The 576716-nt window shown below is 40.5% G+C and overlaps 2 protein-coding genes and 1 long non-coding RNA gene across 12 annotated transcripts; 2 read left to right on the top strand and 1 right to left on the bottom strand.

Annotated features, from left to right (window-relative positions):
• The first annotated feature begins 267 nt into the window (after positions 1-267).
• On the top strand, positions 268-20100 carry KLF5 (KLF transcription factor 5). 2 transcript variants are annotated; one of them, XM_063149431.1, is made up of 4 exons: positions 268-741; positions 3694-4573; positions 5703-5762; positions 18169-20100. In XM_063149431.1, the coding sequence occupies exons 2-4, from the start codon at positions 3706-3708 to the stop codon at positions 18345-18347; spliced, it is 1107 nt and encodes a 368-aa protein (XP_063005501.1). In that variant the 5' UTR covers positions 268-741; positions 3694-3705; the 3' UTR covers positions 18348-20100. The 2 variants fall into 2 exon arrangements, with proteins under 2 accessions (XP_063005501.1, XP_063005500.1); XM_063149430.1 differs by lacking the exon at positions 268-741 and adding an exon at positions 1614-1850.
• A 79727-nt stretch (positions 20101-99827) lies between these two features.
• LOC134415202 (uncharacterized) lies at positions 99828-107187 on the top strand. Its single transcript, XR_010026963.1, has 2 exons — positions 99828-99924; positions 106825-107187. It is a non-coding gene; the product is annotated as an uncharacterized LOC134415202 (long non-coding RNA).
• Positions 107188-211205: 104018 nt separating this feature from the next.
• KLF12 (KLF transcription factor 12) lies at positions 211206-451872 on the bottom strand. Of its 9 annotated transcripts, none has more exons than XM_063149434.1 (8): positions 451855-451872; positions 380659-380722; positions 356380-356469; positions 302197-302743; positions 287209-287344; positions 274924-274983; positions 236099-236256; positions 211206-220460 (listed from the first exon to the last, which is right to left on the bottom strand). In XM_063149434.1, exons 2-8 carry the CDS (start codon positions 380677-380679, stop codon positions 220279-220281), a joined length of 1194 nt encoding a protein of 397 aa, XP_063005504.1. In that variant the 5' UTR covers positions 380680-380722; positions 451855-451872; the 3' UTR covers positions 211206-220278. The 9 variants fall into 9 exon arrangements, with proteins under 9 accessions (XP_063005504.1, XP_063005502.1, XP_063005505.1 ...); XM_063149432.1 differs by lacking the exon at positions 451855-451872 and adding an exon at positions 451049-451113; XM_063149435.1 differs by lacking the exon at positions 451855-451872 and adding an exon at positions 451049-451112 and having other exon boundaries at positions 302197-302740.
• Positions 451873-576716: the final 124844 nt, after the last annotated feature.

Consider the following 576716-nt stretch of genomic DNA (forward strand, 5'->3'; position numbering starts at 1 on the left):
GAAGTTTAACCTTAAACTAGGGTTATGTGAAGGGCATTCACAAAAAACAAGACATGATTTTAAAATCCGATGGTTGAAACACGTGTTCCTAGGCTTGAGTGGGGAACGAAATGCCAGCCATGAATCTTCAGTGAAGTTGCATATTGCCTAAACGGGAATACGTGTTGGTGTCGGATGGAAATGAGCCCGCACGGCTTTAAACGCGGCGCTGACGGGAGCAGCCGGATCTACGTTGGTAATAACAAGCATCAAGAGGCTGCATATTGCTAAACAGACAGTTCGTGAAAAGAAATGTTATGCTGAGCTCTTCCCTGGTTCTGTAATTAGCTTTCTGCATGCAGGCTCTGAGACATCCTGCTCGCTGCGGACTGGGCGGCAAAGGGGAGGAGTGCCAGGCTGACCAGGAAAAAAAAAGCTTTTTTTACGTTTTAAAAAAGAACCTTGTCTGTAAATGATAGGGGATAAAGACGGGGAGGGGGAGGTTGCCAACATTTCTGTGGATTCCCAGACTCTCTCCCTGCAAACCGAAGGCACAGGGCTGGGAGAAAGGTGGAAAGTTTGTGCTTTTTTCCAAAGCTCCACTACATGCTGTACTTTTCCCATACGACGTGAGCCGGTCGGTGTCGCACGAAAGGACAGCGTCCCTCCTTCTTCTGCTTCGGCGAAACATGCGGCAGCTTAGCTCACCGTCCTGTGTCTACGGGGAAATACGCTTTGCGCCGAAACCACACCTCAAAACAAGTAAATAGAAACTTGCCTCATTTCGGTGGGGGGGAGGAGGGGGGGAAAGAGAAGGTTCAATCGTCTCTACCTCTTTTCCTCTACCCGTCTTCCTTGTCCTCTGCGCTATTTCTCTAAAATGCTGGAAAACTTCATTTCCACCGTGTACGGGGTGGGGAGGGGGCGGGTGGATGTGTACTGCCGGGCTGATAATTATTAGCAGCAGGTTTCGAGTACGAGTTGCCTTCAGGACAAAAAATAATAAATCTGAACGACTGCCTTTAAAACCCTTTTGAAGATGAAAGGTAGGACAAGACAGTTGTTTTAAAGCGCCCACATTAGCAGCGCTTCTTTACAAGACTGTAAATAATAGTACAAGCACGAGAGAAGCCCCGGCGGAGCGCCGCACTTGCTGAAAATCCGCTTCCACTGCGGGACGAGCGCCGCGCCGGCCGCTCCTTTCCGGGGACTGCGCCGGGCACCGGGATCGGGATCGGCACCGGCACCGGGACCGGCACCGGGACCGCTCCGCCATCAGCGCCGCAGCGGGGCAGGGCCGAGACGAGACGGGCCGGGCCGGGCCGGGCCGGACCGGGCGGCGGGGAGGAGCTGCCCGCGCTCCCCGTAGGCAGGGCGGGCGGCAGGGCCGGCCCCCAATCCGGGCTGGGTGGGGTATAGGGGGGGCCGGGGGTGGAGTAGGGTGAAATAGAGGCGGGCGTGTGTCACCGGGTAGATACCCGCGGCCAGGTACAGGCGGAGGCACTGACGCTAGCGGAGTGGATGCGCTCTGGGCTGGTGCTCCTGGGCAGTGAGCGCAGAGCAGCCGCCGCCCGCCCGGAGCCGCCCGCCGGTCCCTCGCCCTGCGCCGGGGCGGGCAGCCCGTCCGCGCCGCGCCCGCCGCCAGCCCCATGGCCACCAGGGTGCTGACCATGACCGCCCGCCTGGGGCCCGTGCCGCAGCCCGACGAGCCGGTGTTCGCGCAGCTGAAGCCCGTGCTGGGGGCCCGGGAGGCAGTGATCTTCCCCGGAGAGGACCTGAAGCAGCAGCAGCCGCCGCCGCCGCCTCAGCAGCAGCAGCAGCAGCACCCGGCGGGCGGCGGCGCGAACCTGCCGGCGGAGGAGATGGTGCAGGTAGGCAGGAGCAGCGCTCACGGCCGCCGGTGGGCACTCGGTGCTGCCCGCGCGGCCCCGGAGCCGCGCCCCGGCCGGCGCGGCCGCAGCGGGGCGGGCGGGACTGGGTGGGGCCGGGCTGCGGGGCGAGGGCGGCGGACACCCAACTGCGGGGCCGTGGCGGCAGCGGCAGAGTGAGCGTGTGTGTGTATGTGTATGGGTTCGTGTGTACGTGTGTGTACGGGGAGCGGCCACGCCGCCCATCCCGCCCGTGCGGAGGGAGAGCGCTCCCGTGTTCCCGCCGGCGGAGCGCGGCCAGGCGGCCGGGGCCGTCCCGGCGAGGCGGGGGGAGCCGGGCTGCCCCCGCCAGTGTGTTGAAAGCTACAGCTGCTGCCTTCGCACTTGCCCGGCGGCAGAATTAGAGCGGCCGCCTGTCCTCCTCGCCCACGCAAGGAGTCATGTTCGGGGGGCGGGGGGGTGAGCGCACGACTCGCTGGTAACGGGGACTTCCCAGGACTTGGTGCCTGTCCCAGGAGGCCGTTTGGGAGCGGATCCGCTGGCAAACAGCTGGAGGAGCTAAAAGCGGGAAGGTGCCGACCGCAGCCGGGCTCCAGCCCGCGGACGTGCCCGCTCCAGGGGCGGCGCCCTGCGAGGCACCGGCGTTGCCCCGGTCGGCGGAGAGGGAGCCCCGGTGCCGGGCAGCGCTCTGCCGGGCGCTGCCTTTCGGTGGTGTCTTCCCTAAGGAGTAAATAAGTCCCCGTCTTCAAAGCGAGCTGCCCTCGACTCGTAAACAAGAGCTGGAAAAAGTAGCCTGGCATGTCGGGGCAGATCCAGATCAAAGGGACGGGAAGGCGGCTGTGTTTGTTTGTGGTGTTTACCGGGGGTCTTTGAAGAAAGGTCCTAAAATCCTCTTTCGGGCTGAACAGAGTTGCTGTTTGTCAGCTGCTTTCGCTTGCGGGGTGCTAAACGGGTCTGGTATGAGCGCTCTCTTGACAGGGCAGGGGGGAATGTAGCATTTGCCCACTGAGGACTGCATGGTAAATGTTTTGCCGATGACTGTACACCAGTAATGTATAGGGCTCCAGCCACCCACGGATTCCCTCGCACTACCGTGCTAAGAGGGTGATTTTCCAGTAATTAAAGAGCTCTCCGAGAACCGAGGCATGGATAGGGACATGTTTATCACGCTATTAGACAATTACACACTGCACAGATTATTATTGGTTTAAGTGTAGTCCTGGAGACACTTTACACAAAGAATACTCTTATGTAGTCCACCCGTCTCCCATTTATTCGATATTATTAGTAACTTTACACTTCGGTGTTCTATTTCTAATTAAATCCCGTTCTTCTAGGGATGAAAAATCATGGAAGTGTGTTATATATATATAAACATTATTTGAAGTATTAGTATTCAGATAGTCAGCTGAGGATGTGGCTTTTACAGTTAGCATTTCAAAGAGAAGCGGGTGAAACAGATAGGCAGTCACCCTGCTCGGCAGTGAATTCCAGAGCAGGAGATCTGCAGATTAGGCACAGCGCCTGTCACTTCTGCGCCTCACACTGTCTTTTAGGCATAAAAGATGAAAAGTTTGTGTATGCTGAAACATCAGATCTGTCTCAATGTGTGAACGCTTTGTACCGTGACTTTATCTCCTTGTCCTTGATGATGTTGATCAGCGTGCTGATTGTAAAATCAAGCAGGTTTTCATTAGTGTGAGCATTCATAACTTCCTCTCTAGGTGTCTTGCGGCTGGATGAACAGTATTGCCTTTTATTTGTAAAGCCTCACATGACTTGGATGCCATCATCTTTCTTAGCTGGTAACAAATCATGTGGATTATGGTCTGTTTTGTCTTTGTAGACGAGATGTGAGATGGAGAAATACCTGGCACCTCAGCTCCCGCCCGTTCCTGTCATCCCTGAACATAAGAAATACAGAAGAGACAGTGCCTCAGTTGTAGACCAGTTTTTCACCGACAGCGAAGGGTTGCCTTACAGCATCAACATGAACGTCTTCCTGCCCGACATCAGCCACCTGAGAACTGGCTTGTACAAATCTCAGCGACCCTGCGTAACCCACATCAAGACAGAGCCGTCTTCAGTCACCATCTTCAGTCACCAGAACGAAACTACTGCCCCTGCCCCTGCTCCCACTCAGGCCCTCCCAGAATTTACCAGCATCTTCAGCTCCCACCAAACCCCCGACGTGAACAACATTTTCATCAAGCAGGAGCTTCCTACTCCCGATGTGCATCTTTCCATCACGCCCCAGCAAGGCCAGCTGTATCAGCTCTTGAGCTCGCCGGATTTAGACATGCCCAGCGCCGCTCCCCAGGCGGCCGTGATGGACTCCCTCAGCAATGTCTCCATGCCCTCAGCCATGGCGGGCCTTAACACGCTCTCCTCGGCTGTTCCACAGACTGCAATGAAACAGTTCCAGGGCATCCCCCCCTGCACCTACACTATGCCAAACCAGTTTCTGCAGCAGCAGCAGGCCACTTACTTCCCTCCTTCACCCCCAAGCTCAGAGCCTGGAAGCCCAGACAGACAAGCAGAGATGCTGCAGAATTTAACCCCTCCTCCGTCGTACGCCGCAACTATAGCTTCCAAGCTGGCGATTCACAACCCGAATCTACCAGCAACTCTGCCCATAACCCCCCAGAACATCCAACCTGTCAGATACAACAGGAGAAGTAACCCAGATTTGGAGAAAAGACGTATCCACTACTGTGACTACCCAGGTAAGCAGTCTCTGCCAGAAAACCCCAGCTCTTGCAATAAAATTTTAAAAAAGTGTGAATAATAATGTATGAGGTATAAGTGGTTTTCTTTAGCTGTGGTCTACACCTAGCGAGAACCAAATAGTTCTTTGTCCAAGTAGAATTTGTCTTCATTGTTATTTTCAGTGGAAGATTCTCACATTCATTAAATAAATTGGTATTCTTCATGTCATTTGTCATTCTCTTGAGCTCATTTTACCATGTTAAAAAATAGAGACTCTGTAGAAAATGAAAAAAATAAAAATTTTGGGCTTTGCTAGTCTAGATCAGTGTCACTGTCCAGTATTCATTATGGAGCAGAGGCCCACTTTGTCCAGTGCAGTACAGCTCGCTTTGAATTTTCTGGCACTGCAAGACTAATTTCAGCTCTCAATCGCCAAGGCCACAGCCATTCTTCCCTGCTATGAACAGGGGATTCAACTGCCCTCATAAATCCATAAAAACCATCTCTGAAAATCGTCTGCAGATGGATTGCCTTCTGCACTGGAGGGGAAGAGGGATCTGACGGGAAGGTGTGCTGCCGTGTACGTGATCCCAGACACAGGGCGTGCACACCCGCTGTGAGCGCAGAGGGAAATTGCTGCTCCCCCTTTGCCAGCTCTGGCTGCCATGTCACCCATTCCGTGTGCCTTACAGTAAATGCCCAGTGAAGGAGTTGTGTTGAGCCCTGGGTGACAATGACATGGACTCTGGCTTGATCAGGTCCTCTTGGAAATTTAAAAAAAATAATCAAATAATCCCCCCCTGCTAAGTTGTTGACTTAAGTAGCAGGTGTTACTGTACATAGATTGTAGCAGCCATTGGCCTATATACTACATTACAAAGCAGTAAGTCGACCAGAAACATACATGTTTTTCTCTTTTCCGTGTCAAGCAACATATCTCTAGGAGCATTCTATATAGAATTTTGCTTCTAAATGCCAAAAATTACGCCAAAAAGTAGTAAACTTAAATGTGTCCAGATAGTATCCCAGCACTGAATGAGGAAATTTAAACATAGTGTGGAGTGTTTTCTGTTCTCTCTACTGAAGCCTCTTTGCTTTTTTTGTTTTTGTTTTTTTTTGTTTTTTTTTTGTTTTTGTTTTGTTTAGGCTGCACAAAAGTTTATACAAAGTCTTCTCACTTAAAAGCGCACCTGAGGACTCACACAGGTATGTATGCACTCGCCCTCTCGCTGTCTCTCGTTCGTCGTGGCTGACGCGGTTTCTGACAAAGCAGGGACGCTGGGTCTGCCAGCTTCTCCCTGCTTTCTCTGGGGTGGTGTGGACAGACTGGCAGGTCACCTACAATATACTTGAGGATTGGTCGGTGAGAAGTAAAATTTGTTTTATTAATGCAGTTTTGTTAAACCTCAGTGGAACTCAAAATAGCTGACAACGAGGTAGATGGAAACTTACCTTTTCAGTCTAAAATGCCATTGAAGTGTTAAAAAAAAAAAGCTTTTTTCCTCCCCGACTAGTGAATTAAACATAGTAAAGATGTTTTACTTTTGAAGATGTATCTGAGTAGATAGAATTTTCTGGCTTGGGCTTTCTTTCTGAACTTTTGGGATTATTTAATCTTAGAATTTTTCACAAATATCATGAAAACTCTGAAGATATGTCCATTTACTTTGTACTTGGCATTAAGTGGGCTTTATTATTTTTATGAAAGACAAGTGGTTCTCCATGTTTATTTTTTTAAAAAAAAGGACATAACTTCGATTTTTTTAAATTTTTCATTTTGTTGGGAAAAGACATCAAAATGAAGAAAATTAAAAGTGTCAGTGTGTCACAGCTGTTTTTTTGTACCCTGATCAAATTCTGCTTGCAGCTACAGAGGCCGCCCCTGTTCCTGGACCCGCAAGGAGCGGAGCTGGGGACGGTGTTGGTTGTGTGGGTGCAGGAGCTGAGAATGCTGAGGACAGTGGCTGGGAGGTGGAGCTGCCCCAGATGCTCTTCCCAAGTGTTCACCTGCTGAGGCAGGGGGGAGAAGGAGAGAGGGAGGGAAGGAAAAACACATAGCTCACCACCAGCACGCCTGAAACTGTTAAGGATGGTTCTTTGCTGGGATCTTGGTACAGAGCCACTCATGCTAAATTGGTGAAAAGCACATGACTGATTTTGTAAAGAAATTAAATGAAAGGGACTGTGACTCCTGTTTTTAGAAGTGAGTGTGAACCCTGGTTCTTTTATGCATGGGCTTAGAATCAGAGCAAAACCCGAGTCACAGTCCAAGCAACTTTGTTATTGAAGCAGACTGTGCCATTCGAGGAGTGAGTTTTCACCTAAGCTTAAATCAAAACTTGTCCGCAGCTATGATCTAACAAAATGTTTCACTATCTCTATGGAAACAAGGCCTTCTGTTCAGCAGCTATTATAAATGGATTGTTAGATTGTGGTAAATAAGTTATGTCCATGCTAAGTGTTATTAAGGAAATCTTGTTTTCAGAAATGAAAGTTACCTGTGTTGTACAGTGAAAAATTAAAAGCAAGTGTAGAAAATTATTGTTTTGCATTAGTGACAGGCTAAGCAGCTAAGCACCAACGCTGTTAAAACTATTCTTACTATATAATCACTTGCTAGTAGTAAGTTTAGTAAGAAAGGAATATTTTCATGAGTCTGTAAATCCGAGTGGTATGATAGAATCCCACTCTATGAAGTTTAATAAACAATCTGTAAATTTAAGTGTATGGTTTCCACTTGCGCACTTCAGCCAGGAACTAAATACCAGTTTTAAATATCTTGATTGCTATTATAAAATAACTAGGAAGAGAGATAAAAGCAAAGCTTTGGTCTAAACATTAACACTACATAGTCAGCATTTGAAATGAATGCTTTTTCTTTTTTAAATCCATTTCTATCTTTTTCTGTGCCTTGAGTGGTAATGACTTCAGGGTTTACAAAGTTAGTTCTTGTATGCATAGAAATACATACCTCATGGCTAGCATATATTGCTTAGGGTCACTAATGTTTATTGTTGCCTTCAGTTTTTTACCTAGAAATGTGGATAAAACGTGCAAAGGTCAGAGGAGCTGATGTATTCATGGAAACAAGAATGTTGTTTTAGATAAAAATCTAGTGAACTTAAGCAGGTCTGTAATACAAAGGGTCTTCTGGGGAGGTGAATGAAGGGATAAACTGTCTAAAGCGTGCATTACATGCAAGAATGCGAGTCCGTATCCTGTTACCTGCAGTATTTCAGAGTTTGGATTAGTTTAACTCTCCTGAATATTCACTTCATACTTGAAGATTTCCAGCAGCGATTCTGATCTCTGTGTTAACATACGATTGAAGTGTGTTTCAAGAGCCAGATCTCTTTAAGGAATTAAGGAATGCTAAAGTAAAGGGGTGCAAACTCAGGGAAATCTGTGGAGTTGCTCAGCCTTCCCCAGGACTGCAGGGGAATCTTGCTATTGATCTCTGCAGGGATCAATGCCGAGGGCTAAATTAGGGGATGTGTATCCCATCCCCCCAGAACTGTGAATTCATACAGCACTAATAAGTTTTGATTTTTCAGTTTTAAAACATTTTTACAGGACTTTGTAGGAAGCTTTTACCTTCAAAGTCTAAAGCAAATGTCACGTAAGCCGTTTTAATAAAGTTGTGTGTGATATTCTTTCAAATCCCTTCAGGGACAGCAGACCTGTTTATCTGGCTAAACCCGTTCTTTAGTAATCATGGACCACTGAAGTTGTTCTCTCCTTATTCTTAGTTTCTTAACAATACCTTTTAAAATTGGCTGCAGTCTCTCTCATCCCAACCACTCCCCGCCCTTCTCAGCAATCTGTCATCTTAAAATAAAAGAGCCTGAAGCAAAGTTTGTCTGCCATTAAAAGTCAAGACAGACCTCATGGTTTTCCTTTTGTATTGGAAAATCTCAACCTTTTCACAGCACTTATTTAGCAGCCTTTCTCTTCTGAAAGGCTTTCCCTGGGTTTAGTAGATGATCTTTGAGAACGAACCTAAAGGAAATGTTACTTTTGATGGATGGAATGTAGGCTGTAGTATATTTTTTCTTAGTTCAGATGTGAACATACCAGCAGACTTTATAAATTACATCTAAAAAAATCTATGGGAAATGGGCAAGAGAAAAATCCCGTATCTTCTTAGGTGTTCCCAAGCTGTTTACCTTACACCAGGTCAGGTGGTATAAAGTGATATAGTTATGCTGATTTAGTGTAGTTACACTGGACTCTTGCTGTTGATCAGGAATCCAGTATTCCTGCTAAGAGCCGAGATAGGGTTATGTATTTGTACTGGTTGCTGAAGCAGACACACATTTTTCTTTCCCAATATAATGCTTTACCATTTGTTCACGATGAAATAAATTTTAGTTGGTAAACTGGCAACCCCAAAACAGAATATGAACAAAAGTTTGAGTGTTGAAAAGATACAGAACATTGTTCGACCATTTCCATGCAGTTCTGGAGCAGGTGTGTGGTACATTTTGATACCTTAAAAAACTTCAATATGATACCTGAATTTGATGTTTGTTACTTCTGAAACAGGTTAAATGGTACTCAGTATTTTGAAGTACTTATTCGAACATCTTTCAAAACAGGTGGAATTTTTGACCTTTTGAAGCAGATGGTTTCTTTTAAAATAATGTTACCTGTTCATCATGCAACAAGTTTTGTTTCGTACCCGGCGTTGTGCAACTGCAGTATCTAATGTGTGAGGGGGTTGTGCATTTATCACAGGCTGTTCAGCAGCAAAGCCACCTGAAAGCTCGGGCATAACAGCTCTATGTCCAAACTGAAACGTGTGCCAAATCTCTGGGAAAAGCAGTTATTTGCGTATTGCAGATAAACTTCATTCAGTTCTTCTGCCATGCGAGTATATGCACGTATCCATATCACATAATCATTTGGAAACAGTGGTCCTATAACGTATCCTTTTAGGTTTCTTTATGTGCCAAACGTTTGGATTGTGGATATTGACTGTTGGCTGTGCAGGCACCTGGAGTCCCATGCCTGTACACTACCTGTAGTGCTGCAGAACAGCTGGCCACGGAGTCAGTGGGGAGGTTAATTATTTCTGTGAGCAGCTGCACACTTCAGAATTGTGTATGTTTTTAAGAGGAAAATCTGTGATTGTTTTGAACACATCGAGGCACGCGCATTGAGGATCTTTTCCAGCTGCGTACTGGTTTTCCGTATACAGAGTCTTTGTACAGGCATGTTCTCTGGTCACATGGTGGGCTTGCCATTAATAGTTTCTAGCATTAACTGCAGAACTATTTCATCTCTATCTATAGATCTAGCTTGTATTTGGTGATGGGAAGTGGAAGCCGAGATAACTCAAGAGAAATGGCATTTCCCTAATGAGATGCACTCAAAATACTTCCACTGTCCCTGGTTATTTCAAATGTTTATATAGGCACGGAACAGCTGCTGACTTGTGCGGTTTGTCAAGGTGTTAAACGTTTTATTTTATTTTAGATCTCTGCCTCAATAGATCCAGAATTAGACCGATGGTGCATCAGGATTAGAACCAGTTGTAAGCAGTAGACTTCAGCAGTCCCTGGGACTTGGTGCTCTCGGTTCACCATACCTGTATAGGGACACTTGTTCAGGGCGCTGTCATTTGCCCGGGAATTCAGGAAGGGGAGCCTGGTTCGGAAGGGAAGACAAGTAGTAGTTGGACTCGTGCTGGAAGAAAAGCACAAATGAATTCAAATCATACCGAGACTTGGGTGCGGGATTCTCTTCATGGTGTGCAGATGAGGAATGGAGGCCCCAAAAGACTCTGCCTTGCACATGGTTGCAGCCATAGCAATTCTTACCCTGAAATCTTGAAAACAGCAATTAAGTAATGCTTCTGTGCAGATCCAGCTTCTTTGACCTGTTAAATGGGTGAGTTGCATAGATTACATTTTAAGGAGCTGTCAGTAAATGCCATCATTGATAGAGACCATAAGGAAAAGTGGAAGAGAGTTAAAGAAAACTGTTGACAAAGTGCATTAAAGTGCAGTGTTGCTAGACACTGCTGAAGGGTATGTTAGTATCTTTTATTTATGAATTCTGCTAAATCCATTAGTTGCCTGTGTGAGAAATGGAAGTACATTATTTTCCTGTGCAAACCACAGTTTAAGGGAAAATAATGCATTTTTTTCAAACACTTCATGAATGATTGCAGGCCTTGGGAATAATTGATCTGGTTCTTTATCTGCAGTTATAAGCAGAATGGGAAGTGTTTGAATGTGTTGCTCAAAAGAGGTTGACATGTTAGCAGCATAAAACTAAATTTTATGTAAACATTACTGATCATTCTCACCGGTATCCACCATAAAACTTCTATGAAGCAGGAATTAAATTCCGAGGTGTCAGGTGAGGGTATTCCAGTTAGATTTTAGATATTGGAAAGAAAAGCCTAATATATTCTTTTTGATTAAAAGCCTAGAAAGTCCCTCTAAGCATGACAGCTTAAAAAAACTGTTGTTTCTGTCAATTGCTCCCTGAGAGGATTAAACTTCAGTTCCAGGATATTTGATTCTTGATAAGGAAACTGTTGACCTAAGAGACCAGCTTTAAATATAGTTCAGTTTGAGACCGCCCTACATAGGCTAATAGTCCCAAGATTCACAGCAATTGCCAGTGATTAAGACTTTCCATTATTTGATCAGACATTCCTTATTGTGATTAATTTCTGAGGCTTGACTGGGACGACTGACTCCCAGTTCCAGGCAGGGTAGCGTGTTGCTTGTTGTTTGTTAGATGACCTGCACCTCCCATTGGTGAAAGATTAGAAACATTTAAGTAATGTCCTAGTTTAGTCTGAGTATCTTGGTAGCAGCATTCCTGTCCTGTCAGGGTGCATTATTTATATTCAGAGATCTCTTAACAACTCTGATTAAGGGCATATTAAAACCTTTGATTTTGGCGAGTGCACAGTGCTTTGCTTTCAGTTAAAATGCCTTTAATGTATTGGTTTTTTTTCTTTTGGTGTATGTGTGCATACAGTAGATGGAGATCTGGAAGTTTAGAGTATGCTTTTAATAAATTCCATTTTAAGAGCGCCTCTTATCTGACTGTACAAAAGCCAGTGTTATTGGTGAAAGAGCTAAAGAGCAGTTCTTGTACCACAGGCATAGGTGTGGAAATGTGTTCTTCAGCACAGGATGTGTAGACACAGCCGTGCACCCTAAACGGCACGGATTTCTTATAAACCTACTTAAAAAAATTCCTTTTCTCTGTGTTTGCATATCTCCTTGAAGAGAGACCACCTCTGTTAAGACAGAATGTTATACCAGAAAGAAAATAAACCATTGCACAGGGCAGTCAAGATTCCCCACTAATCCTTGAACAGCATAAGACAACACTTAGCAAAATAAGTGTGCTTCTAGCACTGGTGGGAGTGCTGAGAAGGTAATGCCTTCTGCACCTCTGCAGTCAGACAGTGAATTCCTTTGGCTGTCCTCTTTGATCACCAGTGAGTTATCTTTTATTCCTGTTCGTGCTTCATTTATCAGTGACCGGACTTTGTGCTGAGCTCAAAGCTCTCTGTTACAAAATTCCTTAAAATGCTGTTTCATTGTGAAGGAGTATTTAATAGTACCCCTTTAGCCACTGCTATAGCAGGCATGGACCTTATTGCATTTAGAAGTGTGCTGCATATGCTGCTCATTCATACCATTTGTGGATGGTTGTTTCAAGGGCTACGTTTGTTTTGTCACACACAGTTAGCTGGATGTAACTGGCTTGCTATCAGTCCTCTCATCCATCTCCATCTTGGACAACTGAGAATTTTAGTACACTAAAGATCTTTTAAACAACTGAGGGATTACTTATTTTGAAAATCCAGCTTTTTGTTCTTTCTCAAAAAAAACCCCAAAACCAAACCTAGAAACTGCTTTTAATGATGACTACAGCACTTAGCACTTAGTCAATAAGAGAAAGAAGATCTGATTTTAGGTAAATGTTGAGAGCAAAAAACTTCTGAATACTTGCAGACACACACCCCAGTAACCCAGTCAGAGTATAAAACTATGGTGCTGTTAGCTAGGGAAACACTATTTCAAAACAGAAAAAACATTTCATTTGTTCTTATTATTTCTAAAATTTGAGGCTATATAGCATATCAGGAAATTACAAGAACTGATGTTAATATGAAAAATTTGAAAACAAATGTGCCAGAAATCTTTGAGACAACATAAATCTTTCTAATAATCTGTTTTAAAGCTGAACATGATAAAGGTTATGCACATAACTGGTGCAGTTTTGATACAGAAACTTCTGCTTTGCCACAATTTTATCACACCTGCCCAAATATTTTTAAGGCCAACCACTTGCTGCTAGAAATAGTTCCATAATAAGCACAAGTAATATTAAAATGATTGCTAGACTGGAGGCCGGGGGGGGGAGGGGGGTGCGGGGGGAACCTGTCTTTATACTTTTATACCCTTATGAGCTGTAATCAGGAGTTGTGATTTTGGAGTCTCTGAAAAGTGTACTATTTGTTATTCCTTAAGGGAGCTCCAGACTCACTGCTCTGACAGAAATCTCTGATAGGAAACAAGTGAAGTTGCAGGCATTGGCTGGTGTAATATCTGTATTTGGATTTCTGCATACCAATAGAGTTACCTAACTTTAGGTTTGAAAATCCAGCCCTTGCTGTTTACAACTTTTTTTTTAAAGAAAGCCGTCCTGGCAGCGAATTGCAGAAATAAAAGAAGTAAAGTCATATGACTCTTTGATGAAATAAGGAAGCTTATTTTCTTATTAATGGGGAGATTCATCAATAATGGAGTCTGTCAGTGACTTGTTTTTTCCAAGCAATTTTAAACAGAAACATGTTCTTGAGCAGAGGCTGTGTGTTGAAGATAGAGGGTGTCTTCAAAATGACCGTGTCTCTCCCCCACACGGGTGGCACTGTGCCTTACCCAAATGAGCGTGGCCACGAGGGTCACTGCCAGCGACTAGAATTAAACGTTAGGAAAGCCATTGGTGCGTTTTGACACAACTGAATCAGAAGATAAATCAAAGGGAGAAGAGGCAACACAGTGTGTGTACTTTACTGGTCCAGACCACTCTCCTGTGGTATTGATAAGAAACCCGAGATCTGCTGGGGGAGATTTTATCTGTTGAAGCGGCTGGCTCGTGTAGCACGTTATATGTAGACATCTAAATGTCTTTTGGATGTCCTGGTAATCTCACAGCATTATGAATAATTTTTTTTTATAACAAATAGACACTTTGGAAGCAAAATAGTCTCCTTTCAGGTTAAACTCCCTTATCTCTTGCTGCGTGCTTTCTTTAAAGACCTTCCAATCTAAACATTAGTGCTTAAAATTTCTGTGCTCAAATACAAGTCTCATTCTCATGCTCCGCAAATGTATGTTTTTTAAACTGGAGAATGGATGCATATTAAGAGCTCAGGAACTTCAAAATATATTTTGTGATGTATAAGCCTAGCAAAATATTTTAAACCATTGATACTGGAAGGAGGTTGTGCAGAAATCCAATTAAACTTATGAAATCCCTATCCTGTTGAAGTATAATTTAAAGGAAAGCAGTTCTGTTTCCCAGAAGTGCTGTGTATAATATTTCTGGCTTGGGAAGAAAGGATTGGAGTGTGCTATTTGGCTGGAAATCGGTACCAGCTTCCTCCATGGTGTTTTAGTTGAACAGTGTTGACATTCTAAAAAATCCCGTGGAAGCTCCCCTGAAGTGGAGGAGTTAGCTGTTTTCTTGCTTTTACAGTGAAATATCTGTTTGATACCATGGTCGTGTTCCAGTAACTGAGATGTACTGCTCTCATGTTTGATGACCAGTGGCATTCTTGGTTTAACACCCTATAGAAGCCCTAAATTGCTGGAGGAAAACCAAATACTTCTGAAACTTTACAGCTACTGTATTTTGCACAATCATTAAAGTAAACAAATCTTACATTACTATGTAGCCAACGAAAACAGTGGATAAAGAGTTCAGTGTCCCTTGTTGTGTATACCTGCGTTTTTTTAAAAATAAGTCTTCAACGCAGATTTCTCCGACCTTCAAAGTCAGTGCAGCAAAGAAGTAGGATCACTTCAGAAAAATATGTGAGACTCTTTTCCCCTTGTTTGCAGGAACTTAAGATCAAATTCTTATTTCTGCTAAATGACAAAAAGCATGTGTATAGGTTGAGAGAGAGAAAACACTACCAGCTAGTTGTTCTGCTTGCTCTAAAGGAGTGAAAATTAATCTCCACCTACTTTTTTTTACCCCCCCCCTTCCTCCTTGCCCAAAAGGAAAACATTTGAAATTGATTCAGTTCTTAAATAAAATTTTCCAACGGAAACTAGCATTACAAACATAGATATTCAGTATTTTACCCCTAGGATTTATTCAAAATAATCCGGGCCTCTACACTGGCACTAAAAATATATTTTCCAGTTCTCACTGTTGGCCAAAGCAGGGGTTAAAAGCAGCGTTCTGGCTTTAATTTCCAGTACATAAAAGTAACACTATTAAAACAATCTGAGTAAGGCACCAGCTTGTTCCTGTGCTCATCCCCTGAGCAGTGCTTGGTTTAGCTCAGGTCTGCAGCAGTCTGCCAGCAAGGAGGAGTGGTGCTGTTCTGCATGGCACTGCCTGAGCTTTTCCCGGAGCAGCGCTGGTGTCCAGGATGATTTGTGGCTGTGGCAGGCAGTGGTGTGCCCATGGCAGTGTGGTGAGCTGCTGAGCAGTGTCTCTGCAAAGTTGGGTGCCCTGGGGTTTGATGGGGGTCCTGGCATGGGACTCAGCATTGGGCACAGGGATTGCCTGGGGGGCTGTGGCACCCAGCGGGGCACAGGGATTGCCTGGGGGGCTGTGGCACCCAGCGGGGCACAGGGATTGCCTGGGGGGCTGTGGCACCCAGCGGGGCACAGGGCTCGCTGCTCTTGGCACGCCGGCACTTCCTCTGCCAGGACCCCTCACAACACCTGCCGACACTGCTCGCATGTTAGGAAAGGTTTTAACAGGGGACAGCTTTTTTTGTTGCTGTTTGGACTCTGACAGGGTCAGGTGTCACCTACACAGGAAGCTTTGAGGCTGCTTTTACAGTGCAGCATAGCCTAACACTCAGTAAAAGCTGTATTTCATACCTCCTCAGTGCCAGACTTGGAAACAGATCTTAATCTCTGGGTCCCCATTCCAGTCTGGTCTGGATATTCCTGGGCATTTGTTAACTAGTGCTGTTTTCCTGCCCTCTATACCTTCCCTGTCATTCCTTGTATAATCCTGCAAAACACAAGAAGAAGCATTTGGAGTAGATGGAGGCCTGACTGTATATGCTCTCCCTGGCCAGCGAGGGTGTCAGGCTCACAGCACTGTGAGTTCAGCATCAAGTATAATGTGGCAGCTTTGAGTGAAAACTTTTAAAGAAGAATTTAAAGGAAACAGGGAGAAAAGAAGAAAGAATGGAGGAAAATAAATAAATACATTGTCCCTAAATTAAGACATTTCAAATACAGGAGTAATACTTCTGTGTAACCTCTGTGTGTGTACATGTGCCTTAACACAAAATGTTCAAAGATCATCTCCCTGGTGCTGTGCCTTTAGATCAAAACCACAGGCTTTTACAGCCTCCACTGTTAACCCAATTAAAATACATTGAGGATCATCTTTATAGTGCAAAAGATCCCTCACTGAATAGGGACCTTTCCTGTTATTCTACTCTGAAGATCAGATTTGTTCTCAGCTGGAGTCATTGGTGTTAGAAAAGCTTACACACCATGTTTGAATGAAATTTGTATTTTAGCCTACAGTATGTGTTTCATGGAGCAGAAAAGAACCCTATGTGATAGATCATTCCCATCTTCAATCAGCATCAGAGTTTACTCTGAGTAAATTCAGCTGTGACACAAATCTGTGATGATTTCTGTTCTGATTTGTGATCCACCAACTAATTACAAATTCTGTGAGAGGCGATGCCAGGCTCTTGTCTTTCCTAAGAAATGTTATGTTTCTACCATGACTTCAATAAATCCCAGTTGCTGTTGATGCAAAGAGATTGTTGGTTAGGTGAGTAGTTAGTTTTTTCTTGAAAAGTTCTAGTTCTGGTTGTGACAACACCAGCCAGTACAAAGTCACATCCCCATTATGGGCAGAGGGTTCGTTCTGCATTCAGTAGTAGATGAAATCTTTCTAGCTGATCAGACGAAGCAGTAGAAACTCCCAGACAAAAGAAGTTTCATAATTTCATCTGCATGATAAACAAGTGCCTTTGAAGAAATGGTTTGGAGCCTCTCAGGTGGTGTTACCTGCATAACTGATGCAGAATAAGCACTCTGATTGCAGGATACCGGTCCCTCTCTTTCTTCCATGTGTGTGTGTGGTAGTGAAACAGGGAAAAGTAGGAGGCACTTCAGTCTGCAGTAGGATTGAGCTGTCAGTGCAAAGGTTTGGGACCAGTGGGGATGTAGAAGATCTGTAAGATGGATTAGAAAGAAATGTTTGAAAAGCTCAGCTTTGGTCGGTTTCTGTTCCAAATGAAGCTACTGCCAAGTGCTTTGATATGCTCGGTTTTCTTTATCTTCTTGACAAACAAGTCAAATTAATACAAAATAATATAGATAGCAATTCACTCTCCCAACTCCAAGGTGTTTTTGTCAAACAACATCAAACATTAACCTCTTTATTTATATGAAGCTTGCTTGTGTGGTGACATCATGCCCACACAAGCTCCTAGGCAGGTGTACATACACGTGTAAAATTCTGATTTCACACAGAAGTCATCATGGCTTTGTGAATCCGTATTTCCCCCATTTCAACAAACACCTGTAAATTGTAGGCATGCTTAAAATACTGTGTTTTTAGTTCTAAAATGGATGAACATGAACATTTCAGGTGCCTGGGCCGGTTGCTGCTGTAACACAGCAAGTTTTGAGATGCCGTGTTCCTCCTGTGTCAGTATAGACTGCTGAAGACAACAAGAACTTGCCATCTTAAAATATGGCTATTTAAGCACCTGATTAAAGACATTTTATTCTGAAAATGGGTGCTTTGAACTTGGAGGTGCTTTCTCCTATTTATAGCTAGCCCCAGGCCAGATACCACAAGTTTTTATTGCTTGTGACATTTTAGGAAATACTATCCCCGTTGTGTTTGTAGCACACTGTGCCCCTTTCTTCACACATCAGAAGCTCTTGAACAGATCTGCACACTGCGAAGAATCCTTACAGAAATCTTCTTTGCCATTTCAGACCTCTTAAAAAGGCACTGTATAACTTGCCCATTTTTGAAAGGTGCAAGTTAAGTTACAAACCAGTCTTGATTGTCACACGAGACTGCTTTTTTTCCCCATACTCCCTCCCATACTGTGGTGAGTGTAAAGGAGCAGGTTTTGGTCTCATGCAGGCTTTTTAATTCTGCATTACTGTACCGTAGCTCTCTCCAATTTGCATGTTTGAAAGTTTTGTACATTTTAGTGAGGTATTAAATCCCATTTTCAAGAGCTGAAAAAACAAAGGGGCTGTTAGTTTGGGGCCTGATGCACAGAGCTGTGGATAATGAGGATATGTAATGGGAGAGCAGCGCCGTTCAGTGCGGACTCAGGTCAGTTTTGTGCTGAGGGGTGGCAGCTGATGTTCCATTTGTGCCTGCTCTGTTCCAGGTGAGAAGCCCTACAAGTGCACGTGGGAGGGCTGCGACTGGCGGTTCGCGCGCTCCGACGAGCTGACGCGCCACTACAGGAAGCACACGGGGGCAAAGCCCTTCCAGTGCGCCGTCTGCAACCGCAGCTTCTCCCGCTCCGACCACCTGGCGCTCCACATGAAGCGGCATCAGAACTAGGAGCTGGACTGCTCACGGAGGCTCTCCTGTATCTATGCAATTCCCTATTGACTCTCGACACACAGCTGAAATTAGCTGAATTTTTGAGTGTATCCACTTCAAAAGAGATCTCAAAAAAGAACTGGAAATGTATATTTTGTATATTTATGCTGAAAAAGGGAAGACACTGTATCACAATTGCCAGAGTGTTCAGTTGTTCGTTTGCTTTCATGATGTATATGGCTTTATTCAGCAGGTTTCATCTCTTTGCAAGTATTATATCTCAACACATTGCAGCTTTATACTTTTTTTTTCCTCTTGCAGTGTTTTGACCAAAGCACTGTCATTATTGTGACAATGTTTAGTAAACAAATTAACGAGAGGATGCAGATGAATGCACACAGTGGAAAAGCCATGAACTGTAATCTGTCAGGTTTTTACTGGACATACTTAAGTACATGTGGGGTTTTTTTTTAATGTTAAGCCGTTCTGTGGATATAAAATACATAGGAAAATTCATAAACAGCCACAGAACAAAGCATTTTGTTCTGTGTGTTGCATGTTTGCTATGACAAAGATTTTGTAAATATGCAAATCAGCTTTTTAGGTTTAATACAAAAGTTTTCTAAGAAACATCTGAAAAAAGCAGTTGTTTTACATTTGATAACTTGGCACATTTATAAAAAAAAGTTACTTAAATACCTCTCAAAATAGTACCAATTTAGTCAGATGTTTTGTACCTGTTAACTCAATGGTGTGCACTGAATATTCAAAGCAGGAGTTTGTTTTCAAATTGCGTAAAAGGGCAAAACACAGAGAATGAACTGTAAAGTAAATGTTGGAAGCTGAAATAGCGGGGATAGTTAAAATGAACACAGAATGTTAAACCTCTTACCATAAGCTAAACTTAGTATCACTTTAAAAAGAAGGATTTAGGATGCAGTTTTCATACATTGACACATTAAGCTGGTTCAGCACCAGTATGATCTAGTTTCATGTGGATATTGGATGTAATTTACTAGAAGGTAAAGGATACAGTAATTTTTTTTTTTAAATTACAGTGCAGTTTAGTTAATCCACTGTTCACATTTACACACGCAGGGACAAATTTACTGCTTACAGAAGTAGCTGAAACTCCACGGAAGTCAATTTAATGGTGCCCTTTTATGCTAACAATGACTTTGATCCACCGTGCTCAGCCTTGAAATCATAGATGGAGGGCCAAAGATGAGGTTAGACCAGGTAGGATTTGGCCAGACAACAGGAGAAAACCAAACAAACCTAAGAAGTGTTGGAACTTCACAAGCCGTAATATTAAGCTGTCAACCAAAGGCTAAAATAGACAATCAAAATACCAAAAAAAAAAAAAGGGTCTTGCAGGAAAACCTAGCTTTGTTAAAACTGTTGTTTGTCTTTATTTATTTGTGGTATATGATAGACTCTTCTTTTTTTAAGACAATTTTACGTATACTTGATAAATTATAGTTTTGTTTGTTATAGTTAGAAATGTTGCTCTCAATGTAAATAGTTGACAAACGATGTAAATAATTTTGTAAGGCTTCAAATGTTTATACATGGAAACACATGCAGAAATTGGTTGCTGTTTTGCTTCTTTTGCCTCCCCCCTACCTTATTTTTGTATTGTGGTATTTCCTATGCAAATGATGGAGCAAACAGCTGTATAGTTGTAGAATGTTTTGAGAGAGAATGAAATTGTTTATATATAAAGACTTTTTTTTTTTTTTTTGCAAAATAAAACAAAGTGCCTAATGTATGTTTGCGTGCATGTGCTTTCTCTAGCTCCTGACAACGAAAGTTCTGTGTTTTGCAGTAGAAGCTGGAAATCATGACAGTATTAAGTGAAGAATGTCTATTCTACATAGGGACTGCCTCTTTGGAAAGTACCTGGCACTTCCGCAGCCTGCCCTGATGGAAATTATACATGTGAAGGGATAAGGGTCGGTGCTTTTCTGCTATCTGAGCTTAAAAGGAAGTGACTGGTTGCCTGAAAAGGGTTGTAGTTGAGCATCCACAGTAGCATGATTGGAAATGAAAGGCACCTGTTGGGTGTATAGAAGTATACACATTCCTTCACGTTTTCAAAATGGATAAAATCTATTCACACTCATTGACAGAGTTGCCCGAAAGAAATTTCTCTCCAAAAGGTCCTTTCATGCCCTAGAAAGGGCAGGAAGGTCCCACAGCACTATGCAGTATCAGCACTACGCCTGCCATATCAGTGTCTTGTTTTCAGTGTTTATCCCTTGGAAGTGGAATTACAGTTCACATGAAAAATTCAAGTGATTGTGTTTGTTCATCTCTGGGGGTACATCTCTCTTGTTTCCTCCAGGCTTCAAGGGAAAAGGCATGCTGGGCTTTTAAAAATCAATTTACCTTAAAACCAATGAAAGAGTAAGTTTAAATATAGGTTTCTAGCAAATGTTAATATTCAAACCAATCCTTTATTCAAAATACCATTATTATCTCATAAGCTCTGATTCCTAAATCCTTTCTTGAAATTCTATGCTCTTTCCTTACAATCAAACTTTGATTTTTCTTCAATTGATTTTTCTCTCTTAATTATTGTCTTCCACATGTTATCTAATCTCTCCTTTTACGAAATAGTTAGGATGGCATTAACCAACTTAGTGAAGACCCAGTTAACTGCTAAGAAATTCTCCCTGCATCTCACCTAACTGCACAACTACAAAAGTCAGCAGAACAATGTTTTGGAGCATAGGGAGAGAGAGCTCCCAGAAGCGTTGCTGTGCCATTACCCTTTCCTGGTCCAGCCATTAGAAAAACACCCAAGTTTCTTTCAGGCATTTCTGCTTGGAGAAGAAGCTGGAAATGAATTGGGCAGTTGTCCATGTCACCGGGAAAGAGCTTCTAGAGCTTATTTTGCTGAGTACCAGCGGCGATGTGGGCATTGGGATTGGCAAGCTCCTCTGTTTAGCTCAGCCCCTGGTCTGAGCTGGACTGCTGGTGGGTTTGGTGGCCCCTGTCTCCTCTTTGCTGAGTTTTGTCTCAAGTCAGTGGATGATGGCAGCACTCGCTCCTCTGTTTTCCAAGCCTTTTCACAATGAAAGCCCACTGATTGCATGGTTTCAGCCTCCAACATTGCCTCATACTTCTTTTAGATGTTTCTATTGCTCAGCTACCTGGTTGCATAAACCAGCCTAATGGCTTCATATTAATCTTGAATGAAAGGCCATAATTAGGCCTGTCTACTTCAGCAGCATTTAACCTGATGCAAACAGAGAGAGAGAGAACAGACCCATGAACAAGAATGTTACAAAACCTAAAGCAGAGGGGCTTTCTTTTCTGGCAAGCACTACAGCAGCCAAGCACAGTATTAATAAAGGAGTTCAACAGCTGCCTGGTCTGAAAACCTGCAAGGAAAGAAAAGCACTGTTACCATAGCCCCTGCTCAGTTCCTTTGCAGCAGTTGGCACAGAGTCCCCCAAGGTACTGAGGGTACCCTTGAGTTCAACTCTCCAATTACACTTCGGAACCCGAATTATCATTCCATGCAAAGAGAGAAAATCCAGTGGGCCTACTGGTTTTTCTGGCGGCCACATGAACAACTCGTCCTCCACCTCACTGGGTGCTGAGTCTCTTCCCATGGTTTTCAATGTGACCTGACAGCCTGATCAGAAGTTGCTCTGCCCACTTAGGAACCTCGTTACCTTCATCACCCAGGATCCTTGCACGGATCCTTGTTTTAATCCGGTGGGTAATGAGGCTCTGTCACGCTCTGCAGCTACCATAGTGGTGTTGCTGTTGACCTTCATGAAGAGTCCAGCTCAACAACTTGCTATTAGCCAAAAGAATGTGGTTGATTACTCATGTACTGAATAATGTATCCTGGCACTTTGAGTGTGTTAGGACAGAGGGAATTTATTGGCCACTGTAAGTAGCAGAAGCAGCCCAATGGATATGCTTTTAATAAAGTGACTGGCGTACTTTGCTTGTGTTTACTTATTCCTCTTCTCCTGCACTGCTACCCATAAGGTTGTTGTTGTCATCTACAATGTATCCAGCACCCTCACCAATGCTGCTTGTTTGGGATTTGGGATTTGAGCACACTCAGGCCGCTGGAATACCCATGGAGACCAGGCAGAGCCCAGTCTGTCTACAACAAAGGCCAGTCCATGGCAAATGGAGAGCACCTTTGTTCACCAGATTCCTTTGATGTTGTTATTGTCCTTGCTAAAAGTAGTTGCTGTTTATATATAAATATGAATATAAATGTATATTGGGGTTTGTGTGGGCATGCTCATTTGCACATTCATTTCAGTTCTGAATCCTGGAAAGTATTTGCTCTTGGTGACCTGTCACAGCAGCAAGCTCCACAGGTTAGCTGAGGAGAAAATGGGTGCTCCATGTCCACTCCAAATATCCAAGCAGCTGGGGAAATTTAAAACTCTGTGTTCCCTGTTATGTGTACTGCATTGAGAAAGAAACAAAATTATGAATTTCTGTTTCCAAGGAGTAGATAATTTCTTTATTTTGGAGTCTCCTAAATGAGGGGTGGAGGGGGGGAAGGGAGGGAGATATGGGGAGAGGGGAGGGTGGTTATATTACGAGACAAAGTGAATTCACACTGAAAAAGAAAGTAACTTCAGCCAGGCAGGTTAGAAATGTGAGTTATTTCTGCAGGAGGACCTGTTTGGGTGTCAGTAGACAGCATTCTGAAGTGAGGTCTCAAGGACGTCTAGTTAAAGTGGGCTTCCTTTCTCCACTTTTCCTTCTCAGTCTCCGCCCTATTCTGTTTCTGCTGCCCATCAGTCTCAGGCTTGATTCCTATTTCCAATTGCTCCTAGACCTCCAGCTCCTGCTGTTGTTCCTTCCCACCCAGCTGGGCAGCTGTGGTGATGGGCTTGGGCCAGTGCTGCCCCAGCCCTGCTCTGCCTGCCTGTGGCCCAGTGCTGCACTGGTGCTGGCTGGGGCACCCTTCTCACCTGCCTCAGGTTTGAGTTCATGGCATAAACAATAACAATGTGCCTTGTTTGTGTTCTGCCCGCCTCCCAGTGCTGTGTAACAGGGGAAGCTTTCTCCTGTATGTGCGGTGCTTGTGCCAATACACAGGACTTTTACACTTAGTGTGATCTTTATCCCACACAGGGCTCAGGAACCTGATTAGAGCCTTCTCCTTCCCATGGGATCAAGCAAAGATATGTGGTGCCAAAGGAGATTCTCTACTTTTGAGGCAGCGCCTTAGAAAGGCTTCAGAGTGGAGTCATGGGATATCCAACCTTTGTTTTTGTACTGACCTCCCCATTTTCCCATTTCACTCTTTTTTACTGTAGCAGAGTCAGTTCAACAGCTTTGGCTACAGGAAGATTTTGAAAAATGTGGTTTGTCTCTTTCTCAAGAAACAAGGAGTCACACTGGCTGATTTGCCATCTCCTCTGCCTGGGAAATCAAAGTCTCAAGTCTCTTCAAAATAATATCCCCAAAGGCCATTTCTCTTCCCAGCTTCTCTCCCCAGTTGTTGTTTCTGTTTTTACTTGTTTTGTTTAGCTGGCTATTGTTATTGTGGTTTGTCATTATTTCCAACCCATTGGGGTGGATCACTAGACCGAAAAAAGGACATAGACCCCTCAGAGGGACCAGAGTCCCAGTGTCCCAGGTCAGTACCCACGCTGAGAGGATGCAGACTCATAATTCTCTTTTTCCTGTCCCATGAATTCTCCTGGCTGCTTGAGGAGGATGAATGCAAATGCAGTGAGCTCTCACTGTGCCCCTGAATACTCCATGGCCTGCTGCATATCCTGGGAAGTTGTGGACATGTGCTTTTGGCTTTCTCAGGGCCAGGAGGAGCCAGTACTGCATCTCCAGCCGCTGGAGCACTATTCTGCTACACAGCTTACTCCATCAGAGAAGGGAACCATCACCAAATTGCTTCAAGCTAGTGGCTTAGCAAAGAAAAACAGCAGCAGCTTGTAAGAAACTTCATGCTGTGGACACGTAGAAAGCGAGCCAGAAGTGTGCCTTTGACATTAAGATCCCAAGAGGATTTTGGCAGGGCAACACCTTGCTGAAAGGTGTTCTGGATCCTGAATGGGGATGAACATTGAGTCCTTAGCAGCATGAAGCCTGAGGCTCTGCTACAAATCTACAAAAGCACAGCTCTAGGACCCCATAACGAATTCTAAACGCATACATTTATCAGTATTTAAGCTGTAGGGTCAAACATTAGCAGTATGAACATTTTCTGGATTGTGTGCTTACATTACACCCCACCATAGGTGCTAAACTAAATCCCTTTTAGGTGTATCAGATGTTTTGCTTCTGTGAGAAGAAATGTGCAGCTTCAGTAACTCACATGACTGGAGCAGGCTTGAGAAATCTGTTTCTGCAGGCTGCGTTGGCACCAGCGACGGCTCTGAGGTCTGGGTCTGTGGGAGCAGCCTTCTTCCTCGGTGGTGTTGGTGCAGAGCTGGCACCACTGCCACCACCTTGTAGATGACTCTGGCACCTTGCACACTTTGGGCTCTACTGGGCAACCACCGTCACTGATTGAAATAATATGCTGAAATAGGTTCCATTTGAAAAATTGGCTGTATTTAAATATGACAGAAAAAGAAGGTCTAAAGTCTTAGTGTATTGCTCTTGGGGAGTTTTCACAACAAATTTCTGGATGCCAGTCTTTTAATCTGCTGTGTCTTCTGGGGCCGGATACAGATTTGATCCTTTAAAAGATATTTATCTTCCAATTTCATTTGAATACAGTGAGATTTCTGCTGTGGAAGATGGCAAGAATTCTTGCCTGATCAACACCATTTCCTCTGCTGCCTATTATCAGTCAGTAAGAGCCTTACATGGTCCAAACCTTTCCCCTTAGCCCATCTGTGATGAATCCCTTGAATGAACATTCAAATTCATAAAGTGTGGGTAAGAAAAAGCAATAGAAACATGTTCAGATACACTTGAAGTTGAAATTGGTTTGGCTTGTTTTTTCTGTTCTCTGTGTTCTCACGTAAGTAATGAAATAACAGTAGTTTTCTTATACAAATATTTATACGCTATTGCTAAATTTACCTGTGGTTTCCTTCCCCTCCACCCCAAAAAATTAATAAATCGCTGTTTTCCTAATACTGTGTTTGGTTTTTCTCCTGTGCTGTTATCAGGCCAGAACTAAGAGTCATTCTTCCTTTGAAGAAGCTCAGACAAGTGGGTAAGCCAGGCTCAATGTCCCCGGGGGAAAACTTACTTCATTTCTGAAACATTAACAACAGCAATCAAATGAAATGTGAGTATTTTCAGAGTACATTCTGTGCCTTAGGACATTTAAGCTAATTTCTTGAATAAAGGAACTTTTCAGTAACCTTAAAGAAGCGTGCCCTGAAAAGACAGCTCTGAATGCCAGCTATTTCTGACATGTACCATCTGCAGACAAATTAGTCTCAGGGAACCCACATATTCCTGTTTTATCATCTTCAGGAGATTATTTTGTGTATTTATGTTGTGTAGCTTGCATATAGTAGGCTGGTAGATGATCCTTCATTTGCTTGTGTCTGGGATTGCTGTTTTGTGATGGTCCCTTAGAGACAACTTCTGCTTTTTCCTCTGCCTGTTGTTCCCTTTGTCCCCAAAGTGGGGAACAGGGTTTTATCTGGGGTCTGGTGACTCAAAAGAAGATGACCACCTGATCCATTTTCAGCTTGTTTCCAAGCAAGTATTCTTCCCACGCAAATACCACCAGCCGCTGCTGCCATACAGTGTGTGGTTGGTGCACCTTACCATGCCTGGAGAAACATCTGGGACTGCCACATTTGCAGATAAAACCAGATTACTTTGAACTGTATGCTATTTGAACAACTATGGCTGGGGATGGTTTGGCCCGTGGCTGACAGACATCCTGATTTGAATTGTTTTCCAGCACTCCATGTAAGTGCAGAAAGTTTCTATCTGCTCCATCTCAGACCTCTAATCCTTAATGCCATGGGAGATTTGGCAAAATGAGCAGATATTTTTGGGATTCATTTTCCCTGAGTGTCTCATCCTTGCATTTAAGCCTGAACATCTGAAAAAAACCACACTTAGCAATTAATGGAAACAAATCCGTCTTACAGCCAAGGCAAAGCATACAGTCGGTCTACAAGCAAATGTGTGTGTTTATGCCGGCAAGGTGGGTAAGCAGCTTTCTCCTTGCAACAGCACAGTTGTACAAGCCTTGTTTGAGCAACCAGAGCTGTGTCTGTACTCGTAAATCAAACACGGCTGGGACCGTTCCCTGGCGCTGAGGCCAGGGGAGATGGAAGCAGTGCATCCACATTCCCGACCTCCTCTCTCCTTGCTCTGCTCACAAGCTGTCTGTTGAGAGTGGCCCCAGCCCATGCCAGCTGTTGGCCTGAGCTTGGGAATTGTTTGGGAAAGTTGGCCCTGGCTCTGCAGTGCCAGGCACTGCGCTAACAATTAAGCAGCACAGACAATTGCCTTCCAGCCCCTGGAAACGCTCCCCAGAGCTGCTTCATGCACCACGATGGGCATTAGCTTTGGATTCAAGCTTTGGCAGATTCAGCTTGGCTTCCCTCGACTTTAAAAGGAGGGAAGCAAACAAACAAAACCCCATGGCATTCAGGGGAGCAGTTCTGCTGCATGTGGTCCTTCTTAGAGCCTGAGAAATATGCAAATACACAGGCTCTATTGATTTGCTTCAAATTGCTCTGCATTTACAATAGAATAAAGACAAAAAGCAGAAATTACCCAGAAAATTGCCTCAATATAATGAAAAGAGGAAAAAGCAGTTTATTATTATTTATTTTATTTTATTTTATTTTATTTTATTTTATTTTATATGTTAGTTTGGTTTGGTTTGGTGGGTGACATAGCTTGAGGAAGAAGTCTAGTTGCAGGGTTCAATGGAGAGGCTCTGCAGGGCACTGTGTAGACAAAAGGGGAGGAAATATTCAGAAATGTTCCTTTAAAAAAGGGAGACAGAGACAGAGAGGAGAGAAAAGAAGAGGTCTAATCCCTTTGAAGCTTGCAGTTTTATGAGAGCTATGTCCTTGGGAACTGTGCACCAAAGATGACTAGAGCCGCTTCAGGCTTTGCAAAATTACTACAAACATAAGGTAAGTGGCTTTATCATAAAATTGGAGTGGCCATTAAAACTTCAAAGGAGAGGTATGACCTGAATTTTACCTGTCACAGTCTGGAGTATTTATTAGAGGAAGATTTGATTCCTTTCTTTAGTTAACAACCTGATACTCACGTGAGGTCATGAGCCAGATTATAGTTTTCATTGGTGGGATGACAGATTAGATGTTAATATTTTATTGTTCCTGACCTTGGGAATCCATGAACTATTGGACAGATGAGAGGTGAAGAAAACTCAACCTGGCTCCTTTAGGAATGAGAGCATATTTCTAATATCTGAGTGTGGTTGTAGTGGAAGCTATCCATTGACTAGCTCCCAGCCTGCCTGGCTTTGACAGGACACGTACCTTGGAGGATGTTAGGGATTCTAGGGCTTGCTTTAGGAGCCTTGCCAAGCAGTGACACTGCCCCTTTACTGAAAAAACTTGAAATTAGGATACCTTAAAGGAGGGGCAGATTCAGCAATCAAAATGGTAGTGAAAGATGCTGTGATAAAGCCACCCTTGTCCAGGAACACCCATGTGTTTTTCAAACCTTGGTCCTTCCTCCTAAATCTGCTGCTGGCTGGCTTCACTTGAGCCAGAGCGTTTCAACATCTTGTCATCTCACAGGCACAGGTGACTCCTTCCTTTCATTCTTGGTGGTGCTGCCAAGTTGGTCACCTCTTTTACTGCCTTGGTTCTTTCTCATTTTCCGCCTTCTCTTTTCATACTTTGAAACTCTTCCCCTAGAGACAGGTCTGCCTGGGGCTTACCTTCCCTTCCAGTATTTTCTGTAATTCTTCTGTTCACCCCCAACAGGTGCTTTTAATGTCCCTTTTAAATGAGCATTTGCCACACAGACCTTTGGCATTCCACTCTGCTTGCATTGCACCCTAGCACGCACTTGTGGGAATGTTCTTGCCTGCAGCTGTGCTTGTAAATGACCAGAATAGTTTTACTAATATTTGCATTAGATTGAGATGTCTATTGTTTTAAGAGAACGCAGTAACAGCATTTTAACAGTACACAGGTGGGATCCTCTGTAAAACTGTTAATCTGTACATTTCAAAGTTAGTGAGGTAACTTCTGCGATGTCCTGTCTGAGGAAATAGAAGCATTATGAGCTACCTTGGCTGAGGCCAGTTGAGAGCAGAACCTGTGGGTGTGCATTCTGAAACAAATACTGGCCCTTGTAACTATTTGCAAATAGTTTCCTAGATACTGATTTTAAATTGAGATTCCAGTGGTCTCTAGGTGCCTAATCCTGAACAACTGGCAAGATGGCAAACTTGATAATACTTCTAAAGGTATCTCTATGATCAGTTTAAGAACTGTGGTCCTTTTGCTTACTAGGAGTAATGATGGTGGTAGCCAGCTTTTGCATCAAAGGCTTATTACAGGACTACTTTTCCAAGGACTGAGAGGTCCACAGGATATTTTACATTATCCTCCTGTTGAGGTGTCACTAGCATGACATCTCTGGTAGCCTAGTCATGGCAGACAAGGAAGGGTGAGGAACTCCTTGAAAAGGAAGACTGGATTTGTGTCAGTTTCTAAGCCAGGGATTGCTATGGTACATAGAAGTAAAGTAGACATATACAATCTAGAAGTTTTATTTTAAATGCAAAATTGTCTACAGACAATCTATGACAGGGCTGGCTCAGACCTCTTCCAACAGCGTGATTAAACTTGCAGATAAGGTTGCAATCTTTGAAATAAAAGAAAAACAAACTACAACAACAAAGGAAAATGACAACAAAACAAACCCAACCCAATCCAAAAGAAAAATCAGCAATCTGGAGATGAAAGCCTGTTTCCCTAGCTGAAGACTAGACTCCAAGCCATCCACATTTCAGCACTGAAGTGACTGAGAACTGCAGCTCTCCTGAGTCTTCAGTCTCTCAAGATGTCTTTATTCAGTCTCGTCACCTCCTCTTTAGTGACCCAAAAACCATCACCTCATCTCCCTTGCCCTGAATCATCCTCTTTCCCTCATCTTCCCTTGTTATCTCCCAATCCTAGCACCAGGTTATCATGACCATTCATGGCCTGTCTTTTCTTCCTTCCCTTCTCCTCCCCGTTGGAGCTGTGGTCACTCTGGCTGGTGGCATGGCTGGATGTCCACCCCAGCTGAGGTCATCTCACCATGTTGCTACCAGGAAGATCATTCCTCCTCCAAGATTGCAAGAGAGTGAACTTATCTTATTCCTCACCACAGCAGGCTCATTGCATTCCCCCTGCTTTCTCCTGCCACACCAGTACCCCAGTCCCCTCACATAAGGAAAACCTGGGATTAAATTGTTCCACCACAGCTATAAGCCACAGAAAAACTGGCCTAACTGGTTGGAGACCAGCCAAATAGCAATACAGTGGATCATATGTCATGGGTACTTATAGAAATGAAATGTCACAGCACTCACATAGGGAAGGAAGACTTGGTCCCAGGCCATGAGGTGTAAAAAAGCTTTGCTGGAATTTTTGCCAGTTGAAACTGATCATAAACTACTTATTGCCATTGCTAAAAGAGGCCTGGCAAGCATCTTGCTGGGAAACATTTTTTTTTCAGTTACAAATATGAGTTGCAAACTGAATGCAATCCTGAGCAAGATTTGTGAATCAAATAGACTCTTTTGAGCACCTTAAAAAAAAAAAGCCACAGAATTAAGTCCAGAGGTGGGTTATTTATGTTGGAGTTTTATTAAAAAGCCTGTTTGCAACAAAATACGCAGTGTGGCTGACATCTATAAGGATGTAATCCCCAAAAAAGGAGATGCAACTTTCAGCATGTTTCTGGGAAGGTCCATTTTCAGTTTCTATCATCAGTGTTAAAAGAAGCTCTTACGACTAGTAGGATTTTCATTTAAGTGGTCAGGAGAAAGAGCCCCTAAGTGTTTACAATAAAGATGAGTGTTTTAAAGCATAATGTGAGTCGCACAAAAGCAATCTAAGACCAGAGACTGGCTTTAGGCAAACAGAGAAATCTGTAAAGGCTTGACCTGTGTTTTTGATAGGTGACAAAGAATTCATTTTTATTTAGCAAAAAAGTTCTACTTGCAAGTGCCACAATCAGACAGAGCATGTCAAGTATCTTTTTGCTGGACAGGGTGCATCATAGTCCGAATGTGTGTTACAAGTCAGGCAAGAGCTAAGTAACAGGATAAAATGGGCAGTGGATAGTGTCTGAAGTAGGCACCAGTTGCATCCAGCCTCTCTCCTGGTGTCTCATTCCCTGCAGAGCTGGTACCAGCCCACTGTGAGGACTTGCTACAAGCCAGCCTGGTCACACTACTGTAGCCTCTTGGATTTGTCAGGCCAAGTCCACTTGTTTTTTTCATGCCACTACACCATGTCCACTCCATTCCTGTGCTTCCCCAGCCCTGCCTCCCATTCCCAAGGTTTCACCTGAAGAGTCCTCCAGTTCCAACACTCCATCTTGTCTTTTTGTATCCTGACCAGTCTTTCCTCATGCCCAAAATGCTTATTTCCATTAGTAAACCATGGTCATGTAGTTGTTGTCTTCCTCTTTCTCAGGCTTCTTATCTGGACTTGCTGTCTGTGTTTACACCGTTGGACCCAAGAGTGCTTCCCAATTCCCATGTCTGGATGTGTGGTTAGTCATGCCCCAGCTCTGTGTTGAGATGGAAACCTGGACATGTGCGCTGGATGGGAGCTGCAGCGTGTCTCAACAGGCCGAGCCATTTGGATGACCAGGAAATGAGGGCCCCAAGACATGCTGCAGAGCAAGTAAGTACAGATGCAGCCACTGTTTCTCAGCTATCTGGCTCTTCAGTCCCAGGTCTCAGTCCAATTTTCCATACTCAGTCATCACTCCCATCTCCACACCCAGCCAGCATAGGTTTCTGTTCCCTGCTTTGGGACAAACTCTCAAAACTTATCCTCCCAGTGGATCCAACTCTGATCCCCTGGTCTGACTTTGATGTCTCACCCTTCAAACCACATCTCTGCTTCCTCCTCCCGCTGCCTTGCTTCTTGCTCTTGGTTCTTGAGCACGATCCCTTCCCACTCCCAACCACTGCCAGTAGCCACTAAGCCATGAGGAAGGGCTGCTTTGCTTCAGCCCAGCTGCTTGGTGGGGACACTCAGGGCTTGCTTCCACAGGGGTCAATGCTTCCCTGTGGGGACCCTGTAGTCACTAAAGGTTTGATGCCAGGTGCCTTGGACATAGTGCTGACCACAGTGTGAGCAGACCTTGGTTCCCCATGCACAGTGAGACCAGAGTCCTGCTTGGGAGATTTAGAGAGAGATACCTGCCCAGACTTGCATGCCCTGCCTGGGACCATGTTTGTGCAGTGAGGTCACACGTAGGAACTTGTGAGAAATGTAGAGTTCAGTGATGCTGAAGCAATTTAGCCTGAGCTGGTTAAAACACCTGTTCAGATGAATGCTGAGCAGGTGCAGACCTCAAATTTTAAAATTTTTCAGCTTCCTGAGTTTGTGTAGATTTTCATAGGGGTAGGAAAAGACACAGAACTAGATCTGCCATTATTGTTGGACTTCTGAGATCTGACCAGAAAACACAGAAACCCAGGGCTGTTTAACAGAAAAGCCCAAGAATTGCTTTTCAGGCCAAAATGCCAAAAATTATTTCAGAAATTATAGCACGGAAACAAAAAGAAAACCCTTCAGGAGATAGACAGATACCTGTAAAATTTTGGGCTATATTGTTACATTTTGACAGATTACATGCAATCTTACCTCAGCCGGGAAGTGCCTACATTTACTCTAAAGTGTACTCTAGTGCCTACATGTACTCTAAAGGGCTCTAGATGGGTGGGAGAAGAAGACAGGAGGCAAAGAACAGGGTGTGTGAAGTCCAGAGATGCCAAAAGGGCAGTGCTCTGTGGGACTTGTACTGTCCTGCACTCCAGCTGGAGGCCAGATCATAAAATGATTGAATGGTTGGAGTTGGAAAGGGTATGAAAAGTCATCTAGTTCCAACCACCCCCCGGCATGGGCAAGGGCACCTTCCCAAGAGCAGGGTGCTCAGGGCACCTTCCAGCCTGGCCTTGAACACTTCCAGGGATGGAGCATTAGTAAGGTCACTGGAGTCTCAACACTCAACTCTGCCTGCTTGGGCTGTCTTGGGCTGTGATGTCTCACACTGAGCTCTGCTGTGGCGTTGCTGGGGCTGCCCAAGCAGCCAGAAACCAGTGTGCATCCCTGTTTTACCCCTTTCTGGAATCATGACATATACCCAGATCTAGGAGCTCAGAGGGCCTGCTCACATCCACACCTCTCAGGGACCTGCCAAATGTCTGGTGTTTTCTGAGGGTCAGCTGCTGTCTCATTCCCTTGGTGCAGTGTTATTGTTCCCAGTTCAGTGTTTTCCTTCCCCCCAGCCCAGCTCTTCACTAGGTCCTTCATTCCGTCTTCTTACACTTCATATTCCCTTGATGGCTCCTCACCTCCTTTGGGGCGTGCATGGGAGTTGAAGGAGGCGCTGAAGTCTCCCAGCTGACTGACACCAAACACCATGAAACAGCCCAGGTCACATACCACATCCAAGGCAGCCTAACCCTAACAATCCACATACTCCTTTAGCTAGTACAGCCAAGAAGAGCTGTGACTTTCAGGTAGACCTGTCATACCAAACTCAAGCAATTTGCAGCCTCTTTGTTCCACAGCTGTGTCAGGTTCTAGTCTGACTTGAATGGGAGAGGTATTCTAAAAACTGCTTTTGTTTATTTATTTTCAAATGTGCATACCACAAAAATTAGATTACGGTTTGGATTTTGTCACAGCTGTCTCCTGCAAGACTGATTCTGTTTGTAGCAAGTATTTTCTGGAGGGTTTATTCTATTAATTATATGCTGCCACCCACTTATTTCCTTAAGGCAGATTTTGCATCTGTGATTTCTCTATGAAGTTTCCTTTCTTTAAGGCAGCACATCTCTAAGGTGGGCAGACCAACAGTGTAGAAAAAGCTTTTACAATCCAGGGGTCAAATATGTTTCTTCTGTTACATCAAGGGATAAAAAGTGCAGAGACTGTGTGACAGACAGCTTTAATTTGTGCTAATGCTGTAAGCAATTGCAAACTAAGGACACAGTGGAGAATCCAGCATTGCCTTGATCTTGCAGTCCCACATATGCTTGGCATTTGTAAACAAGGAGAAGCATAAGATATACACAAAACAGTGAGGAGATTATAATTTGGAAATTTGTTAACATAATTTGGTTTTTCTTTACAGTTAAATGGCAGAGTGGCATCTTGCTGTGTATGGAGACCCAGCCATTTCGGCTGGAAACTCAGAGATGGAGGCTGACTACCAAAATAGCTGCATTGTATAAACCTCACAGGCCAGCCACACACAGAGACATCTCTAATATCACTGTAAGTGTGGTGAAGCATCTCTGTCATGATGTAGTGAACGGTGCCTGACACACAGAAGAACTTCCAGCATTCTGATACTCTATGTCTCCATAGGAAAATCTGGGAAACCTGGAAACTATGGTTCTGTGATAACTGGAGGTGGTCATAGCCTCTGATGAGTTTGTCAGTGCTCTTTTATGACAGATTTGCTGATACAGGAAATTTTGGGGCATCCATCTCTCTCTCCTGCTTGTCAGCCCTTGCTTGCCATAGCTCTGTGTTTTGTGTTTGTTTGTCTTTCTGTCTCTGGGTTAAGGAATATTTATTTATTCTGTTCAACATGGGGCCATTTCTGAGGGAAGGATCAGAGAGCCCATCTGCATACCATGGGTATCCCTGGCTGATGGCAGCAATGCCAAGGAGAAGGTGCAAGAGCTGTATTCTACTTCCTCTTCCTCTGTCTCACAAAGGGATGGAAGCAGCCTCTTCGATCTTGAGCAAGTGTTTTAAATGTGAGGTGCTGGGTATGGAAGGATTTGCTGCTGTGTCCTTTCTCAGCAAGTCAGGTATTCTTGGTCTTACCTTCTCTGTATGCCCAGAGCACTGCAGGTAAACCATGGATGGCGTGTGTACATCCTGCAAGGCCTTTACTGCCAAGCTGCTTCACACACTCCTGCCTGAGGCCATCACCACCTGGGGTCAAACACATCACTCACAGGTTCTGTGAGCATCTCATACCTTCCAAACCACCTGAAAACCATCTTTTCCTTCTCCCTTTCAGGTACTCTGAGTGTAAACTGGAGTGGAAGCTCAACCCTTTCACTCTTTGTAGGATGTTGATAGAAAAAGCAGAAAAATTTCAGCTTTCAGATTGGTATTTTCACTTTAGTTCTCTGTTTCTGCTCTCATCTGCCCTTTAGTTGTGACGAAGGTTTGTTTGGAGTAGTTGTGGTTTTCTACTGGAGAAGGAAATAGTCTGCTTTGGGAAACCTTGCAGCAGAAAGTCTCCTGCAACTTGGTTGTCAGATTATGTTTTGTGACTTTATTTGCAAATACAGCTCCAGGAGTAGAAACTGAGTAGTGCACAGTTTGACAAATACGTTAACCCAAGCCCCTTTGAGCGAGCTGATTTGGAATTTTCCAGAGCCCTTTTCCAAAACCAAAAACTTATGAGCTCAGTTCTTTTTTATTTTCTGTACTTCTTCCCATATACTGACTTCACAAATCATACCAGATCACACTGCCCATTACCTGGAGTAATAAGGGGTGAAGAATAACATTGTGACATTTCTAAGGTACTCAAAGCATGTGAGTTTTCTTCAGACTATTGATACAGGAGACCTCCTGATGTTGGTAAAACTATAGGAAGCTATACCTCCAACACCTTCCTTTCCTTTATTTTTTTTTAAGGTCCTTAGGTTGCACAGCTGGCCTTCGCTGATAGAAACCCTCTTCTCAATAGCACAAACAAGGCTACAAATCCCCAAATCCCACATGAGATTTTGAACCTGGCATTTACACACTTAAAAATATTCACCCATTTAGAGTAATTTCAAGTTTTTTGATAGATGAAAATAAGAATATGCTTTAGTATAACTCACAGTTCTCCACTTTCTAAATCTACCCTGATGCAAGTTATCAATGAACAAGATTTTTAGCTCTCCTAAGCACACTAACATGACAACTCCGTTTGCTAAGAAAGCCCAAATGCTCCTTAAATAAAACTGAAAGGAAGCTGTGGCACCCCTGCTTAACAATAGCAAACAGAAAGCAGCGAGAGAGCACTTGATGTTGAAAATCTAATTTTCGTCACCATGTATTTATCAGAGCTTAGTTCCCATTCTTGGCTGATAAGGAATAACTAATCATGATTTAAGCATTTCTTCAAACCTAGCAACCTGTTGAACAGCTTCTTAATGTGCCTATCAATCATTTGGAGATAAGGATAGTTTGCACTCATAATAGCTAGTTGTAAAAATAAACAGAAGTTACTATAACTAGTTCAATCAACAATGGGATCTTTGAGGTCAGAGTGGAAATAATCAAACAGTAAGTATGAATAGGCTGTAATTTTTTTGATTAACAAATGTTTTGCTTGTCATGTGATCTTGAGAGCTGCTCTTAGCTCTTTAGAGGACTAAAATACATTTCAGAATGTGTGTATTTACATTAGGGGGTTAAACAAATGTATGCACATACCAGTTGTTTTCTAAAGCTATTTGTTCATGCGAAGTTTTTTTTTTTCTTTTTAATTTTAAAAAGTATCTTTGTCCTAAAGTTAAATTCTCAACTGGCCACTGTACAAAGCATCTTGGATAAAAAACGGAAACCTAGTAGCATGCAGAAAGTACCGTGGAATGCAAACTATAAATTACTGACATACAAAATAAACATATTACTCACATCTCTCCAACACAGCTGAAAATATAGCAGCCAACAGGAACATATTGCATCTCAGTTCCAGTAGCTGATCAAAATAACAGTGTCCATATATAGCTACTAGTTGTGTGAAAGGAGTCAAAGAGCTGTGTCTGTATCTGTATGCACATCCAAGTCAATGCCATTCACAACCTGGGGACTGACGGGACGCTGATCACAGTTATATGAATCCAAAATAGATGTTCTGATCACCTTCTGGAGGCACCTGTCTTTGTCAAAATTATTCAAAGATCACAAGCCCCTCTCTTTATTTTAAATTGCACCTGTGGTGCATACCTAAAATGTAAATGTAGAAGATGTGGATATAGCTTTCTTCTGTCCTCACGTTGCCTGTACAAAAATACAACCTTCCTCTCTACCCTGGGGTAATCATTGCAGTGAGTTCAGACAAAGGTAGATAACTCTGCAGCTCATAGACTGTACTGATATGTGCAGACGAGGTGGAAATGTGTCCTCTGAAAAGATAGAAATCACAGAATCACTCAGACAGGAAGAGACCTCGGGAGGCCTCTCATCCTACCTCCTGCTCAAGGCAGGGTATGACAAAAACTCAAACCAAGTTGTTAGGGCTTTAATCTGGTTACGTCTTGAAAATGTCCAAGGAGCTGTTATATTCATAGTGATTTTTTTTTTAAATGTATAGCCCCACTGAACCTCCCCCCTTTTCAATTTGAGGTCACTACCTCTTGTTTTCCTGCCACGTTGCTCTGTGAAGGACGTGGCTCCATCTCCTTGCTGGCCTCCCTGTGGGTGCTGGGGGCTGCTGTTGGGTGTCTGAGCAGCTGCCTCTTCTCCAGGCTGAGCAGCCCCCCTCCCTCACCCTCTCCTCACCATTCGAGTGCTCCAAGTGGCATTAAATTACGGATGAAAATACCTGTGTTGTCAAGAAACCACAGCATATCTGCTCTATCAGTGTGTTACTGCTAACCCTATTCATTCAATCACGAAAGGAGTGACAGACAGCACGCTCTCTGGGATCTTACACGGTAATTCATGTCAGCCTTTTTCTAGAACACAAAGTTTGGCCTTATTTTGAAAGGCAATGAGCACTCAAAACTTCTGTATGTCTAACACCTCCCAGCAGCCAGCTCTGTGTAAAATACAGCAAGGGTGTTGGCAATTTGGTTATTTTGGTATTCAAAAGGAAAAACCAGTCAGGAGGGAAGAAACTACAAAGGAGCATTCTAAAGGAAAATTTGTTTAAAGACCACGGAAAGGATGAGATTCACTGATGTCTAGGAGGAAGAAGCTTCAAATACCATGGAGTTATTCTGAAAAAAAACACCTTTCTGGAACACCTGATGGTGTGGAACTCAATTTAGCATATGAGATCTGAATCGGTTTTGTTTGAGGAAAAAAGATGTTCTAAATGAGATGCTGTGACTGCTTCTCCTTCAGCTATTTTGATCTTTTTTGAGTCATCTTTTTTAATTTGAACACAACATAAGAATATAGCAATAGCAGCCTCTTCAGGGCTTGATTAAAGAAAACAGACTATAACAAAGAGATGAGCAAATCTCCAGCATTGCAGAGAGTTTAGCTGGGATGTGTCTTTTCAAAGAAATATCCAATTTTTATTTAGGGGTCTCGGGTGGAGAATTCTTTTGACCCTCCCTTTGTAGATTGTTCCACTGGTGTGTCTATTCTCTGAATCCAGGGGTTAGAGCAAATGTGTTCCTTCAAAGGGTCCAAACCACATATTTAGATGAATTTTTGAAGTTATTGTGGGAGTCTATGGATGTGTGTTTGATTTAAGCCCAAGTCTAGCACTGTGCACCTTGGGTTTATTTCATAAACTTAATTAGACCTATAAGTAAATTGAGTGGGAAATAATGAATAATCTACTGAGGACATCTATATCTATGAGTCATTGGCTTTAAATAATGACACCTTTGGAAACCATGCTGAACAAATTTATGTAAGTCACTCAGGTCCCCGGTAACAGAATTCTAAAAAATGTCTTCCCACAAGTAAATGGCCTAATGAGAAATCCTGCATTATTCTGACTTGATAAAAATTTATTTTTATTTGTTTCTGAGACTGCAGTAAGGGCTTATTTGTGGTGCCAGCAATGGCTGCAGAGCAACAGTTCTTATTTTAGTGTAACAGACAAGCATCTGTGATGTTTGCAATAATATCAATTGCAAGTTTAAAAGTTTAAAGCTTTCTCATAAATCCTGGTCATAAGGAAATGGATTAAAGAAATAAAATATAGAACTCGTTGAACTTGTATCTATTTTAAACTGTAAGGATTATACCCGAGAAAGCCTTTTGTTTTAAAGCAGCCATCTCAACATCAGCTAGAAAAGATTGGGTTACTTAAAGGGCCACTGACAACTCTGTTGAAATGAACCCCTGTGACTTAAAACAAGATCCTTCAGTGCCGGCACTGTGTGCTGGGTTCCTCCTGCTTTTGCTCATTCCTCGCTCTCTCATCCCATTGCCTTTACAAGTCTGTAATTCAGTCAAAGAAGGCATGGAATAAGGAGGGAGAAATTCCTTTCCTATCATTCCCACCCCGGGGAGTGAGTTCCCCACCAGAGAAGAGAGTGTGGCTGCCTGGGGAGTGGTGCTGTGCTGCTGGGGAGGCACACGGCTGGGGCATGGACACCTTCTGCACACTGGCTGAAAACATGGGGGGACAATTTAAGAAATCAAACTACAGTTAAACTAATTTTAAAAAATATTTTGAAGGTGAAAAAGTGGGTGGTTTTGAAGTCATTTTCTGAGCAAAGACCACAAAACAGAGACAGTATCAGTTAATGAATGAGATTATGGAGTCTGGCTGGTTATTTCCCCCTTCAAACATCTCCTCCAGCTAAGAGAGTGCCTCACTGATGTAGGCTGTGTCTATGGAACCTGGGGGCTCAAGTCAGGTGTGTGAGCTTAGGTGTTTGATGAGCATTTCGTGTTTGATGAGCATTTCATGTTTGGTGACATTAGATCTCTTGGGACAGACAGGGCTGGCTGCTGGGACAGATGTTTTGGAGGCCATGTGGGATCCTCTGGAAGTATCTTGTGTGAAGTGCAAAGACCACAATCCAGGCAACTGAACTGATGTCTTCAGGACAGTCTGTAGGGGTGGGATTCAGCTCCATGCTGTAGACACCAAAGCTTAGGTCTCATTGCAGGCTCAATTTGGGAACCAAGTGTCTGAGAAACCAGCAGGGTCAATGGGGTTTTAGCCAACACAGTAAGTGGGGTCCAGAGCTTTGTGATAGGTTCTTGCTTTGAGCTGAATGGCTTTCTAAACCCCAGCCAACAGATTGTACACTCCAGTTTTTATAGATGAGTGGTTATACAGTTTTGAATGAACTGCCTGGGATGACACTGAATATAAGGAAAAAAAAAAGTAAAAAGTCAAGACTTATCTACAATTACCTGCGCAGGGAACCGAGCAAATCTAAGGCAATCTCTGTTTTTTAATGAGCTGAAACTAAACTATTAATTTCATGGTTTTGTGAAATGTAGATGGCACCTGAAGAAAGTATCTCCCTTTTTTTCTTTTTAACTAAAATCTCATAGTAAGGACCCATTCAGCATGCAAGTCCTGCACAGCAGCTGGGAGTCCCATCCCCTTGTTTTCCTCCACAGGACTCACCATGGTGTGCATCCAGCCCAAGTTCTCACTGCTGGACAGTAGCACTGATTTACTGGGGAGGGAAAGAAATGTCCGAGTCCTGGTCTTCTGTTTCTCTGCTGGTTGCCCAAAATCTCTGTGGAACAGAAAGACACATCTTTTTGCTGGTCCCTTTCCTTATATAAAAGGAAATAGTTGGATTTGCCAGGTAATGGATTGGTCTGAGAGTTGAAATCAAATGGAAAAACAAAAAGCCTTTAATTTCTGTCTTCAGAATCTTGGGCCTTATTGATACTTTTTCCCTTATTGAAAGTCAGTCTTCCTATGCAGGAGTCAATGCAGTTAATACCATTTTTATTTTGGTAAAAATAAATTTAAACAAAATTTATCTTTATCCTTGGAAAAGAAAGACAAAAGGGAAGCTTTCAAACCATATTATTACTTAATTAATAAACAGTGAATCTGCAGGGTGCAGCCATCCAGGGCATGTGGAAAGCCAAGCTTTTCTATTATTTCAAATACCAGAAAACTGATGTCTAGTTTTTTACATCTCTGTGCTTGATGAAGATGTGTCTGAACCATTTTCAGGAGTGAGCACAAGAAATGCAACACCTTGACCAATTTCATATTTTAGTTTCACTTTAAGGACTAGGAGTTTATAGTCTTATACAGCATTGTGTTACTGTGATGACAGACTCCTTAAAATATTTATAAAATAGGAAACAGATTGTCTGATTGCAATAAGGGGATGACAGTTTGTCTTTTACAAACCATGAAACACAAACTAACATTTTCCTACTATCTTACTACTTTTTCTAGGTTTGTGGTTGCACACAGAGGTAGAATAAGGGCTTGTGCTGTTATGTAGATAATAAACAAATTCAATGTAAAGAACATTATATGTAATATTTTATATGTAGATTTGACAGGAATAACAGCATATTCTAGAAAAACTCTGGCACTCTGTGTTGCCAGAAGAGGATACTAATAATTTTAGCTTACATGAAGAATTCGGGGATGCTCAAGGAGTACCCAAGGGTTTCCTGACTTTTTAAAGAAGTGCTGACATCCTGTGCTTTAAGAATAGAGTGTGCATGTGTGTATCCCTGCAAAGACACTAAATTCTCTCAATAGCACAAATTGCTCTCTATGGTCTCTATTGTTTCCACACATTCTGGTCATATTGGTCCCAAGAAACAGAAACGCCCCCACATCTGCATGGGCTGCAGAAGACCTTGTTTAGGCAGCTGATTGCTCAGGAGGCTGTGGCGTATCCACAACTGGGGCCAGCTGCTCCTCTGCTCCAGGAGACTGATGAGTATGGGTGGCACATCAGCAGTGGCATCTAATGACAGATTGGCTTTTCTGGAGTAATGGCTTAGGACAGGTTACGGCTGCTATTCTCAATTTTTTCTGTTGCTTTGTGGTCTGTAGTTGCAGGTTCTCTATTAATGAACCCCGTGTTTTGACAAAGTGTCCCAGCAGAAATCAATGACTTGGGATCTGTGTATGAATCCACACATCTTTCTTTTGATAAGATCAGTTTTGGAAACAATTTGCTCTCAGGCTTTAACTGCAGATGTACCAAAAATCTTACAGCAGCCCACACAGTTCAGTGAAAAAAACTGCATTATAACCAACCTAGCCTGTTATCTTGGCTTCCCCTAGTCTTATTTAGATAAAGAGAGATGTGAAAAATGTGCAAAATGCATGAAAAAAGACCAAACATTAGAGTAAGAAAAATCTGCCTTTATGCTAAACCTCCCCACTTCTAAATTTAAATAAATATTTCCAAAATACATTTCTGAATATATTTCTTATTTAAAGCAAAGAAAAAGCCCCTGTATGTATAGGCTTCAAAACTCCCTAATTATTCCTGAGTCTTGTTATAGTCTGTCAGATAATTGTTTGATCTTCCACTCTTTTAAGTCAACGTCAAAACTCTTACTGAGTTTAATGGGTTCAGACTGAAGTAGGGAATTTTAAAAATACAGACTCTTGGCACCAGGTACCATAACATTTTTGAAGGTGTATAATGTTAAAAAGGTTTTTTAGCAAGCAGCAAAATTAATTTCTTTGAAGTTTTACAGCCTATTGGGCATCTGAAAGTGCAACAAGCACACAGGATGCTTGCCCATTGAGGACTCTTGGAAAGTTTTAAATTATGAAAATTCCAAGTGCTGTAAATGATGGTTGAAACCCTTGTTTGCTTTCATGGTTCTAAACATTCAGATTTTTCACAAAAAACTAGTGCACAGTTCCCTCCTGAGTACAGAGCTGCATCTGTGTTATGGTGACAGCTCCATTCTTTATCCCCTCTCTGAGTTCAGACTACAGTTCTTTGTTGTTTTGAGAAGCTATTTTTCTAAATGCAACTGGCTGAGAGGATTTTGAAACATAACTTTCAGCCAAAGTAGTCAAGAACTGCCTTTGCATTGGTATCTTGCCATAGCAATGGATGATTTTTTCCTCACCAGACACAAAATCAAATGTACAGACAGAAGCTGCAAGGGGCTTTGTGTCCTTGCAGTTTTCTCCTTGGTAGCCCATGACAGCCTGCAAAAGGAGGTGCTTGTTTTACTCCATGGGTCTGTTTACTTTAGCTGCTGGCAGTGTGGGTGCAGGGTACCTGCAAAAGGGGGAAAGCATGTCTTCCCTGTGTCCTGCAGCAGGATTATTCCAGCAGCCTCCAGGCTGTCTGCAGGGGCTGTGCAGAAGGACACTTTGCATTGCATTGCCTACTGGGTACAGATGCTCGCAGAACCAAGGTGGTTCACATCAAATCAAACACTGCTCCTCCTTTTTCTTGCACCTCACCAGCTGGCAATATGAATGCCCACAATGTGGTAACTCACTTGAGAAATACAGCATGTGGCTGGTCTGCCTGTCTGCCAGTGTTTAATTTATCTCTTAACTCTGTGGGGCAAAGATCTTATCTCCCTCTATGGAGAAAATATTGTGGGGTTCTCAGTTGAGCAACCTCAGTACTCATTGAGTTATCTCACACATTACACATTTTACTGGACTGAGATGTTGACACTTGCCATGAGGAGATCCCAAGTCAAAAACATGGGCACATCCAGCACCATATTCACCAAAACACCAAAGTATAAATAATGCATAAAGTGCATTACAGAATCATGTAGTGTATCTGAATTTATTCCTGGACTAGAGCGTTAGGTGCTATTACAATCAGGATACTATAGTGGCTTGTATGTTAACTGAAACACTGTGCAAATTATTAAAGAAAGTTTAAATTGCAATGAGCAAATTAGACTTGCTTAGTTGCCAGGAAAACAATTTTAATGGAAGGTGTGTACTTAGAAAAAGGAATCTGAACTGGAATCCTTGGATGTGAAACAGCAGCTCATCAAAATGCCAGCAGGAATGAGGCCCATGGTCAAGGCTTGATGGTGAGACTGTGCTGGCTGGTGCTGGCCATCTGGCCATTGTGTCTAGGCATCTAAGCTTTGTACTGCTGAAATCACTAAGACAACTGATCTTAGTTTTTGGTTTGTTTAGATGGGTTCCATCCCCCTCCCCCCCCCCCAAAAAAAAAAGGTAATTAAAATCTCTTTTCTAAAATTTTGTACGCCAAACTTCAACCTGGGACTGATTTGCATGGTCAGAGGGGAGCCACAGTACGTGCCCTCAGATAATGGAAATATCAAACTGCATGACAGACCCTTCCATGGGGAGGGCAGAGAGATGCACTGTAAGTGCACAATTGCCACAGCTGCTGCAGAATTGGAGGGTGTGCATTGTTTGGGATAAGAGGACAGCTAGAATGTCTACGTGGCACAAGGCACTGCTCTGCAAAGCTGCCTCTAAATGAGTCGGAAATAGTCTATCTTTGTGCAGTTCTCTCCTCAGGCTAGTGAACTCTGCCTCTTGGCAGGGCTGGTTAGCCCATATGAAGTGCTATGCTAATACAGCTAAATTGTGTTTGCTACCCACATTACAAGATTTCAGGTCAGGTTGGCTATCTCTGCATTCAACTGCAGCTTGGCAGTGCCAAGCACATCAAAATCCCTGCAAATGTGAGTCTCTGAGCTTGGCTCTCCCATCCTCCTCAGAGCAAGTTCTTATTGCAGGCGGTGGGAACTTAGCCCAAGGAGCCCATGACTGGGCCTTTAAACATTCAAGACCAACATTTTGAATAATTGACTCTCTAGTTTGCCTCAGGATATTATGATACTTTTCAAAGGCTGGTTCCAATATAGCAATAAGCCACAACAACGTGTGTGTTAGTATGAAATCGGTGCATGCCTCCAGTGCGTTGGCATGGAGCCCTTACCACCCAAGAAGTATTCCCAAAGTGATCCAAAGCCTACTGAAATCTGTGGAAAACTTTCTACTGACTTCAGTTAACTTAGATTTCCATTGACTTCAGTGGACTTTGGAAAAGTCCCAGAAATTCTCATGCCTCATATGAGGACTGTTTACATGGAATAATCATTAGCTAAGATATACAAACAACTCTTGGAACAAGGACCAGCACCTAGGACTCTTCTCCTTTGTGACGGATGCAGAGTCAAATCCTTTCTTGCTTTCTTTCTCTCTGGGTCTCAGGGTTTGTTTTTGCTGCAGTCTGGCAACTTCAACATGGTGGTGGCTGGAGCACTCCCTGGAGACTTGGAAGCTGAACCTCTCCAGATGGGAAAGAACCATAGGCTCCATATCTACCATGTTCTTCAGGAATGCCCTAGCTGCTAAGTTGTTGTATACAAAGCAGTTGTTGTCAGCTCTTCCATTGTCTAGGTTTTACAAAATGTGGTATGAGACACTCTTTTGTCTTTCTAGGTCTTTCAAGTTAGTGCCTTTGGCAGTCACATCTGGGTACATACTTTTGCTTATCCTTCCGTTGAACACAAATACAGATGGAGACCTCCAAATAAAAGCTCTTAGATTGAGGGTTATCAGGAGGACTTATTCAGGTATTACTCTGGCACCAGCAATTTTTTTATTGTGGGATGGGAGCTTCTTGATGAGTAAACTTTGATAATTGGTTCTGCAAAGGTTGTAGAGGTGATGATAAGATCTGAGGTTATAGGAATGTGCTAGGCTCTTTGGTGATCCTACAAGTAGAGTGGTATTTCCACAGCCAGATTAGTTAAAATATCCCAGTAGGGAAGGAATTTAAATGCTCACAATTCTTGAATCAGTATCCTCATGGAATAATAAATTAGTAATTTATTTCTGCGATAAAGACGAGCGATTTCTTCAAACCATTTCATCTACAGGCATATTGATTAATGTATTAATGGAAAGGCAATAATCTAATAAAGCATTTAGGTAATGTGTTGTTAACAACAAATGTGCTGTTAATAATAGTTAATGTATACTGTTTAGTTAAATGTACACTCATTAATCAAAGCAGAGCAAGCTCCAACAGTGCTCAGTATTGCTCTATCAGAGTATTGTCAGCTTGGACAGTGCTGTTAATTATAGGCCAGATGTTGATAATCTTGCTCAGCTCAAGGAGTTGCTTGTCCCATCAGTAGCCTCAGGGGAAATTTCTACATTCAGTCTGAGATGCTCCCTGAGGCTGCTCCCAAGACCACATGCACTGAGTCTTACTCTCCACCAGTAAATTAAATGGTGCCAGGGCACTGGAACTTAAGTCATCAGAGCAGTTGCTGACATGATTTTGGCCTGGGCCACCAAGAACTTCCCGAAACAATTCCCTGGCATGACTGGGGACTCAGCAGAGGCCAGAGACTGTTCCCTGGTGGTCACACGAGTCTGACCACCCTGGTTTGGGAAGTAAGAGAATTTAATACTAATGACATGGTACACTGTGAGCTGGCCAATTTTGATGTGGGAGAATGGTCCCATGCAAGTGTCATTCATTACTGTAAGCGCAGCTGGGCTGCACAAAGAGCAAAATCTGCAAGCACAGTCCCAACTGTGGCTGAAGTCAATCTCTGCAGAGTCCCAGAGACTCATGCTCAGTTCACAGTCCTGTGGTGCACCCCCCAGGCCCCCATCCCAAAGACAGCTCTGCCAGGCACACCGGTACAAGCAGGAACCTGGGGCATCAAGGGTAGCCCTCTTCCCCAGACACATGGGCATCCCTGTGGGTTCTGGTAGGTGCTTCTGGAGTGCTACAGCTGCCCTAGTTGCATGCAAGCACTTTTCTTTTTTGTTTGTTGCAAACAATGGATTATAGAGGTTCAGGTACTTGAAACAACACCCACGGAGGCCCTTCAAAAAAGGACACAGGTGCATCTGTGGCACCCTCTTGTAGTTTACATGGATATTGACTGCTAGCCCAGTCTGGTGTGTTCAGTGTGCTCACTCATCTGTGAAAAGTCAGTTGTGACCATAGCGTTCTGCAAAACTGAGCCTGCGGTAACCAAACCAAATATTGTCTCTTACTTCAAGCAGTATATACATATATACAGAGATATTGCTGACTTGTAGCAACTGATGATAGAGCAAGTTCTGATGCCTCAGTTAAATTGCGCTGAGTCATTAATCAGTGGCCCTACTTTATTGTTTTTGACATCACTTTCTACAGGTTGAAGAAGTTTACCTTTATAAGAAGCAGAAAGTTGACAGATATAGTAGATAATTCTGTTATGCCTGTTTAGAAATGATTAATGCTAAACTTTTGAACAGGTCTGCCTTGAAAAGGAAATGTCACCTGTTCAAATGCAGCTTTGTATGTTCTCCTGCGGTAATGTATTCAGTGCTTATCAACATGCTGATCTGATGCGAGTTTCAGGGAGTAAATGTGAGTTTCAGCAAGTGAAGCCTGATCCTGCAGGTGCATGTTTAGGCAAAACTACCATTAGTTTTAATGAGAGTTTGTCTTATTCAAAAGTGCCTGATGAAGCCAGCAAATGGGTAATGAAATATGTGAGCGCAAGGGTGGGTTTTTGTTGCTCAAAATACATTGATGTGCCTTTGAGACTTCCATTCTAAAGTGTTTGGAGTTTGCTTGAATTTTTTGTGCAAAGCCAGTCATTGGAACATTTTTATGTTTTATTAAATTCTCATTTTATTTCACTCCCTTCCGGCTGCTTAATAAAGAGTTTCCAGCTGTCTGTATTTCCACTTGGTAGATAAAGTAGACCCTTATTTTGCAAAGCACTCAGGAACATTTATAACTTAAAGTTTGTAAATGGTGCACACCTCCGAAGGCAATTAACTATCAGTGGGTTTGAAAATAGTGACTAAAAATATAGATACAGGGCAATGGGGTTTTTAAGGGTGCTTAAACATGTTCATCACTTGCTCTGTAATGATTTCTTTAGTACTCCATGTAGTGATTAGAGAATAATAATCGCAGAACTCACTTGTACAGTAATGTATTTCAACAAATTGCAGTTTCTGTATTATGGAGAATTAGGAAAAACAGGTTAAATTTAACAGGAATGCAAGAAATAAAGAGAGAGAAAATGATTGCAATACATGAATGTAATTTCCTCTCTGGAATTATATTAACCATCTACAGGTTTATTACCACACCACCTCTCTGATATACTGAGGCTCCCACTCTTTCTGGTACTAAGCAAAATAAGGACTCTTATGATCTATCATATTGTTTGAAGAACTCCAACTGTTTCTCCTCTTCATAATTTGCCTATGAGTTGTTCACGTTTTCCATGAATTTGTCCATTGTTTGGATTTGTATGAAATTTATTTTCTGGGAAAAGTCTATTAATTAACTAACCAAGGAACCAAAGACTGGGGCCAAAGGGACAGATTTTCAAGTACTCACTAGGGAGAGTTCTGTTTATACATATTTCATGGGAGGGGTTATAATTTCAAAAATAATTGTGGTGGTTTGGAATTTGTAAATGCTTTGGGTGGATACTGTTACATACTAAGTTTTTGAAGTAACTAACATTCAAAAGACATTCTTAGTCATTTAACTATTCAGTATTTGAGCTTCTCCTTAGAAAGTAGTTTGACAAATACCAACACCATGGAAACTGTAATATTTATGTACTGATCGAACACAAAGAGAACATTTCCCCAACCACTTATCTTTGTACAGGGTAGACAGTTCCTCATTCCAGAACTGTCCCTCTGTCTATCTATCTATATGTATCCATTTATGTATCTATCTATTCATCTTAAACCTGCCACATCCAATTCTTGATGCATATTATGACAATTGTCTCAAATAAAATTTTTGTTGTTCACATTCTGTCATTGATCTGTTTGTATATCAATATCATTGATAGTCCATTTGATCCTTCAGGTTTGTGACAGCTGAAACTGCAATTCACTATGTCTCCTTTTCTCTGCTGTAAAGCTGCCTGCAGACCTTACAGGGCCAGAGGACCAAAGAGCCACTAAAGTTTAGCACCTCCCGTGTCACTGTGCAGAGATAATTCATCAGGAAATTGAAGGCTTGTGGGAGAATTTTTTTTCCTGGTCATTTTCTTCCTTGTCATGTGTGCTACTACAGCAATGGAGAAAAATGCAGCTCTTCTCAGCTGCCAGAAGAATGCACTCCACCTGCTTTTTGTATCATCCTTGTCCCTCCTGTGATGCAAAAGCACCATTGCCACTGTTGGAGACTTCCCACTGCTCTCCTGCAAAAGCCTGCAGGACCCCAGGGTATGCAAGTAACAGATTCACCTCCTGTCCCCATGTAACACTGAGGGGAGCTGCATACCCCGTCTGAAGAATACAAATCATTATGTAATCACAAATCCCTAACTGGTCATGCACCATACACAAGCATCAGTTTTTATCAAATTTAAATTATTTATCGGGTTAAAATGTATTGCCTTTCACTGCACACAGAAATAAAAGAGTATTTTCAAAGAATCCCCAAAAAAATCCTTTTAATGCATAAATTGCCAGGCCTTGAAATGTCATTTCTGACACTGATTAAAGTAAAAACTGCAAAATAGTGGCTGTTTGATGACAATCTCTATAACGATGCCCAAGGTTTTTGTTTCCTCCTTGTTCTGTGTACCAATATGGACCTAGTGTAATCAGAAACATGAGCTTTCATTATCTTGTATTCAAGCTACTGCAATAAAAACTGCTAATGGAAGAGGAGGAAAGAAGAGAGAAAAGATCAAATGCCCTAGCAGATATTTACACAACATAAGAGTTTTGTGGCCATGAGATTCTATTCTGAGGTTACATAGAGGGAGTGAAGAAAGAAACTGCACTTTCAGAATACTTTGTGACAAGAATAGGTGGGAAAATAATTATGTTGCATGACTAACCTTTTCTTTGTACAGACACATTATAGGGCAGATGCCAAAGCAAACAGTTTCTAAGTGAAGCTTGATTTTTACTCATTTGCTGTCTGATCAGAAGTATTTATAAATGCCTGTAGTATGAATGTGTTTAGTGTACTTTTCTTTTTTTAACATGCAAAATTTGTTAAATCATGGATAGAAAAGTTCAGGCATTTATTTAAAAATTGTTTTGCTTTAGAATTTTGTTTAGAATAGGGATAACTTCATGTTTCAGCATGAAAATATTACAGTAATTTGCCCTTTTCCTTCTTGGAGTGGATAACTAACCTACTAAAGGGTGAGTGAACAGTGGATAAATATTTAGTGGGAATTTTCTGACACTGTATTTCATTATATTGCAACCAAAGCAAGGCAAAACAGCTTGGAGGAAATAATTGGCCAGAAGGACAGCCTGAGACACCTTTCTTAAAGAGTAAGCATTCACTGCAAAAATGTGAAGTCCTTGAGTAGGGTCCTTGCAGACTTTCATCTCCATCCCAGCCTTTATCTGGTTTTTCATGAAGGGTCAAGACAACAGACTAGAGTGCACACACACACACACACACACACACACACAGAGTTAATTTGCAGCTGGCACAGACAGGATGATATTCCAAGCACTTTGGAGATCTTCACAGATCAAAAGGGCAAAAGGGCAAAGTAGGGGAATGGCCTGAAATTCACAAAGAGAAACTAAGCAGGGGGAAATGCAGAGAAGTGCAGTTTAGAAGGAGAAGTCAAGCACACAAGTGAAGTAAAGAATAATGATAGTTACAGCAGCACAACAGGAAAGGATTACTCTGAAGCACATGCCAAGTCAGCAATCCGAAGCTGTTGCGAGCAGGAAAAATTCATCATGATGTGATCAAAAACATCATCTGTAAGACACAGGAACGGACTGCTTAGCTCTGTCTGGCATTGGTGAAACCTCAGCTGGAAGACTCTGCCTGCTTTTGGGTGCTTGCACTTGGGAGCAAGGATATAGGCAAAGTCCAGGAGGGGGCAACAGGCAGAGGAAGAGGTTTAGAAAACAGGACATACAAAAGAAGAGAGCCATAGAAAGAGAATTACTTGGTTTAAAAGGACTGAAGAGGGGATGCAAAAGTCTGCTACAGTAAGGAGATTACCACAAAAAGATAGATTCACTTGAGGGAATTGAAAATCTCCTTTTTTGGATGCACTAGAAAAATGTCTGTAGGGGTGATTTGGGAACACAGCAACCTCTTAAGTTCATTTCCAGTCTTATACCTTTGAGCCACCACATAAAACTGTTTCTGAAATCAAACATCTATTTTAAAATTGATTATTAGGAGACTTCTTGGTTTAGGATATTTTTACCATGACATCCTACTACTTTTTGTCTGCAGAAAGAAAATCTTGTAATTCTGATGTCAGTGTTTTCCTCTTACTTGATGATTTTCATGTATATTCATGAACATTCAAATTGAAGTTCTAATTTTCTAAATCGTAATTATGTTTCAAAGGGTTTTGTTGTAGTGTTGTGGAAATTTGTTAGATGGCAAATACTCCTTTAATCTGTTTCTTCCCAAATAGTTAATCCCAAAGGGTAAAATTTTAATCTCTCCCTCAGAACAATTGTAACATTTATATTTAATGTATGTACTGGCATTTAGTTGTAAAATACATGTTTCCACTTGCTTTGTATTTGTCTAGATTCTTGTTTCCAAGCCCTATCTCAGTATTTTTCACTGGCACTAGGCATGTGCATTTGCATCACATTTGTTTCATTTGCATCACTTTGCATTGTTTTCTGTTTCAGAGCACTTGTCCTTTAGAAATATACCTACCAAGTAGTGACCTCTGAATGTTACCCTCAGTATTTTCAATGAGAAAAGTTTGTGAGAAGAATTGCCTTTTTTTTATCTTGGTAAAATTTTGTTACCGTGAATGTCTTGAATTGATTGAGAAGAAAATGTGAGGCACAGATTTAGAGCTGAATTTAGCATTCTGCTTAAAAGAAAGACAAAATGCTTCATTTATTTTTGCATCAGAGAAAATGGAGAGGCAGTTTTCCTTTAGAAGAAAAGTTGTGAATGTGACAGCAATTTAAAAAATATTTTGTCTTAAATCCACATTTCTTTCAACAAAAGTATTTGTGTCCTGTCAATAGCATTCATCATGAGATCCATTGGTTAGCAAAGAGACACACATAAACCAATTAGACAGAGTACAAGGTTGTGCTCACTGTAGCAATAAAGCAGGCTGTGCTGTTTGGAGAGAGAGGTCACAGACCATTGGCTTTTAGGCACCTTGAGAATCAGACATTGCTGCAGCCAATGCAAGGGATGTATCATCTGTCACAGATTCATGGACAGCACAGATTCTGTAGTCACAGGATGGGATTTTTTTAACCTAGGATTTAGTCGGGGGTTTTAGTGCATTCTTTGTGGGCTGCACATTAATGCACACAAGTGGTTTCTCCTAGGAAAACTACAATGCAATTAGTGTTCACCTTCTGGGCAGTAGTGAGATGTCTGTGTCCTCCTTCCTCCCACAGGGGTGGCTGCAGGTTGTCTGGGACAGAGCTCCAGCCCCAGCCCAGCCCATAGGCCATGGATGCCCAGCCCAACTGAAAAGGAAAATGTTTTCCTGTGGGGATGTGGCAGGGGAGAGAGTTTTGCAGCCCTGGGGCATGAGTGAGGTGGGTGCCTGGCAGGAAAGCTGTCAGGTCTCTGAGGCACAAAGTCACCGAAGCCCCCCCACGGCTGTCCCAGGCACTGATGGATTCTCTGCTGCCTCATGCCACTAGCAGGCCCCCATTGGAGGCCCAGCAAGACCACCATGTATTCCATGGAAATTTCCTCCCCAGCACCCAAAGCTGACTCTTTCTTGGTCAGAGATCACGGACAGTGCCACACAGCTGCAGGGATCTCAGGAGACCTGCTTGCTATTCCAGCCCGTTCACCTGGGCAAGTGTGTGTACAACAAGGGTGCACCTTCCGTGGTTATTTTCCCTTTGAGGCAAGGCTGAGGGAGGTGAAATTATTTGCCTGGTATATATTTCTTTGTGGTAATGGGCAAACACCTTTGTCTTGCTTTTGGCTTCCCTTGATTGAACCTGCAAAGCTAAACATCTTTGCTATGTATTTACCCAGCCTGTAGGGCACCATATTCTGGTTTCATTCTTCATGTTTCCTTGAAGCCAATGAAGCAGGACTGGCTTTTGGAAGTGCAGAGGCTGGGATATTTACCCTGTGTTGTGCCATAACCATCTAGGTTATGTCAAAGGATGCATCAGGACCAACATAGACATTAACTCACTTCTCTCAGTTCTAAGATCAGCAAGATTTATTTTATTTTTATTGCAAGGATTTTTATCCAGTTTTTAATCCCAAATTTTAGCAACATATTTCTGTTAATGATTTGAAGTCAAGCCTTGCCATGCCATGGAGTTGAGTAAAGCAAAATAAATTATTCTTACTTGATCATTTCTGCTTGAAAATTCAGCAGAGATTCTCCACTACTTTCAAATAAGACTAATAGTTTCCTGAAACAAGGCAGAAGGCTGTGATCAGATCTGAGCAAAATACAGAGATGTGTAAATCTGTGCTTGCAGCTGTCTACACAGCTTCAAGCACAGAGTATAGAAATGTACTCTAGTATAGGACATAGAAATTCTTTGCTATGAGGACGGTGAAGCACTGGAGCAGGTTACGCAAAGAGGTTGTGGATGTCCATTCCTAGAGATGCTCAAGTTCAGGCTGAAGGGTTGAAACTAGGTGATCTTTAAGATCCCTTCCAACACTAACCACACTAAAATCCTTCTGGAATACCTCACTGGTGTAGAAGTGATCCACTTCCAGGCCTATGGCCAGTATAGACAGGCTTCCTACTGGTGTGTCCCCATTTTTGAAAACCTGGAAATCCCATATGTAGTGACAGCACTGTCCCAGAAGAAATGCAGAACACAGACCAAGCGCTTGTTGTCCACGCAACTCCAGTGTTGAATTGTGTTGAGGAAAGAGACATGTTGAGGAAAAGATCAGCTCTGAAAAAAGGAGAATAAGGTTAACATGAGGAATGGGGAGGGGGTTGAGCAAAATATTAAAATAAGGACCAAAAACTCTCACATATGCATTCAGAATCCAGCATAAACAATTTCTAGGACAACGCACTGACAAAACATGAACAGTCAGACATTAGATAGTAATAGTAAGATAGTCAGATTAACTCTTGAAACTGGTGGTCTTTGAACTGAGATACTTCATGTCTCTGAGAAAGTACTGGAAGGTGAAGGTAGATTCAGGAGAGAGAATTTGTCTCTTACTTCCTAATTTGTATGCCAGCTGCATCTACCTTGTGCATCATAACACTTTTAGTAAACAACAAAAAATTATGACGGTGAATCTGAGGCAATTCTCTGTACTCCACTGGTGTTTCACTGAGGGCTGGTTAGACACATAATGCTGATTCCTCTTTGTTGCCAACTGCTAAAATGTAGCAAGTCTCTGGTAAAGAAAAGCATAAATATCTTCCAATGGTGGTGCTTGCCACTGGAATCTGGAAGGGAATGAGTTTGGTTCATGCCAGCTTTCCCCCAGACAGGTAAGTGGGTCCTGGACAGACAGCTGGTATCAACTTCATTTCTAGAATCAATGTGCTGTGAAGTAGATCCACATTATAGCTCTACTCTAGTGAATTGCACCACATTATGACTTTACTATAATGAACTGAACCAAGTCAAGTCCTGGTTGTTCTTTTATTTGGGAGGGCCTCTGTGGTAGTCACTATGGATGATAGTAGTATAGTTAATTCCTCTTGAGAAATGATTTTTGGTCCAATGTAGTTGTTGTCCATGTGCCACAGTCCAAATTTCCACAAGTGGCTTCAATGGTTGGGTAATCCAATGTTTCCAAAAAAATGAAAAGGAACACAAACTGCCTGTTTGACTGTAGTTAAGACATCATCCCTTTAGTAACAGCCATTTTGATTATGAAGCAGCGATCCCATTTATTAATGTTACTACGCTACAGACAACGAAGTATAATTCTTATCAATAATTTCATGTACCTACACAGTTCTGGTTATTTTCTATTAAAGCACCTTCTGTTGTTACCAGAGATGCTTTGTTTTAGATCCTCTTGCAAGACCTCTTCTACCCTAGACTTCCCTTCTTTCTCTTTTTCCTTTTCTTTGTTCTTTTAAACATCTCTCACATTTGGAACCTGCTCCTTCTCTTGTCCTCTGTCTATTGTGAAAGAGACTGTCCCTCTAACAGCTCTGTGTCTGGACGTTACACTGGGGATGGCTGCCTCTGTCTCCTGATCATTACTTGCCTGTCTATGACACATGTACAGAAACATCTCTCCAAGAGGTTCTGTTGACTCCTTATTTGAGTAACCCATGCACTATTTATGAAAAGATAAGTAACACTAAAAAAAGATGCCAAAAGTGTTGTCCATCTACATCTAAGCCTTAGATGTACTTGTGCTTTCCACACAAATTTTTTTCCACAAGCCTTAGTCTTGTCACCCTTCTCTTCTACTAGAAGACACAGATACCCAGAAACTGCTGCTTGTTTCCAACCCTTTCTACTTCAGGCTGCCTTTTAACAAGTTTTAAGTTTCTTTGATCGTGATCTTGGAAACATCTATCTGCAACCTACCTGGAGCCAGATGGTAGACATTTCACTGTTAAAAGTCCCTGTTCTGAAAGACTCCTAGGTATTGTCTCTGAAAAAATATTGATCTTTGTCACAATTCTATTTAGTATTTGTTTTTCTTAACAGTCTTCTTTAATTCTGTACAATTGAAGAAAAATATTCAAACAGATAAAATGAAGTACCAACGATAGTCATGAAAATTATAGAGATACCTCATTCTTTACAACAATCAAATGAATATGAAGTGTTTCACACACTGTAACCTTGCAAGCTAGATATTACACAAGTAAAAATAAATGCACACACCCATAAAACTAGTAAAACTGGCTGTTGCAGCTACACATAGTTCCTTGTGTTCATTAAAATTCTATCTTTATTGAGTTTATCTAGATTGGCATGCAGATCAAAGCGAAAATGTAATAAATAAAAGAATATACATAATGGAATCCATGGAAAGAAGCTATTCAGAAGATAATTCCAGTAGGTGAATCGCAATGAAGTTTTAAAAACAACAGTGCAGAAGCATTTGAAACACAACACGTCATGCAGTGTTGAAGGGCCGGATCCTGAGGCCATTACTCACATGCGTAGACACACTGACTTCAAAAGAATTACTCACTATGAGTAAAGATATTTGGAATACGACAAAACAACAGAGCTCTGGCTCCTCTGGCACAGCTGTGTAGCTGAACAACATCTCTGTGTAAGCATGATCCCGCCAGCGATACCCAGCTCAGTCCACAATGGCAGCTCCAAACCCCCTCTGGAATGCGGTAAGCACCTGCGTAAGCCAGAGGATCCTTGACCAAAAGGAAAGTGGGAACACAAATACTCACAACAATGAAATGACTAAGTTTTCCTACAGTTGTGCTCACCTGTGCTGCTTATGAAATAAATTTTCTTACTTACCTAGCTCTGGCTGGCCTTGCACAGCCCATACATGGAAAAAGGAGTTGGATCAGCCTTGTCTCATCCATTATTAAGCAAATAGTTGTATTTTACTGAACTGAGCCCCAGATTTCCAAAGCTGAATTTTCATAGCGGTTTAAACGTATGAAGAAAGAGCAGTTTGACTTTCAGATGTCAAGGATGGATTTTTAGGGCAAGCAACAAACAACAAAAATTTCTTTTACACCTTAAACTGCTAACTTGAGTATTTTGAGACAGTCATAGGACATGAACACAATGTTATTTTGCTGAAATTTTTATTGGCACAATTACACAAGTGAGACAAAGGAGGATTTGGAAGGTTAGTCACAAAAGGTGAACAAGACAGAAACTAGATGACAGATTGTAGACAACAGAAACTAGAAGACAAAGTCTGCATATTGTGGGCTATTGCACAGAGTTCAATCCACAGTATGACAGAATATGTAAAAGAAACCAGACAAAAGAGGAGCCTAAGAGGAAGCTTTCTTTAATAAATACAGAAACCTAAGCCGCAGCAATGGCTGCTGTTCACATCCCCTGTTTCAGCATCTAGAGGCAACAAAAAGACCTGGGTATGGCAGGTTTTGCTTTTCTGGAATGTAAAATTGAGAGAAATTTCTCCTGCTTTGGTCTTTCATCCCTTTTATGTTTAAGCATTCTTATTATGTACGTAGTATAACCAAGAATTAGCCAGGCTGTCGTGCCATAAGGATGAGTTTCAACAGAGAAAAACATTTGTCTGTGGTTACAGACTGGCTCTCTGGGAAAAAAAACAAAACAAAAACTGGTTGCGGCAGTACGTACTGGAACTTCTAAAAGCAAAGCATGAGGCTAAGTTTACCTGTCTGCCTACCACTGCCTAGAGTGTTTTCCCAGGTCTCAGCTAGTTTATAACACATGGTTACCTGCAGTCATGTGAAAGTGTTTTCAACCAGCCTGCTGTCTTATTGGCAGCCACTGTTATTTAATGTAAAAAAACATTGCATATTATTTTGAAGTAGTAGGAGGCAGCGTCCCCTTCCTCAAAACATTAATAAATCTTTTGAGCCAAGTCCATCCTACCTCTTTGACCCAATTTCATGTTAATGTGACTTAATCTATCCCAGCAATATTACATCCATGTGTCATTTTGGAATAGAACACTCTAGTGAATCAGTACCCTTTGCTCCTTTCCACATTTTTCCACTGCCACCATGAGGGATTCAAGGAAATTTTCCACATCTGGGACCTTTCTGAATAAGGAGTAGAAGATATTGGCATCCACAAAATCCTCATACACATCTCAAGAGATTATGATGTCTACAATACTGAAAAAAATGCCACCCAGGTTATTTCAGTACTTTTTTTTTCCTTTTTCTTGTTTATATTTTGTGAACAAAACTAAAGCAGACTCAATGAGATGAGTGGAGCCTTCTCTTTAGAGGAAAGAGTGTACCCAGCTCATTGAAACTCCTAACTAACTGACACGGAAGTTAGCTGCATTATGTGGGCTTCAGGCCATCCTCAGCACAATCAGTCCTCTTCAAGCTGAAACTTGCTGTGTTTAGGCAGGTTGGAATTTCTGAACAGGTTGTTCAGCCCTATTTTCTATGCTCGGTTGCCCAAGGATTTGTTTTCTTCCAAGAGCAACAACAAAGTATTTAGCTTACAAAAGTTTTGAAAGAGTCTATATAATTTTGAGAGAATTTTCTAGCCTTAAAATGTGCAGTTCTGCTAGGAAAGTCACCAGGTTTTCAAGATGGAGTGGCTCAGCGAATTACAAAGGCTGGAGGGCTGATACCTCCAGCTTTTCTACTAAAACTGTGACCTTTAAGTATGCTGTGACATAACAACGGTTTCTCAGGATCTAGAGGTCTAAGTGAGGACATTTCAGGACTCTGAGGAAATATTCACCTGAAGTGTTAACATAATTTTATTGGATCATATTCATTAATGAGGTGCTTAGAACCTAGAAAGAGCATGACTGTCAATTCAAGACTTAGTAAGATTTAATATATTTTCATATAGGGTTTATATTTGTGTGGTATTTGATGGTGTGGGGCTTTGCTACAAAAGTGTAACAAAATGTTTCATCAGCATATAATATCCAAGTAAACCTATATTTGCTTGAAAAGAAAAGGAAAAAATGAAGAAAAAAAAGACCCAAGTCCTACAGAAAAGAGTCTGCCAGCATCTCTTCCAAAGCAGTGAGCAATAGTCTGACTTGCTTCCCATGAAGGGAAAAAACCCAAACCAAGCATAAATTCAAGCAAGTGACCTAAACATGAAACGAAGAGTCCAGCTCAATTGTCAACATGAATCAATATGATACAGATCTTGCAAGGTTTTCTACTGCTGTATGTCCTGTCCATGCTAGAGATTGATCTTAGTGTAACACATTGAGTTGCACATTTAAACAGCACTGTATGAATAAAAGATACATATCCAACTTACTCAATTTAGTAGTTATCTTTCCTGGTGGAGCCAGCCTTGCACTTGTAGAGTCCTACAAAGTTCTATGCTGCCTTCACAAGCTTTGTTCTACTGCAGTAGTTCAAATAAGAAGAAATAAAAGACCTAGAGTTTTTAAACAGGGGTTTCAAAACCTGCCAGTAGCCAGTGTTTCTATTGGTAGCAATAGAGTTAGATATTCAGATCTCCACAAGTCTGTGGTACTCTGCATACAGCAAACATGCTATCTGTTGGATAAGTCCTTCCAGTTGTAATGTGTTTTTCTAGCTTCAAATTCCAAATAAGCAAAAAAACCTGGAGGTGTTAAATGCCACATGGAGTGCCTGGAAAGAGACAGTCCTCACTGTAAAATGTTTGTGAGGCTGGAAATAAAGGAGAAAGAAAGTACCGTTATTCCTGTTTTATAAGTACAGGCATCAAGAGATGAAAAGATCTGCCTCTGTTATTCACAGAAAGATTATCATTGACTTCAGTGGGTGTAGTATCAGCCCTATAGCGGTATGAAACTTGGCTCCTAATTACACCAGGCCCACGTAGACTTAGTTTCAGCCACAGTTCATTTTATCGCCAGGTTGTTAACCGGTGAACCAAAGGTATTTCAACTGCTGACAGAGTCTGACTTGTGGTTCTGGGCTCCCAGGATGCCTGACTAAGAGAAACCCATGTCCAGTCACGTTTAGTTTGTGCTCCAAGTGTTTGGCTTCCATCAATGGCTTGGGATGGCCTGTTCTCTGCAGATTAAGAGGAAATAATATATGACGCACAGGCTTGTCTCCTTCACTTCAAAGTGTGAGCAACAATGACTCACCTACCTCCACAGACATCTTTAAACCCTGTGCTGAGTTTCCTATTTTTCTTCTTGTGTCATAGATAGCATTGCTGCCTTTTGTTTTCTCCAGCCTACCTTCACCAGCTTTGCAGAATTTTGAATCCAATCTGGCAATGAGGTTGAGCTTTTTTTTCCTTTTTTGCAGTTCTTTTGGGTTCCCATATTCTTTCATAGTTTACTTAACCAAACAGCATGTGTTTAAGTTTCTCAGTATACTCCAAGTGTTACCAAATAAGAATAATCTGCATAATATCTACGTGAAAAGGAGGCTTGTTATTCACACTTTGTTATCATCCTGTCCCACAGACAGCTGCTGTCACTGTTTGCCCTTTTCAGTGGCAGTGGGCTAAATTCATCCTAGTCACAGACGGGGGTAGGTGGCTGTGGTGCAGTCACCATCCATTTGGAATATGACACGCTGGATTGAGTTACTCTTTCACGGAGCAGGGAAGCTTATTGAACAGAAAAGGTTAGTTAAACTAACTGCAGGCCAAACTGGGGCAGGAAAAATGTCCATAACTTACTCAAAATATACTTCATTAGGAAAACCATGAAAAAACTCAATAATTACCTTACTATAAAAGTTTTGCCAGATAACACCATAGCCTCACCAGGAAGGAATTATCTGCTGTTGTGCATGCAGTCTGATGCCAGAATTCAATAAACCTGGGTCATCCATGGTTGTGTAGGCAGTCAGTCCTGTAGGCTATTATTCCACCACCACTGCTTCTCCTACACCAGAAATTTTGAATTAAAATGACAGTGGCAGTTCTGCCCTGTGTTGAACCTTAGACATGGTCTAAGCAAGCCCAGAAATGGGGGATCCTCGGGAGCCTTAGACAGTGAAATACCTACTCTGTAAATCCCAAATGCACTCTCAGAAATGGCAGTCCATGTATTTAGTTCAGCAAGGTGTCAGTGGTGTAATTTTAAGCATAAAAGTAAACTTTATAATGGAAGTTTTGAATACCTTAGTGGGGCAAACATTGTAGGGAAAGCCACTATTCTCTTTCTTTGATTAAATTCTCCTTGTTTGCACCATAAGTGCTTAGGTGTTTTATTTGAATCTTGCTGAAGGCACCTGCCTGTCTGAGCTTCAGTTCTTCTGGGTGTCCAGAGCACAGCTTTGGCACATGCCCAGAGCAGTTTAAGCAGCTAGATAGATATCTCCCACCTATGAATCAAGGCATTCCTCTGCTGAAGTCTCCTGGGGAGCTCAAATCTGCAGACATTCTCAAAAAAAACACCCAACACACACCCAGAAAGCTCCTTGGAAAATGATTTGTGGGTGATTTTTAGAACAGACAGTGGAGGAGGGTCTGCCACCCACCTTTCATACAAAATTCTTGGTTAAGTCATTTGCTTAGGAAGTTAGGCACAGATTCAACACTTTGGTCTGTCTGAAGGGGTTGAAACCAATGTTTTTCCCGGGAAAATGTCCTCTTCTCTGGGACTACACTGTTTCATTCACAGCCTACTTTTTCTCTTCAAGTTATATTAATGTATAGCAAAAACTCTCAAAAGTCAATAGACAGGCACCTCCACAGAGGTACCTCATACTGCAGACTGCACAAAGTACTTCTGGGCAGAAACTCGATTATACACTTTGTGGTCAACATCCTTTCAATTCCACTCAGACAGGTAGGATATTTGATATTTAAAAGACTAGAGGAAATTAAATTCTAGTCTTCCACTTTGTCCTTCATGATTTTACTTCTACTAAATAGACTAAATCAACTAAATAGAGAGAAACATTTCCAACACCAGCCCATTTTAGAGTGGGGGAGGGTAAGGAGAAGTCCAGACATAAGCAACATTTAGAAGAGACAAGTGTAAGATCTGGGAATTTTACCAGTGGAGGAAATTTTCCCTCAGGAAAAAGACACATCAGATTACTGGGAGTTGGTGGAGTCCTCTGAGGAAATACAACTACGTACATCCGAAAGGTCTGGACGGAAAGAGATTCTGAGATCAAACTGAGTGAAACTAAGGGAAAGGGGGAAGGCTCTCATCTTTCCCACCTTCCTGCTTCTACCTCCAGGGTCCTCAAAATTTTGGAATGGAAGCAGTGATGCAACAAAAACCTCTTTCTCCATCCTGCACCAATTTTTGATTTTGAAATGACAGATATGTTTGATATGATAACCTTTAATGCCTCTGGGTGATTTACTCTAGAAAAACTACAGCAGTTATGGGTTCTCCATCCCTGGAGGACTCCAACACTCTCTCAGATGGAGAAGGCCCAGCTGAAATACTTCCATATTTGCAATAGTTCCATTTTGACCTGGTAGTTGCTGTAGATGACCTCCAGGGTTCTTTTCCTACAGGTTTTCCCATGGCCCATGGTTCTAAGAATCTAGAAAACTTTTAGGCATGGAGACTTCCTTATCTTTGACACCTTACATTATATCCTTGTTCCATTGCCCTTATTTTTTGCTCAAGATGACAGACATGTATCTGCAATATCTCATAATTCTGGTGTGCTAATAGGCTTGCAAAACTATAATCTGAGTTCTCATTTCTGTAACAAAAAACAACTTAATTCAGAAAAAATAAAGAAGACCATCTGAGGAATTTATGTGCCTCTTGCTAAATTCATTTTGCAGTTCAGGCGTCTTTCTAATCTCCCCATTTTGGCCCTCAAAATCACAACTTCTGCATTGACCTGTCTGTGGGCCAAAGAGCAAGTTGACTTGGATCTTTCCAGATTCTCTTAAGGCCTATTTCTGAAGCCATAAATAGTTTGCTGAAGAATGAAAGCACACCTTTTCCTCCATGAATTGGTAATACAGCTCTTTTGTGTTGCTCACAGCTAAAGCTGATGGGAGGATTTGGAGCAAATTCACTTTGCTTTGTAATGTTGGAGAATTTTTTGTGGAATCAGAAAAAATTTACTTATTTTTCCTACCAAAGAAAACCCCTCCCCAGAATAAATTATGAAGTAGGCATCATTATACTATTTCATTGGTTTGTTTTGGAAATCAGGAGGTGTGGGGCAGTGCCTGAACCCGAACTTTGCTCCACTGCTGAGGTACCAGAGTTACATCCCAGCCACCCTGACTCTCTCCACTCTTATGGAGCCACCAAGTCTCCCTGCCAGCCTGAGAAAGTGCCCATCATCCTCCTGCGACATTAGAGGGAGTCTGAGATGACTAAGCCCTTAATTTACGTGCCTTACATGGCTGATTAACGTTAGGTAGGATGAATTGTGACTGCAGTGTATCATTGAAACATCTTACCTTATTTTCCAGATCAAAGTATCTCGTGTTTTTGTTCTGATGAAACAGTTTGGTACTTAACAAGAAGACCACATAAACATTCAACATACAAATTACAGAAGCCAGCTGTTTACTGTATCTTTCCATTATCCTGCAATTCTGGTTCAAATAATATATTATGGCATGTGGTTTATTATGGACTTCCACAGTGAAGCCATAAAAATAAACATATATCCCTAACTGTTACTAAAAATGAGAAATTTTGGGTTGAAATGCAAATTCCCCTCCAAGTCAACTTCTTAAAAAAATTTGATACTTTTTTCTCTGTGGCAGTTTCTCTAATATTTGGTTCAGTTGTGACTCAGCACCAAAACAAATTCTGAAATTATATTTAACATGAACCATGTTCCTAACTTTAACCAGCTTTTCTGTTTCAGCAACAAGAGGGCATTGGGATACTAGTTCTCGTCTTAAAGACTGAGTGAACAGTTGGAAAACAATGAGAAATTCCAGTGATCTTTGTTGGTAGTGGGTCAGTGGGGTAGAGCATTACCACTAACTGCTGAATACTACTCAAATAATTTGACTTTAAGATGCAAAAATAACCTAAGTGTTTAAGGATAGGATGAATACTTTTCAAAAAAGTTCAAGGTCCACAAAATCTAAATGGATATTAAGTATAGCTCCTTACCAAAGTGTTTTCTAACAATAGTAAGAAAATAACCAGAGACTTATACAACCTTAAAAAATACCCAACTAACAAAAAAAACCCCAAAAAAACCCAAAAAACCAAACCAAAAAAAAACCAAAACAAAACAAAAAAAAACCCCAGCAAAAATAAAAACAAAAAAACCCTTTAGATTTCTTTGAATAGAATGTGAGCTGAAGAACATGCACACACAAAATCCGTTTGCTGTACTGTTTGACTATGCACTGTGCAACTAAAAATGTTAGAGCATCTACCATTAAACTAAAGAGAAGCATGCTGTGACTTGATTGACCTATGCATCATTGCATGCCAATCTATTTGAGTTGTTTCACAGTTTGGAAACACTCTCACATAATCCTACATATATGCTCACTGCACTTGTTTTTGGAGTTAACTCACCCTTCTTTTGAATAGTACACATAATCTTCAAGGTTCAGCTAGGAAAACAATTTATAAACTGTGATAGTAAAAAAAGCAGCTCTGATGCTTCTTGTTGGTGGCATGGGGCTGGTACTGATTTCACTGAATTTCTTTTAAAGTTCACTTTATCTGCCTAGCAAGAAATCTCTCATGTGATGGTAGGAAGAGATGTCATGGTGCTATTACAGATAACATATTCGAGTCAGCAGTGGACTGTGGTCAGGACTATGTAATCAAGGTGGTTTGTAAGTTGAGACATGTTCCAGCCGGATGCAGAGGAGGTGGCTTGGCATTTGCCAGGAATATCCATCCTGCAACTGTCAAATCCACAAACACAATCCATCATGCAGAATAATGGTTTCCTCCTTCCTGTCCACTCCACGGTCTAAATGTGATTATTCATCTTGAACGCAACCAGTCTTTCACATATGCTTTATTTTATTGCACACAATCACAGGCACACCATGCTATCCTTAGAAAGTAAATATTTATTAATCTTCATTAGCAGAAATGCTCTCCGTATTGGTATATGACACTTGAAAGTAACCATCTGTTTTACGTGTTATGGTATGACAACAGATGACAATGGTTGATTTTTTAACAATAGTCACCAATAGGGTGAATAAGTACAAGGTGATGAGATCATCCTTACTCCTACTCACTTCTCTGTGGTAGGTAAGGACTGAAAAATCAGGAAAAAATGTAGAATTCCATTTCAGGATTTCTCAGTAAGTATTCACGGTATTCTTGAGAAAGTCTGCAGCCCTAGTGAATAGTAACTTTCTTTTGTAACTTACATCAGAAAAATTTCACCTGCTGTCTATATATTAATATAATCTATTTTTTGGCATTTTTTTATCTCTAGTAACAATATGTAGCATTCAGTACAGCTTTTCAGGAACTGCCTTAAAAAGAAATCCTTGGTATACCAGAGATTCCTAGCCAAATGAGAGCTTAGAAAGATGAATGTATTTATCAGCAATCTCCAGGGAATCAATTTTATGCTGAGTTAGAATGCAATGACAAAGTAAACCGGTGATTTTTTTTTGCTTTCTAGTGCTAAAGCAGCTCTTTTTTTTCTTATTTTTATAATTTTGGGTTTGAAGGCAGGATTTCTCCAAGATGCTTGCAAATTGAAGTCTGAAGGAGAATTAGGAAACAAACATATTTACTGAGTAAGATTAAGCCAGTGCATGAGCAGGGGAACAGGAAGGACCATAAACCAGAGAGACCAGTTCAAACGAATTTCCACAGAACTCCTCCCTTCAGTTACATTACTGTAAGTTACAAATATTACATCATCAGAACAAATGATTATTTGCTAATCCATGATTCAGAAGGACAACTATTGTTAAACAGCAGCCTTTGGAAACTGCTTAACCCTTCATCCTCTCTTTATCACCACCACACGTAAAACAAAGACGCTGTGAATGAAGCGTGTTGGGAACACAGTGACTTGTGAAATTGGTAAAGCGCACACGCACTCGAGGCAGAGAAATGGCATAAGGAGGCAGGCACTCAATGTGGCAAGAGGAGCCATTCGTACAGTCATAGAGTGCTGACAACTCATTTTCTGGAGATTGGGCTGAACTTTGCCTGAAGACTGTTGCTTACAATAACTTCTTTGATGTAAATCTCTAATTTGGGTAATGGACTTGGGCAACCACAAATGTATCTTACAAAGTACACTGATACCCACATCTGCTCAGACTTCTAATTTTTTTTCTATCCCAATGAATACTCCTGTCAGAGGACAGAAATCTCTCTGGAAATTAATGAATATATACAGTGAACTACAAGCAGAACATACTACCAAAATTGGAACATAGGAGAAGGAGATGTTTAAGGACAAGCCTCTGTTAGTGTTTCAGTTTAGGTTGGGAGTGCTGCTTTGAGGGGAATCTCCTGACCACCCCTAGCTAGTGCAGAATCATAGACTGGTTTGGGTTGGAAGGGACTTTTCAAAGTCATCTAGTCCAAACCCCTGCAGCGAGCAGGTACATCATCAACTAGATCAGGTTGCTCAGGACTCATCCAACATGGCCTTGATTTTTTCCAGGGTTGGAGCGTCCACCACCCCTCTGGGCAACTTGTTCCACTGTTTCACCCCTCTTTTCATAAAATATTTCTTCCTCCTATCTGTCCTTTTAGTTTAAAACCACTATCCCTTGTCTTATCACAAAAGGCCCTCCAAAAAAGAGTGTCTTTGCCTTTCTTATAATCCCCTTTAAGTAGTAAAAGATCACAATAAGGTTTCCATGGAGCCTTCTCTTCTCCAGACTGGATGATCCCAATCCTCTTAGCTTTTCTTCACAGGAGAAGTGCTCCAGACCTCTGATCATTTTTATGGCCATCCTCTGGATCTATTCCAACAGAACCCATGCTCTTCCCATACTGAGGACCCCAGCAGGATGCAGCACTCCAGGCAGAGTCTCACCAGGACAAAGTGAAGGGGCAGAATCACCTCCCTCAACCTGCTGGTCAATGCAGCTTTGGTTTGCATCATGGAGCCTCTTAAAACATGGAAGCTAGATTCCTTTCAGATGACACTGACTAAATAATGTGCTCCAAAAAAATACCTAACACTCTTCCATTGCTAATGGAAATTCAGTCAACAGAACCAACCTAGAACTAGTCTGATGTCAAAGCCCAGAAATGTGGCAGAGTACCCAGCATTCCTCTTCCCACTAGTCTGGATTTGCTAGGGCAGCTGGAGGCTTAGATAGCTCAGGTTTTGAGACACTCACTGCGGAGCTCTGAGGCGAGTCAATAAATGATCCAGACCACCTCACTTCAATTTGCAGGTATTCCATTTGTCTGCAATATGAATGCCATTTAAAATTTTGTCTGCTGTCATAGATCCTTTATTCTCGGAGTCCTGAGAGCCTTTAGGAATGCCCATTTTTTTTTGGTCACTTCTGAGTATTCTCCTGTGTGCTGTTGAATGTAACCAGGCCACAGATGGGATTGATTGTGGTCTGGAAAAGTGTGTTTCTTTTTAGAGGAAGTTCTTATGGATAGTTGAGTATTGGTTGATTTTCTTGGGGCAGAGTTCACACTCTGTGTGCAGATAATCCTCTTGACTTTGTTGGTTGTTTTATTATGCCAGATAGCAATGGATTACATTGATGTAGTCATGGATTACATTGATGTAAATGGCTGCATTAAAGATATAAATTACTTCCACTTTCTGTCTACAAATAGTATGGAATTTTTCAGTCTATGTGTAAGAATTTTAGGTATAATTGCAAAGGAAAAAGCACTTCATGAGAAGGATGTCTGAATTCAGAAAAGTTCCAAATTAGACAAGATAGGTCAGAGAAATCTTCACAAGCCCCTAAACAGATGAGTGTCTGTTTTCCTCAGGTCAGAGTGTGCAGGATTCAGCTCAGCCTAATTTATGGTGTCTGCAGTGTAGATATCTGCACCTCAATTAGGTGTTAAGCTCCTATTAAAATTAATGGAGAGTTTGAAGGTTGCCTAAGCACAGCCTTCTAGTGTCATTTGAGATGCCATCAAGAATAAAAGATATCTGCATAAAGCCTAAAGATAACACCCAAGACCTAGGGGTGACCCATGCTCTTTTGGAGCAGCCTAAGGGTGACAACACATAGCATCTAACACTTCAATAAGACTTCTGTGTCTAGGAAACTGGCTTGGATATCAGCTTTCCTTTAACTCTGAAGGGAACTTGTTCAAGCCCAGATACAGACACCTGTGATACATAGCTTAAATTCAGGCAAGATAAATTCTTCTCAGTATTTCATAATGAATGCAATGGAAGTGGTAAAGAAGTACTGGGAGTGGGAAGAATAGCCCTGTTCACAGGGAAGAAAAGGCAAAGGTAGGTTGTGGTACTATTAATGAACACAAGTGGCATATTTATGTATGCTGGAAATAGACCTGTGCAAATAATGGATTTTTGGGTTTGGTGGTTGGACTGAAAGTTATACAGTAAATTCCTTTTAGTTAACCTGAAATAGATTTTTTTTTTGCCTCTGTGTGTGTGTTTTTAACTCATATAAGAAATGTGTCTCATCGGCTTTGTTAATGACAAGAAACTAAGCTTCTATGTAGCTGCAGCACTGAATTAGGCATGGTAGCCTGTGGCAGTGGATTAGAAAGGATGCTAGGTAAGAACTACTGGCTCATGAACTGTAAATTGCCACCCAGTGATATCACAGGAAAGAATAAATAATCTTTTTTTACAGCATGACTGGAAGCTTATCTGCCATATTACGTATTTTATGGGTTCTACTCTGCAACTTTTGCTTTGGATTGTGTTCATTGGAAGTGCCACAATACTTATTCACCTATGTAAGTGAGCAAAAGTGACTCATCACACAAAAAGATTGTGAAACCAGACAGTATATCTTATGTATTATCCTATGTTTTCACCCGTCTCTAAAATAATCACGTAAAACCCATCATTTGGGGGATATATGAGCCAGATTCTTGTGCTCTGACATCAGATTTAGACTTGAAAGTTTTTCTGGTTTAATTATATTGTTAAACTGGTAAAATATGTCAGTTTAAATGATGCTATTACAGCTTTGGAATTACTGAAACTGCTGCAGGTTATGCTCACTCAGAATCTAAAATAAATTATAACGGCATTAAAACTTACATCCCAACATGACTGTGTTTGCAGGACAGCATATACCTGTACTTGTAGAGCTGCTAGATTTTACCTACTCAAATGGGAATTCTCAGGTGAATGAAATGAACAGACTTTGAGTCCTGATCAACAAAAACAATCCATATTAAAAAAAAGGTAAAAATACCTCTGATATTGAGTTGATACCCATGAACAATTTAACACTATATATATTTAGGAATATATGAGTTGAATTTTTCTAAGAAGATACATGTTGATACTTCAAATTATCATATGGAAGGTCGTGCAGTTGGCAGCAAAACTTGATTTTCCTTAAAAAAAAGGAGTTATATTAATATTTACTTGATTGCCTGATAAAAGTAATACTACAGAAGAATATTGCAAAACCTTGGAGACTTGGCATGCTTTTCTATGTGGGTGGAAAAATGTTGTGCTGAAGCCAAGCTGGAATGAATCATGAAACTGTAGCATAAAAAACATACTTGATCTATTTTTTTTAAAAAGAAAAAAAAAAGATGACAGCTAGAATAATAAAACTGTGGGCCTTACAAGTATATGCAATGTAAACATGTTGCCAAAATAATATTGGAGAGTATGTTATGCAGGACAGACTTTGATTATAAGGACAGCAGTAGGGTTTTGGCCTTCATTCACAACTTTGAGCTCTGAACTGAGAAGTCCCATCATCCAAGATATTCTCTATGGAAACTCAAGAGGCACAGGATATCCCATGCCCTATAACTTCCAGTATTAAGGGGCATATAGGGGGATATAACTTCATTTATTTCAGTATCTTCTGAAAATAACACCCCACAGGTTAGTGCAGCAGAGGATGGCAGGCAGGTTTCTTTAGCCTTTATGCCTCTGGTGTCTCAACACTTACAGGACAACTTCAGGGAAAGGCATGCAAAATTTGATTGCTATGCTGACACTCCATCTGTCTTCCTATCAAGCTAATGCCATAATTACCAGTTTGAAATAAAGACATGTGTAATGCCAGGTAAAAATAAGAGTGTGCTAATCCCATGCGTGAGCATCACCGCGTGTGTATGAAATGGTGCTGGCTGGAGGGCAGGGACCCTGCCCTGACCTGGAGGCCAGGTGACACTGGCTGCCTTGCATCAGTCCTCTCCACACATGACTCATCCCAGGGACTGCACGGGGGGACAATCTTTGGGACAAGGCCAAGAAGTGAGCTAAGATTCAAGCAGTGTGACCATCAAGAATCTAGTGAAGAAGATCTCCAGCAGATTGTCTCTATAAATGTACCCATTGTTGTTTTTCACAGGGAAACAGTCATTGCAGGTAATCCTATTCTAGATATTAAAATTATGTAAATGTATCATATGCACATACTCCATTGACTGTTGTAGTCCTGTGCTTCTCCTTATATAACAATCATTTAAACATGTTCAGCAACTGACAAACATGGAACTATGCTTGAAGCATTTATATAAAAAATGTTATGGTATTTTTTTAATTAAAGCCAAAGCTCTTCTTTGGATGGACCAGCTAAAGAAATAAGGAAGCAGGAATATCAGATGCATGGAGAACAATCTTCATGGGACATCCAATTTTGACGTCTTTTAAAAAAATTAGGTGAAGTACTATTGAAACTTCAAGGAATTTGCTTTTAAGTTTTCATGAAGAAAAGAATAGTTTGGAACAACAAACAAAAAAGTATACTCCTTTTTGAAAGGATCAAAACATCATGAAGAGCAGACAAATCAACACCCAAGTGGGAGTATGCTCAGAAGCACATGAGAATGGGAGGAGCGGGAGAGTGGGATGTGCTTTTGCCTTGTGGATGCTGCTTGCAGCTATGTCTCCCTGCCTCATACATACGTGTGAGTAAAATCACAGGGCTCTTATCGCTCACCCCATCTGGATTTGAGGCCACTCCCCAGGCAGGCAAATTTGTCAGGAGCTTTGGCTGGGCATTATGATCTGCATTTGGCCTCCAGGTCTTCACTTGAGGAAGCTTGCTCCAAGGTCCAAATTCTGCCACTCTTGCTGTCATCAAACAGTCCCTTATTTCCCAATCCATTCACTTTCTCTCGGGTCTCAATTTGGCCCTCAATTAGCAACACAGATAAGATATAATTTACCTCATCATTTAAGGTATCACTGAGATTTTTATTAATATCGGGGAAATTAATTCTGCATGATATCTCCATGCTACCACTAACAAATAATTGTGTAGGGGCAGGGGACACTGAAGAAGAAACCCTTGAACTCCATCCTTGTCTCCATAACCAAAATATAACATGTCTTGCTCTGATGCTTTTGTGCCTATGCCTTCACATAAATATTTTAACTTTTTTTACTATTGGTTATTATTATTGGTTGTACAATTCCATAAACATGAAACAACTTCAAAACACATGGCTGGTGGTGTTCACTATAAATGAAAGTTTTAAACTTTGCAGAGCTTATATACATGTTCAATATAATATATATATTGTATATGTTCAAGATAAGATATATATAGAATATATAGACCCTTTTCTCTCTATTTTTTTCACTTCACATGAGGCCAGGAAAAATGTGCTTCCTCTCAACAATTTTTATAACAAAATGAAACACATTTCAAATATATATATTCAAATAATGTTAAAAAGCAAATGTGTAAGAACTAAGAGCTAGAGAAAATAATTAATCATGATATTTCTGACAAACAATATTTTTTGTCAGCTGCTTTCAGTCAATACAAGAGAGAAAACTGAAAACAATAAAGTGTATGAATAGGTAGAGCCTATTTTCTGTAGTTAGCCAAACAGTAAATATTACTGTACCCCCAATATAGTACTATAATCAACTGCTTCTTTCAACACTCACTGTGAGAAACATGTCTTCCACAGAAGTAATGTCTCCACATTCCCTCAGGAAATTCCCACAGGATTTTCTGATCATTTAATTCTCCATGTTAGAGATTTCATACTGTATTTTTTTCAAAACTTTGATTTTCTCTTCCATGTTTGTAGCACATTTGGCAGTAGATAAGGTTTTACACTTTAATTACAAAGCAATCCTTCCCAAATAGCTCTCTTAATTTCTCAGAGCTTGGTACTTCCTATACCACTGAAAGACAGAATGTGAAGTTCATATTTTCACATCTCTTCCAGAACCCAGCAAGCAGATGAGTAGTGAGTGAAAAGTTTGCCTGTGTCTGAAGGAGCCCCATACAACCACAGAATCACAGAATCACTAGGTTGGAAGAGACCTTCGAGATCATCAAGTCAAACCCATGCCCTAACACCTCAACTAGACCATGGCACTGAGTGCCACATCCAGTCTTTTTTTAAACACATCCAGGGATGGTGACTCCACCACCTCCCCAGGCAGGCCATTCCAATACTTTATCACTCTTTCTGTGAAAAAAAACCAAAACAAACCATTGATTATTCCAATAGAAAGAGTATAGAGCTAGAACCTGGAGTTCTTCTTAGAAGTGTCTTGCTTATGCCTCTACCCTTTGAAGACTTTTCCCTTTCCTAAGATGATAGCATAATTCTTTCATTTAGCAGTGGGCTCCTTGGTAGAAAACTTGCTAGAGAAGAACAGAAACAACAACCAGAAGCTCTAGCTGGTAGAAACATAGCTGTAGAAACAACCAGAATGGGGACATCAGGGAGCAGCTCTATGGGAAGGGCTTTGTGGTAGCACACACACAACCCTGACATGATAGTGGCCCAGGAATAGGTAGTGACAAGGCAAATTATCTCCATAGCTGTGGCAAAGTGACAGAATGAGAGACAATTGCCAAAAAATCACTGAATCCCAATCAAAAGTATTCAACAGTTTGAAGTTCTGTAGGTCATCAGGGAGAAATGTAGGGTGCAAAAAGAGCACAGAGAAGATGTAACACAGTGAACCTTCTTAAATAATTTGTTTATGCGGTAATATAATTATGATATAAACTTCCTTCCACATCCACCTTTGTCAGTGGTTTCAGGGGAATAAGAGCATAAGAAATACAGGGCTAAATACAACAAATATCCCCACAGCTCTGTCTTTGATACCGCTCAGGAACAGTTGCTTAGAATGCATTTCGAAAAATGAGTAGGATGTCAAAATAATTTTCTGGACTTTCATGATCAAAAGAGTTTGGAGTTGTATCCAAGTCATTGCATGTAACAGTCACTGATAAACTCTTCTGCCATGCTTGACTGATTTCCACTTTGAACCCATTCATATTTTTGTCCCTTTGCATTATATACAGGGAATATGTAGTCATTGTATAAAAACATTCTGTGACCCCTCTACTAGTCCCTTCATTAAACAATCTCCATTTTATGAATTCTGTGGGAATTGTCCTTCTCTAACAGTTATGGAGATCTGTATATATTCTGTTCTTCACTCACTGTTTTTTAAAGGGAAGAATCCTTTGTTCTGTAGTGGCAGTAAGGGGTAAGGAACACAAAGAAGAATATATAACAAATACAGATGTAGGAACTGGAAGTATGATGAATGCTCCAAGTGTTGTGCACATTGCTACTATTAGTCATTCATTAAAATTAAAACCAGCCAACTCTTAAGTCCCAAACAGATAAATTTGATGCCTTGGTCCTATTTTTTTCAGAGGAGAACTGGATTCAGAGAGGATTCTACAAGGTTTCTTTCTTGTGGTCTTGTCCACCTAAATCTGAACGCTGGACCTTAATCCAAAGTAAGGACTTCAGTTTCTTGTACAATCAGATGCCTATGGAGTCAGTGGCTATGAAGCAGAATTTCAAAGGGACATCCAGCTTACGTTAGGTTAGTCACGTCTCCATGCTTTTTTTAATGTTTAAGTTTTTGTTTGTAGTATTAGTGGCCTCTGCATGTGCAATTATCAGTGCCTAACTTCTGCACACATCATGTAAGACACATAGAAATGTGTAACTTCTGCTCCAAGAATCAGAAACAATGAATTATTTAGATCACTTAAATATCAAGTATTTTTTCATTTTGTTTCCATGTAATTTTATTTCCAAGAAAGCATTAGTACTCTGCACGAAGCATGTGCCAATAGATCCATCAGGACTCAATCCATTGTAAAGCTAAATTTGCTTATTTAACTGTATTTGCAGTCATGGCAAGCTATTTCTTCACCAATGACAAAACTACACTATATATTTTCTTTTAAAAAGTAAACATTAAAATATATTGCCTTACAAACATGCTAGCAGCTTCACTGTTAATGGGGAAAGTCTCCACTGATTTATTTGTTCTAATTGTGGTGGGCCTGTCCCCAAAGACAGGGAGCTTGGCCCCCGTTTTCAGTACTGGCCTTTGGAACTCCATCTGCACTGTGGCTGTCCTTATACCTCACTGACACTTACAAGAGATGGAGCAGGAGCAAATTTCCCTAGAGTCTTGCCTGTGACTCTGTGCTTGCCAGATAAAACCCCTTGGCAGCATCCTCCACTCTAGAGCAGGAAATTTTCTTCTCTTCCAGTAAATACTTAGTTATGTGTTTCTTTAGCTAGAGATAGTGTGTAGCATTCTGTTAATCACTTCAAGAACAGCAAAAGCAGTTTTTTAATGTTAGGTGAGGGAAATGTTTTTTCCAGTATTGGTGACTGTTCTATAACTGAACTGAGTATTTCATTTCTAGAACTACCTCTTTCACCTTTACTGCTGCTAAAACAATGGTCCACAGAAGCTGTTTCTGGCCTTCAGAAGAGGCATATTCCACAGGGATGTTGTTTCCCATTCCTTCCCCCAAAGATCACAGGAAGCTGAAGACTTGCTGCAAACATTTCCTTTCAGTTTAGGAGCGCTGAAATCCTTGTTCCACTCAAAATTTGTTAGAGACCCAGCCCTTTTTAGGAGTCCTGATGTGATATTTGGCTCAGACAAGGCTCCTGTGTGCCTTCTACTAAGAAGGTTTCAGGGCACCAGAAAAGCAGCCAAGTCCTCCTTCACACAATGTCCTGACTGTGGTTGGAAAAAACATTTTTCCTCAAGGTATTGAAAGGGTGGATTGCATTCCTTGGCCTGTGGAAGGGAAAGGCTTCATGTAATTCTCAAAAAGTAGCTCATGGCTCACACTTGGAAGAACAGCTGTAGGCAAAAATAGTGGCAGCAGCAGTAGCAGCTTTTCCCTGGACCAGGTTTTTGGTAGAGGACCATTGATAACGCATCACTTTGGACAGCTAACAGAGGAGTTTGACCCTGAGTGGACTTTCCCACTTGCATCCCCTGCAGTGCTGGGTCATAAAGCTGCCCTGGCAGAGCCAAACTTGTCTCTTCTATAGCCTGCAGCCTCTGAGATGCAACTAAAATAATAAACCTTTTCTAAGTGCTGAAAGAAGCACCTCATTCATCCTGCTGAAATCTTGTGGACTGAACAAACTTATTCTCTGAGATGATATTCACCTCAGGGGGTAGTTCATTGATGTCAATATGGACAAATCCCTATCAAATTTGTTTCCTTCTGTCCTCCTCAGCTCTCCAAAAAATGTCCCAATCTTCCCCAAGTGAATATGTGTCACCTTGCACGACACATTACATGTACCCTCAGAAAGCACTGTTCCACTGGCTGTAGGGCAATCTTCCTATCAGACACACTGAACTTAAAAAATGCACACAAAATGATCAGTATGTGCACTGGTTTTAGCTGGGACACAGTTAATTTTCTTCAAAGTAGGTAGTAGGGGCCACACTGAAAACTACAGCTATGTGCTGTAAACAGTGTTGATAACACAGGGGTATTTTAGCTACTGCTGAGCACTGCTCACACAGCCAAGGCCTTTTCTGCTCCTTATCCCACCCCAGCTGAGAGGAGGCTGGGGCTGCACAAACAGCTGGGAGAGGACACAGCTGGGACAGCTGACCCTAAGTGACTAATGGGATAACCCACACAATATGGCATCATTCTCAGCATGTATAGCTGGGGAAAGAAGAAGGAAGGGGAGGATATTCCAAGTGATATCATTTGTTATCCCAAGTCACCATTAGGCATGATGGAGCCCTGCTTTCCTTGAGACGGCTGAACACCTGCCTGCCTAATGTGAACTAATTCCTTGGTTAGACTTGTTTTCATGTGTGGCTTTTCCTTTACCTACTGAACTGTTTTTATCTCAACCCATGAGTTTTATTTTCACTTTTACTCTTCCAATACTTTCCTTCATCCCAGTGGGGAAAAGTGAGTGAGCAACTGTGTGGGGCTGAGTTGACACTTGCAGGTTAAATCATGACATTTTGCCTTAGAGCTTCAAGGGAGCTCTGGTGCTCCCACTTCATGCAAAAGAGATCCACGCCAACATGGCCATAAGTCACCCTGCAGCTCTTGGACTGGTGGGACACAGATCTCTCTTTTGAGAGAATGGCTTTGGCAGATGTGTTCCATGAACCCCTAACTCATGCTTTTGTTAGCCTCAAAAGTAGTAAATTCCTAAACTTCTCATTTTGACAAGTGGCAAATATCTCAGGACTCCTTTCTTCAGACAGACATACTAAGAAATTCCTAGAGACAACACAGAGAGACCCACGTCTCACATACCTTTGGATATTTTCACATACTACAGATAGTTAATTGGTTAGCAAAGGAAGCTGGTGAGAAATGTGTATTGGATGCTGACGAATGTAATAATAACCTCTAAACCAGATACTGTAAAGAAACCATTATGAAACTCTTGAGTTTTTATCTTTTCCTTTGTCCATGAAACAAGGAAATGCTGGCATGGTAACACCACAGTAACACTGAATTCCACAAAGACAGAGTCATGTTTATGTCTCATGTAAGAGCTTCTACATACCATGGTCTCATCCTTACCTTTGCACCAGATTACTTACTTGATTATTCTTTTTCAAAACCTGACTCTAACACAGTGAAGCCAGATTGTGTACTCTGGGTATATACAGAGGTGTTTTTAAAATCAGGATAGACCAAAGTTTTCAGATACCCCAATGTTGTTTGCCAGTTTCACAGATAGGACAGAAAGTCAGACAATTAGCCAGAGGCTATTTTAAGTGGGTGTCTAATTGCATTAAGTTTGTTGTGAGCTAACCAGATTAGATCTACCAATTCAGGCTAAAGATCATGCCACCACCAGAGTACTGGCAGCCTTTGTGGTTTCCCTGAGAAGTGTGCCTATCTCTGAAATCTGGAGAAGATTGAGGATCAGGCCATAGATTTACACATGATTTTTCTTTGGTCAAAAAATTAAAATCTGAAGTTTGTGTTCACTGAGCTGTCTCATAGCCATTATTTAAGGTAGTCTCCAGTAGTCCCACCTCCTTCACATCAGGTCATTGCTTGTGAGTCATGGCAGCAGAAAACATAAGGATGTCAAGGAAGGATGTCAGCTATGGAAATTTCCATTACTAGGGTTTCCCTTTGGCATAATAGAATGTTTGCAGTAACCATGAAGATTCTCTGAGATGTTGCCCAACCAGCTCTCCTTACTGCTGGGGAGTTTTATAATGCCTGAATTCTGTAGCGGCATAAGAAAATTCAGTCTTGGTGAAGTAAGTGGGGGAGCTTTAGTGTGCAGGTGCAGGCTTGGTGTATGAGCTGGGCAAGCACAGATGTGAGAAATTCAGGCATGCCAAGAGAGAAGTGCAGATGGACAATGCATCTGAAACAGCCATGGCTAGTGCAGGATAAGTAATGAGTCCCACTTGCCAAAGGGAAATCCTACTCACTGCAATTTTCCATAGTTTTCATAATTTCATGACTTGGTGAGAGCTGTGCCAGCTGCTCCAAGGAATAATAATTGCATGGTGAACCCTTGATTTTATTATCTGTTGTTTGCCATAGGAATTTGAAACCTAGGTGTTGACAATGACATACAATAAAATCAACTGACTTGACCAGTCTGGTCTCACTTGTAAGCCTGCTGAAAGGAACATGATTATGCAATCAGCATCAGGAAATCAAATGGTAAAGTGAAAACTGTCCCCTTTTTTCTTTCCCAGACTAAGATGAAAATTAGTTGCTAACCCTACTGACAGCAAATAATGGTTTCTGCATTTTTCTTAGATGTTGTGTTGTTATTGGACATATTTTCATGCACTGGATGAGGTAATGCTTAGTGTTTCTTAATAAATAAGCCCGAGGCATGTTCATAGTTGGCACAGTGGATAATATTTTTAGTGGAAGAGGGTGGTAGTGTGCTGATGATGTACCTGATAAGATAAAGAGCGAAAAAGTACATTTTTCTGCATGTTTAAACTTTTTAAATTAGAAAATGTGATCAACTCAGTGTGATGATTCACTTGGAAAACAACACTGTGAAACCAGGCATAATTTATAAATTGACTTGGCTTTTCTGCTGCCACTCCCATAAAATACAGGTAAATATAATGTGTGTTACATCTTCTGAGACGAGCTATTCTTCCTCTTTCTATTCTGCCATGCCATTGCTAGGTCTTAAGGGAAAGCAGGAGTCAATGGGAAACTCTTCAGGAAATGGATTGTGCAGAAGGAAGTGATGCTGATTAATCACTAGGTTGTACCTTTTGTTCTGAGTCAGAACCTGGCTGGTGCTTGGCAAGCTCATCTTGATGCATTTTCTGTTGAGTTGCCACATTTTGGGTGAATAGCCCGTGTCCTAGTTGTTTCTGTGAACTCCCAGTCTGAGGAGTACATTTAGCTTTTCCTCCTTAAAATTCTCCTGCTGTTTGAAATGAACATTGTCAACATCTTCTCAATTTTCTCAATTCCTCTCCTCTTTTATCATGTCATGCCATTCCGTGCCTAGCACTAATTGCCCTCTTTCTCACTGTTCTTACATGACATCTATGATTCAGAGACTTCTGGAGTCAATCAAAAGTCTGTAATGACCTCAGCAGCTTGTGGCATGGGTCTGAAAAATTTTGCCAAGTGACAAAAAGAAAACACTTTAGTTCTCAGATTCCTTCTTCACCCTACAGTGCCATCTTTGAGACAAAGACCAGCAGCAAGTACCTTAAAATAACACTTTAACTCCAAAATCATGCTACCTAGGCAAAAGGCTGCCCCTGATGCTCCATACAGCCCTGCTGACAAAGGTTTGTGTTCAGACACTGATTAGCTTCTCTCAGCATCTCTCACTGTGACACACTTTCCAAAGCCAGTGAGATTCTCTCATTTATTTATATCTGCCTATGTGTTTATATGCTTGACAGTTACTGAAGTGAATGTACGAACTTCTTCATTACCATTCCACTCATAAAGGCACATTTTATGGCAACACAGACAATATTACTTCTCAGTTTCAGTATTAGTATAAAATTGTTACCTCTCCTTTTTTTGACGATTTCTTACTGCATCAAAACGAAGTTCAACATTGTTACTTGGACTTCTGGGTAGCATAGATTACATTGACTTTTCCATTCTTACCAGTTATTGTTGGTAAGCTTAACAAAACACGTAACCTTCAAATATACAATTGCGTGCCACCTGTTTCAGAAAGGTTACGGCTGGACAAAATTCTGTTTGCATTTTGATAGCAGAGGTGACTTACTGTCCTTTCCTGGATACTTGGTGTTCAGACAAGTTGTTCAAGTTATTTTATATGTATTGTATACACACTATGTATTTATATAAACATGATTTCCTTCAATCTATCACACAGTTCCTCATGGTGAGTATAAAGAAAACCTGTTCTCCCAGCTCTGCAGATGGCAGAGAGAGGCATAACAGAGGTTAGAGCAATATCAATATTGCCATCATATTTAAACAGTTTGAGCCACACAGATGGTAAGCCTTGACTGGGCCTTTTAGTTCTTTTAAACCACAGTCAATATGGGTTTTATCACTAAAGAGAAACAATGAAAGGTTCTTCTTTAACCTCAGTGCAACCATCATTCTGGGGGGGGGGGAGATAGCAGTGTCATTTACGGTACAAAACTCTGCTATCTCAGAAGTTTGCATATTCTTTGCATCATGAGCAAACCCTCTGTGGATCTGCAGCTAAAATGTTTTACTCTTGCACTTTGAGCCAACAATCATATAAAGTTAATTCCTTACAGAAATTGACTCAGAATTTTATTACTGTGCAAAGGATTCAGCTGCCCAAACATAGCTGCCTTATGCTCCCTGAGGCAGACTCAGATGTGTAATGCATCCAAGGATATCCAAGCACCTGCATGGCACTAGCAGACACCCCTGCAGTACCCTGCTGACCAGGCAGGATCGCACACTGTGTTCAAATGGTGCTAAATGGCAATGTTTAGGCAGCTAACGTGAGTCCCAGGGATGGGATTCCCCTCACAGGCTCAGATCACTGAAGGCAGGCGTCTTCTCACAGGTGTTTATGTGGAAGCCTGGTGGTTAAGCCAAGGTGGCTCAGTCTGGCTGCTCACAGGTGGGGCATCCCGTGCAGATATCTCGAACTCCCCAGGGCATCTGGTATGGTTAGAGGCCTAGTGACTCTGCCTGTGTACAGGTAGCTGAGACAGGACTGTACTCTGCACCTGAGGGCTTATGTCAATATGTCGCTCACAAGCACCTCAAAGGTCCTCCATCCTCAAAACAAAGTAATTGCATCCATAATTTCCTTAAGGGAACATTCCTTGGCCCATGTTATCCTCTAAACTGTGTCCATGCTCCTTCTGACAGGCAACCAGGCTGCACCAAAAGCAACCCAGGGTGTGTCTTACAGCATAGAACAATAAGGATGCTCACAGGACATCAATGGAGCCTGTACCTGAACTGCTTTTGAACCTCCAGAAGACAAGAACATTGCTTCAAGTAAATCTGGGGGTTTTTTCCCAAAAAAGTATAAAATTTACTTATACTTTAAAACCTGATGATACTAATATCTAATGCATTTAATTCTTATTTTTGGCATTTTCTCAGTTCAAAAGCTTTAAGAAAGATCATCACTGTGGAAATTTTGCTATATTAATAAAGCTATGATTATTTCTGTAGCAACACAAAACACAACAGAACAAAACATAGTCCTTAATGATAGTATTTTCTAAATCTTATTTTTAAAATCACACAATGTATATGTTTCTAGCCCTCAAATCATTATGTGTTTATATATTTATTTCTTTCTATTTCTTTCTATTCTTGAACAATATACATTACATCTATTCTTGAACAATTAAAAAAATGTATATTGTTCAAGAATCTATTCTAGTTACTTTTCAGGTGTATCTCTAAAGCTCAATGGCTGCATTTCTGAGATGCAGTTCCCAGTAAATGTCATGCCTTTAAATCCTGTGAATAGGCACTCTCCAGACCTAATAGCTACCCCAGTGAACTAGCAGTCAGAATAGGAACAGGCACTCATTCAGTCTACCCCTAAACAGATATTGTTAGCATATGTGCAAAGTGGCTTTGCATTATTATAATCATAGATATTTCCCAGTTCTAAAGTTTTCTTGGAGGGGGTGAGGGACTCTTTCTATAATACTCCCTTACATCATGTAGCTAGACTTTTAGTATCAGTCAAAAATTAAATTTTTGAGTAATTCAAGCATTTTATCATCTAAAAATAGTGCAACTAACCAGAAATTGAGGTCAGTATTCTCTTAAATTAAAGAATATTTGCTCGCCTCTGTTCTGAAAAGGGCTATTTGTTGCTATATCTCAAGATTTTACTATGAACCTTTCTGATAATCAGTATCTTTCTTCAAACTTCTGGTCCTTGAAGTATTGTACTTACAAAGCAGTCTCAGCGTTTGTTTCAAATAAAGTAAGATTGCAGAAATGCTTGAAAATGTGAACACTATGTAACTCAAATGTGGCTGATCTAGGTAAAAGGGAATTTTCACCACCATTAAAATATGTCATTCAATGTTTCAACAGCCTTGTGTAGTTCTGACACAGAGAGAGAAAGGAAGAATTTATTTCAGTGTAAGATTTTGACAATATAATAGTTTGATGGAGGTATTTGCATTAAAAAGTTACTGAAATCCTAATTTCAGGCAGACAATTAGTAATAACTGACATATACAATGATTTATTGCCAGCCAGGGACATAGTTTATTAACAAATGTACCTGACAGTAGCTGCAAGAAGTTATGCATGAAATCCTGGTTTAATTCCAAAAGTTACATTTACTAACATGGAGGTGGGATATTACTTGCTGCTCTAAGGAAAGGCCAAGGTACAAGAGACAGTCCTGTTTGCATCTCCTTTGTAATTATGTGGTTAGCTGACATGCTCATCACACTGGCACGCCAAAATGGTGGCTGCATAATGAGATGCTCCAGAAAATCATACATTTTCTATAGCTGCAAATGCATGAATCAGTCTATCAGTTCAAAGAGCTTTCCCCCATTATTTTCAAAAAGCAAGCCCAGATAGTTCTGCTCCAGGCAGGAGATGTGCTGCTGGGCACAGTAACACCATGTATTGTTTTCCCCATGCAACTGACTCACGAGCCAAGACACCGAAGGGCACATTTCTGAAGCCTCCAAGGGCTCCCAGTCATACTGGCAGCAGACTGGCCTTCCTGAGGGAGGTGTCTAGTCTGTATCTCCCAACCAGTCTCACCCACAGTGTTTGTCTGCCTCTCACAGACTGCTTTGTGTTGGCATCCTCCCCCTAGACAGCTGTGCCAGAAGAGTGAATAAACACTGGGATACCCTGGCACTTGGAAGCATTCTCATAATGATGAAAAATGAGGATTCCACACGCTGTGTGACTCAAGTTCTCTCTCCAAAGAGAAGTTCACTATGAAGTCTTCACCCTGGCCAGATGATGCCTAGCCCTACATGAGGGAAGTGGGTGTTGAGGGCAAAGGCAGCCTGCTCTCCTTTGCCTCTCAGCACAGCCTGGAATAGAGGCGGCTCGCTGCCAGCACAGCTGTCCCATTTGCCTACAGCTGGGAACAAGCAAACACAGTATTTTGGATAAATGGAGCAAGCCAAGATGCCCTACTCCCTACACAGAGAAAATCAGGCAATGGGCCCTCTTGGAGACCAAGAGGCAGAGCATCAACCTCCCACCTGCTCACCTGAGCTGTTTTTTTCCCAGCCTTTTGCCAAAATGTCTGAATGATACAATCTCCACCTGAAAGAGTGGCAGAACTGTTGGAACGTTTAGTTGAGGGTCTTGATTTGCAAGGGATTGGATATCAGAAACGAGAGTCTTTTGTTAAAAGCAATTACATGGATTAATTATCCCAAAGAAAAATATTTTCTCTCTTTCCATTGAGTTGTGGAGGAGAAAACATTATTAACTTGCATGTTTTATTTACTAAAATTAGATGAGATCAAGACACATGTAATTTAGCATGTAATGTTGTTTACCAGTTGGGAAACAATATTCTACTGCACCTGCACTTACCTTTGAAGCTGAGCTACATTACTCTAGACAGGTAGGAGTAGAAACAGAGAAGGGTATCTGATGTGGTAGCCTGGAAATGTGGTGTCAGGTGCTTGGCTCCTAAATATTTAGGTGCACCATTTCACCCATAGTTTACATGGTCACAAAAATTTTTACTCCAGCCCTGTAATGGCTGTTTAGTTTTGAGAGAAAGTGTAATCTATGACTGACATTAAATAAACTCAGTTATCATTAAGATAACATGTCTTAGAGAGCTTCTCAAGGTAAAAATATTTTAAATGTGTACGATAAAACAATGGACAAAGATCATGATAATAAAAAGAAATTAATTTTGTGGTTCTGGTGATTAATTACGTTAACTCAGCTCTGGAGGTTTATGGCATTCCTGAATCTTAAAGAGTGAATTACAGCTTTCTCTTGTACAAAGAAAGATGGTGCAAATCATATAAGTGAGAAGATTTTGTACTCTTGTATTCCAAATACAATTTCAGGAACTAAAGCAATACTTTGTAACTGAGCTTCACACATTTCAGAGAAATTAGTTTGCATAACAGGAAAGAATGAAACTGGGTTCCCAGGCAGCAATATCATTATGTAGTACATAGTACACATGAAGTGAATGGCTTCATATTCCTTGTGCCACAGTTCCAGTCAGTTCATATGCACTTTGTTCACCTCTACATTATCTGGACTCTTTTCAGAAATAAGAAAATCTGCCTTGCCTGCAAATGTTGTTATTCCATGTGATCTTCAATGGTGGAATCTGAGAGTATTAAAAGTGCGATAGAAAAACACATAGAAACACTGCTCCCTCTCTGACTTCCTCTGGGTAAGGAGTGAGTAGGAAAGAAAATGAGAGAGAGCCTCTAACCAGGAAGCATGCATTACATTGGGTGCAGGGTCACAGCAAGGTTCATCATCATCATCATCATTATCATCATCATCATCATCATCCACAATAAGGGTAGTGAAGAGATGCATGTTTGGTCCTGTGGGTCATCCCACCACCAAGCAGCTCTGTGGCATGTGCCTGGGGCTGCTCCATGCAGGGAGCCCGTGGCAAGCCACAGCTGAGCCCTTGGAGCAGCCCTTGGCTGCTGCCTGTAGCATGATGGCCTGCACGTACCCCATTGTTTTGAAAGGGCAGGGTTAATGAGTGTTTAGGGTGCCTGACCAAATACACTTGCCACACTCTAAACCCGGTGGATATCACTGCCCCACCACTCCATGAGTGGAAGAGCAGCCTGTGCCCAGCTGCAGGTGCCTACAAGGAGACCAACGTGTTAGTGCCATTCAGGCTGAGGTACTGAGCTGCTTGCCTCTCCATGCATACTTCCTGGTGGCCTCATGGTGTGTGACTCAGAGCTGCTGACTTTAGGTGTCTAGCATTTGCTTGTCTAAAGGTAATCTACTTGCTTCGCGCTTTAGTGGAGAGAAGCAGGCATGTTCAGCTGGTGACCCAACTGCCTGTTCTAGATTCCTGTCCCACACTGGGGTGATTTGCCTGTCTCCTGCCATTCACTGAAGACAGTGCCTGATCAGCTAACTTCTGAACTTTTAGAGGTATAATCTTAAATAAGATTAATCCATGCCTAGGTGCTTACTTGTGAGCTATTTGATTACAGATCACAAAGTGGAACAAGTGTTACTAGAAGAAATAAAATCCAGGTACACACTAAAACAGCTTGTCTGTTGAGTTTTGTTCTCATATGTGTGCAATATACCCTGCTAGCAAAAAAGGAAAAGAAGGTTTTTATGTGCACCTGTGCATTTGTTCACATACACAAAAAAATTAAGTTGTGTTCACCTCTAAGGTGTGTTTTAGCTGAATAAATGTGAAAAAAACTCTGGGCACACAAAACTTCTATTTTTTTTGTAAATATATGTATATACCCAAAAACATCTAAAGTCCAAGTACAAACTTTGTGTTCTTTAATGACATGTCATAACATTACATGCAGTCTCTTCAAAATCTCCCTGTTTTGAAAAAAACAATTGAATAGATGTACTTACATATTCTCTAGTATCGGTAATAGTAGTTCTGAGTCAAGTTTGGCTTGGCATATTAGCTCCCTGACGTAGCAGAGACAAACAGGGAGATGTACACCTGTGTGTGGCTGTGGCTGATTGTCCGCACACCTACCTGCAATGTCAGCACTGGTATGTCAAGCCTGTAGGGCTTGCTCCACACTTCAGCGCTCCATCAGGATGCTTTGCAATTGGAAAACAGCCTTGAAAATTTCACTTGGCCTAAGATGGTGAAAGGCACTGTAAGGAGCTCCAAACCCCTTTCTGTTCACTTTGCTGATGGTGTTTACAAGAGGGCAGGAGGGGTGGCGTGGCTGCTCCGTTACACTGCCAAAGAACATGCCACCATCCCCACAGAGATGTGAGCTTAAAGCCAGCCCAGGTGCTCAGCAGTGCAACCATCCCACCCCAGGACTGGCACCGTCACTTCAATGTCACTTCAAACACACTAAGCACAGCTGGGGATAGGCCTCATCAATGAGAAGCAAAAGGAAAAGAGAAGTAAAGTAAGACTTGCTAGCCATAAAATAATTTATTTGGAATATGTGCCTAAATTTTGTAGATTTAAAACAGTCCTTGCTATAATGTTTATTTTATGCAGACACTCACTGTGTTGTGACTAATGAGCTGATGTCAAGAACAAGAAATCAATGAGTTGCAGAGATCTGTGTTTTAATAAAACAAATATTATCTGCACTGTAATCACTTCTTTTCATGTAATAATGTGGGTAATTCTTAATGTGCAAGTCATAAATATTACTAATTTGAAAAGTAAATTAGCTCTTTTCCCAGCTGCAGCTCTTGCATTCTATTTAATTTACTACTGGAAATACATTTCAGGGCCAAATGCTGCCCTTACCTGTATTTTTCTCTGAAGTCAAGGGAAACTATGTCTGTAGGTCTGAAAGAGTGGAATGGTTGGGTTTTTTCTTCTACCCTGCCCACATAAATCCCACCTATGGACCTTATCCAAAATTTTCTGAAATCAAAGGAAGTTTGTAATGACTTCAATGGATTTTGAAGTAGAATTAAATTATTATGAAATGGTTTTAATTAGAAAAAAAAAAAAGGTAGTTCTTCAAAGCCAAAACTTCTCATTTTCATAAGTAATAGCTATTTTTTTGATATATTCAGTCTTGAAAATCATTTGGATTGAAATGTAAAAAAAAAAGCTGTTTTTCCTCTTCTCTTCGTTTGTTATTTAGAAATATTGACGGCAATAACAATTATGTGGTTCACATAGGATTTTAAAGCAAATATTTCCTTATTATCAAACTGAAAATATCAAAGTATATGAGCTCTGTGTTCTTTTGTTTTCTTTCAAAAATATGATGAAATTTGAGATCTTTCTCCTCATCCCTAGTGAGATTTTTTTTTTGTAAGTGGGAAGAAAATGTCAATGTACAAAGTTTATGAAGAACTCCCCTTTGGCCCAGGCCTTTAGGGACAGAATAAAGGTAAGTTCATGTTCCATGATAATGGCAGCTGTGATTTCCTTTGTGCTGAGTTAGGCACACTAAAATGAAACAGAGCTCATTGAGCTTAAAAAAAAAAGAAAAAAAATTGAAATATTTGGGGAAAAAAAAAGAAACCAAACTATTTGTCCCTTCCCAACCCTGCAAGCCACCCCCAACAGAATATTTGCTGTAACCAGAAGAGAGAAGCATTGATAACTTGAATCTGTCAGCTCTTGCCTTCCAGGTTGCTAACGAGTCTCAACATTCAGCTGCTAAGTGAAATTGTGATGGATAGACCTTCCAGTCTTCTCATTGCATTACAGAATAAAAGAGGTCTCCCTGTTGTGAGTAAACATTGGCTGAAATGCCCCAGCAGAATAGCTGGTAAAGTGATTGCTGAGAAATGATCTGCTCTTGTAGAATTCCTAGTCTTTATGGAAATGCATCAAAACAGATTTAGGGTACATCTCATTAAACTGAAATGAGGTACTGTCTTGAGTGATAGAAGTTCAATCAAAACCTACTAAAGGAATGATAAGTTTTAAATGTTCCAAAATGCAGGAATTTTTTTGCCAACAAGCCTGAATTTGGATGAAGATTGTGATCAACTGTGAAATTAGGAAACAACACAAAAAACCAAGCAAACAAAAAAAAGATAAAATAAAAAGAGAAAAGGAGAAACAAAGTCCTGTGGAATTGAAAATGAATGGAAATAATAAAAAACAACTTCCATGTTGGTTTGACTCCTAGAACCAAACCTCTGAGTTAGGAATGATCATATACACTGATAAGATTTGACTGTATTGTGGATGGGCATAGAGATAGGCAATTGTGTTGTGTGCTGAGCTGAATTTTAAATTAGAACTCTGTAGAGTATGAAATGTACAGATACATGATCAACTTACTGTTCACTGAGTGGACCTCACTGCCTCTCTACATATAACCTCTTGACTTATTGCAATTAGCATAATTTGCAGTCTGGTCTGCAAAGAAGAGGAGATGAAGTTGAGTTACATTATTTGGCAGTCCTTTAACCTATCCCAGTGTGCAATTATATGTTGCACAATACAACCATGCAAAGATTTGGATTTGGTACAATATTCAATTTGTATGTCCACTGAAAATCAATTCCAGTGTTATGGAGACAGCACAATTATCTGTAGGACATGAGATCAGCCACATAGCTCTTTGTTTGTTACAACAACATGGAGGAGTTATTTTGCCAACACTTTTATAATGTGGGCTAATTTCATGCAACTGCACTTGATATCACGTCTAGAAATAGGCATTTGACATTTCCCAGAGAATTTTCAAAACCTACTGTTTAACAGATATCTCCATGGTATAAGGAAAAGAAGTGTTAATTTTTGTTTTTGCAGAAGTCAGCTTGCAAGCTTTAAAATCAGGCTTGCAAACTTCTCCCTTTGTGATAAAAACCCTGAGAAATCCAAGGGAATTCAGAACTACTGTCTTTTAAAAAGACATCTCTGTTATATTCAGCAAGTTTTTTGAATCGAGTCCCCTATTTTGGAATGTAAAAATGCAAAGAGAAGTGCTATAACCTTTTGACCAGATGTAATGTTGACTCTGGAGAAACCAAGTAGGAAATTTTGAAATGAGGAAAATGATGCCTGATATTTTCTCAATTAGGACAACGAGGCTGTAAAATTATGTAGGTGCCAACTCCAATCTTTGCATTAGCTCAGCATAATAGAGTTGGTGCAGTACTTGAGACTCACAGCATTTGAAAGGAGTGCATGAAATTTATACCTTGAAAACATTGCATTCATAGTTCTATTCAAATCCATTTCTCCACATGCATAAATGATAGACTAAATAGCATTGTCCATTGCAAAACCTCACTTTGGCTCAGATGAAGAATGAGATTGAAGCAATATTTTAAATCTAGGTTTGGAGTCCTACAGTGCACATCACTGCACATCACTTTAGGTGAAGAATTTTCAAGGTGGTAGGTAGAAAAAGCAGATGCTTTCTGTGTAAGGTATATACTCTTATTTGTCAAACCTGCATCAACCATGTTTTACATCTCTCTGGCTACATTTACACTATCAAAAAACTTAGGTTCCCAGTTCATTCCTGGGTCTCTGCTCCCTCACAATACATGTTGCATAAATATTCAATCGCTGCTAAACTATTCTTCTAAGAGATTTCAGATTGTATTGTAATATTGACTACAGATGGGTAGGGGGGTAGATATAAAATGCAATCTGTATTTAAAAGCTGTGGCAGTGCCATGAGATGCTCTGTGCTACATCAGATCACAAGTGTCGAGCTTTCTCTGAAAGAGGCTCCACCTGAGCAGGGCAGATGCAATCCTTCTGCACCACTTGGCTGAGGACCCTGCTTCAGCCTCCGTGTCAGTATCACACGATGCATGCTTTGCAGAAAGAGCTCATCTGGCCCTGTTTTGACAGGAGACTGAGGTGGTATCTCAGAGATTAATGGCTTCTTCACTTAGATCCTAAATTTAAAAAAGTCACATCTTTTCATTCTGGAAAATGTGAAAAATTAAAACAGGAAGACCATGCTTTGTTATTTATCTCTATTTTTCTTCCCATCAGAGATAGCAACTCCCATGCCCTCTGCAAGATTTTCCTTAACCTGTCTATTGAAAGCACAGCAGCAGATACCAGTGAGGAATGTACATCTTGCAGTCCATTAATTAATCAGGGCCATAGCAATGACTGACAGCGTTTCATGTTTTTCAGAGTAAAACTATTTCACTACAAGTTCCATTATCCTAGATAAAGTGAAAGGCCTGATATTTGATTAAGACATAGAAGTTAACAACTTCCAAGTTCAAGTAAGGGAAGATACAAATTTGAGAACATTATGTACTAAGAGTGAAAAATGCAGATGAAAACTATGCCCAGAGATATTGTTATACTTACTGATTTAGGAATAATTTCCTATATGAGTAAAGGTTGCACTTTGATAGCTTGCCCAGAATACACACTGGGCAATGCCATGTCTCTCTGGATTGAATAATTTCACTCTGAAATCAATACCTTCAGAAGCCATTAGTCAATCTGCCTTCCCAGCACAGTTGTCCTTTTATTTTTCCTTTTTATTCCTTTTTCTTCTTTTTTTTTCTGTTCTGTTTTGTTTTGTTTTGTTTTTGATAATGCCTCTCTATCCATAAAGTGCTATGTCAGTGCTGAATATCTAACTTTTATGGGAGTAAGATATTTATTAGGTAGTTAAACTAGGTGAGCAAGGTACAGGACTGTAAGAGCAGTGTTAACAAGAACTTTGAAAAAGACTATTTCCAGTGGGCTGTATTTAATTCAGAATTCTAATTTGCACCTGAAACAGTAATTATTGCTCATCTGGATACTGAAGAAAGATTGATCTTGACTGACACATTCATCAGTGTCAAGGTGGATTTGACCAAAGAGAGACATTTTTGAGTCAGAGGCTTCCACCTGAGCTAAGGACAGACTTACTGGCAGAAGCTGAAATTTTATTAGGTCAATTGCTATAACTTGGAAAGGAAAACAAGGCTTCAAACCTACAAGCCCTTTTCCAAATCAGAAGACTGAAAATCCCAGAAGTTTTTGTTACTTTTACCAACTCTAATGGTTGTTCAAATAGATTTTACCTCTACCTACAAACTTTGCTTCACCTTTGCCCTTTAGGCAATGAAGGTTACAGCAATATCCAAGCCAGTCACCACTTTGTGGTGACAAACAGGAACTTACTTCATATTCCTTCTTCTGTATCTACAGAAGTATGAAATTAACCTTTTACTTATATTGCCTTATGTTTCTTATCTTTTATTAAGAGATGACAATGATTGACTTAAACAGAAATGTCACAAGTTCACTCATATCAATCCTATCTGATGCCTCTACATTGCAATGAATTTCTCAGCTATCTCAAATGCCAGACATTTGTAACTAAGGTAAAATGGAATACAGTGGAAATTAATTTATCCTATGAAATTAGTATTTTAATAGCTAGCATTAAAAATATGAACTTGCTAATCAGAATAGCCTGATGGAAATAATCATTTAACGTGCTAAAGGACACTGTGGAATTAACTGCCTAGTGTGATGTGCTTTGTGACTCTTGGAACAAGGAAGATCTAAAATAAAATAATTATAAAAATGGCTTTTTAATTCATTGCTAGCTGTATTGAATTTTGTGAGTTTCTAAGAAAGTAAATAATCTTCTCTTGGAAAAGACTTCCTCTTCTTCATCACTTATCACAAGTGAAGGAAAATTCTGAGTTCAAAGGGCTTTTAGATTACTGAGAGTTTGATAAAAAACAATTTTAGTTCTTGTTTGTTTATAGATATACTACTTTTTATTGTTCTATATTATTTTGAATACTTTTTTTATATACCAATCGGTAGTGAGTACTCTGTGAAAAAATGCACACATTATTTCAGTGCCAGTCCAAGAGCTGAGAAGTCAAGATTACTCTTTCAGCAGGCTTCCTTGGGCACACAGCTTAAGCCTGTTTTTCAAAGGTTTTTAGGCATTGCTCCAGTCAGTGTTGCAATGATTCTGCAATCTATCAAAGCTGTTACATGAACTAATAGCTCTAAGTTAAGTCAACACAGCTTAAGCATAAAATAAGATGAAGTTTTTCACAAGGCTAATTAACCCTTGTTAGACTATACACACGACAAGTTCTCTAGACCCCCAAGTATAAAGCAAGGTGGGAAATCTTTCCAAAGGATATCTCCACTTTAGTAATGTTATACAAAATTGTCACTGTGCCTTGGGGCCTATGAATTGAAGAGGGTCACACTATCAGCCATGGTCTCTTTCAGCTTCAAAATCTACCTTAATTTCTCTTTCTCGTGACTATTATTACCTACCTGCTTCTGCAAGCCACTATATGGTCCTGTATTTATGTCTGGCAACTTTTGAGGTCTTAATCCTCATTAAAAACCTCTGAAACAGAGAGGTATTGCACCCTATGAGATATTTTTAGCATTTACTCAGATTCAGCATCACAGTGTTCCCCTGACCAGTGGCATGGAGTGGCTCCAGAGTGAGGCAGCAGCAGGGCCTCTTGGCCAAATTAACAGGTTTAATGAGATGCAGAGCTTTCTCACAAAGCATCCCCCAAATATGGCATGCACCTAGCTTGTGGGAGAGTGAAGTTGATGTCTCCTCCCTGCTGGAAGAGGACTGAAGCCTCCAGTCATTCCTGAGACACGATCTTGGAGACTGAAAGAGGAGCTGGAAGCCACCCACCACAAGGCCTAAGCAATTCTTGATTGCTACTGCAAGGAACTTATATTTTAAAATCAGCTGCTTCTACAATACCGCATAATGAGCTCTGGCTTTTTAATTAGTGACCTAATGGAAGCCTGTGATAGGCAGATGGATATTGCTGCTTGATAGAGCAGCCCCAAAGGCTGTGCAGCAAAGACTGAGCAGTGCTATGAGATTGTGGGCATGACTTCCATCTGATTTCACAAGGCATATTTTCTAAATCACAGATCCCTGTTGTGTGTGTCCTCACTAGGTTTACGACATCCACTTCAGTTAGGGCAGCAGAACTAGATTCATGAAACATGACTTTTCAATGTCACAAACACCAACAACATCACTGGCCAACTCTAGCTTAAAAAAAATCTACGTGTGTAAGTGAAAAATGTCTTAGTTTGCTTTTGCAACAACATGCATTGGGAATCATGATCAGGTGGTTCTGGACATTGACCTCTGAGTTCCTTTTAGTGTCACTTCCGAATAGAAGTCATCTGGAAAACGTGACTAACCTTTTTTTTTAACCTTTCCTGTGGCTGTATGACAATTAGTGTTGCTAGATCAAATCTAGCCCTCTGCTGTACTTGATTTTAGGGTAAGGGGTGTATTTTAGCTTTGCCATGCTTTTGGTTATTTAATGACTATAAATTTAATACAAGGATCAGAGTGCAGCTTTGTCTACATCTGCCCACCTTCTTTTTCTCTATCATGTTATCAGCATGCAAGGAGACACATGGGAGCGGATGTACAGCTATTGCTTGTAAGTCACATTCCTACTGCTAGGTAATAATCTTGTGTATGTATAAATATTAGTATACCCTTCTCACACTTTGTTTTGTTCTTCTGAGCACATTGTTGATAAAATCCCAAGGGAAAAAAAAAAAGTTACTGAAGCTGCAGTTTCAGGACACAGTAGCTATGGGGCAATACCACAGCTAAAATGCTTGTCTCTTCTGCTGCCTGCCCTCCTGCCCAGCTCCCATCCCAGAGCAGAGGCCGTGTCATTTGTGCTGACTGACTGATCCCAGAGCTACAGCGTGCACTGAGCTTCTGAAAAGGTCTGGGCCAAAGAAAAGCTCTGATTAAATGGGGTTCAAAGCCTCATCTGTCACACAGTTGTGCTGATAAAGTGCAGAGCACCTGGCACTGCTGCACTGGGAAGAAAAAGAAGGACATGGAGGAAGAGGTGTAGAAGAAAGGAAGAGCAGGAAGAGGAGGAGCAAGAGCTGGAGCTGGAGCAGGAAGAATTAATAGCTGGAGCTGGGTGGGATGGGAATTTCCAAAACTAGCCCTGCCACTGAGTGTGTCTGCTGACAGACCACAGCCAGAGCCCGAACAATGAAAGCACCTTGAAAAACAGTAGGACAATAAGTTTGTAATCCTTTTTCTGAAATGTTGGTTATTCTCCTGTCCTCATTTTTAGAAGTAATGAATGCTCGAACACCTTTCAGGGGTTTTGCATGTGAAATATTTTCCCTGGTTCAGTTTGTGGGGATGACTCATGTCTTCGAGCTCTTCCTCCATGCTCTTTGCCCTTTTCATATGCAGATATGACTTCTCCGGTAGAGATTTGATGAGGATCAATGTGCACGCTGGCATCGGGAACAAGACAGATAACTTTTTTCTCCCAGCTTCCTGTTTAATTTCATAAAGTGATAGTTCCAGTTAATCTCAAAAGACATAATATCCAGTATTTTCTGCATAGTGAAAGAAGTTGTCTTTTTTTCTGGAATACAATACTGATCAAAAATCTTAAAACTACTTTAGTTAAGAAAAATGTACCTTCTTTGTTCTTAAGAATTAGGGGTGGCATTTTTTGATTGGTACTGAACATGACAATATAAGCAAATAATACCAGAATTCTTAGCTAACAAAATATTTCTTTTTTGTTTTTTAAGCTGGTATTCCATTTTAAGGTAGCTTTTCACATAACTGAACTGTCATCACTTGCAGACAAGGACTGAAGGAACAGATCAAGTTTGAACATGTGGCTTTATACAAGGTCTCACAGAGATCCTGATGGTGTGAAATACTCCTGAAATGTTGTTTTGACTTTCACTCAATACTGAAGTCTATTTAGTCACGTCAGGGATTTTGCCAGTGGTCTGAGATGTATTATCATTCCTATAGACTCTACTCTCATTCACAGGCTGAAACTATGCAGGTGCACGAGACTACCCAGACTTGGCCTTCACATATGCCTTTAACAGTTTTCATCTTATCTCAGTGATAAGGAATTTCCAGGATAAAATGATTAGGTAGAAGCAATTTGACCAGATATTAGGCAATTGCTGTAGATACACTAATCTTTATTAGTTCATTGTGGGGTGACTAAGATTTTGAAAGAGATCTTGCTGACATAAAAATGAAGCAGCAAATAATTCAATTAAAAAAAATATGGAAGACATAAATTTTTGTGTGTGTGAAAGCATGAGAGAGCTAAGGAAGTATTTTCATTATATTTGTTATTCAACAAGGACTTACATCTGTTTCCAGTTTGCACTGTTTATTGACACATCTGGCTATTTGGCCTTAGGAACTACAAGTTGCTGTTGTGGCATTATTGTCTGAATCAACTTTGTAGACCACCCGGAAAATAATATAGCAAGTGCTGTGAGAAGGTTGTGTTATTTGTAATAAGATTACCTTTTGGCACCTAGATGTATTGTACAAATGAGATTCTGTCATCTTCTGTTTTATAAATTACAGTTTTGCATTTTTAACACCTGTGGGGAAAATAAGTCTCTAGCCAAAGGGCTTACTAGTTGACAGGAATAAATCAGGATGACCTGATAGAGTTTCAAGTAGAAGCCAGATACAGTAGTAAGTACTTGCCTTACATGGAAAAATACCTTTGTTTCAGTAGAAACAAAGTAGAGCTAAAGTCACACAACTGAGAAAGATGTTTCTTTAACCTATGGTGAGATGTATTTTTTCTGATTAATATCCCACTGTTGGAAGGGAATATTGTCCAAGTCCTTGACCCTTCAAACATATTTTTTTCTGTAACAAATAGTTAAATTTTCTGCATCAGCAGTTTGAGAGTAGCAATCCCGTCCAAGAGTATGAAAGACATATTCTGTGAAGTATATGGTGAAGACTTTGAAAAGCCAAAGGATAAGAACACAAGACAGAAGGGACCACCTAGATTATCAAGACCCATGGTTTCCAATTGCATGCAAAAGACAGGATAGTCCTGAAGGATTCACAAAGCATCTACTCCAAACACCCCCTCAAACCACAGGCAAAAAACCAGTTCCAATACTCTGTCACGGATTTAAAATATAATAGTAAAAGACTAACGGCCACAGCTTCCATGTGCCACAGGAAGGAACATGATGAAACACTTATTTGTTTTATTGCAAATACTTTTAGACTCCGGTAATTTGTTGTTTTTTAAAGAATAGTCTAGATAATCTATATGGCCATGTGAAGCTGCAATACAGCTTCACTTGCTGCATTGAATTACATGTGGAATTAATTAGACCTTCTGCATAAAACTAACACAAGCCTTGAAGATGCATAGAATAAAGATATATAAGAAATAATTTGCTGTTTTTTTATGAATTGCAGGTTTGTAAATGGTTTTATGTGCTTTTTCTGAGAATGTTTAGACAGCCTCAACAATTATTTCCATTCCTTCAGATTAAGGCTGCAGTTTTTAATGTGCATTATTAGATTTTTAATTCCTTTAATAGCTAAAGAATAAAAAGTACAGAGGGCAAGGCAGCAAAATTACTGGGAGGCAAGAGCAGAGGATGAATACTGTATTCTTTGCAGAATACTATACTCTGCTATTCTCTTTAGGCTTGCTCTTTGTCCTCTTTGACATTGTGTCCCTGTGAGTGGTCTGATTTCTCTTGTTTTCTCCTTAGGATAAGAATCTGAGGGCAGTCTTTGTGGTAGGGAATTGTCACATCCTGCCAGGCACGCTGCCATACAGATCATCAACTTCGCCCTGTCTTCTGTGCACCTTCATGGCAATGATGATGATGATGATGATAACGATGATGATGATGATGATGATGTCTCGTTTTAGCTGCCTGGCCACCCCAAGTGTCTGCAATTGGATAGAGCATATCCAGTTAGGAAGTGTCTGCACTAATGCAGTTTTCCACCACTCAAACAAATGCCAGAGCAACTGAGGCAAAACAAATATGTAAAAATAGAAACTACTCTGGGTGATTTTGTTTTTCATGCACATTTAGTGGACTTAGGACTTCTGCAAGACCTTTGAAAAGTGATTTAGAGCTAGTTTGATAATGACTGTTTTGAACTTTATCTTTGCAGTGATAATGCCCAAAGCACGCAAAGTTTATGCCCAGTGCTCAGGGAGCTATGTCAAAACACCTAAATCAGGTGTTTAGGCAGCCTAATCAGACAAGTTAGAAAGTTAGGCATCTTGAGAGGATGATTCAGTTTCCCACATGCTGGGCAATAGCTAGCCCAGGTTTCTGAGGCCTCACAGCTAGTGCTCTCTGCAGGGAGTAGGGAGATGCCTGGTTCCCCTCCCAGATATGTTTGTGCATGCGGGAGATTTAGGAAAAAAGTCGAGACTGGGATCAGGACCTGAACCAGGTCTCCCCCCTCCCAGCTGAGCGACCTACCCAAGAGGTTCCTGAATTATTTGTTGTTCTCCTCCCTGCAGTAAGGGAATGATCTGTCTTAAATCTGAATCTTGCTTAAATAAACAAAGCCTTAACAGGAAGAAAGTAGAGTGAGTAGCTGCTCTACAGCATGGAGATTAGGACACAGCTCAAGCTAGAAAGGCTCAGGCATCTAAACTTCCTGCATCCTTCATGAGTGTTTAAACCATAAAACTGATATGCAGAGGGCAGACTGTAATTAGAAAAGCAAGCTCTGCTTTTGTGAGTGCCTAATCTCAAATGGGATGCAAGAGCCTGAAACCTATGTAACTAGCAGTGCCTCTCCCCGGATCCTGGGTTACCTGCCTAAGTTCTGGAGATGGGACAGGTCAATATTGTCTTCTGCTGGCTGGATCCCAGCCATTTTCTGGTCAGAAGGAGGGCTCATTCATGCAGTACAAGCATCTCCTTTTATCTACTGAGTGCATTAATCAATTCAGAAGTCAAGCAGACATCACCAAATCCCTTGGGAATGGTTTCCTTGCAAAATCAAGAGTGTGTTTCAACTCCTATGAGGCTCAGAGTTATCATTCATGGGGACTGAAACTGTTGAGTTACTAACATGCTTCAAGTTGTAGATACAATTTTCAGGTAATATGCAAACACATCCTTGAAATTTGGACCTGGTCTGTCAAGCTACTCTGCTGCTTTAGAACATTTTTTCTTTAGATACAATACCTTAAAGAGTCAAATGTGCCTTATTGTGAAGTAAGAGGAGATTGAGTTACTTTTGGGGACTATTTTGATGTCACTCTTCTGGGTGCTGCCAAATATGTGCTCTCTTTTATTTTTTTGCTAGCAAAGCTAAAGATAACACATAAAAAGTTAACATTTTCAGTCAGATGGCAAAGGTTTGAAGTAGTTTTAACATATATGAGGACACAGATATCCTACTGGGATTGTATGCCAAAATTGCTTTAGTCAGGAAACAATAAACAGTTGGGAACAAAGTGCTGTAAAAACCTTCAAAAAGAAATTCTTACTTTACACAGTTCTGGGAAATAGGATCCATCTCTTTTCCTCTGAATTCAGCTCCTGAAGCACTCTGTTAACCATCTGGTATCATCCAGGAAAGGAAAAATGTAAATTACATCTGTCCTTTGCATGGTATGGGGGACGGGGAACAGGGCAGTGACAGCTATATTCATTTCCAAAAAAGAAGGGACTCATTTCAACTTTGGTGAAAGCTTTGTGCCTCTCAAACTGTTACTTGCATACACAGAGCAAAAATTCTCTACGAATTATTGTTATATGCAGTTCATTTCCATGTAATCTACTGGTTTACATGCATGCAAAAAACCTTGCAGACTTTCTTACTTAAAAAGACCATCCCAAATCAAACTATTTGAGATGTGAGGTCATTCATTTATGTTCATGCAACTTCTAATGATCATGATTCAGTGTACAATTTTCTACTGCATCCTGGGGGGTCTAGAGGCTTCCATGCCAGCATTAGTCCCAGATGCAAACATACAAAAAATTAATGGTGTAAGGATAGTTCATTGACAATGAATAGGTGCACTGTGTGTGGAGAATGGGTGAGACTTATATTATAATTAACTGTAGAGAATTCAGTATGTGATGGGACCCTAGGGTTTTGCTCAGTAAAAAGGAAATCCAATAATGTATTTCCTTTTATTCAGCATGTATTCTAAGTTTCTTCCCCTTCATTTTGCCTATGATCTGCCTTTCTGAAGGCTGAATACCACATCACTTCTGTTTTCATTTCTCATTAGTTTTGCCTGGAACTTCTGTGCCTTATTGCCAACATTTGGTTTACCCCAGAAAGAAATTGTTTCATGGCATCACAGGAATGGGTCTCTATGAGGATCTCCACTGAAGTGACAATTTTTTTAATAGGAGGGTTCTGCTCCAACCTCCTACCCCTCCCACACAGATGTTGTGCTCCAAAGGACAAAGGATCTGTCAGGGACCTCCCTGAATCTGCCCAAATAAATGGTCTGTAGTGATAGCATTCAACCAGGGAGCAAGATGAAGAGTGGAAGTCTACTAGGACTGTTAGTAGATGGGAAAGTAAGTGAGCAAGGAAGCAATGCTTCTGAAGCGCTGCTGGGGTCACCGGAGTGGTGGTGGTTTCCACCTATCTCAGCAGTGCTGGCTGAGCAAAAAGAGTTTAAAGGGATCACAGGGGGAGACACATATGATGAACATACCTCATGAAAGGGGGTGGAATGAGGGGGAAGATACAGCATGTGCTGTAGGGGTGGACGGCAGTAAATCTGTGCTTTCATAGTCACTTGTGACTGTGCACTGAGGGTGGGATTCATTTCACGAAAAGTCAATGTTTTTATCCTAGCTGCTCACGCTTTGTGCCTCTCACAGGCAGGGGAGAGAGGTGAGTGGTTTTTAAAGCATTAGTTTGTTGGTTTGCTGCTTTATTGGTAAAGAAAGAAAAGTTAGTTTTCCACATAATGCAAAACTTTTGTCCAATCCCTAAAGAAAGGATTTATTACTATTTTGGCAGGGAGCTGTGCTGGAAACTCTCCCATTTCAGTTCCCTGGACAATGTCCTCCCCTGAAATATGGTTTGACTGTTTGGAACAGTGAACTGCAAATTTGCACACAGTGATATTGACATCTGGCTTTAGCATATGGGATACAGATAGTCCTTGATTGCTGAACAGCTGTGATGCTTTGAAAAGAAACAATTGCATTTGAAGAATATGGGATAGAGAGTAGGCCTTGTACTATCCCACACATCTTGCTGACATTTCTTTTTCTAAATTACCAGTCTGTTTATTAAATTTCCACAGTATAAAACCATCAGAATTTAGAAGAGTTTGAAGTAGATCATAATATTGACAGATATGCCAGCAAACAATCCACTGACAACACGTGTTAGGAATCAGTCCATTACAATTAGTCAAGAACAATGCCAGAAGATGATGGGACCGAGTAAGAACAAATAAATAAGCACAAAGGAAGGAACAAGGCAAGTACTGAAGGTTCAGAAAATGTTCCCATCAGTTTTGTATATAAAAGCTACTTTGGTGAAGAGTTTTTGCAGCAGTCTCAGCAGTGTCAGCAACTGTATATAGTGAGCTCATTTACACAGTAACAAAGAGTTCTGCAATCAGCTGAATATCAGTTGTCAGTTTGTCAGGAAATGTCCTCTAAAGCAAAGGGAAATGCACTTATACAGGGAAGGGAAGCAAATCTTTGCAACCTAATTTATCTGAAGAAAACAAAAAATCTTGGTGTATCTTGTTCTAGATTATGTTATATATAAAATAATACAAATTGAAGTTGGTTGCCCAAACTTTGCTTTATTTTGCAGCCCACTAGTTTATATCCCACTGTGATTGGGTGATTACAGGACTGCATGTATCATTTATACACATTTCATATACTTTTCACCTAGTGAAAGTTCTTGTAACCAGGCTACCTGTAGACTCTTTCTTATCAGTCCTGTACCTTATGCCATAATTTCTGGGTGCTAGGATTTAAGGGTGATAAATGTCATTGTTGATGTCAAGTCTGCCCGATGTCTAACAGTTTCATGAGTAAATTTTGTATCAAAGTCATAGTGATACAAAATTGTGTATCTCTGTGAAAGATAGTGAGTCTTTAAAAATAGGTGTTCAGCACAGATTTAAAGACTTCAGGACCCAAAATGATCCTGCCTAACTGAGGTGCCTATAGCAGTCACTTCAGCCTTTCTCAGTATTGAGTGAAATGAGAATAGGAAGTGTTGTGGTGAGTCAAACTGAATCTAACTTTTGAACGTTCCTCTTGCATATTCAGGAAGCTGTAAAACTCCTGTATCAGTTATGTGCTTGAAACCTGAATGGGAAAAATCTAGGACTATGTGGGCCAAAGTTATTTGTAGACAAAGTTCTAGCAGAAAGGAAAATAAAGTGGAATGTTTTGGAATAATTATTGGCTATAAAAAAGAACCTCCTGGCAGCACAACCCTGTGAGAATAGCTGCAACTGACCTGCAATACAGGAAAGTGAGAAACTGTTGGACAGAGGAATAATAGCGATTTTTTTTTTCCACAGGAAAAGAAATTAATGCTATTTATTCAATTCAGGGTAATGTGAATGAGAGCATATTTATACTGTTCTAGCAGGTCAGTTCATGATCAAAGCCCTTAATGCAACAGATCTCTTCACAAAATTTATTTGTACTAAAAAAACTAGAATGACAAAGAACTATGATACCAAGCAGCCAAATAAACCAAAGATGTATTTTCAAAGTCTTTTAAATATATTTTCAAAGTCTTTTATCTTCTTACATTTTCACTCCCCAGCAGATAACCGTTTTCTCATACCTCTGCCAAGTTCATGCAAGTCATATTCTTTCATTTCATCTTTATTTGTTATTAGATTTTCCTAAAATTTGCCTTTTGTTTTCAGTCTTTTTAGAAGCTCCTTATTGTACACTTTAAATACATGGGGCACATCCTTTCCAAGTCTTTCCCTGCTCCAGGCAAGAGAGTAGCGAGTTTGCAGCAAAGGTGCTAAATGTGTCTTTCATATCATCTTCTGGGGAGAGATGCCATCAGTAGCTCAACCTCCACATCCACAGGTAAGTCCTTGATTGATTTGGCACTTGGTCTCACAGGAATGCCAATCCTTTTCATTGCAGAATCTGTGGTATATGTAATTTTAAAATCTGCAATGCATTCTTACAAATTCAGTACTGCATTGTGGAACAGTAAACAGCTGTGATCCAAGATGCGTTACCATTTTTTTACAGATTGCAAATTCAGGAATATACAAGAAGGAGCAAGAAAAAAACAAAAATCCCACAACAAAAGAAAAAAAAAAATAGACACAGCATCCTACAGCCCAGACTGCACTTTTTAGAGCATTGGCATTCTTTTTACTCAAAGTCTGAACACTTCCCCTCCAGTCTGCATGGTTGTGTTGCTCTATTTTTCATTTTGAAGTTTGGCTAACCCATTTTAATATACTTTGAGAATGTACAATGATCTCTGATTTTGCTGAAATGTCACAGAGTGTAGAAAGGCCAAAGCAAGAGATTGCCTATGAGGAGCTCCACGTTTAGCTAATTCACTTATCTCAGCACGCATACCCTGTTTTCTTTCCCCCACCTCATGTTAGTGATCAAGTCTCTCTGATGAACTAAGCAATTCCTAAATCACAAGAATTAACACTGAAAGAACTATGTGCAAATGAAGATTAATAAGTAATAGCAAGTATTCCTACATATAGTTAGTAGGGTTGACTTGAAAAGCTTTTTAGAGCCCAAATCCCAACAGGACCTGAAGTTTTTTTTAAGTTCGAGCCAAAGCAGGAATCTCAAAGTAGGGCTGTCTCAGGTCTGATCCTGCAAATATGGTCAGAGTGCAGCAAAATGTATAGTCAGAATGTATAGGCAGGGAATGCTTTTCTCCTTCACACAAATAATGGGGCTGTTCTGAGAGTGAGTGTGAAAGAGGCTCTCCTGACAGGGCAGAAGCTGGATTCAGGCCATCCACATACCTATTCTGCTGCACTCCTTGGTTTCACGTCCCCTTGCCATAACCATTTCATTTGCTATAAAAGTATTCTGAAGTGAGGATTTGTACCTGAATGTCCCATTTCTTAGGCAAATTGTCTCACCAGTTACTTGGCAAAACGTTTTCTCTTTTGGTCTTAAGCAGACAGTGAGTGGGTTCCAATTACAATAATTTCCAGAATCTCACTGTCTTTTGAATGATGGGCTAATTACATGAAACCTATTCTGTATTAAGGAATTGCAGAGTAAAAACTGCAATTTCTCAGGAATACACACTTCTCTTCATTTCCTCAGTGTGACTTTCTTTGAACCTTCTGGGGCACTTCAAGCTGTGTGAAGGCAAATTCAGTAGTCTCTTTGGTAAAGATGGACATTAACAAGGGGTCATATGGAAATTCATGTTCAAATCTTTCTGATTTTAAAGGGTGACAGTCACTTACTGCTTCACTTTGGATTTTTAAAAAATCCTAATCTTATTTAGGGGTATGCAATATTTTAGAGGAGATTTAATGAAGACTTTGAGGATAAGTGGTCATGGCATTGTCTGTTTTGCAAGGTCAAAGCAGAAGTTATTAAAAGTAGGAATTTTATTTAGGGAATGGATGGCATATATTTTTAAGTGATAAGCCCATAGGATGTTAAATATGTCCTCCTGGAAATTTAAAAAATGTAAACTATCATTACTCTGTTCTGTTCTGCAGTTGCAAGTGCTGGTGCCAGAATTATTTTATGCCTATGGTAACAAAATCTCTCTCCCTTTGCCCTTAGCCAGCCTTCCCAAGCCAGAAATTGCAACTGATTTTAGGAAGAGGCATTTTACACTTGATGCATGTAGACTTGTGCATACACACACAGAAATCTGTGCACAACGTGCTGGTTGTTACCTCAGTTGGTTTGATCTTCCAAGTCCTCCACTGATGAGGGAAGGGACAAGAATGTCCTCCATGAAAAGAGGACTTTTTAAAATATTGAAGAGGCATGGTTGCTTTACAAATTGAGGAAGATGTGAACTTTTCCTCTTCACAGTGAGTTATTCCTTCTTTACATAGATCTTCTGGTTGCATTCTGTATGGCAAAATGTTATTGTCATCAACATAAGCACCATATCCTCATATGGTAATGGTAAAAGAATACTGATGAATGTTTCTCATATGTAGGTTTTATTTATTTATTTATTGTTTTTTAAATTGGGAAAATTTCAAAACCTCATTTTAATACCTGCTGCAGTCAATGGGAAGACAGTTGTTGACTCCCATAGGCTTCAGGTCAAGACACAGTTTTGGGAAACAGGTGTACTCATTAGGACAAAATTGGTTTTTGAACCTGGCACTTTTAAACCCCCTTGTCTTTGTTTTGTGAGCCACATAGTTTGTGATCAATAAAAAGACGTTTTGCTGTCGTACATGCTGCAACTAAACCAACAACTTAAGTTGCACTGTAACTAAATCACAACCTTTGGACAAATTACAAGGAAAATGTATTTACTTTATTGATTTTTAGTCTCTTCTATACTGATTGATCATTTACTTTAAATACAAAGACTGAAACTAGGATATGCAAATGAGAAGTTCTTTGGTCTCACTAAATGTCATATCCAACAAAATAATCTTCTGTAACTTCACATAAGAAGTGATTTAATTTATTCCTTTTCTATCACTGTTTGCAAATATTTTAAAATAGGAGTAGTAAGAAACTAGTTTAATATTTTTGCTGAGGAATCAGACTGGGGCATGTTCTGAGTTTTTCACTATTTTCTGACAAAAATAACCTGTATTGTAGCAGCCAGAAGTCTGAAGCAGACTACGGGAAAAGGTGCCATAGGTGTGTTAGACTTCTTGGAAAAGAGTTTCTTGGTCTGGTAACAATGCGGTCTAAATTAGGATAGTTCCATTGACTACATCTTTGTTCTCTTTATTCTCTACAAAATTGTTCTCTAATTTTATTGAGATTAAATATATGGTGCTTCTTCTGCTGTCTGATTAACTGCAACATTTTTGAAGAGAAAAGAAATCAAAGAGATTTCAAATTAGCTGTGAAAATGCTTGCCTTGCAATTATTTAACAAATATTTGAACAAACTTTTATAAGGAATTTGAAGGAAATTATATTATGTGTTTCTTTAGGCATTTTCATCAATTCAAAAAAATAATCTTAGGAAAATCTGTAGAGTAATATATATTGTTCTTTAACAACAGACAGAGACAGAGCCTATCTCCATGATAAGAACTGCTGTGCAAGAAAGGGAATTTTACAGAATCACAGAATATGCTGATTTGGAAGGGACCTATGCCAGGAATCACATCATGTGCATGAGAATGTTGTCCAAATGCTTCTTGAGCTCTTGTCAGGCTTGGTCCTGTGACCACTTCCCCAGGGAGCTTCTTGCAGTGTCCAACCAACCTCTGGGTGAAGGAACTTTTCCCCAATATCCAATCTAAACCTCCTCTGATTATTTCATCTCAGGAGCACTCCAGCTGCAGAGCTGACTGGCACTCAGCTTGCCCTTGGTTTCGACAGAGAATCTCAGCAGAGCCCCGAGATGTTTTGTGTGTCCATGGAAACATGCACACACATGTACCACATGTGGGAAATTGTCTGAAAAGGGCTGCTGGTCAAGCATGGATTGGACAGTAATGGATTGCTGCTCTCAGAAAACCCTTTTCCTGAAGCACTTTTGCAATACCTACAAATAATGTGTCATTATTATTTGATAGCACTTTGTGGACATTGAGCAGATGTGTGTGCCTTAAAACCTAGTAAAAAACATTATAATAATGGTTAGAAATTAAAAAAAAACAAAAGTCATCCTAAGTTTTGTTCTTATCTCCAAACCCAACATTAAGAGATCACATAAATAGCTGATTTAGAGAGAAGTTAAACTCAAATGGCAAGCTGCATGAAAGGACTCAGAAATGGTATTTGAACTCATAATTTGAACTCATAACTATCCATCCTTCTGTAGGGTAGATAAGGCATTGACAAGAAAAACTTTAAAGGAAAAGTAAAAGGCATAGGCTCCTTCCCAGTCCACCCTTATTCTCAGGTGCTCTTTACTCTGAGTGATTGTGTACTGAGCTTCTGATATCAGGCTTACTACTGCTGTGTCTATCTAGCAACTATTTGTTCAAATGCATGATACTTGAAAGGCACTGGTACATATTAATTTCTTTATATGTATACATGTCAAAAATGGTGTATTTTTAGAACTAAACAATGGCATTTTACAGATGCTTTTACATACTGAAATAAAGCATTACTCTCATCTTCCCAAGATACTGCTTCATGAAAATCCTCTTTACTATTCTGTACTCTCATCTTATTATCTCAGACAAAGGTCTGTATGTTGTCCCTGCTTCAAGAAATTATATATATATATATATATCAGAATGCAAGCAGCAAGATGACCACAGCTTCATATTAATTATCAAGGGACTGAACTTTAATTTTGTATTTAAAAAAATCTGAAGGAAAATTAGGTTTGAATCAATAAAATGGCATTGTAGGTTAGGAAGGAAAAGCAGAAAGATAGACAAGATATGGAAAATAGAAAATAAATTGCACAAGTTGTTTTGTGGCCATTTTAAAGAGTAAAATATATGCATCTTGAGACTCAAATAAAAATTGACAGAGATAGCTTTTGTTTAGATCGGAACTTTCTACAGTCTAGCAGTCTCACCTGTCTTGCATGTGTAATATTTGACGCTTCTTGGCTTATATAATAAAATTACAGAAGTTCTTATGAAGTAAAAGGGATTCTAATCCATTCTAATTTTCATATTACAATGCTACAGTCATTACTTGTTGAATGAACATATTTATTTTCATCTTATTATACAGAGAACTTTTCAAACTATGCGAGCAGTTCAGCCCTCTCTGGTTAGTGACTCATATATGAACTTACCCTCTTTCTCTTCAGAATTGTTCGTTCTGTAAATGAAAGAAAAACAAAGGGAGTGGTGGAAAACTTTAATTTCAGACTACATGTTGTTCAGGAACTGTTTGTTTAACTCTATTTGTATTGGTTGGGTTGATATCTGTGTCACATGATAACTTTTTTCCTTTATGATCGGAAGCTAAAAATGAATCACAAAACAATCACTAGTGAGTAACAGCAATTACTCTCATTTTTATTATCTAGTCACAGCAGCAGTTGGAAAACTTTTTTAGTCCCAAATACTTTCAGAGTAACCTGGCAATTGTCAGCATTCTCAGACTAGAGAATGTGATTGAGAATGAACTGCACTGTCCGTGTCCATTCACACGCACGTTTGCTGATACAGAGATCCATTCACCACAGAATGATTTTTCACAGCTTTCCCATCTCACCTGTTTCACCACCAGTAACTCATAAGTGCAATTTGGTGACGTTCTAATATACAGCAAAATTACGTAAGTTATAGGTCCAAGTCCTGTTTGCACAAGCAAATCCTGCAAAAGAGAATTTACATCAGTGACAATGCAAAATCTATTGTCCCTTGGCTTTTGCAAGTGGAAACCCCCTGGGTAGCTTGCCCTGAATGATTTTCTTTTAATTATCTCTTATTTGTCCTTTCTACCTACAGTCACACAGTGACTATTGTGTGTTTCCAGTAAACATCCCAGCAGAAGCTCATAAAGAGAACATAAAGATGCCCTGTATTGAGAAATAGATCATAACCTGGGTGAATGAGTGCCCCAGCTCTTTTGGCACTATGAATCCTTTAGAATGGTTGTTTAAAAGCTGATTTCAATCCATGTATGCTGCATTTTTTTAATATATATTTGTGGCTCTGCCCTCACAAATCTATGATTCATGACAGGAATGCAGCTTGGATCTCTTGCAATGTAAGCAGCTGCAGATACTTCAAATACTTGGGTACATGTGATCCAGCAGCTTGCTATAAATTTGCCCCTAAAAATAAAGTAACAAGTGATTGAACAGTGATAGGAATTAAACGCGGCAGTGAGTGAATGGAATGCGTAAGTACTTACCTCAGAAACTTTTATTAAGGCAATTGCTATAATTAAAATCAAAATGAAAAAAGAAACATTCCAGAACACTATCTTTGAACAAACTTGCCCAAGATTTTTTTAAAGGTTTCTTTTTTTAAATATTGTTGGACACTGAAATAAAGTATTTGCTGGTATGCCATGTCATTGAGCGTGATATTTTTATTGTTACATCATCTGAGAGTCAACTGCATTTACACTTTCCACGAGTTACTGGACTAATTTGGTTTCAAATTTCCCTTAACTTTTTACCATGTGAACAAAATAGTCAAGTAACAGCCCTGAGCTTTTGATACCAAAAGGATCTTTTGCTGTATGATTTATCTGGAAGCTGACTGAAAGATTTCAGGGTAAATTCCCTGAAATCCCACTGGCAACAATCAGCTTTGAATCTGTCTCTGATAACTGAAAGTCACAGTTTATGTGTCATCTTATATTTCTCATTCCTTTGCCCTCATTTTAAGACTGTCTGTGTTCAGTAATGCATATAGGATAAAACAGCATGTCAGCATTTCTCTGAGCCAGTGCTTCCATGTCATCCCTGTTTTCACATAGTTTTAATATAGAACCTTGAAGAATATGGAAAATTTTAGAAGACAGATTTCATGGTCAGATCATATAATGAGATTCCACTAGAAAGTTTCAGAGTAGCTAACTAGGGACTTTGTTGAGAATTTCAACCTAGAGGCAGAGGAGTGAATGGGAATTTGGTTTAGGTACACTGCAAACCTCAGCCCTAGAAGAACTAGGGTTTTTTTCTGAGACCCAGATCTATAGCTCTGTAAATCTGTAGATCTGTACAGCCTCCTGCACACAAGCTTCCTCTTTTGCAGGCCTTTTTTTTTTTTACTGCTGTACTCAGTTTCCTTTCTTACCTATAGACAACAAGAACAAAACTTGCTTTAAAAGGGGATATGTATGTCTCTCTGTAGTGTAGGGTGACTGAAGACTAACTCCTAACTTTCTTTCTCTAAAGGCTGGGCATTGACTCTGAACTCATCTCCCAGGCTCCCTCTTCATCAAGAGAAAGAAGAAGGCATCTCCAAAACAGATAAATGTGTTGCGGATTGAATCAGGGAGGAATTCCAACGGAAAAGTTGACTAAATATTAAAAAACATTGCTATTTCCTGAAGTTTCTGTTGAATTAATTGTAACTCAGCCCTTACACTGACAAAACTAATAGTGAAATTGATTTGTTTAAAAACACATCTGCCTGGATACAGCATTTCTGTTATTTTCCCTGACGCTCTGCTCTTATCTCAGTAAAATCTATGTATTGCAGTGCAGTGGCAGTATTGCAGTCTTGTTCAAATAAATGTAATATCATTTCTCTCTGAAGCACCCTGTCTGTGTGTATCCCTCAAATGTGCTTTGTGTCTCCCTCTTTAAATGTGATAGGACGGGAGAAAAAACAGTGTTTATTTTGCTCTTGAATGCTGCACAAGCTGTTTAATATGTTTCTTATGAATTACCATTAAGAAAGGATTCCACATTTAAAAGGAAGCTTATGAGGATATAGGTAAGTGTGAGTGTGGTCTTTTCAGAAGAATGTTTGATTGAAGACCTGTTTTTGGACATGAGGTAAGGAAAAAGATCACTTAACCTCACTTGAATAAGTGGAGATTAAAGGTTAAAAGCTTTAAAGCTTTAAAATGCATTAGCAACAGAACAGTAAATACAATCCATGGAGACATGGAGGAATTAGCAAAACAAATGTTAAACTAAGAAATGCACTCTAAGATTCACTGGAATCTCCACACAAAGTCTGAATGCAGAGCACATTTAAATGCTTCACTGGTTGTTTTAAAATTGTCTTTGTATTCCTTATATTGGCTCTAATGGACATAATACTAAGCCTTGTCATGAATTATGCAAGCAACTTTTATGTGGATGTTTCCATGTTTTGGCCTGTCTGAGTTTTGTAGTTTTAAAGGGCAAATTTTACCATATACCTCATTTAACCTATTGCTAATTTGCTTGGCATTTATTGCTGATGTATCAGTAATGTAGTCACAATCCCGTTCAAAAAATTCCTGTACAGTATTAAGGAAAACAAAGTTACTGTCATCAGTGATGTAACCTGACTGTATTGTAGACACAATGTAATTTTTTGTAAGTACAGCATCTGCTTAATGACAGGATTTGACTCAGATATCTATATTTTAACTCGTATCATGACTTCCTTCAACAAATGCCTTGTTTCTCTGCTTATTAAATATTACAGCTCGGTAAGTGCCACAAAGCCCAGAACACTCTGAAAACAGTTCCTCCACAAAACAGAGGGGTGGTCCCAAGCAGGGCATTCTGCAACAGGTAATTGTAAAATAGGGAAACTGTGTATCAGTAGAGCATATATCTATGTGAAAAGGTAGAATAAAAAGCAAAATTGGAATTTTTAACTACTTCCACTACTGAAATAGTGATTATTGTATGTATATATAAATAGTGGATATAATAATTAATATTGTATAACACCTGAGGTACTACCAGGGTTCTCAAACTGCCATCATCACCAGAGAAGGCAGTCAAAATCAACACCTCTGCTTGATCTTCTGCACCCAGGGCAAAATATTACTGATGGTGGAAATCTTGTGTTTGTATATACAACAGATGTGAGACAACACCCGCAGGAGTCAGTGTCTACTTCAGCCAAGTGATGGCATGGTGCACAGAGCAGACTGCAGAGCAGAAAACAATCAAAGATTTAAAACCAGATTATATTCAATAATCTGAAGGTGTAATTATAATATATGACATTTAAAAGAATGGGAAATTTGAAATATGTGGTAGTTTTTTGCTAGCACAAGCCACACCTTTCTAAAATTTAACTTCTTAAATCTTCCAGTTAATACATAACAAATTGCTCTCATTGCAGAATGTTCAGATATAAGAGCTTCTCAAGAGTGACTGAACTTATTTTGAACTTTTATTTTCATTTAAACTCTCCATTAAGGAATTTGGGAGGGTGAGCAGGGTAGAAAGGCATTTGTTTAGATTCTGCTTTTAATAAAGTTTTAACACTTTGATATCAGTCTCTGATTAGATGCAGTTTGCCGCATTCCAAAGTGAAGACAGGCTATTTGCTCCCTCTCTCCTCCTCCCAGCGCATATCTTACTTCTGTCTTTTAAGCAGAGCCTCTGATTCAGCCTAATTATTGTCATTAGCAGCAGTTTTCTGCAGAGCAGCATTCCTTGCTGTGGCCTCTCCTTTTCAACTCAATAAAGGATTATCCTAAAACCCAGTCTCTATTAATCCTATTTCCAGTTACATTGTGAGGGGGAGGGTACCAGATTCCCTGTGCCCATTCTGTGTTTGAAGCTTGGCCCCAAATAATGGATTTTCCTGGTGTTTATCACACTACTCTGTAAAATGCCTAAGGATGGGATTCATCTGCAGCGTAGATGCCTGCATCTAAGCAAGTCCTGGTTCCTTTTATAGTCAATAGATATCAATAGACACTCTGAGTGTGTGATTCATCCCATCTCAAGATAGACGTCTAATTTAGGTCAGGTGACTCACTCCCTGGAAGTACTTATTGACTATAAAGGGAATCTGAATGACTAACTCAAAGACTTTTAAAGTGAGGTGAGGTGAAACTCACCCTACACGCTTCACATCCTCAAAACCCTTCTCCTTGGACAGTTTCTCTCGCTGTATTTAACCCAGATGCTTCACAGAGCTTGCTGCCATTTTGCAGCTCTCCTGTGAAGCCCAGCCACCAGCTTTCATTTCAGTTCTTCCCACCTGGAAACACAGTCTTCAAGCCCTGCCACTCTTCTTTTCCGTGGATACTTAATGACTCCACTGTCATCCTTCCTTGCCTATTATCACTGAGGACTTCAGCCATGATATCAAATAATGTTTCATCTTTTCATGCTTGCTTCCCGAGGCAAGTTCTTTTTCTTAGCTCACCTTCAATTCAAAGAAAGAAAACCTGGGGTTTTTTGCTTAATATTAGGATATGGTATGGAATTTTTAATTTCCATAGTATTAAATCATAATGAACAAGAAATGATTGATTTGCTTGTTTTATGTTAAGGATTTTCATCAGCCATTTTAGTGGTTACAGCACGTGGCTTTCTTGCTATGTTAATTTAGTTCTGCCTTCCTCTCTGACTGCACTTACAAACAGGGAAATCCCAGTGGAACTTGTATTTGCAGTTTCAAAAATAAATAATAATTTTGAATTTTGGCCAGTGTCTTCCTCCTGTAGTAAGTGAGAGTCTCTGTCTCTCATGGTCACATAAATTAGAGTCCTGATCAACGATGACAAGCATTCTGCTAGCTCGACAAACATTAATCTGGTTAACTCCCCTTCTTCCCACTCCTTCCTGACACAGAGGAAGAAGGCCTCTGGAGAAAGTTTGAGATGTGCAGTTTGATTTTTTTTTGTAACTATAATGTGGCAAATGGGTTTCAAGCACCTTCAGAAGTTTGTGAAAATTCCTAGCAGAAAACAAACAAGCTACACAAAGCATAAAAGACTGGGGGTTTTACTGGCTTTATTTTACAATAAACAATTAACATAATTATTTTTATTGTTTATGAGATCTTCAAAAAAATTTTCCAGATGTTCACACAAATATTTAAATCTGAAGTCTGAGATTCTCAATTTTTTTTAAATATAACTTTTGTCTATAGAAAACAAACTTGAACAGTAAAATTAATTGCCACATTTAGGATTAGAATCTTATAGGGTTTTTTTTGTATTTGGTATGTAGTTCTTTCATACAGTTCTCTGCATCTTATTCAGGATGCATTCCTCATACTTAATAAAATTATGCACAGCCTGTGGATAGCTTCTTGTAATTAAAGATGGCAGAGAGAACATCTGGAGGTGAAGTCTCCTGAAGTCTTTTATCTATCAGGCATGAGTGTTTGTGATTGCCTCACTCCCTTTAAGGGTTCCACAAACTCCTTATCAGGGGCTCCATACACTATTGTCTTTATTACCAATTTAAATTGAGTACCAGTGATGCTGGTACTCTATAAAATTTGAAGCTCAAGGAAGTATATTCTCCAGTCTATCCCATTTGTCACATATTGCTTTTTAACATGGATTTATAAATACCTTTCCCTCAGGGGGAAGAGGTTTTAAATTTTTTTTGTAAAGCAAGGAGAGTATTTTGAAGATTCCATATATAGTTGACTTCAGGAATGAAAGTCTGTTGTTTTGATCCAGAAAGAGTTTATATAAGGGATAAGAAAAGGAAAATATTCTTGAAAAAACAACCCCCTCCTCTTAAGTTGTATATTTTGGAGCATAAGGAAACATAATCAGGATCTTCTGTTTTGATTAGCAAAAAAAAAAAAAAAAAAAAAAAAAAGAAAAAAGAAAAAAGAAAAGAAGGCAAGACAAAGTTCATGGTATTTGTTAATTTTCATAGCTCATTACAGACGTTATGCAAAACTGTGAGCTGCCAACAACAAGTACTGCTTCTGCCCAGAAAATGTATAAGCTCTATATTTTAAAAGAGTAAGGTACAAGGTCTTCTGTAGTATAAATTTCAAAGTTATTTGCATTTGACTGAGGCTATGAGTTAAAGAAAAAAAAACTAGAAAAACAGCCCAAGTCTATCCAAACTCAATACCCGCAGCTTTCCATTATTCCATTCTGAAATATCAGCTTATTTAATTATATCTCCTCTGTCTCCTTTTCCTCTTCTATAAAAACCAGAGAAATTAATGTAATGTTGATACTAATGTGTTGAACATCCTATGTAGTCTGTGAAGAAATTGTTGCAAGCATGGCCCTATTTATTGGATCATCCTGGGACACTTACCTGCTTGTACCTGCAGAACACTGTTGATGAAACACCTGATTTTCAGCCACTGAACAAGCTCTTTACCATCTAAATCCTGAGGACATCAAACCAGTAGTCGTACAGTTCATTACGAAAACACACTTTTATCCTCCAGCTCAGGTGTTGTAGAGCAGTTTTACTGGAATTTGTGCAGGACCTATAACAATCCTAATACTAACAATCCTAATAAAAAAGAATAATTGAACCAGCAGCAGCACTACCACCAGTTGCTGCTATGTTTCAAGAGAAAGGGTAATCCATGTATCTGAATACTGAAATTACCACCTCGAAAGCCCACATTCAGCTTCTTCACATTTATAGGGTGCCGAAGCTTCACAGATCCCTTTGGTCAGCACCTCAAAGTTCTGTTTACTTCAGAGTTCTACGGCTGTGTACACACATGGAAAGCACCTCAGCCTTCGTGGAGCAGAGCAGCTTGCTGCTTGTTGTTCCTTCTTTTTGCCCAGGCCACGGCCAAACCTCAGTCAATACACATCCTCAGGTGTGCTGGAGGGCATCGTGTCCCCCTGTGGGTGCTAAATGGGCTGCTGCTTTCTTCTCAATCCCTAAATGAGAAGACAGAGATTTTACTCTCCTTATTCATAGTTCCTTGACTCTTTATTTTTAGAAACACATAGTTTATGGAATGCAGCCTTACTCACATGCAGATCAGTGTACACAAGTTCTGTGTATTTATTTTAGGAACAAAGTGTAAAAACAGCCCCGCTGAATATGACCGCACATCCGTATAGTGCATTATCCTGTCATAGACAGTGTCCAATAAAAAATATTCTGGAAGAAAACTGTAAAGAACAGAGCAACCATTCATGGTGACACACAGGAGAAAGGTCTTTTGCATGCTGCTGGAAAGTACTAGGGGTTTTTATTTGATAAGCACAGGCATTGTGAAATTCATTGGGGAAGAGGGTAACAAAAAATAAACAGATCAGTAAGCAAAAATAAAAAGTACTTTATTCATTTTAAGTAGTGCACTTGGGAAATACTCCAGCGCAAAACCAAGTGTGCATGATGGCTGTGGTGAGGCGCAGTCCCTTTCTGAAAATGCTTTCCCTCTCTGGAGCCCTTCAGTGAGCATGCAGTGTTCTACACCTGTGTGATGCTCAAGATCTTCTCTGCAAGGGCAGACTATGTGCAGGGTACAGTTTAAGGTTTGTTTGGTTTTTTATCTTTGGACTTATAAGCTACATCACTTCAGTATGTCTTCATGTATATGTATCCTCTTTAAGTACAAATATCAGTCGCTGCTGAAGCCAATGCATACCCTAGGCCTGAAATGTTAAAAACTGAAGATTTTCCAGTTGATCTAAACAGTTTGAGGGCTCAGAGTGCACATTTTTTCTTGGGGTTTCTTTGATTAGACTTTGTTTTATTTATTATTTCAATAATTTATTAAGAAATGCATTGTTCCTGTCCCATGGAACAACTGTCTTGTTCATAAGAAAATCAAATTAAAGTGGCAATCTGCAGCTATGTGTGTCACAAGTGTACATGTTTCTGAGACAAAATTCTAAACTGCTTTAGTGTACAACTGACTAATGGCAAGCAAGTACTACTTTGTTTAGGAGAAGCTATTTTGATGTGACTAGAAATTTTTTGACTAGACAAAGAAACCAGCTTTTGTATTTCTTACAGCATTTGCTTTTCATGGATTCCTTCCCAGTAGCATGGTTTTAGATTTATGGGATACTTAATGTCTTTGCTTTACGTTCCAGAAACAGAAAGCTGATATAAAACAGAGATTAAGATGATTAAGAAATCAAAACCAATTCTTTTTACTTTTTTTCTTTTTGCATAAACATCAACAGTCAAGAATTTAGTACAAATTTCAGTTGATTGCAGCAGATTTTTACAGTATTTATTTTTAATTGCTTTGAACTCCAGAGATTTATAAGTGATTTCTCCGCCGGGTCAGGGACTCTTCCAATGTAGTGCAGTAAATTTTTATTTAGTAAGCTAACCTTCACTGGCATTATTTATTATCACAGTTCCTTTGACTCAGGATAATTTTAAGATGCAGTTGAGCGTAGCTGAAACAGCAGAGCACTTCAGCCAAGAAGTGCACTACCAAGTCACTGGTGTATGATGGAAAGCTTAGCTGAGTGTGTCTGCAGCACACAACGTGCTGCACAGTGCAGATGCTTGCCTTGCCCAGGTTTTGAGCAATGCAGCCACACTGACATCCTCTGCTGCTCTCTGGAGCTCAGGGCAAGCATGGGGTATGGCTTTGCTAGCTTGTATCAGGAAGACAGGCCCCAGAGGCAAAGGGATTAGTGAGCTGCATCTGTGCGTAAGAGTGTGAGAAATACCACAGAGGCAGAGGAGATACAGAAAAACCAGAAAAGCTGCCAGAAGCAGCCCTGGGAAATGACTGGCAAAAGGGGCTCAGGACATGGTGCAGGCCTGCTGCCCTTATCTGAATCCTCCTGAAACAGCAGCTTCAGCATTTGCCACAAAAAGGAGTGAAATAGGAATGTGTAAAAAAGGGCTTGTGTCCATCACTAATTCCTCATGAAGTGCAAAGAAAGTGGCAAAATTTCTACAACTGTTTCATTGACGGAGTCAGCATTTTATAGTGGAATTGCAAGGATGACACAAAGAGAAACCAGTCTGTTAGTTCAGCTTAAGCTGCTCCTGCTTGATGTATTTTTGAGAATTTTGTCAAAGAAAACTTCATCAATTATTTCTTCCTTAACTACTGACATTACTTAAAACTTTTAGCTAACCATCACAATGGAGTTACCCCTTTCAGTTATTCCTTCTGACACCTGTTTTAGAGGGTATTAATGCAATGGAGAGTGGTAGAATAAAACATGCATGCCAAGCAGATTAGATCAGTGCTCAGCTCCGTGCACTGCACTGTGGTTGTTCTGGTAATTAATCTAACTGTGAACCAAATTGTCATGCCTGTGTTCCTCCTTCAGGCCTTTGTGCAGTGTGTGATGCCAGTTTGGTCTCTGGACAGTGCTCTGGTCATGCTACAGGTAAGTCTTAGTGAGCTGGATAAGCTTCCCCTGGAAGCCTGTCTAAGTATCAAGTGTCGCTCAGTTTGCGTTTGCTGGAGTTACAAGGGGTACCAGAACCTCTTTACTCCTCCATAATGATACACTGAATTCCCCTCCCTAGGTGTGATGGCGTGGTCAGAGAGAGCAAATGATCTCCCACTGCCTTGTCTACCTGTGCAACGTTCAGCTCCCTCTCAGTGGCACTCACCCCTGCACAACCCTGTGCTCCTGGTCAGCATCCCCCGGCAGCTCAGAGGGTGCAGGGCCAAACAGACACTCTGCCTATGGGGGCTAAAAACCACTGATTGTTAGTGGATATCTCTCCTCCACATGAGCTGTTATACTCTCCAAAAGACCAGTGTGTGCCAGGACATGCTTTTGGAAAGAGATCTAATAGTGCCTATGACTAAGAGGCACCATAAAACCAGCTGCTAGATCTGTTAAAAAGAGTAGTCTGGTCCTTTTCTTTGGAAAGCCGGTCTTTGTCATTAGAAACAGAAGCAGAGAGGGATTCAAAGGCAGTCATATTATGGGAAATGCAAATCTTTCTCCCTGATTATTGAATTAGGTCATACCCTTTGTTTCCTTCCCTCCAGACTTGCTGATTTGGTGTAAGGAAAGCACATTCTTGTCTGCAGCCTCCCAGCCGTGGTCTGTTCATTCCTTCCACTGGCCTTGCAGTGAGAAATTTGCCTCTTCTCCCATGGGAGTCAGGTGGTGTTTGTCTCACTGACCATTAATCACCTAAAAATTAAAGACCAGATCTAAATAATTTATCTTGGCTCTCTGCAGTCAATGGAAAGAATTAGATGCCTACAAAGGGCAGCTCAACTACCTATCTTAGACAATTGTAGTGGAATAAGATGAATGGCTACTTCCCATTGACTTCCCCAGAGAGAATCAAGGTGACAAGTTTAGATAAGACAATTCATTTTTAGATGGCAAAAATAAGGAGAGGAATCTCACCCCACCAGAGTCATGGCCTCCAGCAACCATATATTTTTCTAAAAAAATGCACTTTCTGTTGTCAGTGACATTATTTGTTTCTTTTCCTGGTGTAAGTCAGATGAAGTCAGAGTCACTGATATCCCAGCCAAGCTATGCAGGATGAACATACTGTAGGCTTTCATGGCTGGCCAGAACATGTTGTACATATTAATATCTTTTTTAATTATGACTTTTCTATAGTGTTCCGTGTATCAGTGCAGCAGTTTCCAAATATATGCTTGGAAAATCTAGTTTGATTATTTTTGTTGCTGTTCAGGTTTTCTCTCACAGATCTGATATAGCACAAAAGTGTATGTGCAAGCATACATTAATAAAAATGTCTATATAAAACCAATAAAAGACACGTGCCTTCTGCAAATGCTTTGCTGTGTTTGCAGTAGAAGCGGCTGCTGCCCCATTTCACGCAAGCAGTAATATGAGCTGAAACTATAAAAGTTAATGATTGTTTTTTTGCCACCAAAAAAATAAAAAGAATCAGTTAGCAAAAGCTGATTTTCTTCTAAATGACTTTATTAATAGTAACCTGCACACTTTTTGAATGGGGGTGTTGGTGGAATAATGATTAAAAGTGGAATAGAAAAGGTACTGGTAGATAAGGAATGTTTTGCTTTAGAATGGTTAGAAATAAAGCCAGAAAGAGGAAAAGCTATTCCATACAAAATGCTGGTTCAGTTTTCTGATGTTAAAATTGCCAGTAATTCCCCACTTCAAGATATGTCAAAAGGACAGAGCCTCCTAGAAGTGAATGTCTAACAGCACAGATAATATGTATTGCTTTGCTCTTTTTGATGCTTGCCAGATTTTCAACAATACTTGAAAGGCCAAGCAGGATTTTTAGATTAGCGGGGCCAAGATAATGTTTGTAAATTCCATCATTTTCTTGATTTTTTTTTTTAAACCACTGGCTAAGTGGATAAGTTGACTTGAGGGTACTTTTCTTGCATGAGGTTTTTGTAGTGGAAACCACATAGGATTGGGATTTGAGAAGCTTTCAGGAACACAACAGCAAAAGATAGATTGGAGAGAAATCCCGGCTCCCATTTCCCTGGGCAGCATATGATTATTAAATGGCTACTGCTTTCTAAACAGGATTACACTTAATTGTAATTAATCAGTTTCCATCACCTTTGTGTCAGAATTCTGTCAAGCCTGCAAAGCTTTATTTTGTGAATATGTATTCAGGGCCATTTCATGTGTTCATTATTGATTGAGGTGCCATTAAGAGCCATTCTTTCCATATTTTGACATACTAAGGGTTTGTGATATAATTCTATACTCAGGAATTTTTACATGATGGCAGGTGTTGTCCAGGAACTCCCCATAATACGTATTTTTATGATATATTTTGAAAGCTCATGTCCCTGCACATTGCACAATTTACACTTCTGATGAAGGAAGAGAAAAAAAGCAAACACATTTTCCATACGAGGCCGGAGATCAGTAACTCTTTGAATATTCTAGAGATGGATTGAAATTCCTCTGCTTTAAAATATATATAACAACATCTCGTTCCAGTTACAGAGCTACACACAAAATAGATTGGGTTTCTTCTCTTTCAGCTGCTGAGTTTTGTACAGCACAGCATAGCAGCAATCCACACATTAGTAATAAACAGAATTTAATCTACATGCTATAGGAATTCTGGGAGTGATCCTATATTTAGTCTGTACTCCACTTTCCATTACAAAAGATTATTGTGACCTTTTTATGAGAAGATATAATGCCTCCTTTGTATATAGTAGACTTTGACTTTTGGCAAGGGAAACAAATGCCTTTTTTAGAGAATTGGCTGGCTTTTACGCTACTAACATTTCCCACTTTCCTCCTGACTGGGCTCCTCAGGAATATGTTGGCTGCACAGCAAGGCAGCAACAAGCTACACAGCCCCATCTAAAGCTGGGCTGGTGCCACCAGTGATGCAGCAGCAGTCTGGGCTGCACCGGGAAAGCCTGGGAGCTGCTGCTGGGAGGGGACCCAGGCTGCAGCCCCATCCTCACCCAACACGTGCTCAGCCTCTGTGCCACATGGGCAGCTCTGGAGCAGGAAAAGGGCTACAGTGCAGATTATTGCTTTTTCACAAAATCTTCGGCTGGTTTAGAACATTTTGTGATGCTGGACAGCATGGATTGAAACCTTACCCAATAAAAATTTGGGAGTCAGGTCCTCAGCTTTGTAAAACCACAGCCACTCATATGAAGCCAAAAATGACCTAAATTATTTAAGGATATTCAGCCAGATTTTGACACGTGACCAAGCAAATCACTAACTCTGAAAAGAGTATTATTTAAGACTACTGACACAGTTATCTGCAGATAGTTCACTGGAACATAATGAAGCAATAAAGCCAAATGATTGTGTGCTTTGTAGTTACATATCCGAGTCCTCTGTGAGTAACATTTATACAATGTTATACAATGCATTCAGACACAACTTCCCGACCCACAATCTCACCAGGAGATTTGGGAGTCTGCATTGATGGATCCCCACAACAGCCTTGGGAGAGAGGCCAGTTTTGTTATCCTAAAATTACAGGAGAGGAAAGAGAAGCACCAACAGTTCAAGTGACTTGTGCATGGTCCAAGCCAGGAACAGGAGCCAGGAAGCGAATGTACTTTGATTTAGGGCGGGTGTGCCTCCAAGTGATTACAATTCATGTTGCTCCTGCCTACGCCTGGGGTGCTTGGCTCCATGTTTTCTGATCCCGACTGGGGCTAAACCGCAAGACCATTCTTCGACATCTGAATGATAAAGAACAACAAGAGGAAAGACTCTTTGGTGGTTAGGGTGCTAGCCAAAGCCTTTGCAAGACCTGGGCCTGACAACATTCTTCCATGCAGTTCCTGGCAGAAGTCCTCAAGACCTCGATGATCTTAGAGGTCTTTTCCAACCTTAACTATTCCCTGTAGGTGCCTCAGCTGGGATTTGTGGCAAGCATGCCCTGGGTCCCAGGTGCCTGCCTGGGCAGTACTCTGAATCGTGCTGCAGCAGCCTCCTGGGTGAGTGCCTAGAGCTGTTTGGTTTCCAGTCAGTCCCAGAGTTACTCGAGAGAAGGGGTCTGTTTGCCCCCTGACTTCTGGGCTCCCCTGCCTCTGCGGGTGCTGTGGCTCCTCTGTCGCTCGTGTCTGTCGGTGCATGGAATATATGTTCAGTATGGGCACTATGCAATTCCAGGCGAGGCACGGTTTGAATGTCAGATGGCAAGTTGCTCGAGTGCAGAGATATATACGGGGAGGCAAAAGGGAGGAGACATTCCATTTGCTCATTATTTTCTTGGTTGCTGAAGCAAGTGCTGTTTGCTAATTAATAGCACAGTTCTGTGCCATATTTCACAACTTCCCTGTATTTATTTTCATGATCACTTCCTTGAATCACATCCTAGGCTTCAGTACACATTAACTTCCTAGTGTGCTTCTTTCCTGTGTTTACTCTCAGTAAAACAGATGACTGGGAAAAAACTCCACAAAACAACCCCTTAAAATTACTGTCAATTCCATATGGAATAGATTAGGTTCTTAACCCAATTATAGTGAAGTTTCAAGTATAGGCATGATGGAAAAGCTAACAAGAAGTAAGGAGACTCATTCTGATGAGATTTGATATCCATCTGAATGGCAGCTTGGCTTTCAACCGCAGTTTAGTTTTGGAATCCATTGAAGTTTTGTAAATTTCAGTAAGACTGTGTTTGAGTCTTCACATTTGGCCCACCCTGAGCCGTGACACAATGGTGTGCTTCAGGGCACATTTCAATTCAAAATAGAATGGAGTATTTGTGACATACAAAGAGAAAATGATAGTATCAAAGGGTTCTAAAATTTGTCTATTGTCTTCACAGTTACATAAATTTGGAGGAAGAAATGTTCACATATGTAAATGCTAAGAAATGGATTATCATGTAGGAAGGAGCCACTGTGAAAATGTAGGTTATGCTATTTGTAGCACCTTGACTTTCTCCAGTGCAAAGAAGAATTACTGATTTGCTTTCCCCTGCAAGAAATAAAATTATATTGCTTCTGCTTTGATTTGAGGTCTTGCATGTTTGAAAATTTGGTGTGAACTTTTATGCTTCATAATCACATCTGAACCTACTAAAATTTCTGTGACATAAAAATGACTTGCATCCCTGGAAGTGTTTGAGGCCAAGTTGCATGAGACCCAGAGCAACCTGCTCTAGCAGGGGACATGCCTTGCCCATGGTGGGCGAGGTTGGAGCTCCATGATTTTCAAAGTTCTATCCAACCCAAAGCACTCTATGATTCTGTGATTCTATGATGTACTGAGAGATGCTCCTTTGTCTGTATCACACAGAAATAGTAAAGCTCCTCTGTCTCTGTGTGGGGTGAAATGACTTGTGCAGTCCATCTAGGTAATGCATAATGTGTGTCTGGAATACACACCCTTATGGCAGCTGACTGCAGTTGTTATGCCAGATTTAAGGATATATGTAAGACATAAACACACCAGAACAGAGTTCTTTCAAAATAGGTACTGAAGTCAGGGAAGTAATTTCTGAATTTACTTTGCTGCAGGATGAATATAAATAGAGAGTGCTCAAAAGATCCATGCAATGAAATTCTTTGGAAAGGATGAACTGCATATGTAAGGTTCTATAAGACACTAAAATATGCCTATTTCAGCATGCATGTATATTTGCAATACATGACAAGTGCCAGGGCTTTTTTATTTTAAGACTTGAAAACATTTTATATAACGTGTTTACATTGTCATTCCAGCAAAGCAATCATCAGAAAAGAACATCATGAGCTTTATACATAAATCATATTTCAAATGTACTTATTTGATAAACCACACAAGTTTGACAGAGCTGCAATTGTTTGCACTTTCCTCCTGGACCAATGAGTGGGTATTTTGCTATCCCTCTTTTTATCCCTTTGTGCTAATTATTACATAGTGTTGCATTACTGAAGGGAAAGACGTGCTGGTACCGAGACCTTTACTGAGGAAGTGTAGTGCTACGGAAAAGCATTTCTTAAGGGAACCTCCAGCTTTTCTCAGAATGTGTGCTTAAAGGTGCATATCCTTTGTGGATGCTGCTAGCAGTGCTCCCAGCATTTCCCTTGCATGCCAGATCATGACTAAAGAACTACACTTTACTTCCACGTCTGATCAAAGCCATGTATGCCATACACTTAGACCAGCTGTTGCAAGAGAACAATTAAGAGGGCCTGTGGCAATTTGCATTTCTTTCTGGATGACTTTCATGCAACCCAAGGCACATCAATACCACAAATTAATTCTATATATGGTAAGGGAATTTTTGAAAATTCAGGGGACAAGTTCTGTAGACTCTGACACTGAGGTGTTCTTAGATGCCAAAAGACCAGTTCACAAGAGTGAGGGGAAGAAGATTAAATTCTCCTATTCCTGTAATAGCTGGAGTTCAGCTGTCAGAAAACAAGGTCCACATGTGTAAACCTTCTCTATAATGTTCTGTGAATATTTAAGTGGGAATAAAAACCAATTAAAATTAAATTACACCTTGCATATGGAAAAGGCTGAAAAAAATATGTTCCAGAGTCCTCTAAATGTTACCTTGATTGAGAGTATTATTTATAGCATGATAATGAGGTAGACAGAAAGGAAGAAAAACCTAAAATGAAAATCAGCTATAATGGCTCATTGAACTCCTAATGCCTTCTGCTTGTCCCTTGGCTGGGGAATCTTCCTTCTAAAAGCTGCTGCATCAGGCTCTACACATGTCCAGCTATTTTTAGGCTTGCAACAGGCTGTTTACAGGGGATTTGAAGTCTGGCAATCCAGATACTCTAGACACAGTTGGAATGCTCGCGCCTCTCCACAGGTTACACTTGGAATTAAAAACTGCGATGTGGCTCTGTCATTCAAACCTTATAGTGTCTGGCATTGGGTATCAAAAAAATCGTGATGAAACAGAGCACTGTGGTTTTAATTTAAACTACTTACTGCCAAAAATATTCATGGACAACTTGTTGGCCAGTAGGCAAGGAAAAAGTTTTTGGGGAACTTCCATTTAAAGACTATGAATTTGGTTCAGTCAGGAATTGCAGGGGTTTTTTTTGTTGTTGGGGGTCTTTTTGTTTGTTTTGTTTTGGTTGTTTTATTTTTCTTTTTAATCTGACAGTGTGTCTTCATTTTAAAATAGTATTACAGACATTCATATTCAGTATTTACTAGGCACTTCTTGAAAATTGGTATTCCATCCCTCCTCAAGCATGGATTTCAGCAAATTTCTCGTTCTCCATTACATGTAATATTATACTCATCCACATGACCAGTGTATATGAACTGACAAGATCAGCATAACAAGACATTTTAAGTTCTCAGATACTCTTCACCATTATATCTCTACAATGTTTTCAAATGAAACATCTCCGCTATTTTGAACTAACTTTAAAAATTAATTATAAATTATTTGCAACATTAAATTTATGCAACTTCAAATTGTTTAAAGCACCTTATCACTGGGTTTTCTTTTTTTTTTTTAATAACATACATTGTATGATTATATGATTTATTGTAAATTTTTACAAGTCATCAAAATAAATTACTTTTGACCTTTTATGCTTTTCAGCATTTTCATATTTTGGGAGTGGAATTTTTAGGGCATCCTGTCAGTTCAAATTTGAACTTACTTGTGTCATGTAGTCCACATATGCCTTTAGTATTTGTAAGGGCAATTTGCTTCAGTAGTCAGAGGAGTAAAGACTACATTTCAGTGAAAGAATTTGGTGTTCTTTGTTCTTGTTGGGTTTTCACCCAGAAACAAGAAGCAGATATGATGTTATTATTACCTGTCAAATACTCTACCTTGAATTCTGTCATCACTGTTTGATATAAATTGTAAGTTGGAAACAAATGGAAAGTTAATGTTGATTTTAGAGAGACCTGAGAAACTTGTTTGTGTGCTTGGTTCCAAAATGCTGAAATTTGAAGCCTGAAACCTTAAAGAGAGGTCAATGGGAATTTAGCATCTGAATGTCTTTGAGGATCTGGGATTTGGTGCTGTAAAAGTGGAGCTTTTTATTCCAAAGGTAGGCCTGAGGCCACTGTCCTGATTTACAGATAGCCCCTTAACAGCTCTGATCTTAGAGCCAATTATGCCCCCAATGCCAGAATACAGCTTTAGGGTCCAACAGCACTTAGCACTGATGGTGTTTTTACTTGGTTTCTAAAACACCACCTCTGTCAGAGGCAGGGTAGGACAGGAACACGTGTACTTTGCTTTGTTTTCCCTCCAACTTGAACTCTGTGTTGTGAAACACAATCAGTCTGGTCACGGTCTACACAGCTGAGCTTTCCTTAGAGGCAGGAACATTCCTCTGAAGGCAACAAGCATGTAAGATGATGTAAGGGGGTTTCTGACCCCCGTGGGTAATACTGGCAGACAAAATGAGGCCTGAGAAGTGCATTCACCTTTTCTAACTTTCCAGAAAGCCAAGAGGAAAAGTCTAGTGGAACAAAGTCCGTAGTTGAAGGACACAAATAGTTTTAACGTGCAAGCACTTGTACAATATTGCTATCTCTTAGATACTCTTCTGCTGAGTATGAAGGACATCTCTGTCTGCAGTGAGTAAGAAAAAATAACACCTTCAGGTAAGTGAACTGCTCCATCTCCACCACACATCTCTGACAGGAAAGTTGTTGCCATGTGTAGCCTCATGTAATAACTTCAGCTTCTCCAGCTTTCCCTCTGTCATCCTCGATTGTGCCTCCTTCCCCAGGTACTGCTAGCACATAGCTCATGCATGAGCTAACTACCCAAGTATTTTGTCAGCTTTTTGATCACCTTTGCACCTTGCCCAAAGTTCTCTGTTGTCACAGCTACATTTCTAGCTTTGCCTGAACTAATCAGCAGTTCTGATATGTTTACTTGAGCTTTATCCCTTGAGACTTATCCTTTGTGTGTTCCTTCCTTGCTTTATTAATTCCCTTTTTAATGCATGGGGTCCTTGGCAGGCAGGCAGCTCAGATAGGGGCTGACAGACGCGTTCCCTGTCCCCAACAGCAATCTCAGTTCCCAGATGCTGGGATTATGTCTGCTGTAGGCACTTGCTCTGGAAATTCACTCTGAAAAGTCACTCTGAAAAGTCAAAACTGTTTTCTGGTACATGCTTTCAAAGGTGGACATCAAGTTTGGGAGGACAGTTTCGACAATCTGCCTTGTAGATAAAGCAAAGCAGAAGCCTGGCTTTAAGTGCCCTGAACCTGTTCAGGAGGGGTGGTGAAGCTCATTAGATTAAAATCAGCCTATCTGTGCACAGCCCTTATATCCTTGTGCAGCACTCCCATCACTAGGTGCCATGCAGTCTTCACAGCTTCACCTGAAAAATCCCTGTTTCTCTTGACAGTCTCATGTGTCCTGAGAAGGAGCAACCACAGCTTGGACATGAAAGCAAATTCTTATCAATTAATCTTTTAAGCAATTTCAGATGAGAGAAAGTACTGTCTCACCATGACAGACAGGGTCTGTAGGATCTTACATGCCTACAGACTAGTGAGGGTAGGGATGCTTGAAATACCTGTGAGATTCCCCACACACCATTGGAAGTGCCGGTGCAAGCTCCACAGCACCTGTTTCAAATAGTTCTGGGGAAAGGGTCTAGACTATTCCCATCAGAGAGAAATGAGTTAAATTGTTTCCAACAGACAGAGAGGCTAAAGCTGTCATACATATACCTATAGCTGCCTTCATGCTGGCTGCCACGTTTTCATGTGACCAAATATCCAGAGAAGAAAGGAGAAGGAGGAGATCCCAAGGAGGAAAGAAGGGACTGAGGCAGTATTGGTGATGCTTTCTTCCAGGCACAGTTAAACCACAGGTGTCCAACTGCTACAGGTACACCCTCAAAAATACTTGTGGATCATCAAGAAACTTGCTGGCTGTGATTCCTGCCTGTAGGCATGGAGTTGGAAATGCCAGGCTGCATAAAAAGGCAATGATACCTTGCTCCTGGGAGAGAGCAGCAAAAGGGACCAAGTTTTTGTGTGAATCTACTGGAGGGGTCTGCAATGTCCTCCTGGGGAATTAGCAGCACATGAGATCCATGGCAATTTTGCTGCCTGTTTTCTGTGCTCTCCATTCTGCATCACAGTGGAGTTAATGAATCCAACAGTGATACCATAAATGTATCAGTTCATTGTAATGGGGTGCAAGTATCTCCTAAAGATCCTTGAAAGTGCAGTCCAGTTCACCATAACAGGAAAGTAATAACCTTTATCCTCCAGATATCCAACCAAACTTGTTTCATCTCCATGATATACTGAGAGCTTGTTGTTTTCTGGGAGTATTGTTCCTTCTGGGAGTATTGTTTCAGCTGTCTTTTCTCAGCAGCAGCAGCAGCACAGAGCAGGGGAAGAGGTGATTCTCGAAGTAAACACATGTCAAGCCTTTCAGGAGTTTATAGATTAGAAAGAATACTGAAGCAAGGAAGTTGTGATAGCAGATCTACATGGAGGAAATGCTACAATTAATAATGAGTCTGCTCCACCTTCGAAAAAATCAATAGGTTTGGCTCTGAGAGGTCATAGGAGCAAGTTATTTCTAGTCCTGTGAAGCCTCAGCACAAGGAATGAATGTGCTGTTGTCTCTGTGACACCTTGAGGACACAGGGCAATGGTGATTCTCATAATTGTAGGAGAAGAGCAATGTGGAATATGGTGGGTGAGATAGCTGCAAAGGGTAAAGTGCTTCTGCAGCTCTCTAGAAAGTTGCCACCTTCTTGAATTCATCTAGAAGAGTGGAGATTGGTCAGATGTAGAATTCAGGTCTTAAGCTAACTCAGAACATGATGTCACCTAGAACTGAATGCAGTTATGCTACCTTTGTTTCTTGCAGAATTCAGACCAGTGACAGGTAATATACTCCTGGGTGGCATCAAGTAATTTTCCTTCTGACGAATGTCATGCTGAAGTTGCTGACAAGTTGCTTTCCCAGAATCCCAGAAGCTCTTCAGGGTAACAGGTTCCTTTTTCTGCCTGAAAAACTCAGGCTCACCAAGACAATGTTCCAAGTGTGCTGATAAGCACTGCCCAGGCCCCACTAAAATAGACACTTCTTGCCTTTCTGAGCTATTATAATTCTATAGAGAGAAAGTCAGTTTTTAATGTTTTTAATGAGTACTATTAATATCTCCTTTTGTGAGAATAAGTCATCTAATACCCTGAAGCCCGAGGCAGTTAGGTTCTTGCTTGAGAGACCATATCATCCTATTATCATTTTCATCTGGCAAGCAAATGCAAAGAGCCAGAATGAAAACAGTGGATTAATTACACATTTTCAGTGTGATTCCTAATCTCATTAAAACTTTCTCAGACAGGACTGAATTGTATGGCAACATCAGTTATTCCTTTCTTGTTAATGGAGGTCAGACTCTCAAGTCCCAATGTCTCTGGAAGGAGGCACTGCCTGGCTCAGGCTGCTTGGACTTCTTTCCTCTGGACACTGCAAGAGACAGATATGCCCATCCTGCTGTGTCCAGGCATCTGCTCTGTTTGTGTGAGATTTGAGTTTTCCATGTGCCTGTCTGTCAGTGATAGTGACTCCCTGTATTCACCCCACGGCTTTTGCATTTTGTGTGCTAAGTCCTGTGAAATGACTGTTTGGGAAAAGTGGTTAAAATGATGGGCAGGAGTTTGGTGTACTTAAGGAAGTTCCATTAGGGGTCAGACAGCTTGTGCTCTGGCAGTTATGAGTTTTGAAAGGAAAAGTAGAATCTGCATGCTTTCATGTAGCTTATGGTTTCATTTCCTTGCTTAGGCTTGATTTGGATATGTTGCATATGAAGCAGTCCTGTGAGCTTCACAAGCAAGATTTCTGTATAAATTATGACAACTTTATTATTTCCTGGATAATAACATTAAATTCTTAAAATGTCAGCTGGATGCCAAACACTTAAAATTCAAGATGTAGTGCGTTTAAGAGAGACTCTTATCTTGTGTTGCAGAAATTGTGCTTTTTCTTTAAGGCAGTTATCCCTGAAGTCATTTACAAGTAGATATTTTCAGTTGCCTTAATCAAGCTTTTTAATATACATGCAAATTGAAGCTGCAAAATGTTTGGATACACAAAAGCAAGAAATAAGTGCACATACTGTCCTTATTTCTAGATACTGTATAAGCACAAAGTGAATATTTTAACAAATATCAGCAAAAATGCATTGAAAAACACTCTCAAAGGTAAGTTTTGTAAGCTGAGTTAGGACTTAAAAACCTCATTCAAAGACAAGGTAAAAATGAAGACTAAAACCACCAAAGAACAGGGCACTGAACAATGGGATTAAGCATTTACAAAAAAAAAAGGACATTCCGTAATTTCTTGTTTTGAATCTTTTTGTGGGTGGAATCCTGGCTCGGCTGCAGTCAATGGGAGTTTTGGCATTGACTTCAATAAGCCTGAGTTTCACCCTGTGTTTTTAGGATAATTCTTCAAGGGATTTATAAGACATAATTTTAAATCATAACAGAAAACACCCACTAAGGAAGCTACTAAATATTTTTTTGGGAAGAAAAATGGTTTTAAGATGGGAGCAATTTGAAATACTCTTCCAGCTAATTTTCATTTGCTCTTCTTGTTTAATGCAAGCTTGAGTTTTATACAAGAACAGCAAAAGCTAAAGTCATGTGACTGTGCATGCATGAGGATTTTGCTCTTATGGGACTTCTAGAAAAGTTGCAGCGGCCAAATTTTTTTAGTTTTATATTTGCTGAACTTTAATGAACTTGATACCCTTACCTATTAGATAAGAACCGCATCTCATCACTAGTCAGCCAGATAATTAATGGTTGCAACCGCTGTAATAAAAACTGATATTAATCCAACCTGCCATGGTCTGTTTGTTATTGTGAAGCAACTCGTGTATGACAAGCTGACAGCAAAATGTGGCAGGAACAGAAAAGGTATTCGTGCGGATGGTGTGTGCTGCTGAGTGACACTGCGTTGGTTGGCACATCTGACACAAAGCAGGTCGCTGCCGTGTGTTTCCAAACGCCTGCCCTAAGTTCTGTGGCAGACAAATAGGAGCCTTTATGTCGACTTCCGCGTGCTTTGAAGTCACTGACAAGCATGTTTTTGAATAACACAGAGTGTGAAATCTCAGCTGAAGCGCTAAATACATTAGCATTAGGGTGACTATTTGCCGTTCTTCCTCTTTCCCTCTGCTTCCTATTTCTGTGGTTTTCTGGTGCTGTGCTTTGTTGGTGATTACAGCACAAAATTTTTGAGACAAGGAGACTGCCCATTTATGTATACACATACATATGTGTTCTGTGTACCTGTTTCTCCATGTGATATCTCATTTGTTCTGAGTCCTTTGCACACTCCTGAATTTCTCAAAGCCCAGATACATAGTCCCAGTGACACTATGCTTTACTGTTCCTCACTTATAACAATACAGTTTTTTAATTGATCAGCACTTGATTTTGTTTTAATGCCAGTTACTTTAAAACATTAATCCTTTGTTCTAGCTAAGATGAAGATAATTTTCAAGGAAGTATTTGCTTAAGGGCCATGGAATTGTACCAGAAGATTAATTCAGTGAAGAGTTCTGATCATCCTCTTCAACTGTTTATTAATACCATTCTTCTGCAGCTCTTACCAGAGGGGTTTGTTCATTGAGGTCAACATTTTCAGCCTAAAAATTAAATTTAGATTCTTCAGTCTATATTTATGTGTCTAAATATAACTGGTTTCATTTTCAAAGGTGCAGATTACTCCTGTCTGGTGCTGACAGCATCTATTCCCATCTTCCCTGCTAGAATTATTAGCAGGCACCTTTGTGCCCTTCTGTGCCAAGCAGGGATTCCTGACATGCAAACATATGTAAATATCATGAGTGCCATCTGACAAATGTAAAAGGACTGGGATGAGGAAGGTTGTATGGACCCACTTCAGGGGGAATGAGTAAGTAAGCACAGAAGCTGGGAAGATCAGAGCGAAGACTGATTGTTAGATTTTTATAGCAATGAAGAGCTGGTTAGACAACAAGTAAAAATGAGTCACTTGATCCAAACTAAATCTTGAGTAATGGAGTATGCAGTTACCAAAGCACCTTTTCAAGGAAGTGTGTGTCCATGTCAGAGGAGAGCTGCAAAAGGTAGTAGTTTTGCTGACTTCAGCCTAGGAGAAACCTTAACACTGAAAGACAAAGCTGATTGCACACAGTGAGTTTTATTGATGCATTTGCATACGGACAGGTATAAAACACCTGATCTAACTGGAACTGCTGATCCTTTCCTTGTGTGGTGCAAATTGGTGAAAACCAAGAATCATCAGACAAAGTGTGCAAAAAAAAACAACAAATGCAGGTCAAACCCCTTCTGAATTAAGTATTATCTTTTAACAGATGAAAAAACATCTATGCTGCTTTTCTTGAGACAGCTAAACTATATATGTTCTTATATCTTATTCCCAGTACAGTCCAGATTTGCTTGACATGTACGCAATAATTGACAATAAACTATTAAAATAAAATACTGCTTTGGTCACTGTTAAATTTGGTCTCCAAAGTAAGTTGGCCAGTTCAGGTAAAAACACTTTCAACTTCAAACTTTTGTACATACATGTTGTTGTTCAGGTTCACAGGTACCTTTGTTACCAGGCATCTTTGTACCACGATAAGTCTCCTCTTTTCTGCCACCACTCCCCAGTTTCAGTTGCTTTGTAAAGAGATTATGATACTCTTTGCCCCCCTAATTCTCTACTATTAAAAAAACAGTGCACGTTCTTACTTCAGATGAGAAGTTGTTACCTGAAAAATGCTAGAGGTCTTGTAGTCTTTGAGGGTATTTGGAACAAACCATTACTGTTTGCAGACTAATTGTTTGGTGAGAATAAGGCAAGCTACTTTAATGACAGCTTGTGAAATAACAATCTATGATATAGTACTTGGATGTAGCAACGACTGTGTTTCAAGCCAAGTAAAGAAACTGTCAGTATCTTGTGCGTGAGAAGCTTGTAGATACCCCGAGGTGACTTCATATAATTCTAAACCAGCAGGTAGCTTCTTGCATAGCTAATCATGGCATCAGTGCCTGGAGCAAGTGGAGGTGGTTGACAATGTACTTTAGTTTTAGATGAATTCAGCTCCTTTTGAATATCATTTTAATTCCCTGTTCCAGTTTCTAAAGTAGGCATTTACACGCTTTGTTTTTACAAAATACAGGAGGTAACCTTGGGGAGGAGAAAGCGTAGCTTGTGTTAAGAAGCAAAAAAATAAACCAAAACCAACCCAAAAAAGCCCCCCAAAACCCAACCCTGATTTTGATAACTCTTGTTATTGCCTTGTAGGTTTGGGAAAATAGCAAAAAAAATTATTCTTTTTCTCTCTTTGCAAAATATCTCGAAAATATTTCTGAAAAAGCTCCATGTAAGTAAGTTTGAGCATATAGGTTATTCATAAACTACTAAAACTCTACAGACCTCAAACTCTGCTAGATACTATGCTGTTTGCTTAATTGTGTGGTACATTAATGTCTGCTACCTCCTAGAATTACAGTCATTTTTATAAAACAAGAGGAATACAAGTGGTTTCAAGATGACTGTCCTGATAAAACTCTCCTTTACAACAGATGGTCAGTCCTTAAAACAGCCTGTAAGAAATGTCAGATGCAGAGAGCTCTTTAATGGGATTAAAGATGGGTAAGGACTTAAATGGGTAAGCACTTAAATACTTACCTTTGAAAAATCCATTAATTCATACCTTTTAACACCTTTGCAATCAAGGGCTTGAGACGTTTTTCTCAGTCATACTCTTGTTATGCCAAATAACAGCACATTAACACTGTTGTGACACTTCATAACAAAAATCAAGAGAAAACAATGGCTTGTTTTCATCTCCGTGAGAAATATTACAAAACGTATCAAACTGGAAGTTTGATTTAGTGAATGCTGGAAAAAAGCTTGACTCTTTATTGTCCCTCTTCATTGTCTGCACTATACCTAGTCTGAGACACAGTCTAAACTCTGGAATGCATGTAAGCACAACTTGTGTACTTGTGTAAAAGCAAGAAGGCTTGCTAAAATCTTGGGTTTCAGCACTGGAGCTGACATTGCTGGGCAAGTTAAATTCCTTGGTTTGTACCCTATTGCTTCACACCATTGGCAATGAGAATAAAAATTATGAGAAGGACCATCTTATAAAGGTGTTTAAGCCACATGAATGTCGGACTGGAAAATCAGGTCACGTGGACAAATAATTCGCTGAGAGCCTTTCCACACTGCACAGATGTCCCGAGCTCCCCACTGTGCTCACAGAGCTCTTCCAGAGCTCTACCATCTCTCTGGTTTTTTTTGTCTATCTCTAGCTTTACATCTCCTGAGAGCTATTTTAGCTATTTTCTTCTCATCTGCCCATTGGGAGCAGGATGGACAATGCAAAGGTTATCTGCTGCTAAGCTCTTTCTCTGCAGACAGAGACTGGAAAGGTCCTCGTGACAAAGAGCAGCTCATCATTCAGGCTCATTATACTCCCTTGTGCATCTCTTGGGGGTCACTAGGGAAGTCAGGAGCTGGCTGAAACTTTCAGAAACTTTCCAGAAGCCTTCACGGGCTCTTTTGTCTCTGTGTACTCAGTAATTTCAGATACAATGCTGGTGGAGTAAGCCAGTGTTCGGAAGGAGAAGCAGGAGGGGAGGGTGCTTTCCACATAAATCTAGTTAAAACTTCATGCATGAAGGGCTTAAGAAATCTGATGGAGTATAAATACCTGCAAAGACTTTTTGCTTTCCTTCCCTCTGGAACAGTATTGTCTGGCTGGTTGGGTGTAGCAGTTAAAACCTTCTCCTCTGGGAACGGTATTAATGGTCAAAAACTTTTATAGTGTGAATGTAAATTTAGGTTGCTTGAAAATGGAAAGTAAACACAGGAGCTGGATGAAATATCAGTGTTGGCTAGCCAAAAATCCTCAAGAAATAAGCCATTTTTTAAAGCAGAAAAGATCTTTCTTTTTTTTTTTTTTTGTCTTTTTCTTTCTTTTTTTTTTTTTTGTCTTTGGCAATATAAGAAAATATGAGTCTATCTTAAAAGACTCTGAGTTACTCATTATAATTTATTATAATTTTCTCAAGGAAATATTGTATTTATATAAAAAAGACACAAAAATTGTGAAAAAAATCTTTTGATCAAATACTTAATTTTTCAAAGGATACTAAGACAGAGAATATGGCCCTCTTCCTTCAATAAGGTATCAGTTTTCATTTATTGTCTTTTCCTCTTTCCCTGTGTTTTCTCCCACTAAAAACATGAAGAATGCAAGGGAAAAGGGACTGAACAGACCCAATAGTGTTCTTGTAACAAGACTTTTCTAGAATAAAGTATCAAAGGATTCAAAAGGTGAGAAATATATTTTCCAATCACTAAAAAATCTCTGATGATTTTTTCCAGTGAATGAAGAGCATGGAAATCCACCCCCAAACCAACAGGGAGAGACAGAAACATTAAAAGGAAAATTGGAAAATCTTAAATAAAGCAAATCTTTTTTTCCATCAGAAACAAAACTTCATATTAGAATTAAATGAAAACTGTTTAACTGGTTTTGAAAGCATAACATTTTAATCAGCGATCCTAAGAAACTGAGTCATTTGGCTTAGTTCATCACAGCCAGTCATAACTGTGAAGCAGAATAGCCAGAGAAATAGTCAGGAAGTCACAGAGGACAGATCATCCGCAGATAATCTGCAGGTCATGGCTGAGGTCATTTAGCACAGAACAATCACGATTTTTTGCTGGTATTATGAGACCAACTGCCATAATGTGATTTCTACTTGGGCATGAGCAAGCACTTGTATGTTTGTATGTGACAAAATGAATGAACGTTTCAGACCTTGTGTGGTCAGAAATTTGCTGTGTCTGTATGAAAAAGTTGCGGTGTGTGCAAAGTTGATTATGTGCAAATATTCAATGCATTATAAACAAACAAGCAAACAACAATTAAGTAGGCAAAGCAGAAAGGATCACATGTGCTGTTATGTCATAAGGGTAAGAAAGGGTAGAGAGTAATAGCTGCATGGAAATGTCAACACATAACCTGTAGAATAGGTGTTCACATCTGAGTTAACCCACATGGTTCTCCTTAGCAGCCACCAGGGTGAAAGAGGTGCTTGCAGTGTGTGATGTGTGTCTGTCACAGCAGAGACATAAAGCCAGGTCAGGTGAAATACGTTCTGTGCACTTACTCCACTCATCAGCAATAACTAGTGTGACTGGATCAGATGTAGGTGCCTACATGGTACAAGGGCAAAATTAGGGGAGAAGACTCCTTTCCCAAATGGCTCACCAGACCCCTACTCAACTTGGAAAAATTTGCTTAGCACTTTCTAACAAAAGAGGGAATTGAGTGTGGCAAACAGTCAGAGGAACCAGGTCTGCTTATGATCCTTTTTATTAGTAGTAATATTAGTAATTAACAACAGTGATAATGTTTACCTTTCCCTCAAAGGAAGGAAAAAACCCCAGACCACAGCAATGGCCACTGTTTTGATAATTTCATGCATTGTTTGGAATAATATCTAAGGACTCCATAGATCAGTGTTAATCTGAGCTGGACCTTAATTCCAGTGTTAACTGTGGCTATGAGTGGTTGGAAAGGTCATACTCTTAAAATTTGTTTCTGGTCTTATTCCAGCATTCACATTAGAATGATTGCTGCCTGTTCAGTCTCTATTAGGATGTGCTTTTCTAGTGATAATGTAGCCAAGTAGCTTAATCCCCTCTTTAGTTTTTACCAGCCAAAAAACACTGGCAATATTGTGCCTCTGATGCTGTGATATGAGATCAAGGAGGGGGACAGACAGAAACATTCAGGTTTGCTTCACTCTACTACAGTGAAATGCCCATTTCTGGCTGTATTGTGATCTGTAGAAAATTAGCTGGTTCTGTTTGTTTCTAGTTGTAACAATTCCTATTGCTGCAGTGATACAAAACAGAGGCTGAGCTTCATCTGCAGCCTCCTCACCCACCACCTGTCTTCTCCTCTGCACCTGACACGGGTACACATAACAAGTTAAAATTTCTTCAACACCTTCTCTGGTACTCTCAGCTGTGGCCAAGCTGTAGCCACAGAAAAGGCTGTAGGGCTGCTCAGAGTGGCTGGCAAGGAGCAGACAGACATGAAATGTCATTCATGAGCAGCAAAAGCTGGTGGGAAGCATGCAGACTGCTGCCAGCGTGTTACCAGATAATTCTAGCATGGTGGAGGGACTCTTCTGGGGAAGGATGTTCCTGATTTGCCACTACTTGACTGGCTGTTCCATTGCCCAGCTATTCAGTGTTTCTAAGCCCTCATCTGAAGTAAAAGAAAGGTCAAACAGCAAGATGTCTAGAGTGTTTTCTAAGCAAACAAATAATCACTCAAACAGAAAATCCAATCATCCCACAGATATTTAATTAAAAAAGATAATTCAAAGATAGTTTAAAATTACTATGTCAGGTGATAGAGACAAGCCCACTGTGCTCAATAAATCAAGCATAGCCGAAACACTCAGTGGGTTTGGCTCCCTTGCCTCACATGAAGCAATTCACAATTAAATGTGAGTTTTCTTCTTTAAACTATTTCCATTGTTTGATTTTCTTTTTTGTGGTTATTTGTTCCCTTGGAAGGTGTGCTAGTCATGTTGCTTTTGAACCAAAACTCAGCATACCCTATACTTTTTACTGGCATCAATGCAATTGTTTCTCTTTGGCCTCCAGAAGTCCCTCCAGAGTAGAACTGGTGTGGAGTGCTGCTGGCACCTTTTCACAAGCACAGAGTGCATCATCCCCACATTGAAACAACAGTAATAGTTCCTTTTTGGTTTCAAGATCCAGTTTAAAATAACTCCCCTGGCTTTACAGACTTTTCAGGCACTTGCTTGAAGCTATTGTCCCTCACAGATCTTGGGCTGGATCCACTCCTGGCCACAGAAGCGGCTGAAGAACTGCCCGAAGCGTGCAGCTGACCAATTCCCAGCTGGAGCAGCTGTGGTCAGAGCAAGCTGTTCTGCAGTCATCTCTGCTGTGCAATTCCCCCTTGTGCAAGGCTACTCTCCTTTAAACAGCCACAGGACTTCCAAACATGCATTTATTGACATGTTAAGAATCCAAAAGCCTCTTTACTGACACAGACCTACAATAGGTGCTGCGTGAAGCAATTCTTCATGAGAAGGGATCCTCTTTGCAGCAATTCTCAAAACTGCAGTGTGAACACTGCTTAGATTTTCACATTTTTCTTTTAAATCCCCTGTTTTTCCTAAAGCCACATGCTTCTCTGGACCTCCAGGTAATCAACAGCTAAGTGATGCCTGTTTTGTTCCCTTGGCTCCTACCACCTACCGTTCTCTGTTTCCACAACTCAGCAGTGCTGACTACTAAGATTTTATCACAAGTCTCATAATATTTTGTATTTTTTATCTAATCCTCCACTGAAGTAAGCTAATTACAAGAAAATTCTATCTCATTTTTTGTGACGCTGATACATAATCCTTCCAAGTTGCAGAGAAAGGTTTGGGTCATGAAAATTTAAACTGTCAAAGCTTCATGAAAACCTCAAGATTTTTTTCTTAATTTCATGGACTTTATGGCTAACTGGGGAGTCTGGTTTATAATTTTTGGATGCTTATACAGTCTCATGGACATATTACCCATTTTCATGGGACGAGTGTGTGTGTTAGCTCAGTTTACTTTGTGCTGAGCCCTTGAAATTCATGTTACTTTCAGGTCAAACTTAGCATAGATGATTCATTAACAATAATAAACTGTATAGTCCTATAGTCATTCTAGCCTGAGCAAAATGTAATTTCTTCAAGAATAAGTTACAAAGTATACATGTACATGGGTGTAAAGGAGGCTATGTTAGTAAGGAAATAAACTCCCAAGCTGAGGTGAATGAAACCTTTGGTTAAACTGTGGAGATCGTTCTGTCTGACTGGCAGGAAAAATTATACCATAATATGTATTCTGAATGTTCAGAGTATGTTAGAGTATAATCTTTTAAATGTATTTTACCAGAGGACACTGAAAAATTTAGCAAAGATCTGAGATGATTGTGAACATTCCCTATAAATACATTAGACAGGTAAATACAGGGAGGTTGAAAGGCTATTATAAATAAAGGATAAGGTTGGCACAAGAACAAATGGCATAAACTCACCATGAATAAATTGAAGCTGGAAATTAGAAGGAGGTTTGTAACCATCAGAGCAGTGAGGAAGTTTTGCCTGTTTTTACTGAGACTATAGTATGCAGCCTTGAAAATCACATGCCCTACTTACCATGAATCCAACCTTCCAGGTGTCAAGAAGAACCATAAAAATCTTCAAAAATCTCTACTCCCAAGTATAAAAGTGTCACAATTCTGGGAGCAAATATTTATTGAAGGACCTCTTCAACTGTAAGCCTTAATATGAAGTTCTTGCTTCTAGCCCTACAGAGCTGTACATTTTTGAAAAAAATAGTTATTGAACACATGTTCTGCGTAAACTGCCTTTTAAATTCACCTCTCCATATGGCTGAATGTCACCTATTCTGAACATTCCTTTTTCTCTGCCATCACAGTGAGGGAAAATTTCAAGGCAAAGAAGGCAATGTTTTTCACTTACTTTAAGATGGATACTCCTGTACTGTTAGATCAGTGAAATTCAAAAATCAGGAAGTTATTTTCTGTTTTAAGAGAGAAAATCTGTCCATGTTTGAGGCCTGTAGGTATGTTGTGCTAAACTATGATTAAAAAAAAATTTGGAAATTTCTCAACACAAAAAAATTATTATTATATTGGAGGCATTGCCTGATCCTGCTTTTAGGGTCCCACTACAGGAAAAACTTATATGGAAATGTGGTAAGAGTAATGAAATATTAACTTTGAGACTATAGTTGCCAACTTTTAATTATATTCTATGAAAAAAATCAAAACCACCTCAGTCTGCTAAGCAAGCTAATTCAAATTCTACATCTGTAAGCTCTCCCAAATTGACTGAATTTTGAATGTTATCACTTTAAAGAGTATTTATATATTGTGTATTTATGAATTGAGTATTTATACTTTGTGTCAAATAATTGTATAGAATTAGACCCCATGTAAATCTCAGAATAAATAATTTCTAATGTTCTTTCTTGCTCTGCTTGCACCTGGTTTCATCCCTTGCCTAAGTTGTGCCTATTCCAAGGCCACCATTTGCACTGGCTAAATCTGCAGTTCTGTATTAGAAATCTGCCTTAGTTCCACCTTAAATTTAACTTGCTTTTGTCTTGATTGTCTTAATCTTTGCAGCCACATAACAGAGGTGGCTGCTGCACCTGACTGTGCCTAATTACCTCTGGAAAGCAATGCAAGTAGCTCTGGCTTTGCTCTGAAACTTTTCCTTGTTTCCTTGCTGGCTCCTTTGTTCATGCCATATTCATTTGCTAGTTCTGAAAATTCATGTTCAGACTCAGCTACACATCCAACCCACTTTGTTTTTATTTATCAGCCACCTAGCAACATTTTCCTCAGACAGGATCCACAGTGACTACGTGCCATTCAAAAAGCAATATGTTGTGTAAGTGCTTGTAGTTGTTCAACAACCTTTCTTTTTGTACTGAAATTATTTGTCTCACAGCACTCTCTGTGAAAAAGAGACACATTCTTTTTAATCTTTTCAGAGAAGCCACAGACATTTTTCTAGGAAAAAAAGCTTTCAAATTCTTACATTATAAACCCAGCCATAAATCTCAGTAAAGGTAAGAGGAATAGTGAAACCTGACTTTCCAGAGTAATTTGGTTACCTGAGACTTTTAGGCTTCAGCTTTGCCTGGATTATAAGGGAGAGTTTAAATATGTGACTGAAATGTGCCTTGAAGGCTGAACCTGCCCCCACAACACAGAAAGTAAATTAGCAAAAAAAAAAAAAAAAGTCTAAAATATGTTTCATCTCTAAATATCTTTGATATTTGGGCCAAGTTCATAATTATTAGCAGGTATGAAAGAAAAGTTTTGAGCATTTGTGGCACCAAGACATCCTAGTCCAGAAGTAAATATTTTGTTTACACCTAACTTCAAACATTATAATATAGACATCTGCATAACTCTGTACTCCCTTTATTGTCAGGGTAAAGAAACAAATGCAGGCAGCCTCTTCATCTCACCTTTCATATACACCCCAGTGTGAGATGAGGAACATCCTGTCCATTGCTTATTCTGCTCCATTGAGCATAAGAACCCTTTTAATGGCTGGATCACATCTGACATTGGGTAAAACCAACTTTCCTTCCTTTCCTTCCTTTCCTTCCTTTCCTTCCTTTCCTTCCTTCCTTCCTTCCTTCCTTCCTTCCTTCCTTCCTTCCTTCCTTCCTTCCTTCCTTCCTTCCTTCCTTCCTTCCTTCCTTCCTTCCTGCCTTCCTGGGGCTGTTATTCTTGCTGTAATGCTGTAACAATGGCACTTAGGCTGTAGTACTTTAGAATCTGAATCTGTTGCTTTTCAGATAGAATTACTTGTTTACTGGCTATTTTGTATCTAATAGAGATGAGACACAAATACATATTTTGACACAGTAGGTGAAGTACAGCATAACATTAGTATCATTAGAAAAAATAACCAGGGTAAGTTTTTACAGGAAAAAAAAAAGAGAGACAATAAGAAAAAGCATTCCATTTTGAACTAACCCTTTATATTTTTGCTCCCTTTAGTTTCAAGGTTTGTGACCCAAATCTTGGTGACAAGATGGTTGGCAACTGTGCAGACACAGCAGTCCACACAGCAGCCATAGATCTTCTGCACAGAGGCAGATGAAGATAGGACACTCAAAACCAGATATGTTTAGGGAAAAAATTGAGGCATTTTTGGGGGAAAGGAAAAAGGTGGAGTGGAAAGCAGATTTTTAACTCTTCAGGGACCAGTGTGAGTCAGTTTAGGCTTCTCCATGGCTGCTAACAATGGAGTGTGGCATGCTGAGCTCTTGGCTTTGTGTCCCCCTCAGCCTGGCCGCCGTGTAGTGCCTCATGTCAGGTGTCTTAGACCTTGCTGGATGGAGGGGGAGGCTGGAGCTAGGCAGAGGATCCTCCCACACCTGAGATTTGTGTCTGCCAGGCAGCAGGGGATATAGCTACTCTACCAAACTGCTTAACTCTCCAGGGTGCTCCTAGGCCCTGATTCTCCATTGAAATAAAGCCTGGACACTGCTCTGGGATATTTGCTCCAGAAACAGTGTAACTACATTAAATGGCGCTGGGCTGCCTCTACCAGAGGCTGTGTACTTAAACACCACCCACTCCCTTGTCAGACCACACCAAGGAGAACACAACTTACCCTCTTTGCACAGGAACAGTCCTTTGGTAGGTTACAACACACCCTCCTACCTCTGAGCAGATGTAAAAAAGCACAAAGAAATGAAGAGTTGGTTGTTAGAGCCATACAGACAGCTTGGAAGAGAGATGGAGCCGTGTTCTTCACAGCAAGGGCTCTGGCTGCTCCATCTATGACAAGTATTCTGCTTTTTCCAGGTTCAGGAACTGAATTGGGGTTCTCTGCATCAAGTTGTAGTCTCACTGTAAGCATGACCTTAGTCATGATCAGCTTTATGCTCTATAAATATTCCATTGATTCAGACAGGGGTTGCACGACTACTCCTCCTCCCCATGAATAAAGCTAACAAAGACCAGCCAAAATTAAATAAGCGTGCACAGAACTCCAATGCCCCAACCTTGGCCACATAGCTGTGTTAATCTCAGCCAAACTGAAAGCTGTTTACATTTGCATCGCAACATGTCATGGTGATTTCTCTGAAACCTTTACAAACTGTCTGTCCTTCCCTTGCACCTGTGTGCATTGGACTAATGCTCTGTCCAGGCCCGGGCTCTGGGCATTATTTCAATGTAAAGCAGCAAGAGTAACCATGATTTGTGAAGCATTCTTGCCAGTAACAACTGAGGGACCTGAGATTTGCAAGATGCTGAAAGACTTCAAATTGCATCAACATGAATGAAAAACACTGCATCATTTTCAAAACCATAATTTTAGAGTATGTTATCTACATCTTTAAATAAGAACTGTTTAAATACAAGGCATTTTAACAAAGTCAGTGATAGCACTTATGTCAATAAGCACTTCAAAAATGGATATCAGAACTTGAAGACACTGTGTCATTGGCATTTTTTTAATTGAAATGTGGCTTTTGACCACAATAACAATTTTTAAACCATTCTGTCTGACCATTTCTTTTTCTTTCCTTTTTAATGGGAAATCTGCAAACAAAAGCTGTCCCCTAGTGACCTTTGGGGACTTTCAAAAGACAACAACTTGCTGTTTTCTCTTGAAATGCATTTTTGAAAACACTTTTCAGCTTTACAATTACTTGAACTCACAAACAAAATGAAAAATGTATCTTTTCACAAATGAAAAATATATTAAAAATATTAAATCAAAATTCTCAGAAGTCAGAATTTCCCAGCTAGATTTGCAGGATTGGGTTCCACAGTTTGGAATGAACCTGGTTCCTCTGTGGTACACAGTTATTATTGTAGACACCTTCTAGACATCCATTCTCAACAGTTGTTTCCTGTGTAAATGCCCACATGGAAAGATAGGCCTAGATTTATCCTGCCTCAATTTAAGCCTTTAGGCATTGAGGGAATTGAGAACCCTGGCTGCCCACCAATCTCCAGGCAATGGAAAGAGAGATATTTCTGGGGGGCAACTCAGGGTTTAGTTGGGGATGTAGTGAGCGCCTCCTCTCAGCCCTTCTGCAGGGGCTCTGCGGGTGCACCTCGATGCGTCTCCTTTCCTACCTGGAGAATCTCAGTTAAATCCTTAAATTTAGGAGAACTGTGGTGTTTTGGCTTTGTGAAGCCTTGAGACAGAGCAGAGGGTAGGAGCTTCTCTAGTGGTCGAACCAGAGTCCTTCTCCCCATAGCTTTCCTCCCCCAGTGCTGCAAGGACTGTTCCTGCCCTCCTCCCCATGGAGGCAGGAGGTGTTCCCTGAGCCAGGGGTGGTACAGCCCTCACAGTGTATCCTGTGTTTGATCAGTCTTGTGTGAACAAATATAAGATCCCACATCTTCAGCACCTTGTGGGTAGGACTTCCACAGCTCGACTGTATAGAACAGAAGAGAGAAGCAGCCTCTTGAATTGGTGGAACACAAGGAAGACGGGAGCTCTGAGACCAGTGGTGGTTCTCAGGGTGCACCAATGTGAAGGACCAACACTTCAGATTGCGTACATCTCTAAAAACATGTAATACTGAAAATTTTGATACTCTTTTTTTCCCCCTACTCTGATTCTTGGCAAAAAATTGACTCCTAAATCATTACAAAGTACACACAATATAAAATCTCACGAAGTATCCTATCTGTTTGTAAGTGTACCTGTAAACTAGTTTAATGCCAATATGCCAAGTTTGGGCTGGGGACAGGGGAAATTATTCAAGTCCTTATTCAGACCTTTTCATATCATGCTACTCTCAGTTACAGGTTGTGGTTGCCCTCTGTATTGTTCTCAAATATTCTTTATGGATTGTGCCACTCAGGAGGATCACAGTTTGTTCTCACTGTACAGGACACGTTATCTATTTATTTTATCTATTGGAACTTCATTCTTTGCAGAGAAATGTATTTTTCTTTTGTATCCATGGGAACTACCTTCAGCAAAGGTGGCTGTCCAAACATAGAGTTCAGTTCTGCCTCCATTTCCTCCCCCTTCCTTGGAGTGTGTTCTGATCTAAATAATTCCTGTCTCTACAGGTGTTGAGACAGGCAGGTCTCACATTTAAAAAAAAAAAAAAAAAAAGAGAGAGAGAGAGAGAGAGAAGTAAAAAAGGAAAAAAGGAAAGCAAAACTATGACAAACAAGTTCACCTAGTAACCATCTGAAAAGCTACCTCCTACCTCTATCTGTCTATAAAAGGAAATATGTGTTTTATTCATTCTCTAATCACAAGCCTTCAATGAAAGTACTGTAAGGGCACATTCAGAGCTATTCATCTTTGCTAAGACCTAAGATTTAGGATATGTGTGTGCTTGAATATCTTAGCCATAGAAACCTCAGGATCTGCTGTTAAAGTGCAGAAATCCTTTCTTTAGTATGCATTGGCATAACATCCATAATCCTTTATCTCTGGCAAAGCAGCTGGGCTTTTGCCAAGGGCATGTTTGGTGGTGTGTGGAATCTGAGGCTGCTGCATGACATTGCTGCTGAAGGTGTGCAGATACCATGGCGATGGGAGCGATAGAGGTGCCTGGATGGATGGATGGATGTTTTCTTTACCCACTTGCCAGCATTTTGATTCAACTAGTCCAACCTGATTTTCCAGATTATTTAAGTGAGGAGGCTCAAACACATCTGTTTGAGAAATCCTGGCAAGCAATCAAGCCCCATGCAATTCACCCCCATTGCCATCTCAAAATTAAAGGTAAACAGAGCAGCTCTCATTAAAATTTGAAGCATCTGATTGCCTTGATATTTTCCTTTTTTTTTCTTTTTATTTTTTTTTTTTAAGTTGCTGGAGAATAAAAACAACAGTTGAAGGAACTGCAGTCAGTAAAAAGATTTCTGGTAAGGAGGCCAAACTAAATAATGACACCCAAAGCAAAAACATGCTTCACTGAAACTAAACTTTAGTCAATTCACTCTTTGAAACAAAGGATTTTTTGTAATTTCAAAAGTGAACATTGTACTTTTCTCTGGCAGCCATTTGTATGTTTTTCAATGATCTGATTATGTATAAATCCCAATTTAGCATGCCTTTCAGCACCTAAATCCTATGAGTGATTTGAAAACATTAATGAAGTTTTCTATAGACTACAGCTGTGCTTCTATTTCTCTGAAACTTTTTTGAAATGCAAGCTTTAGTGACAGTGTTTTGATGTGCCTCATTTGTTGATGTGTATTTTCTTTCCTTTTTTCTAATTACTTTGTAAATATTTATGAAAGATATAAGATCTGTTTCACATTCACACAGCAAGTCAATGCTTTTCCCTTCATTCCTGTCCTCTGTAATTGCTGTGCTTTCATGTGTGCTCTCAGACATTTGATGAAACCTGTACTCCTTACACTTACAGCCATCATCAATGCAGTCTGAACCTGAGCATAAGATGGGTTCAAAGGTTGCTCACTTCGGGGATGAATTCTCAGCTTCTACTCTGAAACAGAATAATCAAGCAGTTTGCAAGATTGGCTAGATTTCCCTTCTGGCTTTGGTCTGGCTTTGTCTGCCTGTTTTTACAATTTGTAAAACAGCTCTAGTCCCTGTTTGCAGGATAGTACACCTCCTTTACATTAGCCTGAAGGGGTACTGTAAATCTACCCCTCTCAGAATTATTTAAAATGCTGTAGGTGAAACTGTCTCCCCTCTGCCTTCTCACAGAATTTCTGAAGGGGCTTCATGTCTGAGCACACACAGGTGAAGGCACAAACCTTTGGTGGCTCTGGTGTTTGCACTGTGCAGCTTGGGATAGCTCTCCTTTTCCTGCATGAAGTGCTTCCTGCTGTTAGGGAGGTTTTTTGTGCCAAGGGGGCAGTGGGGATCACACCAACACTCCTGGTATTCCAAAGGGCTCTAAAATTACTTGTATATAGCTGAAAAACTGTTTAAAAAGAAATACATGTAGAGACAGCAAGAAGAAGATAGTCAATTCTTAGCAGCTTTCCTACAGAGCAGCTGTGTTCTAGAAATTGTTGTGGATTCATTTTTCTTCTTTTAGAAGTTAATTTTCCTCTACTACTGTTTCCAACGTTATTAGCAACAGAAAAACACATTCTGAAAATAATTCCTAAAAGCATGTGGGTAAAAAAAAAAACTGTTAAAACCAAATCTTTTCCAGCAAAGGTTTCCCTTGACTGGATCGTTATTTTCAGCTGAAAGTCTGAATTGTTGAAAATTCCTACTCGGCTCTATCCCTACTTACCCTGTACTTTTCCTGTAGGAGGAAAACCAAAGCCTGAGTTACTGTGAATCATTTTCCTAAAAGTTATGTTTTCTTTTACTGAACTGAGAAATCATTTGTAATACCCTGAGTCCTCTTACTTCTTCAAAATAATCCCCTACCTTATAGGCAAGAAGTAGTGTAACCACATTCCAACACAGTCATATTTATTAAAAGTTCAGTGTCCCATGTATTTTAAGCAGAAAATGTTTTGGTTTAAGAAATAGGGGAAAATGTTAAAATAAATATTGTTCCAATCATTGCCCAACCAGTGCACTTAATTAATTTTACAACCAGGTGGTGAAAATGAACTTCCTATTAATTTTAGGGCAATTTGGCCCTGCTGAACAAGGGCATGGTGTGACCAATACCATGAGCTCTACTGCACTGGGCTAATACAGCTCTGGGTGAACCTGGTGACAGAGATTTTGTGCCTCACTCTTAATACTTGCCACTTTATATAAAATGACCCTTTGTTTCTGAACCTAGGTACCTGGAGGAAAGAAAAAAAAAATCTGTGTTTTTCAGTACCACAGGTAAGTTGTCCCACTGTCTGCTCTGAGGAGTAAATTCTTAAGCCACTTTTCACTGTTGATCTCTTTCTGATGGCTTGGCATCCTAAGCAAATTGCTAAATGGTTGTTTTAGTGCCTCTTCCAGACATGAGCATTCATTCCACAATCTCAGATAAAAAAGTGTAGGCTTTGGCAAATTCCATACTGAAGGTGTTAATGGATTGCTGGATTCAAAAACATTAACTTGGTGGAATTATTTCAGAACAACACCAGCATAACTGAGATTCAAATTAGACCTCGGTAGTATTAATAAATGTTTAGTTAAATACTCAAAATATCAAATTCATATGCAGCTCTACACATGCAGCTCAACAAAATTAGAAATAAATAAATTGTACTGTCGGTGTCCCATTTCTGATGGATTTTTCCTAAGGGTTGCTCTTTTGATGAGGGTAAATATTTTTATTATTTTTCATTTGTGGAGTAATGAGTTTTGAAAACACTATCCAGAGGCACATGCAAATGCATGTGACTTTAGAGGATATTGAATTCACTCCACCTTGTTTATTCTGGAGCTAGGAAGGGGAGTGAGCACTCATCACCCATCACCCGAGGAGCAGAGGCAGGCAGGGCTTGGTGTTTTGTGCTGTCCACATTCAACGTGAGGGACACGAGGCTCCCATGCTGGGCTTCTTTAAGGACACTCTTGCAACACCCCTGCACTGCCTATGCCCATCAGTGACTCAAGGGTAGAGCACTCTGACTGAACAGATTTGATTAAACCTTTCTGGGAGTAGATCTATCACAATCCTGCTTCTTCATGTTGCATGATAACATCCGGCCCCAGGCGGACTTTTGATTAAAAGTTCCCCTGAAGATTTGTGGAGAAATTCTGTTTATTCCCACAACTCTGAGAGCATTGAGGTTATGTGCCCACATTTTGAAGTGCAAATTACATAAACTGCAAATTGGCAAACATGTTTCTGGAGCTGGGAAACCAACTGGGGAGGCCTATAGCTGTTTTCCATTGGACTGCAATCAGGAAAAAAAATGCCCATTTTAAAAAGATTTCTTTAATTTTTTTAAGTTAGCCCACACAATCTTTAAAACTGGGGATAATGAGTAAAGAGAGGGACAGAGCTTGGAGTAGAGGATGGGAACTGGAAAAACTTAAGAGAATAATTTTTCAAAGGAGAACCACACACTGAGGTCACAAGCGGACTCCTTAAATACTTTTTTTTTCTATTCAGCTCTTGTTAGATTCTTGCCTCTTCGTTTTTTACCTTTGTTAGATAGACATCAAATGAGCAAACATTTTTTTCTTGACTTTGGAAAGTATTTGTTACTTTTAGAAGAATTTGAAAAGGTATTTACTGAGTAATTTTCGAGCTGCACGCCAGCAGAGTGGTTATTTAATATACTTCTCATTGCTATAAGTACTCTGGTAATGCAAAACCAACTTGATTCTACAAGTTTAAACTCCTTTTCACTATTTTTTTGCAGCTAGACCTTGGGTAAGGGATGAGAAGAATTGGCCCATGAAAAATGAAAGACTGTTAGCTGGTAAGTGGTTAAGAAGCAGAGGCACAGACTGAAATATTTCATTGATAGTTTGACAGCTAACACTGCAGGGGATGACTCAAGGCTTTTGGTTCACTCTTCACTCAGACTGAACAATGATGATTCTTATCGAATTGAGAAGTGAGTAGAAGTTGCTGACTGGATCTCTCTGTTGCCAGTGTCAATTTAAATTCCAGATTTCTCTGAGTCCCATACACCACAGAAAATACTTGAAATTATATGAGGACATTTAAATTGCTATGATATGATTTTCTGTGATGGTAATCCTCCTAATCCTGCATATGCAGCACACTGAAGGGCCACTACAGACCAAGGTCATTATGTGAGGCATTTTACAGATGAAGAGGGATATTGAGAGTTCCTGCTCTGCCCTCAGCCTCTGCGAGTTTGATGATCTGGGTCAGTATGGTGAGATGATTGACAGTATCCCCATAAACACAGATTGCACCACAGTCACAAAGCACCGTGTGAGTTTCAGACATTCTGCTTCTGATACCAAACTGTCTGCAAATACCTCTGGGCTGGAACACATCTGGTGTGCGACAGCAGCACCAAGCAGCAGCAGCTCAGTGCAGAAGGAGAATGGACAGAGACTCCCACCCCTTCCATCCCTTCCATCCCTGACATTAGAGAATACAGGCAGGCAGCCTCTGATAAAGCAACTTTTAATTTTTCCGGCTGTTTACAAAATCTTGGCATTCAGAATATGCCCCTGTGCTGTGCTCAGGGAGCTGAGCAGCTGACACTGCTCTTGTTGTAGGTTGCTCGATTCACTGGACTCCGGGGATCAGGGGTTACTTTTTATCAGTTGCTCAAGTTGAAGAGATAAAGAGATAAAGGAAGCGCGGTTCTTCCCCCATCTTCCAGGGTAATTTGCCTACCCCCAAAGGACTCGTTTACAATGAAAGAGATCAATAACAGTATGCCAGTATAAGCAGGATTCCTTTCAAGAGCCTTTATCCATGCAATTATAAAACAGTCTCTTCCAGGTGACATATACACCTCACCTTTGATCTCAGAACAGCATGTTTAGCTAAAACAGTCATGTTCACTATCTGTAGCATTTTGAATGTGTGATTCTTATCTTTGTGTAGAGACTAAGCAAATGAGTCCAAGACGGGCCTGTGATTATTCCCATTGAAATATTTTCCAGTCTCAGAAAAAATATGTGAAAATGTGTCAGATCAATTTCTAGGTAAATAGTTGGCTAAAAAATATGAAACAAATGGACAATTTCTAATGACTCAAGCACTGAACTATGGAACAAAACACAGAACCACTTCAGTGCAACAAGTCTATAAGTAAACAGTAAAATACAAACATTTATATGATACAGGCCATGGTCCTGTGTTGAAAATAAAGGAATATAGATAACTCATCTGACATGGAAATAAACTGAAGTTGGCTGAACCTTGCTGTGGTGGAGTTGCTGAAATCAACAACAAACTTATTTATCCAGATGAAACTACTTTACTTTTTGGGAAGATTCTGACAAGAATTCTTACCAATTTGCAAACAACACAAAGTATGCAAATACATGAATTAAACAGAAAAAAATCCAGTAAATTAACTACTAAGATGAGATTTTCTACAAAAACTTTTTTCCTTCACTAACCACCTCATCTCTTCAATTAGACACAAGAATCATCTTGTGCCGTGTTGCTACCGTATTTTTCATTTAAAATCAAATATTGGACTAAATATCGGGAGACATATTTTTTGTTATATATTCTCAATCCTAGTTTTATAGGATTGTGGGGTCAGAGCACTGGGGGACCCCTCCAGCCCAGTCCTCTGCACAAAGCAGAGGCAGCTCTGTGCCCAGACCAGGTTGCTCAGCTGAATCTGGAACTCTTCCACGGACAGACACTGCAAAAGGTCTTTGGACAGCCTGCACCCTGTCTGACTATCCTCAAAAAGTTTTCATTCGATAGCTTGTGGGAAGATGTGTATAAATAAGCTGTTGTTGTCGATGATGTTGTTATTATTTATTATTTCTCAATAAATATTTCATGAACCATCTGCCAGTGACAGCAGAACGAGTAACACTGGGCTACAGCATAAGGACAGGGTTTCTCAAAATGGATTCTTGGCTGCCTTTTTATGCCAAACTTGCCATTTTATCCAAAGAATTCTATTAATGATTAATGCAGAGATTTATATACAGCCACAATACTAACTAAAACAGTCAAAAAGACTCAGCTGGGGGAATTAAGTACCTGCCTGTGCTAGAGTGGTTCATATGTCCTGTTGGAGGCAGCATGTAAAAGCATGTTGTCCAAATATACAACAATTTTCAAAATTAGACTAATTATCTGTACTAGTAGCTGAGTAGTGAATGGGAAGACTTGACAGGTATTTTGCTAAAGAACCTGAAGCACAAATCCTTGTTGGTATAAATTCATCCTTGACTAATATTGGCAGAGACTAATGAAGTGTTATTTTTAGAATAACACTCAAAAATCTAAATACTAGTGTGTAGTGCAATAATAAGACTGGAAAAATCAGCTAGGGCCATTGACCAAGCTTGAGCATTAAAGGTTCACAGTTTAATTTCTACTGGTCTCTGCTTGGGCTGCTTCAGTTGCTTTTGCCCAGAGGAAACCAGCTCTAGAGGCAGCCAGCCCAGAGAAGAGGGAATGTGAGGCAAATAGCATCACTTGCCTTGGGACCAGGCCCCAGATCCCTTCTGTTTGTTGGTGAAGACCACGCAGCCAGGCCCTGTGGGGCTCCATGAGAAAGCTGCTCAAGGGAATGCAGTCTGGCCTGTTCCCTGCTCTTCTACCAGGAATTGTATGGCCTGAATTCCTCCCCCAAACACCTTTAGCTGAAGAATGCAAGCCAGAAACTTCTTTGTTCCAGGCCCCCAGGGAGCCAGCAAAGAAAGTAAGACACCTCTGGAAGGGGATTCAGCATTCTGAGAAGTGTCTACTTCTGCCTATTGACTGTTTAGGTCACATACATCTCTAGTGCATCTGTCTCAGATACCTTTAGAATTACTTCAGGGTTAATTTAGGCTGCAATTAGTCAAAGAATATTGTGAGGAAAATCTCATGACAGCTCCTGCTAGAATTAGGCAGGACTGTTTGAAAGGCTCTGGACATCTGGGTACTGAGTGTGCATGTTGCCCTGAAGCAATAAATCCAGTCTATCAGACCTGCCAGAATGACAGTGCATGGTGTGCATCCAGACATACTTCAGGGTGCAGTGCAGACCCAGCATTTCTGGTCAGCATTGAACGAACACTGAGTGAAACTGTGCTGAATGGTTATGCACAAAGCAGCGCATGTTTTCCTTGGATGTGAGGGAAATGGATGAGGCATTCATTTCCATATGCTGAACCCAGATTCATTTCCATATGCTGAACCCAGATTCAATAGTTTTGCTAATTATGTGGTGCGTGTCTTCCCAGCAACTCTTAGTTCATATGACAGCACTATTAAGTTGGGGTTTGAGCAGCTGAACAGAAATGCCAGACCATTTATCCCACTCATGTTTGGCCAGTCAAGGAAGCTTATCTTTTTCAGACTGATGATTACAAGGTTATTTCACACATAGTTTTTGTCTAGATTTTTTGTTGTGGTTACCTCTTACACTGCACATGTGGAGTAACTTATTGACTGAAATATAAAGACAGTGATTTAAAGTGCATTGGATCATCCAGACCTTTCTGCACAGCACAATGACCACTAAGCTATCCAGTTAAGCTACACAGCCTCCACTAGAGAATCTTTTGACATTTCCGTGTGAAGTCCACCCAAAAGCCATCATTCACTCAGTCCATCCACTCTTCCTCTTCCTCTGTTCAGTCAAAGCCTGGGAAAGCAGGTGCACCTTAGAGTTAATCCTGAAAGTCATAAATCCTAGCTGTCAAAACCATGAAACCTAGAAGAAGTTTGTGAAGTCCAAGATGATAGTCCATTCATCTGATGGATTGCTGGGGACACTGCTGTCATAAACATGGCCAACAATCTGTATCCATTGTCTTGTACAAGAAGCCATAAACCGAAGTGGAAGAATAAAGTTCTGTTATGCATGCTGTAAAAACTGGAGTGATGAAGGAAACCTGCTGTGACCACTTGAACCCCTAGGCCAAATGTGCCTGGAAATTGCATATATTTCATTGTCATTGGTTTCATGTTATTCAGGGTGGTAGATGCATGGAGGAGTCCCTGTGGCTATCTTCCTCCCATACTGAGGTCAGGACAGATAAAGAAATTCTGTTCCTTGGGAGATATCTTTCTGTTTTCTTCATCACTTCACCCAAGCACTTTACAGCATTTTTGCCACTATTGCTTAAGGTTTGCTGCAGGTAGGACAAAACATTCTCTCTTCAGGGAATTCCCTCAGATAATCTCTCACAGGCTGTGCCTATGCAGTCTATTTCAGTCATTGAGTGCTCTGCCCACTCCTCAAGGAAGTCAAACTTCATGTGCATCCCATTAACACAACACAAAGCCCAGGCTAACTGGTCTCAGTGCCTTCAGATGGCTTCCTGCTGTCTGAAAATTGGACACCTAAATGTGACCTAGTCAACCAAGGCTTCTTTTATAGTTAGTGTATGAGAAAATAAACACCACCAGAGGCAAATTGTATGACCTATCTTGGATGCCTATCTTATGATGAGATGAATCACCTTCTGGAGGTGTCTCTTTCCTTGCATCTACTGTATACAGAAAGGGCAACGTGTCTTAAATTCTCATTAAGAATAAAAAAAGAAAGATCTTCAGATAACCTTTTGTCTCAGAACTTGGACTTTAATGAAACATCAAATAGGTAACCTATCATGTGAGACAGAAATGCTGTGATCCTAATAGTAGGTCTCAACCTTGGTTTTTAAGTCTTCCAAGAAACTCCTTTAAATTTGCTTACAGCAAGGTGTCTACCTCCATGCAGTCACCCTGAAAATCTGGCTCATCTTCTGTGCATTTTTCAGGCATGCAGTAGTAGCCTGAGGCTTGGACAAACCATGACCTCCCAGATGTGCCAGGGCAAGTATGCCTCCCCATGCCCTGCCATGGTGACTTCTCTCTCCTCTCACCCAGGTTCCTCCACATGAGGAATTCAGGCAGGGCCGGTTCATTCAGTCCTTGAAGGAATAATATAAATGGAAGGATCATAGGTCCTGCTTTTCCAAGACTGCTCTTAATTACTATGTAGGCTTACCTAACATCCTCTTCAAGCTGGCGCAGTTAGAAATTTTGACCTCCTCATTAAAAGTTTCATTCTGTATTCATACTGTCTTGAAGAATTTAGACTGTTTACCTCTGTTTCTGTGGTGACTGTAGGAAGTTCTCAGGTTTGCTTGTAGTCATAAGAGTTGGGGCTAAACAGACTAAAAAGTTTATTCTGGAAGTCTCTGTAACAGAGCAGTTGGAGTTCAAATAGGTGTTGGAGCTGATATTCATTAATGAAAGCAATTGTGATCATGGGTATACCCTCCTCTGAATCATGGATTAAGTCCCTTTTAAAACTGATATATCATGACAATAAATCTAGGCCTTCATAGTTGCTAATGACGATGGCTAGAGTTGCCATTTCCATCCCACTAATTATATTTGTAAGAGCTATGTAATTCAGATAAAAAGTTTCCTTTTTCTTGGTAGTCATACTTTCTGAAACCGATAGATTCACCAAAAGTACATTTGTATTTTATGTCCATTGACACACGTGTACATAGGGTGTGTACACAACAACGCAGAAATATAAGAACAGATCCCTTGAGCCAAAGGTAACCATTAAGAAGAGTTTGTCCAAAGCATGCCACAGCACAGCAGCTCCAGACTGGAAAGGCTGGTTTCATGCTACTTAGGTGCTATTCAGCATAGCGTCCCTTCTTGTCAAAAGAGACACAGATCTTTGGAGGGAGACTTGTCTCACTGCAGAATTAAGCTCTCCTCCGATGACGCTTGTTTCTTTTCACTGATGGCAGGCCTGGGTATGCAAAGTGTTACACACTCAGAAGCAGTTTATATTTGCTGAATGTGGGGTGGGTTTGCATTTACTTGAGACAAAACAGTACTGCTCTTCACAAATCCCATGAACTGAAATAGAGTACATAGAATGTAGGAGTCTGCCCAAATGGTTCTACCATCTTGCTGAGACATAGTCCGTGTAGGTCACTCTCAGAAAGACAACATGACTGTGCTCACCTGGTCAGCTGAGTTGTTTCCAAAACTCCACTAAAGTTTTACCTATTAGAAATTTAGATAACTAGCTTGCACATTAGGCACATTAGACAGCAAAAGCTAGGACAACCTACATGCTCTCCACTTACCACACCTGGTGGCTTCAGGTCACGAGGCTTCTCCTCTATATCAAGCTGCCTGCATAGGGAGAAAAGGAGACCAAGAAATCTGAGAAAGCCAGAAAGATTTTGTGGTTTCCCTCCATAGCACAGTGGTGAAATGACCAGACCTCTCAGAAGGACTTAGGTTTGGGTCTTACTATCAGTATTTAACTCACTTTGACCTCCCAAAAAGGTATCTTCGTGCCAAGATAAAAGTTATTCTAACAGGTCTCATTGTTTCTTGTTTGGGCTGTCTCAGTTTCTCTGGAATTACTATGAAACAGGTTATAGGAAAACAATTACTCTATGTTTGAGGATTGTACCTCAAAAATGGTTGGGCACAACTCATTGGAGCTTGCTGCTGTATCATGTTGATCAATCAGAACATAGACAATCAAAAAGCTCTGTGGACTTGGACATCCTGGCTCTGGCTGATTTCTAAACACAATGCATTATTTCCAGAACAGACTCCTACTGATTTCAATTATTATATTCTGCTGACTGATCCATGCTTTAAAAAATCTTCACCTCACGTCTCTCTCTAAATCTTTGTCTATCTTTAAAAATCTGCCTCTTTGAATTACAAGATTTGGGCTCCCAAGTTACTTAAAAAGTGACAGTTCTCCTTGCCAAAATTTGGACTATTATGGGATATCAGTCTTTGGTTTTTCTTTCTTTTTCTGTTCTTTCCTTCCCTTCCCTGTTTCAATTGAGATTTTTAATTCACTTGGTTCTAGTGAGAAAAATCAAATAAAATATTATCCTGCTTTAGGTCCAATGCTTAGTACAATTACCACAGATGAATAATACTCTCACTGAGGTCTCTTCTCAAATTAATACTTAGATGCCAACATAAGTTTACTATTATGAATTGCATAAGGAGGAATAGAGAAGGTTCATCCTAAAAAACTGAGTAATAACTAGGTGGTAAGGGTCCTTACCAGACATTTGTGAAATGACAGGACAGGAAAGTACTCAAAAGCTAAGTGATAACCAGCCTCTTTGGAAACAGGGCTTTCTCATTTTTTATTTGTTGATTGGGAAAGTCTTCTGTTTCATTCCTACAGAAAAGAAGAACACTTTCTTAAATCTTGGGAAAGCTATGTATGGAGCTTTGGGGTTTTCTTGAAGTCCTCAAGGCATAGACACATAGCACAAACTCCCATGAGAGGCTTTCACAAAACTTTGACTCCTCCCTACTTGACATGAATGTCCAGAAACCCCAGGTAATACAGTGCATCTATATATACCTTTTTTCTTTTGTTGTTTTTTTCCTTTTTTTGACCAGCAAAGAAAACAATGTGGATTGTTAATCCAACTATCCCAGTTTTAAGATGTAAACTGAAATTCCTCGCTTCCATGAATTAACAGGGGAGAAAGCAGACTTGCACACACGTGATCCCTTTCCTCTCTATCCCAAAACAGTTAACACAAGTACTCCTGTATTACAGCAGACAGGCAATATTTAGTAACTGCTAGACCCATGATCTCTGGCCAAATTCTATTCTTCTTGATGTGATGTTTGGGGTTCCCCTCACAGACACTTATTAATGACAGGCTAGAGTTCTGTTTGTATATCCTCAGATCCAGAGGATTCTCTCTCTTTACATGTCAAGGTTGTCCTGTTTTACATTGAAGTTACTTTTACAATGGTAATTGTGGATCATGAGTTCACATAATGTTGTACTTGATGTTAATAAGCAGATAAATATATAATTGCTTAGTATTACAAACTGTTCTAAGTGAAGGACTAAAAGACTTTGACATTTTGCTCCACCCTTCGTGAGTCAGTAAACCAGATTGGATTATAAAGAAGAACCAGCATTTCACTGTGATGAAACTCATAAAAAATCCCATAAAATATCACTACATGTTGGCGGTTTATAAAAGGAGATTAACCATCTTATCCATTGGTATTAACATGTCTTTAATAATGGTAACCTTCTTTGCAAATTAAATAGTTATTAATTTAAAATCCTGCCCAGATATGCTTATATGCCCATGTGAATATAGGCACCTACCTACCCTATCTAATAGACCTATATGAAAAGAACTAAGATGATTTCTATGTTTTCAACAGATTATGCATAGAATTTAAGACCAGTTGGCTCTAACCTAATCCAAAGGGTGATATTTTGAGTCTCAAAATTTCCTTTTGACATCCACTGATGTAAAAATCTTCATAGAAGTTGTGCCTGGAAAGGTGAGTTTTGCAGTGTATCCTTGCTCCGATGTTTTGTGTTTGTTTGATTCCTGTCAGTGCTATAGGACATTACAACAAAAGCAGATGAGATGGCCCACTGCATTGAGGAAAAAATGTGTCACACATTGTCATTCACAGCTGGAGCAAGCACAGTTTAGAGGCACAGGAAAAGATGACAGGCAGGAGAATTTTTTAAGAATTTCTTCCCATGTTTTAAAAATACAAATATTATATTTAATTAAAAATGTATTCAATGTATTTTTTACTTGAAAATGTACTCAGTTTGAAACTGTTTTAGTGGTCTAAAAATTCAGACTTGCTGCAATTAACATCTGAGTCTTTTCAAATCCTATTTTCTTCAGGAAGAATCTAAGTGTCAAAATTAGGCAATATGGTAGTCATAACTCATAATTGCTAAAACAACAGTGACAGGACTTAGTGGTCAGATGTGTCTGGATGAAGATGGAGTGACTGGTTTAAGTCACAGCCAAGCATAGAGAAATAATCTTATTAATCCCACTTCCAGATGAGACATAAAGAATAGGTAGGAAAGGTTTTAGATCTGTAGAAGAAAACAAATGGGTCACCTTAAAAGTTTGCATACTAAAGGAATCAAAGGATCCAGAGATGTGGATCCTAGGGAGTCACTAATTCTCCAGTGTTCTGAACTGTCCTGGCTCCCACCATCTCAAAAATCTGAAGTGACAGCTGATGTCCAGTCAAAGAGTTGTGTATTAGCACTGTCTTTCCATTTTTGATAAAAGAAGATGAGAATCTATTTTAATTGCACCATGTTGTTAACCTTTAGATTAATGTGGACAAGGTTACAGATAATGGATTAAGAACTTTTAGGCTTTTTAAGAGGTACCAACGAAGACTCATGAAACCATCATCTTAAATCAAGGTTTTGAATCTGCATCTCCTTGTACATTGGGTAGAGGCCTGATACACTTTCATGAACTCCAGCCCTAGTAAAAGCACTAAGCACAGGAGCCTTTTCCTAACTCTGTTGGAGCTCTTGATTTACTGAATTTTAGCTGTCAGATTCTAGTCTGGAGAACTAAAGAACAGCTGCTCCCTATCCATTCAGACTGTGCCTTAAATGACAATCCTACACAGTAATGAAAGGAAACTATCTGTTTTGTATCTAATTAGCCCACACAGAAGGAAGTTCTCAAAATGTGAATTCCTAGTGCCTTTCTTTTCCCCAAAACATATATCTAAATACAGTTCTGTGCTAGGATTATGGATTCTTTTGTAATTGTGCCTTATTTATTAATTGACTAGATGAAAACAAAATAAATAAAATATCTGACTTAAGTTTCATACATATTTGAACTTACAACACAGGCATAAAATCAAATACCAGCGCACTCACCCCTTCTCCTCTCCCCTATACATTGATAGTATCTGAGCTACAAAAACTCCGAAGTGTGACCCCTAAGTAATTAATTTTTTATGACTTCCATCTGAATCCTGATTATAAATTCTTGTCACATAACTCTAGCAGCATGTATTATTGCTGGCTTTTTCCTGGAATCTTAAAAGCAGTTCTGAAAAAGTTCTTCTGTCCATAGCCTTACATGATTCCTCACCTCAGCATCATCTTTGTTCATCTGCAGTGCCCACAACATTCATGGATAACATGGATCTTCAGCTCTCTGGATGAATTGTGAAGGACTGTTGAGGTACAGAAGTGGGCCTCTCACCCTAACTATCCCTGATCTTTGAACAGTCTGAATTTCCCACGGGAGGTACCATTGCAGTTGCTGGTTCTAGAGACATACCAGGCAACAAGGTTAGGCTTGGCTTTCTCTGTCAGGAATCAATCAGGTTGTGGAAATTTAATGTGAACAAGTCCAAGTATTTACACATGGGATAGGTGTGTGAGTTCTCATTTTAGTAAGCAGTGATTCAAGAGTTGATAATCTATCTTTTGAGGAGTGCTGAGGAGGTTATTCTAGGTACCTGGGACATAGTTTGGGCTGGCAGATAGATATGTATATGAGAGCCCCAAAGCCTTCTGCACCAGCTGCTGGAAGCCAGTCAGAGTATCCTAGAACAGCTTATAGGGAAAGGAATTTCTGCATTTGAGTAGCTGAGCTGACTCTGAGTAGAACCAATAAGCGCTGGAGAGCCAATTCAATTGCATCTACAGTAGAGGCCTAGATGTGGTCGGCTGAATTCACTGAATTGACTGGAGACCAAATAGTTTTCACATGTTAGAGGGTATGCTTATGTATAGACAGCTCTCTTCTGATGTCTGAATCTCGCCCCAAAAGACAATTTAACTATCTGGGTCTCAAGGTGGTTGCATAAACACCGGCACTCAGTGTCACCACTAATATCCTAGGTTGTTTAAAAAATCTGCATTCATCTAACTCTGAACAGAATCCAAATATCTTGCACTCTTCTGATAAGACTGCTGAAGGCGTGGTGTATCTAAGGAATCAAAAATGTCACTAGACTGATATACTGAGTTGATGCCCTGGAGACAGGTAAGATAAATTAACATTGCTTGTACATTTCTTTCAAAAGAAAAAATAAAGATGTCTTGACTAATTATTAAAGGATTCCTTCTATTTTCTTCTATTCCTATGCAATTATTTTAACGCAAATAAATGCAATCTCTACTGATCCATACCAGTATTATTTGGACAGCCATAGATACCAAATGGGTCTTTGCAATGAGAAAAATATATTTTTTTTTTAATGAAAAAATTTCAACAAGCGTAGTGATGAAAGCATCCTATATTAATTTTCCAGCAACTGAACATTTTAAATTTTACATTAGTGTGTCCACAAGTATTTATAACACTGAAACAAAATAATTTCACCAGAATACCCAATCTAACTGCCACCATGACGGCTGAATGATACATTTCTGGCAACAACAGCAAATTTGCCTCTGGGAAAGTTTTGAATGGAATGTTGCTATGTAATCAAACTCCAAAAAGTGTCTTTAAAATAGTGATGAATGAGTGAAGTCCACAAATAGGGTTTTTTTTCCTGCCACAAATTTAATACTTACTAGCACCTTTTAATTGCATCAGTAACTGAACTGACAACCAAATAAATCTGACAAAGAATGTGAAAGCCTTCATATATTGTATGCTGTTGGGTGGGGAGATTTCAGGGAAGCTTGAACTAGTTATTTGCTTAATAACAAGGTTATATTTGGTCTTACAATTGCAATTATGATTTCATGGAGTTTCAAAATCGAGATGACAACAGCCTTCACACTTTGTGAAAAAAACTAGGTATGTTCTCTTAGTGGCCTAGAAATATGACTCAGACTGAAAGAGAAAGATTTAAGAGAAGCTGAAAGATTTACTTTTCTAATAGATTAATATAGAATAATTTTTGCAAACATCTCGTTTGTATTAAACTAAACTTTTCTAATATCAGAATTCCTGTGTATGACATTTTATGTCACTTTTGGTCTGTTTTGCTTTTGTATGCTTTCTTAACGCGCTCTGCTGCTTTTGTGTAAAATTTACACAGGTGATGATTCTCCCTACTTTTGCTTTTAAAATAAAGACATTCTAAATCCTTCTTCCTAAACAACTAATTGTAATGACATAATACTATTAAAATAATGGAACGTTGATGGTGTTAACTTTCTTAATGTTTTCTTTTTTTTTTTGGTGGTGTTAAAGCTGAGATTTTGGATGACATGAATACCCCAGCATGTCTCAAAATAATCCACAGCCATTGTGACCAATTTCAGGGATAGTCCTACCAGTCACATCAATTCCTATTTGCCATTTCAAGTCTGAACTTCTGCTGTGTGCATAAATGCTCCAGCATATCCTGGCTGGACTCTCTGTTGAACTAGGAACTCAGATCTCTGAAGACAGTGGGTTAGCATGTTATTCTTTGGGTGTACCAGACAAGGAATTTCAAGTGAAAGTAAAACCAGAAATATGAATATCGTGGTACAGGCCATGGTGAGAATCTCAGACACACTCCTCACTCTGCTGTGTCTTTTGGGGTTAGTTAGGTGTTGGCATGTTGGGTCTTGTGAGTGAATGTCATTCATAAGCACCAGGCTGTACCAAATCCTTGCACAAAGAATTGAAATGCATCACGTGGCATTTCCACTCTTGCATTCAAAGATCAAAAATTCGTGTGGCCTTAACATGCTAAGGCCCCCAGTGTGGAACCAAGTCTTTGGCTCCTTAACTAGGCAGACTGAAAGCTTAGAGGATAAATGGATGGTCTCTCCTTAAACTCAGGGGACAAACATAAGAATGCAAAAGAACTCTTTTAAGCTAAATTATCGTGTTGGAACAGAATAAATAGTTAAAAGTTAGTAACAAAGAAAGTTCAGAGTAGAAAATAAAGGAAGGATTCTAAGATACAAATGCCCCTTCCCTTGAAATGTTCAAGGCTAGCTGGATAGGGCTTTGAACAATCTGGCCTAGTGGAAGGTGTCCCCATCTACAGAGAGATTGGATTGATATGATCTTTAAAGTCCCTTCCAACCCAAACCTTTCCAGGACTCTATGATTCTATGACAAAGTTGTGAGACTTACAAGAAAAGTTATGGAAGGAAGAAACCTAACTATTTAGAAAAGTCTTTGATCAGTTTATGACAAGCATTCTATAGTCTGTTTGCTCATGATAACAAGGAACGGCGTATGATGTTGGGATATGCTCTTCACATGGCCTTTATTCTTAGCAATGTTAATTAGTAACACAGAATTTGAAGTCACATGAAGCTGAGGATCTCCTATCTTGTTTCAAAGTATTTCTTGTGATTTATGATTAAGATACAAAGAGCCTCATTCTCATTGTGCACTTACCTGGTAAGATCCTGAATGTGCTTGGAGTACCTTTATCTTCCAGTAAAACTGAAGAATATTCTTCAGCTTTTTCCTTATTCTGTAAAACCTGATTCTTTCAGGCAAGATAGATATATCTTGCCTGAAAGATAAATATACTGTGAATAATAAGATAAATATACTGTCAATAATAATCTAACAAGACAGCTGTAACTAGCAAGGCTATGAATACAGGTGGAAATCATGATGGACCCCACAGAAGTTTTTGATTCAAACTATTTACTGAATTTGGTATGTGCATTTCAAATATTTAAGTATGTCTTAAGCTGTACTTTTTTTTCACACAATGACTCTCAGAAAACTTGAGAGGGGATGATGCCTAGTTAAACGAGCAGCCTGCTCTTTTCAGAAGCCTTTCCTACAGAGGTAACTGTTACAGTGATATTAATCTTTCCAAATTTCAATACCTACACTCTATTTGTACCTCCTTCTGAGATAATAATCCTTTATAATCAGTGAAAATATCCTATTATGCAATGCTTGAGGAAGATTTCTGGTAAAGGTCAGATGTATAAGAATATAACTACTTCAAATGCAGGTACTTCAGCACAGGTCATATGAATTTCTGTACAAGGGATTGTGCTGTCTAACTTAGGCAACTAATTTTCAGGGATCTAGGGAATAATTACAGCAAGCAATGAAGTTGTCTGCATAGGAAAAGAGAAAAGTAGGTGCCTGACTTAGATATCTAAGACTAAATGTGCAGCAATTCTCTTTGGATTACTTTGAAAGCACCTACATTTTTCTGTTGACTTTATAAGCACCTAATTACAGAGAATAAATTCCCTAAGAAACTAAACTTAGTAGCATGTTAGATGTGTAAGCTAGACAAATAGGACTAATTTTTCACTGACATCTCTATCTGATGATGACACAAGAAGATTGACATAGTAAAAGAAAAGAGAACTGATGAGAACCCAGCAAAGATTAACCATATATTGATTTCTGACTACATATTGCAGTAAGTTCTGACCTAGACACAGGCACATAAAACTATAGATATGCAAAGAAAAGAGAGAAAAGTAGATGAAATACCAGATTTCAGACACTGCAAAAATATATAGGTAAAGAACAAGATGACAAGTTCAAAATAAAACTACTTTTAGTCGAAGTCCTTAAAGGACATCGGCAATGTTTTGCTTTCAGGCTTCATACTTGGACTAAAACTAAAAACTCATATTTATCTACAGATAGTTTAGAATTGAATTCTCTATTCCTAAGTAGTTTTGAAACAGATGACCCAACAGATTTTTCTTGCATCTGTGACCTCATTATTCAATTTAGTGACAGTATTGAAAGAAGTAGATGGAAATAAGGAGATATAGTGTTATCAAGATTTACTTAACCTAGAGAATTATTTTCTCTGTTAGGAGAACCAAAACTCTAATGAAAGACAGCATAATAACAAGAGATCTCTTTCCAGAATTGATTCATCTTCATCTAATCTCCAATGAAAAAAAATCACAAGTTCTTTACTCAAAAGCAAAGCTTAACATTTTAAAACGGCACACATGCCAGATTTAAAATCACATATTTAGGCACGAAGAAAATGAATATTTTCTGTATTTTTCTTTGCAAATTTCACCATCAGACACATTCAATATGCTTAACTTGTTAAAGTGCATCAAGTGTGCCATTTAAAAAGCAGCACTCGTGTTACTGTGCTTACTTTCACCATAAAAATAGAACTCCCAGCACTCAGAGAAGATGAAGAGAACTTCAAAAATAAGTATTTTAACTCATGCCCTAGACACCTCTGAATCTGCTCTACACTGAGAGAAGAGTGGCCTGCACATGGGAAGAAGAGCACTTGCCACTGTGCAGAAGCTGCTGTTATAGACAATTATAGAGAATAAGGGAACTTGGCTCCTTTTAGAGCAATTAGAGCTTAATGGACTTTAAAAAGAAATCCTATTCTCATATATTCATTAATTCTATCTTGTGAGACACAGCTCCTCTCTTCTCCATTTCTTTTCACACTCAGGGTCAGAAAGAGGGCATTTTTAGACATCATTCAGTTATCTTATTGATTTTTTAAAATTATTTTCTTTTCCTCAGGAATGACCAGCATATATTTTGGGTGCAGCTGAAACCAATAACTGGCTACTTACACCTCATCTTGCAAGGGCATTATTTACGCAGGCAGGTGCTGGCAGACCTGAGCTCATTTTACCTTTCCTCAGAGCCAGCTGATTGAGCAGGAGTGTGGATGGGATGAACTTGGGGCTGCCTGTACCCACCTGTGCAGGCGTGCTCCATAAATCATCAGTCACATCTCTGGGATTAATTCCCTTAACACCATCCACACCGAAATCTGGCTGCAGAAAGCCTGCTAGGTGCAGAGGCTCTCTCTGTCATCAACCAAGAGTTGGGCAGCTCAACTGGAAATCCCTCGCACTGGATGATGGGGTGATGAGTTTGCCTTTGAAAGTGTCCTCCTTTTTTTTATCTAGGGGAGCTACAGTGACTGCCTTGGGCTTGTGTCTAACTTGGAGATGCTGGCATTGGGTAAGAGAAATCTGATTCCCCAAGGGTGAAAATGCGAGCACCTTCCACAGAGTGGGTGCAGCCCACAGGGGTCAGCAGCAGGACATCGCCCAACGTGACTGCCGTGGTCTCAGTCTGATACTACAGACAGGATAAACCAAAGGCTTAATGCCCTTTTTTTTCTGAGCTTTGAAACAAGGCTATACCATGGAAGATGAGATGTCCTGGTTCAGTTTTAAATTGTTAGCAGGTCTAAACAGATTTATGTAGCAGTCATGGGCATTTGCATTTAGGAACGTAGACTATTTAAATCCTAATAAATATCTTCTGCTGAACTGTGTCAAAACAGAGTGCAAGAAACCTTGAGTGGGTTCCTTAAACAAATAATGTTTTAACTTACTTAAATGATGCCCTCCAGGTATTATACTGAAACACCTGTTTTCTTGAGCAACAGCTACTCCCATGGGAAATAAGTTCAAAGACAATATAGTAGCATACAAAATGTTTTTGCCAGATACAAATGCTGCCTACATTCAGTATTGCAAATGCATTTTTTTTTCATTTGCAGTCATCTTTCCTTAATAATCCAAGGTTATTTTTACAACATGACTCTTTTTATTTGTATGAAAGGGATTATCAATGGAAATGTTAAATTTCATTCTATTTTAAAAGACCTTGTTGAGTTTAAAAGGAAGGAAAAAAGTAAATATTTTCATAAACTGAGTTTTAATGTTAATCTGGCATAGGGAAAGAAAGTTTTTGTACCTCAGCAACGGTGTCCCTTTGGTCCTCCACAAGAATCTGAAATGAAAACTGTCCAAATTAATGAAAAGATCCTAGTTTCCTTCAACGGGCTTTGGATAAGGACCAATTGCTGCTCCCACTGATTTCAACAGTACACTATCTAAGCAGGGAGAAATGATCTAATGCTTATCTCTCTGTATATCAAGATTACACAAAATCAATAGTAAATATAAAGAGAGATTATAATTAGGCCTTGATAATGCTGAGTTATTATTCAGAGTTAAAATCTAATTTGCAATGCATATTAGTTTTGGGAAGGATGACAGAAGTAGAGGAGAATAAAGGAGAAGCAAATAAAGGCTGCATTGGCGATGTCATCTTTGCATTTTAGCTGACAGCCCAGTTTTGTTCAGATAGGACAGGATTTTATCTGTTGCACTCCTTCTCTCTGGTTCATTTATGAATCATGACAGTTGAGTCTTCTGAGTAAGTAGACAAGGATACACTTGATTATGTTTAAAGACTTTTCCACTACTCATATTTTTCCATTAATTTCAGTAGAAGCTTGATTGAGCCCTTTGCAAACACTAAAACCCACTGAGGGCTGGGCGTGAACATTTCCAGAATAGTAGCAAATGAACATTTTCAAAAATAATGTTCTAGCTGAAACAATTTCCTAGTAAAGTATTCACAAGCAGCAGTCTTCCTGCAGTTCTTGGCTATGCAAAACAATTTAATCATACCTTAAAGCCAACTGGAAAAAAGTTGTCTAAGCCCTATAAACACAACCACTAACATTTCCAATGATCTTTCCTAATTCCTGCTGGAAAGAACTCTTACAGTGCTACCTAGCAGTTCAGTTTGCATTCTCTGGAAATCATCTCTAATGAGGTGATTTCCTCAGAGCAATTAGAAGTTTAGAAATAAACACAACTAAATAAACAGAAAGATGTGAAACATTTTTCCGCGTTGTCTTTGCCAAAGTCAAAGCAAATAAAATTCTTGGAAAAGAAATTACATCTTTCTAGGTATTGATCAACATTCTCATTTTAAAAACATCAGAGAAAAACCTAGCTCAGATATATCTGGACTCTCTATGCATGCCAACTGGTATCCCTTCACTTTTGAAAAACTGGCTGGAGTGTATGGGCTTTATCTACCTGCACACCCTTCTCACCTTTTACATGAGCTTTATTGTCTGTGGCTTGGGCTTGGCAAAACTCAGCAATTCCTGCCAGGTTAGAGAAGTGGACTAAAGTTCTTGAAGTGAGGGACACCTGAAATTGATAAAAGTCAACTGGGCTTGCAGAAAAAACCTCCACCAACCAACCAACCCAACCACTAAGCAGTCTTTTTCTTTCAGATGACTTCAGAGAATTCATTGTCATATCCAGTCTCCAGCTGTGGCTTGGAGTGAGGCTGGTCTGACTCTTCCACTCCTGAGTTCTCTGCTGGTGTGACTACAGTGTGGAGAGAAGCACAAGGGTAACACACATAAGGTACCTTGCCAGAAGTAGAGGGGTAGAGGAAGGTAAGGTGGGAAGCTCAGAAAATATATGGGTTAGCCCCTTCTTGTGTTCTGGAAACATACATACTGAGACTAAATCTCACTTCTCAAGGCACTGAGATAATTTTTTCCTCCTGGAAGAGGGAGAAATGAGGAATTCTCAGGTGAGACAACATTATTACAGAAACTATGGGTGGGATAGCAGGACAAGATGCTTTACCTGATTCATAAGATAGCGTGCACACAGCTGTTGGACTAATTTTTGCAAGGGAAAGTTGGCAAAATTATTTTTCATGAGCTCAATTAAATTCAACTCTTTAAGCCTGAGTTATTGCTCAACTATATCCTTACATCAGTTCATAGATTAATATGATGAGTGTGTTTTCCTTGAGTCCAAGGAAAGGTTGAAAGCTTGATATTATCCAGATTCAAAGGAAAAAGGATGGAAAGAGTAAATCTTGTTGGTGAAAAGGAGGGCTCAGCCAGCCCTACAGCAGTTTGACCTGAAGATAGCCTCTCACAGCCACCAATGCAGCTGTCAGTGGAGTTTTCAATAGCCAGATGTTGTTACTGGAAAATACATTCCAGAGTTCATAGGAGCTACTTATAGTCCTAACCTTGTGTGACCAAGGCAGCTGATTCTGTAGCTAAAAAAAGGTACTGCAGATTAAGCTGAATGTGAAGCATCAGCTATAGAATTATGTGGTATTTTGCTGGCAAAACTGTACTGACTAGAACAGGCATGTGTCTCTTCACTGTGCCAGCACAACTGCTTGCCTGTTTTCAACCTGTTCTGTATACCTCAGGAGACAAGCATATCACTCAAACAGTGGGTGGGGCTGATATGTTTTCCTTCCTTTGCATTTGGCTGATTTTCTCTCTTGTCCCTTTGAGATCATTTTGTCCTTCAGTGCGAATACTATATGACAGCTGTAAAAATTTTTTGGGAAAAAAAAATACAAAAAATTCCCTTCCATTCTGCAGAATAAAAAGGATTTTCAAGGTCCTGGAATGTGCGTGTTTCTCAACCACCCACAGAATGCGTGAAAAAATTAAATGCATTTGACATGTACAGTACATCATGTCATGTCTGCTGATGTGATCCAATAGAGAGCTAAGAATTACTCAATGCAGGGCTTATAGAAACAAGAAAAGGAGATGATGATTGCTTAAAATTTACTCTAGTTTGGGAAATAGAATGGATCCACACACCTTAATATCAGGGGAATATTTCCTATTTCCTGTGTAGAAAACAAAATTCAGTTAGAAAGGCTTATTTTTATTAACTTCATATAATGTTTACTGAAATGTGTGGTCAGGGGCTTAAAATTAAAATGTGCTTGCAGTATGAGATGTCCCTTTTCAGCAGTGAGACAGTAAATGAAGTGGAAAACTGCATTCTGGACCCTGTAAACAAGGTCCACTGATACTCTTCTGCATTATTCTGGATCTGCACCTGAAACAGCAGTACAAGTACTGAGCTACCATTTTCTGTGTGTGCTGTAAGCTTGAGAAATCTCTATGAATCTGTAGAATATTCTACAATTTACCAGGTTAGAGCAAATACTGATTGCCTTATTACAGCCTTAAAAATACCTGCACTGTTTTGATGGGAAGAAGCACAGTACTTAGTTTTCACATTCCACCTGCTGGGTAGGTGTCCTGTGACATTAAAGTTTCATTATATTCTGTGTTGGGCATGCCCTGTGGGTTTGGGTAAAAGCACTGTTAAACTGCAAGTTCCTCCCTCCTTTCTCACCATCTCCATTAAGCAGGAGCAGATGACAGCAATCATTCCCACCACAGTCACATTTGCCCAGGTCTCTTATTTTCTGCAGAAATAGTGTCACTTCAGCTCCTGTTTTTTCAGTACAGGCTATACTTTTGGCTTGCTCCAGGTCTTGCCATTGCTAATGCCAAAGCAATCCCCTTCAGACATCATCTGTTTGGTGTTTTGGGGTCTATCAGAGGCGATCAGGTCTTCACAGTATTGCATTTTTTGTATTACTGCAGACAGTCTGTGTGTGTTACAGATTCTTCATTACTTCTGCCTTCATTTCACAGTACACCAAATGTTTCAGAATTACTAACAGCCACATTGTAAACCCTGCAGTTTTCTCTAGAACTTGCAGTTGTTTTTCTGTACTTTCTGCTATATGGAAACTTATTATATTATATTTCAGGTACTGTCCCTGGGGACTTGACTTTCCTTGTCTTCCTAAATGCATGGAGGTGTCTGTACTATACTGTTTCTCTTAATTCAAGTTCTTAAATACAGTTTCCACTTTGACAATATTTAGATTACCTATCAAATTTTAAATCACTCAGTACTGTTTTAGGGTATATTGATATTTTTACACATCAGAGAGATATTATATTAAAATGCAATTTTAATAAGAAAAACAGAAAATCAGTTTTTGTAATTATGGCTAGGATGTGTATGTCTTAGGGCATCTAATATAAGGCTACTTCAATTTAAAAAAAAGAAAAAACCTAAAGAAGGAAAAGGATTATTTTACATATTGGAAATTTACTTTCTTCCATTACATAAAGATCTACGGTCCAAGAAATACACTTTTGGCTGATTGTACTGAGCTATTATTAGTAGTAATTTGAGCAGTTCATAGATAAAGGAAAAAAGCAAACCAATTCGTGAATCATCCAACCTAAGGTAAACTTTGGATCAACTCTGCATTTAACTCCATGATTAAATTCCATTTGAATATTTATGGACTCTTTTACCACTATATTTATTAATGATAAATCACCTTCTTTGGCCATTTGAAACACATCAAAGTATATTTAAATTACTGTGAAAGGAGGACTTTATGATGGTGATATTCTAGCTACAAATGTACAGAACAATTCCTGAAAGAACATTAGAGGCTCATGGGATTTTTCTTTTTTTTTTTTTTTCAATAGACACTGCTTACCTCACAGATTCCTGCGTGAAAATTAAAGACTGAGTTTATAAAATTCCTACCCCTACCCATGTCAGATCTTCTCCACATATTTCTAGCTGAAAAATTAGAGAGGAGACATTAAGTTTTACAGAAACTGACAATTATGAAGAAACAAATATGTGCAGAACCATTAGAGGTGCATTTGAAGAGAAATCTGTGGGAAAAAAAAGTTGATTACCAGACTTAAAATGACTGCAGAATTGCAAAGTAGTGGGGGATTTGATTTTGCAGAGTGCCATCCCTGGGGAAACAGTTTTGGGACTGTGGCATATTGGGCTGTTTGGAATACACTGTCTCTGATCTTCCCTGGGCTAAATGCCTCTTACACAAATAATTATGTGCAGGACTGAGTTTTTATGGCATGTTGACACTGCTAAAAACAAGGAGACCAGGGACTGAGCTTTAGCATGAGTCTCCTAATGTTTCAGCTCTTCACAGGGTGTAGCTTATTCCCTGGGTTTGGTCCGTGGCACTCCATCTAGCTCCTCCCATGGAAATTCACTTGTGGGATCCAGCACTAAGCACACAGAGGAACCAAGCTTTGGCTCAGGGTTTGGTCTGGAGACTTTTGTGGTATAGACACAGCCCCAGCACTATCCTTGTATCCCATTCCCAAGGTGTGCTGAGCCTCATGGAAGGAGTAGAGAAGAGGTAGCATTTTGCAGGCCTATATACCCACAGGTTAGTCACTCTTTGTAAAGGAAAAGTGCAGTGGGATTGTAGCAGTGCTGGGAAAATACACTTGTACAATGGACCTTACTGTCTGCCTGATTATAATAGCCAGTTCATGTACAGAAATCAGACTCCACCTCGCAGCAAAGACATCTTTCTAGTCAGATTGCTGGGGTTTTTGAAACATGAACTGCTAAGCCCGAAGCAGCCTTCCAACTACCTTTTCCATTATGGTGATGGGATTTCATGGACAGGTTTTGGAACTCTTTCTTCTTTCCACCCCAGCCTCCTTTAAGGGACCAAGAAAAACCTCTGGACACTGCCTCTTTGTTGTGGGTACCATCTAAGGCAAGGATACAGGAAAAGGAAGAACATTCTTTTCTGGCTTTCAAAAGGGTCTTTAAGAGGTTACAATCTCCGTCCATTTTCATTCTCTGATAGCAAGGGAAAGGGGCAGTGAGTAGAGAACAGAGGAGATCAGTTTGAGGCCACAGCCCCCCAGGTATAGCCTTGCTTCCCCCTGTCCTGAGGGAAGGTGGGAATTAAGGCAGGTAGAAATTAATCCAGTTCAGTGGATGAGAAGAAGGCCTCTGAAGGACTGGTGGTGCATGGAAGAACCTCCAGTTCTTCCTAGGGCTGGGTTGCTTCCCCTAATCTTTGAGCAGAACACAAAACTTGCCCAAGTGGAGGCAGCAAGGTGGGGTCCTACATTAAGATCAAAGAGCACTTCCTCTCATCAGGATAGCCCCATTTTCCATTCTTGGAAAAAAGTAGGGAAAGTGATGATTCTGGAGAAGAGGAAGATTAGGAAGTTGGAGTTCAGAGAACACGATACAGAAGCGAGATGGAGTTGCAGGCAGAGGAAGGTGAAAATAAAAAGCTGAGAGGAAATCTGAGGAAAAGTTTAGGACCACACAGACGGGACAACAGAGAAGGAAATGAAGAAGTCAGAAATTCTGAGGAAAAAGAAAAATTAAGTGTAAATCCATGTGTCACCTATCTTTGGTAGCAAATTCATGCCACAGCCCTTAAATCCCTTTTCTCTTTCTCTCTGCTGTGTTGATAGATAGAGAGTGAGTTCTGAGGATTTTCTATGCTGCATGAGTAGACAGAAATAGATCTCCAGAGGCATCTCCACAGGACAGTTAGTCAACTATCTCCAATACTTATTTTACAACAAAAATAAAACTGAAGTAGAAATGGAAATAAAAATGCTTTCCATATACATAGTGAAGAAAAATTAACAGGGAAAATTATTCTTTCTCGAACTGCATTTACATTTTCAGAAGGATAGTAACTTAATGTGATGGTATGTGTCTTAAAACGGGACCTCATGCCTGGCCATCTGTTAATCTCATCTTGGCTTTCCCTCATTTTCATAGCCTAGTGTTTGTATCCCTTCAGCATATGTTCATTTCTTCATTTTTAATCAAGTATTAAAATGCATAGGGAAATGGCAGAGACCCTGGGGAATAAAACGTTCCTAGTGTGGCCTAAGTGAAATTCCAAAATTGGAGAGAAAATTCCCTCTCTTTGTCACACAGTGTTATGACTTGACCTCTTTTCTCCTTTCAAATATGTAATAACAGCACTAGCATTTACACCTTTTAGAAGCTACAGTATTTTTAACAATTTAATTCAAAAGTAAAGCTTCATTTTATTCCAGTGTCACCTGATTCTTTTGTCTTTTGGCATGATAAAATCTCAGACATAGTGTGTCGTTTTTACTAAGACACTGAATTTTCCCCGAGTAGCATGGTGAAAAAAGCTTGGTACTGCAAATGACATGATAAACGAAATCTTTCAGTATAAGTGAAAAAACACATCCACAGGGAGGTCAATCTAAAAACCCATGCAAGATTTAGACATAGTGTGAATGCACTCCATCTCCTGTAAAGAGATGAAATAAAAAACGCATTTTGGCTAAAAAAGAGGCATCAAAAATCAACTCCTGATTTAAATTTTCAAATATATATAGTGTTTTTTAACTGTTTCAGGTTGCTCATGTAGCTAGCATAAAAGATCTTGGTGCTAAAAGCACTTCCTGAAAATCAAGGTCCTTTAAAACTGTCTTTGACCGAGCGCTGAGACACCAAGGAGGGCAGAAGTCATGCTTCTCACACTTCTCTGAAGAAACACTTTATTTGGAATTCTGAAGCATGTCAGCAGCTCCTACTAAACACTTGCACTTCTCGGGTTTTTTTCGAGACAGCTTGTGCAATGTGACATAGAAGTCAGAAAAATGAAAAGACATTTACATATGTATTTAATCCATGTTGAAGAGACCCCAGGGTATGTATTAGACCAAATCAGGAGCTCAGTTGAGCTGGTAGAGAAGTTTTCTCTATGACAAACCCTGATTTCAGCACCATTACTCAAACTCCAGATGGATACAAGAGGGACTTGCCTTGCTTTGCTGATGTGGAAATGTGACAGAAGTGAATAGCAGAAGTTAAAGGCTTTCTGTACCTTTTTCAGAGAGAGGAAAGCTTAAATATGGATCAACCACATCCTTATAAGAAGCCTTATCTAAAGCAAGATCTCATGCTGTACCTGTGTAGCTTGTAGGAAGAGGGGGATATTGAGGAGCTTAAGGAGCAAGACTGACTCTGGAAAAGCTTGCAGCACTTGGCTGGGCTGTAAGATTAAAGCCTCAGCTCTGCTCAGAGTGGAGCAGAGGCTCACGACTTACCTCCATCATGAGATGCCCTTGCTCACCTGCAGGTGCTCTCTGATGGTGTTTTTTACTGTTTCCTCCCACACAAAAAAGACACCAGAGCTGTGCCCCAGCAGCAAACCACAGACCTTCAGAACCTCTGTGAACTGCTGGCATTGTCTTCTGGCGACCGTTCAGGTGCAGGGCTGCCCTTGGCACTTGGCTTGCTCTCCACGGCGTATCCGCTATTTCAGCTCCACACCACCCTCCTTCCCTTCCTTCCCCTCCCTCCTTTCTCTTTACTACCAGTTGCATGCTTTCTACACCCAGCCTTGCTGAGAAGATGTTTGAAGTGTAGGTAAACAGAAGAATACAAAAAAGTTTTCAGTGAGCTGATGCTGCTTTTCTCTCTCTGGTTTGATCTCACTTCAATCTTAACCATCTTCTTCTTTTTTTTTTTTTTACTTATGATTTTTTGTAGAAATATTTTTCAGAAACAAAGAGAACTACAACAAAATCTTCCCATTTAAATTGTAAAAATAAAATTGTAAAAAGAAGCAATATATGTATGATTGCATTAGGAAGAAAGAAAATAATTCTGAACAAATGAAAGGCAATGATGAGAGTGCCATATAACAATTGTGGAAGAAACAGCTGACATATGAAAGAGACACAGCAATCTCTCCATAATCTAGGAAAGCAATCTGGGCAACCTGGAAATCAGTAGGAGGACTCTTAAAAGAAAACCTTAGGTGGCTTTCAAAAATAAATATATCTTATTTGTTACAGTAAGTATGAAAATTCATAACAATATGATGCTCTAATGCTATTCCCTCTGTTAAGCAATTGCAAGGCAGCTGAAAGCAGTGTAGGAGAAGGGAAACCTCCTCTGCGCATCAGAAAGTGACAGGATTCAGGTTGTTTAGCCTGGATTTTTTTAACCAGACAGCCCCCAGATCTTTTGCTAAGTCATTAATGCTTTGTTATGAAAGGCAGCTATCAGCTGAAAAACTCCAGGCCTATTGCTCATCTGTTAGGATCCAGTATTTAAATAATGGTGTCTAGCATTAAGAACTGAAATTTCCTCAGCCCCTCAGAGGACCTTTACCCTTACCATTATGTTGTGCCACTTTAAGCTGCTTTCCTACACAATTTTGAAGACATTTCTTCCTTCACACTGCATTGAGTATCTTCACAGTCTTCAAAAACACCTGTCTCTAGTAAAGGCTGAGCAGTCAGCAAGCTTTCATGGAGGGCACACAGAAGAAGCAGCACAGCAGTAGGTGATGAGCATCTATCCCTGAGAGCACCTACAGCCCATCTGTGGAGAGCAGATTCACCCAGCTTACCCCACAGTACCACCCCACAGTACTCACCACCCAGACCGTCCAGGGCTACAGTCAGCTCAGTCTGAGCATGCAATTTGCAGCTCCAAGCATGGCTGGGCTCAGTTCACCTTTGACTTCATACAGTCTTGATAACAGATCTCTCAGGTACAAATAAATATGGATAAGTGTGTTTTTCTATTATGGTCATTTGTTTGAAATTATGTGCATATCAAAACACTCTATATATGTGTGGATATTTACTAATTTTTGGAGGTAAAATTCTTCTAGCCCAAAAGTTCCCTTGTATTTTATCACAGAGAGAAAGGTTAATAAAGCAGAACTACTCTCCAAAACCCTCAGTACAATATTAAGCTGTTTGTGTCATCCGTAACATCACAACCCAGCTCTACATGACAGCGCACAAATTGGCCTGCCAGAAGTTTAATCTCTGATGGCAAAGAGGAGCAGCTCTTTCACCTTTCTCAGGCTGGAAAAACACCTCTCACCTCTCTCCTCTCTCCCTTCTGAGTACTTTTTGTTCTTAGGAAAAAATGATGAGCAACCTCATGCACTGAAAATTCCTGCATAATGCCGAAATGCTAAACAAGAGAACATTTTTTTTCCTCTGCAAATATAAACACATTCCACTTGAAGGTACAGCTAAAAAATAGCAAAGATATGATTAAAGAATTCCATGTGGATTCATTACAAGCTTTCATTTCTGGTAAACTAATAAAGCTTTCCAGCTCATTTAAAAAAATAATCTCCCAACATTACACAGGAAGAAAAAATTATTACTCTTTGGGTCTCTGATAGGATATTAGGAGCAAGGCAAAATATTATCTATGCCAGATATACAAGCCAATATCGCAGAAAAACTCATAAAGTATATCAAGTCCAGGCAAAAACATAACAAGCAAAAAGCAGAAAATTACTTGAACTGTAGCAAACTGATGGTAGACCCATAAATATAACTACTGTGCTTGCAGCCAAAGCTAAAACCTCAGAAACACATTTTCAGAGATATACAATTAAGACTGGGGGAAAAAAAATAAAAGAGAGAGAGAGAAAATTAACAATAAGCCCAAAAGCTTTTTACAGACTGTAATGAAGAAGAAAAAGAACACAAGGTACAATAATAAACCAGATGAGGTAATAATATACCAGAAAGAGTTGAGAAGAAGGAAAGTGGACAAAAGTCATTCCTAGTTCAACTTGGCATCAATTTAAAGAAGCAAGAAAAAATACATGTATATATATGTGTGTGTATATGCTTAAAAAACCTTCAAGAGCACTGCCAAGATTCCTTGTGGTGCTATTTCTGTGCACACAAATACTCTTTCACAAATGCATGTGAGTAGCCACATGATGCAGGACATTAAATACAGCAAACAAGTCTTGTTTCCATTCACAGCCTTTGCATTTCTCTAATACTGGGTTTCAAAATGTGGTGCTCTGAGGAAGAATTTGCTCCCTCATGAAGATTTTCCATAGTAGCTTAGAGGAAGTAAACAATATCAGTTATATTGCATAAATGTTACAGGGATATTTCCCTCCTAAGTGCTGTATATGTGGAGTTTGTGTATTGGCAGCCCAATAGATAAATTAACGTTTTACACATTTCTTAGAGATCTTTTAAAAACCCAAAACAAACAAAAAATTATATTGAGTCTTTCAGTATACATTGAAATGCCCAACATATTTTTCAAAGATCCAGCAAGCTGAGTTTGAAATACATGTCTGGTAGGCTGTTTTCAAATCAGATTTTTAATTTCATGTAGATCTTATTATTTTTCCACCCATAGTGGTGCCTGTGGTGCAGATCTGTCCTGAAGGAACATCTTTTGACGGTGCTTTGAAGAAAACAAAATCAAAAGGTGGAACTGTAGAGGGAGAAAGAAAGCAAATTGTTCCCACACGTTTATTGCCAAATAAGAAAAACCAAAAGAGCTCTCTGGAGAGTTGTAGCTGCAGTTGCAGCAATGTCTTGACCTGCTGCGCTGCTTTTTGTTTGTAGTCCTCAGAGGCAAATTGCATGGGGTTCACCCGGGCGAACACATAATCATCCAGCTGCAGATTCATCCCACCTTGCTCTAGGTCCCTACACAAAAGCCTGTGTGAGGAGCAGACCTATCTTACCCTCTTTGCACGGCCAGTGGAGAGGGAGGAATTTCCAGAGGACTCTGGTGGTCTGAATCGAAACTGTCCCTAGAAGAGCTCCTGTCCTATTGAGGATAAGCTAGTTTCATTTTTTCCTTTGTGTTTCAAGGGCACTCTGGTAGATGTTCTAAATTCATATTGGAAAAAAAGGCTTCTTTTTAAGCTTTCCTTTGTACCACTTTCTTTGCTTCCCTGCTTTTTGAGTCAATTGTTTCCCCTAGAAAATGGGGCATAAAGAAAATAGCTTCACTTATTGAGATACTAAATAATAAAATGTTCAGCATTACTCTAATTTAGTGGGAAAGTCGTTGGGGGTAAGGCACTTAGTGGTAGTTGTTGAAAGGCTCAACCTTGTTAAAAGGAGTTTGCAGACTTTGTAAACCTTGAAGGCCATGTTCTCAGTGCTCTGAAGATTCCCCCTGTCCTGCAACATTGTGGTGTGTTTTTGCTCAATTTCTTTTTTCCACAGGGAAGGAGAAGCAGCACCTTCTGGTAGGCTCTGCTGCTACTACAACTAATGCTTGTGTTGTTTTAAAATCCCGTTTAATCCACTGCATCCATTCGAGTCACAGTGTATTTCATCCTGTTTCCCCAAGTGCCTCCTTCCAGCTCCAGAGCATTTGCTAAAGCAAAGCTCATTCACTGCATTACACAACCCCAAATTACTCCAGGAATTAGGGCATTCCTGATCCTGCTGCTAATACTGGTGTTATACAACTGAGGCTCCCTCTAGATCTGCTCCATCCTGAGGGAGGATAATAGAAGTTGCTGAGAGGGACGTGCATTTTGCCAGGTCTGGGCCGCCGACTGCCTGCTTCAGCTGGGGCCTGACCCTGAAGTTTGCAGCTGAGATCCACCCTCTGGAGCAATCTGCTGTGTGGGGAGACAAGGAAGACAGACTGGGCTCCAGCAGTGCTCTGAGGCCAGCGGGGCATCGCCACAGTTTTAGAGATGGAAGGACTAAGTTGAAGCACTCCGCCCTGGTAGAAAGTGAAGCTGGGTGCCCAGTTGGCCTCTAGATTAGCTTGTTTCCAAGGAAAGAGGCTTTATGGGATCTCAAGGGACTTTCTATGTTGACCAAGTCTGGAAATACAGGTCAGAGAAATGCACCTCTGGCACAGCCAGGATTTACTGAAACTTGGGTTAGTGGTGGACTGAGCGCAATCAGAGACCTCTGAAGTCCAAGGGCTTTACCAGAGCTCTTATAATTTTTGGTTTTCTTTTCTGGCACCCAAGACACAAAGGCAAAAGTCTGGAACAATGCTGATTAACTTCGGACCTGAGAGACTTGTGGCTTTTCTGCATATGAATAAGTAATGAAGGAGTTGGCAGCACAGTATTCAGGACATGTCCTTGTGAGAGAAACAGAAAAAAGCAGGCTGTCAGAATCTCTCAGCCATATCTTATTTATATATTGGAAATAAAATAGGCTATAGTGTTTGTGGTATTCTTTAAACTGATATCAGTGTTATGTGTTAATTTACTCTTACCTCGGGAGTTAAGAAACAAACACTCCTTAAAACACAGATTATAAAACACATACTTATGGCCATCTGGAAAAAACATACTTATTGATTAAAGTTCAATCTATCTACTTTAAGACCAGCTCACAATAACTGCAATGATTGCAATTCCAGCTATGAGCATTTTCTTCTTCTTGAAACATTCCTTTCTCTTATCGGCTCAATTATTCAGCAGAACTTTCACTTATTTCATGTATTTCAGTGCCCAGGACATATCTGGAGATAGTCTGGAGAATAGTTCTGCAGAGAGAACAGGATTTTGTGCCTGGTGACTTAGAATCACTGAAGAATATAAAGGTCCAGGCTTTGTGAAAAAAACAGAGATACATTTGCATACCTCTCTGTACCTCAGAGCAGTTGAGAACATGATCCAAAACACTGACCACAGCTTAACTACGTACTGACATGTTCTGCCTGACTTTATGTAATGTTCTTTTATTAATTTAATAATTAGGCAATTAGGCCTGAGGATATTTTGCAAAACAGCCTACCAGCATGCAAAACAAAATGTAAATTTTATAAGTGTTCCACTTGCCTCTGACAAAGAAACAGTAAGTGATCAGTGCAGGAAAGTCACTGAAACTGCATACTTTTAGAATGTTAGTCAAAAATGCATTTTGAAAGCTAAAATAAAATGTAGAAATATTTTATGGCTACAAAAACAGAAGCCGGAAGTCTGTTCTTGTATTGGTAAGGAAAATTAGTCAATAATCTTTTACACATTTGCTATGTGATGAGGTACCCACACCTTGTTTGGAAAACTTTCAGAGATCTCACACGCACAGCCTGGAGTTAGAGTGGGTAATTGTTTCCCCACATCTCCCCATTATGTTCTCAACCCTGCACGAAGTACTGTTGATTAAATCATGTACATTTTATTTTCCTAATACCTTACAAAAGATAGCTTGAAAAACACAATGTGACCTAAAAGCTCATTGTATCTTATTCTGTGTGCATTCCCCAATTATTCTACCAGTGTAGTCAGTTCCAAACCACTAGTAAATTTGTCACAATAAAATTCTCTATTGGCTTTCCTTTATATACAGGTCATGCCTCTACCATACCACTCTGAGCTCCTCCCAGATGGATTCTTTTGCTGCTGGCAGGAGCCAAATATTTCTCTTCTGTCTTCCCAGCATTTGGTTCATGTAGTGTTTACCCTTTTTTATTCAGTCTGTTAACTAGTGGAATACCAAGTCAAAGTAACAGCAGGACTCTATTCATGTAACACGGACGTTGACTATAAAGCAACTGATTTACCACATGGAACAGGTGTGCAGGAGAAAATCTGATAACAGATGCTGGTAACTGCTACTACCAGTCATTAAAATCCTGAAACTGAATTGAACTGTGTCATGTCCAAAAGGAACTCCAGAGCTCAGGCAGATGAATCAGCCCCAAAAGTCTCTCCTTTCTTTTTGAAATGAGGTAAACTATTTCTTCTGGTCTTTGTTGCTGCAGTTTTAGAAACCCACCATCTTCCAAAAATCATTAGGCAGGAGGGATAAGGCATAAGAAGAGAGGCTCGAGCAAATGACCCACTGATCCCTACCAACCTTACCCATTTTGTGAGTCTATGAATTGCTGCATAGAGAAACTATAATAGTGGCAGCTTACCAACACCTGCATTTTACAAATGATTGAGGAAATTTGTTTTTAAGTATAAACAAGTGTGCAGAAAATTAGTACTGAAAAAAAAAATAGAAGAAGATTTTGGCCTGTCCTTACTTTGTTGGCTTAAATGGGTTAATATATTGTCCTGTGATTTGCTTGTAAGTTCTCATTTAGATCACAATCTTGCCTAAGGACTCATTTTGGTATAAAATCTTTGTCAATATGGTTATAACAGAAACCCCTTATCTATATGTTTATAGTGGTTTGCAGCTGGGATAATGATATGCCCATGGGAACATTTCAGTCCCTGGTGAGTCTCATTGATTTCACTGAGATTTAATGGCCACCAGCACTCTCTGTTAGCAGACATTAACAAAAAAAACTGAGGTTGTACTCAAGCACCTCGGTTTGTAGTGGCAGCCCAGTGTGTTGGCACCATTGAGAGGCAGTTTTGGGGGAGACAAAATAGATTCCTTCCAAAGGAAACTAAACCAGAGGCTCTGCTCCAGCTGCACCCCAATGTTCTCTGCCCCCAAGGCAGGGTGTAAAGGCTGAACCCAATGACTGCCCCTTCACACAGCTTTGAACAGTGAGGCTTGCAGGGGTACTCAGTCCAGAGCACTGCCTGAAGTAACCATGGCTGCAAGCTGTTTAGCACTGATCTGTCCTGCTGTAGTGAATTATTTATTAGGATAAACCTAGCCTCAGTTAGGCATCTATGTTTTTTGGAGAGGATTTAATGTAATTAATTTTAGCCATCTGAAAGTCATGCTCTTTATCCAAGCTAGCTGGTCTGCAGTCTTGCCTTATTCACCAGCTCAGGGCTTTCAATTCTTTGAATTTTAAGACTGATATGGAATATGGGATATCATATATTTAAGGTATGAGATGAGAATGTTTGGGAGCTGCTTCTCTTCCTCCATGAGCTATCAAATCAGGTAAATGACATAGTTTATACTACATGTCTAGATTTTAGGCAGGTAAAATTAATGATCTGTCACAGTTTAGGATATGACATGGAGTTTCATGAGCAAACTCTTATGAAAAAAGATAAGAACATCAATAATCAGATGCAAATTAATTTTTGGGACATCAAAACTCAAACTTATGGAAACACACTTTAAAAGGCAAAACCACCTATTCTGCCACCCATATAGCTCTGCTTGTGTGTAAGACTCAAAGAATGTTGTTCATTTGTTTTTTGCCTTTGATTTGTCTATGGAAATAACCACCTTTATGTATCCTTATCTACTAGTTGATTTCATGTTCTGACAGCAAACAGCTTCTGAGCATATTTGGAGAGAAATTTATAGTTACATTGGAAGAAAATATACAGGGACAATAATACTTTCCAAAATATACAATAACACTTTCATGCAAAACACTTCAAAGAAATGTACATGAAAAGAAAAAAAGAAAGAGAGAAAATTGCCCTCAAGAAGTCAGCTGAGGGCTTTCCAACTGTGAGACTGTGCAAACTAAGATTTTTTTTTCCAGTCCGCTTTTAAATGGCTCTGAGAACCTGATAATTTTTCTTGCTGTCAGAAATCCAGAGTGGGGCACTCCAGACAAAGACCCTCCACAAATGGCTCCCTCTGGTGAGAAGCATCAAGTCTCAGCCTGCCCTGGGAGAAGTTTCTCTTTAAGTTACAGCTTGTATTTTCAACATGGTGTATAACAGCCATAGGAATACCAACCTGTAGATTATCTCAAATGTGATTTTTTAAGAAATGTACCAGCACCTCCTCATTATCTGAGCTACTGAGGATGAAAAAAGAACTTGGATAGCACAGTGATATACTTGTTATTAATGTCCAGCTGAATGCAACTGGCTTGTCTTTGTCAGAACATAGAAGCATGAGCCAAAGCACTAACACAACCCAAAAGACAGCCAGAGAATCTTCTCTGGTGCTTCTGTATCCATGTTTTCTGGCACCCTGAGGACCAGGAGAGATTCTTTAACTGGCTACCAGGTGACTATACAAAGGTAACTCAGGTCAGGCAAGGCTAATAAACCCTGCTAGGCCTGAGCTGGTGGTGTAGCATGTGTCATCATTTTTGCATTCCAGGAATATGAAGTAGGGTTATAGGGCACACTGTAGTAGCTGTGATGCTTCTGCACATGAGCCATCCCTAAGATGCAACATATTTGTGTCCAGGGACTGCCAATACTGAACTACTAAAAAAGACTTGACCTTGAATCAGCTTATATGATCTATGTGGTCTTGACCCACATAATCCTTAATCTGGATACAACATGTGCAGATAACTGATAGTCGTCTGAAATTTATTACTCCAGTGCTTGTATCCTCCAGGGCTTCTCTGTTGTCTTTATTGATTATGACAGTTTCTTGCCACTCCGATTTTTTTTTTCCTAGAACTCTGGGGAGAAAGAGCAGCAGCAGCACAATGACAGCATCAATTGTGGTGAACCCAGATAGCCCTGCTCAGAGTGCTTGTGCAGACACTTTTCTGAAGAAAAGCTCTCTCTATGTTTACAAGCAACATATGTGCTGCAGAGCCAGAGCTCCTCTCCAAGTGCCTCAGATGCATCTGCTTGTCACAAAAGATACTGGGCAAAGAACAGTCTTGCTTGGAAAGGAACAGTACTCCTAAGAAACTTTAAGAACAAATTTCTAGTGGCTTCAGCTGAGCAATTGAATCTCTAGACTAGAAGTAGGCTCTGACATAATTGCCTTCACAGCTCCAAAATTCTTGGATGCCTGATTTTGTAGTGACCTGGCTTCAGTGCTAAAGTAGAAAATCAGATACTGGGCTCAGAAAGAATATCTCATTGTCCGTGAGCCTCAGGAGCTGAGGCAAGAAGCCTCAATCTTCTTGTATGCTTAAAACTGAAATCTCTCCCTCCTCGTAAAGGGGAGGAAGAAGTCTTGCAAAAAGGTGAAACTACCTGACATACATACAAACCACCAAAGATGACCCTTCCTAATGACACTGACTGAAGTTTTTTCCACAGGTGAGCCTGGAGGCTTTTTTCAGGGAATGCCAACAGCTTTAAGATGTGTGTTTACCTACAGGTAGAAGTAATTTACCAGGAACAGATGATCCTGACCACATGTAGGTGACTAAACCCAAATGCCTTAGAACCTTTCAGGTAAATAGGGAAGGATCTAGAAAATTTAAGAACATTCAATATTAGCAGTTTTGAAAAGCGAGCAAGTTGAACTTTCGTCTTGGATCAGATTGGTGTTTGAGCAACAATGAGCTAAGATAAAGAGTTTAGGATGCCTTTGTCCTACCCCAAACTACAGCTAGATTCTTTCTAATGGGTGGCAAACTATGGAAAATAACCAGTTCTCAGCAAATGGTTTGGATCTGTTATGGGTAACAATCAATCCCATACAGCTCATTTGGCTGTGGAGAGGAGCTTCATCACAGGCACAGCTGTGGGAAAGGAGAGTGTCCCACACCTGGCTTTCCAAGGGCTTCGTCACACTTAACACTGCACTATTTGCCTTGCTGGACAAAGAGTGTAGATCTCAGAAATGAGAGCAAACATGAAGTGTAATTAGCCTCAGTGCAAAGCCAAAGAATCCAAAGCAAAAAATGAGGCATGTCTTGCCCAGAAGCAACAGGAGGGTTGCAACAAAACCCACATGCTCTGACATCTAGCCTGGAATATTCCAAACTGTAGCTTACAAGTGCTTCATTTCACATATTGTCATTGGATTTCAAAGTTATGGCAAAGGAGACACTTTGGGATAAATGTGACAAGCTCCCTTTTGGCTACAGGAGGCCTGGAGGTGCTCCTCTCCAGGTGGGTGCAAAGAGAAGAGCTGCACTGTGCCCTGAGCTGGTGTGGAACAGCCTCAGAATTCAAGTGTTACAGGAGCTGTGCTGGCACAGCACTGGGTCACAGGGAGCATGGATGGACCATCAGATATTGCCCACAGCTGCTGGGAGGGCCACAAAAATTTTTGACTGGCTCATAGTCATACCTGGCCATAGTCTGAGTGATTTTGTTTAACAATCTTTCCAGCAGTAATGCTCCAAGATGCCAGTTTTGTACTGTCTGTTCACTGCTCTCTTCAGGCGAATGAACATTTCTGGAGAACAGCCAAAAATTTGATTACCAGTGGAAGCAAGAGAGAATAAATATAGTACTTCTGGCTAGCTCAAAAAGCAAAGCAATTCTGTGATTCATCCTAATAATTATAATGTATTTGAAAATATTTTGAAAAGGAATATATTCAGCACTTTGGAAATAAATATATTGTATGCAATTTGATTTTTAACCTGCCATGGAATGTTAATGATGACAAAATATTTGTGTTCTAAAGCCAGAATGTGGATATAAATATTTTCTTACTGAATTTTCTACAGTTTTATAGTGTTTGGGATGTGAATTTGTAAGTGAAATTAAATATATATTTAAGTCTGGTCTTCAGAAAGCATAATAAAAGCTGTTTTCTGCAATGAAAAAAAAATCAGAAGAGATTTCTAAGAGGCACTAAAACATTCCTGAAGAAGTATGATTTTTATACTACTTATACTTAAAACCAGAAGTACAAAAAATGCATTCCAAGTCACTTTAGAAACATAGAAGCCCATATTTCAATCCCAGGCATGTGATTAATTCCGTTTAGTTAACAGGAGGAAGCATGTATATAAAATTGATTCCACACCTCACTGCCATCAGAAGCAGGCTCTAAGCAGAACTTGAGTGTGTTCAAAAATCTGCAAAGCCAAACATGATTTTGGACTGGGGCTTTAACCTGCTGAACACATCAGTCAGTGTGGCCAGAATCAGTCCTCAAGGGAGCTTTTCCACTTTCTCCTCTGCAAAACAGCCTGAACATCCTGTCCAGATAAAGGCCTGAAGCATCCTGGTCTGTATTCTCTAAAAAAAAGAAAAAAACAACCCCCAATTTAAACCTATCAATGAAATATAGCAAGAGCTAACACCTCAGAGCAGAACTATTTACCCAAAGTAAACCATCCTGTAAAAGGAGCAACAACCAAAAAAACTATACTCCATCCAAGTAAAACTTCAGGTGATAACATATTTCAGTAAAACATAATTAGTGGGCTTGGGATTTGGCCAGGAGCCTCAGGTAAACATTCTTCTTAAAAATAGGAATTGGGTATTGTTCCAATGAGTTTTTAAAACCACCCTCAAATGTATGTACCTTCTCTAGATACCTGGAATATTTCACATAAAGTGAAGCATAAGTACCACACATCAAAAATACTTGGTGCAAAGGAGACCTTTCTGAAAAGGTGAAATTTCTGTGCAATTAGTCACACTCATTATTACTGGGACATGCCTAGCAGAAGACTACAAAGCTGGCACCTGTGCAAGAACAAGTATAATACTCTAGAGTGGTAGGACTTGATTATTTCTTCTCACTGGGTGTAAAAACCAGTGCAGAAACATTAATGACCTTTATAGTAGACCTTTTTATTGTTTCAAGTTTGTGCCTTACATGCCTCAGAAGGTTTCTGGTGGACAGTTCACCCTAAGGTCATTTTTTAAAATCAGATTGTTGAGTTTACAGCCCAATATGGGGGGGTAACAGTAATAGAGATTCATGTTACTTTATAAACAAAAAATCAGCACCCCTTTTGCACGTGTTCTTGAAAGATTTGGAAGACTCAAGCAATTTCACATGTCACTAACATCCCTGCATGATTATATAGCAACCATGGAAAATGTCTGCTTCCTGGTATTTTGGGGGTTTGCAATCCCATCTGTTACATTTCACAGTTCATCGCTAAGAATATGAGTTATATGATAAGTTGTGGAAAACACATAGCAAAGTCCTCTGACAGAAGCAAATGTAGTAAGATGAGGGTCAGGTGGGGGATATGACAGCTTCAGTAAGAGTCTGTCAGAAAGGTCTTCTGGAAGAGGTCTTGTCCATCTGCCAAGCATATGAGACAATTGACATCTTGGATGTTCCCACCAGCTGTCCCAACAGTTCAGGATGGAACAGGGGCAATTCGCAGTCATCGAGAAGCAGAAATGCATGTTGTAATGCAGGAACTGGAAAACGTGGCAGGTGATACTTGCTAATCACTGGTAATGATAGGGAAGAGATGTTAAGCACTGTAGCTGTAACCCAGACATTTTAAAAGACTGAAGGTGAAATATTAATTAATTTTAACACTTTCTAAAATTGCCCTGAGATGATCTATCATCACTCAAGCGTATTCCTTGTACATCCTCATTTAACATCGAATGCTGACATGCTATCTTTTGGGCTACTGATAACCCCACAACTTGGAGAACCACTGAGAATGCAGAATGAAAATAGAGGGGGAGTAAACTTTTAAGATCTTTGTCTTTCCAGTAGATTTGGAGCAACTATACCTTACAGAAACATCTGAAAATCTTAAATGCAACTTATTCCTAATACACAAAAATACACACATTCCAAATACACAAAAATACACAAAGACACAAATTCGTAGAGTTTTGAACATACTCAGCTTCTGCTTCTGATGGCAGTTACATGTGCAATCAATTTTATATAGAATAAATAATTAAATTTTCTTCCATTATTTCACCATATCATCCTCTGGAGAGGAAGCACTTTCTACCATACCAGTAATTAAGAAACCTAACAAATGGCATTTCTTAATATACAGACATACATTTCTTGAACAACAGCGTAGTAAAATGAAAAGATGAGGAGAAATCAGAAACATCTGTCACAATTTAATAGCACCAGAATTAATGACACTCTCCCCCACTCAACCAAGCATTCTGCCAACACTTCCAAAGGGTAATTAGAGTGACTTGATAATTATAGATGTGTCATCCTGATTTCAATACCAGGCAAAATAATCCAGCAGGTGGACATGACTTTAATGAATAATGAAGGGAGAAACTCATGCAATTGAACTGGGTTGGTATAGTTTGTGGTAAATAAAACTTAACAAGCCACTCTTACTGAAAATATTTTACACTTGTATGGAAGATTCCAGCTTTAACATGAAGCCTGTCCCAGCTTTACTGTCACACTCAGAGCACCTTGCAGCACAGGAACTTGCTACTCTCAGAAGGATTGTCCCTGTTGTCCTTCTACCACCTCTTCTGCTCACGCAGCCTGAAGGGGCTCAGGCTCAGGGACTTTCACACCCCAAGTCCAGCTTTAATATAAATAACAATAATAAATAAATAGATAGATAGATAGATAGATAGATAGATAGATAGATAGATAGATAGATAGATAGATAGATAGATAGATAGATACATGCATTACTTCAGAAATTCTGTTAAGTTGAGCTAGGCTTGCTGGTCTTTTCACTGCTGCCAGTTTCTTGACCAGTATTATTGAAATCAAAGTAAATAAATACTTTGTGATAGCTGGGAGAGACATGTGATAAACCTCTTGATCTTCACTTTGTGCCAATCGTGTTCATCATTTTAGATCTGTTTCACTTTCCAATAATAGTTAAATTGTATGAAGTTTGGACAATGCCATGTGTGTAGGAGAAGGGAATTCAGAGTGCTGCACAAGCTCAGAGAACAAATCTTTCAGTGCTTCTAAAATACTCAGCCTCATTCAGTGTCCCAGATGCATCAGATTGGATGAGATGATTTAATGTTCAGCCTTAGATTATGGGCAATGCAAGATGATATATTGTTTTCCTTTATCATGATTGCTCATATGTAACCATTAAGTAGACCATTACCTCATGAAACACAAGAGCCAAAAATCACTCATACTGACAGTATATATTTACTAAAGTGACGTTCAGAGTAGTCCAACACTAGTACATTGAAGATTTTGCCCTCTAAATCACAAGAGGAAATAATTCACTTACTTCCACCACTACCAGTGGGTCTCTGTTCTTTATTCAGCTTTGCATAGCTGAAACAGCATAGTAGAACAGGCCAGCATTAGAGTCAGACCACAGCTGTGTACTGTACTTCATCATAATTTGCGACTTTGAAATATTCTTAATTGGAAGTAGCTGGCAGACAGCATGGCAGATGATTACAGAATGATGGTATCAATTTTGTCTTGGCTGTTTTTATTAAAGACCCTGGTCTTCATGTCCTGTCCCAAAATGAGGGACAAATCAAATAAATAAATTTTATTTTGAATGTGCTAGGGTTGAGTCAAGCAGGGTTACAGATCCCACAAGTACAGAGCAGGAAAGCCCTAGTGATGCCTGCTCTGACTCAAACCTGGTGGTTAGTTGTGTCCTGACCATGTGGGCAGGAGAGATCAAGCTGGCATCTGCTCCCCCTGAGAACATTGATGGGCAGCCCTTCCTCCAGCTGGGATGAGGCTGCACTGATTCAGAGGGAGGAAGAAGTACATTAGCATAAAAATGTATCTGGACATGGAATAAAAAGGAGGAGTGGGAAGTCATCCTCTGCAAACTACAGGCAAAGCAGCATATAAGACACACCAAGTCTCTGTCACAAGTTAACACAGGTAGCTCCCCATGACATGGGAGGAGATGGGAATTCTCCGGAGGGACAAGAGGCCTTGCAGAGGGATCTAGGTAGATTGGAGCATTGAGCTGTGATTAATTTAAGTTTAACAAGTTCAAATGCTGAACAATGCACTTAGTAACAGGCTTTTAACTTTCGGTCAGCTCTGAATGGTCAGGCAGTTGAACAAGATGATTGATGTAGATCCCTTCCAACTGGAATTTATTCTATTCTATTTGAGTCAATTAGATTTGATTCTGTTTTACTCTATTGTCTTGACCATTCTCCATAGAAAATGTGGCTATGGAAAATATTTAATAATTTGGAAAAACTGAATCTCAGAGAATTCCTGTGACAAAACAGTGCCAATGACCCCAAGCAACAAAAAGGAGAATATCCCATCAAAAAGGAGAATATCCCATCAAGGCTGGGAAATGCCAAGGATGTCCACAGACCCTTGACGAGGCTGTTGCTGTGATATAGATACCAAGCCTGCCTCAAATTCCCATTTCAAGAAGAATGTGGAAATACCTGTGTGGCTATAAATGAGACCTAAGTGTTGGGAGACAAACCTTTCCTAAGATTTAAGATGTGCAGCTTTCTAAATTCACTGAAAAGGAGAGGCTGTTTATCCCATATGCCAGGGTGAGTCCTGATAAGGGCATGCTTTCCAATCTTGCTGCCAAAGGCTTGACAAGAGATAATGGCTTGAAGTTCAATTTAGGGAAACTGGCCTTGACATTAGATTCATTTTAATAAAAGTTAAAAACTAGAAAAACTTCACTAGGATAAGAGGGGATTTAGAGTCTCTTGAATAGGGTCAGAAATATTGCTAAGGATTTGGTCCAATCCAGAAACTGGATTCAAAGTATGAGGGTTAGTCTGTTGACTTCCTGAGGCTAGGAGCATCAGGTCTATGGACTGTGTTTTTTTCTTTCTTTCTTTCCTTTATGAAGCACGGTGGAAAGAAGAATACTAAACACTTAGCTCAGTGTGGAAGAGAATAGAGTAGAATAGGGTAGAATAATTTCAGCTGGAAGGGTCATACAAAAATCATCTAGTCCAAATGCCTGACCAATTCAGGGCCAATCAAAAGATAACGAATGTTATTAAGGTCATTGTCCAAAGGCATTTTAGCCATTAACAAGCCTGGGACGTTGACTACCTTGCTAGGAAGACTGTTACAGGATTTGATCAGTCTCTCAGTGGCAAGATGCTTCCTAATGTCCAGTCCTCCCCTGGTGAATCTTTGAAGCATTCCCACATGTTCTGTCACTGGTTCTCTGGGAGAAGAGATCATCACCTCCATCTCCATTTCCCATGCTTAGGAAGTTGTAGAATGAGCAACGAGGTCACCTCTCAGATTCCTTTTCTCCAAACTAGACAAGTGTCCTCAGCCACTTCTCATAGGAAACTCCTTCCAGCCCTTTCACCATTTTTGTGTGCTCCTATGGATGCACTTGAGTACATTCCCATCTTTCTTTAATTGCGGGGCCCAGAACTACACACATCTCATTTAAATTTATACCCCTCTACTATGGCCACCTGATTACATCTAAGTTGGTCATAAAAGACTAAAAGACTAAATAATAATGGATTTGTAAAATAATTATAAAAATAATTCATGAACCCACCATCCTATGTAAAGAATTGTTTCTAGAGGTCTCGTGCGTGTCTGTACTGAAACATTTTTTGTGGAACTGTGACTGTTTAAGCAGACAGTTATGTTGATTCTGCCCTTATTGTGTTATCTTCCATATTTTTTTAACCCAACAAACTTTGTGTTGCCTAAGAACCCCACTTGAAAACACTTTGTATGGTCATCAATGTTGTTAATGAAAACACTGAACGTTGCCAGCTTAAAAGTCAGTGCTGGAAGCAGATCTGCTCTTCCACTGTAACAACAGCCTGAGATCTCTCCAGGAGTCACTTAATGACAGGCTTGATATGTGTTATGCTGTGCTAATTCTATATAATTCATGTTTCTTAGTCAAAATGTAATTAATAGAAAGTCAAGTGCCTCGGAGTAATCCAAGTATGTGACATCAGTGTAGTTACCATTGTCTGCCAACTTAGAAGGAAAGACAAAAACAAAGCCTACCTTCCAAGCAAAATACTTACAGCTTCTAACCCTTTTTTCTGGAATCCAAAACCCATGGCCCTGTGTTTTCTAACCAACACTGTCAGGATAATTATCTGATAGCTACCTGTCATTCTTTTCATCATTTTCAAAAATGAAACCAGTACTAAGAACCCTGGTTTTAAATCCTCAGGAATTCCCTCATTTTTCCAAGCTTTGCTAAAATGTACGGTGGTCCTTCGAGGATCTTGGCTAATTTCCTTATGACCTCTAGGTGCAAGTCCTCCAGCAGATGCCTCCATCCCTCTTCTGCAGTTACAGATGATAACTTCTGTGTTTCATCCATCACGTGGAATGTAATGGGCACAGCCTAAAGCCTCTCTTCAGACACAGGAGAAAACCAGCTGATGAGCACATCCAGCCTGCTTCCTTCATGAGACACTGCAAACAGCTATCACATCTGTTACAGGGACTCTTCTCACAAACATTGACATTCTTGTCTTGGCACTTCTTTTCTTAGATTGGAAAACTTCACCCTTGGAATCTTTTCTATGGTTTTTCTGTGTTACAAATCTCCCCATAAGAGGCTCATAAGGCATAAGTTTTATTAAATCCTGTACTACAGTTCAGCAGTGAAACAGAATAATAACTGCTGTGTTGATGTTTTTTCCTATGATTACTTGTAAGGCAAGTGCAGAATCGTGGCACAGTAGCTGCTTCCTCCTACTTTCCTTGATAAAACAGAAGAAGGGAGTTATTAAATTGAAACTGCGTGTTTGGCAAATATCAATCCACAATCAAAAGCTCAAAATTAAATATAAGAGATGTACAAAGCAAGTTGCACTGCCACTAAGTTTTGGATGCTTGCATGAGGTGTCCCCTATCTCTTGCAGTATTTATGACAAGCCTTCCTTGTTGTCTCACCTAATTGTCATTGCAGATACTTTAGGTAATTAGAGAGTTTTCAGTCTGGTATTCTCTCATCCTGTAACTCAGTGTAAAAAGACACAGTCGCTAGAGCTGTATCTGACCTGTTTGAGGAGGTTATGACAACATTTCTGCATTTGTCCATACTTGATCTCTTAAGGAAGAAAAAGTATAATAATTAAAACCCCAAAATTCTTGTGTTTTTTAAAATTAGCTAATTTGTTATTAATCATTTGTTTAATTGTTCTTCTGGAATTTCCAGTTTGCAAGGAATTTCAAAAAATGAACTTCCCAAGTAGCAGACATCTTGTGTCAAGTTTTTAAACAAAATCTGACTTCAATTTTTTGTCTCCACAAAATGTTGGGTAACTGCATAGTCTTGAGCCATTTCTCACAAAGTTTAAAATAGGAATTGCTGCAAATTTCACTAAAATATGCCATAGTAGAAAACGTTTATTGAAATATGCAATTATTATAATTAATAATGCTGCTATTAACAAAAGGTGCTTCTCTGCCAAAGCCTGAGGCCCTCTTCAAGTCATTAAAAGAAAGCACAATAAATATCAAAGAAAATATGCCATCTAGTAGAACTTTGAGATGGAAAACAGTTATTACATCACCCAGTTCATTCTCTCCTTGCCAGTGGAGGAATGTAGTGCTAAGTAAAAATTCATTCTCATTATTTGGATGCAGGTTTCCAACTTTTTTTGGGCACAGCAGCAACTCTTTCAGCATAACAGTAATGAAATCTTGGCACTCTGGCCCTCGGTTTGAGAATCTATCTGAAAGCCAAAGCTTGTCCAGACTTTTCTGTGTATTTGCCCAGATAAATGTAGTTAAATGGAATTGTTTACACTGCTGTTTTTCCTGTTGCACTTGTTCTTCAGCCAGAAGCCATATATAAGAAAGAGCACGTTGCACACAGCATTGCAAAATGGGACACTTCCATACAGTTAACATATTTCTATAGAGCAGAAAGTAAGTCTGGACATTTTTGCATTTGCTTGCTGCTGCCTGAATAAATTGCCACTATGTCCCAGCTGCTGAAAATTTACATTTTCTATACGCATATATTGCAAATAAAACCATAATTTTATAAGTGGCACAGTGGAACAGATCTGGCTGAGGTTCTAGATGATGCTTCCAAGTGTTGCTCTTGAATGCTGCAGTTGCAGGCACCAGGATCTAGGAGTCATAAAAGCTCATCCAGGTGATGAGAAAATGAGTGCCTGCTGTCTGCAGCACACGGATTAGACTTGTGCATGGCAGCATTTCTGAAACCTCTGGATCAGGACATTCTGCTCTGCCAGACTCTCCTTCTCAGCATGTTTTAGACTGGAGCTAAGCCCTGAAACTACTCAGACCAGAGTTTTGGGATGTGCTGGGGCAAGTAAACACTAAGGCATCTTTCAGGTCAAACAGCAAATCAGTTCAGCAAGTCTGGTGAGCTCACTCAGGTTGGGCTGAGCAAGTGTGAGGCTTCTGTTTGCTTTTGGATCAGATGCACCTAAAGCCTTTTCCTCCTTAGACTTCTCTGTCCTTTAGTTTTTAATTTATGGAGTATAATCAAAGTCACATTAATGGGACGCATGGCCCTCTGAGAAGAACCTAATCTTCCACTAAGATGTCCTCAATCCCTAAGAAAACGAGGCATACAGCAGAATCATCTGGTCTATTGCCTTCTTCCACCAGGCTGGAAAATGGAACTAGCCAATGAGAGGAAGAGAGGGACTCACTAATATATCTCCTAGGTGGTTCTGTTTTTCCTGTTTTCAGCCTCTTGACATAAATAACCTATTTTAGGCAGGCAGGCCTGGGCTGTCAAGTCCATATTCCTGGTGATTATACAGGCAATTCTTACAAGAACCTTATTTTTCCTTCAATGTAATTGTGAGTCACTTCCAGAGTGCTCAGTCTGGGGAGGCTGTCTTTGCAGGTGCAAACAAGTCACAAATTCGTTTACTCAGGTCTGAGTTTTTGTTGTCCTGTCAGAAATACACACACCACAAATCTCCTCTTTATTTCAGAAACACTGAAGGGGAGGCACATACATGAAACTTAGAGCAGCTTTCACCTGCCAAACCCTTAAGATCTTTTCTCTCTTCCAATACCTGCACAGTCATGCAATGTCCTCCCTCAAAAAACCCCTAGAAGAATAAAAAACATTCAAATAAAACAAACAGAAAAGTTGCTGTTTATCTAAGCTGGCTAGGGAGAAAAATAATTAAAAGGCTAATTATTGTTCCTCTGCTGCAATTTGGAGGATCTGCACAATACATTCTCCACCTTGTTTATCCCAAATATATAAAATCCAGTTTTTAGAATTATTTACCTTTGTTTCATTCAGCAGTATTCTCTGGGATTGCCCTGTGTTCATGAATAGGATTTTTAATAGCTTCTTCTGCTATTTATAAGCTCACTCAGGTAATAGAATAAACTCAAAATCTACGTCACAGTGCTCAAGTAATTGGCAGTCATTTTCTCTTCCAACTGTTTACAAGGAAAAAAAAATATATTTTGAGTATGAGTGTGTTTTCTATATAATAGTACACAATTACTTGGATTTGGTTTAGCCGTAATGAAAGCATTTTGAGCTCTCCTGAGGAGGAGAGGAGAGGAGAGGAGAGGAGAGGAGAGGAGAGGAGAGGAGAGGAGAGGAGAGGAGAGGAGAGGAGAGGAGAGGAGAGGAGAGGAGAGGAGAGGAGAGGAGAGGAGAGGAGAGGAGAGGAGAGGAGAGGAGAGGAGAGGAGAGGAGAGGAGAGGAGAGGAGAGGAGAGGGAGATGGTCACAAGGACTGTGTAGTGTGGCCATTTCTGAGTTCTTCACTGACTCACTTGTAAATGTCTTTGGTTTTCAGCTCCTTTGCAAGGCAGTGTAATTGCTCTTCCGTGTAGTCCTCCCAAAAGTACAATTGTACCATTAGCAAACAACATCAAGGAGCTTCTAAAGCCAGGGCTAAATCATACTGGCTGTTTTCCACAGAACTTTGCCTGCTCCACTGAATCAGAACCCATTACTGCTTTGGTTATGCTTTTGACAAAGCAATTTATTATACTCCTTGACTGCAATTTGTCTGCCCTAAGCTATGCATCCAAAACACAAGTAGACACCTCTCCCAGTTAAGTGTTGGCACTTAGCTGCAAAACAAGGTGCCTGCAGGAGCCAGTTAATCCTTTCCAACACCCACTGTCAACCACCAAGACATCAAGGTCTTCATCCTCAGTGGCTCCCTCAGATAGGACAGCAGATATTCCAGCTACCCCAGGCAAAGATTGCTTTAAGATTCATCCAGTGCTTGGAGCATAGGCAGGCAGACAATCCACATGGGATCAGCAGCTGTGAAGCCTGGCCTGTGGGTGACCCTTGCCTTCATGGGGAGGCAGCAGAGGCCAGGTATGATACCCCAGGACATCTCTGGTTACTCTGGATACACACATTAGATAAACATTTACACATCTTATCACTTCTCCTGCCCACAACCACCTGCTGACAAGCTGCATATCACCCAGCCTGTGGATCACTGTGCACAGCTCTCTGCCCATCACAGTTAAGGAGTTTAATTCAAAATTTCACAGGGAAAAAAACCAAAACCTCTCACCTTCGTTGTCTCCCTTCACAGCTTCACAGTAAGTCCTTTCATATATGAAAAAAAAAAAAGGAAGTAAAAACCACATATATATATATAAACCATATAAACATATGATTTATGTTTTTCACTCAGAGGGTGATTGAGCCCTGGAACAGGCTCCCCAGGAAAGTGGGAACCAAGCCTGTCAGAGTTCAAGAAACATTTGGATAATGGTCTCAGGCACATGGTGTGATTTTTGGAATGTCCTGTGCAGGGCCAGGAATTGGACTTGAATGATCTTAGTGCATCCCTTCCACCTCAGCGTTCTGTGTGATTCCATGATACCCTAAATTTCTGACTCCCAGCCCTTAGCAAGCCCACACCTTTCAATAAAAAAGGATAAAATAGAAACTGCCTCAACTTCTAAAAACACATGTGGATGAACTTGCTGCTGAAATCACGGGCCACCAAGCTGCAAGAACCAAGAAGTTTCCCTACTACCTAATGGCATGTAAATACGTTAAAAATCTACCCTGAAACCACCTTCTGGCATTGATGCCAGCTGGCATGAGACACTCCTTGTCCACACTGTTCAACTCTCCTAATCCCCAAAACAGGACAGCAGAATCCAGCTGCCTGTTGGGAAGGGTCTGTGGGCCATGCTGAGCTCTCAAGTATTCCCAGGTGATGTTTGGAAGATTGCCAGTGCAGGCCAGGGGCCACCCCAATGGTCCAAAAGCACAGGTGGTGGCAGTGCTCATCCATGCTTCCCATCCCTGCTTGACTCACAGGTGTGACTGCAGCCAGGGCAGACAGCTCAGTGCTTGGGCTCACCAGGCTGACTCTTTCCTTGGAAGGGAGGATGAATTTAGTAAATAAACCACAAATTCCTCACAGGCTTGTTTGATTTCCATGGATTTGCAACCTCCTTTCTTTTTTTTTTTTTTTCTTCTTCTGCCAGCTATATTCACATCTCACAAACACTGTAGGGCATGTGATTCCCTGGATTCCTGAAAACCCCAGGCCTAATGGAGGGAGTTCCTAGAGACCAGGCACAGAAGAGGAAGGCCACCCAGCAGCCCACATTTGTCTATAGCAGCATGTCTCTGTGCAATCTACAGAGCAGCCTGAGGCGCTGCTGAGGTGGGGCAGGTGATAGCCAGCAGCCCCCATGGAATCCCTGCCCTCCCAGGCAAGAGAGACAAACAGCTGCAATGCCTGCCATAGTCCTGATGGTCAGGCTTCTGACTGGGGAGTGGCTGGTTGATGAAAAAAGGGTTTTTTACAGAATCACAGACTAATGAGATTGGAAGAGACGTCCAAGATCATCGAGTGCAACCTATGCCCTAACACCTCAACTAGACTAGAGCACCAAGTGCCATGTCCAGCCTTTTCTTAAACACATCCAGGGATGGTGACTCTACCACCTCCCTGGGAAGAGCATTCCAGTACTTTATTCTTCTCTCGGTGAAAAATTTATTCTTCTTTTAGCATATGTTCACTTCATCCTTCTATCATATTTCATGGTATTTTAAAATCTTAATAAGTCCTGTGAGTTTTTCATAAATACAGCATCGTGGGGGCGAGTTGTCCCTGTCAGGACCAACTGGTTGGTTACAGATGTGGTTATTTTCCACCACAGTCAGAGAATTCAGAGTCAGTCTCTCACTGGACTTGAAGCCAGCAGAGCAGTGGTAACACAGGGATGAGATGAAACAAAGACAAACATTTGGGTGACTGAATCAGCCCAGCTACCTGAGATGGAGTAGGCAAATTCCATTCAAATGCAACACCTCCTCAAAAATATAAGTAAGCTGTCTGGGGCAGATATTATGTAGATAAGGCACTGGCAGAAGAATTAGTGGGGCAATTTCTCTTTGGAAAAAGGAATAGGTTGTCATTGGCATAATCTCATACTGCTTTTTGTTTATCACTATCTTCTCACTTTTCTAGTGGCATAGAGGCAGTTATCCCTTCTCCTTTACTGTGGTTATCTTTCATCCTTCCTCCTCTCTGCTTGGAGTTTACCTCTTCATATCAATAAACCCACAACCTGAATTTATTTTGTGAACAATCTATATGACAATAAGCAGTGGTAGCATCTGTTTCACCAATATTTCTTACAATGACTTCCTCTTGAGTATATATTTCATTTCATATATTCATGAAATATATACTCTTGAGTATATGTTTCATTTTCCTATGACATTATTATTTGAGAACATATAAAAATCAACTGTCAGGTGCTTGTGACATTTTATCTTGAGTAATCCTTTCAAAAACTGCTTGTGAAGAACTTGCTGTCTGGATTTCTTCTCAGAAAGTTTCTAATGTCTCTTACACTACATTCTTAGAAGCATCCTTTTCTCACACATAATCACTAAGACAACATCTCTAAATTTGCCATCCCTGTTCAGATGAACTGCGCATCTTTAATAGATGCTTCCATTTGGGGGAAAAAAAGGATAGTTGCAAGCAACTATCTCTTAATAATTTTACACTCAATCTTCTACTAAAATCTGCATAATTTTCTAATGGTTAATCAGCATAAATTTATTTCATGATAGCTGAGAGGCAGCTGTTGTTAAGAATACTGAATGAAGAAATTTTTAGCATGGTGTCCTTTAAAGCACTTGAGCCTAGATTCAGGCAGTCTAAATTACATCTACTTCCCTACACCTCACTCTCTCTTTGGTCATCCCTGTGCCTGCAAGGACACAGGGCACACAAAGCACAGGAGGCTGTAAATTATGTTTTCAGTGTCTGAGTCTGTACTTTGATGTCCAGATGTATAAGCACCAACACCTCTCAAGTTACTTAGCTACTTCTCAGCAAGTGGCCTGGTTGGTTGGGACTTTGTTTGTCTTGGGGTTTTTTATTTCTTTTTTGGTGTTGGTTTAGTTTGTTTGTTTTTGTTGTTGTTTTGCTGCTGCTGCTTATTGCCATGTATCAGAGTTCAGAAGTTACCCAAAGTGCCATGGAACATAGGTTCATGTACACTTTTTCTGAATATCTAAATGAGGTTGTGGGTACTGGTGGCAGAACTAGGGCTTCACTGATAAGATTTCAAGTCTTGCTCTGCACTTAATTCACCTCATTCTTCTCCTGTGAGCTGCTTCCACTCTGTGCACCTTAAATATGTACGTGGTTATGCGAGCTGAGATCTGACCTACATCTAACGCTAAACACATTGTTCTCTTTTGTGCTGCTGCCTGCAGAAGCATTGCATCTTAACCAGTCTTGCTGCAGCAGCCAACTGCTTTATCTTTGGCTTTGAACAGATTCTTGCTCTTGGATAAGGATGTGTTGCTGTCGGTCAGATAACGCTGCCTTTTGAGGAGCTGTTGCAAGCAGCCACAGTCTCTGCCCTCTGCCTAGCTGTCAGTCAGATGTTGGGTAAGAGATTTACAAAGGGAGAAATTTTCTTTATGCTCTTCTTGACCAGACCTTTCATAAGACTGTTGTATAGCTTTGAAAATCTTGCTGTAGAAAGAAACCCAGCAGATTGTCTATCACTGATTTCATATAAAAAGGAAGATTGTTTCCATGGTCAACTTAATACTGCTGAGCAGGAGAGAGATAATATCTAACAGGAGAAAAGTCTGGCACAGTCTAGACTCATAGGTAAGAATGCATCTCAGGTACTTTAGCATAAAAAAAAGGCTTTGCTATAATATAGACTAATGCAGAAAGATTTACAGTTAACACTTTGAAACCATGAGTGTTTAGCCCTGAATGTTCTCATAAAGGTCCTCAGACTAATTTTATCACAAACACATCTATTCTTTCATAGCTGTACATTAAGTCATGTACAAAGGCTCATCAAATAGAAGTAAAGAGTCTTCTGGAAAAAAAATATCCTTAAAATGTTTACCTAGTCATAACTAATAGCTTTTGATTGTTCCTTAGTAAGCTTGGAAGCCATTATAGAAAGCTCAATTAAGAGTCTTGACATTTACTGTGCATTCCAGTTCAAATTTACTAACGGATACAATTCAATTCCTTTTTGCACCACACAATGCCACAAATTCAGTTTAGAGTAATGCAGACTTCCAAGGGTGAGCTGGGAATAATTACACAGAAGGTCAAAAGCCTCTTGCCCCACAATAAGTACCATTTCTGACAGGCTTGCTAGTTTGTTTAAATAGAACATTATAATCAAGCAGATATTGGAAAATATCTCAAGGAGAGTACTTTATACAATACAGAGTCCCCCTCATAAAGAAAGATATACCTAATTTTCAGTTCTGTGGAATGTCACCTAGAAAGAAGGGCCCTTTTATTAGCAAGGCATGACTGCACTTTTGTTCATTGTGAGCTGCAATTCCTACTCTAAAGTAGGATTTGTTGCCAAACCTGGAACTAACAGTGTGTTGAACATCCGGCCCATGCAAACAGGCTCTGTAAGTACCTTCAAATCAGCCTTCCTGCATGAAAGAAGCAGTGCTTTTGTGAATGAAACCAGATACTGAAGAATTAGATATGCAGGTACTCCTCTGGTCACTGCAGAGAAAGGATGGGGGAGGAGGAGAAGAAGAGATGCTGATTGCCACGTGTTGTCTGTATAAACTGAACATGTGTGAAGGTGTGGGAATGCACATATGAACCCTTTCCAGTTTGTTGTTTCATTAAAATGAAGAAAACTCAAAGATGTGTTCCTTCCTCTCCCCCTGCCCCTCCACATAAAAATTTTTGCTGAGAAAAGTGTTAGACCTGGACAGGCACTGATGTCACCATTTTGACTGATAGTTAAGTCTTTGTAGGAAAATAGCACAACTAATTCATCTGCATTTGAGAACAAAGGCCTGTAACACATGGATGCAGTCTCTTCAGATTATCTGGGAAGCCCTCAGAGCAGCACAGACTTGCTGCAGGTTCAGGGTACAGCTGGCTATGCTGAGAGGGGTATAGCAACAGGCAGACGTACTGATGTATGTCTGAAAGCAGTCTAGGGGATCAGTGGCATTCCTCAATACAAAGAGTGGCATTTTCCTCACTTCTTTGTTTTGTTTTATTTTATTTACTCCAAGTATCTGAGCTAGTCCTAAACCTTCGATTAAAAGGAAAATTTCCCTGATTCGAGAAACAAGCAACTTGCGAACTCCTGAAGTTTTGAAAGAAAAACAAGTAGAAACTTTTGCCAGTTTGCTCGAAACTCCCATTCACTGTCAAGTTATTTTTATCAGAGAGGGAAGCTGGCTAAAGGCCTGAACAAAGAGATAGATCTTCATTCCCTTGTTGAACATGAGGAAGCTCAGGTTTAAGGTAGCAATTATCTGTCCTCTGTGACACCACACCCAGCCTTCCTTCTGCTCTTGTCACTGCAGCTTGCTGAAAGAGCACTGGGGGCACAGCAAAGACAGTCCTCATCAGCTGGCCTCTGGCTCACACAGTGATCACCACACAATACTTCATCTAGAGATGAACTGTGCTCGTCTCTCATCACCCTGTTTCATTCAGAAGCCTTGCAGGTTCCTTGACTCATTGCACCACACACCGTGTGCAGCGTCTCTAGCCCCTATGGGATGAGGGTGATAGCGCTGGGATCTAGTCAGCAACCATGAGGCCGCAGTTGTTGTGCTGCAATAATCTCCCACTTGCAGCATGTGTCACACTAGGAACTGTTTGGCCTGCAAATCAACAGGTTTGATCTTGCCTTCCAATGATTCCTGAATAGGCTGCTGGAAGGATTCAAGAGCACCTCCACCTCCCAAACCGGTGCCACCCTCTTTACTCACAGTGGGTTATGAGGAAGTTGTTGCCTTTTTTGTTGCTCAAGCTGACCTGTGAAAGACCATAAATGCATTTTATGCCATACATAAATTATTTGGCTTCTTGCAAGGCTCACAAAAAAGAGTACTTAGGTATGAACGTGTTACCTTCAAGACACAGGAGAGGGTGTAGGTTGCATTTGTTTGAGGGTTCAAAACATGCACACAAATAGTGGGAGCTCAGTTAGATGCAGCAGTGTTGATGCATGGACCTCTGGAAATTGTACTTCCAAATATAGAAATCATTTGCTTGTGGTTCTCGTCACATCTGAATCAAATCCAAGAACCAGGATCATGTTTTGAATCCGTTGCCATATTAAGGACAGATGGATTGACACCAGCCACATTTTTGAGGCGGGTTATTCATAAACACATACATTTTGACACAGCAGGTCAAGTGACTAATATTTCATACCTCACCATTCCAAAGCACTCACCTGCAATGGAAATGATTCCTTGGTAAAGTATTTTCTTCAGCTACTTGAGCGAATGTGCTCTGTGTCTGTAGGTTCATGTTTGTGGAACAAGATGTTATTCAGTCCAATTCCACTGGTCATTTTATTTAAATAAAGGTGCCATAGATCTTACTTCCTCCCTGAGTTAGCCACATGTACATGTGCTCAGTGTTCTTTGGACGAGACATGCCACAGCTGCATCTGTAGCTGTGAATACACAATCCCAGCTCCTCTCCACCTGAGTCCTCTTAGGCAACTTGCTAAAACTCTGCCCAGGTCTGCTTGGCCTGACCTCCTCACATGCACCCTGACCCTGTCATGGCGTAATGATGGGTAATAAACTTGCTGGCAGTGCCTGAGCACATAAAGCACTAAAATGTTCCAAAGGAAAGTCTTCCCCTGCATCCACCTTGTGGCCTTCCAGACACTCAAGAGCAGATTTGGCTTTTGGATGGCCTCGGGTAACCCTTGAGCGCACCTGCATCAGTGTGCCTACGTGTTCTTACCAAGCAGAATTCTCTCTCAGCTTATACAATGGAAATTAGAAATAGGTGTGCCAATGTGTATCACTAGGGAAAGACACCCTTAATCCACAAATGGTTGCTTTATAAAGACTGAGGTACTGTAAAAGCCATTCCTTTACGCAATGCAGCCTACAGATTATAAGACTCCAGAGACAAGGCATGGATTAAGTGCATTACCACACAATGAACATATGTCAGTTAACTTTTTATCACTGTCAAACAAGCACTAGGAAAGAGTCATAAGGAAAACATTTATAGCAATAAATCCCACCTCAACATGATAACATTCAGACTGAACACTAAAAGAACTAAAGGTATGTAGAATACAAAGTGACTCAGGTATTCCAGGTAACCCATGGCATACTGTAGAACAATCATTTTAATATTTCTGGCTGGCTAATAAAAGTAGCAGGAAAAACTGTGCTTCATGAGTTTTGGATAAGGAACTAGAAGTGTCTGGTCTGGCTGCATGTTTGTCTTACTGCAGTTACGTATAGATAACTTTTCCTAACTATGCTGGTACTCATCTTCCCAAATGTAAGGAGCACAAATTGTAACTTCTTTCATAAGTCGTATAACAAGGTGTGCACTGTTCTTCAGACTCATATAATCACGGAAACATCATCACTGCAGTAGTTTGCCTCCCTCTGGATTTTTCCCTTTCACAGGTTTGTGCTGACAGTTTGCTTTGCTTTACTTTACTCACTAATGTGGTTAAAATCCATAACCCTCTTGATGACTGCCACGGTTACAGAGCACATCTCTTTCAACAGGTTCCCTTTTCCTGGCAGCAGTACAACGCCTCTGATTCACAGGCTGCAGGATAGTGGTGGTGAAATCAGTGGAGCTTACTGTCCCTTGGCACTGGGGACCAAACAGAGAGCTGGTGTAAGCTGAGGATTACCATGGAGCATAGAAAAACATCCCTAGCTTTGGCTTTGAAGGTTTGGTTTCCTCATCAGTATTTTTCTCTTTTGTTGCCTTTCAGAAATGCAAGTGTTTTCATATCATGCTGTATAATTTAGCAGAAGACCAATATTTTGTCTGGCAGCCTTTGTGGCTTGTGTAGATGATTTCTTGCACCAAGCTTCCCCTTCTTTTTTTCCCTCTCTCCCCCGTCCCTCTGAGTTTAAGTGTGATGTTTTGAAAAGCAAATCTTCTTGACTACAAAGCGCTTTCCAGTCTTTAATACGTTAGGTATGGGTTAATAGGGCAAATGTCTTCAGCTCCTCCTCATCTTGCTTTACCAAAGTCTGCTTTACCAAAAACACGCTCATTTGTATTGGCTGGAAGTGTTCCATCAAAGCTGAATTTTAACGAAAACATTATTTAAAGAGAGTTTTCAGGGTGAAGCATAGAGAAGGAAGGGGCAAGGTTTTTTTGCTGTTGTTGTTGCTAAAAAATAAGGTATTTTTATTCAATAATGGATACTTTCCAAATTAAAAAACCTGGATGTGTAGATCCCAAGATGACTGCTTTATGTCCCACAGAAATCAATCTTCACTGTGAACCAAGTGTATTTTTCTCATAGAGAAAAAGTTTAAGAAAAAGGTGAGCCTGACTTGAGCAGTGGAAAATCTAGAAATCTATACTGAAGGGTCTGTTTTTAGCAATTTCTCTCATCAGTGACCTCAGTTTCCTTTCCAAATTAATTAGGTTCCTGGAATTCTCCCTTAATATCCTTTCTCTCTATGTCTTTCTAGGCTAAATAGTCAATTCAATTCTGCATTAAAAATATATAATTACTGCAACTTGTTGCATGTCCCATTTTTTTCCAGCCATGAATTACTACCATCCTTTAGGCCATAAAATGAAATTTAAATAATGCTGCCATATTCCTCTGGACTGAATGAATGTAAGTGTTGATCAAAGCTTCCATCTGCTTAAAATATCAGAAATGGAAAATGTTGCTGCCAGAAAGATGGGTATTTAATATATGGCTCAGTACTTACATGTTTTTCTCCTTTGTGTTTATCAGCGCATTAATTTCTCCTTGTTGCACCAGCATATTTTTATTATTTAAGCAAATTATCATGGCTAAAGTAAGTAGGGCAATTATTCTTTGTTAGCTGGCACACTGCCATTCCTTTCATGTGTTCAAGAGTCAGCTATGAATTATAAGGATGCAATGTCCCTGATGGATTTAGCGGTGACATCATAAATTCTCACTCTGATGAAGACACTAATATGTGCTGTTGCCAGTAATTTGCTGACACCACTTAGAGTGAAGGGCACAAACAAAGATGTCTTTCTTGGCATAGTATCAAGGAAGCCAAAGCTACTGTGAAAGAAAACACCAGCCAGGTGAATTCAACTCCTTTGGAAATACTTCTGTAAATGGGGAACAGCTCACATGCATAATGGGTGGTACTCCTCTGTGTCATGGTGTGCTTTGGAAACCATGGTCAGCTGAACATAAAGAAAGAAAAAAGAAAACAAGATACGGATTAGAGGGGTCTGGCAGTAGCTTGTTAATTACTTCAGCTTAGATAAAGCAGTTCTGGAGTAGCTTGGGGTTCACCACAGAATCAGAATGTAGCTGGATTGGACCTAGCACAAAACCTGAAGTGGTTCCCTGTATGAAATATCTTCCTATCCTTTCCCTGATGAGGGTCATGTCTTGCTCCTCTGGCTCCAGATTCTGATTGAGCACTGGTACCACATTTCATAGCTACAATCCAGTGAGGTCAACATATCCACATGGGCTTTTGGGGCAAACTTTGGGAGCACTCTCAGGTGAAATGGTGACCTATTTATCCTGAGAGAACAGAGACAGCCATGGTGGGACTGATGCCAGTGAGGCCCATTGGCACAGGTGGGTTTTGGGGTCTCTATTTGTGTCACACACCAGAATAGCAGACTGGCACAATCTGCAGGCCACAGAGGAGGCTTGGCCTTGTCTTGTCAACATGATGTGCAGCTTCCATCCTGATCCATCCTTCACTCTACCCATCACTGCTTCATTCTGCCTAAGCTCTCCAAAAGGAAATTTAATTCACAGCACACATTTATAAAATACTCTTTGTCCTTTGAACTGGTTCCCTTAAACATACCGTAAAAATCAGCACCACTCTTGCTCAAGAGACCCTTCTTCCAGGACCTTGAAATCTCTTAGTGGCTTTGTTAGGTAGATTTAACAGGTCTTACATCTCTTCCCACCCACCTCTGCCACTCGGACCTCCCTTTCCTCTAATAAGATCCCACCAGGTGCCTTAAGGTAGAAAATGCTGAATCCCACAACACCTTTTGGAAGCTGAAGATTCTGGATTTTGCTTCAGGAACTGTATGTTGCTCCTGGGCAGCAATGTGAAAATATTTTCTGTAATAAAGCACACTAGGATATTATTTATTCCTGTTAGTTCAAGGTGCCAAGTAGCATTATCAATACCATTACAAAAATGTTCATGTTAGGGTTCAAACTTTGAACTTTACTTAAAAACAGTAATGGCTTAGAAATCTGTTCCTTCTCTTTGCCTTCTCTGTTCTTGAACGCCAATTTTTAAATTTTTTTCTGCCACCCTATGAATCATCTTTTCCTGCCCCAAGTTCAAATGGGAGCGGCATCTCATGATGCCACATGATTTCAGAAGCTGCAGCTTTGAACAAAAGCCAAAATATTTATCTTCTGAGTATAAAATGCACTTTATATCATCTTGGCAATGAATATGTTTGCGCATTGTATCAAGCAGTGCTTGGCTTTCCTATGCTATGTGGTGCACATTTATTAATAGTATTGATTTTAATCTAATTTACTTGAAAGTTTTCAAACTTCTTGCTTCTGTATGGTTCCTGAAACACTAACCTACAGATCAATCCACATCATACCTGTTTGAAGCACTCCATGTGAATTTCCACCCAAATTCTATCTCTTCCAAGATTGCTGGGTCCTGACAGCGTTTTGCCTTTGTTCTTTTCTGGCAAAGCATTGACATGACATTTGTAAATGTTGCCAGATGAGTCGGTGGCCTGGGTTTGGTACATAATTCAGAACTTCAGTTTTTCAAGCCCTCTGAAGCAGCAGCCACTATTGGAGCCAAAGTTTAATATTGTTAGTGTATTAATTCATGTCAGTGGTTGAGTACATTTTTTTTTTACCACATTTCACAGAAGATCTTCTACCACCAGCAATTGATCAAACATGACAAGCTCCCACTTGGTTAATGCCTGTGATATGGGCTACTTAACTCCTGTATTTCTTCCCAGAAGGGAAACTGCGGCTTCTGGTGAAATAAAGGAGCTTCTGTTTCTCTGCCACTGTCAGAAATGGAAATTCAGAGCAATATTTTCATCAGCTTGAAATGCCAGATGAGATTAAAATCCACATGCCAAGGGGAAGGCATTTGCTTTGAGCTGCAGTTCTTAATGCTCCTCAGCCCAGCGCTTTGTAGGAGGCATCTCAACCTTCCTGCTCCTCCTCTCACTGGAGCAGTGCTAAGGTGTCAAACCACCAGGAGAGGCTGAGGTCTGCTGGGAATACCCCACTGGGGTGCATTCAAGCCTGATATGGGGCCGCCAGGCTGAGAGGGTTGTTGCAAGGAGGAAAGCACACTGGTGGAGACATAAACTGGAGCTCCAGGGGCCCAGGGATCCTACCCACCAATTTATGATTCCCATAGATTGGATGTTGTGGCCTCTCTGTTGGGGAGAGTGAGTGGGATGAGCTGCCCCAGGGAGCAGGGCCTTGAACCACTGATTGATGCCTTAACCTTGGACATCCTAAAGTTTGTCATAACTGAGCTGGGCTCAGGTAACAGAGAGCACCATGGCCTGCAGCTTGGGGAAGACATCTGTCGTGCTTGGACATGTTCCTGCTGCTAAACCTTCCCTGCATTTCACACACACCAAGAGCCTGGTATGAAGTGTGTTGTTGTCATAATGAAATCACAGGGAATCAGATGGGGAAATGTGTGTTTGAGCGTTTAAAGCTAGACTTGTAGACCACAAAACAGACTTCACAAGTAGAGGTCAAGGTGGCACCAATTAAGACAAGATTATATTTAATGGAAAGTCACCTGGATTGAATTAAGTGTATTTTCTTGGACTAGCAGGCTGGAATCAGGATAAACAAACTTCTCCAGAATTCCTAGGTGACCTTAAAATAATTATGACCAAATCTGGGTTTCAAGTCTTCAGAGCCCCCAAATTATCTTTTATATAAGAACACACATTGCTACTCGGGAGGTCTGTTTGTTGTGATGAACAGAGCATAAAATAAATCCCTCACACACAATACTGCAGGTGGAGGCTGCAGAGTAGTTTCTGTGATCAATAGAGCTAATGGGCCTCCAGTGTAAAACACATTTTTGTAACTCTCTTTCTTCAGACCTTCTTTTTTGTCAGAAACACAGTGCCAAAAGAACTTAATGGCTTTGTTTTCCAGTCCATAAACTGCTGATATGTCACCGGTGTTGCAGTTAAGCATACACAATAAACCCACCAGAGTTCAAGCTCGTGCTACAGTCAAGCACTGGGGCCACAACCTTTTCTTTTATTTATTTTTTTTTTTAGTTTATTGATGCTGCATGTTTAAAATATGATGATGTACGTCTGTACGGAAACACAGAATAAATAAATGATACACACACTTCTCAGTTTTGTAGGTTCCATCTGTGGCATCTTTGCCCCTTATGCAGACAGTATGCCCAGGAGAAGCATGGGAATCAGCCTTAGATTCCCGTTTGTTTTCCAGCCTTGGCCTGCACAGTGTACTTGCTCACATTGAGATGAATGCTGGTCAACAATTTTTCACCACAGGAGAGTTTCTTTTGAGAACGTGTTGGTTCACTGGGCTCCACTGATCCAGCCAAGACATTTAAATGCCTGCTTAATGAGTCCATGCAGGTTTTCAAATATCTAATGGGTGTCAATTATTTGGACAGTTTCCTGAAAGTTCACTAGAAATGTCTAAAATTTTTGGTTTGAGCTCACACTGGACTAGAACATGATTTCAAATACAAAAACATTTCTTGTGTACCTAAGGTAATTTTATATATGCTTTTCAAGAATCAGCCCAATTTCCAATCCCTCAGTAAACTTAAAACACCTGTCCTAAAGAAGTAAATGACACTCTTGCTGTATTTGCTTCACTTAAAGCTGATTTGAACTTTTAAGATCATGGCTCATGGGCTTGCCCACTGTGATTAGAGATGCTGGTTTTATACTGCAAAAAGTATAGGAAGGCCTAGATTTTCACAGGGGATACAAAATGCTTATTCTTTTTCCAACAAAAATGGAAGTAAATGTGATGTAATCAAGATTTTGAGTGCTTTTGTACAAGTTTTTAAAGTGTGTGTTTCTGTATTTGTTCAGTTTGGATCTTGGAGGTAAGGAACCATACTGTAAAAGAGGAGAAATACACCCAGCATCAGTAATTCTTACAAAGCTTGCAAAGACACTTCTAAACACCTTTATGTGGGATGTACAGACAAAGGTGTAATGAAAGTATAAATGGTTATGTTTGGCACTGTCTGATTCAGTGTTTTGTATCTTGGTGCTGCTGCCATGCTCTTTCCCCCAAACCATGAGCCCCGAGAACCACAGTATAAACATACCTCACCCTCATCTCAGCCCCAGGGTCACTGATACTTTCTCTTGTCCTCTCATTCCTTTTCCTGACTTCACATCTCACTTCAGCCTTAGTCTTTGATTCATACTACAGGTGTCTGCCTGCCTCTTCATACTGTAGTTACTTGCCTTCCACCCCATCCCCACCACCCTCTGCTAAGCAGGAATTAAAGATCACAACCTCAGATAGACCCAGCTGAATCTCTGTGCCTGGCCTGCAGCAAAGCCTGCAGAAAATCAATCTACTTGGGGTAAGAAGTGTGCTGTAAGACTTGGCCACCCAGGTGGGAGCCAGTGACTGGTGTTACCTGGTGGTGCTCTCTGTGGCTGGGAGAAAAGCAGTAATGTTTGCAGAAGGATACTGTGAAAGCCTGGGTTCTGTGAACTGTGCTCCTTTCACATGTGAAAGCCCCATCTCAGTCAGGCTCCATCTACTGCAGAGAAAAAGTACTTGGTTTCACAGAGGCATAGAGTGGTTTGGGTTGGAAGGGACCTTAAAGATCACCTAATTCCAAGCCCCCTGCCATGGCCAGGGACACCTTTCACTAGACCAGGTTGCTCAATTTAACCTGTCCTTGGAACACTTACAGGGATGGGGCAACCTGTTCCAGTATCTCACCACCCTCACAGTAAAGAACTTGTTCCTAATATCTAAACTAAATCCACTCTGTTTCAGTTCAAAGCCATTACCCTTTGCCATATAACTTTGTAAAATGTCCCTTCCCAGCTTTCTGGTAAGCCCTAAATATACTGGAAGACTGCTCCAGGATCTCCCTGGAGCCTTCTCTTCTCCACCTATCCAGGCGATGTATTCCCTCATGTATTTACCAGGCCATTCCTGACTGCTGTAGCAAGGAGTCCACTTTGCCTTTGATAAATGGCTATCGACCTACTGGATATCACCACCACTCCTGCAAGTTACAGCCAGTGAACTAACATTTGCTCACTATTTCTCTGAGTTGAGTTCAAGCATGAAATTGCTATCAATGCCATCCTTACTTCCTACCAAAACCCTTCCTGCTAGGATAGTCAAGGAAAATATTTTAAGCCCTGAAAGCTCCTTGAAGTTTATGGGTACATGGCCATCCATGTGAATCAAACTAAAGCTGACAATCCCAAAGGGCCACATTAGTTTTCCCACAAAAACACATGAATGTAGCACTTCTGTCCCACACTTGGCAGGTTATTCATTTATTTTAATTTGCAGCAACCGTGACTGAGTTACATTCATCTTCCCAGATGTTGTTAGTGATGAAAGCTGAAGGAACAAGTCTTCTGATGTTGATGTACTGTGTGCCAAACCTCATCTTGAGCCCCTGGCTCCTGCTGTACTTTTCTTGTGTCTGTACTGCTGCCTTGTGATAAATGAAACTTGCAGAATCACACGTACTGTGGTACAGGAACAAGCATCTTGTCTGGGGAGTGGTCAGTGCTGCAGGCTAAAAACTTGGGCTGTGTGTACATCTGTGGAGGCTCATGTAATAGCTACAGTAAAGTTATTATAACTAAAGCAAAGGTGCTGAGGCTTTGATTAGAAATGTCAAACAAAATGGGAAACAAAGCAAGGCTGAGGAAGGAAAAAGGCCCCAGCCCTGTGTTCTCCTCCCCCCACTTCATCACAACAAGCAGCTTTTCTGTCTTTCCTTTATTAGCTACAAAAGCCTTTGCAGTCTTGCCTTCTTGGCACACTTGTAAAGTCCTGGGAAGCTCAGAGTTTTCTCTCAGTTACACTGAAAACCCACAGATGGTCTAAATGATCGTTTGTAAATAAATGAATAATCAGAACCAAAAACCTCTGCAGAAACCTCTACCAGCCTTTTCTAATTTCCCACAAAATGCCTCAGAAACAGATTGCATACTTCACCAGCAGACTGAAACAGCCATGTTACCAATTTGCACAGATGGAGATCAATTTAGTCTCAGCTAATTCAGGGTTTTCAATTTGCACGCAGCTCCTTCCCGCTGCAAACAGACCTCTGCTTGCTCCATGAGAGACGGGCACCAAAGGAGCAGCTCCCATTTCCTGCTCACAATCCCTTGCCTGCAGACCCATGCACCAGCCTGGATGTAGACAAACCTCCCAGCACAACTGAGGCTAAACCTCTGCTCATGTCCCTGCCTCTGTCCCCGCCTGGGCGCTGAGGTGACGGCGTGGTGTGCAGGGCCCCAGGCTGTCCTTGGACCCCTCTGCCATGGGGGAGGCCACACTGTCTCCTATGGGATGCTCTTTGCAGTCCAGGCTTGGGGTGAACACCTGCTGGCAGAGGGGCAGATGAGAACAGGTCAGGTCTGGGGGCACGTGGGGCTTCAGAGCACTCCTAAAGCACCAGCTCAGGTGAGGGGGACAGGCATAGAAGGAGTCTGAGGATTCATCTCCTCCCCTGACCTTTTATAGAATCATAAAAGGGTTTGGGTTGGAAAGCACCATAAAGATCATCTTGTTCCAATTGCCTTGCCATGGGCAGGGGCACTTTCCACTAGGCCAAAGCCCCATCCAACATGGCCTGTGACATTTCTAGGGATGTGGCACCCATTTCAGCTCTAACATCTCAAAGTAAAGGGCTTTAAAACTGCTGCTCAGCAGTTTCATACCTACATGAACACCTGGCTCCTAAATATATTCCCAGTGGTGCTCCTGGTGCCCCCACTACCTTTAGGAAGAGCTACACAGTGCACACCTACATAGGTGTATGCAGTGCATGCATGTGTGAGTGTACAAATACACACACACATGTACTAAGCAGACATATGCATGTTCTGGCATGCCTATACCTGCTAGCAGTCAGAACTCAGATGTCAGTGTAGACAAAGCAGGTATTTAAGGATAAATGAGGAATTAAAGCAACTTTATCTGCTGGATAAAGCAATAGCTGGGGAACAGTTGCATCCTGCTTCCCACATCAGCCAGCCCTCTCTTTTGGCAGCACACTTCCATGAGGCTGTGGACACAGGAGAGGAAGCAATTTCACAGCAAATCCTCTGCTGTCCAAACCTTGGCCATTAGCAGAGAGGCTCCCTGTCATCTGGCTGATGAAGGAATTTGACTGTCCCTCTCTCAGGTCTGCCAGCTCCTCAGAAATGGTGGCAATTGTTGGAGCAGCCAGGGCTTGATTTGCCTCTGCTGAAATGGAATGGCACAGCAGGATGGCCATGATCATCCTGGTGGAAAAGATTGAGATTTCTTCCACCTCAAAATTAGACACAGTGTCTTAGCTAAGCTGCCACGAGGGTTATTTTATTAATGCTATTTGCAGTAGATTCTCTTCTACATACGTAACATATTCAATTAATGCGTTTAATTGTACTTTTCCAGCCAGAGACTGCAAGATGGAGAGAGAAAACTCCTTTCCAGAGCTTAAGGCTTCTGTGTTTGCATCCAGTCCCAGTGAGGGTGCTCAGCCACCAGCGCTGCCCACCTGCTATGTTCCATGTGCCACATTTACGATCCAGTTGATCATGGGAGAGGGAGATTTAATAACTCCTTAAAAACTGCATACCAGAGCCTCTTCAGGGCATTGCGTTTTAAAGAAACACAGAGGGGAGCCCATAATAAATGTTACAAGGGGAAATACCTGTGACTGATAAGAAGCTGAGCGGATGACAAATCACAAAAGCCTCCAGAGAACCCCTCAGGAGCAGATAACCTTGAGACGTACCTGTATATAAAGATTAAACAGCAACCCGAGCTCAGCAGAGATTTATAGCGCTTTGCAAGAGTCTTGGTTTCACTGTTTGCTTTTGCAGTAGTTTCTGGACTTTATTGTTAGTTTCTGTCTGTTAATATTCTGCACAGGCCCAAAAATACAGGTGTAGAAAAGTCACCCCAGAAAAAACAAAGAATTTATTTGAAATATTTTACAAGGAGGTTTTATAGATCAATATCCCCAGCAAATGAGAAAGATAACCAAGAAAGGGCACAGTGCACCTGTGAGCAAGGTTGTGCAAAGATACAAATGAAAACATAAAGGACGAAATGTATTGACATGTTTCAGCTTACTAGCTAAATCTGGTTATTCATTCCTTCATAAGGGGCAGGTTCAGTTATTATGGGCTATATATTTTTGGTAGGACAAGTATGTGAGGCAGTAAATGCCTTTGTGGGTACGCTTCAACAGGAAGGGAATGACTACTGCTGCTCTTTGGGGCCTCTCACAGAAAACACCCATGGGTATAAAAACCCTGCTCAGTTACAGACCAGGTTAAAACCTTAACCAGAAAGCCTCTGATGGCCCAAGTGAGAGGGAGGGACTCCAAATGGTCAGGTGCCATTAAGAATATCAGGAGACATTTTCTCAGTGTAAGGGTGGCTGACCCCTGGCACAGGTTGCCTAGCAAGGCTGTGGAGTCTTCATTCTTGCAGATTCTCAAAAGCCATCTGGACACCATCCTGGCACCTGGCCCTAGGTGTCCCTGTCTGAGCAGGGGGCTTGGACCACACGACCTCCAGAGGTCACTGCCAACCCCAAACATTCTGTGATTCTGGCATTTTTTGCTTAACTACTGAGTCACTCCAGCTTCAGCCAAATGTCTTTGGCTCTTTGTCTATTTAAAGGGTTTAACTCTGCCTGGTTTGCTAGGATGTGAGGGCTGGTTAGGGGCAGGTTTCCACAGCGTGCACAGCAGGCACTGCTGAAGAGACCAATTACATCAGTGACAGCCCGGACCACAGGGCTGGCTTCACTTTGGAAAGGACAAATACCTGGTGACCACCAACACGCTCCTTTCCACTCCCAACCAAGATCTCGTGCCACCAGACCACAGTGCAGCGAGCAGATGTGGCAGACAGACCTCTCACATGGATGAGCTTCCCTGTTAGAGGCTGGGCACGAGGACTCGCACTCTGAATCCACAGGTGAAAGTCTGCACTGCCAGAACTCTGTCTGGGAGGCAGGCAATCTCCCGGGGTTCAAGGATGATGCCCATGTGACTTTTTCCTGCACGTAGAGAGGGAACTGTGCTTATCTGATCTAGTAACTCAGTGTGCAAAGTTGAAGGTGGTTACCAGCAGCCACTCCTTGTCATGCTCATGGAGAGCCAGACCCCGTGCGATGTGCTTAACACAACGTGCCAATTTCTCATTCCAAGTGGACTGTTCAATAACAAAGGGGAAAAGAAGGGGGAGGGATTACAGGACAATTGAGCAGTTGTTTGTGCAAGTGGAAGAAATAACTTTTCAGGAACAGAGCATGGGTCAGGGCAGAGGACGGTGTGGGCGTTCACTGAGGAGGTCAGACTAAACAGGCAGTGATGCATTTTATACTTATGTCACTCTTGGGAGAAAAAAATGAAATTAAACACATACAGGACACTGAGGAAGAACAAACAACTTATTGTGTGGAAAGCAGAAGTGCTTTGGAAGGGCCAATGCAACTATCTGATTTTTAAATTCATCATTGGTTTGAGAGATGGAAGATCTGTTATAGCACAAATTTGGTTGAGAAACATGTCTTCATAAGGCTCAAAGGTCTCCAAATCACTTTGTTTACTCATTTCTCTGCCTGTAACCATGTAACACTGTGCCTTTTAGCAGATAAATGATCATATTGGTTAAAAGTAAGCCGATGGGAATTCAGGGGAAGGGGAAAATTAATTTTAAGGAGAAATTTCACCAATAAGGGTCCTGTGTGGCTCCAAGCCTCTGACTTTACATCCAGTTGTCCTAGACTGGCTCAAACATAAAGGAAGCTTTTTTATGGAAGGGCCAGACACAAGGGACAAGCCCACAGGCCTCAGAGTGTCCCTAGGAGCAATTGCAAATACCAGCTCTCTTCAGCCAGGTATGAACTTGCAATTTCCAGCGTGGCACTGCCCTCATCCAGCAGCTGTTCCTTCACTTCAGGGGCACACAGTGGACAAACCTGGCTGCACCATCACCTTACACATGCTGCACATCAACTGCACCAGCCTCCCCACACACAGGGAAAGGAGAGGGGCAGAAGTAAAGATCACCCCTTTTAAAGTACTTGGGGAATTCAGATCATATAGTAATGAAAAATATTTTTATATCACCCCAGGACATTTTTGTTTATACTGTTGAGTGCTATTTTATTTGTTCCAGCTTTGCCACAGATGCACAAATTCTGTAAAAGGAGAAAGAATGTCTTCTCTCTATGGTGACTTTTAAAAAATCAGAAAGGCAAGTAAAATCCATTTCTTAAGCAAACATTCCATTAAAAAAATCACTATATGTTTATAGAAAACAAAGATTTAATTTAAAAAAGTTAGTATCTAGGTATTCCAGAAGCTTTGAGTCATCCACAGTAATAATTAGGGGTTTGTTCCATACAAAATGCTTTATTTAACCTTCATGCCTCCATTCAGATAATTGTACAAATGCATACATTTAAAGGTTTAAACTCTATTTCAATTCACAGCTCAATTCATAGGAAAGTTGAATACAGAAAAGCAATGCACCAACAAAATATGTCTGAGACACCATTTAAAACGATAACACTTGTTCATTTAAATCTTTGAGAATAGAGTGGAATAATCATCCTCTGACAGAATTTCATTAGGGGACTCCCTTTACATTATCATAGGGCAAAAATCACCTTTTTACAGTAAGAGGAAAAAAAGCTCTGAGTATATTTACAATACATACACTATACATAAATACAAGAACAACACTTACATAATATTAATAAACTTATAACATAGGCATTGCCTAAACACTACATAGTATATAAATGCAGAGGAAACTATTGGGAAATTAGATCTTCAGAAGTTTACTTTAAGTTTTGAAGAAAAGTAATTTTTGTATTTAAAAGCTCTTGAAAAGAAGGCAAAAGAAAGTCTAAAAAACTAATATGTTTGCCTGCTAGCACTGGTATTTTTATTCCTTTTAAATGTAGGAGCTCTATTGACACTACTATCTCTATGGGGTTCCTGATAATGGCCCTCCCTTTTCCATCTTATCTAGGAAAAAGACTGAGGTGCTGTACACACTAATTCCATTGCTGTGAAGCTTCAGTCCCAAATGAATTGCTTGGTAAACTACGGGATGTTTTTGTATTTTTACACAGGAGGATCAAATGAACGCTCATTGGTACATACAACAGTAATGACCTGATTAGAAGGAACAATTTGGGGCCAAATACAATCCCATCCTTAGGTTTTCATTCAAATAACACCATGGGGGAATTTGCTTCATCCATAAGTAACTTGGCCAAGAATGATATTTTTCAGTATTGTTTTTTCCTGAACACAGCTGAAAGAACTTTCTGATTTAATGGTATTTTTTGACCCCACATGTTGATAGCAGTGTCCAAATCTCTCTTTCCCTTGATGTGTATGAAATGCATGTGCCTGTGTGTGGGTTGAAGGTCTTAAGGCTGATGGTACATGAAACTTAAGTAATTCATTACTATCTCTGTGTATATTCTACAAATGTGCAAATGGCAAATATAACGTGGTAAGGACAAACAGAAGGTCAGGAGAGCATATTGTGTAGGTGTTCAGTGAAGAACTTACATTACCAAGGAAGCCATGTATAGGACAATCAGGAGAGAAATAAACCATGCGGGTTTTTTTAACATGGGAATGTGGCAGTGAAAAAGTCTGAAACCAGAAATGACAATAACAGCTCTGAATCGTGAAAAATGTTAGCTCAGCCATGAAGATTTGGCTCAAGCTGTCTTTCCAAAGCTCTTTTATACCTAGAAAGGCAGGGAGAGGGAGAAAAGTGGTATCTGAACCTATTTGTGTATTTCATGGTTGATGCTTATGACAATCCATCAAAGCCATCGCCTGTGGTCCCATATCAGACACTGAAATCATGTTTTTATACGCTGAGGTCACAGCACAGAGCAAGGTTTAGTGAGCCAATGTCTGAACCACCTCTTCTTTTGCTTCTGAGAGCACCTTGGCTCACTGAAACTTCTGACTCTGAATTGGGAAAGATGTTGCAGTTCATTCATATGGACAATAGGATCTCAAGTAATATTTTGTATTCTTGTTTTTGTAATAGCTAAAATTCACATGCCTAGTTTTGTTTCTCTGGAGAAGTGAAAAACTCTGTCTTGAATAATGTAAAAGTTACCACAAGGGCAACTATTTCATAATTCAAAGTCAGTGAACAAGAGCTGCTATAGAATAATGCTTGCAAAGCAAAAAAAAAAACTAAAAAACAAAACAAAACAAAACAAAAAAACCAAAAACAAAAACCCACAAAAAACCAAAAACCCCAAACCCAAATAAAACACAAAAGCCCAAAAAAAGTAAAATCAAAACCAAAACAGACTAAAAAAAACAAACAAAAAAAAGAAGAATCCTTACTCAGAGTTTGCTTTTTAGAATGAAGGGGAAAAAAACCTGTCTCATTTTCTCATTTTGGGATGGTGAAGACAAGGTGCCCTTTCCTACCGAAGAACTAACACATGCAGGGTGGGATCAGCCAAGCCTTCCAACGTGGCAGCCTTCTAAGGGTGCCCCCTCGCAGGGTTGTTGCTCCAGAACAAAGAACAGAACACTCCTCTCCAAGAAGGGCTCAGGTACTGGGTAAGAAACTAAATTCCTTTGTCCTTCTGATGACACATTCCCTGGTGCTCTCCTGAAATCCCCAGCATGAGTTGTATTCTTTTATGTGCTTAAGATCTGGAGATAAGCTCAGGACAGCAAAGTAAGTATAAGCATGTTCTGAGGGGATTATTTCTGCCAGTGGTTAACATCTAAATTTGTTACTGAATGAGCAACCTTGTCACATAATTAACTCATGTGCATGAATACCTAATTGTTACATGTGTGTCCACGTGCACCTTTTTTTTTGGGGGGGTGGTGGGGGTTTGTTTTTGTACCTTCACTTTCATCTGTGTATGAGCCTCAGTGAGACTCCAGCAGTACCCACTGATGGCAGCAGAAGTCTAAACAAAATGCAGGATTTCTCAAATACAAAATTATGCCTGGATAAATGACAGGTACAAATTCAGAGGATGGAAAGCAATCTTCCTTGGCAAAGGCATCAGGACAACCAGTTACATTTTGATTTCCAATAAATTAATTTTTAAAAATAGAAGAAGCATGAGGGCTGGCATTACACTGCTATTTTAAGAATCCATTAGCAGTAGTTAATATTTACAAAAAAACTGAGAAAAAATAAGAGTGCAAGAGTCACAGTTGGCCATTTTCTGGTAAGATCAATTAGTCTACTGATGCAAATGTTTAGGCCACTCAATATAAAAATCTCCATACTTCATTTTAGGAATATCAACTTCTTTTTTGCTATTCAAATAGTCTCTAGACAGACAGTCCCTAATTTTTCACTCATTTGTCCCCAGAAGAAAGCAAAGTGATACATTTTGTCCACTCATGAAGTTAAACAAGATGATATTAAATACTATGAGCATTACATGATGAAGAGAAAGGAGACATAAGGTGAACTCTTGTGTTTCCAGAGTTCAATGCAGAGGATTTTTCAAGAGAATCCCTGTTCTTTCATTTTCCCTAAAAAAAAAGCTCCATTGGGCTTATTGCTGGTTTTGGATTACTTCACTAGAGAATACCCTGGATACACGGGCATATCCAACATAAATTGGGAAGAAATCCCCTAAAACACTGCTCTGACAACAACTTCCAATCACACCTACTGAGAATCGGTACAGCTACGAGTCATTTGTAAACTAAGATTTATTTTCTTCTTACAAATATATGACAGATGTTATCTGAGAAAATAACTAAAACCTCTAACACAGTATCTCAACATGTGAACATACAAATGGCACTTTGTGTTTGTTTCTGTGCTGCATTATTGTTCTCCAAGTAAAATTTCATTTTCACCTTACTGTTAACAGAATCCCATTATGTTATTGCTGTGTAAAAGTATAGGAACATCCCATCAGTTCTAATTACAGGCACTTTCAGTTTCTGTTTCACCTCTAAAATAGATTTCAGGCTATCTCACTGAAGTGTATGTGTATTTTAAATGTCAGAACTGTCCTGCTACAATGGATACTCTTGACATGTTACTGCACCTAGAAGACTAAACTCCCCTGGAATCATCAAAAAGCAGCTGCCTATTTCAGCTTTGCAACCTTTAATCAGGATGCACTGCAGTTGGGGAAATACAAGAAGAAAATAAAATCATATGAGTGTTTGCCATTCCTGTTTCTGCAGTTCATTGTAGAATGCCAGAAGGAAAAAAGAAATCACAAACCAACAAACCTTTCATATGGTTTTCATTTTGTTTGTGTTTTTTTCCTTTATTCAGTCAAAGACATTGAGCATTGACTTACTGACACGGAAGGACTCAGTATAACTTTGCTATATCACACACCATCTGCAAAACAGCAAAGAAGTGGCCACTCCATTTTGCAGAGAAAACACACTCTGATAAAACAGAACAATTTACTTCTTGAGTCTTGTGTTTCAGCTTTGCAAGGCATTATCCTAACAGTCTTTCAATGAAAACTGAAGGTAAGGATTGTTTAAAAATGTATTTCATTTCAGCTATTTAACACCCCACGTAAAACTGTGAGTTTGAAAATACTTTTCCATTATCACATGTATTACAGAATATTTTAACTGTTACAAGTATAGTAAAATACTTTCAAGTTACTTTGATTTCTAAAGATGCAGTATCCTTACAGTTACATTTTTATGCCAAAACCTGATTTATTGTGGAGAATTTAAGCCTTTTCAATGTTCCAGTGGGCATTACTTCATAAGCATACATTACATAGCAACTGCTACACTATAGCAAAACTGTGAAAATACAACAATTTCTTTGTGCAATTCTCCAGTCATGTATGACAAGGAAAGGCATAACACAATAACATGAGCTGGTGTCTTAAGGTAGTATTTTCTGTAACAGAGTTTACTTAAAATTCTTCCTTTTCTGTTCTTTTTTGGGTTTTTTTCCTATATTTTAATTTTAAATAAACTTGTTTATTACCTGCACATGGGTAGAAACACTTGGAAGTTCTGGGGATCATATGCATGAGTGTAAGGATGAGCATGTGGGAGCAGCATGGATTTCCTGAACGATCTTAAGACTTGACTGCTGTGGAAGACACAGTTTCACACAATGACCTTTCCAAACTCAAATTCAAACTAAAAAGTAAGTGGGATATTGTTAGTCACACCTAGTCTGATTTTGAAGTATCCACCTTCAATAAAGGGGGAAGAGATTTTTTACATTAAACAGTATTTATTACCAGAATTTAAATTTATAAATGGCAACTAGAATACATTTTCAATGTGGCTAATGGAAAAAGAAGCTTATGATCACTGTTATTCTCATTATTAAAGGGGAGAAAGGCTGTCCAGCTATTTGTCCATGCTCTGCACTGCAAGTTTACCTGAACATCAACATCACTGATGTAATTTTCAACACTGTTAATTTTGTTATACGTTACTCCAGCAAATAATCATATATACAAGTCAGTCTAAATCTATTAAATTAATTATGCAAGCATGACAGAGAATAAGGAATACTGCATCTTCATCCTCAAGTAAAAACTGCTGTTGCAACGAGCCAATATTACAGTGCTGAATATAAGGGGTGCTCAAAAAAATAATGACACAATTAAAAATTTTAAAAGTTTAGTATCAAAGCTGTTTGCTCATTACATTTTCCTAAAATTCTGGCTCCTGAGGTTTCCTGACAAATCCATTTAGAACTTTTGAAAATACATGAAATCTGACACTTCATGGCCCAATTTCCCTTGCAAGCTGTAACATGCAATGCCATGGCATGGTGGATTGAAATCTCTTGTCTTTCTGAAGGAATGCGACACTGTATGTTTGTGTATCCCAGCTGCTCAATTAAGATGGTCCTAGTGGATCATGTCAGGATGACATCTGGTATTTCTGCAGGCTACACATGATGTAAGCCTTCACCACAGCCATGAAATGTTACAGACCTGTGGTGGGATACCAGGATTTTTGAGGAAGCTACCCCGGAGCAATTGCCCATGGTCTTTGCATGAGCACAAAAACTTGGCAGGTCAGAACCACAGCCAATAAAGACAAAGACACACTGAGGATCTAGGGGGACATCAGCTCCACATTCAAACACCCCCATCCTCCCGAGTAACTTCTCTTAAAATACTTTGGAAAGGGATAAAACCCAGAAAACAACCCCAGGGAGTAACTGGGACCAAAGCCTGCAGGTGCTGGTATGAATGAGAACCTTATCAAGAACCATACTGTGTATCTGAAACCCAGGGGTGGACTACAGCTGGTTGTGCAATTCATCTACAGGTAACAGCAGCATGAGAAGCCCTTGCACATGTGCTGAAAGGCTGAGGATGTACTGGGAAATAACAAAATTTAGCACACGCTCCTTCACCTTTTGGCTTCATTCTCCTACCATCGACACACTCTGAGCCTGTGTCCCTCAGCATTACTGCTGCTTTAACCCTCTATCACTTTGGGGTTCTTTGAATAAAACCAGACCCTCTTTCTGTTGCAGTGTTTCCAATTCATATTTTAACAGGCAACCAGCTGAAAAGCCAGGGATTCACACAGACCAAAGCCAGGGATTCACACAAACCAACCTCGGCCTTGGGAGATGAGCCTCTCCAGGGTCTGTTATACACATGCTCTTCCACAGGGCATTTCAAAGCTGAACACTAAAATTAAAGGCCTCTTAATTTCTCTTGCAGTTTCTCTGTCTTCACTGACAACAGGGGAAGCCTAAAGAGGAGCACTGATCTCTCCCAACTGCACCCTGCAACTGATGTCTGAGAGTAACATCACATCCTCCTGTATGCTAGCAGAATGCCCAGCAGGAGTTTCTGCTCAAGCAAACTTAACTTTCTATGAGAGGAAAAAAACCCCACCCACAGATCCTGAAAGGAATTCTGTATGCCACTGGTTCTTCAACTGGATTACTACTATTCAAATAATTAGTTGGTAAAATATTCTTGGGCAAGAAAAGAATTTTATCAAGGAGTCCTACCTGACCTGACTTCTTTCCCTAAATGCCAACAATGACAAATGCATTTAAGGGGATGATATTGAAGTACACAAAAACCAGACCTCAGACATAATCCATGAAGCACCTCACATACAATACTTTGACAACCAGTTTTTTAAATCAACAGTAGCAATGCTGCTCATGAAGACACAGTTCTGCTGCCCTGCAATGCCTCATGGTCTATCCAGAAGCCGTGCTCTGTCCCTGATTTGGAGATGGAGTCTAGAATGTCGTCAAATTTGGTGGAAGTAGATCACCAACATGGTCAATGGGAATTGACAGAGGCATTTTTCCCATAACAGATGTGAATAATTTGTGTTGAGTTTCTCTGCTGCTGACTGGGCAGTGGAAAGCCTGAGCTTTTTGTAAGTTCTTTCAGAGACTTGATAAACTATCCATACTGGGGAATATTAAGGATATTTAAAGACAATCAAACTCTGGATCTTGTGAATGCTTTTATAAAGTATAATCCCAGTCATATTAATCCTCAATTAACTGTAATTGCTTTTGTATCTGTATGGTTACTCCGTGTTGTTTTTTCTTAAAGATTACCTTGATTCCAGAATCGCAACATTACTACATTTACTGCAGGAATTTAATATTAACTGAGATGGTCAAACATTTAAAAACAAACAAGTGGCATCACAAATTTAATCTGGAATTCCTGGAACAAAATATTCATAATTAAATGCATTGCAAAAGACCTTTATGTTTACATCTTTCATCTCTAAGCTATGAAAATCTCAACACTTAGAAAATATTGCCAAGCCTCCCCTTTGTCAAATTTAGCTGAACAGGCAGATCCTTCTGAGGAAAGAAAACAGAAAAACACTATTCTGTTTGCATGAATAACTGATGACTAAGAATTTCTCTCTTTCCTACATAATTCAATTAATACAAATTGGTTTGCAATTACAGGGCTGTATGGGAATGATCAAGAATTTCCTTTTATTTAATCTGAAAAGGCTTGGGTTGAAAATCGAAGCAGAGGCAACCACTGGTACCCATACAGAAGCCCATTTAGATCATATTAGACAGCTGGCAAAATCTTGTTATTCCCTAACTCCCAGGGAGAACTCTAGTGTCTTGCAGAGCACAACTGCATATTTCTCTGTCCTACTTACAGTTCATCCATTACCTCCTCAACAATCAACTCTTTCCTTTATCTTTCCTGCTTTCCAGACACCAGTATTATGTTAACAGAAATAAAAGTACTTAAATGTGGCGCCTAGCAGGTCAGTGAAACCAGCAGAAAGATTAATTTAAATGCTTAAATCTTACATGCTGTTTCTGCATACCCCCCACTTCTGTTGGTGTGGAGTAAATTATTGTCACAAGAGCCATTTTATTCATTATTGCTTTTTCTCTGCAAGAGATGCAGCCGTTTCTTCTCTGTTTTGTTTTGATGATACATTCAATTCCATCTCAGGAATGGCTATACCACTAACCTTGGTACCAGCAAGTACAAGATCTGACTATTTCCTTGGGTTCAAATAATGGTTGTGGGGAAGAGGATACCTGCATGAAAGAAAACAGCACACTGAGAATAGGGTAGTTGTTTTTAGGTGGGCTCTTTCTATACAAATCAGAAAATGGATCTAAATAATTCCATGGTAAAACAGAGATACTTAATATGGTATTTCAGCACAGATGCTGCTGCCCTTTGCTTATTTTACAGACTTCAACAACGACAACGACGAAAGAAAAGAAGGAAAAAAAAATAAAAGAAAAAAGTTAAATGGCTGGTGTCCTCTGGGGCATAATGACAAGTTGTGGTATGATATTAAAATGCCACCATCATTATTGCAAAAGTCTGATCAAGCAAACCTCCAGCTCCGGCAGCGGGACCTCTCCAGCAGAATCTTCTTGCCTACTCACACGCAGCTTGCCTTTAGCACGGCTCCGGTGCAGTGCTGACACCGGCCAGATGGTATTGAAAACAAGGGGAAAAGATGGCATCATACAGATCTAGCGGTCTTCTCTCATCATCATCATCATCATCATCATCACTATCATCATCGTCATCATCATCATCAGTTCACGGTATCTATACTCCAACCAGCAGCGATTTTTCAGGAACAAAATGTCTGGCAGCTGAGAAAACATACAAGCTATAAACATTTTTTGTCAAAGGATGCAGCATGTAAAATAATGCCCATTCCTGTAGCATCTCGGCTGCTATTTCCCAGGTGATTGTGATGACACTTTCAGGGGGTAGCCATGCTGAGGGGCAGACAGAGTTAACTTCAGATGGCGAGGAGAAGAGTGGCACTTCTTTTCCTGCTTTTTTTGAATTTCTGTTATTATTTTTCGTTACAGACATCAGGGAAAGCCCTGCCTGTTAACACTGTAGAGGGGGATTCAGCCCTGCTGAATTCACTGTGGGTAGTTAAGAGACCCAGCTCTTAAACTCGGCTGGAACAGGTAGCATTTCTCAAACCAGCATGTGCCTGCGGCGGTGGAGCGCCAAGTGATCCGAGCGGGAGAAGCTGCGGTCACAGTCTGCACACTTGAATGGCTTCACTCCCGTGTGCTTGCGGTAATGCCTCGTCAGTTCATCGGATCGAGCAAACTTCCAGGTGCAGCCTTCCCAGGTACATTTGTAGGGTTTTTCTCCTGGGAGAAACAAAAGAAAGAGGGGAAGGGGGAAAAACAGGTTGTGACTTTCCCCTTGTTGCCATTAATCCCCACAATCCAATCTGCACGCTTCCCGTGAACACGCACTGCCTAGGGGTTGCTTTAGGCGAAATTACACAATTATGAGGTACTGGATCTGCTGAATATAAGGAAAAGAGCCTTGAGATTTATCATTCCTGTGGTATTCACATGACTGAGAAAATCAACAGGATTAAGGCAATAATACAGATCCTACCTTGCAGGGGTGATGTGAGTATTAACATCAGGACAGAGGGCTGTGCAATTATTCTCATATTTACCATACAAGTTTGCAACCTTCATCCTGTCAGGCTGCACTTTCTCCCCAGATGACCAGATTACCTGATATTTCTGCAATTTACCATGTGCTGACACAGACTTCCCATTATTCTACGATGTTTATGAAGGTTTTTGATTATTTGTGTAAACAGCATTCCGAGACATTTCTTAGTAAGCTGGTAAAAATCAACTACAATTTCCCAATGAAACATAAAAATTCAGTCTGCAAAACCTCCTCTTTATTTACTGCACTTACTTTCAGTAAAAATAATTTTGCATAAGATGTGTACAATTTTTAAATGTACTTAACCATGGGACTTGCACAACACTCTTCATAAATTTCCATTTACTTTAGTGAGCTCAGACTTGGGCTAATGTAGATTTTTGGAAAATCCCACCATCTTGCTTTACATTTAAGAGTACGAATGATGTTGAATCATGTCAGAGGAGAAGATTAATGCAGCCAAATTAGATTTTGTGCTTGCATAAAGCATAAACTGTTTAAAATCCCATTTTGGCCATGTTTTAGTCTATACTTTGTGACTTCTATCACTCACCTTCAGCATCTATAGAAATGCTCTCAGCAGTTACCTTAATCCCATAGTTCAGCATAAACCCAAACTGAGGAAAGGAAACTGTGTGAGATCCGTATTTATCTTCCTTTTGTGTGTCTAAAATTTTACTTCCCCTTCTGAAACCAGGTGATCACAACCTGGACAACAAAAGGGCATCTCTGCAACAACTGTTTCCTTTGTTAGGCACAATCATTCTTCAGTTATTTATTATCTCATATGAATCATGAGCAGCTTGCAAGGAACTATTTCAATTATATGAACCACTGACGCAACACTCGCCTTTTCGTAGGCAGAACCTCCCTCCTTGCGTCTCTTCAAAAGTCAATAAATGCTTTGCAGAGAGCCCTTGGTTTCAAAAGAAAATTCCCAAGTAAGAGTACCATCACAAAGTTCAAACAGCCCTGAAAAATCCAGCTGAAATGGCCTCTGTAAGGAAACTGAGTGCTGTACAGACACCAGCATGTCATGTCAGCGAGGTTGTCAGAAACGTTTGAGCTCCTTGGGTTGGTACCTTCTGTGCACCATCTGGGCTGTGCTGCAGTTTTGATGTCAGATGGGGGTGGGAAACAGTTGCTGTGAGGAGAACCCAGCAATCAGGGTTCTGACCACAACCCGTAGTTGCACCAGCAGCAGCTCAGCCCAGATAATTTTGTTCTCTCCAACCAAGCGCAGAGCACCAAACAGTGCTCATTGCCACTGGGTGGCCACAGTGCTGGGCACCTCAAATCCAGCAGCTGCTGCGAGCTGGACAGGCAGGCACAAGCTACATGGCAGATGGTGTAATGCACACTCTTGCCAATGACACAATCCTACAAAATGCACTCAAATTTGCCACCAAACTGTCTTACATAGATATTCATGCCACAACAGTTGGTGCAGAGCACTGTACAGATATAGCAGTACCCTCATCCAACTTGGCAGGTTGATTCCAAGGCTCCCATCATACCACATCAACGTTTTCCAAGTGCAGTGCTTGTCCTGCCCATCCCTCAACACACTTCAACTTTTGTTCACCAGATACCACCTCAGTTGGCTTCTTCGGCCACAGACACTTTCAGACAACAAATATTTCTTAGGCTCCGGATTCTTACTTACAAGCATCTGAAATTCTAAACATATTCAGGGATGGAGACTCAACTACTTCATTGGACAACCAGGGTGAGGAATTTCTTCCTAATATCCAATCTAAACCAACCTTGGTACACCCTTGGTGTAACTGGAGCCCACTTCCTTTTGTCCTATCACTTATTATCTGGGAGAAAAGACTGACCCACACCTTGCAACAACTTCCTTTCCGGTATTTGTAGAAAACAAAAAGGTTCCCCTGACCCTCTCTTTCTCCAGACTGAGGAACCCTACTTCTCTCAGCTATTCCTCGTAAGACTTGTGTCCACACCTTTCACCAGCTCCACTGTCCTTCTCTGGACACACTCCAGCAGATCAATGTCCTTCTTCTAGTGAGAAAGACAAAATTCAACACAGGATTCAAGGTGTGGCCTCACCAGTGTCAAGTGCAGGGGCACAATCACTGCCCTGGCCCTGCTGGCCACACTCTTGCTGACACAGGCCAGGCCTGGCCTTACTTGGTGATTTTCTTTTGAAACCAAGAGCTCACTGCAAAGCATTTATTGACTTTTGAAGAGATGCAAGAAGGGAGGTACTGCCTACAATTGGCGTTCTCAGCAGCTGTTGATCAGCATCCCCACATCCTTTTCTGATGGGCAGCTTTCCAGCCCTTTCCCCAGCCTGGGGATGTTGTGACCCAAGTGCAGGATCCAGCACTCAGTCTTGTTGACTCTCACACAAGTGGCCTCAGCACATTGATCCAGCCTGTCCAGATTCCTCTGCAGAGCTTTCTCATCCTCCAGCATATCAACACTTCCCAATTTGGTGTCATCTGCAAACTTACTAAGGGTGCACTTGATCCCTTTGTCCAGATCACTAATAATGATATTAAAGATATCCATGAAGTCCTTCCCCTTGTTATACAGAATTCTAGATCTTCCCTCCCTCAGCAGAAAACAGAGAACTCAATGCAGAAAGTGATGGTTTGCACAAGAAATACCAGAAAGATGTTTTTTTAATTCATCCATTAAAACAATACCATTTCAGGTAAGAAATGAGTCAGGTGACAGAAGGATATGAGTGCAGATCACACAGCTGGAGTTCCCACACGTTGCTTCCAACATCCCTCCTCAGTGAATCCTGCCTACCCAGCCCTCATGAAGTTATGTGAAAGAGACAGGACTGACAACATTCCTTGCAAGGTATTTACTCCACTGAAGGAGAATCACTCTTACAAGCCCAACCTAAGAGAACCTCTTGTTGTTTTCAATTAAATATGTACATTTAGTGTAAGAAAGAAAAAACCAGCCAAAGTAGTGTTACTGTGAAGATATTCACTTACAAGCACCTTAAAAAGGCCACTGTAAAGACAACTGTGAAAGATGATTGTTCATTAAGGTTTATCAACATTTTACACAAGTCTAATTTTTAGGGAAAGAACAGTATTACTGCTTTTCTCTTGAAACAGCTACATGATCTGTGCATGCTCAAGTGCTAGAAAAAAATTCCTTCATATACTAACTCTTAACCTTTTGCTTGGTGTCACCCCAGACATGACAACTAACCACTGGGTTTGTCAAAACCAGAAAACCCAAGAGTTCAAATGACGGAGAAAGGACCAGCAGGAGCAGAATTGCTACAAGCTGAGAAGTTGGTGTCAGCTATCCCACACCAGCTTTGCCTGATGAGAGCTTGAGCACTTATGGCTGAAATCCTCAGTGTAACCAACAGAGAAGAGCTGGGCCTCAGCAGGGCAACCCAGAGAGCAGTGTGTGACAAGGTGGACAAAACTGGAAAAACTTAATTGCAGTGCATATCTATCTATCTATCTATCTATCTATCTATCTATCTATCTATCTATCTATCTATCTATCTATCTATCCATCCATCCATCCATCCATCCATCCATCCATCCATCCATCCATCCGCACTTCAAGACTGGATTGCAGTGGAGTTGAAATCAAACACTCAACCATTCTGACTCAGACACTTCTGTCTCCCTGCGAACACTTGAGTTTAAGTGTTTAAGAAACTCTTGGGCCTAAAGTATGGGCACATTTTGACTCCTCGTGCACCCAGACACTCAAATTCTCATTCAGCTTTAAGGAGCAAATGCAGGCTGTGTGAGTTTTGCCTGGGGTGGTGGAAACACAGGAATGAAGGAGTCAAAACAGTAGACAGTTTTGGGAAATTGGAAGCAAGAAGAGCTGCTGAAAGAGACTAAAAACATGTGGCAATTAGGAAGAGGAGAAAAGGAAAACTGGAAGAAGATAAAATCCTGTTAGTTCAACATTCTGAATCTGTGAAGTTTTAAAGAACCTATCAATTTAAAAACAGATGCCTGAAGCTGTGAACATTTGCTGACTCTCTAGTTCTGCACGTGCCTTTGTGAGCTCTATTGTTTTGTCCTGAAACCTGACAAAAATATCCCAAACCAGAGAAATTCTGATACTATTCTGCAGCTTTGTCTTGCAATACATGGATAGTGAACAGTACATCACAACAGCCATTTACATAGATCAAGCAGGACCCTGGAGCATAAAAACGTATTTCTAGACAGTTCTCTGTAGAAAATGAGTATTTTCTATTATTTGGGGGAGTCAATTACCAAGTTTTGAAGGGATGAGTCAATGCTCCAAATGGGAATAGTAATTTCTCAATCTTCTACTAAAACAACATCTATTTCTAAGAGCCCTCCAAAACCATGCCTTTTGTAGTCCAGATGCGACAAACTAAATTAGTTTAATTACTTTTACCATATTATTTTTCCTAACCTACCATGACTCCTCTCACTTAGGCACTTAGGAACATGGTTACAACTGCTGCTCATTAAATCCTCCAAAACTCTTCAAGTATTGAATTAATAATGCTGAATAATGACCACTGTTCAGCCACTTCAAAATTTTCCACCCTTCGCACAGCCCAACATCTGTCTTCCCATGTCTTTATTCATGTACCCTGACATCTGGAAGACCATTCACTCAGGCAAATAAATCTCTTGAACTTTTACTTTACAACCTGATGACATTCACATATTCCTTATTAAAAAAACTCTGTGTATGTGTAGGTACCAGCCCAAGACACGCCATGTAAGGGACAACAGAACCAGGGTCTGTTTTGTGCCATGCAGAATTTCCCACGTGGGATGTTCCTCAGCAGTTATCCTCTGCCCATCAACTAGCTGGTATCAACAGTATTTGATGCCAGACCAGATGTTTCAAAGACAGACACCACAAAACCACCATGTAAATAGTTATGGGTTATTCTGCCAGCAGGGAAACTGTTCTGGAACTCCAGGAAACAGAGCTGGGCTTATATTCATTCCTTGGGCGAGGAATCTTATTTACTGCAACTGCAGATATCCCGTGTACTCCATCTGCCCACTTGCAGTTCCTTTCATTTATGTATTATTTAAGTTTCATTTATCCAGCAGTTTAGCAGGCTCTTGGCAACCATGAGGTAACACTGTCTACTACCATGACAGAAAATATCCCAGTGCTCAAGCTGTAAACAGTTCTCTTCCTCTGGCATCAACTCCCCTCTCTTTCTGGTATTACAGATAAGTGCCATGCCCCTTCTTATTTATGTCCTCTTCAGATATCCCTATCTATCCATTTTTTCTGCACATGGAATTGTCACCATGACTCTTGAGTTATTATGTCACTTCTCTGCAGCTCCTTCCTGCAGTGGCGCGCAGCATTTTGAAATGTTGCTAACATTTTTATTCCAAATAAGAGACAACGAGGAAATAAACACAGGGGACTGTTCAGGGGTAAAGGTTTAGCAATCTAGTCAGATTTTTTTCTATGTTAAGCTTACATCACCCTGAGAAGGACAAAATTAGAAAGCATATGGAAACAAAACCTGATGTATAGGTTTGTGTACTAATTCCAGACAGGGAGGATGGGGACATGGAGAAATAGACTGCTTACCCCATTCACAAAATACAATGGGCTTTTAGTGAAATTTGTGCAGTTTAATAGGTGGAACATGCCCAGTTCTGCTATATAAATATTTTTGCCCCAAGTTTCTACTGTCATTATTTTGGAGAAGTATTCCCCACACAGAAACAGAGTGAGGTCATAAGGATTTAGCCTGAAAAAAAATGGAAAAAAATGAAGAAAATAAATAAGCCAACAAGCATGCCTCTGCCCACGTATGATATGCTACATTTTCTAATCAAAGTGAAGAAATCTGCAGTTTTGCAGGGTTGAGGACATCTGGTGATTCCTGGTTTGGTTTCTGCTACAGGATGTTATGCAATATATGTAATGTGTAGTATTTATGTCAGCTGCTTTCAGCTCCCATGTAAACACCAGAATTGTTCTGAAGCATACAGGACAGTCCTAAGTGCACCCACACTCACAAGATGCTAGGAGAAGAAATCATACATTGAAAACCACAAATGATGGCTAATTAGATTTTGCATTTCTACTAAAAATAAGAAATTTCAGGCAGAAAAGAATCTTTTAACAGCAAAACACTATCTGATAATGAACATCCTCAGGCACTCCCAATGGAAGAGGGGAGCTTTCAGACATGGGGAAAGGGAAAAATGACAATTCTTACATTTTATGTGATATTTTCATTAGTATAATTTTTTAATGAAAAAATAGAGCACTTATCAAGCACTTTACAACTTTCAAGTGCCTTATAAAGATTTTTCGAAAATGTAATCCCTCATAAAAGTCTCTTTTCACAGTAGTACTGTGTAACAAATATCAACTCCATTCTGCAGGTAGGAAAGCCAAACCAGTGAGCATCAGCCTTCCCAAAACTGCTGAGAGTGAGCAGCAAGGCTATGACTTACACATTAGGAAATACCTTACTTTCTGTAATGAAAGTGCTAGAACTTAGCTTGAATCCTTTAAAGCTTTGAAATATTTTGAATCATTTTGATGCAAAAATCTAAGTCAATTATTTACTTAAAGCAGTCCCTAATTCACTCTCTGTCTTTGGTGAACATAGGCAATTTGACTTTTATGTTTCAGTATTGTCAAAATATGCAAATAAAATATCTTTCCAGGAAGAGATTAGTTTCGTATCAGTTGAGCAAGTCTGGCAAAACAATTTCTACAAGCAGAACAGGAACATACTGTGCTGCCTGGGACATGTCTTGAAGTTCAGGTTTTTATTTCTTGTTCTCAGTCTGACTTAGGCAAAGGACAGGGACATGGTTTCTTCACATGGAAACCAGGAACAAAACAATTTCTTCTGTTCAAATATACAGTGACAACCTCCACTCTAGAAGAAGAGACAGAACTTCATTACACTTTGGCAGCCCTTGAACTCACTATTTACAAACCCCACTTAATTTACAATTATCCACTTGTGATAATTCAGGTGGGAGTCCTTTTCTCACATGAAAACACACAAACACGTTTCACTGCACTGATGAGCTTTGGATCTGTTTGCCATCCTGGCCCTTCTTCTCACTCCCCCTGCAACACCAGCACCTAGTTTGGCAACCCTGCTTCTTTCCTTCCGCTACGTTGACTCACATGCCACTCTAGGTATACAGCTGCCCCAGTCTGATGCTATTTACACACAAATCCCAGCAAAAAAGCCTTTGGGACTAAAATCACAAAATTCAATTTGCTGTAATTTAAGAAGGCAAACCCATTGTATCAGTCTCTGGTCTGTTCTGTAACCACATGCACAGAAAAATGAGAAAGAGAGGGAATCCATGCAAATTCCTTATTTTCTCTTTTTGGGGCTCCTGCAGAGAGTTTGCCCCAGAATGGGCCCTCCTAAGCACTATGTGACATATGAATGAATTAATGCTTGGGGACAAGGATTAGTTACATACATTGCCAAGGGTGCTGCTGATACAGTATGATAAATTTTGACTCCTGTAAAAAATAGAAAAAGTAAAACATTTGGAAATGTAAAAGGCCTCTTCCTGTACACCTGAATGCAGGAGCCAGACCAAATCCCAACAGTTCATGAAAAATATAATTTTATTAACCTTCCTGAAATTTGTTTCCTGTATGACACAGTGTGTATCTGTAAGTTTTCAAGTATATCTTAAGTGCATATACATATACACTTAACAGGTATCTATTATAGATATATTTGTAGTGAAAGATGACATGAGGTTTTCTTCTTCACAACAGCCATAGCAAATACATGAGACTATTGAATTTCCAGTGCTGTGGGAAAAAACTGAGGTTCTGCTTTTTATAGCAGCCTTCACTCACTAGAGTATTTGGGAAAGGTGAGCAACAGATCCATACTTCCATCAGCAGCCAAGTGTATGGAGGGTGCCAGCAGATCTGCACATTTACTCTCCTTAACTGGGGTGCTGCAGGTTTGGGCTTTAGCCTGGCCTTCCACAAATAAAGCAACTTTCCTTCACTGTGGTCTACAACTGCAAGGCAGACACCAAACCAGTCCCACTTCCCTACCCATCCACCTTCAATGCTGGTTCTGTCACTCCTCCTGGCATTATTCCATCATGTTCATCAGCAGAAATACTCATGGTTTCTCACTATGAAACTTAGACCTTCCTTTTGTTTCTTGAAGAAAACAAAAAACCCCAATCCAACAATGAAACCTGTCAAAGAAATAATAAAGAAAACCCCAAACAAAAAGTAACTAAAAGGCTCCAAGGGATGAACTTGGTCTTAAGAGTTTTGCACAACTGATTATTTGGTGTTTGCACTGTGCTAGAAATCAGGCTCAAGCAGAGGATTGGCACTGCTGTGCTGAGCTGTGTATAGAAACAGAGCATTGAAAAAACTCACCTCCCAATTAAGTGAGTTGGAAATGGAATTAAAATTCCCAAAAGAAGATATACTAATTTTTATCACAATACAAATCAGATTAAAAATATATAACACTTAAGAAAAATATCAGCTGAAAAAAATATGCATGAGAGGGACAAGGGGAAAGCTCACTAATGTGACTGAAATTCCACTATTTCATATCCTATGTGGAGAAAACACTGAAGTGTAGAAAATAACTCCTCGTCCTACACAGGTTTCATCAGATCTTTTTACCTCCCCATGAAACAAGAAGTTTATGTGGAATTCACCCATGTTTCTGACTGCTTATTTGCAAAAAAGTGAAGAGTGAAACCACTAATTTTCAGCATCTACCTTGTTTGCTTTTATGCATGCAAAAAAAAAGAAAGCAGGAAAGAAAAAAACCTGAACAAAACATTTTTAAAAAAAGCTTTTATGATGTTTACTTGCAGTTTTCAGCCTGCTGCACTCTCAAAGACTGTGTTTCTGATCCAAGGTTGCCCTGACAAGGACAGGATGGGCACAAGCAACTTCAGACACACTTCCCAAAAAACATGTGTTATCACCAGCAGCAAATTATTGTTCCCTCTGCTGGGGACTGAGTGGGCTGCAAGAGTTGGAAACCCTGTACTGTGTATTTATTCCTCCAGGTCTGGCTGCAACATCTGGGAAAATGTTTTGGAAGCAGTGGGAGTAAAGACATCTTTCTTGCCTTCATGGCACTTCAGGGCTACACATGGTAGACCACAATCATGCCAGAGACCTCAGATGAACTGCAGTTCTTTGGAGGTAGAGCATTAAGTACTAAAAGGTTGGCTTAGAGAAAAATCTTATTCTGCATAATGAAATTATCATTATTCCCTCGTGCCACACACAGACAAAACACATATGCACCCCATATTTACAAAGTCAAGGGGCATTGTTGAAAATATTTTTCATAACCTTGAGACTGCAAGTAATCACAGAGGCAATCAGACTCGCTTTCCCATCAAAGTGCCTTGGAATAACCACACGGGCACTCTTCCATATCGGCACAGCATCAGACCTACAATGCAGAGGAATGACTCCCTGTGTGTAAGGTGAATTCAGAGCTTGCAAAATGTGCCAGAAATAAAAACATTTAACTTTCCACAGAGCAGCTATTGGAAGAGAACTGGATGTACAAGCTCCTTCTGGTATGGACACCTGCCTGTAACCAGCTGGCTTAGACAACGATCTCGCTACATCCAGAGGTTCCCACTTCTGCATCACCCTTCTAGGCTGTGGTGGCTCTGGTGAGCCGGCCCTCACACCCCTGCTACACCAGGAGACACTCTGCACCAGGAGACAGCTGCTCTTAAATATACCTCTGTCCTGAAGTGTGAAGCCTGCCACATCAATGAGCGTGGGCTGAGGTTTCCTTTATTAAATAATCAGTTTATCTTCTAAAGAGAAACTGCATGAAGAAAGAGAAGAAAGGATAGAAAGGAAAACTTCTGTGAAATATACTAGTTTTCACATTGGAAAGCTCTACTGTTTATTGAAACTGGCAGCAAAATTTAAACACTAAAAGAAAGTATTTCTTACAAAATAAAAGCATCACCCAACACAAATAGACCCTCCTATTTTACTTAAAGCAAATTAATTTTTAAATTGGCTTTGTTTATTTAAATTCCCAGTTTCTGAAACAGCACATAAACCTGCTTTTGTAGGTTTTTTCACTTGACAGATTTTCATGGTACTGGAAGAGCTCAGGGACAAGAAGAACATAGGACATGAGAAAGAAAAGCTGGGGTTTTGAAGAGTGAGTCTGGCAGGTAGGTGTCAAAGATGTGTTAGAGACCAAAAATCTACACAGTTCAAGTAAAATCCAAACAGATTATTTAAAAAATGTTGCTTCTTCCCAATATTTGTATAAAGAAGGGATTACAAATCTGTAAATATCTCTGTGGACTTACAGTCAGCAAAAGGCACTAAACAGACCTTAAAAAAACAACAGGTAATGAATGGAGTTTTAAAACCTACAGAACAAAAATAGCTTTTTTGGTGCCTCTGACTTTTTAAGTCCACTCTGAAAGCGCTCAAAGGAAAATGTGAACAAAGACTAATGACAGGGGCCCTTTCATATTAAAATAATATATGGAGCAACAGTGAGTGAGAGGAATGCAATGTTTGAAAAAGCACAGACTAAATAAAACACCCATGTACTCACTAGTTCTCTCTCTTCTAGGGTGGTGTTTCAACACAGCTACAAAGGAACATCTTGGGGAGGGAATGCTGTCATTTTCTCAGGTACAAATCTGTTCTTCTGAGATGTTTACTGTCTCCACGTAAAACTGCTGAAGACCCCTTGACACTGACAAATAGGCTTCATTACGTCTGTGCCAAAGGTATTTGCTCTCATCTCTCAGGAATGATATAGGCGTTGATCAAGGACAAAGCACCAAACCCTAAAACAATTCACTTGGCCTGGGGGCTTTACTCAGCCTGGCTCTGCAAGGGCCTGACAGAGCAGCCCCTACTGCGGCAGCAGCACTGAGAAGGGCGACTGAGACCCAGCGCTGGCTGGGGCAGGACAAAGAGCAGCAGTTGCAGTCCCGTATCTGAGTCCCACAAAACTGCTCTGGTTACAGACCTTGGCCTCCTCCACTCCTCCATGCCTGTGGATATATGGTGCCTACACCCATGGGTTGAATCCATTCCCACTTCATGCTGCCTGGAAAGTCCCAGGCTTTTGCAGCTGCTGACCCCACAAAGCCGCACTGTCATGTTCTTCCAGATATTTTTAACTAACGACTGAAATAAGGTTGTACAGAAATACAGAATGCTGATTACTACTACAGTAAATTAAAATCCTGTGGAGGTGAGAGACAGGGAACAAATCTCTTGTGTTTCAGACACTAAAATTATGTCCCACATTACCTCAAAGCAGGCATCTTCTTTCTTTGTTGACTTCTTCACGATGATTCATGCAATGTTTTAAACTCCTTAGGCTTCTCCATGTGCTAAGGGGGTAGCCATGATGAACTAGTACTGGATTTAACCATCACAACTTCAGATGTTTAGATGTTCTTACAGTGGAAAGAACCAGTATTACTCAGTCTGTAGGACTCAGATGTCCTATTGGAAGTGTCAATAGCAACTTCAGTGCTGCTTGAAAGGACTGAAATAGCCACTACAGATCATAAAATAGCATTTTGACTTGTTTTCTTCTCCAACTGCCGCAAAGTGAAGAAGGTGGGTCCCACCAGGGCTGCACAGGTGCACACCCCTTGGAAACAGCATTTACACTCTCCCCATTCCTGGGGCCAGCACCAGCACCTGTGCCAAGTGCAACACAGATGAACACAATCCAGGAATGCAACTCATGGCTGCTGGTTTTCCCATTTTTAAAGATTATTCCTTTGTGGAGTCACACATTAGTAATTTTCTTTAAGTTCACTGAAGCAGAAACTAGCTCAATGCAAGTCCAGTGAGCCAATTTCTCACAGTTTCTCCCTGCAGAAAGAGTTGATAAACCTGAGCTGCGAGATTGCCTGTGAGCCCTGAAGGCTCTCCATCACACCTGATACCTTTATTTGATGATCTGGCAAAACAAAAACAAGGAGCTGATACTAGAAAGAGAAATGTAATACCAGAGCTTGTGCTTTATGCAATGCTCTATCTATCAGAGGTTTCACTTGCAGCTTTCCCAGTCAGAGACAATACATAATTCAAGCCCGCCCCCCAGTGGACTCCATGCCCACACCAGCACACCAAGTTTTGAGGACACTGGTGGCAAGTATTGAGGAGCTAGATGACAGCATACTTACAAAACCTAGGAGTTACTCCAAGAGAATTAAATTCAACTGTTACAATATCTATAATATTCTGTTTCTGGTCTCCATTAGGATGAAAGGAAGTATACCTTCCAACCAACAAATCTGTTCATCCTATCTTAACACCACATTGTTTTTCCTCCTGAGTCCAAACTACTGTGAATGTTTCAGTGGCTATGCACACAAAATAATGTAGTTTGGAAAAGATCTTTAAGATCATCGAGTAAATGAAAAAAAAAAAAAAGTTCTCAAGCACATACTGCTTAGGTAAACAACTGTCAGCAAGATCAGCCTGCCTAAAAAAAATAAGGTACAGATTATGCAATGCTGAGTTTCTGTGATCTTTTCTCAGAAAGTTTTCTACTGAAACTTGCTCACTCTTGCGTGCATAGCTGTCATATTTCATTTATACTTATCCAAAACTGCACTAATTACTCTGGGTCATACGTGAATAATTAACTTGTTTTGCCTGAAGCAAAAGTAAAGGCCAAGATAAAAAATATAAGATGAGATTAGTACATGGCCAAGTACAAGATGAGTATGCTCATGGCCAAGGCTACATGTAAGTCTGAATATACCAACTTCTCATCAAGACCTATGAAGTGTCCTGTAAAGCACATTTCATTTTAACAGCATGACACAGGTTTTCTCACTGGATCCACTGACTAAATTCAGCACTGACCATTTGTTCTGGACTACACTTCTTTCATCATGCCTGCTGCAATGTCACTATAAAGCAGTAGTTATCAGCTGACTATTTAATGAAGGTTTTTGACTTGATGCTATTTTCCTTTTTCCCTGAAGTAAGAACCAGCTACCAGCATGACTACAGAACAGTTCAGGCAGCTGTATGTTGGTGTGGGAATTAGTTTCAGTCAGCTCAGTCTGGCAGGTATCCGGGCTTCCTCTGTGCTCAGCAGTGAAGGAGAAGCACCTTTGCAAGCCAATCTCTGGGTATACCTGAAGAGGGAATAACATGCCCCAGAGGTGCCAATCCCTCTTCTCTGACTACCCAGAGATCCCAGACAGATAGCAAAGCCTCGACACCAGCTGCCAGGGAACCACAGCTGGGGATAGGGAACCTACGATTACAGCAGGCAGACAAACTCCTTTTGTGCTGGTGGAGAGCTACATATGCTTAAACTGGGATTTACCTACATCCTCTCAAGCCTACAGTGCCTACTTCTGTGCACCCTACGTGCACAGCCTGAGATTCAGTGGTGTTGGTTACCTAACACTGATCGGGGTGCATTACCTGCAAGCACCAGTCTGCCCCAAGAGATCCCTGACAAATTACAGACATCCAACAAATGTAATTATCAGTGTTTTAAAATGCCATAACAGAAAAGAGCCTCCTCTGTTTCTGGGCTGCCTTGGGTGTGACATTTCTGAGGTTGTCCACATCTAGTTTGGTAACTCACATGATGATTGCTTATACTCCTGGGCTGGTCGCCAGGCTGGCAGGACAGAGAAGAGTGACTTCCCTGTGGTGTAAGCAGATAAATGGCACTTTTGTTTAAAACCAAACCCTCTATGGCTCTTCTCTGCTGGGCTCTCTGTCTTTGAATCTGTTACAGCTATGTAATGCTCAAAGGGTGGTACAGGCAAGAAAAGAAACAACACATAAATCCAGCAGGGAGAAAATGACAGAGTAGGGTTAGACTGGGATAAAAGAGGTAAAACAAAAATGACAGAAAATGGTGACAGGGTAAGGGTAAATAAAATATATTAGAAGAGTAGGGATGAAATGCCACATTTAAGAGGGGAAAGAAGAGGGAAGACAAAAAAAGAATTAAGACAGGACATGACAAATAACGATAGAGCACAAGGGCTTGTCTTAATGGGAAGATATGAAGAAACCAAGAAAATTGGCCTGGAAGGAAATGTAATGCAATTTCCAGATCACCAGAACATTTCTATTGTTTAAGGAAGGGACTCATACCTTACAGAAATTGTTTTAGTAGGGAATATTAGGATGGAGCCTTGTTCCATCCTCCTCTCAACAAAAGTCCTACCAGCCAAAAGACATACTGGAAAAAGCGATGGAGATGCAGCCTCAATTGAAATGGAGAAGCCTTCACTTAATTTTCTAAAACAATATGTCATTCTCTTTAGAGTACATCAGATCACAGAAAGCACCAGCAGATCCTCAGCAAAGAACAACATTGTCCTATACACTGGATAAACACCATCTCTCCTCCAAGGAGTTACAGGAATGCTGAAGTCCATTAAGACCACAGAGATCAATACATTTAATTTAAGCAAATCAGCATCAGAGTAAGGAATAACATTGAGGCTCAGAGTGTTCTTTTCACTGCCTTTCCAGCCATCCAATCAATCCCCTTTTACACTTGCTCTCGAAAACTTCAAATTGCTGCTCCTGAGTTTATCCACAATAAAATTACAACTATTACACATCACTGCTTCCACTACCCTTACATGCCTGTCATACAGATTAGTAACAGCCCATAAAGTTAGTAAGGACAGCAGGTATTGAGTGAGTGTTAAGTATGGTCACCCCTGAATGGGGCCCAGCTCCTTTAAGCATCTCTCTTGCACCTCTTCTGTAGGGGTCTAGTGGAACTGATTCTCATACAGTGATGACTTCCCTCTCCAGTATGGGACAGGTGCCTCTGAAAGCCTCCAGAAAGACAGACTGAGGACTTGAGTTTACCCTTGAATTGAACTGAAGGATTTCAGGAGCTCCCAGCATCCAAAGGCTACATCTGTAAAAGCAAGTAGTTTCAAAAGAAAAAGGTCTGTAGAGTGAAAGAAGTGTTGCTGAACATTCATGACCACACTATATGCTCTTGAGCGTTTTCTCTGGACTAGCTCTGGTTGGTCCCAAGCAACGACCACACTTTGTTTGTTGAAGCACAGCAAGTACGTCCCCAGAGGCCACTTTTCTGTTGAGTTTCATCCAAGAAGAGTCTGGTTGGTGCTGCCACCAGTCTTGTGCTGCCAAGAGGGGATGACAGGGAAGCTCCACTCAAAAGAACACTCCTGATCTGCACCAGAATGCCAATGCACTCACAGACATCTCTGTTATTTAAGTACAGGCCTTTGGCTCTTAGTGTAGGATGACAAGCCCATTATGCCCTAAACTGGACAGAAACCACAGTGCCAGCAAACCTCACCTGTGTGCGTTCTCCGGTGAGCCTTCAGGTGGGAGCTTTTTGTGTACACTTTGTTGCATCCCTCAAAGTCACACCGATGGATGCGCCGCTTCCTGGAGTCTGGAGACTCAGACCTCCTCTGACGCCTTGTGCTCTCAATACTGAACGGTGAAATTGAACTGAAAAACAGAACAGAAGCAAAAAGTGAAGCAAGAGCATGGTGTATAGCTTGGGCCCCAAAAAATCAGCTGTAACAGAAGTGACTGTGCTAGAAGGGATGTAAAAAAATGAATTATCTATTTTCCTTTCAACATTTTGACACAATTAGTGCTTGAACTAGAGTATATTCTGCAATATGAAATAACTGAAGTTTTGATTTAGAAGTACTTATTGCCCAAAAAACCCCACCATGATGCTTGAAATACTGCTCCAATAATGAAGCAGCCTGACTTTATCTGAGCTCTATTTCTATTTGACATGTGTCCAGGTACCAGCTCACTGAACTGTTTTCTAAACAAGTTTATATATAGCCTCCATAACTTCTCTTTGACAAGTTTAAATAGATAAAAAGCCTGAAACCTTTTATGAAAAAGTGTTTCCAGTACCCAGATCTGAACTATGGATCTTCACATTAGGCCCAACACCTGTTGTTTGCTTGAATACAGACTGCTAACAGATCCAGATCACCCTGCAGCAGCGATTTTTCCATTTTCTCATTTAGCACTTCTCAATCTGTCACGTGCAAGCCAATAAAATTTATTTTCTTTCAGACCACTGATAAATGAAGTTTAAGAACAAGGCCAGAGAACAATCCCCACAGAAACACATAAATGCTTATCAAAGATACTCCATTTACAGCAATGTCCCACAGCCTATCAGTTACCCTAATTTTAAGCAATTAAAATACAGCATTGAAGTAATGCTGTGTTAGTTTCTAAGTACAGTGTGTGCTGGATCTATTGCTTGAAAAAAGCCTTGCTACCGCAATGCATCTGGCTTGGTTAGATAAATTATTATCAAGTCGGAAGGCCGTGATTCAAACCCTCATTGACTGCCAGTAATCACACCACCCAGCCATAAATCATTATTAACTGATCATCCTATCAACCTCACTATGATTATATTGCACAGCAACCACCATCACCCACAGCTACAGCAGCCTGTTTAGTTAAGTACTGGGACAACTCTGCCCTTCATCAGGTTTCTGGGGCTTACCAGGTTTATTGACATTCAGGGTAAATGGGCTACACACTCATTAGCCTGCTCTTTTAGACTCTTAAGATCAATCTGAAGGAAAAGGATGAACCTTTGGGAAATCCATGGTACTAAGGCAAGCATTTGAAAGGGGCACTGATGTTGATGCATCTGCTGGGAAGCACCTCTGTTAACACTGACCTGCAGGCTCCTGTCAGAGGAGCTCCTGCACAGCTGTAGCTGTTATGGCATACACTGAACTCCTGGAGCTTTCCAGAACTTGCTGAGGACTCCTCATATGGGTTAAAAGTTTGTGTAAAGCATCTCACACCATTAGCACATGATTTCACTGATGTTCTAATTCTCTGCATACAAACCTCTAAGCCTTGAATTAATGGTAGTCCAAATTTCGCAGTTTTATTTTTGTTTAAATATTTTCACAGAACAATCCTAATCTGAAGCACTAATGGGGCGGGAGTGGGAGTACTTTCTTTATGAAGAGTACTCTGTAAACACATAGTCATATTTTACCTGCAGGCAAGAGATTCTCCAGATTAATTATTTTTGCCTATAATATGATGCATGTCAACAGATGTGCAGAGAGTTCCTGGAATGGAGACAGAAGTGGACAGAGAGCTGTAGTAACAACATTAGCTGGCAAAAATTGTCCCCAAGAGGCTAAGAAAGATTAGCACTTTAACTATATGACTGGAATACAGATATGTCTAGCTCTCACAGAAATGGCTTAGGAATTGCATTTAAGCAATTGTTCTGAATCTCAGAACAAATAAAAGTCTTGGGTTAGAAATTCACTGAGAATGGTTTCACTACTCCAGTAGGGTTTTTTTTTTTAAACATCCTACCAGCTGAAATAAAAGCAAATTTGTAAATCAAATGTTAAAGGTCAATACTAAACACACAAAATCCAGTGCTCAAAACTAGGAAATCCTGATCTTTAAAAGTAAATATTTGTGCATCTTTTTTCTGCAAGTATCTTATGAGCTGTCTTAAAACCCTATTTTGTAACAGAGTGTTCAGATCCTGTATAGTACAGGTCATTTAAATAGGAGGAAGATCAAGCTTAAAATGCTGCTGCAATTTCCAGCCCCAAGACAAACTGAACCTAGAGAAGAGTCAGCACCTCATGAAAAGCTATTTGTCACATATGAGAAAGTGATCTCACTGCTGGGAACCACTCTGTGCTTTCCCGGATATTTATACAGAAGAGGATGGCACAGAGCAGTGTCATGAAGGTGGCACACGATCAATGCTGCTCTGCTACTTTTTAACTGGATTGCTCCCTCTTTCTAAAAAGTGTAGCACCCTGCTTATCCCACAGGAGAGAAAATAACTGAGTAAGCCACAGGAGGTGACGAATATTGTCACCATCCCCTGAGAGCTTCACAGTCATCGCTTGCTCAGCACAGCAAGGAGAAAAGCTCTTGTCAGCTAGAACCAGCAAATGTCACCTCACGCCTTCCCCTCGCAGCCCTGCAGCTTAAATGAGAAACCAACCAGCAGAGGACACCCACATGGCAAGTGAGAGCATATGTCCAAGGTGGTTTTCCTCTGCCCCTTCAACTCCTGTGGCATAGGGGGACCCCCAGAGCAGACATCTTCAACAGTGACAAAGGAGCCAGAATCTACCTGACACCACCAGTGTGGATTTAGCCTTGCAAAAGCTGTGTGGCTTTAAATAGGGATATCACCAAAGACCCTAAAAAAAGCACAAAGTGCTTTTTTGAGCTTCCTCAGGTTAGTCCCTCTCACAGTAACTTCCAGATGATTTGGTAATGCTCCTTCCCTTCGCCATGCAAACAGCAAAGGGACACCTTCTCCTTTCTCCAGCAATTTCTATAAAATACCCTCACTGATCACACAGACAGAAGTAAAGTCCTCAAAACCACATTTGGTGCCTCTTGAAGACCACAGGGGCTGTGCCAGATGCCTCTGGTCAGGACATGGTTCCCAAAACTACTGTTTGATGGCACCATGGTAGACAAAGACTTTGACATGGATGTATCAGGGAATTCACAGGAAATTCACAATTTTTTCAACTAACTTTCCATTTTTGCTTAAAATTCTATAAAATAAAGAAAAAAACCAAAAAAGACCACAATGCTCCTCTTCCCCCAATCAAAACCCAAACAAACCATATTGTAGCAGCCTATTTCAAATTTAAGTGTCCTCCCAGCAACTGCACAGAGGGAAATCTTAGAAACTTGTCATCAGTCAAGAGCTACCAGGGTACCCTGAGGAGGAACTGCCAATTCTTCTGTTAATGGCCATGATTTCGGGCAGCCTTCAATACTCAAGGTGGGCTTTTGCAGTAGGACTGATGCCACACTTAACAGCTCAGCAGGATGTATTAAATTACTGTTGAAACATGAAGTTTGAAAGATAAATTAACAAAGAAGAAAACTGAGTTCTGACCTGTTATCTTGATGTTTATTTATTTGTAGCTCGGTATTTCTAAAACTGGTGTAATTTCTATGTTAGTGTAGAAATTGTTACACCTAATGGGAATCCTGGGAGACTGCTGGCTGCCTCCATGAGCCATTGCAACACCTGCAGTCAGTACGGTTCGTAGGGTGAAATAAATAAAACCAATGCGAGCATTTAGGGTGACTTAGAAAAATTCAGCCGTGTTACTTCCACCTAGAAGTGAAACCATACATTTTTGCAACTCACACATAGCGAAGTTCTCGTCTCTGTGATACAAAGAAGTCTGCAAAACCTAACACCGACCGGGGCTTCACCACTAGATGGCCACCAAGTTCTGCTGAACGTGATCTGCACTGCGTGAGATGCAGATCATAACAAACCTGGTTGCAGGATTATTTTTCCTTTCTATGAATGCTGCCCATGACTTCCCATGCTCTGTGTGGACAGTGAACAGCCCTTGGCACAGGCAGCAACACTGTTAAAAACCACATGTAATGGGTAAATTTATACTGATCCTGTATTTTCTGAGCAATACACTGAGCAGGGCTGCCTGGGGAACACAGTGTGTTTATTAAAGCCTTGAACTGTGCTCAGTCTCGTGACACAGCCCAAGTGCCTGCACACTGGCTGCTTCCCACTCACAGTGTGCTAAGTGCACTCACCCTGTGGCAAACACCCAGGGCTACCTTTGGCCAGCCAAGCACGAGCTCCTGGGCGCTGCTGGCATCCCAGTGAGACAGCCAAGGGCTGGCTGACATGGCCAGCGAGGAGCGAGGGACGTGCAGCAAGCCACGCTTCGCTCTTTGTCTACAAACCCAAACAGTCTCCCAGTGTTGCATCCTCACCCTTGTGATTACCATTTCTACTCCTGCTTGGCCCCTCCACTATGAGCTCAGACTCTTTGGCAACACATCCTGCCTGCCTCCAGAGTCCTCATGGAAAACACATCAATCCAGGGCTAACAGGTCAAACCAGCTTGTACCCAACATCCCTGTCACCTCATCTCATTGCTGTACAGCAATCAGGCTGCATCACCTTCTTCTTCAGCTGGCCCTGTAGTTAATTGAGAGACTTCTGATTGCACCCCAATAACAGTCTGTGGCTGCTAAAAGCAGATGCTCTCTTCCCTTTGGGGTGGGACCCAGGATGTGTCAGCCATGTCTCCTCCACTCTGGCTGCCACGGGAAGAAGAACCAGATGGGGCTCAGGACCAAGCAGCATCTGCTCAGCCTGGATCAGGGGCTCAGCAGGCCAGCCCGTGTAACACCAGCTGTGGTCCTCCTGTGCTTCTCAGCCCCTGGGCTCTGAGCACAGGATTTGGCTGATGAGGACAGTCCCACTCCAGCTGCTTTCTGTTGTGTTGGCACCGGCATTTGCCTGATTCTGCAGCAAGCCAGTGCAGGACCCACAGTAACGAGAAGAAAATTCTGCCAAAAAAAAATCAGAGAAGCTCTTGGTAGCTTGACTCCCTAAGTAGGAGAGTGTGCCAAGTACCTGCACATGGCAGAGGATGGGAACCTGTGGCTATGGGTTAGGGGAGTGTCACCACCCCTTTTAGTGGCAACCAGCTGTGATTACCACAGCTTCCATGTAAATTTAGAATATGCGTGAAGAAATCGAGAACATGGACATAAGCAATCAACATCAGGAACAACTGGAAAATCCAGCTTTTGTTCCACAGGGAAGTTGCTGCTTGTAATATTTGAGTATAAAACACACAGGAAAATAACCACATAAACAGATAAGCTGAAAACAAAAACTTGGAGATATGACCATGTGGAATAACTATGAGCTGATGATGTGCTTTGGCAATACATGACAGAAGCAGTCATATCCCACCCTCAGCTCAAGTTTGGACATTCAGATATTTACAGGTTTTATGTTTTTAAGGGAAAAATATGTCACTATACAATACTCAAATATTCAAATAATGTATAAATTTAGCAATGTGAATCTTCACTTTATGAGACACGCAAAGCTTCTGGATCAGCCTGTAAGTTATAGTAATTAAAAGCGCAGGCAAATTAAATAAAAGCAGAAAACTAGAGTACTACATGCCTGCATTCAGATGGTAATGAGCAGTTGAAGAAAATCCTTGGATCTCTAGCATTTTTTCAGTGTTCAAAGGGAGCCAGGGCTGCAGAAAGAAGCATCATGGGTTTTGGCTGCTTAACATTTATAGAAGCTAGAGCTGTTAAGTGACTAACTATAGACATAATGTTGTTAAATCCCAGCCTTTGGATTCAGTGTGGGATGGCACACCCTGGGCACACTGAACAGCAGGCTCACACACCTCCACAGCAGCTGTCAGTCCTCCTCTGGCTCTCAGGGCGGCTGCCCACCAAGAGCCCTCAGAAGCAGGGATGACCACAGCCCCAGCACCTTTGCTTGGCTCCTCGGGCACTTTTCTGAAAGAACACACCCACAGCAGCACACCACTCATTCGTGGAGCTGATGGCACTAAATACAAAGTATCTCCAATAAAGACCCTAAGCTTCACACGCTAACAGACATGTGAGTACTCTGTGCCTTTTTGAAAAGCGGCTTAGAATCACATTTCCCAGATTCCAACTCTCAACTACTTTATTTTGTAGCACCTTTTCACATAATGCAATTTCATTTTATGGTAGGTAATGTAATGTTAACATCCCACTCAGGACAGGGGTAACACTACACACTACACCATGAAGAAATATGACATGGATTTTACTTCTCATTACAATTTATAAAACTCCTTCTAGTAGTCAGATGCCAAAATCCTACTATCCAAAAAAACAGTAGGTTTTTTTTTTTGCTATAAAATGCTTAAACATCAGTGCCATCTGCTGATAAAAATCTTCACTCAAATATTTATCTAAAAAAAATTACGAAGTTGCTTCTGTTCCCTATTCATAAACAGATGAACATATATATATATATACACATGTATTTTTTCTCCTCTTTGATTCTTAGATCCTATTTAATGTTTCATGAAAGGCAAACAGCTGCCTTAGGAATGTTAGACATTAAAACATATCAAGCAGTACTTTAGGCAATCATAAAAGGAAAATATTTGCTACTCTTTTATTAGCAGCAGTTACTTCAATCACTGTACTTTAAGGTGATGTTATACTTGAAATCATACTTTTTGTCAAGAAAGAAAGGAGGAATTTGGCAGCATACACAAATAGCACACATATGAAATGGGAAAATTGCATGGATAGACAAGACAGAGAAAAAAGAAGATTTGAATACATTTGGTTCAGAAAGTGCTTTAGCTGGAGCTGGAGTGAAGCTGCCCAAGGAGCAGATGGGTGGATGGGAGTAGGAGCACAGAAGTTTCTCCTGTTATGCTCTGAACTAGACGTCCACCCTGGCTGCTGCCAGAGGCAGTACCCTGGCAAAGAGCATCCTCTGCTCCAGCTCCATAGGGCCATTCCCACCCATGCTGTTATATTCCTGACCTGGGCAGTCAGCGAACAAAACACCCTGCACATCTTTGACTTTATCTGCAGCATTTACTGTTGAGACCAGATAAAGGCCCTTGAACTGCTGAGCTGCCCTGCAAAACCTGAGTGTGCCACAACATTGCTCTGGCTGGGGTGGAAATGGAAGCACAATTACACATGGAACAAACTTCTGGCAAAAAGAAAGAACTTTGGCGCCTACTAAGAAAAGCACTAAGGTAAACCAGGCACACCTTACCAAAACTATTCATCACCTCTGTAATCAGGTGCATTAAGCTGAGACATGAGACATTTGTTTGATCTTTCTGATCTACGTTTGTGCTGTGGGACCCAGGAGCATTTTCCAGCTCTTAGGCTTGGGTGTTCTGAGGTGCATTCCAGATCCACAGTGGGCTGAGACCCAAATACACACCCTATTCTCCTCTTTCATGCTGCTTTTCTCTTCTGGCTTTCTAAGAAAGGGAAACTGAGCCACAAAGTATCTCTGACATGCACCAGCACACTCCCCAGATCTGGTGACTGGAGGACTGTAAAGCACTTCTGACAGAGAAAACCCACAAATCAAATCTACGATGAACTCTGAAATGTCATAGGAAAAAAAACCCAGCAAAACTTTCCCATCTATTTTACACTTAGTAAGAGACAAAGCTTTACCCTAGAGAGCTATCCTGTAAAAAAGCAAAGGAATGACATGCTAACTACCTTGCACCTGGGCATTGCCTACATTACTAAAATGTTTCCTCCTGCTTTTGAGAAAATTCATGGCTGTGTGGGAACTTGCACTACTACATCCAGCAGCAGCCAAACCTGGGCAACAGCAACTCCCACACCATCCCTACTGAATTACTGAGATGCTCCTTAACAAGGATGAATTTCATGTTTCTCCTAACATGCCAAAGCATACAGAGTTTGTTTCTCCCTGCAAAGGTTTTAGAAACATTTGGCAGGAAGGCTATTATGTTTTACACACAGAATTAACATTTTCAGTAATATTAAACATAATTCTGTTTCACTGCTCTACCTTTCTCTTGGTTTGGACAGACGGACTCATATTAAGTGAGACACTTGTCCTTAGATTTTCTCAGAGATCCTGAGGTCACACATGACAGCAGTTTACATATGTTTAAAAGTATTTTTCTAAAATGTGCATGTTATGGAGGGGTCAATATGCAATACTGACCCTTCCAGCTCATCTGGATGGTTGAACAGAATGCAAAGACTGCTCTGGATGTCAAAGCTCACGTTAACACCTCTTTTTTTAACATGGTGTATTATCGTGGAGTAAAGACTAACAGAAAAACTCATCTGTGGAGGTAGCTATAGATTTTCTGCTGAGCCAGGTTCTTCAGAGATAGAGCTAGTTGTTCACAGTCTTGTGCTGTTTAAGGATGAAAATGTTGGAAGACAGAAAAAAATAAACCAAAAACCCAGCAAAACTTTTCTGGGCATTGAGTTCCAGTGCTCAGCCATGCTCATATTCTAAAGAGAGTTTCTAATGAATACTTGTTTTTTCTAAATAGTTCCTACAAGGTGTTTATATTCATAAACACACGTATCTGCACATTACAATGGAAGACTACTAAGTGACTATGAGCTACCATAAACCTTCACTTCTCTTGGAGAAACCTCCAAAATCAGCTCACTTTGTTTCAGTTTGATGTTTTTTTTTCTCAACAGGAGTGAAAATTCATGAAAAAAAGGAAATCTCAAGCAGTGGGGAAACATATCTTCACAATGAACTTGCAAGTGGACTAAAGTGCATGGGCAAGGGTCTGTTCTTTGGATCTTAAGACAAAGCATTTCATATCTTCCTGAAAGCAGGAATAATTCCTGAAATCCTGTGTGCCACACATGTTTGATGCGTGCTAGCTCAGGCCTGGGAGCTGGTCTAGCAGAGAAAAAGCATCTTATTTCATCCCCTCCTTTCAGAGCTGGCAGAACAGCAGTGATCATTCCCAGGATCTCCAGCCACACTAACTCTCCCTCCAGACAGAGGCTGCATCAATGCCAAGTCTGTTCGCTCTTTCTTTCTTGTTTCCTTCTAAACAGAGCAGAAAATTGGGTGGGTGAGCACCTACAGCTCAGCTCTGAGATCACAGGGGGCTGCTTTTTACCTCTCCCGTTGCTGATTCATACTTTTTCTTCACACTCTTCCGGCAACACATATTACAAACAAGCTTTGTCAATACTGGTAATCTCAGCAGAAAATTCTTTAAAAAGGGAAATAAAAATGACTCTGTTGCAGACATAGGATGAGCTGAAATGTTCATCATGGAAATAAGATTAGTATGTACAGATATGCACGTCTTTCACCTTTGTTCTGGTTATTTGTTCAAATAGCACAGACCCTTCACTTTCCAGTGCAGGACTCTCTGAATATTCTACCTTGCTCTCCAGATTTCACTTTCTTCTACTCTCTAATTCTGACTCTTCACACTGTACAACACAGTAGTCAGTCCCAGTGACTGTACAGTGACAACTCTTGCCTGTGCATCCACCTCCTCTTGTTGGTCAGAGTAACAAATGTAGTGGTGATTAAAAATTCTCTGTTCTGTATCCTTAGCTGACAAAATTGCCACTAGCATCTTGCCAAGTCAGTGATATTAAATGAGGACATTGTTTCCATTGGGACTGAAGATCATGTGAATGACCTTTACTTTCCTCCCGTTCAGAAGGGTTATAACTGATAAGCTAAATATTTGATTACCCTAGATACCTATGTGAAATGCAATTATGGGTGGTCATCTGTCATATTCTGTGTCATCAAGCAGATTTTGTTAACTACTAAATGGTTGACCACACTGAAGTGTACATTTTGATGTTTATATATGTATATTTATATAAAGACAGCCTGCCACCCCCAACAGAAAGCCATCTCAGAAGACAAGATTTTTTTTATGCCCCACAGCCCTTTACAAGCTCCTGTGTGAGAGTATATTGCCGAGTATTCATCTATAACTAAGATAATATAACTACCATACCAATTTGATCTGTCTAGGAAAAAAGGGACTAAATAATTGCATTGATTTGGGGGGAAAAAAAGTTACTGAGTGCAAGATCATACCTCAGAGATTTGAGTTTCTCTTCCTAAGATACTTTCTAATAAATTTATTCTGAGATTTATAGTTTTGCTTGTTTTGTTCTTCCAGAGCACCCTCTTGTATTGAAAGACATTTTTAATAAAACAACAAAAGAAAAACACCCTATAAATCTAAACTGTACCACTCAAGGACTCTACAGATTGTGTTAGTAAGCATTTCATTAACAAGGAATCCCGATGTATTTATTTTACACAAGAAGTGAGCTTTTCTGTTCAGTATGCTACCTTGTACCTGGCTTTACAGCCGTGCATATCAATGATGCATTCCTTCATTTGGATTATGAGATCCTTGCCACACCTTCGTGGCTGCTTTGTGTTTGCAAAACAAAGTAGAGTGAGGTCCCAGTACATGAACAGAACTACTGCAATATGAAGAAAACCTACTACCTCTCCTTGCATCTGTGGTTTTCCACACTTATTTATAGCAATACTCTCACCTGAAGCAAGGTTCTGGGCTTCACCAGGCCAGCCTCTCATAGGACTTTGCCAAGTACTGCCACCTCTTTTCTCTTCCTTAATTTCTCTCTTCTTCCCCAAGACCTGCTGCAAATTCCCCAGCTGGGAACTGTCTCTCTAGAGAATCACAGGGCCAGGTTTTGTCATAGTTCACAGAGGTAGAAATTTACACAGTTGTAGTTTCTGTATTTGGGAGTATTTGGAAGATTTCTGGCTTCATCTGTACCCTGGATGGAAAGTGTTCCTGAAAGCTGCAGAAACCACGCAGACATACAACTTCTGAGAAAGGGGAACTCATGACTACCATCTATGAGCTGGAAGAGTTACTGCATCTTTTTACTGGCCTTGCACAGACCTGTTGCACCATGTGGGCAATATTCCTTTTCTTCTCTCTGTTACTAAAATCCACCCAAACTCCACTCAGCAAATAGTCAGTCTGTGGTAAGTAGAGTTTTTCCACTTGTAATTTATGCAGCAGAGCACTAATGTATTTTTCACACATATCAAAAAGCCAAATTTCAACAATTCCTTGTTTATAATTACACTAGCTCAGCAGCCACAATGACATCCAGCTTGTACACAGGCCTCAAAGTCTGGTAAAGCTCCCATTCTCTTCAGGGGAGTCAAACATTGGACTTCCCAACAGAAGGAGGAAACCACAGTACTTTTTTCATGAACTGGTCCTCTTAATGCTTCCTCAACAAGGCAGAATTGCATTCAGACTCAAGTCTCATGACCAAGGCAAGGTTTGATTAAGACAAAAATTTCTTCTGTAAGCAGGCATATGACCACAGTTTACATTTTGTACTAGGAAATACATCTTTAACACATCTGCTTGTCACAGAAATTGTTCCAGTTGTACTCAGAGTACAAAGTCCATTTTCCCTGATAAATACACCATAACACTTTTCCAAGAGCCTCGGTTAGGCTCGTAGTCAAGAAACTCCACTCCTCTGGGCTTCACTGGGTCAAGGTAACTTCACAGACTTGCTCTCATGGTCATCCACTTGGTCATCCACTTGAAAAACTAGATGGCCCTCACTGTGGCTATTCCCTGGTCAGGGAAAACTACCAACATCTTTAGGATGACAATAACCTTCTTTAGAAAAGCAAGAACAAAATCCCGATGGCTTTCTGCCATCAAAATAAACCTCAAGATTTCACTCCGCGCATGCTCCACCTCTGCTAAAGCAAAAACTGAACAGAGGACTTGGGTGTTTATATTCACTATAACTATTTATGTGAATTTATGCAGGGATTTAAACTGGGTAAGAAATGAAGTTGCCTCTTCAGGTTTTTTGAAATGTAACATTATGCCTTCTGCTGGCAAGGAATGTTTCCCCACTGGTAAAAGGGCATATATGTCTCCCCTTGGGATGTCAAGTATTCAGCTATTTGAGAGAAATTATTCTGCTATTTCCAACAGACATTTCATGTTCTGTTTAGGAAAGGATAAAAACATACAAAGTTGAACACACTTTGCAGCCATCAGATTTTTGTACCTGGCCCTTCCCTACACACCAGCAACAGGGAAAAAATTCCATGTTTGGAGGTTTTATGAAATCTATTTTATTTCACTTCATCCCACAAGAAATTAGTTAGGTTAATCACTTGGTAACAATGCTGCCCAACAAAAAAAAAGAGAATTCAAAGTCATATAGTACAGTAGTTAAATGAACATTCTTTAACAGGAGGTTAAATGGTCATCCTCTTTCAGGTTAACAAACTTTGTCCTTTGATTTGATATTGTCTCAGGGACAAGGGAAGGAACCAAATTTCCATCTATGCAGAAAAATCATCCTGTCGCCAGCAGAATTTCTTGCAGACACCTTAGTAATGGAGATCAGACATCCTTCACCCACCTTGCCCTATTCAGTGTTACATAATACTTCCATGGTCTCATTACTAATATTTGATGCATTTATTATTTACACTACCATCATTATAATTTATTTTCACACTTGGAAGCACACTCACATTACAAAGGAAACCTTGCAAAGAAGCAAAGAGAATCTGCTCTCTTGGAAGCTGTCACATCCTTCCCAACTGCATCTCCTACAATGCTGAGAATCAAGGGATGGTAACAATGGGACACTCCATTCACCTTGCTAATTTATGCCTGTTGCTCATTAGCAGAGGTTGACACATCTGAGTGGCTGGAAGACAGGGCTCTGAATTTCAAGTATCTTAACTGTGCAGTCAGCAGAACTGGACTAGGATGCAGTGGTCCCTTGTTTGCCACAGTCTTCCTGCATTTATTAGCCCAAAGCCAGTTGTGCTGACCTAGGATGCAATTCATTCATCTCTGAAATTCCTATTGCTTCCCTGAAAACATTTATTCTCCCAAATCTTCACCAACAGGACATTTGGCTTAATAACTTAAATCCACATCAGGACTCATTTAGTCCTATTTTTAAAATTTCCACTTTGGAGGAAAAACCCCAAGAAAATAGCCACACTCACTTCTAGATATTTTCCCCTTCCTAATCTGTTAAAATCTCTGCCTGTTTACTATATGAGACTTGCCAAACAGTATCAGTCACCAAATAAAGCATCAGCTAGTGCTGCCAATATAGTAATTAAGAACAACTAGTGTGCTTACACTCAAGCTTTTATGGGAGAAATCGGAGTCTGTTAAAATCTAGCAAAACTCAACTCTGCACATATGTTGTTTTGCTTTGTTTTGTTAAATGGGATGGAACATACCAGAACTTTAAAGATCAAAAAACACCCATAATTTACTAAAACATTTGGAACCTTCACATGCAGTAAAAAGGGATAATTATCAAAGCATTTTGCTGTCACAATTGTTCATTTGGAAGAGGCACAGGAAAAAAACAACCAAATCTAAATCCAAAACTCCCAGCATAACAGAACGGCATTGCTGTAACTGCAGTAAATAAGAGGAGGTGTTAGACAGATGGAGGGGGGCATCAGAGTGGCATTCAGCACAGCATCAGATGAGACAGCAGTGGCCATCACAAGCAACCACCTCAGTCAGACCAGCCAGACACATCACCCTGGCCATGGGGTGCTCATGGCCCATGAGCCCCATGGAGCCACCTCCACTCTGGGCAGGTGCCCCTGCTGACACTGCCTCGGACGTGAGGGTGACTGCTCACCTCTTCACTCCTCTTTCAGAGGTGAAGGAACACATTTCAAAGGGCAGAAAGAGCAGGGCTCTTCCTTTCCACCCCACTTCTCATTTCTCTGGCCCATTCCATACTTTTACCCTACACAGAAGGGATGGAGCAAGGAGGACTGTTGTCACAGTCTGAAGTAGAGTTTGACACAGGACCACAATCTGGACACACAACTTGATGTGCTAAGCATTCTTTTCAGGAACATTGTTTTTGGGAAGCCATTCACTTCAATTACATCTCTAAATCCTCTTTGGAAGCTCCCATTTCCAAGGCCACCTTCTCCCCCTTTGCCTGAGTAGGAAACTGGAAGTCTGTAATGAGTTTCATATCAGCTTATAACAGCAACCACAAAATCCGTGTCTCATTCACATCTCACACTTGGCCATTCAAATGCAACCATATGAGTTACACATATATAGGTAGTGCTTAAAAAACTGGTAGAACTGTTATTTTAATAGTAATAATGTTAATTAAGTGTGACCTAGAAGCATCTTGTGGCACAATAAAGTCCCTCTCCTGCCATGCACTCGCCCCACAGCAGGCACAGAATGAAGCTGTAGCACTTCTGCCAGTGTATTTGCTCCAGGTAGTATTAAACAGCTTTGTTTCCTGGCCAGTTATTTCTTGCTCTTGTTAGGGTCTTTTCTACAAAAACAAGTGTCTGAATTTCAGTATATTTTATGTTCAGTAAATTATAGTCATTTTCATAATATCTTTAAGCTTTTCAGTGATGGCCTGGCAGGTGGACCTTTTGCATCTTTTCATACTAGAAGTCTGACAAATATCTTCTCGAAAAAGCAGGCAGGGAGAGGGTATGTAAAATCACAGAATATCAGTCAAACAAGTGGTGCATAGTGCGCTGCTCTCTGGTTCACACCAGCGTGTGTTTTTTGTCTCATTTCTGTGACAAAAAATTGAGCAATAACAAAAAATTGTCCAGCGCTCATCTGGTTTTGTGACAGGCTGCTTTTATTTCAGCCTCTCGAGTTCAAAGAGCAGAGATGTGGTTTCCACAGATGTCCCATGGGTGAGCTTGTATTTCTGAAGGGCTGAAGTCTAGCCCTGCCCATCTCAAAGCACTGCATTTAAAAGCCATTTTGAAAGACAACTCTGTTACGAAGTCTCACATTATTCCAATGCCCACCTTACTCAACAATACCCTTTGAAAGTATAGACAAATTAAATGCACACTTCTCATTAAAGCAATGTGTTACATTTTAATAGAGTGAAGACAGGGAAAGGAGGAAAACATGGCTTGGAGCCCCAGAGCACTGCACATGATTTTTCCTGGGTACTCTTAATCCTGCTCTGTATGATTTTTGTGGGGGCAATTGTGGGCATATTACCCCTATCTCCTCTTCCTCTTCCTCCTGCCACCACAGTATCAGAGTGGTATCATCTTTGTGGGACTGGACTGAATCACATGGCTGTGTGAGTGCACATGTTTTCCAGGCAGAAGAGTAAATATTACCACTAAACACAACCAGAAAATGCTGGAAGTAGGAAGTAGAAAACATCAGAAAGTAACCTGTCCTCATTTCTGACCGGGCTGTAAGTCAAAAATGCTACTTTACTGTTCGCAATGATTGAAGTGAGTGTTTCATCCTTCAAGCAGGTGCACATTTTAGGTGATTATGATTAGGAGAAATCCTTACTGACACTAATATGGTGATGATGCCTATGGTGCTACTTCATGCTTTTCTACCACATACACATCACCAGACAAAATACAAGCCAAATACTGGCATGAGATTTCTAAAAAATCTCTTAGGAAAATGTTAGATTTTCTTTTTATAAAGTAGTGATTAAAAAAAAAATAATTGAAAAAAACAGTTGTGTGGCCAGACTGCTTCTGCTGTGCTGGCAAACCTGCCAGAAACTACAGGCTCCCAACTCTGGGACAAAAGAGCCATTATAGACCAAATATTCACAGGAACTCAAAGCTGCTACCTCATGCTCTGGCAGAAGTCCCTGAAAAAGGTGGTGCTGTGATTTATGTGCCATTCAATGTTGTTTTCAAGACATTCACTGAACTGAAGAAGCACCATTAGAATACATCAAGCACACATCAAAACCCATCTAAATCAACAGTGGCTGAAAATACATCATGTGCTTGACATACAGTAATTGACACGTCATATTTTATTTGACATTTCAAGGACAGTAGTGCCTATTTAAATGAAAATACAGTAATACAAGCATTTTTTTACTTGAGCTAACCAAAATCTAACAGGGCATCTTGATGAAGAGCTGTTCATTGAATATCAGAAGAAAAAAAAATTCAAACATTAAAATCTCTAATGACTCAAATTATGAAACATAGAAGAGTCAACTTACAAGAAGATAACTCTAGTAACACATCATTATCTTGGGGGAAAATTCTGATCACACTGGCTAACAACCTCCTACTGACTGCCATGGAGCCATCATTTCAGCCATCCCTGTCTACTCCCTTTGCAGCTCTGCCTGGGTTTAGGTCCACAACTAAAACTGCCAGGACTATCAGCATGACAGCTGATACAGAAACATGGACTAACATGATGGGAGTACAGGGAGCCATGCACACAGCATGGGTCACGCTCTTTTTCCCGGCACAGACAAGGCACTGCGAGGCAGCAGAATTTTGAATCACATACGCTTCACCTGACACGTCATCCTCTCTCCTGAAGGCAGCTGCACACGGACATCACCTGTAATAACAAAGGTCCTACAGGACATCTTGACAGAAGAAAGGGGGTGTAATATGAACCATTCAAGGAGCAGCAGCCACATATGCTACTCTTTACAACAGGACTAGGACATTCCCTCAAATTTAACATCCAACAAATTGAGAGCTCACTGTCATACTTTCTTCTTTCCCACTTATCAAGATCACTCACAAAAGGTCCTTATATACTTTTCCTTCTCTTAAATAACCTAAAGGGTTTTTTTTCCCACCATATGTTGTGATGCAAAAGTAAGGTGCTGACAGTTTTTAAATTGAGGACTAAACTGACTAAATTAATCTCCTGTCACTGCTTTCACCTAATGCATGCTGTACAGTCTTAACTGATTATTTCTTGTTCCATCTTCTCCGCATTTCCAAGACATGAGGTTGCACTGCCCTGAACTGCCGTTCAGTCAAGCCAAATGTATTTGACTCTCTACCCTCTCAGCTACACCCTCTAGCAATCTAAGCAGTTTGCCGCTTCTCTCAGGTTTTATTCAGATTTGTACATGTAGTGAATGCAGCACCCTTCCCTGAAATAACGCCACGTTCCCACCAAATGCAGGACAGGACCCACATGCTGTATGTGTAATCCAATGATATTGTGTTGTGTGGATGCCATGTAGGAAAAGCCATTGTAAATGAGGATGGGTGGCCAGCATAAAGAGTGAAGCAAGCATGCAGAAACCTAAAATCCCAGAAAATACCTGCTGTGATGTATTCTTCCCCTCCATTGTTTTTTCCCTGTAAGTTCTTACTTCAAAGAATGCAATGAATTTATTAATGAATAAATGTTCAATCTGTCAGAGAATACAAACAAACTAATTTACCTCTTTTTTTTAACTAAGGTCCTGCTCATACATTCTGAGATGTCTATGCCCAAGTAAGAAAGTAAACAGAAATCTTGTGTTAGTGTAGAAATTTATTAAACCAGAAGCAGGAAAAGGAGATGAGAAGGCAGTAATCATGTTAGGCCAATAAGCAGAGAATTTTAATCCCCCCACAACCCTCAAAAAGTTTTTGGTGAATCTTTTTAATTGCAGCAACTACAAAGAAAAATAGTATGAGTAATGTGTCACATGTCTAATTCTCCTTTCAGAGCTGTGGAGAATTGAGCAAGGTAGAGAAAGATACAGTGCCAGAGTTTCATTTTAGGCTTCAGAATTAAATACAGAGATCAAGTAGTTCAAAGGACATGAAAGAAAAAAGACTTTATGTACTTTGTGAATTTAACTTCTTCTTAATAGTTGTGTCTATGCTGCCATAACAAGACAAGAGCATACTGGGGGAAAATGGAAAAAGACAAAACTACTAATGAATGTGAAGTCATTTTCAAGACTCAAATAGGATAATTCAAAGAACTGAGAACAAAAAGGAAGAGTAACACTATAAAGCGATTTTTGACAGCCCTCTTTTTAGAAAGTGGCTGAGCAGATTTATCAAAGTATGTGAAATGCCTGATCCTAAGCTGAACTTCCATGAAAATAGAATCATATTCCTTTCTGTTCGTAGGTCAAAGAAATGCTGCTAGCACCAAAGGAAAGGACAAAGAGCACTTTCTGATTTTAAATTAGGGAGTGCTCCATGTACAGACACAAGTGCCTCTATATATCTACCTAAAATGTGGTCTCTGAGCACAGTGTGTTTACACATTTAATTGACTAAAACCGAGAGGTCAAAGTCTGAATAGCTGAAAATTAAAAGAGTATTCAATGACACAGTAAAAAGGAGGCTAAGTGAAATATATAGAGAATGGAAATATGCAAACTTACTCAAAATGCTTTTTCTAATTAACAGGTATATCAAGGCTCTGGAAGTAAGATGCACCAGAGATGATTAGACATAATGATCCTGTAATAGGTATCTCTTCTGAAAGCACACACAGAACCAAATTTTAGGACACAGTATTTCAAGCCTGTATATGCTGTGCTGAGCCCAGTTCTGCTCTGCTCTACCTGATGTCTGCCCTCTTTCCCCTGGCCCCATCTACAACCCATCAAGGAGAATGAGGCCCTGGTGGTGAGTTCCAGCACCCTGCAAGCCATACATCAGGGACGGGCCATTCTCATACATTCAAGTCAGGACAGTCTGCTTGAAATGCCATACTTCTACACACATGCAATGGGATCCATCACTTGAGGAACTGGATGGGATGTGTTGCTTTATGCAATGGCTGTGCTGTGAGGCAGCTTGCTTCCCAGTCCTCATGAAAACATGAGCTTCTGCTTGCCCCACAGCAGGAGAGCACAGGTACCTGGTCTCATCAACAGTGTTTGCTTGTTCCTGCAAGCTCAGAGGATGGTAGGGTGGTGCCTTGATGGGAGAGACTGGCCTGGTGCAAGAGAGGTTCTCTCCCCAGAAGGACCCATCATGGATCTTCCCTTGGGGCTGTGAAACTGGATGACAAGGAGCAGAGAGGGCAGCAAAGGAGACAAAGACAACTGAAGGCATCAAATGTGACAAATGTAACACAGGACAAAACGTGTCTGTCGCTGTTCCAGTTTGAGGTGCAAATCTTCAAGTTGTGCAGACTAAGGTCATTAAGTGCAATTATGAGAGGGAAAAGTGTAAGACAACTAAACGAGCAGTTCTTCACTTTGATCTTTGAGTCCAAAGTCACAGCCTTACTCCAATCAGCTCCACACTGGACCTTTTTTGTGCATGGGCACTGCTCCATCTCCCCCATTAAGCTGCCTCCTGCTGTGCACGCTAAGTTCTCAATATGGTGTTACACAAAGGACTGAGAGGCTGGAGCTGAAGAAAAATCTGAGGGGGAGGGCACAAGGAGATGAGAAAAGCCCTGCAACACCTCACAGGGGACAGCCCCTGTGTATACACCCTTTTACACACAGGCTGCCTTTCCATCCATACTCCCAGGATACTCTGCAAGCCCTTGCAAAGAAGGCCATCAGATTGGAAAGTACTGAGCAGACTTTTTAAATCAAGCAAGAACAAGTAAAAAGACACTTGGGTTAACAAGTCCTAACAGAGACCACAACTCTCACAACATCTTTACATGTACTCCTCTAAATCTAATTTGCTTCCAATGCAACTGTGTACAGAAATACAGCCACAGAAGGGTTTAAAATTCAGGTCAAATATTTAGTTGGTCAGAAAGAGGCATGCCACCACAGAAGCTCATCTTCTAAGCACCTTGGTTACCTGCTACACACATACTTTCAGGTCTATTGTTATGTTACACAGTTTGTGCTTCAAATGAAAATTTAAAGAAGACTCAAAACACTTCTACAACTCAACTTGGCTATTAGGTGAAGTTTGGAATTCAATATCGTATTATAAAATTAAACATTTCAAAAGATGACAAAGTACAACAGGTGTTTCAGCATATCCTAGCAATATCATACATAGGAATGAAAACTACATAATACTGAATACAATGTTGAAAGGAATGTTTTCAGTCCTAGTTATCTAGGAGTGAAAGTACCAGCTTAGCCAAGATTTTTTGTCAACTCCTCTAATCGTGTAATAATTGTATGTCTATTGTAGGTATATTGTCCTCCTTTTAGCACTATGTTAAGCATCATTTTTCATGTGATGAGAACATTTTAATTGAAATTAATACATTACATTACATGTAAACAAAAAAGCATTTACTAAAAATAAAAAATACTTTTAGAATTTCCTATTATTACTACTGAAATGACAAGCAAAGAAAGCAGTTCCATTGCTCTGAGGGGTTTTCCTCTACTATTGTTTTCACATACATATTACTTGAATGCCACTCCTGAAGAGGCAAACAATGGCAGGTCTTGACTCTAGATGGCAGCAGCCTCCTTTAGATTTTGGTTTTCTCCTTCCCTAGTGTCCTGGTCTTTGTTCCTTACCGCTCCAAACAATCCTACACTCCCTTCTCTTCCCCCAAAGTAAAGACTTCAGTGCACCAAGCTGCACAGTTTGGGGAAGGTGACTGGAAGGCATTTTCAGTAAAAGAAATTAGGCCATTCCCGCAGTTAAGATACGAGGTTCTACAAAGCATACAGGATAATTGAGGCCTGAAAAAAGAAAGGAAGATTTTTTTTCCCCGCCCCCTTTTCCTAACAGTCACCTGGAGAAATATTGGAAAATACTGCTTTTTTTAGCTAACAAGAGCCCCTCAGAAAGGAAGGGGCAAATGACAAAGAAAAAGGAAAAGAAACACCAAACAAATGGAACAAAAAGGTGCCATCTCATAATGAATCTGAACTGGGAAAAAAGTCTACCTAAACAATATGGCTTAAAAGCACTGAACAATTGTACAAATCTCTCTCTTTGGACATGGTATACTGACACTATGCTGGTGCAGTCTATTAGATGAGCCGGGGCTACTTTATGTATCATAAAACTTAACACACAAAGAAAGCTACTGCTCAAGGAAAAACACCTTGTCTGAACGCCTCTCCTTTTCTCCTAATATTTACCTTTAGCTCTGGCACTCAGCCACCAGTATTGGCCAGTACGTCCTTGCCCCATCCTGTTGCTAGTGTCTTCCCCACAATGGGTTTAGGTTGGATACTGTACCTCTTACCACTCGTTATTCACATGCCCACTCATACAATCACAACTCCAATGAAACTGAAACACATGAATACCTTAAACAGAGATTTCCAGAGGTTCATGTATGCATAATTCCCTAACATTCCTAAACTGCTGCAATTAGAGCTGATTCTGTGAGCCCTTAAGCACACAAGACACTTTATTTGGGCAAACAATCCCAGTTCAGCTGGATCAGACCCCTATGTGCAGTTTCCCATAAATGTGTTGTAAAAACCAAGCTACTAGACTTTAAGTTCACAGAATTTCAGAATTAAGTTCACAGTTATCAGAATTTTGAGGATTCCATCATACATGTATGGCCATGGTTGGGACACACAGAGACATCAGAAAGCAGTCAGGGAACAGCCTTTTGGAATAGTTACAGATGGAAGGCACTCACTGTGCTGCTCTAGAGCATCAACATGTTATGCCTGGGCTATTTTCAAACCTCTGACCCTAACCATCTCCACCCCAAGCCACAGACACCTCTAATGGTATGGAGAAGCAGGTTAGGGAGCTAACATCTGCCAATGCCCTCCCTGGCATGATTCACCAGCACTCAGCTGAAACGGGGTACCCACACAAGACAAGTGGCAAATACCCACGACTAGGGACAGAGACTGCACTCTGCCTGTTAGATTTGCCCATTCATCTGTGCAACCAGGTTAGCCCTGCTGCTTTTGGGAAAGGAAACAACCAAGTTATGTCACTGCTAAAGGGCTCAAAGTTAAATCAACAAATGAAGACTTCCACTCATCTATATTCCAAAACTTGACTTCCTTGTCACGTCACAGCTGAAGCATCTCAGACACAGAGGACCACGCTCACACCATCTCAATGCTTTTTAAGGAGCAAGCCCCAACTAACCAACACTGTCAGAAATAGTTCTGTGTTGTGTGTGGGCAAAAAACCCTGAAACTGGTGGATTTAAACCTTAAATCCTGCAATTGGATCCAAATGGTCAAACTGGTGTCATTGTGGGACCTCATGAAAATGAAAGGTATTCTCTGAAGACGCAAGGCTTGCTTGCATGCCCGTACTTGCACCACCAGGATCAAAATCTTTGCTTTTGGGTCTAACACAATTACAACTCAGAAATGGCAACTGAACCATGGCCACTTTCAAAACTGCATCTCAAGGGCCCAACACAATTTATGAGAGCAGCAGAAATCACCAGTGGTCTCACCCTCAGGACTACAGTAATAAACAATTCATTTTTGTGCTACCAGAAAGAGCAAAAAGAGAGCAAACAAAGCAGTAAACCTGCATCTTCCCTTTACTCTCAATTATTATCGGGTTTATCTATAATTCATTGGTTTTACTATGAGAATCAACATAAAATCTGTTGAACAGAGTTCAGATTTATGAATTTATTTTCTCAATACCCAAGTGAGGCTGATGGACAATGTTACTACCATTTTTCAGAGAAAGGAATGACATACAGAATAATTACTGCCCAATTTTTTTATCTTCTTTCTTTCTTTGTATTCTTTTTTACAATAGAAATATAGAATGGAATGGAAAATATGGGTGATTGGGGCATCCTTAAAAATGAGAAATCTATGATAACCAGGGTGGCATTTGGCAGATAAGAAATTCTTAGTCAAAGTCTCATATAGTTCCTGAATGTAAAGGTGTGTTTGATTCCAGATAACTCATCCTTCAAACTCCGTTTTTCTAGCCTTCACTGGGTGCTCAGTTTAGGATTAGAACTCACATAATAATTTTCAAAGGGGGAGGTTTTTTTCTCCAGGATGGTATCTTTACATCTCCATTTGTTATGTTCTCTTCAAAACTCACTCTTTTTTTCTGTTCCAACTTAGTTTAGTAGTTTGCTTAGACTCCTTTGATGGTCAAAGGAAAAACAGACCCAGCGAGAAACTGACAATCCTTGGGATAATTCACCACATTTGTCTCAGACATAACTGCTTTCAAATGGGATGGAAAAGTCCACCTCTCTCCAGTAAATGCACAATGAACTCTTCTCATCAAAGCAGTCATACCAAGAGAAGCATCTAATATTTATTTATCTATCCATGGCAGTATCTTTAGCTGCTATGCTGAAGGCAACAGGTGACACTGGGAAATCATGGCAACTATTTTCACACAGCTGATAGAAAAAGGTGGGGAATTGCAAAATATTGTTAAGAACAGAGAAAACTGAATGGAAAAAAAAAAGGAGACTTATTTGGTTTAGAAGCTGTTTGATTGCTCAACAAATTGCTAAGTCATTTGCCAACTTATATTTACATATGTGTGCATTTATGAAAATGCAGTCTGAGTGAGGCACAGTGGAAGGTGTCTGGAGGCAACACAGGGCATGCTGATACACTCTTGACTTTAATGTATCAGACTTGTAATGAGGGACTAATTTGGTTCTAAGCACTAGCTTGGCAGAAACAAAATACTTATAGACTATTAATAGAGAAACTTCTCACAGAAGCTGTGACCTTTATGACTTAGCATGGTTTACAGCCCTACCTCTGTTACAATTAAGCAGAGCCTCACTGCAAAGCAACATATTTCTGCCTGTTTTTTTTTCCTCCTCCAGATATAAGGAAAGGACTGCTAAAGTAGAGCTACTGTTTAGTATACATCTTGATGCAAATCCCTTCTGCAGTATGGAGGTGTACTGAAACACAGCAGGTTCAGAGCATTGCTCTAAACAATGTTTCCTAATGTCCTGCAAACATCTACCCTCAACAGCCACCCTAAATTGAAGGCCTAGGGAGATTTAAAGACAATGATTCCTAAAAAAAAATTAATAACTAGAAAATATTATCAGTCACAATGTTATTGTGGAACTGGGGGAAGGGGTTAGAATTTATTGAAGAGGTTACTTCTCTCACTTCCAAGTCAGTCATATGTAGTAAGTTTCTAATGACTTTGAGTATAATTAAACATTTCAAATCAGTACTGCAAATGCCTGATGGAAAACAGTTACAGTTATGAAACACATCAGAGAGGACAGCTCATTTACTATTTCAGCCTTTATTTGCCAAGCCATGTGTCAACAAGAATACTGGTTGTTAAGGTCAATGAGACTGGAAGAGCCAGGGAAAAAGTACAACAGGATCATTTTTAACACAAGTGGTGCAAGTTTATAACTCAGGGAAATATGTAATGCAAAATACACATTTTCATTTTTTAAACACACTAAATAAACTTTTTTAAATTGTAAAAGATTCATCCAACTCCATCTGCTCACTGCTGTAGTTCACAGCAGCAAATAGCATCAGTGAAAGTATGTATAAAAGCACAGGTGCATGAGATTAAAAAACAAAAACCAAAAGACATAAAATAATTCAAAAAGACAACAAATTAGTTCCAGAAATACAAGCTAAAGAGATATTCGGAAATAATTACACAAATAGGCACAGTAATCCTAGTTCTTCCTGGCACTGCAGAAATGAGGAGCTCTACAGGGGTATGCCAACAGGTCAAGCAGCTGAACAAGCAATGAGCATAATTTTGCTATACCTAAAAATGATAACTGAACAAATCACCATCTCTTCAGAAGCAAATGGTGAGAGCAGCTAAATGACTGTTTTAAATGACTGACATAAACAGTTTTATGTTTTGTAACTAGTTGTGCCAGAAGAAGTGATGTTCCCAATGTTATGAGTGACAGAGAAGTCCATGGTAAGCATGTTTCTTTAATTTATCCTAGTCTTAGTAATAGATTCAGACAATGGCAGATCTAGGATTAATTTGGTCTCAAGAAGAGAGTGCAGAGTGGAAAAGGCTCCCCAGGAAAATTATTTCAGTCACCTCTTTGACAGCTGGCCCGCAACCATGCTACCAAATTGTGAATGCCAAATTTGTGAGATAACTGAGGGGAGATAGTAGAGCTCTGCACAGCCAAGAATGTAATGATAGGAAGTGATTATTCACTATTTTTTCAAAGAACTGGGGACTTAAATTGAACAGAGGGAAGAACTTTATTTCTTTCACATAGCACACACTTAGAGCTCACTGCCACTGCATACAGCAGGGGCTAAGAATATAGATGAGCTCAAATGAGGATTAGACAAGTTCACAAAGGGCAGGGCCATATATGGATATTAAACATTAAGGTCAAGTAATAACCTCAGAAGCTGAGAGGCAGAAAGTACTTTTTTTAAATGCTGTAAGGTAGAAGATGGATAGAGAAAGGGGACTCAGGTGTTCCAGGGGAATAATCACTCTATCACAACCCTGTTTCTCTGCTCTTTCAGTAAACACTAGCCAGGTTACTGGGTTCACTTGGACATCAGTGGGAAGTATTTTAGACTTTGGTCAGTTGTTTCTACACACACACTAGTGAAACTTGCCCTTTTGAAACCACCTTTTGCATGCCAGCTTTAGTGAAGGACTCCCATGTCAGAGGAGTAGGTTTGCTAGCTCTTATGCCAGCAGGACTAGGAGGACCTTCACACTACTTGAGTGCTTACAAAATACATGGCAGCTTTAAAATGACAGCTTTAAAAACTGCAGACCAAAGGAAACATGCTCATCAGAAAGGAAAAGGTTCAATTTGCAATACCAGGTTGCCATTTTTTGCAAGGCAGGGCTGTTCACTGTACACTGTCCATTGTTTTGTTCATGTCCAACCCAGATGACAAGCTGTGAGGAGCATCTTACCACTTCCTATTCAAGCACATTCCACAGGCCAAGAAGGACATGCCAGGAATCTTCTCAGTATCATCTAGCCCAGGAAACAGGTGTAGGGAGTATGAAGGAATATCTAAGGGCACAGGGAAGTGGCGAATGGGCTTCTCAGTCTCACTGAGAGAGGCGAGAGGAAGGGTAAGGAGCCACTGCCAAGGCAAAGGGGGAGGAGACAGCAGCAAAAAAAAAAAAAAAAAAAGCCATGTAGCCTGCTGAGGTTCCTGAAAACATACTTTAAGCAGCAACAGGAAATCCGAAAGGTTGAGAAGTGGCAGAGATTTCAACAGCTGGCTCAAAGGAGCAAGTCTCCTTCCTTGATCTCACTGTTAGGATAAGTACCTCCAAAACCACTCCTGTTCTCCAAACAGGGTATCTTAGCTACTTTTGTTCATCAGGTCTGGTGATAGAAGTAACAATTGCATGAAAACTACTTTAATTTTCTCCATTGAAATCATTGCAGTGTTTAGTGCTCATACCAGGCTCAGACACAACAGTGTTTAATGATATTACCATGACACAGTGATAGAGAGGGTGGATAAAAACCTAAAAAAAAAAAAAAAAGAAATCAAAAAACCCTCCACAAAATTGCCTGACAAGTAATTTTTACGAAATGAAAATAATTTACACAGCAGTTTTACAGAAAAAGGGAATTATGCCATTAATCAGCACTGCTGGATAATTACACTGTACATGAGGCCTTGCTTTTAGAGAAAAAATATAAGCTAATAAAGACAGTCAGATGATCGGTAATGGCAGGGCTTTTGGGAGATACCAGAGACACAAAGCTTAATAATTTACCACTAAGGAGTATAATGACTGAGAAACCAAATTATTTTAAGTTTACATTAATTTTCCACCCAATTACATATTTAACATTAAATCCAAAAGCTAGAGAATTCCCCTCAGCTGTGAACAACCACAGCAACAATGAGAAAGCCAAGGGGATGTGATCTCGAACATGACTGGACTCTGAATGTATCCTTCCAACTGCTGTGTACATCCTTAATATTCAGAGGTCTGCTCGAGAATTAAAGCCAGTTCACACTTCCCTCCAGTTACTGCCGGTTCAAATAAGGTCTCTCCCTAATACAGTCAGCTGCAGTCAATCAATTTTCTTTGTGGTGTCTCTTTGCACCTCCCAAGCACCAGCAGCAGATGGCTCAGCCTGGCTGTCTCACTGCCACATTTGTAAGGGAGAAAGCAGTGAAAAGTTGAACAACATTGAATTAACAATGAAAATGAGGACTGGAGTGTAATGAGAATGTTTCACTACCTTTGCATCGTAAGCAATTTAGCCCTGATAATTACTGACCTCTGGCAATACTACATCCAAGTAAAATGTGCTATCCTAAAAAGCAGGGATATACTGGAAGGCAGACATTGCTTCTGAGTGTACTCATAAATAAACCAGAGTATATCTTTTCTTGTGTTAGAGGCTTACCTTACAGCTGAGTTATCAGCATTCAGCAGTCCCCCCTACTTTGTGTCTGAGCAACAAACAACACAACTTGGTATAGTATACCTGGAAAATTATTATTATTATCATTATCACTTATGTGGCACCCAAAAGAGCGTTAGGTACTTCACAAAGTAGTTAAAAAGACAAACTATGTGCTACAAAGGGCTAATACTCAGCGAAACAGTAGAACCACACAGGGCGGAAAAACAGGAGGAGGTGGTATAACAGGAGGAAGTATACAGGTTACAGGAATAACATTAAACAGTTACTAATCTGGGGGACATGAGGTTCAGTGCATGCTGCCTCTTCTTATTCCACACTGAGTTCACAGGAATCCCTGTGACAGGACATTTTGCTAGCGTGCTTTCCAAATCCACTGATTTTTTCTGGAAGTGTTGTTTGCTTGCATGCTAATCTTCATCTTTTTGTCTTTGAAGGTGTTACAAGCTGAAAGCAGATACATTAAAAGTTTTGCAGTTCCAAAGTAAATATGCCTATTAAGGATTCAGCAGCAGCAGCAGCCATGAATTTTGAAACTTTCACTGGTTTTACAGTGATGGCACCATACAGTGACTTTGGGCCAAGTTGTAGTAGGCACAAAGATGCACAGGAGCAGCTCTTTCCCCCACACACTGTACAGTGCACCAACAACCCACACTGAGGGGCTCTGCACACCAGTAAGTGCAGCTGAATGTGCAGTCTATTCCCACTGAAGTGCTATGGTGCTGTGTGAGCCTGCCCCTACTATGCACCTTGGTGTCCCAAGAGCTCTTCCCTCTCTCCTGCCATAGGGATCACAGCACCCTTCACATGCTGAGTGCACTAGGGACAGCCCAGGGAGCAGGCAGAATAGAGGAAGGTGAATTAAAAAAACTGACCAGGAAAAACTACAGTGCTCATTATCAGATCCATCTACCCATGCTAGAACAATGGCCACACAGTTCCCTGCACTCTGGGCAACCACATTCCACCCAGAACAAAGCATGCTGCTGGCGCCTCCAGAATATTAATAATAGTAAGGTATGTACTGCAGCGGGAGTGAGAACCACAAGGGGCAGCGCTCCACGGGGCTGCCATAAGGAATGGATCTGCTCCAGGCTGCCTGCCAAAGGCACTGGAAAACTTGACTTTTCAGAGGCTGCCCAAAGATGCTTTTCTTCTGCCTGCAGTACTCTTTGGAGGGCTTTTGCCCAGACCAGGCTGTACTGTAGCCAAATGCAGGTGGGAAGTATCCCTGCTCACTCTGCAGCTTCTCCACCTGGTACTGCTGCTTCTGGATGGAACAGTCACCAGGATGCCTCAGCACCCTACAGATAAAAGCTTCTGGTTCCATGACATCCTGCCATGCACATGGGGCTTCTCAGAGGTCACTAGAGGCACGGGTGAGTATCTTAGAAAGAAATCACTCCCCCTAGGCCTGCAACCCAAGGAGAAGCAAGTAGCAATGGAGGCTGCCAGAGGGACTATTCAGGTTTGCCCAGGACCCACTGCAAATACAGGGATTACGACGAAGAGAAGAGAAGAGAAGAGAAGAGAAGAGAAGAGAAGAGAAGAGAAGAGAAGAGAAGAGAAGAGAAGAGAAGAGAAGAGAAGAGAAGAGAAGAGAAGAGAAGAGAAGAGAAGAGAAGAGAAGAGAAGAGAAGAGAAGAGAAGAGAAGAGAAGAGAAGAGAAGAGAAGAGAAGAGAAGAGAAGAGAAGAGAAGAGAAGAGAAGAGAAGAGAAGAGAAGAGAAGAGAAGAATAAAGAGAAGAGGAGTTCACAAAATGCTGACAGAAACACCTGACTCCCAGCTAACAGCCTCTTATACCAGAGGTTTTGGTATGGGGCAAAGGCAGCAAACCACCATGGACAAAGGAAAGGACACAAAGGGGAAAAATACTGAGATGATATAAGGATGCAATGGTGCACCCTTTAGCATGGGGAGGCATGTCCAAGGGAAGTGTGTATTCCTGAACAATCTGCTGCCAGTTCGGGTCTGCAGCACCCTTAGGTTTGCACACACACACACACACACACACACATCCCTGAGATGCAATGTATCCCCCACTTCCTCCCCCATCAGCTGGCTGACAAACTGCAGAACAACACAAAGAAAAACCACTGCTGGCTTAGTCAAAAGGATTGCAGACAGATAGCTGCTAGAAGCATTACTAAATATGTTGATGTTTCATAACAGTTTGATCTCACTGCTGTTTGTGTTTCTGGTTTGTGTACAGCAGGAACAGCCAGTCAAGGTGATGCATTTGCTGTGCAGATCTGCAGCAGCACTTTGGTTTCACCGGTGGAACTGACCCAGGCTTCCCAGTTCCCTGCTCCCCACAGCTTCCCCTTGCTCTGGGAATGTGCTGGGGTGCACTGAGAGAGCCCAGCTCCCTACAGAAGTTCACACAGAAAACTGAAACCTTGTCTACATGAAACCTTCAGCTTTCAAACTACTAGCAGTGAGTCCACAGGTGAAAGAAACAATCTGGCTTCCATATATACCGAGCAGAAAGAATCTGAGATACTATCTATTTTTCTAAGGATTAAAGCTAACATGTGTCTATCTCAAAACATCAGCCTGCCTCACAAATACAAACATGCAGTTACAGTTTTCAGGGATACATTATCTCACATCATGGTATATGCCAAGGGGTTAACCTAAGCCTTAGAGGTATGATTTAAAACTGGTTTTGTTAAGCCACTGTCACCTACTAAATATAACTTTGTTTTCATAGGAAAAAAAAAAGTTCTTCAGGAGTTTCTTCTGAGAAAAATAGCTCTTTGAGGCAATCCTGAGGGTTCCTGGAATTTTTTCACATGTTGCAAAAATCATCCTTGTGAAACCCTGCACAGTCATGCCTCCCATCAGTGCTGTCCAGAGAATGCAGAGCTTGTATGGCTCCTGCTCCAGGTGCCCCCAAGCCCTACAGCTTGAGGTAGGTCCTTCCCAACCAGAGTTAACTCTCTGCGCCCAAGTAATTTCCATGTGACTTTGCAAGCTACTCCTTGTAGAGAAAAGCTTAACTAAATGATCACCTCATTCTAAACTAGTTCCTGTACATACAAGAATTCCCGTGAGCTAACACTGAAATTTACTGAAATGCTTACTTTCTTGCACTGGTCAATGGAGTGCATATTACTTTACAGAAGCTAATACAATTTTGTCCCTGTTCCTTACAAAGGACCAGCCACAGTTTCTCCCCAAAAGGGAGCACATCTCTGCACTTACACAGCCTGTATTCTTCCAGAACTCTTTATTACCATTTTCCCTACAGCTGATCTGTTCTGCACAGATTTTCTGCTCAGTATGAGGGGCTGGGGAGGGGGGCATTAATTATACAGCAAGATGGAGCAGAGCCAGGCAGCCCCTCTGGTGCACTGTCTCCTCCACACACAGCCTTCTTCCTGCTGCTCTGCAGCTACAAGGATCACCTGTTGGTCTTGGCACCTTCCCAAGCTGGGGCCTAGCGGAAATGACAGAATCAGCTAGAAATGAAAGCCAGCTCCTATTCCAGCAACCCAAATGAGGGAAATACAAAAACAGATGATGGCAACGTGATCTAGCTGCTGCACGTGAGAGACAAGAGGGGGTGGGGTAAAGGGGTAAATAAAGAACAATTAAATGTTGGACAAAAATCCCAAAACAAATTAAAAAACCAGAAAACCTCCAAAACCACTAAAAGGAAGCTTTTTCCTGCTGTAGTTCTCTTTTCATATTCAGCACAGCAAAAACATTAGGAGAGTTTTTCTCCATCTGAACACCTGCCAACAGGGAAAACTAGCTACCTTGTTCCTGCTCCTGCTGGAGCTGTCAGATGTTTCCATCTCCCAAATGAGAGATGTCAAAGGGATATTCAGGTTCACAGCACAACCAACCTGCTTTTTTCAGGCCAGCTCCTCTCTGTACTGCACGGTGACACACAAGAGGTACCAAGAACTGTGTTGTTGCAATGTGAGCTTATTCCAATACTGTGTAAGGAATTCCCTTCTTCCACAACAGTGCTCAGCAAAACCTTTTATTTGATGTTTGGGTGAGATGCAGTGTTGTGTAGCAGAAAGATTAAACATTACTCGTCTCTCATCTTGGTCTTCTGGGCAGAAAAAGCAGAGAAGTAATCCAACAGAAAAGGTGACCATCACTAATTGTTTAAAACAGAGCAATACTGCCTTTAAAATGATAAAAATACAAGCTAATTGCACACTGCATTTCCACATCTAACTAGTTTCATATGAGCCCTTGAAATCCATATTTACTCAAAGCAGTAACCACCCTAACATCCTAGATCTCTCATCAAATTTCTCTGAACCCTTGAGTTTAGTGACACCATATATATTTAGTCTCTCCAATACCTTAACAGGCTTTAAAAAATGAACTTCTAACTTTTTTTTTAACCCAATAATTTTTAGAAACCATAACAATAAAAGCAGGAAAAACCTAATTCTTAAAAGGAAGTTTATTTCCTCTCCAAAAGCAATGGAATGGGTCCCTAGAGCTCCCTTCTTCCTGAGAAAACACTCTATGAATAATCAATGTAGAGTCCAATTCCTCAACAAGCACTGAGCCTTCAAACACACCCAGCATTCAGCAGTCGCTGTGACTCTGGCCTTTAAACTGTAACACTCTTTGCCTTTCTCTCCCTAGTTTCCCAAGCATTCTTTATTCTTTTCTTTCCAGCAACTAGGTAGGTAAGCAGAAGCAAAATTCGAGCAGTGGGAGCAAGCTGGGGCTAATTTGCACCTTATGAATTATTCAGGCCCTCCTGATTCCTGCACCTGCACTGAGGCAGGAAGCTTGCGAGGAACAGTCATTACTCTTCTCTTGGGTTTGCACAAGCTTGGTTACTGCTCAGACACTTTGTTCTGTAACCAAGGGCTTCAGGTCTTGTACTAAGCAATAGGAATGGGAGAAAAAAAAAACAACTGCATGTCGTCAACCCCCCCTCTCCTGTCTCAAACCCAGGATAATAATTCAACCCTGTTGTGAGACAAATGAATTGTAGGGTGTACGGACTGATGCTGAATTTATCTTACATATGCTAATCCAGATCAGAGCATCAGGAGAGAAAGAGCAAATGGGTGCTTGAGTTGGTCTTGTCAGACATTTACTCAGCTGCATTAAATTGCACATTTAAACTTCTCCCTAGCTCAGTAGGGAGTATTTCACGTGCATCAAGCATGTCACATGCTAACCTGATCATTAAGGCACCTTCTCCCCGGATACACCACAAATAAATTCTCTGCCTGGCATTCTGGCTGACATAAGGGCTGCTAACAGTTTAATACTATTGGAAAAGCCTATATTGTGCTTGCAACAGGGTGGATTTAACAAGCAAACAGGTCTTTTTCATCTCTATCTACTATTATCTTGATAAACAGAATATGACACCTAACTGCAATTCCAGATACAACCCATGAATCTAGAGAGCCATTAGGAACACTTGCAGAGAGCAGATACAAACCAATTAGCACTATGAACATTTTAAGATAATGATATGTTTTTGAGCTAATATGCTAAGGCAAACAGATCTAAAAGTATTACACAAATTCAAAGCAGCAAACACCATCTTTACTGTATCTCATGTCCACAGCTGCACTGAGTATCATTAGGTCTTGTCCTTTATTAACATTGCTGTTCCCAACAAGTTCTCCAGTTAAAAGCTCATCTCATTAATCCTGAACAGCTAAGCATCATGCTTTGATTGATTCAGTAAAACAGATCTGTGGTAACTGATAATGAAACCTCTTTAATCCCCTCTTCCAAAAAAACCAAGTCAAACACGAGCAGTAAGCATTCAGAAAGGTACAGTCAATCCTTATCAAATCTTTGCTTTTCTTCTTTCTATGCCTAAGGAAGTTAATGCATTTTCCTGTCGATGCAGGCTGTGTGATTGGCCTTCTGCTATCCAACAATAGGTACTCTGGCGCTTTTTTAAGGTATTTTAATCGAGCATGTAAACACGTTTTATTCTTTGATGCTCTTTCATTCAGCATCATTAATCCCCAGCATGAAATCAATAGACTTAAAACATTTAATCACGTCAAACGCAACATACAAATCCACAAATGACTTCAGTTCATCACACACACTGAATAGCTTGCAAATTGGAAACTATGCCCCTTTTTGCTTTGGGAATCAGTAAACCCTAAGCTAGTCTTCCACTGAAGCAAACAGATCCTTTCTCCAAGAATCTGTCATTAGGCAAAAAAAAAAAAAGAAAAAAAATTGATAAACAAAACATGGGATTTTCGGTTTGCTCTGTCATCTTTTTTCATCTCTTACAGTCTCACTGGCGTTATGAGAAACCCTTGTTTTACTGCAATCTCTTGACAGTATGCATGTTTAAAAAAAGTTTAAAAACAATTACAGTGACTGGGTTACAGATTGTACTGGAGGTGCAAGAGAATGGGGAAACATATTTGTGGTTGCTTGCTTTCCCTTTTTAACAGCATACATTGTTTCTCTGCTTGACTAGAATGCAAAAGGGATAACAAACCCAGGCACTTAAAAAAAGGAAAAAGAGAATAAGCTCAACATTATAGATGATTATGATTTCCAAAGCCTGCAGGACACAGAAAGTGACAAGAATTGCTTTGATGGGGCAAAAGTTGTGGCTGAGCTGAAAAAAAGGCAGAAACAGGTAAACAGGCAAAAGGAATAGTCTAGGTAATAGAGTAACATCTTTAATTGTACTACATTAAAAAGCTTGCTAATTTCAAAGAAAATCCAGTTTGGAAAGAGGTGAAGTGTGAGAATGGGCATGCTGAAAGCCTGATGTGGGAGGCAGACACCCAAAACCCTGCCTAGGTTCATGATCCCATGCCCACCCACTGTCCCATGAAGAGTCCTACACAGCCTCCTCCAAACCCATGAGGTCCTTCACTATTAGGATGGAGCTTCCCTGGGTACCAACCACTAGGCACATGTCCACACAGACTCATTCTGGTAGCTGTCCATTTTCCACCTACAGGCAGAGCCCTGTCCTGAACTTTCCCATGCCATGTGAAGAAGCCCCAAAAGGCAGGCAGAATGCTGATGGTGGTGGCACAGGCAAGGCGCTGTACTGTAGCCCAGCAGTCAGGTAACTCACCCAGAGAAGGAGCACCACCCCAGGAATAATCTGGCTATGCAGATGCAGGACCTTCTGCCTAAGTGTCCATGGAAGTGAGGGTACTCTGTAATCAGGAATGCAAGACCCACAAGGCTAAAAGGTTGGGCAGAAAAGGGGGATCCTGGCTCCATACTGGAAATCTGGACACTAAGCATCTAGAGGAGAACAATGAAAGGTCTGTTTCAGTATCCACAGCTGTTTCTGGCCCATTGTTGCTTCAGGGAAGGGAGCCTACAGTCCCAGTCCTGTCCATGCTCAGACAAGGATACAGATTCTTCTTACCCACTCTCCTTCCCCATCCCATAACTTCTGTGTTCCTATTTATACAGCTGTCCATATTCAGCAAGAAGACAGATGACACTCCCCTGCTCCCCTCATATCTTATCTGATTAGGCCTGCACCAAGGATCCCAATGAGATCAACTTGTGCTCAGAACCTACACCTCAGGTCTCCCAGTCTGTTGATGAGCTAATTAATGAAGCTCATCTGCAAAAGTGGCAGAATTGCTGTTGCAGCTCCCAGTTTGCTTGACAAAAGACTCATCTCTCCTCCATTATAATCCAGAAAGGGCTACAGAGACTACCTCTGAGGGAAAACAACGGTTTTATTTCCGAGTGGTTCTCTATACAGTCCATAATGATTGATCTGATGTAACTGGGCCGTGTTTCCAGAGATGCACTTACATTCCCTAGGCCACTAAAGTACACACCTAAACTAGATGGGTAAGGGCTCCTTTTTGGTTGTTCCTGGGACATTGAATTCCCTCTAGTGACTATAATGAGGAATTCAAGTGCTTTTCCTCAGAGGTCAGCTCAACCTGCAAAGCTTAACCTTGATATACAGGTAGAAGTTTCATTTCACAGTGAAGCACAAGCACTCCTCATTCAAGCATTAATAAACTTTTCTGAGAGTGTAACAGAGGTATCAGTGCCTCTAGTGTAGCACAACATAGTCCCACTCTAGTTGAGAGAGGGAATGAAAATTTCGTAATAGGTATGACTAATCTGAATTTTACTCTAAGTATACAGAGTGTAAGTGACCTCTTGATTTTGCAGTTTCTCCCATTGAAAGTAATGTTTATGCACTGAGCTGCATGAAGGAAAATATGTAGATTAGGGCATTTCTTCAAATGCTTTGCCTATCCTAGATGCATTAATTTTTCATTACCTCATTTATGGAAAGAAACCCCCAAAAAACAAAACAACAACAAACTAAGAAAAAAAGCCCAATAAAAAACCGGAAGTAAAACTGTGAAATGAGGACATTCCAAATCTGGCAAAGAGAAGATCAAGCATTTTCTGCTGGCAGTGCACTTAATTATTACCAGTCCTATTTATTATCATCATCATCATTATTCTTTATCCTGTTCTTTAAAAAATGATCCAGACTACCTCTGCAAATGTGTGGGGTTTTTTTCTGTTTGACAGACGCTAGATTCACTTTTGGCTGAAAGCAATCAAAGTTTAGACACAAGAAATACATCCTTTAAAGCCTGTGCCCTTCAGTTAACAATTTGGTCCTGGAGATGAATTGCAAGTAGAGACTTGGGCCTGAACAATCTTACTAACTAATGGGAATGCTAACAAGTAAAGCAATGTACTCTGCACTGCAATGCTTCTTTTCTCTTTGAACTCATGACAAATGAGAAGGACTGCTTCGAATTAGTCTTACAATTGTCAGCAATACAACAGACCACTGCGAACGTTCATCTTTGAACAGTGGAGAGTCACAGTGAACTGAGGTGAAAATGGTGTCCAGCAGAGCAATTCAGATCAGGAAAGCCATCCAACTCCAAAGCAGCTCGACCTGAACACAGCCCCAGAGACAGTGCCACAGCTGCCAGCTAGACAGTAGCCAAGAAGTTAGCAGAGGTGCAAGCCAAGAAGCCAGCCATGAGCCCATGTGCCAATGCAGGGAAGCTGTATTCCAGAATTTGGCATCTGGGTCCTCCAGCTGCCAAACATCTCCCATCTGGCTGAGCCTGTGGACGAGGTGTTAAAAAGAGGATCAGGGAAGATTATACAAGAGCTAAAGCAGTACCCTTAGCAAGACAGCAAAGATGAAGAGGCACATTGTGCCCCCAACATGTGAAACTCACACACATTATCACTTTGTTCCCAGTGGATCAGAGGAGGCAGTCTGGAAAACGCTCCAGGTTTTAGAGGAAATGAACAGTTAGATGTGCATGAACTGAGGCAACTGTCACAGCCTCTGGCCATCCACAGAGGTCAGCAGATGCAGATTTGCGTGGAATTGGTTTGGAGTAAAACGTGCAACTCTTAGTAGATTTGATGAACCCAATAAGAAAAATTAGGAAAAAAACCACTACAAAAATGTTTCTTCAAGACTTTGTGATCCACTCTATTCCTCCGTCATAACAAAGAAATTGAAGTATCAAATTCTGTACTTTCCTAACTGGAATACCATACTTCCTGGTGTAATTTTATGAAATTATAACTTTCTTTCAATTTAGTGGAAAAAGATAAGTTTAGTAATACCAAGTTGAAAAATACCCAAAACTACGTATTTTTCATTACCTCATGAAATGTAGGCATGAAATTTAATTCAAATGAAATATATCCACTTACATAGCTGCATTTAACTGCAGCAGAATTCACTTCTGACAAGCATTTACTGCTCCCAAACCCCAGCAGTGCCATATCCCAATGGGACGGACCAGCTGTGAGGAAGACTCCTAGCACTGTCAGCAGTTTCAAGTGCACCATAAGAATTCATATTTTCAAATAATGCACTGACTTCGATGTTAATCTAATTGATCTTACTTCCACCTTTCAATCTACAGGTAAGTCCACATGGCCCAAATGAGGTTTGACAGATGTGTCATCTTGATCAATTTGGTTCTTTATTTTAAAAACACCTAACTCCCCCCCAGCTCTCTTCCAAATTTCTGCTTTCATTAGAACCTATTTGTCTTGCCAAATGTTACCTTTCAGACTCATCTTGCTCCAGTCAGAGCACATCAACTTTCAGCAGTTTAGAACTGCTGTATGAGACGACAACCATCTTCACCAACATCTAACCACGCATGTTTTTCACGGGGCCTCATTAGTAGGATCTCATATTCATTACTATAGTATGTAAATACCAAATAAATTCATGAGGGATTTTTAAAGCAAAATACTGACAACATCAACAAAGAGCAAAAAATTAACAACATAAGTGTCCTTCTTGAAAATGCTTCTTGCAGAATAGAAGCCAACATGCAAAATGTTATATAGTTAATTTAATGCCAACTAAAGAAGCCTGCATTAAAAACTGTATCTGAAATATGCGTATGTTTTCGAAGCACAACATTTTGAGAGACTAGCAGGCTCGTCAGAACAATTCCTGACATTGCACCGATAATACAATCAGATCAAAGAACATTCTAGGGATTTTTAAAAATAAATGTATAGTTTCAATTTCATAGCAAAGGAAACCTTGAAAGAGTTGTATTAGCTCTAACAGAGAAATTGCTCCTGCTGCTACTTTGAAAATGTTCAAGCAATAAGATCCTGCAAATTTTTAATATAAATATACCAGTTGTAGTGTAATTAACTGCAAATTGGAGATAGGAGTAGTCTTGAGGAATGACTTCTGTATTTGACTACTCATTAGCAATTTGAAAGTGTAATTGCTCTTAAACATGCTTTCTTCCTAATTTTATTATGAAGCTTAGCTGTACTTATAAATGTGAAGAATTTGATTTATTCTGGAACATACTTGCTTATATTGAATGTGTGAAGTTGTTTTTTCTTCTGTACTCCACAGACAGAAGGAACACATGTCACTAAGAGCAGACAGAGCAGCGAGCTGATGGGTTTACACTTGCCCCATAATAAACACAACTCCAAAGGAACCTTCAGAGGGGTGCACAAAACAAACAAAAGCAGGGAGGAGGACAGGCAGGCAAGCAAGCACACTGAGAGTGGACATTTCACTGCATACTGCTTTAAAACCCACTAAAGCAACAGCCATGAGTCCCACAAAATCAGGAACCCTACCAACTTTGGTACATCCTTCTGTCCTTTGACATCATTTCTACCTGGGCAAGTGGGGTGAGCCTGAGGGCCCTTATGGTATCAAAACACTTGCTGATGCCTCCCAGTCACCCCCTGCCACTGGACTGGCATGTAAACCCTGCGCCATCCATCTACTAGGAACATTACATAGGAAGGTCTCAAAATTGTGCCCTCCTTGAAGTAAAATCAAGGAGATGTTTGCAAAGAGCTCTACCTACATTCTGCAGCTTTGCTTCACGGTAATTGGCAGTGATCCACTATAACATGAGCTACATTGATGCACATTAACTTCGTTACTCAAATTCAGCAGACTACTTTGAACACTTTAATCTATATTATTAAACATCAGAAAATGTATTTTCTATTCTTATATTTTAAACACCATGATTTATTTAAAAAAAATTAAAAATTGCAGCTTTCCCACCACCCTCTTGAGCCCCAAGATAAAAAAAGCAATTGCAAAACTCAACTTCAGATCTTGCCTAGCCCCACATACCCCCCAGTCATGACATAAAGAGGGAAAGAAACCTGAAAAGCACTGCTACTAGACTTCATCAATAAAACAGAATATTATATAATACACAATAAAATGCTTCATACCTGGAGTTGAAAAAACGAAAAGGGTTAACAGCTGACCTGGCACAGCCCCACATGCTCTCTCTGGAAATTGAACACAGACAATTAGGAATTTTAAGTTACCCCAAATAATCGAAGGGGACTTAGACAAGCTTGAGGAACACTTACTGCAGAGTAAGTAAGGCACACAGCCTCAGTGTGGAAGACACTTTAGGATTTCCCCATTCACTCAAAACTCTCCTCAAACTGAATTTGCTCTGTAGATGCCCCATCTAATGGTAAGTAATTAGGAGCTCTGTGATTAATTTTCATGGCAGCAAAGTCAAAGCTTAAGGACGCACATGTCACTCAGTGGTAATTCCAGATCATGATCTATCATTTTTCTTATTAAAAAATCATCAGCAACAAAGAGGTAAACTCTAATGAGAATCTACAGCACGCAGACATTGCATGAAGTGGCTGCAGTGAAGGTCTGCTCCCAGAATTCTGCTGTATCAGTAATATTATTCCCACACAAAAGCAAAAAACTTAGGCTTTAACATTTTTACTTAGAACTGGGACTCCAGGGAAAATATACAATCTTCTAAAATACCATTTTGAATAATGAACAACACCCATATACAGTGCCATAGCTGTACAAACTCCTATGCTGGTTGAGATTTGGACTACGTGAAATGTTCCTTTTCACTGACAAATTCTGATCTACTGCATGTGCAAATAAGAAGCTCCATGCAGATGGTTTTTGGAAAAAGTTCCACCAAGTTAGGGGAAAAAAAAAAAAAAAACAACAAACCTGCAGAAAGCCAAGAACATGAACAAGCCCCTTTGGTCCTTCTGTTTGTGGTTCAGACCTCAAATGTACTGTGAAAGTAGTCTGAGGCCAATGCCCAAGAAACTAGCAAAAATATTAGAGTAACAATATGAATAATAAAAAGCTCAAGCACACTAGCAGTTGAATGTATTTGCACTGAAAATGTTTTGCATCTTTTATAATGCTCAATTAAAATATCCAGGTTGGCATAGGAACTGTTGAAAGTGAAAAGGAAATTTTCAGAACAACTTTGCTTCATTTATATAATTGCATTTTCCATTGGCCCTTGGAAACCTACTAACAATCCATTTTCTCTCAAAATTTTGCACTGAATGCTTTGAACCTGTCACACTTCCCTGCTTCAAGTCTACAGTAAATAATGGCTTTCTTTACTGTTTTTGCCATTTGTTAGATGTTAAATTTTTGTTAATGACACACATATGGTATGCAAATGACAAAATGACATACAGAGTTTTTGTAGTGTAAGTTTTTAGCTCTATCACTGCCTAACACTGTTTTGGTTTTTTCCACACTCCATGTAAGTCTTTTCCTTCTCAGAAATATGTATCAGGTACTTGTCTCACTGTCTCAAATAGGTACAAATTTTATTTTACAACTGTGTCAGTACCTAATCAAAGAGCACTGTGACAAAATCTCCCCTGCCCCATCAGCCCTCAACTGAAAACAATATGCAATGGAAAAAATGGTTACTGGAAACCATTTAGACCAATGGTTGTCTTCCATGTCAATTAATTTACAATCATCTCTGTGTCTCACTGGAAAATCATTTATTTGCACAGGTGATATAAACATCAATACATTACCTGGAAGTCATAACTCTACATTTTAGACATTCCTTTTCATAAAGTTCCCTTTTTAACAACTAAGCAACAGGGCAGCCCAAAATACAGTTGCTGAGGTTAAGTATATGCATGTTGAGTTTTCGACAGTGGGAAATTTAGCAGATAGCTAAAACTCTGTTTAGAACCTATAGGATCCAGGCACTGAAAAAAAAGACACTCATCCAAACAACCTCACTGAAACCTTAAATTTACCATGGCTCCTTTCTGTTTGGTGTGAAAGCCAAAGGGCTGTGGCCTCTCACCCTGCCCCTTCTGCAATCCAGAAACCATGGAGAGAAATACCTAATCCTTGCCTCTGGAACTTCAAGCTTATCTGTGCTACGAAAATGGCTAAAACACATCTCAGACCATGTAATCAGCTTAAAAAAGGATCTGTAACGGTCACTTCCCAATCCAAAATGCAAGTGTAGAATAAAGAAGAAAAAAAGGACCACTCCTAGGTATCTTTTGCACACAAATGTAGGTATCTGGCCTCCTGAGTTAGTGCTCTAACACCAGGCTTTTATGCCATGGGTGGGTGGCTGCATCACTGCTGGCTGTCACATTTTCACACAGAGAGATGGCCAATGGGAAGAGGACAGCACACTCTGGGTGCTACAGAAGGCAGAAACAGGTAAGCTCAGAACTTGATCTCTTCATTTCCACAATGGAAAGTTGGGAATGTGAGCTGCTCTTGTTTTTTTTTTCCAAACTACTTTAATGAACTACAGTTCAGAAGCCCAAGCTCCAAAGAGAGCAGAAACAACTCATAGCCAAGTACCCATCCAGGATGTAAGTAGAGACATCTCTAGGAAGCTGACTGCCCTGCCCACTGAACTTCAAAGCCTTTAATTCTTTGTTGATTATACCGCGGGAGCGTTAATGCCTTGTGCAGGTGCTCTGCCACAGTGCTGGAGCCAACCACCTATTTCAGAAGCTCACAACACCTCCATCAGACCTCCCCTAAGGCAGAAAATCTGCATCTTGTCTCAACTGCCTGTGCTGCTGCGGCTCATCTTGGTCCTGGGTACCTGCAGTGCTTCATGTGTGTTACAAGCATTTGGGGATAGCGGAACCTCTATGTGATGCAATATATTGGCAAGGATGTACCTGTTACAGAATTGCATGTGCTTGTAGTTCCTCTCAAGCAAAAGGAGAACCACTTTCTGTTATTCTGACTATAGGAATGGCAAAAGATCTCAGAAATCATGTGGTGATACAGACAGCCGAGCAGTTCTGAAGTGGAAAAATGGAGTGCAAAAGGAATCAACTTGTTCAGCTTGGTAAATAATTTTCAGCAAACAATTTGTTATACAACATTACTCTATTATTGTGCTTTTGAAACTTTTATGACTGAGGTTTTGGTCATTATTATAGTTCCTCCTGTGAACTTATTTATCAATGGTTTGACTCTTTGGCCCTGACAAGCAACTGATTATAGAAACAGCAGTGCTCATCAGTTCTTAAGAGAAATACCATGGTGACTTATATGTCTATCTGACAGCCCTGTGTGTCCCTGATTTATCATGCATTATCCCAGCACTATGCTAAATATTGTACTTTTCATGCAAATAATTGAGGTACACATTTTGACAAGACTGGGACTGCTGACTTTTAATGAGTACATAAACCAAGTATTTCTTTTACAGCCTGATGTGAGCTTCGGGTGATTTCCAGGTTAATTTATTTTTCAGGCTCTGTTTGCAGTGCTGGGCTCTTCAGCCAGCAGCAGATCCTGTCCACAGCCCCTGAGGTGAGCCCTTTCTAGGGCAGCCTCCGGCCTCAGTGCCTGCCAGCCTGCTCCATGCCCCCTTGAGCTAGCAACACAGGCTAGACAAGAGAGCTCTGCCAGTTCTGCCTCCTCTGATCCACCCTGGTCTCTCCCTTATTTTCTGCCTGCCTCAGCTTTCTTACTTCCTTGCACTGCTTTATCCTCTGGCAACTCAGTACATTTCGCAAGGATAAATAAAGAAAAATATGACCCAGAACCTCATGCTTGACACATCTTTGGTCACTGCTCTAATGATGGAGGTGCAGAGTTTGACTCTGAAACCTGTGACTCTGATTACTCCAGGCTTAGATACTATAATATCAGCCATTGTGCTGCTTTACTCCTTGTTTCAGCCTTCAATTACTTTATTTTGACTAGAGTAATTTCATGTGTGTGGTGGCCATGAGGTCCAAGTATCCTTTCTGTGATGTATTCAGAATAGTAATGCTCATGTTCTAAGTCACATGCACAGGGACAGTGCCACCTCCTTGGCACACAGGCTCAACACAAAAAAACCCTCTCTTCATATCCATCATCCAAGAGCTTCCATTCCCTCTTCTTTTATCTCCAGCATAAAAAGAACTTGCTGTGAGAAATGAGGTTGTGGTGAAATCACTTCTAGTCAAAGAGGATTTAACTAACAGATGGGGAAACCTACCACAATCTTTTCACATTATGCAGGAGAAAGGAAAATGGCAGGAAAAAAAAAGTAGGTTAGGTTTTTTATTCCTGTATTTACATGGTCATTCAATTATGCCTTGCCAACAGTGTTCCCCTCTTAACAGTTCCCTTCTTTACATGCAGTTTACATACCCATGACCTACACAACTTCTGTGGTTTTGCATGCATTGACGTCAACACTCAGGACAGTATTTCCATAAATCAGTGTAAGCACTGCTATTAAGATTTAATTGTGCTGCATGTAAGTCTGTCAAAATCACAGAACTGCCTTATGGAAAAGGAAAGATAAAAACTTATCTAATCTAGATAATGAAACAAGAAGTAATTTTGGCTCAAGTGACAGCAGAGGACAATGCTCTTTCTTTTTCTTATCAGTAAATCAAAGTAGCAGTTTGCTGAGGAAGTTTTATTGTGGCTTTTCCTGCCAGTGTTCTGCTATCCAATCCACACCTATGAGTATTTGTTATAGCTCTAAATTTCTTCAGGCAGTCGGCTCTGCCCCTGCTTTCTGTGCTGATTTGAAAGACAAAACATAAAAAGCTGAATAACGAATCACTGGGGAAAGAGATGCCAAACAGGTGTACAAACTGCTAACTGGGTAGTAGTAACTCATCATGTTATTTATAATTCATTCTTTGGAGTCACGCTCTTCAAGCAATTACAGAATGCCTGCCTCACTATCCATAAAATGCATTTCACATATCTAACCACTAATGACTTGAGCTTCACTCTGGAGCAACACATTTTAGTGGATTAAGCATGGGAGCAAGAGGCAGATGTACCTGATCCCAACTCATTCTCTCCTTGCCTGCATGGCCTTGAGCAAGTCACTAACCTGTGGATAATTATAATATGTGAACACACAGGGGACCTGTAAAATTTAATTAGTTAATGTTTGCAAAGCACTCCAAAGACAAAAAATGCTTTATGAATGATAATCACACGCTATTGTTTCATGGCATTTTATTCCAAAGCATGTTTGTGTAAACATGTTTAGAAATGTAAAATTCCAGTAATAGCAAAGTTTGACAACTACCTCAAAATGATTGGCACTTCTTAGACTAAAATTTAAATTAATTAACAAATTTAACTTATGTTAAGAAGACATATGTGAATTCAATACAGACACTAAACTGAAGCTGGGAAACAAGATCTTTGAAAGTTTCTTTGTGACAGATAAAGGAAATTAAAGAGAAGGTATCAATGAACCAATACATGTAACTCTTTCACTGCAAGATAATGGTGCCCCAAACAGCCTAAGTGTTGAGTTACTTTTCTTTTCTTTAGAATCCAGACTTCTGTTAGTTTCAGGACTAACCATCAGAGCAAACAAAGGTCATGGCAAACAGAAACAGGATTTTGGACTTTAACAGAACCAGGATTCCTTAGTTCTTCAAGCTTATAATGCAATTAATTTAAATATTTCTCTCAAAAGAAAAAAAATTACTCCTAGCAATGGTATGGTAAAAGCTCTAGAATGACCTACTCAACAGTCATGGAAACTTATTCTTATAGAGGAGACAGGAAGATATGATTTTATGTAGATCAAGGTAAAAGCACTCATATTTTCAAATTAGCTTTCTTCGGGGAACAACTGCCAATACCCCAATCTCCTGACACACTTCCATTCAAGCAACACAGCCCTTTCAAAGCAGGAAGTGATGTTAATTTCTCTGCAGAAGCTGGTTTTGATTTACAGTTGCCATACACCTAGCCCTTGTTTCTAATGATCTTTGGCTGATGGGGAATCTTGTTATTCTGGCAAAAGGCTTTGGGACATATAACAGAAAATTTTCATAGCAAAAAATCCCAGTGCATGCACAGGATGGCATCCTTTGATTTTACTGCCCAACTGTCCTTTTGTCAAACATCACATATTTTAAAAAAGGAACCTTTTTAGAACAATAGGTGTTTATTGGATTATTGAAACACCAGGTTCATACTTTGTGCCTAAAGAGCAATTGCCAACGGTATATAGGTCTTTCAAGCTCTTGAAGTCCTTAATAAGGGCTTCAGGCCAATTCATTTTTATAAACAAACAGATGTTTCTGAGTATTCAGATTTTGCTAGGAATAGCTTTATAAAATGCTATATAGACCCACCATATAAGAAGTCAGTACTTCTTCAAAAAGCTGTCTGAACAGCATGTAGGGAGTGCACATAGGTAGGAGAAACCACACCTGTAACAGTTGGGGCAGGTCAAATTTAGATGTACTAGGTTCAGCTTCTTCTCAACCCACAGATTTCCAGCACAGCCTTACGAAATAACACAGAGGGGGTTTCCTCATAAATAACTTCAGCAATGTAAACTTTTATCACTCTCTAAATCACCTGTCCAGGTTTCTTTACAGCTGCTGGGGAAGACAGATACCTTTTGAAAGGTAGATGAGCATAACAGGTAACATGATTAGACCTAGAAATATCTCTCCACTAAAGGAATCCACAATACTTGAGCCTAACTTTTAGATATTTTGCATTGTGAGAGATGAACTTTGCTGCAAGGTAATGTCCAAATTGGACAGTCCAGCACTACCAGAGGGTGCCTAAGGTAGCTGAGACACAGTACACTGCCAGCTCAGCAGTGCCCTTGGCTCAGCAGCCAGCATCCAAGCCAGCAACAGTTTTCACTGCAGAAACCTCTTCTTTTCTGCCACAGGATACTTACTTGGGACTGCTGACAAAAAATAAAACAAAACTAGAACAGAAACATCCCTGAAATAATGACACAGTGGGGGCACCAACCATAACACAGATGCCTTGCAGGGCTCTATGTCACTACTGTCTCTCACTCACGTATCTGCACAAACGCCTCTCAATACTTTTAGCAAGTCAGTTCAGTTTGCAGAATAACTCGGGGGAGGCCAAGGAGGAGCCTCACCATGTTCCAGCCTCTGGGGAGGTCAGAGGCCCATAGACAGTTCTTTCTGAGTGTGTGGTCCAATTTCCCTGCAATTGCAGCAACTATGTAATCTTCTGCTCTAAAGTCTTGCTGCAATCGAAAAATGCATCCCAGACTTGGGTACTCTTCATGAGACAAGTAAAATTGAAATTGATATATCCCCACAACTTCACTTCAAACCAATTAGTGTTCTCCAGTGGAAAAAAAAAACAACCTTTATTAAGGAATCCTGGATGAGCACTAGCCAATTTTCCATATGCAAAATCACCACTCAGTTGTGTGCCAGTTTTAAAATGAGCACGGGCAGATGTACCAGAGAAGAGGGAAGCAAAGTTCACACAAACACTGCTGAAACATCCTCCCTTATGGTTTTTGGAGACTCTGGACAAAGTATTTTGTCTGCAAGTGGAAGGAAAAAATTAGGTGAAAGTTCCCTATAATGAATAGCTCAACAGTAGTAATGATTGCGACCAAAGCAGGAAAACAAACTAAAACAAAATGTAGAAAATGAACGGCTGATGGCAATAAAGATACAAACTTCTAAAGAGATAAAAATAAACCGCAGAAGTTGGTTTACAAAGAAGAAGAGGAGGGAGAAAAAAAGATATTTAGGAAAAATAAATCAGATTTGAAAAGCATGTACTAATTTAAGAGAGTACATTGGTATGGTGGCTATACTGTCTGTCTGTTGTGGAGTCTCCTTTTTGCTTCTGCAGTATCCAAAACTAACTCTTACTGTACTGCAGTAACAGATGCCAGAGAAGTTAAAAATAAAGTAAGATGATCCCATTACCACCAATGTATCAATCACATAAAGTAGCCAAAGAGAACAGGGGCAGGGTCCCTAATCTCATTTTCATACAAGCACCCCGAAGCACCCAGTTCAGCCTAAAGAGGAATTCGTGTTAAAGGTCAGAGCAGTCATACAAATGACAAATTCCATCTCTGTGAATTAACTGCAGCTATAACTACAAGTAGACAGGATTTCCTCTCTGAAACTTCTGTCTCTCCCTTACTCCAGAAAAACAATACACTATCTGAAGCATCATCAGTTTATATGTACAGTTCCTCTTTTCCTTGACATTTGAAAGAAAACATGGTTCCATCAAAGGAGTTTTCTCCACTTACAACACCTAAGGAGAAAAGTAGCCCTGAGAGAAAGAAGTTCTGCACCTTTGGATTTTTACCAACATACTGGTCAAAAGTTCCTACTAAAAATCACCTTCTGCCTCTCCTGCTTCTGCCCTCAGTTTCTGTAAGTAGGAGAACTTAAATTATGCATATTCAAGGAGGGGAGAGCTGCATGCTGCAAAATATTATATTTCACCACACAAGTGTGCAGGAAATAAGGAGATGAATGCTCTGTTCAGGTTTGCATTAGTATGTGCCATGGAGGTGGTTCTTGAGGCCATCCTGCATCAGTTCTGCCTAGGGATGGAAAGGCTGCCAGGCTGAGGGAACAGCATGCTGCCTCTGTGAGGGACCCTAAAAAAGTTTTACTGGTCTTCGAGAGGTTGACTAATGCCTTCTCCTCCCTTGGCTTCATAAAGATTTCTGGAGTGTATCTGAGACTTGGTTCTGAATATATGATGCTATTCTTGCTGTGTAATAAGCATCAGTGGTGTCAGGCACATAGAGGCAAATCTGCTCTTTGTTAGATGTTACATGTCAAAATGAGTTTGTAAAACATGCCACAGAAAGGATGAAATGCTGCTTACAATGCAAAGCCCACTGAAATCTACATAATGTTGCAATATTTATTATCAGTCAGAGTGTATTATCTGAGATTAATAAACAATTCTTAGCCCGTATTTTGTAAGACACAGCAATTTCCATAAACCACACATAAACCAGTCACAGGAAGAATTTTCACTGAAGCACCCTGCTTGAAATAATGACTTTATTTATCTATAATTTTACATTATTGATTGGGTTTGTTGAACTGAAAGAGAACCGCGAACTCATTCCAAAAGAACTACTGAGAAAGAAGTCTGGAAGCTCAGCCAACATAAAGCTTGCAGCAAGAATGCAATTTTCCTGAGAAAATATTGTCATACTTGGTCACTTTACAAATATGCAAGGAAATTACATTCTGTTTGTGTAAATAAGAACTAATGTCAAACATGTGGCTCTTAGTGTTTCATTGTCACAATTTTTATTCTTAAGAATTTTGTTCCTGTAAGACTACAGTGGACCCAAAACAAAGCAGCAACATAGGTGGATGCCACCCAGTTTAAGAGGACATGAAAAGCAAAGCTTTCAAGTAGGCATTCGAAACTGTCCAATCAAGTGTCATTTCCAAACCAACAAGCTTAAAAATGGCTGTATTAAAACAACAGTTTCTCCCCAAAAACTGACAAGCTGATTTCCCTTTGGTGCAAAGGTGGCAGACTGAGATGCAAGGGAAGATGCAGGAGCATTCAGGACAGCGCTGCCACTCCCAGTTTCTGGCGCAGCAGCTCCCCAGGCAGGGATTGCCGTGGCCTCCCCTGGCACCAGGGATGTGCAGTGCTGACGTGTGTCCCAGGCAGCTGCTGCACCACCCCTGGGCCACGGAGAGCAACGGGAGCTCACAGCCTGGAGTGTCTCTCTGCCCCTGAATTAGCTCCAACAGGGCACAGGGATTGCTGCCAGCCCTATGCAGGGAGTGAGGTACCTGCCTGGGATGCAGATAGCGACACAGGCAAGATCAGTCCTGAGCCCCACAGACTGCACACAGGGAAAGGCAAGAGGCAAGGAAAGGCAGGGCACTGAGGCAATCCTTCACAGCCCCACATGCTGTGTGAGGGGCTCTACAGCATCAACCCAAAGCAAATGCCCACTACCAGATTCTGAAAGCCCCAGAGTCTGAACCCCCTTACTGCTTTCAAGAGAATAGGTGGCAGTAGGCAAATATATATGCATATATTTATATCCATAAGCCTTATGCAAAATAATTTAAAACATGCCTGAAAAACAAGCAGGAAAAGATCAGCTGCTGTCTCACACCCGCTACCAAGCACCTAAAAATTGGTATGGTGTTTAACAAAGACAAGACTGTAAAACACCAGTTGGTACTAAAGAAAAGGATGCTCCCATCACTTTGGAAGTCCTGCCATGTAGTTCCCAGCCACTCTCTGCAAGAAGTTATTTTTTTGGCAATTACTGACCAGAAAGAGCTCACAAGCTCACTTTGAACAAGACACTCTGTGGGACAGTCATCCAGACTCGAGGGCCAGCCTGCCTCCCTCAGGCACTAAGCTTTGACCTACGCTTCACTGGCTGCTGAAGAGCCTTTCTGTGCATGTCCCTAGGCTGCCCGGTTATTCAGCAGAACAGTAGGTGCCTTTCCACATCCTCAGAGGAAATTCCTGTCTGCTAAGTGTAGATGCTGAAATTGAGCACACAGGATCTCCCTCTGGAAGACTTCAGAGGCACTTTCCTCTCTGCAACAAGGCTATGTAGAATGAGAGTTTCTTTTTCAGCGGACTCCTTTGCTAAACATCTAATATTAAGGTACATATTAAATGCCTAAAATCAAAATAAAGCCTGCCCTGTAGAGCACAATATTGCAGACCAAGTAAGAAATAGACTGAGTGCAGTTAGCATGAAGTGCCAAAACTCCTTTTCAACTCAGCAACTGTATGTGTGGAGTCTGTGACTGAGAATGAAGTAAAGATGACAAATTGCAGATCACAGTCAAATTAGATTTTCCTAATGGGGCTTTTGAAATAAACTAACAGATTACTGTTTAAATAAAACCTGTAACAAGAACAAGTTGATGTTATATTATTAAATTTCTTAATTTGATTCTTAAGCTCCAGAGTCAGTCAAGTAATACTCAACATATTTACCTTCACAAACTGTGAAATGCATTGCACAAAAGCTAAAAAAGCTTCCCATGGTTTGACCAATTCTCTAAGTGTTCAAGCAATATCCATCATGGAGAACAGTATCTGCCTGCCAGTCATATATTAAAATTATCTGCTAGTGCTCCATACTTCCTTTGTTCAGTAATTAGACCGTGCAAAATAATTTACTGCAAAATCGTGACACATTGTTTTATTTTTCTGGCTTACTATGTGTGCTATAAATTGAGAAAAAATACTTAGCACTTCGGGGCCTGCTGTTGTGACTAGAAAATTGAAAATACATATGGGACCTGTCTATCAAGCAATAGCCTCACTGGCAAAGAAACTCTCCCCTCCTTTATCACTGTTAGAAAGGGAGCCTGGTAATCACAGAACCAACACCTTGTCTTGCCTTGCTCACAAACACCTCTCTCTCTGCTTAAGGAGAATATCAGTCTGAGATTCACAGTTATGGTGCTTGGCTGACAGAAGAGGTAGTACATGTCTGGCAAAAAAAACCCCAAAGGCAGTAACTCCCCAAACATGGCTTAGCTCTTTTAGCTGCTGATGTCCAGGAAAACAAAGCAAAACATTTTTAGATACCATATTAAGACATTTAAAATGCATCTATAATAACTTATACAATAGCAATGTCTAATGGCCTTAATTACACCCATTTTTATTTCATAATGTCCAGAATGCCCATATTTTGAACCTCTCAGATAAAGTAACATTTTTTGTGGGTCTAGCACAGGCTTCAGTGCCTGGAGGCTCTAGTTCTATTTCCAGCTCGGCTTCAGACCAACAGGGTGACCTTTACGCGTAACCTCATTTTCCTCACCTATAAAATTGGGATATTAATACTTATTTACCTCACAGTTGGTTCCCTTCCAGCTGCTACAGTGACTGACCAACCTCATGCATCTACAGAATTGCAAATGTTCGTGATAAACTGCTTCCTTCTTTTCAAACAAGCAGTACAGGTACTAAATTAAGAAAATATTTGCCCACCCAGTTAGCAAAAGTACAGAGAAAAATAACCGCAGTGGAAAATTGTTCGAAGCCCCTCAGTAATTTCCTTCCAATGACACTGTCCTTCAGGAGAAATGCTGCTATTTCCTATCAACTTCTTGATGCTGCTTTCAGTCAAGAAAAAAATACATGGTTTTTGAGTAATCTAACCTGGTCTCTCTTTGGAGAGGATATAAACCCACTGCAAGTTTTCCAAGTACATCAAGGGGAAGAAACAACTTCAATACGAAACTCAATAATGAGGGCAGAGAGAAAGAAAGGAAAAGATAATGAGAGAGACAAGAGATACAGTCATCTCTTCCAAGAAAGGGGATGAATCTCCAGGGAAAGGTGCAGGCAGGTATGCTGCCTGCAGGCAGGAGGACAGCCCTGCAGCAGCAGTGCCTCCGGGGGCCTGGGAACGCCTCAGCAACGCTCATCTTGTCTGGGAACGCGATACTTACTCTTGTACTGCTCTGGCTATGGAGAGCGCTGTAGATCCAGTTTCATTAACGCTATCTAAGGTCACATTTGGCAGGTCGTCATCATCACTGTCACTTTTAATTTGTCTGGGAGATAGGCCTCGGGGGTCCATTTGTGCTGGAAAGAGACATATAATGGATTAATATGAGTGTGCTGAAATTAATCTTGTCCCAGAACAACATCAGGGCGCACAACACGTCTGCCTGCTTCAGCTGGAGAGCACTGAGCTTCCCAAATCAGCTGATAGGTGGGTAAAGCCACCCAGGGGTGCCACAGCTGGATGTGAGCACTTCCAGGGGCATGCAGGTCTGTGAATTCACAGAGGTTACACCAATGCACTCAGCAGTACCTTAAAATCACTGCTCAGACCGCATCCAACAAAATCCCACTACCAAGTAACTTACACTGCCTGACTTCAGAAAGTGAAGGGAAAGGGAAGAAGGGAAAGGGTTACATCTGCTTTGAATAACACAGAACACTCAAGAGTACCTTTGACAGCAAAATTTCAGGAGGCAATCTCTGATTCTGAACGTTCATTGCGAGGTAAGAGGATGGAACCCATGTCACTCCACTCAATTAAAATTTAGGCATCTAAAATCCCAGTCCTGATTTCTGACATAATTCAACACCACTGTCAGCCTCTGAAGGATCCTTCCCTCCACACTATGTGTAACCCCACACAGGCAACCAACATTCAGGTGACCAGTATCAGTGGGGCTAACACATTTTTATGAAAAGTCACCCAGTTTCAGGTCTTACAAATATCTGAAGATCAGGAATTGCAGGATTGTTTTACCTGTCCACAGCTTACAGTATCCATACTGCATGGCAATGGAGTAAGTGCCCAGATGCTGGCAGCAACAGCTGCAGGAACTCGTATGAGGAGCAGCCAGGGCTGCCCCATGGCAGACACAGTGCTGGGCACAGCTGAGCCCTGCAGACAGTGGGGGTGTCTCAGGGAAAACAGGTTTAAGAAAAGGTAAAACAACTGGCCAGGAAAGAAGCAAGTGAAAAAAGTGTGAGAAACACTTTACACTGAGGGTGGCAGAGCACAAGAACAGGCTGCACAGGGAGACTGCGGAGCCTCCCTCTCTGGAGACATCCAAAACCCATCTGGATGTGTTCCTGTCACCTGCTCCTGGTGACCCTGGCTTGTCAGGGGTGTTGGACTGGTTGATCGCCAGAAGTCACTTCCAATACTAACAGTTCTGGGATCATGTGAAACAGCTCTGCAGATACCAATGTGCAAGGAGATGGAGGGGAGAACGTTCTCCATAATGGGGCAGGCCCTGGAGGAGACTGCCCTGATGGGATCTACTGTCTACAGGGAACCAACAATGGAGCAAGGGAACAGTGTAAGGAGAAAGAGCAGCAGAGAGGAACAATTATGACTAACCACAGCCCCCAGTCCCCATCCCCCTGGGCTGGGGGAGGGAGAAGAGCTAGGAATCAAGGAGGGGAGTCCTGGAAAAGGGGGTTGGGGACTGTGGTTGTCACCATCCAAATCTACTTTTAATTAGCAATAAATTACTTTTCCCTGTGCTGAGTCCTATTTGCCTGTAAAGGTAATTGGTAAGTGATCTCCCTGCCTTTATCTTGAGCCTTGAGCTCTTGCACTTTATCTTCCCCCCTGTTCTGTGGAGGAGGAGTGAGAACAGCTGGGTGTGCACCAGGCAGATGGCCACCACAGTTAGCTTTTCTGCCAAACACACACAGGCAAGGAGAGGAGAACAGAAAGGCAGGTGACCTGCCTTCCCTCTTATGATGGCTGCTGTCCTTCAAAGGGGAAGAAAGCAGAATTCAGCAGGACAGGGGGAGGGAACCAAGAGATGGGTATAGAGGGGAAATACGTGGCACAACTGTGACTTGGGAGTGCTGAGAGGAACTGGGGCTTGCTTGTGCCATAGATGTGGAGAAAGAGACATTTCTCCTTACTCAATAAATACCACATAGGATTAGTAGGTGCTGAGAGACACCCAAAGCAGCTGGGGAAGAGAGTAAAACTGGAGAGAGGTCTGAATCTGCAAGGGAGGCATAGGAAGGGGAAAGACAGGCAGAGATTTGAGTAAAAATGTGTTTATTTTGTCTGTTCTGGTGAAATAGGGGAATTCATAGTTATTGATTTAAAGAGCTAACTGTTGCAGTTTGTTACCTTATGCTCTCCTGTATTGCAGAGGAGACAGGACACTTTCTTCTGGGTCTTGCAACATGATTTTTGAGAAGGGATTCATTCCTACTCAACTCTGGCTAACCACAAACGTAGACAATATGTATCACAGGCTCCCTTTAGAGACCATGAACAGCTCAGTGGGCCCACAGCTAGGGAGCAGCTCCCAAAGTCATAGTTAAATCTGTCATTATGCTATCTTTCTTATGTTACAGTGTTTACTGACTCTACAAAAGGAACTGAGTTACAATGAAAAATGGGAAGGCTGCGGATACTTCAGGAGCTGTGCAGCCATAACAGCAGGACTGATGAATAGCTAGGCTCTTGAAAAGAAAGCCCTCCACAAATGAGTGATGAATCCAGGGAAAGTTAGTCTTAAATTTTAATTTATGTCTTAGCTGCAAACCACCTGTGAGTAAAAGAACACTGATTATAGACTAACTTTCAGCTGTGGTTTTTATGTTACAGAATTTCATAAGGAAAATACTGTTAAATACATTCAGTAAGTTGATGGAACAACCCCTTCTGGAACCACATTTAAAGTGCATTTACAGTTGCACAGTACTTGTTCTATTACCTTTCTACAGGCACAGGTTAGGTGCCTCAGTAATGCTGGCTATGTTTGGACTGCTTATTATTTCTTCAAGGGTGGCAAACACGTTTTGCTTATCAAAGCAAAGGCTGTTGTCAGTGAACTTACATCAGACAAACACAACTTAGAAATTATTTGAAACATTCAATTGTTTTAGGCAGAATGAGCACCATTCTGACAGTGGTTCTTAAAATCACAACTTACCCATGATGATATTCAATGTGTAACCTCAACCTGAGCACTAGGGACAATCTAGTACTTTATTTAAAAGCCACTGAACCACCCAGTCAGCTGGTTTAGCCCCATCAAATTATTTTGAAAGAAGTGCCACTCCTGCCTTGCTCCCTAATGCTCCTTCTTAAAAGAATGAGTTCATTACTATGTATTTCATTAATTCTAAATCTAAAAAAATATTATATTCTTTTCACAGAATCACAGAAAGGCATAGGTTTGTAGGGACCTTAAAGATGATCTGGTTCCAGTCCCCCTGCCATGGGCAGGGACACCATCCACTAGACCCAGTTGCTCAGAGCCTCATCCAACCTGGCCTTGAACACTTCCAGGGATGGGACATCCAGAGCTTCTCTGGGCAGCCTGTTCCACTGCCTTACTACCTTCTGAGAAAAGCTTTTATTTCCCCCTTGAAGTGAATTTCATTACAAAAAGTTATGCTTGTATCTGCCCAATATTTAAATGTGCTACAAGTGATGCTCTTGTGAGAGCTAGCTATTTGTTCACAGAACTAAAAATTGTAACAAAAAAGCTACGTATGTTAACTGAGGTTTAATGTGACTTGCACTACAGCAAAGGTTTTCAGTAGGTAGCTGAGAAACTAAAACTAACTTGAAATGATGGAAGTTGTTACATAACTGATTCTGTAATACAGTTCTTACACATGAGTTCTGATCACTTAAGCGTGAATACACCTACATAAAAAGAGATAGTATAAACGTGTATGAACAATCTTACGTACTTTCATTCTTTGTAAGACATGTTGTTTCATTACTACTGCAGATTGCTGGCTCTTAAGATATTAATGAGACTCCTATGACATCTGGTATTGATTTTTAGATTACTACAGGAATGTGCCAGGATCAAAGCTCTCAATTACCTTCTCCTTGTTTCTGCTTGCTAAGTCCTACTCTGTACACTTCTAGCACAGACACTAAGTTGTGAGCAGCATTTTACTTTTTCACCCAGGCACAATTTACTGTACTCACTGGGTATAGTGTGCCTGATCAGGCACACTGCACTCGCTGGGTATAGTGTGCCCCATCAGGCACCAATGCTTGAGCACATAATGAGGTGCTGCCACACATCAGTGTGGAGAGGACAAAAGGTGAGGAATGGAAATGTATCAGTGGGTAAATTCAAAGGCAGGTATTCCAAGCACTGCTATATATTTGCAAAAAATCTAACTAAAGATTGCAAGTACATAAAACGAAGTTCTAGGGATTATTCCCTTACTTTTTATGCCAGTCCACATATACATCCTTTTTTCTCTCTCTCTTCATTTGTCACTTCCTTCCAGCTCGCAGCCGTGGGTGGCCGAGGCACTGGGGAGTGAGGTGACTGACCAGGAGGTTGAGCCTTGCTGCTGCCAGCTGGTGCAAACTGGCCTGTGTTCTCATCAGCATGGCTGCAGCTGCTAGGGGAAAACAGCCTTTCAAGCAACTAACTCTCCTCCCTGAAATGGGCCATGTGAATAACCAACTGGCCAAAAGCCTAACAGATATCTCCTCCTCACCACTCTCTGCAGTGTGCAAACTGCAGCACAGGACTGTCACACATCAGGAGTTCATGACTCCTACTTATGTCAACAGCTTTGACTTTCTCTTGGACATCTAAGAACAACTGTCAAACTCCTGGCACCAAGGTTTATGAATACCAGCCTCAGTTCATAAGCACTGAATTAGAAGTAATTACTGGCCTAATGAACATCAAACAAGAGAGGATGAAGAGACGCAGGCAAGAGATAGTTTTTAGCAAATGAGATAAAAAAGGTGGGGGACAAGGGAGTAACTGGCAAGGAAGGTGGAGGAAAGCCCACAAAACATGCCAAGGCATTTTAACCTCCCTTCATGCTTTACCTTGCTCTAACAACCAAGCTCTTCCTTGAACTCAGGACCATGGGTCCAGAAAGGACTTGTCTGAGTCACTGAATCAAGTCCTCCCAAACACAGGCACACACATTAATTAATTAACCTTAACTGGTTTTCTTGCCCTTGCTATGCCTCTTGAAAGGCAAGATTTGTCCAACAGAGCTATCTGGTGGTTTTGTGAAGTGTGAATGAGGTTAAGGCGAGGCAAGCAAAAAGAAACCAGTCACAGACTGCTGCTTTCATGGGACAAAGGTGCCATTGAATGAGTGCACAGGAGGTACAGAAGCAAGCTGTTAGCTCTCCATGCTGAATAGACTGGTGAGCCAGGGGAGTTAAGAACGTCTGCAAGTGCTGAAGGCTGCAAGCAGCCACCTTGCCTCCCGTCCTTGTTAGCCTCAAGAAACAGTGATCCTTTTTTGCTAAGAAAAGTAGAGAGAATTGCTTATGAATGCACACAAATACATGTAATCACTTCTTAATGCCCCTTTCACAAATCGTACCAAAAAGGAGCTTCCCTCTGGGCACTACGAGCAAATTCACTTCCTGCCATTGTTTTAAGTGAAGATGTGCAAATAGATCACACATAAAGCACATACCAACCAGTAAATACTACACAACTTAAGTCTATCATCATTAATATTGTATCTGCCAGCTGCCAGTTGCCAGTAGGAAAAAGCCTGATCTGGATCAGATATAAGCTTGCTTCTATTTCTGTCAAACTGAACAGTTTGGGGCTTTAAAATTTATTCTGGCTGTGGGGTCAGACAATACCTGATCCTGCTTCTGAGGACAAAATTGCCTGTTCTACAATGCTGGAAGAGATTTAAACTTGCATAGGAGCTTTTTAATGAGCACTGCATACATTTGTGCTTTCTGGCACAGGGCTGCATTGGTTTTGACATGGTACAGGATTAGCCATGTCACGGAAGCACAGTCTCTGGGAAGGATCCAGCTTGTTGGTTGCTAAGGGCAGATGAACCCCTTGGAACAGGATCAAGCCTCCACCTCCCCAGGGGAATAACCTGAGCCCACAGCCACACCATCAGGGGACTTTTTTCCCTCTTCATTCCCCAAACTGGTGCTCCTGCCCGCCCACATTCTGGAAACTCCTGGGAAGGAAGGGATTGTGGACTTAAATCGCCGCAGGCTGACAAGAGCCCAGCATCCCTCCTCCCCCTTCTCACACATGTGCTGCTGATACAAAGATGGTAGGTAAATTTTCTCCCCGTCTGTCACACTTGGGTTTCAGCCAGGTATGTCCTAACATCTTTGCTTTTTTTCAGTGACTAATCAGGGACACACACCTCAAGTGCTCTGATGTGGTCAGACAAAGCCAAGCACTGTCAGAGGCCCTGCATCTGGATGCGTGCAGGTGGCATGGAAAGGGCCATACACCCCAACGCTGCTGTCACCACTGGCAGTTCTCAGTTACTGCAACCTGATTTACTTTGCCTAGTCAAAATTCCTGTGAGTGAAAGGGATGAAAACTCATCCCATCATTAGGCTCATGAACACCCACTAGAAATAATTTTATGTCTACATCCTATCTTTGATTTAAGGGCAAATATGAGACCCTTGGGCTAAAGAGGAATCAAATATTTAAGAGCAGGAGAAAACTAAGTAACCATTAGGAGTTTTGCCTCAATTTATAGCTAAGCCACATAGTAATTAACTGATGTTGAAACGACTCTGTGAGATGATGCTGGCTGGTATGAAAGCAGAGAGAAAATTTCAGCATCCTGAAATACCTCCATCTCACTTCAGCTTAAAAACTCAGCTTTCTGCACTAACTTAACTTCTGAGCTAATAACTTTGTAAACTTTCCCACATGTAGGTTTGCCAACACACCACACCAAAATAAGAATCATTGTTACTCTCTTAAAATAATTAAAAATCTCTTTCTGCTCTTTGAAAGGATTTCCAAATTCAGAATTTGCTTGCCTTTAAGTTTCACATTTTAAACTCCCTACCCTGCTTTCTCTGAAGGATGCCTTATCGACCTGCTAATCAAAATGATTGTTCATGATGGGATTCCCAACTGGCCCTGCCATTCACCCACGAGGACTTGCCTGTCAGAAGCAGGGTTACACGGCTCTGCAGTGGGCAGTGACACCAAGACCTGTGCTAGCTGAGACATCAGCCTGGATGGTGGCGAGGCCCCTCCAGCCTTGCCAGATCCATGCCTGGTGATGGGTTTGGTCTTGGAAACACAGCCACAGATTTTTATTGTGATGGAAGTTTAAATGAAGCAGAAACATGCCTCAATAAGCCAGAAAGGGTCACCTTTGATGTTTCCAGTAAACTCCTCTCTGGTTGATTTCAGTCCATGTTGGCATACAATAGATTAAAGACTGTCTCCAGCTGCAAGTAATGCTTTGCACTTACTTCCATTAGGAATGGACAACAAAATACTACCCCACATGTCAAAATTAACATTAACAAGAATCTCATTACTACTGCTGTTACACATGTGTGTCCCTGTGTCTGCAGAACGTGAAGGACTGAAGTAAAAACAGACATTTGCTGCCAAACTCCTAGAAGGATGGAAATGGAAAATATGGCTAAGAAAACTGTATGGCACTCATGTTTTAGCTCATTACACAATTAATCTGCCAGCATCAGAAACACTGCAGTGTCTTAACTATAACTTTGGACCCTTAATTTTGGCATACAGCATAGTTCAATATCTGAAATACTGCAAGAAAGTTCCTGACCAAGAGCAAGTCTTCTGCTCTCTCTTAAACTGAAACTGTCTCAAATGTCCCTGATAACAAATGTATCGGGGTGCATCAAACACCAAGCAGAAGGAAATCATCTCCATTCTTGTTGGTTACTCCTGAAAAATGGGTTTTACAACTGTGGAAGTCAGCCTCACACCACAGTTTGATGTTTGAAACAAATGTATATCCCCCTTCTTTGAAATTTTTTTAGAGAACAGGATACCAGCATGGACTTAGCAGGAGAGCATCAAAAAAGATTGCAACAGACATCACTATGCATTTCTAATGCTGGAAGCAACACTTCCAGATGCAGATGTACAGGAGCTACTTAAAATTATGACCTCAGAGACTGTGTTGTACTCAGGTTTATTTAATGCATTCTATTTTCTATTTAATTCAAAATTGTGTCTTTACAGACCTACCAAATGCACGTGAATGACGCTATTCACAATTTCCTTCTCCTAAGCTAGTTCATACTATATAAAGCACATATACAACATTTTTCTTCCTATTTAAAGTTCATTATAAATGCTTTATGCATTGGAAAAATGCTCTGAGTGCACCAATCAGATTTTTGATCAAAACAGCTTGGTGCCTGGTAGGGGCCGCAGAATTGGTCGATTTATTTCATAAAACTTTATGTACAAAGCAGCACTATGCATGAACGTAATGGTCAGAATATAGAGTCTACAGGGGTAATTTTTATTACAATTTATAGCAAGATTACCCATACTCCACAGTTTTCAGATTTTATTAAGATTTTATGGCACTATATGGCTTTAGCAGTTAACTGCACCTAGCATGGTTATGGTTCACAGAGAATGGGAACTGGCACTGAAATGCACAGTGTAACTAATCTAGCAGAGAATATTAATTGCTATGATCCAATCAAAGGCAATATTTAAAATCATTTCAACAGTCAAGTAATTTGCCATAAACCTGTAAAATAGAAGCTATATGGAGAAATACAGAGGTAAGAGGGATTGCATGGATGTAATATATGCACATACTTAAGCATCTCTGTCATTGGGTTGTACACATAAAAATACAAACCCATTTTTTAAACAAAGGACTTTTCTCTTTCTAAGCTATTTCAATGCCAGAAGACCTCATCTACACAAAAAAGGAAACTACTAAGACTGCTGAGATTTATGTCTCGCTGAGCATCCAATACACAAATACTCTATCATAAAAAGTAAGCAAGGAAAATAATAAGGATAGAATGTATTTAATATTAGATAAAATACTGTGAAACTACTACACAATGGTAGCAGACTGCAGCTTACACACTGCAACAGGCCAGAGATATTTTAGACATCAGGAAGCTTCCAGCAGGTTGGTCCAAGGCACAATAAAACCCAAGGCAGAGAGAAAATAAATGAGAAGTTTTAGGCATGTATTTCTGCTGGATCCAAATTCATGGGATAAAAGCAAGCAGATCAAAGCTCAGCCCTGGTGAGAATACAGAACTGAAGGGCCAGAGGCATTCTTGGCATGGAAGAGAAGGAACTAACAGCTTCCAAAAGGTGCAGGGACTCAGGATATGTCAAAAGAGATTTACTCATCCTGCATATGCTGGGTTTGCAAATCAAGTTGGAGTATGCCTGTACCTCATTCCCTTCCTCAAATCCCTCCTAGCTGAAAATGAACAGTGAACATCAACATGAACAAATCATACTGATGAATCTTAAAAGAGCATTTGCTTCTACAGCGAAAGAACCCAAGTATGTCACCAGTGAATCACCAGAAGGAGCACTTTTCTGGAAATCTAAGAAGAAGACTGTTTAGGGAAGTCCCTATAGTAAAGCTAATCCGTTTTGTCTTAAACCAACCTCCTTGGTTTCAAATACCACAGTGTCTGTGTGGTAACTTATAGTCTGTGTTTTAACTCTCCGCTCTGGCAAAAACTACTGTTTACTGTAGCTCTTAAATAATGTGCAGCATCTTCAGGAGCACAGGTCCCACCGTGAACACAAGCCTCTCCTCTGCCTGCCTCTCTTCCTGCCAAGCCACTGCCAACCTGCTCCTGCTTTCCCAGAACCACGAGTGTTTCTTCCAGCTGAACCAACCAAACAGGAGGAGACAGAGCCAACATTCTGGGGGGCAGCAGGTGGGGAGGTGGACAGGCTGAATACAGACAGCCACAGAAGGTTTTTGAGAATAACAACAAAATGATGGCAGCTAAAGTAGAAACTCCCAGCCTCAATGCAACTCAAATCCAAAATAACTGTCTACTAAAATGCAGAAAGGATAATCACTCCACATGAAACAAAAAAGGCAACACTACTGGTTTTAATTAAATGTCTCTTCCATAGCATAATTTATACAAACAGACCCTATAATCTGACCTCTAAACATATGGAACATCTTAGTTTCTATCTTTTAACTGCAAATTGCATTTATTTTTGCAAAATAAACTTTACAGTAGGCAGAAATAACAGGCTGTACTTTAAAAAAACAGCAAGGGCAGTGGATAATGTAATCTAATGGTACTACCTGTTTGAAGTCACAAAAAATCTGCAGCAAAAGATACTGCATTTACTACTTATTAATATATCCACAGTGAGGAATATGCCAAACTGTGAAAAGAAAAAACCTGTGTATTTTTGTCATGGCCAAAATACAGATACAACATAAAAATGGTCCAAGACTGTGTCATAACAGCCGTTTATGTACAAGAGAAGCAGACAAAGTTCAGTTGGCAAGTTTAAATTTATAATGCTCTGACTGGTGAATTTTGCAAGTGATTGTGCCCTCTGAAAACATAAAAACCCGTAAGAACGAGAATTCATAAATCTGATTCCAAAACCCCAGAAATACCAAAGTTGCACCAGCCCTTCATCCACCATTATCAGGAAGGAGATTCTAAAAGGCTCTTCAATGAAAGCACTAACTCCTCTGAACTACAGAAAACAATTTTCAAGAATATTGTATTTGGCAAAACCTGCTGCTAGAGGGACATGATTTGCCAGTAGTATTCATGGATATCTGCTGAAAGCAAAGAACAATGGTCCAAACCATCCAAACCAAGCATGAGGTTCATGTAATTAAAAACACTGAGGTTCTAGTTTTTCACAAAAAAAAAAAAAAAAAAAAAAAAAAGCTGGAATAAATATTTTCAACATAGAAAATGCTACATTTTTTTTCCTCTATGCTAAGTCTCGGGAAGAGTGGAATAGTTTTTCTTCTTGAAAATTTCCTCTTAAAGGAAGAAGAAAAAAAAGAGAAAACACAGAAATAGCTTGAGGCAGTATGGAAAATGTAAGTCTCAATGGTTTACATACAGACAGACTTGGAGCAACTGAAGATTGGGTTTTAAAGGAAACCATCAGGCAGTCTTATCTATAGGTGCTGCTACCTGCTGGGCCTCTAATTAAACTTTGAGCAATGCTTACCATTGCTAAACAGGGAGCAAAAAAAAAGCAAGGAAAAAGGGACTATAATACTCTTTCATGGAATATTTCAATGTAAAATAATGTCTAGTCACCACCACTGAATCCTCACAGAAAAAAACCCTCCAAGCACCTTTTAAGGCTGTGACAAGAGCAGTGACCACTGAAAAAGTCAACTTTGAGTCTGCCATGGTGTGGGGGGGGCACAGTCTAGCCCTGTGGTGTCCATGAGGACTTGCGCCTGGCTCCCCTGTCCTGCGTGCCCAACAGCCCTAATGCATTTCTCTGGTTTATGTGCATGAAATAATGAGAGGAGAGGGTTGTAGAGGGCAACCTGCACAGCCGGGCTGGTGCTGTGGGGGCTGCAAGAGACCCCACTGCTCTGGGGATCACCCTTGAGTGTGTCCTCCCCATTGGTGCATAGGGGGACAAAGGTGCCTGGTCAACAGTGGGGTCTGTTCATAGCTGAATGTTGTGATGTTAGCAACTTACAAGAATTTACTAAGATTTGTAAATGGTAAGTGATGTATACCGACACCGAAAACAGTGTTCTCTAATTACCTTCTAAAGAAGCATTGTTAATAACTTCCTAAAAATGCACCAATCTTGGTTTTGATTTAGATTAGGTTTTTAATCCTGCAAAAGCACATCACTCTGACATCAGGGTGCTTTTGCAGCATGACAGCCCTGTCTCCCATTGCCCGCCTTGGGGTGCAGCACGTGGCACAGGACCTGACGGGATGCTGCCAGCACCTTGTATATACAAGGGCTATGTGTCTTCAAAACAAAAAGAAACCTTGCAACCAAAAAAAAAAAAAGGGAGAGAGGGGGAAGGATAGACAGCAGAAATAAACAGCAAACTGGGAGGCAGAAAAGGAGATCTGGAGATCTGAGACTCTTCTGAAGGATGGTGAGACAAAGAACGCCATGATGAATGGCACTGTGGAGAAGGATGCGCAGAGGCGGAGGAGGAGATGACAGCATAGGTTAGAAATATTAACAGAAAAGGAGGGGGAGACAAAGCAGAGATGCTCAAAGTGGCACTCAAAGAGCAGTCAGCAAGATGGGAAGGACTAGAAAAAATAGAGAAATAGAAGAAGACAGGGAAACAGAAGACAAAGTAGACACTTCTTGTGCCAGAGGGAAGAGAATATTCAAACAGAACATGAAGAAAAAACTATTTGCTTGAACTGCCTAAAAAAGCGGGCACCAGGAGAGTTTTGTCTGAAAGTGAGAGAGAAAGAAGGTCTGGGAGGCATCAGGAAAAGCAGAAAGCCACCTGTGCAAAACATCTGGAGACAGTATTAGAGGGATGGTGAACAGCCTGAGAAGGTTTTGCAAAAAAAAGCCTAAAAATTAAATGGTTCTAGTCAAACCTGGAAGGAAGAGGACAATTCAGCATGAGAAAAATAAAATCGGGAATAACAAGGAAAAAGCTTTTCTCTATGCCCTGGTTTCTTGTATTTGCTCCCCTCAGTACCTGAAACCTAGAAATACAGGAGATGCCTGAGAGCTCAGGTCTGATGTAATTTTCATATTAAAAATATCTCTTTTCAGGAAAGTGCCTTAGTCCCAATTGTGTGAAAAGGGCTTAGATAAAGGGTCACGCAAAACATAACTTAAAGTGCTTCCCAACTGGCACTCCTGGATCATCAACATCGTCTCTGAATTAGCACCAATGCAGGAATAACACAGGGATTATGCTGCTGATGCTCTCTGTGGATCAACTGTTTCAGTGTGCATATTTTTATGTTTCTGAAAATTAGCAGCATTCATGTAGAAGTTGAAAGCTGTGAGTCTAGATGACTCCAAACCTGCATTTGTCCATCAGCTAGTAGAGGATTAGGAACTAATTCAATTTGGCAACAATGTCCTGTTAGGATCTGTGTACACTTATTTTTTGTTATCAGCACAAGAGCTGATTATTGAAGGGAATTTAGTCTGCACACATATTAAAATAATTTAATTGGTTAATTTGTGCAATATAACTGCATTGAATTATTTATATTGTTTTGCACTAAAGAATGAAAAACATTCCAGCAAAAGCTGATAAAAGATTACTGCCTAGAGTGGATTGCTGCCCAATTTACTTCTATTGTATTAATTTAAATTAACCTGAACTTCTTTATCAAAAGAATTAAGGACCACAAAATGAGTACAAATCATGAGAAAAAAATTAATAAACTGAAGAACTGTTAATACTTTATTTTACTTTAACTGTGCATTAATAGATGATGCAGGGGCTAATGGCTAATGACCTCTACCAATTAGAGCACAAAGGCCATATTGTCAGGGCAGGTCTGAAGGCATGGAGTTCACAGGCTGAAATCCCTACAGCACATTAAATTCTGGAATTTTGTTGATGAAACTGGGGTAGTGAATTTCTAGTTTTACAAGATCAGGAGGTGCTTCCTACAGAGGAGACTACTACCACAGCCAACCAGCACCTTCGAAAAGAAAACACACAGGAAAATTTCTCAATGAGTTCATGGTTAGTTGCACCTTGAAGGGCCCAAATCAAAATACAAACTAAAACTTTCCTTTTTCTGTTTGTTTGGGTTTTTTTTCCTAGACTACACGGTACGAAGTCCTGGTTTTATTCATAATTTATTGACAGAAAGGCACAAAGGGCTAAAATCACACCACTGTATGAAGTGCAATAAAACTTAAACCATAATTCTGAGGCTTAAAAGTAGACTCAGATAAACAATGAGTTCATTTCCCATGTCCAAGCCTACTGAGAGGGCAGAGCCCCCCTTTGGGTAGTGAGGGAACAGTAGGAGAGTCACAGACTAATACCCAACAGGATGCCCCTAAACATCTGAATGACCCATCACTGTAGGCCTGTACAATAACACACAGTTGCCAGTTCATGAAAAACAGACATGAGAGGTAAGAAACAAGTTGAGACCTGTTCACTCTGCAATTAGGAACACAAGAGATGTTATAAGACTAAATGTCCTGCAGTCTCATAAGCCCCAAAGTAAGGTTATCTGTCAATACCCTCCCTTTCTGCCTCAAGCAATACCTCATTTCAGGGGAAAATTACCGTATTTTATTCACTCACGTGCAATGAGCCTTGAAATGAGTATCTCATTCCTTTCCTCATATTCCCATCTCTGTCACTAATGCCCCTTTTATAAAGCTGTGCTTTCAAAGTTTCTGGGCACATCTGTTTTTTCTTTAGTTACTCCACCCATCATCTCACTATCCGTAACAAGTTTTTGCTCCCTCAGTAACTGTTGGGTTCTCACTCTTTTTTGCTTTCCAGCTCCCCTTTCTGTGTTCTTTGGACACCTCAAGAGTGTATCTGTCCTTCTGACATGTGCCTCTTCCTCCCTTCACACTCCCTGTGCCTCTCAGGTCCTATGTCTGCAAAACTCATTTCCAACATAAACACTCTGGGTGGCTTCCTTCCCTTCTGCTGTTTAATCTGGAAGAAGAAATCTAATTCAAAGTATTGCACTGCCACTCCTTAAGCTTAGTAAAACCTACTTCTCTGCATCTGCTAATGCTCTTTGGTCCACAAGCCTTTCCTTCACACATTCCTAGAGCCTGATGATTGCTTTTGACTTGCTGGGGAACAATCCCTCTGACATTCCTCCCCATGCTAAATCTGAAACACCTGCTGAGTTTTCCATGTTCATTTATGATGTTTTATATATTGTCATAAATATCAGACACTGCCATTTTTTCCATTCTGCTGCTTCTTCAGCTTCTGGGGAGGACTTATTTCTCTCAGGACAGAATATGCCACAAGTTGTCTGAGCATCTAACACCACTGCTAAACCCAATCTTAATTAAAAAACTTATTTACTTTAAAGATCATCTGGGATAAGACTTTTAAAGTTTCCTGCAAATTGTCTAAGTTGTACGTCTTTTCAGCAACAACACAGTAAGTATGGAAACGAACAACTTTATAATTGTCATTATGTTTTTCTCATACAAGACCAGTTTCAGAGATGCCACAGATGCACAAAACTGGCTCCACCTTACCTTTGACATGGCTTCTCCCATCCTCCAACAGTGGTACTACTATAGTGTTGTTCATATTCCCAGGTGATCTCACAGCTGTATAGACGACAGGTACCGACTGTACCACCACGGGGATACGGTGCACGTGACTCATTTTGTTGGACTGCAAGTTCATGGGACTTGAAGGTGGTACTGGATGGATAATGTGCAAAAACTGCTGGCCTCCAACACCAGATGCAGAGGCCACAAGAGGACCTGGAGTTAATACTGACGGTACAGACGCTGCTGAGGAGACTGATGTTATTACTGTGGGGGATGAAGCTGGCCGACTGGAAGAAGAAGAAGTAGAAGTAGAGGAAGGGGAGGAGGCTGATGCTGTCATAGAAACTGGTGAAGATGAAGCTGCTGTAGGGGACGACCTGGCTTTGTTTATTGACAAGTCCACTGGTTCAGTCTGTGTTTGGAAATGGTCTGTAGATAATGAATCCTCCGTGGGGTCGGCCTTCATGTTGTTTAGTAACAAGGGTACAGCATCCATATCTGGGTAGTTGTGGACGTTTGGAGACTGTTGAGGAAGAACAAAGGGACACAGTTATATGTGTGCATAAAGATGACTTGCACACCCAATTGCTAATGCACACCACACAACTTGATCATGAAAGCCACAGAACTCAGTCCCTTTTTTTGGATCAGCTCATAATTTTAAAGTACAAATCATGTTAGAAAACACAGACATGTTCTGTTTGAACAGAATATTAAAAAGAAAAAAAATTCTATTCCCATTACTTAGAAGGTGTCAGGATTAAAAGCACAAAATCATCCTGCTTCTTTCTACTATGCAAAGTCACCAATGACAGAAATTTTAGTATCTTCAGCAGTAAAAACTATTTATATTGACAGAACATTTTTTTTCCAACATCTAATTTTAACCCAGAGCATTACTCTCTTGTGTCATCATCACTCAGACATGAAGAAAAAATGGTTATCACCATTTCTCAAACAACTTTCTGAATGCTCCAATACTTCCCCCTACTTGCCCACCTTCTTCTAGACTAGCCAGACCTGGTTGCTTCTTTCTGTGATCTCTGCTTCAAAAGGACTAGCCTTAGTACCTACTGGGTTTTTAGAGTGATCTTTGAAGTTGTGTCCACAACACAACAGATTTCAGAAGGTGCCTTACGCTACCCTCAGTCCTTCAGTTCTATGTTTGACTTCTGCATTCTGAATGCTCACTGGTAATGAATTTACAGGTCAGTACAGAGCCACACATTTGTACGACTGCCCTGTCAGAGCGAGCAATGGTTACAGCAATTCATTATTCTGGACTAGCCCATTAGATAGCCTTCCCCATTGTTATTACTATTATTTCCATACTAATTGAGAACAATTTTCCTGACTTCACAAAACATTTTTATGCTTTAGATTAATTCTTTTAAAGCTGGTTGGACTAAATTTATTCTAGAGAGGTGCTGTCTGCTATTTTTATAGTTTTCCCTTATTTCTGTCATCAAAGAGGTTAATAGAATTTTTGAATAATGCTAGACCAAAGACAGATCCCTAGAGAAGTTCATTTGATATATCTTTCCATTTTGACAGTCCATCATTAATAACCAGTCTTTAATGATGTTTTCTCAAGTAATTTTCACCAGGCAGAGCAAGGCTGGAAATGCCCATCGATAATCTGGTCTAAGACAAAGCACAGCTCTCAGCTCCTTAGCTAAGGAACTCCACAGCGCTGCACTGCAGCAGAGCTTCTCTACAGACAGGCACTCACAGTGTAGCACCAAACCCCAACCTCCACACAAAACACTGCTCCTTCAAACCTCACTTGACCCAAAACAATTATTCCCTGTACAGACCTAAGCAGCTCTAAATGCATTAATTTGATCTCTAGATTACAATATTTACAAAGTATCTACAAATATTGAGTTGAAAATATTTAAGCTGGAAATATTTTATTGCATCCACTGTCAATAAACTAAGAATCAATCAAGCTATGAACTCCCTTTGGGATTTTTATAATCAACTACTATAAATATTTCCAAGGAAAGACCTCCTTGTTTTGAGTCAGAGCCAAGCTTCAACAGAGAATGAAATTCTATTGAAAAATACAAACACTTATATTGAACACTGCAGTAATAAGGACCTAACTGGATATTATTCCTGGCATGCTGAAAGATGACATGTTCTAGTAGATCTCATCTATTCAGCTGATTTGGATCGGTTCTTGGATCTGACATTTCCCCCTATCTGAAAGCAAGAATATCTCTGGAATGATCTTTTCCTCTATTTATACACCAACCCATTTAAAATAAAGGGAATCACCTGAACCCAGGATCCTGCTATTCAAAGCAAAATATCCCTTTTCATAAAGACAATGGGAAATTATGCTAAAAAAAACACAAAGTTACGAACAGGTTACTTTTCAAAGCACATTACCAGGTGTGAGTGACAAGGCTATGTAAAGCTCTTCCTCAAGAAGGCAAACCTGCCTGTAATTGCCAGGTGATGATTCCTGGTAACTTCCTCTCAAACACCTTATTCTGGCTAATGTTCATAATGAGACGCCCCCCACCATGCCATCATAAAGACAAAACCATAAACATACATGGCACAGGAAGTTAATTTGTCAAATCTTGACAAATCTCATCTATATGCACTTGGGCAGACAGACTGGTCCTGCTGAACTGAACAGACAGGCACCAGAGCAAAGGCAAAGTGGAGAGGGACACCTGCACCTGAACCCTCATAAGGCCAAAGGCAGCATCTCCTATCTTAAATGTTTGAGAGGAGAGGGATAAATGGCATCAGCTTGGGCAGGAGAGATGAGGGATCCTCTCATGCACATGGCCACATCTAGAAGCAGCACGAGTCACCAGCTCTATCCACAGTGTAGATAAATCCACTACACTGGAAATCCTATGTTTCTTTACTCCAGATTTTCCCTGGGTGCCAGAGGCAGATATCAGGTTGATCCACTGCCACAAGGGACTGAACATAAGGGATCTCAAAAGCTATTGCCAAACAGGATGGTGCATCTGCCCCAAAGTTCTACCTGGCTTTGCAGCAAGCAGCACTAGGTCCCTCACAAGAGGAGTAAAGAAGCCCAAACCCTCCTGTAGCTGACACCACACAAACTATTTGTTTCATGGATAGAGTTAATGGTCTTTTATACAAAGCACAGGTCACGACTTACAGATTTTTCTAAGTTGTGCTAAGAACAGACATTTGTTTCACTGTAGCAATTACACCTACTCCTTTGGGAATTCAGAAAAAAAGTAACCTGTAACTTCAGACTATCATACAAATCACTCTCTTTTAACAACTCTTCTACATTTACTTTTGCTTGTACATTCCTTACATTCCATGCATCATTCCCTAGGTACTCTCTTCTTGTCCAGAGCTGCTGGAGGGGTCACACAGTCTCTGTGTACTATGGTAATGCAGTTGATATTATTATTTCAGTCTTCAGCAGTGAAACAAATCTCGAAACCTTTACAATCCCTTCATGAATTTCTCCAAACAGGATGCCAACTGGCATGCCCTTCCATAGCTGCCTTTCCCTGACAAAACTCTAAGACTAAGGATGCCCTTTCTTTGGTAAATTCAGGATGTGACTGATGTCAGCTGACATTACAAAAAAAACCAGCAAGATCCTTATCAAAACAGGTTTGTATGTCTCATATTTAAGACAAAAATTGTAAGCAAGTGCTATATTTTCTTCTGCTGGTGGTAAACAAAGAGATCTACCCCAACAACTCACACTCCCTACAAGTGGTATATGCTCCTCCATGACCTCAGATTTTATGTAAGTTGCCAAAACTCTATTTAATCAGTATGTGAACCAAAACTTGGAACATTAAATTTATCATTATTTTCTGAAAATGAATGGTATAAGTAAACTTCTCCCAATAATGACAGCTATTCCAGAATGAGGAACTACGGGAAGAAGAGCAGCAAGGAAGCCAAAAGGAATGGCTGAATTCTCAGAACACTACTTCTTAACATCTCCCACTAATGTTATTAACTGAGAAATACCTGTTCATTTTCCTAGACACTGAGTGTTGTTGTTAGTTTTATCTAATGGAACTACATATTTTTCAACTGAGAAGATAATAAAACTGTGGCTGCGATATTCAGTATACCTTCAGCCATTCTGTCAGCTCAACTGGAAGGGAAACAAATAGGTTTCTTCTGTCTCTCTGTCCTTCCATTCTCATCTGGTGAACTGGGCTTCTTGTGGTGGTGGTGTGGGCTCAGAGGATTGCTACTTTGGGCATCTGAAGCAGGCTTTTCCTGTCTGGCTCCCAAAAGCATCTGTGTTGGTTTTGCAAACTTCATTTTGGTTTTAGCAGTCTAAACTCTGTTGTTGAGAGTTTGGCAGCTTTCAGAACATTTGGTGGCTTAGAAAGGGTTCATCCTAAGGTCCCTGTAATTCAGTGGGCTGCCCTGGACACCAGCCCAGACCATGGAAACACAACATGAGGGGTTACATCTCCACGTGGCCTCCTTCATCTCACTGCTCAGCCCGCTGGTACAATGGAGAGGGACAGCTTCAGCCCTGCCTCCAGCTGGGACTTGGAAGCAAATCTCAGCAATGCATGTCTCTGCAACATTGCTGTTGTATCCTTATGCTGCTCACCATTCACCCCAATCCAGGCTGAGCCAGAACTGGAAAGCAGGTAAGGATGGCTCCCTGCTTGAAAAGGCTTTTTAATAAAGCTGCAGCCTCTATTAATCAACGCTCTTGGCTCACGCTTTTTGTGCTTGTCCTTTTAAAGCTGTACACCAGTATTCTCTGCAGTGCTCTGTTTCATTAGCTTGTCATTAATAAATACCACCAGGAACATAACACGTGATTTCCCTATTCACAAAGATTTTTTTGGCTGAATAAAAAAGCATTCCTTACTCCTTCTTCCCAGACTGTTAAGGAAAAACAACCAGTCTACCTCGCAAGCAGCCGCAATACCTGGAGCAAAACACGGTGACGCTGTGGCTGGTAACATCCTATCTGTTGGGCAGCCATCCTTCCTGCACAGCTCCTCATCTTCCTTCCAGCCCCCTGAATTCCACCTCCACTTAATTTGTGAGGAAATTTTGCAATAGCCCCTTTTAAATCTACTCTTACTCTACTCATGGCAACTCCTTTGTGTATCAGCACTGTCTCCGACCCTAAAGAAGCCATGAAGAGCTCACAGTTTCCTCATAGCTGAGGTTAAAACCAGGGAAAAAGAAAAAAATCATTTTGTTGTCAGCAGCTCATCGTGACACCTTGCAGTTCACCAGCTTCACAGGGTACTAAGCCACAGTGAGTCTTTAAGCCCTTATGGACTTCTACTGAGCCCACACAATCGAGCCACACAACACAGTTTACAAACCTCCAACAATCAGCTGTCAGCTTTTGAAGTGTCTTCCTTTCTGGCAGCAATCTCCCAAGGTCAAACATTTTGTAAGAAAGCATACCAAAAAAGCTGTCCTTGATGACGGAAACAGAACAGACTAAATTTAGCGTTTATAAAATAAGCTAGCTTTGAGGACAGGAAGTTAAAAAATAAATTGCTAAGCGTTTAACTCTTCAGTCAAATCACACAAAACCCCTTCTTGGTTCTCATTATGCTCTCCCACCTCATTCTGCTCCAGCAGGAGCAATTTTAGACAAGATGATTTTGTTTTGTCAGTGTTAAAGAAGACTGAGATAAGAAAAATCATACTCTATCTGAAAAGCTCACCACAATTTTAACCCCATCATTGTCACTGCAGCACCAAAACGCCAAGGCTCAGCAGTGCAGGCATGCAGCCTCTCCTGGGCAGGCAGTACAGAATGTGTGCCCAGCTAGAGCAGCTTTCAGCTCTGGTCATGATGCCTCGAGGGTGAAACCTTAACAATCATAAATATTGTGCAGGTCAAAGATTTTCTAACACTTCACAGTCAATGAAAACCAACACATTTTAAATTACAAAACCCACTTGCTCTAGGAGTCATTTTGCTTTTGCATAGCACACAGATGTGCTTACAACTCTGATGCCATGAGATGAGCAGGTGGATTGGGTTTAGAACATGGTGTGCTCCACACAGTTTGCTTTTCAAATTAAAATGGAATATTTTTCTTATCTTTCTCGTGATATGGTAGAAAGTTCATGCCCCTGAAACTGCAGTTCTGTAGGTGCTGACCATGTCTGCCTATGTCAGGTTTTGTCCTACCCCACCCTGTGGGCAACTGACAAGCTAGCAGCCTGGGCACTTCAAAAGCTGTGTAGGTTGTGGCTGAAGTACCCAGAGCTTTACTTGGAATCTTTTTAGGGCTTATTTTGCTAATCTATGAGTGAATTCTCTTTGAAGTTACAGGAAGAGATGTTTTTCAAAACCCCTTCCCAGCATGAGAAATTACTTTCACAATATTCGCTTCTGCCTGAAAATCCTCACTTTAACTAAAGCAACAAAATACTCTCAGAAAAAGACGTAATACAATCTGCAAAAATATGAACTAAACAAGCTCTACTTGAAACACTCTGCTATCCCACTGAAAAGATGACACATCCAAGACTCAACTATGCTCAGTTTGAGATGAGGCTATTATTATTAATCCACACATAAAGGATGCACCAGTACAGTGGTGACAGACAGCTGTATAAAGGCAGAAGGACAAACACATACACAGCTGAAAACTGTGTATAATACTTAAAATTTTGTTTCCACATGCTAAAGCACCAAGAGAACAGGCGTTTCTGCCTTTTTGCTCAAGGCTGCTCCTGTAGGCTTTTCCAGGCTCACAGAACTGCTCAGCTTGGACGCACTGGAGAAACACAGGAGGTCATGCTGCAGAAGAGGGCCAAATGCAAGACAACAAGATCATTCTGCTTCATTTCTGGAAGCACAAATTAAAATGTGTCTTACTGTCAGTTTTCAACAAATAGCTGCTTAGGGTCAAGGTTAAATTTTGTTCCAGGGAAGAAAAGAGAACCCCAAAAGATGGCACTCCCAAATAAGGTTGACTCAGACTCATATGGAAGCTTTTATAAAAGCAGCAACCTGAGTGCTGAGAAAGGCAGAGGGTAAAGTCCAGGAATTATTAAAATAAAAAAAGGCTCCATGAAAATGCATTTAACCAAACTGGAATTCATTAAACAGTAGAGACTGAGAGATACCGACTTTAAAATACTCATGATTCACTTAATGTATCATTATCTCTGCATAACACTTGGAAGTTTGATTTAAAAGTGGAGGTTTCCAACCCTCAAGGCCTAAAAATAGTATTTCTATTCTCTTTGTGAGTCTGAAGAGACTAAAGAAACTCCCATAGCATATTCTGTGAGGCACAGGTGGTCTTGTTAACTGAGCGTTGTTAAATGTGTAGAATTTACAAAGGATGCTCCAAAATAAAAAGAGAATTACCTAAGAAATGATGAGACCAAATGCAAATCAACCATTTGTAAACACACAAGCAGAATTCAAGCTCCAAGGCTGTCAACACTATCTTCTAACTTTTTTGATCAGTGACACTCTGATGTTATTCCACAACACTTCAACATTAAAAAAAGTACCACGTGCTGCAACCTGTAGTAACACTTCGAATTAGGACTGGGGAAACACGCTTCAAAATGAAAGGAGATCCCTATGCAAACAGCATTAATTTTTAAACACGTATAACAGTAAGTGCAAATACATCTAATATGAAATGACTTTTTAAAAAATAATATGTTTGCAAAAACACAAGCATTAACATTACTTTGCATTCAACTCTCCTTTCCCAAAACTGACAGGTTTATCCAAGGATTTCTATAACAGAGAAGGAAAAATGAGTGATTATAGATTTCTACCAACCAAACTAATCAGGCCCTGTACTATCTAGTATGTTAAATGTAAAAAAGATCTATATCTTAAAAATCTGGAAAAATTCTCAGTACCTCAAATTCTACATGGGCGTGCTGTGATATTTTTGATAAGCAGCAAAACCCTAACAGAACCTTGTTTCCTAAATCATGAGCACATTCAGAACACTAGATGTTCGGCTTAGATGTTTTACTATGTTTGAGAAATGTTACTAGAATGCTCAGTCAAAGGAAGAAGTCATTGAAAGAAACAAATTAATGCTCATTGCTATGACACAAGTCTTGAAGAGAAACAAATGTAATGAAAGGGCAATGCTTGGATTATTACTTGTGTAAGCATAAAAAGAATATTGGTAATATATTTGTATTCCTTGTACCGATCCATTTTAGATGTGAAAATAATTTCTGAATAAATGGTAGATCCATAAATAGTTGGTAAAGGGAAGGTAAAATACCAGGAAAAAATATTATATTACCCCAATTCAATTTAGGGGATTAAAAAAATATAGTTTGTAAAATTCTAGACAACAAGAATTCATACAATCACCTAGTAGCTCCCCCTCTAACCTTTCCCCCCAACTTAGAATGAAAACACTGAAAGCCTGAAGAAAAATCTGCAGTCAACGATTTTTTAAGTTAAGATTTTGATGCAAAGTTTTGATATACATTATCTTACCCTGCACATAAGTATATTAGCAAAAAGGACTATGACAAATAATGCATGAAACTATTATTTATACCCTTTAACCACCTCAAGCTGTCACTGAGTTCAGGCAAAACTCAGCCATGACCAAACCAGCCTTCAAGCGGGGCACTGTGCACCTGGTGAATAGAGCTGATGTGGAAATGTCACAAAAGACTGGGCAGTGCTTCTTTTCAATCATTCTTCATTACTCAGGCTTGCTCTGAGGCATGAAGGTCTCTGTTAACTGCTTCAGTACCTGTGCACCCGCTGGATACGTACATGGTGGTGACGGAGTGCCACGCCTGAAACTCACATCCCGTGTGTCATCCACACTCTGCAACTGAGCTTCTCCATGCCTTTCCCTGCTTGTCATTGTTCATCTTAATTTCCACCAGAAGAATTCATCTTCCCAAATGAACCTCTTTCTGTTTACTATCCTTCAAGATGAAGTTTAAATTAATTTTGCTCTTCTGACCTCCCAGCTGAGGCTGTACTCAGTGTCGACATTTCTCCAGTAAAATAAATAGATGGCAGAGATAGATACAGTTAGGTCTGACTGAAATTAACCCTTTCAGTGGCTTAAAAAAAAAGTGTTCACTCCAGAGAGAAAACATTTCAAATTTTACTAAAACTAACACTTTCTGTGGTCTGCTCCTCAAACTTATTGCTGGTCCTAGTAAAACAAACATAGCTGGTACTGTTCACTGTTACCGAAGGAACATGGCCTGAGTTTGTATATCCAAAACTTCTCAACATCCAAGCATGGGTAGCTCTACTCCAAGCTCTTTAACCTGGGTGAAAGCAGTCTGCCTCATTAAGTCCCTTGAAATCCTTGCCTGCTTCCCACTGCCGCCCTTCCTCTGGGAGCAGGCAGCACTGAGATGGACACGAGCTGACCTCAAGGAAGGAAAAACAGCCAAATTTATGAAAATAACAACACTGGCTAGGAAAAAAGACCTACAGAGGCAGACAAAATGCAGAGACTGGGTCAGAACTGTCTGAAAGGGGAAAGTTATATAGTAAGTCTTGACCGGGAAGGCTGGGATACTACCAGTAATGGGACACAGGCTCCAAGGGATCATGTCAAGTGAGTCTGTACATTAAAGAAATCAGGCACTTTAAATCCTACAGAAAGCATTAAGTCACCTGATGCCACCTCAGATACAACAGGGAGGCCCACAAGATGAGGATGAGTGTGGGAAGGAGATGGTGCTCATCCCTCTGGGTGAGGGGCTGGCTGGAAAGGCTGCAGGGGTTGGCCATATGCCAGGGCATGTGCCAGCCTGGAGAAGAGGAGGCAGGCAAGTCAAGCTTGGAGTGACCACACAAAAAGGCTTTTGCCCAGTAAAGCAAAATGCCCCACCAGTGCCCGGGACCTGAAACTGCTGAGGTTCACCATTCCTCTGCTGTCAGCAGGCATCCCAGAAACCTGCTGGTGAAACATCCTGTCCCCCTGTGACAGAAAATCCTGTCCCTCTGTGGCACTCGTCCACAGAGAATGAAGACGAGAAATGCACATTGCAGTAATGGCCCACTAAGGGTCTGAGCAAAACTAGCACAGACAGCCCTCCTCCCAAAGGCTGACCAACACTGCCCAAAGGCAGACTGCTTCAGCTTAGGCTCACCAATGTTCTTTTAGCACGGCTTTTGGAAAAGTAGAATTGGGATGGCCGTTTCTGACTTTTTACTCTTAAAGCAAACAGTCATATAAACTATGAATATGTATATTTGGAAAATTAATTCCTAATGCCTCTGGACTGGGTTTTGACTCAATTCACTGTCCTGGTACATCACAGTACGTATTGTTACAGAAGAAAAAAATGAGAATAAAAACCAAGCCCTCTCTGTGCACCTACTTTGAGTCTTTACATAAAGTTCACAGTTAAAGACTAAGTAGAACAACATAAGGATTATGAGATGGACAACCCACTGACAGCACACATGGACCAGCAAACACTCCAGTACAGACCATTTAATGCAATACTCTGGAGCTGACTACAAAGATTTCCTTGGTTCAGTTCTTATCCTATGACAATAATAATCACTTACTGATTACTGCAAAATTTTTAGTCTTCAGAAATCTCGTTTACATGTAGATAACATAGACTATACTTCCACTTTACAGAAGGAGAAACGTAGGGAAGAATCTCTAGAGATTTTCCCACACTACAATATCAAATTTAGAGCTGTAACAGTAGAGCTAAAACATTTTAATATTCAATATAAAAATTAGAATAATTCTAACTATGAAACCCTCTTTATATTATTTTATTCTTTCTGACTTCTAAGGGTTGAATAAAAATAGCATAAAACAAAGTATCATTATTCAGAGTACTTCTCCTGCTCTAAAGTAAAGCCTGCAATGTGTATCTGTAACAACTTCCATTATTTGAAAGGCTCACCTCTGAAATCTGAAACAACTGTACACACTCAATATTTCATTATACTTTTAATCTTAAAACAATAAACATCTTAGCAACTGAACTAAAATGAACTCAAACTAATTATTTTTAATAGCCAACAATATTACAGTGATATTATTACACATCAGAAGAAACTGGGTATTTACTTGTTTTTCTCAGAGCAGAGTTAACACAAAACTATGATCACCATGTTATTACTTATGGGTGACATCACTTCAAGTTTGCTTTGAAGAACTAATTGCTTTTAAACAGAAAAAAACACTAATTTTCAAAGGTGTTTGCAATAGCTACTTAATAACTCTTCATTTCCTAAGCTTAGCTCAACTTCAGAATATATTACTATACCTAAAATTAAATTCTGTTAGAGACAAAACAATTGGGTTTTGACAACAAGTAATGCATATAAAAATGCCATATTAGACACTTAAACTTTAGTTTAGTTTAAAACAATGCTCTTGAACCCCCCTCAGAGATATACATTTCAACTTAAGGAAAACTCCTTATATGCTACCCATGGTGACAGAGGCAACCAGACATGAGCTATTCCTCTTGCTTGTGAAAAGAAAACATGGAAGAAATGTGAAAGGAAAAAAAGAAGCTTTTATTTTGGTGCACAAATTATTTTTCAACAGAATAATTAGTTTTACTTCAAAGTAGAAGTTTCTATTTAAAAATAAAGGAAGAGAGGGAGAAGTAAATATTAGAATGAACCATTGTTAATGATACACACTGACCCATTTAAACTTTAGGTAAAGAACACATCAGGTATCTTCTGATCACTTTTGTTATTTCTTTACTGATTATAACCAGCTAGTGCATTTGAAATCAATTCCCAAAGTTTTTTGTTGACCTAAATCCTCTTTCCTGGCCTCTTCCTCACCCCTTTCCTTTGTTAACAAAACAACATTCTGTACAAAGTTTTCTCTTGGCTCTTTCACTAAGAGTGCCACTTGCCACCTGAGACCTCCTGGAGTGTGGAGGATGGCCCTGAGCTCAGGGACAGGCTCTGGCACCCTCTTGGGGAGGAACTGGCAGTGGCTGGGGCACACCATGGTACCCCTGAGGACACAAGCTGCGCAATTACCTACCTATGCCAACCCAGCAAAAGATGCACACAAGCACCTCTTGCAAGCACACAGAGGGACAGAAGAAAAAAAAAATGCTTTGTGCTGGTAAAAGAAAAGGTTCTGCAAATTCTTAATTTCATTTTAAGTACAGACACAAATGGACTACCTGCAAAGTGATGGTGTGTAACATCAGAACAGTGACATCAGGATAAGCACTGCCACACTTCCCATGTTAGACCAAACAGGACACAACACCTGGTACTGGTTATGGGACTGATGTTTTGACCCATCATTGATATCACAACCCATATTTGAGTAGCAATTATGGTTACAGTCAAAGAAGGAAAGTGCATAACTGCATGTGTCCATCAACTCTGAGAACTTACTGCTGCATTTTCAGATGCATACACACACACATAGATGCATAATGAGAACTTAATGTTGCATTTTCAGATGCATACACACACCTTCTCAACAGCCAAGGGTCATGGGAAGGATCCAAGTGTACCAAGCATTCCCAAATACTCCTCCTGACTGTTCGAGGAGTGCAATATTTTAAAGTGCAAGAGCTGATCCCTACATGTGTGCTGCCTTGCTGCTCTGCTTCAGAAGGAAAACTTGCAAACTCAGTGTGCTTATTTACTTTGGGAGAGGAGCATGAGGTAACCTAAAAAAAGTATAGATTCAATCACTCTCTTTTTCCAGTCACCAAAAATACCCTGCCTGGCCAAATGAAGATGAGCATACCAAATACATCCTTGAATAGGCATACTCAAAATTGTGCTTCTTCTGAGACACAGTCACTATTACTTTTGTTGACACGTGGGTCTTATGCTCAAGCTATTTTACAGTGCTAATTAGTACTGACAGCTCCTAATATATTAGAAATTAAATAGGGGAATTCACACTTGGGTTTCAGGACTCTTTTATCACTGAATTTAAAAGAGTATCTGTAGCTTCAATATATATGTAATTGCATGTTACAGGCATGAAAATCTAACAGGAGAAAACTGTAGGCTGTAAAGTGCAGCTATTTCATAAATGGCTTGGCATCTCACAACTTCACTTCGGAAATTCAACACTTCTGCTGTCAAGCAACACAGAAGACAGATTCTGGCACAGAAAAACACCTCCATAGACAGGGCCGTGGCTCCTCTGTGGAGCTGCCTGTGGCAGGGCCACAGTGTAACTGTGCCCATTGATTAATTAGCTCAGGTACCTCCTTCAGAATGCCTGTACACTCACCACTGTGCTCTATTTCACCTCTACTACTGCACACACTCACAACACAAATGTAGGGATTTGTAGGAAAACTTGGGTTGGAAAATGGACTTTGCATGACCATCCAGTCAACCACCTGCTGCAGGCAAGGACATCTTTCACTACTCCAGGTTATTCAAAGCCCCAACCAACCTGGCCTTAAACATTTCCAAGGATGTGGAATACACAGCTTTTCTGAGCAACTGATTCTTGAGTCTCACCAACATCATCATAAAATTTCTCTTCCTTATGTCCACTCTAAATCCATGCACTTTCAGTTTAAAATCATTGTCCCCTGTGCTGTTGCCACAGATCATTATTCATCTTTCTTATAAGCCCTGTTTAAATACTGAAAGGCTGCAATATCGTCTCTCTGGAGCTTCCCCTGGTACTTTTCTTCTCCAGAGTGAACAACTCCTGTCTCAGCCTTTCTTCATAGGAGAGCTGTTACATTCTCCTGCTCAGTTTTGTAGCCCTCCTCTGGGCCAGGTCTAAATGTTATTCCTCAACACAGAAATAGTTGATACAGATCCAAGCACTCCCCTACCCACCAAACTGGTTTTCTAGAGACACAGTGATATAAATAAATTAAAATCATGCTTTGATAGTATATATAATACCCTTTTGGGGTACTCTTCCTGCTGTTTCAACAGCTTGTCTACTCCATGACTTGCAATCCACTACGTAGAGTAAGGTTGGCAACTACTGCCCATCTTTACAGATATTTGACCGTGGCAGAAAGCTCATCTTCTGTGTACTTCCCAAGCAACAAACTTCACAGTAACTGCTGTACCAGTGAAGAACAGCAGGTCTACTAACTGTGAACAGGCCAATTTTCCCAAGAAAGACTGAAGCAGCTATGGAAAATTCTGATGGCAAGGAAGGTTTCCTACACGCTCAATAATTATGTGCTAGAGAGAGTTACATGCTTCAGATTAACTTTGTAAGAAGGAAAAAAAAATATTCCAGACAGAAAAAACTCAATCACACTAAATAAAAACCTTAACTTAGCTAGCAGGAAAGTGGTTTCTCAGGGCAGCAGAACATTACACTGTCTGTCCAGCTGGTGCTGGGCTAAACCACCCTCACCACCTGCCACTAGACTCCAGCAGTGAAGTTCCTGAGGAAAAAGGAAGGTTCAGTTGGGAAAACTGAGATTCACACCAACCTTCACTTTGCATTTTATAGGAAAATAATGACACCGAGGAGGCAGTCTGGAGTTCTGATTTTACATGATTTAGATAATCACTGGATTAAATCACTGAAGTGTATTTTCTAAGTAATGTGTGAGGTGGTGTAAGCCTGTCTTCCTTTAGCACAGCTGTCAGCAGGCTCTGGCTTACGTGCTAAATTGTGACATGTGGGTAGACTGCCAGTAGCACACAGCAGGAATTAGATGCTAAAATCATCTGTCTTTCACAGAATCAAGGTATCGTGAATTACCTCTCTGGTAATACACAGCCAGTTAAGAGAAAAATCCTGCTGAGAACAATTCTTGAAAATTTGCCTAGCAAGTAAACTCTGATCAAAACATTCTCTCTCTCACTGCTGTCCTGTAAATCTCAGAACCTGTAAAGCAGACTAGTTTGAAGAGGATGCATCAGAAGATCCCATCTCAGAACAGCCTCATAACTGCACCTCATAAATCACAAAAAGCCTCATAAACAGAGCTCTCCTTGCATGTGTGGGAGACAGACTTGAATCCCTTCAGGCACTGGTACAAAATGAACCCAGGTCTTCCACATCATTAGTGGTTAAGTGACCCATGCTTCTAAGTAAAAAGAGAGCAGGAACATTACCTGCTATTCCTCTACTTTAAAATATGGGGTTTCAGGGCATCTAAAGCAGAGTCTGAGACACAGGAGTGGAAATTTTAACATTTCAACCACCAGGCAAGGTGCCCTCAGTGGGAGAGATACACATCACTTCTGTTCCTAGTCCTGATTAGAGGCACGCAGCACTGAGCTGCTCTGCTCTACCTTTAAGGGGTCCACAAACACATAAATACTATTTTAGGCCTTAAGAAATGCAATATATTATAGCTAAACACAATGACATTCCTCTGAATTTTTGTAGTCAAACAGAAGATTTAAGGATTTCATTTTTGAATTCTGTCACTGAAACCCCTATTGATGCTCCACTTCAGAAACAGATCAGGCTTAACACCCATTTAATTTGTTGTGTACACAATTAGAATAAAGGATTAATACTTGCCTATGACAGTGTCCAAGTAGGTAGCTAACATGGGCATCTTCTAACACATAAACAGTGCTGTGAAAAGGTTTTATAATCCCATTACAAGACTTTGATAGAAGGGCTCACAGTTCATATAAACTGAGGTGGTCTTCACAGACAGATCAAGTACTTTATCACATTTCATGGTAACAAGAACTTTTTATATACAAGAGACTACTCCTCAAGTGCACTGAGCATTTCTGAATACTGTTCAACTTCAAACCCTGTGACTTTACAGCTTAGACAGCCCTTTATATTTAACTGCTAACTAATCCAGTGCCTGCAGAGAACACAATCAATAGCTTTATGATCCTGGAATCTAATTACAAGATTGATCACCATTTTTTGCCCTTTCTCTCCCTTTTCAAATATGAGTTTTCTCATAGGGAATGAAAATAAGAGTTTTATTTTACTATCTGTCATAGATACTGCATTTTATTAAATTCAAAGGGAGTTCATTATCATACTGAAAGGTCTTCATTTGGTCTTTACAAAGCCAGCTGTACAAGCCAAAGACTTTATTACAGTGACTATGCTACATGAAGGAACACAACAAAGCTGATACATTTCTAGATTAAAGGAAGCTAATTTCATTTTATGATGTATAGTGTGTTCAGCATAACATTAGATGGTGAATCAGCTCAGTTACCAGTCCTGTTGGACACAGGCATTGCTTAGAGGGACCAGGGCTGCTGCTGAACCAACTAATGACTCCTGTTCTGAGTGAAGCACTTTTCAAATGGCCAAGAAAGGCAGCTTACCAACTGATCCACTCTGACTATTAAAATTACATCCCAACAGGGCTGATTGTTAAAATAGTAGAGCCGGCCGCCTGCCAAAAAAAACTCAAAAAACCTAATGTGTGAAACTATTGAGGGAAATCTCAGGTTATTTATTCATACTGAGGATCCCAAAAGAGAGAACATTTGTTTAGGCCAGAATTTTCAGACTGTACCCTGCTTCAGGCATCAGTGCTCTTTCAAAATGCTGGTGATGATGTGCCTAACCGTGAAAGATTTAGAAACAGCAGTAAGACAAAGCAACCAATCTTTTTATAGTATTACATAAGATGTAAACCTAAGAAAAGGAGAAGTTGGGCAAGTAAAACTTAATTCATGCTTTGCCTTCATCCTACATGTATCCAAAAACTTCTACATACAAGACAATATTAACACATTTGATCTTAGAAATATTGATTACACACCACAATTTATGATATTTCAAATCGCCTCTTCCTTACACCCATGCAGGGATATGTTCATCACCTGAGGCTAAACCAGTTACCTCTGAAAAATTAGTTTATTTTATAACTCTTTCAAGATACCAAAATAAGTCTTAGGATGATAATGCAGCACTCGCAGTAGCAACTGTATACAACAAAGGCAACAAATACAGTAACTGGTGGTGCTTGGAAAGCTATCTTTAAGTTCATGTTGAGTTCAATAGGCCTCTCCTGCATGAGAGGTTGTGAATGATGTGAGGCATTTTTTCCAGTATTTCCCTTCCAGATTAGCTTTGTCCACTAAAGAACTAGTCAGGCTATACTCAAATGAGCAGTCAAATCCTCCTGGGGAACAGAAGTTTCTGAGTCTCACCTTCAAAATTTTAGATCTGTCAGAAGGGTCAGATCCATGGTATATAAATAGTGGGAAGTATGCCACTCATTTTCCTTCCATATGCATTTTAGGTAATGACACAGAACACTGTAAAAACTAAGGGAGAATAAAAAAATTAAAAATTACATGAAACAGAGAGAAATTTGAATAGATTAACTCATTTAGTTCATCTAGCTCATAGCTGGAGGATCTAAGAAAGAAAATTAGGAAAAGCAAGCCCTTCTTTTAAAATTCCTGGTCTTGCATTTGCCCTATAGAGGAGTGTTCAATGCACCCACAGGGAAAGAGATCTATGGGCAAGATGATCTCAAAACCACAACTAGCACTGAAATCCATTCCTCAATCAAAAGGATATAGGCAAATAAAAAAAAACCAAAACCAAAACCCAGGAATAAAATGGCTTAAACCCCAGAATAAACTATGTGTTTAAATTATCATAATATGGTATTTCTGGTATGTTACTGCTATTCAATTAATCCAGACAAACTTCCTTCCTTAACAGGTAAGTAGCTTACGAAAATTTGAGAGGCACTTAGTTATCAAATATTACTCTACTTATGGCATTCATGGGTCAACATGCCTCTTGGAACCTTGCTGTGAGTTTTAAGAACTGAGTTTTAGTCCACTTTAAATTAACCAAATAAACTCAAAAAACACTACAGCTTAAGTCAATAAACGAATAACCTGCATTACACAAGATAAAATCCAGAAAATTTACTAATGGTGAAAGGAGTGTGTCAAATGGATTTTATCATTACAATAACATGTGTTAGACTTAAGTATGAATATCTGGGGAGAGTATATTTTGAATATTTTAAAAAATCCACTAGGACCTGCCATCATAATGGTGTACCACAAACAGGTTTCAGGTAGACTAATATTCCCTGATCCTGCATTTCAGTATCTACAATGTAATTGTTCACAGGTGAGCTCAGGGCCAGGATAGGCCAGAGGGCTCCTGGGCTGAGCGGGGCTGCTGCCTCCCCAAAGCGTGAGATCTGCGCTTCCATCTAAAAAAGCTTGCCCTCGTTAACCAGGTGCAGCTACCAGCTTACGTACATGCATTGCAATGGGCTAAAACTAAAGTAAGAAAACCATCCCTTGGTGACTTTTCTAATATTCCACCTGTATGGTGAAAAAAGAGATCTCTCACCCTAATTAAAACATTCAAAAGGATAAGCAAGGCTTCACGTTGAGAGCTGCATAATCAGCCCCTTTCTAACTCTTAACTGTAGACCTTAAGCTGCAGGGTGGGTAGGTAATGAAGAAGGGAAGCAAAATATCTCTATAAAAGGACAATCTCATTGAGAAAACCTGATTTCCTCCATCTGCCAATATCCCTTTCATTTTGTCCAGATTAACTTTTGGCCAAAGGTACACATGGGTCAGAATGAAGCTGCAGTAAAAATAATAAAAGCACAGTAGGGAGCACAAATAGCTCGATGTTACTCATCCAAACTAAAACAGAGCTGACAACAGGATGCTTCAGAAAGACTTCTTTTCTTCTTCTTTAAATGAGGCACCATTTATAGGCTTTTAGAAGGCATTAGGTCAAGGATGTTCAGAATCCTGAATTTTAACTTCAGCTTTGTTTTCCCAGGAAGGGTATTAATACCTTGAGGGCAATCAAGAGAACTACTGTTATTAAGCATATTTAATACCTGAAACCAGTGAAGTGTTTCAATTTATTCTCAACAGAAAACTCTGAAGTGACTAGAACAATAAAAATATCTCTACAGTAATTAATTACTTTGATAAAATGGAGCAGAGTCATTATTTTTATTCATGACAGAGACATCTTTGAAAAGGAAAATTAAAAATACACAGATGATTAGAAAGAATGAGCAGAGCAAATGTGAATTATATCTTTTTTGTTCTACAGTGTATCATAAAACCACTGAAAATTAAAATATTGCCTAAGTTTATATTACTGAAGCCACAATATAACCTGATACAATTTGTGATTTACATACTATTACTACAGATACAAAACAAATGGAAAGATAATACAACACTTGTGTGGTTACTGAACAGCACAGGTGCCTGAGACCAAGTACAGTTTGACAGTGAAGTCGACGAATTGGTCCTCCTTATGGAATAACAATTTCTGATGAAGAAGACCGCAAACATGAAAACCAAATTTAATTGCCATTAATAGCAACTAGATTTAACTCTCCTCCAAGAGCAATAAGCTGCTGCTTCTTGCTTGCTTAAACTACCAAAAAAAGGGGAGGACTGCAGACCTGGCCCCACCTGTCCCAAAAGCCTTGGAGCAGCTACAGGACCCCCAGTCCTTCCAGCAATGCCTGACCTCCTCAATGGTTAACTCTCGCCGCCCTCCATCTGCTTACACCACAGTCAGAGAGGTGGCAAATGCTTAACGGGGAGGAAACTGATGACTGAGTATTTGGCAGCTATAATCAGCACAGCACTTATTTTTGGGTGATGAATCACTGCTTTTATCCCAGCCACACAGTGCTGGTACATTCACTGCACAGAAAACCTCTTTTATGCAAGGGGCTGATGGCAGGACAATGAACACCTCTCCTGGCAGAGTCATGACAAGAGATTGCTTTGGAGAGTTCAAAAGATCTTATGGCCAAAGGCTGCTGAGCGCAGTACTGCTCACTATCATTTGCCAGCCACACATCAAGCTCTGGGAATATGGGACTACTTGCCAGGAGATCTCTAAAGTCTGTTTATAGTCGAAAAGGATTATGTTTTCCTTCCTACTGAAAACAAGACTGAGGATGCCATGAAGGCATGCAAGGTGTCAACAATGGTATCAAGGGAGAAAGTTAGGTCCTCTCCCTTTTGAACCACTTGAAATTGAAGTCAAGCCACATCACAAAACAATACTTCAAAGTTCAGTCAAAAACTTGAATAAATATGCAAAAATTGGAAGATTGGAAAAAATGACTGAACAACATTTCCACACACTCAGCTGAAGCACATCTCCGAAATCCTGCTCCCCCAAAAGCCCTTGGCAGCCTCTCCACAGGCTGCCTGGGCCCAGGGCCAGAGACCTGCCCAATGTCATCATGCACCAGAAACGGCACTGCAGCCACCTTCCAAAGCCACAGCGATGGCATGGAGGGCAGCACCTTTACGGGCACCACAGCGCACATGCTCTTCAGCACTGCTGGGCACTGTCAAGACTTACTGCTCTCCTCCCCCCTCGCCTCTCAACTCAGAATCTGGCATTAGCTCAAGGACTGACCCAGGCTTTTGGTACATCCTCCATGGTCTCTTGAACACGAATTTCCACCACAGCAGCGCTCTCACTCACACGATAATTACACATAGGTCAGCAACTATTTTCTGTGGCGTATCAGCTGTATCACAAATGACATCCTAATAAAATTATAACAGATCCACTGACATTTTTGCCTCAGCATTAAGAGATGTGACAAAGCCAATAAACACATCATATGTGCTTCAGGGTAGTGAATGGGTTTTGCTTTAGTGTTTACTATGGTGGAATCCAGAATCCCTAACAAACGCAGCAGATTACTTTTGCTACCCCAAATAGGCGCCTCATAATTTAAACATCTGCCTTGCCACCACCTACCAAATTACTCCATCCTTTTCATTCTGACTTTAAACTGATATCAACAACAATACTTTGATATAAGCTCAGGCCTGAGAATACATCTGTTTATATTAATATCCAACCCAAATCTGCTCATTTTGGGATCCATCAAGAAGAGTGGAACAACAGCTATTATTCAGATAGAAACACACATACAAAAAGTATAAAATATATTTGAAAATATTTAAATATCATTGTATACAGATAGAGTACGTGTGTTTATAATCATACCCTATAATTTCTTGATCTCTACATATAAAGATGTAAATATAAATACATGTATTATAAAGACAATTTTTTTGAGCCCAGGTCTATTCTTAGACTCAGAGTTTCTACTCAATGACCTGCAGAACAACTGAAAAATCTCTATGAAACATAGACTTCACTTGAGTATCTATTTTTTTCTCAGTTTTTTTTTTCACCTTTGCAAACCCTTTAGAAAAAAAAACAACCAAACAAAGACTAATGAGCACACCTTCTTCCTTTTTAGCCAATTGTTTTTACTACCATACCTGTCAATATTACAATAAATATTTTAGTTTGGGAATTTCCAACTCATTTCTGCTTATGACATCACCAAAAGCCTAATATTATCCTAACATTGTTGAAGACCAAAAGAGAAAAGAGTGCATTCTAATAACATCAGCTCTAATCCCATTAGATTTTAAGCTGTGCTCATGAATCTGCTCCTTAGGGGCCAATCACCAAGATGCCTTTTTCAGCTCTGGCTTCCTAGTTTTTTTGTATCTTCTTCAGAAATTCAGTAGCCACTCACAACATTCAGCAAGGAGTATTTTTGTACTGAATATACAATATATTGTGGTGCCTATTTCCCAGAAACAAATCTCTAACATACAATACACACTTTTGGCTTCCAGCTCACAATCCTTCAGTGTGTTGAACAGACCTAATACCACAAGGCTATTGCTGCTCCTCTTTTCCACTGTCACCACTGGAGCACAATTGTAATTGATCGTTTACAACTCATAAATAATTGAAAGGATAACAGAGAAACATGTCATACATTGCTCTATAAAGCAATGATGTCTACCTAAACACCCCTTTATCAGTCGTCCTGAATCTGTATCTAAGTTCTATCCTAAATTATCACACACAACAGTAGCAATTTTTTTTTTTTTTAAAAACCCAAAAAGTTCCTCATGATACTATCGGATACATCACTCCTTTTTACAGTGATCAACTGAAAACTTTTATTTCAAAAGCACCATACAAACAGTGAGGTGTTCTGCACTGCAAGCTATTCTTTACGTAATACAGTATCACCTTCCAAAATAAGAACTTCAATAATCAATATTCTTATAGTTTATTGTTAGTTCAAGGCAGTTACAATAAAGTTTCAGTATAGTCATGTACTAAGAGCCTGTAACAAGACTCAATAGTACCACAAATAAATTAACCTGTACTGAGGTTTCAGTAACATACACAAAGAACTAAAATATGTAGAAATTGTTTTGTAAGTTTACACATTAAAGGGACATGTAGACCAAGAAGGGTGATTTCAGGAAGGACTATCCCTCTGCTATGGAATATTCTATTTAAAAATTTCCATAGAAACAGTAAAACCCATATAAACTGCTATAAGGCTACCACCACTATTACTGTCTGAAACACCTGAGCCCACATCTATAAAACATTCAAATTTTTTGGCACAATATCAGAGTGTGGGTGCCTGCTTTCTTGCATCCTGAGTTATAAGGCCTCTGAAAAAAAGAGCAGGGCCAATGCTACAGCTGGAAAAATACATCTGTGACTATATATACATATTTAAGGGACAAAATTAAAGAGGTGATCTACCTATTTAGATAGGTATGTAAATCCCCATTGTTTAATGGAAATTGGAAATGTAAGTGCTGTTGTGGGTCTGGAGCACAGCTCACTATAGGGCAGAGATTTACCTTCAAGCCCTGATCATCCCTCTTTCTGCTTCTTCCCTGTCCTTCTCTACCATGTGCATGGCTGCCACCAGCGTAAAACCAAAGGTGGTAATTTCTCAACCAACCTGTCACACAACCAGTGCTGCACCACAGCTGGTTAATCAAACGTGTCCCTTTGGAAACCTGCATGATGGCACCGTATCTGCCACCTCAAATTAGTGCCTCCCAATATTCAGCTCCATTTGCAAACCACAGTCTGTCCCAATCCATTATCACATGACACTTGGTCAGCAAGCAGATTGTAAATTAACATTTCCATCTTCTGCTGTAGCCCTTTAGTCACAGTAATTACAATAAAATCTCTTTAATCAGCAGACTCATAAAATAACCAAGATGGATGTATTTTTTTTGAGAAGACCTTGTGATACACATTATGTCACCAGCTGCAGGGGGAGAGTATCAGGCTTTGCTAGGGCAGCAAAGCAGCAAGCTTTCTCACACTCAAGCCAGGAACAGCTATTCGAGTTTCTCAGTGATGCAACGCTTTCTGCTGTGATTAAAGTGAAACAAATAACATATTTCTGGTTTCCTCTTTTACTTTCAGTGTACTTCCAATGTTCTTAATAAAACACTCCCACAAAATGCTTGCAGATCACCTAAGCAGAGACAGACGTGCTCTGTAATGTCATTTCTTCAATGTTCAAGGCAGCCTTTTCAACGGGGCTTATAATTAAGAATGCTTTTGATGGCGAAATTGGGCCTCTGCTGTTAATCAAAGGACCAAAGACACCCCTCAGCATGCATAATTCCACACCTCTTTGTTTCAAGGAAATCTTGACAGGAAAATAATGGTTCCTTCCATTCCTTTCTTCTCTGTCAGTTAACCACGGAAGGTTATTCTGCTCCAGCCTCCCAACTGCTGCAGCACAGATTACTAGAAGGGGAAAGAGTCAGAGGCACAAACTTCCCAAGAAACCCTATGCATCATTTTTTCACTGGGGGTGAATGAACTAACCTGAGTAAAATGGCCTTCACCAGAACCTATGGGTATGTTTCAGAGAAAATTCAGTGCTTGTTAAAACTGAGGAAAATTGCAGTCAACTGAAACAGTCTGTCCTTCAAACCAACTCTATTTCTGTTATCTTCAGACATCCCCAAATATGATCTCAGCTCAGGCACAGCTGAGACTCAGAAGTACAGCACTGTCAAAACTCTTCAAATATTTAAAAGAAACAAAACACAACACAGCTTTGCAAAGCTTCTGTATTGAAATGTGTTCCATTTTTGAGAAATCTTCTCAAGATTACCAAATGATCGCATTGCCAAAGAAAATTCGTAGGGTTTGTAGGACAAATCTGAGTTTTCAAGTTGTAAAGCTAGTTGGTACTCAAGGCACTAGAACTTCTGCTAACAGAGAAATAAAGCAATTAAAAGGTGCACAAAAAGTAACAAGGAAAATGTATGCAAGCAGAAGAAATCTAAGAAGCTTTGTTCTGTCTCAATCTTCAAGAAAGGTCAAACAGTTCCTGGTCCTGCTTTTCAGTGTTTTGATCCTGTCATTGATTCATCCACCAGAGAAAGTAGTTTAATCTTCAGACAGTTATTGAAATCATCACAACTAAAGAGGTAAAAAGCACTCAGAAATAAACCATCCTCAATTCCAAAAGCTTTTTATATTTGCAAATTGCATTAATCATTCTTTTTACAAGGTGCAAGCATAAAGCAACAAATCTAAACACCTAAAAATTACCAAACTCGCAAAGATAGAGGTTGTAGGGCAATCTCAAACATGAGTCAAATACTCCTGTGCTGCTCCTTTAATGTTACTGGCCAAAGGGGCTTGTAAGAAATTGGACATGCCCTCACCTCAGCTCTGTTCCCTCCGTGCCACATCCATGCGCCTCCCCCACACACAGCATTCATAATTCACTGAATTTACAGTGTTATTAGGAAAGGATCCATTTAAAGAAAACTCTGACATGAATTTTACATCAGTTTGTTCCTTTGGGCATTCCAGTAGGCTTCAAAGAGAATGTGTCAGTAATTAATGCAAGTTCATAAGTTTATTTCCTAGGAGTCGGCCCACATATGTGGTTTTGTCCAACAGGAAACATCCCTTGGCAAAGGCCTGAGCTGCACTGGGAGCATCAGCAGCTCTCTAGGGAAACATCACCACTTTCATGTAGTCATCCACAAGTCCTTCTGAGGGAAGCATGGTCTACATTTTTCTTTCTTCACACATTTCTGATCATCTTGATATTATGTGAATACCTCCTTTCCTAACAGACCCTATTTCTACTGGCTTTGTATTTCTTCTACGCTACCCAACTAGGTATTAAAAGACAAGAGAAGAAATTTCAGAAGTAACTGAAATACTTAATGTGTTCTGAGGAATGAAACAAAATTTCTGGAAAGAACGTTACTCCTATCTTCTCACCCGAACTGAAAAGAAGCAGTGGTAGCTACAGCCAACTCCTTCTGATTTGCAGTTACAGAGGGACAATAATTGCATTTACAGGAGATGCCACAGAAAGACATCTGGGGATGGGGGGACAACACAAAGGCCAAAGAAGAAGGAAAACCCAAGGGAAACAGTTACAACAGCAGCTAAATCCATTTCTATCAAGCATCATCATGTGGCTCTTGGAGCAGACATGAGGGCACAGAATTACAAGGTATCTTAGAGGGCTGCAGCAAGTCATATTTTTAGTTTTAAATCAGATACCATTATAAAGATTATGTCCCTAAAGGCCATTCCCACACATTAAACATTATCTCTTGCCACCCACAGAGATCACACGGCACAGCCTCTCCTTGCTCTACCCTGCACTCCACACTTGAACCATAATAAAAGTATGGTCTTCTCACTAGCTCCCCACTGCGGCCCCTGAAACTACCTTCTCGGCCAGAATTACTGATTCATGCTGTTGTGCAACGTCTTCCAAAATTTACTTGGACGTTCTTCCCAGACATGCTGGTCCAACCACTGGAACAGCAGGAGAGAGATTAAATTTGATACCAGAAGTTCTGCATCAAGGAGAAGCCAATTCTTAAATGAGGAGCTGTTTTCAATCATTACCAACACTCTGTGGGCAACAGGGTTTTAGTCTGATCTCAAAAAAAGAGCTGTTAGTCTGAAACTGAAAACTTCACAAAAATTAGATGACATTCTTGATGGATTTTTTTTGCATGCATAAATAGATCTTCTAACCACAGCCACAGACATGGGCCAATGATTATGAACTCCAATATCTGAAGTCAGGAAATTTACAATGTAAATACTGAAAATTCAACAGGAGGCACCTTCAGATATTCCCTGTGCCCTGGTGAGTGGATTCAACCAAACATATACACTAACAGTCCAGAAGCCCAAGAATCCAGAAACTTGCCTGTAAAGGCAATCTAAACCCAAAACACTTCCACAGAGTACACTTGTTTAGTGTCTCTCAACTTCTCTATGTTAAAAGTGATATTAGAAAATGAGGAGCAAGTGGTCTTCTGCTGCTCCATTCAATCTTGAAAGTTTGACAAAATACAAGTAAGCAAGCAAAGAAAAAACCCATAGACATCTTTTTTCTACTCAGTAGCAAGAAGAGTTTCTTTTAAAAAGATAGCAGTAACACAGACTCCTTCTTTAGGGCTTTCCTCCTCTTTCCCCCCTTGCTCCCCTTGCCATAGAATAGCAAGCTTATATGAAGTCTTTGTAAGTGAAATACACTAGTTTAGCATTTTTTAATACCTACCATTAGGCAACATTTGGGGTTTTTTTACTACTTTTAAGCTAAATTTTCATTGTAGTATGGCTAGAATCCTGCAGACAGATGTATCTTGAGTTTTGACATTTGAGCCCCACTCACTGTAAAGTTGACATGCTTGCAAAAACTAGACTGTGAACTCAGGCTCACACAGCACAGCAAAGCCCACTGACGTGTTATCTCCCTGCTCCTCTAAAACTTGCGTATTTTCCAGAGCACCCTCATTGTTCAGGCACTTTCAACTCTGATCCCTTGCTGGCTAACTATCAATTTTCTTTCAAAGTCCTTTTCACTACCACTTTCCAGCAGCAATAAACACAGTTATTTCAGGTAACAGCTGCCTTGCAGTTTGACACCATTCAGAAACCTATTACAATGACTGCTACAGGAAGGTATCTTAAAATCAAGCTTGTCTCCAACCAACTTTGAAATTATCTAAGCTTTTAAATGCAATTGTATGAAGCTCATTTTCTTTGCAACACTTGAAGCTAAGCAGGTACCTTAAATGACCCAGGGAAGAGTAAGATGCCAAGCAGCAGCTCTCTGATTTGGACATGCACAGAGTGTGCAAAACAGCAGCACGCAGCAATTGAAAGAACAGTGTTGGGATTGCTCTAGTTTGTGTTTTGAGTTGCAAGCAGTGACCACATTGCTTTAAGTATTTAAAACATAACAGCAGATCAGAATTGGTTGAAACATGATGCCTGTCATGGTATTTTTGTTTTCAAAGACTATTTAAGAAAAGATTTGAAAGTGTCCACAAACCCAGAGTGTCCCAGACCCCCCAGTTAACTCCAGCACTGCTCTTCCTGTAGCACTGCTAGATGTTTGTAACTCTCACAAAGCACAAAATGCAAACTTCACACTGAAGTTAACTAACATGCTAACATGAAATGCTAACATGCACACCAAATATACCACTGCCCTTGTTTGATTATAATTATGACTGGGACATACAAACAGGGCATAAAAACCAGGTATTTCTCTGACACCTGTGATGTACAAGCAAGCATGCAATGTAACACAGTGTCACAGTCAAATGCATTGGATTTGGTCATGTGCAACTTTGAGACACCAAAATTCTTCAGAAAAGCCCTCCTGCAGCCTTCTGTACTTGATGGAAGCTATGGGGAGTTTAAATCAATACGGATTTAGCCACTCTTGCGCTGAAGAACGCTTGGAAAATAAACTGACATGCTTTTGCACTGAGCAGTCTACAGAATAAAGGACGGGATTTCTTTCAGGCTTAGGGAGCCACAAACAGGACAAGCTCCTGTAAGAAGGAGCTCCTGCCCTGTGACAGAAATTTCTACATCCTAAGGCAATACAAAATCCAAACTGCCACGGCAAACACCACTAGGGAAGGAAGGACTGCATTAATTGCAGTATGTTACTCACCTCATCTAGATGCCAGAGATTATAGCTGCACCAGTCACTTTCTCTGCACTTGCATAAAGCATAGAGGCTGAGGCAAGTGCCTCCTTTATTTAATTTACAAAGAAAAGCTTTACAAATAAAGTCTTGGGGTTTTGTTTTCATTTTTATTAAAAACTAGTAGATGATTAAGCCCTTACAACATTAAGAAAGTGTACTCAGCATGAGACACAGTTAAGAAGTAAATACATCAGCTTATCATTCAACTCAGCCTCAAGCAAGTACATCAGGATCTCTGCTTTCACACTTCTCGAACTGTGCAACCATCACTGTCTAATTCAAATAAAATAGACAACCCCCCAGGAATCTTCCTGCAATTAAGGCAAACAGCAATTAAGCACAAAACAGTTGCAAGGCTCTGTGAAAATAAGTGAATCAAAATGCTCTGGTTCACAAGGCTCAAGGAACAGCCCTGTGTTTGCAAGACCACTGCTTTTCTCTTCTCCCCATGAACACTAACCCAGAAATAATTTGTGATTAACTTAATAATCAATAAAATAAAGTCATCTTCAGGAGATGCTAAAATGATGACCAAAAAGAAAAAGAAGAGGAAGGTGAAAGTACTTGCTCAACTAGGTAGCTTCTGTCTTCTATGCTTGAGTTACTTTCTTTTTGTTTTAAATGCTGTAGAAGCAGTCTGAATTTCTCTTAAATTTCTGGAAAGTTTCAGACATTGATTAGGCACTGGCAAAGCTCTGCTGAGACAGGTTAGCAATAAATCAAAGGTTGACACGCTCATCTTCAGGTACACAGAGACATCCCTCTTTAGCAGATTTCGTTAGTCTTTAGCAGATTTTCTGTTATTGGGGTGGTGCATTCTTGCTCCCATATCAGTTGAGATCTTGTACCACACAGTAATATGCAAAATGCCTCTATATCAATATGAACAGAAGAGCATTGTACCATATTATTAATACAAGATTTTATTATAAAAAAAATAATTTCACAAATCTATTTGCTGCCTTTCTCCACTGCTCTTACTCACTGTTTACCTAGCTGCCAAAATCACTAAATTTCAAATGCAGATGTGACCCTTATCATGAACATCAACTAACATCTTCTGACTGAGCTACAATTTTAAATGTCAGTTCTAGGCAAACAAGTGAGCAAAACTCATGAGGGCATAATTTATTAACACTGCTGTTAAATGTTTTCCTCTAGTAATGACAGAGCTGGCCCCCAATCAGACATGCACACAACACCAGGAGTTACAGGATCACCCTAATTCTGACTGTTGACTCAGGTTTTCACATTTGCTTCAGTTCCAAACTTAAAACCAAGCAAAACATTAAAAAAAACCAAATTCTAGCATAACAGTGACAGACCACATTCTATAGCACATTCAAAGGATACCCCACCCCTCACAACAGTGAAAAATCCCTTTGTAGAAGATCACAGCATCATAGAAATGGAAGATTGCACATGATAATAAGGTAGAAACTATGACTTTTGTTGTCCTAGACATTGAATCAGATTGGTTTAGAAAGGTTTGTTCAACTGAATGTTAAAACTTTGAGAACTAAGGTTTTACAACCTCAGAACCTGTTAAGAGTGCTTAACTATCATCAAAGCTACATGGCTTTTCCTGGGAAAATGAAACTTTCTAATCATACCCTCAGAGAATATGAAATATTTATTTCGCTGTCTATAAACAGCCTTTTAAAAATTTTGGATGCTGCCCTTTTTTCTCCTTTCTAGACTAAATGAATGTTTATCCATCAAACTTCCCATTAGTTTATTCTATGCATTTACTGACTTCATTTCCCAGTGTAAAATTATTTATTATTTTTCTGTATTGATCTTCCTCTTAAATGATTCTGGATCTCACCTCCAGCTTATCAATTTTAATCTGGTCTTCTATAATGCTTGCAGTCCAGCTGCAAGTTCACAGGCTTTGTTGTCTTGGTTATGGCCAAGACAGGGTTAAGTTCTGCAGTAGCAGGGAAAGGGCACAGTCAGGACCTGGAAGTTTATTCTATACCACCTCATATCATTGCCAGGGACAAGGGGAGAAGAAGGGAGTCTTCTAGGAAGAAGGTGTTCCTTCTAGTCAATCAGTGTGGTGGCAGTTCCCAGCTGGAGGGAATGGCTGGATAACGTCACTTCCAAGCCAGAGGGAACAGCTGGGTAACTGGTTGTGAGCTGGAGAGAGCATTTGAAAGGATCTTAATGTTTATAACATACACCTATCAGAGAGAGAAGACAAGATGGAGCCAGACCTTTCCCAGTGGTGCCCAGCATGACAACAAGCAATAGCATAAACTGAAGCACAGAAAATTCCATTTAAACATAAGAAAAAAAACTTTTGTTCTATCAGGATGATTGAACAAGTTGCCCGGAAAGATTGTGAAGCTCAATCCTTAGAGGCTCCAAGGACAGAGAGGACGGATGTGCTTGGATATGCACACAAGGATTGGATACAGCCTTGAGCAACCTGTTCTGGGTGGTCCTGCTCCTCAAGTGCCTTCCTGTCCCAACTATCCTGTGATCATCTTCAACTGCATCCTACCACCCATAATTTGATAACCCCACCAGATACATATCCCTCTGTTAGACAGACTACCACCACCATTTAATGTTTGCAGTCATCCCCATCACATGCTTCTGTACATTTGCAGTCGTCCACATAGTAATCATTTCATATACACTGTAAATCTTCCAGATTGTTTCTGAGATGTCACATATGACTCCAATCAGAGCCTTACTGAAGTTGAGAAGAAACTCTTGGACTGTTCTTCCACCCGAGCTGAGGTACAGTGCCACCAAGTCATTCTATCTTGGGGAGAAATTTCATAAAGCTCATTTCACAAGCTCACTACATTCCATTATTACATTTTTGTCCTCACTATTGTAACCAACTAGAAGACCTAAAGTCTATGTACTTTATTACAAAACTGTCATAAAACATCAGCTTACACTTACTTGTGACCACGTGCTTTTGCAGAGTTATGTGTCTGAACATCTTTCAGGTTGCCAGATTTGTTTGAATGGTCTGCAATACATCCTCCTTCTCTCTTTTAAGAACATACTCTCTATGTGCCCTCTTTTGGGATACCATCTGTCCTTTGTGGTTCTTACAAGGTAATTGTTCTTGGATTCAAAACTGCTTCAATTAGTTGTTTGGGTAGAAAAGAATGAAATCCACCTTAAGCTTATGAACCGTGATGCTCGTAACTCCAAAGTGTTCTTCAGCCTGTTCTTTCCTTTTTCCAGCCTGTGTTCCTTCCACCTTGCTGTTAGCTTCAAGCATGCTAAGTTACCTTATCTTCTTTGTAAAGACACACGACAGGTAGATTACTATTCCAACTTCTTCTGTCTTCAATTATTTTCTCAGTTTCTCCTCCAGATAACAGTCTTATAATTTCCTTTGTCTCCCTTTACTTACAGAAGCTTTTTGCTACTTACACAACAATATTTTGTTGTGCACTACATCGCTCACTATCTGCAGCTCTGCATTTTTTAATTTGTCCAGCATGCTTCTCATGTTCTTTTATCTTTAATAATCACAGTGCCAAAAGAGTTTGTCAGCATTTCAAACTATCATCCTTGTACTGCTGTTTGGATACTTCACTCGGATTAGCCAACAGTCTCAAATGAAGTCTCAGCTTACCTGCAGAGAGAAACTGCTAAATGATCTCAGGTTTTTAATATTCTTTTGTAACTGTATTTCAAAGCTGTGCTAAACAAATCAGTCAGAGAAGCAGTACACCCACGTTCACAACCTTTCTTTAGCTAATGATAATTACAGATTGTACTACAGACAGCCTTTAATAAACAGCATCAGGTTTAGAAAGAAGACATCTGTAGGGACCTTTCTGTTGCCATGGAAATATCTGCAGGCCAAGCTGTCTTTAGCTCCACACATTACCTCTTTATTAACCTATTATTATACTTTTCTTTGAGAATTAATACAAATTGCGGACTAACTCACCCCAATAGGATTATTATAAATGATAATTTTGTCTGACTTTGAGGGATTCCAAAGGAGGAGTCACAAATGCTACATAAAAGGGTAAAATCCTGGACTTTCAGAAAACTGAATATTGGCCCGACGTTGCATGGCTTTTATTCCACAGAGTCTTGCATATCTGCAGCTTGCTTCAGTAACAGAGATAGGTCAAGGCTCCCAGCAATCACTAATGCACTTTCTGAAGGCCAGGGAGCAATTCATAGCTACATGTTTTCACATCATTATAGAAGTCTGGAAGAAACTTAAACCATGCCAGCTCAAAATATTAAACAGATGATTGCTTTCTGAAACTATGCGATTAACGCAGTAACCATCACGAATGCCATAAACTATAATGACAAATGGTGTGGAACACTACAGCAACAACCACAATAAATGTATGCAACAGACAGTCTCACATGGAATACTGCTTTGAAGGATCCCAAAACATCTTGCAACTATGTACACTTAACACTGCTGAAATGCAGTCATCTCAAAGGGTAGATGGTACTAAGTAACTTATAGCATAACAGGGGCATCTTTAACACCCACACAGAATAAACAGGATCTCAGTTTTTAAGATCTCATCCAAAACCCACCCACACAGCCAAGTGTATTCAATTTACTTATTTCATATAAATGAAGAAGAAATTACCTCTGCTAAGGTATGTATGAACCACTGGGCTCCAGAAGAGTGAGGGATCCAAGCGCTATCGTTCACAGTTAACAACAGCATTTTCACTGCTTCACCAAAATTGCACAGGACATAACTGAAAATGTTCCTTACTCTGACAATATCCCATACTGCCAATAACTTTTGAACAGAAGATCAATCAGAAGTTCCCCCTAATGGCTTCCATTGCAACATTCATTTTTGTCACCAAGCATTTGATGATAGACCTTTGAAGAGAATCATTAAGAGTGCTGCTCAAAGAAGCAAAGGCAACCTCTTTAGCATGAACTAAACTTGAAACTTGTAGATAAATAGACTTAAAAAGAATTCCAGGAAATACAAAGCTATTGCTGCTGGTTCTTACCCAGTATGAACTATATTTGTTAACGAAAAGGCTCTAAGAGTGTTTCTCAGATAAAGAAAATTGTAACAAAAATATTTTCTATATTTTTTCTGTATTTTTCTAATACCTTGTAACCTCAAAATAAAAAAGAAAGTAATTTTATCAGGCTGTCCAGAGTGCGAACAGCAATTTAGGTTCTATTTCTGAACTGCTGACTCAAATAAATATGTGGAAATCTCTTCACAGACCCTAGAAAATCCGTGATTGTTGCCCAGAAGTGACACTGAGCTCAGTCAACAATTAAAGCCATCTATTTTCAGAACAAAAGGCAACCTTTTCTCTTTTTAACATCTTTCTTTTGTTTCTTGATCTTATTCTCTCCAGTGGAAAAAACCCCACTCTTAGTAAGCAAAGGGATATGGTTTTAATACCAACTTTAAAATTATAAATGCTGGAGAACAGGCCTTCAGGTTGAAAATCTTCATATAATAACAAGTGGCCTAGCTACCAGCAGGTAAGGACTTAACTCATCATCTTGGTCTTTTTAACCAAGAGTAGCATGTGCACCCCATCAGTAAATAATTATATTAAAAGCTGATAATACAAGAGGCAGTAACCCCACTGCCCTCCTGCCCCCAGCTTGCCTCCTCCCTCATGCTGCCATAGGGACTTGCACACCAGCACTAGGGAACTGGTGGACTGAAAATCACCCCCTTCTCCCAAAAAAATTAATCATTTTTATTGTATATCTATTCCTCAATATGATGCACTAGGAATAAGGAAGGAGTCTGAGGTCAACCATGTGCAGCCAAGACAACAAGGTACGACTACACTGCTGTGTGCTGGCAGCAGTACTGGCATGTACCATGGGATGGTGACAGTGAAATGAAGTGGAGGTCTGAGGGCAACAAATGGGGCACTGACATGTGCCTGAGCAGCCAGATTCCTGTATCACCAACTCACATTCAGTGGTGCCTTCTGTCAGTAATCCTGCTGGGATTAAGGGACCATGCACAGATGACTTCATTGTACCGCTGTTCCCAAAACGTTTTCCCTGGGTTTCATTTACGTCATGCACACTATCACTTGTGCAAAGCTCTCCATTCATTCAGTGCTCATGACAAACAACCCTCAATGAACAAGAAAACAGTTTGTACTCGTTATTCCACCGTCACCGGTGACTGCTCAATGCTGCATTTCTTCTGGAAGATGCACTCAAACACTTCAAGCAATACTGAATCTTTCTTGTTCATGTCAAAGAGGAAATAATCAACGCAAGCTCAAGGTTTACTGAATTCCCCACTGCCACACACACATACCAGCTGGGCCTCAACACCATGGGAGGCCAAGACCCTGGAGTGTATGGGAATCACTGCCGTCAGAAGCTCCACTTCTGTTCTCAGCAAGGTGCAGGAAATGTGCTGCTTATCCTGCCACCCTACCTCTCCAGAAATCCTCCTTCACATGGAAGTGCCACAGGGATGAGGCTCCATGGACATGAGAACCACACCCATCAAACTAAATGTAACCAAAGATGGGACAATAAAGCCAAGGACAAACTTTATGTGGAAGAAAGGGAGGATTACACTTCAGAAACTGAAGAAGTTAAAGACAAACAACTGAATAAGAGTGGAAACTCACTACATTTGATTTAAGCTGTATTGTATCCAAATGATCCCTTATGAACACCAGGCACAGGTAAGCAGATCAAAAAAGGTAGCATAATTTTTAAATTAAAAGACAAACTAAGATCTCTGCAGATCCTAAGTTCAATATAGTTCCATTAAGAACAATGAGATGGTGACAAACAATCAAGCAGCATTCAGCTGTACAGAAAATGGTCTTTGGTCATGTCACACACTTTGCAAACAATGTATTTGCAAAGAACAGTGCATCTACTTAAAGAAATAACCAATAAACCCATTAGTACTTTGCAGATATAAAACATACAATCCTGTGACTTCTGAGGGATATTTTTTTACATTTCAAAGTAAACACAGAAAGGATTTTAAAAACAATATATACTTTCCATTCAATCAAGCCCAGAATCCATGAGAAAGTGAAGTGAGTAATGGCCAGAGCACAACATGCACAGTTAAATTGTCTAGGCAAGAGGGCTTCACACTCAGCATCACTGTGCCAGGAAAGAACTTGACATACAGAAGTTGCTTAAGTGAGAAGACCGATGCTAATTACATCAAGAGATTGGCACTAAAGGTCATGTTACTTAATATGCAGTATTCCTGGCCCTTTAAAGAACACTTAACATATGGCATTTCTGGCTTCCAAGTCACTTTTCAGAGACTTTCCTTATATTCATATTCAATATCCATCTACAAAGACTTGCAGAATGAACTTAAAAAACTGAGTGACAAGGTAGTGACACAAAATGCATGGGGAGAACTAACCCTTACTGTGCCTGTACACTGATGACCCATAAACTGGACATGTAAACCTAGCTGTCTTGGTGGCAATGGGTTATACTGGGAATATACATAATGGGTTTTCTCTCAGGAAACAAAACATTTCCTTCAAAACAATGCCGCATTATGGTATACAAAGTGTAACCCATTCTTTTAAATGCTGCATGGAAGACAGACATGGGCAAAATTATAATAACAACCCCATATCTTTCAAGAATGAACCCATTTAGGACTTTCCTGGTTATCGCAGGGGTATTTTTGGTAACATTTTTGTTTTAGGCCAATCAAAACCTAAAGCATAAAAACTCACTGGAAATCTGTAGTGGGTTGAGCCTGGCTGGATGCCAGGCACCCACCAAAGTCACTCTATCACTCTCCTCTACAACTGGACAAGACAGAGAAAATAAATACAAGGAAGGGTTCATGTTGAGATAAGGACACTCACCAAATACCATCACAGGCAAAACAGACTCAAACTGTGGATATTAACTGAATTTCTTACTAAAAAAATCAGAGTAGGCTAACAAGACGCAAAATAAATCTAAAAAACCCCTTTCCTCCACCCGTTCCTCAGCTCTACTTCCTCCCCTGCAGTGGCACAGGGAGACTGAGGATGTGAGTTACAATCAGTTCATGACGCATTTTTCCTGCTGCTGCTCAGGCAGAAGAGTCCTTCCCCTGCTTCACTGTGGGGTCCCTTCCAAAGGTCACTGTCCTCCACAAACTTCTTCACTGGGTCCATCCCACAGGCAACAGTTCTCCACAAATTGTTCCAATATGGGTCACTCTTCCACAAGCTGCAGTCCTTCAGACACAGTCTGCTCCAACACGGGTCACTCAGAGGGTCCCAAGTCCTGCCAGGAAACCTGCTCCAGCATGGGCTCCTCTCCCCACGGGTCCACAGGTCCCTGCTAGGATCCTTCTCCAGCATGAGCCTCCCACACAATCGTAGCTGCCTTCAAGGCATCCACCTGCTCTGGTGTTGGTGTCCTCCATGGGCTGCCGGTGGATCTCTACATCCCCATGGACCTCCACAGGCTGCAGGGGGGGCAGCTGCTTCACCATGGTCTGCAGAGAAATCCCAGCTCTGGCACCTGGAGCACCTCCTCCCACTCCTTCTCCACTGACCTTGCTGTCTGCAGGGCTGTTCCTCTCAGATATTCTCACCCTAGTCTTCTCTCTCTACAAATATATCTGTGCAATAACTTTTTTTTCCCTTCTTAAATCTTAACAGAGGCATGACCACCATTTCTAATTGGCCCCAGCTAGGGCCAGTGGCACATCCATCCAGGAGCTATTGATGTCATTGATGTGTTTGACACCTTAACCTGCACTGGTTACTGTACCCATTCTACCAGTGGAGAAAAATCAAGGGGCCAGAGGATTTTTGTCTTGCCAATTCTAGAGATTAAGGATGATTAGCTCAGACGCTGCTATTTGACATTTAAATACTTAACTGACTGAAGAAGAACCCTGAACCTGATATTTAAAAATGTATCTTAGCATACATTTACAAGGTTGATGTGAGACATTTACTTTCAAGGATATATAAAGCAGATAATATGCTTAGGTTTTGGAAAATGATGACTGAAGTCCTATGATAAACATCCAAATAACGATTGATATGGAAAGTGCTGTTCACGACATAAAACCTAATGCAATTGGCAGACAATAGCTGCAAAATAACTGAAAAGAAGCAGCCTACATTTGCCACCACATTGCCACCAGTATCCCAGAACTCAGAAGGATAACAAATTAAAAAACGGATTAAACTGTTTTACTGGGAGGAGCTCATCAGCTGCTATTAAATACAATGACTCAAGTATAGCAATGGGCTTTAAATCACCTAAAAATGCTGATCAAAGTTATGTCCAAGGAAGGATCACACAACATGGATCTTTTCCATCTTCCCTGTTTTCCTCACTTGTTGGGGATCCTGCTGCAGTGTGTGGTCAAATGGATCTTTGGCTTGCCTCACCATGGTGCTTATGAGGATTCTAAATAAATCAGCCTGCTACTGCTCCCACCTCACTCCACACAACCAGACTGCAACCATAAACTGCTTTAATGCACAGTATGTTTCACCACATGCCCACGTAACAAAGGTTAAGTGTCAGCTAAGCTCCTTTGTGGATATTACCACATGATGTCATGCCGTGTACTCAGTCAGATGCCATTTGGATACCAGTATAGAGAACAGGTTGCCAAGCATTTTAAAAAAGAGCTGCACTTAGATTTAAGAAGAGTAGTGAAACACACAGGTTGATGACCATATTTTAGCCATGATTTTTAGACTGAGGAAACATGACACAGGGGTTAGTGTAACATAGTAAAGAGGAAATCAGACATATTGGATGAAAAGCTCTTTTTTCCCATTAGGGACACAAAGTCTATTTGGACATCATCTCGAGCAGCATTCACCTCACTCCCCAAACAACAACAAAAGCAATACCTGGGTTTTGTGAAAGGCACAGAGTTACTGTTCTTATCAGGGTGCAATGGAAGCAGTTGTTTTTCATCTATTAATTCCTTCCTGATTTAGAGGCTGGTTAGCCCAGATAAATTCTCCTCCATACATTCTTCCTTGACAACTGAACTCAGATAAGGTTCTCCACCTAACATCTGACCAGATTAATATGTTCTGGGCATTTCTGACAAGAGTGCTTCCCTTGGCCTAGCAGAGTCCAACCTTCTTTTTTCTTCCCCTCCCCAAGCTTTATGAGAATGATGAGAAGTTCTTTGACTTCCTCAAGGTCAGACTTGAAGTGGTGGGTAGCTGTAAAGTAGATGATTTACTTGGGAGGAGACGCACTCTGAATTTAAAATTAGACCAAGCCTTTAACTGAAGCTCGACCAAAATGAATACATTTATCTGTATCTCATACGAAGAGGGCTATTTTGAAATCTTCATTTTAGCCACTTTTTGCCTAGAGCAAACTGATAAGTGAATTTTAAGAAACATCTCTAGAAATATACAAAGTGCTATAGATAAAATACTGAGAACAGGAAATCCAAAATGAGAACAGTCTTGGGCACATACTGAAAACTCTGGTGTTGCAACTGCTTCAAAATCTTTATGCTGTTACAGTAAAGATGTCCAAGCAGTAACAGTATTATCCTATCCCTGCTCTGAACAAGTACCTTCTACTACTTGCCAGTGACTTTCATTTTTAAGACATTCCACTAGCAATAGGCTCTATCCATGCCAAAACCTTGAAATTTCATGTTTGGTGCACCACTTACAGGTTACGAAGCTCATCTCACAAAAATGGCAAATTTAGTAATTTCAAGCTCCTTTCCTGGGATGCATATTAAGATTACAGAATCACATAATGGGTCAGGTTGGAAGGACCACAGTGGGTCATTTGGTCCAACCTCCCTACTCAAGCAGTGTCCAGACAGTTCTTGAATTACATTAGCACTTTATTATTACTCCTTAGCAATGATCTCAAAAAAATAAACCTATGACTGTAGATGGAAGAGCATTATGTCATGGGCTGGATATTGAGCTGTGCAGTCTCCAGGTTCTATGGACAGCTGCAATTGCCGATTCATTACACTGAAAAGAGAGGGTATATTTTGTATGGAGCTCGTTCTTCCTCCAGGTCAATAAGGAAAGGGATCAGTCTTTGTATTTCTTCAGTGTAAACTTCCAAGTCAACTGCTCAGGGGCTTTTCTGCCACGTTTTATAGAAGTAAACAGAACTCAGGAGGAGAAATCATACCCACTTACAGAGTCTCAGTAACTCAGAGATGAACACATCCCATCTATGGAACACACTGAAGAAGAAAACGTGATGTAGATCCAGCTTCCCTCCTTGAAATGACTGTATTTGAAACTATGTGAAACAAAAGACCTCACTGCTGAGGATGCCTTTGCTTCTGGAAATGTCTAGGGATAATCAGCAGGTCGACAAAATAAATAACGACACTCTCACATTATTGTTTTTGTTCAGTCATGCCAGGACACTTACTGTTTCATGTGAGATAATGATGCAATAAATCTTAAGAGATCTCTGCCACTGCATTTTAATTTTTTCTTTTAATGACATGCTCCCAAGACTTCTAGCATACAGATACATCACCTTCATAAAGGCCTTGATCCTTGTGTGGCTGCAAATGTTGATATACTCCATTACCAGCAATAGCACAGGTTACACAGAGTGCTATGAAGGATGAGCCTCAGACACAGCTCTCCATGGTGTCTGAGAACTCCTGCTCTTTTACACGTGCAATCTCTCATGCTCAGAAAAACAAATTCAAAAACAAAGCAAAAAAAAACCAGCAGAAGATTCCATGAGAAAAACAGAACTGTAAGGAAATCTCCGTATCACCCTAATAAGCACAGGCTGTGCTGTCAGGCAGCTCCATTCTTTCATGCAGTGTCACTTAGCTGTCTTTTGCTGGAGTCAAAATGCCTTCCTTGTTCAGTCACTTAGCACCTGCAAACTTCAAAAGCAAAGCCCTAACAGCATTTCATCCACATGGCATGACTAAGAGCACGAGCCATGAATTAGGGTAGCACATATCCAAGCATGTGTTGTCACTCTTCCCCTTCCCCGCACATTCCTTCTGCTTTGAGACTACTTTGGCATTTGCCTGACTCCTAAGAAAGCCAAAATTTTGTTGGGTTTTTCACCCCCTCCCTCCAAGCTACTTTTATGTCAGATTGTCAGGCTGAACTGGCTCACTGAGCAATCCTGCAGTTACACCAGCATCAGTTCAGGGATGGCAGCTGAGGGGTTGGGGAAGAAAAGAAGTGGGAAGAACAAAGGAATGGGACAACTTCCTCAAATGTCTGACCTAGCTTTCACTACATCTAATAGTAAGACTACTACTACAAGGAGTATTAAATCTTGTTAAGGCTGGTAAGCCGTCCTTGCATCCTGCCCAAAAAAGCAGAGGTCATAACTTGAAAAAAAAAGCACAGAAAGTGGAGGTTTGTGCGTATGCAACAGAAGGAGAAGGGAATTGAGAGAAGGCAGCAGAGAAGCACAAGCCATCCACACAAGGTGGACAGCACAGCTACCTGTCCCAGGCCATGTTGCACAAGGCTTTGAGGAACCTTTGAGGCTTTTTAGGGGTCTTTAAGGTCCCTTCCAACCCAAACCATGCTATGATTCCATGATACCTGGCCATGCCAGAGACCAGCAGCAGCCTAGCTGCAGCAGCTCAGATCTCAGCAGGAGCAAATTTATCCAGACAGTCCTTACTCACATGTCTGGCTCCTCCTGATCCCAGAGGTGGCTCACACCACCCTAAGAACACAAACCGTCACAGTGGGAGTACTCACCCAAACACAGACCACAGCACAAGCTGAACTCTGCTTTAAGGGCACTGGAGGCAAAGCATTGCAAGTGCCTTGCACTACTAAATCCTCCTGCAACAACTCAAGACAAACAAAAGGAAAAACCAACATTTTAGATAAAGTTTCAATGTCTTTTTTTGTTCCTCCTTTTATAAAATCAGAAGGCTATAAAGAGCTACAGACAAAACATGAACAACACATGTCCGAGTTCCAGAACACATGGCTTATCAGGGTTTAGAAAGAAGTATTTTTTAAAGATGTCAGTTCTCTGCAGAGTTTTCACATTGTATTAGAAGAAACAGGGAAGACAAAAAGTAAATATGCTAGTCAATGATTTAAGCGAATACCCAAAACAGCTACTAAGGGAGACAGACTGGTGAAACCCACATCTGGCTTTCACAGCTGCTTGAGAAATGATTCACAAAGGGCTCGGGTCAGCCTGCAGCAGGGGCTCAGGACTGGTACCCATCACCACACCGCAGGCAGACACTTCCCAGATTAGCAGATGGGCACAGCAGGGTCTGGTACAGGACAGCAGGAAGCTCCGACAGACAGATTGCCAGTGCAGAATTTCATAGGGGGAATGGTGAAGGTCGATTATCAAAAATGTAACCTTTTGGTTTTCCACAGAGCATGTTTTTCTCTTAAAGTTCCCACTCAGCAGTTATTCATTACCAGTTTCCTCCTGTTAGAGAAATTACTTGGTTGGCATGGCAACTTATTCCCACCACGAATTTCTATCCCTCTGCCTACTTTCAGTTCCCAAGGACTGAGAGCTTCACTGATCCCTCTTCACCCTTTCATGCCATTACCCTTTCATGCCATTACCCTCTATACCACACTCCTTCACACGGGCTTTTATTTAAATTGCATCTGGCACCCATGGGTGTGCACAGTCATTGTGTTCTCTGGCAATGACATTATGTAGAGGAGCTGCAGTTCAGGAACACACTCAATGTAAACAGCAACTCCTAAACACACCAGAGACATGGTCATGGCTAAGTTACTGACCTACGTCATTCATCTTTTAGATGGTAAAAGATATTTTCCCTTATTTTAAAATGAGTAAGGCAAATTCATGTAACGTTATTATGGAATTTTTAAACAGAAAGCTAGCTTAACAGAGGATGCACTCCAACTACATTTGCTGATGTAATTTCTACTCACCACTAACTGATGGATAACAATAAAAACATTTTTCTTTTTAGAGGTTATATGGTTTTAGGAATCATTTGAGTGAAGGCAATGAACATATTAAAAAATCAGGGTACATAATCAACAATAAACCCTCTCATATACACTTCATCCCAGCATTTGATATGAATAAAATCAGTCCACAAAGAATATTTAAAGTTCACTACTTCACAAAAACTTTCCTTGTTGTGGATGAACTGCATATTAGCTTAACAGCAGGGTTTAAACAAATCTAAGAACAAGAATCATGTTACTAACATATTACCTAACATGTCATGCATTACTCTGCCTGAAAATGCAAGGACATTTATTCCAATTGATTTATTCCAATTACTTTAAAGACTGTTAAAGACTTCTAGAGGTTATGGTAGCAGTTTTTATAGATTCAAGGTTCCTGCATGGTACACCCTGGCCCTGAGTCAGTGTCATGAGTAAGTAACAGATCTCCTCCAGTTCTTAAAAGTCAAGCAGATACTTACATTCTCTGCTGAATGCTTAATATTCAGTATCTTTCAAAAACAAGCCCACAGCATGCACACCAGATAATTCATACTCTGCATGTGTGATCTGGATTTACTTCATCAGGTTGAATATCAGGACAAAATTGTTCACTGAAACTGATTAAGCACTGGGACAGGATCCCCAGGGAAGTGGTGGAGTCACCATTCCTGGAACTGTTCAAAAAACAAGTAAACGTGGCACCTTGAGAAATGGTTTAGTGCACTTGGTGGTATGAGGTCAAAGACTGGATTTGACCATGGAGATCTTTTCCAACCTTAATGACTCTATGATACTTTGAGCATCGTTTTGTTCCTTTTCAGCTTGGGGTTTGCAGACAAACTTGCAAATACCAATTCAAAAGAAGCTCCAAGTGTCTCTCCACAATCCATTTAAAGCTACCAAATTTCTAGAGCAATCAGTTATTTTACTGTTTAGCCTTTAAGAAATACTTGTTCTTCTTTCTGAAAACAGTAAGGTCACAATCTACACAGTAAAACTGTTATGAAACTCAAGACAACCTCTTTTTAGACTAGAAGTATTTATGGAATTTAACCTAAGAATAAATTAATACTTGAGTATTCAATACTAATGTACATACTTATTTTATGTTGTCTTAAACTGACTCCTTATCTCATCAATACTATGAATGGTTATTCAGTGAAAAACATATTTCAATTAATTCAGTCTAAATCCATTCATGAAAACTAACATGTACAGCAACAAAGGAAAGAAACTCAAGCTTCAATAAACCAAAGTATAAACTGTTTTCCAAGACCAGACATAAATAATATTTACCTTTTCACTTGATATTTTTAGCTTATTCTGTAAAATGAATATTATTCAGAAGACAACGAGACTGTTTTGGCTTCTATTTCTCTATTCTATTTCACAAGTTTTCTATAATGAAAATCAATAATGTTTTCTGCACCATGTTTGCACAGCATGTTTTAACCTGCAGATCACACAGAACTATGGATGTTGCAAATCTTAACAATCAGTCTATACCTACACCTTAACTTGGATCTGTAAAATAACCTGAATTTAGAGACGGAAAACTCTTAAAGGTGTTTCAGTTTTTTACTTTTTTTTCCCCCTAGCTTAGAGCACATCTCTGCACTGGCACAACCTCAGAGGAGTAAACAGTGGACAGGAGCCTCCAAACTGCTGTTCTGCCATATAAATCATGGACCAGACCACTTCTACTTCCACAGGGGACTTTTTTTTTTTTGTTGACAGCTGTCAAAAACATTACTACTTTTTACTGGTTGTTACTCAACAACAGAACAACACATCAGTATCAAAGCCCTAAGTACTCTATTAAACATAAGTTTTATAGTACCATGAAGTTTTCACAGAGCATTGTTCCACAATACCCAGCAGCTGAAGGAAGAAAAACTAAAGTCTTTTGTTCTCAAAAGCATAGCTTCTGTCCTCCCCAGACACCTCATCATATGTACTCCCCAGAAATCCACAGCTCTGTTCTACTATAAATAATGGGAAAATAAATCAAGAGTGTCACAGTAAATGCTCTCATTGCCACCACTGTTTATGGCACTACATCTTAAGCTCCTACTGCAGTCTAAGGATGGCAGTAAGGCTGGTGCACGACAACATTTACACGTCAAAACCTACACCACAGCCTCTGGTTAGCGGGAGAATCTCCATGGAGCTCAAAGAGCAGTGAAAACTTGCAATACTAAACACCACCTTCTGCTCATGTGGTTCCCAGCTGCACACTGACAGGTACAGGAGGGTGCACCACGGCATTGCTGCTGTAGGCTTGCTTTTTGCCTGGGCTTTCTGGAGGTACATGATAACAGCTGCCATTGTATGTGTAAAAAGAACCTCTCATCAGGTTCACTGTGATCACTGCTGCATTCTCATAACATCCCATATGGACAAAACCAAAATGACCACTGTGGAAAAAAGAATAAGTGGAGCTGTGGTAATTAGTGGGTGTGATGACCTCCAAGCAATGGAGTTTTAGAGGAGAGTGAAGAAAGAATGGTACTAACAAACACTCAGTCCGGGTCAATCTAGACTCTCAACTAGAGGAGAGTAGAAGTGTCAGGGAATTATGTGGGATCTCATGCGAGACATCTCTAAAAGGTTCAAACAGCACAGGAATACTAGAAGGTTTAAGGAGATCAAAGTAGAACACTACTATATGTAACCACTCAGAAAAGCAAGAAGCATTAGGACACCAGTTTGGGAGACATGAAACACATGAAGTGGCTCCAATACAAAAAGGCAGCATAGCAGGAGGAGCAAGAAAAGAATGAACACACAAATATCACACAGGAACACATGGGTAGCGTTGGGAAAGCCAAAGCCCAGCTGGAGTTCAGACTTGCAGGGAATATCAAAGGCAACAAGAACTTCTACCATTACATCAGCAATACAAGGATGAACAAGGAGAATGTGGGTTCGTGGCTGAAACAGGGGACAGCTCGCTGATATCCTTGCAGCACCTTCCTCTACCACATGTGAAAGGTGTTGAAAATTGGCAAAAAGCTATCAAGGAAAGTGGAAAATGTCATGGAAGGGCACCTGCGATATTGAAAACATAATCAAGCATATCTGTAACCCAGACAGGAGAGGGTGATGCTGCTGTCTTCCAAGGACAAACTGATATGACTGCTACAGAAATTCCAGTAACTCCCTCACTGCAATGACATAAGTTCCACACAGAGCATCAGAGAGGAAGATCAAAGTCAGAGTCTCAGCATCAGTATCAATCCCTAGTGTATATCATGAAAGTAGGAAACAAGCTACAAACATCAAGAGAGGCAAAGGAGGCAGGGTGCATGTGACATCTGCATGGTTGGTGTTCCCTCCAGGCACCGGGGGAATGGAAGCAATTTGGAAGAGACAGGGCTGAGTGGGCTAATCTAACGCAATCCTTTCCCTGAACAAGCCTTGCCTGGGCTGATCACCTCCACTTCATCCTCTTGTTCCCTGCCTGCCCCAATGAGCTGGGTGTTACCATATTTGTCTGCCTGGGCTCCATCCTTGGGCAATGGGAAGCATGAGCAGAGGCCTGTGCCAGCAGGAGAAGACAAACACCACCTTTGGTTGCTGCTGGATTTTTCTGCCTTCAATTCCTATGGTTTCCTGGTATGTTTAAGTGATGAAACCAAGCAATAACAACATCTGTAAAAGGATGTCTGAAAGCAGATGCCCGCCTAAATAAATAATACTCATCCTCACAATATGAAATAGGATGGGGGTGGGGAGAGGAGAGAGTGAGGAGATTGTGAAGAGAATTTAAAAACAAAAAGCAAAAAAACCAAAAAACCCTCAAAATAAGCAAACCAACAAAAAATTAAAGAAAACAGAAACCTTACAGTAATTTATGTAAGGACTCATCTCCACAGGGAGAAATAAGGAAAAAAGCCAATGATGCTAAAAAATATATACAGCTCTTTCAGTACTTCCCCAGCAGGATACAGAACAAGAGTAAAATATACATCAAAAAGAGTACAACCTCCAAGAGAAAAGAAAAGCTAACAAAACATCAATGAACAAGACAAAAGTAGAAGTAATCCTTTCTCATAATGAACAGCAAGGATTAAAATAATTTTGGTACTTTCATAACATAATGGCATTTGTCTCATGATGCTGAAGTGTTCGTGATATTGTAAATTATTGAGTTATATTGGCTTATGCTTATTTTTCTCAGGCTAACCACTATATAATATAGTAACAATGCACACTTACACAATACTTCTCACTTCAAGAGTCCTTGAAGAAATAGAGTATAGCAATTACCAAACTGAGAGCCATGAAGAGAGATTATTTCATTTTACTGAAGTCAAAGGGAAAGGACTAGAGCCCACTCACTCCCATCTCATTTCTACTTTGAACAAACCAATGTGCTATAGTGAGCAAAATATAGACTGTCATAATGAACTGGCTACTCTAATGAGCACTAAAACAAACAAAAAAATTCCATTACTCACTCATCTGTGAGTAGAACAAAATGAAACCTAATGACAAATTTTCTCCTTGCTAAATAACTTAAAGATTTTGTGAACAACAATTATTTTAGAGAGATGTTACAATGGAAAACGTTTTTAATCAAGAGCTAATTTTTGTGGTCCAGAGCACACATCAGCAGGCCTGCACTATCCTTGCATATATATAATCATAGACAGAGGTAAACAAGAGGTAATTCAAGGTAGCTTTCTTTTAAGAAAAGCAGGATTACCTAACTCACCTTCTTTAGTTTCCTAATATGAACAGAGGGGTTATGTACACTTACAACCTATTGAATTTCACTGCCATTGCAGTCTGAATTAAACTTCAGATGCCCAACCAGGCGAGTGACCAGACAAGAAGAGTAACTGCTTTTTATATGCCAATAATAGTTTGACACATGAAGTCTAAAATGCTCATTGCTGTATCTTAGAATTCCACTGCACTGTGACGTGAAACAACACAGACCTGTGATGAGTTTCAAGTAGAGGTGCAACAGGATTTTAGAATACAGTGCTGTATACCAGCTGATATATGGCATGCTCTGAGTACCCATGACTAAGTGTTAATACTCTTCTGGAAAAATGCATAGAAGCAAAAATCTGTACCTCACTGGTTTCTCAACTATGATTCCAAGTTCAATCACAATTACAGCTAAATTGTCAATATTGGAGTCCCCAAAGAGAAAGAAATGGAGCACACACAAGTGTCACAGGACCTTGAGATATCATATCTATAATTACATTAATTGTAGATATGTGGATGGTTTTGGTTTTTTTTTTTTTAAACCATTTTCAATGACTTCTTTAGTGCAGTAATGGAAATGTTGACCTTTCACATCTTGAAAAAAGAATCTATTTTTAACCAAACATGTAGATTCAGGAATTCACAGTAACCACAGACATACAGCTTGTGTATATCATGCTTGTTTTTCTTCATTCCCAGTTTCTCAGCTGAATGAATTTTTCAGGAGATTCCCATCATAAGGTCCAGTAGCAGTGCAAGCTGAGAGGTCATACATCACCAAAAAAGCAGACTGGCTCGAAGGTGAGCTCACAAAATAGCTGACTGGGGATAGAAGGCAACCAAACTGTAATACTGCAATGAACTTCAGCACTACACTCCAATCAAAGGGTCAACTTTTCTTCTCTCAAAGGCAACCTTACTTTTCTAATCCATACAAGCACAGAAAACATATCAATTTATGTATCTAACATGATATATTCTGTAACTGTGTTTTTGCTATGGAACTGTAACAATATTAAGCTATGTTAGTTTCTGGGTAACATCCCACATTGTCTATGAAACTTTCTCCAGTCTTGGCAGACAAATTGAATGGTTCTTCATAAAAAATCTAAATTTCTTGTAATTGAAACCATATTATTGCTTCCCTTCTATTACTATAGACATAGGAAATTTCTTGGGCATGGCACTGTTGGCTAAACATACACTCTTTGGAGCAGAGATCTTCCTCTGCTTCACTCCTTTACACTTGCTGCTGAATTCCTAATAAGCACAGCCACTCATATCTAAAGAACACCATTAAAAGACTGTCTAAACTTCTGATTAATTAAACCTAGATACCCTGGGACCACCCTTTATCAGTACAATGCCTCACACAATTAAGTTTTCACCCACAAGTGAAAATCCCCGTTCCTACCATACACACAACAAACACTACCAGACAGAGTAAGGAGCACATTCCCTGCTGTGCTCTGTAACAGCCAGCTTAGCTGCCTAGGAAAGGAAAGCAACGGCAGACAATGGTCAGTAAATTAAGTCTCAGAGGATCTGGGATACTTCACTTAGTGTGAATTTCAGACAGCATCATGCATCTTACAACCCCACCTGCATTTTTAGTCTGCAGTCTTGGTTAACTTGGCAAAAAGTCTGCCTGGCAAGTGTGCTGAGCTGGTTGAGCTATCATTTCCTGTTAGTCTTAAATCTATTACTTTCCTATTGCATTTTTGGGTCTGATTCCTGGAGAGAAAAAACAAAAAAACAACCACACCAACATCCATGAAAAAACACCTTGGCTCCCTGCACATGAGCTGACTTCAAAAGGAATCAGAAACATGAAACACTAAAAAGTGTTTGATAATGCAGCACTGCAGAAACATGTCAGAAGTGGGCAGCTGGGGTCCCAGAAGTAGTAAAAATGTCTCAGGATGCAGTTCCAGATACAGGTCACCAGTTCAATCAAAAAGGAGCACCCAGGATCTTTTTCCCACTCTCCCCATCTCCATTTAATAGAGGATATCCATGACTTCACATGGAAGTATGACTTGCAGGACATACAACACCATTCCCTTCCTCCTTTGGGTAGGTTTTTCTTGGACCAGTGATCAGTTGACCCTACATTCCCCAATGCCATTGAGTCACTGGCAATAGATCGAGCAAGAATGCCAGGATGACAGCAAAGATGTAGGAGTTGGCTACCTTTTTTTGTCATGCAAGCTTCCACTCAACAAGAAACAGTACTCATCAGCTTGTGATGCTTGATTTGACCTAATAAATCCAAGTGACATAACCCTTCTGGGATGTGACCTGCACCCTTCTGGGCTGCAAGCACAACCTTCAGCTGTGCTCAGGAAATACAGTGCACCTCCTTAGGTACCTCTCACAGGGCTTTGCATCCTGCCCTGTAGGTTAGGTCCTTACTGCATCTGGAGTCAAATCTTGACCTCTTTCTGAAGACTGCTCTACATTTGTGGCACTGTAAAGCAACCAATGAATTGAACCAGAGGTTCTAACACCTCTTAACTCCTTGAGTGATGCCAACTGCAAGATGAAGAGAAACAACAGAAAGAAAGAGGGGCTTTCTTTGCAGAAGAGATTGATACATGTGCACTGTCCACATGCAACATGTTTCCCCAAATCAGTCATGCTAAACATTAAGTAATTCAGAAAACAACTAAGTAATTGAATGAAGAAGAAACTCACAAACAACAAAAGCAAATATCAGAAGTGCTCTTTCTTCTACCAATACAAAGACTGTACCCAAGCTGAATGAATCACTGCAAAACAGTTCCCCATATAGTCATGGAATAAGCTTTGTTACTGAGACTATTCTCAACTGAATGTGATTTTTGGAAATCTTTAAAAATAATAGATTTATGTCAGTATTACTCAGGCTGAGGTAAAACATGTTTATGAATAGAACAACGTAAAGATGGATGGCATTTTTCAGATATGAGACAAGATAATTTGGCTGGCTATGAAAGACACGGAACAATATTGGCTTATTAAAGCCAATTTTGTCATTTTAATAATTTATTTTCATAATTCAGTCATGATAAGTGATTTGAATGAGGACAGATCAAGAAGAATTAGGAGGAGACTTCAGAGTAAGATATATAATCCTCCAGTGATGATTTGAGAGAACAAAATGTAGGCAAAGGAACAGATGAGACTGCAGATCTGGAAACAAAAAGACTGATGAAAATTAGCAGTTCATCATTCTCTGTATTTGAAGATTGATTGTGGGATCTAAGTCCCACATTTATATCTCCTTTTAACAACAGCTTACAGGCCAACTCAGCAAATACTTGAAAAAGTGCAACTGAACATCAAGTTGCACACATTTACCAATTTTTAGAAACTGGGCCACATTCTGCAATGACTAGCAGACTCAACACTAAAGCCAGTCAACACTATACACCCTAACTTCTTAATAGTAGCCATCAGCTATTAAATTCTCCGCCCAGTCTTTATTACCAATACATTAATCCAGCTTCCACACATTTTTGCAATAAGAAGTATTACTCCCAGAATAGTTTTTGGCACAAAGAATGAAGATTTTTTTTTTTCCTGCTCAAGTACCCCACCTTCAGTCTCATGGAGAAGGACCACCTTCTTCTTCATGTCCTTTTTTGAAGCTGGTAACTGAGAAAGATTTCACTTCAGCCAAAAAGATCTAAAGTTGTAGGTCACTGGAGGATATTAAATGATAAGCAAATTCATATTTCTAAAGTAATTCTCCCAATTTATTAGCAATGCTAGCTCCTGTTCCACAGTAGGGGAGATAATAATGAAGCCTTGTTAAAGGGCGATGTGATATCTTTTATGTAATGTCTTTTTTTCATTTGTGATAAAGTAATTAAAGCAGCACTGTGTCTTCCTGAAGCCTCAAACAAGAGATTGCATTAAATCTCCTGTGCAAAATTAAGGACAGTAGCTCACTGGAAAAATAAGCATGTGCTCTTGCTAATGCTGATGGCCTTCTAAAAAGCATTAATCTACTCTAAATTGGTGACAATAAAACAATGCAGAACTGGTTTAAGTTTTTCCAAAGCAAAGAAAAAAATCTATTTCCCTTGTAAACACCTCTTTGTTCCAAATCTGACTAGTAATCCCTATCTCAAAAGGCATGTCTTCCTTATAGACTGCCTAAACCCTAGTCTCCCACAATGACCTAACTTCAACTCAGTGTCTTAAACCAGGGCTGGTAAAGGTTTGTCTTCGCTACACCAACACAGGCTGCAGTTCCAGAGTCCTGCTCACCTCTTCTCCAGTCACAGGCTCCAAGGACCTAGTGCATGGGGCATAGCTGAAATGCCAGCTCCAATTTCCTTTCAGACTCAGCTAGAGGCTGGGCTGCTTTGCAGCCAGGAGTACCTCACACCGTTTCATTCTCCTAGGGCTACCCTAAAATCTCAGCTGGACTACACTTTTTTTGCTTATTCCTTCTGTAGTATTGCATTATAAATTCACCTTCACTTGCTCTAGATAAGAAACACTTGTGCAGTGTAATGGCTGGGACTACTTTTTAAGAAAACTACTTAAAAAACTTTTCAGTGGTATCAGACCAAGTTTGGACAGAGCACCCAAATACAGCAAAAGTGCAATCATGAAACAAAACAAAACACGTAACACAAAAGTTAAAAGATCTTGGGGCTCATGCACAAATGGCAGAGAAGAATCTTATATTATACTTAACCTCTTTTGCAAAAGGACTTAAGTCTCCAAATTAAAACAGGAAACAAGGGAATATAACGGATTGATTGCCTTGCTAGTATGTGCTCTGTCCTGGTTCTCATCTACATCATGCATGACTTCTGCTACCACCATACACAGTCAAGAGACAACCTGGTGAAGACCAAGTTGCCCAGAGCAGTACAGGGAAGATGAATTTCTTATGAATGAAATGTGCATGGCCACATGGCACATTTTTCACAACCGTATGTCACAAAAAGTAAGTGAAAAAGTAACTTAAGGTTAAAAGCTGGTGTTGTTTCTATAAAAACTTTCATTTTGGTGCTGCAGGTAGGAATGCTCCTTCTGAGTTTTTTTTTACTTCCATGTTGTCCAGTTACTGGAATGATCCTTTTTCACTTTACCAAGAATTCTAAGCTGGGTTATTTTCTATTTCTTTAGTAAATAGGTCAAGGGAGGACCAGCTGGGTGTGCAACACAGTCCTGCATTCATAAATGGCCAGACAACACCCAAAATCCCCCAGCAAGGTTCTGTGTGTGAAGCCCACCTTGGAAGCTATGAATCACAAGGTAGAGTTATCCAAGGCACAACCACAGAGAAAACACCTTTTCTGGATGACATATTCATGTGTCCTGCAGAAAAGCATTCAACATACCTACAAGGAACAGGCACGTATCCTTAAAAAAATTCTTTAAAATTAAGAAGATGTTTATTTGAAATATGGGCTCAGACTTAAACAGGCGACAACTCAAAGTGGTCCTTAGAAAGCACTTCTAAGACAATAACACCCTAAAGCCTCATGGGCAAGCATGACAACTCAGTGTTCTCTGGTCTGATAGATAATGCTCACCATCCTGGTCAAGGCCTACTGGTGCTCCAGACCCTGTTGGTTTTCCTCCTCCACAACTGATATTTGCCTTCATGATTCTCCAATCACAGATGAAACCTTTTTTACATAACCCTTAACCCATGTCTCACTTTTGCCCTTGCAAACCTAGAGTCAACAGCTGATACCAAGCCAAAACAGCAAAAACCCAAATGTTATCCTCTGAATTTTGGAAGAGTTTGTCTGGTGTTCAGCTCTTAAGTGATGAAGCTTTGGCCATTATGCTCAGCAGACTCAAAATGCCATCCTAGCTCCTAAAGTTTCAAGAAGAAGTTGCATCTCCCTGTAGACACATATGCTGTGATGGAGGTGCAAATCTAGGGACTTTGGGCGCTATCACAACACAGACACCACAATTTCTAACTCCTACTACTTGGATCACACTTTAGTTCCCACTCCGTGTTTCCCAGTTATGATATTCATCTTCCCAAATAGCTCCACGTGCTGATTTTGGTAATCACATCCTTCAAACACTTGTCCCTGTTATGTACACCAACGTCTACATTCAAAGCAGTCTCCGAAGTACATGCCAAACATCTGTTTCAACCAGCTCTCTTTAGAGTTTTAAGCTGTTTGCTGGAAAATTGCCATCCTAACGGCCAGCTCCTCTGCCAGTGAACTGGAGAATTCATTTTGTGTTTATTGATTGTTCCCTAATGAAGAATCATAAAGGTGCCAGAGACTCTTGACCAGACACTACTTAATTAGTACTAAAGTGCATAAAATTCAAAATCAAACAAGCTCTTTGTCCAATAGCTCAGTCACTGGAGGAAAAAGTGACATAATTTTCTGCTTATACAGTAGTCCATAAAATTTTATTTAAAAACTCTAAGGAAATTAAAAAAATATATAGATTATTCATTTCCTTCCAGTTCCTAAGACACCAAACAGGTCTTCCAGAAACAACTCACAGTTTGCTAAAGAAGTACTCTTCATAAAGGACCCAGCAATATGTATCATGCACAGAATTCATTTTATACTGAACAAAGGCAAATGGCAATGGAACCTTTGTCTTCGGAACACTATACAGAAACATCTCTGTTACATAAAAAGACATAATGCAAAGCATCCAGAGGGTATTAAAAATGAACGGATCTGTCTTCTCATCATCTCAGCTCACACAATAGTTCAATTTTTACATTCCCACAAACTACATTGATATTGGAGTAATTTCTGAGGGTTCTTGCTCTCAAGAAGACAGAGGTGAGCAAGAACTCGATTAAATGCCAACCTTTTTCTTCCTCTGAAACTTAAAGCCTCAAAAACACCCTGAAAAACCGGTATTTCCTTGCAAGTATTTCAAATTAAGTTATCCTGAAAGTTAATTCCCTCTTTTCTATATCATTCAAATTCTCAATTAAATAACTGAAAAAATAGCAGAAAGGGGAAAAGCCAAGTAACAGAATTAGGTAAAAGTCCATTCCTACAAGGCAATAGCATTGCTGCTTCTATTAGGCTGCTTGTTGAAGGCATCTGTCTTCAGGTTAGTAAAGTGCCTTGGACTATTTGGAATAACATACCATGTGCAGAAGGAAACAAAGTTTCATGATTAAAAAAAATCAACTTGAACAGATACCCTTGCTGTAACCTACAATCATTGATACCACATTTCCAAGAAAATACCCTCCTCCCATGTTCCTAAAAGCTGTCACTCCAACACCAAGTTCTGCATAAAAAATCAAAATCCAATTCATGATCTGTACCACATCCAGCAGCTGATGTGATACCAGCTTTAGTCCTTTATCTTAATAATAAAAAAGTGCATTTCACCAGACAGAGAGCACATTTCCACAAACAGAAAATGGAGTAGGACGAGCATAAAAAGGATTAAACAATTGCAGTAAGGCAAATATCCCAAGAAGGCAGAACAGCAAAGATACATACATACATACATACATGGACTTCCCAGACATGTGGTTTCCTTTACTGAAATCTATTCTTTTTTCCTTTTCTTAAAATTAAACTGCGCCGTTTTTTATTAGTGTAAAATTACACCAACAGCATCCTAGCCATCCCAGATGATTTTAGTAAGTGTTCTGCACAGTTGTGCTCTGTGCTCCCAGCAGATCAGACTAGATGCTCAGCAGTACAAGTCCCAAGGAAATATGTTCCAGAAGAGCAGAAATAAAGGAAAACATAGAAAAGAAAATGGGAGGGACAGCTAACCACAGAGAAGCTGGGGAAGGGTTACCAGAGTGGGGTCACACAAACCTCTGCTTACCCCTTGCTCAGATTCCAGCAGCTCTGTTTTGACTCTGACTGCCGGCATCCCATCAAGCATTAACATTCTGTTCTCAAAGGCGCTGATGTCCTAAGGCAAAAAAAGGACAAGGTTAATCAAAAAATTATGGAAAAACCACTTGTTTCAATTCACTGGTTTAAGTTCTACAATACTGTAGAAGTATGTTTCTTTCAGTGGAAATGAAGTTAACGAGGAGGATGCAATAGCAATTTCAAGGAGTAGCTGCCAAGTTACTACTTCTGCTACACCAGTAAATCACTCTTTCAGTCATCCTTAAAAGAGAACTAAGTCTTCGTAAGCAACAAGGAAAAATCATCTCCAATTACTATTTTGTAATTTGAAATTAATTACAGAGGTACACGCATATTAATTAATTCCTTGCTTTAGAACTGAAAAGGAAAGCAGTGGTGTCAAACAGTTTGAAGGTTTTGGCAGTATGCTCAGATATAGCTGATTTCAGTCAAAACACTTGTACTTCTGATAGAGAAAGCTTTTATGGAGAGAAGTTACAGTGAAGGCCTGTACCCACACACATTACAAATTAATACACAATTGCTCAAATTTCTTACCATTGTCTTATAAAGTGATCAGCATTTGCTAATGAAAATCTTTACACACCTCTGAGACAAAAGAAATTATCTCTGAGAGAGATAAGAAAGCAAGTTAAAAATATGCACTGTCCATGTAGTTATGGGCACTATATGCTGAGAGCTTCAAGCTGAAAAAGATTTGCAGAACTGTGGTTCTCTGAATCAACATTCCTGCTGTTACCGGAGCAGTTTATGAGGACATACAAAACAATCCTCATGTGCCTTCAATTCAAACAGCACCTCAACCTGAATCAATTTTCTACTCCAGCCAAGGCTCAAGGCTGGTGTTTGAAAGCAAGTGTCTTCAGCTGCCATTTAGTCTGGATAACATGGAGAGAATAAAAATCATTTTATCCTTCAAGCTAGAATGTGAGCAGACACCTTGGTCAGTGCTACAGAAATCTGGAGACATCACACCCATTTTTCAAACAATATAACTGGAGCACACGTCACCTGCAAGTGACTCATTCACAGTCAGTTATTATTATTAATCTGCAGCCCTGTCTGGAAGACTCTAGACTGGAAACTCACCTCTGCTCTGGTACCTCATAGTCCTCTAACTGCATGAGAATGGAAAAAAACCACATTTTTGCTGAGTTTCACAGGCAGCAGATCCATTCAGCACTGCATGGTGCCATTATTCGTAAGGAATGTATTCATAGCCCTGTTCCTTATCATGGTTGCTTCAGTGGAAGTTTAAGGAAAATGGTCTATCGGAATGGAGCTTCCAAAGGCACATATTAAAACCTTAAACTACTCTAAACAGTTTCTTTTTTCCAATTGACAGATCTCATCCCAGGACCTCCACTTTCCAGGATATAAATACTGCAGAAACTGCTCATTTTTTGCATACTCCTTTATTGTAATTTAAAGAACATGCTGAAAAAGGAAACTGATATGCCCAACATGCTGCCAAAAGCAGAACAAATTATCTGCTTAAAATCCCTGTCACCCTCACTTTAAGACCTGTGTATTTTAGCACCCAGAGCTGTGGTTACCTACTACAGGACTGGAAGAAGCTTGATGGTGAAGCAGATAAGCAAGTGCCATCTCTACTTCTTTCCTTTAAAAGTAGATTTAGATCATTGACAAAAAGCTCTAAGGGCTTAGAGTTATAAAATTTCAGATTGAACAACTAATTTTCAGCAGGACACCTGTGCATTCAAACATGTGAGAATGGAAACCAGTCAAGCTATTGAGATGTCTCACTCCATGCTATGGTGCTGCTGTGCATCTACTGTACTTTTAAAAGCTGACACAACAAGAAGGGGAAGAAAAACAAGTTCTTCCTATGTTTGCTGAGCAAATTATTTTGTGCACCTTGATCTTTATTCAGTGTTTGAGGCACAAGGTGGAAAAAAACACAGGAAGGGTCTCTGATGCCACAAAGTAGCTGGATGAAATTGTGCCTGGCTTTACATCTTTCTCCCCAACAAGGGCCCTGCACTGTTTACTTATTAGCAGCAGATCTCAGGTGTCACTGAGCCCCATCAGTTTGGCTGTGGTTTGAGGTGGATAAAGAGCAGAAGCCAGTGTGGCATTCCTGGCTCCCCCAGTGCCTATTTTGCAAGTTGAGAGGTCCCTCTGCTTTCTTGATTTATAGGCAGCACAGTTGAATTTTACAGCAGGATCAGGAACACACCATCATCAAACACCCCTTAGGCTCTTTAGCTCACAGACAAAGAAGGATGAGCTGATGCTGCACCGTGTCCCTGAGGAAGTTCTACCCGCCTGAGCAAAGGGACGAGGCTGGCTTACACAGGAGGCACAGGCAGAAGGAGGGGGGAAGACAAAGTGCCACGGAGGAAAGGCAGGTTTAATGAACTGTTAGAATCTGATTAGAGGCTAATGTCCCTTTTAGTGCTTTGTACCAATTTACAGCTGATATACTTGAACCATTTTTTCCCCACTGGCTGTGATAAACTCATTAGTTTTAAAAATGCAAGCTAAACAGAGCCTTTGAAGTTTAAAACTGATAAATCATGAAAACCTGACTAGTTCATGTACCATTTAACACATTTACATTTAACTAAATTTTCATCGTGTTCTCCTCTCCTTTTGTTCTCCAAAAATCTTATTTCTTAAAAGGAGCCTTTCGAGTGCTGATCTAAAGAGCAAATACGCAAATACTCTGGCTGCAAACTGCTCTGCCTTTCGGGTAATTTATAATTCACAGGAGCAATAATCACAGGAGTAAATTATTTCCAAACTATCTGATCTCTTCTGCACTTATAACTAGAAGTATGTTGTGTGACACATCCTGAGAGGCCCCTGCCGAGAAGATCCAGTCTGTGTGTGATCACAGGGACAACACAATCAGCCCAAAGTCACCCAGAGAGCTGATCCTTCCAAACAGTGCTCTCCTGCCATAACCAGTGCTTGCACCACAGTATGTTCAAAGCCATGCAGCAAGCCAGGTACAATTGCTGAAGTTTGCGCAGAGTGGGCTGTCACTTAAGGCAAAGGGGCTTGAGTTACTCCCACTGGGGCTGGAGATATGAATTGAGCTCTTCCAGGAGCCTTCAAGGTCAGGCAAGCAGATGGAGCATCCACAGCAGAGTGAGGCCAGGCTGCTCCAGTGCCCACATTAGCTGATGACACTCATGAGACCCACCGGCAGAGATAGGTGACGTGATGTATTGAGCCAATGCATTATTCAGACAAACTCATTTTCTTCATTAACTGTGGTAGCTAAATTCCAGCCCCCAAAATCACTCAGGTGAAGGGTACCTTAATTTGTGTGACAGTCCTTCCTTTTCTAGTCTCCCACCTGAACCCTCCTGGTGGACTCCTTTACCACCTTTGTAAAATGCACAGCAGATGTAGGTCCTCAACCAGGCAGACAATCAAGCCAAACACTGCATGACCTTACCAAAACATCTGTTCTCTCAGATGAGTAACTCATCCTAAAAGAGATAATGCTCTCTTTCTCAGTGCCATCCACTGGAACCTGCCACTAATCACTTTTGGACACTTATTCCCTTGAAATATTAATTAAAAACACAAATCATACCCAGGTCTGTATGGGCAACTGCTACTAGAGCAGTTGTCACACAAGACAGGTAAGTTTTCAAGCTTACAAGCTCTTCTGCGAAGCTGTGGCAGTACCAGACTCTCCCACTACTAAAAAGCCTGAATTTTCATCACCTCCACAGCCATCACTGGCATTTTCTTCATGAAGATAGCTTTCCATTGCAACTTTTAATCAAATTATCTTTCACTACTTTATAGGAACAAAAAATCCCCTAAAATCTCATTATTTCATCCTGACGCAAACTCCCTCAGCATCCTGTAGTGTTTATTTAATAATAAATTGCAATATTATGATATTTGCCATTCATAAGAAGTGCTAAGGTTTTGTAGGCAAGTTTTTCACTTTGGGACACACTGCAAACTTTTAACAACCAGAGAGTATCTGATGCCACAACAGACCTCCTGTTCTGAGACACCACCAAAGACACCCTGAAACCCCCTTTATAATTTCTTCTAAGCATAAGATGACAGAAACCAGATATCCCCACCCCATATCACAGTTTTTTCTCCCTCTCCAAGATTTTCACAACTAGCTGCTCAGTACTAAAGCCCTACTCCTGGTAACCCCAAAAAGCAAGCACTGAGCTTGGGCTTCAGAGCACCCAGAACTCAAACCTCACATTTCCTGCGTGGATTGACAAACATTTACATTCCTGTGAAAGAAAGTCTCCTTGTCTTGTTCCACTCCTGAACAAACAAGCAATATAGAGGCAAGGCAGATGATGCTTGATACTGCTGCAACTAACGAAAGGCTTAGTCTCACTCTCCTCACTGAAGAGAACTTAGTTCTCACTGAAGTGTGAACAGAGCTGCACACTGGTAAGACAGAGACACTGATGGTTCTGCTTTTTCCCATGGTGACCTGAAAGGTTCAGCTGACAATTCAGTTTTCAAAACTCTGGTGGGCTTGACCTTAGGCATCTACCACATGGCTATACGCATCCAAGCCACTGCTGCATTCCTCCTCTCCCTCAACAGCACAAGGGAAGAACAGTATATAGAAAAGCTCAGGAGACGAGATAATGACAAGAAAATCACTTATAGGGTACTGACACAGGCAAAATGGACTTCATTTGGGGAAAATTAATTTATTGCAAATAGAGTTGGATGAAAAGAAAGAGAAACAGAGACTAAAACTAAGCACCTCCACCCCCAGTTTTCTTCTGCCCAGGCCCAGCTTCATTCCAAATATTCCTTTACTTTTCTGTACAAACTTAACTTTTAACATTACACTCTTTGATTTTGAGAAATGAAGTATCAGTTGAGGGAAGAGCAGTCTCAAATTCACCATTCAAGCTTACAGTACAACGTTTCAAGCTTAAGGAGAGTAGACTTGAACAGCTAAGAGCCATGAACAGTTTTCAGGCTGTCCTTCTGACCCAAAGCTACGACACAAAACTTCCCCCACCTCGTCTTCAGGTTTTTTTTACACAAGTCTTCTGTACCTGCAATAATTTCCTAATTCATCATTATATTCTTGGGGCAATTTTTGCTATAACAATATTTTTGACAGTTGATAAATGCAGGGCTTTAAGTCTTGCTTTTTTATACAGACATCTTAGAAATATCACTGAACTAACCATGAAGTAACCTATGTCAGTTATATGCCCTGTGAATATGATCACTTTGTTAATTTTTCCCAACAAGTATACCCAAATTTATATTATTCTCTTTGCTTACATTACTACACTAAAGTTATTCATCAAAGTAAGAGTCAGCATAACACACCAAGACAAAAAATGTGAAGTGATCCACTTGAGGTAAAGTAGAACCTTTTAATGGCATGAATAGGTAAGTTTTTCAAAATGTGAAATTGTTATTTTCTCTTAGTTTCAAGGGATAATAGAAAAATCAAGGATTAGCATCTCTTATCAAATATAGCAATCTTCATAGGGAGAGGAAGCCAAGGAAACCAGACAACTAAGTTAGTTTTCTGAAGACCTTTATATACCATACAATGAGATCTGTTATTCACTTTAATGCAGTTCTCGCTAAGATGAAACATACCAGCCAAAGAAAGTATATTCATGTGGCTAGAAGAGAATCACTTAACTGGGAGTTCTGCCAGGGAACTGGGGGTAACAGCCCATGTCTTGCCATAAGATCTTCATCATATGTAATTATATCCATAGCTGTGTGAAATGTTCATAATGAAAGAAGAGATTCTGGTAGTTCTGTATTTTACTCCAAACTTGAATTTTCAGTCAAAATCACCAGAAAACTACAGTTTGCCTTTACTGATGCTTCAAGGAAAGTCAAAACAATGTGGACAAAAAAAGTGAAGTAAAGCTTTAGACTTCTTACTGTTTTCATATGAAACTGGGTGGGGTTCATTCTAGTTCATTTCAATTCAAAATTAATTTTCTTTCATTGGTGAGAAGGGACACAGACTGCCAGGCATCCAGTGAACAGGGAGGCATCACAGCTCTAAGCTTTTTAGGAAGGATTCTGAGTGTGGTCTCCTATTACAACTGTGCCTGTCAGAGCCCAAACCTCAACAGTGGCTGTCACTTGATGCTGTCAGTGCCTGAGGCACAGGCAAAGAGTTGGCCTTCAGCACATGCTCCCAAGCTCAGATCCTTGCTGGAAATACCAGACCTGGGCAGCTGTATCCCACTCATACCAGTACAAAGATGTGCACATGCAAAACAAGTTTCTCAAATTCCTAGTCCATTGCCTAGATCTCTTGAAGAACATATTACTAGTTTTGAAAACAGCAGACTTCAAAATCATGAAGTACTCAAATCCCTAAGGATTTAGCTATGCTGTAATTTGCAACATTTTTACAGATCTCCCTCCAGGAAAAAACTTCATGTTGAGACAACATTCAGTGAAGATAACAGAGAACTCAAATTTTGCTGCTAAAATCTTTTTTATTAGATTTAGGTTAGTTTTAGGGAATATAAAATAGAACTGAAGAGACGTGAGCAGCTTCCAGGTGACAGAGGATCATCAAGTGCATTGGCAACTAGAGGCCAATCTGCTCTTTCTCAAACTCAGCACACATCCCTACAGCTTTGATGCTTTACATCAGCTCTGCTGTCCCGCCAGTTTTAGTGCTTCTACAAAGAACCATGGATCCTTCCTGTGGTACAGAATTCAGACACAATAGGTGACAACCAACAGTACTTACACCAAAGCCGCACATTGAACTTTCATCAACATTAATGGCTTCACTGTTTTCCTTCTAATACAACATGCACAGAATATTTGATTTTTGTGAATATCCATGGATTAAGTATCTGTGGATTTTCTTAACCTTACACTTAGAAGTCCCACATAATGAAAAAAGAGAGGGAAAAGAGCCATCATTTAGGAGTGGCGCATATTTAAGAAAGGGTACATGTGCAGAAAGCATGTACTACATTTATCTTTCACAAGAATTATTCTAAAAGACGTCTTTTTAGAACACTTGATACATAATAGTAAAATAAACTCTTGATCGTTTCTCCTTTGGGTTTTTTGAAGTACAGACAAGTAGTAAAGACTACTAACAAGCCAAAACTCACTACTTTTTCCCAGAAACCCAACAAAAACAACAACAACACCACCACCTTGGTAATTGAATTAAATTATCCCTTCTCCTCGACCACTATTATAAGACAAGTGTTTTTAAAAAACTCTTGCTCAATTTCCAGAGCAATGCTCTAATACCGTATGTCAACTGCCCTCAAAACTGAAGAAGAGCTTACAGAAGAGTTTGAAGATGAATAAGACTTAAAATTAAAAACAAACCTCATCACCACCTGGCAAAAAAAATTGGAACAGGAAACAATAATTTTTCTAGTATTACATTGACCAAATTTGCACATATTACTTAAAGGTTACCTTCACTGTTGTTTAAATTGTGACTATTTTGTACTTGCTGAGCAAATGAATATTAAAGAGCATTGCCCAGGAGCTTGCCAGCAGATACACAGTGACTACAATTTTACTCTGAATTCTGACTGGGCCCGCTCTGGTCAGAAAATTAGCTGCTGAAAGTACAGGGAGCTGGCTGGCACAGTTCCCCCCCCCTACACTGTGCGAAGTCTGCTTCCATGAAGACAGATACAACATGGATTCTGTGTGCTGGAGAATAGAAAGAACATTTAGCATGTAGCAGTAGTCAACAATTTAGTCCAAAATTTGTGCATGAGACGTTATGTGGCAGGCCAAACATTGTTGGCTCTTTGCCAAGAAGCGAAGATGCTTTCTACAGGATCTGCTTGGCACCATCATTCCATGCAGTCCAAGAGACCATCACCTCAAAGCAATAGCACCTTCAGCTCTACAACTGCAAAGCTCCAGAGGGAGCAGTGAAACAACCACGTAAGCACTTTCACAGGCCTGGGCATCATCACTTGCTTCAGAAATTAAGCCAGCCCTTGCCATTTGTGTTTCAAAGTAAACAAACACACTACCAATAATACTGTCTGTCCCACTGCTGCATGGGATCATACCCAACCCTTCAGCTCAACAACCAAACTGAGGTTTTTGTCCTCCTCTAGCTGCCATGATCACTCTTCTAAAATAAAACATGGCAATAAACTGATGGTCAGGGCCAAAATCTGGATTCTTATAAAGCACAGACATTACAAACTGTATCCTCTGGACGAGAGCAATATAAGCTTATGCCGACATTAAATACACCTAGTGCCTCCTAGCAGCTGAGGCACAGAAATTTTAGGCAACTGGCACTGCTTCCATGCAGCAGGTAAGTAAGTGTAATTCCTTGTTTCTCACTGATCTGGAAGCTCCAGCACAGAGGCAGAAAAAAGCGAAGCAAGGAAAAGCCAGTCTTTGTAACTACCAAAATTCAGGAATTTCAGCTAAGACTTATTTTTTATTTCAGAATTTCTTTGTTCACATGCAATTTTAAAACACTTTTGGGGTTTCTTACTATTAAAAATAGAGCAGTATATGACACCCATAAGCGAACAACTTGTTCCCAGCAGTGGCTCATTTCCAGCTCAGCCTGTCATGCTGCCCATGACAGGAACAGCAGCCTTGAGGAGGAGGAGGACACCTTGTGTGCACTGCACCTTCCAACACCAGGTATCGTAGGAAGGTTCACACAGAGCCTCAGAAACCATCTGTCACAGTTCATGTACAAAGTCACAGATACCACAGGCAGTAAGTGGTGAAACCAAGTGCTTTTTCAATGGCCCTGTTCCAGCTGCCAGTTAGAGCTGTGACCACAGTCTCAGCCTCAGAAGCACAATCAGATAGCAAAAGCATATAAAGCTCATTTGATTCAAGGACAGGCCAAAATAACACAAGATTAATTAAACAAAACTGAATGACTGCACACTCAGATGAAAAAGACTACATGCCAGAAACTAAGCATTATTCCATGACTTTTCCCCACACCTTACATGCATGTGGAGGAGCAGCAATTGCTGTACCTGCTTCTCACCATGGAGCAAACTCGCTGCTTATTCTGACATGTTTAAAGAAAGGGTGTATGCTGTGATGAAACTCCCAGACTGCAAATGTTTAACACCCTGTCCCAACCCAATCTCTGTTTTATTTAACAACAGTTTGAGGTTTCCTGCTCCCCACACGCTTCAGTGGAAACTCATGAGAAAATACTAATATTGAAGTTGGTGAGTAGTACAAAGCCCAAAAAAGGGAAACCACAGTTCAAAAAAAGGGGAAACTCTTGACTTCTGTTCACTTAGTGAATAAAATACAAAGCACCTCAATTCATTAATAAGAATTTTTAAGCATCCACCAAATATTTTGAAAAATTGTGTAAAATAACATTTTGATCTGACTGGCTGCATCAACTGCTAGATCTAGCCAATACCTAACTACTCACAAGGTATCTTTTTACTCAAGACAGAATGATCAAAATGCTTATGTACAAAACTGTCAAATTAGATTCCACAAGCAATAAATTTTAGTAGAATTAGGGCCAATTTTAAAGGCAATTCTAATTAAGTGCTAAGAGTTTCTAATCAACAAGTTTTAAATGTCACCAACATGCATTTCCCACAGATTCTCAAAGAAACCGTGATTCCTCAAACACATTTGAAAAACAAGTGCTCTGCACAATATTACTGCAAATTATCAAAACAACGGCAAACTTCAAGATTAAAGAATAGTTTAGGTAACTGTAGACAGAGCCATAAAAATCTGGAAAACATCAGAAAGTGATATACAAGTGGCACACATACTAGTACATTAACAGACACTCTGAACTTTCATTAAAACTTCTTTAAAAGGCAGAGATACTGAATTTGCTATATACAGCCAATCAAACTTGGCAGTTATATTAAATCAGAGGTTATAAACAAAATGTATGAGTGTGTGTCTAGGCGAAAGACAAGCTAATGCATAATTCATTTACACCAAGTCATTTTACAGCATGAAATATCATGGAAAAACTGGGGGAACAATGAATGCCATAGCCAAGCTGTTTTTTTCTTGGGATTGCAGGATATCTCCAGTTAAACCTCCTACCCAAAGCAGGTGCTAACTGGAAACCATGGGATTTGCACTGGAACTGTAACTTACACATGGAGAGAAGCTGGTCTCATGACAAGTCTGCTTGTCTGATGGGCTGGATATTGGTTGAAAAACAACTGGACTTTTCTACAGATTTGTTTACCAGGAGCTATCATCAAGCACAAAAATACAGATACAACCTCTGGCTATGCAAACTCAGAAGAGGTACTTTTTCAATGCCCTGTTCCAGCTGCCAGTTAGAGCTCAGAGTGACCAGTGTCAGAAGAGGCACTGGGGCAATACCATCACTCACACAACAGCCTTGCTACAGCCTTTCTCCAAGCATCCATTATTGACTAGTGAAAGCAGAAGCAGGTTAAGGTAGATGGCCATTTGTTCTAACAGAAAACACATTTCTATTTTTATGTCTTTTCTTTATGTATAATACACACCAAAAACATCAAAGGTAAACCAGCTCTAAACCATGGCATTCTGGTCTCAAGAGCTGCACTCCAGAATGAATTGACATTCTTGTGCCGAGTACCTGGTACGGATCACTGCCAAAAGGTACCTAAAGCTACCTAGGCCACTGTCTGTTCTTCTGCAGGGTTTCACTACCTGACATTTACTGCAGAGGTAAATGAGATGGCCAACACACAGCATATACAGCTTAGTATGAACTTCAAACAATAACTTCAGAGCCTCTTCCCTTTGTTCCTTTCAGCGACCATTTGATTGCTGAACACACAGTGATACAGCCTGCCCATGTGTACTGCTGCTGCTGGCCAGCTTCAGGACTGGGAAAAATCACAGCCAAACAACAGCACCTGGCAAAGTAACCTATTGCTGTGCTCACTGAAACCCTGAGAAGATTTACACCAAGCTATACAATAAAACTATTCATTCCTACCTGCTTTTCAACTGTACCTTACATCAGAGGCGCCCTTTTGCAAAAGCATTTGACAGAATCATGTGTGACTACTAAATGTGCACCACTGGGTCTTTAAATCCTCATTAGTGTTCTTGAAGTCAGAGCACCTGATTATACATTGCACAGCAGGAAGATCTAACAAAATGTTGTTATTTGTATCATCCTTTCATCCCGTATCAACCCAGCATCATGCTCTCTTTAAAAATGTATAGTGACCTTACCCATGTCAAGGCTTTCAAGAAATAATGCACTGAGATAATTGGTTGCTTGGCATCATACAAAGCCTTCAGAGCGTGTGTCAAGCCCCAAGTCATACTAACATATTTAACATTTCTCATTAGGACATAAAAGAAATTGTGCCTGTATAAATCGCATATTTATTCCCAACACGTGGCTTAGTTACACTGTGTAAAATGATGAAAACGATTTCCTGTCCACATTAGCTATGTCTCACATAGACTAAAATGCTTTTATTAGATTTACTTTGCACCACAAGAACTGGATGGGTTAAGTTGCTCATATTTTTAAACAACGATCTCTGTATAGAGATAGAGTGTTATGTGTACTGCATCCTTCTGAAGATACCCAGACCTTGAACATTAATAACATGACAAACTACCTCCATCATTATTCTGGTTGCTGAAATTCAATAAACATTACTAAAATATTCTCACCACTAAAATCACAGACACAGCTTTTTCAAGAGCAGTGTTTATCAGACACTGAATGATGCTGGACACAAATCTGGTGAGTGATTCCCTCAATCAATGTTGCTGATTCACGAGAATGCTTTCTATGCTGAAAGCTCATGCCAAGTCACCACCCCACATGTAAAGTAAAAATAATTTTAAGAATTTTTTTCATGAAAACATACCTTTTCTTAAAAATCACTCCTCATGGGACTTCAACTAAAAGAATCTGGGTTTTCTGATGAAAAGCACCAAAGTTACATCACAGTTAGTGCTGTTTCCTAAAATGTTCATCCCCTTGCTCAGCACCATCAAGACTTCCATCCAGTGTCTGTGAGCATGTCCACGCCTTTAAGTGTTTTGAGGTATACTCTATACTGTCTGAATATATTAATGAATTCATAATTTCAAGAATTTTAGAAAAAAACTCGGTAATTTTATTACCTATTTGGTACCAAGGAGAATAAATTATCTACTCTTAAGTGAAAAATGTGAAATTCCACAATTATTTATTTTAAAGTTTAAAATGGTCTCTGAAACATTCAGGGATGGGTGGTGGTTTCTGTTTGTATTTTGTCACTTGTTTGGGAGTTTACGGTGGTTTTGTTCTTGTTATTGTATTGGTTGGGGTTTTTTTAGTAATGATAACTCTCAGTTGGTCACATGCCTGAAGAACAACAGAACTCTAAATTTATTTGCAACATGAAAGAATACTTGCACAAATCAATGGATTAATCTCTTACTTCAAAGTACAAATTTAAGTATTAACCAGAATATACCACAACTGTGAAAAGAAAAAAAAAAGAAGTCATAGCACCCATTCCACTGTGAGGAACTACTAGATTAATCAAAGACATCACTGTTAATACTGTTATGACTATATCTGATTATCAAGTCCCATAGAACCCTACTCAAAAGGGCAAAGCAAGCCTTTTAGAACTAGAAAAAATCCTTCCCATTCTGCCAATACAACTGCTTCAGGGTCAGATATAAAGGATTGGATAGTTTTTGTTGAAATTTTGCAAGTGGATACCAGTAAGCACTTCACATGCTCGTCACTCTGAAATGCCTACTAAGAGATTAGTAGTAATGTCCACCCATGCAGGGCAGAATCCTGGCTGACTATATGGCATGTTCCCCAGGGCTCAAAGCAGTAGAAGCCAATACAGGAAACGCCCACCTTTATTCCTCATTAGCAAGGAATACAGGTTCATCAAAATGTGATAAGCATTTCTGAGTTGCTATCTCAGAAAGAGCTGAAGGCAGCTGACACTTCAGGGTACAGTAACACAACAAGCAGTAAATGCTTACTCCTTAAGATCTGTACAACTTGTAAACTTTTGCAACTGAAACCTTCAGGATATTTAACTAAATGAACAACAGTTTAAGAAAACCACCACAGCCATGCTAGAGCAGATCAAGTCCAGCCCTGCAGAGAAGGGCTTGGGGGTGCTGGTGGGTGAGGGGCTGGACATGACCCAGCCGTGGGCACTCACAGCCCAGAGAGCCAAACGTGTCCTGGGCTGCATCCAGAGCAGCGTGGGCAGCAGGGACAGGGAGGGGATTCTGCCCCTCTGCTCTGCTCTGACCCCACCTGCAGGGCTGCATCAGCTCTGGGGGCCCAGCACAGGGAGGACATGGACCTGTTGGAGCGAGTCCAGAGCAGGGACACCAGGATGTTTAGAGGGATAGAACAGCTCTTGTGTGAAGAAAGGCTAGGAGAATTGGGATTGTTCAGCCTGGACAAGAGAAGGTTTCAGGGAGAACTTACAGCAGCCTTCTGGTACCTGAAATGAGCCTACCAGAAAGATGGAGAGAGACTTCTTACAAGTGTGTGTAGTGATAGGACATGGAGGAATGGTTTCAAACTGAAAGAGGGTAGGGTTAGATTAGATACTAGGAAAAAAATTCTTTACTGTGAGGCTGGTGAGGCAATGAAAAAGGTTTCCCAGAGAAGCTGTGGATGCCCCATGCCTAAAGTGTTCATGGCCTGTTTGAATGGTGCTCTGAGCAACCTGGTCTAGTGAAAGGTGTCCATTCCCACAGCAGTGGGGCTGTATCCTTCAAGTCATGTCCAGCTCAAATGATTCAATATTTCTGTCTCTGTGCAGGAAATACTGGTAGTTCACTTAGGTCTGGATTACAAATAAGAGACTTCTCTGATACAAATGTACACAGGGCTCAAAGAAGGGCATGAGGAAGCTGTCCTAACCCAGGGGGATGTCCTTCAGACACCAGGACTCTTCAGAATCCTCTCCTGTGTACACAGGGTCTGGTGCTGCATAGCTACACAGTGCAAATACTAAGTCTGGAGGCTAAAGTGAACTTTTCCCCTTGTTTGCCTTGCTCATATCATATTTAGGATTTTACTGCTGTTTAGGGAACAGTTACAAACACTTTAAATCACATTTGCCTGGTGTGATCTTTTATTTATTTACTCTAAAGATCCCCACGTGGGAGATTTCAGAGCCAACGGGGTGGAAGAATTTTAGTGTTTTAAAACACTTTCTGATGAAAACAACTCTGTTCTTATAAAAGATTCCTCGGTCTCTGATCCCATCACACTGGCACTGTGGAGAGACACCAGCAAATATAAGCAGATGGGTTATCACGTTGGTGCCCTTCCTTCCACACTGCAGTAACTGTTACTGATACACACTTGTGACTTGACAGAAATAACACATTTACTAGAAACACAGGAAAAAAAACAACCGGCAAAAAGAAAAATCTAACTTTGTACATTAAGTGATAAACAATAAATGCTGTATCCAGAGGAAATCTGGCAGAAATAATGCCAGCCTGCATCTGGGAATTAAGAGTGGAACACAGCATACCTAGTAGATTGACTAGTGATTGTCCATCACTGCTGAAATCACTGGAAATATGTTTTTTCATTAACAAAAGTAGAAGCTCACATAATATTACATTCAACAAATGTTGACCTTTTTATCTGATAACTTGGTTTCACATTAGATAAGTAAATGCCTTTTTTCTGTGCAACATTTTATAATTAAATACTCGCCCAGGCTCTTCTAGAAGAACTAGCAATTGACATAAGATTAATACAAAAGAATTCTTAAGCCGCATACAGCTCACAAAAACCAGAACCTAAGGACATCATTAACTCTTGTGGAAACTTGCTATGCCCAAAAGTAAATCTTCTCCTTCAAGCAAAAGTGCTAAGTAGCCTTGATCGTTAAGAAGTTTTGCTAAAGATCAAAGAGCATGGCACATTTATATTCAGAATAACATAAGAGTCCAGCTCTTGCTTGAAGCCAAATACACAGCTGAAAAGGATACAACAAGAGTTGATTGTTCTCATTACCACCAACACTCAACAATTTACTTTTCCAGTGTTTCCTTGTCCATTTTCCAAGCTGAAGAGATATTATCAGCTGAAGTAGAAAACCAGAAAATTCCACATCAACCAAAGAGATCATATTGGTTTGATAAAAAATTAAATCCTACAACCTTTTTACCTTAAAGCATCTTGACAAAATGCAACTACTTCGAAATGACAAAGGCTCTAAAACCTTTGAAATTATCATTACCACTATAGAACTAACAGCAGATATGCTTGGTTTATAAATGCTTTCCATATATTTAAATATATAACAGAATAATTACCCCAGCTGTTATGAGCATCTTATATCAAGCCATGAATTATCATCTCATTTCACTACATGCAAGACATATTTTCAGAGATGTATGTTGCTTGTCCTCCCTGAAGAGCTTTCAAAGTCCTCAATAAGAAAGCATGATGGCTGAATGGATTTGGGTCATTCTAAAGAAAGGTTTGGTTCCTTGTACATAAAAAGCCAGGATATTGTGAACTCTCTGGCTCTCTTTCTCCATATTAAAAAAAAAAAAAAAAGAAAGAAAAAAAGATCACCCTTGCTTTCTGCAGACATTATTAAGGCAATTCGCTTGTTTTACATCCTGTGATAAAATAAACTCCACTGTCATGCTGCCTGGAGCTCCTGTATCTCATCCATTATGTAAATCTCCAAAGAGTAGTTCAGCAAACATCATCTCAGTTCCACTGCACTTAAGACAACCTACACATCCAAGTCAATTTTCGTCTTCCTAAGACCAACAGGCACTCCTTAATTTGCAAGGGAGATTCTCACTGTCATCTCACTTCAGAAATACCTAATATCCCAAGTCCATATATTTTAAATTAAACTCAAGACTGTACTCCAAATGCCTGGGATTTGAGGGTCATACCATACTCTTTTTAATAAAAAGGAAAAACAAAGCCAAGGAAAAAATAATGTTTTGTATCTTGCTATTTCTAAGACACCTTTTGTCAGGTGTTTAGCCATTAGTGGTTGGGGGTTTTTGTTTTTGTTTTTTTTCCCTAATACAAAATACTGAAATACTTTTATATTACTTAAAAATTAAGGTGGAAACTCAGCACATTTACCTATAATGTTTGAAAGTCTAGGCTTTTGTTTTCACTGGAGCTATGCCCACATGTCCATCACAGCTGACTGCAATCATAGCTGCAGCTGACTACTATCAAACTGAACAACAAAAAAATCTCAGTCAATAGCAAAGTTCAAAAGAAGGTGACAGCCTCAAAGCAGAGAACTTGCCCTTTCCTGACTCATCACCAGACCTCTGGACAAGAAAGACTTAATGAATCACCATGTGGGAAGCACAAGAGTGAGATTTAGATTAATACTGGGAGCTTGTTTTCTCTTTTAGACACATGTCCTTGGGTATAGGAAATACCATATCCAGTGGAATCATTATTCAGGTCTGTTAGCAGTGGATATCAGTATTAAACTGTCCTCTCCTTATGTGCTAGCTACTGAATTCTAACACATTCTTCTACACCACCATATGAGAAGTGACAAATTGCCATTGTTCAACATCATGCTCTCCACAGGATGTCAAAAATACTAAAATCCAAATGCATTTATTTCTACGACTAAATTCTTATTGTCAGATACGTAGGAAAAGGAAAATAAGAATACACAGTATTTCAGTATCTGGTTCGATGTATTTTAATCAGCACCACTGTTCAGATGGAGAAGATTCTTCTCCTCTTCATCACAAAGAAAAGATCAACTCCAAAATGTAATTAGTTGTGATGCTTCATAACACTGAGAATTAATATCTCCACACAAGAGAAGTATCTTTTTTCCATGTGAACTTACATGCTTATAACTAATGACCAGAAAGGGGTCATTATTAAATAAGCTGAAGTAGCAAGTCCTGTATATCTGTTCTTAAATTGTTTCATTTGATGAACCATGCTCAACAGAAATGATGATTATTCTGTTTCTTGGAAACTGTAAACCTGAGAGCATGAATTTAAACATTTTTGTCCCCATTAGGCACTTTGGCAACTGGTGTCATACTTCTGAAAATACACACATTAAAATGGTCTTGTCAAGCAGCTTTGAAATTAAATGCCTGGTGCTTCCCTCTGTGGAGCAGTATAAATTTAGTCATTACTAGAATTAGTGTGATTGTTCACTAAGTGCGCTAGGATTAAAAGGTGAAATGATCGTGGTGACTGCTCTTTCGTTCCCGAGAGACCGCGTGGCTGCAGAGAAGTCAGGCTGCAAGGGACGCTCAGGGTGTTTTGGAAACCCAAGGGCTGGAGAATGAGTCCAGCAGAGTGGAGTCTTGTGTACCCACAGTGTCTGTACCATCACATCCTACAGGCAGAACAGATGTCCTTCCAGGGAGGACAGAGAAATCCCATGGGAAGAACAGCCCTCTGGAGATGCTTATTGCTCTCTGCTGACCAGCAGAAGACAGGAGCCTTTAGCAAAATGACTGAAATTCAAAAGAGCAAATCCAGGCATTCGCAATCTAGTTCTCTGCGGATTATGTCCCATCAGCTAGAACCAGTCCCCAGAAGAGATGTCAAGGCTGAAAAAGGATCTGAAGAAAGTGGTTTGAAACAGACAGTGGTTTGGAAACACCAAACCAGGTTTCTTCCGAGTAACCTAATTTGTGCAGCACTGGACCATGCCTTGAGGTGAAATAGCCTGCTGGGCCAGGACATGCATGGAAGCATTTCCTGATCTAAACTAAAGTAGCAACACTCTTGGCTCACTTCCCACTACAGCCTGAACCGAGAAAATGCTCACCTGAAAACTCCTCACCTAGATCTTTAGGCTGTTTCCACCATTCTGCTTCATATATAACCTGCGAGACAAATTTTGGCAACAAGAGGCCACGGTATCAGATTCTGCTCCACCTGAAATGCAGGAACTCCGTTTTTAACACATCTCTTCTTCCCAGTAGGGGAACACCAACACACACCACACATTTTTAACACCAGAAGCAGGAACCAAGAGTGTCTTTGCCCACACTATAAAGCCATTTGTTATTTTATGCTCACAGGCCAGTTTTTGTTAACTCTGCTCTCAGCTCTTGCTGATCTTTTCAAGTAGTGATCTTTTAAAGATGAAGTTTTTTGGATTTTTTTTCACTCCCAAAATTAATTAAAAACCAAAGAAAATCCTCAACCTGACAAAAAACTCCTCAAACTTCAAAAAACAAAGCAACATTTACACGAGGATTGAGATCACAGGATGCATTTAAAAGCTCCCTATGACCTTAAATAATCAGATGAAGTTACCATACCCCAAGCCTTATCACCAACAGCAGTAACACAAATGATAGATGCTAATGCATTTACTAAGTAAGATCACAAAGGGTTATTATTTACTTTCAGGAGTAGTTTAAACAGCACTCTGCAGAAGTGAGTTACGTCAGCAGGTGCTGAAGCAAGCTCTTAAACAGCTTTCACCTACATCCACAATTTACTACCCACAGACCATCCTCACCACCTATCTCTTTATGGAGAAGTGATCCAGGCAACACCAGCAAGATCTACCTTTGCTTGAAAATGACATTTAGTAATTTTCATGACTTGAACTGTGAAAAGATAATTTTAAATATTCCACATTCTTATCACATTTTTTTCAATTCTAGACAAACTACTTTCCTGTAAACTGCACTATAATATGAGCTGCCTTACTCCCCTCACATGAAAATTGCTGCCATCCTCTTTTATACGATTCTCCATTATTCCTATTTTAAAAAAGTGTTCAATAAAAAAAATTAATTCAAAAACCAATACACCTGAAATATTCCACAGCAGCTCCAAGCAGAGCAGAAGTCTGTGCAGACACTGGATGGACAGCCTCCACACCACTACTGAGCCAAAGACTTTTCTCCAAGTTATGAACAAAGCCTTTGGGCAACTTTGTTCTGACTATTTGAGAATACAAACTTATTTATAACATGTGAATATATTGGTATTGGTTTTAGAGCAAAGCTTGAGATTTTGCAGAAGACCAAGCTCTGACAGGGCAAGCCTAACTCACCCCATGCCTACTTCTTATGCCTTTCTGAAGAGTCAGAGTGCAAAAAGACCACAGCTATCTTCAATCAGTAAAATAACACTTCTGAAATATACTGCATTTTTTATAGATAAAACTTAAAAGCAATAGTTAGGATACCCCATGGATGTTTTACCCCCAATCCACACTGGCAGAAGCTAAATACAAAAACAAAACCCTCAAAATCATTGCCCAATTTTATTTAAACAAGGTCAGATCACAAGCCAACTGCAAAATATGATTTGTCCATAATCTACATGTATGTGTGTCATCAAAAGACTTAGGAAATGAAAGGAATGTAGCCAAGACCCAGGATCCATAAACAAGAAACCAAGAAACTGAGATAATGAAAGCATCTGTCTGGCAGAAATGAAGAAAATGAGCTGTATAGAAAAAATTTTGCACTGCTGTTCATAAGGAAAGCCTAATAAGAACACCAGGGTCTTTCCAGAAATCATTCCATAATGTTGTAAATGCAAGGGAAACAGGAAAGAGTTCATAAGCAAACTCACAAAGCTGAAGTGGTTTGTTGCAAGCCATCTTAAATGCCTTTTTCTCCTTGGAAAATTTCAGTGTTGGAAATGACCTCAGCAATTTTTCAGTCGTGGGCATCAGCTCCAGATTCACCTCACTGCACTGGCAGTAGGGCTGAGCCTACAGTGAGCAAACCTGGAGCTACAGTGTGCACCGTGCACAGCCCTCCAGCACTCAGTGGGAAAAGACAGGAGCAAGAGACAGCCCAGGATGTGGCTGCTGATGTAAGGAACAGGAAAAGAAAGAAAATCACTGCTGCTCCTCCCTTTCTGCAATGTAAGATTTGGGGAAAGGCTTTACTCCCACTCTACAGTTTCAGCATTAGCTTTTACATTTTTCAGTGACAGCAAGTAAAAGCAGATCTGTCCTATGAATATGACTGAGCTCCAGACAACTGCCTGCTATCTATTTACATTGTGAAATATTCATTAAAAATCAACTGTTAAGGGACCCATCTTGATAAATGCTAGACAACAGATGAAACCAACAGAACTTCACATCCCCATGCCTTGCTGAATGGGGCCATCAGTCATTTTTAAGTAGTCATTTGTTACATTGTTTTATCCAACTAATTTATAATCACAATGAATTAAGACAAAACATCAAACTACAGCCTCTTTGCTGAGAGTAATCTAAACTGAAAAGCACATGACAAAAAGATAGATTGATGGTCAGTGCAAAGTAATTCCCTCTAGATTAATATATTTCACCAAGTTGATGTTTCTAGTCATAATTATATTCCAAGAATCCACTGAATGATGCTAGATGAGAAAGGTTTCTTAAGAGCAGCCACTTTCTTTCTAGAAAAACTGCATTTGTTTGCAAAACAGAGGGGACAGCTGTCAAGAAAAACCAAACATATCATCACACTGTTACCACTATATTAGCTATGCAAATAAACCATAAAACTTCCTTGAAACCTTCTCAAATACATTTTACAAAGTCATTTTTTATCATGACCAGACTTTAAAAAGCATGAAAAAGCAAAAAGATGAAGTCCAATGAACCCAAACTCCGCACAAAACCAGGGCAGATCCTGAGTGAGATGAGATGACCCAGGGGCTTGCCCAGCTGGCAGTGGAGCATGGGCTAGAGCCCAAGGGCTACAACCAGTAGGTTCTGCACCCTCCCATGCCCTGCTACATGCAGGAGCCAGAGGAGGTGAGGCAAGGGCACACAAGAGGTTGGGAGGTTGATGAAATGGGGTGGGCTTTCAACAGTTCAAGAAACACCTTCTTGAGTCCCTCCCTCTAAACAGCTGAGCTAAAGTTTGCTCTTGGTTGGTTTGGTTTCAGCTTTCTGAGGACATGACAGAAAATTAGGAGTCATCCTTATGCCATTAAACTCAGTGTTGTTCACCACTTTTCTAGCATTGAATGACTCAGAACATCATTAAACTTGATCAACTGAACTGCACAGTGTTATTTCTAGAAGCTGTTCATGAAACCACAGTGTGAGTGGTGATTGCACCCATGGCCACTCATTAAGTACAACCCAGATCTGTGCTTTTCCAATCTGAACAACCTCTTTTTCCCCTTTAGTTTTGCTCTCTGACCATCTTTTAGTCCTTTTTACCTGGTTTTGAAGTCTGGACCTTTATTTTGCCCAGAACCTTTGAGCTACAGTTTTTGTCAGTTACTCATTTCCTTGCCAGCTCCTACCCAAGTCTCACCCCCCTACACCCCCATTCAGCCACTGTACACTGAAAAACATAAACTTTAAATATCTGATTCAACAGACAAATTAACCTCTGGATGCAGCTGTCAGTATTATGGAAAATGCAGAAGTATCATAAGCTGCATGCATTCAATATACACATTTGCTGTCAGGTTTACTTTTGCATATTTCTTTTTTCTGCTAGATATTCATCTAACCTCATTTTATGAGACAGAAAGAATTATGCTCACTTTTCCTTCATCAATTGCATATATGCTTAGATATCACTTATTTATACAACACCACATTTACATATATTTTGAGGCAGACCAAGGAAGACCTTAAGTATACCAATATAACATACAGTCAATGCAATACAGGCTGTTTACACTCCCAACAATACACCAACATTTTCATGTCAGCAGTGAAAATCTTTCAAAACTAGATTAGTAGAGAAGCAATAAAACAAAAAGCTAAGGCAGGGTGCTGGCTGAAATCCAATCTCTTCCCTATTGGAGCCAGAACTTTATCAACTGATCTTAACAGTGACCACAGAGAAGCCTTCTCCACCTCTATTGCTTAAGCTTTCTGGAATCATTTCTTCCCAGAAAAGGAATTTTTAGCCTTGAACTTTGAATTCCTCCATGTAACCACATTTTTTTTCTTATTCAGTGACATGATTTAATCACGGTACTTTCCTTATATGAAAGACTGTTAGTAGGATTCAGAGCCCTACATTTGCAAAGGCTGCCAAACAGAATACATGTAAAGAAATAACTCAGAATCCCCTTCCTTATCTGCACATATTTAGAACAGCTTCCCCACAATTACTGTGGGATGTTATCAGAAGGGCATGAGAGAGTGGAACTGTGGCTTGACAAGAAAGAAGTCACCCTGTTCTCCAGTTCTTCCTTCCTCATTCCACCACTGTGTTAAACCAGAAAAGCAAAAGCAGAGAGAGGAACAGCAATACAGAGATAACAGAGATACAGCTCTCATGCAATTACAGAAACCTGCAAAAAGTTCAAATTCTTCCAGGAGTCTTTTGCTTTTGCTTGATCTGGAAGTCATCCCTCCTCTGCACAGACTCTGGGCATGACAGCCCCTCTCAAGAAATAAATCCGTAACTTTTTCTGCCCTGGTGTCCCTTCCCAAACCAAATACCTAAGACATAGCCTGTCCTAGTTACTTCTCAATCCAACACAGAAGATTATCACACTACGGTAGTACTGCTCTGTGCTGGCTCCTGGACAGCAAGAGTAGTCCACTGTAAAAAAATTATATCCAAAGATGGCTTACAGATTAGTTTGGTTTTTTACCCTCTCACACTTTCTGTCAGTGAAGTGCCTCCCCAAGCTTGTAAATACAGGATTTTATCACTGCACTTTGGAACGATGCAAGTAAGGTTTGGAAAGTATCAGTTTTTCACTCTGCTATTCATAGCCAAGAGATCTGAGCAGGGAAGCGTTTGCTCTGCCACAACACTGGCCCATCCCAAGCTATCAGACATCGGTATGGGCAGCAGCCGCTGACCTGTCAGCAATCAAACCAAAGGGAAATTCCTCAACATTCTGTGCTCTGCTTTTAGCAGGCAACAACTGCTGCCTCGTGTGGGCATATGGGTCCCTGACCCCATGGAAAAAATTGTGTACATTTCTGCACAGCTACTAATACCACTTTGTCTCTATCAGTGTTTAAATTTGGCTCTGGGAGGCTGGAGGTGTTTTCTGGGACCTGCAGCATACAAAGGAGACGTTCTATGGATGCTTCTGAAGATTGTTTTGCTGGCTGTTATTTCAGGAAACAAAATTCAAAGACACAGACGATTCCCTCAAATCTCATGCTGCTTGTGCATTTGGAGGTAGCTGGAATCAGCACATCCACTCTCTGTTGCGAACACTCAAGAAGTTTACCCAAGAAGGAATTACCCTCTTCTGTATCCAGGTCAGTAGTTCATAAACTGTAACACTTCTGAACCACTAAAAGCTTGATAAAACCAAATTATCACTGAGAAAAATAAGACTCTGTCTTCTTGAACTACTTTGCTAAGTTAATAGTACTGTAGACTTACATTTCTTGTACTGAACTAACACTGTGCTTTTGAAAAACAAAACCTGGGTTTTTTGCTGGTTTTTTGATAGTTTCCACCCCTGACTGGGATTCAGGGGTTGACAAAAGCTCTCAAGGAAACAGGCTTCCCACAATAACACCCCTCCTTGACTACTGGAGTTTTCAGAATGCTTTATTTAGCCAAGCTGCTGCACAGCATCTCCCTGGACTGTGCCCTGCATCCCAACTGTACCACACCTGCAGTTGTCAATACAATTAATTTGCTCTGGTGTAAATCCACAGGCAGCATTATCTGTGTTTAAACAGCCTTGGTGGGAATTGGTTATCATAGCATCCCAGAAAAAGATTATCCCTCATAGTCACCAATAACTCAGATTGGCAGAGATCAAGGCTTGGTGTATTAAAACAGTAGCCAGTCATGGAGGTCCACCAACAGCTTCTTCCTTTTTAATCATCACAGAAAACTCACAGTGCAAAACAACCTTCTCTGTATCACAAGAAAACAATGCACCAAGATAACTTTCAAAAAGATCATGTCCTGTTTGACTTCTTAAACAGCACCTGTCAATGATGCATCTGAGTGCCACTCCACAATATTAAGCATCACAGTCAGTAGCTATAATGGAAGACAGCATCCTTCTAATTCTCCCTTCATCTGTGCACAGAAAAATGATGAACACCACTATGTGTGAGCCCACTCAAACACCTGGCTTCAAAGGAATTGCCTATTTTCTTAACATACTACTGAATTTTCTGCTGGACATTCAGGTATTGTCAGCAAATACTGCATTAAGCCACAGCTGTTCAGCTACAGTATTCCTGTGCCTCAAAGACAATACAGCATGCAAAGCTCAGGCCAGTTATTTAAGCTATTCTGTTTTATAACACAGTGTAAATTTTTGATACTGGCATTAATACATATAATGCATATGGCTGTAAAAATGTCAACCAACTTTTATGGCTTTCCTCTTCATATGAATATTCAGTCATCCATTTGTCCCTAGATCCACTTCAATCCTGAAAAAGAAAATATTAAATCATGTAATCCATGTATTTTCTGAGAAGTTCAGCAATTTCTCAAGTATGTTGTGTATGCAAATACAAAAAAAATCTAACCACAGACATCTATTCCATAGTAAAACACAGCTCAGAACAGTAATTTTATAAGCACTTAAAACAAAAATGGATAAATACAACAAAAAAAGTATATTGGAGAAAGCCTTATGTTTCCTGTTAACTAATGATTTTAGTCAAAGGTCTGTGTTTTTAACTTCTGAGCTGTTATTTCAGCTCACCAAATCCCAACTGCTTTAATAAGTCTTCTGTGTACCACTATGTACCAGTACCCTGCATTTGTACAGGTAAACTTTCCAGCAGCTACAGAGGATGAGTGTTCTTTACCAATATTTCAAACTGTATTGCCCAGAAATACTATGCACAATCCCAACAGTGACACATTAAAAAACTGTCCAAGACCACCACAAAATCTGAATATGTATTTCTTTCAGGGTTTCCCACAGATACATGATCAGTTTAGTTATGAGGGCCACAAAGGACAGAGAGCTGCAGCATCCCTCCTGTGAAGAGGAGCTGAAAGAGTTGGGGTTGCTCAGCCTGGAGAAGAGAAGGCTCTGGGGAGACCTTACAACACCTTCCAGTACCTAAAGGGACTACAAGAGAGCTGGAGAAGGACTTTTTACATGGGCACATAGCATAAGACAATGTTTCAAAAGAAATGAGGAGAGATGTAGATTAGATGTTAGAAATAAATTCTTTACTGCAAGGATAGCGAGGCATTGGCAGAGGTTGCCCAGAAAAGTTGTGGATGCTCCACCCCTAAAAGTGTTCAAGGTCAGGGTGGATAGGGTTTTGAGCAACCTGACCTAAGGTGGGGGGCATCCCTGTCCACAGCAGGGAGGTTGAAACTAGATGAACATTAAGTCCCTTCCAACTCAAGACATCCTATGATTCTATGTTAATCTATAAAAGAAAAAAGTATATAGAGATTCAAATGTGTTTTGTGAGGCTCCTTCAGGTTTAAGAAAACGAACAAACCCAGCAGTCCAACTTCTTAAAAAAGCCTTAGGGGAGAAAAAAAATCTTCAGACGTCTAAAATTTAAATAATAGACAGGATGTCTTAAACCCCTTGACAGAATATGTGCATGTGTCTGGAAGCAAATGCTACTTACATATGTCTCTCTTAATAATGGAAATGGTGTGAAGTCAAGAATCTAAATCTGCTGTCAGATTTACTATAAACAATCTGCTGTTATTTTTCTGTCATTCAAAATAAGGTCATCCTTCAAATACTAGTAGAGCATCACCTGCCCGATTTTAAACCACATTCCAGTATTTCATTACAGCTGTATATACGACAACGTGACAGGTTTCCAAATACTACACAAACTTTTACAGAGAAAAGACGACAAGAAGCTCCCTTAAGAAAATAAAAATAGTCCATTCATACATTGTGTTATTATCACACTGACTAAACATCATGCCCTTGTATTTTATCTCTAAGAAAATATTAAGTTTAATGGAAGAAAGTAAGTTTCAAATATTTGCATGAATTATAAAAAGCTGCAAAGTTACCACAAACACTGACCTAAGTGAATATCATAGACTGCAAGCATGCTAACTGTTGTAGACCATCTTCTCTTGTGCATCTTGTAGACTGTCCTTCCCTTTCCTTATTTAATCTCCCTTGGCATTATTTGGATTAGTTCAAAATTTCATGTGGCAGATTCCTTTTTTTTCTTTTAAAACTGCACACTTGAAGAACCACCTTTGAGTTTATAGTTGCTCTTTCCTTTGTGCTCTTGTCCAAAAACGGGACAACTGGACCACATTTTCCATATCCTGGACCTACACGATGTGGTCACCTAACCTGTACAGGAAATTACTTAGCCATTTCCTTTTTTTAAATTAAATGCAATGTATCCAGAAGCTTCATGGAGTCTCCATGAGAGAAGACAGAGTTTGACCTGTAATTGTTTCCAGCTCTCCAGGTTTTCTCATCATTACTCCTCTCTTCATGCACACAGACACACATGTTCCTACGGCACAACTGACCTTCAAGTTACACACCAACGCTGGAGTCCTATTATGTTACGGTGGCTATGGTGACACAGCAAACAGGGTCTGTGTTCCAGAACTGACAAACCACCACCCAACCAGTCAGAGCTGCAGCTGTGGTTCTGCATTATTAAATCATGTCCAAGGGTCCTCCTCGTGGAAAAGCTACTTCTTCAGCAATGACAAGTAACTAGGTTTGCTTCTTAATGCTCTTCAGGTCTGCACAATTAACAAGCACTAAATTGCCCACATCCTTGCACCACTGGGTGTTCTCCGTTATGGAAGGGCCTCTCTTGTAGGCTGCTTTTGAGAAGATTAGGAGCAAACTTTTTGCCTCTGAAAATGGCATTTAACTAGTAACTTCACAAATGTTTGCCGTGATTTTCAAAAGTGCTGAAAAGCTTTGACTTCATATGAAAGGACTTTGAAATGCCTATGAAAAAAGGGCCCATCCATTCTGCCACATGTCACCACCATGAAACCCACTTTGGACTTTGGTTTCCAGTCCCTTGCAGTGAAATGGTACTTTCTACTATCAGGAATATGAAATCAGACATTGAAGTCCAAGTAGAAACACCTTCCATTTGCATCAATCAGGAAAAAAATCTACCTAATGAGGCAGCTGCACAGTATTTCTGATTTGAAATCTTTAAGTTAAAAAGGTTCTTCTTAAAAAGTAATCATAGAGCAAAGCACAAATCATTCTCAACAAAAGAATAAAATGTAAGTAGCAAACACACAATTATGTCCTCTTCTACCCAAGCCTAACTTTCACCTTAAAACTGTTTTAGGACCCCAGGAGTTTATGAATGCCACCAAACATTAGATTCCTTTTTCTACAGCAAGAAGAAGAAGCCAAGTAAATTTGGTTGGTTACACCTAGTCCATTTTGAAAACCTGTCTTGATCAGATTAAATGCCCTGGTAGTGCCACCCCGACCAGCAGAGCCACCCCCTGGTGGACCTCAGCAAGACTCCTGGACCCCATTAAGGAGCATGAGAAGAGTTTCAGGACAATAATGCTGAGCATATTTCAGGAAAAACAGAAGTCCCTACAGGTGCAGAGGTAGCCATCCCTCTACAAATGAAACACTTTTGAACATACAGACCCACATCAGTTCATTAGTTCACAAGTCCACACTGGTATCACTTGTACTTATCTTGTACATACTGATAATTTTAAAGGAAACTCACATTAATACATTAACAAATTACTCCTTGTGCTATTTTTACTCTTATAAATCAGATAGGTATGAGAACATACATTTGGAAAATAGCAACTCATTTGCAAAGTTAAGTCATTTGCTGAATCAGGATTTACTAACTTTTCCCTCTATAAAACAAACTCTTTATGTGGACATAATGGGCTAATCACCTTCTTACATCATCAATTTTATTTTTTAAAAGTATGCATTTTTCTTCTTGAAAGCCCTTAGTGCTGTATTTTGACTTCTGCAACTCCTTTCAAAGGCCCTCAGTCACACTAAACTGCCCCAAAATCAGCATGACTTCTCCCAAACTCATCAAGGCCACCCTGGCCATCAGGTAAGGCAGGATCACTGAAAGCTCAGTTTCAGCAGTACCCAGAAATGAACAGAGGTTATCCTCAACCTAGTGTTAAGGATAGCTACCCTTGTAGTAACAGTAGTCACACACTTGTCCTTTTTCCCTAAGTTTCTGACTCTTGCAGGAACATTCATGATCTCCATAAAGTGACACTTTGCATAAGCTACAGATAAAATATACATTAACCATAAGCTACAGATCCACAACAGTTCTTGATGCTTAAAACTGATATGGGATAGGAGATGCTGGCATACAGTCCAGCACTGTACTGAGCAAACCCCAAAGTCTTCCTCACCTGCATTTCAAGTGTCTCCCACTCTGACCTGTGTCTGGTCCCCAGGATACTTGTAAACTGAGTGCTGTACCACTGTAACTGAAACTAGCCAATACACTTTGCCACAAAGCTGTCTGCAAAAAAAAAAAAGTAACTTTGGAATTCTAGTGTAAGGCACAGTCCCACCAGCAGTCACTACAAGCTGCAAGGAAAACCATGCAGTACAGCCTAAAAGTCATTCAGTTTAGGCTGAGTGTAACTGCAGACCTCACAGGACCAAAGGATCACTTGCTATGCATCCTAACAATTGTAATCATAAGGGTTATTCTGTCTCCAGCTGAAGTTTTTGCTAATTTTTGATTGCAGCTGCTGTTCAAACAAGGACTTTAATATGCCAGCCCCTACACCAACATCTTTGTTGCTCTGCTGTAACATCATAACAAAAATATCTAAAGTTGCTCAAAATATTTCTGAAAATTACCTTAATGTTTCAACTTCTGGTTTTCAGATACTTTAATAAAAGTAAAGGGAAGCAGGAGGTAGAGAGCGGGATGCTTGTTGCTAGGTGATACCTAGCTCTCCTGAACTCCTAAAGACTGAAATATTTATCCAGACTCCCAAGAAGAACAACATCTAGCAGAGAGGAGAGACACACACCTGTACTAAAGCACATCAGGATTCAAAGTAAGAAGCAGCAACCCTGCCACCTGCTTGGTCCCTAGGGCACCTGAGAAGACTGTGGTCTGGGATGGGGATGATGCAGCTCCTCCTAAATTTCTACCCCAGTTTTTGCTGAGCCTATAAGGAGCAATGCCTCCAACACATCCATGCCAAACCAGAATGGTCTCAACACCATTGCAATCATGGCAGTGCAAGTAAATACATCCTTGGCTACCTGACCATAAAGCAGTGTTGCTTTCCTGATGCTTGGGATATTCTTCCCCAAACCACTATACTCTGACAACAGGTTTCCATTAAAAAAAAGTATGCAGCTGGCCAAATGTGGATGAACAATAAATCAACTGAACACACAACCTTCATGCTGTGTTCCTCCTGCTCCTCACTTTAAAAGGTTTACACTAAACATTCAACAAGTGCTTACACAGTCCTTCAGTAGAGGCTTAGAGGAATAAACATTATTCTTTACAGGGTCTTTTATTTGACATTAATGAATTATTCTGAACTGAACAGCTCCAAGAGTCAATCCCAGACCTTCTGAATCTTCAAGATGAATTCCAAAAACAATTTGTTCTCCTTAGAACTTAAATGTCTGGTTTGACAACCATTAAAGTTTCAGAAAAAGAGGACATCCTTCAGTAATACTTAAAAAGCCTTGCTACTGCATCAGTTTACCCAAATGAAATTAGAAGGTGTATGTGCACATCGATAATATCTTAAACATAAAATGGGACGAAGTTAAACTCGGGAGAAGTTTGAGTAGAGTCCTCAAATGACTGGATTTAGGTAATAATCAGTGGTCAATCTAGAAGAGTGCAATAAATTGCAGGGAGCAGAGAAAAATACAGTCAAATACTACTCCTTGACTTCTTATTCTAAAAGTAGTGCACTTCAACACCCAGTTGTTTGAAAGGATAGCTCTGAAACCTTGATACTCCCTTCACAATTCTAGCTTAAACAGAATGACATTGTTTTTCATTAGATTCAAATGAAACAAATAGTGATAAACACAATCACCCATCACTTTGGGCAGCTTCTCTGACATACAGAAATGCTCATGTTACTGTGCGGGACAAGGTCTGTCAGTTCACCACCTTATCCTCACACATAGTTCAAACACTCTTAGAGTGAAAATTTTATAGTAGCCTGTGGACTATGTCAAAGGACTTGATGAGTCTTTTCTTGCTACAAAAAATTTATTTTTTAATATATATATATACACACACACTTGTATATAAAAATATGCACGCATTTGCTCACAAATTTATGATGTTTTTTTAAAAAGTAATTTTCTGAAGGAATGTGCAGAAAGAATACTTTCTAATATATCATTCAAAACAACACATATTTTAAAGCTTGGATGAAAAGCCTAACTCCATTTCTGAATTGACAAAGAACTGCAATTAACAAAAAACAAGTCATCTTTTCCTGTTCAGACTTTCTTTTTCCCCTTTCTTCAGCAAACAGTGTATGTTACTCTCCGTATAAGGATTATTCAAGATTCATATTCATAAGGGCTTATGAGCATCTGAAAGAGGTGCTTAAAATAATATTTAAATATTTAAAAGTGGTTATTCCTAATTCAGATTGGGATTATATATATTCTGTTTGTACATTTTGTTTGGACTTCAGATGAAACAAATGCGATTAGGCGTACTAAAAATGAAGTCAAACTTTAAATCAAAAGGAAGGTAAACCACAGGAAAACTGCTTGTGCCACAAGTAAGGTAAGAGCGAAGAGACCTGCTAGTGATTTTTCCCTATCTCCACAATGGGGGAAGGGATAAAGATCAACCTCGGCAGCAGCAGAGTTCCTTCAAGACTAGGTTGACACAATAGATGATGCACAGGAAAGATCCTAACTTTATATGTTCCTTACTCTTATTTTGCTCTCATAACACAGACTAGCATTACCAGATACTATCACGCATTGTCCGACTTCTGGTTTAATGCTTTTACTCAAACTAGGTTTATGCGCAGTCCAGAATCAAGCCAGCTTTACCTGAGGTACAGGCAGCAGTACTTAATGTCTCTTTTCAAAGTTGCAATATAATCTTCTATATTCTAACTCATTCAAAAAAAAAAACAATTATTTTCTTTACATTCTGAATCCCAGAGACCACAAGAGGAATAAAGTAGCCTCACACTTGTATGCACTTATAAATGAAATGACCAGATTTTAAGAACCAGTTTACTTAGGAATACAATTTCTGTGGGGACCATGTCTCTGATGTTTCTCAATGCGATGGCAACCTCCTGAATACCTGATGAGAGGGAGGGTGGATGAACCCCCAAGGCCTCGTGCTACAAGTCCAAAGGAATGAGAACAACTTCACAGCACACCTGTGTCAAAATCTGCTCTTTGGTCAAGCCAACTGTAGTGAGCAGAGCTAGAGGTGGTTTAGCCTGCAAGAAAGTCTGAAACAGATTAATACTGCCTCAGATGGCAAATACTACCCTTAAATGACTCAAAATTTCAAAAGTGTATCCTCACAGTTGACTTCAGAGGGAACACCAAGACAATTGAAAAATCAGAGCAGGAATAAAAAATGTAACACTATGTAGTAGCTTATATAAACCCCGGCATGTCTTCCCTGTTTGCACTGTGCAAGATGTTGTAAAAGAAGTTAGAAAACAGCAGTAACAACCATCCCACTGCAGACAAAATACTGTGCAGCTCTCCACCACAGTGTCAAGCACTCTGAGCCAATTTTCACAGCAATGACACCTAAAGAATAAGCAAAAACAGAGAAGTTGTGCCCATTAAAATTCCTTTAAATGAGGGAACAAAATTGTTCCCACAAGCAACAGAAAAAAATGTGAACAAGCTTCAGGTTTATACATCACCAGAAGTTGGTAGTAAAATCAGTGTGGATATTGCTGATGCCTGCACAGGCAGCAAGAGTCAACACCTCGTCCCACCAAGCCCCAGCCTGGAGATGGTCACCACTTCAGAAGCGCCCACATATTCAACTTCCACCTCACTGTGTCAATAAACGCAAGATAAGTTAGCAAAAACCCAAACTGCGTTAACAAATCTATTTTGATCCTCCAAAGCAGAGGTGGCAATAGGTATGAGGTGGTCTTGACCTCTCTAACTACAGCCACAGCATCCAAGGACAGGCTTCCACAATTTACCCTAAAGCTGGGAAAAAAGAGCAAAGAAAACCCAGCACATGCTATTCCAACTTGTGATACACACTGAAGAAACCCAACTTCCAGGCTCAGCTATGTTTCTAAGAAATAAAGTTATAAGCTGGATGCATCCTGCTCTACATAGTAGGTCATAATACTCAGGTCCTATTCCTGCCTTCGCACAACAAATTCCAACACCGGATTTTTGACAACTTGAGCCCCTTCTTTTGCTTTCCATTAGAAATATATCAATAAATGTTTTTTTTTTTTCAAGAAAACAGCATGGTATCTACAGCATTGTATCTATCTATGTGCCTGGGTAGTTACATAATCAGGCTCTAAATGAGGGGCACTACATGACACCAGTGATGCTATTAATCAATTTAAGGAGCCTATTTGGCTGGCATCCTACAAATGTGGGTGATGAGTGTCTATTTTAATAGGAAAGTACACTCCTTAAAATTGATCAATTGACCACAAGTGTTTCAATTAATAATTTTTAATGTCTTTTCTCCTAGCCTGCCGTTCCTCGAAAGTGCAGACTGGCATTATTACTAATAAGCATCTCTCAGCATATTGGAGGCAAGAGGTTCCAAAAAGGGAGAAATCCCAAAATCTGTCAGTACAACATTCCCATCAGGCACTGACCAGCTTGAAATAGCTTCACTACCAGATTCAGCAGTTACAAATCTTTTAGTAGCAATTTGAAATCCAGAGGAAATCACTGAAGCATACTCATGCTCTTGATGCCTTCAGAAGGAATGAGGAGAATAAAATTTATCTTTGTACTGTTCCTAGAGAATTTCCACTGTAGACTCTCCCCAGCTTTTCAAGCTTCCCAATACATGGTAAACCTCAGCAAAAACCATCACATTAACCTTAGGAAATGGCACATGTGTCTGGAGATCCACCCAATATACACCTGGTCATATTCCATCAGCCTCCCTAGGCCTCATCATTTTCCTCCTTGTTCCAACAGCCCTCAATTTTGACAGGACACACAGATGCTCTGATTATTTTCCTGTTCTTGCTTAGACAGAAATATATTTGCTTCTCTCCTTTGGAAAAGGGGAAGTCTGGGAAACAATTTCATGCAGTATTCCAGGGGAACATTAATCTGCAAATCCAACTACATACTTAAATCCAAAAGTAGCCTGATTTCCAAAGGTAATTTGTACTTTCAAGTCTCCTACCGAGATGACTGCAGCAGCCTGCAGGACTCACCATCTGCATGCAGCAAGCCAGTGACATTTCATTCTGCAGACCAGCACAGGCAAACAACCCCCCCTTAATCATAGCTTGGCAATTGTTCACATTCACAGCCCAGAAACCATAACCTCAACAGCAACTTTAGCAGATAAAGTTCTTGGCAAGTGGCAGGTTCATCTCACCTACTGATGGACAGACACCTACACGTGTGCCAGCTGTCCTTCATGGCTCTGCAGCTAAGGACAGAAAGGGGCAGTGAAAGGGCCTGAGCCACTGGCACTGCAGCCAGTCCAGCAACTGCTCTTGACCAAAAATCATTTTAAATACATGTTGTCTGCAAAGTGAAGGGTACTGTAAGTTTTAATAGCTTTGTTTTTTTAAACCAGTCTTAGGTTCCTTTGTTTTCCTGATCAAACACTCTAAATTTTAATACTTAAGAAGAGACCATTTCAATGGAGCCACAAGGACCAGGAAAAGAATGCCATTTCTACAAGAGCTTAGAGGAGAAAAAAGGAAAAACAGAAAAGTAACTTAATCTGGTTAAATATTACTGTAAAGCAGGAACTGGTGACACCAGCCATGCTAAGTTTCCTGTATACCAAAGCTCATCAGTTGTACAGACATCACCATAAAAAACTATTACAAAAATTAGAAAATGAGAATGGTAAGAAAGTCACGTTGCCTGATTTAGTAAATGAGAGACAAAAACACTGCAATGAAAAAATCCTGTATTTTATGGGGAAACATACAATTGTAAAACCAAAGTTTTTCATGAACTTGGCCAGACTGCTGATCCCGTATTCTATGTTAGTGTAACAAGTCACCTCCAAGTTTATGCTCCCAATATTCTCACTCCCATAGTAGAAAGTGGACTCACTGTATTTAATTATCTTTCAGGGAAGAGAATGCAACAAATATATTAATAAACATAATCACAAGAGACATGAAAACCAGAGGCAATACCACTGAGGAGAAACACTTTTTCTTCCCCCTCAATACTCCAGGTGTAACAAAAACAGTGTGATGATATAGATGCTGTTTAGAATTAAACATGCCTTCTATCTGAGACACCCAAAAAACTGTTCTTTCCTAACCTACATGATCCATAACCCCCACAAACTATCGTGACTCAGAACACCATGGATTACATGAACAAATTGACTCACCACTTCCCCAAGGTTTAAATTCAACAACTCCTTGACAATCAAAGCTTTTGTTTTTTTACCAGTTTCCTTTGATTACTTTTTTGATTTGCAGGTAACACCTGACATGATACATGACTTCAAATGCTTAAAGCAGTTCAACTGGCAATAGGAGACACATTAGCTGAAGATGGATTGGGGTTAACCTATCCTCAGCTTATTGCCAGAAACACATATATCTGGTATTCTGCAATTTTGAGGAAACTCCTAAATTAGATCAACTATTGAAAAATATTTCTGTAATTTGATTAAGAGATAGCCAACACAACTTCTGCTATTTTACCAAACAGTTGCCCATCATCTACCATCAGTATGGTGGAGTTTACCATGCCTTTTCTACCAAGTACTCCCTTAGGTGACACAGTTTCTTCTTTCCACGTTACTCTAACACAGAAACACCACAGTTGTCCATCTCAAGCCTTAAGGATGCTCGCATCTTTCTCAGGTTCAAGAACCCTTCAGCCACCCTTGAGACAGAGGGTCCTTGCCCAGGAGGGAAACGCTCCCCTCTCAACCAGTGGACATCCCTTCCCACCTTCCCCTGCTTCCAGGATAGGCTCCTGGTCGGTGAGTTGGCAGCTTCTGCAGCTCAGACGCAGCTGCCCCTGCGCACACCCCACCATCAGTGCCATAACTGGCACCTTCACAGCCCACACTTGAGCTGTGTGAGCCTGCTAACCAGACCACCCTGTTCTCATCCCATGGAGTGAGCAGTCTCATGTTCCACTACCTGACATTCAGTGGCTTCAAGAGAGTTTAAAATTATAGTCTAAAACGAGGTGATGTAGAATTTGTGAGCCCAACACTCCTCTGTGACTTGTCCCACCTACCCTCATCACTACTCTTACCACAGCTCTCCCTTCACTCTCTTCCCTGAGTTTCAATCTTGGGCAGATCACTCATCCAGTGGCACTAATCCAACAACAACCCTCTCAGTATTGCTGTAAGTGGCTTTATTCCCACTAGAAAGCAAAATCCTGACTCCATCCTGCTGTTTAATCCATTACTATGAACGATTTCAAGGTTGGGTTTCTTTTTTAATACAAAAGCTAATTATTTCTCCTTATCCTAAGTTGTGCTCCTGATTATTCATTAGGTACAAATATTCCCCGTTCTCCACCTTCTGAGTTTTCAATATCCTGAATTCACTGCTAGCAGAAGAGAAGGCAATACTACCTACTCCAAGACACCATGGATCACAACTTGTCTCACACAATGCTCTCCCTACTGGAGAGGTTTTGTTACCAAAGACAAAGCAATCATGAGAGCATCACCACAGGAGCAAACTTCAGTTAATAACACCACCAGACACAATCAAAATCCTGACAGTGGTCCAGAAGCAAACAGCAGATTTCACTGCATGTTGGAATACTAAGAAGTTCTGAAAACAGATTTATTAAAAGCAGAGGTAGCTGAAACAGTCTTTGTAATAAACATAAGGAATACTGCAAACAACTTAACGTTCCCACAAGTGGCAAGTGTCATCATCCTAATAATAACCCCTACCGAGCTGCATCCTGTAGCATTATCACAATTAAGATTCTGTTAAAATACCCATTACAAATATCTATTTTTAATTAACTGTAATTCAGACTTATAATATGAAGCAGGTTGTAACTTGATGATCTTGATGATTTTCATAAGACAATGAATTAAAGATTAGAAAAACAAAATAAAGATTAGCCTCTTGGGGAGGAAAAGGAAATCAAACCAATTTCAATATATATGGGAGAAAGTAATATAAGTCAATAAAAATAAAAGTTATATGTTTTTTTTACACAGACCAAGTTTTAGAGATAATAAAAAAGTAAACCACTGAAAATAAGAGCCCCCTAAGTGTGCATTTACAGTTTAAAAAGAACAGAACAAAAATCAGTGTTATAGCCCTGAAGTTGATATGGGAGAAAATATGGAGGTGAAAACAATGTCTGCTCTACGCTCTACTAGACCCTTCACAGCTTAGCTTAAAAAAAAAAAAAAAAAAATTTAAAAATGCATGCAGATATTTATACAAACCCACACAGGCAATGCACATAAGGGTTAAAATTCAAACTGCTTTCAACAGGGCCATATTCAGCACACACAGATTTACTATTCCTCCTTGGTCCATCAGGCCATGGTACCAAACCAAAGGCTTACAGCTGGGAGGGTTAATAGGGCTTCTTACATTTAAGTGACATTTTCACCAGCTCCATCACTTTATGTCTTAATCCCATTCATGCATTAGTCAGATTATTTTGCTTTTCCAACCTGATACATGGAGAGAGCCCACTTTTCTCATCTCTCTTTCCTTTATCAACTGACCAATTGACAAGAACATGAGATCAGTACGGTGACCCACCCTCCCCTCTGCTTCCATGTCCTGCTGTGCACAGCAGGCAAGCTAAAATACAAGTGTCAAGCAGTCACCAAATCTCGACAAGCCCCTAATCTTAAGGGCATCAAATATGGTTAAGTCATCCTCTTTTATGGGAAAAAAAAATCTCATGGACTGGGGCCAGGAGTTTAAAGGCCTTTGACAAGCGGAGAAGGATTAGAACAAGCCAGCACCATTTCAAAATGAAAAGCAGAGAGGTCTGGCTTCCTAATAAGCAAATTCACCAAAAAGCCACAAGCTTAACTGGAAACATCTTAACCTGCAGTATGTCAGCAAATAAAAGTAAGCTCTTTCAAACATGTACTTAAAGAAATAAAGCCACATTTTCTTTATTGCTATTTTTCTTATCTGCATTTGAAAAAAGCCCACAAGGAAACACGCTATTGAATGAGTTCAGGAGGAGCATATTATCTAAATATGCATATTTGTATTAATGTCCAGGGATGACATTCACAAATGTCTTCCTACTACCCTGTAAATGCCCTCAAAACAAACATCTCTACACTGTTTCTGGGATGCAGAAGTCTCTTGAGAAGCTTCCTGAGGACCAGCATTCCAGAAAGGGCAACCACAGCACCTGCTCTGTCTTACGAGCTTTTCCATACCCTGCACCCAGCATGCCCAGACTGTCACTGTCTCTGGACTGAGAAGGAGAATAAATTCTCAAGACAGAAGACTTAGTAGATAGTGGTAACATGCCTTCTCTTGAGGAGGGCAACAAGGAAAAGATGCAGCTGTGTTGAGTTCTACTGCTCCAGGACTCAGCTTCCTGCCCAAGTCATCTCCCCCCCTTCCATCTCCCAGGCTAGGCCAAGACAAACACCCCTTCCACAGAAGTGAGGGGCATTTACACCATATTAAGCAAACATTAAACTTCAAGCAGCTGGTCCACATTAGCTTGAGCTGAAGCTGTCACCACTCTGGAGGCAACGCCCCACAAGACCATGGCATTTTCCAAGCTGTTCCCAAACTGAAAGAACTGAACAGGAAGGGGTTGCATAGCTAAAACAGTATCTGACTTTTTCCTCCACTCCTGCCAGCAGTATGCCAGATCAGTATCCTCATCACCTGGCCCTCTGCTGCTTTCACAACTCCATTCTCTCTGTTGCCACCTAAAGAGCCATCAATTGAAAACTCACACAAATTGTAAAAACTAGGAGAGAGGAAACCTCAAAAGATCATCCAGTCTCTCCCCAGCAATTCGCACCACTGTGATTACCTCAAAATATCATTCCATCTTAATTATATCTATTATAGATAAACTTCAGGAAAAGAATGACTGGACCTGTGAAGAAAAACTGCCTGCAGCACCAAGACTTCATCCTGATTCATTCTAAAGACAGAACATCTGCTTTAGCATACCACTAGGACCATAAATTGAACAATACTCAGGATATGGAGCTGGGAGCTTGCCAGAGCTCTGATATTTACTTCAATTGCTCCTAAAGACATCTATGAAGTAAACATTTTTCAACACAAAATTAGGATCAAACCCGCCCACAAAATATGACTAATTATGTCTTTTAAGGATGTTTTCCAAATCAACTATCATAGATTATGTCTGCAAAATTATTTGAAGACAGAAAGCAATATGAACTTCTATGATAGTTTTAGTTGTCCTGAACAAGAGGGAATGTAAGAACAATGTGTTTTCATTCCTCAGCATGAGATAGAGTACTCCTTTAATTGAAAAGAAAAGAAAAATATGCATACACAAACCCAATCATTCCCCCAGCTTGTTTAAAACTGATTTCATATACAAGCTTTGTGATCCACTCCCCTCCAAAAACAAAAGGCAGTTCCTTCATGCAGAAGTCCATGTTCCCCTGGCTAAATTTATTTTCCCAGAGAGGCAAGGCTATTGCTAACCCTAGTTAGATGAAGTTTCAAGATACCACTGCACTCTAATACTGGCACATCTAGGTCATTACAAAGTCTGTGAAGCTGATGATCTAATTGGTTGTGATCCCTAGTGAAATACGAGTCAGTACTTGGTCCATGTTTCAGTTTGTGTTTTAACTTCAATACATCTCAAGGTACAAAAAGACAAACATAAATTTGTGACCATAAATCTACACGCAACTCTGTATGTTAGCAATGAACAGTAGTAAATGTGCTCAACACTGTTTTCACAACTACAATAAAAATCTTTTTAGTACAGTAAAAAGACACAAGAAAATTTCAACACTCTCAAGGTAACCACATGCAGAAGTTGTATCTAGACACTTCTAAATACCTCTGGTCTCTTGGGATTTGGTTATATCTAATAAGCCACAGCCCGAGAGTCACCACAAATAATACCAGGATTTTTTCATATTGCATAACAAGACCTGACAAGCTAATTTATTTAATATTACTATAATTTGATCATACAATGTTAATATAGATTTGGCTATACAGATATTTAGGTAAGTAATGATCAGAATGATTCACTGCTGTACTGTGGCATAGGGATGCACTGATTGAAAAGGGTATTAGTAAATCCATTATTGTAAGCTTTCACTGGTACAGACCAATTATGTAACTTTTAATTATCTTCTCTTATATGTTACAGTCACATGAGACAATGCTGTTAAGAGCAGTAACAAGCATCAATACACACTTGTGAAAGACAAGGCCAGACTAACAGGAATGGAAAGAAAATAGCAAGAACGGGGGAAAAAATTACTCAAAAGCAGATGAGAAGTAGAGAAGGAAAACAAATACGTTTGCTGGAACTCCGTCTACTTCATCTGCACTTTCTCCACTCCTCAGAAATGGAAGCACAGGCATATTCATCATAGGGAAGACCACCAAGCTTACTGCCAGCACAGAAGAAAATTCAAACCCTGAAGTGTAAAACTAGAGTTCTACACAAAATTTCTTTATAAATATTAAACAGATATGCAAAATATAACTAATGGGAAAAATACAATTTAAATTTATTTTGCTTTGTAATTTATCTGTGGAAGTCTAGTATTTTTATGAGTTTTTTCAGGAAAGTAGCAGGTGAGTCCAGCAACTGACTGCTCTTTTGTGACTGCCCTCGAAACAGGTGTATCTGTAAATTTTTGCTGTCTTACTCACACTCCAGTGCCCCAGTTGTCATTTTTAGCGATTCCTTCCTGTGTGAACAAGCCTGAGCCTAAGTGTTTTGTTTCACACGCCAACAGGAAACCCTGCCTCCAAAGCTGCAAATAGGGTGCAGGGAGAAGTGCAAGGGAGAAGCATGGCCAAGACAGAAGTTTTCATGTAAAACCAGAAAAACGAGATAATAGATAAGCAGTCTAGAAGAGGAAGGGTTAAAATTGCTATCTAGAGCAAAGCAAAAAACCCACTATGATTTCTCACATACAGCAGATAAATTGCCTTTCGTCTCCAATTACTGGACTGCACAGCACAGCTAGATCACTTGGCCTCATGATGTATTCACCAGCTACTCCAAGTTCCACTAGCAGCCAATTTCTAGGTGCCAACTGTACAACAGCTTCATTAGAACTGGTATGACAGGACGAAGTTTCAGCAGGTTTGTAGGTGACAAAATTTGGGGAGGCAGAACACACTCAAGGGCAGCACTGCCATTCAAAGTGATCTCAGCAAGTTCGAGGAATGTTTTGTCAGGAATATTGTGAAATTCAGCAAAGGCAAATGGCAGATCCTGCACCTAGGGAAGAATAAGTCCAAGCACCAATACATGCTGGGGGCCAACAAGCAACTTGGCAGAAAAGGAGCTGGGGTCCCAGTGGATGAAAACTTCACCATGAGCCAGAAATGGGCCTTCTTGGAAAAGAAGGTCAACAGCCTCATAGAATACATTAGGAAGAGCATCATCAGCAAATTGAGGGCGATGATCCTTCTCCTCTGCTCTGGTGAGGCAGTTGGAGTCCTGAGTCCAGTACTGAGCTTCCCAGTAGAAGATCGACATGAACACAGCAGCATCCCGGACAGGGACCAACCTGAAATAGATGGCGGTACTTATGGGCCAAAAAGAGAGCTGTAAGAGTGGGAGCTGTTGAGCCTCAGGAAGAAGAACTGGTGGGGAACTCGGCAGTCTCTGCAATTACTTAATACGCTGCAGAGGCAACAGAGGAGTCCAACTCCTCTCTGAAACAGGCAGGAACAAAACCCAAGGTAAAGGCCACAATTGCAGCAAGTGGAATTTCAATTAAGGAAATTAGAAAATGAATTTTTTATGATAAGGGTTATCAAAAACACAACAGATTGACTAAAAGGTCACTTTTAGTGACCTTTTTAAGGAATCTTCATCCGTGGAGATACTCAACACTTGACTACCCAAGGAGTGGAGCAACCTCAATGAACTTGGCTCTGCTTTGTGCAGGGACTAGACCAAGTGAATGGTCTACAGACACACCTTGCAACCTATGTCAGTCTGTCATTCAGAGGTTCCCCCCACCCCCGTGTATATTAGGTTTCTCCAAGCATTAAGACTTTGACAATACAGTTCTTGAGAGTATAAAAAATTCCATCCCAGCGACACAAATTTTTAAGACCCAAAGTTCAGGGCAGCTTCACACAAGTTTTAGCATTCGTACATTTGGAATGAAAAAAACCCTCCAATTTCTGCTTTTGTAGTCATTACAGTGCAAGAGTTCTATTGTCCTTACATTGCAAGGGTTCCATATTGCTAGAGTTTCGTACCTCCTTGCTGTTTCTCGTAGGCAGCTCCTCTAGGCACCGACTCTTCCTTGTCCTCACAGTAACCAACTGACTCCAGTTCCCCTCAACCAACCAATCCACTCCTTTATAACACTTTTCTGATTGGCTACAGGTGTGGTCTGTTAACATCAGGCCAGCTCCTAATCCTTAGTAATTAGCTCAGCTGCAACTCTTTAGGGGGTAAGATTACATTCTATGCTACCTTTATTTACTTATATTCTATTCCCCCTTTTTCTTTTAATTAAGGAGTTGCAGCATTTCTAGAAGGACATATTCAAATAAATTAACATTATCACACATTCATACATTTCATTTAGAACTAAGAGTTATACAAATGTTCAAACAACATATTATAGTACAAATATATATATTTCTAATATTAATTCACTGTTGCAGCTTTTCTCTGTCTACAAAGTACTATCTTCAAGCTCTTTTATACTCATATTTAACAAACATTAATAGCTACAATTGATATATTTTACCAAGAGTTTAGTATTCAAGTCCTTTTTCCCAAATCCACAGGGTTATATAGTCGAATCCTGTTTCCCCAAACCCATAGGGTCATATAGTTGAGTCCTGTTTCCCCATAAACCACAGTGTAATATAGTTTAGTCCCAAATCCACAGGGTCATACAGTCGAGTCCTTTTCTCCAGAATCCTGAATCATGTCAGGGTCACCATTTGTTGTCATTATAGTGCAAGAGTTCTATTGTCATTACGTTACAAAGGTTCCATATTGCTAGAGTTTCATACCTCCTTGCTGTTTCTTGTAGGCATCTCCTCTAGGCACTGACTCTTCCTTGTCCTCACAGCAGCCAACTGACTCCAGGTCCCCTACAGCCAACCAATCCACTCTTTTATAACACTCTTCTGATTGGCTACAAGTGTGGCCTGTTAACATCAGGCTTGCTCCTAATCCTTAGTAATTAGCTCAGCTGCAACTCTTTAGGGGGTAAGATTACGTTCTATACTTCCTTTATTTACTTACATTCTATCCCGCTACATGTTTTCCCTCTAAACTGCTAAAAAAATGCGATTTTTCTTCAGAACACCTAATCATAAATACACAGATAAGTGTGTATGTAAAAATATTTATTGTCCATTTATATTAATTTGCTAACATATCTTGAAGCCTCCAAATACTCATGGTTCTGAAGAGGTAAAAAAACACAGCAGCTTCATATTTAAGTACTATACTACCGAAATACAAATCATATAGTTAATTCTCAGTGTTTATTGTTTATTTATCTCACTGACATTTCAGCTTTCTCATAATACAAACTGTGTTTTAAATCAGTTCCTGTGCCACAGTTTTCCTATATTCGTGATGCCGACTAGTGTAACAGGAGCTATAGCTACAGCTCATACAGACAGCAGAAAACTGACAGAATGTTTTCAGCTGAAAATAAAGACCTGCATTACTTCAGTGCTAAATCACATGCCACCACAGTACACACTATTAGACTACATCTAAGGGACTTCAGTAGCTCAAATCAACTGCTCTGTCAAAGACTTTGTAAACTTTCAAGATGTAAAACCAAATAATAATTCCACCAGTTTGGATTGTTTTCTATTATGCACACGTGATACGTTTATGTAAGCACGTATAATCCATCTGAGACATAAAATATATGCCAAAAGGAAATCTAAAGTTTCAGATTTTTATGTACAAAGAATACAGATCACAGGACAAAACAGAAGGAACAACAGATTTCTGTAGTTTCCCATCATCTGTGAACAGAGCACCAGGACACATACATGATATTAATCACCCAGGACTCCACAGATTGCATCAGCAGAATTACATATGGAATCCACAACTATTATTATACTTTGATGCTAAAGTTAGACTCCACAAAGCACTGAGAGAACAAGTTCAGTTCCTTTTTCACTTCAAAAGTGGTACAGCCTCAGATGATATTCTTTCTCCCTTCTAGAAAGATAACTGTGTCCAGACTGTATGTCAATTTCAAAATACTTAATAACTCCACATTGAAAGTGTGGTTTTCAGCAACATCAGTAATTTTTAAATTTTTTTCCAGTGGTAAAACTGATTCCATATAAAACAGTAAGAAGGAACACAAAGCAGACTGTGGAAAATTCTGCTTGCATTTCAACCATAAATCGTGAAGGTCATGCTTGGTTTCGGGTCGTGGGACAAACCTATCCTTGGGAAATATCTCAAAGAGAGCAAAGCAGCTCTGACTTGGTCCAGCTCACTACAGGCACAGCACCTTTGGGCATCTCTCCAGAGCAGCCACTACCCCCAGCAACGAATGCTCACCAGCATGGCTCTCCACAGACTACACCATCAGGTGCCCAAGGGCAAGCAATCACACCTTCCTATCTGTGCAGCACCACACCAGGGGTAATCAGCATTCAGCATTTCTGCACAAGCAAGCAGCAACCAAGAAACTGGCAGCAATACTCAGCGCAAAATAAAAAAATTTAGAAAAACAAACCAACAAACCCCAGAGCTGACACTAAATATCCAACTCTCCGTCCCATTACCATCTGTGCATTGCAACAGTAATTTCAAAGAGAAACACCACATTTTTTACATGAACAAATCATATGCTAACAAAAATATACAGCTCTGGAGACAAAAGAGGAAAAACAACCCAAAAACCCTATACCACCAAGAAAGAAAAAAAACACAACCCAACCACAAAAGGAAAGAATCTTCTTTCTCAAAATATAGTCACAAGTCTTAGCTGTTTTAACTTTTAACCCATATTTTCCAGGGGACGGATGGAAGGCAGGAGGATACATACATGTTGCCTAAGACCTTTTAAAAACCTGTTAATTGACACATTTACTGTCCTACTACTATCCATGAAACACAAAGCCAGTTTCACCCTCATGGATTTTGAAGAGGAAAACACAGGTGATTTAAGTTAATTATTATATTGGTGAGTAATAAAAGCATTTAGGGAAGTATGGCAAACACAGTTTTATATACTAGCTCTCACTGAAAATCAGAGGAAAAAAAACATTTATGACAATTATTACAACTGCATAAATATAAACCAAGGCAGGGGAAAAAACCCCACATTGGTCAGTTCCAATTTTTAGTATCAGAAATTTGTAACTAATCCTTCAAGATAACGTATCAGTAATGCTACAGGCCTAGTGTTTCCTTCATCCACACATAAAAACATTGCCTCCATTGTGTGAGGTGGCAGACAGAGCACAAGGTAGTCCCCAACTCCAGCAATGTTTTTCATGCTTTATCACCTTTGTCCACCCCAGCCACAGCTTCCTCAGCTGTAAAACAGAGCAGCAACTCTACCAGAAGACAGTCATGTTCTTGGTGAGGGCACAATTCATCAAAACAGAGGGACACATCTAAAAGCAATGCTGCCACTAGCTCCTTCTTTCCCACCCTTGCCCCCACTTTCAGCTGACATCACTGACTCTTGGCTCACAAGAGTTCTCCACCTCTGATGCTGAACTGAATGCTTTGGAGAACTAAGGTCACCAAATGGGCAAATCTACAATTGACTTTTAAAAATAATTGGTTTTCAGCCAGATTAGTGAACTCTGCTTGCCCAAAGGCCAAATCACTGCTGGAACCAACACAGAGAAGGGAAGAATAGCAGGAGAAGCACAGATGGAGACTGCTGCTTCCAGCACAGCAAGGTGCAGGGTTTGGTTAGAGCCTCATCAAACCCACAACTGGCGGACAAATCAGAGAACATGCAAGCTGCTTCTACTCCAGAACTGAAAAACTTTTCAGAACTTTTCCCATTCTTCATTAGTGGCATGAATTTTTTAAATTATGTAAGACAGCACTTTAGATTGGTGTATCAAGACAGAGACGTCAAGAATTCAGCAGCAAGAGCTGGCAGAATGATGTCCTCTGGCTCTGCAACCATTTCATTCTTCCTGTAATTCTGAAATTGTCTCAGGACTCGTGTACTGTTGACAGAGATATCTATACATTTTCTCATTAAACTTCACTGGGTTCAATCTTTAATGTAACTGTACTCCCAAAACAGTAAGTGAAGCATAAAAAGAACTCTTAAAAAAAGAGGATATGAAGGGGCCACAGAAGTATTTTTATTTCTTAAAACACTCTCTTTACTTTACAGATATACTCAGAAGCAATCTGAATTAACCCACGAGTGCTATTTATCTGTCAGATACAATGTCAACAGGCACTTTAACAAAGACCAGACAATCAGAGACCAGGTGGAATATGCTGTGATGACTTTCACCTGGCTTCCATACAAGTGAACGTTCCAATCTATACATGCATGGCCTCTGACAGCAGGCAGCACAGAAGTTATATTTCAGTTACATTTTTATTTACTGAGGAAAACAAAATAAAATTAGAATCAAACCTCCAAGATTTGCCAGCAAAAGAGAACCAGTATTCTGGACCCACCTGCTAAGCCAATGGAGAGCACATACTCCTACATCTAGGAATATATACATCTAGGAATAGCTCGGCATAGTCTCTACAGAGATTTTCATTTCCTTTTTCTTTAAGGAAGCTGATCCCTTCAAGGTAATTCAAAGCTACCTGTACTACTGAGCAACACCTTAACTCCACTCACGTCCAGACCACTAGCTTCCTTTTCTGGACAATACATAATTTCCATTACATAGAGGACTCCCTTGCAGTACAGTACAATGGATCTTCCCCCAGTCCTGTTGTTTTCTTCAGGCAGACTGTAATATATACCTGATGTGAATATTTCTGTTAAGTTATCCTATGCTAAGTTTCTGCTCAGAACACATTTTTACAGCTGAGAATTATCAGTCCCTGAAGACATTTCCAACAATTCCAGCAGACATATTTAACTTGAGATGGTAAAAGAAATAGGGGGTTTCAGCTACTTAAAATTATCAAAAACTTTTATGGTAACAATATAAAAAGAAATGGACAGTTCAAGGTAAACCATTATCTACAATTGCTTCCATACATGTCCTATCTTTATGACTGCAAGCTACAACATTTTTAAAGTACTTTCACTGATAGTGCTTATCTCAGCCTTCACTTTAAAAGCTTTTTCCTTTCTTTTATATGATTTCTGGCAATGAAGTATTCTTCAAACTACAGATCAAACTGCTTCATTTTGACTTTGTCCCAATGATTTTTCACCACTAGCTACCTATTCATAACCCCAACTACCTTCTAGTATCAGAACCGCAAACAAAAAGATCCCATAAACTATGATGCTTAGAAGGCAAGATTAAAGGAACTTCCTCATTTTGTGGAATTATTTGGCACCCACAAACAGACCTGAAGATCAGATTGAGTACACAGCAGTGTCCACAATCCCCCACTGCAGCTCCAAGCTCACAGGCACCCAGTCCTCAGGCTCTGGCACCCAAAGCCCATGATGAGGATTTTGTGAATGGTAAGAGAAAAGCAGGATCAAAACCTTCACCCACACTTTTAAGAGCTGACCAGAATTAGCAAACTTCTAATGTACCAAAAAGAGGCTGATCTTGAACCCAAATCCTCTGCACAAGGTACCAGTTAGGTGGTTCCCACAACCAAAGAACAAATATTATTCACTTGAGAAGAGCTGACAATGTTCCATTCTTCTAGGCTAAAACAGGGCAGCAGTAACAGGGGGTCAAGCATCACTCTATACACCCATCAGAAGCTGCAGAGCAGGCTAAGCTGCTCCTATTGGGTCAGGAGGGTCAAAATCCAAGCCCAGCTTCTCCCAGCCAGGAAAAACAGAGTCACTCTTCCAGAAGGCACTGAGAAGCATGGGACAGCACAACCAGGTGTACAGCAAAGGCAGAGCCACCTTCCCAATCCTGTTTCATTCATTTGGATATTTGCTGGAGAAAGTTGCTAAATCCTTCACTGAGGTCCAGCCTCATGCATACCTTGGATGACCCTCCCTGGTGAACATCAAGTTGCCTTGCTCTGTTATTAGAACAGATTCTTCTCTGAAGCTCCTAGAACACTCACTGGTGCAGTAGTTTCATCAGTACATAAGCATACGCTAATTTTTCAATCAAATTTAGGCTCTCAAAAACTTTTACCCTGCAGGAACAAGATGAACAGACCAAGCACATCAGCCATGCAACAAAGAACGCAGCTGCACAAGAGCAGAGGAGTGTCCTCCAAGTCTTTCACTAACAGAGGAAAACAAAGAGAGGGAGATGGCAAGCAGGAGCAGTTACCTTTAGGGACAGGAAGAACAGCAGCAGTATAACCTCCTCTCTAAAAAGAAAAATTATGGACAAAGGAAGGGAGAAGAGCACTAGATGGATAAACATGAGGACAAGAACAGAATATACAATGTAAAACATGATGGGCAAAAGAAGAAAAACAGGCTACGAGATGGAGAGATAAAATATAAAAGAAATGGTGTACACTTCAATTGCTCTTTCAGTATGGAAAATTATAAAGTACATTAAGAATCTTCAGAATACTCCTCTCATGGAAAAAAAGTCCTTTCAATTGCTGTTGTTTTATTAAGTGTAGTGGAGGTTTTTTTTCCCCTGCTTCTGCTTATATAAAAATTGTTGGATCAGAAAATTGAGTGAGTTAGCCACTATCAGGAAGTAAAATGAAGTCATTGAGACAAGCTGTATCTATTGATTTTACAAGTTTTTAAATAGCAAGAGCATCTTGCATATGCATACTCATGAGCAAGAGACTAGAATGAAATGAGACACAAAAAGGTGAGCGAGTGAACCATAAAAAGGAACTGTCAGACAAATATAAGACACTAGTATGAAGATGAGCCAGACACAGAGATAACAAATGCATTCAAAGAAATTAGAAGACAAAAAAATTCAGAAAAGTGCAGAATATCAAGTTACACAGCTGTAATGTTTGTGCTCTACAATACACATATCTGACAATGTCCTGTATTTACAAGCATATTAAAATGGTGATAGAAAGGCAGAAATACTTTCATTATACCAGTATTTCTGGCTACTCTGAGTTTTAGCAAACCAGTAGCAAGACACAAAGAGAAAACAACATCTACTATACTCATGCTCCAGCTCTGCAGGAGCATGGGAGTCCTCTCTCCATACAGGTTGCTGCTTTACTTGAAGAACAGTTCCTTAAAGTACTTCCCATCGCTGGCTACTACAGCAACCTCAGTTGAAGGGATAAAACCCCACAGCAAAACAGATCTGTACTATCCTAGAGAAGTTCCTGCTTTTTCCAACCCTTACTGGAGAGTAGCAAACTAAAGCTGATGACTGCTTTTAAAGCCTTGAGCTGGTTTCACTCCCTCCACCATTACCCTCACCTAGAAGTGGAGCAGCACTCTAGGTCCAGCACACTTCCGTATTTTCTGCTCTCCGGTTAGTAAACATCTTGTTTTCTTCCAGCTTCTTTGGCTGTTTTCCCACCAGATGCATACACATAATAACTATAAGAATTCCCTAAAAATGTTAGTCTGAGTATTCATGAGGAGTAACAGTTTGACTCAATGATCTTAAAGATCTTTTTCAACATAAATTATTCTCTTTTCTTCATCCCTGTTTGCCTCTCATATCTTCATTCCGTTCCAGCCAAAAAAAGATTCAGAATGGCAACACCACCCTTCCTAAACACTTGGCAAGGATTTTTCCTTCAACAACTCTCCCTCATTAGATGCACCAGGTTCACTTCACATCAGAAGCTGCCAGGACAAAACGCTGCACAGCCTCAAGAAACTGCCGAGGAAGGAGGGAGAGTAACACAGGACTGAGCTGCGGTTTCCCACCACTCTCCACACAGTGACACAATGTGCCAGAGGGCTCGGGCACATCTGTTCCAGCCAGAGTGTACCCTCTCTTCAGACCCAGTATTTCCTGTTAGGGAACACTAACACACTCAAATACCCTAAACACTTGAGTGTGCAGCAACTTGTGATGAGGTGAGGCTGGGGTATCAGGTTTCCATGGAGCTCCTAGAATATGGGAATGTAGTCTCACGCGGCAGTTAGTTTGCCATTTGTATGCTTCTTATAGTTTAGTTTGAAAGTCCTTCCACATCAGCCTAAAGGGCATTTTCAGGAGCATCTCAGCCATTCAGACACATCCCATTGCAAGCCAGAGACACATTTAGTTGCCTCATTCCATTTGAAAATTCCTACCTTTTACATTACTTTTGCCATCATAATCTGTGTCTTTTCCCCCAACGTCAGGCATCTACTCAGCAAATCAGATGGGGACCCAAGGTGTCCTAGACTCTCACTACAGGCAATTTACACTGGAACAGGCATCTCTGGAGGTTGTCACAGTCCACACAAGATCTAGAACGGCTTTTTAGCTCTCCCTTGGCCACAGCACTGTGCTGGCTATACATTTACCTGAGCACAGTACCCCCACCAGGTGTTAAATGAAATAAGCCTAGGTCACCTTCCCTTACTGATGTATTTCATATCCACCTACACATCTTCATGAATGGGTACATACAAATATATACATATACATGCACTTACAGTCCTCAGCAAAACTGTTCTTGGTATTCTTGCACTCAAGCAGTAAACTGCTTTAGCAAAGAAATTAGCTGACACAAGCCAGGACAGACATTTCTTCCACCCACCTTTATAGAACCTCTAAGCCTGTAGTGGGTGAGGGTGCTTCTCCCAAAAGACTTTTACACTGGCATAGCTAGAGTTACACACAGCAGAGAAATAATCCCAACTAAGTTAAAAAATATATTCTAGAAAAAGTAGCTACCATAGATTAAAAACAGTGACAGATGTGTAGTTCTGCAGATCACTCATGAATTTGGCACCACCTTCCTAATGATTGCTTCTGCATGCTTTCCTGAGTTGTCAGTGCAGCCAAAACCTGGCAAGCACCTGCTTCCAAGCAGGCAGAGCTTTAGTAAAGAAGGAGTCAGAAGAATGATTTCATGCTTTTGCCCTCTACTTCCCAGACAAGGGGATTTACAAGGTAACACAGCTCTCACACAGTTACCAATCATGGACATACATTTGGCAATGTGAAATCTAGAAATTAGGAATCAGCCAAAAATACTGATTTGCTTCTGTTTTTAACATCAAAAACTGGCACTCTGCCCTGCCATTACAGCAGGCTGAACCAAGATGAGACAAGAGGGTCCTCTGCATTCCACCTTGTTCTGTCCACTCATACTGTGTTTACCAGACCTCATGCAGTTTGTACTGCAAAGTCAAGTTCTGTATTTCTACTTAAAATATGGGTTATGTTTTTGTGGGGCACTCACACACCATCAGGTAGACAGATGGAATCACAGTCTGTTGAAAAGAAACAAACACAGATCAATAACTACAGTCTGATTTGTGTGCTTTAAATATTGTCAAAACATGCAGGAGGAAAAGGCTGGTGGACTTCACAGCACAGAAATCTCAATGCACTCCAACACTCCACAGAGGGATGTAGCATCCACAAGAGTTAACTACAGTGGGAGAAGTGTCTGCAGGCAGACAAGTAAATAAATAAATAAGGATGGGGAGCATTTCACATTCTTTCAACCATTTATATTTAATGATCTCTATACAACACAGTCTACAGTTCTCCCAATAACAGAGCCCTGCAACATGTGAATGAGAACAGGAATGCATAAACTCTGAGATCAAAACCTAAATCCTCTAGCTTTAAATTGAAAATAACAGTCCTTTCCCTATTGATTTTTTCCCTCCTCTTTCATTTGTGAAAAATTGATTTTTCTAGGCTGTGTTTGCTGAAGTGTCCACACCTGCAGCTCACTGCTTGCTTTAATCTTTGTATTTGTTCATCCCTACTTCCAAGTAAGCCATGTCAAATGAGCACCTGAGAGCCCCAGTCCCACAGTCACCAGTGGCCATAACAAGACTCAGAAATCCTATCCCTCACACATTATGACCGAAAGATGAGAAAGCTGATCCTGCCTTCCAGGAGGATGCTCAGAGGCCATTCCTGTAGCTGGAGACCCTCAGGACAAAGCTGTGCCACGTATTTTTGCAGGACATCTCGGGGCAGCACAGACACCAGAGAAAAATGTAACAGAATCTCATGCTGCTCTCCCAGCAGCTCCTGAGAAGACAGCAGAGCAGTAACTCCAGGCTTGCCATGTCTGAACATCCTCAGGAAACCGGGTACAAAAAAAGGGAAGCCTTGGGAGAACAGAGAATTTTAGGAGATCCAGATGAAAAGACAGAAAGTTCTCATACAATAAAGCCCTCACCACAGCTACTGCCTGTTTCTCCCTCTCTGATGCATTTAACAAAGGAGCTCACACCACACTTTGCCAGCCTACTCAGTTCCTCTGCAGACAGCTGGACTAGCTGGAAAAATGCCAGACAATGCAAGTCCTTCAAATCCTGTGGCTATACGACTTCAAAATTGTAACACACATTTATATTTTTCTTTTTTTTAAAGGAAAAAAGTTTGACTGAAATTTTCCAGTAAAAGTGATTTGGGGATTAATCCAAATAATAATTTTAAAACTGTAACAATTGAAGCTAAATCTGTATTGCTTATGAAACACTTGGATTTTAGCATGAATCCTTCCTACAGAAAAAAGGAGCTCTTAACTCTCAGACCAGGCCAGGCTGTGCAGCATTTGTGACGTATGCACATGTCTGCTCTGAACACGTATGGCTTATTTCACTTTTGACCTGAACCAAGACTTGCACATGTGAGAGGCATTAATCCACTTGGGCAATCAATTTCTTTCGTGCTACAAAAACCTGCACATAGCACAAAAGACCTAGTCATTTGCATGTAATAGTTAACTGAATTTTAAGGTATTTTAAAGGAAATTTAAGGTAATTAGCCATGCTGCAAGCCTATGCATTTGAAATCCTCAAACACATTCCTGTTCCAGTATTCTGAGCATTAACTTTCGGGGGGTTTGACTTAAGTCCAATAATTTTAAACCACTGATGACACTCTCTGCTTTTGCCTTGCCCTTTGGTCCAAGGCACAAATAGAACACAAATTATGGTGTAAGCCAAGAATTATACAATTCTACAGCTCATTTATCAGATGGGCAAGAAAGTCCAAATGATTATGATACATTAAGCAAGATACACGAATTATAAAACACATCTAAAGCTCCAGGTATCTATCTACTATAAGGCAACACATCCTGCTTGTAGGAGATATAGGAATAGTAAAGAATTGACTCCAGGTGCCAAAAGGGACAGAGACCCCAAGTGAGGGGACATGGGGGAATGGTTCTCTATAAGGTTACATCCTAAATGAACAGCATGCACATGGCACATTGCACTGTGACCCCAGAGACATCCTCCAGTACCCAGCAAGGCAAGGGGTGAATTGTTTTTGTACAGCTACATCCTACTTGGTTGATCTTATATGCAGCAGCAATTCCCAAGGAAAAAAACACAGCTCAAGTTCTGCCACAGTACTGTTCATTAAAAAACTGAAGTGTCTCACCCTGTGCAGAGATAAATGATTCATCCATGTGCCCTGAGGAATATCCAGGCCAAACAAAGATGCCAGAAAAGAGACAATCCCTCCACAAACCAAGTTCAGAGTAAATAAATGAAGTGAGACCTCTTACCTTTCTGAGAAGGGGAAGAAGCTTTTTAAAGTAAATTTGGGTCTGCTCTAAACTTCAGAAAATTTAGTGTGCAAGAAATCTTTCATCAAAACAAGTGAGAACAAGAGTCATATCACAGGACCCCACGGCAAAAGAAGCAACTTTTTACCAATCTTTAAGCAGTTGAGCTTCACTGCATGTAAACTCTAAATGCCAAATCATCCTAATCAGTTTAGGATTAGGTTTCAAATGCACTCAAGAGAGACAGAAGAGCTGAACTTTCCTTGCAGATGTGTCCATCCCAGGAGATACCTTCCAACAGAGACCACCTCTGCACCAGCAGGTTGGCCTGGACTATCAGCTCACCCTGGTTCCCGGGAGAACCACAGTGCATGTAAACCAGGTTGCTTCTGGAGGAAGCTAAACCAGAAGCCCCCCTCCAGTGGCACAAAAAATGTACTCCAAACCCCAACAAGGTAACAAGGGCTGCAATAACAACTGCTCCCCTCTTTTACATCTGCTGCTGCACAGCTCAGGAGCTCTACCTGCTCGTGTAGACATGGCCTCCAGCACATAGTTAGGAAAAACAACTCTAAATCTGGTAATTTCAAGGTCCTGCAACCACTTTAAATCCCTTTTACAAAGAAGTCATGCTGCTGACATAAGACATATAGTTCGTTAATATTACTAGATCAGTATTTGTTGGAGGTTTTATGGTTCCCTTTACTCTGCTTGGCTCCTGCTGCTTCTTTGAACCACCCTTCCTTATTTTCCAGTTCTTACTCATCACCTCCCAGCTCTGAAATATTTATCACATCCCCCAATAATGGCTGAGAAAAGAATCACAACTAACCTATGCTGAATTCTGAAAGCCAAAACATAAAATATATCAAGAGCAAAAGGTAAGCTGCTCTCAAAAGAATCATTTTGAATTTTAAAGATTGAAAAACCTTCTCTTCTGTACAGCATCATTTATTGCTAAGATATTTGCCTTTAAATATAAGGCATTAAATGTATGTAATTTATATAAATTATATATTTATATAAGAAAGATATCAACTCTGCATGAGATCACCTTCATGCAATGATCTCCAAATTTAATTAAGTTACCAAAGTGATAATTTCCAGTGCATTAATATTTGAAATTACTAAAGCACACAGTGAAGTGCAGAAGAGCTGAGCAGTTCAGCAGCTTTCTATAGGAAGCCTGTCACAGAAGGAAGAATGCATTGCTAGCTTTCCAGCTTCTTGTCTGGAATCAAAAACACAGTTTCAGACTTCTGCCAGCTGAGAACTGAGCTGCTTTGAAATCAAAAATGCCACTGTCTTGACAAATACTAGGTAAAAACCAATTCCAGGAAATGCTTTGGGATTAAGAAGCCAAATCTTTGTCACAGAAATTTTAGATTATTATCCTGTAAGGGGTTTCACAACTGCAGAGATCAATGTACTAAAAGAAAAGCTCTCTTACAACATACTGGTATTTTTTGGTGTATGAGTAGTTCTAAATAAGAAAAAAATGCGAGAGTTTCAAAAAGGGTTTCATGCATTGTTAGTACATTTTAAATGTTTGCCTTAGGCAGGAAAAAAGATCAAGCAGTTATAGAACAATCTCAAGTCCACTGACCACAAAGAAAGCAAAATGTAAAAGGTACAAGTATATTTAAACAAATAGAATGAATTCAGGTCCTTTGCTCTACAGTGTCTCAGCATCTTCTAAAAGGATGCAAAGAAACATAATTAATAGATGTCATCTTAGGCTCAGTCTATCAAATCTCTCCTGGGAAAAAACACATATGCACTGCAGTGTTTGGGGGATTTGCGTTTTTTTCATTGTTTTTGTGCCTCACATGCATCTGCACATTTGTTTATCCTTAGTCATGAGAACATGGATGATTTGATAATGGCCTCAGGGAAGACGGATGGAGCAGCAAGATCTAGATGAGTCTAAGCATCATTAAGGAAATAGATGGTCTGTAGCAAGAAACTGAGAAAAGCCAAGAAGAAAAAAACATAAGCTACAACTCACTTTATCCAACATGTCTTGCTGTATAAAAATTAACACACACCAATGTGCATCTTCAGTTTTATAAACAACTAGAAAAAAGGATTATATTGGAGAAGATCAAATTTCTCAAGGTTTTCTGTCATAAGGTACAGACCCCGAACATGCTTGCTTCATTTCAATCACCTCTCACCATAAAAGCAGTTTCCCTTTTTCTTTCTTAATACTTTAAGGCAATTACAACTTGAGTATCTGGAAATGTAGCTCCAAGCTTCAAAACTGCTTTCCATATCCTGCACAAGGAATGCTCTGCCTCCCTCCTGTGCTCTTGCAGTTCCCAAAAGAACCCAAAGTTCCCACTCTTCGAGATCTATAAAGAGACAAAAAAGTACCTAAGCCTCTTCCTGTAACCCCACCACGTTCAAACAGGAAACAGCCCCAAAGAGGAAGACAGAGCTGCAAAGTATTTGGTAACAACCACCAGGTAACACCTGAGAAGTCACCCAGGCTTTATTTCATCTTTCAGGCACTGTAGGTAATTTTAAAATAACCCAGTTGTTAACTGGTTACCACATCACACAGCCAAACACAAGGAGATATTTACAGTCACCAAGCAATATGAAGTTTAATGTCTCTCTCTTTAGAAGAGAAGATACTCAAAAAGGAAAGTGGGTAATATGATTAATTACAGGGTGTTAAATTAGACAGTCTAACCCTGGAGTCACACAAGCATTGCCACCCTCAGTCTCTTGCAGCCACTTCAGCAGGAAGCTCCTACCCATTCAGCATTAGAGTTCCCACACTTACACTGTGCCTGGAAAGCAGAATTTGGTTTGGAAAAGACAAAGATTACAGCTTTCTGCCCAATTTTGAAGCACAGAAGAGGCAAAAATGTAAGCATGTCCACAACTGAATTAATTCTACTCAATCATGACTTGCACCATCACCGCCAAAACATCTTCAAAGATCTTCCCTTCTTCCTCTCCTCCCCCCTAAAAAAGAAACTCAGATTTCACTTAAATATCTGTGCTGGGAAACTCTCTTCAATCACTATGCTTACTTCCCAGGGCTTCCCTTACTGTCATCAGATCACCTGCTCTTTGATTTGGCAAACGGATTGTATCTTTCTCATCCACGCACAGGCTTTTAAGATATAGCACATTTCTGCCCTTAGACTTCAGGGAAAGTAAGGGAAGTCACTCTGAAATTCCAAAAATCAAATCTTGTCCTACCAGCCCATTGTAAGTTTTAGATATCTGAGGCTCAACCCAAATAGTTCTTTGATGTCTTTTGAAAGCTCTGGACAGTTAGGTGGGAGCAGCCAAAGCCAGAAGTTTATCATAAAACCTGACAAATTCCACTTAGGAGCAAAAAAAAAACCCTCTTGTGGGTATCTGGTACTAACGACCACTGAGTCATGCTCTCACAGGCAGCAATCCCCTGCTCCAGCCAGGCCAGCAGCACACAGGACTGTAAACCCCTTCCTTCCCACTGGAGGACCATGTCTAGAAATGTGACAGGGTGCAAGACCCCACACCATGTGTTGTGCCTGTCCCTCCCCACCACCATTCCCCACACCCACTTGCACTCCCCCACCTCTCAGACAGAACAGTCCTCTGGGCTGCTGGTTTCTCATCTGCCCTGACCCAAACACCCTCAGGTCTTTGCATTCAGTTACACATCCCTTGATTGCACCACAGCAGCAAGAAATTAAACCCAGGCTTCTTTCACCAGATGAAGTGCTCCACCAAAACCCTGGTGCTGGGGACAGACACGGAATGGAAGAGCAAGGGTGTCCAATCTCCAATGCATCCCTGACTCCCTCACAGGGCTCTTTCAGGCTGCTGCAAACCCCTTGGTCACAACTTTGCCAACTCTGGAGTATACAGACAAAAATCCAAACCCCAAGAACATTTAAAAAATGAAACAAAACCTGCATTGTCTGCCAGAATTTTCAGAGGAGGCTGGTCTTCTCAGAACTTATGTATCCAACTGGAGATGTCCTAAAGTGGTTAGATTTTATGTTTGCTATTCCTTTCAAAGCTAGTCTTTAAGGCTGGAAGCAAATAATCAAAAAATCTAAGACTCTTGTGGCTTTCAGAAAGTTTGAGAGTCAATGCAAAGCAGCACTCTGAACTTCAGCTCTTGCATGCAGACATTACAAGACTAATTTGTTGTAATAGATTTAATGGCATCACAGCTTCCTGTGTATTTACACTGCTCTGCAACACTGAGGTTTTCCAACCCAGCAGCTTCAGATCTGTATCACAGGGGAGCAAAAGGGAAAAAACAAGCAAAAAAACACCTCCTCTACACAGTTTTAGGCACTTCACGAGTCTGCTAAATTTACAAACACAAGAAAGCAGCCAGGAACTGTTCACTGAAATCCAAAGGCAAAACCCAAGCCAGCTGCAAAATTCATTTCTTAGCACACAAATTACAATGATCCTTGCTCTTCAGAAGACATCTAAGCAGGTGTGGCTTGCACTGTGCTCTACAATAAACAGTGATCGGGGCAAATTTATCAAGTCCAAAGTCCAAAGCTCCCACGGAGACTGTCTTGTTAATAACAGTCTCAATGTGGTAAGGAGTCTGGTTTGAGTAATTCTTCTCATCACAAGAGCAGAGGTATCAGAGAGGAAGAGAAAGGGGTTCTTACACATGCTGCTCCCCAGAGATTTACTACATGGGAAGTCAAACAAAAAGCCACAAAAACAACCTGTAGAAGGAAATTTCATATTCTCTACAAAGCATCACAAGACAGAGGACTGGCATCAACACTTCTGCAACCTATGAAGACATTCTATGACAATACCTCTACATTTAACCAAGTTATCAGGAATCTAGACCACCCATAACTGTTACTTGTGAATGCTGGGCAAGAGCAAGGTACCTGGTAAAAAGACTCTTGATCTAGTTATTCAGTTACAAAATGAGGTGTAGACCAGCCAGATTCCACCTCTCCGTTCCTCCCTTCCCAGCTGGAGGGCGCATCTCATATGCCCAACTCACATGCCCTACAAGTAATTCAAACCCAGCGGCGACCAAACCAAGCTCAAGTTTTCTTTTTCCTGACTCCTGAAGCAGGTAACACCACTGAAGTTCAAAACTAACCACGTTTTGTCAAATTCCTCTCTGATGCAGAATGCCAAGAAGCACCAACGAAGAACAAAACTACAAATATGCAACAACTTTTCTGAACACCCCCCACCCGTTCCCTTCTGTACTAATTTCATGCACTGTGCTTATGCAATTCATCACAAATAACCTTGTGGCAGGTTAGCTAAGGGTGGCAGGGGCAGGCTGCCCTTGTCCTGACTCCCTGGGAGGGCAAGCAAAGCCAGCACAGATGCCCCAGGCGCAGCAGAAGCAGCACAAGGCACTGAGTTTTGGCAACCAGGTACCCAGTCCTACAAGGATCAAGGCAAGCTTGGCTCGAAGCTACAAAATAGGAGAAATCTCACAGAAGTCAATACTGACGCAGAAGAAACAAAAGTCAGGACTGAACCCGGTACCACAAAGACTCAGCATCCTTTTAAGCATTCACAGTAACGCACCAGAGAAAGATACCCAAGACTTGAAAGAGTAAAGAGATTAATAGGCTGTAGAATGAAAAGCCAACAGAGAAAACAAAACTTCTTTTGAAAGTTGATTTATACCACCTCTTATGTGGAATAATATACCAGGTTAAAAGCAAAATCCATGCCTCCTTCATGGCAGAGAAACAGATTTGCAGTGCAAAAGCTTGGCCAAAAATTCTCAATTTATCTTGGGCAATTTAAACCATTTTCACATAAATGACGTTGAGAAGGCAAAACTGACTGACACTTTGTTTCGCAACACATCAGCCAAAAATCTTGGCTCTTATGCTTCATTTGTTATCACAGCCACAGACTAGGAAGTTCACATCTGATGCTTTATGCATAAATATAATCTACCCACACTGCAAAACACACTGGGATACAGTCAGCCTTAACTGAGGTATGTAACTTACACGGATTTCCCTTCCCTTAAGACAGAAGAGCACATCCCTTGTACAAAATAAAAACTACCGCAGAACTTAAGAGTTTATTTAACAGTTTTTATCTAAATTCCAAGTCAAGCTGCAAGTAAGATATATTTGTGTGGCAGTCAAATGATTAGGACAAACCTACAGTTGGGCTAATGCAGCCTATCATTTTCAGAAAGCATTTTAAAATAAAAACAAAGCCATCTGATTTCTGCAACAGAACAAACCCACTGACAGGAGAGGTCTTTTAAACCAATAGCGAGCAGCAAACTGTAAGGAGTTCATCTTTCCCACGTCTACTGAAACAAACCAGAACTATGGTGGCTCTCCTGTTTCCCCGCTCCTCCCATACATCAGCGTAATTGGTGTTTTGGAATTATTTGATCTTCAATCTTTTTCTGTCTTACGACAACCATGACAGGTGCAGAACCACAAATTTTTATTGTTATTGGGAGACAGAACTCATGTCTCCTTCACACGGTGTCTCCTGCTGGTATCTACTTTTTTTTTCCCCCGAGCTTTCAGCAGCCGTGGCTGCTATTCATAGCGAAAGCCACAGCGGAGTCTTTCAAGGCCGCTGGCAGTTGTGGTTACTGGGCTCCGTACAAACACAGCGGCTCCCTGCCAAGGCTCCCCTGCTACATCAGGTTGAATCATGGCATCCCTCACCGCCGTGACCCCCGAACGCAGTTATGCCACAACTCTGTCTAGTTCCATTAACTACACTGCAGTGAGACAGCCCTTCTGTGCCTACCTCCAGAACAGCCTGCCCCTTCCCTAAGCCGGCCGAGAGGCCGCCAGCACACTCCTTCAGGCTGCCTTCAGTTAATCGCATTTTCGTGTTTCAGAAATATCAGTTCTCACTAATTGCCGCAATATGAACTTCATGGTACACCTTTAAATATGCTGTAGTGGCAAATATGTAATCCTCAAGGCAGGCTCCTACTCGTCATTCCCTGCAGATGCAAGTACAGGAAATAAAGCTCTTGGATTAAGTGGACAATAAAGAACAAAAGCAACTTCTTTTTAACTAGATGAAAAAAAGGTGAATTAAAAGAACAAGCAGAGCATCTTATCACTCTCTGGTGATCCTGTAGCAGATACATTTATTGCACAGCAGGGCATTAAATGTGTTTTCCTATACACTGATAAATTATAAATTATGTGTGTCCTACTTCGGGTAGTACCACTTTTCTTATCTCTTCCAGGATTGAGTCAGCTAATAGAAGCCTTAGCATGTCTGACCTTTACTTCATCAAAAAAAAATTACAATTCTGCTGTTTAAATCAAGGATTCTGCCTGCAGCCCCTAAGAGTCACTGTTTCAGCCACCCCCAGCAAGCCAGTCAGTAACAGCAGCTTGACACTAAAACAAATGCATGTGAGGCTGAGACACAGCAGGATGACCATAGTTGGGGAAGGAGCCATTCGGTTGGGGTCACTGAAATGTCAAAAAAAAACAACGTGAGAAAGGGAACTTAAAATTCTGGTTCTGCCCAAAGGGGAAGCTTAGACAAGATCAAAGTCCAGGGAAAAGGGCTTCCTCCTCCTCCGCCAACAAGCCTCCTCAACCTGCGCTACATCCCCGACCTGTAGTGCCTTCTTCGGTAGGAAGGGCCTAACCCACCTGGATGGTACCCATCTCAGACCCGAGGGAGTGGACATGCAAGCATATCGCCTCCCCCAGGTAACCAAATCAAAAGGCCCTTCCATCTTCCAGGTCTCCGGGTCCTTAACCAGGACCAGAGGCCTGGCTTTCAGCTGCAGCAGGCTGTGCCTCCCGAAGTGTTGCACGATTGGCGGGTATAAATTCTCAAAAGAACAGTTTACAAAATTGATGGTAAATAAAGCTTTCATGAGACAGATATGGGGGGACTCCACCTTCACAGCCACACGTTGTTGTTCTAAAACCCTCTTAAGGCTCCGGTGGGTCCTCTCCACCACGACTTGGCCTGTTGGGGAATAGGGGATGTCCGTCTTATGCTCTATTCCCCATTGCTGCAGGAAACTTCGCAGTTCCCTGGACTTGTATGCTGGGCTATTATCAGTTCTGATACCTTGGGGATGCCCAGGACAGCGAATGCCTGCACAAGATATCTTTCGGTGTCGACTGCCCTCTCCCGTGTGGGCAGAGGCATGGACAGCACCAGAGAAAGTATCCACTGACACATGTCCGTAGCTCAATCAGCCAAAAGAAGGGATGTGTGTAACATCCATTTACCACACCTCGCAGCTAGAGAGACCTCTGGGGTTAGCTCCAGAGGTGACTGATGGGAGCTGATGGGATTGGCATTGTGGACATGTAGCCATGATCACCTTGGCCTGTTCGTGCATGAGCTGGAACTGCCGAACCAGGCCAGGGGCATTCTGATGGAACTGCTGGTGGTTGACCTTAGATTGACCAAACAGATCCAGGAGGGGGGCCATCTGCACCGGAGCAGCTAGGGCATCGGCTCTCCGACTGCCCTCTGCAATGAACCCTGGCAGGTCAGTGTGTGACCTGACATGCATGACGAAGAAGGGCTGCTCTCGGCAGGAGACCAATATGACTAATTACGAGAGCAAGTTAAATAGGGGGATGCCGGATACCTCTTGAAGAACTGCTTCTTCTGCTCTGGACACTACACCTGCGACATACGCTGAATCTGTTACTAAATTGAATGGTTCAGAGAAGCTCTCAAAGGCCCTGATGACAGCATCCAACTCAGCTACTTGTGGAGAACCCTCCACTTTGGCAACATCGGCCTCCCAATGCTGAGTTTGAGGATCCTTCCAAGTCATCACTGACTTGTGGGATGCTCCAGACACATCGGTAAACACTGTCAGTGCCTTCAAAGGGGTTCAAATCTAGACCCTTTTTAAAGACAAAAAGAATTCCTGATTAAACAATTTGCGGGCCAGCCGATCAACAGCAATTTGGCCGGTGTAACTATCCAGAGCAAATTGTAACATCTCATTTATTTCAAGCAGTTCATCAAAGGTTTTCTTTTTGAATTGGCCCTACTCTAATTTGATGGGAATGTGGATGCAGTCGAAGTCACACCCTGCCAACTCCCTGATCCTCAATCTCGCTTTTCTGATCAGTTCTGCCACCAGCTCTGATGGCTGTGTTATCCTTTTGGACCTGTGGTGGCTGAGGAAAACCCACTCTATGATCAAGAGGGGATCCCCAGAGCCTCGGTCCTTGCCCTTGATGGAATCATTCCATTGAAAAATCACTGGAGGTGATCCACATCCGTGGAGGTGCGGCAACTTTCCCAAGATAACAAATTTGAACAGCAGGCCTGGTTGGTATCTGTGGGTCTGCCTGGCCAAAATGGACTGCTGGATTTTCTCCAGCGCTGCCTGAGCCTCTGGGGTAAGAGTCCTAGGAGAACTGAGCTCCTCTCCCCCTTTCAACAGATTGAAAAGGGGGGCTAAGTCGTCAGTCAGAATCCCCAGCCAGGGCCTCACATAGGTGATGGACATCTGCCAAGGTCTTGATGTTTGTATGAATAGCCAACTTTTGTGGCACAATGGTCCACTTATTTATCTCCAAACCCAGATACTTCCACGGCGGCATCAGTTGAATCTTGGCCTGCTGAAGCTCGAACCCTGCAGCAACCAACACATTGATTGTCAGGTCAAGCACATGGGCAAGTATGTAATCTGTCAGAGCACAAACGAGGATGTCATCCATATAGCGATATATTATTGCATCCTCGGCGGCTGCAGGTATGTGGGGGACAGCAAGGAAGCGACGTACCACTGGCAGATAACAGGGCTGTTCTTCATTCCCTGTGGAAGAACACGCCAATGGTAGCGCTTGCTTGGGCCTTCACAGTTGATGGCAGGAACCGTGAAGGCAAAACACGGGGCATCGTCCGGGTGAAAGGGAATTTGGAAGAAACAGTCCTTGACGTCAGTGACTGCCAGATTCCAATCTCAAGGGAGCATCGTCGGGGACGGCATCCCTGGTTGGAGGGGACCCATATCTTCAATAACATTATTAATTTGGTGGAAGTCATGAAGGAGCTGCCACTTATCCTTGTTCGGTTTCTTAATGACAAACACTGGGGAGTTCCACTCTGACATGGTCTCCGCCAGGTTGCCCTTACGTAGCTGCTCCTTGACGAGCTCACTGAGTGCCTTTAATTTTTGTTTATTGAGCAGCCACTGCATTACCCACACTGGTTTATCTGACTTCCAATTCAGCTTCCAGGTAGGGTGCTCTTCAGTGATCGCTACCCGAAAAACTTGGGGAGCCACTGGTAAATCAATTCGGGCTCCCCACTGGGCAAGAAGGTCCCTCCCCCACAAGGGTTCCATATAGCCTAACACGAATGGGCATACAGACGCCAATTGCCCATCCGGCCCCTTAATTTGTACGGTGCTCCTTGATTGTCTTGCCAATTGTAAACCCCCAACACCATGGACGTGACCAGCCACGTCCTGCAATTCCCAATGTGACGGCCATTCCTCAGAGGGAATGATCGTCACATCTGCCCCTGTGTCCAAAAGACCCTTAAGGGGTATCTGATCTCCTCCCTTCATGAGCTGACAAATGATTTTTGGTTTCTCCCGCCCAAGGACCTGAGCCCAGGCCACCATGGGATGTTCATCTGAAGTTGGCATGGAGGGCAGTCCTGGGATCAAGGTTAGCTCAGGCACTGGGATGGCCTGAGCAATGATCTGACCCTTGGGCAGGAAGAGGGGAGGGCGGACACAGTACAGCCCCATCGAGAATTGCCCTGGGTCTGATGTCAAGAGACCTGGGACAATGTTCACCTCTGACAGTGTGAACTTTGTGTCTCCGACAACTACATACCCACGGATCCGTCCCCAGTTACCTGGGCACTCCGGGCACACAGTTACAAGATGAAAATCGGAGGGAAAGGCTCCATCAGCTGCAGTCTAAAAGGTTCAAATTTGGAAGAAGTTGTTAAAACGGGCATTGGTCAAAGGCATAGCAAACAAGACAAGTCTGGTGAAAAAAGGTCACATTTGGTGGAGGTGGCAGGTGGTTCTCCCTTTTTCCCCTCCCCGTATGATGATATTAGACCTGCCTTATTTATGTCTTTGCGCAGGGGGAAACTGCACTCAGCTCCTAGTTTTTTTGTGGCGGGGGATTCCCTCGAATTCCCTGCTCTTTCTTAAACTCATAAAACTCCCTCCTCAAGGGGCAGTCAGGCATCCAGTGCCCCAGCTTCCCACACAAGTGGCATGGAGAGGTCCCTCTCTGGGTCAGTCCCAGAGCATTAGGATGTGGCAGCTGGTTCATTGAGGGGGTGTGCTGCTCTGCTGGTGCGATGTTCATGCTAGCAGAGTCGGCAGCAGCAACGTGGCAAGGCGGTGGTTTGGCCCTCCGTTCAGGGTCTTTCAATGACAGTGAGACCTTTCGGGTGCAGACTTCCAGCATGAAGTGTAGAGTGGGAGGAGGGTCCAACAGAAGGCTGAGGATGGCATCCCAGCTAGCATACCTGCAACTTGGGTGTAAGCCCTCCTTGGGGTTGCAGAAAGTCGGGCACCCATCACTAAAGATCTTAAGTGGTGCAACGCAAACTGCCCCACCGCTCCCCCCCCCCCGGAAAATTACAAAGAAAACAAGGAAGAGCCCCGCACCAGCCCCTGTCAAAAGGGTAAAGCTGCACGGCAAAAAGAGAAAAAGCCTTTAACACTACCTGCAGTGCAAAGGAATAAAAGAGGACTAAAAAAACAGGACAGAAAAGAGAAAACACAGATCCAATGGGGGCCAAAAGAAATCCGGAGCGAAGGGTCCTGCAAAGGGAACGACTCCCTGGGCATGAGGAGCTGCCACTCCCGGTCCCCCAGGAGTGCCACCTGCAAGAACTGGATCTGCTCCCACTGGGGGTAGTTCTGCGGCCAGTGGGACTCTGGTGAGTCCCATCCATAGCGTCTGCAGATGCCCTCAGGCAAAGTACTCAGGTGAGGCGATGCCAGGAGCTGCTCTCAGGCCCCACGTTGGGCGCCAGAACTGAAGCGGCGACTCCTGGTGACATCCCGGCTAGCACAGCTAGCATCGCTTTCAGCCAATGGGGGCACTATCCCAACTCACTGTCAGGCACAGCGCCTAAGGTCAGCACCCTACATAAAAGTCGCAACGCTGCCTTTTGGAGAGACATGGCCACCTTAGAAGCTTCCACCCACAGGAAAAAGGAGAGCGCTCTTCAGCTTGTGGCAAATCCGGTTTATTAAGTCTAGGGGGCGCCAGGAACCGAAGAGAGCAAGGGAAGGAGTTGCACAAGATTATAAAGGGGGTGGGAGGCAGGGGTGGAACCAACTTAGGAACGAAGAGGAATCCAGTGGGGAGTGGGGTATAGGGGATTGACACAAGAGGAACTCCAATAATAACAAATGAAGGGAGGGGCCCTGGCCTCAGAACCAATCACTCCAAGCCCTAGACAGAAGTTTCCAGAGAAAAAGGTGGTGGCAAGGAATGACTGGCAGAGTACTGTAACCATAGCAACCGGGGAAACTGACAGTTCCTTGGAGGGAGAAGAAGGGCAGAATAATTTTAAAACAGAGGGGGAACAGAACAAAACCAACACAACACAACAAGATGACATATGTGAGGTGCCCCTTCAACACTTCTAGCTGAGAAGTCTCCATCCCCTTCAGATCACTCCATCTACCAAAATCTTGACAGGATTAAAACGGTGATGCTGTCAGTGAGCAAGAAAAAATTTCTGCTGCTCAGGGAGCAAAGGAAGGAAAAATAAACCCCACCGTCCCTCCCCAGCTTGTTGTGTGTCTGCACCTCCAGCTGCCTTGATGCACTGTGTCAGTGGATGAAAACAGATGGGCTTGACAACTTCACTGGCTCTCTGAGAGACGCCAGTTGGTAGACGCAGCAGTCCTGCTCCGGGTAGAAAAGGATAGTTTATTATTTCCTGTTCCCCAAGTATGAATGTTCACTTTCATTTTGACTACATGGGAAAAAAAGAAAATGTTTCTCTGTTGAACACATAATCTGAAAAATTCACACATCCACCTACTCCTAGCAAGTAAGAAAACTTCACCAGTGTAATCTGGTTCTGCAAAAATTAATCTTCTGTTTGAAAACTAAGACAACCTAAAAGTTATGACTGCACCTCTCAAACACGAGGAAATTTATAGCAAAGCAATGAGCTACAGAAATGTTCCCACTAATTCTTTGCACCACTTCACAGCAAAAGTGTTCCTGTTCAGAAAACCTGGGGACAACCCCCAAAACTGACACACAAGCCCAAATGTCACACTTCTGCTATTCTTCCATAACTTTAGGGTACTCTGGAGAAATTGATGAGAAAGAGATGTAAAAAGCTACAGGGAGACACAAAAACAAGACAGTTAAGAAAAGCATGCAAGAGTGAAAGTGCCCAAAATACCTCCAATGGAACCAGGAGCAGTAGGAGATGGATGTTCAGCCTGCTAAACAGTACAAGATAATCCAGAAGATAATCTAAATTCAGTACACTTTCTTAAACGCACATCAGCAAGTTCACCATAAGGGCATTTGTGGTAAGCTTTGCCCCAACAAGATTGTGAGTGGGCGATATTTTACAATCAATGCTTTACATTTCAATGCACAAACTAATGCAGAGTGCAAGTGCCTGTAGTGCATCACAGCTACACAGCCCTGCCTCCAGGCAGAGCCTGAAGAGTAATGCTGCCACAGTTGCATCTACCCCAACCACTTAAGCTTGCAGAGCTGTGTGTCAGGAGACTTCAGCATCTCCCTTGTGCACCTCAAGATGCAGAGGAGTAAGCTCGAATTATGTTTACAGGAGAGGTGGCATGGTCAACACAGTTTGATTTTTTTTTGACCTATAACCACTCCACATCTTTTAAGAATCAGATTACCAAAGATGTGAGTCATCCATGTAAGATATTAACCTGAGCCCAGGTGTGGGTGGTCATGATGCACTGGCAGCAGTCAAGGGTATCAATATTACAGGAAGTTTTGTAAGGCAAAAATGCTTGAACTGAGTAGATATGAAAAATCTATGCTAACTACTTCACTACCACCCAGGTCATTTTCCCATTCATCTCTGCACTTCAGATGTTTCAGAAACATTACTAGAGCTGCTAGGTCTTGGAGCCTATTCTCATTCATAGTCAAGATCACAGAGAAGCTTTTGGAAATTTTAACTCATGATTTATGCCCAGAAATAAACTTAAATATGGGTAGTTTGAATAGAAAAATTGGCTATGAGAAAACATTAAATAGGAAGGAACTGGACAAGGCACTAGTTTTAAGAGCAGCTGTGACATTCACACCAGAAAGTCATCATGATGGCAGCAAGGCAGAGTGCCCTGGTCGCCTGTCTCCTGGCTGCACAGGCATTCACTTCCTCCCTACTAAAAAGGACTCTTTGCAAGAAAGCACTCCTAAGGAGACATTTCTACTTTTAATAAAACAACCATTGTTTACCCTAATGCTTCAGGGCTAGCTTGTGAGTGCAATCTTCTGCACAAACGTTAGCTGTCTTCTGTGAACGCTCTCACAGATTGTATCATTGCTGTAAATACTTCTGAGAGTTTTGTACTTCAAAAGAAACAAATCCCAGCTGACAGCCCAAGAGCATCAGCAGAATTTTCAACAGCAATTACTTGGCAGGTTATTGCAGGTGAGAGCTCCTCAGAGTCAGGATGACCAGAGCCCAGAACACAACAGAACTGCTCAGTTGTCTCCAGCCCCATAGCACAGAACCGCTGCAAGCCCAAAGTGAAAACTTTTTACAAAACCTAGAAAACACTACTAAAAAATCACGGGAAAGTTGCTGGGGAATGTCCACTAAGGAGTCATTTCACACCTGTCAGGCCCATAGGCCTCTGAAAGGGCTCACCGGCACAAATTATTCAGTCCCTGCACGACACTGCAACTGGGCCAGTGACTACTTGAGCTAGTGGCCAGGGAAAGAAAGCAACACTTCTTCCCAGGATACAGAGACTGTGCTGGAGATGCATCAACCTCCTAGCAAAGGAGAGAGGTCAACAGCAAGGTTCACAAGCCTTTCACAGCAGGGAAGAGAGGCAGAGCAGCAGCCAGGACACAACCCAGCTGCACTGAGTGAGAGCGCAGGAGAGGGAAGGAAGTTCCTCAGACAGGCAGCAAGGCAGGCAGGCCAGAATGGCCAAGCCCACATTCCAAACTCACCCTGGGCTCTGAGCAACACAAAACATGTACATCAGCTTTGAAGGAGGTAGGGGGAGGTGAAGATGGATCTCAGGGGGTCCCATTCTCAAGCACAGGCCGTGGTGCTCTGTGTGACGAAGTCCAGAAACTTCAGCCTCGGGAGAGGCTGTTGGCTCACCTCCTCCTACAGCTGTGCATTCCAGCCATCTCAAAGCTCTGTGCCAGAGCAGCCCCGCTCTTGGACACTTCTGCTTACATATGAACTGTACTGATCCAGCCACTTCACCATGGTGATCCATCTTCTCCTTGTCACCTCAAACAGCCCAGCTGAATACTGGTGATATTGCATAGTGGAATAGATGGGCTAAAGGATCCCTGAAATCTCCTGGGAAAACTTGAGTTACATTTTTCATCTGAGCTTCAATTAACAAGTTTGCTGATACTCCACCCAGAACACCAAACTCACAGGCAAATCGGCATTAACCTACTGGGTACTGCAAGGAAGCCTCAACACAAATTATCACTTAATCAGTAGTCTAAAAATAACTGGGGGGAGGGTCCAGCCACAGAGAAAAATAAGCTATTTAGAAGAACAATGCTCTGGCAATCACCTCACATTCACTGCCCTTGGGAGAAGAAGTCTCCCCTTTATGAGCTGCTCTTGGGAATAAAGGAAATTCATTAACTTGCCAAATAAACTTCTCAGTGGGAAGAGAGGAAAATGACCATTTCATGCCTCTTCCCCAGCCAAGACTGAATATACTTACTGGTGAGTGAAGGGAGTGAGGGAATAAACCTGATTGCAAAGAGGTAGATCAGAAGTGGGGAAGAAATTCAGGGGAAAAAAAAAAGAAGAAAAAAGAAAGTAATTTGTTTTGATTTTTTAATAGCTCCACTAAATCATGGAACAGAAGGACAGGAATTTAGAGTAAAAGGAGAGGAAAGAATGACTAATGAGAAAATTTACACATGCATGTTCACCTCAGTGCCTGACTGATCTGATAACCATACCCTGGCACGTTATGTAAATCAAGTTTCCAAGAAACTTTACCTTTTACTCAGGCCTTGTTGTGGGGATATCTCAAACACCAAAACTATTGCACCCTCTTCGGGTTTTGTTACTCAATATTTTCTGAATCAGCCTCCTCAACTTGCACACTCTCAGTCTGCAAGGTGACAGAATTACTAGGCACTTGGAAGAAAATAACCTAGAGAAAACATACAAAACACATAGAATTTTAATTTCTTGGGGGACAAAGAGAGGTATGAAGACACAGGTCAAGAACCACTATTGGAAGCATATTTATTACTTACATCTAAGGCTCATTCTTCAAGTCAAAATTAAGTAAACACCTAAGAGGTTAGAGACTTTGCTGGTGCGCAGCAGTTAATATCTCTTCCAATGTTAACAGCACAGAGCACAGTGAGGGACACTCACCACCAGCAGCACACCTTCCTGCAGCCTGCAGAGGAGTAACTGGGGGATTGGGCTCTGACTGACCAAAGCAGAATGCTGCCAAAAACTTAAGGACAATAAGGACAATGAAGTGTGATGATGGTGGAAGCTATAAAGAGGAATGTAAAGGGAGGAACTAGGCTGATGGGCAACACTCAAACTACCGTGAATCGCTGCAGTACTATTAACAAACTGCATTCAATTAATCTCTGGCTTATTTCCATCATGCTTTATCAACTTGTTCAAAGTGAGCATTAAAAACTCTTTAGTACCTTGCTACATTTGTTACTGCTGAGCAGATATAATTGCCAAATAAGAATCTATCTGGCCTGCTCAAGCTCCAGACGGTGGAGGTCATGATCTCAAAAAGTCTGACCTTGAACTTATCTGAGTTTCTGACTTCAACTGAAGTTACACACATGTGTAAGACAACTGAATGGCAAAGAAAAATGGAGATGAGAATCAGAGATGCAGCAGAGCCTCACCTACTTTAAAATCTCTTTTACTTCTGAAACCATACAAGAAATATTAGGAATTTATCTGCCCCATTTTTAAGTCATGTATTTGAAAAACAGAGTTACCACTGGTGAAAATATAAGTGATCCTTGAAAAACACATGCGGGCCCTGGTATGCCCCATGCTGCCTCCTCTCGCCAACCACTCCCTCCCACAAAGATGCATGGAAGTACCAAACTCTATTCTGGGCTCCTTGAGGAAATTCTTTGTCCGTAAAGTTTTCTCTAAAAACAGTCCACAGCCAACTTTCTTGTCCACTTCCAGCACAGCAGGATTCCATGTCAGTGCCCCAGCTGCTGAGAGAATCAGAGGTGAGGGAGTGAGCTTTGAAGCCTGGCTGTGCAAAGGCCATCCCACAGGATGCCGGAAGCTCCCCCACACAAAGCACCAACACCACAGAACCACAGGGACCAAACCATTCCAGCACATCACAGAAAATGCCTCAGCTGAGGAACCAGTCACTCTTGCCCGAAGATCTCTCTCTACCCGCAGTAATGCACCAGAAGAAAAAAAATTATAACCACTACTCCTCTGACGGCATTTTCAGCCTGAAATGACATGAAGCAACCTCATTTTCACATTTCTTGTTCAGCTATACATGTTATGGCATGAGAGTTAAGCACCATGGCAGTAGCTAGTGTCACCTGATAGCTGACTAAAGCTTTGTAAAGCATAAGGATTTGCATGATATTATCAACAACTGTCATAAATTTCCCAGACTCCTGCAAAAAACTCCCAGCTGCCATTAAAGCATTAGCATTGTCTTTTGCCCCTCACTTTCTTCTTTTCATCAAAGTTGCTGACCACACAGCATCACATTTCACCTTTCTTACTCTCACAGCTCACACAGCAGTAACCCTCTTATCCACCCAAAACACTCTTTTCCTGTGCACAGGGCTGCAAACCCAGCAGGACCAGTCCTGCCTGCAAGCATCCTCCCCATGCACAGAGCAGGCTAGAGCATCAAAATGAAACGTGTGCCAAGAGCAAAGCAGCTGCCACAGGCAGAGGTGCACTCCACTTCCAGTGGCAGCAAAGCCCTTAACTCTGTGCGTCCTGTCTGCCCTCACCAGACTCTGGCAGCCTTAAGTCTGTCTTTCACTACTTTTACAGATGGGTGTAGGTTAACAGGTTGCTGGAGTGGGGGAACAGTTTTGAGCACCCATCATGAAGCCCAATTTCAGATTATGTTTGTATCCAGGAGGACTTAAAATCTTTAAAAGAAGGCACAGTAAAGACACAGACCAGAAGATGCTCAACACACAGTAAGGGACAAAGTTGTCTCCTTGATAAATAAAAATTCTGAGTAAATATGACAGAAGAGAATGCATGTATCCTTTACTCTGAAATGGCCAGAATGTCAACCATTTAGGTAAAACAGGAGGAACAACAACAAAATGGCAACAACAAGGAAGTAATTTTGTGGCATCTCTGATAGATTTGATGCAAGGAGCTGCCTTCTAAGTAGAGAGGAAGAACAAGAGCAAGTCAAGAAGAGCAAAGAGCCAGTGAAAGCAGTGAACCATCACTGCCATGAACAAGCTCCTTTGCTGCGCAAGCGCCACTTGTACTGAAATGACAAACACTCAGAAAAGAGTAAAGCAGCTCATGTACAACACAGCAACAATCAAATGAAGAATGGCTGAAACACACAGAAAAGACCATCTTTACCTACATATGTAAGTGCAGTATCTATAGAACACACACACACAGATATATATATATATATATATATATATATATATACACACACACATATATATCTACAAACAGTACATAGGGCATTTTGTAGTCACAAGAAGGGTTTGTCCACATTCCAACTTTCAGCATAATGCTGATGTGCTAAGACTTTTTTTCCATTTGTCTCGATTTGTTTGTGGCTTCTTTTTCTGTGACAAGTATCACCTCATGTCTCTCCTGTGTGTCTGCTTGCATCCATCTACTCCCCAGTGTGTTACTCTAAAGACTCTTAAAAATTCCTTTGTAGAAAGCTTTTAATAAGAGGATACTAACCTATGACCTGTCTTGTACAAATAATACTAATAAATTATTTGAAAATTGAACATTTACAACACATTTACAAATAAAATTCTCCAACAGAACAAGAAAAGCACAGCTCAAGTCTGTGATGATACAGAACTGCTGATTAACATAACTGAATAGCTTTTGTGCTCTCAAAGCAAATTACACAATTTACAGTCGCTGAGTCTTTGGACAGATCCAAATGAGGAGATCAGCTTCTCTTCGAAGGGACCACCCATGTACTCTTTGTTATTCTTCATGGCCTTCTGATCAGGCACTACTGTTAGCAAAATTGAAGTGTGTTTTGAGTACTGATTTAATTACAAAAAATCCTGTATGAAAGATCTTGGCAAACAGGTTGATTATAGTATTCATACACTTTCTGAAAGACTTACTAAAGAAGAATAATCCATTTGGATGCACTGTAGCTCTGATATAATTCAGTATGAAGACAGAAAAATTAGTTTTAAAACTTTCCTTTTCTGATTTCAGTTTAACAGAATTCTGATGCACTAACCACAGATAGGGTTATGTGTTCATGTAGTTGGTACCTGAAGAGAAAGGTCAAAATCGTTCTTCCTTCATTCTAGAAGCACTGACAGAAATCCCATACTATCCAAATCCAGCCTCTCCAAGATTTCATCTCCTTGTCACTGCTATGCTACAATTTGCATGAGTTAAAACCTGAATCACATTTTCATCTGTCTGAAACCGTTATCCTGATAAAATATGTAAACATTTAAAGTGACACAATGAAGAACAACTCATACCATTCACAGTCTCTACTGATGAAAATGATGGCAACACTTCTTGAGAAAAGGGTAGTTAATATCTCCTTTGTGTTGATATTAAACCAAGTTTTATGCCTGTGAACAAAAAGGCAAAGGATGCAAAAGTAATAATTTCTTTGGTTGCCCCTCAGTACCTCGCAAATGTGGAAGCGCAATAATTGTCTCCAGTTTCTTACTCATGCAAGAACTTTTAAGGAGAGCCATCTATGGCTTCTCATTAACAAGAATGCTTCTCATTAGCATTCTATGCTTATTTATAAATACATACAACCCTCCCATTTTTCAAACTCTCAATATGAAGACTAACACCAGAATCTGTTCTGTTTTAAAACCAGATGCATTTCTTTCAGTAACCTCTACAGATACCTACTGTTTACCCCATGGGTAAATTTTCAGGCTAATTTTACTCCTTCAGTAAATGAAACTCTGCATCTCTAAATGAAACTCCTTCAGGTGCTGAAACTCTGCACTTCCAGTCTGTCTCAATCCAGTCTAATACAACCCCCAGTTTTAGTAGCTTTACAACAACACTCACCTCCCTCAAGTATTATCATCAATATTTAAACAAGAGAAAAATGAACACTGATACCATCTCCAGATTCACAGACAACCTGTACCAGGGATTGAAAGGGAAAGCCCTTGCCTACACTCCACAATCCCCAGTCTTCATCTTCCTCTGTACACTACGGCATCAGCCAGAGAAGTTAGTCACTGAGAAGTGAATTTGAAGAAGGCTGTTGCCCATTTACCTGGTTAGATTTCAAAGCCCAAACAGTAAAGGACAGTGTAACAACAACACAAAAAAAAAAAAAAAAAAAAAAAAAAAAAAAGGGAAAAGGAAATTATACACACAGAGATTAATTAAGAGGGAACAGCTGGCAACAAGACTAGAGGGACTTTTAAGTGCTATGAAGAATATAAGTCCAAGCTTGAATTAATAGTTTCTTCTATGTATTATGCTTGAACAAGATGAACAATGCTGAGTTCCTGTATTTTCCTAATGAAGTTAGCTATTTTCTTAGACAGGGAAATGAAAGTAGACAATGCAGCAGTCTGCATTTAATTCCTTTGCTATCACCTGCATGTGAATGGAGGGCTCTATTTATCTGCTGTGCTTTTATTATGAAAAGGAAGCAAACAGCAGCTCAAATTGTCAAGTATTAAAAAGGAAAAAAGTTAACCTTTTTTTTAACTTGAAGCCCAAACAAAATTATAAAATACAAAAATCTGCAAGAAGGAAAGTTAGCTTAAGTATCTATGAAAAGAAGCAAAGAAGGCCCCAGAATATCTACAAATGACAGGATTTTTCGCTATTGGAAATCCAAACATTACAATGAAACTATATGAATACTTCAGTTTAGCTATAGTGACATTCAGGACACACCAATGTAACAACCCAAGCAAAAAGCTGCTAGTGACAGAACTGAAAGTGAAACTCCACTGTGCAATGTCTCTGCTGCTTGCAAATTAAAAAAAAAAAAACTTGACTTTTCAAAAGCACAGTTGTTTAAAAAAAATCCCTCAGTGGCCATTTTAGATTTTGACATGAAGTGGTTTATTTCCCTGAATAGATACTCTTCTATCTACTGTGTAAACAGTGAAAACTTCACTCTTTAAACTTTCAGTAAATCCAGTGTTAACACACTTTTTTTCTCCTACGCCACAGTTTCTGTATATTTGTAGAGCATGTCAGCTCCAGCTGAGATGAACCTCTGGTTCAGAGAGGTGTGCTCTCTAGTCCCCTGCAAGGATAAAGCTTCTGCTAATAAGTGGGAAGTGACACAGTCAGAAAAGAGCCAGATGCTGTGCTGATGTGGCACCCTAGCACTTTCAGCACAGCACTTGCAGTAGTTTACCACTTCTGAGCAGCACAACCTTATTCCCTCATTCCATGCTATCTGGGGAGTCAATCTGGGTCTTGCTGCCCTTGCTCTGTTCTCATCTGTTATTCTCCTAAATTGGCAAGTGGGAACCCAACCAGTTCTCAGATTCCCCTGGAAGATACAACATGTTGTGGTCCACCTACCTCCCACTGCCCCCTTACCAAAAGTCACTTTTGTCCTCCAGCAGCTCCCCTCCCAATTACCCACCTTGATCCCCAACTCCTCCCTGCTTTAATTCAATTACTGATTAATTTCAGAAAAACAAAACACCTTCATTTCAGTAAGAGGCAGATGTTCCTCCTCCCTCCTCTCCATTCCCACCTCTATCTCACCCCACACATAGAAAAATACTCACAATGCTCCATTTAAGAGTACATTCTTAAGTCCTGTCTACAAAATCTGAACATTCTTTAGTTTGAGACCACCACCATGACTAAGGTATGAACACCACAGTGTATGAACTGCCCCCTGTGCTGCAGTGTGATTTTCTGAACATGCTCATTTGTACATTCTGCAGTATTTCACAACACATATAATGTTTCATTTCAAAAAAGCTAGCCAAGTAAACACATTTCCCATTTTCCACAGACATGATTCTGCAGTTTGCCAACTAAAGAGGGTGTCTGGCAGTATCTCAGATTTGGGGCTGGCTTTTTTAAGAGTACATGAAAAATGGGCTGTTTTAACTTGCCATTTGACAATTGAATCATTCTCCCTTAAACCTAGTAATTTTCACTCTCCCAGTAACTTTACTATTTACTTGTGCCCAGTCCAGTATATTGCTGTTTGGTGAATGTATTTTCAAGTCACACAGATCTGAGCCCAGATCAAGTAAATCTGAAACACAAGTCCAGATTAATTAGTTCCTTCCAGGCAGTGAGAATGACTCTTTGGGCTTTGCCAATTCTACCACAACTTCTCTTCCTCATCCTTTCCTCTTCTCAGAGGAAGCCATCTGCCACTGGCTCAAACCTCACACTCAGCAATGACAGCTTGGTGACAGACACAGAACAGAAGACATGAAATAGCCCTTTCTGATTTGAAGGACTTGGCGTCTCCAACCTACCTCCACACTAGCTCCTTTCATGTAGAATCACAGAATGGCTCAGATTGGAAGGGTCTTTGAAGATCAACTTCCCAGATTCCAAACCCCCTGCCATGGGCAGGGACACTTGACTATAAACCAAGTTGCTCAAAGCCCCATCCAACCTGGCCTTGAACACTTCAAATGGCAATTTCAGCTTCATCATGAAAAACATCTTATCATGGAGCTGAAAACAGAAGTCTCCATCTTCCTCTAGCAGAAATAGCTCTCCTTTCTTTCGTAATTGTGTTACAGATAACACAAGTGCTCTGTCCAGAAAGCTTTAACACCTTGTAGCTCTCATGCCTGGTAAGACAACTGGCGGACAGAGATTCACACAAGTCACAAGCTGAAGGTAAGCAAGAAAGAGATACTTTCCACTTGAATTGATATTTCTCTTTATCTGTGCCTAATGTCATTTCTCACTTCTTTCATCACCTTATTCACAAAAGGCAATACAACCTCGAGTAAGAGGTGATGTATGATGTGTGAGGACTGACAATGATGCTGGGCTGGAGCTGCTGTAGAGCCACCACAAAGACAAGAGGTGCTCTGTGCCTCCAGTATTATACAAGCAGCAGCTTAAAAAAAAAAATCACATAATTGTTTCTAAATCTACCTATCCATGCTAAAAACAACAAGGATTCTAAAACTAAAAATAATATCAATATTCTGCCAGAAAAAACAGTAAATATATGAAGTTCCCTTGATGATTCTACAGGAGTGAGTTTTTCCAACTACCAATTTAGTGTGACACCCTAGAAAAGTCAGTAAAAAACAATAGGTCTAAGGGTGGTTTTTTTCCCCAGTTTCTCCCTTAGAGGTTGCATACCTTCTATGGCTATGATTTAATCACTTAAAGTGAGTGATACTCAGAAGACACTCATCATATTATGAAATGAAAAAACCCAGAATAATGGAAGCAATATCACACTGCCATCTCATACATTTTTATTGTCTACTTCTGTATTTTAAGAATTCTCTATACATCTTCACTGCAGTTATTCCTTCATCCTTCTAAGTTTAAGTTAGTGTCTTCTCTCCAGACTCCTCTGGAGGCATTTATCTTACAATCAATCCTGCAATATGAAATTCATTTTGTATTGTCACAACGGCTTCACATGAAAACAATCCTAATTTTAGCAGGATTCTTATGCTGTAAACCCTTGTTCCCATCTTGACTGACTTTGCAGTAATCCATGTAGTTTATTTGGCTACACAAAGAACTAGTTACTTTGATATCATTATCTTCCTATGTTTGCTATCCTTAAGCCTTCACACTCAATTTTTGAGGCACGGTTATGATCCTCAATGAACAATTCTGTATACCTGTTCTGACTTCAGCCATACACAACCCTATCTTCTGCTTTGATTATCTGTGGACTTTAAAAATAACCAAATAAAAAAAAAAACCACCCCACCCTAAAACTCAAGCAGTGCCCTTTCTCAGTCTTCCCTCTACAAACACCAAGAAAACTTTTTTGCAGTTTACTGACCTCCCCTTCAGCTTAAAGCTTCAGCACACAAGTTACCAACAAGATTCTCCATTGTTTTCTGGGATTTTGCAACATTGCCATTTTCCACTTTTTTGTATTTTTTCTGCATATGAAATTTCATTTCCACAGGTCCCTAATTCCCTCCTCCTGTTCATTAATCTTCCTGCTTCCTCACAGTCTCTTCCACTGTAATCCATAGCCATTGCATGGGGTAAGTCAAAAGCAAGCTGCCCTCACCAGCTAGAACCAGCCTGAAAAACAATACAGTTGAATCCTTCCTTAGCATCCAGAGAGACAAACAGATAGCCTTCAGTATGTCAGACACTATGTACAGAATCACTGGGCAAAGCATTTCTGCTCAGTTCAACTGGCTGATGAGAAAAGTAGCACTGCTTGGCCCATGCAGGGAGGTTTCTGTGGTGTCCTACCTGCTCTCAGCCCTTGGTCTCACAACTCACAGACATAGCCATCTTATCTAAGACACTGACCTACAGGTTTCAGCACTCCTTGCTTGCCCACACCACCAATGTCACTGCATATTGAGGACCTGATCCTTACCAGCACCTGTGCAGCCACCTGCCTGCATCCCTCCTCCCATTTCCAGGATTAAATCCTCCTGCAACACCAGACGAAGGCAGACCTAGGCTCATCCTTGCCTTAATTAATATAGCTACATAAGGCAACCTGCCAAAAACACCTTTATAATCTCCAAGCAAAGCACAGCTCATAGGGAGTAAGGATGTTTTGTATAAAACATGGAAGACATCTTGGGGGAAAAGAATCGAATGGCTTGAGACACAAGATCTTACCCCAGTCTAAAACAGAGGCACAGACTTGCATGTTCATATTCCTTCAAAATACCTTATCTTTTCATCTCAATATATCATATCTCCTTAAAAACTCTGCCTTGCCACCTCCTCACGGCCACGAAACTACTAGCAATACAACCAGCAGAAAAACACATGGCTTTTCTGCAGGAAAACCCAAGATCTCACCTCATCTCTGCTCTGGAGGTGTTCTCCTCCAGATTAAGAGAGCAGGGAATACAAGGCTTTCCCACTCTTAACTTTGGGAATGGCTTGTGGTTCTTTCATGCCTCCAACCGCCCGATTGCTCCTGCACAGCCATAGCTGTTTTGGGAGATGAACTGGGAAAATAACATATGTTAAGAATAACTCAGTGAAAAAGAAGAAGTTTGGGCAATTTCTTGACCCTCTCCAGTCTGCTGACAGCAGAAGCTGTCTGAGTAACAGAGGGACACACACCATAGGAGATGGGTGGTAACTGGAACCACATAAGCCAGTACTGACATCAGAAGAAGAAATTAAACCATGGCCACCAGGACCTCAGATTGACTGAACCGAGACCTGCTCCTCACTAAAGAGTGCACAGAGGCAATCTTCACCCAGCAGTCAGCACTCACAACATGAAGGCAACACTGCTGTATGCCTCTCTCATACTGGTGCCCCTTTCCATCCCCCCACCATAAATCTAACACCAATTTCAAGATAACCCAACACTGTGCTCCAGGGATAAAGCAGCCTTCCATTTAAAAAAATTCAATGAGGCCAGCAAGACCAAATTATAACCAGAAGTTTTTAAAAGCAAGTGTATATGAAAATTCTTATACAATAAAAGCTATCCAGTAAATGTAATTTACTTAAGCTTATCACACGATCTCTTGCATGAACATAACAAGGAGCATTCAACTCCCTCCACAGTTTTAAAACATGTACAAGACATGAATGACAATTTGCAGCATCTAAACTTCAACATGAAGAAAGTATTCCACGTTGCACTCTATCAGTGGTAAGGCATTATCTGACTTTTAAGAGAGACCATTTTTTCATTTTGTCTGGAGTTGATCTGTTCAACACAGGTGAAACTGGAGCCAAGGCTCCCAGTATCCCTTTTCAGAATCCCTTTTCCATTGAAACTCAGATATTTTTTTTTCCCCAGTCCTCCAGCATTCAGAATTGGCTATTACACCAAGAAATACAGAATTATTATAAATGTCATTCCTTGGACATGCAGTGACTTTCAACATGGCCAGAACTCTAAAGAGATATTAATTTAAAAGCCTGAACCAACAGTTTAGGATTTCCTCTAAGCTGCAGCTTTCTGAAGTCAATATTTGTAAATCATGCTTCATGTTTCCAAGGAAACCAAGTGGGTAATACCTCTTGCAAACAGCCTCCTTGAATACACTTTTCAGGGCTACAAGGCTCACAGAAGTTATTCTCAGTCTGACAAAGAAGGTACGCTTTTCCTTGTATCTTCCAAAAAAACATATCAGCATGCAGAGGCAACTGAAGTAATGTACACAGCAAGCATCGACAGAAATCTCTCTGGACCCTGCCATCTGAAGCACACATCTTATAACCATTGTATTACTCAGCTTTTGTATGTATTTTTCCCAATGGTAGACCTAAAAGTGTCCTGAGTAAACAGCATTACATTCATTTTCCATGTGTAAAAATGAGGCACTTACTAAATGACTTCCAACTCATCAGTGTATCACTTACAGTGTGTATCTCACCACCCTCTCTAAAAACATTATTATGCATCTCATAGTAAAGTTCAAATATTAATGAAGATAGAAATCAAATCCAGGAACAGAGCAGCATATTGTAACAGAATGCTGTTTCCTTGATCATTTTACTACTATTTTTCTTATTTGACAGATATTTACAACAATTTAAGGCATGACTGCTCACTGCAGCCTGCAGACACAAAATAAATGGTGAGGAGTACAAAATATACTGAACGTAATTTTGTTGATGGGATCTTTGGAAAACGTAAGATCATAAGCTAAGCAGCAATAACATAATATCGTTACCTGAAGAAGAAAGGATGAAAAAGTCTTTAACAGAAATAACAAGTTTATGAATTCCACTTTCATAACTGTGAAGACTTAAAACTTTAAAACAAAATGCCTGCAACAGTATTTTTGTTGCAGGCTCTTGCACACTGAAGGCAGATCAAAGCAACACAGAAATTCATTCTCCTGTCTGTTAGAAGTTCTGTAAGACTTCTGTTTCCAAACAGCCAGGTAATGTGCTTTTACACTATATATTGAAGGAGCATTTTGTGTCCAAACATTCCTGCTGAAAAACAAAGATTCTGAAGCTTCACCAAAAAATACAGACTAGAAAAATACCTCTCACACCCTCTCATCTGCTCACATCTATCTACAATACGCCTTCAGCAACTGTTTTACTACACAAAACATACCCAGAGCTCAAGATGCTGCATTTTGCTTACTCAGAGAAACTCAACCCTGATTAAGACATGGATGCTTTCTGGTGGCTCAGGGTAACCAAAGAAACAGCAGGTCTTCAAGGATCTCCTCTGGAAGTATTATGCACAGAGCCAAACTCATGGGCTTCAGCCATAGCAATTCACTGCATCCAGCACGAATCTGCAACTTACAAAGACACATATTCAAGAACAGCACATAAAATAAAACCCAAAACCTTGAAGGAGAAGCCAGAACACTTCTGGCACTACAACGGAGGATTGTTCTAACAACAAAAATGAATTCATTGCACCAGAATCACTTAAAACACCAGACATCACACTAGGTACATAAACTTCTTTGGTAAGCAGTGAAAACCAGTTTCCGCCTTGCAGCAAGTCTCAAAGTTGCCTGCAGAATAAAAAACGTCATTTCACAGCTCATGACTGAGATGACAGCAATGGACAAGACAATCAGGGGACAATAACCAGTGCTGCAATAAGAAAAATCCATGTAGCACACTAAGTATACTTAGCAGCAAGTAGTTTTCAAAACACCTAAGTCAACACTGAGCAACAAAGGGCTTTCTTTTGCCACCATTTACTCATTAAACATACACTTTCACTTTTCTTGGACCATCTATGTCCTCCCCACAGCCCTAAATTTAGTAGTTTCTCTCCACTGCATCCTGCCTTCATCCCAGAGAAGGGCAACACACAGAGTCCAAGAGCACCACTGGGAAACAGCTGGGAAAGAACAGAAATATCTTCCCAAGATCCTGGAGGCAGAACAAACACAAGGACACATAGAAAAGGCAGACCACACCCAGACTGCAAGGAGAGGAAAGGACCCCCAGGATCCTCCTGCTGGATTGCATGTGAAGTCATGGTCACCTCAAACCTCAGCTGTGCCAGTTACAGAAGAGCAGCACACATAAAGCATCAGACAGCCCAGCCTAAATGAAAGAAATTGAGTTGCTTTCCATGTAGCAACTTGTGAGGTATCACAAGCTTTTCCAAAGGTACAAGACACCAGCAGTGAGCCACCACGTGCAGCCCTAGCTGCCTATGGCACCAATCCAGAAACCAAGGGGTTACTACTTCACCACACTGTTTTCAGGAACTGCTGCAATAAATCCTCAGCAGAAATTCAGGGCTCCAGGGACCTATAACACGCTATGTCATCTATAACACAAAAATGTAAATTAAGGTTTTTACATTTAGAATTGTGCAATTGAAACTAATTTTGCATTAAAAAACCCTAAAACCTCAAGAGTACAAATAGATAAAAGGGCTAACAGTCATTGCATGGAGAAAGCAAGAGCAACACTACTGGTGAAGAAAAAGAAACAACACCTGAAGATTCTACTTGAATAAAAATATGGAATCAGTATTAGCCTTTGCAGGGAAAAGATTTTAAGCTAGCCTTTGCAGGGAAAAGATTTTAAGCTAATGACCACAAATGCTTTAGGCTCACATTTCTTCTCTGCCATGCAAAGCACTGTACTCAGATGACAAAGTTCAAAAGTTCTGTGTCGAGACGTTCATGAGCTTCATTCAGGAGCCTTGCACATCACTGCCAGATAGCACAGGGCTCTTTCTTAATAAACTGGTGGCTCCTAAAGAACATAAAGATCATAAACAATAGCAAGCTCAACAGAGGAAAGTGAAAGCATCCCACTGGAGGCCTCAAGAGACACTGCAATGAAGAACAGTTTGTCAAGTAGGAAGAACTGGAGCAAATTCTGGGACTAGCAAATCACCAAAAGTCAATTGGATCTTAGAAAGGTGGGATCTTTCCTCACAGGCCAATTTGTTTTGCAGTAGCAGCACATGAGGTGACTGTAAAATTAGCTTTGTAATCTATTTAGTTTTCCTTTTTAGAAATACAGATAAGTAAACACCCATTTGGACTCCTCTCATGAGCATAAAGAGATATTCTTTCATCAGAGAGTTTCCATCGTGCTGAGATGTATTTCTAGTGCTCTTTACCTGGTTCATTTTGCTCTCAGGCAGCTTGAAACATTAATAAAACCTTTCCTCTGATCACCACTTTCCAGTTTCCTAACTTGCTGCACAAGGCTGGACTGCACAATGGTCCTTGTTTCCAGCCCTGATCCTTTTCACAGGATCTGCACTAGTTACGTCAATTTGCAAAAAGAAAGCAAAACAGCCAACAAGCTTCCTTTGCCCTCTTTGAGGAAGAAGCAAATTACCTTTCCAGTTGTACTGCTTTTTGATAGCTCTGTGTCCTACATCATTTTGCCTGGCTCCATGACAAATACAAGTAGAAAGGAAGTTATCACACTGAATGAAACTACACAATGAAAAAACTGGCAAGCAAAACAATCTTGCTTTGGTCTTTAGTTGCTATTTCAAGAAGATAGGGAAAAGGCAGGGAAAAATAAAGGAGAAAGGCACACGTTTAGTTTCCCTGTAAAATAAGTTTACTTATGATCACAGTTTTAAAGTCAGAATATGCAGAAATTAAGTTTTATTTAGATAACTGTATCTCTTTGAAGACTGAGGAAGTAGAGCAGTGTATACTTAACCATTGTGAAATGTCTCCAAAAAAAAGACTCAATAATTAAAGTGAAAAGGTCTGGTTTGTTTGAGAATCAGCAGGGCTTCACAGATAAGATTACTGTTTAAGAGCAAAACTTCCCCAAGTTGAGCAAAGCTCAGCAAAATCACCAGGTTTTCTTAGTAACTCTTTTCAAACTGGTAGGATTAATGAAAAGCAGTTGCAGGCGAGAGGGAGCGGACTATCCCATTATTAAATTTGAAACAATCTCTAAAAAGGAAGAAAAAAACCCCCAAAACACAGTAAGAGACTTAAAGGTCTGAGAAGTGCAGCACCACATAAGCATACCAAACACCGGAGGACTGGGTGTTCCTGCTCAGCTGGTACCTCTGGCCAATGAGCATCCCATTTCACACTTTAGATAATACACTGAATGGAAATGCCCAAAAAGGCACCTGAGAACTGGAGTGTCAGTGTCATCAACCAAGAATAAATCAAGTATTTGAAAAAATTATCTTCATATGCAGTTTCACAAAGCAAGAGCAGCTGGCCAATCCTACCTTTTGACAGTGTTTAGAAGGAGCAGGTTAACCAAGGCTGCTCCAAAACCTATCTGGTAAAGAAATGGCTTTTTCCTGTACCACTATTATACGTTTCAATAAAAAAATCTGACCCTTATTTAATTTTTTCACCAAAATTACATTTGAATTTATGAAACCAATTTACATTCCTTCTTTCATCAATGCCCAAGCAGTACCCATTTGCTGTTAAAGTTTCAAAGAAACTACTTACCCTATAAAAAACACAGACTAAACAAAACTGAAACACAAACTAATCAATAAGCAAGTGCAGAAGAGAATATCTTATTTCTCACAGCTTATTCAACCACCACAAATTACTGGATCATCCAGAAGTTGAAAAAACTCTACCATGAGCAAATTAAACTGGGTAAAGACGTTTCTCTTACAGAATTTAAATATAAACAACATGCTGAAAGGTGATAGCTACTAGTTCTAAAACTCCCCAGGATATTTTTAACAGAAATTTAGAGGTTTTTTAATAACAAAATACTATTTTTCCTTTATTCACCATAGAAGTTTATAACACTAACACATTTTATTAAGATATTTTAAAAAAAACTGGCATATCAAAAAGAAATCAAGATATCATTAAAATTATTTTAATTATGTTTTCCATGGTTTACGAGTTCTAAGTACAGTTGACAAAGTCAATCATAAAACTGAACTACCAAGTAAATCAGAAACACATCAGCCGTACCATAATATTAAAGACCTGAAAATTCAAACACAGCAAATGAACATTAATTCCACGAACTTTTAAAATGTACAGGGCATGCATACAATGCTTTCTCTCAAATAGCAATCTGAGTATACTCTGTGTAACAACTATTTTGTCCACTGTGTATCAGCACACTAAGCATCTCTTACCCAAAAGACAGCACTAGGAAAGGAAAATGAGTAAGAACTCCAGAAATCAAACAAGATTTAAACTGATTGTTTAAATCAAGTTTTCCTGACCACTACTTTGAAGTCAAAATTATTTAAATCAATTCACCGTCTTTAACAGCCACAAAGTAAAACACTGTTCAATTATGCATATTCTGAAAATGAAGACAGAGAAGGAATTGACAGGAGACTGGCTGACCACTCATTTAAGAGACAGAAGTACAACAAGGTTAAGTGGCTGGAAGCCAAATACATGGCTAAATTCAGGGAAGAAATAATGCATAGAGATTAGAGTAATTATAACCACTGGAACAGCTCACCAGAGACGACAGTTGATTGCCCACTGCATAAAGTTTTTTACATTACAAACATCTACTCACAGAATGTTCCAGCTCCAAGAGACCGCTCAGAGTTTGTGCAGGACAAGGTGATACTCTACTGATGGCATTATTGAAATTGAATTAGATGATCACAATGGTCTCCTCTGATACACAAATCAATGAAACTACAATTGGTTCCCATGACAGATACTATAATATATCTTCCTTCTCACTTCACCAAGTCCTGCCTCCAGTGAATATACTGAATTCGACATGTACACCTCCTGTAAGCTATCTGCTTAAATGCCAACCTGTCCACCACCAACTAAGACTCTGAACATATGTGGCTAAATTCCAACTTGTTCATCCAGGCAGAAATCCCTAAAAGTCTTTGCAACTTGTATATTGGTTAAATGTGGCTTTGTGGGTTTACTTCTTCTATGGCATTTCAGCACTGTCAAGACACTTTTAGGACACAATTTCTGTACTTGACACCGCTGCCAAACCTCAAGCTTCAAAACAGCTGCAGTCTAGTCATTCAACTTTTAAAGTGAAAACTCTATAATGTCTGTCAAATACTGACTGGAATTACTGTTTTAGATCATACCAAATTATTGCCAAAGCACGTGTCTCATTTCTGTTCTTTCCTTCAAAAATTACTGTTTACAGATTCTTTGAGAGATTAGAATTTTTGTGTTTTCTGAACTAGTTCTAACATTGTCTAACACAAGGAGAATATTTCCACTGATTATTTTTGTATTTCTAATACATTAGCAATATAAAAAGACTTTTCACACTAACCCCATGTTTCTATTTTTGATATCACAGTAACATGCGAGGAGTCAGCTAGACTATGGGAGCATTTCTAGCCTGCTCTGATCTGAAAGACACTACAGCATTCACAATCAAATGCAGGGAACACCTTCTCCCCACCTTTCCCTCTCTCTGCCACGGAAAACTGTGCTTTCAGGAGACCAGGCCTGCTCCAAGGGCTTGCCAGTTAGGCACTGAACTACTGAGAATATAATCCTTATGCAAAGTAAGTAGCAATTTTAGCAAATATATACACATGCACACATATATTTATTATATATATATATATATATATATATATATATATATATATATATATATATATATATATATATAAATAAATGTAATCTATAAAGGCTTCTTTGGTCAGACGTCTTGAAAACACAACTGTACAAGTAGACACGTTAAGAAAAAACAGGAGTGGGGAGTTGTTAAAGCGGCTAAGGTTTTTCTTAAAGGGAAGCCACTTTCAAATAATCCAGTATCCAGAAAATGTGGCTGCTTTTAAGAATTCAGCAGCTTTTTAATGACAAGGTCATCAACAGAAGGGCTGCAGCAAGAGGAAGAGAGCAGCATTCCTCACCCAAAGAGAGGCTGAGCAGTGCTGCTGGCATGAGGCAGAAAGCAGCGCAATAATTAAACATACAAGGATGAGAACTGATGGATGGGAACATGCAGCATCAACTGCACTCAGAATCCATCACAAGGAGGAACTTCCTTCTTTTACTTTAATTCCTCTTTTCTATTTCCTTTTTGTTTAAGACAAGAAAAAAAGATGTGTCCATGAAAGCCACACAAGTGGAACTTCAGTAGTATTGGGGGGAGATGTGGGATCTGAAAGTACAATTATGTTTCATTTCTGTTTATGGACTTCAGGCTATGACCTCAAGAGGACTTGGGTACCAAACCACTCTGCTCCTGATGCTGTCCCTACTATAGAAAACCCCAGCCTGGCTGGGTCTACCTGCTCTCACAATATATGGGCTAAGTTAAACACCAAATAACTAAAGCCACAAAAAGAGCCCACAGAAACTGCTATTTCTTCTTCACCACCACCAGAGCCTTCAGGGCCTCCAGTGCTTCTGCCAGGATCTCAGCACTGCAAGGGTTCTCTCACTTATTTTTTAACAAGTACAATGTACTCATTTACGTGTGAACTAAACATCTGAGACTTCCCGTACTGTCAGCCAACAGAGAGGTTTTCTGAAGGCCTTCTTACCATAAGAATTACTCTGGTGTCACGATTTTAGTACATACTTCTGAGGCAAGGATGAGCTAAGCTCTTCTTTTTTGGAAAAGGAAAGTACTTTATTCAAACTCTCCACCAGAACTGACTTAGGCAGGTGTCTGTGATTGCTATGCATAGAGTTCAGTCTTCCATCCCTGCCTATCCCACATACTTCTTTAGCATCGCAATGCAGAAGAAATGCTGTGCTCCTAAATGCAGCAAAACGTGAAACCCAAAGGACAGCACATTTCCAGCAAGCACAAAATAAATCTATCTCAGATACTGGCTGGGATGCAAAGCCGAGAAAGTGCACTAAATCTCTCCTTTTTTTTTTTTTTTTAAGTTTATTATATTGAATTGTTTGATGTGACTGCTGAAAACTTTATCCCACTAAAGTCACAATAAAAAATTACAGATCTACCATCTTCTCAAAACAGGAGGTCTCCAAGTACTAAGATTCACTCTTTCAAGATAGACATTTTAGCTAAATGTTGATTTAGCTGAATATATATCTCAAAAGTAAAAGTGAAAATGGCAATGCTATCAGAAATAGCAGCCTCCAAATCTGCCTCCTAACTAGACCAACTCTGCATGCTCTCACTTTCAAAACCTCATTTTTTTCCTTTCAAAATTGTGTAGAGCACTGTCTATGTAAAAGATTTCCTTGGCTAGATGGAACAAGTGAAAAATTAAGTCACCTTGTAACTGCTACCAATTTATAGAAAGTGGAAAGGAATGTTTTTCTCTACTTTTTTTTTTCCTTAAGAAAAATCTTTTCATTTCCCACTTGGAATTTTCTTGCAACTGAAAGATTCTCTGAAAAAGGAACTGGAAGAGCTCCAACTACTGTCCAACACTTTAAAAGATTTTAAAGTGTCATCAATCACAGCTCTTTACATGCTCTTCTAGAGCACTGCCAACTCGTATTTGAAGACTAACTCAAAAGTGTTTCATGCCCACATTAAACACTCAAAATAAAGACAAATACAAAACAAAAAAAAATTTCTATATTAATCTGATTTTAAGTTAAGTCCTGCTCAGATTCCTGTCAAATGTTATTACATAATACTAATAGTCATTATCTTCCCTTTTTTCTAGGATTAATTGGCAATTGATATCCTTAATCAAATATCTCAGTGGCTACCTCAGGTAGCAACATATTATTATGCCTGCTATAAAAGGTCCCTTCAATTCTTTGTAGACCATCTTTAAATGCTGGTACCATAGGGAAAAAAAACCCAAAGAATTAATATCCATGGTAAATAACAAGTCACAGGTATTCTTTGAAACTGATGTAACAAATTTCTAATCCTGCATATTCCAGTTAACAAACTTCAGTCATTTCAACAGAAAAGCTCCGTGAATGGTTCTTCAAAATCTGATTTGAAAGTATCTGAGAACACTGAGTATCTGAACCAGCCACTTCTGACAACTTTGGTAGTAAAAAAAAAAAAGAAAAAAAATCAGTATTTTTTCTATAGAGTACTTTTTTAAAAAAAAACTTTCCCTCGGGTATCCACAGAGAGAAATTGCTGGGTTACAGATAGTTGCCTTTATCCCTTCAGTGGCAGCCTGTCAAGACTTGAACAAAGTATATGACAATTAGAGATCACTCACGCTCAGGAAGGCTTCCAGAGCTCACTGATAGCATCTCCAGCTCTGCGAACGGACCTGACCTTATTTCCAGCTGGCCGGAGCTCTGCACACACCCCCTGCACCCACGCAGCCTGCCAGCATCTCTGTGCTGCCCATGCTGCTGCCAGGGACCTGTAAGGCTCCACAACAGAGATGCAACACCACCACCAGAAATCTCTTCTTGGACAAGGCAGAGAAAAAGAAATTATTTAGGCAGTCGGCAGGAGGATCAGCATTAGCACACAAAACCTTGCGCTCTTTGCTGCTCTGACCACTGGACAACACCCGGCATTAATAGGGAATTAGGGTCAGTGCTTGCCACCTTACAGAGCAGGTAACAAAGTGCCTGTCCCAGGTGACACATGACAAAAACGAGACTAGAACTCGGGTCTCCCAACATGATACATCATCTGATTAATTATCCCCTTAGCAGCGCCGATGTCCAAGGTCATGCATTTGATTGTTCTATGTTTAAACAACGAGAACGCACTCGCCCCACAGGCAGGCCAGGAACAAAGCTCGGGATTTCTGAGTCCCATCATTACTCTGCTATGTAGCAAATACCGTGCCAGCCATTAGCAAAGAGCATGCCTCATTCCCGTCCTGAAGGCTGGTTCACAGAGAGGACAAAAGCTTGCTACTGCTAACCAGACATTCCTTAACTCAAGTGGTGCTGGTCTGCGCTGCAATGCCTAACGCTCTTACTGCCAGCACTGCCAGCCACCCACAAAAGGACAAACACCATTGCACGTGATGGCGTTTGTTACAAGAAACAAACAAAAAAAATTACAAAAACATTTCTATGTAAAAATAAACAAACCAGATTTAAAAAAAAGCACAGACATTACTAGGATCGCATTCAGAGGGTCAGAAATGTCAGTGTGTGACAGTCTTGGCCAACTTTATTTAGTATCACTGAATATATACTTTTAATAGTCTTCAATCATAGCATCTCCCTTGATCCTGACAAACAGTTTTAGTTCCAATAAACCTTAGCTTTTGCATGCTTGTGGTTTTACTGAACTTTAAAAAAAAAAAAAAAAAACAGCAAGCCAACACTGAGGTAAGTCCTACCCTTGTAGTTGTGGCTGAAGGGACTCTTCTGGCACAGGAGTTGATGTGTACACATGTTGAGTGCATGAAGAAACAGACAGTATAAAGCATAAAATCCCTGAATATATATCACATGACTTAACATATTGACTCCCAAGTTTTACCATGTATTTGAGAAACACTGGGATGGCTCATGCCACCATGCCATCCCAAAAATCTAAGAGATTACAGAAATAGCTACAGAACCAAGACACACCATAATTTTCATTTGTCTTCTCCAGACCAAAACACATCATTCTGCAGCAGACATAGATTAAAAAAAAGTATATAATAATTCAATTTTAGTCCCAAGTTTAGATAAGGCTTTCTAATTCATATGAAAAGCTATTATACTGAACTCAAGGAATTTCACATAGCTCAGTGTTACATACAGCATAGGTACACTTTCTGGCAAAGCCAAGCTCATTTTCCCTCTTCTTCCTGTCTCTCTGTATTACTTTAAGAGCTTTCTGCAGTCAAAAGGTAAATAGAACTAATTAAAGAACAGCCTAGCTTTTTCACATTGTAGAATCACAGAATGTTCTGACTTGGAAGGGACCTGCAAGATCATTGAGTCCAACTCTTAAATGAATGGCCCACACAGGGACAGAACCCACAGCCTCGGCATTATTAGCACGCTATGAGCAACTGAGCTCATCTCCTATAGTCACTGCTTGGGAGCAAACAAGAGCACAGACTTCATATGAACTTCAACCCTATCTGTCACACCAAACTCTGCAAAAGTAGGAAAAAGTTCACATATTCAGGGCACAAAATCTAAGCGAACTTTCTGCACAGAAGATTCAAAATGCAAACACAACAGCCCTAGCTGGAATTTATATATATATATATTTATTTATTTATATATATATTTATATTTATATATATACATATATATACATATATAAAATCCAAAACAGACTCCACAACTTTCCTCAGATGAGTCCAATTTTTCCCACTTCTGCAACAGTGCCACAAGGTCTGATCAACACTTCAATCAAGTTTGTCAACATATGCCCGTCTAGCTATAAACTAATGCAATCATTTTGACACGAATCATCAAGCATAACTTTTGCTGTTGTTTGGAGGTTGTTTAGCAGCAACTTTAAAAAAATCATTCAGTTGGAAGCAAGAGGACTGTCTAAAGTTCAGTTGTTGAACACAGGGTAAGATTACATGGAACTTTTACCAATGACAAACAATGTTGACAGTGCCATCCATACTTTAGTGCAAAAGCACTTTCCGATATAAGCAGGAATTTAATTTAAAAAAAAAAATCTTTTTTACTGCATAGGAAACAGACATTTCATGCTTCCACATTTTGCATCTGCAAGACTCAAAACAAGGAAAAGAAAACCCTCAACCTGGCTGCTCAGTACTTTACTTAACAACTCACTTTGAAACAGCATGTTTATTACATGTTTTCCCCTTAGCAGGAAAAGTGAGCATGCTTGTGTTTGCAGCTCCTCCTCTTTCAAAGACACACAGCTGCAGCTGTAGTAAACAACCACTAGTCAGGAGCTGAGAAGGTCAGTCTGGGTGCTGCATCCATTTCAGCTTTTCTAAAAACAAAAGTTTTATTTCAGGAAATTAATTTTTTTACTCATTTTGTAGTTAAGCCAAGGAAAGGCAAACCACAATCATTCTCCAACAAAAGAAACCAAGGCACAGTATTTCAAAAACCACAAGCAAGACACTTCAGTAAAAATAAGTGTTTTCAGAGCTCCATCTTTATTAATGAACAAGCACATCATTTACACTTTCCTATTTTACTTGATTCAAACTAAGTCTTGGTCAAAACCAACTTTGTGCTGATGAGACCTGCTCCACAAAGCAAACAACACTCACTGAAGGAAAGAGCAAGGAGGTTGGCCACGCAGAGAAGTGGTGCCAGCAGCCGAGCAAGGTTCACTTAGGTCATCCAGCAGCCTGAAGCAAGGAGGCTACAGCACTCCATCTCTGGGAGTGCTTGCATAAGTGGACATCATGCACCCAGCCATGACAAAAGGGCACTCAGCTTTCCCTTATTTTACAGACCATCCAAAATATGAACAATGGCATACCCTAGCAGCGCTGAAAACTCCACCAAATTACACAGATGTTCTGCAACCCCCTGTGCGGCAGACACCTCAACAAGCACCCAAGAAAGGCACTGCCCACTTTCCTCAAATACATGGTCTGTATGTCTATTTAACTGTGGTGGTTACCATCACACACCAGCTTGGTCCAGGCAAAGAGAAAAGCAGTCACTGCCACGGGGTTCTGCAGCACAAGCCCTTCACTGACCCCATTCTAACATCTCCCAGGGCAAGAGCTATTTCAGCCCCACATTTCTGCCTCCTCTCATCTGGACTGAAATTCTGCTCATGCATGTTCAGGTCTGGCTGATCCTGACAGAAACAGCTGGCAGAGGACTCCACGATTAGCCTGTCCCGGAATCTTAAAGTTTATTTTTAAAAGTTGTTACACAGAGTCTTCTTGGGCTGTCAGGGGCCTTTCCAGAAAAGGTTTTTCTACAAGAAAGCAAAGAAAGGCCTGGAAATATTATCATGAACTACTGCCAGGGGGGGAAGCCAGAATTAAAAATACATGATTTCCCATCCCCTCTATTTACACATCTGATCAGAAACAGAAAACAAACAGTATCAGAAACAGAAAACAAACAGTATCTCCCATATCCTAAACTCCTTCCCAGCCCATCCAGAATAGGTGCACTCACTCATCAAATGACCTACGACATAAGCTTTTTGACAAAGATGCTTCTCCCCCCATAAAAAGGTGCTCCTCAGCCTGCTGCCCTCCTCCCAGTTCCACGCACAGTTAAGAAAAAAAAAACAAAAGGTGGGAAAAAATACTAAAAGGAGGAAAGAAAAAATAATTGAGAAGAGGCGAATGCCAGCAGTGTTGCTGGCCCGGGGAGGGGCGCGCATGGGTGTCACCACCATGGAGGGGTGATGTCATCCACCAGCCTCCAGCCCGGGCACCTGCCAGCAGCAGCCTAGCAGCGGCTGCCAGAGCCTCCGGCAGCACGGCACGGGGAAAAAAATAAAAAGGCAGCGAAAAAAAAAAAAAAATCCGCAATGTTTCCCTTCGCTATGCGCGGTTGGTTTGTGACGATAGGTGACATGCCAGCTTGCGGAGAGCGGTTTCAACTTGATTACGTCCCATTAGAAAGATATTCAAGACACTCCCCCTCTCCCAGCACGAAATTAAAAAAAAAAAAAAAAAAGGCAGCCTCGGTTTATGCAGCCTTACGTCACTAATAAAATGCTCCTATCGCCCCATCTGTGACCTATTCAGCACAGCTACTAATCCCACGCTGCGACCACTTTGCTGTTCCTGTGCATTTCAGAGTTGTAGACCAACCAGAGAGCAGAAAATGGAGCCCATATGCCAGCGCTATATAAAGCAGCCTCGCAAAGTTGCCGCGAATAATCTACCTGCCGTGGCGAGACGAAAAGTGAAAAGCAAAAAAAAAAAAAAAAAAAAGAAAAACCAAAAAGGGTGGTGGAGGGAAGAGGAGAGTACCGTTTACTTCACGATGGGTAGTTTAAAAAATAAACTAGTTTACTGTCTTACTTAGGGGAAGGGGGGTGCCAAGAGCTAGCAGGATTTTATAAGCTCTATACAAACCCCGATCAAGTGAACTTCTCTTCAGTGCTTCCTACCGAAACGGCGCCTACCTCCTCCCTAAGCGCACAAAATATCTTATTTCCCAAGCAAGCCCGTCTGCGGGACTGAATGCCACGCCAAGATCCGAAAAAAAAAAGCCCAAAAAAACCGCTGTCTGGACCGGAGCATCGCATCCCTGCAAACCGCGGGGAGGAGAATATAAAATAAGCCGTCTGGTCGCTCCTGTCCGCCTCCCCCAAAATCCTGCACCACCGCTGGTGGTTGGATGTTGGGGGAGGCGGAGAGGAGCCACATCTCATCCCAGAGGAAATTTCATCCCAGCAGCGGAAAGCTTTGGGAGGGCTTCACAGGGTGACGCTGATGCCATCCATGGGCTAGGTAACCCATCTCCCGCAGCGGCTCTGGGCTCAGCGCTAAATGCAAATACCAGCGGCTTGCTCCCCAAGCTCCCGACTTCTGCAGGAGCGACCATTTGTTCCACAGAAGACCATTATTTCTGTAGAAGGTAGTACAGCACGACACTCTTGCTTTTTTATTTTTCCCCCCATAGCGTGTTACAGTCCCATTTTTCTCCCCATTCACCGTTACGCTCCGATTTTCCCCTCCACAGAGCGCTACACTTTATACTTTTCCGATATTTATGTATTAATTGCCCAGCCCCGAATGCGCACGGGGGCCGCCCGCCCCCACCCACACCCCCCCGGGGACGGCAGCACAAAGGGCTGGGCGCTCCCAGCTCGCTGCTCATCACTCCCCGCTTATCGCTTTTCATTTCCCCCCCTCGCTTTTTTCACCGCCACCCCCACCCCTTTTTTCCCCCTCCTAGAGCCTCAGCGGGAAAGTTGAGGGAAAAGTTCGGGCCGGCGCCTAGCACCCTACGCCGGTATCGCTGCCGCCGGGGCACGGGCAGGGATGGAGCAGGCGGGAGGAGGGGATGGATGGAGCGGGGGAGGGAGCGGGGGAGGCAGGGCACCGCCGTTAACCCCCGGCTCGCCCCGGCGGCGCCGGGGGAAGCGGGGGGGCCGCCCTGCCCCCCCCCCGCTCTTCAAAATTATTTAACTTCAGCATAGGAGCGGTATTTTGTTTGTTTGTTTTTTTAAATAGAGGCTGGCTGGGACAGCGGCAGCAAAACCCACACACGTTAGCCGTTTATCCTGCTAAGAAAAGGAATCGGCACAGACCTGAGCAGAAGCGGCAGAGCAGGAGAAGAAACTGTTTCCTTCCCTGACACAGGGTCCCCGCTCTGTGTCTGTCTGTCTGTCCGCCCGCCCCGCGCTCCCCGGGCAGTGCCCCGCGCACTCGCACCCCGCACCGGCGGAGGCAGCCGGCGGCCGTCCCCGGGAAATGAATGGGGGCAGCCCGGGGAGCCGCGGCGCTCGCTCGCCGCCGACTTACCCGCGTCACATGATGAGCCCGGGCAGGGTGGGCCGGGGGTGGAGGCTCCCGGCGCCGCCTGGCCGCGCCTCGCCTGGGGCCGCCGCGACACCCCGCCGGCCGCTCAGACAAAGGCTCCGGACCGGTGTCCCCCTCCCAAGCTACCGGCCCCTGCTCCGGCCACGGCGGGCGCCGGTGGCGTCGCTGGCATGCGGCGCGTCCCCGCCCCCACCGGCAGCCGGGCGGAGGGAGGGGAGGGAGGGAGGGGCCGCGCCCCCGCCCCGCGGCCGCCCCGGTGCGCCGCCCGCCCCGCCCCGGGGGGTGGGGACGGGAACGCCCGGCCGCGCCTCCCCCTCCCGGCCCCGGCCCCGGCCCCGGCCCCGGGCCGGCCGCGGGGAGGGGCAGGGCAGCGGGGCGCCGCGGGGAGGGGCCGGGCGCGGCCGGCAGCGGGGGCGCCGCGGGGAGGCCCGGGGCGAGGGGGCGCCAAGGGCGGGGCGGGGTAAAGAGGGGCCGGGGGAAGCTCAGCGGGGTGCGGGGCCACGGGGGAGCTCGGGGGCAACTCGGGGCTCTGGGAGCGCCCAGGGGACAGTGAGGGAGGCGCGGCTCTGGGGACGCCTGCGGGAGCCCCGGGGGTGCAAGGCGGAGGGGAGCAGAGGGGAGCTCCGGGGGTCGGCGCGGGGCGGCAGCGGCAGCAGCGCTGAAGGGGCCCGGGGGACCCGCGGTCGCGGCACTGAGGGGCGGCCCGGGGGAAGGGACACACCGGGCGGGGGGTACTCCCCAGGGCCGCGCCGCCCGGGGGTCTGGCCGGGCCCGGCCCCCGCCGTTACCTGGGGCTCAGCGCTGCAAGCCTTTCCCTTCTATTTTGTTTTCTTCGCACAGCCAGACTGCAGCTCGTGAGAAGTATGCGAGGCGTGGGGTTGTGGGTTTTTTTTTTTGGTCAGCGCTCGTAAGCCCGAGTCGCGCCCCTGCAAACTGAGAACTTCCTTTATGGAGAAGATTTTTCTCACGTAAGGGCTGCGAATACTGGGTTGTAAAGGTTTTAATAACAACATAGAGAGGAACAGATTCTATAATCTTAAAGTTTGTTTAAAACACCAAGTCTTTGTTACATTCATGTTTTAAAAGAAGAACTTTCAGAACCTTAGGAAACAGAAATATAAACCCTAGGAGTCAGTTAAACCTTTAAAAGCAAAAGTGTTTCTTTTCGCAAGCATTCTTACACGTGTTTACACTGTGAAGTATTTTGGTGGAAAGATCCTGGTCCATGCCTGGGCAGTATTGAAGCTATTGAGCTGGCCTGACAGGTTACCTGGGGATTCTCTTGCCTCGGAGAGCCTTTTGTTAATGTAAAGCTGATGTGGCTGTTTTCTGCCGCCTCCCCTGTGGTTGGTGTTGCATAAAGTAAACACGGTGTGGCCAGAGCACAGGTGAGCTTTGACCAGCACTGCCTGCTTAGATGGTTTCTGGCCATGGTCGGGGGCCATTCAATTTAAGGAAGCTTAATAGCCTTTTGAATAATCAGGGTGCTGTGCTGGCCCCCGGCAGAAGCCATGGTCAGAGCAAGTACAAATAGTAAGTTCTTTATGAGTCGCACCCCTTATTCTCTCAAATTCACAGTCAGCTCAACAGTTCCTGAGAGTCCCAGTATAACAATTATTGGGTAAATAAAAAGCAAACAGAGGGATAGATCTCGTGTCTAGAGGTTGGCCCGTCATGTGAAGGTGTTTGTAAATGCCCGTACAGCTTGTGTATTTACACAGAAAGCCAGGTGGAGCGCAGGTAAATAATTGCTGCTAAAATGCTATTACTTTCAGTAAATACAAACTAATATTTGCTGCTCATCACAATATTTACTGAGGAAGCCAGAAGAACCAGAACCAGTGTTTGTTCCCAAAGAGGATTTCATGCCAGCTGCTAGAAATATGTCTACTCATCTCTTTCCCTGTAATCATCCTCTGCCTTCTCTTGGCATAAATGTTTTGGATAATATAACTCTTCACTATTTGTCTCTATATCTTACCTCTATTTCCACAAGGGGAAAAAAAGGCAGAATAATAAATAAGAAATGTTAAAGTGGTTATAAAGAGAAATATATGTCTCCACAAGATATAAAGAGGGATAGGGATAATTTGCTATTGTAATATTGCCTCTGGTCTAATCATTTCCTTTGGAAAAAAGTGAGCATAGAGTTAAAATACAGTCTAATGACCCAAGCAACATATTTCCTTATGCTAGGAGTTTAGATCAGAACCAGCTCCAACCACTCCTGGTAAGTTACATGTGTGATTCATTAGATTTCACCCAAGTCAAAAGTTAACGTTGTAACACTTGTTTTAAAAGATAAAATATGCAATCCCCTAGGAAGCGGGCTACTATGGAAGACAGCTGGAAACATTCCCTGGACAGATGCAAAGCTTATATTCAGATTTATCAATAAAAAATGTGAGTATTACAACATTCATCTTTCTTAACCACTTGGAACAGGGAGCACTGAGTGTTCTGCAGGAAAAAACTGGTTTCTACCTACCGAGGTTAAAGGATTAATGAATACTTGGCACATGAAAAATGAATAGTGATAGCAAGAAGAAGATTGCATGTAGACAGTGTGATAAGGTGCGTAACAGAGAAACATCACATTACACACATTGCTGTGTCCTGAGAAAAAGACAAAGCTCATTTCCATTGAATTTCAGATAAAATATTTTAAAACATCAATATTTATTTTGTCATACTTAGAAATATTTTATTCATTTATATAAAATATCTAAAGAAATAATCTAGAAGAGGGGTTAGCTGACTGACATTGGGTGATAAAATTTGTTCTTTGTGAGTTTCATGATGTGCTATGTTGGCTGTTTACATGGTCTATTGCCTGCTACTAAAAACTATTACCCATATACATGAATTTGCAGGGCAGTATCTAAAGCAAAAAAATATGTGGCTACGTTTGCAAGAGGAATGTATTACATGATTATATATCAATAGATTGATACAGAAGTAGGGATATTACACATTAGTATTTGATATATAACACAGATTTATAGAAAAATGTAGTTCTCAATCACATGCTTTTATGGAAAACCTGTCCTACTAAATCACCATCTTGGCTCACTCCATACACCTGACCCGTCTGTTTCCAGTCTCCTCTAGCTTAACAAAACTGAGAGTACATAGTCTGTTTGAAAACATTCTGGCTTACATTTTAACACAGAAATACTTTGAAAGCATTTAGTATTTCTCAAGATTTAGAAAGTTCTTTTTATTCTTTCTTTTTCCCCTGAAAGAAGAAACTTTAATTCTATTTCCTCTGAATCAACAGGACTTTTCAGCATTTTTTAAGAAACAGAGCCCTAAATTTTGAAACGGGAACCTTAACAGTGTACTGCCATATATTATTCTAAAATTAGAAATTTGTACGTTTGAAACCAGGAGAGCAAATCAGCCCATAGACTGATTTGGTATAGCCCATAGACCATTTTTGGTTGCTTGTTTTTTATAAAGCTCAACAAGTGTGTTTATGTGTGATTTTAGGTTTTTTCTACAGTTCTTCTCCAATTCTGCCCCATTACCCACGGAGCCATACTACTGAATCACTTTCATTGAGTCCCACTGCTTACAGTATCAGGTGGATCTTTCCAGTCTTCCTGTAGCTGTTCTTCCCCAATGGAGTTTCCTAAAACTTACCAAAAACAAAGTACTACAAAATCTTCCCTTAATGTTCCTCAACTTCTCATCTCTCCTATTTTTGTCCTCCACTGATACAAAATTCTCTTCATTGTCTTCTTTGTTTTATAATTTTGTCTTAGATCCTAATCCATGTGCAAACAAATAATACTGTTCAATGCAACTTAGCAATTTAGCAACTTCAGACTTTAGGCATGCATAAAGGTTATTTTTTTATTAATAACCAATCATTTCTCAAAATGGAGAATGACACCACCAGCAGAGAGCACACTGGAACCTCAGAACAAAAGAAAACAGAAAATCAATAGCATATTTTAACAATGTCTGCCTGAAACACATAAAAATACTTCTGAACAACATCAGTAATGTTCTGAATATTGAGAGATTTTTGTAATTTAAATTAACACCAGTTATAAAAAAATCACTTAAGCTACCTATTGTTTAGTACATTTCAGATTGTATTCAATTTTCTAATTCAAATAAACAACACACAAAAAAAATCTACCTTACTACCCAAACCAAAACCTAAATGCATTTTTATTTGGGATGCATGGTTAGACAAAAGCTTTAACAAATTACATGATGCATTTTAGAAGACAGATTGTGTTCATTTGCTGAACTTAGAGAAACCTTTGGGTTGACAGATAATCAATTCAAATACCTACAGCTGAGGGATTGTATTACTAATTCCTTTCACAAGCCTTCCCTTTTGGATACAGGCAAATAAACGTGTTTTCTTTGCCAAGGAATTGACCACACCAGCAGATACAACCTTTCAGGTATGGTTGCTGCCTTGCAATCCACCCTGAAATCATCTGCCAAGTGCTTCTTCCACTCTTTCTCCATTCAAACTGGTGTTAAGCTCAACATGAGCTTTACAAGGGGACCTTGCCCCTTTATCTGACAGCTGCCATCAAGCATGAGAGTACAGACTCTTTTGGGCCAGGACATCGACTTCTGTTTCTTTGAATCTACTTAGGAAGTGTTTCAACATGCATGGCACTCTGCTATTGAATGCTGAGCTTTGTAGTCTACTTCTAGGTGGCCATTAACCAGAGCAGTCAGTCTAAAATGTGGGAGCACAACTATCAAGTATCAGCGTTGTATTTCACGTGCCTCGCTCAAAGATCAGCAGTACTATTCCTTGGGTATGAATGCTGGAGATTTTGGACACCGTGTCTTTTTTCTCTATGCCATATAAACAAATTGTTTGTTCTTAAACAGGCGCTCAGGAAATCTTTCCTTCAGCCCACTGACATTAACCCCTCCCCTAAAAATACACAACCTAGCTCATTGCATAAATGGTAGTGTTGGTGTAAACAAGGAAGCCTTTTGGATACAATAAAGTATATATCAGAAAGTAATTCAGTTACACTGCACAAGAGAGAAAAATTAAAATCTGATATAATTAATAGGTGTGTGTTTTTCTCCAGGGACAGAGATCAAAATATTCAATTTTCCAGATTTAGACTAGCAATGTTGCCAAGACACATATTCTAGGAAAGTGGGGCCACAAAGTATTAATGCTTCACTCCCTTGATCTAAAAGCTCTGTGCCCTTTTTATAACCTTGAACTGAGATCATGCTTTTTTTTTTTTTTTTTTTTTTATACTTGCCTTCTTTTAGAAAGAGCCCTTAAAGGCTTATGATCTTATTCAAAATCCAGAAGAACAGGAGGAACAGTTCCTTATTTAGTATAATCCGAGACTGGCAAAATTTAATAGCGAGTAGGAACTCATCAAAGGACACATTCTGGGGAAGGTTTGATATGTGCATGTCTTTAATGTTTGGTTAACATTTTTGAAAAAAAAAAAAAAAAAACAAACTAAAAAATGGAGATGAGCACTTCCTGGCTCTGAACACCATATCAGTGCAATGCCCATGAATGGAATGGATTGCTCTAGATTTTCATTTCAAAATTCTATAGCTGAATTTATGAACCTAAATACCATCCTAATAAAATTTCTTACATTATTTTAAGGTCTGTGTTCAATTCCATGATCTCTAAAGGCTCCCATGATTCCATAGGCTCCAAAAGAATTTCTGTATGTTAAAGACCTGGAGGAGAAGATTCAAAGCCAAAAGAAATGTTTCAAAAACAGCTGGGGGTCATGCACAGGAATAAGGAGCATTCTGCAGTCAGGTTAGCAAAGGAAAGTGTTCAGCTGGACATGGATTTTGCATCTAGTAGGCAGCCAAAAGTATCTGGGATATCTTCTTTGCAGGTATTATCATAACAATCTTTCATGCTTTTCTGACAAATTTTAGGTATAACAAATATTTTCAAGAACTTGTGGTTTTTATCCCAGTTGTTTTTAATTTAGTGAAGTTCTTTGTTCTCCATGGAGGTGTTAAATAAATTACAACAGAATAAATCTCCCAATACATACTCCCAATATATAAGCACTTAGATGTTTTCTCTTTATTCATACAGCATTCCTCCTCCCCATCTTACAGATGCTTTCTGGTGTTACTAAAGCATTCATGTTGATAACTTTTGATTTCAAGGCCATTCAGCTTGGCTTTTCCACTACCAGAAGCTCTTGGATTTAGGAAGCTTTTACCCAGCATCAACAATGGAAGACATTAAGAATCAGATTAGAAATGGGGCAGAGCTCTGGGGAAAGGGACCTGCAGGTTGAATGTGAGTCAGCAGTGCCCTGGCAGCCAGGAGGGCAAAGCCTGTCCTGGGGTGCCTCAGGCACAGCATCACCAGCCAGGCAAGGGAGGGGATTGTCCTGCGCTGCTCTGCACTGGGGTGGCCTCAGCTCGAGTGCTGGGGGCAGTTTTGGGCACCACAATTTAAGACATGAAGCTATTAGGAGTATCCAAAGGAGGGAGACAAGGATAGGTCTGGAGGGGGAGTCATATGAGGAGTGGCAGAGGCCTTGGTCTGTTCAGCCAGGTGAAGAGGAGGCTGGGGAGACCTCATTGCAGTCTGCGACTTCCTTGTGAGGGGAAGCAGAGAGACAGGTACCACTCTTGTGACTGGTGACAGGACTCAAGGAAATGACATTAGCTGAGTATCAGGAAAAAGGTTTGTCTCTCAGAGAGCACTTGAGCACTGGAACAGGCTCCCCAGGGAAGTGATCACAGCGCCAAGGCTGTCTGAGTTCAAGAAATGTTTGGACAACACTCTCAGGGACATGGTGTGACTCTTGGGGTGTCCTGTGCAGGGCCAGGAGTTGGACTTGCTGATTCTGATGGGTCTCTTTCAACTCAGCATATTTTATGTTTCTGTGGCTGAAAATGAAAAAGAGTTCTTTTAAACTCTTGTGTTATGTAATTAGGTTGGCTTGAAATGCCTGGGTTTGCACCTGAGCATCATGGACGTATCCATGATCATGGTGATTTCTGGATAGTATACTTTCTTGATAAGGAATGTTGATGACTCACAAGTGTTAAGAGGCTTTATCTGAACTCAGTTGTATGTATTGCCTTACAGATGAATAAATTGAGTAAATGTGGTTTTTTTTTAAATGAGTTATAGGGTTTTTTTTTCATGCTGAATTTCACAGATTATTTGCCATAGTTGTACCACTGGGTATCAATATAACAGTTGAAAAAACCTAAGCATTGTGCTGTAGCAATTGCTTACTTAACATCTGGGCTTGTTTGTGTGATTTTTGTTTTTTTTGAACTAAGAGAATGAATTTGTTTGACTGACTGCAAAGCTCAGTAAGTACCAGTTATCAATTCCCTTTCTAATGACAACTGATGACATGATTTTTACAAATGGTTGAGCATTTGGCAAATGCCAACCATAGAAATCGAATGAGCTGAAAGAAACTCCAGTCTGCCCTGTTGTCACTACTGAGCTGACAGATGGGAAAAAGAGGAGGAGGTTGCGGTGCTCTCTCAGAAGCCCAGGGGCACGCGGCAAAATGACTGCTGAAGTGCCTTGACAGACCGTAAGTGAGAGAGCAGCAGATTTCTGAGGAGCAGACATCACCTATGTTTTGCTTTGCTACAAGCATTACCCTGTCTTCCACAGCCTGCCCAAATGGGCTGGCCAAATTCTCTGCGGAGCACTTAGCACCAGAACTCATTTGAACCTCAGCAGTGGAGGTAAAATTGAATTTCCCTGACAGAAGGAGGAGCTGGAGCCAGGCTCCCTCCTCCAGCAGCTGCTGGAATAGTGAGAGGGCAGTACTATCCTTACAGCTGCCCCAGGCAGGTGGCCTGAGTGCCAGCATCTGCTGCTGCCCTTGACACTGTCACCTGCCTGGGCCCTATCAGCATGGCCAGGGCGCTTTGCTATCCTGGCTGTCTGCTGCTGTGAACATCTGCTTGCTCTGCTGGTGCCTAAGCAGCAGGGAAAATCACCCAGTATGCAGAAAAGCCTGTAAACCCCAGAAGAAGAATTGAGAAAGGGGCAGTGGAAGTCTGTTGGGATCAGATCGCTTGGCTTTGCCTTTCCTTACCTTTTTTTTTTTTAATCTCCACAATTAGCCTAATACATCTCCTTTGGTTTTGTAAAAAGTGACTCGAGAAGTTAAAAGTACCAAACTTCAGTAGCTTTACCCATATGTGCTGCGTGCCTCAGGCTAGACAGCACATATTGGTAGCCAGACTGAGAAGAACATTTACCACATTACCTCTTCAAAACTCACTTTATTTTTCTTGTTGAGCTGGCCCCCATCCAATGTGACACTCCAGCGTGAGCAGCGTAGTGACAGCAACAGCCTCCATGGAAACACACCCGAGCATGAGGCCAGCCGTGGGGTAGACAGAAAAGACGGCTCTGTCCTTTTCCTTAGCCTGTATGTTTTTGCTCTGAAGAAGCTTTCTTTTCATTTCTAAAGCATTATTATGAGTGCCTCTCCTATGCTATTTTGTCTTTGCTGTGTCTCTTGCAGCAAAGTTACGCTGAACCTGGAAAACTGTTTGCAAGGCATCACCATTCCTCAGCCTCAGAAACCTCCAGTCCTCTTTTACATGCTGGAGCCAGGAGGGAACCTGGCTTTCCAACTGAGACACAAATAACTGCTGGCTGCTGTGGGTGGGGGTTTGAATGTGCTCTGTGGAGTGACTGGCTCTTGTGGACAGTGCCCTGCTGGCAGCCTTGGTGCTGCTGTGCCAAGGGTCCTGCTGAGTGAATGCCTCCTCTTGGCAAGATGGGGGGAGCAAAGGGAAACAGCATCTCAGAAATTTCCTTGATGTCTCAGAATTTGACATACCCCCTATATCACCCAGGAACAAGTGAATTAGGAAAAGGGTGGGTGGAGGGGAGGTGTTAGGCAGGTTGCTTTCCCAGTAGAGAACTGGGGAGACTTTGGTGATCAGGATGTCCTAAGAAGAAAACACCTCATCATCAGGGCTATCACCATGCCTTCCTCTCCATCATACCAAAAACTCACTCCCCAGGTAATAGCAGCATGAAAAGTTGTCTAATGCCATTATAATAAAATTCATTATATCATTTCCCCATAATATTTATCTGAAATTTTCCCTTTTCTCCCGTAGACTACCCTGAAATAAATCTCTCAGTCTGACTATCCACTGTTTGGTGCAGACAGTGAACCAGGTAGCTGTTTGGCATTGTTCCAAGTCTTGGAGCATTTCACAGACAAAATTTGTGCACCTACAGGGTAGCTGCTACTGTGCTAAACTTCCAGACACCTGGCTTTACATCCACCAACAACATGACAATAGTGACTTTCACTGCACATCACTTGTAGTCTCCCAGCTCTAATTCATACTGCATGGTGGGAAATACCTATTCTGGATGTGTCATGGGGAGAATCAGGTGCCACAGTCAGAGTACTGAGCAGGGTGTGTCTTAAACTAATCCAGAAGAATGACTGAAAGAAGTTGAATAGTAAAATTTCCCATCACAGTATGTAAGGAGCCTACACATGTGTTGCAATGCAGTAGTTTTTGGTGGTTGGGAGTCATGGTGTAGTTCTACTTCGAGCTGAGCACCTCAGCCATCTTCCTAAGGAGCTGAATTAGCTCTTTTTAAAATATGAATAATACATCAGTACCCTGGCCATATATGTCATGTAATACAACATGTAACAAGTACATTTTAGTGTCTAATGCTTTAATACATGAGTTAATAATAATAATGATGATGATGATGATGATGATGATGATAATAATAATAATAATAATAATAATAACAACAACAGATTCAGCAGATGTCTTTGTCATATCAAACATTTCAGTGGACATCATGAGTCACACTTGGCTTCCACATGGACTCCAGCACTTCTGACATTGATTTGGTTGCTCCTTATGTCTTTGCTCTCCCAAGTGCTTTGGGTGGACCAGATGACCTAGTCGAAGTCTGGTGTGAAATCTTTCAGGTATAGCAAGAATATTAATAAATCTGCGCACTGTTTCCTGAGTTAAATTTCCTTGCAAGATTATTTGTTCCCTGATGTCTCAGACACACAAGAAATCTAATCATGCATCATACCACTCACCTGGCTTCCTAAGTGACACTTACCTACTGAAATTACTTCTCCAAAATCACCACGGGTTCTAGAACTCCAGTTAACACCTTCAATATCAATTTCCAGTGTATGAGCCTAGGTCCTGAGATTATATTGATTTTAACATCTACATTAAGTTAGGGGTCCTCAGTATGTTTATCAAGTTGTTGATGTGGCCCATGAATGTGTGAACTTCCCAGAATCTTTCACATCACTTTTCACCTTGTCTCTTCCTCATCAATCTGTCCTTCTTGCCTATCTCTCATTCCAAAAGGGCCTGATCATTCCAGCATCTTACAGTGTAACACATTGTAAAGAAACTTTGTTGGCTACCTTTAAAGTACTTTATATTGCTTTATATCACTTACACTACCATAGCAATGCGGCAAAGAATGCCATCTAATTTACATAAAGTCACACAGAGGTTAATTAGTATATGGAGGTTAATTTCAAAAAGAGTGCACTAGGAAAAAAGCAGCAAAAAGCAATTCTTTCCTTAATTGGTTTTGTATGCACACCTCCTTCTATAGTTTACAAACGTACTCAGGAATTTCCATCTTCATTTTCTGGGAAGATTGCATGTCAGGTGGAAAGGAAGTCTGACACTGTGTCTGTCTGAGTGGTTACTTGCTGACCTTTCATTGTGGAATACACAATTTGGAAATATTGCCATCACATGCTATCACAATTGCATGGTGAGCACTGTAATGCTACACTTTCATGCATTCTATGCAGTGGAACAAAAATAATTCCCAGTTGTCTTTTTTCTTGCAAAATTTGATGCAAACATCACATGAGAAATAATAGATGTTGATACAAACCTCACATTAGCAATAATATGTTCCCAGCTCTGTCCACAAGGAATGGATAGAAAGTGTTAATTTGGTGAGCCCACATGCGGGAGGAAAAGCAGTGCATTTAATGTTAGAAGGCAGGGACAAAGGTCATTATTTTTCCATTTGAGAAGAAACATTCTGGGGGCTATCAGAAGCTGCTTCCAGGTGACAAAGAAAAGAAGGCAGTCTCTGAGCCCTGCTGGATTCATCTCTAAATTTCAACAGTCAAGATCTCTGTATTGGCTCCATATCCATCTCTAGATCCTATGACTTCAGTGGTAGTGGTTGTTTTTCTCCAAGAGCTTTGATGGACACAGTACAGTTTAATTTGAAGACACTTCTTCTCTCAGCAATAATAGCATACATTTCTACTATCAAGACCCAAACCCCATGATGGGTTATACTATAGTGTTTTTAACGAGTCATTAGCATTATCATTTATTGCAACTAGACATCTGCTTGAGCTTGGATCTTGATAACCTAGAACTACTTATCAGTGTTGAGTTTGCCTTCTGAAATACATGCTAGAGTCCTTGTGTTCACAGAGGCTTTGGAGCTATTCTCATCCCAAAATGTTTCTTTCTCAGGAGAAATCCCTGCAGCAGGGTTGAACAGCAATAGCAGACTATGAAGACTTCAGTATTATTTCTGTCTCTCCACCAAGTTGGTTAGATACCTAACAAAGCAATTAGAGTGGTGGAGCCAAGGATCTGCTCAAGCTCCTGGTAGAAATGGAGCACTTTCTGCCCCTGGATGCAGTGTCCAAACCATGGGCACACCACACTGCCTTCCTGACCACTCCTCCCCTCTCGCTGCAGCAGCGAGGTGGTGGCTTCACCGCTGCTCCTTTGAAGGATGAAGTGGGTTTGCAATTCTGTGCATGTTATTTCTGGTGAAAATTTGTACAGACGCTGCATAGAAACCAGAGCTGATGCAAGCCTTTCCATGATGCGTGGAAATATAGTGGTACAGCCTCTCCTAGGTCACAGAAAACTGGATGCTACGTTTGATAGTGGTAACAAGGTAGTCAGCACCCTTCCAGTTTCCTTGGTCATGAATAAATCCATCCTTGACAATAAACAGCTCAGTGTTCGTTCAAAAGATGAAATATAATAAGAATACCAACAATCAACATTGAATTTATTTATTCTATCTACGCATCCATTTTTCCTTATTATTCTTGGTGCCTACGAAAATGTTCTTTCTCTTCCTTTTAACTCTTGTCCATTGTTGCTGTTTACAATCTCCTTCTTGTTGCTGAGGGTTGTCCTATTCCCTCCCTGTCATCATTTAGCAAAGCTAAATGCATTTCATTATTTTAATCTTTCTTGAAAAGTCAATCCCTTAATTAGAATCTATGGTTGTGGAGCTCCACTGGTGTCCGCAGGCTAAACACAACTAAGGCTGTTTTCTTACTAATTGTGCTCACAGGCAGGACATTTGTTACTGTTGTTGATGGCATTAATTTGTTTGGGGGTTTTGTTTTTGTTTTTGTTTTTTTTTTTTAAAGACTGTTTAGGTGAGAAGCAAAAGGCAAAAATCGTTAAGTAAGATTTTCAAAGGATCAAAGCCTACAAGGCATAGAAAATGATGCTTTTCTTGGTTGGAATTTTAAACTGAAACATGCAAAGGCAAACCTAAAAGTCTGGGTTTTGTAGACTGAGCACATCAAAATCTCTCAGCAAAACATGGAGATTTTAAGAGCATGCTTTTAAAAGAAGGCTGTCAAATGCTGGTCTGCTCTCTTCTACCAATCCCTAATGAGCATCAAAAATGTGGAAACAGTCCTTCATGCCTAATCAAACACATTTTGCTAAAGAGGCATTTGGAAATTCAATGGGAAGGACAGTAATGCCAAAAAAAATTGCTTACCTTGTCCTTTCTCACTTTTGTCTCTAGTTTAGCTCACTAATCACCCTACATGCAAGCTTTTAGGGAGGATTTTGTTCTTCTAGGATGCAATTGAAGAAGAATCAAAGAACCTTTACAAAGTCACTGCAATGACTTTTTGAAATAAATTTTGATGAGCTTCACAGTTTGTAATTTCTTTTCTACATACTTAGGGATGTAAATTTTTTACATATGTCACTGCTCTCCACAGCACCACATATACTAGCTTAGACAATAAATGTAATAACTGATACCTGAGGGATGTATCTTTCAGCCTGCACATAAACTTACTGCAGTTCGAATGTTTCTTGTGCTGGGATTTGTCCCATTTGATTCAGTTCTATTTAAATGAATTTTTTCATTGCCCACAAGTCAAAGTTGGATTGTTTGGACATACAAGGTAGTGGTATTCCATCAAGGTGTGGTCAGAGTATATTTCCATCTATCTCCTCTGGCCACAGAGCATGTTAGGTTTAGCTGTGTAGTGTGGCTTCCTCTAGAGTGCTCAGGATGAATCCTGCTTTATCATCATGCAGTCAATTCTCCTGTAATTTTAATCTACTACCTACTTCCAGTCTAAAAAGTAGCCTTTAAAAGACATTTCTCCTTTCCTTGGGAGATGAATCTTAGCAGTTGGGATTTCCATGGCCTTGCCATGGCCACAACTAATTATTTCACATCAGTGCTAGACTTGATGTGGCCTTACCCCTGGTGACAAGTGCCAAAATAGCACCAGATCCCACTTAATGATTTAGCTGTGTGACTAATAGCATGCTAATGTTTGAACCTCTGCCCTGGTTGCCCACACAGATGTGGCTTGAGAAAAACTACCTGTTGGGCCATAGTATCACCATGACTTTGGAGATGCCCCTGCTGTTGTGTATGAGCTCCTCAGCATTCAGTAGCACCTGCAGCATCAATACCTCCCCTAAAATGTAAAGCTGCTGAGGCAGCCAGGCTTTCTCTTCCCTGTTCTCCTTCTGCCCATGCAGCCTTTCCTCCACCACCTCTTAACTTGAGCAGCAGAGTTTACTCCCTCTACAAATTTCTCCAACACTGTGATTTAAGCATTCTTGAGGTTTTTAAGAGCTGCAGCCTAAAAACCTGATAGTTCAAAAACCTTCCTGGTTCTAAGGTGAGGTGGCAAACACTGAAGACCCTGAAAGCTGAACTCAGAGCCCAATAGGTTAAGGCACCTCTGGGAATTTCAGAACAGGTTGGGCATCTTGTCTGGTCAGTCTGGAGCATGAGAGATCTTAGGTGAAGTGCTTGGGGCATTTCCTGACACTGGGCTGCATCTGAGCTGGTTCAAAGCTTTCCTTTGAAGGATTTGACAGCTCACCAGGATGTTTCTGGAGAGTGAACATCTAGTAAGTTAGACAGTGCTAAGGAGTTGTCAGGCTGGATCCCTGGGATTTAGGCATGTGGATTTAGTCCAAGGCCCAGTATGATTTTGAAAGGTGTATGTGTTGCTATTAATTCCTGCTCCTCAAAAAAAATCTGGCAAAAAATTCCATGTGCTAACACCTATATACCTCTAGCCATATATCTACTGACTTTTATTTTCAATGAAACCCATGTTTACATGACTAAATAACGTGTCTGCATCAAAAGGCCCTTGGCATCCAGCTCACCACTGTGCATTGTACACTGCAGCTCTGTCCCAGGCTGAGGGCAAAACTCTGACGTTCAGCCATCCTGGTACTGTAAATGGAGAGATTCATTCCTCCTGTGTAAATAGGAGACAAACTAGCTTTCAGGTAGCACAGAAAAACAGCAGTGAATGCTTTACTGCTTAAAAGAGTAAAAAGCATCTGGAGAAGGAAAACCCATCCTTTAAAAGCATAAAAAATACTTAAATTTGGCAGAGAACAAAATATTTTGAAATTATGCAACACGAAACAGTCACTGACACTCCTACTGAAACATGACACTGGTTCCAGGATGTTCAGGCACTCCTGCTGGGATAGATAATCTGCATTTAAATTACAAGATTCAGCCATATGTCTGGCTGGGAAATGAAAAGTGTGGAATGATAGATACTACCTTGTGCTTCGGCTCTTGGAGTCTTTTTCATCCTGCTCAGTCACTCTCATGCACTGAGGTCTGTTCCAGGATAAACCCTCTTCCTATTAGATAATATCCAAATGTCTCCAGGGCCTGTTTCAGAATCCAGCAGCCTCTTTTTTTTCCCCTTTAGAAACTATATATCAAATCTTTGGTGGGAGCAAGCTTTTGACTAATGCTCCCCTCTGGTTATTTAACTTGTAATAACGTATCAATTTAACCCATGCAACTTTTATTCGAGATTTAGGCTATGACATATGGTTGGGGATTCATACTGTTCTATTTAGGAAAAGACAGATCTTCCTCATTTACAAAAAGGGTACACCCCACCTCCCCACTCATGTGTGTGTCTGTGTGCGTGTGTGTGCATGAGTTTTAGAATAAGTCAGTATTTCTCTATCATTCAAGTGATTTTTTTTTTCCTCAGCTTGTGTTGACTATCTTTTGCCATTACCTTTCAGGGAGAAAAACGTATTTTTGTTGGACATTCAAGTCAAAGAAGCATCTTCTTTGTAGCTGCTGAATATATTCTGTAATAGCTTGGGTTTTACTTTGTTTAGATTCTGAGAAGTTGCTGTTATATTTCCAGTAATTTAGTTGCACATTCTGAACTAAAACAGTATTAATTGGTGAGGAAAAAAAAAATCTCAGTTCTAGTATTATGAAGAAAAAAAATAGTAAAACAGCATAAGAAAAAAAGATGTTTGAAATACAGAGACTTTTCCCACATTGTCAATGTCTTCCTATTTTTGGACTTTTTCTTTTTTTTTTTTTTTTTTTTTTTTTTTTTTTTTTTTTTTGACTTGACTTGACTTGACTTGACTTGACTTGCCATTGCAAATGGCTTGGGTTCAGGAAACACAGAACAATGCAGTCTCAGTGATTTGGTCATGGTACCTGTGAGTGGTAAAGGCATGATCTGGGTTTAGAAATCTGGTTGCTGTGCTCTTCAAATCAGAAAAACTCCCATAATTTATAATAATAATTGGAAACCATGCAGGCAGCCAGGAAGGACACTGCACAGCATCAACCAATTGCCATGCTTGTAAATGCCACTTGGAGTTTGATGGGGACATTTCAAAGGTACACATGCAAGGAGCTGAGCTGAAAACTGGTGCTCTTCTGAGGGACGATCTGCTTTTCTGGAAAAGACCATTTTGCAGGTGACCAACACAGCAGTCAAAAGAAGCTTTACTATGGTCCACTTTCTGTCCATCCAACCTTGCTCTGGTTTGCCCTCCCTGCTTTTGAAACCCTGCAGCTGGACTGAGCTCCTGACTGACCCCTGGCCAAATCAGTGTGGCATGAGGAGTGTCCCTGTCACTGGGAATGACAAGGAAACTCCACATGGCCCCAGGCTGCTACCTGGATTCTCCTGTCTTCAGCCAGCAAGGCAGAGCTTTGAACTCAGCTCTCACCAGCAGATCTCACTGCTTTTATCACCACTTTGAAAAAAAGGTGGAAGGACCATTAGTTTAGACCAAGTGTGAACTGATGAAAATGAATGTCCTTGTGAATTGCTCTTAGAATTGTCACTGGTTTCTAGCAAGAGCAAAGAAATACAAGAATTAGCATAATTACTCTGAAGGTACTTATTTTCATACACTCTTTGTTGTTGTTTTATTTCAGGACAGGTTTAATTAGAAGTAAGCACTGGCAGTAATCAAATGGTATATGCTTCCTTTTGGAGCTTTGAAAGATCTTGCCTTGTGAGGGTGATAAATCATCTAAATGAGCATGCATGAAAACTTGTAAAATGTAATTTGGTACAGAATTTTTCCACACATGGCACATATCCTAGGCAAGTGTTTTATAAGTGAGACATGAGAGTTTTATGGAGCGTGGTTTGGTATATGGCTTAAATAAACTGAACTTTGCATATAGGCCATACACAAAATACTACAGATATCTGCTTAGAGGAAGACAGCATGACAAACCTCTAGGAGCCACAAAGTCTACCTGGTATGTATTAGGCATCTCAAAAACAATTGCCTAATGGATGTGCTGATGCCAAAAGAACCCTTTGGGTCTTTCTGAAAAGAATACATACATCAGCTTCCATGAAATATGTCATCCCTTTCACTCATTTTACTAAGGAAATACCAACAAAACATTGTTTTTAAATAGCTTTAGGGATCTGATATAAATCAACAATAGCCAGGAAATTTAAGAAAGCCAAAGACTGACACTCCCTCTTCAGCACATTACACCCTGTTTTTTACAAAAAGCTAGAAACCTTGGGTATCCCATCTCATTTCCAGTTCTTGCTATGTCAGACCCTGTGGAAAAAGTACCAGCAACAACAGAAGCTTCCACCTCACACCTTGCACACCGAGGGTGAAATCACAAGAAGTCATATGTGCTTTACATAAAGTATCAGTAACTTTTTCCCCTGACACATGGCCATTCAGCAGCTGAGACTGAGTCCCTGTCCTACCCAGCTGCTCCCACCCTGAGCTGCTGCTGGTGCAGGCACAGTGGCCTGAGGAAGGGACAGACAATCTACACATGCCAGAGGAGCTGCTCCCAAAGCCTGTGTGAAGGACATTTCCCATTCTGGCCTTGGATCAGGGGCTGAGGTGATTCTGGGGCAGTGACACTGCCACTGTCACTGCTTTGTGTCACACTGATCCATATTTATTTGGCTCAGGCAGGTGATAATTATTTCAATAAGAACCTAGACATTTTAAATAAATGTTTATAAAAAATTCAGAAGAGAAACCTAGTCCTACTCTGAAAATATGGGTTGATTGGATGCAAATGAAAATTTCTGGATTATGACTTTACTTCACATCAAGCTTAAAATACAGAATGGTTTCATCTGATATTTAAATATGAGAGAGATCAGATATAAGGATGTAAGAAGCCCTGAAAAGTTCTAAATTAAAGTTCTAAGCATTAAAATCCTAAACATATGTGTGCAGAAAAACAGCTCCTTGGAGCCAAAACTTTTAGAAAGGGAAATAAAAGTTTTTAAGCCTTCAAGACCAGGCACATTACTTACCCCTAGATTTACTGTTTAATCCCCTTAAGCACAAATGACCATGTCAACACAGAACCAAACTACTCTGTACAAACCACCCAAAATCCTTTGACTGGTCATTGTTAAAAGGGCCGTGTGCTAGGTGCCTAATTGCCATAAATACTGATTCCCCTAAGTTCTTTTCACATTCCCATCTAAATTTTCAATAATGATAGCAATCAGACAAACCATTTCAAAATCCTAATCAAATGAAATGCTGATGCAGCACATTCTATTTAATTGAGATACACTTAGACTAGGAAGTCCACTTAATCAGGACGTCTCTGGGAACAATTTAAGTCCAATGACACTTAGTGGCAATGACACTGCTGCTTCCACATAACAAGCAATGGGACAAGAGGAAATGGCCTCAAGTTGCCCAAGGGGATGTTTGGATTGGATATTATGGAAAATTTTGTCACCAAAAGTCTGCCCAGGTAAGTAGCTATCTCCATTCCTGGCACCACTTAAAAGATGAGGTGCCAGGACATGGTGGACTGGACAGGGTGGACTTGGCAGTGGTTGGATTCAGTGATCTTGTGGTATTTTCCAGCTGAAGTGACCCAATGATTCTTTGAAAATATTCTGGTACAGAGTTAGATGATAAAGGAGGATTAAGTAAAGACTTTTCAGACAGGTACTGCTTTTCTTCCAGTCTCTTCTGTTGCAGTGATATCTGCAAGTTATCAAGTGCCAGCGTCTATTTTGGACCCTTGGAAAAGGAAGGAGGCATCTTCTCCAAAGACTTCTGGGCATCTCTAGCCCCAGCAGCTTTATCCTAAAGCAGCAGCTTCTCTGGTCCTATACCTTTTGTCCCAGGGACCTCCCCTTGTCACACCTGGGCCTAGGGGATTCCTCCCAGACAGAGGCAGAGCTGTCACCACCTCTGCAGCAGCAGCAGGAATGTCCCAGGACACAGGGTGGTAAGACAGGACTGAGGTCAAAACAGGCCTTAATGAAAGTCCCATCTCCTTTTGCTGCTTTGTAATCCTAGTTACAGCCTTGATTCATAGTGAAACAATCTGGTGATGTGAAAAAAAAAAAAAAAACCAACAAACTTCCCTGTAAGAAAATTCCTTTTTATTGTCAACCTTCACACAGTCAGAGTATGAAATTCCCTAGGCAATTAGAGCTTCTAACATTACAAGCACAAGGCTTGTTTTGAGAAAACAAATACATGTCAGCATTTTTAAAGTTATTTTTTCAACCTTTAGACATGCTGGCAAGGCATCCATTCAGTGGGTTTTTTACTTGAAGGCATATAGACAAAGAAACACAGTACCAGGTGGGAGTGCAATATGCTACTTGTCTGTTAATGATAAAGAGCAAAACTGCAAAGGAGCCATAAACCAGACAAAGCAAAGGAGGAGAGAGGCATCCACAGAAGTGGGTGTGTGGCAGTTACCCAAGGACTGGAGATATCCCTAGCACTAATATCTAAAGTAATTAGTGTAAAAGCAGCATTGGTGAGGGATATCTGAACAGCTGTGAGTAGCTGAGGGCTTCTGGTTTGGTATTTGCTTGTTTGGTTGGGTTTTTTATACCTAGTCTTGCTTTCCATATTGGCAGTGGTATAAAAATAAACTTAAACTAAAATCGATTTACAGGGAACTCGATAAACACAGTGTAAAAATGACCGCTCATGCAGCTTGCACCCTCTGTCTATTAAGTGTTAGCCTTGAATTTTTGTAATACAACTTAACAAAGAGTGCAGCATTTAAAATGAAATGTGATCATTCTGTGCTTTTATCTCAAAGCGCTACCTTCATTTGTACTAAGTAACCCCTCTGACTCAAAATTGTTTATTACTGTAAGGTGGGCTGTAATTGTAGCCACTAGTGGCAAACATGACATAGTTCATATCTAAACAAAATTTCAGTGTTCCTGAACAATAAGTTTGAGCAGTTTGAAAAGTCCAGCACACACAATATTTTTTTCAGTCAGCTTGGTGAACCTGTGTTGAACAGGTAAAACGTGAAAAACCAAGAAAGCAGCGATCAAAAAAGGAGAGGAGAATTTAACAGATAGTGCTAGAGCCAGGAGCTATCAGTTGCATATCTTTTCCCTGAAGTGTACCCATGGCACACAGAGTCAATAGCAGAGGTATTTCCCAAATTTGAGCCCCTGACCTTGCAGCTGGACCCTGCCCCAGCACAGCCTCCCTCCCAGTGCCCACAGCAGACTCGCAGCCCAGCCCGGGCGGTTGCGCATACAGATGTGATAACTTGACCAGTGACCTACATAAGACACATTTCCTAACCCACAGGGCAGACAGTTTTAAGGGCACATTACTGCCTCCCCTCCTCAGGAGAAACTTGCCCTGAAAGGACATCTCTGTATGGGACCGCTGTGGTTTCAGACCATGGCAGGGGCTGTCATTCAGAGGCACAGATTGTGCATGGCAGCTCTGTGAATGTAGTAAAGAACTGGAGGGAAAATATGAAAAGAAGATGAATCTGTTCAGCACTAAACGCGTTTATTTTAACTTTTTTGCAGCTTCTGAAAAATCACTGAGCAAAACTCCAGGGTATAAATCAAAGTGAGAGAGAGAAAGAAAAACGGCAAGCGAAAGAAAGTCATTACTTTGATTGGCAATGAAGGATTACTCAGGATCCATAACTGTGTTTACCTAGCTCAGCTTAAAGTTCACCACTCTAAACTCCTCTAAAGAATCTCATCTTAAAAACAAAAACTAAACTAAAAAAACCAATGTTCACAAAAAATTACTTGTGTAACAACAAGTGGGGGTTGCCACCTCTGCTTACACAACTATGCACAAAATACATACTTTATGTAATTTCAAGCTTTGTCTACTTAGAATTTAAATTACAGAATAAAGCCTAAGATTATGAACATAAAGTTATGATATTATTTTTATCCTTTCAATTTCATGTTCTTCAGCTATACCTTAGCACAGCCCAATTTACAGCCTAAGGCCAGAAAGTTAGTAGTACTAGGCACACAGTTGCACTAAGTACTGTTCTCACTTGCTCACTATAAGCTCCCTATTTCCTTCTTAAAAGTTGTTTTCAAAAGGATCTGCTTGCATAATTGTGCAGCAACAAGGCCTGGTAGCCTCAATCCCCAAGAATGTTTTCAATGACCTCTTCCTGCCCAGTTTTTCCATGAGAGAGAGAGAACTGTTGGGAAAGGGGGAGCCAACAGTGTTACCAGAGGGTAAATGAGTAGACAGATGCAGAATAGAGATTAGCGTTTTAGGAAAGAAAAAAATTTCTCCCTCTCTGGTGTTACAATTGCTTTTAAAACACACCCTCTCCTTCTAACGTTTCATGTCCTTTTTGTAGGCACTTCCAGCAACAAAGTAGACCATAATTTTAGAAATGAGAATATTAAAGCAAAGGAATGGGCACGCAGTGTGGCTGCCAGTATCAAACCCAGACCGTGGGTCTGTCCTGGCAGTGAAGAGGCTGGGCAGCTTTGCAGGGGCAGTGTGAGTCAACGTGGCCATTTGTGGACAGATAAGTGAGTGCAAACAAAACCAGAGCATCAAAAGTGAAATGTCTGCTTCAGAGGGAAGCCGAGCTCACTAACACACACATACCTGTGCCACGTGCCTAGCAAATCAAGATTTGTTTATTTACAGTATCAGTTTTAGTTTTGGAGAGCTCTTAAAAATCTGAGGGTAAAATAACCTTGAGAAATTCACATTATTAAGAATTAATTATTACCCTCTGACAGACCCCATTTATCACCATGAACACCAGATACATTAATTAGAGCCACTTCTGGCATCACAGCAAACCTGTTTCCTTTATGTTAGATTTTGGTTTATATTTTGTTCCTAGAGGGACAACAGAAATTGTTACATGTACCAAAGAGCGGTTTAAAGGTTTTTCCACTATGAAGAATTTAAATTCAGGCTTTTTTTTTTTGTCCCTGAAGCAGGCTCCATAGTAACCTCTATCACCAAAGAATTATCTTTGCTACTGACAGACTAAATTAATAATCAGAGTTTTGTTTTTAACCCTGTCACCTACAGCACTGATACTGAGGACCATGGGGTAGATTATTCAGCAATTAACATTGTGTGATGCTGAATACAGTGTATTTCCTGTAGCTTAAAAACATGCCACGCTGTGGCAATGCAGAGTAGGCAGCTTTTAAATTTTGGATTAAATCTTAGTGAAAGTCTCCCATGACTCATTCAACTCCTGCCATTACCTTATGTATTGTGATAATGGTGTAATGCAAGGTAGGGATTTAAAAGGACAAGAACATAAATCTTTGAGATTGATGGCATTTTGCCATTGCCTGTGTGTCAAGAGGACTGAGGGAGCTTGCTGTGTTACAATTTCCCTTCCTAGTCGTAGTGGGAGTGCAGAATGAAAGCTTTACATTCAGATCAAATCCTGTGTTTGCCTCCAAGACAAAATTTCCTATGAGATTAAGACCTACTAAATGTGGTCCCATAGGGAAGAACTCAGAAATTCTCAATAACATCCCAAGGAGGCCTCACCACTTTTTTATCCATGATCAGCTGAAAATTCCCCACCACCACTGTGGTTGCGTTTTTCTCTGGATGGGAGAAAAAAATCCAGGCAAGTGTGATACCCCAGTGCTCCATAGCTTAGCTATTCACCACAAATGGTCTGCCTCTTTAAATAAAGCACAGGCTGGGACACGCTATCTGCTTCTCAGAAAGCCGAAGGTGGATGCATGCCAGGGATTTGTGCAGCTTCCTGGCTTTGCTGATAAAGAAAGGCCACTGTGAGGTAAACCTCTGCTCTGTCCCTGACACGTTTTCCCAGCAGCTGCCCAGAAACAAGGCACCCCAGAAGGCAAGGAAAGCGTGGATCCTGTGGCACCACAGCTCCTTGTGTGCACCACAGGGCTGGGAGGAAGCCTCTGAAGAGTCCACTCTTCAGGGTTTGTGCTTCTACATTTAGAAGTGTGAGCTTCGAGCCCGAGCATTTGCATCAGCAGGTGGAAAGTATGAGAGAGCACATCCAATGCTGAAAGTTAATGATAGCATTTGACCACGTTAACCAGTAAGTGACAAGGCAGGGTCACGGGAGTTAATTATTCATGTAAGTGACTGCTAAAAGAAATGTTTAAGAAATGTTGGTAGTTTGCACTGACTGCAATGGAAAGTGACTAATCATTTCAAAGTTTAACCTTGGCAGCTCTAAGCAGACCCTTCTGGCTCTTTTTTTCTCGTTTTGTTTTTTAAATCAATATTATCTACTTCACAAGCAGAACATTAGAGGTTTCACAGCAGAAAGCTGGCTAGAAGGGCAGCTGTGCCACGAAGAGCCAGAGCTCCAGGAGAGAAGCAATCTGGTTTAGAGGTGTTCAGCTTTGGGAGAAGGGGGTGCTTTAGCCTCAACTCCCAATCTCCTGAGTGATGTGACACCACTCTCCCCAGCTCCCAGTACTTGTGTATTTAAGTTATAACCTCTTTGGGGCAAACTCTACCCTGTTTGTTCAGTGCCAAGCACAATCAGTCCCTGCCTGTCACTGCTGTCCCTCGGCAGTGCCACAATATAAACGTTAACAAAGACAGACTGCTCATATTGGCGTAGCCACAACTGAATCCACCACTTAAAAAATGTCATTATTTTTGTTGGTGACCAGATAATTTAAAAAATTCTCAGGAAAAAAACAATTACTGCCCTGCCAGAACTGCTAAGCTTCTGTGGGACATAGCTGCATAATTTTAAGAGCCAAACATTCCACTAGATCTCTTTGTTTCAACAATCAAATACCAGAGAGGGAGGTAATACTGACAGCATGTTGCTTTTCTTCTGTATGCTGAACTGTTTTATAACTTCTAGTCATGATATATGAGTCTACAATTCAAAAAATAAGGGCAAGTATAAACTAACAGTTTATAACACTACAACATATATACAGCACTTCTCATCCCAAGACTACTTAGAATACTTGACGTCTCAGAGGAGTACAGCTGTCTGCAGGCTGGGACACAGCATGTGTTTAACAAACAGGATCTGAGGCTTGAACATGGAGAGCAGCAATTTTTCCAACTTACACCTTTGGTGAGGATAAAGCAGAAATAAAGCCATATTTGATGCATGTAGCCTTAATAAGATACTGAAACTAAAGGGAAGACAACTTGGAGAACTTAAATATGAAGAATATATTCAGTAAGGGTAAAAATGAAATTTGAGCTGTAAGATAGCTAAGTGAATATTATTTTTCCTTAAGAAAAAAAGCTTTTATGGTATAATTTGGTTATTAAGAAGCATGACTTATGTGAAAACCAGAACCCTCAGTACCCATTGGTGTGGGCACTGCACTGGGACAAAACATTTGGAGATACCTCAGAGGGAGGGCTGCAAAATCATCAGGAAAGTTCTGCAAAATTCCTAGTGAAAAAAAATTAATTGTTCAAAAGAAAACCTCTGGATGTGTAGCACAAAATCCCAGAGTTTGTGGGAACTCCCTGTTGTTCCTGCTCATGTAGGAGGGCTAGAGGCGTTATCTTACTGGGCTCTCCAAGAGACAAGGAAGTTCACTTGCAGGATGGGTCAGTATGCAGGCATGGCCAACACTTTGTTAATTGCTGCTTTCCATCTGTTGCCCAAAATGCCTCTTCAGTGACAGAAAACATTGGGAGAGGGACGGTGGGAGGCAAGGGGCATAAGTGTAAAAAGAACCTTCGATGTAAGTAATACATAAGAATAAATATAAAAGAACATAAAAAAATTTAAAGTTGCTATTGCAAACAATCCAGTGCCAAGTCAGCCTGCATTAAGGGTAAATGATAAGCATGTAAATTAAAGACTGCAGAAAGCAGACGTTTAGGTTTTAAGCCACATTGCTCAAGTCAAGAACAATTTCCTCTGGTGTGGTACTTGGACAGAGGCAGAGGGACATGGTAAAGGCAGTGTGGGTGGTTCATAGTGTTCACTTTGCTTTGGCATGGGAAGTTAGGAAGCCACAACAGTTCTTTGCTTGTAAGCTTTTTGTTGCTTTAAGCATGAATGTCCTTTTTGTCCTCTAACAATCCCATTTTTGTTTTAAGAAGACAGCCTTTGACCCTTTCCTGGACTAGGAATGAAAGTCATCTGAAAGAGCAGTATGCTGTTCTTCCAAACCCTCTTTGTGGTGCTCTTTTTTGATGCCATTGCTAGCATCATGCAAGCCAGGGTGACTTCAAGCAACTTTTCTAATCTGCCTTTATCAGCCTGTACCAAGAGTGATAACCAGTGCTCACATGATATTTTCAGTTTTTCCTGCACCAGCCTCATTCCCTAGGGGTAATTTCATCTGGTGGCTATAGATCTTATGTCTCCCAGAGCAGGCAAAAGGGATGGAGAGAGGCCCTGCACTGTCCTCCCTCGATGCAGGCCTGCTTATTTCTCTGAGTATCTGCACAGTGAAACTTTCCATTTTCAGTCTGTTTCAGTCAGTTTCAGGGAGTTTTGAGTTTTCCTTCCTTCTGTAAAACTCCCAGGGTGAGGTAGTGCGGCAGTGATACTTTCAGATAAGCATCTATACGTCCCAGAGCTCCCGTTACAGACATTGGACATAATTTAGAGACAAGGGCCATATATTAAGTGTACTTATAGGAACCCCAAAATATCTACTGTTCTATCTGTCCAGACTCCAGCTGCCACTGGGGAAGGGTTTTCTGTGGGTCAGCCCTGGGTCACATCTGCCACATCCACATGGATATTTTGGGTATCTTAAGCAATCTCAAACAGTGTGAGATCCCTACCTGTGACAAATAAGTGAAGCATCTCTCTTATATCAGCTAGTTCTGTCTGTACCTATTGGTAAGAAGCATGTGTTTCTTTCACCTATCTGAGAATGGGCTGGTGTGACCCCTGGGGGTTCCTGTCTCTGTCCATTGATTTAATAGGAATTTAGGTGAGTAGATGGGATGTGATGACTAATTTTTAGATAGCTATAGTGAGATGAAATGAATCCCATCCATCCTGGCACATGATTAATGTTGGAACAGTAAGCACCTTGCACTTTGCTCTTAAATGTCGCAATAACTTTGGTCAGATTTAATGTTTTTTTTAAAAGTGTTAATGTTCTTATTAAATTGATCTATGTTAATTATAATCCAATAATTTTAAAAATAAGCTTTAAGGGGTGATGATTTATGTGTCTGTGTTAAAAAATCAGAAATATCAGACAGCAAGGCAGCAAACTCCTACAGAATTTAGAACATACATTTGAGAAGTGATTTTAAATCCCTATGCCATCAAGCACATGGAAGAGTATGTACAAGACATACTGCTATATTGTGACAAACCATAAAGAAGCTTTCAGCTATATAGCAACTTGACAGGCTGCTCAAAGTCAAGTGTTTAACTTCACTCTTTACCTTGATAATCAGGTTTTTCTCTTTGCTTTACACATATATTATGCCATATTTAGCACACAAAAGGAAAAATAAGGCAGTAGTTTCTTTAGAGACAGCCAATTTTCCTGTGATGCACCCCATCACTCTTCTTGTCTTTTATTGTAAGAAAAGCATCCTATACTTGCTTGTAGAGCAAACAGATCTTTCCTAGCTGTAGTCTTGATAAGTGTCATAGGGACTTATGAGGCTGTAGTCCTATGCCTCAGGAATAACTGTGTTAATCTGCCAAAAAAACCCCAACCAAACAACCAAACACAAAACAATCCCAAACTTAATTTTTTTTTAAATCCTCTCTCTCTAGAAATATGGGCTTTACTTACTTACTCTGAGCAGAGTTCACATTACTGACACAACCTTAGTGTTAATGCTTATAACAATTTCTAACTGTATTTAAAAATACTTATAAACTCAAAAATAGGAGTCAGGGCATGTCCTATTATAAGCAACACTTCTTTTGCAATATTTGTTTCACAAATTTAGTCATTCATTGCTCAGTCACACCTAGCATGGTAGTCTTTCTGATCAATAAATACCTATATACCTGTTGATTTTCATGCATTATCTATATAATTTGCTTTTCTTAGATTGCCTCAAATAATTGTATTTCAGAGTAGACGCCCACCTCTGTGCCCAAATTCAGTGAAAGTATAATAAATGTGAAACAGAGAAGTGATTATTTTACTTCAATTTACACATGTACCCTATGCTGTATTTATCTTTTTTGGGGGAAAAAAGGTATAAAAATAGACATTACTAGCAGTAGGAACTCTGGATGAAGGGACTAGCTTCTAGGGAAAGAAAACTCATGTGATTTTGAATGCACCTATACTAATCAGAGGTCAGGCACATGCTGCTCTTTACTTGTGTCTTAATAACGAAGCAGTCAACATGTTACCTGGCAAAAATAACAACCACTGTACCAAATATGGCCCAGCACTCTACAGACACCGACAGTGACATCTGATGATACTTGTGACAGATTATTGTGGTCCTCCATCATAACACTGCAGCAAAAATTCAAGGCTGCAATAAAAATTATTCTGGCCATGAAACTGGCCTGTAGTTATTTTTCCCTCTTACTACTACAACACTGATGTATAGGAGTCATCAAACATGACTTTGTGAGGGTATTAGATGTACATAAAGCTTGCAGAGAGAAACTGATGGTTGCTACAGAAAACTCAGAAACCAACTACTTAGAGGGTGTCTTTTCACATCTCCTGCATCATAACAGATAGTTCCATGAATATCTGACTTACTAGTAGTAGGGTGTTCTGAAAACCTGCTACCAGAGAGCTGATTATAACACTTCACCTTTTCTGCTCAGACTATGGATTCAAAGTCTGGCCTGAGTCAAGGAAATGATTCTAATGTAATCACTTAATTGCTGATTTGAAATAAGTCAGTAGTTTTAGTGAAAACCCTAAGGATGAAAAACTTCTTTACAAAACCAGGGCCATCCCTAAGATTCCTCTGGATCCTCAGAGAAGGTGAAGGAGCTAAATACCCAGAAGAAACTGGCATCAAGCTGGGAAAGAGCCAGGGGCACTCTGTGTTGCTGCTAGTGGCAGGGCAGTGTAGGAAGACTTCTCTCTGGGTCTTACCAAAGCTATTAATACAATACTCATTTAGTCACTTATGCCTTGGAAATCAAAAGAAGTACTGTCTCCTGCTAAGGAGAGGAATATAACTGCTCATAACATAAAGGGCTGGAAACGGTGTCCTTGGGTTTTCCTGCCTCGTGTGACCACTTTAGTGTTCTCTGTTTGCAGAGCATCTGTATAATCCATATGTGGCAATCATTTCATGCACAAACTTCAGGACGCGCAGTGCTGTAGGAGTTGAACAAACCTTGTCAATCACTGAACACAGGAAAACCTGTTGGTGGAACAAATTCACTGCATGCTTTAATTGTAGCCAAAGAGGCCTAGCTTCCCCTAGATTTTCATGGTTTGTTGTTCAACTACAATTTCTTCCATGCATCTGAAATTTGCTCCAGGTTATATGACGTTTTGTGGTCCATCACAACATGGCATATTACCAATTGATACTATATAATCCACGATGAAAATATGCCCTTAATGCCCCGTGACAAATGGAAAGAATGTGGATATCTTATTTAAAACAGTAGAGGGGAAATGGAATACAGCTCAGCTCTGTTTTTTAAATTTATCATTTTTGTTAAAGCAAAAGAAGTATATAAATAAAAGGTACCTGAAATTTAGATTATTCATAAGAGGAACTTAATGACTTCAGCTTTTCTGAGCTGGCTTGTGCATTTTTTTAGTGCTTCCTATCCATACTTAATATCTGTAACAAATCTTCCAGTATATTTTTTATGTGCTTTTATGATATTAAAATCAGCCTTCTGGAAAAACAAACTAGAAAACTTTACCCTTTTGAAATCAGTGAAAACAGCCCTATTGCTTAAGATTCCAATTGCACCATTGTTTCACTTTCTTTTAACATTCCACATCATGGTAGATGCAATGCCAACACAAAGAAAGGTATATGGTCTCTACAAACAGCAAGCATTGCCAAAGAGAAAATTTTCTGTTATATTCTACAAACTAGTTTCAAACTCAGTGGACATGTGGTTTAAAATAGGCTTTTAAAATGGTATCCATAAATTCTATCATTGCAATTACTTTAAAAATTTCTATCAGCCTTTTCCTAGGGATCTGCTTATGAATATTAGCATTACAGTGTTAATACTTTTTGGTTCAGGCTTGTTTGTAAGTATTACTGTGACAGTACTGTAGCAGAATAATTAATTATGATTTTAAATGCATCCAAATATTTTGAGAAAGAAATAAATAGATTTGATTACTGCTTATGATCTACTTAATGCATATGTAAGTATGTGTTTAAATACCTTGCATTTGCAACTGGAATTGAACCTTTTTATCCTACCTGCAGCTGGGCTATGAACTGAGTGCATAAATAACAGGTGTTCTGGTTTCACTGATTCATTTCTCAGCTTCCTCAGGGCCAGATAAACCACTAAATATTTATCAGATATATGCTTACAATATAGGGTCTCAAATCAAAACACTATCAGTGTGGAGTGCCTCAGGTTGAGATTAATCATCCTCTTCTTTGAAGATCTTTCTTCTGGATCAGTGGCTGTTCTGGAATGGCCAGTGTTCCTGGCTACACTGGACAGGAACAAAAATATCTCCTTTTCTTTCACCAAAACTTGACTTTGTTTTCCTGATGCTGCACAATGCATTTTAATGGAAAGGTTTTAATGAGCTGAAGTGAGATAGGGCCTGGAAACTGTTTCACAGTCTTCTGTGCTTTACAGTTCTTCTCGTTCCTTCCCTCCTCTTTTTCCACCATGTGAGATGGACTGCATTGCATCAGTGCAGTGGCAGGTGACCAGCAGTGCTACATTTAGCTGTTTGTAATAAACATTCCTTGAATGATGTGAAATATTTCTGCCTTGGGAGCAAAGTATGATACATTTTTTCTTCTGTTTTATTCTGCCTGAATGAGCAAGAGACAAGAACTGAAAATCAGTTCCAGGAGCCTCGCATGACTCTGCAAAACATTGCCATTAAACTTATTTGTCCCTGGCAAAGCTGGTATAATCTGTAGTCATTTAAATTCACCTTTACTGATTGAAGGCTTAATTATTGCATTTTGAGGCATATACTTTTTAGGTATAATTATGCAGCTGAAGATATTTCAAGATCATAATTAACTGGAAGCCTGAGAACCAAATCAATTCAAAGTCAATATGAAACATAGTTGCTTCACGGGATCAAAACAGCAACTGTAAGAGAGAATTCTTCACTGAATAGGTATATTCCTAGATGATTTTAGCCTCTATGCTGTTGAAATTGTTGTCACACATAAAGAAAAGGCAGAAATATGCTTCCTAAAGCCTGTAGAAGTCTAGCATATTAGGGGAGTGACCAGACAAGATAATAGATTTTGGTTAATAGTTTATTAAGGCTACATTTTTTTTTGGCATGGTGACAGGAAATCTCATTCATCTACAAATAATGGGGAAAGAAATACATCTCAAGAAGCCTGAGAGAAATAAATCAGGTGAACAGACTCTCCCATGGTAATGCAATTCTTACACATAATCCAGGAATTTATACTCAAAAAATGTAGAAAGGTTACACAATGCTATGTGTCGTCCTGCTGGAACAATAAGCCCAGCTCTGGTGTCTACAATTTTATAAGGATTCTGAAAAATCAAAGACATTTCAGACAAGGTCCTCAAGAATGATTAAAATGGAAATTCTTCCTCATGGAACTCATGGAATGAACTACTTAAGACATTGAAACAGGGAAAAATTACTTAAGTACCTACCTGCAGAACAAGAATTCAGTAATAGCTGGCTCTTTGATCTCACAACTAAAGGTGTGGCATGCTGAAGGCTCAAAAAGCTGTTTTCAGTGATTTCAAAAGGGCAAGGCTTCCTGTTCCACTGAAATGACAGAAACATAGTCAGTATTAAAAGTTCATCAGTTCAGGGGTCTTCAATCATCCCTTATGACCGCTGTTGATTTTCATGGGTGAGGTAACTGACTGTAGTGGGAAGGACTCAGTTCTTTCAGTTGCAAAAGGGAAAAGCCTTATGAGCAGGTTTTTGTAATGCAACCCAGACAATTCTTGGAGAAGCACACTTAGAGCATCTCAGCTAGGTGCTGAAATAGATTAATTGATAGGAATTTCTGAAGTCAGACCATTCAAAAAACCAAAATAAGAGTGAGGCCTTGAAACAAAAAGCGCTCAAACACATTTGTCATGTACACCAGTGAGAGAAACAAGGGTGGAGAAACATGTGAAGGGTCTCTGGGTGTCAGTGAGCAGTGTTGGGTTGAGTGGACAGCCCAGTGACCATAGGCACAGGCGTGGCCACCAGCCAGGTGTGAGGTCAATCCAGAATGATGGCTCAAACAACAACTTGGGCACAGGGACACCTCCAGAATTTCTTAAGGCAGGGCTGGGTGCCTGAGGCTGGACTGAAATGGGGCCCCTGGATCATGGGCAAGGTGGGGGGAGAAGCCTCAGGCAAGGGTGGCCAAGGCCAGGAAGGTCCTTTGGGGCAGGGATGGAAGCCTCATAAGGCTCAGCAATTAGCATTTCCTTAGGTTTGTGCCAGAGACTTTCTCAGGGGAGATGTTCTCAGCATGACAGCATTTTCTGTGGATTGCTAATTTGTATCTCTTACTACCCTTTCTGAGAAGGGGTCACCCATCCTTTCACAGCATATTTGAAGAGTGATGTTCTCACACAAGCATGACATTGTCTTCTGAGACCATGATTCCCTGATGCATAGAATCAGTTTATGAAGTGATGGCAGCTCTTGGATCATATCAGTCTTTTTATCCTGCCATTCTCCTTTCTTTATGCAGCAGACAGCGGGTTTTAGTAGTTTTCAGCATCCTGTCAAGTAAAATATCAGTGGATGACAACCTAAATTTAATCACTGCCCTTCTGTAATTTAATCTAAATACAGATGAGTCTGGTTCTGCAGGTTATTTTACAGTGCTTTATTATTTTGATACTGTTTTTTAGAAACAGTTTAGATTTGAGATAACAAGCATTGGCAGTTACACAACTCCTCTCCCCACAAAATTCTTGAAGGTGTCTTTATTCTTTAATTAATTTCTGTGGCTTGTGTTTGGTTCTTTCTACACGAGAAGATAATTTGTTACAAATAATTGCTTATTTAGTTGCAATATTTTCTAGTATATATATCAGAAGAAAGTGAAAATAGTAAGTTAAGACAAATATTAATTTCTTCAGCCAGCATAAAAAAACCTATGCCTATGTTGCTACAGGGGTCCAAACATTTCTGTGGTGCCAATAAGAGCTCTTTCATTTGACTTGGCTTGTATTTCTGGCATATGCAATAGACTTAGAAATATTTCCCTTTCATTTCTTATATTTCCAATGCCTACATTCCCTTTTTGTGGCTTTTGAAGCAGTTTTTGTGCAACATCTTGGAAACATTATCTAGGCATATTTAGACAAAATCTCAACTGGTATTGTGAGGATCATTCATAAATCAAGAGCAACATCTGCCCATACACTATTAAGACGAATTTAACATCTTATACTTTTGTTTTAGATATTGTAATACAACAGTAAAACCAGTACTTTCCTTAGTATCTCACCTCCACCAGTAATCTGAATTTCATCTAAGATCAGACAGTTTGGAATTTTTTCTTTATCAGATCTACAGATGCACAGTCTGCCTTAAGACTTTGATTTGTTGCACTTCTGCTAAACCTTCATGTCAGGGATGTCTGACCTTTTGAATTGCGGCTGGATATCTGTTCTGGAAACCTCTGCAGTTTGTGCTCTCACACTACTCCCTTGTGCCTTATGGATGCAGCAACAGCTCACAGCAGTATATCTGGTAATGCAAAAATGCATTTTAGAAATGTAAAAATTTTTTTGGGGGGGGCAGATTACGTTGTCATTTGTAGAGCCCTTCTGTTGTGAACGTTACAACTAATGTATTTTTCCACAGATGTGAATTCAGTCTGAAAAAAAGAAAGCATGTGCTCTCCTAAGTGTAGAAAGGCTGTTTGTGAAGTGCTTTTGACAATGGCAAGAGTGGTTTATGATTACCTTCCATCCACACCTCATAAATTACATTCTCACTAGTAAAGACAAAAACTTGATATACCTAACCACTTATGCCCAAGAGTCCCTCTCCATTTGCTCTCATCACCATTCTGCATTTGTCAGTCTCTCTGAGGTAGTGACCTCTAGGTTTGACAGTATAGCTATGAGAAACACGAAAATAAAAAAAGGAAGTACCTTCTGGCTTGTTGAGGCAGGAAGGTGTTGGCCTTAGCTGTATTTCATTTCCCTGTAAGTATTGTTGGGTTTGTTTCTGAATGAGATTTGCTGTTTCCACTGAAATTTATGTATGAAATTTACATTTTTTTGCTTCTCTTTGCTTTATTCCAGAAGCTTGAACACTTTTTAAAGCTGCCAGGAGTCTTTTGTCAACTGACTGTATTCCTCACATCAAAGCTTCATCTATGTGTAACTTAACAACCTCTAGACTATCAGAAAGTTGTATTTTCAGATTAAATAGCTTTTAAAAATAACTGAGATGGTGATGTTCAAAAACAGTATTTCCCAACAGGGAGGGAAATGGTCAAAAAGCAACTTTATTTTCCTTTTGCATCAAGGGCAGAAAAATGTTTCCTTCTCTTCTGCACAGGAATGTGATGGGAAACATTCTCACTTTAAAGGTTTTGGACCTATACAGAAGTGAAAGGTTCCACCCTTTTTTCCACTGTGCCTCGTGCTCTGGCCAGGAAGCTGCACCCATGCTACCTGCTGTTTCCCTTGCTCTCCTCCTGCAGAGCAGCAACGCTGTCCTGTTCCAAAGCAGCTTCTATTTTGGGATGAAGGGCGTCCTCCTAGGAATTCGAACAGGGGGGCATGGGAGAGTGGCAAAAGGAAGAAAATATGATTTTATCATCTCTGCTCTGAAACCCACTGAGTCCTTGTCCCTTTCTTTCCAATGTAGTCTCTGCACAAGTATTAAGTCCTAGATCTTACTTTTGTGTTGCTCATTTAACAGTTACCCCTTCACCCTTCAGCCCGGTAACACAGCCCCTTGCCTTCTCTTCCCATGTAAAAGAAGGAAAAAATCCTCTGAAAGCACAAGACTCTCTTGGTGAGCTCAAGACAGTGAGAGTTTTACTTGACAAAATGTTGCTGCAAGGTTGAAAATCTCCTGGTGCCTCCACTGCTGTCACAAGTGTGGGACTGGCATGAGGAAACCTGTGCTTGTGCCTCTGCTGTGCTGTCACAGAGGCTGGCAGCCAGTCTGAAATCAGCAAAGGTGGGCTTGAACAAAGTGCAGTTCTGTACTGAAGGAGATTGTGCATGGGCATACATTTCCTCCTGTCAGTTCTGCTGAAGGGTGATGACCTGTTACAAAAAGACCGTAGCAAACAGCTGGGAAGAAGCAACATAGCATCTGAGCTGTTCACTAAACAAAGCTGAATGAAAGCCCTTAAACCAGTCACAACTGCTCCTAGTTTCACTTTCCATTTTTATTTGTTTAAAAAAATATTTTATACTTTTTTTTTTATATGAAGCAATATTTTCCTCAGATTTCTATAGCACTCTCATCATTAGCTTCTTCTACTAGTGTTAATTGAAAAGAGTTAAAAACATTAAAGTATTCTAAACCAGCTCTTGTCAGAAATAAAGTTAATTTTTGACTCTTTCTTCCATTTACAACTTATCAATGGAGAATACTTACATTTTTCTAGTTGTCTTAAAAATTCAGAGAGCATTAACTCCAGTGTGAGTTAGTGGTCTCTAGTTCATTTTGACCTATGGGAATTTTAAAACGCTTTTTATTGTTGATAGTGTGTGTGATTCAGTGGTTACTGAATGTGTGTGATTCATTCAGCATCTTAATTTTAACTCTTCAACATTTGCCACTATCCTCTGTGACCAGTGGCCTGTGACAACTGGATAAGAACCTTATAAAATATAGGTCCCACATATTTCACTTCATGCTGTTTGCATTCATTGACAAACTTTCTGAGAACTATCATGGTGCAAGAGTAAAAGTGAAATTAGGATTTCACTCATCACTCTTATGAGTTACCTTTGACACATTGCAGTACATGGGACTTATTTAAAATTTCAGGTGGCATGGACTTGAGGTTTTGGGGGATGGAAGTGTAAGTTCTGTTGACAGAAACAGTTGAAACCCAAGGGCTCATGAACTGCTGCATGGTAACAACTGAGATGCTCCCAGACAGGCACTGATATATTGCTATTGGTTTCTTGTCAAATGTGTTCCCCTCAGTGTAATTATGCACAGAACATGAATACATTAAACCCGTTTCAACTACTACATTTTGCCTCCTCAGCTCTTACAAACAGACCTGCAAAAAACATGCCAACATTTTTTCCTCACTTTCAAAAACCCCAATGTCTTTGCTTCCCACCTTTAAAGAAAATCAATATTTGGCAGCTGTCTTATGTTTTTGCCATGTTCCTGATTTCCCTCTGTTTTTGGCATTGCCAACACACTCTGCAATATGCTGCAGTGCCCTTAGTAACATTTTGGAACAGCCTTGCTAGAAATGCCAGTTCACAGAGGATTGAATTAGCATGCATCATCTACACTGTGGACAGTTATGAGTTTTGTGCCTTTCCCAGATTTTGTTGTGATATTTCTTTTCCCATGGGTGATATCTATGTGCAGAAGGTCCCACTTCTGTGACATGCTTCCAATTTTTGTTTTGCTCTTACATACTTTGGCATAAATATTGCTGATGGTGCAAAAAAATCTGCATTCGTTGACTGACCAAGCGTATCGTTATGGTTATTATTTTAGTTCAGTTTCATGTTCCATTATTACTTAGTGTATTTGCCATATACAGGTTGGCTATCTGTGTTCTTTGGCTGAGTATCAATCATTTTCAGAGCCTGAAACTGGATTCTGAGCCTCCAGCTACCCAGATAAAAATAGGAACTGTAATTTGTCACAGGTGTTTGCTGGAGCAATTCCAGCTATGGACACAACACTAAAAATTGCAGAATAACATTATATTTATATGACACTGTGGGAACACCCTCAACCACTATCTGGGATCTGTTTCTACAGTTTGTGACCCTGTGCAACCTTCTATGCTAATTTCTAGGCATTGCTGTTATAAATACATCTCCACTTGAGAATTCTGAAATCAAGTTACAATCAATACTTATTTCTTCCTCCCATTATGGATTTTATAGAAGGAGCCGCAGATCAGGTGACACAGAATCATGGATTTTCAGAACCAGGTAGACCAGATCTGGGTGACATGCCACTCATCCACCCTGCTCAAGGCAGGACTAATTAGATCAGGTTCCTCAGGTTTGTGTCCAGTTGAGTCTTTAACATGTGCAAGGATGGAGTGTTTTTCCCCATAGTGTCTCTGGGTCTCTTCCAGTACTGAAACAACGTCATAGTAAAAAAATCTCAAATTGTATATAAATGTTCCACCTTTTAGCCATTGTCTCTCATCCAGTTGCTGTGCATCTTCAGGAATAGTCTGGCTCTGTCTTCTTTAAGATTATCTTCTGATCAAGTGGTTGCAGACACAACATTTAGTTTCAGATTTCCTAATCTCTCTTTTCCAGGCTAAACAGGTCCATCACCCAGTGCCTTTCCCCATAGGTCATGTTCCTCAGCTCTGGGGCACCTTGCTGGCTTCCTCAGGACTCAATCCTGTACCTCCAAGTCTTTTATTTATTTGAGATCCCGAAACTGGGCCTACTATTCCAGGCACAGTCTCACAAGTGACAAATACAGAAGGAGGGCTCAACTCGCTGGATCTGCTGCCTGCAGATGTTGCTAATACAGCATCCAGGATGCTGTTGGTTTTCCCAGCCACAAGGTCACATTGCTGGCTCAATAACTTCTCCTCCAAGATTGCCAGGTCCTTTTCAGAAAAGCTGTTTCCCAGTCAGCCAACCCTCAGTCTGTATTGTTGCATTACTTTATTCCATCCCAGGTGCAAGACTTTGTACTTGCTTTTGCTGAACATCGTGAAATTCCTGTCAGCCCCTTTCTCCAGGCTGCCAAAGTCCCTCTGAACACCAGTGACTGCTCCCCCCCAGTTGGGTGTCACCTGCACACTTGTGGAGAATGCAGTTTGTGCCACCAGCCAGGCCATCAATGATGAGATTAAACACTGCTGTCCCGGTTGGGCTTCCTGAGGCACACCAGCAGCTAGTGGCCATCATACAGTTGACTTTGTGCCACTGATGACAACACGCTGAGCCAAATATTACAGCCAATTTTCCACTCACCTTATCATCTGTTTTTCTAGCCCATATTTCACCAGTTTGGTGATAAGAAGTCTACAGGTGATTGTGGCAAAGCTTGCTAAAGTCAAAGTATACAACACATACTGCCCTCCTCTTGTGCACAACATTATCATAGAAAAGAAATTAGGTTGGTCAGGCATGGTTTGCCCTTGATAAATCTATGCTGACTGCTTACAGTCACCTTCTTGTCCTTTATATGTTTAGCAATAGCTTGCAGAAAGATTTGCTCCATAACTGTCTCAGGAACTGAGGTGAGGCTAACCAGCCTGGAGTTCCTGTTATTCCTGAATATGGGTGCAACGTTTGCCTTTTTGTAGTTATTGGGAATCTCCCCATTTTGAAACTGCCATCACCTTTCAAAAATGTTACCAGCACCACAATGCCATTACCCAGCTCCTGCAGCACCCTTGTGTGCATCCCATGTGAATGTCTAAGAGGGTTAAGTATTCCCTGATTACATCCTCTCCTAGTGTGGGCACTACTTCATGCCTGCAAAGTGCTAGAAGGCCTGCAGCTGGAGGGCCAGGGAGCAGAACTGCCAAGGAAAATTGAGGAAAAAACACATCAAGTACCTGAGTCTTTTCCATATCTCTTGTCAAAGCATTCCCTGCCCCATTAAGAAATAACCATTCTCATTGTTCTACATTCTCATTAGTCTTTCTACTACTGGTGCACATAAAGAAACTTTCCTTATCGCCCTTTTCCTCCCTTGCTACTTTAATCTGGACTTGCAGATTGGCTTTCCTGACTATTCCTGCACACTTGAACAGCGTCTGTTCATTCCTCCCAAGTAGTCTGTCCCTGCTTCTACCTGCTGTGTACTCCTTGTGTTTGAGCTCAGGCAGGAGCTCCATGTTCATCCACACTGGCCTCGTGCCATACTTGCTCAACTTTCTGAACATGGTGCGCTGTTCTTGTGTTCTGAGGAGGCTGTCTTTGAAGATCAGCCAGCTCTCCTGGGGCCTTTTGCCCTGCAGCACAGTTTTCCATGAACAGACTCCCTGAACAGACCTAAATCTGCTCTTCTGAAGTCCAGAGCTGTAATTCAGCTATTTATTTCGCTCACTTCTCTTGGAGTCCTAAACTCCACAGTCTCACAGCTGCTGCACTCAACACTGTCCTTGACCTTTAGGTCCAACATCCCCTCATTGGTTCACTGATCACCTGCATCAAGAAAAAGTTTTCAATACAGTCCACAAATCCAATGGACTGTTTGTGCCATATTATCCTTCCAGCAGATACTGTGGTGCTCAGAGTCATCTGTAATCACCCGTGCCTCTAATTCTGAGGCTTCCTTCAGCAGCCCAAAGAAGGATGGATCTATCTTCTCTTACTGACCAAGTTATCTGTAGGGACATCTTTTACAACACTGCCCGTGCAGGTCCATCCCCTGATCCTTACTCTTGTGGAGACATAAAGTTCAGCCAGTCTGGGAGCTTTTGTGGTACTGGGTGGTAAAAGGCAGGCCATTAGCATGGCATCCTGTGCCAGAGCACTTCATTGGGAAGCTGTCAGCATTATCAGCACTTCACCAATGACTGATGCCGACAGGCACCAGCTGGGATGGGGAGCAGAAGCTGCAGAGTAAAGTGAAATTTGCACTGGCAGAACTCAGTTCCACACTGCAACACCTGAATTTAAGTGCTAGTTATATAAGGAGGTCTGATCTCAAGGTATTGACACAGGTTTTATCTTCAATGTGATGCATCTCATTTCTAGGTAAGGCAGCTGAAATCAGAGCTGTGGAGGTGGGCTACATTGCATCAGGGAAAAAAGGGAAAGATCCCTGCAGCTGGAAGATGGTAACTAATAAAATGCTCACTGCAGAGCTGTAAGCATTTCAGAACCTCTAAGAACCAGCTACAGAGAGGCTTTCTGGAAAAAGCCCCATGAGAGGCGAGTACCTGTACAAAGCAGAGAGTTTGTGCTGAGCTGGGGGCGATGCAAGGCCCCCAAGGATGAGCTGGTTTGGTATAACACACACTGCTATAGCAACGTAACTGGAGCCATTCAAGATGATTCAGGAGTTTAAGTCTATACATAGACCATTGCCGAGAGATTTAAAATCTAATGAAGAGAAACACCCAACCTTTTACTAGCAATAATGAATATGGATCGAAGTCTCTTTTCTGAAGCTTGGTGGCATTTAAACCTACAGGCATTATAACAATATTACTATGTTGCACTATCTTTTATTGCAGGAGAAACTAATTCCCATGTTTTAAAATTTCTCCTAAAATTATTTACATTCCCCAGAATGCTAAACAAGAATATTACATTTCAGGTAATATTCTACTTTCAGGTAAGTGCCATAGCCCTAAATACAACACTTTTTTTCTCTCTTGCAGGTCTGTCAAGATTTTATGGGTCAGATATAAATTTCTTGATATTGGGTTTTTTTTTTTCCTTTCTGCTCCACATGTGTATGTGTATTTGCTTTTTCTTCAGACACATCCTTGTCACACAAGTCAGGAAAAAACTTGGCAAGCTGGTGCTTCTTGTTATCTTTCTCTCTGTTTCAGTCTTTCTTTCTTCTTTATTTGTAGTTGCTTTTGGAGGCTCTCTTTGACTCTTACAGCCCCTGGTCAAACTCCAGTTACCTGCCCTGCTCCTTGAACTTTACTTTTGCTTGCTGTTTGCTTCAACCAGAAAGCCAGCTGCTTTCTCCTGAGATTATTTCACCAACCCCAGGAAATCTACCCTCATCTTATCAAAGGTGATAAATGCTTCTCACTCTGCCTCTATGCTGCTATCTAGAACAACTATTCCTGGACATTCCTATAAACCTGCTGGTCTTGTTCTCACCTTCTGTCAGCAAGGCTGAATTCAGGCTTTTTCCCATCCTTTTCCTTCATTATTCAGGACTTGGCTGACTGTTCACTTGTGCTTACTATTTAATTTTAAACTTTTGATTGTTCAAATAGTTTGGAAGTCAGGATACTGACCCTACAGTTCCTAATTTCTCCAGCAAACTCAGGTCATACATATATGTGCACAGAATTTAGCTCTTTAAAAGAAAGAAATTTTTGTATATAAAAGGAAGTACATTTTTAGGTACATTGCTATATCTATTAAAATAGCGGATTATGTTCTCCTGCTTGATTATCACAAAAGCTAGCTAGTGCCTTTTTCACTGGAATCCAAAGTAATATTATTAATGTTAATTAATATTATTTCAAAAAATACGCTTTTGCAAAATTTCATTATCCAGTGTATGACAGTTACTACAAGCAACTGTAAAATATTAAATTCTTTCACAAAAGCCTATACTAGTACCAAATGACACCCAAACTACTGTATGTACTGTAAAATCACCCTTTGTGATGGGGGACAATAGCAGGGTTTTTCTGTGAAGGTGGTTTATGTTGTCAACAAGAACTCACAATAAAAACACAGCATTAAGATCAGGCTGACATCAGGAATGAGTACAGATTGTCAATCAGCTAACTTAAATCGCAAAATCAACTGAATTACATTCTTCCTTGCCCGTTTTGTGAGTATTTTATATCATAGTGTGTTCCTTAATCTGCTGAACCCAGTTTAATTTCTCGCCCTGGGGTTTCAGAAATGGTCTTTGCAAGAGGGGTTAATTTGCCCATGTTAATTCAGACAAATCACACTCCTCTCCCTAAAAAAAAGGGTCTTGGGAAAGACCATTCTGATATCTTAACTGCTATAAAGAGGAACAATATTAGCTTTGCAATCCTGTCTGGAGGATATATGACTGATATCTAGAAAAAACCAGCCAAACTTGCACAGCTGTAGGTAAGAGACCCGAGTGATATCTTGCCATAGTTTACAGAAGCCTCAGCTTTCACTTCAGCTAAATTTCAGTTTTGTGACTTTTTTTAATGTGTTTTGTTGGTTTGTTTTACTCATGGAGCTGTTTATGTAAATGTGTAAGCTATTATTCAGTATTGCTTCTGAAAAATACTGACAAAAGCACAACATAACAAAAATCCCAGCCTGTTTATCTTCCAATATGAATCTACCACATTCTTCCTATAGTATCTCTCTTCAAAAAATCACACAGCCTGAAACTGCTTCTGAGAGTTTTACTCAGAGCTCTGTGCCTCTTTACAGATGAGAAAGCCCCCCGTTATTTCAATGATGCCGCCTCTGGATAGAAATGTACTCAATATAAATAAAGTTATCCAAAACCACGGTCACTGACAAGGTCAATAATTTATTGCAGGCTTTCAGTGCATCCTTCTCAAAGGAACAATCTCTTATAACAGCAAACTTAAGACTCTATGGAGAATTTTTCAGCATATATCACAAGCACTTTCAGAAGATCTATAACATGAGGTATGAGGCTGTTAAAGTGGCTCTGTACTCCAAAGACAGAAAATACATAGTGCACACCCCAACTCATACAGGCACAGGTGATTAAGCTGGCCGGATTATGTTCTCATGTATTCCAGTGAAATCCTAATAATTTTACTCATTTCAGGAGGCTTTCTCTAGTCTTGAATATTGCAAAGGAGAATCTGAGCAGTGTGTACACATTAGCAATGCAGATTCATTAGTGTCAGAAAATTACTTTAGTGTAGTGCCTGGAAATTACTTCCTCACTTGTTAAGCCTGCCTTGCCAGGAGGAAGATATTTACTTTAAACAAAACCCAAACTTGGAGCTGAAGACTTCTCGTGAGCAAATCTGTCAGCTTGAAAGACATTCTTTTTTTAGTTTCCTTCCTCCCACCACATGCCCACTATATGCAAGTCTCACAGATTAGGAAATATTGCTTTGTAACATGGATTCATGACAAGTTTTTTTCATCCAAATTAACCTTTGCAAGCTCCATTACTTTCCTGTCAACTTTCTGGTTACTATCATAATCAGATTTCTGAAGGTTTAGCTATGTTTGAAAGACACAAAACTGCAATGGGCATTTAATCACTCTAGTCAGAGCTCTGGGAGAATGCTGTCATGAATACTGAGTGGGCACATGCTGGTATAGGCTACAAAATGGTAATGACAGAGGTCTCTTTCTGTGGCTGTCCCAGCTTGCTGGCTCATAGGGAGAAGAAGTACGGACACTCTCTCTCCTGATAGCCACTTGTATCACAATATGAAGGCAAATTGCTCGAGAAAGACTTTTAACAGGGTGTCAAGCAAGAAATCCTGTTTGTAGGGTGTGTAAGCTAAGGAAGAGAAATTCTTAGTTAAACATCTAAATAGGTACCTCAACAAGCTAGCGCTGAACAAGTAATTTTGTATCTTTTTCAAGAGAGGAAGTAAATACTTTGTTTCCTTTCAAATTCTTCAAATGCAGATTGAATATGAGCCTGTGGACAGGGAGATGGTCAGTTGCCTCTGAAAAGCCAGGGAAGGCTGTTAAGAAGAACTGGGAGCTGAATTCTGAGGAGGCCTGGTTTCATGATGAAGGGAAGGGGCCAACTGCTAGCAGTCCAGAACTCTGATTTACGGGAAAACACACATTTGAATTTCTCTCCACCGCTCAAGTTATTGCTCTTGAAATGAGGTGTGTTAATGATTATTTTATGAATTAAACAAGCAATGGTATTCCAGGAGCTTAGAAAGCTTAACCATTGCTCATGTTATTGGGTTACACTTAAAAGAGCTGCAAGGTTAATCTCAAATGATAAGAACACGCTTGATGTCTTATTCAAAAAAAATTACCAGACTGGGTGGGTTCCAAGCATTTCCAGAGGTGTGAACCACAACTCTGAGAATACTGTTGATTGCCATAACACATCTGAGATGTCTCCAACATACAGGTTACTCTACGTAAAATTTCCAAGGACAGTGTTTGTCAGGAAGAAAGACATAAATCTAGTTAGCCTTGCTTATTTTAGCTTCTCTGGTACCTCTTCCTTCAGATAAAGGGAGGGCTATAACTTTAGGCCTGCACAGTCTGATGAAACACTAAAGCACTGGAAAACTTTGGCTTGTTTAAAATCCCTCTGAAAACAGCTAGATTTAATGTGTGTAGCGTACTTATTGTGAATATAGTGTCTGTTGTGGAAAAATGTCATTTTCAAAAAATACCAGTTCTGACCATGAAAGCAAAAGGCAATGTCCAGTTTGTGAGTTTGCTGCAGTAAAGGGGATATCTGAATTTGGAAGCAATTTTTTTTTTTTTCACCATCTTTTATTTCACCAGAAATTATATCAGTGGATATGTTCACCACATCTTCATGAAAATTCCTTTCAGACTTTAACTTTACATCTCTCTGCTTAGATTTATTTCAGATAATCACAACATTTTTTAGATACTGTGCTTGAAGATTATTTTGTACAACTGCTGGTTTTGTCAGTCAATCCATAATATTTCTTCTGACTTTCTCAAATGCCAAACACATTTGAACTGCTACATTTTCTTTAAAATACAGGTTTTTAAGCAATGGTAAAAATAATTACTGTCATCTCACACAGCTCAGTAACTGCATAAAAATAAACTCTATTTTTCACTTTGCTTAACATACATTTGCATCAGCCACAAACAGTGTTTTCCTAGGTAGTGAAAGTAGAGACCAGAGGTTCTGCTGCCCATCCCAGCTGAAATGTTCACTTATACTCGAGAGATTTGGTCACAAAATTTATGTCTTTACCCTAATCCAAGACTTGGTTACATATTCAAACTGGATGTGGTTCCCAAAAAGGGTAAGGAATGGAGAGTTTAAAGAGCTCCCTCCCTGACAAGAAGATCTCAGCAGAGGTGTCTGGGCTAAGGGACCACAGCTCCACCAAAGCACAAGGCAGTGCCCGGCTGGTGCTCCAGCCCTGAGGCCAGGCAGCATCATGCAGAGGGAGATTTTCAAATGATTGATAGCGAGTGGAGCTTCAGTGCCTAATTGATGCTTATAACTTTGGGGGAAAAAATCCCCAGCTTTCAGTATCTTTGACAACTGGGCTCAATTCTCTCTTCTCACAACAACAGCAAAAATGCTGCTAGGTGCACCTGAAGGAATCCTGTCTGGCAGGAATGATGCATGGGCAGCTCATTCCCTCAGTGTGCCAGCAATGATGCAGTTTGACCCATCGGAAATCCAGACTAAAGGCTGCAATGTCCTGCTAATGAATTGCTCTCTACTGAACATTTTCCTGTGCCCTCTTGCTTAAAGTGACCACTCCTTTGCTGATCTGCAAAAACTACTCTATGCTGCTCTGTATCAGCACTGGGTACCTTTGGAAGCTGTGCCTGTAGAAATCATCCTGAGGATCAATTACTCCCAAGGGAATTAATTCAGGATTCTGCTCCCATTGCGTCCTGCATGCCCTGCTCCCAGCTGGGGAGATGCTCAGTGACAGGTGGAATTAGAAGACCTCAAGGCCTGCTCCTGGTCTTGCAAAATTCAACTGCAGAACTTCAAACATCTTGTGCTGGTGAAGGATCAGAGTCTCCCTGGGAAGAAGAGGTTACAAAAGAGCAAATCCGTGTTATCTTTTCACAAAAGATTGCTCGGTGCCACTGCGTAATGTGAAAACTCACCAGAAATTTTCTTCAGGCTTATACACAAAATAAATAATTTTACACAGAATAGTGTAATGATGGCTAATAGCGTATCTCCAAAATACCATGTAAAATACATAAGGCTGAGATCAATGGTGACAAAAAGCACTGAAATGATGGCCTTTCAGTTCAAACAAAGCACAGTATTAAAATTCTGGTGGGTGCGTTTGGAAACAAAAATGGTCAGCTTCTGACTGATGGAGTCACCTCCCTGGCTGAGTGTCAAAATAGGTCAATGGAGCTTTCTTTTCACAATAGCTAGAAGTAAATGGAAACTTTGCTGTGTTCCAGCCTAGATCAGTAGGGAAAGAGACATTCTCCCTGACATGTAGCTTTTCTATTTGTTACATGATACTCGGTGATATTGAATAACAGCTGGCAGGTTTTCAGCCAAAGAAAAGACTCTTGTCCCCGCGGATGGCACCACCCCTTGCATGCTCGCACCTCAAGCCTCAGAGCCCAGCGATGTAAAACACTGCAGCACCTCGAGGTTCAGCTCAGCCAAGCGCGGCAAGGTCAGCCGGCGGAGCAGGAGGAGGGCGGGGAGGGAGGCTGGCGGTGGAGACGGCAGCCTGGCCATAACTCCAGCCACAAGGGCTCAGTTTCTAATGGCAACAATCTCAAAAGCTTCTCTGTGCACAGCTTCATAATTAAGTGTTAAATAAAAGTGCTGCGCTGTGAACACTGCATCCTCGCTTACAAATTCTGACTTCACACCTGGTAGTCTATTAAATAATTCGGTCTGAAAATTCCTAGCACTTAAGCAGGGACTGTAAAATTAAGACATCTCAACTGGTAAACACAGTGACTTCCTTCACCAAGTATGGCTTGTGATCACTATGTTCCTATGGCTTGGAACCACATTTCCATGTTAATACATTGCTAGGACATTTTCTAAATGCAGGTCTAGCTTCATTGTGGAAAGACAAACTTGATCAGAGTAATAGATTACAACCACAGGATGTGTGCATAAAAAACTGTAAGCGGAATGAAAGTCAAAAAAGAGATGCAACTTCTTTTTCAAACTTACAGCAGAGTTTTTGCCAAACATTAAATATAACCCTTTTAAAAATAGGCTTTCAGTCACACAACAAATCTACAACAAAGCGAGGCTCCCAGCAAACTTAGTATTGAGTACTTGAGTATTTTGAAAGGAAAGGCAGAACTCATACCACAGTAGGAGAATTATTTAGTTAACTAAAATGTAATGCCTCAAAACATCTAAATGAGAACGTATTATTCATCACAATGCTTTCATGATTACAATTAGCACAAACACATTTGTGATGCTTCCAAACATCGGTGGGAATGTTGATATGTTTACATCTGTGTAACTGAGATTTGTCTGTTTTCCATGGAGCAAACTATTATTTTTCAAACAGTGTAGGAACAGGAAAGTAGACATCACAAAGAATGGTTGATCTACTATTTGGTTTATAGCTATCACTATTTTTATGCTTTTGGGGAGAATTATATATAATCCACATTAAAGTGAGATTTTAACACAATGTGGGATTCCACCGTGTTACAGATGTTACAAAACTGTTCTGTGCATGCCCTGGACACATATATTTCAGTACAGGGTGTATTAGTGTACTGAATGAGGTGTTGTTCAGAGGGTGGTTACGGCAGAGGTTACTTCTCCTCAGGTACAGGGGTACCCATGGTGCCCTACAGCACCGTGTCTGGTTTCTCAGGTAACTGCTCCGTTTTTTCGGCTCCCCCTTTTCTTTTTGTGCGTGTGTGCCTCTAGGTGCGGTGCTAATGAAGGGAGGAGGGGAGCAAGCAAAGAGGGTAGGGCTCAGTATGTCTTCCACGACCCTCTTAAAGCTTCTCCAGAGCTAAAATAATGGTAATGCTTTTCGTCTTCTTTTTGGGAAAAAGGACTAACATTATTTAATCAAAGCAGATTTTTCCCATTCAGCGAGAGGCATTCAATAGGAGAGTTTTGGCTTCTAGCCACTAGAGCAGAAAAAAAAAAAAAAAGGAAAATCACCACACCACCTCATATGGCTTCTGCATAAAGTAAAGCTAATACTCTTAGATTATTTTTAGATTATTATTTTTTCCCCTTAATTGTCCTGCCAGCCCGGGGCGGCCCTTTTGTCGGGCGGGAGAGGGACGCGGTGCGGGAGAGCCGCTCGGGAATCTCCAGCTTTCCACGGGACGCGGCGCTGCGGCTCCTTCCCCTCCCTCCCCTCTCCCGGCCGGCACCTCCTTCCCCGCCCTTCCCTCCGGGCCGGGGGCGAGACCCTGGCCTGGCCTCGCCCCTGCCGGCACGGGCGGGAGCTGCGTGAGGGGCCGGCCGGAGCCGCCTTTGTCCGCCCCGCGAACAGCGAGCCCGGCCCCGCCCCGGTTACCGCGGCAACGGCGGCTCTGCGGCCTTCCCTTCCCTTCCCTTCCCTTCCCTTCCCTTCCCTTCCCTTCCCTTCCCTTCCCTTCCCTTCCCTTCCCTTCCCTTCCCTTCCCTTCCCTTCCCTTCCCTTCCCTTCCCTTCCCGAGCGCTCGCAGGCGGCGGGATGCCCCCGATGGCAGTCCTGTTCCTGTGCCCCGCTAGGTGAGAGCGATGGGGACGCTGCGCTCCGCCGAGTGCTGCCAAGCGTCCCCCCTCGCCAATGCAGCTGGAGGGCGGGCACAAAACTCGCATCTCCGGAGGTTTCCGCAGCGTCTCGCTGCCCTTCCCGGGCTCGCTCGGGTTGGCTGAGCGCTCCACACGCTAAGGGACGGGCGGCTGAGCCGCTCTTTCGGCTGAAAGCCGTGGGCAGCTGTGCCCGGGCGCTGCTGATCCCAGGTTGAGCCCCTGCCGATGGATGACTCACTGCGTGCGGACATCTGCTCGGGGAGCCGCTGCGCTCCCGCCCGTGCCCTGGAGCTGGATTTCCATACTGACGTTTTTCAGCTCCAGACAGGGCTGTATTTAGAAACAATCTTCTGCTGGGAAGAGTTAAATTGCCGGCTTTATGGAGTTATATAATATTTGCTAGTTTTTGTGTGTTGGGTTTTTTTCCCCTTTAAGATTTGTCATCGCAGACCAAAAATAAAGCAGAAGAGAGCAGAATAAAAAAATCTGGGCTGAACTGCACTATGAGATCATTCGTGGGATAGGTTTTGATTTGGTAAGCTATTTAAGATGAAATTGGAGAGAAAAAAAAGGATAGGAGATTAAACACTACTTTAAAAAAAAGCTAAAAGTCAGCAAAAATAAGACTTAAGCTAAATAACATAAATTAATTATATTAGGAATTTTGCTACTGTAAAAGCAATGAGCAGTTCAGTCTAAGAGGGGCTGTGTACCCTGCAGAAGAATCGTGTTATGTATGCTCAGTTTTAAATTAAAGTGAAGCCCTGGCACTCAGAAGAGTGCCACTGCTCTCCTGTGTGCTTTCATTGTATCTCATGATTTAGTGTATCATGTCATTTGCATTATGTAATGCCTAAAGAACACCAAAATACTAATTCTCTTAACACATTGCTGTTTATTTAAATACCTGATCCCGAGCATTTAAGAGGGTGATACTGGTTAATCCTCATGATTAATGATCCTAATGTCTGATTTCCTAGGTAGATGATTTTAGGGAGCATTTGTATTGAAAAAAAATACCACTCTCAGCTGGCTTTTTGGTTGTACTTAGCAATGTATTGCTATTGTACTTAGCAAGGTTGCTATCATACAAAATGAATGAAAGGTGACAAAAAGCAGAGACTGAAGAAGAGCACTGGGAATTTTAAAAGATTTTCAGTTTAGCACTACCATTTTTCTCTTTTGCTGTATTCTCACCAGCAGCTTAAACAGCTACTGCAGGCAAGCCAGGTTGTGCAGGTGGAGGTGGTGTTTAGCAAGGCATGCTGCTTTAGTAAGTCACCTGTAAAACAAGATGATCTGCAATGTTTGGATAAATTCAGTTGTTTTTACCATTTCCTTTGTCACCTGCATTATCTGAAGTGCAGCTTGGAGTATCTACCTATGAGTTAAGCAGTAAGTGTTTTGTCAGTATTCATGAAGCTGGGGTAATCTTCCTGTGTGAATTACTTGTTAAAAGCACCTCTTTTTGTCAAGCAAATCAAGAAAAGTCATGCCTACAATTTCTTTTCTGTGACACTCTGTAAAAAGGGAATATTAAATCAGGGAGTTACAGAAGTATATAGGGATGTGGTGGGGAGGGAGGAGCAGTCTGGAGAAGAAGTTTCTCTGAAACTCAGAGAAGATCCAGCCAGGATGCTGATGAGGTCATAAGAGAAACAGAACTGAGAAAGAATCTAGAAGCCTTACCAGAGACCTACTGCTTACCCCACCATTTCAAAATGGGGTTTTGACTTTGAGAAATAAGTACAAAAATGAATTATCTATACTCTGTGGTTCCCAAGGTATTTGAGAATGCCTTTAATGTTTCCACTCTAAAAGAGGGTTAGTTCTTTTCTGTGCACACTGCATTTCAAAGGCAGTCCCCTAGAGTGAGGTTCAGCTTTGGCTTCAAGCACAGAAATTTAGTTATGGGAATGTGAGTGAGGTGTCTTAACTTTCCATTGCAGCCAGCGGGGGTGGGTTTCATGTTCCTCTGCAGGAGCCATCTGAGCCTTGTGCTTTCATACATCGAAAGGAGCCTTTGAATGCAGCTCCACGTGACTTCTGGAGAGACAGCCAGGGGCCAGGCAGGGTTAGCAAAGACAACCCCAATGGCACAAGATGCCTATTTAGGCAACTGAAGCTAACCCAATACACTCAAAGGCATTCGTACCCCAAAGCAGGCACTTTGGTTTGGTCAGCTGAGTGAATCTGTGTGCTCCTGCTCACACTGGCAGGACCTGCAGTGACCACAGTGTGTGGCTTGGACACCTAGCTCCCACCAAGGTGTCTCTGTTCAGGACCTTAAATTCAGGCATTGGACTCTATCCTTACAGGCCTAATTTACTTGACTAAATGCTTGTGGATAGCGTTGTGTGAGACAGCTGTACAGCACTGCTAGTTATCACATGGGACTCCTAAGTGAGACCCACATCTTTTGGAGAGGCAGCCAGTCCATGCACCCAGCCTGCCTGGAACTCCTTTCCTATGAAATCTTGCCTCTGAAAACTCAATTTGCCAATCATTTTTCTGAGAAAACACCCCTCCTTAAGATTACCTTTTCCCATCCACAAAGATATTTTATACATATATACTCAATCTTTTCTAAAAATTCAAAGCTATCTAAGCCTAAGTATGAAAGAACTAAAATAAGAACTTTCTTTTTCCAGATTCTTTATTGCTATAGAAAGCAGATCTTTGTTAAATGGATGAAAAGGGTGGGGAAGGGAACCTGAGTGCCATTTAAGAAACTGAAAAATGTGATCATATAATGAATGTGTTGTTCTGTGAAGTTAAATGTTTATCAAAACCTTTACAAGACAGGGCCAAAAGCACTTACCTTGAGTGGTTTCCTTTAGGAAAGGACTGCAAATGAAGAAGGGTGAAGGAAAATCAGTCACAATAACAGTAAAATAAAAGCATACAGACACTGGGAAGAAGTCTGGGAAAAAATAACAAGCAAACATGCTTTTATAAAAAGGCAACACAGAGAAAGAAAATCTGATATGTATGGAACATATCCTCAGAGACTATTCACTATTGAGCTTAACATAAATTTGAATAGAAGGGAGGGAGAAGACCCATCCCTAGCTGCAGAGATTTCCTACCACTTCCTTCCTTTATGACATTTCTTTATATTCATTCCCTCAGAGAAAACTTCTCACTGTTAGCTCCAGAATTTCTCTCATTCTTCCAGCTTTTTTACCTCTGAAAATGAAAAAACTTCCTCTACCTTCAGAGGACTTCTTTTATGTGACAGAAAGTCAGGTCATCTTTTTATTCTTTTCAATTTTTTATGAGAAGCTTGGCAGGCTTCACAGATTCTTTAAGTTTCAGGACTGTGAGAGAAGCAACTCAACCTTATGCTCTTGTGCCAAGATTGAATGTGTTTTTCCTGGTGCAATTTTTAAGCCAGCCACTCGAATCCTCCAACCTTTTCACCTTTTCACATCAATATCAGCTTGAACTCTCAACTGCCATAGATATTATCACAGGGCTCAAGGCAATAGAAGAGTTAAAGCATCTACAGCAAGACTTCAGTGGAATTGCATTGCCTGAGCCCAAACTTCTGGATTCAAAATCCAGCTGTTAATCTGTTGCCTGGCTTGATTAGGTGCCTCCTTGTAGCACTGTGAAGTTCTTAAGACACTTAAAGCCAAATGAAAGAGCTCAATACCTTTCTTTTGTCTAAAGTAAGGGGAAGTTTGGGAAAGCAGGCTATGCTCCATCTACAAATGCTTGAGGGACCCAATATGTCAAATATTTTTGGAGCGTGCCTAATGGATTAGACCTCACAAAAATGCAATGGATGCTCTCCCCTGAAACACAGCAGAAGAGGAGGAAAAAGTGCTTCCGTGCCAAATACACATACATGCATGCTTGCACACCAGATACATCACCAAATGTTCGGGACACTCTCACCCCCAGGAATGGGGAATGTAACACTCTTCTCAGCCTGAAAAATTCAATGGGCATTAACTGTGTTTCACTCATTTAACTGTGTTCTGCTAGAGGTAGGGACCCAAGCCTACAGATTCCATTTTCCTGCTGATCACCACAGCCTCTGAATTACAATGTCATGATGTATCAATGTTCTTCCCTGCTTTGCTGTACAGAAGGATGGAAAATCCATCCATTCTGGCTAGTTATGTGACTGATTATTAGAACGCTTATTTTGTGGGTGATGTGGGCTGGACTGTTTCCTGGGAGAAGCTGGAACCTGAATCTTCAAATTGAAATGTGGACACCATACCTTATGTTAAAAGTGGATGTTGGCACCACTTCTGTTGGGTTTTTAAAACAACAAAAAAACCCCAAACCAAAACAAAACCCCCACCAATCCAAACTCATGAGTTCTGCTGCATTTCCTCAAGAAGGAGTCAGGATACCATGTATCCTTTAAGAGACAGAGGAGCTTTTCTATAGCCTCAACTAATCTAAGATCTGCATAGAGATGGATGTAAGGTCATCTTGTGTTGTCAGTATTTCTTACTCCTTGGCTCTCAGTAGCTCCTCACTCAGGGTGCTGGCTGTTTGAGAACATTGTTGAGAAGTTCTTAAGGATTCCTGCCTGGAGAACAGCTGCTTAACATCGATTTGGAGGGCAAAAGTATGGACATGCTGCATCTAAGTATGTAGAGACCATATTATTATCTACTCTTTCTTAAACTGGTTTTTGTTAAAAATGTTGCCCTAAATCGTCCTCTTCCTGGACATACTTCTTCAAATCAAGGAAAGGAGATGTTTTTTTGATCAGTCTCAATCCTTTCATAGATGTGCAGTCACCCTTCATTGCCATGTGACTCTGTGATAAGCTTTAATCATCTTACCAGGTGGTCGACTGTTTGTTACCAGCCCTACTTGGGTGGCCTGGGCATGTCATGTGTATCCCTCTGAACAACAAATTACCAAGGCATAACAATCCTCCTCTGTTTGTCCTATATCTGTTCAAACAGGAGGTAAAACATCAGGAGGGGCACAGACCAACCTTATAATCAAAATGCTTGCACAGAGACAGAAAACAGAAGAAAAATATTTATCAATGGTCCACTGTTTAGCTAATACTGCTTTTGAAATTAATAATTGCCTACAAAATGTTGATATATTTTCATCTGATTTAATTCTCTCTCTGAAGAATTTATGGTAATTTTCTACTGTACATTCTGAAAGGGCAGTTTCACCTTTATTGCCTTAGAAATTTGAATCTGAACTTAACCAGGGAGATCATTCCTCTGTGTTTAAAATCTGACATCCCATGGGCTTTTTTCATTGTGTCCATCTGCTGACAGGAGGAGTTTTTAGCTAGAGTTTGAGTTTGCATACTAGGGCATGTGGAGAAACAAATTACCAGGTAAGAAATTACCATTCTTCAGAGTTCTCTGGTTTTTTATTTCCATTTTCTTTCCCAGTAAGAGGCACAAAGATAAGTGGCAGCACATGTCTTGTAGCTGCCCTATTATAGCAGCCCTCCCAGAGGCCAGTTCAAAAGTCATAGTTCTGATACGAGCTAATCTGGCAAGAGATTTCAATGGGTGGATGAGAGAATAACATCTTCCTTTCAAATCTTACACTTGCCAACATAGGCATGTGAGGTTTTTTGTTGTTCCAAGAACCTCTCAAGCATAGAGAAGGTAAAAGTCCTGTGAATTGGAACCACCTGCTTGAACTAATGCTTTGGCAAGCTCCTCTGTTCCTGGAGCTGGTTCAGAGTATTCTGAGCTGTGTGGAATGGGAAAAATCCACAAAAATTACTTACCGCCCCATAAATATTTTTGATACTGTTGTGTTCAGATGGGGAGAGTGTAGAGAACAAGCTTACTAAGTGTGAAACACATACTGTGTCTGTGTGACCACTCCCTTTACTTCACAGTCTGTTGTACTCCTGTCTCAGACAAGAGAAACAGAGCTTAGAGATTAAGAGGCAAGCCACTTTCAGACTTGATGCTGCAAAGAGCACAGAGGATTAATTTGCTGTTTTCCTGAATCACCTACTGCATGGTCTCAGTATTTGTTTTGGAGAGCTGAACTGGATGATGTTGAAAGTTTCTGAGAGTCCTGTTATAGTTAGAGTTGTGTATATAGCCTGTATGCACCATACCACTTCAGTGTGGAGGGCTCCTTTTTAAACCAGAGGCTTGTTATGAACCTCTTAAAATAGCCTTGCTGAAGGATTGCTCATTTATCCTTTAAAAGAAAGACAATGGAATGTCCTCAAATACTTGTAAATTTGTGTTAAAATGGCAAAACTATGAAAAGAGCACATTTTCTATACATTTTGTTTGCTTGAGCTGGATGAAAACCATATATACCACTCACAAAATCAAGGCATTATACCTCATCATTTACATAATTAAAAATTGAACCATATAAGTTCTTATAACCATGGTGCTAAAATGTGCTGTAAGGTATTTAAAACAAACCAAAGGTCTCCTTGATCTGAGGACACTCATAGCCCTTTTGAGTGCTGACATGTCCATAAATGCTCAATTTTTGCAAAATGAAATGTTCATCAGAGAGAACTGGAAAGTCTAAGCCAGAATGCCATTGACTAGACTGGGTAGGATGTTCCCCAGGAGGTTCAGATGGCTGCTCTGAATCAGGCATGAGAGATGTTAATGCCCATATCTCTGTAGCTTTCAGTCAGGGCAAGCTGTGTCATTACTTTTATGAATTTTTAAGTGATGTGGACAGTCTCAGATTTTTCTACTCAGCTTTCCTTGGTTGGTCAGATTTTCTGCTGTAGAGGAAGTGCAGCTGAAATAGGTTTCTAACATTTGTGTCCAGATGCCTAAAGCTGTGTGATATTACTGCAAGCTCTTGAGGATATCACACTTTCTTTTGCTAGAAATGCTTGTAATTAGAGTGATAACTTGGGGTCAATCAAAAAGTTTAATGTGACCTCCAAGTATTTGTATTTTAATTATGGAATTACTGTGGATTTTTTAGAAGGGTTACTTTAATCTCAGCTCGTGTGTGCTTTTCAGCTTTCTGAGTATGAATAGACTCCAGCACTGACTTTTTCCTTTGTCCTTTCTGGTGTATTTGCTGGATTTAAACTGTATGTTATTCTTTCTTTTAAGTGGATAGTTATGATCTATCTTTCCTAGTTATGATCTATCTTTCCTTGGCATTAGCACCAGCACTGGCACTTTATAGTGCCTCAAGCATTTAATCACATCCTTCCTCTGAACTTTAATCTGCTGGGCATAATTTACCTCTCCAGGGAAAAGTTAAGTACATAAAACAATTTTAAAAAACATTGAGAGCCTGTTTGCCCTTAATTAGAAAGCACAAGGGATGTATGAACTCAGACAAAACAATAAGATTCATGTATGCCATTTTGACTTAATTTTGTTACTACTCTTGGGCATTCTTTGGAGGATGTGATCAACATCCTTCAGTGTATGCTAAATTTCCTTCCATGAGATACTTGCCAACCTACATCATGGAATAAGTCTATACCTCTGCTGGGATACAGGTCATTTTCCATTCATGCAGTGTGTTCATTCTTTCACTCATTAAAATCGCCAGTTATCCTTTTTCTTATAGGCACTAATTCTCTCTGTCAAATGACCAGCCATAACATTTTCTTTATAGGTGGGTGAAGGCTCTCTCCAGTTTGCGAACTGTTGGTCTCATCAAGTTCCAACTGGAAAAACTGGTATTTGTCTGAACAATAGTGATTTTTTTTTTTCTGTGCTGGCAGTATATTATATTGGCGGGGTTCCCTGAATGGAGGAAGGAATGATGAATCTGAGTCCATGTTCTTAGAAGGCTAACTTATTATTTTATGATACTGTATTATATTAAACAATACTACATTAAACTGTACTAAAGAATAAAGGATACTTACAGCAGGTTAAAAAAATAATAATGAAAACTCGTGACTCTTTCCAGAGCCTTGACACAGCTTGGCCATAATTGGCCAATAAGACAAAACAATTCACATGAAACCAATGAAACAACCACCAATAAATGTTGGTAAACAATGTCCAAACACATTCCAAAACAGCAAATCAGGAGAAGCAAAACAGATAATTATTGTTTTCCTTTTTCTCTGAGGCTTCTCAACTTCCCAGGAGAAGAATCCTGGGCAAAGGAATTTTTCCAGAAAATATGACTGCCACAGTAGTATAATCATAGTTTAGCATCTGTTGATTGTCAGCCTGAGCTGGAAGGTCTCTTGTCTGGATCTCTGGGTTTTAAATCAGTAGCAGGGCAAAAGATAGAAGGGGTTCTAAACACAGTCCACATTCAAATGATTTGCTGTCTGACACAGCACTCCTAATTCCCTTGGAACAGAAAGATTCCCAAGTTATCTCACCTAGAGGTGTTTTGCTGAGCTGCTGAGGATTGGCAGTTCTCATGGTTTTCAGTTCATAGTATTGTATCTCAGCATGCCTGAAAATTGGGGAAATGTTTCTCTAGATGCCCATGTGAGAAGGGTCCACAACAAGGTCACTTCAACCATTTAACCCACCCATCATTGTGGTATTTTGAGTGCTGAAGTAATGATATGGTTACTTAGATACCTTGGATTGCTTTAGAGGTTTGCTGAAATTAACTGCTTCCATCAGTGCAGAGATCAGTTTGCTGAAGTTCTTAATTCAAGTGCAGATGCTTCTTGCATTGTGTGATAGTTGGAAGAATTTCTTAAAATTATGTGTATACATTTAGGTTATTTTCACAGTGTAATATCTATCTTTAATATCTAAGGTTCCTCATAGATTATAGTCTTGGAACATGTATTCATGAACATCTAGAAATGCTTAAAAAGACCCTGAAACTTCAATACAAAACTGGAAGTTAGTTTTATAGAAAGAAAAGACCTTCACAAGATCATGGTATGATAAATATGCATAGAAATTTTCACAAAAATTTTCACTGTTTCCTCTGCTGTTAAAAACAAAAAAAAATCTGATTCAGAAGGAAAAATAAATGTATTACTACATTTTAACTTAGAATTTATCTATGTTTATCTTCAGTACCCACACAAATGATACTGAAGAAAACAAACACACACATGCAGAGGACTATGATTTAATGCCTGGAATAATCAGAAAAAATATCCTGCCATCTCCAATCAAGTTTAGCCTGTATATGATGGTGAAATTCTGCAAGAAATAACAAAGAAGCTGTCATCACATCTAATGGCTTTCTTACATTCAGAATCCCCTCTGGAATAATAATTACATCAGTGCATCCGTCCTGATGTGTCTCTGCTCTGCCTGCTCCCACTGTGCTGCCTGCACTGTTAGATGTTACCTGTGATTTATGTCAGGCCTCTGTAGCGTGCTGTGCTGCATTGGTGGCTGCACATTTCCATATGGATGGGCATCCCGCCGTTCCTGGCACCGCTCCCGGGCCCTGCTGAATTCCAGGCCAGCTTTGTACTAGGCTGCAAGGTATGTTTAGAGGCATGGGGAATTGTGGGGATGGGAATCAATTGCTTGTAATCGAGTTCTGCTGTACCTCACATCTCAAGTAGCTGATCAAACAGTATGCCCAAGCACATATATACATACATATACACATACTTTAAAGAAATTTTTTAAATTTATTTTTTTACCCAGGCACGTATCCATGGGTAAATTTTCACCACAACCATCTTTGTGTGCAGATCTGGATATTGTAACCATGTACTTGAAGACATTTTAGATAATAATTAGTTGCAAGTTCTTAAAAAGTTCATTGAGTTTTAGGAAGTTGTAAGTCAAAGTCCCTCATTAAGAGTGGAGAATCCACTGGAATCAGTAATTTATGTCATACTAAAATGACATCTGCTTGACAATCCTGGAATTTTTTTAATGCCTTAAATAACTTAATGGAAAGTGTACACTAGCTTTGGGCTAATAGTGGCATTCACCCTTAGTGATAAAGAGCAATTACTTTCATTACTACTGCTATTTTTGTTGCTGTTGTTGTTGCATTACCTAGAAATCTTTCTTTCTAACATGTTTACATGTTTGAATGATGATCTCCTTCCTTATGTCACCTGACTATTACAATACAGACATTGCACAGTACTCACCTTGTTACCAGTATGCTATTCTTCTGTCTTGAGAATGCAAATTCCAGGAACCATGGAGGAAGCAACACTGCAAAGGATTGCAGTCATCACAGGAATGGTATGGTTTGTGTCCTTTAGCTAAATAAATTGGTCTTGAGAAACCCAAGCCTATATGTTCCTGATTTTATTTCTGGTGGGAGGATGGAGGTTGGCATTTCTAGTGCTTCAGGGACTCATAAAAAATATTAAGACAGTGAGCAAGTTAGGAATCAGCTGGAAATTGTACCTGGCACATCTTACATTTTTTTCCATGATAGCAATGTATCAAAACAAGTCAGCTGTGCTATACAAGGAATCACACATAACTTGATAACAGGCCTCTAGTCAGACAACATCATCTGGTAAAATTTGTCTTCAACCACAGATGCCTCAGAGGGAATGTTTTATATTGACAACTTCAGCATGAACAAGGAAGCAGCAACACTGTATAGTTTGAGCATTGTATGTTATATTTTCTTTGATTTAGCCTTCACATCCCTCACCCTGTAATTGCTTTCTGCTTTTGGTTTGGTGATGATCCAGGTTACATAAAGATTGTTTGACTGGAAAGATTTGGATGAACTCCCAGTGTCTGAAAGGTAATCTATGTGAAATGGCAGGAAACAATTTTTTCTCCCCCCCGACTTCTTCAGCAAACCAAGTAAACCTTTTGCTTCATTGGTTTCCACCCTCCTTGTGTCTGCCAGAGTGACTAATCATAGAACAAAGTGGCTTCCCAGCACCTTCGCTCTCCTCATTAAACATCCACCACTGTCCTCTGAAAACTTTTACCAGATTCACTGTGGAGCTTTCTTTTGTACCTGGAAAAGACATTTTATTCATCTACAGTTCTGTCTTGCTTAATTTACTGCAGTGTTCACTGTAACAAGTCACTGCTGCAAAGCATGTTTTCCAGGTAAGGAACCTGTCATCTTATCTCTGCTACAACACCTAAAAAGGCTTCTCCTTCTCCACTGGGTGTGAGTAGGACATTATTCTGCCCTCAGCTTCTCTGCCTGATCCTGCAGGCTCATGCATACATTTTGAATTCATAGTACTATAAGTAGACATGCCTCCTGTTGATAGATTAACAGTTTCAAATCCAGAAATCCCTAATTGCTTTTGCAGACAGCACCGCTTATCCGAAGTTGAGCACAGCTCCAAGGAGTAATCTATGAAGCAATCAGTGGTGCTGTTTCATAATAAATCCATTTGCAAGCAGTTTGCTCCTGGTTCACGAGTGCCATGACTTCCATGGTAACATGTTTGTCCTTGTGCTGTTGGCATGATGCTGTGTCAGATCGATGGGGCTGAATGCCCATTTTGCACACCAGTTTAACTTCCAATGAAACTCAGTCTTATGGGAATATTTTCATATTTCTATTGCAGAAGTGCTTTTTAAAGCTGCTTAAACAAACTAGCTGTGCAGCTTAAATGTGTGTAGTGCTGCAGACAGAGTGCAGAAGGGGAAAGTTTCAGATTTGAGGAAGCTCTTTAGATATAACAGTAATGTCACTTAGATTCAAATGCAGTCCACAATTCACTGCCAAATATTACAGCAAGCTGCATGAAGAGTCAGGAGTTTATTTCACAACAGGAGAGGGCATTCAAAGTTTATATTTCCATTTTTTATTTTAACTGAACTACTGAATACAAATACCATAGAGGTATCATTTTGATTTTGAAAAAGAACTGTCACTGTTCTGTGGTGACCTAATGAGGGAGTGAGAGGGATAATAAGTTCTCTTTCTTTTCTGGCACTGGCTTCATTGGCTTTCTTTTAATTCAGGATGTGAATAGTAGATATGGTTAGGAAATGTTCGTGTTGATTATTATGAGGTAATTTTAAATAGTCTTCTTATTTCCAGACTTCTTTTTCATCCTACACACTCAGGTTGTATATGAATCCCATCTCACCTTCATTTACTTTGTCCTTTTTAAAATAGGTTTCAAAAAATGCCTGTCTCCTACAGAAGCACAGTGTAATTTAATTAATTGTGTAAAAAAGTCAAGATCTACAGCAATGAGCATAAACCCCCAAAATAAAGTTCTATGGGAATGACTAGTTCATGGAGGAAAAAAAAGGAAGTTAGCTTCACCCCACCACAATTTAGGAAAAAACTTTTTGTTGAACAAATTTTTGCAAAAAATTAAGCTTAAAGTACTTTATCAGTCACAAAATTCAAACCCATGTAGAAGGATTTAATGCTTGAGTATCTACATATATGCATTATTACATTTTGTCTAAAATGATAAAAGAAAATATGTTCTATTCATGAAAATAATTTAAAAATCACAGCATAATCAAAAGCCAGCCTTCCTTCCTTCCTTCCTTCCTTCCTTCCTTCCTTCCTTCCTTCCTTCCTTCCTTCCTTCCTTCCTTCCTTCCTTCCTTCCTTCCTTCCTTCCTTCCTTCCTTCCTTCCTTCCTTCCTTCCTTCCTTCCTTCCTTCCTTCCTTCCTTCCTTCCTTCCTTCCTTCCTTCCTTCCTTCCTTCCTTCCTTCCTTCCTTTTTCCTTTCTCTTTTTTCAGAGTGAAGTTTCTTTATGTTAAAAGTCTGCCATAGAAAGTTTCAGTTTTGAATAAAGAGTGCTTTTTTATTGGAAGATTTTGAACTCCTTCAACCCAGAATGAAGTTAATAAATTTTCAAAGCAGAGCTTGTGTAGTGCTCCATAAATAAAGCTCAGGGCAAGGGAATGTACTGCAAATATTGAACAAATAGCTGCTTATTCATTTTAAAGTAACCATCTGCTTTAATGGGGAAAGGTCTTGTAGAAAAACCCCATGAACCTATCTTTAATGGCTGAGAGGGACTGAACACGTAAACATTGTGCAGAATTAATGGTGACATTTTCTAACTTTCAAGAGCTTTTTTTCATAACCTTTATTTTAATATAGTTCTGTATAAAGTGTGCATATATGTACTTATATATAGTTATATATTGGTACATATTTATGTACATATTTAAAATGTGAATCACCTGCCATGCCATGTATACAAAAGTGGGCTCTTCCCACTGCCTTGTTCAGTGCAGCTGAACCCGAGTGCCACGAGGGCTGCAGGGAGAAAGGGTGAAGGCTTAGGTCTCACTGAGAATGGTGAGCCAGTCTGAGGCAGCAGGGAGGATGTGGGGTACTGACAGTAAAAGGTCCTTGGGTGTGGTTTTTTTTTCACTGAGGCAGAGTTATGAAAGAACTGGAGTCTCCAACACAGTAACTGAGTAATTCTGGAAACCAGAGTGCAGTTGCTGCTGTTTCCTAGGGGCAGAGAGGCAGTGCATTGCTCTTGTGTAGCTGGCACTGCATAGTGATGGTGTGCACCATTTTTATCTGTCTCCTTTGTGGCACACCATTCAACAGGCACAAGTCTCTGTTTCCTACTCTTTAACAAAACAGTAGGAAATAACACTGATGACACTAACAAAAGACATTAGGTACATATCATCCAGGATACTGCTTCTTACAGAAGTTTAGGGAAGTAATTTTTAAAAAGGAATGTGAATGAACAGTCTTGAGCATGCTGTCTCACCAGTGGCTTAGGAATATCCTGAGGCAGGCTACATGTCATACCTGTTGCATCTAATGCTCACGGGTGGAAGCATGAATATGTCTGATGCTCTTTGGAATCTGTCATAACATCCATCATTGTTTAGCACCCAGCCTTCTTGAGGGAGCAAATTCCTCAATGCCCCATATATTGTATGAGAAAGGGTATCCTCTTATTGTTTTGAATTTCTTGCCTTATTACACAGAACATAAAGCTGGCAGAAATGTGGATTGTCCTCCTGTGATGTATGGGAGGGTCCCCAGGATGAGGTGAGAGATGAGAATTTGACTCCATGTTCTCAGAAGGCTGATATATGATACATCATATCATATCATATCATATCATATCATATCATATCATATCATGCTATACTAAAACTATACTAAAGAAAGAGAAGGATACAGACAGAAGGCTTAACAAAAATGAATAATAAAAACTCATCACTGACTCAGAGTCTGACACGGCTGGCCGTGATTGGCCATTAAGAAAAACCAATTCACATGGAACTAATCAAACATTCACCTGTTAGTAAACAATGTCCAATGGCCAAGCCACATTCCAAAGCAGCAAACACAGGAGCAGCAATCAGATAATTATTGTTTTCATTCCTCTCTGAGGTTTCTCAGCTTCCCAGGAGAAAATCCTGGGTAAAGATGATTTTTCAGAAAATATCATGGTGAGATACAGCTACCAGTGGTGACTGCGAGGGTGTTTAGGCACACAGGGAAATGTGGAATTTCAGTGTGACCTGTCACCTCATACCACAGCCAGTGAAACACATTCCAGTACTGTAAATAAGGCCCTTTACTGTGTCTCACCTTCAGATGGCTCTTTCTGAAGTGGACAAGTCCTTATCTTGGTCACTCCTACTCCATATGCAAGCTTCGGTGTCTAATTTATAGCATACTTTCCTAAAGTGGGTTTATGTGCTCTAATTGCCAGTTCATCCATTATTTTCTTCTTGATAATATTTAAATTGATCAAGCACTACCAAATCTGACACAGGGGTAATGATCTCATAAAAATTATATGCTTCATAACTACCGGTGGTTGACTTTTGGTAGACTCATAAACTGAGTCTCCACTTTGACAAGAATTTTCATTTTAAACTGACAATGTCACTGAAAGCATTCCTTCCCTCTCAGACCTTGAACTACCAGTGAACCAGACTGGGAAACCAAGCCAACTAAACCAAAATAGTAGTAGAGAAAAACATGGAGAAAAAGATGCATTAGTGCTTACATGGGTACACACTAAAAGGGCTTCTCCTGCTTCTTCCTCTAGGGCCACCTGATGCTGTTCAGAAAGATTGCTGAAGGAGAGCCCCAGGAAAGGCCCTCAGCCCAAATTCAGCACTAAACTGCTCCATTTTACCTGACAAGTGGCCAGTCACTGGGGACATTACCCTGTGGCTCCAGCAACACAGCTCTGCTGCCTCATGTCAGACAGCAGCCAGGATATGGGGTGAGGGGATTGGGAAATAGGCAGAGGAGAATATGGAGGCACAGAAGACAAATCCATAGGAAATGAGGCTTTGCTAGCTCTGCTGTTGTTGGAACAGCGTGTTTCCCATCTACTTAGGCTGTTGTGCCACCAGAGGTGTATGGGGAAAGAAAACAGGTGTGATAATTATTGTTCACCATGCCATACTTGTCTGTTTTCCTACTGTTCTCTTGTTTATTGTAGTTTTTTACCAGTTTGTCTGATACGGTATTAAATATATTCCTCTGTACCTCCAAGATCATCCTTGGACTTCTTTGAAATAAACATGATCCCATGTCAGCAAAGACATTTCCTGTCTCAGCTGGAACCAGATGTCTCAGTTGTTTTTATACTTACGGAGGATTTAAGTGAATGTGTTGAGAAGTATTATTACTTTAAATACAATGCTCTTTAACGACTAGAACTTTGCAATAAATGCAGCAGAAACAGATCCATAAAAAAACCAAAAATATGTTTCTGTGACAAGGCAGGAAAAACAGTAAAATTTTGTATATTTGCTATGCATATGTGTAATTGCAAAACACAACACAATGCAGAGGACCTAGCTGTGTGTTTCTTATAAGAGGCATTGTAGAGGAGAAATGTAATGGTCTTTAAAAATGCATTTTGAAGAGTCCTAAATAAATATTTAGACATCATTCACCAAATGGTGCCTGTATTTTTTTATAAAGTAATTTCATAAAAGTCGTCTATATGTGTTTTGCACTAGTTGAGTTTTGGATGTTGCTGTTGTTGATGATGATGATTTAGCTATTTTAACAGTCTGTTATTCTGGTAACTAGAATATATTTAAGAGTGATAAAATTTTTCTTGACATTAAAATTAATATTTTTTCACCCAAAGTACCTCTTAGAAATTGTTTTCTACTAGCCTTGGATTGATATGTAAGATGAGAGGATGCTTACACAATTCTTATTGAATTGCTTGTTCTTTACTACTTTGTCACTGCACATAAAGCTTTGATTATATCTACATGGATAACTGCATGCAACATTTTGGAAAAGCTGGATGGTCTGTGTGGCTTGTCCTTGGATGAATCAAATTGCTGTCACTGAAAACAGAGATAGCTCACGCCTGTTTCTCTGTGCTAAGCAAATTCCCAGTCTGCCACATTTTTGTCATGATCAAAGTCATATTGATGTTAGTTGTTTATACAATAGCTGATCTCAGGATGTCATATAGAAGCTGGGAAATTTCCTTGCACAAAAATGGTGACAGCCATATATTGATTTAATTGGAGTATATTTGGTGTTTGTAATTTTCATACAATGTGTGAACCTAGTTCTATTCCAGATACTCTTGATAAAGAAGACTTTGTTAAAGGTTGTATGCCATGTGGTCACATGATTTTTTAATGGACTTAGTGTCATTAGTTTAAATGCAAGAAAGTTGAATTATCAAAAAATCCATACGTATGGCAAGAAGAATGAAGAACTAATAGAGGCAGCTCTTCATAGCCAACTCTCTGAAGGACTGCATATTTATTCTAACTTCTAACTTTCAGTAAATAACACAGAACCTGCATGGATTGAAGCTCCAAGGTGGAACAAGGAAATGTCACATTTGAACTGTTTTGCTGATCCCTGTACCCTCTCAAGTCTGACCGTGACACACTTTAGGAGATGAGAGGGTCTCTCAGGACAGGAGCACAGTCATAATGAGAGATGCTAATTGCCTCTGTGAGATCTGGATAAATCTTTCTTCAGAGTGTGATGCAGAGACTTAATTTTTAGCCATCATGAGAATGACTGCAGCAAATGGCAGCCAGTGAGGAAATGCACAAGTGGTCATGCTGATGTTCTTGCAGGTCCTGGTGTGAAACACTGCTGTCCAAGGACTCTTTGTACCAGAGATTATAAGGCACATGGCTGCAGGAATGACACAAGTGGACAAAACAAAGCAAAACCCCTCAAACATCATCACAGTGTTTTAATTTCCCAAGCTAGGAAAGAAAAAAAAAAAAAAAAAAAACTTGCTTAAAAGGAATTAAAAGAGGCTGAAAAAAGGTATAAATGCACAGATATGTCCAGCTTCGTTGAAAACTACCATGTTGAAATTTCAGAGGAAATGCACAACAAACCTTAACAAATATTATGCCAAAACAATGAAGAAAAAATAAGATTCAATAAAATTTAGACCATTGTGAGTAGCAAGTGATTTAAAAAGTAAAAAGACTATTCAGATAACTATACATCATTCCAGGAACTATATATTCTCATGCGAGGAATGAGTCATTAATCATTCAAAGATTGAATGATATGCTTCCTACCTGAACAAGGAACTATGGAAAAATATAAAATATGGCAGATTAAAAATCAAAATTCAGTCAGATAAAAAATATTTTGGGTAAAGACTTGCTTGAGAACTAATAAATAAATGCAATTTAATAAATAAATTCTTTGGACACAAATCATGTACATGAAGTTTCCAAGAAGCTGTTGGCTTCAAGGCTAATAGATGGCCAAAGTGTAAATGGTGTGCTTATAGACCACTTTCCTGGAGAAGACCAAACAAATGAATGAATAAAATAATTTTTAAAATGTATATGTATATATAGATAGATATAGATATATAGATACATATGTAGGCATATAAAATTGTGTGGAAAGTAACACAATTTTATTGAGAAAAATATCCGAGTGCTTTTATTCTAATGTGTGTTGACTTTGTGAAGTCTATTTGGCTATTTTGACCTTTGCAGAACAGATCAGAAGAGGGAACATACAGCAAGGAATTCCAGCTGGAAGGGCTGGCAGCAAAGGGAGAGGAGACTGAAGGGAGAGTGTTTGATTGGTATATAATGAAGGTAGAAAACATTTGACAGTTACACAGCATGTTAGGGATTGAAATAGACAAATGATAATGGGTTTAGGTGAAGGAAAACAGAAGGATGCAGTTAGTTAGGACAGGTTCAAAATAAGATATCTATGCCTTAAAGACAGCTTGCTCTGGATTTTTAAATCTATGAAATCCTGTCTCTGAAAGTCTAATACATGATGGTTCTTATCAGTGGATCCACTAACTCTCCTCTCTGACTGTTTAATTCATATATTCAAGACTTCTTTGAGAATATAAACATGACAAGAATTACTCTATATATTAAGATCTTAGTATTTGATGTACAATTAAGGTGAATATAGCTATATGGATTTTATAGATGGGGATTAAACTGGGATGGAGGGTTGGGCAGTTTAACTAGAAAAGTTTAAAATACTCATAACCTCAGTTCCAGACTGTGGAGTTATTCTTTTCAGAGCAGGATGAAGAAATGTGTTTCTAAGAGCTTTTCAGAACATGCCATCTCTGAGCTAATTTACAGATTAGGTAACCTCACAACCTAACTTAAGAAATAGAGGAAGATTCTGGTAATTGTTTCACCTATTGATGATTACTTTCCACTACTGCAAGATTACATTTTAATTTTTAACTGCATAGAGTGAGGTTAGATCTTCTCCTTGAGCTTATTGAGTGACTTCATATGAGCTTGTCATTGGTGACTCCCCCACACCCTGAGTCATTGCAGAGATCCAAGCCCTCTAGGGCATGCTACTTATTTCAGCCTAAACTAGATATTTTCATTAGAGGAATCATGCTGTAGTGTTTATTTCTCTGTTGGCTCTACAGGATACTAAAATAACAAACTCATATCCAGCTTTCTATGCTGCAGATATCCAAAGTAACATGAAATTAACGTCACTCTGAATATGAGTATCTCATACACACAAAATTTTCTAGGTGTCCCAGTCTTGGAAATTGCATGTGAAGGTTACCTTGAAACAAAAAAGGTTTTCATCCAGATAGTGTGGAAGAGTCTTTTGAACTGGGCAAGAAATATACTGAAATGGGCTACCCTGGCTGGATACCAGGTACCCACCAAAGTCACTGAATAACTTCCCTCAGCTGAAGAGGGGAGGGAAAATGTAAAAGAAAATTTTTGGGTGAAAATAAAGATGGGGAGGTCACTCAGCAATTAAAGTCACAATGATTTGGGGAGAAAACATCTCAATTTATTACCAATCAAATCAGAGTATGATAATAAGAAAGAAGCACAAATCCTAAAAACACCTATTCTCCATCCCTCCATTCACCCAGGGCTTAACTTTACTTCCAAGTTTTCTACCTCCTACTCCCAAGAGACACAAGGGTACCAGGAATGAGGATTGTGGTTAGGTCACATGCTGTGTCTGGTGCTGCTTACGCCTCAGGGTGGGGGGAGGACCCCTCACACTCTTCTACTGCTCCAGGGTGGGGCCTGTCCCATGGGAAACAGCCCTCCATGAGCTTCCCCAGCATGGGGCCTTCCCACAGGTGGAATTCCTTATGAACTGCTCCAGCATTAGTCCCTTCAGGAACAGGCTGCTCCAGCAGGGCACCCCTGCCAAAGTCCTGCCTGCCAGCCTGCTCCTCTGTGGATCCTCTCTTCCACTGGTGTTGCCAGGACCTGCTCCAGAGCAGGCTTTCCATGTGGCTGAAGCCTCCTTTGGGCCTCCACCTGCTCCAGCACACCTTCAGGGCTGTTTCTCTCATGTGTTTTCATTCCTCTCTCCTGTTTGCCATTGTGCAGGGCTTTTTTCCCTGCTTCTTAACTCTGTTACCTGGAGGTGCTGTCCCCAGAAGTGATTGTCTCAACCTTGGTCAGCCACAGGCCTGTCCTGGAGCCACCCGGCATCGGCACTGCTGGACATGGGGGAAGCTCCCCACAGAGCCACCCCTGTAGCCCCCCTGCTACCAAAACCTGGCCAGGCAAACCTGGTTCATCTACCTCCATGAAAAAGGCTGCTTGAGGTAATGTCTTTTGTAAGCAGCAAAAGGAAAATAATTTTTAATTTTCAGAATTGCATCCTCTTTATCAGTATCACTGTCAATATTAGTGTTAAGGAGGCTCAGACCATGATGCAGACGTCTTGAGGTCAAGCACTGCTGCTTGTGGTTGTTTTCTGATTGTGTGTCTGCAGGGGGTCTTCACAGTTTCTGTGAAAATGTTACTGAAATGCTGTCCACTATGGATACATGAGTCCATCTCCCCTTTCACCTCACATTTCTACTCACTTTCTTATCCAGGGGACAGATTGCTATGTCAATGAAAATGAGATACCTCTTGACTATACTGTGTTATTCTCACCCTCAAAAGTGGATTCATGCTGCTAAAGTAAAACACCAAGCTGGAGTTTAGGGGCCCCTTTAGTTAAACTAAAGTCTGAAAAGGAAGAGTCAGTCATTGTTATTGCATTTGTGGTGTGCTTATAATTGGCTCACTTGAAGTACAAGTAATTTTTTACTGTTGTCCTCTTTACTTACACACTGACTCCTAGGTCATCACTTTTATGGGCCCATGGCAAATTCTGCACCTAAACATTCACCTAGATATTTCTCAAGCTCTCTGTGTCTACACTTCATATTTTATATCACATGGCACAACTGCCTTATCTATTAGTCTAATATGTAGCCATCAAGATGGATTCCTAGAGGAGAGAAGAGTTGTGTGGAGACTACCATTATGGATAGTGGGAATTTTTAACAGGATGCCCAAATCACCAATCTATACGATCTAAAGCCACATTTTTTGTCTTATCTTGGGAGACTGAATGGTATTTAGAACAGCTCAGTCCCTCACTCTAAGATTTTAGAGCAACTGGTATCACTGGGCAATCAATGAAGGGGCCTCCTAATTATTGCTTTATTGAAAATAAAGAAAATGCTGCTAACAGTAAGTTAATGAAATCCATGTATCTGTTTTTATTTACTTCATTCTCAAAAAGTTTTAACATAGGATGTTGAAGATAAAATTTGTACTACGCATTGATATGGGATACACCACTGCTATCTTCATATTTCAAGTCAGTTCAGTGTCACAGACTCTCCCATGCACTGGCTGTAAACCAGTGATAACTCATAGGGACAGAAAAAAACCCCAAAACTCTCACCTTCAAAAAAGAAAGTGAGCAAAGAAATTATTTTATCTCTCTTATGTTTGAAATTTCCTTATTTATCATTAAATTCTTTTGATTTTAAGTGTATTGTGCTTTACATGTAATCAGTCTAGAGAATATAAACACTGAAAAGCATTTGCTGATTTGTGTTGAACTATGAAATGTTTTATTCTATTTTATTGAAATTGGGTAAAAAAAAAATAAAACAAATTTTAAGAACCCCATATAGCAAACAATCCATGTGTGAATGCTAATAAAAAGCTTTAATGCTTGGACTATCAGCTTCCATGGTATCACACACACTTCTATTGTACAGAAGCCAGAATTGGAGTTTTAACTTAAGCATTAGCTCAAATGGATATTAATCTCTTGGGTGCCATTTGGAAAGCAAGCTGGGAGGTGGAAAACAAGAACACAACTGCAAATATTGCATATCTACAGGGCAAAAAACTACTTTATATATTAGACCTCTTTGACCTTGTACATAGGGATGTGAAAAGAAAATTGAAATAAAAGAGATGCAGTGTGATTTGCAAGAGTTAAATAAACAAGAGAGAGCTAAAGCAAAAAATCACAAAAAAAAAAATCAAAATCCAAGAAAACAATCCCAAACCAATTATTTTTGGATTATAAATGAGCAACTGCATTTTTAAGCTGCCCTTTGTTTCTATAGTTCCAAAAGTAGAAATGGCTGTTATGGTGAGTCCTAGGTGTATACTGGATACACATTTTCTGAACCATGGGTCAAAAAATTACTTGGATTCCATTTTTTTTTTTTCCATTAAGCCACAGGATATTTCCATGTATCTTCCTGTGTGATTCTGGATTTCAGAAATAATTTGCACAAAGGAAATGCTGGTGTTCAGCTTCGCAGAACTAAAGGGTGATATAGAATCATGTGCTACCCAAGATATTTTGAAGTTAAGTATCCTTCAACAGATGCATGGCAAGGCAGTAGCATTTTGTGTCTGGAAGCACATTGGAGTTATGGCACAGCTTGTGTAGCTGTTTTCCAGTGGTTGTCAGAGTCTCTGGTTTGTTCTTCAGCAACACAGCTGAACACTTACATAATCAATGCTCTTGTCTTTTTCCTGTTGTCACCTCTTTTTGCAGGCGTCCAAAGTGAATAAGTCAATAAGTCCAAGTGCCGAGTATTGCACTTCGGCCATAATAATCCCCTGTACCGATACAAGCTGGGGATGGAGTGGCTGGATAGTGCCCAGGTGGAAAGGGACCTGGGGGTGCTGGTTGACAGTCGATTGAATATGAGCCAGCAGTGTGCCCAGGTGGCCAAGAGGGCCAATGCCATCCTGGCCAGTATCAGAAATGGAGTGGCCAGCAGGAACAGAGAGGTCATTCTTCCCCTGTACTCAGCACTGGTCTCACTGGATGCAATACTCCAAGTGAGGTCTCCCAAGTGGAGGCCTCACTTGGAGTATTGCATCCAGTTCTGGGCCCCTCACTTTAGGAGGGACGTCGAGTTACTTGAGCGTGTCCAGAGGAGAGCAACGAAACTAATAAGGGGCTTGGAACACAAGCCATATGAAGAGCGACTGAGGGAGCTGGGGTTGTTCAGCCTGGAGAAAAGGAGACTCAGGGGTGACCTCATCACTCTCTACAACTGCCTGAAGGGTGGCTGTGCTGAGCTGGGGGTCGGCCTCTTTCTCCGGGCGACAACGGATAGAACAAGAGGACACAGTCTCAAGTTGCGTCAAGCTAGATGTAAGTTAGAAGTAAGAAGGAAATACTTCACAGAAAGAGTGGTCAGAAACTGGAATCATTTACCCAGTGAGGTGGTGGAGGCATCATCCCTTGAAGAATTCAAAAAAAGACTGGATGTGGCACTTGCTGCCATGATCTAGTTGAACAGTTAGAACATCGGCTGGACTAGATGATCTTATAGGTCTCTTCCAGTTTTGAAAATTCTGTGATTCTGTGATTCTGTGATTTGTGACAGCAAAGACACTTTACTTTCTCCCTTCTCTCCCCCAAAATTATCAAAAAAGTTAATCTATAAAATTTATCTTATGTTACACAAAAAAAACCCAACCCAACCAAACAAAACAAAACAAGACAAAAAAAAACCAAACAGAAAAAAAACCCAAAACCCAACCAAACAAAAAACTCCAAACCAAAATGAAAACAAGACAAAAAACCCCTATAAGATTATTTCAGGTAAAATTTTAGCTTACAGAGATCAGCTGAAGATTTTGGACCTGTGAAGCAAGTACACTTCTATTGACTTCTCTGGAGAGGATGCAGCTCATTTATCTACGTGTTCCAGGTGCTGACAGTTAACTTATCTATTTCTTTTTCAAATCAGTTTTTGTTGGTTTCATTTTTTTTAAATACTCCGAAACTGTTTGGGGTACAACTCCCTTCCTGTTATGAGATGGACACACTTTTTTCTTCAGGCTCTTTTTACTGTAAAAAGTTCCATTTCCCATCCCCAAACTCTTTTTTTCCTGGTGTTGCAGACATTTGACTGAGACAATCCAGTATTTTTTAACCTTTAAATGAGTAAGTAGTTAAGCTGGATGAAACAGAGCTTTTCCTCTACTGACGTGCCAAGGGCTGAGCAACTGAACTACAGTAAGCTCCCAGGTTTAAATGCCAAAGTTTAAATAGCATCAAGTCACAGAGAATTACTTTGCAAAGACATTAGCACCTTTTAGGTAAACCTAAGTAATGCAGTAATTAAAAAAAATAAGCAATTCACACAGTATTTTTTTTCAGGAAGCTTTCTTAATTCACCCTAAATATAGTTGTAGATCTAAAACCAGACACTATCTGAAGAATTTCAGTAAAGTCTCAGTGAAAATTTTGACAGTTAAATTTCATATCAAGCAGTGCTGTTGCCAGGCAATGTTATCTTTCCATCAAATTGACGAGTTCTGGGTGAAATCTGTACTTTCTTGGGGGGTGACTGAAAATGTTGAGCCTCCAATTTTTCACTGAAAAATAAAAACTGTCCCAGCAGTCTCTCTGTCATCTCTTGATGAGTTGGACAAATACCACTACAACATTTCCTTTACATAAGAGAAAAATGACACCTCCCAACCTCTCTAGCTCCTGTGTGTATAACACAGCCCCCATTTTGTCTCCACTTCAGATGGAAGTATTTGCACTGCTGAACAGAGGAGTTGGAGCTCAGGCAATGAATCCTGATCCTCCTCTTACTCCAAGAAAAACCTGCTGTATCACTTGTTTTGAAGAAAGCTGATTGTGCCGCTCCTGCTAAGGGCTAGAAGATGATCCTGTCACCTTCCTCATTTCACAGAGCTGACCTGTTGAAGTTGCATGGAACCTGAATGAGCTACCTGACACAACTATGGCAGAAGGAAACAGCTATGGAGAGGGAGGTGGTGGTGTGAGAAGAGCCCACAAATTGTCCTTGGGCCACCTCTCTGGGTCAGGGAGGGCACCATGCCTCTCTAGGTCATCCTGAGCCATAAAAGGATCTTTCCATTCTCACAAGGAGGAGACTTCTTACCTGGTAACATGGAGTTGGAGCTAAGTTGTTTTCAAACCTTGTAAACCAATGGGCTTATGATAGGTATGGGGAAAAATAGGATTGTCTACACTCTTCCCATTTCAACTTAGAGAGTATTTTTTCCCACATATTTATGCCTGAATAGTAAAGGATAAGATTGTTAGAAATAGCCAATGGAAAAAGAAATGAGGGACAAAAATCTTCTAGAGGAAAAAAACCCCAGTGATACATGTTTCATGTCAAAGACATTAAACCATAGCACACACAAAAAATGTAGCAAAACACGACAAGCATTGTTCCTATAAAAGCAGAAAAATTATGTGGTGCAGATATTCAGCTACAGACAGTGTTTTTTATTAGAGCATGTGGTTTGTATAATGTCTACACAAAAATAACATCACAGAATTATAATCATTATGTAAAACATGTAGACATGGCTCAGGAAGGTTAAATATTCGGAGTGGAAATCAAATCCTTTCAGATACCAAGGGAAAAAAGCGATTTTGCATAGTCCTTCCTGAAACTTGTGATACAATGATTGTAATTTGTTCACCACATGCAGTTTTGCATACAGAATGAGTACATTAAAGGCATTTTGAGCCCCTTGTTTTTAAGCAGAAATCAAAATGGAATGAATGAAAGGTGAGATGCTATGACAATATTCTGATATATTACACCTATATACATTTAGGGAGAATTATATAGTTGAAATTAAGTGATCTGAAGAAAAAAGGAACAGTTGGAAATCTGCTGCATCAGAAAGCAAATTCTCAGAAGGATTTTATGTGTATTTTTAGAAACAAAACTAAACAAAACAAACCCAAAAGTAGAGGACACAAAGAATGAGCAATCAAGCAGGCTGTGCAGGAGTATCTGAAAACCACCTATGAATACCATATTATGAGCAATTCAGTCAGCAGATGAGAAGCAAACTCTAACAAAACATATAAAACAACTGTCAGAATACATGGCAACAGAGAGGGAACAGATCTGTTGATCATCCTTTCCAACTCAGCTGAAATTTCAAATCACATCCACTGCCTACCATTCATGAAGACTGAAAAATTGTGTGGAAATACTGAAGATGAGAACATAAAACAATATGCTGGCATTTGAAGGGACACAAAGAAATGTTGTCAGGACACTTCTGATTTGATGGATGCTACCAAACTCAGTGGGAAGAACATACACTAGAAACAAGGTCCAATCTCTGGCAGTAAAACATGAAGACCTGAACTCATCAAAGGAGTATTCTTATTATGAGCCCAACAGAAGATGAATACCATACCCTAGCAATTTGAAGTCATCTCAGTAAAATACAGTGTACCGAATCAAAAGTTTTCAAATACTACTCTTATGCCATCCTCACTCCCCAGGAATGGATAGCATTAATATTTCCAGGATAGTTACAAAATACTTTCACTGCAGCATCTCCTAGAGTACTGACAGAAGCCCAGATGGAGACAGTAACTGATCTTTATGTAGTCTTAGAAGAATGGAAATGAAATTAATTTTCTCTCCCTTCTGCACCCCTGTGAGAAGCTTGGCAGGCTGTGGATTAAAGTATAGTAATGATTATTTAAAGTTAGTATGATGTATGAAAAAATATGGAACAATGTGTTTTGATACACCTTGAGGTACCTGAAATGAGAGCTTGTGCTATTTACGGGAAATCTGAGACAACCCTTTTTGGGAAAAAAGGAAAAAAAAATCCTGCTTTTAGGCATGCACTGAAGTATTGATTCAGCACAATACTGGCACATGCTGAAGCTCTTTTCTTAACACAGAAAAAGTAAAGCACAACCTTAAAGTTAGGTTTAGCAAAGATTGTAAATGGAAACCTACATACTCAACCCAAACTGTGCAACAGGGATAAACCCATTGGAAGTCAGCCTAACACATTAGGCACCATAGCACATTATCACAAATGAGCAAAGGTGTGATGTATGATCTGCTGAGAAATTATGTTTCTGTGGCTTGTACCCACTAGTCTTTTGGGATTGTCAGTATTTCCCTCTTTGGATCTTCCCTGTGCATCTCCCTTTATAATAAAACTCCCACAAGCAAATGAGAAGGGCCGAAAAAAAAGAGTTGTCATCAGGCAATCAAAATAGCACAGCCACTGCAAAGAAAAAGCCCAGAGCTACAGTGCTGTTTCATGAGGCAAAGTAAAAATTACCCAGGAAATTTACTTACAGCAACAACCCAGTGCTCCCTTGTTCCATATTGTTTGCCCTCTGTTCTTAAGTACACTTCTGCAGAAAAATTCTCAACACACTTTGTCTTTTAAATGTTCCCTTTTATGCAGATTATCCATTCTTAATACACTTACAGAATATTTTGGGGTTAAACTTTGTATATGTAGCCCTCACACTCTTCAGTTCTAGGCCATGTAGAAAAATTCTTCTGTTCCTCTCTCATAGTACATATTAGCTTCAGTTTAATATGATTAGTCTGAAGAGACACTTGCAGTATTGCTGGCTGGCAGAGTGGAAAATACCTTTTATGGCCTAATGCACCAATGTGTATATAACCCTTTACCCTTATGCTTCTTGTTTGTTTCTTTTTATAGTTATTTGTGTGATTACATAATTAGCTGACCTAGTTTATTATGTTTATTCCATAATTTTCTCCTGGATTACAACAAGATCATAAATAACAGGGAAAGAAAAGTAGCATTTATTTCCATATACAGTGACTCAAAATTTTCCCTGTGATAGATGTTTGTAAAGAGGGTGTTGTAGGAGAAAAGAAATTCTGACATGAGACTTGAGCTTGAAATATTGCTCATCTGATGGAGAATAGATATTTCCCCTCTTTCTTGGAAATTTTGACTTAAAAGGGAGAAAGTGATATTTTAGTCCAAAATAATACACACATTATTTGAGGCTTTGAGGAAAGCTGGAAGCTCTTAAAAACTCACATGACCAAGGCTCTAATGTAGGAGTTAATGAAAAGCTATAGAAAATGCCACTGTTTACTAACAGTCATTTGTCTGGCTCCATTCATACTTTATAGCAAAAATAATTGTGATGGAAACTATGCCATACAACTGAATATTTTTCCTTGTCAGCCAGTACCCTATTATTTTGATTATTTGTTGTTTTTGCCACTATTTATTTCTCATGTGTCTGCTCAGCATGCAGTACTAGTTTGATCTGTAGCAACTACCACACCATAAATGCCAACCATAAAGAAGAACCTTTAAAATGGACAATTAGGAAGTAATCTGTCCTTGAGGAAATTAGCTCCCTAATTCTCCATTAGTGGCAGATGCTACCAACTGATCTAGAAATGTTTTCATTCCTTCAGTCTAAGCAAATCACTTTCCCATTCTGCAAGCTTTCCACTGTGTTTGAAGCCGACATTATAAAATATAGCTGTTTTGGAAGCAGAAGGCCTGTAAAATGTAATGTGAGATGTGAAATTAGAATTTTGCTGTATTTTTTGTACAACATTTTGCAAAATTATATGAGTGCATCCTCAGTAAGATATTTCATACCATTAAATTTTCTTCCCACAGAAAGGAAATCACATTTCACACTCCGCAGCTTTCTAGAATAACTGTTATGTAAGTGAATTGCGAACTCTTACTAAAATTCTTCAGAAAGTTTATCTACAGTTTATCTATCTTTTAACAAAGCACTTAAAGGACTGGAAGCACTTCTGCATGAAGTGCTAAAGATTCACTTCAATAAGCTGTCCTGTGCAGAAAAAGGTCAGTTGCCACTTTTCTCAAAGGAAGTGGATTCTTCTAGCATTAACTTGAAGCATGGGAAAAAGCCATTCTCCCTTCCTCTCTACATAAATTAACCAAGGTCTGGCTGCAGTTCTAGCCCTACAGTGCTTTTCTTTATACAGTGCCTGCATTTATCAGGTTTTATCAAGCATAATTCTGCTGTGAACCTAAAACTGCTGGATGTAAGTTTCTCATCCAAACACCTGTTGCCTGAAAAAGCGGATGGAATGAAATTCATTTTGGACCTCCAAGGAACAAATGAACTTGTTTGAATTAACAGGGTACAGGGCAGAGGTTTCCCGACTTCCCTGTCTGCTGATAGTAATAACCCAAGCTGCTTCTTATGTGAACACCAGCACTTGAAATGTGGGGCCTCTCCCATTGCAGGAGAAAAACTGCAGTTTAAGCAAAAGGAAATGCAACATCCTAAAAATAACTTAAGGCCCAGCCTCTGTCCCAAGCAGAAAATAAAAACAAAACCATCTTTGTCACATCTTTTATACGTTATATCAAACTTTTAAACCTTTGTTTTAACAAGATTGAATTATTATATCAGAAAAACATGACTTGGGTTTAAATTTTCATGAGGAACTGCAAGAGAGATTCTGAGGACCCCACATATTTACCCAGAGACATCACATGTTAGAAACATGGATGGAGCTATAAAGCAGCTTCTGGGAGAACCTTCAGAAATGCACAGAAAAGCATGGAGAGGCTGGAGTACACTGTTACCCTTTGTTGGCAGTATAACACTGTATAACACTGCTGCAGAGCTCCTGTGACTGCTATGTCAGCTTGGGCTGCTCCACCTTAACAAATTGTTTCAAACCTTGTATATAATTAAGCTGTATTTTCATTTTAGCACCCTACTGTCATGCACCAACCTATTATGCTTTAGGTTTGCAATAAAATATACAAACCTATTATGCATAGTAAGAAGTAGAAAGCAGGAATATAATATTACTGCCTTTCTCTCTTTGCTACTTATTTGCTACTGTCTTCTGACAGGCATTTGTCTTGCTGTGTAAAGTATCTACTGTCTCTGGGTACTAAACCCATAGAAGACTAATGAATAAATAATAATAATACATAGGCTTCACTTCCATTTGACATCAATTTGTAAGTTGATTTACTGTAAATATAAAGTTTCAGTGTAGTTTAAGAGGTATACCAGTGATGAGATAGCAAAGAATACCATTTCTGTCACGCATATATAAACAATAAGTTGTTGTTCCATTCAAGTGACTTTCCAAGGCTTATCTTACCCACCACAGGCCAGTGATTGTCCCACCAGAAGCCACTGATTCATGTAGGAGCTTTCAGATTTGGAACATGGCAAATTTTCATCACTTCATACTTCTTTCAGAAGGGGGCGTTTTTGAAAAAAATACAAGGGAAATGTAAAGAAAATTACTGACTAAATTCAGAATTGATTTTGTCCTGCCAGTGTTCAGCATTTATTCCCTGACCTCTTTTGAAAGTGTCTATTGTAGCGCATTATAATCCTTGGAGAGTGCAACTCTACTTTGGGAATGGAGACCAAGATCTTATTGGAGACACCAATATCTGTTCCTGCTGGGAAGGTAACATTTTTCAGCAATTACAGGCATTTAGCAGCTGTTCCAATTAATCCTACAGTTATAGTGGGTTCTCCATGCCCTTCTAACCTTAGGAAAAAGGGAAGTGGCTTTGGTGTATTTTGATTTTTCTAATGTTTTGCAGCCTCTGAGGAACATGCAAACCACGTCTGATAAATAATCCTAATGACACAGATGTCTTTAAATTCCATGTCTATAAGTCATGATGTACATATAAGTCCTCCTGTGACTCAAATCAAACTCAGGAATGAGCTGATCTGGAAACACACTTCAAACAAGCTGAATCTTTCCTTCTATAAACCAAAGAACGTGTACTAGACTTCAGGCACCCTGTATCTAGTCTGTTGCCACTGAGCAATAAACTCTTCAGTTTTTTTCAAACAAAATAGTTCTGTTTATATCCATTTCAAAGATTGATTTTGTGTTAGGTTTTCAGATTTTTTCCTGCAGATTGCTCCCACTGGCTGTTGAAATTTGGACAAAAGGAAATGCAGAGGTCTTCTCCATCTCTTTTCACTTTATGTTTAACCATGGCTACAATAAGGCTAGAATGTAATTTTGTTAATAGCAATGTAATTTATCAGATATTCATGTGTAAAAATGTGTCACTGAAAAAAAGTCAAATTTTGAATAGTCTTTCAAAGTTCTTCTATCTGCACTAGTTATCTGAGCAATTTTACCGTCACAGATTCAACTGCCTGATTGCTCTATCAGGTCTCTAGTTATCAGTCTAAATTTTTAGAGTATTTATCAAAGAGGGACTTCTGGAGCAACTACTTTAATATTTCCCAATAAAAATGGAAACCTAAGAATGTAAAATACTAAAATAAATATGCCTTTCATTGAGCCCCTTAAATTGTGAGTCTACTGGCAGATGATATTTCATATGATCATGGTGTAGTGCAATTGATGTTAAAACAACTTGTTCAGGAAAAAAAAATAAAGAAGTCAAAAGGAATTGAGAATGTGCGTCTAAGGAGTTGGGAATTCTAATTGCACAAAATCTTCTTTTTGAGAAGATACTGTTATTGACAGCTTTGCCAGTCATTCCCTTAGCTGTGTGTTGGAAAGAAAGAAACTCTCTCCAAACCAAGGGCAAATGTGCATTTATCTCAGACAGCTGTGGGGTAGGCTGGGTGCAGGGGGAGATGAAGGGGGAGTGGATGGAGCATGGTGGGCAGAACTTTCCTGCAAAAGCAGAGTAGCAATGGAGCTGCTAAGCACAGAGCAAGTTTTCAGGGATGAAGTGATCTCTCTTGTACAGTCAGTGTACATGTCTAATGTATAAACAGCAGGTTTTTACTCTACAGAAATCTTTGAAGTTTTCCCAGGAGTTGCTAACAATGGTAAACAGTAAATCCCTTTATTGGCTGTTTACTTGCTCTCAGCATCATTATATATACTTTCCCTGGTAAATATTAGAAGACACACTGGTATCAGACCCTGTGGAAGCTTTTTACACTAGGATTTCTAAATACTGAAATATTTTAGTTTTACCAGCCTGGATTTGCCCCCTCCTTCCTGTAGTTATTGCCCCACGTTTCCTCAGAAGGGTTTTTCTGCATTACAGACCTTGTAAGCTTATAGGAATGAGCAAATGCCAAACATAACATTCAGTGATTGGTTAGCTAGGATCCTGAAACTCATGGAAAGTATGTAGGTTCAAAGAAGGTAGTGTTTCAGATGAGTGGCATGGCATCTCCCAAAAAGTGGGAATGATTAATTGAAACATGTCATCTTCTACACTGGACATGTGCATGAAAAAAAAAGATAAAATAAGGCTGTGAGTTACAGAATGGGAGTACTGACAGCCCCTGAATTACAGATAGAATCTTAATCCCACCTGAACAAATGAAAATTAAAATTTAGCTTTACTTCCTTTCTCAACTTTGCTTCATTTCCTTTTGTTTAATTTACAGATTGATACACCTGCTTGAAACATTCCCTTAAAATCACACAAATTACTTGATTCAGAGGTCTTTTAAAATTGTTTCTGCACTGTTGCATATTTAGTTAGATATTTTAGTCTTTCTTTAACTGTTATGGGATTTCATATGGCCAAAGTCTTTAATGCACTGGGGTTAAATAGCAGATTTTTCTGCTTTAGCCTGAGCTTTGGGCTTCCAGTACATTGTGCAGAAAATGTAAATAAAAAGTATGTTCAGGTGGGTTATTATACAACTATAACCAGTAGAAAATACAACTTCATGTTACCTTCTTGGAAACAAATAAATTTAAAACAAATTATTGTTTAAAATCAGAGATATCTATACCAAGGAACAAGTAAAATCTGAATTTAAAATAATCTGTATATTTATTCAAGTTACTTACATGGTTAGGTAAGTTCCTTCTGTCCCAGGCTCTGAGGTGTGGAATTTGATTTTTAGTTTCTTTCCTCTCCGTGGCATTGTTGATGTTTCTCTTCAATGACCTGATATCACCAAGAAAGTATTTGATAAATTGAGCTTTTCTGGAGTTGTGACCCCTGGATCAGTCTGGGAGGTGAAGCACTCTTGAGAGCTGTCAAACATGCTCAAGGATAGATATGACTTGGCCATCACAAATTAATGGTTCCTGAATTATCATCTTGGGCTGCATTTTTTAACAGTGACAGTTGCATCTGTCCAACAGATGCATTGCTGCAGTATCAATTACATACTGAAGAAAAATTCTAGATTTTCTAGGAGGAATTTCAGAACTTTTATCCCATCTTGTTATGACTAGGGTATTGACTCGTTAAGCTTTTCCATGAAAAATCAATTTGATGTGTAATACTTTCCACATATTGCATTCCAGTATTTTTAGAGGAAAGCTTCACGAGTCTCTGATGCATTATTTGGCTGTCTTACATCTTATTAATATTATCATTACAGCAGTTTTAGCAGCAAGACTTCACAGAAAATTCTCTATCAACTACTTTTAAAGCATAAGAAAAACAAACTAATGGTGAGAGACAAATTGGACTAAAATCTTTCAGATCTGGGACACTGGATCAAAGACAGAATGCAGGAAACTGCTATTCCCCAGAGGGGCAGCCAAGGATAGGAAAGTTAGAGGTGTGTGAAAAAGTATGACTATTTAATTCTACACCTAAACTCCCTTAAAAGCTTTCATCTCAATGGTGGAGGGACAAAATAATTATAATTTATTAGATGTATTCTTAAAGCTTGTTGCTGTGTTTGATCAAACACTAAATGCAATCATCTCTCAGCAATGGCCCTTGCACAGTTTTTTCATTTCCCTGAGCTTTTCCAGATCCCTTGTTTGCACTCAAGTCTGAACTTGGCCAGCTACTCAGGGACTATGAGTGCAGGGTGAAGCTGTGCCAGCATGTAGTCAGGTTCTAGTTACACCCTGTTCTGTGTTTTTTAAGCAGTGTTTTACAACTTGGCCGGTTTGACTCAAGGGATTAACCTGCATGCAGGTAACTTGAGCTAATTCCGCAGGGCAGATGTATGCTAAGCAGACTTTCTGAAATGAGGTGTGCCACTCTTTACTAAGTAAGAGCAAAGAGGCTGGTGGAGGTGAGCTAAATGAGCCACAGCTACCTCTGCACCTGCAAAGGTTGTGGGTGGCTTGGCAGACACAGCACTGCTACAATTTCATTTTGAAGTCACCCCATCACATAAAATACCCCCCAAAAATGCAGTGACATGTTTTGCAGGAATCTCAACAACAGACATGAAGTCAATACAAATGTAGTCAACCAAAGGGTTGGAATTGACCCTGAGTAAATAAATTTTGCGTGGAGATCCAGGGATGTGGGTGTGTGAACAAATACACAGATATAAACTTACCAAATACATGGATATTGCACAGTGTATTTATTTTGTCCATAACCCTCTTCAGCTGAAGAACTTAGTTTTCTGCACTGTAAAGACACAGTGTGCAGGTGTTTTGCTTCACTGGGGTAATTAGCCCTGGTGATTCTATTGAGCTTTAAAGAAGCATATGGAAGTGAGTAGGGAGGAGAGTTTTTTGGGAAGGGTGCCATGCTAGCTGAGGTGTGGTGAACGGGAATTTTGGATAGGGAGAATCATCTGATTAATCCCTTCCCTTTTAGGAGATGTACCCAGCATTGTGAGAGTCCCTAGATGCTTATCACTTCCAGGCTCTGCCGCTTGTTGCTGCATCTACATCTCTTGGCAGCCTAATGTATTCTCAAATAATTCTGGGCACTGAAGGGGCCTTCCTGATCTTCAGTATCCAATAGGCATGGACAAACAAGCTGTCAAGCAAGAGCTGCTCAGGAGCCTTGGTCATCTTTAGATTGCAGGGCAAAATCTTTTGGGTCTATGAAAGATTTAGGGAGCTCTCACCTTCATTTATGTTCCCTGTTCTTTGTGCTGCTCCTGTTGGGGTGTGCAGATGAATGAGCTGCCTATGGTTCATGGCATATACAACATTTATCATAGGGTGGGAATATGCTCCTAATATGAAGATCTCTGAATGAGACTCTCAGTTCTTTGGTTCTGCTTCTGCAGCCTGCTGACTTTTCTAAAACTGTGGTGATGGGAGTGAAATGAACTTCTGTGATCTGACAGTACATAGGATGGCAGCAACACAAACTATTCCCATGGAGACAAGTTCCAAGAAGGCCAAGAGAACTGCTAATATTAAATAATTGCATTGCACTGCATCTCTCTTTCTAGGATTGATTTATTACACATATAAAAATATTATGATCTTTCCTCCCATTATTTGAAAACAAAAAGCTTAAAGGGCTAATAAAATCAGTATTTAGTACACTTTTTATTTTGTAGTTCAAAACTTCAAGCTTTGCATAAAAAACATTACCTCTAGGGAGTGAGAATAGCCTTCCCCAGCAGCTTCAAATACAATTATCTGAGTCATTCTTTCTTTCATTCCTTGCAAAATACTAAACTGAGGTAAAACTTCTTTTGGCTGATAGACAAAAGGAAATTACAGCTATCTGAAGTTCAAAAGGGTTGCAATAAAACTTGAGTCATGACAAAAATATACTGTTTGTTATTAAACTCTCAGTTCAAGAATTAAACAACTTTCTCTTCATGTTTGATACTGCTTATTTTTCCTAGACACATGTATTTCTGCAACATAAGGTGCATTTCTCTATCTCTGCATACAGAATTGTTTTATTCTCATCTCCTTAGACACTTTTGTTGTGGCTTTTTGTGGGACTGTACCAACGTAAAGTAGATGAGAACTGGGTCCATTGGAATTATTTGCTAGGGCAGTGGACAATGTTAAATACAACTATTCATGTCTGCATGCATAGTCACAACATTTGTTAATAATTTGCTGACTGTATTGTGGAAAAAATATCACTCCAGAAGCAGAATACACTTTATTGACTACCCTGGGTAAAAGGTAGATGCAGAATATTTAAGCAACTGTGTACAAAGGATGAAGTAAGGATTTGCTGATGGTACTGCAATATTTGTTTTTAATTGAACAATTGCACTAGGGTTTTGCTTCTGAATAGGATCTCAAGATTACCAGGTTGTTGTTCACATTGCATGGAAGGATATGTTGGCAATTGTGCTCATTCAAAAAATTTCTTTCATGTTTTAAATTATTCATTAGAGCCTATAAAGCAAGTGGATTAAGGAGACCTAATTCCTTGACTTTGAATTTAGCTCTTCATCATATTTTCAGCAGTTTAGAAATGGTGGAAGTCGCCCTGCCCCTGGCATTGGTGCAGATACTCCAGCAATTGCCCTTGTGGGGCTGAGGGGTGTGAAACCACAGTGCCAAATCAGGCCAGCAACCCAGCAAACCCAGGTTGACTGTCCCACCAATAAGTACTGGATTTTACAAGCAGATTTTCAAATAACAATCATCAAACAGCTATTCAGCTCTGCTCAGAGGCTAAATAGCTTTCTCTTGCCACTTCAATATCTACACGAGAGACTGATACCTAAAATTTTGAACCTAGAGCTCAGAATGTTTTAATTAGCCATAAGAGCACACTCTGTGCTTCAGAATCAAATACATGTTGTGCTAATTGGCTCCTCACAGCAGGAAAACAATATTTAGCTTCAAGCATGTCCACTAAATGTTGCTCTCTTTTGATTTTATTGGCTTTCCCTTTATTATTTTGCACTTCAGTGGGAGTATTGTATTGTGCTCTGCTGACTAAGTATAGTCTCTGTCACTCACACGTGCCACCTTCTCTAAGGTTGTCTTTTTCCTGGCTATTTGTGTTTCCCTGGAAGGAATGGTCCCAGTCTCTGGAGTTTTTCTTGAAAGTGGTTTCTTATCCCATAGAGTGGATCAGTGGTCACCGTCATCTTCCTCATCACCCATCTGTGGGCTCCTGGGTTTTTGCCATGTACTTGAGATTTTGGTTGAACTGAACAAAATACAGTGTACGAGACAGGAACACTACTGAGCAATGACTTTTCTCCTTCCCATTCCTGTATCTCAGTCTATTCTTAGCTAAATAATAATAATAACAATACTACTACTACTAATAATAATAATAATAACAAATAACGACAACAACAACAACAACAATAAAATCTTTGCTGCCCCTTAAGCCTAATGCAATGCTTCCCAACTTTCTACCTACCAAGGCTTTACATTTTAAAAGAAAATCTTTAGGGACTTTTTATATTGGTTTTTCCTTTTGGTTTTTGTTTTGTTTGCTTGGGGTTTGTTTGTTTTTATTTCGTCCTCTCCCCCCTTTTTTTAACTTTTAAATTTTGTTTTTAATTTCTATTTCCAGCACCTTTCTGGATGCCTTTCTGAGTAAAATAAATTGTTCTACTTTGAATTTAACATTACTAATTAGGTATCAAACTAATATTTGACATACTATTTGAATGTGTATTTTACAAACATATAATTTAAAACTACGTAAAATTATTTAGTCTTAAAATTTTTCTGTCTCTTTCTCACAGGCAGTCTTGTTTTGATGGAGTTTTTCAATGTGCCTAATATATACATATGTATATATATATATATATATATACACCAAATTTTTTATGCCTGGCACTGTGCTTGGCCATCTATAGCTTTCCAGTCCCAATGTCCAGATAACCTCCCTTCATCTCAGTTGACTGCAAGCCACCATCAGCATTCAGCCTACACCCCAGGCTTACAGTTTCTCAATATGGAACAAGTTGCTTGGACTAGCAGGTCTCTACAGAGCTGTGTAGAAGTAAAACAATAGTACACAAAGTACACAACAAGGGGTATTTATTTTAAAATATACTGCCTTAATCATAATTTGATTTGATAGAATAATGCTGGGATAAGCAAAAAAAGGTGGAAAAATGAGTGTACCAGGGATACTGAACGCTGGAGACATAAATTTTCCATGAACACAACCCTTCAAAAATAGAGCAATATTATAAAAGGTCTCCTACCCAAACTAGGGAAGCTGCTGTGTGCAGGCAATGTTCAGCAGACTCCCTGACAGAAATACATTACTCTTTCCATGAGTGTGTTCTACTAAAGATTAAATGTAAGAGTTTCAAACCGTCATTAAATGCTACATTATTTTTTACTTTTAATGAGCCTGTTGTAGCCTCAGCGCTGAGAGAGGACATTCTTGCTAGACATCCTCATTATATTTTCAGTAATAACTGATATTCCCAGTGCAATTTTCCCTCTAAAAACTCCTCCCAAGTCACTTGGTTCATGATGTTATTGTAAAAGAAAGACATTAGAATGCGTAAATCAGTGTCTAATCATGGCTAAACCTAATGTTAGCACAATTGGGCTGGCAGCCACAACAGATACGTCTGCATCTGAATTAAATATTTCAAGGGGCTTTATTTGGCATGCATACCATGATAGAAACTCACAGATTAAGCATCCAAATAGTTGGGTAGAAACTGGTTATGTTGGACTCACTGACTCAAATGTGGGCTGGTTTATGTACATAAAAAGAGGAAATCTGTTAAAGAATTGTTGCTCTAGAATTGCTGATTTGGTAACTAACTCTTTGTCTGAGGTCTGCATATTTCCAACACACAGCAAGTGACCAAGAACTCCAAGTTTAATTGGCAAAATTAGTTGGTAGCAACAGTGAGACTACTCAAGACTCAAGCTCTATATTTATGTATTTGTATTTAAAAGTAGTTTGAGTGGCCTTGTGCTTCTTTCTATGATTAATAAGTTGTGAATGCACTTCAGAACACTAATAAAATAAGACTCTTTCTGTTTGGAAAAAGACAAGGTCTACCAGACATAGAAACAATACCTTGAATAAAACAAAATGGAAGCTAAATTATGCCTTTCATATTAAGAGTTTTGAACATAGTGATGAAAAAAGATTTGTGCTAGCGAGCAGGGATGAAACTCAGGAAAATTAGAGGAATTGGGTAAAACCAGAAAGCCTTTATTAGTTCTCAGAAAATTCCTGCATTGGTTTAATGCCTGAACACTTAGGGGAATGCATGTATTGATCCCTTTTCTAGTCCCTGCAATGTCCTCTACTGTAATTAGTTCCCTTTATGTCTAACAGAGCCTGAAAGGCAGATCCAAAATGGAGCTCAGGGTCCTGCATCTGAGTCATGTAATGTGATGCTGGAAAACAAAATGAAAAAAACCCCAAAACATGAGAAAATTAAACTCAAATGAACAACTCTCTTTTAATTGTTTTTTAAAAATCTTTGTCATTGTATAAATCAACTTTTGTTTAATAGAATGTAATTTGTTACACATAAGCACAACCCTCTGAACAGCATTGTCTTTAGCAGAGAACAGACACTGATAATGAGGCAGAAAATTATGTGAGCATTGATTCATTGCCTAAGCTGTCTTTTAAACTGCTTATGAAACTAGTGTGTAGTCAGTAGCCAAATGCTTCACATGCCCCATCAGTATTAAGGAGGGCACTTTTCTTGCTCTGAACTTTATAAGATCTTAATACCACAAAAATTCAGAAGCTGGTTCTCAAGAAAGCCCCAAGTGCCTGGAAGGATTCTCACAGTTTTCCCTGTGTGATGATTTGGCAGATCTGTCTTTTAATAATCCAGGATTTCAGCTGATACTACAAAAAATGCAAAAAAAATTATAATGAACTTTCTTAAAGGATATGAATTCATTGTTCCTTGACAACTTTTGGGTTAAAACACATTTGTAAAACCTTAGTAACTGAAGAAAAACAGATCAGGCAAAGCTAAAGCCTACAAAAAGATTTCTTGAAAAGCTTTTCTGCAGGGTGTGGTGGCTTGGGAGCGGCAAATTCCCAGACACAGCAAAATGAAGCCATATGTGAGTTAGGTGAAATATAAACCTGGAAAGACACAGTGTCAGCTCTGAGGCAGAGAAAGAATTAGGTGGTTATGCTTTCACAGGGAAATCTGAAGCTTGGATTTACATTTAAGGAGAGGTAAAGTTAGATGAAATAACTGACCTAAGGAGTTTTGCAGTTTTGAAGAGAAATCCTGGGATTCAGGAGAAAGACCCTGGGACACAGAGACCCAAAAGAGCACTGTAGGTGCAATGGGAGGAACACCTCTAGACATTGTGGATAGGGGCACATTTAGTGCCTGTGAGTTTAAGAAGCAGCAAGACCCAGCTCAACTTGCAGGAAGTTGGAGACCAGGTTTCCTTGAGCACCCTGGAGCCTGGGGATGAAGCAGAAGCAGGAGGGTCAGCTGTAGGGGAGCCAGTCAGCAGGGCTCCTCAGGGCTGGAGGATGGTGTCCATCCTGTCAGGATTGTAGGGACCTGACACAGGGGAAGCTGTAAAGAAATAGACCCACAGACATAACAGTGAACACTGAAGGTACAATGCTGGTTCTAAGCAGTTCCAGCTATGCAAATGCAATACCAGGATGCCCACCAGCCACCCCAGTCACATGTGGATGTGACACCTAGGATGGCCTCAGCCCCTCCTCTTAATCCATGGGAGAGATCAAATGCACAGCTGAGAGGGCAGCTACATGCATGCTGGAACAGCAGGTAAATTCAGAAGTAACCATATGGCAACTGTCTCTGTGCAAGTCACATTTTCCACACTGCTGGGGATTTTAGATTTGAGACTCCCACTGACTCTGAAAGAGAAATTAATGGATCTTGTTTTGCCTTCTGCAAACACTGCATTTTCCACAGCCATTTCACTCGACAGGTCAGTGGCCTCTCTCAGGTATGCATCTCTTACATAGTCAGGTGATATTCTGCAAACAGGGCTGTGAGACAGGAATGGGTATAAAGTGAACCCTTGCCTTTTACAGCAACAGGTGTCACTGGAGGTCTAGTTGATGGCCCCTTTTTAGGTCCTCAAGTAGTTCTAATGAGCATAATTAGATCCTATAATTTATAAGAGCTGCTGAACTGCAAGTCTGCATGAAACAGAAACACAGAGTTCTGGGGTTTTTGCCCGGAGTAGCCTCCTAGGAAATATATTATTTGAGGTAATTTGCGGGGTGGGGTATTGTGCTTAGAGGAGGGTATGAGGAAGTGAATATTCCTGCTTTGGACAAATGATTAATAATATTAATTTCAGTAGACCAATAGACTTCTGAAAGAGCTATGATAATTTAGAACAACGTTTTCTTTTAATGCTTTATTCTTCTAATACCTAACCAGTCACCATGCTGATATTCAGCATGATAGAAAATACCTTACCCTACACAAGGTACACCCCCAGGTATAGCCTCATCCACTTTTGTGGGAGTCTGCCTGTGTGCCAGGACCCTCTTTTGGCTTGAATGACAGCAATAATTTATATATGGTATGTAAGTATTAAGTTAAACTGATTTAATATTTCACGCCTTGTAGTTCACCAAATTTGGCATCTTATTCTTCTCACCTAATATTTGTGGAGATATTGTAGTTGTGTGTTACCTACATGACCATGTACACTGTCTGCATGCAGCCTAGCAGACACGACCTGAGTGGTGTTGATCAATTGTGTACAACAAGATGAGAGCAGCGCCATGTGATTGCTGCTCCCCAAGGCTCACATCCAGATCCCAGCAGCTCTCTCCCCAGTTTATTGAGCTGTAGTTAAAACTAAACTTACATTGAGCACTCATGGGAAAAACTTTGAGCATTTTAAAAATATGGATGGGAATGAATTTTTTAGAATAAACTGGCATTGAAAATCAGCACAAAGATGATGTCAGCGTGACAGAGGGAACTCATCGCAGTGACTGTATGTGTGTGTGTTCACACAGATTTGTCCCATTGCATCCACACAGCTTCAGGTAAAGACCTTTTAGCTGATAACCAGGTTTTATATTTAGTATTTAAATGTAAGGACCATTCTTCTCTGAAATACCCTTCCCCTTTCACATGTTTTTATTTCAGAAGATATCTTCTCCTTTTTGGGTTGAATGGTAGACCTCTGTTCTAAGAACAAAGTGGTACTGTAAAGGAGCAGAATGGGTCTGCAACTATACTGATCCTTGAGGAAACGTGGAAAACATACACTTGATAACTCTGCAACTTAGTTTTTGTAAAACTGACATATGTGAGGATTCTCAGGAGAACAGCAAGGGGAATTTTTTTTTCAGGAATCCAGAAATTAAACTGAAAGGGCAGACTACTTAGTAACACATCCTGTTGAGCAAAATGCCTTAGAGTGTTGACAGATTGTCCGTACTAAGTTTTGCAACATTTGACTGAATTTTGCAGTGAGTTTATTAAAGTGATTTAGTGCAGTGCAAGCAAGAGCAATATGTGTTCCACCCATTTTAATTAAAACAAGGCAGAAAACTGGAAATATGCCAGGAAAAAAATTTAGCAATCCATTCATATCTTTTGAGAAATTTTCTACAAATAGTTCCTGCTTCATGAATGATAGGACATGCTGAGAACAGAAAAAGTAAATAGTAATTGAGCAAGCAGCATAAAAAACTCTCCTTGTTTGTATTTAGGATTTCACAGTATGAGTATGGGGGAATAGCTGCTGACAAACATTTCCCTGGGGAACTAGATCCAGCATTGTTGTATTAGGTCAGCTAAGCAGTGAAGCTGTTTGTATGTCCATGTAAGGGTCTAGCAGGGCAAGCAATGGCAATGCCCTTCTTTGCCAAATCAACTCAGCTAACTTTAGAGAAGATTGCAACATAATGGCATGAGAAATCCCCTCCAGCTGTACCAGTAAACAACAAAATGGAAAATGAAACCCTGTTAACAGCAACCTGATTGTGTTTCAGCTAACTGGATGATTTACTGGGTAGAGGTTAGAGGCTTTGTCAGTAGTTCTGTTAACAGACCTGATGCATGAGTATCCGCTGGAATCACCAAGGCTAAAGTGGGCCCCTTGCAAAGAATGAGCAGTTAAGAGACAGTGTTCAGGCTGCAGCAATATGACAAGTGGCTTCTTAGAGCTAAATCACATGCTATTAGCGCTGACCTACAATCTTTTGCCTTGTCAGCTGCTGGCAGAGTGTCTTGATCTCGTTCTACCTATCTCTGACAAACACCCTGGCTTCCTAGCCTTATTTTCCTTTGGCAACCCATATAAACTTTGATATGTCAATAGAATATTTTTTTCATTGAGTGCTTATGAGAGATGAAAGCAGGTTTTTAGCTGAGCAAACAGTGCCCCACTTGGTTCTAAAGATTTCTCTATATTGATGTTCTTGCCATTCTGACAAGAAATATCAACCTGTGAGGATTTTGACACATATCACACTCTACATTCTTCCGGTTGTTACCCATTTGAGATGTACAAAAGCCTATTGAAAGGATGTTTTTATTAAGTGTAGAAAATATCATCCTTCTGCAATATCACTGTGGGTTGCAATCAGGGTTTGAATTTGTTTTCATTATGGCTTTACATTGTCACTGGTTGGAGGGAAGATTTTATGAAACTGTCATCATCCAGAACTGTCAGGGAAGCCTGGCTCAGGATAAAACAATGCATATATATTCAATCAGAATGCTTCAGAGACAGAATAACTGGCTTGTGCAACATATTGATGAAACTCAGCTGCTAAGCCAGTCCTGATGGCCCAGGAAAAACCGTGGCTTTGCTGGGGAAATGTGAAAGTGGCCAACGCTTAGCACTGGGGCCCATGTAGCACTTTAGCACTTGTTCAGACTAGGGCCAGACCCCAGCTAAGCAGCCCTGATGAAAAGTGGACTTTTTTTTTTTCTTTGTACTGTTTCACTAAACCACTACCACTACATCAGAGATCATTGGGACATTAATTTACCAGCAAGTGCATAGAGCTATCCTGAGTTCATTTAGGTAGTATACAATTGCCAGAGTGGCTTTTTAGTAACTCCTCAAGACACAGTCCACTGGTTATTTCTGCATGTGTGAGATGATAAGCCTATTCATAGCACATTGGTCTTTCTGGGATAGATCTTCTGCAGATTTCCTTGTCTCTCTTTAATACTTCCCTGTAACAACAGCAACATAAAGTCACACAGCTGTGTGCTTGTTTTGCAGACAGTATTTTGAACAAGCTTACAGCACATGCGTTTGAGCTGCTTGTTTGTCAAGTTGTGTCACACCATGAGGTTTATTTAATATCCCTTCTTTGACAGCACTATATTGCCTGACCTTAGGAAAACTATCAGATCCTCCATTGATGAGTTTACCTCACCTGAGATTTGGTGAAGAGTTCTTCAGAAGTGAAAGCACTTACTCGTATTAACTGGTATGTATACACCAATGACAAACATGTATAATGATCTAGCTATGGCTAGGTTCTATAGTCTTTATTCATCCTAATTAGCCTTTAAACTGGAATGGTCCATTGTTTCCAGTACTCCAAAAGACTGATAGAATATGCTCATTTATGTTGGAAATAGGCATTTTAAGAAAGCTAAATATTCTTGTGAACAACAATGAAGTTCATATTCCAAGCCACTTGCTAAAGCCTACAAATACAGCAATGTTTATGCACTGTAGTAGTAATGTGTAAATGCAACAAAGGTGTTGCTTAGAGTTGAAAATACCATGTCTCTAAAGCATAGGAAAAATGGGTATTTTGTATTCCTTTGCACATCAGATTTGGAGGTCATGTGCTGTATTTTATTCTATAGAGTGACTTTCCTTACTTTCCCCCTTCTCACGCACAATATTCCATGTATTTTTTTCCTAAACATAGGGTGTTGGACTCCAGACGTAACTGTAAAAATCTGTCAGCTCAGTTCAAGTCAGAAAATGCCCTTAGCTACTTTTATTTTCCTGGATGTCACAAATGACCACTCATTTCTTGACAGAGGTGTCTGAATCAGAATATACCCAGCTTCCTGCTGGTAGCAATTAAAATTATCCACCACCCATGGGTAGATTTGAATTAAAGTATCAGCAGAAAAAATGACTCTTGTAGCCAGTTAGGTCATGCATCAATAGCAAGATATAAGCAAAGGTGGCACTAGAAGGTGAACTGCATGCTACAAAAGAGTGAAGGGGGAAAAAGGAAAAGAATTCTAACCTCAATGCTAGGTGAACAATAGAGAAATATTGTCACTGACATAAGAACAGGCTAGTGCAATGCAGGCAGAAAATCAACAGGGATGGTAATGATGCCTGTAACATCTGGGAAAAGAAATGCAAGGGCCAGATAAAGCCCTGGAGATGCCAGCAAGGTAATTTCTAATTCTGAGAACAGCAAGGATCCTCCAAGTAGTGGTGAAGACATCATTTGCAACTGACACAGATTTCAAGACAGGACATATCTAAAGGTCCTGTGCTGCCCTTAGCTGATTTCAGTATGTTTCATGAGTGAACATAATGGCAAATGGCTATAAATGGTCATGAAAATATCTTTTTAAATATTTTGTTACAAATCAGTGTTTAGAAAAGACAGAAACAGAATTCCTATCAGTCCAGCTCTTGAGATTTCCAGACTGATTTGTGGTCCCTCAACTGGTCCTGCCGCACTTTCTCTCTGCCTGTGGAGAACAGGATTGGAGAAGCTTCTCCTCGTGCCAGATTACACTAGAGACTGATCACAGAATTATATCATAGAGTCATGAAAGAGTTCCAAATCCACTGTTGTGGACAGAGTCTCATTTCACTAGACCAGGTTGCTCAGAACCCCATCCAACTAGTAATTTTACTTGCCTATTGCTGAAATGTCTAAACAAGCATTGGTATTACAGCATGATCTTTTCCTATGGAAGAGCATGAGGACTGTGCTCTGCCAATGCAATTTGTTCCTACTTCTACCTCTCCAATGCTGAGCATATTTTTCTTCATCTATTTAGATGGTTCAGGGTCAAATTTAGAAGGAAAATATCTGTTCAAATTATTTTTATCAAAGTAATCCTACTGGAAACTGCAGGACCTTCAAAGCTATTTATGGCAAAATAAAAAACAGTGAAGGAAATGTTATTAAATGTTATTAAAACTTTTAATCATGCACAATATTTTATTGCCTTATATATTTTTCCCCAGTAAAATTTATGCCTCTAAGAAAACATGTATGTTCTGCAGAGACCATAACAAAACAATTCTATTCCAAGGTTGGTGGTAATTCTAATTTTAAGGGGAACAAACAAATGCAAAAATTAAAAAAAAAGGTCCAGGTAATACCTGGGCTGAACTTAGGGTATTTGATATGTATCTAGACATCTATACTTCAATGCATATTAAAAAACCCCAAACATATCTCTGCATGTCCTAGCCCCTCATGGCCACTGGCATCTGCATTTGGATACTGCAAGGGAAACTCCCATATTCCTTCAACAGTCAGGAGGAAGAGAGAGATGGCACTAGAATGCCATTGATTTATCTCCTTTTTATATTTGCTGTGAGGTGAAAGGCAGACAGCATGCCTTGGCTGGGTACCTGGGATTTATATGGGCAAAATTAAATTCAGTAAATCTTGATTTTGCTGTCTGATAGTATAGATGCAAAGTTTTGCACTACATTCATAGAAAAACAGTAAATGAAGAAAAGTATAGTTTTTAATGATTATTAGTACTTCTAAAATTCTTCATAATATTACTTTTTTAATATATTGTATTATTATATATGATTTGCTGCTTGCTCATATATTCTGCCAGAAAGCTTCTGGAGTGCTTGAAGTTCAATATCATGGTTTTTGACCCATTTCCATATTTGGAAAACTCATCTAAAATGGTAGAATGACATGGAAACTTTAAGAGTAAAAAAACTTACGCACTCATGTCTAAAAGATTTGATTGATTACAGTTTTAGCTGGTCTCATATTTCATCATCCAGTTTTCTTACCTGGACTTTCACATGGCGGAAAAATAAGTTAATTACATAATGGTTTCATAAGGATCTGCCATGAAAAATTATAGATGCAAGATTGCTATTTTATGGTTATTTATTAGCGCCACTTTGAGTTGTAAGCATAAAAAATGCTTAGTCTCTCTGTAATCTATCTTCCAAGTTATGTTCAAGAACACAGTGATCAAAAAGCTGTGCACAGCATGGCAATTACAGTTGCAATTTTCCAAGAAAAACTTCAAGGCAGTTTGGATAGTCACTATGACTGAATTAAAATCTGGAAAAGTGAGGGAATCTCTGTATTCCTAGAGGAAACATGGCATTCCTAGGACTCATCCACTCCCTTGCTGGCAGTGTGTACTTGTGCCAGACAACCGCAGGTAACAGGACAAAGACTGAAGAGACAGCTCTGGAAAGGTTTGATTACGCATTCCATGGGGTGTGCACTAAATCCCACATAGGTTAGTGACTGATGGACTGATGAGGTCAGGCTTGCCATGGCTCTGTGCCTCGTGAGACCCAACTGAGGCTGAGGGATCGGGGCCTGAGCTCACTCCTGCCCAGCTCACCACAACCACCACACATAGACAGTGGTATCCCACAGGTTTGGGAGACAGGAACCTGTGGGTCAGGACTACAGGAACCTATGATCTCTCTCTCTCTGTATGGAATGCAGAAGCCTTATTTTACTAGAAAAAGGGGCTACAAAGGTCAAAGCATCAGGCATACCCCATTATTTTAATTCACTGAGCTAAACAATCCTTAACAATGCTAATATAAGAAGGGTAAAAGAGCTGATAGCAATCCAAAGCTGGGAATACTTTTAACCTCTCCACAAGCCTCTGGAATCACCAACAGTTATGGCTTTTAAGAATCCAGGGGCCCATGATTCTAATGCTATCATCCTATACCAGAAGAACAAAAAAAAATCTCACTTTAACGCTTTCCTTTCCTCTTCATAGTTCTGCTCTCTGGTGCAACAATGAGAATGAGAAATGATAAGAATTCAGCATTTTTCTCATGGAGGAGATAATTGACTTATTCTATCAGGATCCGAAACAAAGTTTTATCCAGATTGTTTAACAATTCAGGAAGTGCCTAACTATCAGTGAATGCTAAAAGTCCTGTTACATGTTCATGGATAAATCTCTTGTACTAACAATTTGACCCAAATATGCCCTTGAAGAATTAATTCCAACAAATAATAAGCTCTATAATGAAACTATAGTTAGAAGGCAATACAGATCTGATACAGAAAACAAAGTGTAACAAATCTAACCTCTAACACAGATTTATAGTATAAGTGTGTCCTGCTGTCTGCTGAGTGAAATAAAAACTGCAAATGAAAAATTCATTTACTCATATCCATTAGTGGAGGGTATTGCTAAACAAACTCATTTACAAGGGGGAAGGAGATTTCTGCTAATTTTTGTATCGTGAGATACGTGTTCCTTGTCAGGCAAAGCAGCCAGCACCATGATCTGCAGAGAAGTAATGGGCATGTTACTACTTCTATAAATGGAGCACTGCAGACAGCAGAGCTCATCTTGTTCCACCTGCGGGAAGTGGTGTTGTGAGTTAACAGGAGACAAATTATGAGCCAAACTGTAATCAGCTACATTAGCTCAACCCTACTGATTTCAATGAGGCTTAACAGGTGTAAATGAGGACAGACTTGCCCCTGCTTAAGAGTTCCTCATGTCAGCTAGAACAAGAATGAAGAGCCCCTAGGAGTTTCTATCTTATTCTCTTGGTCAATTTTATAAAGCGTATGTGTACAAGACTTTTATTAAAAGCAGGAGTGTGGCTAGTTTTGTGAGATAATGTGGTCACAATACTCACTAAACAAGGAAGTAGAGATGACTGTGTGTACTTCGGAGTTAAAAGGCAAAGTCTTGAAAGTTTGGATTGAAAGTTTGTTTTATGGGGCAAGGAAAACTGGACAAAATTCCATCATTGACCATTCAGTTTATGAGAACATTAAAAAAATATTTTCCATAAAAAACACACATATATTTCTTGGTTTTATCCAAGGAAACAACTTCTGTTGTTTGCAGGCAAAAGCTTCATCTTTGCAAAGATAAAACTTTTGCCTGCAAAGAAGCTTTAGAAGCTGAATGTCAAAGGGTAAATTCCATGAGAGATGACAAGTGCTGATGGGCTTGAATTTGCACAATCAGCAGCATTCAGCCTCCCTAGGGAAGGAAACATGGGGAGTTAAGGGAAGGAGGGAGAGAAAACGAGTTCAGACAGTCATCTCAGGAGGAAATCTTGGTAAAAATATGTTCAGAATTCAGAATGTGCTAATGAAATTAGTTGAAATGCCTTAAAATATTTATTTGGTGGGTTTGTTAATGAAGAATGAAACAGTCTCTTCAAATTCTTATTTTGCAAAAAGAGGAGCTGGGTGTGGTAGTTTATAACACAGGGAGAGTTATGGTCTACCCATTTCTTTCTTTCTTTGTTTTAGAAAAACAGGCCTTAAGGAATGTCAGAAAAAAAATTTATGAAGTGGAAAAAAGAGAAGGATGTGATATTTCATAGGGTTAAGCATCTACTTGAAAATGCAGCAGTGCACAGCTGGCTGTTATATCTCCTGTGCTATATGAATTACACAAGAAGAGACTCTGCTAAGAGCTCATCTCATGTGAATTTGAGGTTTAAGAGCTATCCCTGAATATCTTTTGAACTAAAGGTATCTCTGCATGATAGAAATGCCTTCAAGAAGAGGTGGTAATGAATTTCAAGTATGGTTATGAAGCACTGCACATTATAGCACACGGAAAGAAGGAAACTGCAGCTCAGGTCCCGGAGAAGCACAGCTGTGGGCTCTCCTTTAGAAACATATATTGGTCCCCCCAAACTAGTCTAAAATATCAGATTGGCACATACTTGTATGTATATGGCTGCATATACTTAAGCATGTACACACACACCTCCCCACACACAAAGGATACCTGCAACAAAAGCAGAAGATAAACATAAATAATCCTACCAGAACAACTAATTGCTTAGGCTGCTTTTACCTCTGTTTCTATGCAGTCTGGGAGCACAACACAGGAAGTCGCTTTAAATATGAATATAATTTCTCTACCATGCAATTTTTGCCCCAGAAAAGTGCCTTCAGATCAGGGGAACTAGATGTGATACAGATCCCAGGTACAGGATAAAAACTATTAGCTATGCCAGCTGTGTGGCTACCCAGCCAAAGTTCAGAGTCAGGAAAGACCAGTCTTATTAAAGGAGAAAGGACTGTGAATGCGTTACAAGAGAAATGCAGCCACACGCAGTGCTAGTGTTCTGCAGGAACCTGGCTTTTATGGGAAATATACTATCTTCCAGCTGAGTTTGAGAGTGTTTTCCCTACTTTCAGAGGTTTTTAATGCAGCAGCTAACAATCTAGTTACCATCAGGCAAGGCCCAGGCACCTCTCACATGGCAGGTCTAGCTGGGGTCAGCACTGTGAGCCTTCCCACAGCTCATTACGCTGCAATGGAAACTGGAAGCCTCTGTTTCCCCTGGGATTTTTCAGCGACACAACTGGTGTATGTTCATTACCTTTTTGTCAATATGCACCTTTGGGCTGGTGTAGATGTGATCTTGCTCTCAGCTTGGTTCAGACAACTGGTGTCCTCTGTGCTTCAAAGGCAGCCTGGATCTGATTTTTCCCAGCCCTATAAAGGGAAGTGCTTTCAGATGGTATTGGCCTGTCCCCCACTGGGACAACACCACAGGATCAGACTGACACAAGTGACAACTGAAAAGAAAGCACTGCCAATAGAGAAAGACAGGAATCATAAGCCTTGCACAATATTAATTTCCTGGCCTATTCTGTGACAGGGAAATGGGCCAAAATGGAAAGATGAGAATTCTTCATTCTCAAAAACACTAGGCAGAAGGAATCAAGAGGAGGCTCTCATTTTTATTATTTGGAGGTGGGGAGAAACAAATATTCCATAGTGTGGAAATTACTGCCTGCTACTCAACAATTTAAGGGTATATCAGTGTTATTAGCTTGCCACAAAATTGAGGCAATTGAGTTAGAGTTGTAAAAACATCAGCTTGACGTTGTCTTGACAGAGGAATTTCTACCAGGGCTGTTGCCTGATGCCTCTTAGAGACCCATTCTTTTACATTGAGCAGAAGGATGCAGATAATATGGACAGGGAACACTGAAAAAGGGAACATCTTCAATACAGGATGATTTTAAATTACCATTTTTATTATCCTCTATATATAGGAGAAAATATGCTTCAGTTGTAAAAGGATCACGCGTAAACATAACTTCTAGACAATATATTATGTTGATGATATGCGTGTAAGGAGGGCAACCTTGAGTTTTGCAGAATATCTTTTCAAGATATCAAGAGAACTGTTTAATAAAATAAATCCAGGTATTGCTGAAGAGAAATAAAGAAGGAAAACATACTGGTGTTCACTTTATTGTAATTACAAGAGGAACAGCTGAAGAAAATGAGAGAAGAGAGCTAATGTAGGAAATATATCCATGAAGGATCTTACATTGGCCAGTCATAAATATGTCTGACTACCTGTGTGGTGCCCTAGAAGCACTAAAAACACCGAAAGTGTGGAAATTTTCATAGAATGTATGTGTGAGTATAGCAGTCTGATATCTCTGCCAGGTACATTCCTCCATTTATTCATGGAGGATGCCGAGCACAGGATTGTTGTGATTAACATTTATTAATGTCCAGACAGATAGGGCAGGTAAGAGCAGTGAATCTGTCCAGCTACAAGTCAGGCAGAGCAAGCATGAGCTAAACACTTAATGTGGCATAGTAAGCTGGTAAAATCAACATCAGTATTGAAGAATTAATACTTCTGTAACACAGAATAAGCGTGATGAGAAACTATTTTTATGATGATAATGTAATAAAAATGTGTTTTTCCTGCATTTCAGAAGACGTGAATTTTGTTAAACAGCCCCATTCTTGAGACTTACACGTGGAAGTCAAAACCACTTGTATTTATGCCCAAAATGGGGATTCAGTAATTGAGTTCTCAGTTCAATCATTGAAATAATATCTAGAAAATCACTGAAGAAATATGGCCTCAGTCTTTCTTGCTGGAATATACCATCATATATCAAAAACTGGAAAATGACATTTTTAAATTAATAGGGAGAAATACTTCTCTCTTAAATCAGCTACTAAATTCACATTACTTACAAGTCCCACCCATAAACAAATGAAGAATGGATTTTTTTGTTGGACTCTTTCTGTACAAAAAGCAACACTGTTATTCTTGCATAGGCTTACATTTTAATTCACCACTACTGGTAAGAACAATTTTTATTGATAGGAGTGAGAATTTCCATGATAATTCAAGTGTCACATAAAGTCACACAGGCATTCAATATGGTAGTACAGGGAGTTGTATCCTTTTTTTCTTAATTTCTTTGAGGTACTCCTCTGGTCTCTGGCATGGATGCTCATGTGTGAAGGCTTCAGTGTAGCTCTCAAGTTAGATGAAGTCATCTGGAACATAAAGCAAGTGAAAAACCTGCTGGTGTTTCCCTCTGGAGTGGTAAGCAAAACATGTGAGTTATTTGTAAGGAAGGGTAACACTGCTAATAATGCTCCGGAGACAGGCTGGGTGAGGGTTCCATAGGCACTAAATCACGGTAGGGTTAGAGCCCTCTGATCTGCCTATACACTAATGAAGAAGAATTCTTAGGAAGTTCTTGTTGACAAAAATAAATGAAACCATCTACCTAAAAAAAATGAACTTACATGGCATTTCTTTGAATTGCCAGTAGCTCTTCTTTCAACTTCAAAGCAGTCTACAGTTTGTTGCTCTGCAGAGGCTACTAAGGGGCAGGAAGAATAGTCAATCACAGAAACTGAGGAGGATCCTTTAATCTAGTGGACAATGGGTCCTACAGGTCTATTTACTGCCAGGAGAAACCTGGAATGGCACCAGCTTTCCATTCTGTCAGGGAGGGAAAGTGCACTGCAGAAAATGAAAGAGTTTCATTAACTGTTCCCTTTCACCCTGGGGAAAAGGCCCTGGACTAGTCATTTTAAATGAGAAAATTATTGGGAATTCAAATTTTTACATGATGTGTGCTATGTTGATCCTTGCTGAATGTGAAGATCCTTGAACAGAGACACATTTATGCATGCAATAACGAGGCGAAGAAAGGTCTGAAAAATATTCACCTATTTATAAGAGTTTGCTTCTGCAAAGAAGGCCCTCACTTCACCAGGTACTTCTACTAATAAAAGAAGGAGTATTTTTCTCAATACTTGTGAAAAAAAGCATCACATCCACTCCCTGTCATCCCAGAACTACTGTGAAGAGGCATTTTCTGAAATCAGCACAGCTGAGTTTTCTGTACATAAAATGTCTGCAAGATTTTTGGGTTTTTTTTGGGGTTAGATGTGATACACTAGAAATGTGTATCACTAGAAACTTTCAGTTTCTTAAGAAACAGAAAGAGAGTCTGAGGAACTGTAAAAATAGACTCTGAAGCTGGATTTTGAACCAGCAGGGAAGAACATCTGAGTTTAATGAGGGTTTGCTTGACATCAGCAGGAGTGTTGGAAAGCCAGAGTACACAGGATTAGACCTCAAAATTAATGATGCAATGAAAAGGAAAAATGCATAATTTTAGGGAAGATCATTTTGATGATTGATTTTATAATTATTCATGGTACCTAATGTGAATTATCTGGATATTTTTCTTGATGGCATTTATTAATGCATTAAATTTTAAACTGTGCTCTGGAAGACAGTATAATACAGGCAGGAAACAGAGAGGTCAAAATCTTTCAAAAGAGGCTGAAAAAAAAGGATGCTTCATGTAATTAAATGGTACATACAGAATTCAGCTATTGCTATGTCACTGTTTTAAGCCTACTCCCCTATTACAGGGCTGCTGCAACAATTTATGATTTAGTTGTTATATCAGATTTTTTTTTTGTAATATAATCAATCAATCAATCAAACTTTAAAAAAATCCGAAAGAAAATTAGTTAAAGTCAGCTTAAAATCCCTTTGTGCTCTACTCATGGCTGCTTTGTTTACACAGTGCTTCAGGGATACCAAATTTGAGAAAGAATTCCTCCAGTGTGCTAAAAGTTCAGCCTTGCTTCCTCCCCACACTCAGTACAGATTCCATTTCTTCTGAAGCTGTAGGACTTTAATTCTGCTTTTATCATGGTCAGCAGGTACGTGCACCCAACCAAAACCTAGATAGTTTTTCCACATGAAGCTGGGCTTGCTGCTCATTACACCATAAGAGATCAAAATTATTCATAGTGTGAATGGACTTGATGATTCTGAAGTGAGAGGGTTTTGCCTGATAAGAATTTAGATTGCTGTTGATTTCTCAGTGCACAGAACTTATCCTGTCTTTGCTGTAAGGGAGCTACAACAACTTAGGACCTCAGGCAATCAGAGTTTCCTTGCATCACCACCAGCAGGAAACAAGGTCTATCAGTTTAGTGTGGTAACAGAAAAATGTCTTCTGCACTCTTGTGGGTATCCAGCTCCCAATTTATACACCAACAGCATTTTATCTTCAAGCAGTACAGGACTAGGAAACCCTGAATACTAAGGACAGTACATTTGATGTTAAGGGATTTTCTTTTCCATATAGCTCTGTGGAACAATATGAAAACCTCTACATCACGTGAATGTGATTATCTGTATGCTATCCCATGATTTGTATGCCATGCCATAGAAAAAGGAGGTTAATAAGACAAATCCCGCTTAGAAGTTCAGATATTCCCACAGACTAGAGCTTTGTGAAATATAATGCAATCTCATTAATCTTTATGATTTTATGGATGTTCCAAAGAGGCAATGTTTTCAGTAGTACAACGTGTCATTTTCTTCAGCATATCTGTAATGTTAAACCCAGTGCTGTTTGTTCCATGATAGCAGCACTGGCAGGACAGCATTTGCAGAAACAATCTGATTTAGCTGAGCTTGTGGTCAGAAAAACCTGTTCCTGCTGCAGCCAGGTGCTTGAAACCTTTCTATACAATATCTGACTGGCTGAGTTCAGAAGAATTAATTTGCGCTTGCTCTTCCCTTTGTGAAAGGGTATGAGGAGTAAAGCCCTGAAAACCTCTCAAGGATTTTAAGACCCTTGCAAAAAAACACAGAAAAACTGGGATTTCTTCTTTACAATAGCAGATAGCTAATCTCTTCTACTAAATAGCAGTAAATAGTGTGTAGTTTGGGTAGACATTTGGGAAGAGTCTGGGAGATCTATATAGCTTGCAGAGTAATAAGCCAACCATCCAAATTTCAAGTTAAAGCATAATTTTGCCATGTGACCCAGCTGCCTTACAAGCACCAATCTCCCTATAAAGATTGAGTAACAGCATGTAATTTTTGCATTGGCTCAGTGCTTTAGCTGAGTATGACACCAGCACTGCTGTGTGAGCCGGTACTAAACGCGCTTCCCTTTGAAACCCCCGTGGAAGCTTGCGAGGCAGGAAGGAACTATTGCTGATTACAAACCCACAGTTCACCCAGCTGCTTTCCTTACTCTCCAGTCTGACCCAGCACACAAGGCAGGCAGTGCTATCCAGGGCCAGACCTTGCTGTTTTTTCTTAGGTTTACATAAAACACATGGGAAAGGGCAGTGCCTCTCCCTAGGAGCTGCCAAAGGGTTCCTGGTGCAGCTGCACGCACCCAGCTCAGTGGGAGGCTGGAGGAGGCTGAGGATGATCTCAGAGGGCTATGGCTGGAAAGCCATGTGCTTTCTCCATCTGTGTGCATCCAGCAGAGATGTAGCAAGGCAAAGATGGGAGCAGCCTGTTTTCTCTGGATTTGCTGGCTGTAGCAAGAACACCTGAGCAGGGACTGAGGCACCAGGTCTGGCTCAGGCTCAGGTGTCTGCTGTCACTGTCATATTTTCTGAAAAATCCCTTCACCAGGATTTCTTCTCCTGGGAAGTTGAGAAGCCTCAGAGAAAAATGTAAATAATAATTATGTGATTCACTGTGTTTGCTCCTGTGCTTGCTGCTTTGGAACGTGGTTTGCACATTGTTTGCCAACAGGTGCATGTTTGCTTGGTTTCATGTGAATTGTTTTTACTTAATGACCAATCAACATCAGGCTGTGTCAGACTCTGAGGAGTCAGTCATGAGTTTTATTATTCATTCTTGTTAAGCCTTCTGTCTGTATCCTTCTCTTTCTTTAGTATAGTTTTACTATAGCATTCTATAATATAATATAATAAAATTAAAATAATAATTCAGCCTTCTGAGAACATGGAGTCAGATTCCTCATGTTTCACCTCGTCCTGGGGACCTCCCAAACTCAACAGTCTGCTGCCACCTGAGCATTCTCACCTTTCCTGCTGCAGACAAAGCTGAGCTCACACACGGCGCAGATTAGATGCCTTCCAAAATACTCATCCAGGGAGGGTTTCCTACAAAGTTCTCAGGCTTTTGAATCTCTGTTTAGTTACAACCTGCCTGTCACTTCAAGAAGCCTGGACTGGCAGCCTCCAGCCAGTGAAATGGCTGCCCAGTGACCCCAGAGAGATCACAAGCACTAAATGTACATGATTTCAAGTCTCCTGTGCTGCATTTCTTCAAGTGTGTGTCATTACTCTTCCTTGTGTCCACGCTAAAAAGGAAGAGTGGTTTAAAGACTCTCATTTCAGCTGTTTATTAGCTGACTTAACACAAACATTTAATTTTGAGTGCTTGAGCCAAGTTTATGGTTTCTCTTCCAGGGAGGCTGACCTGAAACCTCTCTAATAACACTCTTGAGGAAAAGCATAGAAATGTTCTTAATAAAATCAATTTCAGATAGCTATTAACAGTCACAATTTGTATGGCAATGGAAACCAAGATACAAACCTCATTCTAATACTTTCTAAGCCTCTCTCTGTGTAATGCAACACAGTATAGAAGGCTTAGAATTGAAATTTCTTTTGACAGTGGTATTACAATAGTAAATAGTACACAGGGAGGTATTAACCTTGGTATCACTCACAGCCTCTGTTGACCTAAAAATTAGAGACCAAAATCAGATCTGTGTTTTACTGTGTCACAAGGTAGAGCACTGTTACCTTGTTTGCAGAACAAAAGATTGAGTTCACAATTGTTCTGCACTTGATGGATGCTCTTGCTGGTAAGAGAGGTGCTAAAATCACGGTTCCTCAGAATCTAAACTTGTATCCCAGTTAGTATGGCCATAAGCAAAACTTCAAAACTCTCAGATCCCTCTTTTCTCACATTAGTTAATGGCAGACAAGTCTTATCCTGTGGCCAGGATGTTCTAATCAGTGTTTAAAGTGTTGGTCACGTTCATTAAGCATAAATCCATAGTGTTTCAAGTAGAGTATGATAGTGCTAAGAGGCCATCAGGATGTTACAACTCCTTTTTTTTTTTTTTTTGTTAAGTCTTATAAGCACTTCTAAAGAAGTGCTTTCTTCCCACAAGAAAACTCTACAACCTGTCCTTGGCTTGTTTCTTTTTACATATTTCATGCATCCTGGATTAAGAAAAACAGCAGATTGGACGCCAAATTTGAAGTCATCTGCAACCCCAGTATGCTGTGATTAAAAATTATATATCTGATTTCCTAATCTAGATTTTAATAGATAGTGTGATGAGAGGTCTGTGTTACCAGCTTTGAATTAATTTTCATTATCTTTCTCTCTTTTAATTAATAGTTTTTCTCTCCTTCCTTTCTTGTACTGAGAGTCCAGTAAGACCTAATCTAAGGTCACTAAGAAAGTGGGGAGAGGGGAGAATAAATGGATCATAAGGTTGTAGAAGCAACAATTTTCTCAAATAACTGAGGCTGTTAGGAAGGATGGAATTCATCTTTTAAATTAATTACACACAGTAAGAAAAAGGATTAATGGGATTGGAGAGTGAGTGCCCTTTTGTGATCAGCCTAAACTTTATGAATCTTCCAATTTACACCTAGCATTTTGCAATCCCTCCAATATGAAACACATTTTAACATTTTAAACAGACTCTAGAATGTGGGGCAGAGATTATGCTTTTAAAATTTAGTGGTCATTGCTTCAGCAAAATTGGTGAAAGAAATGAAAGGAAAGCAAAGGTCCCCTCCTTTTCCAGAAACAATGATGAGTCTTAGGCCACATTGACCAAGACACTTTCCAGATGCTTAGGAGCATTTTAGCTCTGGTCCAATACCTTTGCCTTGATCCCAATCCAAGCCTCAGTTCTACAGAGGAGAGCAAAACCCCCAAACTGAGTCGTGGTGGTGATTACAGGTCTTTCATTATCTCTCCTGGCAAATAGTTAAGATTAGAAGCATGAGATTTAATTATTTTCATTATCTTCAGTTATCTACAGTATTAGAGTGTGTTTTGAATCGGAAAAATAGGGGGTGAACAGGGTGGTCTGCAATCTTGTGTTCTGGTCTCCCACTCAGATGTCCCTTCATCACAACTGTATTACTAACTATTTAAGTGCACTCACTTCAATTTTTCAATTATTTTCATATTGAAAAACTTATTTATGCAATTAGAAAGAATAATATTTCATAGAAAGAAACCAGAAACCTAATACTCTAAGTAGCACCCAGATATTAAGGAATTCTGATGAAATAAGAAGACATTCAGCAGCGTCACTGTAAAGATAAGTAAGAAGAACAACACTCAGTGCATAATACCTTGGCAAGAGTTAAAGCACTGGCACAACTCCTCATTGCTGCAGTGGAGCTGAGATTTCAGAGCCACTATCAATCAGGATTCAATCAGTAGCAAAAAAGATTGAGTCACTGAAAAAGAGAACAGCATAATAATATAAGTCTAATAGGAAACCAGAAATAACAGTTTGACACTGGTCTAATTAATATCAAGTGTACATTTCTCTCTGTCTTCTCCAAGTTTGAAACCGTGTAAGCCAAAATGGCGCTTCTGACAAAAATTATTTGATCCAAACACAAATTCTATGAGCTCTGGATGATTCAAAGCCACAACTGCATTCTGTGACTTTGAATAGGAGGTTCACTCTTGGGAGTGCTAGATCATTTGGTAGGAGATCTGGCTACATGGTCAGATCTTGTTCTCAGGCTGCCACCTTTATACAGCTCTCAGAGATGAGAAACTATTTGTCAGAGTCTCTAAGGACATTTCAAATACTTCAAGTTCATATCTATTGCCATATATTCTCTGAAAAGAACAGCTCCCATCTCCCACATAAAACCTGAGCAATTAACTTACTCTGGCCTAGGATTTGGGGCAGCTATCCCTGAAATCCAGTAGCACCCAGGGTGTGTACGCAGAGGGAGATGCAAAACCCATCCATGTGAGAATGTGGTGATTTGTTTTCACAGAAACATAGAATCATTATGGTTGGAAAAGACCTTTAAAATCATCGCATTCAACTGTGATCCCAGCTCTATCAGCATGTTCAACGTTAAACCGTTCCCTCAAGTGCCACATCCACATGTTTTTTTAAGAATTCCAAGGATATGACTCCACCATTTCCCTGAGCAGTCTATGTGTAGTTCTTTGCTACCCAAACAAATTTCTTCCAAACAGCAAAACTGATAAACTTAGCACTGTTCAGCTAAATTACTGCAGTAGGTAATGAAAAATTGAAGGTAGAAATAATGGGCAAAAAAGGTTTGTTTCTGTCTCCTTGACAGAAGAAAGGTGATCTTATAAAGGACTTGGTTAGTGCACTATCTTTTGGTGATAAACCTTCATAACAATGTAAATAGATTTATGGTAATGATTGAAACAATGAGAGAACAGAAAGGGATTTTTTCTTCCTCAGCCAAACCAGAAGTCTAGTAACGATTTCAAGAAAGAATTCAAAATCAGCAGAAATCAGAGTGCTGAATTAGAAGGCAATGGAAAGGACTTTTCATGTCACATGAAAGGAATGAGCAGTATTGGGACTGTGATGTTATTCACCTAAATAAAATACAACTTAGTCTAATTTACAAGGTTGACTTACAAGATGAAAATGAAACATGAGGTGGAAAATACCTGTGTGTTTTCTTGTTCTACAGCAGCTGAAATACTGAGAGGGACGAACATATCTCTATTGTAAGACCAAGACAAGGATGCCATGAATAACAGATTTGGTTTTCATTTGGCTCATAACTAAGTCGTTCTAGTTAAAAAGTTACCTGATTTTGTCAAATACCTCCCCAATAAGAAGAACATCAAATACACACTTATAAACCACGACACTGCATTTCAGTTGTAGAAGTCCAGTGAACAGCCCCAGAGAGCTGGAGTTGTTCAGCCAGGAGAAGAGAAGGCTCTGTGGAAACATTTTTGCAGCCTTTCAGTACAAAAGGTAGAGAGGCTTTTTACTAAAGCCTGTAGTGACTGTATAAGAGGAAACAGTCTTAAACTGAGAGAGGGTAGAATTAGATTGGACATAGGAATGTTTTTTTCATTGTAAGAGTGGTGAAAGAGATGCTGTGGATGCCCCAGCCCTGGAAGTATTCAAGGCCAGGTTGGATGGAGCACTGAGCAACCTTGTCTAGTGGAAATGGTCCTTGCCCATGGCAACAGAACTGGACCAGGCAATATTTAAAAATCCCTTCCAACCAAAACCATATGATTCTATTTTTCTGTGTTTTGAGCTATCCCCAAAGATGTTAAGTGGTGCTCAAAAGGTCAGACTTCCAAAAAGAAGGTTCAATTTATGGGTATTTATCTATGTAAAGTATACACATATACACTATATAAAAACTAGCACGGATAGGTAAAATCATAAATGCCAAACTGAATATGTTCTCAAAATAGTACAAAACACTTTGGTAAGCACTTGGGGACTGCAGTAGTCCCTTTCCTGAGAGCAGCAGACAGACTGGGTGAACAGACCAAGCGCTGGATGAACTCCATCCCATTACTCACATCCTGCCCACTGGCATCATGAATGTTTTAGCCTAGCTAAATAAGTCACGTATTGGCTGATTGGTCAAAACTCTTCTAGCCACTTGGGATTGCAAAAGTGGGGAATGAAATCCCATAGCAGGTTCTCTTGTGAGATTTCCAGTGTAAAATTGAGGCTGAAAATAATGAGCCACTGATTTGCTGGTGGTTTTTATTCTTGTAATTTACTGTTAAGACGTAATGTTTCTACTGCCAAAGCCAAAAATTTTGCAATGTTCAGGAAACAGAAGATAAGACCAACATCTGTCAGTTTGTGATGTGCGTTTGTGCTTCAGAAGCAGCTCCCTTTGCTGTTTCTACTTGGAGCCCTCTGCGGGAAGTTGTGCAGGAGGCAAGCACCAAGCCAATGAAAACAGAGCTATGTCTTCTCACACCAGGCTGAGTAAGGGAGAGAGATGGTCACAGCAGAGGGAAACAGCACTGGGAGTGTCTCTGGATAGAATAGTTCCATTAGTGTTTGAGTTGTTTGGGGCAGGCTTTGCAAAGCAGAGTCTATTGATACCTACCAAAACAAGTAAGCAAGCACACACTCCAATAAGGCTGAAAGGCTTTAGCCTTCAAGGGACACCAAATGTTGACTTGTGAGTAACAAAGAGAAATGTTTGAGAGAAAGCCCTACAGTAGAGTACAAGACAGAGCAAATGGTCAAAATAAACTGGTTTCCTTCTGTGGGAGAGAGGATTCAACTTCAGATGCAGTGTGTCATCCTAGGACTAGCCCTGGCTGTGTGAAACCACAAGCACTTCTAAATTACAAGTTGTCCTATTCATGGCTGCTCCCTGCCCTTGCGTTTTCCTTGTCCACACCCCAGAGCCAGGGACACAGTAAGTGAAAACAGAACATCCCCACTGTCAGCCTGGCAGGACAGCTGTAAGAAATAAGGGGATTCTTGCACTTTTGTATGAGCACAAAAACAATGGAGTGTTTAATCTCTTAAATACTTTATTAGGCTAGATGAGTCTCTGTTAATAAAGGAAGCATCCCTCTCTCTCCCCCTACCCTAATATTTCTGCAGGAAATAATGGAAGCAAAGTACCACTGTACACTCTCTATAATGCATAGGAATTATGAGGGACTGTCTAAGCGGCTTTGATGTCTCCTTTATACAAACAGTCATGTTAATAAAGAATGTGTCCCCTTTTAACTACCCTGAAGCTGATTTCTCATCTGAGAGGTTATAAATTATTTTTAGAGGTTAATTGTTATGCAAATCTGCTCATCATGGGGTTCCAGCACCCAGAGAAATGAGGAAACATTTCCTTCCTTGGTGACATAGGCTCATAGAGGACACCTTTTCATTTCTAAAACCATTTGGAAAGGATTATGTACCATATGTTTTCTCAAATGTATCACACACTAGATGCAAGACGCAATATTAACAGGGTGTTAAGGTTTCACAGTTACAACATAATTGTATATTAATGTGCCTAGGTTTTGTATCCATATATTTCACAGTATGCATTTCAAAAAATAGTTCCCCGTCCTGTAAATTCTGTTCACAACAGCTAACACATAGGCAGCTATCCCCTCTGACATCTGCAAGTAAGCCTTTCAGGATCAAATCACTAACAATACATACATTTTAAGTGTATGCTTGAAAAGAACAATGGAGATAGCAAACTCTGTAGGTCAAATAATGAAGATTATTAGATTTCACAATGGGATTTTTATTAATACCTGAGAGAAAACAGGAAAAAATTACATTAATTTCTTGTTAATTTCTCATTTTGTGTACTGTATGATCCACCTTACATTGCTACCTTCACTTAGCAGGTAAGCCAGTGATAAATACCCCTTTGGTATGAATTTGTGTGAATGGACTGTGTGCATAACTACTGGTATGGATGGAGAAAGATTTCCCACAAAGCAGGCTAAAGGATAGGCAAAAACTGGTGCTGAGAGGCCAAATGTGAAAGTGTCACAAAACTGGAGTTCCAGAGACGGATGGTCCTGTTGAATCCACAAGAACTGATGAGCTCAAGACACCAAGAGCCTCCACAAGTGCCCAGGGCCAGTAACACCCACTGGCATCAGCAATGGGCTGTGTAGCTCATTCACATTTCTATTGACAATAAGGAACTTTGTACTGGAACAGGCTGCCCATAGAGGCTGTGATGTCCCATCCCTGGCAGTGTTCAAGGCCACTGTGTGGGGGTTTGAGCAACCTTGTCCAGTGAAGGGTGTCCTTGGCTATGTCAGGGAGGTTGGAAATAGATGACATGCTCCCTTCCAGCCCTAACCATTCTATGATTCTATGAATTTGAGCTGTAAAAGATGCTATAATAAATATTTACAGATTCTGCAATTCCTACTTTGGTCTCCTGTCAGAGGATTCTGCTGCACTACTCTTTGAGAAAAAATGTTGTCATGAGACAGACATATAAGCCTGATAATTGTCTTGGCAGTTCTTCACAGAGGTTTCCAGGGGAGCAGAAATGCCTGCATCATTCAGGAATGCTGTGGATCCTGAGCAACCAGGATCCTGAGATCTTGGTACAGCTCTGTGAAACTGAAACTTACAGAATCTCTGCAATGGGCAAAGCTAAGGGTGTATGAGGCCTGTAATTTTTGCTAGGACTTGTATGAGGAAAGTCTCTTTACCATCAGATAGGCAACAAGATGAAGAGTAGGACAAGAATAACTGAGATTTAGGAAAACCACATTCCAGCAATTATAAACACTGCTCTATGCTGCTTGTTCCTTCTAGCATTCCTAATAGACCAATAGTAAGAATAATGACTCTGGCAGTAGAATTTCTGAATTTTGATCAATAATTTTCTAAACTGGAAGTTTATACTCTGTCAAGTTTGAAGGGAGGCCCAAGAATTGTATTTCTTTAAATATAACAAAGTATAGCTAGGTTAGGAACACAGATCTGTGGACATAGTTATATAGAAACAGAAGGTCATTCTGAGGCAGCTCTGTGGTACTAATTTACACAGTCCTGATTTATTGAAGTACCTTGGAAATATCAAGAATAAATTTCACCAAATAAACCACACCATTTAAAGAGATGAAAGGTAACCTTTCTTTCTCCAAGATCAGATAATGATAACTTTTTTCTCCCAAAATTTTCATCAGCAAAAAAGGTGGAATCACCACCCATAAGTTTTAAGTAACAATGAATATAGTTTTTGGCAAAAAATACACTTCATTCAAATATTATTTTTTTTCAAAAGTATCTGCAAGATACTTTAAGTGCTCAACTTATTCCTCCACCATCCTCTTCCAAAATCCAGTGTCTCATAGGGAATAAACACCTTTGTGGTGCCAGTGTTGTGGTAAATCTCTACAATTTAAAGGCTTCTCTTAGCAGACCAAGAGTCCTACTTCCTGGGCCCTTCAAAGCCTTCCTCTTTGTATACCTTACTTGACAGGCAGAGCAGGTATTGGAGTTGGGCAACAAGTTGCCCATAAAGAAATGGACGCTACAATACTTGGTAGGGTCCAAATCAAGTCTGGTAGCTTCCCAAAAAGGAAAGTAACTAAAAATCCCCAAGTAGCAGTTTTTCAAAACATGATCCATAATTAACACATTTAAAATCTCTATTTTAAACCTGCAATTTATGCAACAGTTGATTCTGACAGCTACCTCTATTGGAACTTGAAAATAATGAGTCCTTCAGCCTTAAGTATTAAAGCATTAAGCAGAATTATTTTTATTTAAAGGAAATGTACTTATTATTTTATAAAGCATGTAAATTGATATTTAAATGGTGTTTGGGAGCAGTAACGAGCAGAGAAAACAAATAGTCCCTGGTTTTCCCAATTACTTTGAGAAGGATTAGGTGTCTGCTGAATAATGTTGTTGCATTTTGAGCCACTGAAGTAGAGATGGTGTTTTAATATGATGAGCTCATCCTGAGAACAACACGAATTTGAATGAGAAGAATCACAGAATGGATCATTTGATCCAACCTCCCTGCTCAAGCAGGGTTATCCTAGAGCACAGAACTGCATCCAGACATCAATTAACTAAGAAATTAAAGTCAAGCAGTACTCTGGAGGTATTTACAGATGAAGAGTCCTAAGAAACAGAGTCTTAGTTTATAAAGAGAAGTAAGAAAAGTATACTTGACATTAACATCTGGATCTTGTTTCACAAGTTCCTCAGGAGGAAAGAGCCAATAAAAGCAGCAACAACTGCATAGCAGAAGTGGTCAACAGGAGGAGTTTGAATGTGCTAGTTTCAGTGTATTTGTATAAAATCTCATTGAAATGGATGAATGCTCTAGAGAGATACAAATCTGAGAGGTAAGAATTGGACAATGTCCTCTGAAAAAATGAGTGCAATACATTTACCTCTAAGAACAAAGCTGTTTGGTGTCTCAAACTGAGGTGGAAATCTGGACTCCCTACAAAGTTTCCAGAATTCCATACAGCCATGGGAAAAACCTCTGCACATCCCTACGCCCATGGACACCAGACTCATGCAGAAAGCTGCAGCTGCTTTAGGTTACCAGGCAATTAATTGCTTTATGTGCATTCTGCTAGCAATTTCAAAACTCCATACTTCTCCTGTCTGTGAAACACTGACTTTGCACTACAGTGGATGAGGGGTTTTTGTTAAACAAGGCAGGAAATTCTCTCAAAATTCTCATATTAGTGGTAACTTGCTTTCTCACACACATAAGGATGTTATATTATGCTGTGACACAGCTTTAGTCAGGAATTGGATGGAAACTGAACTCTTTACATGACAAATAGAAAAACGACTACTTTGTAGTGTTTTCCACCTCATCTTTTTAATTTTGGAAATTTCACACAGTCACCTTGATGTCCTTCCCTGTTTGGAATTGCCTGAGTTAATCTTTAGTCTTATTGTAAAACTATTTTGTTTCCACCAGAGTTTTTTGTTGTTTTATAAAAGATAGGAACAATTTTAGGCTCAGGTAGATTTTTAGGTGAGATAAGAGCATTCCAGTTATTGTCTTGGTCCTTTCCTATCTGGGCATTGCAGAAACACTGGAATTGCAATGGGAGCATTTTGACATCATTGGTATTTTAGATTTAGCCAAGAACATCTTCAGCAACTGACTGATCTTTTAACTTTCAATAGATTGAGGTAAATAATTAAAAACTGAGTTCAGAGTTTGGAGATATCTCCAATAGGAGATTCAGTTAATCTAGGAACATTAAATATAGATTTCCTGAATTTGTGCATGGTAAGCATCAATTTGAACACTGAGTGGTGCAATCTTATACCAAATGCAATGTGTACAACTCTAAAAATAAAGAAAAGGTAAAAACATTGCTAAATATCTAGCAAAAAAGTTTGAAAATATATTTTAAAAATATTTGGAAGGGTTGCATCCATCAGAAATCAGTTTTGCTAGAGGCAAAACATTTTTGTCAGGTGATTACTTTATTGGAAAAATTTCTATGACTTGCTCTAAATTCTGTTTTTCAATCAGTAAAGTCAACAAGTAAAAATATTTCCCTTTGTTGCCAGTTTAGGACTATTCTCTAGCATTCTGCATGCCAAATAGAATTGTAGATTTTCCTTGTAAAACTACTTTCAATTTAGCAAGTTAAGGGCAAAAGAATGAAGGAAACAGCTTGTTTTAATAAAAATATTGACTCATGGCTTTTCAGAACAAAGTTGAAAGGGACATTTTCTCTGATCTTTCTTTCCTTCCTATTATTTTATAAACACAATTTCTCATTAAAACCCAAGTGGTGTCTTTGTGCACGTCACAGAAGACATGCTTTTCTTTTGTAGAACATCCCAGCTGCGTAATTCATTCCTGTCAGAGCTCTACTGGCAAGAGGAAGGTGAATATTGGTTAAAAGAAGAGGGCTTAGATCCAGCAGAGCACTTAAACAAGTACTTGTCAGTGCTATTAATTGCATGTTTAAAGTTAAGTACATGCTTAAGGGGTACCTTGGTTTGGTGCCTGCCTCCACAGCTTTTGATCAGGAATGCTTATTTCTAATTGGTAGTGACTTGATTTGACAAAATTCATAATTTTCCTCTGGAGGCCAACACCACTATTGCAAAACCCATCCACGTGCTCAGCAGACAAAGCAGAGGAGGAATGACCATCACATTAATTCTTCATCTGCACCTGCAACAGCAAACAGAGGAATTGGAATGAGACTTTTCTCTGGATTAAGGCACTTACATCTGCCTAGCTGCCCAGGACTCCCCTCATGGGCAATGGAGAGGATTAGGCAGAGATCACCTAGGAGTACTTCAGAGAAGCATCAAATAGATGTGTGCCTCTCTCCACTGACTCTAGAGCGAGATGAGAGGATTGAAATTGAGCATCTTGGCTGCAGACAGAATATAGGGGCAGCTGAGATGGATCCTTTACCACTCAGTGTCTGAACCAATATTCTGGGGCTTTACATAAGCAATATACTAAGGAAGAAAAACTCATAAAAGGTTAAATCCACATTTTATCCAACATCTAAAAAAACTCTTAGGTGTGGTTCTAGAAACTCATGGCATTCCCATTTAATTCACTCAAAATTCATGTTACCACTAATCTGCAGACCATCACAGTTATTTTCAGAGTGCACCTAAATACTTCTCTGTAAACAGTAAGAGCCATGGTCCCATCTGGTACACATTAGGAATCAATGGTCAGCTGCCCCATGGCAAGTTCTCAGAACAATAATCACAATTTTCCCAACCATGCACCTGAGGGTTGTTAGATCAGCACATTCAACATTAAATAGCTGGGTGAGATCAGCAAGAGGCTGCTCTGGGCTCCCTGATTCTCTGCCAAGGATTTGGAAAAAAAAATGAAAAAGGGCAGAAATCAGTGAAGACATGAAGCACTTTTAATTCTTAAGATTGTTTTCCCTCAGTAACAAGCACACCAACAAGCACACATTTTCTTTTTAACATTTTCAGTGAAAAAGAATGCAGATCCTTTCCCTCCTTTCCCATTTTCTTACTGATTTACTAGTTTAAATGTGCTGCATATGCGTATTTAGTAAAACTCGCATTAACATCAGAAATAAAATTTAGGGAAAGAGGAACACCTCTTTTGTTCATTTATTTTCTCTGCTGCTCTGCCCTTGAGCAATGGGACATGTGGCCAAATTGGGGGAAGTGCAGCGTGGCAATATGCATATAGCCAAGGTTTCCATGCTACCTACCAGGAACCTTGCTGTTTTGCACTGGTATTTAGAGAATTTCAGTTCTTGATCCATCTCCTTCCTTCTATATGTCCTTCTTTTTCCATTCCCCCTTTTCTGCTCCTTTCTCCCATTTTTTTCTAACCCCTATTTTGGGGCCTGATTGAGACAGTGTCTTTGGAGGCACTCTCAAAGGGCAGAAGACACCAGGAAAGCTGGGCATTCCTCTAGGAGGAAATTTAAAGGCACAGGAACAGGTTGTCTCCATGTGCCTAAAGATGAGCTAGCAGGGAAGAAGACCTTATAAAGTGTGTGTCAAAGAGGGCAGCTGAAGGAGAAAACTTTCTAGCGTGTAATAATATACAACCTTAATGGATAAATAATGGCGGTTTTTTTATTCAGTGATATCTTTGCCTTACACAAGGTATAAATGTCTAAAGCTAAAATTGTGTCAACATTTGTATTTAAGGATATTTTGTTCCAAATAATAATAGAATTATTTAATGGTTTGTGTTGGGAGGAACCTTAAAGATCACCTAGTTCCACTGCTCTGCCCCACAATGGGCTGGGGCAACTTTCAGCAGACCAGATTGCTCCAAGCCCCATTCAACCTGGCCTTCAATCCCTTCCAGGAATGGGGCAGGATATACTGGAACAAAGTCAATAGATTTTTGTTATTATCTCAAACTCTGTTAGAATGAAGTTTCTGCTTTGAATGATGAAAGCCAAAGGTTATGGCCATGCCACCACAGATGCACAAAATTATCAGGATGAGAAACTTCCCCATAATGGTGTGGCTCGTTTTTAAGCTGTGTCCAATAGTAAGTACAGCAGTAAAGTACAAAAAAAAAAAGCCACCCTTATCAGCAAAGCCATTTGCTTTTCCAGCTGTGTGGTAAGAAAGCAACCTAAGGTGAAATTTTGTCCAAGCTAGTTGTTTTACTGAAGTGGAAATGCACAATGGTATGAGGAGCATGGAGGGTGATATTGTTAGAGGTTGTGGGGAGCTGTGAAATACTAATCTTGACAAGAATGTTGATGTTAAGAAACCCTCTTTTGATAGTTTGATGCTCAGTACTGCTGAAAAGCAAAGCTGATCAGTCCTACTGTTCATAGCAGTGACAATTCTCTCTGCATAGAAACGGGATCGTATGGAAGTCCTGGATTAAATTCTGTAAAACAATGTATAGGATAGAAGAACTGACTAAAACCTGTGATACTTTGCAATTTAAATGCCATTATTCAAAATTTAACAAAAGAGAGAGAGAGAAAGAGAGAGGAAACAGCAGTATTACCAGGCTTCTGCTTTTTTTTACACTAAAATTGCTCAGGAGTAGGAAAGGCATTGTTTGAAGAGCTTTTCTCACGCAACACAGAAAAACACTAAGAAAGCTGAAAGAAATCAGCTGAAAGAAATACCAGCTATTATGGTAGAGTGACAGAGGAAATGCAGAGTGAAAAGCAAAAAACCAATAGTTTTCAGTTGGGTGTTTTGCCAAAACAGGTTTGGAATTGGGACTGAAGAATTAATTTCTTATTTGATTCCTCTTGTAGTCAAGGAAACAAGACTGTGTATATGTCCCTTATAGATTTATACTTTCATCAAGGAAATCTTAACTCCTTAATCAATCTCTTTCTTTCATGGAAACAAGTTTTACAAGACTTCAAGTTCTGGCAGCTGCCCAGATGTTAAAATTCTTATGCCGTGAGGCTTGTAGTGTAAAGCCCCCTGCTTGTTTCCAGGCAATCCAATGGCTCACAGCCCTGCTGGCTGGAGCAGAAGGTCTGGAGACCTGAAGCTGCAAGGGTTAAGATTTGCCCAGCCGTGCCTAAAGGGAGTCAGGCAGAGCCTATTTGCAATAAATAGGAGCACATAGGCTTTTTCAGCAGGTAGTTGACTTCAAATGCTTCCTCATCAGTTGGACATTCCCACGACAGCTCAGGGATCTCAACACCTGTGACAAGCATGGGAATGCATCATCATGCAATTCTCCTTTCAGGCATTGTTGTAGCTTGATAATGAAGTCCCCTGGTTATGTTGACAACTCCCAGTAGATGGAAAGAACTAGGAAGTGGTGTTAGCTCTTTGTGGTCTTGCCCTGGGTGGGATTCCCAAGGTAAAGCCTGCCTGCAGTCTCCTTTATATTTCCCAGAAGAAGGCATCTGACAGCAGTCTTTTGCTATCTGTACTGCCAGTACTGCCTCAAACAGAGCTTTTAATTTAAGGGACCCTTTTAGTTAATGTGTGTAAGAGTGAAAAAAGAACCAGAGCAAGGCTTTATTTTCATATAATTATGGGACCTGAACATAGTGAAATAGAGGGGGAGAAGTAGAAGGATAGAAAGCAGGTCCAAACCTGATCCCAAAGGCCTGACTGCAGTCCCTGCAAAACTTCAGGACAAGTTTAATTGTCCTCACTTTACTCATATGAGAATGTACCCACCCTCACTTCTACTTCCCCACTCTCAGAGACGTCTATCTTCAGCCAGTTGTCCTTTCTGTAAATTTCTTTAAACTGTAATTGGATCATCTTCCAGATGCAGGGGGACCCCTTTGTCAGATGGGAACAGAGCCTCTATTTGAATGAAAAAATTATAACTAAATTAGCAAAAGACTTGATGGATTTGACTCTGTTTGTGGTAGAAATCCTGTTTTACTGGCAACTATTTTAAAGGAAATGTCTATCAAAATAAGCGTGCTTGTTCACTTGATGGTGAAGTGATTGATTTTATTTTCTATCAAATGTAAGATTTTAAATTTATGAAGATCATGATATGTGTGTGTGTGTATTTGGAAATTTGGACCTTAGCCTGCACACTCAGTACTCTTGGCCTCAGAGATCCCCAATGTGCAGGCACCATTTGAACCAATATCCCCAAATCCGTTTCATTTTTTCTCTCTCTCTTTCTGTACATATGGACTTATGCAGAATCCCTACGTGCAGCAGTGGGTGCACATCTTTGCTTAGAAAGGACAAGAAATCAGCCAAGAGCAAGATTGGTGAGAGATTGCATGCTGGTCCTATTAAAGTTTGTGGGATTTTTCACATCTGTTCTTTGGAAGATCATTTGTACACTTCTGCTTTAGCCCTTAAAGTGAGTCAGTGGGCACTAAAATTAAAAAAAAAAGGAGTCAAATAGCAGAGAAATAGCATCTAAATATTCAGGGAAGTGTTTTACTAGTACGTAATTAACCACAGGTTGTGCTCCATAGGTGAGCTTTTGCTCTCAAGACAATAAATCCACAAAGTGCAAACTTGACTTCTGCTTGCCAGCTTTAAGAACTGATAAGCACATATGTTTTCCTGCTCCCTAATCCTCCCTTGCAGTTTCTGCAGTGACTACCACAAAAACTGCTACAGTAGTTTTGATTAAGAAAAGGACAAAGCTTGTATGACAGAAAACTGCAAAGTTGATTAAGAAAATATGATCCTAGCAATTGCAGGTCCTATAATCTCCTAAATTATCTTAGATGAACTGATTATTGTGGAAATGAAAATATATTTCTTGTCACTGTTACAACTAAGATCCAGATGCTGAGTATCACCCTATTTTCCTTATTTTGACATACTAAAAGCCATTGTTATTTTAATATTTAAGGTAGATATGCTATATCTCATACTGACACTAAATTGTTAGAACAGCAGGAATAAACTTTTTAGGTGACTTAGAATGGGAAACGTCTCGTTTGATACAGACAATAACAATTTCTCATTTTCAAGCAGAATAAATGACCTATGGTGTGAAAAACAACTGAAGTTAATTTGCTGTCGTGCATGCTTTCTGCTCAGGTGTGAAACATTTTTATCATGTACAGATACAGTCCTGCTTTCTGCTGTAAGTGAATAATTTTCTTTGCAAAACATTTTGTTTACATTGGCGACCCACAGAATGGCAGATTGAGGAAAAAGCTCAAAAGTCAGAGCTGGTGCTGGTTGGTTTTGTTAACCAACAGTTTCCCTTTAGAAAGGTTATTTTTTTGAATATTCAAAACTACACAGGAAACCTAAGGAATAGGTGATTCTCTGAACACTGGCTCGTGCCATCACCCAAGAAATTAGCATGGAAAGCTGGTTGGGAATGTGAACTGTTTAGCAGAAAAGCTTTGCCCAGGAAGATGCTGATAAGATACCAAGGATGCAGAGACCTATAAGTGTTGGTAACCTGACCATGGTGAGAAAGGAAGAGAGAATGGCTTTGGGAGGAAGTGTCAGCTGAAGTGGGCTTGGAAATGGGTGCAAAGACATTGCCTCCTGCTGCATGTGGATTGATGCATCAAACATGTTGCATCAAACAGCAAACACAACCATGAAAAGTGTATCTACCATAAGTCCTCTCCCTATTCATCTTGCCAGCATTTAAAGATCAAGGTTTATTCTTCAAATGTACGTTCCCATTACTCACACAATTAGCTGTGTTTGTAAAAACTACTAGGAAGACATTTGGCCAGTACGAAGTGACAAGAGAATTGTTTTTTCATTGCCAAATCTTATCCTTTCTCTCCCGTGCTGAGTCGACATTGCAAATTGAAAATAACTCGTGTTCTGATTCTTATTTTTTCCTTTATCTCCCTTTAAACAAACCTATTCAGTATTTTTACCTGGAAAACCAATGTAATTTCTCAACAGTCTTCTGGCATGCTCCCTTTTTCTTCCTTTTGTATCAGTCTTAGACTCTATTTAAAAAATGGAGGATCTTTAAAAACAGAACACTTCTGACATTTGTGACAAGACAAATTTACATGGCAGTGTTGGTACCCGTCTCTCCATCATCCTGGTTGTCTCACTCACACAATACCAACTGGATTTTTTAACTTATATATTAGAACCTGCTGCTGTTGGTAAATTGTATATGCACCAATGCTCACAATTCAAATAAGCAGGTGACAGAAACAACAGTAAACTCTCCGTCTTTGACAGCTTGTTTCTTCACCATCACCACTGGTTTCCCAAAGGGGCACACACAAACCATTTCTTGCTGCAGCTCTACTCAAGGGTTAAATTAACATGTGCTTCCAGATACAGAATTCTCCCTGAGGGGGAAGTATGTACAAAAATGAAACAACACAAATATCCACTATTGTAAAATTCTCAAAGGCAGATGTGTACAAAAACTCTCCTTGTTCTCCATGAGTATTAGCCCTGGAGTCTGTCCAAGCACAACATTTAGATGAATAGAACATTTTAAAATAGGATTTTAAAACAATTAAATAAAAGACATACTTTGGAGAGGTACCATTTGCTTTGCACTTCATACCCCCTTGCCTGCTTCTGTTAGAAAAATAAATACACATCCCAGATGACAGGCTGCTGAAGGTATTGTCCAGTAGGGACATCTAGCTTCTTCCCAGAGCCTGTAAAGAATTGTCTCAGTAACTCTGAAGATGTCTTTTTGACTGTAACGTAAATAAGTGGTTGCAGAGGTCTAAGTAATAATATGTCCTTTGTTGAACACTGCTTCTTTTAAACTAGTTGATATCATTGTTTTTTATCTGAACCTCAGGTGCAAAGCAATCTTTCAGGAAGTGAATCTACAAAAACACCCCAAAATCTCTTATGTTTAGTTTGGAATTTTTCCTACCCTGGGAATGACCACAGTAAAGAATCTGATTAAAAAAAAAAAAAAAAAGTAATATGTGTTCAAGGAGCTTGGTCATTTTAGCTGTCAGTTTGAACAAAGCTAGAAGTGTGACAAGGGGCAGACTGAGCTTTAACCACGTGTGCCCACATTTACCATCAGGGTCACTTGAGGAGGTCAGCCACAGATCCGTTCAGGACTTTCCAGCCTTACCTTTTCCTTAGACACAGGTGGCCTGCCCAAGCTTTTTGACACAGCTCACTCCAGAACTGGCAAGTTCAGGACCGTGCCAGCAGATTGGCTTTGTTTGCCTGACTGTGTCATGGAAAATCTCTGGAATTAGTACAACCAGCTATTTGTCACTGCTATGCAGGGTGTTTGTGCTAGGAACATGATTTTTCTTCTGTAAGTCCTCCTAGGATCAGGCCTCTTCAAGAAGTCTATGTAGCCAGACTAATGGGGAAGTTCAGTTTTTCATGCCTGGATGAGAACAGCCAGAGCAAAAAAAAAAAAATAAACATCTCTATAACCAAGCATTTTCCTCTTTCTTCACTTGACTAAGCCCAAGATTTGTAGTTCATGCTTCCTTTATTTTTTGTCCCCTCATTATGATCTCTTGCTGAACCCCTAAGTTCTTCTTTAGACAGTACAGATAATAAATTCTCACAGTCGGTACTTGACACTTAAATAAGTATTCAGCAAACTAAAATTAACTCAACAGCTTTCAATGATTTGTCTTGCAGACCCATCTTGTCTTTCCCATTTCTGATCCTTTTGGAGGCCATATCCCGGAGACAGCATAATCAGGCACCCACTGAAGTCAGCTGAAACATTTCAATCAACTCTGAAAATGCCAACTCCACTGCCTAGGGCCTGGTTGTGTCTTGTGTCACTTGTATGGTCACTGCTTGTGACTGGACAGCACAACCCCTTGGTGTGAGGGAAGCATAGCCCCAGGAGCAAGTGGCAGAGCAGGCAGGGCAGGGTGCCTGTGGGTCTGCTCACCTCACAGGTTCCATGGGCAGCCTGCAGACAGCAACCATCTTCCTGAAGGACAGCCTGTCCAGGAAGGTCCAGCTGTGTCTGAATGACAGTGTCACACTAACAGGCACTACATGAACTTGTACATGAACACTATATGGTGTGCAGCCACCCATTTTGCTCCAGCCACAGCCTCTAGCCAGATCCAGGGCTGTGCTTCCAGGTTTCTCTGCTCCAGCAGCTCACATATGCCACAGCTAAATAGACCACAGGTGTGAAAATGGACAGGAAAGCTCTGAATGAAGAGAGAGCAAGCTAGTAGCCTCACATTCATCAGCTGGTGAGCATGTGGGTTCAGATGGCACAATTTTCTCCACTGGTAGTATAAAAGGAAATGGCACTCCATTCAGTCAGTGGTTTGCATATCCCAGGAGTTCCATAATAATTTCCCTGTCATAGTCTACATGCAAAAATGTGGTTCTAAAGAGTGGAAGAAGTTAAAAAGTCAATGTATTTTATGGCCCTGCAAGGTGCTGATAGATGAATTCTGCCTTTTCCAGACTCAATCAGTGAGGGTGCACATGGGGGGAGCTGGATTTTCTCTCTGAGTGTGGGCCTGCCGTTATTATCATATTTATCATTAGCAGCGTGAGCACACATGGCACAGCAGCACTTCATCCATATTCATGCTTTATGTGCTGCTGCCCTGCAAGCATGAAGCTCAAAACCACTGTCCCACTGTCTACAAGTCACACAGATGTACTGGTGCCAGTCACCCTGGTCTGCAGATGCCCTCTGGAGGTACCAGATGTTCAGACAAAAGGGAGGATGGGAGCTGGGAGATAAGTCATGTAAGGTGCAGCATGAAGAGGATTTGCAGAAAATGGTTCAAAATGGTTGGTGGAAGCAGATATGAATAACTATTATTGCTTCATCCCTTGACATTGGTTTTTGTCCTGTCCCTTCAAGGCACTTTACAAAGAAGTCACTACCATGATCCAAATTTTCCTAAAGCACAAGAGCTCCCACAGCTTGAGAGTTCTCCCTTTTCTCCCTTCCAGGCCAGCCTTGCTCTGGGCATTTGGGATGGCTGCCTATGTTTTCTCTGTCCCTGCCCAAAGCACTGCAACAAGGACAAGGTGATCAGGCAGGGCATCTCCCTGCTGCCATCCTGCCCCCACTATATTCAGTGAAAAATAAATGGCAAGGAAATGAACCAACTTTGTGTTATCAGTCATGCAGCAGCACTGCTGTTTTCAGAGATTGCACCTTTCTGGGCTTGTCTGGGGACTCTTCACTGCAAAGCCAATGACCTCATTTGTCACCTCACAAATGCCTCCTCCTGTGAGCCTTGTGGACGATGTGCATCTTTGTTTAACAGGACATTCAGCTCTGAGGAACGAGGCAAAGATTACTGATAGTGATGTGAACTCAGAGCAGGCATAAGTCACCTTTCCAGGAGAGCTCAGCTCTGATTAAGGCACAGTTGAAAAATGTGCCGCTCCCAAGAATTCCCCTTGTAGCATTCCCTGTTAGATTTTCCAGATTACATCAGTGCATGACAGACTAGGAAAGAAATATGACTACAATTTTGAACATAGAAACAATTCTTAAAAAGAATTATTTTTTGAGTTTTAGTGGTAAGATCATAAACCTTTGCTGCTTAGTTAAAGGGCGCACCAATTCATTTAATGATATTAAAGATTTCTACAGCCTATGTGATACAAGACATCACACAAATGATACAGCAAGTCCTGACTCTCTCAAAATCCCATTGTTGATGAAAGTAGATCAGGAACAGCTAAAATGAGACTAGGTGATGATAAAGGATGAAGAATTATAGTAACAATTATTTTAAAAATCTAAGCTTTAGGTGCAGCATTGCTTCTTAAAAAAAAATAGAAGCTGCTCTGTTTATGCTCCTATGCATGTAGCACAGTAAGAGTGAGTTCTATTTTGACAATACAATGCTTCTCAGATGTCATTAACTTGAACCGTAGGTCAGCAAAAAAATGGATTTGCAAGACAGAGATCAGACCATGATCTGTTTTGCACAAGAATAAAAAACCCAACATTCAAAGAAGAGAAAAAAACATTTTAGAGCTTTGTTGACAAAGGGTCAGAGCAGTTTCTTAAAACATGTCTTGGCAGTACTCTCTCAAAGCTCCTGTGTCACTAATAAGAATGTCACACTTGAAGGAGCATTGTACTATTTTGTAACCTAGCACATGAAATCTGGTGCCCAGCCACACGTTAAATGCACACAATGAAATTCTCTTTCCTCCCACTGCCAGTTATGTCACTTACTACACTGAAGTCCACAAAAAATACAATATGACTCAGAATATGTAGGCTGTGGCTAGGCAGAGAAAGTTCATTCAAAATTGATTTTCTTTCAGGCGTTCCTGATATTCCCTGTTTCAATTGCTCACCTACTGTACAGTTGAGTGAGCACTTAAGGAAGTTGCAAAGTGATGCAGCCTGTCTGGGACATGAAGGAATGTGGAGCAGGATAATCACAACATCATCAACCCAATTCTCCAAGGTAGCTGGCCAATAATACTGTTCTAATTGAATAACTTATCCACAGCTATTTCCCCCGGGAGAGCCTAGAGTTTCAGCTCTCTGTGTAGGCAGATGGTGCAGCATACACAATGAAACCTGTAATTTTCTCTCACTACTGAGCATGTTAACAGTGAGCTGTTTTCCCAGTACTGCTAGCCCATTAATATTTTATTTTAACTGGTTTTCTCCAAGTTATTATGCACCATGCAGCAGAGAATGGAGAAATCAATGATACATTTCATATTATTTTTACAGCCAGCACACTAAGCTACCCCCTGTTCATTAGGGCTTCTGCTTTGCTAATCAACAATTGTATATGTCATCATCAGGTATATGCTGAAATGAAAGTGTCATAATTAAAAACAAAGGTGCATGAGTCACCGGAGCCCTGAATTACTAACTAGCAGCAAAGCATAACAAATAGGCTGCAAGTGAATTGCAAACCTGCAAGGCTGTTTTTTAAAACATGCATTAATGAGCATGTGCCGAGCATATTTCTGACTCCAAGACTGTCCTGATCTTGCTCTCTGAACTACATGTCTTAGGGATGTACTGCTGTCCCCTTGTCCCCAAATGTTGGAACAGCACATAATCCTCGGCAGCAGGAGTGGTTGAAAGGCAAATGCAGCCTGGGAGGGCAAGGCAGCAGAGACAGCCCATCAACAGCGTAACAACATGACAGATGACAGACCCAGAGGCAAATGCAGGCCTGCCAGCAGATCTGCCTGTAGAGCCTGCCAATGAGCCAGATGCAGCTACTGAAAAGATATCATCCCTAGCTTAGCATCTGGGTCTTGCTGTGGCCAGCCATACTTCATGTGCTCTGTGTCCTTACTGCTGACCCCAGCTGCTGGGAGAGGCTGGAACAATGAGGGAGAGCTCAACTGCATCAACAGCAATCCATTTATATTTTGCTAGTATATACACTGTGAATATAAAAAATGTCAATCTGCATACAGTATAATTATCAGTTTGCATTTATTTTAGCTCTTCTGGCAGCATATATACACACTCTTTCCCCTCTCCCACTGTCTCTGAAAAAAGACAGCTCAGGGATTCATTCTTTGTTTTCCATTTCTGCTCAGAAGGGCACGCTTAGCTACTTCACCATCTCTTAGAAATAGCAGTACACTGTAAATCTATGTGTGATTAAACTTTGGCATTGAGATGCAGCAGTTCTTGTCCCTGGAAAGGTAGAGTTCTTTCTAATTCACAAGTATTTCAGAGCTTGGCTTGTAGTATCAAACATCAAATAAATCTTTGTCAAGTGACTCAGGTGACAATTAAGGGAAAACTAATGATATGGCATCACAGAAAAGGTAATTGCATCCATTGTTAGGTACTTCCCAGGTCAGGATACATGGATAGCATTTCAAAAATGGTATTCATTCATTCACCCTGGCACCCTAGTCTGACTACAAAAGTATATTAATAAAATAATGATTTTTCCTTTTATAGAATTTAAGGACATTCTTTTTGGATCATCCTACCCACCCCCCTCCCCCCTTGGAGTTCAGCACTGCTTTTCTGCATACTAGTAATTGGCTCAGTCAGTCAAGCAAAATGTAAATGTAGATGTTCAAAAGCATCTCTTTGAGGACAGGGTGGGAAAGGTTCTGTTCTCTTATTTTCTCATCTATAATAGTTACTAAGAAAAACTTTAGGCACATGTTTATAAATGCATTCTTCAGAAAATATGTAGCGTTGGAAATTATTGATCTGTAATGGAAATTTCCCTAGTGATGTTTAAGTCTAAGTGCATTTATAGAAACCAAAGCATATTGTCCCTTTTGGTTCAAGGCAGGATTAATCTCACTTACCTCAGGCATCTAAGTCACACTAGGACTCCTTTTAAGTCAATGGAAAAATACAGGCCCCTTCAGAAGGCTATTCATCTCATCCTTATGCAGGCATCAGAACAATTCATCTGAAATGAACCCTTCTGTGAAGGCACCTATGTCTTTCTATTAATTATAAAGGAAGCCCACAGAGACTAGCTTTGAACAGGTTCCTCTTTTTCACTCTTGTGAGATCAGGTGAGATGTGTCCCACTCTTCATGTTTCCTTGGCTAAAGAGGAACGTGTAGACAGAAAACCAGGAAGTTAAAAGAGCACAGCCCTTCTTTTTAGATTCATATATATTCCCATAATTAAGAAAGGATTACCAAATAAGCTGAACCACAAAGATGCTTTTCTGTTTAATGCCACAAAGCTGGAAATAGCACAATTCCCCATATACAGCCTTTGAGCCATTTGCAGTGGGAATATCTAGTTCTCTTAGTGAATCATGCAAAGCTGGAAGATCTCTTGACACTGATTCCTTCTTCTTTTCATTCCTTTTTTCAAACATATAAGAAGATCCCAGATGTATAAAGACAGCCTGCACTGGAGACCCGGTCTGTTCTGATGTTAGCAATTCTTGTAGTTATGGGAATATTATATGGCAAAAATTATGGAA

The sequence above is a fragment of the Melospiza melodia genome, chromosome 2 (genome assembly GCF_035770615.1).
Source record: "Melospiza melodia melodia isolate bMelMel2 chromosome 2, bMelMel2.pri, whole genome shotgun sequence".
Lineage (NCBI taxonomy): Eukaryota > Metazoa > Chordata > Aves > Passeriformes > Passerellidae > Melospiza > Melospiza melodia.

Bases quoted from the DNA above. Each gene is read 5' to 3' on its own strand.
- KLF5 (XM_063149430.1), top strand. From the start codon at position 1,629: ATGGCCACCAGGGTGCTGACCATGACCGCCCGCCTGGGGCCCGTGCCG. The intron at 1,851-3,693 runs GTAGGCAGGAGC...TTGTCTTTGTAG, and splicing joins CGGCGGAGGAGATGGTGCAG to ACGAGATGTGAGATGGAGAA. The intron at 5,763-18,168 runs GTATGTATGCAC...GCTCTGTTCCAG, and splicing joins GCACCTGAGGACTCACACAG to GTGAGAAGCCCTACAAGTGC.
- KLF12 (XM_063149434.1), bottom strand. From the start codon at position 380,679: ATGAAGAGGAAAGCCATAAAA. The intron at 302,744-356,379 runs GTAAGCAGAGGT...GTTCTTCCTCAA, and splicing joins TGCTGGAATCTGAGCAAGGG to CAGTCTCCAAACGTCCACAA. The intron at 274,984-287,208 runs GTAAGTATCGCG...TTCAATTTCCAG, and splicing joins ATAGCCAGAGCAGTACAAGA to AGAGAGCATGTGGGGCTGTG.